We start from the raw sequence: 417,500 nt of genomic DNA, 5'->3' as shown, positions 1-417,500 counted from the left end.
TGGGGGGGCTGCAGGAATTGTATGGCTGTTAGTGTTAGCTTTGTGGTTTCCTCTCAATCAGTCAAATAACCAGCATGAGATGTCTGCTAAGAACCATCAATATCTGTCGCATCTAAAATCCCTTCTGATTAGCACAGCCTCCCCACAGTGTTGTTGGCAAGAGATAGAAAGTGAAGATGTGCTGCTGTTACATTAAAACCGTACTTTCTCCGGAATGCATAGTGATTAAATTAAACTGTCCATAGGGGAGTTTCAAGCAGATCCATTTTGGAGAAATTGTTTTTTCGCTTTCATTATGATATCCGCTAATTCTCTCCTTAGCTGGTTACAGGCCACGGATATTGAATATTACTGGACCAAGTCCCTCTGACAAGCAGCTAGATTGAATGGATGAGTATCCAGAGGGGAAGGCTGTTAACCGCACCAAAGAGAGAGAGTCAAGAGACTGCAATCGTTACAGTTAACTCTTGTTAGAATTAGCTCTTGTTTGAATTAGCTCTTGAAGCCGACTGTGGGATGCATCATGGTTAGCGAAGTCCGGCACGCTGAATTATCAGTGGCTGAAAATGTTCTGCGGTCGTCTAGCGCAATGACTCTTCCTTTGTTGGGATTGTTTCCTAAGTCTGTTCTTTCCAAACCAGTCAATGCACAATTTAATTTTCTGATAAGGGCCGTAGGTCACTTCATTTTCCACAGTGGTGGCCAGAAAGTAGCACATTATGTCACTCAGAAACTACTCTGCCTGCAGTATTTGTGGCAGCAGAGCAGACGTGTTTGGTAAAAGCTGTACACACTGTATGTCCTGTGACATCTGAGCTTAACTGTATAATTTGGTGTGAAACTACACAAATGCCTCTTTAAAATTTGACCATTGTATTATTTTTGGTTCACGTGAAGCTTTGAACGCATTCCAAGGGAAACTGAGATTAATTGGTCAATGAATTGATTACAGTTTTTCTCAATTGATCTGGCACATCTGTCCAAATTAATTTCATGACTCACACTGAAAATGAATACACACACTTACAGAGGCCACCTTATACTTCAGATGACTTCTTTTACACATAATGAATTGACTGCTGCGTGAAAAATGTAGCAATTAACATTGTGTGTATTGTGTGCCGTATGCTTTACTAACCCTGCTGACATCAATATGATAGATATTGAGCACACAGCCTGTTAATGTGACACAGTGGCAAACTGAAACAAAATATGAAACTTGTATAGAATTTTTGTTTAGTGTTTTAAAAAAAATATATATGTGTAGTTTTGTAATTTGTACAAAATTTATGAAAACGTATTTATTAAGAGTTTGGATGGCTGTGGTAACTGTTGAGAGCATGGACCTTAGTTTGGATAAATGTGCCAAATCACTAGAGAGAAAAAAAAAAAACACCTATAGTGCATTTGCATTCAGACTGGTGAGGTACAGCAAGGTTAGTACCTCACATCGCAAAAATAAATCTCCCTTTGCTCCAGACTAACTCTTACACTCATGACACACATTGGGTTAAACTATTTGGGATTGGAGAACCATTTACATTACATTGCCAAGCCTAGAGCCTGAATCCATATCTGAATTACATATAGATATTTTTACTATCAGAGACCCTGACCTATAGGAAAATCTCCTTTTAGCTCTGCAGGAGGTGGTTAGACAGTCAAGAGATGTTCCAATCAGTCAACCACCAACTGGCATCAGCTAATATTTCTAAATGAAATTAGTGATCACCCTACTCTAATACTCCAATCTGATTTTTTTTAGTGTGCCATTTGCATAGGGCGATGATGGCAATTTTTTGGAAAACATAAAATGTTAACAATAAAGGCAACAGATAAAGGGTAAAATGTAACACAGAATCACAAATGTATTCAAATGTTTTCTGGCACCAGCGTGTTTTATTGTCATTATAGCGGCGATGCTGAGGCAGCCCCTTGAGCGCTGTAGCCATCAGAGTTGCATCACTGCCAGCAAGCAGCGTGTTGCATTGGCTTTCATTGTCCACGAGAGAAAAAACGAACACTCTGAGCCAAAACGCATAGGCCTTTGATCTATCTTTAGTCTAGTTGTTAGAACGCTATGAAAGATTAGTGAATGAAAATCAGATTAGAGAATGAAAATCTTTTTTTCAAGAGAGATCTGGCCAAAAAAGGAGCATAAAATGTCACAGACAAACAACATACAGCAATGTACACAACCAAAAGTACAATTCATTTCACATTGTTGGTATGCGAGTGCAAAGTCTAAATTTGTTGTGAATGCTCAAAAGCCAGTAGTCCAGTATCAATCCAGCAGGCTCAGGTCATTCATGAACACCTTACTACCTGCCTTAAGATGCTTTAAATGTTTCATTTTGATAAAGAAGGGTGCTTGAAGATTTTTATTCATCATGCCTTTGGACTGAGCAATGTGTTTATTTTCTAAACCTTTAACTCAAGCAGTCTTTTTACCGTCCCTGTGTGAGGGCATTATGTAGGACTCTTAGTTATTATATTACGCAAGATTGTTCTCTTAATTTTCTTGGTTATATGTATTGTATCTGAACTTTTGTGACCTAGAAAGAGTTGGTGTGCCAACAACTCATTTCTGCACTGTACTGAATTAACATCTCTCTCTCTCTCTCTCTCTCTCTCTCTCTCTCTCTCTCTCTCTCTCTCTCTCTCTCTCTCCCTATGCCTCTCTCTCTTCCAACAGATGGCTAATAAATCATTTACCCAAATAAATTATTCATTCTGGCCGAAGAGCAAACATTTAGTTAACTGACACATAAACCAATATGCAGGCTAACACTTAGATAACTGATACACATAAAGCCGGACCAGTATCTTAGACTCAGTATATTGATATATGGGGCACTGACTTTTCATCTTGCATAACAACTTGAACGTAGGGGGTTCAGTGTGGGTATATGTGTGTGTGTGTGTGTGTGTGTGTGTGTGTGAGAGAGAGAGAGAGAGAGAGAGAGAGCAAGAGGGAGAGAGAGAGAGAGAGAGAGAGAGAGAGAGCAAGAGGGAGAGATGAGAAGGGGGAGTAAAAAATGAGAGAGCACACTGTGGGAGGCAGAGAGGCTTATATCAACTAAACCAACCAGAGCAGCGCAGTGTAGGAGTTCCTCAACACAATTCCTCACTCAGTCAAGACAATCCGCTGCGCGCACACACACACACACACACACACACACACACACACACACCACCCACTGTACTGCAGCCCCCAGAGCAGTTCTTGAATTTTACTGCCCTGCAGAATTCAGAGGTCTTCTTAAAGGGGAAATATAAGATCAGACTAGTCCAGTGTAGCCGCAAGATCTTGGGTCCGAACGCAATCCGTTCAAAACCTTGGAGGAAATCTTGAGCACGTATCGTGTGGCAAGAAGCGGCTGTTCGAGGACAGGGTCTGATGCAATGTCTTCCTCCTTGAGCATATATACAAAACAGATAGATGGTAAAAATCAATATTCAAAAGTTTGATTTTGTTGTTAAAATCAACTTAGAATGCCTCCGGAACAAGATAACTCCATGTCCAGTTTAGCCACCAGGCCACCTTGCTGCCAAATACACTTTAAAGCAAAATTCACATCTGTTATTCCAACCATCATGGATAGCTCAGTCAGTATTTGAGAGGATGAACAACTCCCTCCCTCCCTGGCCTATTTCTGAACATTTGCAAAGTCATTGAGATCATCAATGAAAGAGACAAGTTGAATTTTCTTTTTCAAGAATTTATTTCATGTGCATATATTACAGTATTGCATTCAACATTCTCTATGTACACAGTTTTGCCTCGGGGCGAAACTGCCCTTGAAAGTTGAAGGATACATTTCACATTCACATTTTTATTTGAGTTGTTAAAAATTCACTCATGAATGTGACTTCTGAGTCACTGTCATTTGCAGGAGCCTATAGCCAGAGGAGTCTTTGCAGTGCGTTCTGGGTGAGAAAAATGGAGCGTTTTTTGATCAGAGAAGAACTGAGTACGCAGCCTGAAACTATAGGAAATGTTGGCACCAGGCAGCCAGCAGTAGGAGAAAATGCCGACCCCACACAGACCATGCATCAACAAAAGATAAAACAAACAATATCGTAAACAACAATCAAGCGGTGGAAAAAGGACTGGTTGGGGACAGAGAGCGGGGGAAATGGCACCATCCTCTTCTGTAAGGCCTGCTGCCAGTTTCCAGCAGGGGGAAAGAAGTTAAAACAAATCTTAGTGGTACAAATGGAGTGTTTGGTTGCCAATATACAATGTAAATGTGTTATTTCATAGTTCAATAAAATTGCCCCTAAAAAGGATGAAACTACCCCTAAAACCTATTTGAGTTGCAAACTCAATCCTGCAGTACTGGTAGTATCTTTGTACACTACATTTTATCAGGAATCCATCCATCCACCACTTGATGCAGAACCATCCATTTGCATGCAACTCACTACTATTATCCCATGGTATGGTTGTTTTTTGTTTTTTTTTGCACTGCTGGACTCTCTGCTACTGATGCAACCTACTGCAAGCCAGACTGCTAGATTGTACATGCTGACTGTGTATATATGGTGTGTCTACTGTGTATTGTATATTTTGTACTGTCTCCTTGCACTGAATGTGAATCCTGTTGTCCCTACACACTGTATGCTAACATATATATATGCTCCTTATGTTATGATGTGAGTCAATATGTTCCTCCACCAAAGTCACCAAGACTGCATTCCTTGTACTTGGTAAATAGCGTAATCTGATTCTGATTCCTCTGTCTAAATAACACATGCTGTACAGTTAATATTCTTACAATAGTGAAGGTGCGCTCACATCATATTAGTTTGCTGCTTGACAGTGACACGGGGCATAATTCACAACGTTATCAGTATCATGGCATGGCGGTTGTCATGACAGATTTGTCACGCAGTGGGGAGCTGTCACTACTGCAGGGTATGTCAATGTTACTCACTTATCAAGGCTGACAACTCGGACCAGGGGATAAGCTCAGTTCACTGCAGTGGATATCTCACATAATGCCTGCAGATAAGAGCAGGGTGAGGGAAGCTGTTTTGCTGCAGTGAAATGTGTAACGCTTTGACAGCTCCCGGTGACTAAAGGTGACTATTTTAGCGTGTGGTTTTACCAGGAAGCTGTAGGTGTGTGTTGTCTGTGGCATCAATTAAAGCGCTCATAAAGTGGCCTCCAGGATTCAGCTGTCAGTCAAACCCCCTGACTTTTCTCCCTGTACTTTTCCAACAATAACACAGGTTTCCTGTACATATCAAAGATTCGCCTTGACCCTCCATGTTGAGTAATGTAAAACAGTTTTACCTGGGTATGTGTGTGTGTGTGTGAGAGAGAGAGAGAGAGAGAGAGAGAGAGAGAGAGAGAGAGAGAGAGAAGGAAAGAGGGGGCGAGAAAGAGACCAGGATGTCCACTGACTAACGGTGAACTAAATGAGGAGGCCATTTTTAGACCCTCCATCCCCTCGTCTCCATAACAACTAAAGAGCAGCCAGGACTGACTAATGGTTTGGTGAAAGATGGAGAGCTGGAGGAAGAGGGGGATGAGATGACAAAGGTGGGCGGGGGGGGGGGGGGGGGGGGAGCAGAAAAAAGAGTGATAGGGAGGAAGAAGAGAGAGAGAGGGAGGGAAGGGAGAGAGATAAAGTAGGGCGAAGAAGAGTGGAGAAAAAGGGATGGGACCGAGGTGAAAAGGGGAGGGAGCAAATCCGAAAAGGAAGAGGTAGAGCCGGAGAGAGGTGTGAGGCTATGTGAGGCTCAGGAGGATAATTCCATTTCTATATTTGTGTGGATGATGGTGAGCTATTTTAATCTCTCTCTCTTTCTCTCTCTCTCCCTCTCTCTATCATCTCTTAATTAAATCAGATGACACCCCATGTCTCCCAACACTACGGATGTGACTAATTCTCACCACTATACCACAGGAATGTAATTGGGTCTGTGTTTCTGTGCTTCCCGCTGTGTGTTGCTCAAATATGAAATCATCTTACAGCAAATTATGTGAAGGTGGTATGGGAACACTTTATGTAAATCGCTGTATGTGTACACTGAGGATACAAAATACAAGGAACGTCTTCCTAAAATTTGAGCTGCACCCCTTTTACACAATCCCATGTCTCAGTCGCCTTAGAAATCATTATTTAATTTGTTTCATCCCCTTCATCTACGTCTGCTCTTCATGATTGGAGTGGATTTAATAGGTGAAATCAATAAGGGATCATAGCTTTCAGCTGCATTCACCTGATCAGTCAATTTCATGGAAAGAGCAGTTATTTTGTTTGTATCTGTTCGTAAGTTGAAGTTATGGAGTCGAGAATCGGCGTATCTTTTGTACCTCTGACTTCAAGGTTGAGGGAAAAAAAAGCTGCTCCTTTCTCTCTTCGGCAACAAAGTTCCCTCCACTGCCTCTCTTGTTTTTACCATATTTCTCCATCTCTGTCTTTCACCCGCTAGGCATCCAGCTGAGAGGAGATACATGTGTGTTCAGGTCAATGGAGAAAAATGGAGAGTCGGAGAGAGAAAGAGAGGCGCAATTATAGCTGGAAGGAGAGAAAATGAGGGAGAGGGAAGAGAGTAAAAGGACCCAAGGAAGGCAGGTTGGAGGGAGAAAGGTGTGTACAGGGAAAAAGAGAGAGGTGTTGATAGAGAGGGGAAAGGAGAGGAGTAACGAGATCAAGCGAGAGAAAGGGGAAGGTGGGAGAGCGGACTAACGAGGAAGCGAGGAGGGAGGTCACCAGAGTTTCTCTCTCTCTTTCCCATCAGTCTGAGGGCTGAAGGCCACAGAGGTGCGTTTAGAGGGAGGGGAGAGAAAAGACACAAACAAAGTAAAAATGGAACTTTTTGAAGGACTTTTGTTTTGGTGTGTGTGTGTGTGTGTCGGGTTGATGTGTGTTCGCGACGTGCGTGTCTGCGCATGTGTTTGTCTGTGAGCTTCATGTCTCTCCAGCCTAAGGGTGTCCTGCCTCCCCTTGATGGAGCTGCTTTCTTTGTTCTCCTCCTAAATAACAGTTGTCACAGCCGTCCTCCCACACACAGGGAAACAGCCAAAAGCCCCAAAAAGCACGCTTGTTGTTTTCTCTCTCTCTCTCTCTCTCTCTCCGTCTTCACCGCCTGCTGGTGTAGACCCTCACGTTCTCACACTCCATATCTAACCACTGCAGCCATCCTCCAGCCATGTGTCTTAGCGTGTGTGTGTATGTGTGTGTGTGTGTGCGTGCATGCAAGAGAGAGTCTTAACTTTGTACAGCATATAGAATATTGTTTCAATCAAGGTGTTCATGTGCATCTGTAAAACAATAACGGTTCTTTTCTGTCTCTCTGTCTTGTGTGTGTGTGTGTACTTGTGTGTAGGATCCTGGCCACAGCAGGGGCACATATGAACATCCCTGTAGACCTGCGGACTCTGAGGGCAGTGCGAGTGCTGAGACCCCTCAAACTGGTGTCAGGCATTCCCAGTGAGTATTACACACCACCAGCTCACTATCTTATGGCAGGAGTGGGCAGCTCTCCCTGCAGTGTTGTTTTCTTCTGCTGAAACTGCAGGAGGGATGAAAGGGTTTTTGAAAGATACCAAGGCCAGTCATTTTCGATGAAGCTGCCTACGGTTGATATGTTGCACCAATATTCACTATCTTTAAATTTGACTATTTTCATGCTCAAAAAAGTGCAAGTATCCAGTGTATCCCCCAGAAATGTATATTTGGCTGGGTGGAAAAGCCTTTAGACCATCATGGGACACTACAACTCTTCATTGAAAGCCAGACTAATGAAATTCTTTTAGGTGGGTTAGAGCTGTTTAAAGCAGGGTGATTCATCTCACCTGTTCAATGCTAGATGAAACTCTGAGATGCATTATTGCATGAATTCATTTACAAACAAACAAACAAACAAAGAAAATGTGCAAAGAAAATCAAATTTCATCACCTCCATCATATTGGAAGTGGAAGACACTGACATCCAATATCTAATAAAAGGCCAATATCGTATCATGTATATATTTTGTAATATTGGGTATTTGTAAGTATGCATAGATGTTTTTTTTTTTTTTTTTTTTTTTTTTTTTACTTTTATAAAATATGTTGAAAACTCAATAAACATATTGTTGAAAAAAAAAAAAAAGGCCAATATTGGCTCAATATATCGGTCTAACCCTAAGGTGTACAATAGACATAAGAGAGAAAATCCTTTAGAGATTTAATCTTATACGTGTGGAAGTAATGGGTCTACAAAACATTTTTCTTTACTACAAATTTATTTTCATTTGACTTTTTTAGTCACTGTAGCGAGATGTTGCATCATTCAAACAAATCTCATGACCAGAATCTCACAGAGCTTTGTTGTTTTTACGTTAGCTCTGTTGGTCGCTGTGCGCTCTCCCTCCAGGCCTGCAGATCGTCCTGAAGTCTATCATGAAGGCCATGGTTCCTCTGCTGCAGATCGGCCTGCTGCTCTTCTTTGCCATCCTCATGTTTGCCATCATCGGCCTGGAGTTCTACAGCGGCAGGCTGCACAGTACCTGCACCCCGCAGCTGGGAATACTGGGTACAAACATGCTTCATAACTTCATACCTTTATAACCACATGAGTGCACCACACTGGCACATGCTGCCATATACCCACAAGCATACTTAAATACATGCACAGCCTATATGCATACTGTATATACACACATCCATGTACATCCATACATAAAGTACATACATGTATACATACCTGAGTTTGACTATTAATGTTAGCAGTAAAGACTGAAGCTGAGCAGAATTTTATAGCAGTTCTTCAGACGGACACATATTAGACAAGACAGAAACGGTATAAATTATGAAAACAGGAAAAAAAAAAAAATCTGTTATATTTCTGTGAAGCACTTTGTAACTCCGGTTTTGAAAGGTGCTATATAAATAAAGATTTACTTACTTACTTATGTCACAGTGCCCTAGAAAGACGGTAATGATGATAAAAGGGAACATTTCTGAATTTTATATTACACATTTGCCCACACACACACACAGATGCACACAATGATCATTTTGTGCCAGACCACTCCATTCATTATGACAGGCAATACTTACATCCTGTGATTGCCATTTCTCTGATAGTCTTCATCTTCAGCCAAGTGGAGTTTATTTAACTTGCATTGCATAAACAGAAAATTGAAAACAGAAAACACCTCTGCCACACACAGATTGTGTGGATAAAATAAGAGGGAGAGCTATTTACTTTGTAGAAAGGAATTTAAATGGTTGTAGAATCATGAATAATTCATAAACAATAGATAAATATGAATAAATGATAAAAACAGTGTTTTACAAGAACAGTTTTTTGACGGCAAACAGCATCATACACCACAACAGTGATAAAAGCACAGACACAAAAATGAGTGTAAACTGTTGCTGTTGTTATTGTTGTGTAATTGTGTGTGTGTGTGTGGTGTGTGTTCAGCTCTTCAGGTAGTAAGGCTATTGTCATAATCACAAACACACGCACATACACACACATATACACACATACACACACATATACACACATACACACACATATACAATAGCATTCCAGGCTGCACCTGGAGACTTGATCAAGCCAAACCTGCAGCGTTGTCCTGTATAATTAAAGCTAACAATACAGCATGCTACAATGGCTCATTGTAGATTCACGGTTGTCATTAACCTCCGAGCTGCTCCCATCACGCTGAAGTTGAATGGGCTGCAAGATAACACAGACGGATTGAAGTGAATATTTTCTCTGTCACTGAATGATCAGGTTACTATTCACAGAGGAACTCCGGTCCTCCATTGTTTAACAGAGAGGTTTCCTCACTTGGTTAGTCGGTAATCCATCTCATTCTTACTATCTGACACTTGAATGTCTCAAGGCTTTTGCCGACAAGGCTCTTCTGAAGGCACTGTCTGAGAATTTACATCAACAATGAAGGCAATGACGCACAGTTCAACTCTAGAGCAACGCTGATGTGCATCATTGGCTGAGAAGTTGCCTCAGTGTTATTACCAGTGGTGGAAAAAGTACTCAAATCCTTTACTTAAGTAAAAGTAGGGAGTTTAAACTCTAACAATGCAAGATATTGTATGAGCTTTTCGTATGTTTTGCATGTAAAACCATATTCTGCAAAGTAACTAGTAATCACAGCCGTTAGATAAATCTAGTGGAGTAAAATGTACAATATTTCCCTCTGAAATGTGGTGGAGTAAAAGTACTCAATACTCAATACTCAAGTAAAGTGCCAGTACCTCAAAATTGCACTTAAGTACAGTAGTTGAGTAAATGTATTTAGTTACCTTCCACCTATGGGTTTTGCAATGATTACATACTTCTTGCTGCCAGGGATTGTAATGCATTTTTGAACCTGGGTCTCAGTTTGTTGTTTGTTGTTGGGATGTTGCCCTAATAATTGCCTTGTGTATCACAAGCTTTACTGAACTTCTGTCTGTCATTGTATGTTTTCCTTCCATCTGTCCGTCTGTGTGTGCAGAAAACGAGACGGTGGACTCGTCTGAGTCCGAGTTCCCCTGCGGCGTGCGGCGGTGTCCGTCCAAGTACAACTGTAGTGACACCTGGATCGGCCCTAATGACGGCATCACCCAGTTTGACAACATCCTGTTCGCCGTGCTCACTGTCTTCCAGTGTATCACCATGGAGGGATGGACCACTGTACTCTATAACGTGAGACAGCTCACACACATGCACAAACGCATACACACACACACACACACAGAATGTCAGTCATAATCTTTTGCTGGATAGCTGCAAATCACTGAGGTGTAACAGTGTTGTGTTACAATTTAGACCCCATTAACCCTAATGAACTCGAGTGGCTTTGGCTCCCACACACTGATGCTGACTGACTGGATCTCTGCAACCCCTCCATCCCTCCTTCTCTCTCAGGCTGTCTGCCTACGGATGGACAATTAGATTTGGTGAAGCAGTGTGTGGGGGTTTAGGTGGTTTGGGGTAACAGGGTTCTGATTTCAGTGTTGACACTGCAGAGCGTTATGCGGATTCCTGCTTTTCTCTCGGCTCGACTCTCAGCTTTTCATTTGTATTCCATTGGACTTTAGAAATGTATAACCCTGTGTGTCGGGAGAGCTGAACAGAATACTGATTAGGCTGTCCACCTACTAGTTATGAAATATGGCAGCCTTCAATATCTCTCAGAATAAAGATTTAATCTGGAATCTATATGACGTGTACATTTTTGTCATATAAGCAAATGAGCTTGAAGAGTTTGAATTGTAGATGGAAAATTAGCTGTCAGGTCTGTTTTACTTTCATCACTATGAATATTAGAAATGTAAACAATCATTTTTCAGCCTCAAAATACATAGAATATATACATTATTTTTAGCTTTCATGTAGTAAAGCATAGTGTCAGTCTTTAAGGCCAGACAATTAATTTCAGAGTGGAAAATATAAATACTTATATAATATATATAATAACTGGTATTGGGGTGGTGACTCTGTTTCAACAGGGGGCACCATACTGCAGTTATGGAGCAGACCTTTAGGTGTGTTATTTTCTCCATGAAGAGTGCATGCTCAAGGCAAATGTAGCAGATAACTTCACATTAAGCTTCTCTGAAAGTCTGCCCTAACCAGATCTCAAAATGTGTCTTTATTCTTCTGTGTTCATGTGATGCATTAAATAATTATTACATCAGTGGGCCATGGGCATAAAGTTTACCAGACTCCTTGACTGACATCATTCAGTCCTCCCGGTCCATCCTGCAGTGCAATACACACCAAGTATTTTAAAATCAGAATAGACAGCTGAACCAGAAATGCTGTTGCTGTTGCTTGGATTGACTAAGAGGACTGAATGACACAAACTGAAATAATACTTTGAAATGCCCCAAATTTACTCAGAGAGATGAATAGTGAAAATGAGCACCATGCTGTATGTCACATTGCTTCTCACAGAGACATTTGTTCGGGCGATGAGTGTTGAAACTAACTACGTGATTCTCCTCTGTAGAGGAATGTCAGGCGGGAAGGTGGTGTGGTGCTGTGCTTCGTTAGCTGCCATGTCAGAATGAAAACAGCAGACCGATACAGCAGGTAGACAGGCAGGCAGACAGTTCGGTAGACGGGGAAACAGACACACAAGCCAGGCAGCCAGGCAGTGGCACCATCCACTAATTTGATCTAGCCCTTGCCTGCATGACCGCCCAATAAATCAAGTCCAATCATGTTCACCTCTGGTTGTAACCGAGCAGAATGACCTGCTCCTGTTCAGACAGTAATATTGTACAAAATCCTGCTCTTGTGAAATCAACGGAAAAGCATTTCGAGACAAACAAGCGTGGCAAATCCGTGTTTACTAAGGCAAGGGAAGGATTTTTTTTGTTTTTTTGGAATTCACTCATGAATCTTTCTTTCCTCTTTGCTATGTTTTTTACAGGTGGCTCCAGCTTGTTTCAACTCAGCTTATCTCAGTGAAGAGGCAGTTACAGACATACACGCACAAAGACACACACACACACACACAGACGTACACACACAGACGCCAACTGTTGCGCCAGGCTATAATTTGCGGTCGCCTGCTCTTTCAGTTTTTTATTGAGATGGATGAAGGCAGATGATTTGCCAGAGTGATTGTATTATGTTTCCTTAAGTGATGCTGAATGGGCTTTACTGATGAACGAGGAAGGATGCAGGAAAGGGAGAGAATGAATGGCATGCTGCTGCTGTTGTTCAACAGGATCTGCTGACCCTTAAAACCTGCTCTAATAATGTTTACTGTTACATGGTCAATTTAGCAGCCGTTGAACATACACAAGCGTACACACACACGCACACACACAAAGTAATATAGAAACGCACATTAGGATCACCTGAATATGTTCACAGATAAATATACACACAAAAAACTGGTCATGTTTACTTTCTCAAGCTCAAGGTGCTGAAGTAAAGCAGTGATGTAATGCGTTGTTTCTATATTGGTTTCATACAGTATCTCTCCTCTGGTGCAGGATACCTCCACTCTCCTCCACATTTTCTCTGCTCTCCGTTAGGCCACAGCAGATCAATACCCATCATGTCTCTGTTCGGCGCCCTCTCTGCTCTCCGGCTTCAACCTTCAGCAGCCACTCAAACACCTACACTTATTTTTCATACTATTTGTATTCCAGTCTTGTTGCCCAGTGGCAGCATGAATCAACTTCAGCTTGACTTGATTTTACTGAACTCTGGAAATTAAATTATTATTTTTGTTGTTGTTCCAGACCAACGATGCCTTGGGCCCCACCTGGAACTGGCTCTACTTCATCCCTCTCATCATCATTGGCTCTTTCTTTGTGCTCAACCTGGTGCTGGGAGTCCTGTCTGGGTAGGTTCACACTTCAGACTGAAGGGCTGGCTGGTTTTAGATAGATAGATAGATAGATAGATAGATAGATAGATAGATAGATAGATAGATAGATAGATAGATAGATAGATAGATAGATAGATAGATAGATAGATAGATAGATAGATAGATAGATAGATAGATAGATAGATCAACTTTATTAATAAGATAGATGATATTAGATAGATAGATAAACTTTATTAATAAGATAGATGGCTATTAGATAAATAGATAAACTTGATTAATTAGGTAGATAAACTTTTCTAGTTCACACTCAGCAAGGACTGAGCCTCTTCTTGTAGACACAGGTATAGACAGGGCTTTTTTTAGGATAGATTTTCGCCTTTATTGGATAGACTGAAGTAGAGAGAGAGAAGGAAAGATTGGGAGAGAGAAGTGGAATAACATGTGACAAGTGTCCTGGGCCAGATTTGAAATAAGTAAAGGTGAGGTGAGGTGTCTGATTGGCAGACAGATTAACAGTCTGACAGCTCAGATTGCTAGCTGGTTAACTGGCTGGTTGGCTGTTTGTCTGGTAAACCAGATGACATAAGTAGCTGGTTGGTTAACTCACTGACCGGTCAACTGGCAGGCAGACTAGCTACTGTCAAGCCAGGCAGCATCGTTTTCATACATGGTGTCAGAGTCTATACAAGTTAATGAGTTTTACAGAAAGGTTAATGGGCAATCCACTGTCATTATCTCCACAGTGAGATAGACAGAGACCTCCTTTGCCTTTGTCGTTTCCTTTTGTCTTCCCTTCCTTCTCCTTCACCTCCCCAGCTCTTCTCTGCTTTCCCCTCTCCTCCCCTCTGTTCACCTCTAGCCCCGATACCGTGCTCTCCTTTCCTAACTCCCTCTCCTCTCCTCTCCTCTCCTCCTCCTCCTCTCCTCTCCTGGTTGAATGATGAGGTCAGGTCACGGCAACAATAGCTCTTCCCCCAGTGACTGTCCTGTAAAAGAAATTTATCTCGGTGAGATCACAGTTATAAATACTGATGTGATCACACACACATAGAGTAAATAAATGACTGTGTGGTTTTGTTTGTTTGCAGGGAGTTTGCCAAGGAGAGAGAGAGGGTGGAGAACCGCAGGGCCTTCATGAAACTGAGACGGCAGCAGCAGATTGAGAGAGAGCTCAACGGCTATCGGGCCTGGATCGACAGAGCAGGTGGCATTAGTGTCTGCTCAGTCACTGCTCAGGGACGCCAAGGATTTGGCTCCTGATGAGAAAAGAAAATAGATGTTTCGCTTGAAGCTTTAAGGCTAATTATGTCGATTGTGGAAAACAGGGCTAATCTCAGTCCATTCCAGTCCAATCAACTGCTTGTTTCACCACAATTAAGACTTAGGATGGTACAAATTTGGCATGAATGTACACACTAAAATTTTTACTACCTTAGCATCAAGTCAAGGTATTTTAAGTCATAGATACACTACCAGTCAAAGGTTTGGACACACCTGATTGAATGTACTATGTTTTTCATTATCTTAAAGCCATCTTGATCTAAAGGCTTACGCTTAAATGCTTCAAATTTGTTTCTTAGACAAATATAAATAGTGAAGTTGATGCCTATGAATTAATTTCTTTCCAAAGCCTTTGCCTTTCCATCAAGGCAAAGGGAAGCTACTTTAAAGAATCGAAATTACAAGATAGTTTTGATTTGTTTAACACTTTTTTGGTCGCTGCATAATTACATTTGTGTTATTTCATAGTTTAGATGTCTTTACTATTATTCTAAAATGTGAAAAATAGTCAAAATAAAGAAAATTGCGTGTTTCCAAACTTTTGACTGGTAGGATGCCTGTATACTGCCCATCTGAGCCATCATCATCTACTGCTCTTTTCTGATCGTGGTTTGACTTTTTGTTTTGCAGAGGAGGTGATGCTTGCAGAGGAGAATAAGAACTCAGGACCTTCTGCCCTCGATGGTAAGACAGTAAAGGTCTTTGCTTTTGCTGGCTCCACTTTGCATACTCTCTCTCTCTCTGCTTAAATTGTATCTATTTTATGCCGGCATGTACACTCTATGCAGATGTGCTTTTTAAAGCCCATTCAGATATATGCTATTGTACTGTATGTATTGTGTATCTGATCAATCTTGTGTTTGTATCTGTGGTTTTAATGTTGACACACCGTATTTTTTTCAAATTGAGGTATAAAAAAAATCTTCTCCTGTGAGGTTGAATTGCATTTTCATGTGGCTGATTGTTTTCTCATTCCTGATTTGAGTGAATTGAAATTAAGATTGCTCTTATTACAAAAAAGCCCAATCGGCTGAGAACACACACTGACCAGAATATTGTTTCTGTTGCTTTTATTGTGGTGCAAAAAAGTAGGTGCCATTGCATCTTCAAAAACAATTCTCCATGCCACATGTCAGAATAAGCACCGATATTGCTAAACCTGTCACTAAGACACCGCGCACCCCACATACAGCTAAGCCTACTGTGACCTCTGACCCTATCAACTGTAGTCTGACCTTTCCTCCCCACCAAACCAACAGGGTTTTTATTAAATGTTGATTGATTGGCAGCTCTCAGGAGCCTCCCAGAGTGGAGTACAGGTGGTAACTATGGTGAGAACCGTCTTCTGTTCTGCTCCTCCCCTCACCAACTTCACCACCCCTTTTACCACACACACAAACACACATACTCACACAAATGAACGCTATAACATAGAAAAAGGAAAACAAGTCCTTATTCAACAATTCAACAGCCAATTTGTTTTTTGTCAGTTGAAGCACAAAGACGCTCTGACCTCTCCAGGGAAAAAGAAATTTGGGCCTTAGTGTTAAATAACACAACTCTGTAGTAAAAGCGGATAGTGGGTCCAGCTGTTGAGATGGAAATAGATGCACAAGCTCTAATAGCTTTGATTAAAAAGAAAGGTGGCACACTGCTGTTGCCTTAGCAACCACTGGTCTGAAAAGGCAGCAGCGTGTGTGTGTGTGTGTGTGTTTGTGTGATTATGTGTGTGTGTGGTTGTGTTTGTGTTGACAGGACTCAGTGTTCCTGCCTTTAGCAAACACTCCTGTGTGTGACATGGCAGCAGTATTTTTGTGCATCTGTGTGTGTTTGCCTGCGTGTTTGATCAGTGGCTTATTAAAAAAAAGGCAAATATTTACCGCAAATATTTTGTAAAATCACAAGGTAGTGGGTTGGGGGGGTGGGGGGGCGGTGGATGGAAGGTAATCATAGACACATCCCTCTAACTCCCTCAGTGAGAGTTCACAACATGCTCCCCATACTTATTAAGGCATGTCTGCACTGCACGGTCTGGACCCTGATGCTGTACAGCAGCTCTTCAACATGGCTCGCATAAGAAAAAAACGCATGGCTCGTCAAGCTGCCTCTGAGCATGAGTTCCCATGACTGAGATTGTATCATCAAATAGCAGCGGAGGGTTTGCATTCAATTGTTTGGATCATTACACTAACATTAAATGATCATTTTGGCCTCATTCAGCTGCGGTGCTAATGAGCACAAGTTTCCCTTTCGGCTCCAACTTTACAGGCATCAGCTTGTCATGCAGATGATCCTTACTGTGATTTCCTCTTATCATTTACTCTTTCATTATCTTTTCATCGCATTATATGATTCCAACCTTGCATACTGGTGCCTGTGTCCACCTATGGGTATTTTAATACTATTTGGGTGGACATACACATGGCAATTTTTGGGCAATGTTGAGGCAGGCAACAAAGTTGGATAGAGTCAAAAATCAGTTTCCTGGCAACAAGATGTGCTCTTGGGCACTGTTGCTCAACCATGTTGCCCAAAAACCTGCCCTGTGTCACTGCCTTCACAGTATGTCCCATCTAGTCTCACAGTATGGATAGGTTATATCGTCTGAACAGCATGTTTTGGGACCGTTATCTTCAACCCCCTCTGTTCACAGTGCTGAAGAGAGCCACCACCATCAAGAGGAGAGGGATGGATGTGGTGCACCGAGGGCAATCAGGCGAGGAACAATATGGTGACATCGCCTCTGTGGGTGAGTGGATGTCTGAACAGGCTTATAAATATGGGCACACAAACTGGAGGGCACATGATTTGAAAATTAATGCACCTTAGCATCCAATAAGGAAGAGTCTGCTGAGCCATGAGCTCTGCTGCAGTCTTGTTTACAGGTCTGGGAATGCATGTTTGATATTTGTGTAAACACTGCGCTGTTACAAGCATGATTCAAGAGTGGGCACATACAAGCACTGTTGGTTAAACCATATTTTCGCTCTCTCTCTCTCTTTCGCTCTCTCCCCCCCAGGCATCCCCATGGCCAGAGCCAGTATTAGGAGTGCTAAGCGAGGTCCCACGGCGTATTTCCGCCGGAAGGAGCGTCTCCTGCGTATCTCCATCCGCCGTATGGTGAAGACGCACACTTTCTACTGGACGGTGCTGGGCCTGGTGGCTCTCAACACGCTGTGTGTGGCTATCGTTCACCACAACCAGCCCCTCTGGCTGTCCGTCTTCCTCTGTGAGTCGCACCTCATTTCATCTCAGCACGTTCTGCCGCAAGCGGGTTACATCCATATCTGGGATGTGTCCAGGCAGTTAATACACATTCATTCTCGCTACTATAAAAGCTGTCTCACGGGTCTGAAAGTTGTTGTTTTTGTCATTATAGTTGCCACAGTCTTTGTATTTGTATTTTACAATATGTTAATGCCTGTGCGTGTTGTTGTTGTTCCAGACTATGCAGAGTTCCTGTTTCTGGCTCTGTTCCTGACTGAGATGTTCCTGAAGATGTACAGCCTGGGACCGCGCCTCTACTTCCACTCCTCTTTCAACTGCTTCGACTGCAGTGTCAGTACTCCCTCTCCTCCTCTAGATCTCTGTTTCATTCTCTCTGTAATCTCGCTCCCTCTTGCACAAGCGCATGTGTACTTAAATTATGCAGCATCAGTTCCCTCTTCCTCTATATCTGTCTCTGCTGCTTTGCCTCTCTCTCTCCTTCAATTTCTTATTCTCTCTCACTCTCTCATAAGTGCAGGTGGCAATGGATTTGTGGCTATGTGTTCTCATTAAGGCTGCTATTGTTTTCCTATATATATCTCTAGGTAATCGTGGGCAGCATCTTTGAGGTGCTGTGGGGTTTCTTCAGGCCTGGCACCTCATTTGGCATCAGTGTCCTGCGTGCCCTCCGTCTGCTGAGGATCTTCAAGATCACCAAGTTAGTCTCCCTCACTTTATGCCAACTGTTTAGGACTGGTATTTTTACTATTCACTAGGGATGGGACGCTATACTGAAATGCAACATATCGCAATACAACAATGTGACAATACGTATCGAGGGGCAGAAAAATTAATCTCAATATTAGCTACATTTTATTCTGCTGTAGTAATCACAAATGAGATGACTTTGTAATAACATTTTTTTAATTGTTGTTTACATTCTAGCCAGCCAGTGCCATTGCTATAAAGATTTGTGGCTCAGAAATAAACAGAATTCTGCACAGTCAGACTTTGTTGTCATTGAACTTTTACGTATTACATCGTATTGTGGTTGTATTGAAACATGAACCCCATATCGTGTATCGAATCATAAAAGCATATTGTCCCATCCCTACTATTCACAATGAACTACACTCTACTGAAGACAGTGAAACCAAAATTTTGAGCAGCCTATTTGTAAGCTCTATAATTTTCTTATTATCCTTACAGACCGTTTTGACATATTTTGACATTAACACAAGATACTGAGTTATCTTTTATGTCCATCTTTTTTCTTCTTGCACTTATGTGGCATTTTGTGTCTGTCAAGGTACTGGGCGTCACTGAGAAACCTGGTCGTCTCTCTGATGAATTCCATGAAGTCCATCATCTCCCTCATCTTCCTTCTCTTCCTCTTCATCGTTGTCTTCGCACTGCTCGGCATGCAGCTCTTCGGTGGCAGGTAGCAATAGATATTCAGGCACAGTCGTGTCTGAGTAGAATACTGCCGCTTAAGTCCTGTACAAGCAGGAAAAAAATCTTTATTTTAATTGCTCTCTGTGCATGACTGCTTGCTGGTCCATAACGAAATGGAGTGAAGCTAGCAACTAGCCAGGCAGAGACAGACGTGAAATCAATTTGACAGAAAATACAGACACTTGTTCTCTCCCACACAGTTTGGTAAACATTTTCTATCTGGTTCCAATAAATACACATTCACAAAACATGGAAAAAAGGCTAAAGTAGACTTCGTGGTTCAGTAGATTCCTCCTTATTGAATACAGCAGTGCATTCATTTTCAAATGTCAACTCCCAAGCCCATTCCTCTGCCCCATCTTTTCTCGCGTCCTCACACAATTGAAGAGAAGATAGATTGTCCTGTGTTAGGCCTGTCCTCTGCCGTTGTTTGCTTACTACCAAGAGACGGTAGAGATTTAAGATTCTGTCTTTGTCACACACATAGCTATTGTTCCTTGGTTTTCCCCTGAGTCGAAGGCTGTTTCCGAGAAGCTGTCATTTCAATAAAGGCTGGGCGAGGTAGACAAGCATGGCCTTGTGTTTGAACTGGCCTCCAGAATACAGAGCGCACAGAAAACAGCTCCCACTCCATCAGCCAGTCAGTGGGATAGGAGGAGGATCGATTTCTCTCCGACAGAAAGAGAGTAATCTAAAATCCTAGACCTGGCTCAGCTTTTTAAAGTGCCATATGTGTCATATCTTTCTCTCAGGTTCACCTTTGAAGACTACACGCCGACAAACTTTGACACCTTTCCTGCAGCCATCATGACTGTCTTTCAGGTCTGGAAATAAACCAGTCACTGTAGTTTTATTGCACTCTACTCACAGCAGAAAGTAACCCAAGCCCGCACACAAAGTTATTACAGTGAAGAGAATCACAGTATAAAGAATGTGTAATTATGTTGAAACTACATTGTAGTTACACTCTTAAATGTGGGATAACCTTTGTGTGTGTGTGTGTGTGTGTGTGTGTTTCTCAGATCTTGACTGGAGAGGACTGGAATGAGGTGATGTACAACGGTATTCGCTCTCAAGGAGGAGTCAAGTCTGGCATGTGGTCCTCCATCTACTTCATTGTGCTCACTCTGTTTGGAAACTGTATCCTTGTTCATCCTCCCTACAAGGAAAAATATGAAGGGTTTCATTCCATAATGCCATATATTCATTGCCTGCTTTTCAGTAGGTAACTTAAATTGAGTGCTCCCCTTCATGTTAAAGTACCCTAATTTGTTTTAATTGCGCGTTTTTCAATCTCTTTTTTCAAATTGTGGATGTAATTTTAGAATGAGACTTTAGGAATGTGCAATTTTCAGTTTCATTAGCAGTAAAAAAAAAAGTTGAAATGGTTGGAAATTAAGCTTTGTTTTGAAGTAATTATAAGGTAATGTCCTTGCAGAAGAGCAAGAAGAAGTGATTATATATTTTTTTTCTGTGTGATAGCACTTTGACCGTGTCCTTAACACAGTTGTGACCAGACACACTGCTGAATGTCTTCTTGGCCATTGCTGTGGATAACCTTGCTAATGCACAAGAACTCACTAAGGTAAACTAAATAGATAATTAATGGGGGGGGGGGGGGGAATTGAATTACATTGAATGAACAAGCCTTGTTTTATATACCTTGTCCTTGTCACCTTGCCTCCTATATAAAGCTTTTATTCTTGATACTCTGTCTGAGGTTTTCTATTCTGTTGTGTCCGGTTCTGCTCTATCCTGCACTCATCAGTTCTGTTCTATTCAATACTTTAAAATTCATGATTTTAGGTGCTGTAATTTTTCAATCTAATTCTCCTCTCCTCTCCTCTCCTCTCCTCTCCTCTCCTCTCCTCTCCTCTCCTCTCCTCAGGATGAAGAGGAGGCAGAGGCAGCGTTCAACCAGAAGCATGCTCTCCAGAAGGCTAAGGAGGTCGGACCAATGTCCTCCTTTATGTCTTCAGAGTAAGTGCTGTATGCAGCCACTCCCCCTGCCTGACCTCCTCCTCTCCTCCCTCTGTCTCTCTCCTCCTCTCCCTCCCTCCCTCCTTCCCCCGGGGAATGTCTATATAGGACTAACCAACGGTACTAACACTCAGCAGGAGTCACTGTAGCCTCCAGCAAGTTGTGAGTCTATCATGTGGTGCAGTAGTTTCACCCTACTACTGAAACTGCAGCATACACAACAGCTATAAGATGGAGGCTAAGGGTCACAGCTTCAAGCTGTGCTGCTAACAAGAATGTGTAAGTGCTGGCTTTCAGCACTTCAACGTCATTAAAGGCCTATTGAGAGAATCGGTATTTGAGGCCGTCCAACTAGAGAGGTATTGATACGTCTTTACTGACAGGTCTATCTTGTCTCCCAGCTGCGCAATTTGCTCTAAATTGAAGTCCATGTCTCCATGGTTACTGGCAGGCTTACTGGTTTCACCAGAGGGTGGGGGGTTGCTTATATCGTTGCTATAGAGACAGGGTTACTTAGTGTCCAAATTAATATTGTGTGCCCATTACAGTAATGTAGTTTGGTTCTTAGCGAAGACTCTTCCTTCTCTGGGAGGATTTTGTTGCCAGGACAGAGTATAAGGAAGTATAGCAAAGTGTCTGAGAGGCTTTGATCTGTTTAAGTGTTGTTCCCCATAAAACATTAGATTTCTAAAGAAATGTGACTTTTATGCACTTAATTTTATCAATGCCCAGTTACAGTATAGATGATCTGCCTCAGGGAATGGCTGCACAGTGCCTTGTTGTAGGTGGTGGAGGTGCATGTGCATGCATAGGAGTGGAGGCCGCTGGCTATGTATGCACGCTGTGTATTGAAAACAGAGCAGTTTGCTGCATGGGCATGTGGAAGACATGACGAGATGACAATTGAAAGTACTTCCGAGGTGGATTTCTTGCCGCTTCAATAAAACTTTCAAGATAGAACTGAAGAGAAAGAAAATTAGAGTTGTGCTTTAGTTTCAGTGCAGCCAATTTTAAAGCGGCTGACATACTGAGGGTCAGGCTCTTGTCAGAAGCCATAGAGAAGAATGGAATACCACAGGGTCGCCTGGGCCAGCATCTGTATTCAGAGAGGACACTCTGAACTTTAAGGGTTTCTGGTCTCATCTCTGATGTCAGCGATGAAACCCCAGCAGTACCTGCCTCCGCTGACCTTGGAGAAACTTGCATGAGGGTGTTTGCTCAGTGAAAGAGGGGAACGCATGCATCTGGCCAGCATGATCAAAGGAAGAAAAACAAAATGTACACGCACACTCACTGAGAATGATTTGCAAGTGATTGATGCTGGACTGAAATATTTTGGATAATGTTTTCAGTGTGCGTAGAGTTTTTCTTCCTCTGTGCAGAGATTTTAATCCTTCACCCAAATGCTCTTGAGCGTTCTGAACTCTCTGAATATTTTGAAGCTCAGCACACAAAATTCCTCATTCAGCTCTACTAGCATGAACTGAAAGAATGCTAATGTGTCAGTCCTCTGAGGTGGCAACGGTGCTCAGAGATGCATCCCAATGTGGTTGTTTTGTTTAAAGGGTATCGAAATAATGTCCTCCCTTAACTGTGTTTGCTGATGGAGCCCATCTCTCTATGTTTTATACCTGTACCATACTGTAGCTCTGACTATCTGTAACATCTCAATCTACCTGAGGTGTCTTCTTTATCAGTGTTGCGCTTATTGTTGATGTTTATGAATGTTGTTCAGACTGTTCTAATACTGCTACCATCTTGTTTGTCAATGTGCCGCTTGGCTCCGATGGAGACACACACCAAAGCATCAAGCGTCCAGTCAATATTTAGCCTCCAAAATGATCAGCTAATTATGATAAAACGTTTAGAAAGAGATATGCATAATGGAAATATTCCCAAACAAACAGATTAGATGATGTAGCAATTAAATATGTTTGGAAAGTCTTCTGTATAGCAGTTTTACCCTTGACTAATTTATACTTACCAATGATTAACAAATTAGGAACAGTAGATAAATGGCATTGAAAGCATACACAAAGTTGTTTTGCATGATTTTAAATGAATTTAGTCTCTGTGTACAAGGGTAGTAAATGGGTTTTGAGGTTTGTTTTGCTGTGTGTCTCCTGGCCTGTTTTGTCTCTGCTCACAAAAGCACTAATGTCTTGTTTTCAACCAATCGCTCATTGATAACACGGACCACACAAGAGTCCACGCACCAGTAAGTAACACTGTCTGTTCAGCTCTCTGAATCTCTCACAAACGCCTGCCTGATTTTCTTAAATGGGTAAATGTTCTAGACTCATCTTCTTGTATAATATTCTGTTCATGCTCTTTCCTGTACCTCCAAACTCTCAAATCTTTTTTGATTCCGCATTTTTGTATCTACGCCACTGATTTCATTCTGCATCTTTCACTTCTTTTATTATAGTCACACAACAACTCCTCCTGGTTTGGTTAATTTATCACATAACATCTTCATTGATCCAGTAAATTGCTTCATGTTGAAATGAAATTGCTTGTTGTTGTCTGTGACAGTGATTCTCAACCTTTTTCATATCAAGGACCCCTAGTTTAGTCCACATTAGCGCCACAGACCCCTTTTTGATGAGATTTTGTCTCTCGGACCCAAATCTGAGAATATTTTTACTGTTAGATATGATTTTGTCCAGAATTCCATGACTATCTGTATTGTAGGTAGAGAGATAACAGTGAAACTATGATCAAAATAGTCATTCTTCTACATTTTCTAACTTCTTGTAAATGAAATGCTGAAGTTTAATTCATCAATTTGCTGGGGACCCCTGGAACTCCCTCAAGGACCCCTGGTGGTCCCCGGACCCCACGTTGAGAACCACTGGTTTATGAAGCGCTTGAACATCAGACCAAAGCTCTTGCTGTGTAATACTCATTTCTCGATACAAATGTCTTGTTTACTATTTTACATTTCATAAAACAAAAAGGGAAGCAGGAATGTAGCAATTTGAGTCCATCAGAGCAGATTTGGAAATGCTATTTTGAAACATATTAGCCTTTAGGTGAATACCCTGAATGCAAATAAAAGTTGCTCCAGATTTGGATCAATAAATAATACTACAGGCTAAAAAGAAAATGTCTCAAATCAAATGCTAACAACCTTAACTAATGGTAACTTAATCCTATACTAAACTTGGCACTGCATATAATAACTAAATTGCTTCAGGCTGCTACAATACACTGATATTGTGTCTTCTCTTTCTCTCCCCAGTGGCAGCCGGAGGAGGCGGCCCTACCTGTACAGGAAAAGAGCCATCCACCGCAGCCGGCCTGCCTACTCCTACTCCCTGGAGGAGGCCCAGGGCAGCATCAGGGAGAGCTGCCCACCCCCGCCTCTCAACCCCTCTAACTCTTTCATGTCCAGGAGGGAGAGGAGAAGAAGGATGACCATGTCAGTGTGGGAGCAGAGGACCAGCCAGCTGCGGAGACAGCGCCAGATGTCCAGCCGAGAGATCCTGTTCAGCAGCCCCAGCGAAGAGAAGGACGGGCCTCCTGGCTCCGCCCCTGCCCCTGCCCCTGCCCCTGCCCCTGCCCCTGCCCCGGCCCCAGCCCAGCCTGGACAACCAAACCAGCAGTCACAGAACCGCAAGTCCACCCAGCACACTCCTTCAGGCAGCCTGAAGTGCCTGGAAGACCCCCTGGCCTCCCCAGCCAAGACCCAGGCTGCAGGCTCCTCCGTCCCCATGGATGCGCCTCTAGATGTCGCCCTGTCTGGTGGCATACCTGAGCCCCCGATGTCAGTGTTAGTGCCGGAGTCACTGGATCCCATCGACATGCCGCTGCCCGACCCTCCTGAATCAGAGCCCGTCTCTGAGAGTGGAAAGCTAGGCATTAATCAGAGTCACAACCCCCTGAATGAGCGTCGGAGCCCCAGGCTGAACGGTGAACGGCGACACAGGGCGGTGAAGAAGTTCCGGCCGCCGGATAACGGCGACACTCTGACCCCTGAGATGGGAGGTCATGGTGGCGTCAGGGGCAGGAGGGCACCGCTTCGCTGTGACCTGCAAACCGGGGCCAGGAGTCAGGGGTCGTCTCCGGGGGATGGAAGCCGCTCGGCTAGTCGCTCCGTCAGTAGGGAGAGGAGGAGAAATCCAGGAGAAGCAGAGGATAAGGAAGGAGGGGCAGGGAAGAAGGAGGGAGAGACCTGCCAACCTGAAGAGAGCAGGTGAGACAGATCTGCTCATCTAAGATGCGTTTGAATGGACAATTTTGGACTCTGAAGTTACTCCCTCCCAGTAGACAGTTACCTGCTTGAGGTCATGGGCTTTCTCTTACTGTATTTTCCTCAGTTTGTTGGTTTATTACCATCAATATCAACACAAGACACGTATGTCTCTCTCTCTTCATATCTACCCAGTAAAGTCTTTCTCTGTGTATCTACAGACAGGGTGACCAGAGCCAGGGAGGGGACGCTGACCCACCAGACACCCAGAAGCAGGAAGAGCCTCCTCAGCAGTCAGACCCGTCCGCTCTGCAGCAGACCTCGCCCCCTGGTGTCCCAGAGGGCAATAAGGGAGACACAGAGACGGACCATAGCACTGCAGTGTGTCTGGACCAGGACAAGTCTCAGTTCAGCTCCAGTGTGATCATAGAGGTGCCCAATGTGCAGTCGTCCATGGAGCTCTCCACTATCACAGGTACAGTAGAGCCTCTTGGTCCATAGCAGTTTGGCACTGTTGGTACGACTAAAGGTTTAATTAACTGAATGATTATTGATGAGTTGTTGCTTTGTTAATATAGTTTTTGGCTGCTATTTCTATTCTTTTTTCTTTTTGTCATCTCTATCCATATCCTCTCTTCCTTCTTCTCATACTACCCAATCTTTCCTCTCCTCCTCTTTCTTTTTCTTCTCCTTCCCTCACCTCTCCTTACTTCTCCTTACTTCTTCTTCTTCTTCTTCTTCTTCTTCTTCTTCTTCTTCTTCTTCTTCTTCTTCTTCTCCTGTCCTCCTCCAGTCAACAGTAAGGACCCTGAAGCCTGTAAGCCAGAGAGGGAGGAGGCAGAGGAGACCAAGCCCGTCAACACTGTGACTCCAGACAGCATGTTCATCTTCAAACCTGACAACCCGTAAGTTGCTACCAGGGCTGCAGTCAAGACTAACCATTATCGAGTCCAAGTCGAGTCCAAGACCAGGTCGAATCGAGTTTGAGTCAAGACCAATTCCAAAAAGGGTCGAGACTAAGTCAAGAACGAGTCCTGAACAAATCGAGTAATGTTCTTGTCAAAAATGGAAATAGGCAATAAAGAGGGTATATGCATTTCTAAATGCAAAAATGATAATTAAGGAGTTTTGTAATTTTCTCTGGATGAACAGAGATGTAGATTTGCCTGCAAAGGAGCTCTGTATTAAACCCTTCAACATCCACTGGCGGGATGAAAAGTGCATTGGAATGCATGTAGCTAGCCAGTCATCTTTTAAAAAGTTATAGATAAAGATTATAGAAAAAGTTGAGTTCACATACATTAGTGGCTGAGACCTAGACAAGTCTGAGTCACAATAGGCACAGGACAAATACAGGTCCAAGTCCACAGAAAAGTGAACTCAACTCCAGACTTGAGACCAAATCCAGACTCCAGTACTAAAGCCCTGGTTGCTCCCTCTCACCCTTCTCTTGTCCTTTTAACTGCTTCTCCTGCTGGAGTAGACTTCTCACAGGAGTCCTTATAAGTGGAGTGGACTCTTTAGAAGTGCATTACTTTATAATGTTGATGCGATGAGGAACTGGTACTCCAAATATCACATGTGGTCGCAATAAATTTTCACCATTGGAGCATTTGCAAAGTGTATAGACATCATTCTGAACTTTTCAGTTCAGAGTTAATTAGGATTTGCTGCACTACATGCATCTTGTTATTCCCAAGCTTCCCCTCTCCTTTCCCTTATGAAACTATCCAATTTCAGCCTGTGTAAAATTACAGTCTTATTCTCACTTTCTTAATTATGTCACCCCTCCTCTCCACTCCTCTCCTCTCGCTCAGGGTGCGTCGAGCGTGTCACTACGTGGTGAACCTCAGGTACTTTGAGATGTCCATCCTGCTGGTCATAGCTGCTAGTAGCATAGCGCTGGCTGCTGAGGACCCTGTAGCCACCTCCTCTGACTGGAACAAGGTGTGTGTGTGTGTGTGCACATGTATATATCATAGCGTTAATCTGTCAGTGTCAGAGGCCCAGCTGTAACATTAATGACTTAATACCATCCAGAATATTCCTGCTGTTTTAATGATTTCATTATCTCCTGTGTCATTCTGTTAACTCCTGAGATAAGATTTCAATCACTATCTATTTGTGCCTTGGGTCTCGTAGCTCGCTTTGGGTACGCTAAGCAGCAAAAGAACAAAAAAAAAAAAGGAAAACATTTCCCTAATTCGTTTTGCAAAAAGACTCCTGATGTGACTTGATGGGGGGGAATTAAATTGCTGATGATTGAGGCAAATGGGGTCTGAGATGCAATGATGTTGCTTATTGGTGAAATGAGGCTAATCATACTGTGTTGTATTACCATCAGCTGAAGGGATTCTGTCATACTAAACCACCAGCTGAGAGACATAACCCTTCAGGTCATGAAACCGATGCAACTAGTAAAAAGAAGGAACTCTTTGGTGAAGAACGCATCTTCATTATCTGTGTTATGTCCACGTTGTATCTCATCTTCTCTCTTTTTCACTCTTTCTGTCTCACACTCCCTGATTTTACAGGTTCTGCGGTATTTCGATTACGTGTTCACTGGAGTCTTCACCTTTGAAATGATTATAAAGGTGAGTTATTGTGTGTCAATGGTGCAATGATGAAGATGAGTTACTATCGTGATGATCGATGGCATGTAAAGATGTAATGGTGCAGATGTAATGGTTTGTTCAAAAGGTTCATCTATCCTAATATGAATGAAATATCTGAAAATAAATAGTAAAGCATTAACCATTGTGTAGCAGTTTGTATTACATTATCACTCCAATTGAGTGTGTCGTCCTCAGATGATCGACCAGGGTCTGATCCTCCATGACGGCTCCTACTTCAGAGACCTGTGGAACATCCTGGACTTCATCGTCGTGGTCGGGGCCTTGGTGGCCTTCGCCCTCACGTCAGTCACGTGACACATTTCAAATAATGATCCAATCATATGTCTAAACATAAAAAAAATGTCTAGGGATCAATTGTAAGTCAAATTGTGGTTGGCTTTCACGTTGTAAATAGGTCTTTCACACCTTTACAGTCACCCGACACCCCGACTTTGGCTTCATGTTTGATTGTACGCTTGCAGAGTTTTTCTCTTCATGTTCTTGGCCACAATCTCTGCAGTTCAGTCATCTCTTCCATTTTGTTTCTGCCGTTATAGCTGTTGATATGCATGTCCCTCTCTCTCCTGTTTTTCTTCTTCTGTGGATGATGCCGCTGTGGGAATGACCGGCAGCAATGTGATGGGGTAAAAGTTAAACAAGTCTACCTCTCTTATTACTAATTCCATCTTTAAACATATACTATATCCAGAATATAACACCCAGGGGTGGAAGTTACTAATTACATTTACTCACGTTACTATAATTGAGTAGCTTTTTTGTGTACTTTACTTTAATTTTACTTTTACTTAAGTACATTTTTTACTGAAATCACAGCCATTACAGAGTACACATTAAGCAACAAAACTGGACAGTCGTAAATTGGCAAATTGTGGAGCGATTCACAGTGAACTGTCAGTCAGTAAAGTAAGTAAAGTAATTTGGTTTTACTTTGTGCGCATTATTTTGTAATTTCCAATTTGTCCAATTAAAAGAATCTAGTTTCAACTCCTGTACTCCTGTCCTTTTAGAATTGCGTGGAAAAGATCACATGTAACAACGTTCTCTTTTCTAAAAAGTAACTCAGTAACTTTTACTCTAGTAGACTCTAGTAGATTTTTACACCGGTACTTTTACTTCTACTTCAGTAAAATATCAGCAAAGTAACAAAACTTCTACTTGAGTAGGACATTCTAGTACTCTTTCCACCACTGGTAACATCAGCATAACATGTCAGATGAAACATAGAGATGGATGAATAAGGTGGGAAAAGAGGTGTCAAAAAATGCAATATATACTGTAACTATTGTGCTGTGGTATGAGGCTCACATTGTCTGTCTTCCTGTACAGAAACAACAAAGGACGCGACATTAAAACCATCAAATCTCTCAGAGTGCTGCGAGTCCTCAGACCACTGAAGACCATCAAGAGACTTCCCAAACTGAAGGTTAGAGATGTATCCTGGTAGTTTTTTTCCCTACTAATTGTGTGTTTTTCTGTTTACATTATAGGCGAATAAATATAGAGATATAGTAGATCTCAAGCCTGGATCTGTGTATTTGGCATTTAACTACAGTGTGCAAGTCACTCTTTTCATGAGTTTTTTCCCTTCCCTTATCATTCATACATTTGACCATTTGTGCAGACCACAGTTCATTTGTATTCATTGCCTGAATTCACATCAAAGATGTTTGTGTGTGTGTGTGTGTGTGTGTACGTGCCTGCAAACACATTTATGTTGCTTTTGTGTGATAAGGCTTGGACACGCATACATCTCTGCGTATGCACACACACACACACACACACACACACACAGAGAGGGAGAGAGAGAGAGAAACATACCACCTTTCTTTTGAGACAGCTCTTCTTTCTTCTGGCATTTTTTGTAGACCTGAGAACAGACTAGAGGACTAGAAGACAGATGAGGTGATAAACTGTGAGCGTCAGAGCATGAAGAGATGTTGTCAGGGCCGGGATCCCCAGATCTCACGCCTAGTCTGTCTGCTGGGAGAGCAGAGCAGAGCAGAGCAGAGCAGAGCAGAGCAGAGGAGAGGAGAGGAGAGGAGAGGAGAGGAGAGATAAGAAGTGATTCGACTTATCTTGTATTTTGAGTAAACCAGAGCGTACATGCTAAAATATTCATACACATGCTCACATCTGGATAACACAAATATTTAAGAGACTTATTTACAACATGGTCCTCAGTGGAGAGCAAATAACACATAATGGAGACTGAGGAGAGGAGAGGAGAGGAGAGGAGAGGGAATAAGAGGAGAGGTGGAATCAGGAGAGGATGATGGGAGAGTTGCAGCTGTCAGAAGTGAAGGCAGGAAATGAGAAAGGAGGGGGAGGGGGGAGGAGGGGTTGGTGCTACTGTATGAGGGAGTGTGATACCAGGTGGTCACCATGGGAGAGTGACTGATACGTACAGTCAGAGCTAGACGTGACGGAGCGCGCATCACATCTCTCTCTGTTCACTGGGACGGGAAATAAAGATTTATAGGAAGTCGTTCGAATAGCAGACATTTCACAGCCGCTGAACATGAACATCGCTTAATGAATAACTGTCAGGGAACGGAATCTGTGAATGCCGAAGCTTTCTTTAAGGTTTTCCTGCACATACATTTCCATTTTTACAGATGGTTGGTATAGGGGAGTTGCATGCTGCACACAGGGAATAATGCATTTCAATGTTTTGTCTTTTCCCATGATAATTGTGACACTGGATTCCCGAGCGTGTGACCAAGTCAACTTTGCTCGAGTCCCAAGTCAGTCTCAAGTCTTCAGGCACAAGTCCCAAGTCTAAATGTAGATTACCAAGTCAAGTCCAAGTCAAGTCCATGTCATTAATGTAAAGTCTCAAGTCTAAATGTAGAGCACCAAGTCAAGTCAGAACAAATCAAGAGTCCAGTATCAATTTAATATCTTAAAGAAAACTAAATATCTAGGACTTTTCAATGCAATATGGTTTTAATAGGATAAAAACTTGGTAAGAGCATCATGAGTTTGATTTCTATAAACAGTTTCAACTTCAATAAATTTAATCATTCCATACAAATTCAGAAAATAGAATTTAAATTCAGTTTTCTGGTGGAACAAATCTCATCACTTTTAATCTAAGTCATTTACACAAACACAAGATCTTTTGTCAAGACTTTAGAAACCTTTTCAAGTCGTCAAAGTACAAGTCAAAATCACGTCCCAAGTCACCGGAACCCAAATCAAGTCTTCTCTTCATGCATCAAGTCAAGTCTCAAGCAATTAAAATTGTGACTCGAGTCTGACTAGAGTCCAAGTCATGTGACTCGAGTCCCCACCTCTGCTGGATTGTTATTCTTGGTTTCCCTCGCTCGATTGTCCCTACAGTGTTTGAACCTCTGATCTTATCCCGTTGATTTTTATCCCACCCGTCCCTCTCTCTCCTCTCCTCTCTTCTCCTCTCCCCTCCTCTCCTCTCCTCTCCTATCCCCTCGTCTTCTCTCCTCTCCTCTCCTCTCCTCTCCTCTCTCCTCCCCTCCTCTCCTCTCCTCTCCTGCAGGCGGTGTTCGACTGTGTGGTGACGTCTCTGAAGAACGTCTTCAACATCCTGATAGTCTACAAGCTCTTCATGTTCATCTTCGCCGTCATCGCCGTGCAGCTCTTCAAGGGGAAGTTCTTCTACTGCACCGACGGGTCAAAGGATACAGAGAAGGACTGCCAGTGAGTGTTCAGTCGCTTGTCCGCCTTTCTATCAGTTTGTCAATTTGTTTGGTCATTGATTCATGTGTTGATTGGTTGATTGGCTGGTTGGATGGTTGGTGAGTGGTTCCTTCCTTCCTTCTGTCCTTCGATTCTGCCTTCCATCCTTCCTTCTTACTGATTTACTTCCTTCTGTTCTTCTTTCCTTCCTTCCTTCCTTCCTTCATTCATTCATTCATTCATTCAGTCATTCCTTTCCTTCCAATGCATTTCCTCTGTGGCTCCTTGTCCTCCTAAAACTAGACAATAAACCTGTTAAACCTGTTTTAATTATCACAAACTCTGTATTGTATTTTATCATTCTTAGCATTTCTTTAATGTTTTCTGATGCATCCTTGTGGTTCAGTGCTGCCGGTTCTCCACTGTCTCCTGTTCCTCCTCTAGGGGTTACTACATCGACTACGGGAAGGATAAGAAGGAGGTGAAGAGAAGAGACTGGAAGAGACACGAGTTCCACTACGACAACGTCATCTGGGCGCTGCTCACCCTCTTCACTGTTTCCACTGGAGAGGGATGGCCACAGTGAGTCTGACCTGAACGAGTGGATAAGTGCTAATCCACATGCTGGATGGGGAAATACACTCAGAGCCTCCCTGCATGTCAGTTCTCAGGCTGGAGGGCTCATTAGTGTTTATGAATTAACCTTTGAACAGTTGGCTCTTTGGTAATGGTCAAATCTGACCTTTGGTGAGGGAAATTTTATTGATGCGATTAATTTAACACAGATTTTGCCTTTCATTATCTCATAATAAGGTTACACCAATATTTCACTGAAAATGCTTACAAGGTTGTACTATTCAACTACAGTTAATTGATTTTTGCTGTGGAAAAATGAAAAACGATTGCCTCTACCAAATACCAAACTGGTATTTGAACCCAACCTCAGTGGACAAAATCCCAAAATCCAAATCCCTGAATAGTTTGTGCCAGCCCTGATAAAATAGATGGCATGTTGTATTGACAGCAGCTGTAGCACATATGTGCACTGATGAGGTTGGCTGCTGCACATGTTTGAAATGCCCAATGTTAAGCAGTCTATCTGTTCAGCTGTCTGCCTTCCCTCTATCTAGCTAAGCCTTGATGGATTCAAACACATGCTAAACATTTTCAAATTGATAATTACTTAGTAGTTGACTTTCAAGCCTATTGTCTTTTTGTATGTAAATTTCTGTTGTTTTAATAAAATGACATTCTTCTGCTGTTTCTGTCTTGCTGACTTAGCTTATATCATTATCATTATTATTAATATTGTTGTTGTTATTGTTATGTCTGTGCTCTTCCAGGGTCCTGCAGCACTCTGTCGATGTGACGGAGGAGGACAGAGGTCCGAGCCGTGGCAACAGGATGGAGATGTCCATCTTCTACGTCATCTACTTTGTTGTCTTCCCTTTCTTCTTCGTCAACATCTTCGTGGCTCTCATCATCATCACCTTCCAGGAACAGGGGGATAAGATGATGGAGGAGTGCAGCCTGGAGAAGAATGAGGTGAGGGAGATGGATGAAGACACGACAAAGCAAACACTCTCTCTCTCTCTCTCTCTCAGCTTCAGTGTAGGTGCTAGCTGGTGATCAGGTCCGCTAGGTGGAAGGTAACACACTCTTTACGACACTTTTCTCCCCCTGACAGCCGATGATGTTAGAGACTAGTCATATGGGAACTCCTGGTCAATAGACAAGAAAATCCCAGAGATCTCCTTCACATGTAACAAGGGAATTATGCTTATAATGACCCATGCTGTCTATTCTCTTCCCATTTAAAAGAAGAGAAACTACATTGTGTTTTTCTATCCCTTTTCTCTCTCTCTGTCTCTCTCCTTTATGCAAAATAAAGATTTGCAGCAGCTGTGAAAGCACCATCTAGTCTGTGCAGACAGTATGAATGAGATGTGCTCAGACTCTCTTTGAAAATAAATAAATGGCCCTGTAGAAAACATCTGTTTCTCCCTGAAGACTTACAAGCAAAGAGTAACAGAAAAACAGAAAATCTTGTCTTAATAAAAAAAAAAACACAGATTGTTAGACTGCCATGCCGTGTTGTTGACTTTTTCGTGCCTCTCTCTCTCTTTCTTGTCTCTCTCTCCTGTTCTCTCTGTTCTCAGCGGGCGTGCATAGACTTTGCCATCAGCGCCAAGCCCCTGACCCGCTACATGCCCCAGAACCGACACACTTTCCAGTACCGTCTGTGGCATTTCGTGGTGTCGCCCTCCTTTGAGTACACCGTCCTGGCCATGATCGCTCTCAACACCATTGTACTGATGATGAAGGTGAGGATGATGAAGAGTGAACAAGAAAAAGAAACAAAATCAAAGAAGAAAGAGGCATAATGATGAATAGCTCTCTTCTTTACAGGACCATGCTCAGTGAGACCAAAAGATGACAAATCAACCACTTCTCAAGTTTAACCAAATTAGTATCTAGTCTACATCTCCTCTTTCTCCCTCTGCCGTCACTCTTAAAAATGAGGTGTCACTTTCCGCACATCCATGTTTGTTATTAGGGAAAACACAACTCAGCAATGATACATAAACAGTTTAACAGCAACACACACTGTTACGGGCGTGCGACTGTTAACACGTTGGTTTTAAAGTAACCATAAGATGTGTCATGCCTAACTAGAAACATGGACGTGTAGAAACTGACACATCCTTTTTAGTTGTGCAGCAGCACTTCCACGGGCTGTGATGTTTGCATCTGGGTCTGCTGATCTCTCCTCTAGATGCTGGTTGCTGATATTTTCGGGTTTTTTCCATACCCCCTCTCACCGCTATTTATTCCCAGAACTGGCCTTTTCTTGGGCTGTGCTGGTTGTTCAGACAGACAGACTGGCAGACAGACAGGCACAGGGTGACTCAGCCTGTATTAAATATTGATCTATAATGTCCAGGGGCTGCTATTTAGCATGACCTCATTAACTGTGGCTGCCGCCCCCAGAGGAATGACTCCTTTTATAGTGCCACAGATGAGAGGTTCAGAGACTAAGGCACTATTTATGGGTCTGAAGGAATCTTCCATCAACCTGCAGCTCAGCAGGGTGCAGGTCTGCGGATCAGAGCGCCGCTATCATGAGGTGGGTTGAGCTGCAGTGGGGTACAGTGAATCAGTCAGGGAATATTACACTTTTTATCCTTTTTTGTGATCAAATTATTGTTCATTTAAATCTTTTACACAAAGGACAAATAATTCCTCACAGGACATAAGACAAATAAACATATCCCCCCTCCTACAGGACTTCCCCAATGCTTTACTGAAACACTGAAACCTGTTGCCTCCAAGGAACGCAGAGTAGCACCTTTATGCTTTCAACAGCATTCACGAAAACATTTACATTATTATGTTTTGCACCATGCATCTGTGCAACAGACTGTTCCATGTGAAGGATGTCCAAAAAAGTAAGTAACCATTGCTGTCTCTGCAGAGAGTGCGGGGCCTGCCAGTGTAAAGCAATCTTTTTTTTTTTAGCTGCTGTTAGGCCAGCCAGCCAGACCCGTTGTTGTATCCTTTATTCCTAACACAGATTATTTGTATTTTTAGCTTTATTATCAGCTCTTACCTTTGTGTTTTCAGTATTACTCGGCCCCGCCAGCGTACGAGGCTGTACTGAAGCACCTGAACACAGCCTTCACTGTTCTCTTCTCCGTCGAGTGTGTCCTCAAGATCATGGCCTTTGGCTTTCTGGTGAGAGGAAAAGAGCCGAACACAGTGTCCACGCGAACTCAAGATCATATCATGCTATTGTACCTTTGGAAATTACTCATAGCATCTCTTCCCTATTTCTACAGAACTACTTTCGAGACACGTGGAACATTTTCGACTTCATCACTGTTTTGGGCAGCATCACTGAGATAGTGGTAGACTTGCAGGTAATAGGAAAAGCATGAACAAGTATGAATGAAAGTGTGTGTAGTAGAATGTGTGCAGAAAAATGGGTTTATACCCTATTGTCCTCTTCTCTGCACAGTACTTTTCTCTCTCTCTGTTTCCCTCACTCTTTAGTATTTATGTGAACATTGCTGTACCTGTGAATATCAAGTGTGATGCTGTCAGTGCAGTAACAGTGTCAGGCTGACATCACTCACCATCACAAGTAAACATCTCTCTCTCTTTTCTCTCCTCTCCCAGTCTGTTGATACGTTCAACATGAGCTTCTTGAAGCTGTTCCGAGCGGCTCGTCTGATCAAACTGCTGAGGCAGGGCTACACCATCCGGATTCTTCTGTGGACCTTCGTGCAGTCCTTCAAGGCCTTGCCCTACGTCTGCCTGCTCATCGCCATGCTCTTCTTCATCTACGCCATCATTGGCATGCAGGTCAGGAGGCGCACAGACAGATGCGTGATCAGTCTCTGTCTCTCTCCAGACACATCTTTTAACGTATTACCATTTGGTGGCCATTTTTATCCGAAGTGCCTCACAGCACCATGAGTGCATTTATCTTTAGCACGAGTGGCCCCAAGGGGAATCAAACCCTCAACAGTGATGGTGTTAATGCTATGCCCCTACCAACTGAGCTATTATAGGACAACATACAAACAATTTTGCAACCCATGTGCTTTTTATTATGTATTGTACATATATGTATTTTTACTGCTGTCTGGTAAAAACCTTGTATCTCCAAAATATAGTCTTTTCAGGAACTAAGAAAAGTAGCCTTGTTTTTAGCTTGACCTCCATGAATTTTTGAGTTTATCTGATTGATTTTGAATGGATTTCATCAGCCCAAGGGTTGTAGACTGTTCTCATCCTGTAGAGAGATATTATCCTTCAGTTGATACATGAAAGAAGTTAAAACATGAAAAGTTAGGAGGTTTTCACCTGATAAGCGATGATATGTGTGTGTATATCCGCATGTTGTCTGTCTACCTGTGATTATCTGCCTGTCTGTGTGTTTTGGTAGCAATTTTTGTCTCATTCCTTGTCTCATTTGCTTGTATGAATCAGGTGTTTGGGAACATTAAGCTGAATGGGGAGACTCACATTAACCAGCACAACAACTTCAAGACCTTCTTTGGTGCTCTGATGCTGCTCTTCAGGTAGGACACACTGGGATCTGCAGTCCCATTCTTCAGGTAGCTTGGGACTTGTATTTGTTTATTCAATACTGATGCTACATGCTGTTAGACAGGGTCATAGACAGTCTTGGTCCAATCTGAAATTGAACACTTGGCCACTCAATACTGCGCTTGATCCAGTGGCCACTTAGCTTGAACCATCCAGTGTAGCCACTACACATCTCGGTTAAATTGAGATCTGGCAATGATCCAAACCACACTTGATTCCAGCTAAATAACAGCATTCTTTAATGCGCTTTGAATGATGTTGCTAGGTGACAGTGCTAAGAGAAGGTAAGTACTCAAGGGGTCATTCGGCATCAAGGGGTGATAGATGCTGCTGCGTACCACTCAGCCACTTGGCAAACAGCTTTTGAGACTTCTTCTTCTTCTGAGACTTCTTCTTCTTTTGAGAGTTCTACATCTGGTGATGAGGAGACGCAGATCAAGCCTTGAAGTGGCTAACTAGGCCAAAGCGCTAAGTGTTGACTTTGTGCTTATTTCTCCCAGTTCAAGTTCAAGTTCAAGTTTATTGTCATGTGCATTGAAAAAAATACAGTCTGTACATTTCATTGCAATGAAAAGCTTGTGACCTGGCTCTCTGCCCTTAAAAAATCATGCAAGTACGTATGAAACGTTCTGGGTGCATTATACCTGCATTAAAAGGATAATAAAAACAATAAAACGGTGATTGCATAAAAAGGACATGAAAGGGCATTAAAAGACCAACAAAACAACAAGCAGCCCTACTTTGTGTGTGTGTGTGTGTGTGTGTGTGTGTGTGTGTGTGTGTGTGTGTGTGTGTGTGTGTGTGTGTGTGTGACAGAACGCACAACCACTGCTGATGATTCTGAGCACCTGAGGGTAAAAACTGTCTGTGAGGCGGGTGGTGTGAGTCCTGATGCTTTGATAGCGCTTTCCAGATGGCAGAATTGAGAATAGACTGTGAGCTGGATGGCTGGGGTCCTAATCAATTACTCATCCGGGTGTTGTGTGATGAATGTGTCCAGGAGCGCCACCGGGGAGTCGTGGCAGGAGATCATGCTGTCGTGTCTGGGGGGACAGCATTGTGAGACGGACCCATCTATCCCACACACACTGACCTCCGACCACGAGGGGACCTGTGGGACGGACTTTGCCTATTTCTACTTTGTCTCGTTCATCTTCTTCAGCTCCTTCCTGGTAAGAAAGGCAAACTAACTACTGTAGTTGTCAACAAAGATATCTCTGACTTGTATGTAATCATATTAATATTTCAGCCTTGTTCAAGTCTGTCTAAAGATTTAACTACACTTACTACATCCAATATTTTTTAATGACCTGGTATTGAGTTGCAAACCACAGCATGAGTTTCAATTGTCTCATAGCTTACAAATGCTTCTTTAACCTTTACAGCTGAAGTAGTTGGGTTCAAAGCTCTCATGCGGATTCACCTTCAGTGTATTTCATGGAAAGGCCAACCATTCCTAATATTTTGTGAATTCAGTTCATGTTTTCTCCTCAAAACTGTTGAGGGAAGCTGAGGGAAACCTTCTACCTTCGCACACATGTCGTTTGTCTCCTGTCCAGATGCTGAACCTGTTTGTGGCTGTGATCATGGATAACTTTGAGTATCTGACTAGAGACTCGTCCATCCTGGGGCCCCACCACCTGGATGAGTTTGTGCGGATCTGGGGGGAGTATGACCGCGCCGCCTGGTCAGTGTCTCTCAATCTCTATATTACACCAACCCAGAGGGGAGTGTCCAGTGTTCAGTGATGTCCAATGATACTGTTTTACAGTCTTACTCTGAAATATAAACATAGACAACAAACCCCAGATTACTCACATCACTACCAAGGTAGTACAATAACACACTATTAACACACATACCCACCTCACATTCAGTTCAAGGGGAAATGCAATACATTCAATAGACAGCAGAGTATACAGATCTCTCTACATATATACAGCCAACATTATATCACTGTAGGCAGCAAGGCATACAGTATGGTTGCAGCGGTATGAAATACACATTACTGGTGGTGGGTACCACCATATTACAGAATTTATTCTGGTTGGCATATCTGTTATCAGTATGAAAATGAATATCAAAATATGTCAGTTTAGCTTCCATAGCAGGGTTTTTAAAAGCAAAATATCTGAGAACTTTAACTCCCCTGCAGTTTAATCAAGCCTATGTAACAACTCGGGAAAGGTCTGAAAGACACTTGGGGAAGTTGTTAAAAAATCAGTGCCTTGAATTTATCACCTCTTCTGTCTCTTTATTCATAAGGATTAGAAGAACAATCACACTGTAGCTGTCTAGCATGGTGAGACATTGTCAGCGAACAGCATCTGAACTGGTTGCAACAGACGTTAATGGTGATCAACCATGTGGAGCAAGTGACTGCAAAAAAGGATTATACCAGCCAGTAGAAAGTATTGTTTAACAAAAACCAATAATAAACAATTTTCTGTTGATTTAACTGATATTCATATGGGATTTTCATATCTGTGCCCACCACTAATTCATATTGTTTTGTTTTAATGCTGCTGTCAACTCCTGAAACTATTCTTTTCAGTGTTTTTTTACTCCAGAGGACGCAGCCTCCGTTCCGCCTCATCCAGCCTTGTTGTGGACTATACTTCTGTAATTACCCACAACTAAACGCATGTATGTTCTTTCCAGTGGTAGGATCCACTATAAGGAGATGTACAAAGTTGTACGCACTATCTCACCTCCCCTGGGCTTTGGGAAGAACTGCCCCCACAGGGTGGCATGCAAGGTTTGGTTCCCCCACGTCAAACAAAATCCCCTCTGCCTCTTCCTCGTGGGATCCTTCCTTCCTATCCCTCTTGTCCTTCCCTTCACCAACTCTCACCACCCTGCCTGATCTTAGGGGGGTTGGGGGTGTTACTCAGCTCTGCCTGGGTCAAAGAATGACGACACTCCAGTCTCAGGGTACTAAGGCACAGGACATCCCTAATACACCCAGGCTTTTGAGTGAACATGCATAAGATTTATTTTATCAAAGCACTTTAAAAACGCTTGAAGTTCGCTTTTAAAGCTCTTGGTGTAGCGATTCGGGGGAAGCCTGTCTCTTTCTACCCATTGGATCTGGCTTAAAGCAGGCATTCAGTACTCTAGACACACACATACGTACATACACACATGCACGCATGCACACACACACACACACACGTAGAATATCTACGAGGTAAGTATTTGGTATTTGCACCAGATCCAGTGAGGCTGTCATTCCTTTGTTCATCCTGTCCAAGGTTTTTTCTCCTTTCCCAGATTTCTATGCCCTGTTGGCAGCATAGAAAGAATACAGCCTGTGTTTTTTTTTTCTTTCTTTACTCTCTCCTTCTGTCTGATGACATGGAATAATACTTTCTCTTTTATCTCCTCCATTTTTTGTTCCTCTCTTTTACCCTTTTTCCTCTCCTGTGTTCTTTTCCTCCTCCATTCCTTTGGGAATGCACTCCCTGACTCCTCCACCGTTATTGACTTTCTCCCTCATCATCCTCCCCTCTTCCTTCTCCTCCTCTCCTCTCCTCCTCTCCTCCTCCTCCTCCTCCTCTTCCTCATCCCCCTTCTTGTCCTCATCTTCATGGCTACCTGGCGCCCCCAGTGGTCGTATCCATTACACTGACATGTATGAGATGTTGACCAACATGTCGCCACCTCTAGGCCTCGGCAAGAAATGCCCCTCCAAGGTGGCATATAAGGTAGACGAAACACTGGAGATTGACAGGCACTGCCTTCATATTTTAATCAACGAGGAGAAGCACTGTGAAACCTCATTTTGTGTGTCATACATTGGATACGCAAAGGCATTTTTTTCTGTTAATTACATGATGGAGTATTGCTTGTTTAAACAGTTTTATGTTCCAGTGTTTTTTCCATTGGCAGAGGATGAGTGCTATAGTAATGATTTGCCTGTTTTGGTATCGCTTTGCATCTTGGCAGAGAACTAGACATCATTATCTGTTTGCTGCTATTTGATGAAAGAGGCTTGGTGGAATTTATTTTTCGAAGCCAGTCAGAAGGCCTTAATGAGCAAGTTGTTAAACATCTAAAGGCTAAAACTTGTTATCGGTGGAAGTTTGCTGTCAAATGTTTACATGTCTTTCATTCTTCCTTCTCTGTTTCTTACATATACCTGTCTGCATGTGCCTCCTGCCTCAGCGCGGTGTTTCATCAGTGTGTGGGTGTGTGTGTGTAACGTGCGTGTGTGACTGTTTGTGTGTATGAGTCTTCTAGCCTGCATGCATGTTCCATTGCAGATGAACGCTATTCTCTTACTGCACAGTGTGCTGTGTGAGTCTCTTTTTGTTTTGCCAAACCAGATAAACAATACACATAGGCTTCAGTCAGTATACTGAATCTATAGTAAATTGAATCTAACCAATCACAGAATTTATAGATCAGCTATTTGCAAAAACAGCTATGTCAGTTAATGGTATAAATTTGAACACTTCTACCTTGTATCTTTAGTTTTGTTTTGTATGTATCATTGTTGTTTGGTGCTGGGTTGTGACTGACCGTCTCTCCTCTCCCTCCTGCCATCAGAGGCTGGTTCTGATGAACATGCCTGTGGATGAAGGGATGTCCGTCCACTTCACCTCCACCCTCATGGCCCTCATCCGCACCGCTCTGGAGGTCAAGATAGCCAGAGGTTAGAGAAAAACTCAAAACATGACAGGCGTTGACAGCCAGGTGTAGATTCCATGTCCAAAGAAATTAAGTTAAATCACACGTGTGTGTGTGTGTGTGTGTGTGTGTGTGTGTGTGTTTCTCTGTGTGTCTGTGTGTATAACTGTGTGGCTGTGTATTTCCAGGAGGGGAGGACCGAGGTCAGATGGACATTGACCTGCAGAAGGAGATCAGTGTGATCTGGCCTCACCTCTCTCAGAAGACGCTGGACCTGCTGGTTCCCATCCACAAAGGTGACATCAGCATTACTCCTGCCACTAAACAGCAGATTACTTCATATCTGGAGGGTTTTAAATGATTTATAGCAGTAGTAGTAGTAGTAGTAGTAGTCGAAGTAGTAGTAAAATTTGATTTCATTTTATTTCATTTTTTCATGGATCCACATTAGCTACCACCAGAGGCGTTATGTGTGTCAGTGTATGGATCATTTCTGCTGCTGAAAATTCTCTCTGCTCTCTCCCTTCCAGCCAGTGACATGACCATAGGAAAGATCTATGCCGCCATGATGATCATGGATTACTACAAACAGAGCAAGGCCAAGAAGCTGCGACAGCAACTGGAGGAACAGGTACTGTGCAGATCTGGATTTTTAGCTCCTTTTCATTCTTATTTTATACAGTATGTGATTTGCTTACTTACCCATTGTTTTAAATTGGATGCTTTGGAAAGCATTTTGTTTTTTGAACTGCATTATGAACAGTTTTGACTTGACTTTATTCATTGCAATGGTAGGAGACTATTTGTAGCATATCTTAATTTCCCATCTCTCTCTTATATGCCTTTTCCTCCCCACAGAAACATGCTCCTATGTTCCAGCGTATGGACGCCTCCTCTCTGCCTCAAGAAATCCTGTGCAGTGCCAAAGCCCTGCCATTCCTCACACATAGTGCCGGATCTGCTCTGTAAACCATCAACTTTTAGTCTCTCTTCATACTGGCTTGTGGTTTTTTTATGCGAATGTTGTTGTTTACGCATAATGGATTCCGGACACTCACTCTGCTGTTCCCAATATGTCCTGTATTCCCGCATCATCACCAACAATGATGGACAAGTGTGTGTGTGTGTGTGTGTGTGTGTGTGTGTGTGTGTGTGTGTGTGTGTGTGAGGTGTGTGTCATGCAGTTGCCCTGTCTGAGTCTCTCTCTGTGTTTCCCCTCAGCACCAGAGGAGGCTTTGTGGCGCTGAGCCCCATCTCCCCCCAGGAGATGTTCCTGCAGCCGCTGGCTCACACCATGGAGGAGAAGGAGGAGGAGGAGGACTACCACCTGCCCTACCACCACTACCACCACCCACACCATCACCAACACCACCACTTACACACACTGGTAATGACCTGGTCTCAACAGAATTCCATTGAAGACCCCATGAAACACCATCTTTACTTCTTGATTTGATGTATTTCCTGTTGAAACAAGAAGTTGGGGTGGGACTTAAGACAGTGAGGGTTTTCCAGGAAGTAAAAGTAATGGGAGTTCATTTCATGGGAACTTAAATATTGTGTTTTTATTTAATTTAAATGTTGTCAGCCTTGGTCGTCGTCTTGTTTCCTAGTTTGTTGTAACAGAAAAGTTGGCTGAAACTGAAATTTTGTTCAACATGACTCACCAGCAGTGAAGCTGAAACACCGCTATGCATGATGGCTAGCAATTATCTGGCTCAAATCAACCATCGGACAGTAACACGGCAATGTGGTTGCTAGCAGTATGAATAGAGTAGTCTTGCATTATTTTCTGCTTTTGCTGCTACAAAAAGAGAGAATATTATCAACTGAGTGAAAAAAAGGACTCCATGCAGAAACTCTTTACAATACACTGTCTTTATTACTAAACTTTATGTTATTAGACCATCATCAGAGCATCCTCATAATGACTCAGTCTAAGTCAGACGATTAATTTACTCACTTCCCAGATATCCTCGGGTTGCCCATTGTCCTCTGTTGTCATTTATGGGTATCGTAGCCTGAAAGTTAGAGTGGGCTTGTGGCTGGAAAGTCCCCAGTTTGATTCCTCAGTATTGGTGGGGGAAGTGAATGAGACTCAGCCTGCCCCCCTGTGGTATTTGCGTAGGTGCCAGAGGTAGTGGAGTACAACCGAGTGATGCAGCAGGCCAGGCAGGACGGCACAGTGGTGAGATCGCCTCAGCGGACAGCGTCTATCAGAGCGTCCTCCATGCCCAGACTGGCTGTTGATGCACAGGTAAATACTTCGTAATGAACTCTGTTTTTAAATAGTACTCAACAACTCAAAGTGTTTTACAAAGGATAAAACAATTAGCAATTTACATGAGGTACAGCGGGTCGACACTCCTTATTAGCTTCTCTTACTTGAAGACCTCAGGGAAATTTACTGCACTGGATTGGAATGGATTGTGTGGACTTGTTAAAACAGCAATTATATTTTCAATTGACACTGTTCTCTCAGCACATAATGTGTTCTGTGTGTTTGTGTGTGTGTGTATGTGGTGTCATGCGTGGTTGGTCATGTGTTTCCTCATCTGGTTGCATGTACGTAGCCTGGGACAACAGCAGACAGTAAGCTGATGAAGCGCTCCTTCTCCACCATTGGAGACCAGTGTGTGAACGGCCTGTGGCAGGAGGAACACTCTCTGGAGAGAATCAGCCCCGACCGCACATACAGGCCACGACAGAGGAGCTACAGAGGTCAGTTACCCGCACCGCAACACTGGAACACTTATAGTCCAATTTATATTCATGGTTCTTCTCCTTTATTCAGGATTTCTGTGGTTGTGGAAAACCTGAGAGTGATGGAATTGAAAAAAGTGTCTGTTTTACAGGCAAAGTTATGGAAAGTACAAAGGGTAAAAAGGTTCATGGAAGGTTCATGAAAATTCAGCTACTCTTGGAGAACAATCGATAAAGCTTTAATATTAAAAACCAACACTACAAAAGCCTTTGTCAGGGTTACAGGATTACATGTGTGGTCATCCAAAAATTTAGTCAATAACATCCAGAATGGCACAGTGTTCTTGACTGTGAGATGGGATTTATGTCCTTAAGGGGTTCAAACCTTATGGTGCTTCCTACACCAAGAGATAGCAGTTGTTTTGTTTTGTTTTTAAATACTGGTGTCATATTGATCTGAGGTAGCCATTTTGGATGTAAACATATAAAATTATGGAAAATAAAATGTTCTAGAAATTTGGAAGGAAATTTGATTGTTTTGTATGTGTTCAACACCAAGCTGGGCTACTGGTGGATTTAGGTACCTTTGATTAAACCCAGATGACAAAATAATAAAATCCAGATTACATGGTATTCGTACAAGGACTAATTATTTTTCTCTAGCAGGTCCAAAAAACTGAAGGTGGTCTTCTTTCCTTGATCTTTTTTTTGACTGACTGAAATGTACCTCGACTCTCAGGCCCCAAAATCAACCACAGAGAAGCGGGTGTTCATGAGCGGGGGCGGTCTAAGGAACGACGCCACCTGCTGTCTCCTGACGTGTCCCGCTGCAACTCTGAGGAGCGCAGCCAGGACCAGTCGCGAGAGAGGAGACAGTCCCGCTCACCTAGCGAGGGACGCACACATGCCTTACAGAGACAGGTGGGAGTACATACGGTTCTCAATCCCAGTTCTTGGGACCCAGAATCCTGCTGGTTTTCATTCTAATCGTCTAATCAGAGGCTATTTTGCACTATTTTGGGGTGCAAGGTGAATGCAGATAACTACCTGATAGGATAGAAAACCTGCAGTGGTCTGTCCCAATGACAAGGATTGAGATCCACTTTATTAAACAAAGCAAAACAAAGTTGTAGTATACACCAGCGCTTTCCACAGTACTGTTCTTGCATAAAGACATTATAACTGTGTGTGTGTGTGTGTTCTTTGCAGGTCAACACATCAGGCAGCCCCGCCCATTCAGCCTCAGAGTCCGGAACGCCGCGGAGTCGGCGCCAGCTGCCCCAGACTCCCTCTCGCCCGCGGCCTCACATCTCCTACTCTCCTCTGGTCTGCCAGGCCCACCCCTCTCCCACACCAGCAGCCTCCTCCGAGGGACGGACGCAGCCTCAGGACGGCCCCGGGGTCTCGACAGAGACCCCGTGGAGGGCTGACAAGGAGGGCGGGCCGCTGGCTGCGGGTCAGGGGTCGTCCGGCGGTCAGGGAGGTCAGATTTCAGGAGCGAGCCACTCGTCCCCTCACCGCTACATCTCAGAGCCCTACCTCCCGTTCCACGAGGACTTCCAGAGTGGCGAGGCAGGCGAGAAGCAGGAGACCCTTACCTTTGAGGCCGCCATGGCAACCAGCCTGGGACGGGCCAACGCCATAAGCTCCGCCCCTCAGCTCAGACACTCCTGGCAGGTTCCTAACGGGCATTTCCGCAAGCACTTGGGCCAGGCCAGTCCGGTCGGCGCCAGCGAGCTGCTGAGCGACACGGACGAGGACGACCGCTGCTAGGAGCCAGAGAAGAAGAGAGGGAAGAGGATGGACAGAATGACTGGTGACCTCAGAGCCGCTCCGCCACACGAGACTCAGCAGAGACTCTGAGAACTGGACAGTCTCAGTACTAGTAGCATTACACAGCCAGTACTGAGTGCCTGGACTATTTATCTGTATGCTTGGACTTGTGTGAGTGTGTGTTCATGTGTGTGTGTTGACAAAGGGGTTCGGGTGGCATGCATGCGTGTATGGACATGCATGTGTGTTTGTGTGTGTCCATGTGTGTGTGTGTGTGTGCTCTCAAGAGAGAAAGTTTGCCAAATCAAGAGAAGAAGCTGAGACAGACTGTACTGTAAGTAGCTGACTGCAGGCAAACCCACGCGGTGCCAAGTTGGTGTTTTGATTGTTATTTGAACAAAAATATGGTGAAACGAAGATTCAAGGTGTCCTAACTGCTCGTTGGACCCGAGAAACCCGATATCAGTGCATTGCGGGTAGGTGAACATACAAGTAGCATGTAAAACTGTAATATGAGGAATGTATTTTAGCATATTGGTTCTGATGTCCAGGTAATTTGAGAAGGTTGCTGTCCTTACTGTGCATAGGTATACGAGTAGCAATGAAACACAGGGGTTGATTCTGAGTAAATGACTGGCAACCAGCCATCCCAAACTTACTGTCAACAACAAGAACATTCACATGGTCTGCGGGCATTATACAGTCACATATCTAATGGATAAATACTCATAATGGGAAGTCAATTTCCAAGCAACCACTACAACATAGTACACAAACCAAACTAAACTGTGCTAAACCCTCCAGAGACGCCCCAGCTGATAGCAATGAGCACAGTACAGGTTCAGGTCGCCACTATAGTGTGAAAAAGATGCTAAAGATCCCTAACCAGATTACAGTATATGAGACATGTGTTGCCTCAGGATACTGGAGCATCGGCTGTATAATATATGATTCCCACTGAAATCGAAGAGGTGTATCTTGGACCCAAAATGAAGATCTGTGAAAATCTGAGGGACGATGAGTCTCTTAGCACTTCTGGTACACTGGACGTCAGTAAGCATGATATTCATCGTGACGAGACCGTCACAAGGACTGGACCAGCGCAGAACTAACACAGGCCTGTTCTGTTCTGTTCATGGACTATAATGACCGTCTGTGGGACAGACAGTGCGGGTCCTGTTACTATGTGAAGGCAAACTGATGTTCGTTCCACAGTAAATGTTCCTGTGCTGGAAAACCACTGTCGATGTCGTGTGCTGCCGGGTGCCGAGTCAGAGAGTCGACTAAAGCCATTTTTCTTCCTGTACATAGAGCCGAGGATGTGTCTTCTTCAGGATGTGTTGCCTTCTTTCGTGTGATGATGATAATGATGAAAACTAACTGTCCTTTATACATGTGATGCAAATGATTTCAACAACATGGATGTTTTTACAAAAGAAGAATCACAGGCACACTATGGTTTTGTCTATATGTTAATTGGCACATTATTTCTATCACACCGCACTAGGTTTGCTTTTTGGTCTGTAGAAACCGGTATTAAAGTGTTTGCTATGTTCCAACTCTGAGTTGTAGTAAATCTCCATTGGCGTGATGGTAATGATCATGATAACGATGATGATGATGATGAAAGATGTGTCTATTTTAGAGCTGCCTGATTTTTCTTATTTTACTGTTTCCATTACGTTATATAGGATTTATAAACTATTTGACCAACAAAGTAATTTTTCATCAAACACCAGACAGAGAAATGTTTACGCTTCTTATTTTCAATCCCAGCATTCACTATCAATATCTTTGAACATTCCAGCTTTCGAACACTTACTGTTCCCCCTAAATAAGATAGTTTATGTAAATTTATATCATGTGTTGTTGTGTTATTGTAATATGTTCAGTTTGACATGTTTCTGAAATGTGAATATAGGACATATCTGGAATGAGGTTCCACAGGCCAGGAGAGGTATTTCCCTCTGTCACACTTACAGAAACCTGCTGGAGTCCAGACAGAGTGTCCCGGACTAAAAATATCTCTTTTAGTGGAGAAATCTCCATTGAAGTGTGTTGAGTACAAGGCTTGATTTCTACAGTATACAGGTTAGGATTACAGTCTCTAGGACCATGCTTAACATGTACAGTACAGCCTAGGACTAACCTCGATATCAATCTGTACAGAGCAGCCTAGTCTGTGCCTGGGGAAACCGGCCCAAAGACTTCCCTGTTGAGCCTGGATTTCCTGGATAGAGATGCTTTCTGGTAAATATGTAGGATAAACTGTACAAAATAAATCCATGTCTAATTTATTGCACTGTTTATATTGTATTTTAATCATGATGCCTGTCTATGACTTTGACGAAGAAGTGTTTGCATATCTGTTTAAAGGACCATTAAAGAGAGATCAATTGTCTTTATCTGTACTGGCTGATGTAACTGCAATTGTGTTCTTTCAAAATTAGCTTCATTTGTCAATAGCAGTTTTCAAAGTCATATATTAGATGTAAAGTTAGTCAAGGGTATCATGGCTTTTATAAAACGTGTGTCTGAAAATATTTCTCCAAATTAGTAGAAAAATTAAAAAACAAGAAAGCATTAAGTTTACTTGCTAGCTACCAATAAAACATGAGTAGTTGTACCTGAGGGAATTATCCACATGGTTGAAACATGTTTTTGAGCAGTCAGATTACTTGACTGGAACTGCCTGTTGTATAATCTCAGCTGTCAGCAACAAAGAAAATAGCAGCCTGAGTCCTGGTTGGATAAATCACACAGGCTTTACAATGCTTCAAATGTATTTTATGATTTCATAGTTTTGGCTGAACTCACTCTGCTAAAGGACAGCGTGCTTGGGTGTGTGTGTGTGTGTGTGAGAGAGAGAGAGAGAGAGCGAGTGTGAGTGTAAGTGTGTGCATGTGCGCATATGTGTACCTACCCAAAATAACCAGGTGAGAAAGGTTCAGTAGACGGGAAACCCAGCAGAGAAGTAGGTGAGATATCTAGTTTGTTGACGAGAGATCAGTATTTAAGCTGTGTGTGTGTGTGTGTGTGTGTGTGTGCATGTGTGTGGAGGGAGATAGAAAGAGAGTGGAGGAGGGAAGACAGGGATGCCAGTGAGGCCCAACCCCTCTGGTCCTCTCTAGCAGCAGCTGCTTGTCTCCAGCAGATGTTGATCTTCTCTGCCCGTCTCAGGTGGACATGATGTGGAGTTCCTCATGGCTCCGTCTGGGTGACAGAAGCTGCGGCCGGTCTGACGGGAATTACAGAGGAATCCATGTCAGGCTGCTCCTGCTGCTCTGGGTTCAAGCCTGTTTGTCTGTGGTGAAAGCAGACCGGCTGTCTCAGGAAGTGGCCAGACCATGGCGGTGTCCTCTCCATCCTAAAGCAGAGGATCATGGGAGGGGCAGAGGAAACACGCCATCAGCACGGGTGAGAGGTAAGAAGCCTCAGGATTAGATAAATATCTGACAGCTATGTTGGAAACCACTGGAAAAAACCTTACACAGGATGTACTTATTTGTTCATTCAGTGTCAAAAGCAATGATATACAAAGCAACATTTTGGGCAACTCTGACAAGCAACAGTGCCCAAGGAGTTGCCTCGTCATTGTTGCTTTCACCACATAGGAACAGCTTGTAGCTAATGAACATTTGAATCAAGTTTTTGTCTGAGCCTGGTACCCGCTACTGAGAGCATTACTCATCTACTTTGCCCAAAAATGACAAATGTATGACCACTTATTTGTTGATTGCCTAATTGCTGATATCCTGGTGATACTCAGAAGTGATGAATCAGGCAGACTGTGATGATGTCACCTATTACTTTGATGCATGGCATATTATTAACAACTTAGAATTTCTAAAGTCTAAAACCTAACACCTAAGAACTTGCTGCTATCCTCAGTGAGTAGAATCAGTTTGATATCAGTTGCATTTCATCTTGTTTTACCTCCTGATAATTGTGGAATCAAGTGAAACTGTTGCTATCCAATTCCATTTGGATCTGCTCATGTAGAAAAACCTAAAACCTTGTTGTACAGCCTTGTCCATATGAGGCAGAGCATCCACCAACATCTTATAGCGATGGTCTCATACTTGGTGTGTTTCCACTTCAGCATTCCACACAGACAGCTTTAGTAAATGGCTAGAGCTCCAAGTCTTTGATTTCCTCCTGCTGAAAACGATCTGCCATAGACCAGCTCGCTGCTCCAATAACATGCCAAGTACCTCAGCAGAGCTGGCTGGTTTGCTTTAGGAATATCACTGGTCACACTGATGTGGGAGAACATGATCAGATCAGGCTTGTTTATGCTCATCTACTCATCAGTTCCTGGAGTATTAACTTCTATATTTGTTGTTTATGTCTACTTGACAGACCAGCTCTTACATAACTTTTTGCTATTTCCTAAAAAAAACATATGTAAATAATTTTGACAATATCCATCTTTTTGAAAATCACCCCACTTATTTTCAGATAACTGTCTTGTGTTTCCCTCCAGAGGTGGATCTACTGCAGCTGCTGGACCTGCAGACAGCCGGTCATTACAATGTCTCAGCAGCAGAGGATGACCGAGGCTGTCCAGCATATCAGATAGGACAGTACGCTACGCTGTTCCTACCAACAGTCACAGCTTTCGGCCCTCAGTAAGTCTCCATGCACCAGAGACGTTTCTCAAAAGCATCTTAGCAATGGAATTCCTTGCATTATATTCCAGGTGAATTTGGGTATTAGAACGGGGGGTTGGTGAGAGCAGGTCTGTCACTGGGTTTATCAAATGGGCATCTTCCATCACAGATGTTTAATTGAATTTGTCTTCTTGAATTTGCCTCCAGAGTGCTCAACAGGAAATTCTGACGTCCCAGAACCACAACCATCAACACTGATCACAACTTTACCTGTCTATGGTCTATACGGATTACTGGATCACAACATCTCAATCAATTAATCAGACAGTCCACTTAAAGCAAAAATCAGCAAAAAAAATGTTTTTTCTCCTTTTCTCTGTACATTTCCTGCCCCAAATACACGCAATCATGCAAATTGGTATTTGCATTTAAGAAGACTAATATATATATATGTGAATTTGTTCTGATGCCAGCAATGTATTTATAATTTTCAAGAAGTAACTGATGCAATATGTTTTCCAAAACATATTCAGACAAATCGATTAAAAACATCTGGTTAGTTAGTCACCTAAAACCCTAACAACTGAATAGTCGACTAATTGATGAAGACAAACCCAGCCCAGGTCACTCTGTATTACTCCATATAGTGTTATGGTTACCAGATAGGATATCATAACAATTTATTTACTTACAAACTAAGTCTACTAAGTCACATAACTAAATAGTCTTTGTTGTGTGCTTTAGCCAATAAAACATTTCTGGAACAAAACTGCCCATGAACTAGCCTACAAGATAAAGTGAACACATGATACCATGCATAGCCTACTACCATCCCTCTGTGGACAATCTGAATAAATTAACGCATTTTTCATTGTGAAAGATATTTTTCATTTTGAGATAGAGAGTTGACAAGGTCATGCCTCCTTTTAGTGAACCTATTTACCTTGGGTGGATTTTCTTTCCATGAAGTGTAGGTTGGAAGGATTTACCTCATGGCTTTGGTGTTAAACTTGACCTTGACTGTTTACACGCTGAGCACTAATGCCCTCTGAATCTGTCGGCTTTGTGGTAAAGTTTACAGCGGCTTGTGAAACGGCTCTCTATGAAGAAAGTCTTCACTCTGTCTCGAACACCACGCCGTGGGTTTAAAATCCATACTGTCCTGTAGACTCATCTCACAACTGTCCATGTCCAGCGGATGATGAATTAGAAGTGTGTGTGTGTGTGTGTGTGTGTGTGTGTGTGTGTGTGAGTCCATCTGTGTATCTCTGTGTAAACTTATTTGTGCATGTGGTAATGTTTACATGTCAGGTTTCCAGATGAGCTGAGTGTGCTGATGCGTCTGCGGCTGGGTCACTGCTGGTCAGAGGAGCGGACGCTGTTGGCTGTTTTAGGGGAGGAAGGGGAGGAGCTTCTGCAGCTGAGGGTGGGGCCGAGACTCTTCACTGTCATCAGCGCCTGGGAGCAATACTATGAGTGAGAAAACACACTCAGACACTCGCACAGAGACACACACACACACACACATAGACAAAGCATAATGAACCACAAACTAATATAGACGTAATGTATACATACAGAAGGCACACAGACTAGACACACAGTCAGTTGTTGGCACAGTTGGTGCAGAGTAGGAGCATTATTCATAGGACTTTTTTTTCTTTAATGGGGCATTAAATAATCTATGATCTATGATTAAATAATCTATATCTTTATCAACCTCTATAGGCGATAGGAATTGCAACATTGGTAGAATTAATTCCTTCCCATATACTATAAATAAAGATATATGTAGTGAGTGTGACCCATTGGGCCGTTTTGAAACCTGAAGATTGTGTTTATGGTCGCTGCCATGTTGACATTTTTTGGAGCCGGAGCAGCCAAAGCGACTTGCATGGAGTTGGATGGAGTTGGATGGAGTTGGATGGGAGTCTTTTTGGAGCCAGCCTCTAGCGGACATTAGAAGAAGTGCTGATGCCGCCACTTCTGCATTGGCTTCAAAATTCACCCGTGGTTTTGCCCGCTTGTTTCCTCCCACACAAGTCTCTGGCAGAGACCTCACCCCTCACCCCCCCCTGTCCCCTTGAGCTACGGTGGCCTGTAACTGACACAAAAAATAAAGCTTCAGTTTCACAATATAGAGACACTAGCTAATTAGACCACAGACCCAACAGAAACAAAGAGGGAATATATGACGATGCAAAATACTGATAATAATATTACGTTGTCATTTGCTTTTTTGGCTTGAAACAAGGCTTTGTAGCTTTCACAGCTGAAATGAGTCGGTGTGGGGTGAGGCGATTGGGAGTGTTTTGAAAATCAATTAAATTAAATTAAAACAGAGAGCACAGGCCAGAAAGTGAATGTTGAAAGCTATAAATCTCAGCACCTGGCCAAGTAATCATTGAGTAATTAGTATAGATCAACAACCCTGTCAACTCCCCCCATATATATTATGGTCATTTTGTGCTATGGGGTGGTACAAATCTTACTTATTGCCCCTTTAAAGCCTCCATCCATATCCTCTCTGATTTCCCTCTCTACTGTATTTGTTCAATAAAACTGTCAGGTTTCCTGCTGGTCGTCTGTGGGACGGGGCGTGGCACAGCCTGTCCCTGTCTGTCTCTCTGTCCGGACTGGAGTTCTACCTGGACTGCTGCCGACAGGAGAGCGCCCCCTGGAGACACGGTCCGGGACTGCAGGTCAGCACCTTGGGCCTGACGCTGCTGGGAGGAGCCTCTCGACCTCACCACACACCCTTTACCGTAAGCCCCACACACACTCCCCCCACACACACACACACCCCACCTCAGGCAACAGCCCCTCGCTCTTCTGACCCTCCTGCCACATTCCTCACCTGGGGCCCAGTCCTCCTCTCCCCCCTCCTCCCCTCCCTCTCTCTGCCCCCACTCTGCAGAAAAGAGAGGGATGCGGGATGGAGGAGGGAGAGCTCAAGGTAAAGTTCAATGGTAAATAAAGCAGATAGCTGTCGTTTGGTGTACGATAATGCAAATTGATGTCATCAGTTGGTTAATTGGTTAACAAAAATTAAGAAAAGTCTATATTAATCGATATGATATACTGGAGATTCATCTTTTGAAACAGTGGTTCTCAACGTGGGGTTCGGGGACCACCAGGGGTCCTTGAGGGGATTCCGGGGCTCCCCAGCAAATTGATGAATTGTTAAACTTCACCATTTCATTTACAAGTTACAGTTAATACAATTAGAGGATGTAGAAGAATGACTGTTTTGATCATAGTTTCACTGTTATCTCTATACCTACAATACAGATAGTCGTGGAATTCTGGACAAAATCATATCAAACAATAAAAATATTCTCAGATTTGGGTCCAAGAGACAAAATCTCATCAAATGGGGATCCGTGGCCCAAATGTGTACTAAATTAGGGGTCCTTGGTATGAAAAAGGTTGAGGTTAAAATACCCCCATGAGACCCCCATGAACCATACAGTGTAGTCCTCTCTTGGTTTACTTGTGAAAACCTTATGGAAAAAGTGGAAATTGAGTGTTAGTGTATGTACTATTTGATATTAGAGCAGACGCAAGACTTTTAGAGTCGTCCTGCTTGACTTACAGTAACCCCTGTGCTGACACATCTGTAAACTCAGGCTTTTTGTGTAGATTGATGAGGCTGGGTGAGGAATAAGGGGGAGTCGAGATGAAGGGGTTGGGGGGGGGGGGGGGGGGGGGGGGAGCTGGAGAGACGAGCCTGTCAGGTTAGGAAAATCTCATCCGTCATCCCGGGCTCCGGCCAGTGACAGGGCTTATAGATGATGAGGCACCGTTTCTATAAAGTCTCACCTTCTCCCTCCACCTGCCCGGCTCTGGCAGTCTGGACCACGTGGGAAACACAGGACTGGACTTACAGTACAGCTACTGTACAGCATCAGGCCCATCAGACAACACAAACGTCTGCGCTAAATTTCTGCTTGGACAATAGCCACTTGATGGCCTGCTGCAGCAGATTGACTGGTGGATACTGAACTGTCTGGCACTGTGTTGCCACAGGAAGCAGAGTCAACCAGTGGATATATTTGTGTGTGTTTTGTGAGACAACTTTCTCGCTGCGGCTTTGGGTGTCTAGTTTTCCCTGTTGATTTCATCATCTGTGCTATGGGCTGTAAGTGTGTGGGCAGCCAGGCCAGCGCTGGGCCCAGTCCTCCAGAGAGGGGTGTGTTTTTCTAGTGCAGCTTTTGGAATAGTGTGTGAAGCAGGCAGGCAGGCAGGCAGGCAGGCAGGCAGGCAGGCAGGCAGTGTGACCTACAGTACAGACACCTACTGTCCGTCTGCAGCCAGAAGAGTCCTGAAGTCAACTTTATCAGAAGCCATGCAGGGCTCCATTGTGGCGCTGCTGCTGCTGCTGCTGCTGAGCTGCGTAAGTCTGTTTGTTTTGTATCATTTGTCTCTATGGAAATATTGTTGATGCATTAGCGTTAATTTGCTGAAAATGACAACAGTATGCAGTAGAGCATAAAAGCAGAAAGATGAATTGTGTCTGTATAGTTCGCAAATGTGTGTATAGGCATAAGACTCTTAAGATTAATTGTTGCAAAGTTTTAATGCTTAAAAAATGTTTCCTGCAGATTCTTTATATGGTTTTAGGCCTTAGTTCAGTTTTAAAAGGTTCACTATATCCTTTCGAATGTTATTCCAGAGTATTTCATGACATCGGGATGATTTGGAAGTATTATTATCTTTTTGACATTTTGAGCTTGAAATCTTTGCCTTTGCTGCATGCTGGATATATGCTGTGTGGAGTATAAAGGTTAAATACACTTCATCTTTTATTTCTTTAAAGTAGAATGCTAGCTAATTATCCATAATATCATCTCATAACCTTTAGAATCACATTTAAATCTACTATCTTCAACCAGCTTTTCTCCTTCCATATCTCATGGGGTTTAAGTGGTTTTCCGTAAATGCAGATAGTCGTAACCCCATGTGGTTTTTACATGATGTATCGCCTTTAGCTCAAATATGCCTGGATCAGGTTTGGGGGCTTTTTACATGTGCATGTGAGCCAATGAGGGACAGGGGAAGATTTTCACATTCAAGAGGCAACTCTCATAAATTGTTGTGTAGAAAAACGTCTCTTTCTTTCTCACTGTGGTAAACATCAGATACGCCACAGCAAGGCATCACAGTGGCGGCTCTGCAGAGAGAAGGTTCAACCATAAAAACTCAAACAGGGACGCACTGGGAGGCCTGAGAGTGATACACATATTACTTCAAGCAGCAATGCATGCTTTTTTCTTGGCATACTCACAGGGTTACACATTGACTTTTGCCTTTTGCCATTGACCTTTTTGTCATGATTCTACTATCCTAATGTCTGCATTTAACCCTTATTTCATTTGAAACCTGGCCATTGAAACCTTTTTTTCACAATTTATGGTTGAACTTAGTGACTATTGGCAAAACTACAGTCCTGCTCAGATTCCTCTCCTTGGTTTCCCATAGTGATGTTGTGTTTTTTAATGTTTCCATGGCAGTCACTGCCTCAATTTAATTTTAATTTTTGAATCCATTTATTTCCGAAAGATATTGCATGTTTCCATCAGTCAGCTGGCAAGAGCTGATATGGAGTGGAGGCAGTATTTTATCCAAAGCGCAGTCAGGCCTGTTGGAGAGGAGGGGGGTCACTGACTAGAGGAGACAGACATAAGGAGGCTAGCATTAGCATCACATGGTCCAACCATAAAATTATTTCTAAACTGCCAGGCAGTCGGAGGCAACCATTACAATTATATGATTGGGCTCCACATCAGGTCAAATAATCACCTCCAATCTGCTGGGCAGTCAGTTATGAACTGCACTGGTTGTTTAGTTCTTTCTATCACAACAAAAGTGTCCAAACTAACATGACATTTTATGGTCCGATCTCTCTTAGATTTGTTTGAATCTATGCCAGGTCTAAGGTCTCTCAGATCTAAGATAACTTCATCAGTTCAACTACATGAATTTAATTTATGTTGTGTGTTATGTTTTGTGACTGCATTTTATGCTGCGTGATATCAACCTACAAAAGTGAATGAAGGTTTTAGTTTTTTGTTTTATGGTTTTGAACAATAGAGCACACTTCAGTGCTTTTAACCGAGGGAGATTATAAAGCTTTTATTATGGCTTGTAACCATCCTGCTCTGTAGTCTCAAAGATCATAAAGTTCTCTCCCTTGGACAGTTTTATGTATTCTACTGCCAGGATTTTTTTTTAACCTCTAATGGATATATTGCTAAGCTTAAAATTGTGGAAAATTTTGAAAAATTGTAATTACACATTTATAGTAACACCAATATTATTATATTATTTTAGAAATTATATAATGATATAAACATCAAGACATGAAAAGTTTTATTTGAAAAATTGAAAGCCTACTTTGACAAAATGACTGTTAACATGATAATAAAATTCACAATTGAATAATATTGAAGCTATTAGCTATCTTAACACTTAATTTTGAATAGAGCCTGAGCACAGTTTGATGGTCTCCTGTCTCCTGTGTGTGTGTGTTGTGTGCAGGGCTTCATCCAGCAGATGATCTTTGTCTTGGGAGATCCTGCAGCAGCCAGACAGCACTGTGATGACTACAACACCACCTGTACGGCTCTGACAGACACACAGGTACGAGACATGACTACAAACTACTTGGTCTGAACCGCAGTGTTTCACCCGTGAGATTATATCCTGATAACACTTGCTCTCTTGCTCTTTAAGTGTTTTCCTTTTGTCTAAAATGTCAAAAAAATGAAAGACAGCTAAAAAGAAAACTGTATTTGATTAATAATGGGTTGATTGTGGTTGTGTGAGTGCATGTGCCCATTCAAACTGAGGGGGCACATGCACCCTCAGATATTTAACATCAAACATTTCTCAGATATAATATAAATATGAGGTTTTTGTTGCTTTTCATTTGTAATAGTCATGATGATTCTGTGTATTTGATCATACTTTGGTAATCTCTCCTCACACCCATCCCATGTTTTCAGTTCTTCTACCACTAAGTTGATACCACTAGAGATAGCTGAAATTAAAATGCAGCTTCTCCCTAATACCTGTGTTCTATATTGATTTGTATTGTGGATATGTTTGTGTGAATGCCTGGTCTCTCACCATGTGACCACAGTATATCCTGGTTTTAGCTTCTATGGTCGCAGCATTCCTGTCTGTCTGCGTCCCACATGAGGACACTGGCTCTGTGTGTCTGAGAGCTTTGATATCATAAAAATTGGATTTGTTTTGGACACCGACTGCACATGGTCCATTCCTCTCATGTTTGTGTGTGATCTCACCAGGGCCATCTTTATTTGGGAGTGTTCCCGCTTCTGATTTTGACTCATAACTCTCTCACATAGCACAATATCAAACTGTGTATCAGCTTGGAAATTTGAGAAGTATTGTCTTCATTCTTGTATACCAGTTTTTCAGTGTGTTTGTCCTTTGTGCATTCATTATTGTTATTGGTTATGATTTATTGTTACTTATAGTTTACATTATTTTCTTGAATAGACTCATCAACTTATGCATTAGAGCTACATTAACATGTAAATGAATGGTAATTACATAATAGCACAACACTTGAAAGAATTTCTAATTTATTATGTAATTATTTAGTTCACAGTAGTAAGACCTTAGGAATACCTCCTCTCATGTTCCTCTCATGGCTTACTAACCAACTGACTTTAACTGGAGACTGTAAAATGGATACTATTAGGCCACAACGGAGTTCAGTGCATACAGCACAGGCTGGAGACACTGGGTAATGTTTCTCCTCACGTTAACCTTTTCCAGGAGGTTGGAGCTGTTAATGAGGTGACAGTTCAGCCTGGGATCAGAGTATCATCCAGACCAGAAAAAGCCTCTGGAAACACGACTCTGGGTAATGGTCCGAGTGAGCAGACACCAACAAGACAGGATCCAGTGAGCAGCTCTTCCCTTCTGACCCGGCCAATCAAGTCACATCGTTCTCCAGACTTCCAGGATTCAGACATCAGAGCAACAGTGAAAGCCCAGGCTGGTGTGGACACTCAGACACAGACTGGCTTAGCAGACAGCGACAAAGACAAACAACAAACTGTGAATAAAGAAATAGGCCGGGGTCGAACTTATGAACCAGAGTCTCTCTTCTCTGCATCTGATAGGCTCACTGGTAATGGAAAATCAAATGAGCAGTCTTCTAACTCACACCCTGACATATTAGGGACAGTGAAGGAACCGCTGGGTACAGAAAGTAGTATCATAACCAGGACACTCTCCGCCCAGATGCTTGGAACTGCTCAGCACCGAAGACAAGTTCATCCTTCTGAAGCAGCTGAGGAGGGGTCCACAGTAACTGACTCATCTCTCTTGGAAAATGTTGAGACGGCCATTTTAAGCCCTAACATTCAAGCTGAAAACCCCACAGCTCCGGGCCTCTTATCTGAACGGGCAGGGGGAGATGCTGAAACTTCAAGCCCAGAAAGAACTTCTTCTCTCGGGCCGGAGGGCTCTCAGTTCTCTCCTAGATCCACACTTATCTCTGGTACAGAATCAGGGTTTGGGGTTCCAAGTGTACGCCCTAAGTCCGGGGAAGTGAGGGGGGGAGTTGCAGAGGAGGAGCGTCAGGAGGCATCGACACCTGCGGTTGTGCCTCCAGCTCCAGTAACCCATCCAGTGAAAGTCTCCGTCTCAGCGGGAGAGATGGACGCGATGGACAGTGGAACCACAGAAGAAGAGATAGCACCAGAGAGAGCAGCAGTAGGGGACTTTGCTGCACCTCGAAAAGATCCAACCCCAATTCTGACGGATGTAACTCCCACATCAGAAAGTGGAAGGGAAACTGAAGACGGGCTACATACAGTTTCACCGCTACAGCCAGTTCCCAGTGAAGAACAAGGGAGCGGGACAGAGGCAGAGATAGATGAGACAGATGAAGCTGAGAGAGATTTAGAGACAGAGGGGGAAGTGGAAAGAGACACAGAGATGGAAGAAGAGAGTTATGAGGATGACGTTAATATTTATGAGGGAAACAATCAGTCAGCACTAGATGAGATCAACCAGTTCAACACCAGAGACTCTACCATCCAATCAGAGACTGGCTCCCCACCGCAGAGAGGCCAAGCAGCCAATCAGCCACCTCGATACACAGTCAGACATCAAGGGGCGGGACTAAGACCTGGAATCAGAGGTCAAAGGGTAAGGCATCGATTATAATTTGCAGTAACTGTGTGACTGTTAATAATCAGTGAAGCTGGATTTCACATTTCAAGTGATTTTGTCATTAGCGCAAATGTGTTTGCATCCTTTAAACTTAGGTTTTAGTCACAGTGACACCGAGGAGAGAGCATTAATGGTGTTATAAAAGCATAAACAAACCACATAGGAAATTTTCATCACATTTGCGTGATATTCTCATCTCATTTTCTGAGAAGACCTTGGGTGTAAGTGAGTTTGTGTGGAGCTGATTTGATTATTGAGGTGGCAGTATATGTCTGTGTCCATTTTATAACCCAGAAAGCTGTGTGTGTGCACGTGTGTGTGCGCGCGCATGTGTGTGTGTGTGTGTGTGTGTGTGTGTGTGTGTTAGAAGGGAGGCGTAGACATAAATTGGTTTGGTAGGTTAGGCACCAGCTCCCTCCTCTGGCTGAATTGTGGTACTGTAGCCCTCAAATATTAATGTCAACATCTTACTATATACGGTATGTCTGACTAGTGAACATATACAGTACAAACACATATAGTATATAGTTAGACTGTCCCAAAAGCACAAGATCACAGGTTTGATTCACACAACATACAGGTACATTAACAAACACAAATTCCCTATCTGCTCACTCATTGTAAGAAGTTCTGGATAACAGCTTCGGCTAAAATGCCTAAATGCAAAAACAAATGCTTGATGATTATGAACATATTCTATATTTATACATCAGACATGAGACATACAATGTGTAGTGTTTCATCAAATAATTTGAGGTGTGTTTGTCATTGTACCATAACTTGGACACTTGGAGAAGGTCTGCATTACTGCTCCAGTTTAGATTTTCACATGTTTTAAACTAGATTTTTGACCTTTGCCCTTTGGTATTAATAAACTTTCAGTGGGTGGATTGTAGTGCATTATTTTTGCTGGTGGTGATTATTGGTAATGTTATCCTGATGTTTCCTCAGGGACTGCAGGGCCAACCTGGGCTAACAGGACCTCCTGGACCTAAAGGAGATAAAGTATGTCCATATTAACAATTAAATGAAATAATTACATGAATTCTGATTTGTTTAGCTAAATGGAATGGAATAGCTGAATTCCCATTTCTACTTTCTGAATGTGGACATTGCAATCAACACTGACTGTGTTTTCCATGTTGTTTTCTGTCTTCAGGGTTATGCCGGGGTGATGGGCCGGACGGGGCGGACAGGATACAGAGGGCCCATCGGTCCTCCTGGGATGCCCGCCATTGGTGTGTTCGAAACCTCTGAGGAAGAGTGGGAGGCTTTCAAGGTAGGCTGCTGTCCTGGCTCTGCACCAGTCGAGCCAAAAGTTCTTGGCGCTATGCATTTGTTTGATTTAATCCTGAGATGAACATGAATTTGATGTCTTAAGCTATATGACAATTTACTAGCAACTCGAATAGATTGAAAACACATACAAAAAATGATATTCAGTATACTTTTGATTTCAAGGCTTGTCTGTTTAAGGGTCATCTGTGAGAGAAATCTGTGAGAGAAAAGGAAACTGACTGTTATTTTCTCTGCCATTATCTTGCAGAAAAATAAAATCTACAAAAAGCTGGTTTCTTCTTGGCCGGTAGGTGTTCTTATCAACAAAACATGAAATAGTATAATATTATATATATATTGTACAAAATATTTGGACCACAAGTTGTTTCGATGAATTGGACCAACCTGGTGAATGTGAAAGTTGTGATCTTTTATTGATTTCACCTATTAACACCTTCATAACACCTTCATGAAGAAGAGGAGGAATGCCTTAAGAGAGATGAGACATGGAGTTTGTAAAAGGGTGTACCACTCAGTATTAGGAGGGTTGCCTTAATATTTTGTACACTCAGAATAGAATAGAATACTCTGAGGAGTGTAGTGACTGGGGTTTAACAGATTGGATGTCTTCATCCTCAGAAACTGAAGGGGCCTCTGGGGCCTCCTGGACCCCTCGGAGACGACGGGCCGATTGTAAGTATAAAGAAAAAGATATAGCGACAGCGCCCCGAAACTTTAAGGATTGCTTGGAAGGGCAATGTTCAGCTATCTGGGTTTAACCTTTTACACATTACATTTTAGCCTATTACACATACAATACAAAATGTACAGACAGTGAACAGCTGGTTGATTATAAAGGGACTCTATTTTGTATTCCAGGGGCCACCTGGAATAACTGGGAAACAAGGAAGAAAAGGAGATCGAGGGAAAATCGTAGGTATCTCTGCTTTATTTGTACCTGATCAGACTCTACAATGAGGTTTCCCTTGTCAGCCTGTCAACCTGTTTGTTTGGTTACAGTCTGTTCTGTTTGTGTAACACCTCAAGCCTCAGGCATTAAAAATGACAATACTGAGCCTGCTGTGTGTTATAATAGTCTCCACACTCCCCATCAGATAAACTCTACACTGAACTCACTGCTATGCATTTTGACGAGGAGGTTAAAGTTCACAGTCCATCTCACTGTACAGTTATCATGGTCATTTTTGACACAAATAGACATAGAATAGAATAGAATAGAACATCTATTGGCTAGTTGGCACAAGTAAACACTCAACATAGCAGCTGCACACAGGATGGGAAACTGGCCAAGGAGTGGCTGCCAATGACAATGTACTGAACTTATGAACAGAGCCTAAGAGATGCAACTGACTGGGCAAGTGTTCTGGCACAGTGTCTCAACAAAATAAGAGCCTCTTCATCATAGCAACACCGACTCTATTCCAGACTATCAGACAAACTCTACATGAAATATACTGCTGTGCATTTGACATAATATACAAAGAGCATCATGCGACTGCAGGACATGCTTTACATTTCATATTCAGCATATTAATTTGACAAGCCGGTAGCAGGTTATAACCCCACTGACTGCACTGCAATGTGGTAACACTGATGCAGATTGAACAGAACAAACAGAACAGAACAAACAGGACAGAACAGAACAGAACAGAACAGAACAGAACAGACCGAACAGAACAGAACAGAACAGAACAGAACAGAACAGAACAGAACAGACAGAACAGAACAGAACAGAACAGAACAGACAGAACAGAACAGAACAGAACAGAACAGACCGAACAGAACAGAACAGACAGAACAGAACAGAACAGACAGAACAGAACAGAACAGACAGAACAGAACAGACCGAACAGAACAGACAGAACAGAGCAGAACAGAACAGAACAGAACAGAACAGAACAGAACAGAACAGAACAAACAGAACAGAACAGAACAGACAGAACAGAACAGAACAGAACAGAACAGAACAGAACAGAACAAACAGAACAGAACAGGACAGAACAGAACAGAACAGAACAGAACAAACAGAACAGAACAGAACAAACAGAACAGAACAGAACAGACAGAACAGAACAAAACAGAACAGAACAGAACAGAACAGGACAGAACAGAACAGAACAGAACAGAACAAACAGAACAGAACAGAACAGACAGAACAGAACAGGACAGAACAGACAGAACAGAACAGAACAGAACAGACCGAACAGAACAAAACAGAACAGAACAGAACAGACAGAACAGAACAGGACAGAACAGACAGAACAGAACAGAACAGAACAGAGCAGACAGAGCAGAACAGAGAGAACAGAACAGAACAGACAGAACAGAACAGAACAGAGCAGACAGAGCAGAACAGAGAGAACAGAACAGAACAGAACAGAACAGAACAGACAGAACAGAACAGAACAGACAGAAGAGAACAGAACAGAACAGAACAGACAGAACAGAACAGAACAGAACAGACAGAACAGAACAGAACAGAACAGAACAGACAGAAGAGAACAGAACAGAACAGAACAGAACAGAACAGAGCAGACAGAAGAGAACAGAACAGAACAGAACAGAACAGAACAGAACAGAACAGAGCAGACAGAGCAGAACAGAGAGAACAGAACAGAACAGAACAGAACAGACAGAAGAGAACAGAACAGACAGAACAGAACAGAACAGAACAGACAGAACAGACAGAACAGAACAGAACAGAACAGAACAGAACAGAACAGACAGAACAGACAGAACAGAACAGAACAGACAGAACAGACAGAACAGAACAGAACAGAACAGACAGAACAGACAGAACAGAACAGAACAGAACAGAACAGAACAGAACAGACAGAAGAGAACAGAACAGAACAGAACAGAACAGAACAGAACAGAGCAGACAGAGCAGAACAGAGAGAACAGAACAGAACAGACAGAAGAGAACAGAACAGACAGAACAGAACAGAACAGACAGAACAGACAGAACAGAACAGAACAGACAGAACAGACAGAACAGAACAGAACAGAACAGAACAGAACAGAACAGACAGAACAGACAGAACAGAACAGAACAGACAGAACAGAACAGACAGAACAGACAGAACAGAACAGAACAGACAGAACAGAACAGAACAGAACAGACAGAACAGACAGAACAGAACAGAACAGAACAGAACAGAACAGACAGAACAGAACAGAACAGAACAGAACAGACAGAACAGACAGAACAGAACAGACAGAACAGACAGAACAGAACAGACAGAACAGACAGAACAGAACAGAACAGACAGAACAGAACAGAACAGAACAGAACAGACAGAACAGACAGAACAGAACAGACAGAACAGACAGAACAGAACAGACAGAACAGGACAGAACAGAACAGACAGAACAGAACAGAACAGACAGAACAGAACAGAACAGAACAGAACAGAGTAATATTGAAGATGATGGGCTATATGGAACAATAATAGAAGAAAAATAGAGAACAATATGGAATATTATAGAATAATATAGAATAATACAATACAATACAGTATAACACTATAGAATGTTTTGCGATGTAAAAAATAACAACTAATTGAATTATTGGCCATCAATCTATTCAAGTTCTCATGTGCCCTGGTAAACTCTCTCTGAATTATCTTGTCTTGTATTCCAGGGCAGTCCCGGACCACAGGGTATGCTGGGTCCCCAGGGCCGACCCGGGACAGATGGGACCCCTGGGACAAACGCCGACCCAGGCCCTCCAGGCCTACCTGGAGAACAGGTGAGGCTGCAGACAGTAGGTGTAGCAAATGTGGTTGTTTTCTGAGGCATAATGCTGTCAAATAGGTTTTGAAACCCTTCCGAATGTTTTTCTAGATATAGAACCACATGATATATACAACAGTATTCACCTGGAAATAAAGGTTACAGATGCCTTTAATGCAGCTTGATAATTCCACCTCTCCCTGTTTGTCCCTCTAGGGCCCCAAGGGCTACAGAGGAGAGAAGGGAAACAAAGGGGAGCTGGGTGAGTGGGTAAGAATGGCCAGGACTTCTAATGTTATGGGGATTCAAATTGTGGAGGTCTAATTACCATATTTATTCATCTATCTATCTATCTATCTATCCATCTATCTATCTATCTTGCATGTTTGTTTAGCCGATTATTTAGTTATTTGTTGACTCTTACTTTTACTTAGTCAGGGAAAATGTACCAAACTTGTATGGTGTTTTCCAGCAATTCCCTGCTTCACCCATTCACTTACAAACAATCAAGGGTAGTGCAGTAGCCTTGTGAAGATCCCGTTCTTTCATATGGGTCATAACTATAATGCAGGACTGGAGCAGACGTTTGATTTATTATTCTCTTTGGTTTTGTCTTAATTAGTTTCTCTCAGCTGATAAGACTAAATATCAGAGTTAGATCCCCTTTTCCTCTGCCTGCAGGGTTACCATGGGGAGGCTGGACCACAGGGAGACAGGGGGCGAAAAGGAGACAAGGTCAGATTCAGCATCTAACACACACACACACACACACACACACACACACACACCGACACATACACACACATAGTCCTTTGAGGGCTGTTATGTGTGATTCTAATTTCCCTGTCTTTGCTCTAACCAGGGAAATAAAGGAGTCAGAGGCCTCATTGGGATCACCAGCTACATAGTGAGTAGTGCTGACTTTATGATGCTGGATATTGTTTCACACTACCAGCACCTCTTATCAGGCCGGTAGTGGAGAGTAAACCCACATAAACTACTCACCTTTATTGTGAAATTAATTGTACCTAAATGTTCTTGCTGAGATAAATCTTTATGATCTAAATTCATAGTATACAATACAGTGAGGTGGTACATAAAACTCCATAGAGTAATGTCATTTCAAGAAAATAAGCTAGAAATGAATACTGTGCTGAATATGTAATTGTTTTTTTCTTTGTTTATATCAGTGGTTGTTTCCCTTGAAGTGATCATCAAATGGCATTCATAGCTCATCCGCAGCTTTTCATTTACCACTACATTGCATTTACTCCTTATGTAAAGCAGAGGGATATATTGCAACACCTCAGTTGTTTCTTTGTTTTTAGGGGGTGCCAGGAGCCAGGGGTCCCATTGGCTTTCCAGGACCATCAGGACCTCCGGTCAGTGTCACACAGCTCACTGGGTGACAGTCACCCATAGTAACTCCATAAATAAACCCAAACTTGAAGACCAGCATATGGGACGGATGTTCAGGTTTTCATACACAGTCAGTCAGCTCTATACAAAACTGCTCTATGTTTCAGGGTGAGATCGGAGCTACAGGCTTTGCTGGATCACCAGGCCCACCAGTAAGTGGCATAACACCACACTACTGCATAGTCATTATACTGGACAAAATAATTATGTTGGGTTAAATAATAAGTTGCTATTAAAGTAACAAGTAGATCAATTTATGTGTCTTCTCTTTAGGGCAAAATTGGCCCCAGGGGATTAAAAGGTGTATCAGGAGTCAATGGGCCTCCAGTGAGTAAAAACATAGTAAATCAAAGTAGGAATCAAAATAGAGAATTAGAGGTTAATTATATCATGAAATCAATGTTTCTGTTCTCAGGGTCAGCCAGGCGAACTGGGCCTCAGAGGAGCATTTGGACCACAGGTGAAAGACGCTTAAAGATGGAGTCTGTTGAATAATGAATAACCGAATAATGATTAACCTGTGATAGCCTACTTCAGCCTGACAATCTGCTTCCATCATTCCTGTGTCTGTTATTTCAGGGAGAACCTGGTCCTGATGGAGTGGTTGGGTTCCCAGGTGTCCGTGGTCCTCAGGTATAGTAAGACCATATGAAGGGTTTCACTCCATACTGCTACAGAATCAGAGTCAGAAACAGATTCATCACTCATCACTCATCATCAACGTCACTATGTTTTCACTCGAAGGTACTAATGTCTGATTAATGAAAACAAAATGTTGAGACTGTCTAAATATTTCTTCCCACAGGGAAAACCAGGAGCAGATGGACCTCCAGGTCCTAAAGGAGACCTAGTGAGTACAGTGAAAACAAGGAAAAACAACTGGTATCATACTGGTATCACAATAATCCTCAAAAAGGAAACACTGGTTGTAATCCAGTCTTAGACTGAAACCATCATTTCATTACTGTCTCTGTCACTGTGTGTCACCAGGGTGATCCAGGAGACGAAGGGGGGATAGGAGAACCTGGACTGCCTGGAGCTAATGTAAGACATCTAGTCCAAAACTTCTTTAGCTACTATTAATTATCATGAAAGATATGAACTTGGTTGTGCTGTTGTCTGTTAGCATTTCAGTACAGTAGCCTACATGTTATGGAGTTATACATTAGAGTTTGAGTTATTTTCTCGCTCTCATTTCAGGGAGCCAATGGGAAGCCAGGAAAGCCTGGACCCTCAGGTGATCCCGTAAGATTACTTAAAGCAATTTCATTATTGACTATTGCTGAAATGTTTGCAGCTACTATGAAGCCGAACAGTATTGGATCATATCAACCGTATCAACAAGACAGTAACGCCATTCTCTTTTACTGCAGCAGCCCTTTTATATCGTTCCTGTTCACTCCAACTATTGAGCTAAATGTGTAGCTGTGTCTGCTTGTGTTTGTGTGTGTGTGTGTGTGTGTGTGTGTGTGTGTGTGTGTGTGTGTGTGGGTGTACGCGTGTGTGTGTGTGTACGCGTGTGTGTGTGTGTGTGCTTTCTTCCACCAGGGAACTAAAGCCAAGCGAGGAGAGAAGGGTGATCCAGGGTTTAAGGGAGACTTGGTGAGTTTTATCTCTTTTCAGTCAGTCTCTCCTCCAGTCAGTGAACCAGTAAATCAGTTCATCATCTTGGTGTGTTTGTACTCAGGGCCCCCCAGGCCCTAGAGGTAAACGGGGATTTAAGGGGCGTGGTGGCCCATCGGGGCTAGAGGGACTGGCAGGACCAACTGGGCCACCAGGACCTCCTGGATCCAGCGTGAGTGGAATAAACATGATGAATGAAGACATGCTCATTAAAGAATCATGTTATACAATCTGCAATGATGGAGTTTTGTTTTGTATCCTAGGGTTTTGACGGGATCATTGGAGAGCAAGGGAAGCAGGGAAAAGACGGGCCTAAGGTTGGTTTTGAGAGGGTTGTCGGAATTATGGGTCGCTTTTTTTAAAATTAAAATATTAATGTTTGCGTATCTTTGTGTGTGTGTGTGTGTGTATGTGTGTGTGCTTTATAGGGAGATCAAGGGCCAACCGGTATTCAAGGAGTTCCTGGGCCTAGAGGCGACAAGGTAGGAACAGGATGGATGCTGAGTGAGTTGTGTTAAGTCTTGGAAGAAGTGTATACATCAAACCTGAAGAATATATTGACTAAAATTGATGAAAGGCTTACATCTCTGCTTACTTCAGTGTTTGTGTAACATAAATAAAGCACTCCGGCCAACATATGGATGTTAATGAGAATGTTAGGATTTAAAGAATTAACTAAACCCCAAACCCAAATCTGTGTAAAACCTGACATCTAATGGTAAAAGGCATGCTACTGAAATTGACATCTGCTATTGGCTGATCTTTGGTGCCAGGTGATGTCACCACCTGTTGTACTCTATAGAAGATGATGTCACCTGGCAACAAAGATCAGGCTGTCAGGCTTTATACAGATTTGGGTTTTGGGGTTTAGTTACTCTTTAAAGATCTAAGATTACAGCAAAATATCAGAATCCAGGTAATATTCCTCAGATTTGCTAGATTTTATGTAAATGGAATATAATTCTGAATATACACTAGTGTAACTATGTTGCCACAAGGTGTCAGTATGATATTGTTCAACAGATGCTGTCACTTCTAACTCTAGTTATTATGTACGTTTGGCCTAATTTCCAGTGAAAACAGCACTACAATACCCATATAAACTCCTAGACTCCTAATCGGTTCTGTTCATTGGTCTGTTAAAGGGTCGAGAAGGTCGAGTGGGATTTTCTGGATTGCCTGGTCCTTTTGTAAGTATAAGTGAATGTATATAAACATTTATTCTAGACCCCCATCTTCTGTTTTTCATGGTGAGCTATTAGCCTGAACACTGTTGTGATCGCTGTCACTTTGATGGGAAAGAACAATCTGTTCAATCCACATTAGTGATCTGTGTGTGTTTTCTGCTGGCAGGGAGAGATGGGGAAGTCCGGAGAAAGAGGACCTGAAGGAGAACCCGGTATTAAGGTTCCTATGTACCTACACTTCCTATTCTACCCTCATGTGACTGCAATACTTAACAGTCTAAACATACAGTATATACACTGATATTTCTCATTTATTTACAACACTTGCTATCTGAGCCGAAATGAAGTTTAGATTAAGTGAAGTTTATAAGATGTTCTCTCACAAAATGTTCTTGCTCTCTTCCTAATGTTAATCCGACTTAAATTAAAGGCCCAGTCTGTCTGTAACTGCAGTGTGGTTACGCCTGTTGAAACACTGTCATCACACTGCCAGCTTTGTTTACATAGTGATTTATTGGCTTTTCACTCTGAAATTATTGAGGGATTGATCATATGTGGCAGCTAAACAAGGGTTTTACATGTCTTTGAAGCTGTAAAATATTAATTTACAATTATAATATTAGTAAACATTGGATTAAAACAGATTTATATTTGAAGTTATGATGTCCTGTTAACTTCATAAAAGGCTTATTTTCCATCTGTAAATCAAACTCTTCATGTGATTCTATCCAAAATTAAGATGGTCATACAAATTTTGAATTGTATCTTTCAGATTGATGCTAATACGCTTGTTATAATGTATGTATTAATGGAGTATTAACGGAGCCACATGTTTTAATATGTGTTAAACTGATTGTATAGGGAATGCCCGGAGTCCCTGGGGTGACTGGATCTAAAGGCCACAAGGTGATCAACACTGATATAATATTGTCAGATATTGTCAGCTAACCTTCAGCATTCTCCTGATATTACATAAAATAAAAATGACACCTGCTGAAAGTAAAATGTATGTACTATTTTTAAAGTTATTACCTATCTTGAGCCCTTGATTTATAAAATACTTAAATCTGAGAGGATTTTTCGATTAATTTTTCTGCCCCACGATACGTATTGTCACATTTTTGTATTGTCATATATTGAATTTTGATATATTGTCCGATTCCTAGCAAATACCCATTAGAACAAAACCATGTGAAAGGATCTAAAACTGTCTCTGTCCGATCTCAGGGACTGCAAGGTCATTTGGGAAACAGGGGACAGGATGGAGCTCATGGAGCCCCGGTAAGACCAACATCTGAACCATTAACGATATATGTTACACCCATATAGGCCGAACACACTTCCTAACCCTAACCCTCAACCACATGGTTAAAGTAGCTTCAGCCTCCATACTAGAAAGACAGGAAATATACGTTGAACTGATTTTCCCAAATACATGAAGGGCGTTAACCACAGGTGTGTAGTAAAGTGTGTTTTTTGCTATGGGATTGGTTTTCACTGAGATATACATGTACAAACTCACCTCAAAACCAAGAATTGGTAAATTAGAATTAGTAAACCTAGTCTCATAAATTTCACGACATAGAAAAAAGTAAATGTATTAACAATCTATTCCATTAAATAATACATCATCAGTAATTTAAAATAATCCAACAACAATATGCAATATCTGTATTAGGCTGTGAAAAAGACAATGTAATATAATACAATAGAGGGTAACCATTATTGAGTATTTTGTCGCTGTTAAACCATAGATATCAACACATTTATATTGGTTTTTACTCTCTGGTTGTAATCATAAGTGTATTTGATTGTATTGATTTCCATAAATTTGAATGTTCATATTTTTACCTTTAAAATCAGCTATGCTTGTCCATGTAATACTGCATTCTGTTCATTATGACATTGTGCATATGGCAGATTAAAAATGTAAAGTTTTATGTTTTTACAAACTGTTAATGTAAATTTCCATACAGATTACTATCACCCAAAACGGGGCAACGCAATCAGCCAGTTGCAATAGTAGTCTTATGAATTTTAATTCATAATACCTTTTTTTTCATTTGCAGCCTATTTTGACGCTAATGGTCTATATTAATCTGAAATTATTTCCTGTCGTGCCTGTTAAAGGGTTAGTCTGGAGACTAATGTGATGAATGCATAACATCTTTCCCCCAGGGACCCATGGGTGCAAATGGAATGGATGGGGACCCTGGACGTCCAGGACAGAAGGTAAAAGTGTTTCCTGCTACAATAAACATTGAACATGTCTGATGGGTCTGACTGCAGGACATTTACAGTGGAACAAGTGAATTACATTTGATGTTCGGGTGAATATTTGCCTTAGGGAATGCCTGGGAAGACGGGAGCCTCTGGGATCCAAGGACCAGTAGGGAAGAATGTGAGTTTCATTCTCCTTTGTTATGTATGGCCACTAAAAACACTAAATCACATTAGGATTTGGTGCTGATTGAACGTGTCAAACCATCTAACTGAACATGTTCATATCTGTCAACAGGGAGATGCTGGCAGTAGGGGAATGACAGGGAAACCGGGAAAGCCAGGAGTGAGAGTAAGTGCCAAATGCCCCATGGGGCAAACACAAAGTTTTGATAAACAGTAAAAAAATAATACACTTATAGAAGGAGGAACCATTTATAATGATGATTCATCCTCCTGTAGTTAGAGTCTACATTTGAATTGTATGAAACCTTGCAGACTTTCCTTGGAGTCCCTCAAATACTTTTACTATGACTGTTGAGATACAAGTTGAGATACTAGATGAGGTTGAGCTGCAAGGAAAGAGTGAGAGTTGCAGATACTTTGAACACAGCCATGATGATGTTGAGAATAAAGGACTGCTGGTTTCCTGTAGGGGGTTAAAAGTAAAGACGCGCCCAAAGGACTTCCAGGGAGCCCAGGACTGAAGGTATCAACTTCCATCATTTGATCCTGTAGCTCTGGATTCAATCAGTGTTTACCTATATGCTGCATCATTCTGTCATGTTGGACACCTTTGTTATTTTGATTGCTTGCTCATGACATACATTTTACATATCTGTTTATAGTAGTGTTGACCCTGTTGTATTTGTTTGTGAAGGGGAATAGAGGAGAAGATGGACCAAGGGGGAAACAAGGCTCCCCAGTAAGTGAATTTGTCTGTAATCGGTGTCACTGCTACAGTTAAAACTGTAAAACATGATTTTTTAATCAAGGTCCTGATGAGCAGCTGGTCAGTACAATAGTGTGTGTTTGGCTTTGAGTGTTTAAGTCAAGAGAAACACTCTTCATTTCTGAGCTCTTCACTGAGATTGTGTCTTGCCGTCTTCCAGGGCGAGATGGGCATGGCTGGACCACGGGGGTACAGAGGAGCTCCCGTAAGATGATTTCATTCATTCATTCATTCTAAATCCATCCATCCGGTCCTTTACCTGTTCATTCATTCATTCAGCTTCTATGTTGAACTGCTGTCTTACAATCATAGCCTAACACTTACTTGCAATTTATTATGTTAATAGTTGATTGAATCATGAATGCCTAATTGGCTAATGAGGTGATGCGTTTCCTTACTTCTGACTTCCTGTACCCTGAATGAACCTGATGCAGCTGTAAGTGAAACATGTAGCTCATTATGATCTTGAAATAAAAATCTAAGTCCATTGTCCTGGGCCTTGAGTGTGCAATTACAGACATAGATATGTTTTGCTCTGTTGATATTTTTCTTACAGTTACCAACACCTCTCGACTGATATGATGTGCATAAAGTTTTTTCCTCTTTTTTCTCTCTTTTGTTGTATGAAAACATGGTACTTTTTTCTTCCAGGGTATGCAGGGTAATATTGGCCCCTGGGGTGAGATTGGGCTCCGTGGCCTTCCAGGTGACCAGGGGCCCCGAGGTCTAGTTGGGCCCCGGGGGGTTACAGGTTACCCAGTAAGTCTTTCTGTATATTCTTTTGTTGTCAAGTATAAACTTCATATCATGCCAACACATTTTTGGGGTTGGGGTTTCAACCGAAATAAAGCTAAAGTGAGTTCTTCAACCTTGTTTTTGACCAACTGTGTGTCGTTGGCAGCCAGGTAGCGTGCACTAAAGAATGAATCAGCACAAGATGAACCCACTGGAATGTTGTTTCCATGGTTACAAAGCTCCCAAGTAAAAATTAAATAAAGAAGTCAAGAGCAAATCATGAGTAAATAAAATGTATTAATAATCTGAAAAATATAAAGTCATCTAACTAGTTTAGGAGTTTGGTGTTGATTCATCATTCACTTTGTGAATTCTCCACATGAACTTGAGTCATATCCCTCATATCTTACCAGATGATTTTTTGCAGACAGGCTTGCTTCATACCAAATGCTATGATTAAACAAAGGCTTAACTGTCTGGTAGTCACCATGTTAGTTCATCACAAATATTGACAAAGACTATCTTTATAAGAGTGAAGGGAAAAGAGCCTTCCGAGTGCGCTGTCTTTGTAAGACGCTCTGCCGCTGGATGATTCCACACACTGCGTTCAGAGTTCAAAGAGCCACAGCATCAGAAAAATTTGTCACTGTCCAAAGATTTTGATAACTGTACAGTCCATTGTCATATATCAAAGGGCACATGGAGAGCATCTTATTTTGTTGCTAAGTGCTTAACAAAGTATAGCATCATGTGCGACCCCATATTTTCAACTTGTATGATCTAATAATTGGATACCGTACCAAACAGCCTGAGCGCAGGCCATACTACGACCACATGGAGACTTCTGAAACCACTGTCATGACAATCTGAGCGTACTATCAACATGTGTGAACTCAGATATCAAATACCTGACAAAGAACTAGAAACAAGTGAAAACTTGGTTAGTGCTAGTTTCAAGATCACCACCTATTTGGTCTGTGAAGCTGGCCAATACAACAGCTAAAAGTACCAAACTCAAGGATATTAATTACACGCTGATAATTTCCAATCATTTCTAACATCTAGACTGAGCTGATGACAGAAATCAAATGAATCAAGAAGACCCAAGGCAACCTGCTTAAGCCTATGCATGCTTTTAGTCTCTCTGTCTCTCTCTCTCTCTCTCTCTCTCTCTCTCTCTCTCTCTCTCTCACTCACACTCACACAGACACAGCTCCACTTAAATGTCTCAACACAGTTTTTTCAAGGCTACCCACAGAAAACAAGTGTCATATCACAGAGTATATATGTATTCATTATCCTTGACATATGGTGCTAGTGTCAAAAGACTAATTCCGTTTAGAAAGAGAAAGAAATAAGAAGGAGAAATAAAAATTCAAAACAGGACGTATTCTCTGACTGTTTATTACTGCCTGAGAGACATTTCTGTGTGTAAAATTAATACAAAAATCAATTCGAACATCTCAGTTTTTGCAAAATGACATTGGCAGTTTGAATCGTCTCTTGTGGCAACAGCTGACAGAAGCCGTATCAGATGAGCGAACAGACGGTTTCTTTCTCTGCTGATTCCTCTTTTTGTGGATGACCTGGATTTTCTTGACCCACTTTGGCATTGGGCCAGACAGCACCACTTTCTTCTTGGGTTTGACACCCTTTGGGAGCCCTTTGGTTTTTGTCAGTCTGCCCAGCAGCCAGGTCTGCACGCTGGGCAGCCCTCTTGCGTGTCAGAGAGGAGCTTGGTACTTGGATCCTCCTCAGGATCATCCTGATGGCTCTAGGGTTCTTAGGATCGTTAATTATGGTGGACGTCCAGGTGTAAGATGGAGCTTCATCGTCCGCGCTGTGCACCCTCATCAGAATCACCCGGATGTCATTGGGGTTTTTGGGATTGTTAAGCAAGATGCACTTGTAGACAAAGGATTTGTCCTCTTCAGCTTTGTTTTCCACTATCTGTGTTAAAGAATATAGTTTAACTTTGGATGATTCCCTCACATAAAATAATTGCAGGATTTTTTCATGAACTAAATTATAGTTCTCTTGCTAGACTTTATGATAGCAAGGCCCAATTAATTTCTTAAGAGTGGATGCCTTCTTACTGATGACATTAATTTTCTACAATAACAACAAACAGGTCATCAGCAGAGCCTTCATAGCCTGACATTAATTTTCGTCTTTTGGGCCTTGCCTACCTCCCACCTGCTAAAATGATTTACCTTTTCCATTGTTGTGTTGATTTTTGATAGATTTGTCTCTGGTGTCGAACTGTACTTCAATAATAGATAACACAGTGTGCCTGGAGTTACTCAGTTGTCTTTGGTGTCTGCGATGACGACCTTGGAATCATATTATGGAATTGATCATGTTGAGAATTCTGCTGCATAAAACCCTGATATACAGTGAAATAATACATATATACATGGCCCGTCAAAAGTTTGGACACACCTGATTGAATGTACTATGTTTGTCATTATTTTAAAGCCAATTTGAGCTAAAGGCTTATGCTTAAATTCTTGAAATTTGTTTCTTAGAAAAATATAAATAGCGAAGTTGATGTATGAATTGTTTTCCAAAGCCTTTGTCTTTCCATGAAGGCAAAGGGTGGCTACTTTAAAGAAACACTTTTTTGGTCACTGCATAATTCCATCTGTGTTATTTCATAGTTTTGATGTCTTATTATTATTCTAAATGTGGAAAATAGTAAAAAAAAAAAAAAAAAAACTTTTGATGGGCAGTGTGTATATATACAGAGAGAGAGAGAGAGAGAGAGAGAGAGAGAGAGAGAGAGAATCTAAATTCATCCAGAGAACATTTACACTCATTACTCATTTGATAGAAAAATTAAGGCAGACCATTTCTATATAGATCCATACCATGAGGCATTTTCATTTTGCAGGAGTGTGTGGTTTAAGGCTATTTGATACCTTTAGCCAATCATGTATTTCATATGGCAGTAATATGATAATTATGCAGAGAATAATCTACCACTGAAATCTCATTCAGATACATTGCAATATAATGCTGGAGGAGGAGCTGGAAATAAGATATTGAGAGTTTGTTGCTGTTTCTTGATTACAAATGATGGATTTATTTGTTTTACAGGGTTCACTAAACTCACCACACCAATCAACAAGCTCACTCAGATTTTAGACATACAGTATAATAATAATAAACTTTATTTATATGGCACTTTTCAAAACCGAGTAACAAAGTGCTTTACAACAAGAAAAAGTTTAAAAAGTCATTAAAAACATAATTTGAGATAAAGGACTTAAAAATAGAAAAGAACACCATCTAAAAGAATGAATACAATGAAATGGAATACAATAAATAGACAAGCACCATGACCGAACCAAAGATTTACAGGGTAACTGTTAAGGCAGTCATCTTGTTATTCTATCTGAAAGATTATTAATATTTACAGCAGCCAGCATCCTGTCCTCCATCAGGGCCCTTTTGTGAGTGAGTGGGAAGGTATTAAAGCCCTCTCAGACAAACTGGAAACATTTAACAACATTTGCTTTAATCTCTCCCCACCAAGGGTAAAGATGGGCCTGCAGGACCAATTGGATCAGCTGGAGTCAAAGGAGATAAGGTAAAGCTTCTCTTCTACTGACCTAACCTGAATATTATGCTTCAGGTATCTACATTATGTACACTTGTTTACATTTAACAGTATGGGAAAATACTGTGCAGAAGTGTTGTTTATCAGTGATCTGTACAATCACAACTATCCAGTGATTCATCGCCCAGTCTTCTCTGTCTGTCTCTACATGTCGTCTCCTCAGGGATCCATAGGAGCTTTGGGGCAGAAGGGAGTTGCTGGTCTCGATGGTGAGGAGGTAGATTGATTAGACTGTATTGATCACAGATCTGATTTCATTGTTCTGTTTTTTTCATTAAACTGAATGGAAAATCAACAAAATTTCTGATATACAGTTGTAGTCTACCAAACATAGTGTTAGTGTAACCAGAGAAAACACAGGCCTATGCTGATTTGACTGTAGGAAAAGACAGCTGTAACAGTGTTAAGCATGGTCATGTGTAAGAACAATCCAGTGCTGCTGTGCTTTAGGGTCCAGTCGGATTGAGGGGACCTGAGGGGCCAGCTGGACAAAAAGGCATTTCTGTGAGTAAATGTGGATACAACTGTCACTTTATTTTCATTCTATTGCACATTCTTTGAGATCATCACAACTTGTCTTAAACTTTCAAAATGCAGCATACGGTATACAGTTAAAACCATGCATATTATACATGTACAGTTGGAACATACATTGTTCAAGAAAACATTGAAACAAACTCTTTCCCATACATTTCAGGGTGATAAGGGGAACACTGGACCTCCTGGAGAGAAGGGGGCAAAGGGAGTTCAGGGAGACAGAGGCAATCGAGGGCTGCAGGGGTCGAAGGGGCCACTAGGGAAGGAGGTGGGTAGTTATTTCTGAAGTATATTGGAATACTGTATCATACCTCTGAGTTTTATTTTACATACACTGTGAGATTAATGACTAAGGGCGAGGCTAGCTGCATTCTTAACCCATCAGGGACACTTTGAGTCTGTTTTTGTGCTGAATGGATCTTAAGTTCTTCAAAATCCCAAAGTAAGATGTTCTCTGAAATATTAATATGGGCTTTTGAGACTCACTGGAGTGTGAGTCAAAGTGTGAATTAAAAGGAAAGGATCTGCCCCCTCTGCCCTGTCCTCTCTGTCTCCCCCTTTTTCTAGGGATACGGGGGTGCTGCAGGGGACCGAGGGGAACAAGGGGACCCGGGGCTCAAGGTAAAGTCACTTAAAAATGGTCGGACTAATGATGAAGTGCTTGACCCGACAATTCATGGACTTTGACCACGGGGGTTTTAGATGCTGCAAAGTTAATGTGGAATAAAAAGCACCTCCTTGGCTGAGGCTAAGAAAGTGATGATGATGATAAGGAGGAGGTGAAGGATGATGATGATGATGATGATGATACTGCTGATACGTTCACAGGGTGAACCAGGTATCAGAGGTCCATCAGGCAGGACTGGGCAGTACGGACCAGGAGGGCACACTGGCGCGGGAGGGGCCAAGGGGGAGAAGGGGCTCCGGGGACAAAATGTGAGTAACAGACTGTGATTCTTTGATCTTTGATGATGCCCACCATGTTGTAAGACAACTAATATCAAACCCAGCTCTCCACTATGACAGCTGTACGCTGCCATAGTGAAAAAAAAAATTGTCTCAGTATCTTGTTAGAATGATAAACTTTTCTTATTTTTATCTTACACTATCTTTTCTTGTTATTACGACATACCAACTTATCTCGTTATAACGAGAATAACGAGTTGGTATGTTCTTAAATGTTGGTATGTCGTTAAATTTCATATGTTGTCATAATGAGAAAAAGATGTAGAGATACCAACTTATCTCGTAACAAGAAAAGTTTCTTGTTACAATGAGATAAGTTGGTATGTTGTAATAACAACAAAAGATGTCATAACGTGAAAATATCTTGTTACAACGAGACATTTTTTTTTATAACAATAAAGTTTCTCACTATAACAAGATACAGAGCTGATTTTTTTTCACTGTGGCAGCAATACGCTGCTGTACTCCAGCATGATGCATAGCTGTCTCTAAATCTTATTTCTGGAGCAAGCTTGCCTGTTTTACAAGTGTCACAGTATTGCTAAAATGTAGGTGTAGCTATTTAGTTGTGACTCAGAAACTGTTTCTTTTGAAATAGATGCTGTATAGATTATTGTTTGAATGTGACAGAGCTGGAAATGAGAACTGTTAGTTGTGGTCTTTGTCATTCCAGGGCCCTCCTGGCAGTCTGGGTCTCCCAGGACTGATTGGACCATCAGCACCAGTAAGTTTTATTTTACTTAGTATAACATTAATAGATTTACCCCATAATATTTATGTCAAATACACTAAGGCGTTTTTCATTTTTCATTGACTGTGTTAAAACAGGGGCATGTGAAGCCCTTTGAGGCTGTAGCTGTGATTAAGGGCTATACAAACATATTTGACTTGACTTGACTTAAGGCTTGACCCATTTTACATTACATGCTTTAATATTTTATTGATGTTTAATATAGTAGACTTTCATTTCACCAAAGAGTACACATAAAATAGAATTTCTTGTCTTTTTTTTTAGGGTTTGCCAGGCAACAGAGGGGCTGATGGCAAAAGTGGACTCCCTGGGCCAAAGGTTTAATGTACCATTCATTCATTCTGATGCTATTCTGATGATAAAAAACTATCAGTGATCCAAGTGTGATCAGTCCAGCTATAGAGCAAGACCGGTGTGTAATGCTGTCTGTGCTGTGTGTTTGTGTATTTCAGGGCGACCATGGTGAGAGTGGCAAGCTCGGCCATCCAGGCATCAAAGGAGACATGGTGGGATTTCATTTTCTGTTGCATCCTGGAAAAAGCAATAATATAATGGCACATATAGGGATGTAACCTGAGTGACTTCACTTTTCTGTATGCCACTCTCTCATTCCCAGGGTTTACAGGGTCTAAAGGGAGCAAAAGGAGAGTCTGGAACACGAGGCACAATGGTAAGATACTCTGAACTCTCAAAGTGTTGGATTACAATTCTCAGTGTTTGTAATTCTGTTTTGTATCAACGATTCTATTATTCTCTATTCAAAAGAATCAATCGCTACAGTAAAGACCCCGTCACATCATATTATGGTGTCATTCAAAGTGTCTAACTGCCTGTTTTAGGGGACAGGGGGGAAGAAGGGGTTCACCGGCTCTCCGGGTGCTAAAGGTCGACCTGGACCCGTGGGCCCACCTGGTCATCCAGGAACTAAAGGAGTTCAGGGGCCAAAGGTAAGAGAAACGCATCGCCGCACTCAGGTGAAAATCTTTTTCCAGTTTTGTTGATTATCATGTTTTGTAAATTTCTTTTTGGAATTTTGAACTTATGATACCCTTTCAAAAACTATTATATAATTTCAACAGTGCATGACGGTCAGAAATCTAAAAAGGACATTGCTTTTCTTAATTCTTGAAAAGTTGACATATTGGAGGTATAAGTCGTGACATACTGCCTGATTAACTAATAGTTGTAGTTCTTGATTCTTATGAGTTGCTGGATTCTGAGATTTCTTTCCTGTCCTTTTCTTTATAAAAGGGAAAAAGAGCCCAGTCTGGCAGAAAAGGAAGCAAAGGAGCTTCTGGAGAAACTGTGAGTTTCATTTCTCACTGCACACTAACTCACTGTCATAATAAAACACCAGGGCCATGTTTTTTTAAACGTTTAATCTGAATGAGTCAGTTTTTCCAAATACATATTACCAGATAGGATTGTTGTGATCCAGATGCCACAATCAACCTCTATCTTGCAATCTTGGACGGAAAATCACGTAACAACATGTTAGGCCAAAAGACATGGGTGAAAAGACTGGATGAAAAAAAAAAGTAAAAGACAGTTTGTATGTTACTTTTATTGATTTATCTGCAGAAGTACAATGCATGAGGATTTATAGACTAAATTCAAAGTTGAAATTTGGAACCCAAAAATAATTGAAAACAAAACTTCCCCTTTCTCTGTAAACTGTTTTCACTCAGTAACTCAAGGACTCTTTTAAAAATAAAGGTTCACAAGAGCAATCCCAATCCCAGAACAATCCAAATCTCAATCTGAATGATCAGAATCTCATTGATCAGTTTTGAAATACCCATTTTTTCAGATTTAATCCAATCTGATTACTGAAATTGAAAAATTTTGAAAAACTGCCTGGGCCCTGATCTCACCAAATAAATCTGTTTTATAGGGAGCTCGAGGCCCGCTGGGGAGACCAGGCCCTGCTGGAAGACCCGGAAAGCCCGCAAGTATCCCTACTGACCACACTGATAAAAATACACATACCACCCGATCCATCACTGCTAAATTAAATTAGTGCTCATTTCAATGCATACAAATCAAAATGTGACAACATGCAAATTAAACAGTAAAGTACCTCTGACATTAACTGTTTTGATGTTTAGTTGAGGAATATTTTGATCAGTGTTGATAATTGTTTTCTTGTATTGTGTTAATGTTCTCAGGGCCTTAGTGGTTTGGATGGGTTACTGGGGGTTGAGGGAACCGAAGGAGATCCGGTAAGAAACATTCAATGTCCTGTGATTTATTCAGTTGTTTAAACACATTCCTAAATTTAATCCTTCCCCTACTTTATCCCAAAGGGTGATATTGGTTACAGTGGAGCTCCTGGAGCAACTGGCAGGCCGGGCAAGATGGTAAGTTAAATACAAGACTGGGTAACATACAACATACAACTGTGAGAAGTTCTTCCCATTTATAAGCATTCATCATAGTTTGGCCTCCAGATGCATTTTGTGATATTAAAGAAATTTAATGTTCCAGGGAAAACCTGGGCGGCCTGGAATCAGTGGAAACACTGGAGCAGCAGGGTTTAAGGTACAACACCATGTCATTTATGTAAATCTCAGATGAATAACATATTTGTATCCATGCTAACCTTGTGCATACACAGACATGATCTCTTTTAGTGCATTTTCTTACTGTATGCTGAGAAGATGCAGTGTTTAATATGTGGATTACTAACATCTTGTTGTATTTTCCAGGGTAATACTGGACCAAAAGGAAGACGTGGGCCTCCTGGACCAATGGGGCCAAGGGTATATAATACTGTTCAACTGCATAATGTAAAGGTTGCTGTTTAAGTTAACATGTTCCTGTTCATGCAAACCTCTGCATCACTTTTTGTCTCGATGCAGGGTATTCCAGGGCTGGGAGGAAGGAAGGGGGCGACTGGAAGTACTGGTTCAAAGGTAAAAGTCAGAGATTCAGTGCATGACTACACTATCATGCAAGTTTTCTGGGTACAAACAAAATTTAAAACATTTTTTTTGTTCATATTCTTGTATCCATCTCTATTTTATATATTGCATATGTACTGATATTTTCTTTATATTTTTTCCACTTATTTTATACTGTGTATATTTCATGTTTTGTATCATACACATTCTGTATTCATTTTTTGCTTTGTTTCTATAATAATAATAATAATAATAATATAATAATTATTATAATAAGATAATAAGATTTACTGCTGCATGTAGTCCATCAATAGTTGTCCATTGCATAGATTAAGGATTTCCCCATAAGCCCTGAGAAACATCAATGAGAAACCCCACACATATTAAGATATCATTGCCTGGGAATGATATAATAACTTCTCTATGGGGGTTAAGTTTGTAACCCATTCTTGTTCTCTTTCTTTTCTTCACATAAAGGGCCATCCAGGTGACGGAGGGATACTGGGGCCAACTGGACCACAGGGGCTAAAGGTTGATTGAAATGAAATACAAAATCATTCAAATATGTCCATTTATATACAAAAAATCAGGGAAAATAGAAATACCATGTAGTGTCTGACCATTCATTGCATGAGGAGTCATCTGTTGTTGATCTACTGTATTTCTGACTTTTATCTCAGGGGAATCCTGGATTGGAGGGGCTGAAAGGCCAATTCGGTCCCAAAGGCATGCAGGTTAGTTCTGTTCCCCTTTTTCTTTTCATACTGCTTTTAATGAGTAACAATTAATTAATTATTTCACTGATTTTCACAGGGAGATATTGGTCCTCGTGGTCCACCCGGGCGAAAAGGCTTCCCTGGACTCCCTGTATGTCACTTTGATATTCTGCATTTTGAAACAGAAGAAATTTAGCTGAATAGTTTACTCAAGTAATTTCTGTTTTTTCTGTCTTACAGGGCCTCTTTGGAAAGAAGGTGAGAAGCCGATTCAGATTAGTCTGTCTTATTAAGACATTTATTCTCGTAGCTTTTGCCAGTATGGCCTTTAACGTTTGTTGTTCTGCACAGACTTGGATTGGATAGATACAATTGTGGTGGTCATTCTTCTTAATTAAAATGATTTTAATCTTTTAATAGTTACAGTTGTCTCTGTTGTTATCGTCATACGTGTGAAGGATGAGATTAAGCCTCGACCATATTATTTATACCTTTTTCAGTGATTTCAGATCTGCACAATTGTTTTGATACAGCAGACTGGTAGTTTTTCTCTGCACAGAGCCTGACTGTGTTTGGGTCTTTACAGGGAATGAAAGGCATACATGGCAGGAAAGGACCAAAGGGAGTGAGGGGCAAGCGTGGACTTCCAGTAAGACATGTAGCTCACACAATACGAGTGAACTGTTGGATCTGATCAACAACCTTAAATCTAACGTAAAGTTTAGGATGTCATAGTATACATTTCAAGATTGATGACATTGAGTATTGCTTTGGTTTGAATGCTAGAGTACCTGGGCGTTTCAGGAAGCACCATCTTCTCAGAGCTCACTCATTTGTTTCACAGGGAAAACCTGGTGCACCAGGCCCACTCAGACCTAGACGAAGACATGGACCAAGAACTAAGCCAAGAGCACGTCCAAGACCTGCACCAAGGCCCAGACCACGATCCAGTACAAGACCTGGGCTGAAAACTGTACCAAGACCAAGGCAAAGACCCAGACTCCCTGAACAAAGAAGAGGAGCACAAAAAGTTGGTACAAGCTTTCATCTCATACACACTTTATTAACACAATGTCCTCACTTTGCCTTTGCAATATGCTTCATGACAAGAATAGTCAAGAAAGCTTTATTGTGATTGATTAGTTGGTTGATTGGTTAGTTGTCTTCTTCTATCAGGACACAGGCTGGCTGTCTAACCTGCTGACTTTCTTGTTGGCTCACTTATTGATTTATACCTTGATGGATTAATTGATTGACTGACTGGCTAGCTGGCTGGCTGACTGACTGAATGACTGATTGACTGAGTGATGGATTCCTCTGTAGCGCCGCAGGCCAGTGTCCAGGAGATGGTCAGTATCTCTGGCTGATGAGGCTGAGAAGTCCTTCAGCTGGCCCCAGGGAACCAAGGACAGCCCTGCCACCACCTGCCATGAGCTGGGACTCATATATCCGCACCTGAACGATGGTGAGTTTCTGAACATGTTTATAACCACGAAACATATGTTCGTTGAATTGAGAGAGATTACACCGTTTGGAGTGGGTTTGCTGTAGTTCCAGTGAGGCTAATACAAGAGTAGGCTCTGTTAGTTCTTCATCAGTTATAATGAACTTCTAGTAGTGTTGAAATAATTCTGTTAAGGGCCATTAGTGAAGTAAAGACCAGTCTGCAGGGTGTGTGGGCAAACACCCAAGTGACAAAACAGTTGGTTATCTTTCAGGTTACTTCTACATGGATCCAAACCAGGGCTGTCCCTACGATGCAGTGAAGGTGTTCTGTAACTTCACAGCAGGAGGAACAACCTGCATAGACCCTCTGCAGTCACAGGTACAATCATATTCACCTACTTGGGTTAACACTGATAAGAGAACAGTGAGCAACATCCACCTCTTGTTTTTGTGTGCAATACTGAGCAAGTGATATGTGATCTGTGCCATAACCGGTTTATGGACTTCAGAGGATATGAATAAAGCTTGGCATTTTTTATCACCTAACGTGGTGTTATGATGTATCCCTTGGTGTCTCATTTGACATGAAAGTAGATGAGATGAGCTTTGACAGTGATATAACACTCTATTCTGTAGATTACAGGGAGATGGGAACCAGAAAAGAAGAAAACAAGAAATCCTGTCCAGTGGTTTAGTCAGCAACATGGTGGAAACAAGGTGAGGCTGAATGATTAACACTTCCGTGGGTTAATTGACGAAGTTTTATTTATTTTTCTGTTAAATAAAATATCACTGAGCATTTTCTCTGCCTGGAGTAAATGATTTCTGTCTCTTACAGTTTGAGTATGCTGGCCTGGATGTCGTCCAGCTGAGGTTTCTGCGGTTACAGAGTCACACATCCTTCCAGAGTGTGACCATCAGGTGCCCAGCAAACCACTCCAGGACAGCGTTCAAAACTAATTCAACCAATAGGATTCTCCACTTCCTGGGAGACTCCAGTAAAGAGATTGGTTCACACTTTACCACAGTGTCCAGGAAAGGTTGTGAGGTAAGACTCTCTCTCTCACCTGAAAACGTCACAAATTGAGTTTGTAGTTTCTAGCTTTGGGTGAGAGTTGTTCAAGTTCCCAAACTGGGACTGAACTGTTTGAGCTCATAGGAATAACATGATATCTGTGTATAGGTGGATGTTTTGTTTTTACAACAGCAGCCTCTTACCAAAAGACAAACTCTTTTAGTGGCCACTTTGTTGAGTACACTTCCCTGTTTATGCAAACAGCTCACAATGTTAGAACATACAAGACGTGTTGAACGTGGTGTGACTGTTGGTGCCAGAAGCGCTGGTTCCAGCGTCTCAGAAATGGCCTCCTGGGATTTTTACCCACTACAGTGTCTGGAGTTTCCAGCATCTCAGAAATTACATCCTGGGATTTTTACCCACTACAGTGTCTGGAGTTTCCAGCATCTCAGAAATAACCTCCTGGGATTTTTACACAACACAGTGTGTCTGGAGTTTCCCAAGAATGGTGTAAAAAACAAAAACTCATTCAGTCAGCTGCGGTCCTGAGGGCAAAAATGGCTCATTGATGAGAGAGGTCAGAGGAGAATGGCAATATTTGTTCAAGTTAACAGGCAGGCAAGTAACATTATAACAGTGATGTACAGAAGATCATCTCAGAAACGAACCTTGAGGCAATGAGCTCCAGCAGCAGAAGACCATACTGTGTTACACTCAGACAGTTAAAGAAAAAAGTAAAAAGTAAATATAAAAGGACATTTTCCCTCCTTATAAACTGGTTCCAACTGATTCTTCACATACACAGGCTGCAGCTTAGACTGTTATCATTTTTAATAAGCTGACACTTTAACCTCGTGATGCACTTTCGTCTGCAGCCATTACTGAAACTAGTAACTTCCTATCACCACTTTCACATGTTGCACACTACCCACACTACACATGCTAATCTTCTTCGAATGTGCTCTTTCACTATGACATGGTAAACACAATACACACAGTCTTATTCTATCCTAAAGTTATCTATTTCTATGTTATTTATTTCCCACATTTCCCATTTTTCAAATTTTTTAAACAAACTGAGAATTGTCTTGGATGCTTGTCCACAAAACACACCCAATGAAACGGCCACAAGCTGCAACTTTTGATAGAGTGAAGCAACGCAAAGCAGTCATGCTTGTTCTGTATGTTCTGCAGGAAAAAAATCCATTCATGGTTAATAAAGTCTCTAACTAACTACTGTTACGGTAGTTGCACAGGAGACACACAGTTCACCTCCATTCATTGTCTGCGTGTGCACGGCATGACGGCATGTTCTGTCTGACCCCAGGTGGAGGTGGCAGTGAGGGTTCGGGGCAGTACCGAACTCCATCGAGGGGATATGGAGCTACTTCCTGTCAGAGATCTGGGAGTAGAGATGAGGGGGGCATCGCACCACGTACCTGACATCACTGCTGTCTTGGGACCCCTCTGCTTCTTGTAGCCTATGAGTGTTTGAGCATGTGTGTGTGTGTGTGTGTGTGTTTGTATGTGTTTGCGTTTGTGTGTGTGTGTGTGTGTTTGACACTGAAATGATAGAACAATGTATTCTGATGAAAATTAATAAAATGAAATTATGTAAATATGTCTTTCATAAAGAAAGTAGAAATATATGGTGTTTAGATATTTTGCATGAACAATTTTGATAGGATTACTTTCCTCAGTGCTGTACTGTATTTTGTGTATATTTATTTAATTGTCAAAATCTGAAACGTTTTTATTATTTTTTATTGTATTTTTATGTAGCCCCAAATTATCAAATGAAATCACCTTGTAACTTGAAACGTTTTTTACTGCAAGTCAACCCATTCTGTCTCCTTGTCATCAATGGCATGATGTACAGCACTATTAAAATAAAAAGATCATTTTCAACATGTGGGATGAAATCGAGCCATGTGCATCTGTTTGAGTTATATCAAGCCTAACTGTGCCGTCAATGCTTAACTTAGTTACAATTTACAGTTTAGGAAATAATGTAGATTTTTGTTCTTTCCTCTGTGATGACTAGCCATAACCATCGTTAGGAATGTGAACTGAGTACACAAGGCGGCTGTGGACAGCGTGCCATCCTCCTGTTTGGGGGAGATGTCCCACGGGCTACAGATGCAGGGTGACTGGGCTCAGTACTGCCATGCTGGGTGGCAAGAAGAATCTCCTTTATCATTTCAGCAGAGAGCAATGTCACCGTGTGAGTGTCGTCCCGGGGTTTCTTATCAGGGGCCCCCTGAGCTGTGCTTCAGGGAACAGGCTGGATCACTCTCTAGCAGAAGAGCTTCGACTTCAGCTAGCCCAGCGGCCCTCAAGGAGTAACCTTTAAGGCAAGCTGGTCTTCATACAGGCAACATCTGTGAGAGCCTGTCTCAAATGCTCAGAACCACAGACAGCGCTAGCTAGCCAGCGCCAAAATGCTGAAACATGGAGCGACAAAGAGTGAGAGCACCCAGTGCACCCAGTGAGCACGCTCGAACGGGCGGCTGTGTGGAGCTGAATGAGCGAGAAGTTAGCCTAGGAAAGCAGGTGGATAGCTAGCCTAGCCAGCTCAGCTAACAACCACCTAGCAAAGACACTCAAAGTATAGGTAGCCAACCACTGTAGGTGTGGGGGACTGAGAGCAGTCCACTAACCCAGGGGCAAAATGGAAAAGTAAGCCTAGCTAACTGAAAGGTAGCCAAAGTTAGCCCACTCGGAGCGAGGCCACCTGAGCGATAGACTAACTAGGCCTAATAGCATTTAATGCTAGGTATGGCGGACCAGGAGCAGTTCCCTCCCTGAGTGGCGAATATCAAACAAGACAGAGGGAAATACTGACCTGAGGTGTGCCGTCCAGGCAATCCAATTAGCTCTGTGTCCGGACTGTGAAGCCGGCGGGAGCACCAGTGTGAGGAAAGGTGGGCAGAGGAAGAGAAACAAAAAGCTGGTTGCCGCCTCTGGAAGATGGAAAACGAGGCTCCAACCAATAGCGGGTTTTGAGAATACAAGCAACTAGCTACAGCTACTTTTGTAGCTAGGCTATACCTACCCAACTGAACATATTGAAACTGTGCGATGCTATGAGAAGATATAAAAAGAACAGATTTCCTGATCACAGAGGCATAAAGTTATGTAGACATCGTGCCCTGCGTCATCAGTGGTCAAGCTTGACTTTCTGGACCTACCTTGTGTAGGACTATATTAGTGTTAAACACTGCCTCTGGCGGTCAGGAAGAATGAAATATACTAACAACATTATTTTCCACACAAGTCAAGTGTGGCCGTTTTGTGCCCCCTGACCATATGCATCACAGATAGGAAGCAAATCTGTGGTTATGATCTGCTCTCACATGGAATGACATCGCAGAAGATATGTGTTTGTTGAAAATGTTCACAAATGCATCCTTGTGTCTCTGCAGTTAACTGAATTCGCCACACTCAACTCAAAAGACCCATTCAAATTGTTTAACAACATGATTCACCATAGCTATCACGTCTTACTTAGAGGGCAGGATGTAATATATTAAAAAACAGCGTTTTTGGATTATTTGAACATGCATTGCGAATTTTGAGAATATGCCTTTAAGCAAGCAGGAATTTTAAATAGCCTATTGAAAGATTTTAGATGCATTACCTACCAGACAAGTCTTCCTCAGATCTTTGCCACAAGAGTGGGTGCATGAGGGCGCCGGTGACGTAGAAAGGAGGAGAGACTTTTGGCCAATCAGCATCAGCCGCTCGTTCATCATCATCATCATCACTTCAGTATTTACTCAGTGAGAAGGTGAGCAGCTCAGATTGTTGTGATAAAGGAAGTTAGACAGCCGAAATAGATATTTGGCACGCTGGACATCGACTGCACAGGGGGGACAGGTCGGTGAAACGAGTAAGTATCGAGGAAATCGCAAAACATTTTTATGTCAGCCAGTGTCAGCCAGCATTTCTCTCAACCTGTTTGCTAGCTAACGACAGATAACGTCAACAAGTTGGCTAATTTGACAGGCTCTTACCCAGGCTAACGTTACCAGGCATGAGCTACTATCAGAGACAGTACTGCTTATGTTCACCACTAAACCAGGCGGTTATTTAGCACAACTTGTCAGCTGGTTAGCTTACTAATTGGCCACTGGCTGTCACACTGACCTTTTAAAATCAGCTGTCGTGAGCTAGCTATTTGCTACGTGTCTGTATCATGCGAGACTGATTGTATTGTGAACTGGGCTTGCTTTGTCTGGTGGGTTACTCAAAATCCCTGGCATTCTTTATCCATGTGAGGTGGCGTGAGGAGCGATGTGTTGGCTAGCGTTAGCCTGCTTATTTGCCTGTATCCTCAACACAGTGCTGTGAAGGAACTGATTTGGGTAAGTGTATCACTATTTCTTCTTTCTCAAACATAACTTTTCGTCCTCTTTCTTCAGGATGGATAGTGAAGATGACAGTGGCCTCCGGTCCCGTAGCCGAGCTCTCCCTAAGATGCCCATCTTCCCCGACCTAAATAGCTCTATTGTTGGGGACAGTAGTCCAGGAGAGGATCAGCAAGGCAATGGAGACAACCACATAACCAGCAATGGTGAGAGAGACTGAACTCCCTCATCAGCAGGGGGCAAATTATGAGATGCAAGGTGCATTTTGAGTGTAGATTTTCAGAGGACATTGATGGAAAACAATACTTTGCCTCCTCATTGCTCCCCTTTATAAAAAGTTAGTAATTATCCCATTAGTTATCACTCTACATAGCTGACATGGACCAGCACACTGAGTCAAGGACATGAGATCATGTGTTGTACTTTGAACTCGAGTATGGTTGGTACGGTTAACCAGGGTAGATAATGACCGCTCACTTAACAGACAGGAAACAGTGGTAAGTTAACTGATCATTGGAAGTGATGATGACAGTGAAACATTGGCATGATGTGTCCCATGGGGCGGCATGATCCATCTGTCAGTTTAGATGAGAAACTTTAAACTCATCACCTTAGCAGCAAAGAAGCAAAGCTGTAGAACTTGAAAATAAAATGTACTGTTAGCTAATAAAATGTATAATTTAATAAGCCAGTTGTCTTTGTTATACTGTTTGGCCCAGGTTAGATGTAAGAGTTCATTGATATCTTGCTGGATGGGTAGAGTACTGTAGGTGTGAATGAAGTCAGTAACTTAATGTGGGGTTGTACCAAAATGTGGTAGGAACCTAAAGTGAACCCTATTGAAAATACTCTCATCTGGTTGTGTAATTTATTGGTTGCCTTGATCTGGCTTGATCTGAAGGCATTCAAATATTTGTAACTTTTATTTTGGTGATCATGTGCATTATTGCTGTTTTAAAATGGAACAAAATCACCCATATGATTCACCGGATCCAAAAGATGTTAAATACTTTTGAGAGTTTGATGCAAATGTTATAATTTGTTCATGAAGCATCTTGGCCATTCAGTACATTTTGACCGTTGGTTCAGTAACCATATACCCTTCAGTCGGAATTGTTACAGCACCGCATTTCTTGTGAATTTCAAAATTAATCACTTCCACCGTAACCCATATAATCAGAGGTCAGTCATGTCACAAGGATGTCCCAAGTCTCCAGTCATTAAGATCTCATGACTGGAGACTTGGGCAATCCTTGTGACATGACTGACGTCTTATAAATTATTTTTTCAAATCGTCATCAGACAACCGTCAGGCCTAAAAGAAAGAGGGCTACCAAGTATATGACTGGTTGCAATTGTACTGCTTGAAATAACCGGAGATAACCTTAAAGGCAATCAGTCAAAGTTGCTTAGCTAGTCAGTACAACGACAACCACCACTTCCTACTTCCCAGACACTGTCTTGGGTCTGAGGTGTGTCTTTTTTGTAGTTTTGCGACATTGGATCTAAAGACCTTTGTGATATGACTCATACATGACACAATGGTTCCTGCTATTCCCCTGACCTTTACTCCTGAATGACACCACAACTAACAAACTGTCAAGTGTTTCAAAATCAATAAAACGGAATGTCTTTTATATCCCTTAATAAAAGGGACTTTTAATTCTGCATGAAGAAGATTGGGATTTCTTTTCACATGCCTTCTCATCAAATGCCCCACAGGTAGCCTGTTGCAGGTTATCTGTTGGTCATTATCTAAATATTTGATTTAATGTGAGTCAGTGAGTACAGGTCAAGGTTCTTTTAAGACAGGGTAACCTGGCAACTCAGCTGGCTCTGTTGTCAGTTTGGGTGTGTCCAAAGGACTGTCAGCTTCATTTTGATATAGCAAGCTGCCTCTTACAGGGCAACAGGTTGATATGAGTCTTACCTCACTGTATGCTATGTGTTTTGTATTCTCTTTTCAATTTCAGGAAAAATTGAAGTGGAGCATATGATCAGCAAAAAACTACAACTGAAAAGGAAAGCAGAGGTTAGTCAATGATTTGGGTTTGGAAAAGGCTTCTCCTGCATGTTAGAATGGGCCTCTACCACAACCTCCTTTTCCCTGTTAAAGGAAAAAACATGAATAACCCAATAACTGCTCAAGGCTTTCCTCCAGGGTTGTTTTACTATCCTGCCAACAACCAGCCATTTAGCTCAGATCTACAGCACACCTCCAGTGTCAGAGATGCAGCTTTGTTTTATTTTAGGGCCTATTGCTATTTTTAGAACAGACATTACCATATACTGTAACCTCGTCTCATAGAATAATGCGTTAAGGCTTTGATTAAATTATGAGTAATCCCAAAGTCCAGTTGGTTTAATTGTTAGGTTTATTTACTTGTTAATACAGTTTGGCTGATTTATTCAAACAGACATTGTTCGAGATATCCACTGTGGAGCCAAATCCCTGCTAGACTGATTCAATCTCTCTTAATCCTGTGTGAGCTCTAATCTTATCATTAAACCCTAGCAATCTGATTTGGCCCGACTCTTTTCAAATCCTGTTATTATTCCAACATTAGGAAAAGGACCTAATAAACAGAAATATTGCCAGGACGATGCAGTGATCTGTCATCTAGCCTACATTTCTCTCCTGACAAAGTTCTCACAGGAGACTTTATGGATTGTTTATGAAGATGCTATGCCAGAATGTGCTATAGGCCAGTTAAAAAACAAATATGAGATGGATAACTATAGGCTTCTTTTCTTTATTGGTCATTGTTAACCAGACATTGTTTGTTTACCAAGGTAAATCCAATACACCCAAGGTGACTAAGAGGCCAACAGGAATAGAAATTGTAGAATGAATGAGAAGGTGCTCAGTTCCTTTTGATCAGAGGTTAGATGGTGCGATTCATGAAGTGAGATCAATTTCTGTGGAACTGGCTCTGGAACTTCTTTTGCAGTTGCTGTGATGTCTTAAGGAAGGAATACAACGGTTTATTTATCAGAAAATGAATACATGTAGAAATTAATCATGGTTTGACCCTGTGGAGCATGAGACAAAGTTAAGAAAATTTCTTATGAGGCCTTCAGCAATCTCAAAACGGTGAATTAACAGTTGTTTACAAAAGAAGCCCAATAACCTCCTGGGCCTGTTGGATGGATATCATCACACTGTGGCAGTTACACACTATCACCATCAAGTGGGTTTGAATCCCAGTCCATACTCTCCATACTCTGTCACCACAATGTTTGATACAGTGATAAATGATACAGATACAGTGCCATCATCATGCTAATTTAGAGCTCCTATTGGCTTGAAAGAATTCTCACTGTGTTCACTATTGACAGATTTACAAGTTCACAAATGTTTGCAGTTTACAGCGCTACAAATTTACAGTCCAGTGCAAGAGCATATATATACCGTATGCAGGGTGTGCAAATGTGTATCGCTCGCTGTTTATTTGATTGGCATTATTCGCTGGCATTATTTGATTTACAGAGCTGATGAGCCAGTGAATACTACAACCATGCAGCATTTTAAAAAAATACACTTCCACCTTGTGGAAATTGGGGCGCTGCTCACTGACTGAGCAGGTAGTGGTTCAGTCAGTGGCTTGCTGTAGGGCACTTCGATAGCACTTAAGAAAATCATTTTCTCCTAAGCGTCTTTTCTTTTATTAAGCAGTATCTAATAATAAAAAGTAATGTGAAATGTAATTGTAATGATGAATCTTCACACCTTAACACCAAATCTTCACACAACTCCTACAATCCCCTTCATGTATTCAGAAAGAACTATATGTCATTGCCACAAATGCGCTGTAGAAGTATACACAATGTGTGTTTGTTATAATATTAGTTGCAATGATAACCTGTTCTGTCTCTTGCCATTGCTCAGCACCTGAAGAGTGACCTGATGCGTCAGTTTGATAGCCAGGTCAGTGAGTTCGTGGACAGTCTGGTTGAAGAGTCGGCCAGCCTGGAGCCCGTTCCTGTACCTGCTGTCTTCTCACCCCCACTGTCAGACAAGGAGAGGAGCAAACTCAAGTATTGCCTTTCCCCTTCTTTAGCCTATCTAGTCAGATGCTGTTTTGACCCACCAGATGTGGGTCAAATAGTATCTGCACATATTTCTTGAATTTTGTTTTAACTTGCATTGAGTATATATATGGGGTTTTACCACATCAGGACAATGATTCCCTATTCCTCTCTTGGTCCTGCTCACCCTTCCCCTCCAACAAATCAGACTTGCTGGTCACCGTTGTCACTCTGTTTCCCTTTAGGCATTTTCGGCCGCCCCAGGGCCAGGGCAAGCAGTTTGTCAATCGCAGGTCCCTCTTAGAGTAAGTTGAGACTTGGATGTAAATGAAATGTAAATGTAACTGCATGTGACTGAAGTTTGAACCACTGAGATCTCTGCTGTTTGACATATACTTGTATGTCTCATCTCACCTGTTGCCTATTTTTCCACAGTGAGCTGTTTGAGGTGAATCACATCAGGACCATCTACCACATGTTCATCGCCCTGCTCATACTCTTTATCCTCAGCACGCTGGTGGTAGATTTCATTGACGAAGGCAGGTAATATATAAACCTTGGCTGGCATGCTATGAAATACACCTTGGATTTTTGTCTTTTCTGTTGAGTCAGTGTGCTTTACTCCTCAACCACTGTCTATTTTATTTTATTTATTTTTTTTGAAGGAATACATTGTCTAACACTGATGTCTCTGAACTTGGTCTGAGGGCTGGAGCATAAAAACGATGAAAGATGTCTTGAGCAGAGGCTTCAAGTTTCTCATCTCTACTGTCTGTCTTGATTCCCTCTGCTTCAGACTGGTGCTGGACTTTGACCTGCTGGTCTATGCGTTCGGACAGTTCCCCCTGGTGGTGTGCACGTGGATCTGCATGTTCCTGTCTGTGTTGCTGGTTCCCTACACCCTGTTCCAGCTGTGGTCGCAGAGCCAGTCTGTCAGTCACCCCAAGTTGTGGAGCCTGCTGTTTGGCTCAGCGTTCTTGCTCTACCAAGCTCTGGGACTGGGATTCCTGCCTACCTACATGGTGGTCAGCAACAGCATGCCACCTGCATCCTGCTTCATCATCATACTGGAACAGGTAGCTGACCAGTATAGCTGGGTCTGGTTTGATCATTCACAGTTAGAAAGCTGATCTAGGTTCACAGGACAGGTTCGTCCTGGCAGTCTTACATTTTTACATAAAGACAAATGGATTGGAGGTCAGCATTAGTACTTTTGTATGCTCCTTGAAGAGAGAAAACGGTATTAATGGTCTCTAATAGGCACTCATGTCTGTTTTGATCCTGTGTCTGATTCCAGGTGCGTCTGATGATGAAAGCCCACTCCTATGTCAGGGAGAATGTCCCAAGAGTCCTGGCCTGGGCTAAAGACAAGACCAGTATGTAACCTGCCAACTACAACACATTCTCTCTCTCTCTCTCTTTGACTTAGTTTTGTTTCTGTGTGTGTTTCATGCGTTCTGTATTTGCCGTTTGGCACAATTTCTTCCTCGTCATAGCTACTGGCTTTCTCCCCCTTATCACTCCCCTTTTCTCTCTCTTTGTCCATTGATTAATAAGGAATCTCTCCTGTTATCTCCAGGTCCCGGTCCGGTTGTCCCTCAGATTTCTCAGTATCTCTACTTCTTGTTTGCACCCACTCTCATCTACAGAGACAAGTATCCCAGGTAAAATGAGCCTTTCATTATTTTTCCACTGGCACTGTTGATGTCCTCTGATAACTGAACACAGAACACTGTCTTCTTGCAGCCCATGTGATAGATAAAACCTTGTTTCTCACTTCATGCAGGAACCCAGTGATCAGATGGGGTTATGTGGCCACAAAGTTACTTCAGGTACCAACTTTTGTTTAATAACAGACTCCTGTTTTTAGAGGCATTGGTTGCTTAAGACTGCAGGCAAATGATATCGGCCCATTTTCATGACTGATAATTTCTCTCCCTCTCCCACCTTCCTCACCCCTAGGTATTAGGCTGTCTGTTTTATGCCTATTACGTGTTTGTGCGGCTGTGCATCCCTCAGTTCCGCAGCATCAGTCTGCAACTGTTCGACCTGAGGGCCATGGTCCTCTGTGTCTTCAACTCCATCCTGCCAGGTAGGCCCAGCCAGTAGATTCCTGGAAGACCTTTATAACAGATAAACATTGCATACACCCCTTCACTTCACTCATTCTTTTTAATTTCATGTATTCATACAGGGAGATGAGAGGTGCAGAAATGCTGTGTTATCTACTGCATTTTCGTGACAAGCTGTCTTTCTTTTCCTCTCCTCTGTAGGAGTGTTGGTTCTCTTCCTGGCATTCTTTGCCTTCCTCCACTGTTGGCTCAATGCATTTGCTGAGATGCTTTGTTTTGCTGATAGGATGTTTTACAAGGTACTTTACTCAGAGAAATTCTGCAGAGTCACTCTCAGTCATCTACTATGACAAAATTTTAAATTAGTTTCTTGATGCATTTTATACTTGACTCAATTAATTTTGATTCCACATCACAGGATTGGTGGAATTCAACCTCTTTTGCCAATTATTATCGCACTTGGAATGTAGTGGTCCATGACTGGCTGTACTACTATGTGTACCGGGACTTCCTGTGGGTGAGTGGTTTTGTTAATGATGCAATATATACACTATCATACTCTTTAAAACCACAGCAGCAACAGTCTGCTGTAGCGTATTGATGTTGATTTTCATTTTATTTTTTAATGCTGGCACAAATTACATCCTCAGTATGAAACACCATTTCAAAATGTCCTTGACACTTTTTTACATAAGTTTATCACTGATTTGAAAATGCATTAATCAGAGTAAACCTATATGCCACCAATTTTCAAGGATAACATGAAACAGTCTTGTGCTTATGTTCATCTATGAGCTGCCTCCCATCCACTGGTGTTTTGACTTGTCCGTTCTCTCTCCTGTTGTTGTTCCAGATGTCCCGGAAGCGTTTCAGAGCGGCAGCCATGTTGTTTGTGTTTACGGTGTCTGCGGTGGTCCATGAGTACATTCTAGCAATCTGCTTTGGCTTCTTCTATCCCGTCCTCTTCTGCCTCTTTATGTGCTTTGGAAGTAAGGGGAAAGACATTACACACCGCTCTTTACCGCTCTCTAAAGATACATTAACAGCACATAGGAATTTGACCCAATTTGGCAGGACAATGTCAAACATGTTAGATTCTCAATATATCATTCTATCCTAAACTTGGTGTCAAATTTAGTTAAACTTACTAAAAAGACTCACACAAAAATGTGGTCAATTTATGTGACTCTCTCTGACCATTATCTTTTCATTATGCCTCCACCCTTTTCTCCCTTATTCATCTCCTCACAGTGATGTTTAACTTCATCCTCCATGACCAGAGGAAAGGTCCCATCTGGAACATAATCATGTGGACATCCCTCTTCCTGGGTCAGGGGGTCATTATCTGTCTGTACTCCCAGGAGTGGTATGCCCAGCGCTACTGCCCCCTGAAGGAGGTAAAGTCTAGAGCATTTCCCAGTGCAATCTGCTGACATGCTGCACTCAAAACACGTTCAGTATGTTTTATACCCATGGCTATAATTCAGCTGAAATTCAGTTATTGCTTTGCTGAGTTTAATGAATAAGTTTGGTGATTTTGGATCTCTCTCTCTCTCTCTCTCTCTCTCTCTCTCTCTCTCTCTCTCTCTCTCTCTCTCTCTCTCTCTCTCTCTCTCTCTCTATATATATATATATATATATATATATATATATATATATATATATATATATATATATATATATATATATATATAATGATTTGTCGCTTACATACTTGTAGTAATTGATTTGTCTCTTACATACTTGTAGTAATTGGACCTGCAGACAATATTGGCTTCCAAGTCAGCTGCTGGTTCAAACAGTGAGGTCCGTTGCTAGCCTGTTGCTGCTAACAATGAGCCCAAATGTCAAAATATCTCCAAAAAAGCCAGTCTGTGAAAACGATATGGCAACCAACCGACATATTAATATCCACAGCCCGGAAAGCAGTCCGCAAACTGTCCGCAAAACTAGATCACGCCACCAGTAACACACTTTCACCCCACAGCAGGTGGGTAGTTACCCACCTATTTTTCTGATTTTTATGATTACTGAAAGTGTGTGTAATGACGGAATTGTGTCATGAAATCAGAGCTAATTTTAATTTATTTACTTTGCAACTTTTCCGTTTACTCTCAGCTCCCCTGTGGAGCCAACAAATGGCTTTTTTGGAGATATTTTTTCTTACCCTGTTTGGACTCATTGTTGGCAGCAAGAGGCCTAGCTGACTCAGGAGTCAATATTGTCTGTGGGTCCAAGTACTACAGGCATGTAAAAGACAAATTATGTATAGGGCCAAAATAGCCAAACTTAGCCTTTATGGTTAGACAGAAATTCAGCTTAATATGATGGTGTTTTTCGTTTCAGCCTTCTTTCATAGAGCTGCTGAAGCCTCGCTCCTGGAGCTGTCACCTCCAGAGGCCTGGTGACGCTCTCTGATAGGCTGTGACCTACTTAATGGACTGCTGACATCAAAGACCATCACTGATCAGGAAGTGGAGAGAGAGAGGGGAGGGGGCCAGCCTTTCTATTACTGTCATGACGTTTGTTCTTTTATGTTCCATTTTGTTTTATTGCACTGACGTCAATTCCTAATGACATGACTGAGTTTATTTATGAATGTATGGAGAAAGTCTGATAAGTATCTGGTGTCCCTCTCTCTGACAGAAAATTCACAATGATGCCTTACTTATCTTTTGTTTTGTTTGTTTTATGTTGTTAAAGACAACCCCTTTACAAAATTACAAGTTCACATAAAACAAAATGTGAACTGTTTTTTTTTTTATGTATTTATTTTTCAGATGTATTCCCATTCCTTTTGCCTTGATCAACTCTGTGAAACTACTCTGTGCCAAGATGATAATCATGATATGGCAGCTGAATGCAAACACTTACATTATACTCTTCTCTCACATATGCAGTAATGATTTATATTTAACCAAATTAGCAATTCCTACTCTAATTGTTCTAAGGACACATTGTTTGGAAAGATGTTCAATGTTATTTATATTCACTGCTAATAGGAGTCAAGGAACCTGCCAAACAGCCACTGTTTGTTTTACTGTGTAAATCTCAAGGGAGCCTTGGCTCTGTAGTGGCTGCTGTGTTGTAACTTCAACATTGCAATGCTGGCTTTTCTGAAGCAGACAATGAAGGCGGCACTCAATACTCTGACATATTTGGGAAATCATTTTATGGAAAAACTGAGAATGTGATGTTTCAGGCATTGAGACCTTTGTCAGACCGTTGTGGTGCACATGAACTCAGTTAATGTTTCCCTGGGAATTTGGTTAGTTATTTAATCAGATTTAATCCTAATTTTTCTGTCTATCCCCGGCTATGTCAAGCTACATGTTGGGATAGAAAATCATGAGCAAATTAGCTTTGAAGTAAGAAATGATTCAAAAGAATGGAGATTCGAATGCTACTGTATGGAGTTAATATATTGTGTGACTGCTGAATGTATTCTTGATGACCCTTGTTTTTTTTTTCCGTTGAGCTGACTTGAACACACATCCAGTCTCGCAGAGGGGAACGTTTCTTGTGAAACTAAATAATGTAAATTTTATTCATGAGCAATGTTGAAAGTTCTGTATGTGTGACAGTAACTTCAGCTGCATGTTGGGTTGGTAGAAATCTACTACGACTACTACTGTAACTGTTGCAGCTGGCTGCTTAAATGTTACTAAACAGTGAGACGAGATACTTGATTAGCACTAAGATCTACAGTATGTCGCTTTGTCAGATACTGTGTATACTAAGTAAGATGGTGTTTTTTTAAATCATATATGGATAGATTTACACAGAACAGACATTTCCATTTCTAGCCGATTGTATGAGGAACTTGATACAGTGTATGTACTTACAAGTTCTTATGGGTTTGAAATAATGTATGTTTACACAATTGTGTTACTTTGTAACAAGAAATTTGTAAGAAATTACAAAATCATTCATTGCACAATGTTGCCAATTCAGTGAGATTTCCATGTAAGTGAACAGTTTTTTATGCTCGAGTAGAATGAGATGCACAAAACAAAGTAAAAACCAGCAATGAACTACTCTGCACTTCTAAGAGCTGTGCAACCACAAGGTGGCACTGTATTAAAGGTTTTAGTTTTAATCCTTCCTTCACTCAACTTGGCTGTCTTCTGGCCAATGGGTAAGAGATGCTTCCCTGAAGTCCATTACAAAATTACTATTGACAGACACAAATACCAGCAATTATTTTTTTATAATTGTGTACAAATAGCAGTGGAGGTATTAGAATGGTACCAGAATTCTTACTGAGATTGAGCTACAGTGGTTTGTTGACATTTTCAGGACTGTCATTGCATGTATTGTTTTGAGAACTGTCCACATATGATGTTTTATCTTGCTTTATGCCCTTGAGGTATGATTAAAAAAGCAGAATATTTATAGTGTTGATGAGAGTCAGGTTGCTGAAATGCTGTTTAGTTTGGTAAGATGTTTATTTTGGGGAGCAGAGTTTCGCCCACTGTATGAACGTCCTGTTTTTTTATGGTCTTCAATATTGTTTCAGTTGACAAATTAATTTTAAGAATCTATATGTTGTTCTGTTTGGGGATGTAGACAAATAGTGTGTCTCTGATCAATTCCACAGAGACAGACACAGACACAAGTATGAACTACTGAGAATTAAAAAAAAATGAAATGTGTTCCCTTTGCCGCTATTGTACACCTTTATATAGTGTTGTATGTTGATAATGGTGTTTATTCCAGTGAAATATTGTTTAAGAGTCATTTTGCACAAATTCAGATAGAACCCCTATTCTATTTTACATCTCAACAACTTTGACTCTGTTGTGTGCCCGAGAGGCAGTTTGCAGGGTTTTTTCTTGGATAAATGACAATGAAGCGCTGATAATCTATTCCCATGTAGCTCCCTGTAATTTAAATTCTCCAATATGAACATATCTAACAAAAAATCACTATAATATTCCTATAGGGACTTCTATGGTACTTGATAGTGAGTTAATTGTGATCTTATCGTGCTTTATGGTGTTTTCAGCAGCCTATCTATAATATTCCTAAGGGGACTTATACAGTGGTGATATTCGCATAGTGTCCTAAAATATAAAAGTATTGTGTTAGGGTATGTCCATGCAGCTCCCTTATAATATAAATTCACTTAACATCTTACATATTCATTTCACATCTGTCGTCTTAGCAATGCTCTTTCATTTCAGCTACTGGTTGCTTGGGTGTATGTAGAACAAGAGTCCCATAGTCTTTTTCATGTAAAGGACCCCCCATCCATTTCTGAAACCTGTAATTGAAGCAGTCATTCTTCCACAGTCTCACATTGTGCTAACTTATAATGAATGAGATAGCAGTCTTACTGAAGTTCTAAGCTATTTTGCATTTTTCTAAGGACCCTCTGGGACCCTTTCAGGCACCCCAGGGGCCCCGGGCCCCGCTTTGGAAACCGCTGCTGTGGAGCTTTTGGACGCGGTGCAGGGGAGGTGGAGGATCACGGTGACCGGGGATCGCATCGAACCCCCCGCCTTGTGAAACACATCTCCTTCTATTCTGCGGTAAAGATGGCGGCGTCAGAGGGGGCGCGCAGTGGCCGGACAACGGCAAAACGATCCTGAAACGGTCTAAATTTTACAGTATCTCGCTCGCCGGGTACCGTAAATTTCCGCCTGGATATCCTTTGGACCACTGGAATAGAGACAATTGCTGTCATACGCCGGGGTTTCGGTTTTATTGTTTGAGGCAGGGTGGGTGGGTTTCCACTGATAACTGCTAACGTTAGCTAACTGGCTAGCTAGCGAGCTAAGACGGGCTAGTAACGTTAGCTAGCAACGAATCGGCGAAGAAGAGCGGGGAGGGGGATTGAGGAAGACTATTCGGACCAGGCCGCTCCAGTTGGGGGATGTGAACCAGAGGTGCGCAGGGGTTTGCTCGCTTAGTCCCGATCGTTGTTACACCAAACTACCGGGATGGGACAACAGGTAGGCCGCGTCGGTGAGGGCACATCGACCGGACTCCAGCCACCACAGCCCCACGCGTCACAGCCACACCAAGGGAAGGGGAACCGGGGGAGCAGCGCCGGGAGGAGACCCCGAGAATCCAGCAGCACCGGGACACCGCCAGGCAGGGCAGCTGCGGTCAACGTGCCCGACCCAGGGATCAATATATTCACGCAACATTCAGGTAGCGAGAGAACTACGATATTAAAGGGGGTGTGGGTGTGGTGACGAGGAGGGAGTCAGTTTTTAGTTTGATTTTGTTTGCTGCTATTAGCGTTTGCTAGCCGAGTCCATGCTAATCTGACAACGACGCGTTAGCGGAAATGGCCATGCCAACCAACATTGCTATCCATGTCTCATCCATTTGTACTCAGTGTTAATTTGCCCGTTATCTCTGGGAGTGCAGACAAGAGACAGTTAGTTAGAAGGTGAATAGCACTGCTCTATTTTGACACGGCAGTTTAGTGTGTGTGTGTGTGTGTGTGTGTGTGTGTGTGTTGCATTGCATGTGATCTGATGATCCCAGAGAGAGAGAGAGAGAGAGAGATAATGCTGGTGATCCAGAAGAAGAAAGAGTCATCTGAGGATTGCCCAGCTGTGCCCTGCCTGAGGGACAAGGCTTGGAGTTAGCTAGTTAAGTTCACTTCTAAGGCCCCTCTTTGTGATACTTTGCTTGGTAAACAGTGATCCTTGCCTCGGGGGATTGAGTAGCAATTCCACTCCATTAACTCACTATAGCAGCTACCACAAGCTCACATTACTACACCGAGTGGTTTTCACATGCTCACTTACAACCCCTGTCTGATAATGTCTACTGTTACAACACACTCAGCAAGCAATGGAATTAATGATCAGCTGACTGCACCCTTTGATCCTATGGGGATCTTTGTGAATAATTGAAGTCACCTTCTGTTAGTATGTGATTACAACCATGCAAACATGAAAGTTTAAAGCTGCGGTTGGAAGCAGATTTTCTGCTGTGTAATTCTTTATCCACACGTGATCATTGTAGACTAATACCCAGTGCTGAATTATTTAGCGGAACCTCTTCTCTGTTGTCTCATATGGTAGATGAGTAGTTTTATTTGGTAAATCCTGTGTTACAGGAAGAATGCAAATTATCAGTCATATGAAAGGAATGAGAACTACAAGACAGAGAATGGCGGCAGTCACCCCAACCGTCACCAAACTTCCCATCACCCATGTTCCTCCCTCAGAGCCTTGGCTGTACATTAATTTTGTTATCTGTTCTGTGAACCGTGGAGAATAGCACAGATCTCTCTCTCCTCTCTAAACTGCGGAGAAACAGCCTAGCTTTAACTCCTCTGTCTCCTTCCTCCCAGCCCTCTGCCCTCAGGCTAGGTCACTCAAAGCCTGATCTGGAATCATAAGTGATGGGGATGACAGGATGCCAGGGCTTCTATACTGGGTGTCGTGTTTGACTATTCACCCATCCTCTGAGACACTTGCTTCATCTTTCTCTGTGTGTGTCTGTGACATCCACTGCTTGGCTTGATTGTGCCCTCTGATTGTAAAGTCTGTCTCTCTGTCTCTGCTGCTGTCTGCCTAGCTGACTGGAGAGAGAGAACTGGGCTGCCTGCATACCATTACACACAGTTATTCTCTCAGATGTTTCCTCCAATGGATCTTCCTTTGTGCACACTTCACATGCACTGCATAGATCTAAAGCTACTGGCATAGCTTGCCTAGTTTCCACCCATGTCCCAGACCTAACTTCACCACACTATTGCAGCGAGCAAGGACACACGGAAGGTTCAAGCATTTGGGAATGGAACGTGCTTGCAGTTCCTGGCTGTCACATCTCCACAGTAAACCTCCTCAGCTTCAAGTGCGTACACAGACAGACAGACCTGCAAAGTGCAGCGCCACTCGCCGTCGGCACTGTTCTGTTCTCTCCTCTGTCGGGGCAGGAGTGGCCTTTTTATAGCAGCCAGGGTGCAGTCACATAGCCACTCTGCAGAGAGACTGCTACTCCTCAAAGCACACAATAATAGAACAATGACTCTAAGTGAGGAGGCTTGGGACTGTGCACTCAGTCTTCCACTGACTATCAAAGTGCCCATTTTATAGCAGGCTATTTATAGTAATAATGATACAGCATTACCTTGCACTTTTTTGGTGGGTAATAGTGAGGCCTTAAGAGTTCCTCTATGAGGCCATTTTGATTGTCTCAGTGAGAGAGGGAGTGAGTGGTGATGGGGTTGATGAGATGGCAAGATTTGATTTCTCCTGATCTGGCTTAGACATCATGTCACCAGGTCTTGTCGAGAAGAAGTTGTGATTTGGCTGTTGGGGTGTAGTTGTGATCTGACGGCGAAGCTGATTCATCCTCTTATTGTTTTTTTCTGGAGGCAGGGTCATTACAGAGTCTTTCCCACTTAAAGCTGTCAGGGATTGACACGTTTGAGTGGTTGGCTTAATCCAGCTTCAGACCACTTTGTAATAGACAAGCCTACTTCTCAGGTTTGGCAAATTAATGTCATGCAGAACTAAATGATAACTTCTATTAGGATGAAATTGAAAGGTGCAGGCTGTCTGAGGAATGTGTGTCTGTCTGTTTAACTGATGTCTGTGTGTTGCTGCTTACCTTTCCATTGAGTATCAGTGTGTATCATATGTGCACATGCTTCCACTAGACTTTCTACTGGTATGCCTGAAACCAGTGAGTCACTGTAGGGGGACAAAGACAACAGGCAAACAACCGTTCCTGTGAATCAGCTGCAGATCTGCCCGCTAGCCTAATGGCCTCTGCCTTCCCTCATCCTTCGTGTCTCTCTCCTCAGTAGTAAAGAATCAGTCAGCGTCTGTAGATTGCTGCATTAGTCTGTCTTTTTCTCTGTCCCCTCCAGGCAAGGTGAGTCAGCTCCTGTCCCCTCCTCAGGTCACTGCCATTTTCCTCCTCAGCTCATCACTAATTCAACATCCCTGTCTCCTAACAAGACGATGTTTACCCCCCCAGACAGACAGACAGACACACAGCCCAGCTAGAAAACACTGAGCTAACAGGATAGATGAGGTGCAGGCCGCATCACTGCTGATTCAGAGGGAGCCAGTCAGCCAGCCACCTCTCTGGAAGTATTGGTTGAAGTGCAGTATTGGTGAAGCAGTGGCAGTATCCTATTGATGATTCCACCCCCTTTAGCCTTGTCAGGAATTCAGAGATCCCCATCACTGCAGTGGGTTCATCTGATACACACACTGCAGTGGGAAGAGCCCTTTGCTATTGAATGGCCACAGAGGGGTGAATCTGCTGGGAAATCAGCCTCATGGTTAACTGGATTTCTGTTGCGTGGTTAAAGTACCATCTATTCTTTTTCATTAGTTGTGCCTCTCATGTCTTATATCTTGCCTCTCTTATATGATATGCTATATCATCCTTGTGAAAATGTGTGTGGATCAGTGTGATCGCTGTATTGACTGAAGCATGATGCCTTCAGTAATAGCAACCAGTGAGGGTCCTTTTTGAAGGTTCTTTTTATATAATCACGTCAACAAAGCAATAGGCGTTTCTATTTATACTTTCAACAGATCACAGAAATTGGGGCAGATGAGCGGATCAGAGTATTTTTTGGCAGCAGCATTGATAGTGAACATAGAGCCAACACTGTACCTAGTGCAGCACTGTGAAAGCTGCCCAGAGGAGAGGGAAGATGCCTGGATCCAGGATCCAAAGGCCTAAGCTGATTTGCATCAGGGGTGAAATTAGATTAGAGACAAATCCACTTTTCTGTAGGCTATATGTGCAAAAGCCCCAACAACCAGGATAAGTGACACAGCAGGCAAGGCACTATCTGTGGAAAATTGAGTTTCGGAGGCTTTGGTGGCTATGGGTGAGACTTTAACAGGTTTTAAAAGTTAATATCCTGGAGTAAAGATGATATCTTTATAGAGAGGGGTTGGTCACTCCTTGTGTCTGGCGTTTACCACTAGGAGGAGCCATGGCCACACCTCCTCTAGGTGAAAGAGGGTGGAAATTAATGCAAAACTGATGAGGAAGTAGTGGAGCTGGCACTAACTGTGATTAGGGATGCTCTGCCTCCCCTAGACGGACATGTTTGTAGGAGCACAGAGCGCACAAGTGTATGCGTATGTATGTTATTTTAACATAGTCAAACATAGCAAACATGGGTTATTTCTGAAGACTGCATGTAACTGTGTGTACTCTGTAATGGTTGCTTGTTTAATAATTTATGTCTCTCCGTGCCTTCAGCCTCAACTCAAGCCCCTACTACCACTGACTGCCAAGCCTGTGCATCCCGCAGCCCAAGCCTCTGCCATTAGCCTCTGCAGTCACCCAGCCCTGCCTTCCTTCAGCCCCCTACATCCCTCTCTCTTGGACCCTGGCTGTTGCCACTGGCCTCAGTCCCAGAGTCATCTATCTAAGAAGCGCTATGCCACTGAAAATCAGTAAAACCCCCAATAATTCCCAGTGCTTCATGATAGAATGTTACGTAAACTAATGTTGCCACACAGCAAACACAATTTCCCCCCTCTTTACAGATGTTGGGGATAAATAAAATCACAACGTGCTAGCAACTATCTGCGTAGTAACAACATTTTGTTATAAGAAAGTGAACAAATTAATTGCTGGAGGCTAGAAAAGGTTTCATATCCCCAAGTGCTGATTTTTTTTTTCAATGCAAAGCTTAATCCAACCTGAATTTTGCCCTGGTGACTGCATGCCTCTGTACCCCAACCCCCAGTCGCAGCCTCTAGCCTCAGCATCTGCTACCAGTCAGCCCTCTCCAGCTCCCAAAACCACAGTCCCAGTTCTCATCCCTTGGCCCCAGCTCTCTGCAGCTCATATCATTAAAGAGCAAGGATTAATCAGAGCAGAGCTACTGAGTGATTGGCTGTGCAGATGGAGAAACCGTCCTTTGCATCTGTCAGCTTGACCACTCAAAATATTGTAAACTTTGTGGAGAGGAGTGTTGTAGTGGCCACTGGTTAAATCACGGTTTTCACTCTCGAGCTGTGTTGGTGCAGCAGGGAAAAAATGAGATATGGGAAGGAGAGTTTGAGTGCCAAGCCTGTTTAGCGTTGATTTGCTTCCAGGATCAGTCCTCTGTTGCTGGCATTATCACTGCTGCTTATCTTCTGGGTTGCAGGCTGGAGACTTGGCCCGGAATGAGCACTTGCACACATTTAAGCATACACACACTCACACATTCATGCACACACTCATGCACACACACACCCTCTCTTCCTTTCTTTCCCTCCTTGTTAGTGAAGTTGTAATTGAGTGCAGCTCTGTCTGAGGATTATCCAGTGTGTCCTCTCCCATCTACTTCAGTGTAATCACCCACCAGCTGACCAGTCAGTCAGAAGGATTTAATCTAGGTATCCTGTGGCACTGCCAGGCTCACACACACGTTGTGGTGTGTGGACAGTAGAGAGAGCGAGTATTTGCTGATTTTACATTACTCGTTTCATTGATTGGATTGATGATTGATTGCAATTTACTTATCAGTTATCTAATTATTGTCATTGTTACTGTGTTGTCAAGACTGACATTTTATCTGTGTTTGCTTTATTCTAATGCCTCTTTTCCCCCATTGTTTTCTCTTTTCTCTTTGTTCAGATACCAATGTATTTATTGATCTGTGTAGGGAAATTCTCTTTTTGCTTGCCCTCCAGGGAGGGCCAAACGCAGGATCGGCTATAGAGCAGCTGGTAGGCATTCAGTGTTTTGCTCAAGTTCACTTCAGTAGGATGCAGGTTTGCTGACATGGGGTTTGAACCCCTGTCCTCCAGTTAAAGGACAGACATCACTAAGCCACCTTGCTGCTCCATTATTATGTTACATTATCATGACATTATGTATTTCATGCAATATAGATCATATAAATTTGAGAGAGTGTGTGAGATGGACAGAGAAACCATATGAGTGGGTGATCAAATGGCATGGGCATTCAACTTGGATGCCATGCTCTGCTGGGCTGATTTGGCAGCCAGAGGCATCTCGGCTATCTGACGACAAGCAAAACCCTTGGTTAGGGCCCCAATCTGTCTATTAAACTGAGAGCCATCCTAAAGCAGATAAACCTACACCCCAGCACAGCTTAACCACACCACACACAGATTAGCTAGTCAGACATCAAGCTTAGTCCTGGATATTCTGTAAACCCTCACCAGAAAGAGAGAGGAAAAGGGCAAAGGGGGACAAAATGAGTGTGTCCTTCTGGGCTTTGCAGGGATCTATTGTGGTGAACACGCCTCTTTACCTGTGTCATTTTGGGAGTTGGCTAACACACACACACACACACACACACCTCAGCCAGACATTTTACATCATCCTGACTGTGTGGTTCATTTAACAAGAGCGGGCAGATCTGCAGTGAGGACAGCGCTCTGACATCTCCCGTAGTCATGTCAGCTTAATTTTTCCATTCTCTGTACTTCTGTATGAATTCATGCCTGTCTGTTGGACAGGAACAATAGGCTTTCATTTGACTTGGGGATTGAGCAAGGCTGAAGTGGAAATACCTGTCAGTGATCCAGACGCATGTTCTTGCTCATTTTTTTTACATCAGGATGACTGAAAATAATGAGTTTAAGTGTAAACATCCCTTTATTGTGGCCCCAAAACAGGTCGACAGCTATGAGACAGAGCAGAGAGACAGGGTGACTTCAGATATAGCCTACTCTGTATTTGGTAAGTTTGAAAGATGACTAAGATATATAAATATATTATCAGCCTTAGCTTGTCAATCCATATGGCTGGTTGGCCCTAGGTGTGATGCAAACCACAGCAGAAGGACAAGAACTTCCTTCAAGTCATCATGTGCCACTCATCCTCTCTGCTGTCACATAAAGCAGCACTTAGCTATGTTGTCCGCACACCTAGAGGGAAGCACTTACAGCCCATTATTAACCCATAACAGGCCCTGGGAGGGCCGGGCCGGGCCGGGAGGGGCAGGGCTGGATAAGCTGTGGGTTGGGGCTCCATTCTTCTCCATTCCTGGATGATCCACTGGCCCTTAGGCCCAGCCTGGCCGTTGTCCACTCCCTAATTGGTGCATTTCCATTTGAGCAGCAGACAGGGCGACCGTATAGACAGAGATGAACAGAGAACATCCATAGGCGTTCCCGGCAGCGACCTCTGTGTGTGTGTGTGTGTGTGTGTGTGTGTGTGTGTGTGTGTGTGTGTGTGTGTGTGTGTGTGTGTGTGTGTGTGTGTGTGTGTGTGTGTAATACTCAGAGAGATTTACGGCACAAGGATGTGTTAAAGGCGGGGGTCGGGTTTGAGGGAGACGTTTGAATCTGACGGTGTGTACAAGTGCGTACATGTATGTGGTTGCAGTAGTTGCATATGCGGTACTTGCATTGTGTTCTAGTGTGTTTTAATGGCCAATCTATCTGTGAGCAGACGGGACATATTGTGATTGAATTGACAGGGTGAATATCAAGCCCTTAGGAACAAGGGAATGCCTTCCTCATCCAGTCCACACACACTTGTGATGTGGCATCAATGAGGCTATTGTCCTGTGTCCTGTCCTCATGAACAACAGCTGGCTCCTCTCTCCACTTCAGCAGTGGCTACTCTATAGACTGCTTCTCACACGGTAGATGGATTGCTCAAGAATAGTGTTAGTTACTAGATTCAGGAACGCACTGATACTGTTATCAGATATTGGATCAATACCAGGCTAATGCAGGATGTTGGTAATGGAACATTTCTCAATACTAACAGATACTAAAAGCCATGTGTAACATGTTAGAAAACAAAGCAAAGTGACTTGATTTATTTCCTTTCTCGCACTCAGAAGGATCTTAAATCTCACAAATGGAGGAAGGTTATATTTGTCTAAATATCCCAAACTAATGGTCTAAATTATCTTATTGTCAAGGTGAATAAGGTGTAATGAATCAAACTGGTACTTTGTCTCTGTCAATAACATTTGAACATTTCAGTGCACTGAGTCGGTGACAACACTGAGTAAGCGGTATTGGTGAATTCCCATCTAGATTGCAGCATCTAACAAATAAAACAATGATTCATCAGGATGGATTCTGGTGTAATGAAATGCCACCTGGAATCTATTGTCCAAAAACCTGTTAGTTTTGGACTGAGAGTCTACAAGCCCTTTTCAGCAAATCCACTGACAGGAACATGGGACTGTAACGCTCATTTAACAGCCTTTTTTCATTTATTTATAAGGCACTTATAACAAAACAGAGTTGTCACAGTGTGCTTTACAGAGCAGCAGATGACAAATAGACCTAAATTGAGGTAAAAGAGAACAAACGCATCAGATGTGGACTGCTGTACACCAGTCTGTCCAGGCTCCAACCCTCCTGTTCTGTCAGGTGTCTGTGAATTTCCCTCATTCTTTCCTGCCCTCCGTTGTCTGTGGCCGCCACAGGATCTAGCCTGTCCTATAGGATTGTGTAATGTCTAGTGTGTATGTGGGTCTCATCCGTGACATTGTCTCGGCTCATTGTTAGGACTTCCTCCAGGCAGGCAGCCGTCTATCTCAGAACCCCGATCACTCTGCTATGCTCTGCAGGGTTATTTCTGGATGTCATGCTGCTATGTTTTGTTCTCCAGCAGCTAAAAATAACCCTCCCCCCTTTGGCCAAGGGCTACAGATATGCTCCGTATTGTTTCTGATTAGGGTGTGTGAGTGATGTTATGGTGTTGTTGTTAATACTTTGGCAAAAGGTAGGTGGTTGGTGAAGTGAAGGCTTCATAGACACATAGAGACACACACACACGCAATTCCACACACAATCGCACACAAACAGCTGCAAGGGAAGCAGGGTCCTGGGACAGCCAAGGAGATTCAATATCACCATTGAGGTGTGTGTGCGCAACGTGCAAGTGTTTTTGTGTGTGTGTGTGTGTGTGTGTCAGGAGCGGGGTCACCTCTGTCCCAGCTGTCTTGGGGGTATAGGGTTGGCTTGCCACTCAGATTCACAAACACCCTCAGCCCTCCGCTCTCACACAAAGCCATGGTTTCTTCAGAACACACATGTGCTGCACTTCACAGCACACACACATTGCAGAGGCACCAGACGGGCACACGCCGTACCCCGCGCAGACCAACTGCTCCCTCAATCAAACGTCTCAACACATGAGGCTTGAGCTTGGCCAAGCAGAACAGCATCTAGCGATTTGTTTCTATCAATCATGAGCCTGGTTTAAGAAGGATTTAAAAGTGATTTAAGAAATATGATCAAGTTCATGAAATTGGATCATGGTGGGAAAAAATCTCATGTAATTTAGTTATTGGCTAGGAGCCTGGGACTGCTTGACTAATCAATGGTTGAGTTTCATTTTTTTGTGTTGCTGTTAGGCTCTGTTGACTGGAATTCAGATTTCCCAGTTGGGAGGATACAGTCAGCGTCTTTTGACTAATGTATATCTTGTGGCATTAGTGCTGAAATGATTAGTTGATCAACAGAAAATGTATCAATTATACTTTTGATAATCGATTAATCATTTTAATCATTTATCAAGTAAAAATACCAAAGATTTGCAGGTTACAGCTTCACAAATGCTAAGATTGGCTTGCTTTTTTCCATTTCATATCATTTTAAAATGATGAATTCTTTGGGGGGTTTTTGTCTGCCAAGTAGGCAATTTTAAGACATTTTGTGCTCTGCTAACTTTGTAATTATTTGTGACATTTTATAGACTAAATGATTTATCAGTTAATTGAAGAAATAATCGATAATGAAAATAATCGTTAGTTGCAGCCCTATCTGGCATAATATCACTGTTTCATTAAAAAAAAAAACATTCCAGGGAAGAGTGGTGTGATATGTATGTAAGAGGAGCAGCTCTGACAGTTGGCCCAGCTTGAGTACAGCAGTTGCATTCATGCACATGCACACACACACACACACACACACACACTCTCACACTCCCCCCAGAGGCAAGGTGTGGGTCAATAGGACCTCTCCCCCATAGGGGAAGCAGACCAGCAGACCATCTGCTGTGGACCGCAGGACTGGCCCATGCCTCACACACTCTCATAGACCACCACACACACACACACACACACACACATACACACACACACACACACACACACCAAATTCATCTCAACTTTCCTCCATACCATACACCCAGCCCTCCCCCCCAACTTCTGTACACACAGCCCCCCCCCCCCCCCCCACACACACGCCTTTCTCGCTCCCTCTCTCCACGTTTTGCTATCCCTCACAGTGTGTAAAACCACAGCGAACATCAGTCATGGATCTCTGTGCTCTCCAGATGGACCTTGGAAATCCTGACTCCCCTAGGCCACATCAAAGCCAGTAGGGAGTTCTCAGCAGGAGGCTGCTAGTCACTACTGCAGCTTCAGACGTTTAGGCGGTCTAATTCAAGGGCAGCGTGGGTAAATACTTTGTCTGGGGGGTCTCCGTCTCTCTCTGACTGCCTTGCGTGCGGCGTTCGTCCTCCCACAGCGAAGGAGATGGTTTAGAGAACTAGCCCATGCTCCTTAGTGGGTTTTTTGCCAGGAGATGTAAGCTTTTCATTCTGTCAGCCTGCATAGCCTAGTTTAAAACCAACTACCTGGAGTCAGCACAGTGGATCGAGAAAGCCCCAGTGCTTGTTGGGATACTGTGACTGGTAGCTGACCAAACCAGAGGCAGAAGATGTACTGGGAACTGTGGCTGAGCCAGGTCACGGCCACTGCTGCGCTGCAGTGCATGCTGGTCCAGAACAAAGGTGGGAGAGCCTGTGTCTAGATATCTAGGCGTGGTGGAACAGACTAGACAAATGTAGAGCTAAACTGTTTGGTAGAGGAGAAAGATGTTTACTCCTACTTGATGTTATTTCAGTTTATATATCATACAGTGTTGATTGAAACATAACCCTGAAAGCCTCAGATGTTGCTCTCGCTAGCACACATGGCATGTTGCTGCCACATGGTGTGTAGACTAACAATGGAAAACGCTACAAGACTTCTTGAACTGAATTTCCAGCCAACTTTGCAAGATCAGCGTGCTGTGAGAGAGATACCAGAACTATGACATGAGTTTTTCACTCCATTCTTCAAATTTCCTTGGGACAGCCTAATCTGCTCTAACTATGGCGAAGTCGTGTATTTAACTTGGTTTAACCACAATTGAAGCCATGCCACAATGTTTTAGAGGATTAGAGTGAAAATCCTGCATCAACGTTTTTCTCACTGACTTACTCATTATAACCTGATGCTGAAGAGTTGGGTGGGATTGAACATTTGCAAATCTCTGTACCCATTTGTGTAATTTAAAAAAAAAAAACCTGCAAGAAATCTTAAGTCCTCAACTGTGTGTGATCATTCACATGTTAGTTGGGTCTAATACGATCTACTTGACACCACAGTCTCACAGTCCTTCTGTTCTCAGCCTACTTTTCATAGTCAGCTGTTTTTGTCAGATAATTTACGCTTCTGTTTTTACAAGCTTTACATCAGTTTTTTGCATTTTTTTTTCTCTTGCATTTGTTAGTCCCCTCTCCCCTGTTTAATACCACTGTTACTACTATGACTAACAGTTTATCATTTTGAAATGCTTGTAGTGTACCCTCTGTTCTCCGTTCCCCTATTTCACCACCCCAGTCTCCCACTCCCTCAGCAGCTGTCCAGACATGCAGTAGAGTTTGGCAGCAGCTGTTGAGCGTAGTGTGTGTTGTGTATGCGTGCACTAGATCATGTTGAGTTGTGTGTGTGAGTGTGTGTATGTGTAGTCACGGTAATAGAGGCATTCTCTGAAAAGAGGCAGTATCTTTCCTATCACATTTTCATAGCTCCTCCTCCATAGCTCCTGCTTGTCTTAAATACACACATACACAAACCCTTCCCCTTCAGTTCGTACCTGTTCGGGCTAGACACGGCAGGTTTGTGTGTGTGCGTGTGTGTATAGCCAGCGATAACATTGTTCTTCAGAGAGTGGACAGATTAAAGTAATGCTTTTGAGGTGCCTGGGGGCCAGCAGCAGTTTTGAGGAAGAGTGGACGGCACTGAGCGGTCATCTCCACACGGGGTTCAGGCCGGTGAATGGGCCCGGACAGACAGGTAGACACACAGATCTCAGAGCAGGGGTTTTATGTAATATTCTGCAGGATAGAGGGTTGAACCTGGACCGTTCGGTTACAGGACAGCATCTTTATCCAGTCTTGCCTGTTTATTTTAAAACAGTATCATGGATTGACAGTCTTCTGCTCAGCTTGTTGTGATCAGGTTGTGTTTTGTGTAGATGGATTCCCACATGGGAATTTGAACACTGGAGGGTGTTCTTTTGACAAGCTGCTTCAAAACTGCCTATTTTTGTGCTTTATGTGGATGTGTTTTACTGTGGATGTGTCTGTGTGTGCATCTTTGTGTTCACTGTTTACTTTTGCTTTCCACAGGCTGGGAATGATGTTGCACAGTCAGTGACACTTCTTTTCCTCTGTTTCACTGTTTATTCCTCTCTCTTTCCATCCCTCACTCTTCTTCTCCCTCCAGAAGCTCTCCACAGGCCGTTCGGCCTGGACTCGGCGGCGCTGACGGAGGCGGTGCGCTGGAGCTCCAAGGAGAACCTTCTGGGGGCGGCCGAGAGCGACCCCAACCTCTTCGTTGCACTTTACGACTTCGTAGCCAGCGGAGACAACACGCTCAGCATCACTAAAGGTAAACAACGGCATGGGACCGTGCTCTTTTCTTAGACACAAAAATATAGATTAATTGCGTTGGCCACAAATCTGTGTTCATCTGTATGTTTTCTGCTTATCAGTTGCCTCACTGCCACAAATTCTGATTACACAAGAAGGATTTAGTCATGTCACATGCTGAAACTCGACTTGAAAGACCACTAGACTCTCCTCTGCATCATCACTAGAGGCTGTTGCTCGGCTACCCAGTGTGATGTTCCTACGACCAATATCTTTCCACGTCACTGATCACTCTCAACCACGCCTTGCTGAGCAACGCTGTTAACATTTGTAGCAACAATACAGCGAGTTATTCTTTAACAGGCACCACTGAATCGTATACCAAAGAGTCATCAGTAAAAACTTCTAGGCCCGCCAGTGATTGGCAGGTTACTTACTCCTAGAGAGAATATTTAATGAGTACAAGTGTAGTTATGCCAGAGGAATGTTGTGTATCAATAGAGGTTACCCAACCGCCTCTGTAGTTTCACCTTGTGGCGGCAGCAGCCCCTCTGATGTCCCACAGCTCTCTCTCACTCTCTCATGGTGATGTTAAAATAATATTGTAACTTGTGTGAACTTGTAGTTTGGTCTTATAAACAGGGTGGGAAATTAACACCAGCCATCAGCCAAAAGTTTTTTCTACTCTATCAGCCACTTTGGCAGGTAACCAAACATTGTCTGGACTGGAGGTTGAAAAATCATTTTAAGCTTTTAATACTGAAAGTGCTGGGAAAATGTGGCTGGTGGATGAAAAAGTTAGCTTAAGTTAAATAACCAAGATGCCAATGATGTGTACACTGTCTTTGACTGAGAGTGAGGAGCTTGGAAGACCATCTTTTCACCTTGTGTCCTTATGTTAATCCCCTCTCTGTCACTCTCTCTTTCTGCTCTAAAGCTCTTCTCTCTCAACCAGCAGCAGTTAACCAATCAACCAGCTGCCCCCCTGAGTAATGAGCTTAAAATATCCTCATAATATTATCCAGAGACAGCCAGGCTTGTGTCCCTAACCGATCTAAAGCGTTAAACATGGAGGAGTGTGTTAATTATCCATCGTTTTAAGACTTGCACAGCAGCTGCCTGGGATGGAAATGATGCTTAGACCCTGACTCACAGACCGAATCCGAGACTCCTGCCCTCCTGCATGCACATGTGCGCGCACACTTACAGTCTCTATTGCACTTTTTATGTGTCCCACTATGTGTCCCACTCTTTCTCTCTCACTTGGAGTCATGCACACCATGGCATGCCTCTAATGCTGTGTTAATATGGAATCCGTTCAACTGTAATAATAACAGGTGGATGAGGGCAGCGGGCCGGGGCTGATCACAGAGAGGGACTTAACAGGCCTGCGTCTGGGGCTAATCACTGTCTCCTCTCCATGCCAGGCCAAACCAGGCCAGGCCAGAGCCTCGCTTAAAGCACACATGGCTCCCACTGTGAGGCAGGGAGGCAGTCAGTGTTTCCACTCCCACAGACATACAGACACAGACGACAGACACAGAGGAGACTGGTGGGTTGGAGGGCTGGTCGTGGCTTGCCGACTCTGTCTAATGTAGGATTGCTATGATAGTGTGTTTAGTTTTATGAGCTAGACCTGCATCTCTATTTGACTGTTACGCGTCTGTCAGGAGGCTGTGGTTGCCTCACTAACCTGACTGAGTTCTGTTGGTTAATGTTTACTCTACTGAGTCGGAGTATTGCATTCCACAGTGCTTAATGTTACAGTATGTTACGCAAACCCCTGTAGTTTTGGCATGTCCCTCTAGGCATAGATTAACAAGGATTATGCTACTGTGTCACAATAGCCTCAGGGCTAAGATACTGTGTAGTCATCAAAGCCGCTGAAATTTCTGAATGAACAGTTTTTTTGTGAATGTGTTAATCATTGGGGGTTGAGGGATACCTTGATTGTGAAATTTGAGTCTAAGTGGAGAGAGAGATAAAGACAAATGTAGACAGGAAGAAAAAGCAGAGTGGATTACGAGTGTGGTGGAAGTGCAGAGGTTGGCAGACTCGTACTTCCTGCTCCCTCCCCCGGCGGTCTGACCGTCTGCTCTCTGCCAGACCAGCTCACCATCACTCCCTGCCAGCCACTGCCCCCTTAACTTACTCTTTCTTCCTTTCCCCCTCTCTTCCTCCATCCATCCATCCCTCCCTGCAGGCAGGCTGAGGACTGGCAGGGTTGGTCTCTGCTCCTCAGTGTCCTGCAGGCAGTCGTCTCTGTTTGTTGTTCTGCTGTGTCCCTGCTTCCTCCAGTCTCCAGCACACCAGCCGCTCTGCTCCCTCCCTGTCTCCAGCATTGACGTCAGAGACAGACGGATAGAGACAACAGACCAAGTCACGACATGCCTAGCTTTACCTAGTCCTCTATGACAGATATGCTGTACGCCCAACCCTATCATTGTTCCTCTGCTGTTGATGTAGTTTCAGCGAGAGGCACGTCGTATCTATGACTCCGCTCCCTTGGATGTGATTTGTTACTAAAGCATCCGGCCAGGGCTGTAACCTGATGAGAAAGTTTCTCTCTACTTTTTCTCTTTCTAACTCAGTTGAAAGAAAAGGTGGAGTGTTGGACACATGTGCTGGACCAAAAAGCTCTGTTCTGAAAGAATGAAAACCTGTAATCCCCTCTGGACCTGTAATTACTACATAGCACATTAAAAGCATATTCTTTCTAAACTTGCGATCAGAGAATTAATCTTTTACATTTTAGGCATTTGGCTAAGGCTTTTGTGGGGATCAAACCTGTGACCCCATAACCCAGTTTGTCTAACCGCTAGGCCACGCTGCCAGCGATCAGATCACCATCAGATCTAGTCTTACAAGTTTCCTTATTCTGTTCCCTCTCCTGTGTCCAGGTGAGAAGCTGCGTGTGTTGGGCTACAACCAGAATGGCGAGTGGAGTGAAGTGCGCTCTAAGAACGGCCAGGGCTGGGTGCCCTCCAACTACATCACGCCCGTCAACAGCCTGGAGAAGCACAGCTGGTACCACGGGCCCGTGTCCCGCAGCGCCGCCGAATACCTGCTCTCCTCCCTCATCAACGGCAGTTTCCTGGTGCGGGAGAGCGAGAGCAGCCCCGGGCAGCTGTCCATCTCGCTCCGCTATGAGGGGAGAGTCTACCACTACCGGATCAACACAGCCTCCGATGGAAAGGTAGAAGCAGGAACAGTTTAGTGTGTTTGGGGTTTTGGTGGTGTCTGGGTTGTTGAGTAGAGCTGCACGATTATCACTAAAATGACAATCCTGATTATAAGATAAGATATCACTTTATTAATCCCCGTGGGGAAATTCGGGAATCTATCTAGAGTTTGTGATGACAGTTATTAATCACAACGGTTAGTCTTGATGATTTGAGGAACAAATTTATTTTACTTCCCTTTTGGTGTGTGTGTGTGTCTGTTCATATCAACATTTTGATGACATTCTGATGTATGATCATGCCTAACTGTGCAGCGCTAAAGTCCTTTTTGCAGTAGTTGGATTTAGGACATTACCAGGTTTTGTAAACTATGCTTTCTTTCTCTTTGTCCTCTTCTCTCTTTCCTTCTCCTCCTTTTCCTTCTCCCACCTCCATCCTACCTTCTTTCCCTCCCCCCCAGGTATATGTGACGGCTGAGAGCCGTTTTGCCACCCTGGCCGAGCTGGTCCACCACCACTCCACTGTAGCCGACGGCCTGGTCACCACACTGCACTACCCGGCACCCAAATGTAACAAGCCCACAGTGTACGGTGTGTCACCCATCCATGACAAGTGGGAGATGGAGCGCACCGACATCACCATGAAGCACAAGCTGGGAGGAGGCCAGTACGGCGAGGTGTACGTGGGCGTGTGGAAAAAGTACAATCTCACGGTGGCTGTCAAGACACTCAAGGTCAGCAGGCACTCTTGTTGTCATGATTTGATTTAGCTGAACTTTGTTTCAAGAAATGCAATTGTAGAATTATCCTGTTCACAATTGGTAGCGATGGTCATTCTCCCAGCCCCTTTTTCGGCTGTGAGGAGGCATGAACAAAACCATGGTCATAGATCACCACCTGCAGGTGGACTTTGGTATTGCATGTGATATCACTGTAGATATGTTTAATATTGTTCCATCTGCTAAATATGTCCAAATCATTAATACGTTGTTTTTTCTTTTCTCTTTCTTTTTCTTTTCAATTCCTTAATGACAGGAGGACACCATGGAAGTTGAAGAATTTTTGAAAGAGGCAGCAGTTATGAAAGAGGTTAAACACCCAAACCTCGTTCAACTACTAGGTAAGTACTTATGGATAACACTGACTGTATTTCAATGTGGAACATTTGTTTAATTTTAGACATAAAGTACAAATTACTATGCCACTTTAAAACCTAATTCCACCAAGGTTCTTTCCAGTATTTATTCCAGTATTTCCAGTATTTATTATCTTGGCAACTGTATTCAGACCTCTGCTCCTCCCCCAGGTGTGTGCACATTGGAGCCTCCCTTCTACATTGTAACAGAGTACATGCCCCACGGCAACCTGCTGGACTACCTGAGGGAGTGTGACAGGGAGGAGGTGAACGCTGTGGTGCTGCTCTACATGGCCACACAGATCTCCTCCGCCATGGAGTACCTGGAGAAGAAGAACTTCATACACAGGTAAGGGGCTGTGTAGGTGCGTGTGTGTGTATCTCCCTGTATGCGTTTGAAATCTCATATTTCACAGTAGTCTAATTTCTGTTTTTTCTTCTCGCCATCCCTCCCTTGTTTCCTCCCTCACTTCCTCTCTCCCTCCATCCTTCCCTCCTCCACCCCTCCCTCTCTCAGGGACCTCGCAGCGAGGAACTGCCTGGTTGGGGAGAACCATGTGGTGAAGGTAGCAGACTTCGGGCTGAGCAGGTTGATGACCGGTGACACCTACACTGCCCACGCTGGGGCCAAGTTCCCAATCAAATGGACCGCGCCGGAGAGCCTCGCGTACAACACCTTCTCCATCAAGTCTGACGTCTGGGGTGAGCAATACATGTACATACATACATACATACATACATACATACATACATACATACATACATACACACACAGTATTCATTGGTTCTCTTACAGCATATTTCTCTTATGCTCATGTTTGATTCTCCATATTATTCTTCCCTGCAGCATTCGGGGTGCTGCTGTGGGAGATTGCCACCTACGGCATGTCTCCATACCCAGGCATCGACCTGTCTCAGGTCTACGACCTCCTGGAGAAAGGCTACCGCATGGAACAGCCTGAAGGATGCCCACCCAAGGTCTACGAACTCATGAGGGCATGTGAGTAACCGCTAACTTACCAACCGTGACCTAATCCACCAAGTGGTAGCATTGTGCTGGGAAGACATGGATAGAGCTTGACTGATCTATTTTGTGTTCCACTTCACTGTATCCTGTCATGAAAAACAAAATACTGGAAGCTACCCACTTTTATTTATTTTTTTAAGAAAAAAAAAATCCTGCCCTCTGATCTCTGAACCATAGGACCTGTGGAAGAAATGCCTGTTTTGCAACCAAATCACTTCAAAATCCATTTCCAAGTCATCTTTAATCATCAAACATAGTCATTTATTGTATTAACACGTCTGTCGATCATTTTAAGAGTAGAAAATATAAATTAAGGGTGCACCAGCCCATAATGGGCAGTTATGCTATGTGTGAGTGACTGCAATTTCCCGTGTCTCTCTCTACCAGGCTGGCAGTGGAGCCCATTGGACCGGCCTTCATTTGCTGAGATCCACCAAGCCTTCGAGACGATGTTCCACGACTCCAGCATCTCTGAAGGTACAGTCACATGTCGCTTATCCTCAGCTGGCATGCAGATCAACTGTCAATCTTTTTTGTAGCTCAAGGCCTGCTTTCATAAAGCTTCTAAAAATAGGAGCACTGATTAAGCTGAAGAGACTAAATGGATCTCGGATTAGCCTTCTTGACGTTTTATTTATTTATTTTACGAAGAGCCGCAGTCTGTCCACCTTAGCTTCTGGAAGTGGAAGGTCTTGGATGAAACTTTAATGATCCCCGTTGGGGAACTGGGTCATTGCAGCAGTACAGAATACAATATAGGTATGAAAAGAACAACTGGAGAGTATTGAAGATAGTACAACGAATAATTGGAACAAAAGAATATATTTATAATATATATATATATATATATATATATATATATATATATATATATATATATATATATATATATATATATATATATATATATATATATATATATATATATATATTATAAGAACATATTGATAAATTACAATAAATAACTTAACAAAGATACAGTATCTGGAGAGCTGAAAGGGTGAAGGAAAAAGTAGTGAGAGAGAGAGGTTTAAAACCCACAGATTTTCACAAAGTATTTAGAGAGAGCTGACACATTTTCATGCAAATTTTTGTAGTTTTGGTGGGTCAGTGGCTTTGGATTGTGGCTGCCTTTAACTGAGTCCTCTCCTCTTTATCCATTGCAGAGGTAGCAGAGGAGCTGTGTAAGACGGCCTCTTCTGGTCACGGCGGGCCGCTGCACTCCTTCGGCCACGACATGCCCCTGCTGCCCTCCAAATCCCGCACACTCCGCAAGCACACAGAAAACAAGGAGAACATCGAGGGCGGGCTCGACGGGCGGACCGACCACGGGACGCACGGTCACTCAGGTACAGCCGGCCACGCCTACCACAGTACCAAGCAATCAGGTGCAAACAGTCATGCTTCTGCAGGTATGCGAGTCCTCACCCATTCTGAGAGGCTGCAGCGTCGCCAAGCCCGCCGTCTGAAGAGAAGGGCGGCCATCTTCCTGGAAGACTGACCACCAGGCCCAACAACTGGCCGGCAGCCAGTAGATCAACCAGTCCTGTCTCTCACAACAGTGGCAGAGCAAGCATAGCCTGAAAGAGTCACATTGGCCACATGAAAGAATCACATTGGCCTAGAATTACAACACTGGAACAACACGTCAGTGCTGTTGCAGGGTTTGAATACTACAGTCATTTTCCTTCATGAAAGCATAGTGATAAAGCATTTGATTCCCCTGTCACCTACTCTGACCCAAGGTGGCATGAGGCCTGTTTGTATTAATTTGTATGTATCTTATCTGTGATTTGAATTAACACAAGGGTTGAAGATCTGCCTCATATTCTGTCTTGTCCTACTAATTACATCACTATAATTAACATTAACCATCAATGCTTGGTAACAGGTCTTGGATTAAGATTGGCCAACCCTAATATTAAATTTGCATTAAACTGTCTGTTGTTTGTTTTATTTATTGCTTTTTTTTTTTTTATGTTGAAAATAAAAATTTCTTCAACTGTATGTTTAGTTGATATGTGAAAAAGAGGGCTAATCGAATCTGCCCTCTGCTTTCCCCTTTTCTATCACCTTTCCACCATTTCATTTAGCTTTTAAGTTTTAGTTCATAGAACATACATCTTCACCAATGCTGTGAGCATACAGCAACTTTCCCAAAGTCATAAACACCATTAAGACCCTGCTCCAAAACATCTCCTTGTTTCTTCACTAATGTTATCAGGAAGGTTTACACAGGAAAAAAATGTAATGGGAAAGATTGGAAACACAAACTGCATTTTTTACTTATATTTTTTTACTAATATTCATTTTAACAAGTGGATTTAGAAGTGTATATAAAAAAATAAATGAAAAGAGTTGTTCCCCGTCATAGCTGTTGGCAGTGAACTGCTATGTGCTCTTGTTCATTCCACAAAACTACTTTATGGATGTAAGCAATTAACTAGGAAGATGATTTATCATGCTTAGTTATTTCACATCTGTGAAGATAAGAGAACTAGGACTTCTGCAAACAGTAGAGGTGGAATTTAAAAATTCTCAGCACTAATCTAGTTGGTGTTGTTGCCTGTTACTGCTGCTGTTTTTTTCCACCATTATCCATTAATTCAAATACTGGTTAGTGAAAATGATGCAGTAACCTGGATTGATTTAAAGGCTAGCAGGCTATTAAAATGTCTTTTCCTGTTGGAGCAAAGTTATGCAACATTTCTAGTAACAGTGGATGGGCAGTTTCTGTTTGGCATGCTTACGCATGCTAGCAGTGATGTCTGCTACGAAGTTGCTCCCTGAGGTATATTCATCATCCCATCTTTCACAAGCTTAAGTTGTAAATCATTAGATTGGCGTCAGTGTGTGCGTGTGTGTGTGTGTGCAACTGGCGTGGGCTTAAAACTTTCCATCCCCTTTACTGAAATGCTTCTTCTTCACTCCTCATGACTCCCCAAGGAGGAAAGAACAGCTTTTAGTGAGACGGAGAGAATAGAAATCCATCTTATTACAACAGTATGCAGTTGCCTGATAAAATGAGTGACATTAATGTATACAGAAAAACAAATTGAGAGATTAAAATAATTCAGACAAATATCCACACTTTCACTGAATTAAGATGGGGCGTGTTCCTGCAGAATACAGCCTAGCATTTTTGTATTGTTGTCCTAATTCATTCTTCTCATCTCTCTAGGTCTGGTTTCTACTTTGCTAGGAGGGGACGGTCGATCAGGCAGCTCCCCAGCCCTGCCCCGAAAACAGCAGCCTCGAGATAAATCCCCCAGCAGCCTTTTGGAGGATGTACAGGACACGGGCACGTTCACACGTGACCGAAAGACCGGCTTCTTTAGCTCCTTCATGAAGAAGAAATCTTCCTCCTCCTCCTCTTCTTCTCCATCCTCCCAGCTCCAACAGAACCTGCCGACACCCCCCAAGAGGAGCAGTTCTTTCCGGGAGATGGAGACACAACCTCATAAGAAATACGAGCCCACGGCTGCCTTCAGCGCTCCTCCTCCCCTGCCCCAGTCAGACAGTCTGGGGGGCTTCTCTGCCTCTCCCTCCCACTCCCACGGGGAACCCACCCAGGCCCAGTCCCGCTGCTGTGGAGCCACTTTCGGACAGAAGCCCTCTGGTGGAGGCCCTGGGTCCCAGGTGGGGAGCAGCAGCAGCTGGGGGGGCCTAGCTGGCTTTTTTACCCCTAGACTCATCAAAAAGACCCTGGGGCTAAGGACAGGGAAGTCGACCTGTTCGGAGGAGGGTGGAAGTATGGTTGGAGGGCCCAAACCCTTCCCCAGGTCCAATTCTACCTCCTCCATGTCAGCTGGGCTGCCTGACCTGGAGCGCATGGCTCTGACTTTACCCAGGAACCGCAGTGCTAAACCCCCTCTGGAGAGAACTGCCTCCACCACCTCCCAGCCAGAGAACGGGGCAGCACGGCCCTCAGAAACCCTGCTGAGGAGGATGGATGAGGGGACGGCACAGATCAGGGAGAGGCCCAAAGCCAAGCTGCTGCCCCGGGGCACAGCCGTAGGGGTGAGGGCACCAGGGGTTGGGGGTGAGGCGGGGGAATCGGACAGTCTCTCCCGGGTCAGGGAGGGTAGAGAGGAGAGCGGGGGAGGGCAGGACAGGCAGCAGGGGTGGTCATCTCCTTCTAAGACTTCTGGTTCGGGTGCGTCATCAGCTGCTGCAGGTGTACCGACTCACAACCACAAGGTCCCGGTCCTGATCTCCCCCACGCTGAAGCACAGCCCGGCTGACGTGCACCTGGTGGGGGTGGACTCTCAGGGGAACCGCTTCAAACTGTTGTCTGAGCACCAAGCAGACCGAGACCGGCCACGACTGGTCAAGCCCAAGTGTGCTCCTCCTCCCCCTCCCACCCTGCGCAGCCTCCAACACTCCTACAGCGGCGACGGAGAGGAGCAGGTAGGGGGAGCGCCCGTGGAGGTCAACGGAGACACGTTAAAAGGTCATAGGTCAGGGCGAATATCAGGAGGAGCGGTGACGGGTCGACCGTCAGTGCCACCACCACAAGTGCCTCCTGCGCCTTCCTCCTTTTCCTCACCTTCCTCTGCCACCAACAACAACACGACTCCCACCAAAATGGCCAACGGTGCCACCACCACTGCCTCCTCTTCACACACAGCACCGTCCGCCGGTTCCAAAGTGGCACTGCGGCGGACCAGGCAGCAGGCGGAGCGGGTGCCTCTGGAGCGGGTGAGCCGCGAGGCCCTGCTGGAGTGCGCTGAGTGCCTGAGCAGCGCCCTCCACGCCAGCTCCGAAAGCCCCTCCAGCAGCCAGGTGCTGGACGCCGGCCACCAGCTGCTAGACTACTGCTCAGGTTACGTGGACTGCATCCCTCAGATGAGGAACAAGTTTGCCTTCCGGGAGGCGGTGGGGAAGCTGGAGCTCAACCTGCAGGAACTGAGGGCCTCGTCGTCCGGAGGCGGAGGGCTGAGCAGCCTGGGGCCTAGCCCCGCCTTGGACAACCTGCACAGCTGTATTAAAGAGATTAGTGATGTAGTACAGAGGTAGCCACTGTGACAAGACCAACCGTCACCCCACACTACCCGACAGACCGCTTCTATTCCCTTTTTTATGTTTCTGGTTCTAATGACAGCTTTTTGGGGGACGAAATGAGAGGAATCTCTAAAGTACCTCAGAGAAATCACTACAAATTGTTTATCTTTTTATTGTTTACAGAGGACTGTTTCATAAAATGCCAGTGTGGACAATAATGTTGCTCTGACCTGTACATACAAAAAAAAATGTTTATACCAAACTAAATGTGGTTCAAGTCACGCCATGAAATCTTCTGCCCCGAGTCTCCACCTGGTTGTGATAAAGGCCTCTTTGTTAAATGAATGTGGAGTGTATCAGCTGTGTGTAGCCAGCCCAGAAAGTAGGTAACGAATAAGCTCAATCTGTTTATCTGTCAGTCTGTCATACACTGAGCAGGAACGATGGTGGTTGTGCCCAGCTTCACTGAAAATATTAGGCGTCCGTTTCCCTGACTAAGATCAAGCAAAGTGATTCACGCATCTATGGGGATCATCCATTGAGAGTATTTTGTTTTACAGTACAGTATTTTGCTCAGTGTTTGGGGAACTGAGTGACCTAAAGCCATTTTTGAAAGCCATTTTAATCTAAAATCGAAGGATTGGAATCGGCAGCAACCTCACAATTTGATTTGATTCCAGTTTTTTGGGGTCACAATTCAACACCATTTTATTTTCAGTGCAGATCTTTTCTCAAATCATTTCAATTTCATAGACTGACGGTCATTGTTTTTCAAAGGGAGGGGAAAAAAAGTGATAAAATCATATTTAATAACTCTGAACTGAAGTTCCCCAAAACTGTCTTTGTTGGTGTCTAACAGCTTGACTTGTTGGTATCTGGTTATCATCTTGTTTTAAGTCTGAGAATCATCTCACAGTTGGAATTATTTTGACTGTGACATTGCTAGATGTCGCTACAAGCTGAGAGAGATGAAGTAAGGCTGGACAGGGGAAATGGATCACTTAACACTATTGGCATCTCCATTAAAAGTCATTTGACAGGCGTGTAAATAGGCTCAAATGAAATGTGAAAAGTTTACCTTTCAGCAATACCAAATACATGCTTATTGAATTGAAAAAGAATCACGTTAAAACAAGGAAAGACACATTTGCAATTTTTACATGAATCGATTTTGTTTGTCCACCACAACTACTAAAACGTAACGAAAGAGTGTGGAGCGTTTTCTCCTATCCACAGCATTTATCTTTGTTCTGGTGACTTGACTAACGTTCACACCTTAACACAGTGCCACATGGATGTGGGGAAAAAAATCCCCAATCCCCTAAAGCATTTCAATATTTATACCCTTGCACAGTACATTTCCTTGTTGTATATTGGGAAGTAGGGGAGTAGAGTGAGGAGAGAGAGCACAGGGTAGAGCATGGGGAGGTGAAGCGGGACAGTATCTCTATAAGTGTCCTTCTGAGTATGGACAGTGCTGGACTCCCTGTAGCCTTGTCGTGGCCTCAGTGCCTCCGATTCTTCAATGTATGAACACTGCAAAATACAGCGACCTACTCACCGTAATCACACAGTACTGATCTCTCAACAAACAAACTGCAGTATGTCTTCAGCACATGAGCGATTTGTACATTATTTGGTTTCAAAGAAAAAAATGCTTTTTAGAATGTCTTTACGTATGAACTTGAATTTTAAATTATTCTTTTTTTTTTTTATTAAAAGCACAGACCTATTTTGAAAGAAAAAAATGTTATGTAAATATTTGATTTATTTCATATCCAGGAAACAAAGTTTTATGTGTGGTCATAACATAAAGAGAAATGTTTTTAACTGAAGAGATGTATTTGCAAGACTGAGGCCCATTCAACCACATCTGAATTATCTGCTTTATGAATGTATTATTCTTCTGTTCTTCAGTTCTCAACCAGGTCGAATGTTCATCTGCATGAATCTTTATTCTCCTCAGTTGAGAAAGATGGTGCCATTTTGTTTTTTGTTTTTTTCATTTATCGGCCCTTAGTTTTAATTTTGGTCACATTAAGATGTAATAAATGGAGTCCTGAAACAGCTGCTCTGTTTTTTGAGCACGTTTGGCCAAAATATAGTATTTTACAAACTAAAATTTGTACCGTGCCGGTCGCGCATATGCACACATACAACACTCAGCTTCCATATCGCATATTTCCACATAAACGTGTGGTTTTGTTTTCTTCTTTTCTTTTTTTTTTTTACCATGGCTCAAATCTTAATGTACACTGGATAAGGCCTCAGACACATTGGTTCATTGACACATGTTGCATCCAAATACTACCGCTCTAACAGTTCATGTCTAAACACTATAGGTCTATAACACTCTCTAAATGTCTTTGTTGATGACACTTGATAATTTCCAGACATAAGTTCTTGTCATTTAGTTTTGTGGTACATTTTGAATTCTGCCCATTATTTCCACTTAATTCGGCATGTGTGCCTCTGCTCAGTAAGATGCCCCATTTCTTGCCAAACAGGATGTTATGAAACAAACTGTTTCTTTTCTTCTCGCTGTGAGGCTCAAATAACAAGAACAAGAGATGCCATTATCTTTTTTTTTTTTTCTTGCTACAAGATATATCCAGTGATATTTTCCTTATGATTCTTGGTGCCTTTTCGTGAACGAATCGTTTATGTACAGTGCACGATCACTGCAAGAATTTACAGGTATGGCAATGTGTAATATTACAGAATTAAAACATTCTGTGTTATGATCTTTCAGATAACTAATGCTTGCCATGAGATTGTGTGATACGGTTATCACTACAACATGCATTTCTATGATTGGGAGGTTTATGGTCAGACTCAAACTTGAAAAAGAAAAGTGCAATTTGTATTCCTAGATGATGTATTTGGATACTTGGTTACTTAGATCATTTATTTGTGGCCATAAGATACTGTTACTGCTACTGCACCATGTAGTGTTGCCTCTCCAACAAATGACAATATGAGTCCGGTGCACAAAGCCCAAGCTGCTCTGTTGTCTCATAATCTGACCGCGTCAAAACTACTTCTAATGTTTGCTTTCTGTGATATTCTTCATGATTGCCTAGTACCAGTTTGGCCTCTTTTCTTCTCTTGCCACCTTTTGTTTTTTAGTGCATCTTTCCTGTGGAGCTGGTTTCCCCAAAATACATCAAGCCTTATTAAAGACTGAAAAAAACCCATCTCATCTTTGTTCAAAGAAATGCAATCTGCCTGTGAAGGTAGACCTTGAAACTAGCCAGAATCCAACGCTACATTTGTTTCCAATTTGGACTTTTGTAAAGATCAACAGATCCATCTTTTTGTTGTTGTTTTAAGAGTAAAAGAGGAGTAAAACACATGCAGACATTCAGTCAATGATTACAGTGTCAACAAATTCATTTGGTGCCAGTGTTTTTGTTCTTCAAATCTGATCTCTGAACCCATGGTATATTTAATATTTGAGCTGACCACAAATATCCATATTCTGCTCATTCTCATGATCAGTCTTCTGCGTTATCTTTATTTATGCTGCCTGTATTTATACTGTATATCTTTTTCCCCCCCTCTCTCCCTGTTTGATGAGAACAGTGCTGGAGAACATGTATGTACACATCATTATACCAAAGGCCACTTCTTCAGTTGTACGAGTGCAATGAGAACCGAAACACACACCATAAAGGAATATGTGAATAAACAGGGATGAAAAATGGCAGAGATGTTAACATATTAACTTTTTTATTGTACAAAATATATATTTTGTGTGTTTTTCTTTTTTAATTTAAAGCTCACATATGTTATATTACTGTGAAGTTCTCCTTATCAGTGTTAAACATATTGTAAATAATAAAGATATTGATGAATACTGCAGAGTTTTTGATTAATCCTTTACCTGCCTGCCAACAGTTTCAGTAGACTGTGCATTTATTTTTCACAGAGGTTCATAATTATTGAAGCATTCTACTTTGAAGTACAGTTCAGCTTGACAGACTTGTGAGGGAAACCTGAGCCAGCGTCTGATTAGAAATTAATTTTAGGCAAATTTTCAAGAGCAAAGGCATATTATGAAATCCTCAAATTGACCCTGAACATCATTGTGCAGTTTTGCTCTCTAAATATGTGTGCAATAATACTCTGGTAGGGGAAGTTGATCCCCCAGCATCTCTGGGATGGGATGGGATGGGGGCTTCTTCATCATCATCATCATCATCAACCTGTTCAGCAGCATCCCGCCGTGACGTCTGGCCACACCATATCCGACTCCTCCCCAATCGTAGCCTATTGTAAAGATGGCGTCCATCATGGAGGGGCCGCTAAGCAAGTGGACTAACGTCATGAAAGGCTGGCAGTACCGTTGGTTTGTTTTGGACTACAACGCTGGCTTGCTGTCATACTACACGGTATGTAATTTGTCACGGCTTGTAATCGCTAAACTGTTTAAGTGCAAGGGAAGAGATGGTAGAAGTTGCCACTGGTTGTCAAACCCAAGTGGGATAAGGGCCTAGTGTTTGTCAGGAGTTGGGAGTCTCAGCTGGCAGAAAGAGGCGGGCATTGTGGGTGATACAGCTCTTACTGACCAATCGTAACGATGCATGAGGACCAACTGACGAATCGCGTGACAGTATTTTCTCCACTTCCTAGAGTCAAGATTCCAGAGTGATCTAGCTAGCAAAGCTACTAGCAAAGATCTTAGCAGTAGCACTGTCAGACTTCTCGTCTTGTTGTAAATAGTTTGCTGTATTGAATAATAGAGCCTGAAGTATGCATGGCTTATTAAACATTTCCCTGTTCATATTAGATAGTCTGTGTTTGTCCCCAGTACTTGAATAGCAATCCGAAACTGGAGTGGAGATCTGTGCTCGCTGGTTTTGCTAGCCAAAGAGCTAACATGACAGCACGGGAGGAGACTGGTTGCTAGTTTGCTGTTTGGCAAGTGCCAGGGCAACGAATAAATCGTACACTCATTTATACTGTCAAGGGTGAACCAGACAGTTATCTTATCACTCAGCTCAGTGCCTTAGCAAAACAAGCCGGCAGTGTGTGCGGTCCACTCCTCTCAAAGTGCGTTTTCATGATTGTTTGAACCGTCAAAACAAAGCATTAGGTCATCTTCTTCCCTCGTCGTCTTTGGCACATTTTAGCCCAACTTAGCCAAGCTCAGGAAGAACTTGTTAGTATTTACTTTACAGAAACTCCTTTGTATACAAGGACCGTAAAACGTTAAAGTCTGGACGCTGATTGAATTATGATTTGCCTTAGATTACATTGATAACCTGCATAAGCCGTGAAAACAGTCAGTGTGACGGACCAGGAAGAGTGACAGGTGAGATGTCAGGTAGCTAGGCAGGAAAACTTTCCAGTTACAGTACAGGGGAAACCCATTTCCTCCACATTGTAGTCCACCTTCGTACCAGATTGATCATATTTATATTTTTTGCCATGAGGCTGTAACTGGCATGTTAAACTCTGCTACATTTAAACACAGACCAGAAGTTAAGAAGGGAGACTGTATAGTTGGCTCAAATTACACATTGATACTAAATAGCCTGATGCAAAACAGGAAGACATGACTGTGAGGCTCGTTTGTGGTTAGCCTTATACAATAAAGTGGAACCATCCTTATCTAATCTCTGCATACTGATTGTTGTTAAAATGTTCCTAACTTAACAAAAACAACTGCTGGCTGTACTTGTACATGATATGTATACTGGACGATTTCTCCCTAGCGTCATTCAGCAATCAGCACAGGCTTAAGCATAAATGTCATGCTGAACCTTGGCTATGTCTATCCTGCATTCACTGTTTAACCCCTGATTTGTTCTGTTGTTGTCTTGCAGTCAAAGGACAAGATGATGCGAGGATCCAGAAGAGGCTGTGTGCGACTCAGGGTAAGATATGCAGGATTGGGGCTGTCCTGACTCCTGACAGATGTTGTTCATGAATCAAGTGCATATTCTCTCTGGGACTCCTATAGATATAAAAAGGCAGAGGTGCTGGCCTGCTTTCCCAAGTATTTTGAATAGTTTCCAAGGCATGTTGGTGCCAAGTACAGTGCAGCACTTCCTGTGTGTGTGATCTCTGATGGACAAGGCTTGCTTAGCCAAGCACATTCTTCTTTTTGACCCACAAAAGGCTGGTAGATTATATAAGCAATATGCTGCAGTTTTCATCTGTTTGGTCAGGGTGAGAGACTGACTTACTATAATAAGTCTTTTGTACCAATAGCTTCAGGTATGCAGGAAGGTAATAGCTATGCTAATTACCTGATTTGTTGGCCTAGTTCAACCTGTGTGAAGATATCCTGCAGCCATTTTCCCAACCCTACTGCTCCACTTTTGTATGTATTCCAGCAGAGGCATTTTTGCATTTGCAGTGAGTTTTCAGTATTGAAGTATGTCCACTAGATGGCAGCAGTTGCACTACCATGTGTTTTATTACTTCTACAAGGAGGGGAGGGATTCCTTAAAATAAATTGTGGCACTTCACACTGATGGTCAGATTTGTTGCACTTCTCATGATCTCACATTGCCGTAACTGCTAAGCGTCATGAGATCAAGGGACTGTGTCTAAATTTGTAATGAAGGAAAAAGCTATCTTCTTTTAAAAAGAAAATGGCACCACATCTACAGTTTGTCCTGTAAGGGGATAAGGGCATGTGATTGCGCATGTCCAGAGAGAAGATAATAGATAGGCCTGAAGGTAGGTCAACATCACATAGCTGCAGTAGGACTGTGAGGATAATATTTGTCTCTTGTCCACGCTCAAGGCAGGTGTTGGGTGAGCTAGTGTGTATCATTTTCCCAGGCTGCAGTTGGTTTAATTTGAGGTTTTCAGGGTTTTTGTGTTCACACCTCTGGCTACAAGCTGCTTTCTACCTCCTAAACTATTTTGAGCTGATGGAGGTTTGTGGAGTGTGTTCAGGGGATAGGTGTGGGATTTTGCAGTAAAAATCTGTTTAGTTATGTGTTTTTCAAAAATCCTAACAAAGGGCTCTGTCTTTGCCTGTCCTGTGTGTGTGTGTGTGTGTGTGTGTGTGTGTGTATGTATATATATGTGTGTATATATATATATATATATATATATATATATATATATATATATATATATATATATATATATGTATATGTATATGTATATATATATATATATATATATATATATATATATATATATATATATATATATATATATATATATATGTGTATGTGTATGTATATATATATATATATATATATATATATATATATATACATGGGTGGGATAAAGGGTGGGGTGATGACGACTTCAGATGCCATCACAGGGTGTAGGTTGTTAATGTGAGTTGATAGTGAACACAGCCCGAGGCATGTGTTTGTGTTAAAGGCTCGAAGAATTGTCCTCTACATCCATTAGCCACTGGAAAGCCACACGGCTACTGAGAGACGGCTTCACTGATAGGTTTAATCCTTTGTTTTCGTTCTTAATAAAGAAATCTTAGTCATCTTAGTCACTGTGCTTGACTTAGGTCTTTTTACTGCCCACTTTTGGTTTATGCGCCTTTCAATCTGTCCTCCTGTTTTCCTGAAAGCTGTAGTGAGGTTGGATTTGAGTCCTCCAGTTTTTTTATTTCCTACTCATCCAAATTCCCATCTTTGCAGCGCACATTGTTAACCTTTAGGCCCTTGGCAGTTATTCTGAATCTAGAGCAGCATTCCCATGCCAGAACCTGTTCCTTCCCGGCCCTGCCGGCTGCATGCAAACTGTCTCTCATATTAAGTAAATGAGTGAGCGAATGCTCGTTTTTTTTCCAGCTAAATCCAAGCCTACACGGTTTGCTTTTGTATTCGTAATATGCTGTATTATGAAATCAAGAAGATGACGTTTCTCATCTCATTATTTGTCTGTTCTGGTTCTGAAGGTAGTGGAAGATTTTCTTGTTGGCTAATATTAGGTAAAAGACAATATCAGACATAATTTGTGACCCACTTTAGGACTGCTCAATATTGACAAAAAAGTCACATGTTGACTTTTCTTTCCTATGCATGCTGACAGCTTTTTTGAATGCTCAATGTTCAAAACATTTTGACAATGAAAGAAAATGACATGCTAAGACTTAAATTTGCTCAAAAAAAGGGAAGAATTTCTCAAACATATAACTTCATTTGCAAGCCAGGAATTCTGCACAGCACATACCTTGTTTAGGAAGATGTCTAAAATACCTTTCCCTCTAAGAAAAAAAAAGCTTCTTGTAATTTGGAAATTGCAACCGTCATTTTGTGGATGGATATATTTTCGACTAACAGTGCAGGCCTAGCCTACACTGTTTTAGTCTCACACAGGTTGTTTGTGTTGTTGTCAGGTCATTTTCAGGTGCCATTTCAGGGAAATCTGAATGTGCCTTCTTCACAATAGCTTAGGCAACTCCATTTCTACAGGCATGACCGCAGTCTTATTACTCAACTTCACAGTAAGGATTACCCCATATCTCTGTCTTGTTTTCCTTATTTGCAGGTTGGCTTTATTAGGCAGGTCTGAGTCACACACCGTGCCTCGTTGCTAGGTACTAATGCCCGCGCTAGCCAGCAAGCCATTGCTCTCGTCTGCAGTGCTTTCTCTCCTGTTCGTCGCTAGCGGCTTGTCCCCAATGTGTGTTTCTCTCCACCCTTCCCTGCCTTTCTCCTCCTTCCCTGTCCCAAATCCCACCTCCTCCCCCTCCCTTCTTCTCTGCCCAGTTCCAAAAGGCTGCACTTGTATGTGTGTGAGAGAGAGAGAGAGTGTGTGAGAAAGAGATGGCAAAGCAAGAAAGCAAGAAGAAATGGAGCACTTGAAGGGGAGAGAGTGAGGTGGCGAGACAGACCGAGGGTAATTTACTAGAGAGACCAAGGCAGGGAGTGAAGGAACATGTGGAGGGCAGAAGGATAGAAAGCGAGAAACGGAGAGTAGAGTGTGACGTGTCCCTCTGTCTGACTGCCTGCTCCTGTTTTTTTTTCCTTTCTCCTTCCCCCTCTCTTTCTCTCTCCTCTCTCTCTCTCTCTGGTTTCCCAGGGAGCTGTGATCGGCATCGATGACGAGGACGACAGCACATTCACCATCACTGTGGACCAGAAGACTTTCCATTTTCAAGGTGAGAAGCCCCTCTCTTGTTTTTGTTCTCTTTTATTATTATTTTTTTCCTCTCATGCGATCAGTCCCTCACCTTCCTCTGTTGATGGCCTTGGCTGTCTTTCTCTCTTGTCTGCTCTTATGCATCCATCACTGCTGCTCACGTGCTCTCTCCCTCTCTCTCTCTCTCCCTCTCTCTCTCTCCCTCACACACACACTCCATTTTCCCCTCCCTGCCTTTTAAAGAGGTGGATTGTTCCGCCCTAATGCCAGGAAACACATGCACACAGGCATACACACAGAGTGTCACGGCGTGCTGTGTACATCTGAGCTTTTTCTTCCATCTTTTTCACCAGCAGCGTGTCACACTCTGCTAGCTTTGTGGAGTTGGACTGACACACATGCGTTTCTCTAGATAAATAAGATTTGTTCCACTGCAAGCGGAGAGAGAGATATTCCTCTGGAAGAGAACGAGCAAACGAGGCTTTTTCTTTTTCTTTTTTCTTCCCCCGACCCTGCCGGAGGAGGAAGATTGCTGCTTGTGTTTCTCTGCAGCCGAACCTCTGGGAATAATAAGGGAATACTGCTGAGCTAGAAGCTGAGCTGTCTCTTCTGGTTGCTGCCGCTGTTCGCTCTTCACTACACCGCCGCCACTCGCTATCTGACAACCAGTCACTCCACCGGGACAGGATTGGCTTTCACCCAGAACACCCCCCTCCCTTCCTTCCTCCCTCCCTCCTTCCCGCCAAACCTTCCTCCCCCGCTTTTTTGACAGGGAGCTGCCCAGTCCCGTCCCGTCCAGTCCACCGTGGACGGACCCCCTCTCTTTCACCCCGCCAGGTCTTTAACTAACCGCCACCACTTTTTTTCTTCCACCTCTGTCCTTCCATCTGTCCATTTTGTATCCATCACCCCACCCCCCTCCCCTCCCACTCCGTCACTTCCAGCACCCCTCACCACCACCACCTGCTCCGGTCACCAGCCACTGTCCATGGGCCCCCCGCCCCTCTCACCTCCTCCATGCCCTCTCCCATGTCTGTGTTCCGAAGCTGTATGCTGTGGTTCTACAAAAGGAAGGGTAAGGAGATAACGATGCACGTCTTGCGCTCCGCGTGCATGCCGGTCCTGGGCTAGACGGTCAGGATGGAGGACGAGGTGGAACGGAGGCGTTTTGTTTGTTTGTTTTCTGGGATATACAGGGGGCGAAGGGGAGAGGGGGGGGTCGTTCGTTTCTCCGGCGCTGGGGTGTATCGGGTTGTTAATTCAGGTTCAAGGACAGTTCAGAGTAGTGCAAAATGGACTGTTTTTTAGCCATCGGCTGTAAGGCGTTATGACAGGGTGAGGTGTGTGTACGGTATCCAGTGTCAGTCGAGTATTTGTGTCGGCTAGGTGTGGTTTTTGGAAAAGGATGTTTATTGTTATGGCTGTTTGTTTTTCTTCAGTGAAGATGTGAGGAAATGCCGTGGTTGTGCTTGTTATGTTAAACGTTAATGTAATCCTAACAGTTAATTCTTTCCAGACATCCTCAGGACGGGGCTAATTGTATGCACATTGTAATACCGTCGTGTTTGATGTCAGTGAATGATGTTGCCAATTCAAAGGTTACGGTCTTAATTTATTCTGGAATTTTCTATGCCACAGTAAATCTGTGTGCTTGGCTTCAGCTGTAATGTTCCATGAGTTAAAGGTGCATTCCTTCTATTGCGTTTGTTTGGATGTCGGCGGATGTCATCTGAGTTAACTTGGAAAAATACATCACTGACAAATTTCTAGACCACAGTCAGGACAGGAGAATATCAGCAATACATGTAAATGATACTCTGTTTTTCATGAATGTAGATTTTTAGAGGAAAATAATGGGATCATCATTCTACTCTCTCTGCCATCATAAGACACATCTGCTGTCCAGATACCAGAGGACTGCTGTACTGTCGCCTGTAGCACCACTCCAGGAGCAGGCAGAAAAGCAGTAAAATGTGTCCTTAACATGAGACACCGGATACATCAGTTGTTAGCCTAGATATCACGGGATGCACCGGATGTTGGGGAGATGAGATTTCTCAGTTGCTGTGACATGATCCTGGTGTGCGGATGTTACGCACTTAAGCTCTCCAGATTCACAGTGGCGTGTCTGTGTGTGTCCGTCAGATGTGCAGACATGCATACATGTCGTTCTGTTTGGGCATGGGTTAGGTATGGACTCTGTGTGTGATTTTGTAGCTCATATTGACAGGGCATAGCATCCACACTGCCAAAGTTAGGGGTTTGATTTGCACTGGGACCACACATAAACAACATAGTGAAAAATCCAAAGAAAGGCATGCACCTGTAGTACTATAAGGCACTTTGGAGGAGAAAGCATCCACTAAATGGCATATGTGTGTCCAATAGAGGATGTGCTTTGGGCAGAGGATTGGAGGAGTTATGGTAAAGCAGAAAGATTAAAAATGGGACTAGTCCTTACTTACAATTTAGGCTTTTAGCTGATGCTCTTCTCCAGAGCCACTTACAGTGAGTAAGGACAAACAGCTTAATAGGACACATGGCTGTTGACAAACACAACATTGGTGTTTTTTTCGGGGGTTGACACAGGGGTTTTGACTTCCTGTCATGTGACGGTCTCTCTAACCACTGAGCCACCCTGTCACCAGCTCACGAAGGCGAAGTTTAGTTCTGCGCTGGCCAAGTGCAGCTCTGTACTGTACTGTCTTTCTATTTAGAGAAGCATCCATTATTCATCAGCCCCTCTCCCCCAGCGGTGCATCAGAGTTGCCTGAGAGCCCTTTAGCTGCCCCTTTTCCTCTTTCCTCTCTCTTCTCTCGCTCTCCTCCTCTCTGCTCCTCCTCTTACCTACAGTAGCTATCAATCTCTCGTCTCCTCCTCCCTCTCTGTCAGGCCCTTTAGCCCGCCTGGAGCATCAGACCCGGATAAGAGAACCCTTCACGTTCTCTCCCTCTTCTTCTCTTCCCAGGGTCCTTCACCCCTATTTCACCTGCACTGTCCGCTCTCTTCCCTATTTCTACTTTCTCACCATTTTCCACCACACCTTTCCCTCTGGACTGCATCTGGTCCTGTGTATTTACTTACAAGGCTGTCCCCAACAGTTGTTACTACACCACTTCATCAATCAATCAGTCAATCCAAAGCAGACAATGCAAAATGTATTAATTTATTGACAGTGACCAAACACAACTGTGTCATAAATCGTTAGGGGAGGATTTGCATTTTTCATTTTACATTTTTGGCTTTTAGATGGAGCTTATCTAGAGCAACTTAAAATGAGTACTAAATTGAAAAGATGCTCGGATACCACAACATTGAACTGTGAGATCATGTATTGCCTCAAAACCTCCTGCATGTACCAGTATTTTCCATCTTGATATGATGCTTTTTCTTCCCACCAAATTGGGATACCGCTTCATAGTGTTGACAGCTACTAGTACACCGCATCAGAATCCCCCTCTCCATCCCCTGTGCTCGTACACTCCATCAGTTTGTCTGAAGATGGCGGGAGGAGGAGGAAGAGGGGAAGGATAAATAATTCACAGGGCCCTTTGGGAGAAAGGAGCAGCAGTATGGCAAGAGGCAGAGCATTGTGAAGGGAAATGTATGTGATGGATACCCTGACCACAGAGATGGGAGATGGACTCACCTAGTTAGAGATACAACACCGGTGCTGTTAGCTTAGTCTGCGTAACTGTACAAGTCTGTTTGTCAGGATATGGAAGGTATCTGTGTGTGTGTGTGTGTGTGGTGTATGTGCACTTGTACATGTTTCATAGAGCTATTAATACCATTCTCCTCTGTATCTTTGTCTGCAATGTCACTTCCTGTCTGCAGCCAATGTGACCTTGTCAAAAACTCCTTTCCATAAAACTCATATGTGCTTCCACTGTTGCTCCCAGTAGCTTCATTCATGCACATTAGAGACTCCACTTCACCTACCAGACTGCTTACAGAAAAAAAAGGCCGAAGTTTGGCATCAAGGTTAACAAAGATGAAAGAGAGTCAGGTGGATGTAAGTTAGGGACTGACGAGTATCTGGAAGCAGACATAAGCAGGGCAGGAAACTCACCAGGCACAGTGGAGTGGAAAAGAGTCTGGTTACCTGCTAAAGTAATAATTACACAATAATAATGGTCTTTATTTTATAGCACTTTTCAAAACACAGTTACTAAACACTTTGCAAAGGAGTAAATAAAAACAAAAGATAAAATCAATATCAAAATCAAGTTGCCATAACTCAAATTTACCAGTATTTGTCTGGTGTTTGGTGTTAATTCCCCACCCTGCACAGAAGGTGTCCTCCACTGGCAAAGGGCACAAAAGCAAGGCAGTGAACTGCAGGCTGACGGAGGACCACTGCACTGCAGATGGCTCTGCAATTCATTTTTTTCTGTACGTGGAAATTGATGATTTTTATTTTTTCCATTCAACGTCAGTATTTTCTGCCATTTCCCATGTATAGATGAAATAGATGAGGTTCATTTGGAGCCATGCTGCTATTTGAGCTCTGTATCTCTGTGGGTCTTCCTGCAATTGCCTGGGTCTGTCTGTAATGAGGTGTGGGTGCGTGGGTGGGTGCGTGGGTGGGTGGGTGGGTGGGGCGTTATTGGTGTGAGTTACCTTTATGTGCGTGTCTGTTCCCTTAATGGCCTTGCTGTACCTCTCTGCTTCCCTTTAAGCAGAGGGGAAGCATCAGAACCTAATAGGGTTAGTCAGCACACCTTCCTCTGTTAGGACAATACTTACAGGCCGGGCAGTGAGACTGTGTTACAGCGTTATGGGATTGAAACTGCATCATAAAACTCCAGAGTGCGTTGTTAATGTCAGGTTTGTACAGTTAGAGAAGAATAAACTATAACTTAACGGCTTTTAGACTTTTGCCCCCTTCTACCTCTATTATATTGGATAGTAGCTGCAAAGCAACAGCTTCTATCCCTTTGCCTCACTATAAAGGGCAGCATCTAGTTTAGATTAAGCGTATTCACCACGAATGTGATCAAGAAGACAAAAAAGCAGGAAAATGGTAATCTCCCATTAGGTAAAAAAAAACCGAGAGATACATATTCTAGATACGTTAAATCCTTAGAAAAACCACAATGCTGATTCTCCCTGATCCTTGTTTCATATGATTACCATATGATTGCTAGTCTCAGTATCGCCTTTGTCAGCAACTTCTGGGTGTGTGCACATACCTACTATACTAGGCTGCGCTCAGATTGTCTTAAATCTTATCCTTATCTTATGGTTATGCTTATCTTGTGGTTTTATTTTGTATGTCTTGTTTTCTTTCTTTTTATATGCTATGGACCCTTTGTGAGTCCGAAATAAAGGTTGAATTGAATTGAATCATCCTATAACTTTCCCTTATTGCCGCATCAAGACAAGGAAAAGTTTAAAGAAAACATCTTGGGGTTAGGGTTAAACAGACTGTTTGAAAGGTGTTCCAGATTGCCTGAGGGAGTCAGGTCAGATGACGGCCGGTGTCATGACTTACAGTGTGTCCTTCTCATGTGACTAGCTGCTCGACTTGCCGACTACTGATGTGGACGACTCTATAGGGTTGTTTAGCACAGTAATTACCATGAGGAGATGGGACATAGCTGGCTAGCTTCTCACACCTACCTGGGAAAATATATAAGTCATGCATGTGATCCATAGACCAGGACAAAGATAAGACTAGCAACACGATTCTTTGAGTTGCATACAGCCCAGTGGCGTTATTTGTTTTTGTTGAATGGCCCTGTTGCTACCTATATTCTGTCATGAATAGACCTAAACAACGTTAGCCGCAGTAATCTGCTCCTCTGGAGAGTCTGTGTGGCGGAGGGGAAAGTGAGAGGGCAGTGAGCCTCTGTCTGAGTGGATTGGCGTGAGCCCGGCTGCCTTTAATGTCTTTAAAAGCTTTTCTACTGTAGCGCTGCTCAGCCTCTGCTGGCCCGGCCATTCATCTACCATACTGTCCATTCCCAACTCAATGAAAAATGACACTTGCACAGGATACAGTCAGCCCACTAATTCAATGGCATAGTTTATAGAGATTTTTTACTCATAGCTTTGATAGACTATGTCTTTATTTTTCCTTTTTTGACTACTGGTGTTTATCATCCACATTGTAATACATGTGTATCATCCACATGTAAAGTAAATCAGTAGTAAAGCTGCTTTCTATTCACTATCTAAAACCTTTGAAACTTTAATACACAGCACATACTGTATACAGCATCTGCATCCACTACAACCCAACTGGATGGATTCAAACTCAGAAAAGCTTCTCTCATGTCTATGGAAGACGATTAGTGCCACGTGAAAAATGTGTTTGAGTTTAAAGTTAGAATTCTGAGAATAAAGTCAGAAATATGAGATTAAAGTCAGAAAAGGCCCTTTTCACATTTCATGGTAACAGCTTCTGCATTGAGAAACGGGTGCATTACAACTTCCTGTTGCCAGCTCTGGCCTTCAATATATCGCTCCACAACCTTCCCAAAATGAACATTGGTGAAGTACAAAGACTATTTTTGTAGACTCCTGGATCTAAACTAGAGACAGGCTACAAGATTTTTGCCTAAAGTTACCTCTTCGCAAAAATAAAATTGCCACAGGAAGTTGTAATGCACCGGTTTCTCAATATGGAAGCTGTTATCATGATGACGTGAAAAGGGTCTATTGTAAGAATAAAGTCAGAATGTCAGAATTCAGACTTTAATCTCGAAATTCAGATTTTTTTTCCTTAGAATTCTGACTTTAAACTCAGAATCTATGAATCTCAGAATTCTGACTTTAATCTCAGAATTCTGACTTTAAACTCAGATTCTGACTATATTCTCAGAATTCTGACTATATTCTCAGAATTCTGAGATTAATCTCAGAACTCAAATTTTTCACATTGCCATAATCCTCTTCCGTACATGGCATAGTTCAAAATATTGTATCTTTATTCCTCGGACACTGAGTGTATGCGTGCCTTTTCCAGTCTGTGTGCGCTGCATGTGTGGAGGGCCTGTGGTCTGGTCACTGTTTAATGTCAGTGGCAGCCTGTGTTTGTTCTCTGTCTTTGCTCTGAGGGTGCAGCCCAGCTCAGCCTTGCCTTGCCTTGGCCTGTCTAGTAAGCCAACCCTGAAGGCTCCAGGTTAGGAACCAGGCCAGCTAACCACAACGGCCTCACCGCTCTGGACGGTTTTTAACTCATTTGCCCTGATGATGCTTTTTTATGATGATCACAGAACGGAGAAACTTAATCCCTGAACATCAGGTTAGACAGAACCCAGGGAATATAAATAGGCTAATTAGTATGGACGCCAACTATCTTGTCTGAGATGAATACACAGGTTCTGACGCTGTTTGGCCCAGCACTAGTGTCATTTCAGTGTTGTTCTCGTGTCATTAGTATGTAACAGAGGGGTAATGGTGCTGACGGTGTCTGTATGGAAAACATGGCTCACTGGGTGTGTCTGTGTGCTTCTGCCCTCAGCCCGAGATGCAGACGAGCGGGAGAAGTGGATCCACGCCTTAGAGGGAACTATCCTCCGTCACACCCTCCAACTCAGGGTAAGTACACTCATCCTGCACTCATCTGTGTGTGTGTGTGTGTGTGTGTGTGTGTGAGTGTGAGAGAGAGAGATCCATTATAGTGAATTTTCAGCTTTTAGGAAGCAGAGTAGAGGAACAAATTAATGCTGTGAAGCATCACTTTATCCACTTCTCTCCTTGTTGCATGGAAGATCTTTTATTTTTTCAGATACATCGATGTTCACTTGGTTGGTTGTGTAGGCAAATCCCTATATCCGCATCTGTGCTAGCAGTCTTACTATTTACCATCTCTATTTTCCTATGCAAACATACTATTCTCTAGAATGCCTGAAGAATATGCTTGTGTGTGTATAGTCAACTAGGTGTAAATGTATAATAGATTCACTTTGTTGAGCATGTTTGGATGTAATGGATTCACACAGGAGAAAGAGCTAGGCCGACTAACTGAAATACACTTTACTTAGATAACATCTATTCATCTATTGTGGGATTTTTATTATACCCCAGAATAAAAGCGCCAGCTGCATTTGCATACTTCATAAATCAGTTTTATAAACGACATCAACCATATAATGACAGCTTTATAAGGATTTACATCTTAGGGTTTGTTATCGCCACTTTGTAGCTTTATGTGTCTTACTTGTGCCTGATTTCATCGGCCATTAGTCAGCAGCACAACAACGACGGGTCAACGACGAGTCATTTACGTATAAAAGGAAATTAATCTGGTAACATGAGTGTCCCTCTGTGGCCACTGCAGCAGAGGGGCAGTAAAAAGGGAGGATGTTAGTGACGATGTTAGACTTGGTTTGAGTGCTGGTGGAGACCAGTGCTTATTAGTTTTATGGAAAGACTGCTTGATTTAGCACACACACATTGTTCTTTCCACTTGATTTACAGCTGGTCTGTACAGTTGTTGACAGCAGTAGCATGCCTGCTGTTTTGTCTCCTTGCTGTTTGTGTTTCTGTGCTTTATGGGTGTTATGACTGAGTGCGTCTCAGACGATTCTCTTGCCTGGCTCTCCTGCCCTCCAGTTGTTTGTCTCTACCTTCTGTTCTGCTCCGCTTCTCTAAACCAAGCCTCCCTCCTCCTTCCCATCATCCCTTCTACGTGTACCTCTTTCCTCCCATCTCCCCCTTCTCTTTTTCCCCATGACAAGTATGACGAACCTTTTTATTTGGTATCCCTCCCTCCCTCTTTTCTTTGCCATACCTTCCTCTTTCTGTAGAAAATCCTTCTGGCAGGCTGCGTGTGCCTGCTTGCAGCTACATGACTGACACACACACATACACACAAACACTGTGTTAGCACGCTGCTGTCATAGCATCATATGACCCAACAGTAGCCAATCAGAGACCTGCTTGCTCGATCAGCCAAACATCTGCCCCCACTGCTTCAGCCAATCAGAGCAGCCGTTAGTGCCTGTCCCTGTCAGCACTGGCTGCTGCTCTGTGTTTTTTTCTTTTCTGCCTGCGTGAGAGGAAGTGTGCGCTTCCTGCCAGGGGAGGGTCCAGGATTAACTCGGCTCCGTCTGCCCTCATACCAGCGCTCAGCTGATACTGCTGCTGAAGGATATACTGTAGCCAGACTAGCTGCCCAGCTAGCTCACAGTCTGGAGGCTGCTGTGGTTTATATTGGCAGACTGCAGAGAGCAAGAGGAGGGGACTGTTTTCTGTTTCCGTGGGGAGGAGGCGGGAGAGGGAACATTAAGTCCAGCAGTGGCAGAGAGCAGGAGATTTGTTGCTGTAGGGAGGGAAAAACAGAATAACGGAGGCAGAGAAGGAGGAAAGATCCTGTGTCAGCCAGGCCAGGGGTTTGGCCTGGTGAGAGAGACGGTCAGGGCCTGACGAGGCATGTCCATTGGAGCAAGGCATCCAGTAAGTAAAACACACATACGCGGGCACACACACACACACACACACATATACGCCACTGCACCAAGGGGAACTCAACGGCTGCAGTGCGCTGCTGGGACAGCAGCGTTCCAAACTGGGTCACACCGCGTGGAAAGACAAATAGAAAAGGGAGGGGAGTGGGAGGGTACTGTTGTTTGTAGGGTCTGGGATGGGTGTGTGTGTGTGAGCGTTTGTGTGTGTGAGACTTTGCAAGCTGCTCTGAGAATCCCCACTATGCCCCCGACACACACGAGCGCACAGTCTTTCTTGTGGGAATGAGTGGGAGTCGAGGTGCAGACAGACCAAGTTCTTTGGCCTGGAATATTTCAGGAACAGTAAAGGAGTGAGTACTGTGAAGCTGTTTATAAACCAAGCACCTGCTTCTGACTTTGTGTTTCCAAGCTTATCTGGTCACACTGAAAAACACTTCCCCTCCATTGTGTGTGTTGACAAAACAGAGATATTGTTTGCTACATAATGATAGGGGCTCTTTCTTTATACTTCTTTTTCATCTTGTTTTTTTTTTCGTTTGTTTGTTTTTGGTTCACCTTGTCAGTTGCATCATCCCGCTGTGATTTATGGGTCTCTTTAATCATAGTTTCTTTCCATTCCTTTTTAGGCCCATAACACAAAAATGGGCAGTTGTGTATTATGGATTTGTATTTCTGTCAATACAGCTTTGTTAACTGCTGTGTGAGCAGCTTCAAGTATCTTCATGTATTTTTCATGATCCTGGTGATCAGAAAGTTGCTGAATTTAAGTTTGATTCTGATCTGATGCTCTAACGGTAAGACCGCAGCACTTTTCTGATAAACTGAAGTGTTTTTTCCACAGTGTAGTGTGAAAATCTATCCCTGTGATTGAAACCTGTCCCCCTACTGACAGAGCAAAGCTAATCCTCTGGATGTAGCTAGCCTGTATTACAATGACTATGCATATCCCTGCCTGGAAAAGGGTTGATGATGATATAGGAATCCACAGCAAGTGCTATTATTATTCATTTGATTCCCTTCCTATCTTTGTCTTCAGATGTGGGCTGAAGTAGGCCAAACTGAGTCAGCAGGACATCTGGAGTTTGTTAGAGATAACCTTTTAATCTTTGCAGCTCTCCCTGTGCGTACACATGTATTCACACACACATAGAAGAAGACATTTGGCAGATTTTTGTTTGTTTTATTTGATTTTTTGCTCAGGCGCCCAAGTGGCCATCAATATATTGCACTCACACTGCCAGCGAAAGCACCAGGCACCTTTGATCCTTTGAGGAAGTTTGGACAGTTACTGTTGGCTTCATGGTTAGTGAGCTAACTCAGACTTTGTTCTCTATAAAGCGAGTCGTTTTTTACAGTTTAAACTTTAGTCGGGCTCGAGCTGGGGCAGCTGCTTATGGCGTTTGGCTGTTAATGGCTTTTCTTCACATCCCTATGACATCCACTTCAGCAGGGAGAAAGCCCCCCTCCTCCTCGGGACGCACCATGACTCTGCGACGCTGCAAAACCAAAGCAACAGTAGCACTCAGAACGGTTTGATAAGAGAGTGTTTGATTTACTCAGCTTGCAGGGCTTCTGTCTTTAAATAATCAGTAGCTCTTTTACTCTTGCTCTCTCTGCTTTTCTATTTCAGAAGTGTTGTTTTGTATGTTTTTTAATCACAGTGACTACGGACCCTGACATTAAAGTTGGGGTGATTTTAAGGGAAGTTGTGCGCGTGTGCAGCTGTGTATCTGTTCATTTCTCTGTTTCGGTTTTGTGCCGAAGCCAGCTGGATTGTTCTGGACGCTCGGGTGAGCTCAGACAGATAGAGACAGATGCCTGGTCACGTCTGTTCAGCCAATAGTCTAGTAATTACCTTTTAATGGATATTACGTAATGAAAACGTCTGTGCCTGTGTGTGTGTGTGTGTGTCTGTGTGGAGTCTGTGTTTCTGATAGGGCTTTTAAGGTAAACTAATTAACAAACACCACGGAATGAACTTGAATGCACCTTAACCCATACATACACACATGCACATACACACAGGTCCCATGTCTCTCATGTAGAGAACATCTACTGTTCTCTGTCAACGGCTTAATTCTCTCTAGCCTTCAGTTCCTTGATTCAGTTTTGCTGAAACCTGAAATGTGCTGACCTCTAGTGAGGCAGGCGGCAGGCAGACAGACCTGGCCTTTTATGTTGGCTAGCCTTTAAACAATACTATTCATATCTGCCCCGGTACAGTGCATTGCTGGAAGATTCTCCTAAACCGTTGATGTTTCTGTCCACCATTTTGTGTAACAGTTACAAAGCCTACCTGGCCAGGAGCTGACAGACAAACAGCTCTTTATATGAATGGCTTACATGTGAATACATGACCTGGATTATTGGTAACGTCTGCACATTTTATTTTGAATGTGCAAATACTAGCATGCCTTTTTTTTCTTGGATGTGGATTTGGTTATCTTTGATTTGGACACATGCATGCAGTCTGCATGCAGAGCTTTGCTAATGTTCTGTTGTGTGTTTGTTTCTCTCCGTCGTCAGGAGGCAGAGACAGGATTTGTCCCGAGTGTCCAAGACTTTGACAAGAAGCTAGCTGAAGCTGATGCCTACCTACAGATTCTGATCGACCAGCTAAAGGTAAGATGCTGTGTAGATACACACACATTCATCTGGAATATCAAGCTTTCATATATATGAGAAATGTAGGATATCCACTGCTCACTTGGGTGTTTTTGGCTATGGTGCTGGAGGTTACACGTGGTCCATCTGAAGGAAAGATTACCACACAGATCAGTGAACTTTATGAAAAATTTAAGAATAAAATATTCAGCCTGAAATGGCAGAAAAATGACTTGTGATATTAGCTACATGTTATTCTGCTGTAGTAATCACAAATGAGATGGCTTGCCGATCACAATTTCACAAGCTCTCCATCCAAAATATATTATTTGCACTTTGGAGTGACATTTTGAAATTGTTGTTTACATTTTAGCAAGCCAGTGCCATTACTAGAAAGATTTGTGGCTCAGAAAGAAACGTAATTCTGCACAGACTGTCAGACTTTGTTGTCATTTAACTTTTATTTATTATATTATTATCTATCATACTGTGGTTGTATCCAATCGTGAATTTCCTGTCCATTTCCACTGTCCACTCACTAAAGCAGAAATGTTATAAAAAAAAATTAAAATTGATTTGATGCGTGATGTTGATTTACAAAACAAATGTCCTATTGTTTAAAGAACTAGCAGTATATTAAGTCTCATACTCTCCCGAGCACACTGTCAGAACAGCTAAGTGAATACTAGTGTCTCCTTCCTCGGTGGGAATAGCTCACTACTTGCCACATATTATCTCAAGCCACACCGTCTGAATAGATTCACCTTCTGATCGTTTCAGACATTCATTTGACTGCATACCCATCTCAGCTCATATTCCATCTCTCTTTTTTTCCCCTCTTGTTCTCTCTCGCTCTCACACAGCTCTTTGATGAGAAGATCAAGGACTGCAAAGAGGATGAATCACGCAGGGTGAGTACCGACAGTGCTGCTCCGTCCTTGAGTCTCCAGCTCTCCGGTCCCCTGCTCCTGCTCTCGCTGTCGTCAGAGCCGCAGCTAGCGGCGGGGAGGCGGGCTGACACGTCCCGCTGGGGAACGAAAGAACGATAGCTGTCGGCACGGCACAGATATCTGTCGGTCACCATATCACGGTGCAGATGTTAACGTTTTATCGTCGGTTTTAAGGCATCGGAAAGGTTTGAAAGGTATCGCCAAGTTTCAAAACGTTGGGTTCTCTCAGTGAGATCTTTCATTTGTCACATATTTCTCTGCATTTTTTTTATTGAGAAAATGGTTTGAGAATGGTTTGATTCTGTTACAAAAACCAGGTGAATGTACTAATCTAACACAGAACAGTTTATTCCATTGCGTAATGAAATATGCTTTCAGTCGACATAGATCGTTATCGTATCTGACGTATTGGAACCTGTATTGCCATGAAAATTTCTAATCATATCTAATCCTACCAAAAAGTGACATTTTGCTCCCCGCAATTTTGCATTTGCTATCATTAGAGCCATGGTTAACAGCAGGGAGGCGGACTGACAGACACCTGATCAGAGACGGTCTCTGCGCAGACTAACACAATTAGCCCATCGGCTAAAAACGGCACATTCAGGACGTCAAGGATGGCTGATGCACAGAGGCCCTCTCTGTTTTAAAACATTATCTTAAGACATGATGACTTTAGCTGTGACTGAGTTATTGGACGTATGTGTTTTAATGAACCGTATCGATCGGAGGAAAAAACAGAATTTCACACGACATTAACGTTGTTGCACTTCTTGTTTTCTAGATTTTCAGGTCAACATATCGGTCCACCAAAGCAGATCTGTGTCTTATATACAATATAACTTGTAGCTTCGTTGGAGGAAGCCTTCAGTTTCAGGCCCTCTTAGTGTGTCAGTTGCCTTTTGTTTTATCCCAGCAGCTGTCTGATTCACTTCCTCCCTGAGATTAGTCTTGGCTTTTGGTCAGTTTGACTTGTTTGTCACTGTGACTTCACCAGTCCCTTTAAGTAGAGGAAAATACCTGGTAGATTTCCATTGTAAGTAAGTAAAGTTTATTTATATAGCACCTTTCACAGAGCAAAGTCGCAAAGTGCTTTACAAGAGTAAAATAGTTAAAATAAGACCATAAAACAGTAAAAAACATAAAAAGAGAGGACATTAAAACACACAGAATTACAGACACAAGAGGCTAGACAAAGGCCAGTCTGAACAGATGAGTCTTTAGCTGCTTTTTAAAAGTGTCAACAGAGACCGCAGATCTTAAATCCAATGGAAGAGCATTCCACAGTTTAGGAGCCACAATTTCAAAGGTTCGATCACCTTTTGTTTTGAGTCTAGAGCGAGGGACGACCAGTAAGCCCTGGTCAGAAGACCTAAGTGACCTGCTGGTAATGTAGGGATGGAGTAGGTTGCAGATGTACACAGGTGCCTGGCCATGCAGGGCTCTATATGTGATTACAAGGACCTTAAATTGAATCCTAAACTTGATGGGAAGCCAATGTAAAGAAGCTAAGATGGGTGTGATGTGAGACGTCCTGCTGGACCTGGTCAACAGCACAAAATAAGCTGCTGCCGGCCAGTTGGAGATCAGTGCTTCAATGTTTTTTACTATTTATTTGTAGTGAAACCGATCACATCAGCCGTTCTACTTTTGAACATTGAGATTGTTGTTTTTGAAAGCTAGACACGTAATTTGATTTGTCAATCTGTTTTGTCTTTTTCAGAAAATTGAAAATTTGAAAGAGACTACTTGTGTAAGTCAGAACTTAAACACATTTTTCCTTTCTTTCATTTTTCAAGTCTTTGCCTAAGTATTGTATTTCAATCTGTCTTTCTCTTTCAGAGTATGGTAGAGTCCATCAAGCACTGTATTGTATTGCTGCAAATTGCCAAGGTAAACACATTATCGACGCATCTGTCATTCACCTCCCTGTAGTTTGGGTCTGCCATTGCACCATGCCATTGTTCTTGTGAGCCCACCTCACTTTGCACTGTGCGATACCTTTTGTGTGTCTCTAAAGTAGCTCCCCACTTAACAGTTGCTATCTGGGTTGGTGGTTGATGAGGGTGTAGCCCAGTACTCATTTCATCACATGTTCCATTCAACCCTTTGAGAGGAAGTGGAGCAAGCATTTCTGCTTCATGTGGTTGTTAGGTGAGACATTTGGCATTTTTTAAAACTCAGAACTCAGTTTTCCCATAAATGAGACTCAAGACACAGGTAAATGAGTCTAGAAATTGGCATGTTATAACTATTCTACATGTATGATATTGGGCCAGAAGTAATGGATTTTACCATGTGATGAAAGGATTACTGCATGTGGCCAGTTGGTGAATATTATGAAGTTCCATGTGATGAGCGGGATGGGATGGATCTCACTGCACTCTGATGTTCAGGTTGCTTTTTTCATTTCCTGTTAGCTTTTTTTTTTAAATGACAGTTGAACCTTCCTACACAAGTAGTCTAACATTGTCTTCTCAAAATTTTAAGGACCAAAGTAACGAACAGCAACACGCAAACGGACTTATAGTAAGTTTGACATTCTCTGTCCATGACAAAAATTGAAATGAAGCAAACTTCTAACCTTCTTTTCCACTTAATTTACTCTACATTGTAGAAAAGGAGATAAATCTTTTTAGTGCATGCCGTCTAATTTGGAGATAAGCTCTGTCTCAAATGTCCCTCTTGTCTGCCACCTCTATCTCTACTCTGTTTAAATTAAACATTTTCTGCTTTCTGCACATTTTCTGCTTTCTGCTCAGTTTTGAAATTCCTCTATCAATGGGTGGGAACTGTTCTGTCCATCAAGACACAGAATATGTGCAATGTTTGTTAGCAAAAATGCACATTATTTGTTGCAGATTGTGTATGTGCACATAGTATATACACATGTGTGTGTGCGCATGCCTGTATAGGAGAGGGTGTTACAGTTCACTTACCCCGCCCCCACTAATTAGAGTCAACTAATTCTCCATCGATTTATCCCTGTGCGCTTTGCCTGCTTATTGAACCATCAAGGACTAATAGATGGCAGTCCGTCCAGAGAGCTGTTTACTGGCTCCACTGGCCTCCAGACATGTTTTAAAGCAAGAAGCCCACAGGGTCAGGGCAGCTCAGGGGCCTGCACTGCTCTTACAGCAGACTTAATCTCACAGGCATAAGTATTATGGAGTATTAATAGGGCAGTATAAGCTACATGCTCACATTAAACTGCGCGTGTGCTTTTTATGCCATAGGCTTTGTGCTAAACATATCTTGGCAGCTTTAGAATCATTAGATGTTTGGATTGTGTGTGCGTCACGTTGCCTGCAGGCCCACAGTGTAAATCATATGGTGAATGAACTGTAGACTTCAGTTTATAGGCCTGAAGGTAATACATGAAATACTAGCGGCAGGTTTGACTGACTTTGAAGGATGAGGAAATTACCTTAAAACTGCATCATTGTGCAAAAATCGCTTAAATCAAGCCCACCAGAAGTCAGGTCAGTATTTGTCTGTCCCAAATAATTTATGTGCCATAATTGGTGTAGGCCCGCTCTGTTGCTCTAGATAACTGCTGCATTAATAATACATTCAGTAAAATAAATATATTGATCGTTAGCCATTGCTTGAAGCCGTCTTCAGCTGTAACCCCCTCTCTCTCTGCCCGGCTGCGTTCCTCCCCTGCTTCTGATTCATCGCCTGCTTGCAAGGCCACTCTCTGGTCCCACCATGACAGAGCAATATTTCTGTAATTGGCTATAATTAGGAGCCATTGCCTTACTTTCCTGGAGGCACGTGGACGAGGCAAAAAGCATCAGGCGGCGGAGGAGAGGCAGAAAGGAGAGAAGGGAGAAAGGGAGGGCAGATGGAAGATGAGAGAGAGAGAAGAGAGGACAGGAGGGCAAACGGAAAGGGAAAAGAGATTTTCTCCTAAATCGTCCTCTGAGCTGAGATCTCACACCGTTCTCCACTGCATGCCCTTTTCCGCCTCTGAACATACTTTGATCATCATTTTTGTTGACTGTGGAGACACTGTAGTGGCAGTTTCCTGGACTCGGAGAAGAATACTGAGTTCTAAATCAAATTGCTGCATCAATCAGCACTCCTTTATTGGAAGTGAGATATTTTATTCCATCCCATCTGGGTGAAATCTCTCTCCAGCAAACTGTCCTGCTGCTTTGTAGAATAGTATTAGAGGGAGCTGTTCCATTCTGAAAAACAATCATACATGACTTTCACATCACTGCTCTTCTTCCTCTCTGGTCATCATCTTTCATGCAACATGCTCAACATTGCATCCTGGGATTGTGGAGGCCCTATTGCCCCCTTACTGGTTTTCCAATCTAACCTTGGTCTTTCCCTGTAGGCCGTCTTCCTCATCCTCCTCCTCCCAGCCCGGTGTCGGGGCACAGGTGGAGAATCTCCCCTTGGCTTTTAACTGGCTCACTGTCCCTTGTGTATTCCTGTTGATCTCAGATGACTGAAAAAAACACCTGTGTAAATAAGGTCGAAAAAATAACTACCGGTTACATCATATTGACGTAGGTCTAAGTCCATCTGACGCTTTCAGATCAACAGCGCTACCAAGAGGGGATTGGGGGGGTGGGGGTGGGGGTGGATGGGGGGTGGGGGGGGGGTGGGGGGGGGGGGGGTAGTTGTTAGGGAATAGGGGTCGATATGGTTTTTCTTTAGCGCTTATTGTTGACAGAGTTCCAGTCAGCTGGGTCAATGGTGCCAGTGACCCCATTACACCGAGGCAACAGGCTGCTTTGTGTTTGTGTGTGTGTGCATACATGTGTGTGCACATGATGTTAAAGAAGTGTTGATGAGGGCAGGCCGCAGCAGATGAGCGCGTCTCTGCAGATTTTTACCACGGGGAAATCCAAGAGCCAGAGAGACGAAACATGTTACAGATTTAGTCTGCAGCCCAGCGGAGTTAATTAACTCCGGTCCGACTGGAAGGTTGGTCTGAGTTCAGGAGCCGCTCTTAGTTATTTTATAAAGCTACTGCCTGCGTTAAAGATTTCAAGCTTTGTAGTTGGCTCCGTATTGATTAGATTAATGGAATCTGGTAATCCCACTCTTTCCAGGACATAGAGTGAAAGCAATTGATCTACTCAGGCCGGGTTGTGCATATTTTATTACGCTGTTCTAGTCGTTGCTCAGTTATAACATTAAGCTGATATGTACCAGCACACAAGCTCTGATGTAACTATAGTTAGTGCCATAATCTAGGGTGAAAGCTTACATAGACACTTGGCTTGGATAATAAAGGAAAAGGTTTAAGTGCATGGTATGTCATTGTGGTCAGCTTATAGGCGCACTGGCTCATTTTATTGTATTTATTTACTGTTAAATTAAGCTCTCCACACCTCCTGGACGTTCAAAACTAAAATGGTGTTTTCATTCATGACTGCAGACAGTATGGAAACCTTGATTGGTTGGGGTTTGATTAATTTTCTTTTCTTTTTTTCCTTTTTTTCCATTTTTTTCTTTCCCTTTTATTAATTTTCAGATAAACACACACAAGACAAGAGGTATATACTGTATGTATATATATATTTATATACACATGCAGATAGGCCTACATATACACATACCTACATGCATATACTGCAAAACCTACATACTCCCACACATTCCCATGCTTGTACACATATATACACCTATAGAAACTGACATGATACACTTACATGATTTATTTTCAATACTGGTTTTAGCCCCTTGCATTTTGGACTGGTAGGTAGGCAATGGCATGGGGGTCTTACTGTTGCAGGAAGGTGTCAGATGTGACCTGCGAGGCTGGTATTTGTGGTGTTGATGGCAATGGTTGTTTTTGTTTGTGTTCCCCTCCAGAGCACCATCAACCCAGTGGATGGGATCTACCAGCCTCCTCTGGACACTCCTGTAGTCAACACAACCATGCCAACACAGACCACACTTCCCACAGGTACCAAACATCTGTCTGCATGCTCACTGTCTCTTCTCAGGGTTCCCACACTCCTGGAAAAGATGTAGACTTTCAAAATTGTGTGTTTCCAGGCCCGGATAAGTTATGAGAAATGATAAAAGGGAGACATGTTTTGTTTTGGAAGTCATGAATTTGTATTCGTGAAGTCATTTGTTTTCTTGGAATATCGTCAAATGTGACAAAAAACTCTCTGGCTCCAAAACAGTCTAGACCTGTTGGAGGAAAATATTGTTGGTTGCTGACTGATTTTTGTTCACAGAGTTAAAATAATAGAATAATCCTTGATTTTAAAGTGAAAAACAAACTAATGCTTAAAGTTAGTGTAGTTGATGGTTAACTTTTAATCCAGTCTCATCAAATTTGGTCATGGAAATTTGAAAAGGGGTCATGGAAGAGTTTTGGAGTTTCATCAGTGAAAAGGTGTGGGAACTCTGTCTTTTACATCGTTGGAAGTAGCAGCTATGCACAAGAGACGAGCTTTTGTCTTTGCATGTGCTAGATATGTTGACATCCTTGAATCTAGTTTCAAAGACTCAACATCATCCAGAAAGGTTCCAAATGATTTATAGTCTACTGTAGTTTTCTGTTCTGCTTAACGGTGGCAACAGCTCCCCCTGGTGTTCATATCTTAGGTCATCCCCAATCTCCTCTAGCCGAGTATCCACTCTCAATGTAGCAGTGTTCATCTCCTCACAAAATTAATGACTAAAATGCTTGTTGACGAATGCTTTTTGCAATTTCATCAGCAAAGACTATGACGAGTAAATATTCTGTTCCATGACGATATATATATATATATATATATGAAATCAGTTTATTTCATTCTAGCATTAATGAAAACATGACAAAATGAAAAGAAGAAGACGTTAAGAGTTATATCCTCTTATCTTAAGTATCTGTGCTTGGAGCAGATTTTTTTCTGTTTAGGATTTTGAGAAATTCTCTTTCAGTGTTTGAAAGTATATTGATCCAGGTAAAGTTCCTATGCTATTTAGATTATTCTCACAGAAAAATGGCAGTGTTTCATTTTGGTTGAGTATAGTTTCATAAACAGAAAAAGAGGAAAATGTTAAAATGTTGCAGTGTAATCTACACTACTTCTATTCTAAGGATGAACTGTTGAAATGGATTTATTTTCGTCAACTATAATGTAATTATATTAAGCTATTTTAGTCAGTGAAAGAATTCAGTAAAATTAATCAACATGCCATGACTAAAATCTGACTAGATTTAAAGGCTATTTTTGTCAAAGGACTATGACCTTATTTTAAAATGTGGTGAAAATTAACACTGCAAAGTAGGCCAATCTAATTTCAGTCTGTTTCTTAATGGACTGTGTAATCCCATTCACAGTCCAGGCGTCTAATATCCATGATCATTTTCTCAGGCTGAGCTTCATGGAGCTCAGGCTGTTACGCTGTTTGTAATGTGATTTAGAGCAATTTGGAGGCCTTGGTGCTGACTCGCCTTCTCTCCTCTTCCCTCCACAGACGGTTCTCAGGTGTGTAAATCAGACCAACGACCCTCCACGCTACCCGTGGGTCCCGTCGTCACGGTGATGGGCAGTCTGCAGACCCCGACGCCCAACAGCACAGGTGAAAGGTCACTTCACTCCGGCAGCCAGTCATATCGTAGCACTGGACTGCTTTTAAAATCAATATTATGAAGTGTGGTTATTTTCCTGATTTGGCACACAGGCACTGTTACCCAGTAGCTAAACATCTTTCTCTTGATCTCTTTTAGGTTTGTGCAAAATTTGGTACTTGTATTACAAAGGGCAAATATGTAGCTTTAATGCGCATTCTGCAGCAAAAAATGAAGCTTTAACTGGTAGAAGGTTTGAGTGAAACATAACTTGGTGAAAGAACAGTGTGTATCCTTGTCAGCATGTTAGTATTCCTTGTTAAATATTCTTATTTACAAGCCACATGAAGCTAAGGGAATATAAACCTAGCAACAAGAAGAAAAGTAATAATAATAACTTAATTTGTATAGCACTTCTCCAGCCCGGCAAGCAGTGTCCATAAAAACAAAGTAAATTAAATAGCCGAGTAAAAACGCAAGGAAAGGCTGAGCTTCCTGCGTGTTTGTCTCTCTGCTGAGGCAGCAGTATTAAAATGCTGTGCTGTGCACTAAGGAGGCAGGTTGGCTGCCGGGGAGCACTGTCAATATGCACTGCAGAGGAGCCCGTCACCATGTTAAAGACGGCTTAATGTTACTGTATGAGAGAAGGCACCTGGACTGCGCCCTCAGAAACCAGAGTGCTCCGTTAGATTTGTTTCAGTATGACTCGATCACTGTGTGAATAAGGAAGCCCTATGTTGTGAATTTGCTTGATTGCAGAAATTGCGTGTCAGTACAGTGTTACCCGTGCAGTGTTCGTATTTTAACCCCCTCCTCTCTGTCTCTTCCCCCCTGTCAGGGAGCGGCCCGTCAGGCCCCAGCAGTGGCGTTGCCTCCCCGGCCCACATCCCCCTCCCCTCCCACTCGGTGCCAGACTTCTCCTATTCCTCCAGTGAGGACGAGTTCTACGACGCTGACGAGTTCTACCAGAGCAGCACTTCCCCCAAACACTGCATAGAGTGAGTATAATATCATCTCCCAGCAGTACTGCAAAGAGTGAGTACAGTATCACCTCCCTGCAATACTGCGTAGAGTGAGTATAGCATCACCTCCCTGCACTACTGCATAGAGTGATTACAGTGAGTGCAGCATTGGAGGGTGATGCTATACTTAAAGAGTTACTACAGCATCACCTCACTCACACACTGCATCCCTGCAACGCCGCATAGAGTGAATCTATTGCCTCATAGCTTGAAAGCAACACTCTGTAATTACAGTGTTTAGCACCTCCAGCGGGAAACTGCTGCATAGAGCGAGTAAAAAAACGAACAGGATAAGCCGCTCTAATCCATGACAAGCTTGCAACAAAATTGCTAAATGTCTATTTTTTTCCTTATCCCTCCTGCTTCCTGCCTCCTCTCCTCTCCTCCTCCCTGTTTCTCTTCCTCGTGCTCTCAGTCCCTCAGGGCCTCCAGCAGCTTTGCCCCTCGGTGATGAAGACACGGCGCTGAAACGACCCGACACCAATGAGTCCCTCAACTCCTCCATGTCCAACGGCACCACCGATGCAGGTAAAACACACACACACACTCCTACTTTTTTCTTTTTGCTGCGACTATTTTTGCCCCACAGCTGTTGCTTAGCCTTTTTGATAACTGTAACAAACACATGCTAAGTTGGAGCTGTTTTCTGCTGAAGTAGTAGGAGTTGGCGACAGTTATCACACCACTGAGTTCTCATTAAAAGGTGTACCATTGGCACTGCATAATGTTGTTACAGTAATATGAGACTTGCTGTCTGCTGCTGTTTTCAGACCAGTTTGATAGCCATGACGACCGCGATGATGAAGGTGAGGGGGAGTCGGTGGAGGAGCACAAGAGCGTTATCATGCATCTGCTGTCCCAGGTCCGGCTGGGCATGGACCTCACTAAGGTAAAGGCTCCTGACCGATGTACCCATGCGTCTGCCTGTCTCACTGTCTGTCTGTCTGTCTGCTGGATTCCAGTCTGAGTGTCTGCATTCTTTGATTTCTATCTCTGCTCTGCCTCTCTCTCGCTGTTGCTGTCCTCCCTCTTTCTACTCAGTAACTGTGTCTGTGTGAGCAGGCTCTTTTGAACAACCCACACAATCACGATTTGTCTGTTTCACAGGTGGTCCTCCCTACCTTCATCCTAGAAAGGAGGTCTTTGTTAGAAATGTATGCAGACTTCTTTGCACATCCCGACTTATTCGTCAGGTACTATTTAAACAACTCTCTTATTCATTGCAATTTACCCTGATTTAATCTGAACTATATACATGTTTAGAATGCTAAATACTAAAAATAACATTAGAAATAAATACACTGTTTAGAACAAACTCTAGAGATATTTGCAGCTACTATTTAACCCATGTCTACTCATACTATAAGATATTGAAAGTTCAAAAAACTGACTCATTCGTATGACTTCCACTAGCATCGCTGAGCAGCCAGAGCCGCGGGAGCGCATGGTTCAGGTGGTGAAGTGGTACCTGTCGGCCTTCCATGCGGGGAGGAAAGGCTCCGTGGCCAAGAAACCCTACAACCCCATCCTGGGAGAAGTCTTCTACTGCCACTGGGACCTGCCCACCGAGACGGAGGAGCCTTCCCCGCACACGGCGAGGCGGCAGGACGCTGTGGCTGAAACGGTCAGGACCATTGTCTTCTTGATTTATTTACGATCAGTACAATGTCATGTTGTTTAGTTCATGCTGCCTTTATGGCATATTAATATTGACAAATAAGGAGAAGGAAACCATTTTTTATTCAAGCTAACAGTTGCTAAGATTAAATTGCGGTGTAAAGTGTGGTTGTATCTTTGCATCCGTTAGATTGAACAAATGTCTTTTTGCATTAGAAGTGGTTCCTCTGTGTATTTTTCTAGTATTTTGCCTCTTTGGGAACCCTTGGCCCTCTCTCCACACCCTTCATGGCTAAAATAATATTGTATACATCTCCATTATAATGATAGAACATGTTGTAGTATTATAACATGGAAATATTTAACCCTCATCTATTCTCTTGGCACTGCCACCTCCATCCCCTTCCTCTCTTCTGCCCTTCCAGGAGACGGTATCCGGGGAAGGTCCAGTGCCATGGTCTTCATCCCACAGTGTGTGTTTTGTAGCAGAGCAGGTCTCTCACCACCCACCCAGTGAGTGTCTCACCTTCTTTATGCTGTAGCACCAGCTCAGGGATTTGACAGGAGTGGAGAAACTTGTGAAGCGGACACTGATTTTTTTTTTTAGAAATGTAACAAGTAGGAATTCATTTCTTAGGTCTTTTGTCATCATTGTGTTTGTTAATATGTCTTGTAATAAGTAGGTTATTGCAAATTCATTCCTCAGGGCCAAAAAAATTGGTTATGGAAGGCCAAATTTAGTTTGTGGGGTTAGAGTAGGTTTATTTTACCAGTAGTTTCAGAAATCATTTGACTGAATTTTTCGGATACTAGCTGATGATGTAATGCTTGAGGTTGCTTGGTTTATTTGATTTTCTGGACTATCACTGAGAAGTTGACACCTTTTTTTTTTTTCATTATTTCCTCTCTTCCTTCTCTAGTTTCTGCATTCTATGCAGAGTGTTTAAGTAAGAAGATCCAATTCAACGCTCACATCTGGACTAAGTCCAAGTTCCTAGGGATGTCTATAGGCGTCCACAATATCGGCCAAGGTACGGCAAAGCACTGCCTCACGCACAATATACATTTTTACACACTCATTAGTCACCACTGCATGTTTTTCTAATAATTATCTGCTGGTTGTGATCTAGGCTGTGTGTCGTGTTTGGAGCATGACGAACATTACATCCTCACCTTCCCTAACGGATATGGCAGGTACGTGTTGTTGCATCCCTGCCTGTCTTTGTCATCACTATATGCGTCTGTCTGGTCATCATGAAATCCTTTACTCAGACCTGAGCCTGTGTGTGCAGGTCAATCCTGACGGTGCCGTGGGTGGAGCTGGGCGGAGAGTGCAGCATCTCCTGCTCCAAGTCGGGCTACAGTGCCAACATTGTGTTCCACACAAAGCCTTTCTATGGAGGCAAGAAGCACAGGATCACCGCTGAGATTTTGTAAGAGGAAAATGATGATTGCAGCATGAAGTTACAATTTGTAGACTTTTAATGATGATAACAGTCCCTGCTGTGCCAGAGTGAACAAAGGATGAGCTTGGTGCTACAAAGGAAAGCCTAATCTATTTTTTCTGTCTCTTTTTGCAGTCCACCTAATGATAAGAAGTCTTTCTGCTCCATTGAAGGGGAATGGAACGGAGTGATGTTTGCCAAGTGGGCAACTGGAGTGAGTTCAGTTTTAAATTGACTGGATTTCATTTAGTTTTGTTTCGCTTTTAGCACATATAAAATCAAAGCATCGTCACTGAGCGCTAACTGATAATCATTTATTTACTTGGTTGAACAAGAATAAAATGTAGACATTCAATACACAGAGCATTTGCTGCTGCGGGAAAAAGCGTTTGCTAAATGTTGTGCCTAATACTGTGCCATGTGATAATAATGCTATGGGTTTTTTTACCTGCAGGAGAACACACTGTTCATAGACACTAAGAAGATGGGCATCATTAAGAAGAAGGTTAGGAAGCTGGAAGACCAGCTGGAGTACGAGTCCCGCAGGTGAGGAATAAAAACCTCTCTTGGTAACTCATATCCATAGGAGTGTGAAAGCTCACTTCATTCAGCAATACAAATATTGACATCATATTGACTCCAGTATAATCTCATTCATTCTATCCTATTCATATTTGTCTATCTGCAACTTCAGTATAATCTAATTAATCTGCTACAGTGCACAATGTGTCTCCCCTTCTGTTTAGATGACCAGAAGAAGTGTTTTTATAATGTTAATACTGTAAAATTTATGTTAACACTATAAGCCCATTTTGTGGTTTTCAACCCCCCTACACATGTTTTATACTGCTTTGTGTATAAGTCTTTTAATTGTGGTAACAAATTGAATAAAATAAAAATACTAGCATATCACAGAAAGCTACACTGGAGTCCCTCTGAATTGAATCTGAAGCCAAACGCACCCCACTGATTCTGCCACATGGTTCATTTCACAAATAATCAAGTGTCTGCACTTGTAGAGGTTTTCACTCTTGCACAGGCCCACATTCCCTGAAAGGAAGCTCTCTGTTTGTGTATTTGACTTTAAACCCTTGACCCATCAGACTGTGGAGAGACGTGACGCTGAACCTGAAGCTGAAGGACATCGACTCGGCAACAGAAGCCAAACACCGGCTGGAGGAGAAACAGAGAGCCGAAGCCCGAGAGAGGAAGGAGAACGAGCAGCAGTGGGAGACCAGGGTGAGGCCAGAAACAACATACACACTGCATGATAAAATACAACAAGCTCCATAAGTATTTGGACATTAACACACTTTGTAACACGCTTTGTATTCTTATTTTTTGGATGTAAAATGACTGTATGAAATCATTGCACTGCAAGAATATTTTGACTACATACTAAAAGTCAAAAATGAAATGGGGGAACAAGAGCAGAAATTACTAACAATTACTGACAATCTGCACTCAATCCTCATTATCACTGTGTCATTTACATTCAAAATAACGAGTATGAAGGCAAAACAGTGTGTTGGTGGCCTAATACAGGAGCTCACTCCATACTTGTGTGAAATCAGACAAATCCAAATCATCTATTTCAATAGTAGGCAGAGATCAAGTCTAGATACTAGGTTGGAAACATTAGATAATGTTGTGGTTTTATGTTAGGATCAGTTGTTTGTATATGGTTGTTCACCTTAAATGAATAATAGGATGTAGTACTTTTGGATTGTAGTAACCGTTACCGTTTGTGTCTTTCTCCAGCTGTTCCATGAGGATGGCGAGTGCTGGGTCTACGACGAGCCTCTATTAAAGAGAATAGTTTCACAGAGGCACTGAGAAGACGACACACACTCTGATACACACACACACTCTGATACACACACACTCTGATACACACACACACACACACACACACACGCAAATAAATACATGCACACACAACACAGAGTCTTCATAAGAACTCTTTTGCAAAACCACTTCTTATCCAAGCCTTGGAATGACTGACTGATGATTGAATATGTACACAGCTTTGCATTTTGACAGTAAAACAATATTGAATTGAATGAAATCAATGGAAAAACATCTAAGATGTAAAATGAAAATTAGTAAAGCTCCTCCCCTTATTTGGCCAACCTCACTTCCACCGCCACCGCCACCCCTCCAACCCCCCTCCATGAGACTGAGCAGCGGAGATGGGAGCGGAGATGCGTCCCGTCTCTCCACTCTGTCCGTCAAACTTCACCGCCGCACCCTTCAGCAGCGCCACAGGACCCCGAGCAGCTCTCGTTTCTTGTTTCCTACAGATGTTTTTTTTTTTTTTTTTTGGAGGGGAGGTGATGGTGTTCAGATCAAATAAACCTTGACAAACAAAACAGCGCTCTACATCTCAGGGAATCTGGTGACTGAGGAAAGGAAGCTGCTGTCCCCTCCAAGAGTCTGACAGCCTTATACCGGTGGAACGGAAGAATCACAGAGGGGCGGGGGAGAAACTCTCGGCTTGCCTACAATTAGTTACAACTGTTGTTTATATATATAGATATACATATGATGGATATATAAATATATATTCTTCTCTTTTTTTATTTTCATTGCTCTTTTTTTTTTTTTTGTTTATTTTTTCATTCTGGCAATAGTTTAAAATATTTGAGGATATGAACTTGATGGCTTCACATCTTTAGGAATCATTCCATTTTCCCTTTTGACATTCTGTTCCCATTTCAAGTTTTAACTTTGCCTCTGCCACCTATTTGATCCCTCACCATCCTCTTTGTGTCCAAGGTGCTGTCCAGAAGCGAGCCCTGCGTACCCCATAGCCTCTAAACACATAGATTGGGAGAGTAGTGATAGATTTATTTAATATATGCAATTTAGAGATGATTTCACATCGCCTGTCAAAGGATAAATTTGGGTATCCACTACGCTTTTAAGTAAGATGGCCAAAAAGTTTAGAGAGAAGGCTGAAAGGGGCTTTCATCTGGACAGGGTCCTTATGGGCAAGAGGACAACAATTAATAGTCTGGAAATGTTTCACCTGAAGGAATTTATGAACAAAATGATTGTTAACTTATTTTTGTCTTTCTGGATCATCTGATGGCGAGGACTTGAGGCTAGGAGTGAGTCTGCAAAGTCTCCCTTTTGTCCCTTTTCGTCTGTCCTCGTCTCCTCTCAGACCTCACTGATGCCAGATGGTATTCCCTCTCTCCTTCAGCTCGTGTTCACTGTTGTGCTGTGAGCGGGCGAGGAGAGAGGAGACGAGGAGACAAGGGCGCACTTTGGAGACACAGCTGCTGTTTCATAGAGTGCTGCTAGAGTCCAAATTGTGTTTTGTCGGTCCAGTCTGCTGCCATGTTAGCCTGTGTCCTATAATGTTTTTCAATATAAGAAACACATAGAGGGCAATATTTAGCCTACTGTACACCTCTGCCTGTTTAAACCATCTATCATTCATTCTCTCATTCACAGCTACATAGGTTAAATCTTAATGCAGAGATATTGGGATGAGTTACTAAAAGAAAATGTTGACTTTTTCACCTGATGATGCCCAAGAATGAGATTTCGCAGCACTGTGCTGAACTCACTTCAGTGTCCTGTTATCTTTGACTTGTTAAATAAAGATTTGTTCATCGCCTCTCCTAGATATTTGACCGGTATGAAAAGTAAGTTGCTAGATTTAAATGAATATGAAAAGACGTTTGAGTCTCTTTAAAATAGTTAGACCTGGTGAAGGGATCGATAAAGACAGAAGCATATTACTGGTGCTGCATGCACACCCAACGAAAACCTTTGGTGAAAATCTCAACATGCTCATTGTACTCACTTGCAACAGTTGAATTTCATCCTCTAAAGTAGATAACTGTCTTTGGGAATAAGCCAATTGAAATTTGCAGAGGTTATACAAATCTCGAAGCCATTTTACTTTTTTCTCCATGTTATGTCTTTGTAAATTATATTGAATTGAGGCCTTGCCATACATTTCAGTATCACTCAGTATCGCTTAATAGAGAGCAATCAAAACAAATGTATTTTTTATTTCATTCTGATCATAACCATTGATTGTATCAGACTCTCCTGTTTATTGATGCATAATATTAAATCTCCATGAGTTTATTCCTGAGAGTTTTTGTGATGGTCCTTTCAGAAGAAGATTCAGTCATAGAGAGGCTACTTGGTGTCAGAAAATTCATGATGTTGGGAAAAATAATAGTCTGCTGATTTAATGCGGCCCATACTGAACTGTTGACAAGTGATTAGTTGATTAGTTGAGCTAAAATTTGGTTGAATGATAACCTGACTTATCAAGTTTTGAGCAGAGAGAGCAATCTACAGATGGGGAAGGAAAGTCATCTTGTCTCTGTCTGATGATTATATTCCAAGCTCAGTGAGAAAAAAATTGACTACCAACAAAATGTGGGTTGCAATCCTGTTTCTAGATTTACAGAACTGACTGGGTTTGTGAATCATTTAATTTTTACAATTTCACAATGAACAATGAGTTTCCGTAGTATTAATTCAGGGGGAAATCTGCCTCCATACCCACAGGGAATCTGATTTAGAATTGTGTGAACTGTTTCATTGCAGTGAACCTAATTATAGTTTATTGCTTTTGTCATTTGAAAATGACCCCAAGTCATTTATTCACGTTTTTTGTATTTGTGAGCTGGAAAATGCATGTATTTTTTGTTTTTTCAGGAACGGAGCCATGCAACCAAGGAGGTTTTGCATGCAACCAGCAGGGGCGCTAGTTGTCCTTTTTTCCCACAAGCCTGTGCGGCATCCCTTATATAAAGAACTTCCACCCTTTTCTTTTCCTCACTCTCCTCGCTCTTGTGTTGCAGGTAACTACACTGTCCTAACATCATGGTTTCAAACCTATGGTAGGCGGGCTACCGGTATTCAACTGTTAACTTTGTTTTTGTCTTGTGGTTTACATGTTTACTCTGCTGTGCTTTTACTACTGCTGCTTTTTAAAATGTTTGCCTGCTAACGTTAGCTGGAAAAAAGACTTGTTCTGTTGCTAGCAGCAGGCCTGACCTGCACCACGTGTCCCACAGCACATGCTGGGAGGCTAACGAACTAGCCACAAGCTAATCCAGTCATTTTCAACCACAGGCGTCATTGCATTGCAGATTATCCCATGCATGAATGATGAAATAAGTGTTGGTAGGGACATCTGAGTTAAATTGAGGAAACGCCAACCTTTCTGACTGCATGGGAGAGTAACATCCAGTGTTAACTTAAAATCAACTTGTAAAATACTCAACTGGGGAAAAGATTAACAAATATATGGTTCATCTTGTTTTTAGGCCCGTTGGCGAGATCTCTCAAAGTCAGGCTGGACTTAAACAATTGGTAAGGACACATTGTATATTTTTTACTTTATACAGCTGATGATGTTTCATTATAAGAGTAGTGGACAGAAGGGATTTCTGAGACTTTTTCACTGAGGCTGGTAACTAATATGTATGAGTAAAGCCTGAATTTTTATTTTTATTTTTTTTTCTCAACATGGTGCCATGCATCAATGATTTCAGTTGAGGAATGTATAAGAGCTGTATGACTGAAGTGTTTCCTCTCATCAGGTTCAACTTGCTGGTGCCACGTCTGAAGTCCTGATGGGTAAGCAGCATTTACCAATGAATCCGTGTTCAATCTGACTGGAAGTCGATGATGATTCATGTATAAGAGTAGTGGACAGAAGTGATTTCTGAGTACTTAAACACTGAGGCTTCCCTGTTCCCAAATAAGCACTTTAAACTTACAAGTATCATTGTACTAAAATCTGTTTCTCAACAGGCGTCTGAGAAGCAGAAAAACACAATGAAAGACATGATGGAACTGACAGAGGTAAGACAAGTCATCTGTTTTAAGTTTTCCTTAAAGGGGAATATCGCCGTTTGAATAATTTGGGTGTTATTTCTGTGCTCCAGGACAATCTGAACTTGCACCAGTCTTTCCTACAGTTAGAAATCAGACGGTCTTTGAATGTGATGTCACCGGGATGTAAAATAAGGTGCTGACTTGGTGGCGCCATAAGATGCTAAATCACACCAAAGTAGAAGTTAATATTTTCATATTAACAGACATAAACCAGAACTTAAACAATTTGTGTGCCAGATTTCTCTCTCACAAATCTTATCGTCTACTAAGTCATTTTCCATTCATTATCAATGGAGCACTGCGAGAATTTACATCCTTAATCACAAATTCAAGGGTCCTCCAGTTTCTAGCGTTACGAAAGAATGGTGCATCTCACAAGTATTGGATGAACAGTCCTGGGGTACAGGAATAGCATAAGTTTTTAAAATGGGTGACATTCCCCTTGACATGGCAGTTCGTCTGCACATGATGCCTGTGCTGCTGTGATGACCCTATTTGCTACTCTTGACAAGACAGGATGACGAAACTGCAACCACCTTTTGCATTTTCTGAGGCACAGATCACTTGAACCAGAGTGCTGAAGTTAAATGACTTGAAATGCTTAACTAATGTATTGGTTTTTCCTTTGCAGTTGGTGATGGCTTCCTGCCAGCGCACTGCTGTCTGGTCTCCAGGTAAGAAACTGCAGTCTTGTGAAGGCTCCTTGTTGAATGCCTGTAAGGAAGCACTAGAATAAGGGCTTTCATTTGTTCCACAGCCTCGACATGAGTTCTCATGTTTTGTTTGTCATTTCTACAGATGCTCTCAAATTGCTGGAATCGACCATTAACCGCAACATCCAGAACAGGTAATGGACCCAAATTATTTGTTCAATGTACACAATCACATTCACTGTTAATGATGATCTTGTTTTAAAAACAATGGGAATCTCTCTGAAAAAGAATGAAAGATTACTTTATACTGATACAGTGCAAACTACAAAACGTATGTCCATTTGTACATTGTCCGGCCTAAATTAACGCTTTGACATTAACTTACAGATTGTCTCCATGTTCTTGGATCAGTTGCAGGTGAGTTGCTACTTTGTGCTAAGATGCGTTAAGCTACTTAAAAAAATGTTTCCCCCCCCGATACAATGATGATCGCATAGTTCAACCGATAACCATGACGAAGATCAATTTGTCTTTCGCTCCTAGCTGATGTATCGGCTTCAACAACCTGTCAGGCCACTTGGTTTTTGGAAAAATTCCTAACTTTTTTTTCTTCCATTTCAGAAGCAGAAATGGCTGACTAGTACAAAAGAAGGCAAAGTGAAGGTGAGTGAAAGATGTTTTTTAGTGCAAGGTTTTGATGACGCTTGATACAATGATGACAGCATAGTTCAGCAGATAAACCATGAAGAAGATAAATTTGTCTTTCGCTCCTAGCTGATGTATCGACCTAAATTGCCCTTTGGCCCTTCAGTATTTAAAACATGGAAACTTAACTTTTTTTTTTTTTTTCCTCCTCCCAGATGTGTACAACTTGCTGATGGAGAATCACACATCCCTAAAACGGTGAGACTTTGCACATTCAGGTTTTTGTTAATACTTGATACAATGATGACAGCATAGTTCAGCAGATAAACCATGAAGAAGATAAATTTGTCTTTCGCTCCTAGCTGATGTATCGGCTTCAACAACCTGTCAGGCCACTTGGTTTTTGGAAAAATTCCTAACTTTTTTTTCTTCCATTTCAGAAGCAGAAATGGCTGACTAGTACAAAAGAAGGCAAAGTGAAGGTGAGTGAAAGATGTTTTTTAGTGCAAGGTTTTGATGACGCTTGATACAATGATGACAGCATAGTTCAGCAGATAAACCATGAAGAAGATAAATTTGTCTTTCGCTCCTAGCTGATGTATCGACCTAAATTGCCCTTTGGCCCTTCAGTATTTAAAACATGGAAACTTAACTTTTTTTTTTTTTTCCTCCTCCCAGATGTGTACAACTTGCTGATGGAGAATCACACATCCCTAAAACGGTGAGACTTTGCACATTCAGGTTTTTGTTAATACTTGATACAATGATGACAGCATAGTTCAGCAGATAAACCATGAAGAAGATAAATTTGTCTTTCGCTCCTAGCTGATGTATCAATCTTGAACGCTACAGATGGCTCATTATCAATTTCTCTATCCTGACATCTACTTTTTTTTCTTTCCCCAATACAGGATTCCAATGTGATCAAAACATGGACTGACTATATCACAATACAGTTGATATGGGTAGGTATCATGTCCCTGATTAACACCATTATGCATCAATGACAATCAGATGTGATGATTTTGAATCAGGTCGCTGATCCAGTTGAGGAATTAAGTCATTCATTCTGATCTGGATTGTCTAGCTGTTGTAAACTGTAAATTCTTGAGCGCATAATTTGAAACTGAAGTTTATGTTGGCTTTGCAGGAGTGGACGTCCATGATTAGTCGCATGCACAAGATGCCTCCAGAAACATGGTGAGTATAAACATGGCCGACCCCATGAGTGCCTCAGATCCAGATGACTAGTAGGGCTGGGTATCAGTCTTTTAAATGGTTTCCTAAACTAAGTACAAGTGAAAACTAATTTTCAACACAAAGATCCCACCTCATTCTGCAACATATTTCTACATGCTATCCCCTTGTGTATTCTAAAAATGGTAAAAATCCTGATATTTTTTTACTATAAGTTAACGCTTTAAAGCTTGTCAATACCAAAAATTGTTTCCCTGATACCCAGCACTACTTGCAACCAAATATCCCTCCATCTCAGCCACATCTGGATCTGAAGAGCTGCTCATGTACAGTAGTAGGGATCTCAGTTGGTGTTGTACGCCTTTCTAGATCCCTGTAGTCTGGCCTGTGTGATGACGAGTAAAGACTGACAAGTAAACCATGGAGTCTAATATTAGCTCTAGCTGAGCTGGTCAGTACTTTACTCTCATCCTGATGCTGGGTGTGCGTGTGTGTGTGTTCTCATGTCCATCTGTCTCTTCAGGTGTGGTGACTTGGTTTGGAAGTCATGGACTGAAAGATGGGATTGTCTAAAGTGAGAATGCATGACTAATACAACATACACAGCATGAATGGGTTCAGTGATGTTTTTACAAATGTCTGACCTGAACATCAATGTGGACATTTATCTTTTACTGAGCAACCTAGTAAATCAAATCTCATTCTGACCAGTTGGAAAGTAGTTACAACTTAATTTTTCTTACTTTATCCCCATCTTCAGGTGACAGCTGGATCTTAAGCATAATCTTGGTAAGCATTTCATAAAATTGAAATGAAGCTAGTCCAGGAACTTGCTCATTTGTAGAAAAATGAAAAAAGACAAGTATATCACTGAATAGCAGTAATATTACTGATTAGATGCCATAATGGGCTTCTGGACTCTACCTTTTGAATAAACCTTCTCAACCTGTGATGAAAAGATTCTGCCAAATGATTCCTCTGATTATACCCATACCGTTCCATTTCTGTCTGAGGTTGTATGGTCAATGCAACATGGTGTTTTCTGGTTTCCAATATTGGGTTCCCTAAAGTAGTTTTTCCTTCCTCCAAAAGCTGCCTGTGCTGGGATGAGGAAGCCGTGCACCAGACGAAGGAGACCCGGCTATCCTAATTAAAAGTGAGAATTGTGCCTGGTGTCTGGATTGAAAACATGTATTTTGTCCTTTTTCGAACAACCTGTGAAGAAATGATTCTGCCAAATGAGATCTCTTGATTATACTCCTTACCGTTCCATTAATTCTGAGGTTGTGTAGACCAGGAGTTCCCAAACCAAGCACCCCCAGCAGTCCTTTAAGGGTGCTGGGGGTCCCAGACAAAGGGGAGTAGTTCAGTTTCCCTATAATTTCATTCATGAAAAGTACAGTGAGGGTGTGCAAGACCTATGAGAGGTTTGACTCCCCCCCCCACCTACAGCAGAGACATCATCTCAGATGGACAAATCCCTCTATCAAATGGGGCTCTGCAGAACTATATTGATCTAGGGGCTCTTGAAATGAAAAGTTGAACCAATAGTGTAATCAATGCAGTGTTTTCTATACTCAGTTTCTAATCTTCTCTTTCCCCCCTCAAAGATCCTGTCCTTGCGTGATGGTGGCCCGGGAGCTGTGGCAGGACTGTCAAGAACCTGTTTTTGAAGTGTAACTTGAAATATTGTGCCAATAAAAATACTGAAGCAGATTCTTGTGGTGTTCATTGTTTTTTAAGCTGCCTTTTTGATAAAGTGGACTTGTTTACAAATGGGTTGGTTCAAAGTACATCAGTGGTTTCAAATCATGTAATATTAAGTGTACAGGTTTTTGCTCTAGCCAACTGGACCCAAGTAGGTAAACTACAGTTTTTGGAAGAAATTCAACACACTCTTGCCCTCCGTGGCACGTGTGTACACACTACTGCTGTAGTGTAAACGTGTATTACGAGACCAGATTAAACAAATAACCAGGTACAGAGGATTTTAGCCCTTCCCATAATGCTTTGCTTTACCAGTTCCCAAGGAAGTTGTTCGGTCAATACACTGGTACGTCACTACATGGTGTAGTGACGTACGGTGTACCAGCAGAAAATCTGGGAGAGGATTTTTTTTTGGTCATGTTTAAGATCGTTGAGGTGTCTGTTTGATCTAATTTGCCTTATTTGATGCAAATTGCGTGTTCCAGTAATTACTAAAAACCAGGAAGTGACGTAAGGGAGCGGTCAGTCGCTTCCTGGTGACCAACCCAGGGATAGCAACTGTAGGCAAACAGCCAGCCAGGTTTTAAATGGGGTTGAGACGGGACGCGGTGTTCAGTCTTCATCTGACGGGCTCAAACTAGCTGCTTCACCAATGTTTCTCTTCTGGTTTGCGCCTCTACTCTGGGCTTTATCCGCCGAGGCTGACTTCTTCCAGTTCGACAGCATTTCAAACGCGTCCACGTACTATTTTAATTATATTTATTGTAATATATGGGAGGGGGAGTGTCAGCCAAACCAGGATGATGCTACCCAGCAAGGTAAGAGATTATTCTGAACGGAATGAATTATAGCTATCCTCTTTAAGGGGATTTATTAATTATCAGCAATTAGGTTAAAAATCAGTGCGAAAAACGGACATCCAGTAGATCCACATTGGATGGAGTTGTCCAACGGTTTTATGTAATGCATGTAGGCTACCTATACATCAAATAAAAGCGTAATAAATTTAGTTATTTTGATAATACTTTACAATACTGGTACACAAATAAGCATATACTAATATTTTTACTGATCCATCAATGATAATTAAGGTACAGACTAATGTTTAACACAAGAATTAGTCAGTTATGCACATTGCTGTACTGTGCTTGTTAATCTTATAACCATTTGTTTTCATTTGATTGCTTTCATAGTTTTGACATGTTACCTAGCCGTTACAACAGGAATATATAAACTGACTTGTCTTGTTGATGTGAGCAGTTCCTACCAGGGACCTTTGGGCAGGTTTTCCCCAGGACTACATCAGCCTGCTGCACCAGTGGTACTGTAGCCTGGGCCAGTGCTGTGAGTCTGGAGACTGCAGGATAACTAACAACATCACAGGTATCAGACTACACTGTATTAAGATTCATCTTTCTTTTAGTGGTGCTTTATTGCCCCAGTCCATGTGTGATTGTGAGTGTGTTGGTCAGTCTAGTGAGGCAGTAAATACTCTGTCTTGAAATAACTGTAAATCATAACCACTTTATTCTGTAACTTACAGGAATTTGGCAAGGTGGCAGTGGTGCAAAGACAGCCAACTAACAGAAACACTTAACATGATATAGGAGCAACAGGACACATTCAGTGCAGGAGGACAGTGCAGGACATACAGCAGACAGGACTGCAGATGTGCAGCTATTAATGTCATTCTAAATATTTGCAAAAAGGGATCCTATCAGTGCAATCATGCCACGTTGCATGCAGTAGGTTGCAGCCATAGGTTAGAGTCCATCTGTGCAATAGGTTGTATAGGGTGAGACCGATATATTGGTTTGCCCATCTTTGATATTGGCCTTTAGTAAATATCAGAAGTCTGCCAGTCATGTGGTCCAGTGCCGATATGATCGAGGTTCATCCCTGTCTGCAACTACATAAAAGCATTGTGTAAAACTTACAATGAAATTATATTCTCTTTGCTCATTTTATTTATTCATTTTAATTGTTCAATTATTTTTTTGTAAATGTAATTAGCCTACCATGTAAAAGCCTAATGTATTCCAGCGTTTCCCCTAGTGTTGAATAGGTGGCATGTTTTAGTGTCGCTCTCAACACACTGAAGTAGAGAGGTGCTCATTGGAAGTTGGGGTGTTAAGACTTGAAGAGCAATAAAGAAAACCAAATCCAAGGCACACTTCTCCTAGAAAAAAGTTTTAAAAAGCTGTTTGCGTGGCATTACCGATTTAATCTTGCACCGACACGTTGTGGCACATGCTGACCTTCCTCAGGGTGCTGTTTGCAGTTTGCACCCTGAGGAAGGCTTGCATGTGTAATGCCATGCATTGGCCACTAAAATTAAGGCTTTTTTCTAGGAGAAGAGTGTCTTGGATTTGTCTTACATTGCTCTTAAAGATATTGAATATTTGAACAAAATATTGTCTATCAGTGACTTAAGTCTAAAAACATTGGTTTTGGCATCAGCCTTCAAAAACCCTAGTAGCATATTAAGAGACAGTTATACTGAATAGGATGGAAATGCATGAAATAAGGTCTGAGCCTTGTGGAGCTTGGATATAGTGACATAAAGTATAAAAACTACTGCAGACATTATAAGGCCTGCAAGATTGTGCAAATTACACTAAATAGGATATTAGACTGGACAGTAACAGTAGAGGTTACAGTCTGTTCCATAGACAAAGCTCTGTGAAATTCCATACAATTGTCCAAATTGATCCATAAAAGGGCCATGCATGCTTCGACTGTAAAAACTCTAAACTGGTGTGTCACATATTTTGAAAAAGCCATTCCAATATTGTAAAAAATAATATTTTGGCAGGGTGTGATGACATTATTGCAGGGATTATATCCTCTATCTGGAACTGTCATTTTGAAGTGTGCTGTCTGTCATATGTGCGTCCGCCCAGGCCTGTCCCGGGACCTTCAGATGAAGCTCCACGGGCAGCACCTGGCCCAGTCCGTGGTTCTGAAGGCCATCCAGGGTTTCATCAACAACCCAGAGTCCAACAAGCCGCTGACCCTCTCCTTCCACGGCTGGTCCGGCACCGGCAAGAACTTTGTGGCCCGGATCGTGGCTGATAACCTGTACCGGGACGGGGTGAAGAGCGAGTGTGTCCGTCTGTTCATCGCCCCTTTCCACTTCCCCCATGCCAGACTGGTGGACACGTACAAGGTAAGACAGAGCCCTCTTGGCACGGAGTTGGCCTCGATGCCTGGAACATGCAGCCGTTGCTTAATCAGATACACAGTCAGAGCTGCATTTTCATAGTATTTTGTAATTACGCATGTGACCGATGAAGGTCACAGATTTAGTCTTACTTGGAATAGTGCTTCAAATCAAACATTTATCCTATGAGTACTGGCATATTTCCTGGTGAATTAAAAAAAAAAAGATGCATGCTTTTTGGAACCAGGCACTCGTCCAACCAGGCGACAGGTACCAGCGTAGTCCTTTCTAAACAGATTTTTACACAATCACTGCATTGGGTTTCAAAATGATATTGACACAATATTATTACACACACTGATCCAACAGGACATAGTAGATAGGAGAACTTTTAAACAGATAAGGTCAGAATCTACAAATGTGGACTCAAGAATTACATTTGGTAGTCTCTCATGTCCGTTCCCTAGATTAGATTAGATGAAACTTTAATGATCCCTGAGGGGAAATTGGGTCGTTGCAGCAGCAAAGAATAGACTATAGATAAGAATAGAACAAAGAAAATGTGTTGAAGATAATTCAGCAAATAGGTAAAGATACAGCGTCTTAGTCGTGTTAAAACTGAACTGTTGGCTTGAGAGGATTCCTGCTTATTTGACTATTGACAGATTTAGATCACATGTTTGCAGTTTGCAGATCTATGCATTTACAGCATTTATGCAGGCTGCGCAAATGTGCATCAGTGGCTCTTCCACAGTATTAGATCTACAGTGTAGATGTGCAAACCTCTCAAAACCCAACCCCTCGTCCAAGTCGCGAGAGGTGGAAACAGGTAAAGTACAGGATTGCCAGGCAGGGCGAAGTATGGTGGGTGGTTTAGCCACCTGGGCCAATACGGTAACCATGAAGGCCTGTTTGGATCTACCTGGAAACATGCTGGCTAACAGGGCTCTGGTAAAGCTAGGTGGACCAATCATCCGCTTAGTGGAACAAAAATGATTACAGAAACATTCATGGAAAACATACAGCAAGGTTTGGAAGTGGAAGGTGTCTCCCCCCAGACAAGCATGATGCTGCACAATGAAAGCCGAAAGGAAGTTGCCCAGCTGACCCCCCTTCTTACAACCAAACACACCACAAAGATTGGCGCCTGGAATATCCGAACAATGTACCAAGCCGGTAAAGCCTCACAGATAGCAGCTGAAATGAAACAGTACAACCTTTCGTTAATAGGGCTCAGCGAAACAAGATGGACCCAAGCAGGGAAAACACAACTTTCAAGTGGAGAAACAATAATATACTCAGGTCACGATCAAGAAAACGCCCCACATACAGAAGGAGTCGGAATCATGCTCTCAAGAGAAGCAGCCAGGTCTCTCATGGAGTGGGAGGCAGTGAACGCTTGCATCATCACTGCAAGGTTTTTCACAAAAACAAAGAAAGTCAGCATTATCCAGTGCTACGCACCAACAAACGAGGCAGAACAGCAAACAAAAGACAACTTCTATGAAATCCTACAACAAGTCATCAACAAACAGAGAAAAAAAGACATCATCATACTGACAGGAGATTTTAATGCCAAGATAGGCCAAGACAACACAGGAAAAGAACAAGTAATGGGCAAACACGGTCTAGGCGAAATGAACAACAACGGAGAACAATTCACAGATTTCTGCGCATTCCATAACCTTGTCATAGGAGGTAGTGTCTTCCCGCATAAAAGAGTGCACAAAGCCACTTGGGTCTCCCCAGACCACAAAACTGAAAACCAGATTGACCATATGTGCATCAGTAAGAAATTCAGGAGATCCCTCCAAGATGTTAGGGTGAAAAGAGGAGCCGATGCAGCAACAGACCATCACCTCCTAACAGGAACACTCTGCTTAAAACTCAAGAAATTCTCAGACACAGCAAGAAAAACCAGCACAAGATACAATGTCAGCCTCCTCCAAGATCAGAACATCAAAGAACAATTCCAAATCAACCTTTCAAACCGGTTCCACCCCCTGGACAACCTGGAAGAACAAGAGCAAACCCTGGACCAGAGATGGCAGAAAATGAAGAGGGCATGGACAGAGGCATGCGAGGACATATGTGGGAGGAAGACCAGACAACACAAGGAGTGGATCTCAGGAGAAACATTACAGAAAATACAGACCCGCAAACAGGCCAAGGACAGCCTTAACAACAGCCGATAAACTGGTAAAAAAGAGCATCAAAAAAGACAAAAAGCAATTCATCAACAACCTAGCAACTCAAGCAGAAGAAACAGCAGCTCAACACAACATGAAGGAACTTTATGACACCACACGAACACTAGCAGACAAAAAATGAATGTTGTTATTGCTTATATTTGAAGATATAGTGATTTTCACTGTGGTGTGGTCTTCCCCTCTCTCTGTCCAGGGCCAGCTGAGAGAGGCGATCCGGGACATGGTGCTGCGCTGCCCTCAGACTTTGTTCATCTTCGACGAGGCTGAGAAGCTCCACCCGGGCCTCATCGATGCCATCAAGCCCTACATGGATCACTATGACAACGTAGACGGGGTCAGCTACCGCAGAGCCATCTTCCTCTTCCTCAGGTTAGACCAAACTCCAGGCACATACTGACTGTTAGACCCGGCTCAAATACAGTCACATACTTTATTTGCAATTAATTGAACTTAGCAGGCAACCAATCTAAGTGTCCCAAAAGTGAACATCAGCCATCAGGCACTTCAACCAGTAACCAAACACCACTGGCCCAGATATTTTGGCAGTTCATCTGTAATGACAGATGTTTCTTCCTCTGTCTCTATTACCACCCTTTATGGATTTTTCATGTTCTCAATTACTCATGTCTAGTTTCTGCTGAGGAATGATGTAAGGAGTCAGATATAGAAACACATTTATTGCCAGAACACTAAGTTACAGTAATATGATGGAGGTCAGATCATTTATCCCAGGGTAATTTATATTTACACCTGATACATAACATATTAAGTACACGATTTGAACTGACAAACCTTCATCTCACAAACGCAGCCAACCAGATCATAAGTGAGAAATAGACAAATGCACCAAGAAATCAACAAATGCAGAGATTTTCCATCGCTCAGTGTTTTTTGCCATGCTTGCTCTCTCTGCAGTAATATAGGTGGAGCGACAATCAACGATGTAGCGCTGGACTTTTGGCACTCTGGTCAGAACCGTGAGGATATCGGCATGGAGGATCTAGAGCATCGGCTACGAGCTGAAGCCATGGAGTCTCAAGGTGTGCGGCAGTCATATTTGTTTGGATATACAGTACATATGAATGGATTCCCAATTGTGTTGTTGCTATACAGATGAGTTGCCTCTGATATATTGTATGCGCACCAGACCAGATTCTACCTGTGGATGTCAAAATCCTGTAGCCATCCTAAAGATTCACCGATGTGTTGCCTCAACCCATTATTTAAAATCAGGCTGTCTGCAAAATATGTAATTAATCTGATACTAGAAACCTCTCCTTTACTTCCTTGTGAAAAAAATGAATTCTAACAAGCAGTGATCCAAAAGGAAAATGAAGGCACTCTCAAGTCTCAAATGAAAAAATATAAAGAGCCTTTATTACATGGGCTGCAAGACAATTAAAAATGACCAACGCATTGGTCATTTTAAATTTTTTCACTAGCAAGTGAAGGATCCAAAGTTTTCTCATTATCAGTTTGAACCTGCTTGTCTGTTCATATCAGACCCAAGCATTGCTTTTCCCTTCTGTCCTTGTAAATAATTCATCACTTTATATAATAATACATAACAGCTAACTTATCCCAAAAGTGTTAAAACTACAAATGTATCTGTTGCACTAGCTTTATGGACCTGCTACTGGACTTGTTTTATTGTTTGTTCTGAGGTGAGATGTTTTTATAAGTGCTTTTTTTCATCTCAGCTGCACAGATTATTGATAAAATACTCTTTCTGTGTGTTTTTTATCGTTGTATTTTATCAATGTGTGTTTTTATCACTCTGCTTCAATGTCACTATACAAAAAAACTGAATTGGGCTTTAGAGATTCTTATCCATTTCCCTGCATGAATCTCTCTCCCAGGTGGTTTTGCTCAGAGTGAGCTGATGTCCGGCCACCTGATCGACTTCTTTGTGCCCTTCCTGCCGCTGGAGTATCGCCACGTCAAGCTCTGTGCGCGCGACGCCTACGCAGCCCGAGGCCTGGAGCCGGACGAGGGCACGCTGGACGAGGTGGCCAAGGCGATGCTATACGTACCCAAAGAGGAGAGACTGTTCTCGGCCCAGGGCTGCAAGTCTATACCCCAGAGGATCAACTTCTTTCTCCCCTAGAGAGAGAGAGGCAGATAGAGAGAGACCTGGAGGAGGAGTGAGATCGCTTTACCAGCCCATCTGCATACAGAGCCACAGCGGAGACGTGTCTTCTCTACTCTCTCCCCCCCTCAGATACATCCCGTGTCTGTCCAGGTCCCTCGGAGAAGACCGGACAGCAGGGCAGCTCCAGTATTACAGGGAACAGCGGCACGTCCCACCCCGCAGACATGAATATCGTTGCAGGGGAACACGTATTACGCCAGATGGTCATCATGTGCAGTGCGGCTGCTCGTCCCCACCTGTCCGGTTCGAACCTACACACTGCCAAGACAGAGAGCTGAAGGAGATGGCATCAGTGGTTTTGTGCGTTTTAAGTCACAGAGGGCAGTTGATAGCCATTTTCATCATGTCATGCTGTATTTATGTCTTTTCACCTCGCTCAAAGTCTGAGTTGCACTGTTTTGAAATTTAGATCAGGTCAGTAATGTTCAGTAATGTTTCAGTATTTGCATGTCAGAATTTGTGGTTAGTTGGCATTGATTATTTTTTTTACTTTGTTGCCATATTTGAACATATTACTGTGCCAAATTATTTTATTGTTACCTTACATTGTGAACATTTTTGGGTCAGGTAGTTTTTGTGGAGTTTTGTGGAGTGTAAATGCAGACTATGTACCTGGCATGGTACATACAGGGACTGTTTGTGATGCAGTTGTTACAGTTGAAACTGTTTTGAACTACATGTTGAAAGCAATGAATTCATTTGAAAGTCAGCTGTTTTGTGTAATTTTGTTTGATAACAGTACTTTAACTAATCTATGTCTTTTAGGTAGATAATTCCATGGTGTCATATGAACTCCATAAATGATTAACACCATCATCCTTTCCTTAGTATATAGCATCTGTGTAAATGTTAATATTTATGTCATTGTGTGGTATAGTTTACAATTTTTTTAAATTTCTGAGTATGTTTTGACTCTCACACACTCACACACACACACACGTCTGTGTTGGTCTGCATCACTGGTTCTGCTCTCTGATGGTCAGATAGTCAAACCATGAGAAGAACATGGTTGGAAAGAAGTCTCATTACAGCAGTGATTATATTTTAAGAAAATAAACTTCCCCATTGAACTGACAAGAGTTGTGAAATTCTTCATTACTTCATGCAAAGATTTCAGTGGACTCATTTGTAAGAAAAACATTTATGCGTTCCAGATTATTTATTCATCATTTTGCCAATCCATTCTTTTTTTTTTTCTTTTTTTTGGCTTGATAAAGCAGGCATATCTCATGGGTATGCCAGGGGGTGGCATAAAAATCATACAAAAATATTTACATAAATGAATTGTTCTCGCAGCTTTTCTATTAGTGGAGATCAAATGTTTTTAATATACTGTTTGGCTTTAATTACGATTAAAAGAGGGTTTTCTATCACTGAATTTGCATGATTTATCCATTCATATTATGGTTTATCCACAGCGCTTCACCCTTCCTGGGGCGTGTATCAAGCGAACGCGTGGTCTGCTCCCTTCAGTTGTCAGCTCATCCGATTGGTTGAGGGCAGTTACGCTTCCTGATTGAGGTTCGGAGCCGGCGTCCAATCAGATTCAGACATCTGTTCCGAGCCGAGAGGAGAACAGCAGCGGCGTTTCAGCTGTAACGTTACTGTGTGTGAGTCTGGGCTGGAAAACAACGCGTGTAGCACGGCGCATTTTCACTTACTTGTATTTATATTTATAGTTCGTTATTTTCTATTTGAAAGGGTGCTGTAGCTCGTGAGGATGACAGCCCTGTCGCTGCTTTTGATGGCCGTATCGGCCGCATCTGTACTGGCCGAGTCCACTGTATATTTTCGAGAACAATTTGAAGATGGGGGTAAGATCCTTGAAAGAGAATCATGTCGTTGATTGTTGATGTTGATCAATTGTTTTGCTGTTTTTGTTGAAATTGTAAATATTTCAGACATTGCGTTATTGAATCAGTACATGCATGCATGCTCACTTGAATAGCTAAACCAGCCTGCCGAGCTGGATCATTAATATCAGCTTGTTGGCTGCAGTTCACCCAGACAATTACTTTTTGACATGGCAGCTTATTATTTTACTGGCATAGATGTGATGCGTTGTGTGCTGACTGCTCGTCTTGAAATGCATTTAGCCTATATGGGCATCATCCATCTTTTGACCCCCATCCCCTCCTTTTCCCCCGGGGCATCAGCTAACCCCGCCTGCCTCCCTCCCATCCCCCTGCTGCATGTCTGCCCGGCTCATTCACACTGTCATCCCCGACACCCCCATCATGTTGGATACACCAGTCTCATAATACTCTGTAGATGCTAGTGAAGGCCGTCATCTGTTACCGGCATGTCCCTGCAACCCAAGACATTCCCATTTCAGCTGCAGCTACACACTGATGGTGATCCTGTTAAAGTGACTGTCCAGCTGTGACAATCCATTATGTGCAAACTGTTTTTGCAGATGCCTGGAAGAGTCGCTGGGTGGAGTCCAAACACAAATCAGACTATGGCCAGTTTGTCCTGACTGCAGGGAAGTTCTACGGTGATGCAGAGAAAGACAAAGGTGAGAGGGAAGATTAAATGGCAGCGTTTCCTCCTCCCACTGTCACCCTGTCGCCTTTGTGCAAGACGGTTAACGCCCACAGTATTGTCAAACTGTGTGTGTGTGTGTGTGTGTGAGAGCATGGGTGTGTTTCTACTGTATATCTCTGTGGAGGAGGTTCAATTACAGATTATGCATTTCAGTGTTGTCTCTGTGATTTTATACAGCAGTGATGCTTGGGAGTCATTTTAGATTTTGTTGCACTCTGGTCCTTGTGGTTGAAGTTAGTGCAGTGCTAAACCACATTGTTTTTACATAATTTAATAAAACATGAATTCTAAATCATAGGACTACAGCTCTTTAGGTTTCAGATTGAATCCATCCTTATAATGTGACATTTTCCGTAGCACTACTGACTGAATACAGAGGAAACACCGCACCTGTATGAAAGACACAGTCCAGTAACATTATCTCTCCTGCAGGGCTTCAGACCAGCCAGGACGCCCGCTTCTACTCCCTGTCATCCCGCTTCGACGACTTCAACAACAAGGGCCAGCCTCTCGTCATCCAGTTCACTGTGAAACATGAGCAGAGCATCGACTGTGGCGGAGGCTACATCAAACTGTTCCCCTCCGACCTCAACCAGGAAGACATGCATGGAGACTCCAAATACAACATCATGTTTGGTCAGTGTGGCCAGTTGACTCTCTAGACTCTTTAGTGCTGACAGTATATTTCAGCGGTGTAAGAGATCAAATGTAGTATACCTCGAAGACATTGGCAGATCTGTTAAGGAACACATGGTTTCTGTGTTTTTTGGCACTTGTACTTGTCATCATGTTTTATGGCAGTGTAAAGATGCATTTTATATGCCTTAAAACAAACAAGGCTTCCACAAATGACAGTGGTAAATTTTACTGACAGTTAACACAAATTAAACACCACTGATTTGTTGTCTTTCTCAGCTACTCTCAAAAAAAATTACAAGTTTTGGCTGACTTAGTGTATTGAGTGTCTGTATTTTAGATGCATTTTAGGTATTCCTTATGCCTTTCCTCCTCGTGCTTTGCCTAGTTTGTACTTTCGGCGGAGAGATTAAATTCCAGTCGTTGTTTGTGTTCCTGTCTCAGGTCCTGACATCTGTGGCCCTGGCACGAAGAAGGTTCATGTGATCTTCAACTACAAAGGAAAGAACCATTTGATCAATAAGGACATCAGATGCAAGGTGAGACCTACAGCAAGAAACGGTTGTGGTTTCTACATTAAAGAGCCTTGCCAGATTCCAATATCCGTTGCACAAAGAAATGCATACTTATTTTTATTATTAATTGCTGCTAAATCTTCGGAATTGCCTTTATTTTCTTTCTCACCATGAAATCAAATCCGCAAAGAATGTACATTAGAAGTGGGAATGGTATTGCATATTATAAACACCTTACATGCAAATAACTTGTCACCTGTGGATAACACACAAAATGAATTGTTAAAAAAGTCCCTGTAACAACAAATGACACACTGCTCATAGCTTTAATCATCTCTTTTTCTGTCACGCAGGATGATGAGTACACTCACTTGTACACGCTGATCGTCAACCCTGACAACACTTACGAGGTTAAGATCGACAATAAGAAGGTGGAGTCCGGCAGTCTGGAGGAGGACTGGGACTTCCTGCCTCCGAAGAAAATCAAGGACCCCGAAGCCAAGAAGCCAGAGGACTGGGATGAGAGGGAGAAGATTCCCGACCCCGATGATAAGAAACCCGAGGTCAGTCTTTTTTATAGTTAAAACATTTTGAATCCATTTTTTTTTTTATTCCCCTACACCTAAATGTCTGTCTTTTTTGTTATTGAACAGCCCTCGTTTGTATGTATCTGTTTCCAAAATGCATTTGATTTGCCTCAGCATAGTTGTGTTTCCCCCCCTGTGTCTGTTTGGCAGGACTGGGACAAACCCGAGAACATTCCAGATCCTGATGCCAAGAAGCCCGACGACTGGGACGATGAGATGGACGGAGAGTGGGAGCCTCCCATGGTCTCCAACCCCGACTACAAGGTAAAAAACTGATATTACACAAGTTCTTATCAGTAATATACTACTTCTCAACATGAGTAAAAACAGTGTTGTCTTTGTTGCCACCGAAAAATATTTATATACTATTTTTGACATCATAAAATAAAGTTGGGGAATGAACTTTCTATATAAAGCACTTTTTCCAACCTAAACCTTTATTTTTTTTTTTTCTTAGATTTGTGGGTCTGATATGAAAAGATCTTTTTGCTTTTGTGATTTCTCTAAACTAACCATGTTGCCTGGCTTTCTGTGCCAATTTGCTTTCCGTAGGGCGAGTGGAAGCCCAGAGAGATCGATAACCCTGCCTACAAGGGCAAGTGGGTCCATCCTGAGATCGACAACCCAGAGTACACAGCCGATGCCGAGATCTACAAATATGACAGCATCGGCGTGATCGGACTCGACCTGTGGCAGGTAAGATGGCCGACTGATTACTGACTAAACAAAGCAAGTTTCTACACTGTTTGTCTGCTATTTATGATCTTACCAAAGACCATTATTATATTTGGTTCTTGCTTTTAATACCTATTGGTTATATTCATTACATTACAATAAGTACATTTTGTTAACAGTAGTCAAATTGACCATATATCACATCTTCATCACCTATATTCACAAATAGAACATTTTCCTAGCTCTCTTCCCCGTGGCTAATATATTTTCTGCCAGAGCTAGTGCAAAATAGTATTTGTTGTTAGCCAAATTTGAATGTGGGCTAGTGGAAATGGCAGACAAAAAATTCTGAGCCGGTGCCCAAAACCCTTAAATTCCATTCCTGGTTATATTTAGGTTTTAGATCCTATAGGACACTAGTTTTTCACTCATTTTGTTTGTCATTTGTTTGTATGAAGCATCTGACAGTATAATATCCATTCAATAATAATAAATTTCTTTCTGATGCAGGTTAAGTCTGGTACCATCTTTGATAACTTCCTCATCACCAACGACCCAAACCAGGCAGAGGAAGTCGGCGTCGACACGTGGGGTCAAGCCAAGGTCAGTCCACAGCCTCTGTCCTCACCGCTTTTCAAACTGCATCTTGTTTTTTCACATCTCAAACATCTTTAGCACTTATGGAGAAACACACCATCATTTCAATGCTGACTGGCTGAAGCATCAATGTCTGATGACGACTACTGAGTTTTTGATGCAGATCTTCCGCTGACATTTTAATTTGTCTTCTTTATTCTGAAGGTTCATCTTATTAAAAAAAAGAAGCTTTTGGAACTAATTCATATTGCTGTCAGATAATTTAATTTTTTTCATGTGCTTCCTTTCCAGGACACAGAGAAGAAGATGAAGGAGAGCCAAGAGGAGGAGGAGAGAAAGAAGCGCGAGGACGAGGACAAGCAGAGGAAAGATGAGGCGAAGGAGGAAGATGAGGAGGAGGAGGAAGAGGAGAAAGATGAGGAGGAGGAAGAGGAAGAAGAGGAGGATGAGGAGGATGAGCTGGAGCAGGAGGAGGAAGAGGAGGATGAAGGCACAGACTCTAAACTCAAGGATGAGTTATAAACTCCTCACAGGAACTTTTAGAAGAGAACCTGACTGTCTGTGTCAATGAGCCATTGGATCAAGGCTGGAGACTGAGCTGAAAGACCTTCATGACCGACACCCTGGGGTGGGGTGGGGTGGGGGGGCAGGGGGTGGGGGTGGGTGGGGCCTTTAGTTTTGTTTACAGGATGAGGGAATAGGTGAAAAAGGGCAACAACTGTTTTGTTTTCATGTTTACATGTGCTATTATTGTTGTTATGAAACAAGGAGGTTGTAACCGTAACGCAAAGAATGAAGATTATAAAGATTGTCGAGACCGGAAACTATTACACAACACCCATACAACTGATTTGCTGTTAATATGCAACAGAAAATATAAATTGTCAGCTGTGTTCTGCACAAAGTTGAGTTTTTATGAAGTTTATTGTCATCTTTGTTACATGAAAAGATACATTTGGGCTATGATCCCATACCATGAAAATGTTTTGTTTACCTCATGTGTTTTTGTTTGTTTTATTAATCTGTCATGTGGGGATTTTTTGTTTGTTTTGTTTTGTTTTTTTGCTGTCATGTCACTCTGACTCTGTCTCAAGCCGCCCCTCTCGGCCCTCCTCAGACATCATGTGGATCTCAGAGGATTTCGTAGGGTTAGACATAATATGGAGTCCTACTTTCATCCTGCCTCCTCTTATCTAATCCTCTCAGATTCACACAGATGTGTACGGCATGCGGACAAGAGTGCATCAGGACAGAAACTGTATATATGTGACGGCCTGCTCAAAAAATGCCGTTGCCCATAGGAAGGTGATATGGGGTTCCTTGAGATGGAATCCCTTGCATAGTTTTGTACTGTATAGTTAAAAAACAGTAACATTTTTTCTCTTCAGTGCAGGTAGTTTTGTGTGTCTAAATAAACCATACATTTACTGTAGACTCTTGAACTGTAGAACGCTTAAGTAGCAGGAAAGAGCTTCTGTCCATTGGTACGTATTAATTTTAGGTTCATCCAGTAGTGGTCTGTCACAGTGGGTGGACGCTGCGACCAGTTCCCTCATTTCTGATGCCAACATTTCCGCACTGCTGTAGCCCAACACACTGTCCCAGACAGACTGAAAGCTGGTCCTTTTGTAAAGACACATTTTGTACTAATGCTAGTAATTGAAGTGGGAGGATGTTTTCATTTTGCTGTGTAAAAAGAGAGGAATTCTGTCCAATAAATACAACCAGAAGGAAATGAGTAGAAGTCCTTTCTCTATGAGATGTCTTTTGTTATATTACAGTGGGACTGTTATTTACTTTGGCTGCATTGCAGACTACATAAACTTTACATGGTCACTACAGGCCCTTAGGGCATTTTACTATATTTCTAAGTAGGATTTAGCTTTTTTCCTGTTCACATTTCTCACGCTCCTCATTGGTTAATTTATAGTTTTTAGCCATATGTTCTGTTTTGGCTGTAGGGATACTACATGGCAGAATATATTTCAAACTAAATAATATCTAAACAGTTATGAGTAAAGTCCACCGTAGACAGACTGTCTGCATTCCAGTCATGGATTTCCATGGTTCCTGTTTAAAGTCCAGCGCCAGGTTTTGTAGCGGCCCCTGTGTGAGTCTGGCAGCAGCGCAGAATGAAAGCAGTGGGAACAGAAACACTATGGCTGCCACTCTGTCTCTTACTCAGGTAACACTGTCTTACAACTCAAATCTAACGACCAGAAATGTTTTCTAGCCTCTATCTACTACTCATAAACATTTCAATAATGTTAGTTAATTTCGGTAGGCGAAAACGCGGGCGTACGGCGATCCTTGTCCTTCTTTTTGGAAGTTTTGTCCTGCTCTGACTGGGAAAAGTTTCTGCCTAATCTCTTTGGGGACTGCGTAAGGGCGTAGCTAGCTAGCTAGCCTGCTAGCTAAGTGCTAGTTTGTGTGCAGTATGGGGCTGTTTTAGAGCTGCTTTAGCAAACTAATGCCAAGCAAACGTTGTACGGTTTCGAGTCGATTGGGGATGTAAATAATCCTATTTTGTACTGCCTTAGTTTGCTGCAGGCTAGTTGGTCCTGGTCAGAGGGATGTTATACGAGCTCCCATGTGTTGTTTTGTTGTGGCTCCACTGTCAAAATTTCTTTGCTAGAGCCATTGCTATTGCTCGCTGCCACAAATATTAGTTACTGGCTTCATAGGTTATACAGTCTATGTTGAGATTCTCATCGCTGCTTATTTAGCTTGCTAGATGGTTAGGCTCAGTAACCAGTATATTTATTGCTATTATTAGAAGAGCTTCACAGAGTGGGTTAGTGTGCTGCCCATGACCTTTGGAAATCAACTAACGTTAGCCTTGTTTGCTATGGTTGCCTGCGAGGTTTGCCCTGTGTCCAACTGCCCATCTAAAACAGAGAGAATAAGATGCTTGTGTTAACAGTTAGCTGTTTTGCTCCTAGTAAGAGGAAGTGCACTTGGGTGGACTGCCCTTCTGTAGTCACAAAATATTGCTAACGTTAGCTAAGTTAAATGCAGTATGTGGAAGTTAGTTTTTGTACTGTGCAAACCAACTATCTTATTTAGTTGGAAGCACCCAGGTCTGATAACTAGGTTACAGTCCTCGACTTGTTACCCGAGCCACTGTTACCTCTGACAACAGAAAAGAGCTGTCTGCTAATAACCTAACAGTCTGAACCCAGCAGTATTGCCATCATTAGCTCTCACAGATGGGTTCATAAATGGACTACTTGTAAAATAAAACCCTCTCAGGCTTAGTCAATTGCTGAAGCTGCAACCATAGGCTGCAATTTAAAAAAAAATCAAAGTAGCTGGTTCTCTAAATATTGTGTGATGAGATTGCCATGTTGTGTGAGTTCATCGGTCTTTCAGGCAGTAATGTATGTTGTAAGAAGTCTTGAAGCCTATGTGCTGTCATGCCGAAGCTTTTCCACCTGATAATCTGTGTCCTCAAACTATAGGCCTACTGTAGGGTGTTAGTAGTAACATTACATTAGTGTTTCCTTGCTGCTGGTGGATTAGGGAGTAGCAATTTCTAGAGCAAACTAGACTGGCCTGTCAACTCCTGTACTGTACCGTATCTTGCTATCTGCTGCAGTTTTGTATAGGCGAGCTACAGAATGATTGAGGGGTGTTTTTTCAATGCTCAATTAAAGAGTCGCCAGTACAATGACCACAGTGTTGCAGCCGCCAACAGTTCCAGGCACACTATTGTGTGTCATAGAAAAAGTGGCATTGGCCAGAGAAAGATAAGTGTGTGTGAATAGTCATCGGATTATGAATTGGCAATTGACATAGCTGACAGGCAACCAGGCTGAGCATAGGCTATGTTTTTCTTGCAAGTCTCACCCTCAGTGTCCGAGCTATGTAAATCTTTAACAGGACTGAAATCCAAGAAGATCTTTGACATTCTCCTGCTTTTCTTTTACAGTGGAGGTGATTTTGTGTTTCTTTGTGTGTGTGTGTGTGTGTGTGTGTGTGTGTGTGTGTGTGTGTGTGTGTGTGTGTGTGTGTGTGTGTGTGTGTGTGTAGGCACAACAAGGAAGAGTGCCTCCAGAAAGAAAGCCTTTACCCACTGGTTAAAAATGGCCACTCCCCAGTTGTATCACAATACACGCAATTAGCTTCCTTTACGTTCCTGCTGATCTGCACCTATCTATTTAAAAGCATATAGCAAGCACAACAGAAAATTGTCATGTTGGTTATATGAAGAATGAAATGCAGATTCTTTTCCTGTGCAGTCCAGCAGCAGACCATCAATTGCATTAAAAGAGGAAATGGGGGGGAGGAAAGGAGGAAATGACATAAGGCAAAATAGACTGTTGTCTGTGGAGGGACACCCTGCTGTAGCTCTGTTAGTTGACCGTCAAGAGCCTCAGGAAGTGAAGCCTATATCATGAAGATGGAGGAAGCAAGTCATGGTCCGTCTACTTGCAAATCAGCAGGAACCTTCTGTAACCTGACTCATACGAGGCGGCTGTGCAGTACAGCACACACACCTTATTGCGTTAGTCAGAGAATATGGGACTTGCATGACACTGCCAGGAAACATGGGATAGGAGTGCCTCTCTCATACACTCATAAGTGGAATTACTCAGGATAATGCTCTCATGTCTGGAGTCGTCACTTTGCCTCGTCCTACCCAGACCTGCAGACTAGCCTCCACAAGCTGTATATGTTGTGGAAAAACTAGAATGCTGGCTCCAGCTGTTACAGTCAGACAGGTCTTATGGCTGCTACTCTTTTGCACAACAGACTGACATGTTGGCCTTTGTTCTTTTTGGATGAGCGGTTATCAAAGTCACTGTGTTCGTATTTACCCGGGAAATGTACAGGGCGATTTGACAAGCAGCTGTTTTAGTCACTGATATGAACACGATGATGAAAAATAATGCTGATATTTGCCATATTGGTTGAAGTCTGTGCCTTTGCCTCCCCCATCTGTAACGGATCAGCCTTGTTTTTTGGCAGCTGCCTTGGCACAGTGGGTGACACGCTTGGCCAGCAGTCAAACAAACACTTGTTGATCATTTGAGCTTGTAGACTGGATCTGTAGAAGTTACAAAGCATGTTAAGCAGGCCCGGTATTTACTCAGGTTTATTTTGTATCCGAACAGAATTATGGGTCAGTTTAGTGATTTGTTGATTCTTATGCCTAGGCCTAAATGCGGCCATCTGGACAGAGACAAGTGCTTCTGTTATAGTTTCACAATGTATTGATAAATTCAGTAAACTGTTTGTCTTCCCCAACAGCTCTCCAGTGGAAATCCCATCTATGACAAATACTATCGGCAGGTAGGCAAAAATATCTCTTTACTACAACATAATTAATTTATTCAGATTATGTTGTTATCTTTTCAGAAACAGTACTTCTTACACATTGCCTAGATAGTGTGTATATCAGTAATTGTATAAGCAGTGAATTTACCTTTTAATTTCCATCAAGGAAAAAAAAAATGTACCTACACCCCCCTATCATACAGTATTATTCTGCAAACAGGAATATTTGTTACATCTACAGTCTGAATGCTGTGACTTTGACTCTTGAACCCCTTACTATTGCTTGCTTGTAATGTCGGCGATCTAGGAATTTTAATCTCATTCTACTGTTCATTGTACTGTAAATCGCTCTGGATTAGAGAATTCAGCTAAATCCATAGAATACGATATATGAATGAAATGTGGTTGGAGAGAGATATACTGAAATTCAGAGAGATGCTGCATAGCATCATCTGTGTTAATCCACGGCGACGTTGCAGTGAACAGTGATCTCTCTTCTCTCAGATCTAGTCTCTGTGTCCAATGGAGGGAAGCTTCTCCATGAATAAATAATGGTTCTCTTTGCCAAACCTGTCAGAGGAGCTAGCCGGGAGCCTCATGAAAGAGGACTAAGTGTTGCGGTTAGTGTAGACCCAGTACCAAGCAAACAGACTGCTGAGAAAATCGCTTTGGTTTATTATCAGTATTGATTTTAACTGACTCAGAGATTCTCCTAGCCCACAGGGCAATTCTCACACTTTTTCACTTGTTCTTTATTTGCTTCCCTAACACTGACAGACCTTCCTTTTAGAGCGAAGAACACAGTTACAGCATCTAATGAAATGCTGAAACCCATACCCGGTTCATTTTTCATTACGTCAGTCCGCAGCAAATGACCAATAAGAAATGTAGTCTCTTTGCCAGCAGCACAGCTGTATCACTGATGTTTGTAAAATGGAATGAGCTCTAATGAACGGGTGTGTGTGTGTGTGTGTGGGTGTGTGTGCGTGTGTGTGTGTGTGTGTATTTTGTGTCTGTGTGTGTGTGTGCAGGTTGATCCGACTGGCAGTGGGCGGGTGGCAGCAGCTGATGCTGCTCTGTTCCTAAAGAGGTCGGGTTTGGCTGACCTGGTGTTGGGGAAGGTAAGCTCAACACGCACAGCAGCAGCTCTTCTCTAGTCTTCACTAGTCATGTTGATGAACAAATATTAACTCATACAGTTAGTCACTTTGTAGTAGAGCATCAGTGTAATTCCTAAAATGTAAAATGCATATGTGTCTTTGTAGATCTGGGATTTGGCAGACTCTGAGCGTAAAGGGTGCCTCAACAAACAGGTACAAATACATTGTGGATTTACTACATAACAGATTTGTGTGTTTTAGATGCATCACTTTTAGTGTTTGTAATCAGTAGGCTGACGTCACTTGTCATACCCCTGTTCCCCTCAGCAATTCTTCATAGCGTTGCGGTTGGTGGCCTGTGCTCAGAATGGCCTGGAGGTGGCGCTCAAGAGCCTCCATCTGGCCGTTCCTCCCCCCAAGTTTGTAAGTTCAATTTACTTGTCTCTGTGCTGTACATTTCAACACTGGCTCCATCCTATCTATATCCTATTTCTAAATGCTGCTGTTGTTAATTCAAAGTTTCTTCCAGACATACTGTACAGTCAGAAGTGCCAGTATTGGGACAATGAATTGTTTTTCTTTTGCTTTTGTCATTATTTTTCAACTTTATTTAACACAGGTCTTAATAAAGGCCCATAAGCAAAATCATGGATGGATCAACACCAAAAAAGACTTCACTTAAGCTCACTGCCACAATGCTTACACATAACAGTTTATTGTGAATTCAAACTCGAAAATAACAAATTGTAGTTAATTAGCCTGATGAAAAACATGTTTGCGCTAAGGTTGACTAATTGTTGTAATCCTAGCATGACACAAGCAGCCCGCTGTTACCAGGAGGAGTGGCCATTGACATTCCCTGGGTGGTCAAGGTGAGGCAATCACAAGCTTTCCTGTTATTATGCAACACAGACTTCTGCGGTAGTGCCATGTCAGTAGCATCCACTCCTAAACATAAATTGATGCTATCTAGAAAATTTAAAAAAGGAAGCTTACCATGCGAAATAGTAATGGTTATTTTCAATTATTTTCACAGATCATGGTCCTTAATTTCTCTCCTACCTCCTAAACTTTTCAGTAGCACATTTATACATTGGAAAAAATGTGAATGTATGGTTTGTCCTTTCCTAGAACAGTCTTTTACAGAAGCTGCTTCATGATAAAGACAAGCGCATCTGTTTTTTCCCCAGGCTGAGGAGAAGATGAAGTTTGACGCCATCTTCGACAGTCTGGCTCCGGTGGGAGGGATACTAACGGGAGACAAGGTCAAGCCCGTCCTGCTCAACTCCAAGCTGCCAGTGGACGTCCTGGGCAGGGTACGACCCCCAGACTGAGGAACCAGACAGATGACGGCTTTTAGTTTAGTTACATAGTGAGAAAACATAGAGGCAAAGAGATGAAAACAAAGTGAGAAATTAAAACAAAAAAAAAACGCAGCAAGAAGAGAATAGTTAACGGATTTGTACAGGTGGCATTAAAAAAACTCAAAAGGCCTTATTAAAAACACACTTCACCTCAAAACAAACAAAAGAAGGGAACAAACAAAAGACAAACGAGAAATCAACATGACAAGCAAAGACGGCTGCGTTGGATAACAGAATAAACTCTATTTGTAACAGAATCTAAATGACAGCAAAACACATAGGTGGAAAACAACAGAATGCAGTAAACGAAAAGAGAAGTGAAATTTAAAAGCACTGATGTAGAAAATGAAATCAGAGAGGAAGTGAGAGCTTGCTAGTTACTGAGGGATTTCAGGGACACATGTTCATTTTAAGCCCATAGTTTTCTATTGATGCGTGCTAAGCAAAAGTGTTTGTGTGTGTTGAAGGTGTGGGAGCTCAGTGACCTCGACAGAGATGGAATGTTGGACAGAGACGAATTTGCTGTGGTAAGAAATGGGATAATTACCAGGCAGAAACCCCCATACATTATACATATAATCTGCCATTAGTTTCATTTTAGGCTATTTTTAAACTGATATATTCAAATCTGTATACTATTGCCCTTGATATATTACAGAATTGAACTAGTGTCTATTTATAACTTGTCATGGGTTGTTAACAAAAAAGCTGTTTTCCTCTGTCTTTTAGCTGTCAGAATAGATATGAAGGATTTTACACCAAAGTGTGTGTGTGTGTGTGTGTGTGTGTTTACTGCTTATATAACATCCAGATGTTTGCAACTTTTATAAGCTGTGAGGATGATATCTCCAGGCCTGAATGGAACAAATTCCCCAGTGGAAAATGTGAATTTGAGACTTGTTTTAAGTGTGAAGGCTCAATAACCATGAGATGGGTTATTGGTAACAGTCTTTTATCATTGATTTTTGCCCTGTCCCCAGGCCATGTATCTGGTCTACAGGGCTCTGGAGGGGGAGCCTGTCCCCATGTCTCTGCCACCTCCCCTGGTTCCCCCCTCCAAGAGGAAAAAACCCTCGGCGCCTCCTGTGATGCCCTTGTTGCCCTCGCCCCCCTCCGCCAAAGACAGTCGCTCCTCCCACTCCGGGGCGAAAACCATGCCCCACCCTCCTAAACCAGCCCCCGCTCCTGCCCCGACGCCAGCCGCCGCCCCTGTGAGTACCAGACCCATCGCTCCTGGGCGCCGAAGTATATGAGAAGCTGTTGGATATTTCAAAACGATATTATACAATTTATATTTAACATTTGAAAACGGTGACAAGAAATGCTCAAAATGAAGTCAAATTGGCTAGTTCAGTGTGTTTTTCAAAAGAATGAGACGAGAGAGAATGTGAAGGTAAGTGAATTCTGAGGTTGAAATGCTGTTTTGTTGTCAGTGTAGGCTCTCGTAAATTTTAACCATATTCACAAAGCAGAAAGTTGGCCGTTCGTCGTAGTTACTGTCTGTTTTTGCTGTCCAGTGGGTGGTGTCCCCAGCAGACAAAGCCAAGTACGATGAGCTGTTCAGCAAGACGGACGGCGACATGGACGGCCTGGTGTCCGGACCCGAGGTCAGAGACATCTTCCTCAAGACCGGGCTGCCCTCTGCCACGCTGGCTCGCATCTGGTAAGCAGGGACGGCAAAGTTCCCCCGTCAGTAGCTCTGCCCGCATTTGAGGCGTTCTGTAATTCTGTCGCTCACCCACCCTGTGGAGATTTATTTTAGTTTTGACTTAAGAATCAGAATCTCTTTATTCACCAAGTGCAATAAATTTACAGGAATATGTATTGGTGGCATTAGGGCTGCACAGTTGATCTTTTAAATCACATATTGTGTTTTTTTTAGTTTGCACAATTAATGATCATAGAATAGAACATTTAATTTCACTTAGAACTGGAGCTGAAAATGGTCAAGAGTTGAAAATGAATGTTGATTTAAGATGCAAAAAGGAAAAATTATAAAAACAATTTTGTCCCTCAAATCAAGACTAATGGTCATGATTAGTAATCATAATCACAGTATAGTATTATTTTAGCTGTAACTGCACAGTCCTCGGTGGCGTTGGTGCAGAGCCATATCGACAGTTTTCACAGCATCACAGCACATACTGACACAAACCACGAGGACAACCGAATCTCACACCGGATCCTCACATCACATGGATTTTCATCTCTGCATGGCTGATTACCCTCTGTCCTGTTGTTGTGCTGTCTGTCTGTGTATTGGCTTCCATAACCGCTGAACATGATGTCCAGTCAGGCTGTCAGAAATAGTCTTTGCCTGAGGTGTAAATCATTACTCTGTTATGCAATATGTGTGTGTGTGTGTGTGTGTGTGTGTCCATGTGTGTGTGTGTGTCAGGGAGCTTTGTGACATTGGAGACATTGGGAAACTGACCCGAGAGCAGTTTGCCCTGGCGCTCCATCTGATCAACCAGAAGCTGACGAAAGGCCTGGACCCTCCGCAGAGCCTCTCCCCTGAGATGATCCCGCCCTCCGACAGACTCAACATCAAACAGGTGAGTCACAGTCTGAGCACCTGCACATGAAGTCCACGAATCAGAATGAAAATGATGATAAATAGAACAACAGAGTCACAGTAATAATGATAATAGTTGTAATAGTAATAATAAAAGTGAGTAACGGTAGCCTAATAATTTATAAATGCAACCACAGTGATGTTGATAATGGTACTGAAGTAGAAGTGCGTCTCGATTGCTGTGTGTATGGGAATTTTGTGTGTGTGTGTGTTTGCTAAAGAGAAGAAAAAAGTTTATTTCTCTTTAATCATGCACTGGCTGCTTTTTTGCCTGTTTATGCATGTTATCTACTCTCATATATATATATATATATATATATATATATATATATATATATATATATATATATATACTGTATATATATAGTTTTATCTCTGCCAAATTGGCATGATCACTCTCAGTGTGATCTTAATCTTGATTTTGGTGCATTACTGACTGATATTATTAGTACATCAGTTTTGGTCAACATTAAACATGTGAGTCATTTTGATGCTAAAAATACAATTTGATTTCTCTGTCCTTTTTTTGTTTTTTGACCTATCTTTTCCCTCTTCTGTTGTGTGTGTTTGGATTTTTTCTTTTAGCTTGCGGCTGTTTCTCCGTCTCTCTCTGTGGCGCTCTGTTTATTTTCCTTCTGTGTCTACTCTTTGCATATTATGCTTTGTCCACTTTACATGTCGGGATTTCCCTCTAGATGGAGACTCTGCTGAGTGAGTCTGCTAGCTAACAGAGTCAGGTGCATCTCAAATACTGTAAACAGGCTTCCTTTCCTCATCATCTCTTCTACTGTGACTCATATTGATTTTCTCTAACTTCATATTTCTATTTGACTTGTGTTCATCCAGCTTTTCTGTCAAATCTAAATCAAATCTACTTTTGCATTTTCCCATGACCACATCAATAGTGTTCATCCAAATACTGATGCTTAGGAGGAAAGGAGACAAGAGGAGAGGATGCCATTTTTAGTATTTTGAGATGCACCCACTGCACCACATCTGGGCTGTAGATGTGACTTTTGTTTCTGTCAAAGGCTTGAGTTGACTTGATTTATTTTTATTTTATTTATTTTTTTAAAGTACAGCAGAATGGATGCAGTTGCAATCTGCACCTGCTTGACATAAAAAATAAAGCGAAATCAAGCACAATAGAAGTATTTGAAAGAAACCTTTGGACCCAGAGCTTCTGTAGGACCTTATTACCAGTATTCTCCCAGTATTACTACTACTCCTCCTCTAGCTCCCGTCCCTGCCCTTTGTGTCTCCATCAGTGGCTGTGTGTAGTTTTTGTGAACGCCATCAATGTAGTTCTGTCATTCATTTGTTTGTGCTTTGCTGTGAATGTGTTGTGTCATACACTCTGTAACGCGTCTTGAATATCCGAGATTTCTCATCAACATATGAGTCATTTCGAGGTTCTCTCTAGTTCCACTAAATGAGTTTTGACACAGTCTAGTCTAGATTAATCTGCGATGAAAGGTAATTCTTAGCCAAGATGAGGTTTCATCATTGTTATGGCGTTTGAACTGCAATAGTGATTTAACATCCACCTCTAAATTATCCTCTGCCTCCAGAATAACGCGGCCAACCTGGCAGCCGACTTCTCTGCCATCAAGGAGCTGGACTCTCTCAGTAACGAGATTGTCGACCTACAAAGGTAAGCTTCCGTTCAGAAAATCTGTTCAAAAACAACAACAAGCACATAACTCATAATAAGCTGTGAGCAGATTGGTGCAGGTTACCTTGTTGGGGCCGTTGTGATAAGCGGTAGCCTAAAGTTGGCCTGTACCTGGTTTGATTATGCAGCCACTATAAGGATGTTCATGAATGGGTCTAATCAATGATCTGTTATTTAGGCCTTTTCTTGACTGTGTGCAACATCAATCAATGTTATCCAAGTAAAGGATTCATTTTGGTCTAACTTTTTTCTTAGTATCTCGGTGGAAAAATTCTATCGTTTAAATTGACCATGTCAGATAGCATAACGTAACTAATCTGTGCTTGCAGAGTTCAACAGTCAAACAGTCCTACCAAAACGTATTGGTTCAGAGGCTCTATATGTGCAGTGGGGTTTTTAGAAATTTCTGGGACAGACTGACTGACATAGTGACTAATACTAGCTGCTGGTCACAGTTAAAAAACAGTTGGTGTTTGTGAACCACATTGGAGGAACGGGTTTGAAGCTGACTCAGCAAAGATGAGTGCAAGCCATGTAGAGGTGGAAAAAAGTCACATGCACACAATCTGTATCTCTCGCTCTCTCTGTCTTTGTTTTTCTCTTTCTCACTCGCACCCACACACTTTACGAGAGGAAACACACACCTGTGTTGTTGCTGCTGGATATCAAAGAGAGCAGATGGCTGGAGAGCCGAGTTTATCTGGCTGCTCTGTGACTGTGATGTGGAGGTGAATACAGAGGGATGCAAGATGGAGATGGTTGATTAATTGGTTTGACTGGATAATTGTCAAACAATATAAAGGATATCTTCAAGTATGAATCCGCTGGTCTGATTTTGACGAAACTTGGAGGGATAATGCATCTTTGCGCTGTTCTGGCTTTTACAAAAATAATGCTAAATGGCCTGATGTAGTGATATAAATAAAGCTTTGAAAGGCCCTACCTCCTACACTGTGCGTCCGATTGACACAAAACTTGCAACACACATCCAGCAGTCCTTACAAATTACCCAGTTTGGCCTAATGAGGGCCTATAAAGCGGCTATAAGTAAGGGTCAAAAGAGACGACATCTTTACTTGTTTCTTTTGTTGCCCCTGAAACCGTTGAAGCATATTTGAGAGAGGGTGACAGGAAAGAGCAAACAAGCTGCTTTCAGTCCTTTCTGTTTGATTATTGAGGAAAAACAGAAGATCTTTTATCACCTGAAAAGAAATACTTAACTCTCAGCATGATGGAGAGAGGGGGAGGGAGATACAGAGAGAAAAAAGTGTGTGTGTGTGTGTGTGTGTATATAGGCCTACATATATAGATATATATAGATATAGATATAGAGAAAGAGAGTTATTTGTTTCAATGCTCACCACTTAAGCTTCCTTATTCTTGAAAGCTGAGAGTGAGAAGTGAGGAAGTAGCACTACAACCCCCACCCCTCTCATATATATCTACACACACACACAGACACGCACACACAGGTAGAAGACAGCTGTTCGGGGTAGAAAGGAGAGGTAAGAAAGATGGGTAGGAGTGGAAAGTAAGAGAGAGAGAGATTAGAGGTTGTGACAGGCAGCAGATCGAGGGGAAGAAGAGCTTGCTAAGATGATTCGTGTTTGTGGCTGCTTCAAAATGTGGCAACAGCCCTCTGTTCCTGATACTGATGATGATGGTGATGGGTAAGAAGAGATTGACAGTTATACTGAGCTTGAGTTGGCTTTAGAGTTGCTGGTGGAAGATGTAACTGCTACCAAGGGAGTGAGGCGTTTTGATGTGAGGGGAGAGGAGGAGAGAATACAAATATAGATGCTGGATGTGAAACTTTTACGGTGTTATTTTTGGCTGACATTTAAAGGGATGGCAAAGGATAAGTGCTTTGTGAAGGCTAACCTTGATGGCTATTGGGTTTTTTTTTTCCCGTCATCTTATCTAAACAGAGGCTGTATTGGTTCTCCTGTTTCACTACTTCTTCCCACTCAGCGTGTCATTTATAGATCATGTACATCATCATCTACTTGTCTCCCAAATGTCTTGATCGGGATTATCATTTTAGCTGTAATTGCACAGTTCTACGCCAATTGAGAACTTGTTTTTTCGATAATAGGATTGATCTAGTTATGCCTTCACTGGGGAAAATTGAGGATCTCAGGATGTGTAGTGAGGATTGTTGGATCCACATTTGCTGTTAGGAACTGAAAGGTTTTCTTTTACTTTTTTCTTTAATGATAGGAGTATTGTGTTATTTATTGTTTTACAGAACTAATTTACCCCATACATAGCACTGACTATATGTTACCCTTTGTGTTGTGTATTTAGGTCATTTATTGTTTTTTATTGTGTTCATGATGTTGCTTGAGCTGAAAGTGAAGGTTACACATGTAAGAAATGGATATCCAAAAAGAGGCTGTGCATATGGTGTAAAATGACCCTCTATCTACCGACTAGAGCTGCACGATTATGGCTAAGATGATCATTATTTTGCTGAATACTGTCATCATGTATATTAATCATGATTAATGTTGATGATTTGAGGAGCAAAATTATTTTGCTGCACATTTGGTATCTTATATCAACATCTGTACTACAACTTCAAGTAGAGCACACATTCTGAAATCTAAAAACTAAAATCCAGAATTAGTAATTATTTACTGCACACAACTAATTATGCAGTCCTACTCCCCACCCCTCCCCTCCTCTCTCCTCCCCCTGTTACCTTCTGTCTGGGCTGTAGACGTAGAAGTAGAGAGGATGGGCAGACGGACAAAACAAATGATAGATGTTGTAGGTTGGCCTCATCCTCCCTCCCTCCATCCCTCCCTCCCTTCCACTCCCTCCCTCCATCCCTCCCTCCCTTCCACTCCCTCCCTCCTTCCCTCCTCAAGGCAGCCATCTGCTTCTCACTCCTCCTCGCCCACACATTTGACTGAGCAAGCACATGCTCACTCTCTCTCATCCTCTCACACACGCACCCTCATCACGCGTACATTACTGTACATCCACACTCTCCTGGAAGCCTGGAAGCGTACAAACACACACACACACACACTCTCCACCTCTCTCCAGCTCACGTCACACACTTGCTTTCCGCTCTAGCTGCAGGCGTCTGCCCGGCTGTCTGTGTTGTGGTGTTGTGGTTTCAGGCCGGGATCATGGTGGCCCAGGGAGAGGAGGTGGAGGTGGAGGTGGAGGTGGAGGGGCGAGGTGGAGGAGGTTGGCCGGGGCTGGGTGGGCTGGGAACACTGGGACTGCCCTCTCTGTCCTCGGTGACTAAATACTCCTGTCTGTTGTGCTGGACCCCCAGGGAGAAGAGCACTGTGGAGCAGGAGATAAAAGAAAAGGAGGAGGCCATCCAGCAGCGGACCAGCGAAGTGCAGGTAAGGCATCGCCGTCTCTTCATCTGTCCGTCTGTCTTTGTCAAGGGCTGTTCACGTCTCGTTCCCGCTTTGTGAGTTTGTCCCTGTTCCCTTAGGTACAGTAGACAAAGGAGAAGAGGGTAAGAGAAGGAGAAAGAGAAATATTTATGGGCAGACAGAAACACAGTGACAGAGCGGTGGAGATAAGGGTACGGATATCAAGGGGAAACACAGCTTCTCTGTTCTCTTGTTTTTGCTATTAATCAAAGCCCATCCAGAGACTGGTGTTGGAAAATAGCTGCAGCTATACAGACATATATCTGTGTGTTGGATGCTATAATTGATAGAGCATCAGTGCGTTCTCCGCTTGTCCCTTTCAAATGAAAAATCCAGACAAGACAAAGCAGATGGAAAGTACAGCAGGTGCTAAAGCAGTTCAGTTTTGTAGTGATGAATATTTTAACATGATGAATAGAGCAGGTGATCAATAACCTATTAGGCCAGCAGGCTTAGATGCTTGCTCAAACTCACAGTTAATGATGCTTGGAGAGAGAGAGAGAGATGCTGGTGTCCTTGTGTAGGAGTGTCTGCCTGGCTGCCGGCTCTGAGCCTGATAGATGGGCTCTATTTTGGGAGCAGACGGCTTAAAGGGCTAGTCCACTCCACTTTTTGGAGCCGTGTCTGACGTCAGAGTGTGATGGCGGGTCTCAGGGGAATTTCACATCGATGTAATTTCTTAGCTTCACTGCAGCGTAGCCTCAAGGCTTAGTGCTTGTGGCTATTTATATGGTGTTTCCTTAGTGTGCTTTGGCTGTCGTGATTCACCCCCCGCACCCCCCCCCCCCCCCCCCCCACAGACATCGCCCCGAGACTCCCTCCTTTCTGCTCTCCATGTCTCTAATCCACCTTTCTGTCTCCTCTTCTCACTCAAAAACATAGTTTACTCCCCACCTCTCCCCCTTAACAAAAAACATTATCTTTTTCCCCGACATCCCAGCTCTCATTTGCCTTCCCCTCACCCACCACATTGCAGGAAATATTCTTGGATATAAATGAAAGTAATCGTAACAGTTACAGTGCTGTCTCTGCTTTAGATGTTGAATTGTAAAGTTAAAGTCAGGTGCTGCACGTTCTTTCCCCACAGCTGCTCTCTCCCTTCATTCCTAAGTCTGTCCGCAGAGGGACACACACACTAAACTCACTTCTCCCGACCCATGCTCACCCCTCTACGTTCTTGGGACCTGGAGGATTAAAGGGCCTCTTGTTTTCCTTTCCTTAATCACCCACATTTGGGGAAATATCCTTGAAATACCATTATTCACCGTAACTGTTGTGTCACTACCTCTTCTGCTCCCTCTCTTTGCATCCTTCGGTTTTTCTGTAGAAGGACACACACACACACACACACACACTCACTTCTCCCGCTCTCACCCCTTTGGCTTTTGTCTGCAGGACTTGCAGGATGAGGTGGCGAGGGAGAGCGGGGAGCTGCAGCAGCTCCAGGCTCAGCGCCAGAAGGTCCAGGAGGCCCTGGAGGAGCTGGACCAGCAGAAGAACTCCCTGGAGGAGCAGCTGACTCACATCCGCCAGCAGACCAGCCACGAGAACCAGCTGGTAGGTTGAATGTTCCTAGTATAGTGTATAGGAAGAGCCTCTTAAAGGAGAAGCTAACAAACATATAGCAGCTGAGCAGACACGAGAATGCCTTTTTCCTGTTTGTTTTAGCCTATTTAGGTGCCAAATGGGTTTGCCACATAAGGGAACTTATCATTCACTATCTGAATTGTCCTGATGAGGTAAACCCCACCCATCTGCAACACAAAGTCGTTAATACTACTATTTGACTCAGCTCTGGACCCAACTGATAGGCACCCGCCCAGAAACGAGTATACACAGCAAACAATATCCATCTTAACAGTCACTTAGTATAGCATTTAGTCTTAAAATGTTGTTCTCCTCAAGTCAAAGAATCTGCTAATGGAGTGACATATTTTAACACTAGAAAGGCTCATAGATTTTGGGGGTGTAAATGAAAAATATACAGAAAAAACAACAAATCTGACTTTGATAATTTATTAAAAACTATATTAAAAATGCAAGGAAATAAAATATGCAAGTATGTAAGCAAGATCAAATAGACTAATTTGTGCTGAAATAGTTTAAAATGCAAGGAAAAACAACACTTCAGTTTTGATGTCAGAACTCGTCTTTTATCAGTTTTTTGTGCACAGGGATGTGAATGGGTCTGGGTGTGGTGTCTTGAAGGAGAGAGAAAGTGTCTTGGGTATGAAGCGTCCCCGGCCGTCATGTAGTTCAAGTTCAGCTCCTTATCTAGCTGCAGGAAGAAGTCACAGCAGCTGATGTTCTTGTTCAAGCGCTGTTTGTGTAGAACATGTGCACTGATGACGGTGGTGTCCAGTGTTGTAAAACACCGCCACAGGACAACGACAGATAGCAGCTTTCACACATGTACTTGCACATCATCGGATCCATGATGTCGTGCATTATCCTCCATTTTTATTATTGTGGTGTTGAATCTGGCAGCAGACTTCTGTTTTGTGTGTGCTGGGTGACAATTCTTCTCACTGCTTCTTCATCATTCACAGTAAAATAGAATTCTCCTCTGATTCATTCGTATCAATACTGGAAGGCTAATTACAGTAATGATGAACCACTGGCGAAGCACATCATCATTTTTGATTACAAGCGGGAAACTTAGTAGACTGTACTCACAATAGTACACTACGCAAATACACACAGGCAAGAAAATCAAATATTTAGACAAACAATCACATCACACACAAACATCACACACACATATCACATAGCTGCAAACCTCTAATTGTCTACAACATCAGTCAGAATAAGTTTGTTGTTGCCATAAGAAGGCAGAGGCACAGTTCTACTTGAGTTCTACTAGATTGTTCATGCATGTTTGGGTGGCTTAATGGATGCCTCCCCCCAACTCAGATCTCATCGCTGCAGTCAGAGCACGAGGACCAGGAGCAGAGGATTTGCCAGTATGAGGAGGAGCTGGTCCAGGCACGAGAGGAGCTGCTCAACCTGCAGGAGGAGACCAGGAGGCTGGAGGAGAAGGTCCAGTCTGCTCAAGAGCAGCTCACGCCCCTGCAGGAGTCTGTACGCGACTCCTACACACAGGTCGCACAGGTCAGTGTGTGTGTGTGACGGTGTGTGTGGCCCTTGTCTTAGCCTTTGAAGGACCCCTGTATTTAGGTCTCCCATAAGAGTTCCTTACTCTGCAGAGTTAAAAAGAAAAAAAGATGGACGTAGTGAGTGTGACTTGGAGTATTTTTGGAGCCGGCCTCTAGCGGACATTAGAAGAACTGCTACTGCTGCCACTTCCTTATTGGCTTCAAAATTCACCTGTGGGTTTTGTCCGCTTTGTTTTAACAAGTTCCTTTCTTCTCTTTCTCCATGTCGTTGTCCTCCTCTCTCTTTGTTTCACCCTCCCTCCATCCCTCTCCCATTCAGGTGCAGCAGAAACTAAACGACCTCCAGGTGGAGGAGCGGTCAGTGACAGCCCAGCTCAGCTGGAAGAGAGCACTGGAGGACAGCTCTCCTGTCATGGTCAATGGCTCAGCAGGCCCCACGGCAGAGCTGCGCCAGGAGGACCTCTTCCAACAGGACCTCTTCCAGGAGGACCATCCTAAAGAGCTGAAGGAGGAAGAACCACCTGCTGTCTTCCTTCCACAGAAAGAACAGTCTGAACAGGAACAGACAGAAGGAGTGGATGAGAGAGAAGAAGAGGAAGAAGAGAAGGAGGATGAGAGTCCTAAGACTCCAGAGGAGGAAAAGACAAAGTCTGATGCTTTGGATGATCTCTATACTAGTCTAGCCTCCTCTGAGATCCTCAGTGGTCTGTCCACCTTTACCAAGCCACGGGAGAACATTGTTAGGGTAATAAATACACTTGCTTCAGTTGTCAGTCATTGTATGACTAGAAAGAAGCCACTATGTAGCCTAGAACATCACTTCTCAGTAGAGCTGTGTAGTGCTTTGTTTCACTTTTAAAATATTGCTGTGAAAACATCACAAAGTTTGTCCAAAAATTATGTAAACAATATCCGGTTTAGTTTAGCGTGATTTCCTAACACAAAAATAGGATTTTCCCATTTTTTTCAGCATCCAATATGCAATGGTGCATCATACTGAATTTATAATGCATTATCTAAATTAAAGTGAAGGAACCTCTGTAATGCGATGTATTCATCCATCTGGTGTGATCACAATGTTTGAGCAAAACAAAAACTTGTGTGATGCCTCAGATTCTGTGAGTAATGCTGGTCTGTGTTGCTGTAATGTCTTCTCATCCCCAGGAACACAGCAGCCCTACAGCTGACATCTCAGCAGAAGTGGCAGATGAGGCAGAGGAGTCACCTAAAGCCAGCACACCAAAGGTAATAATGGCCCTGAGTGCAACTCTATTACATTGACAGTAAACAGCTTTGGCTTATCCCTATATTCATAAATCCCAGAGTTATTGTGTATCCTTGAGAAGTGTTTGTCATTTTCACTTGGTGTCAGAACATTGCCGCCTCCTGTTTTCTCATATTTAACTCTTATTTAACCAGGCAAGTTTGCTAAGAACACTTTCTTATTTACAGCAGCAGCAGAGGGGAGTAGACACAGAGTGAGGGAGGGTTAGACACATTCACACATTTAACCTGAGAGCGAGCCAGAACTACCATAAACTTAGTGGTAGTTATTGAGGGAGGCGAGGGTGTCAACTTGCCTCTGCCCAATGTTGATTTGGGGATTTAAACCTGCAATGTTCCAGTCAAAAGCCCGCCTCTGACATTCAGGCAACTCAATGCAGCCTTGTCACTTTGTCCAGCAGGCTGCATCACCAGACCCAGAGAGCAAACAGGAGTCTTCAGAGTCCCCAGAAACCATCCCCTCTTCCTTACCGCCCCAGACCAGCCCCCCCACCCTGCCTGAGATGGACTTCTTCCAGTCAGACCCCTTCACTGATCGTGAGTCCCCTCAAACACAGCTTACTAATGTCTTGCTCCGAACTGAGGTATCCTCCATTTGGAAAAGAGTGACTTGCTCTTACAAAATGGTTTGTTGAACAAAATAAAAATGAATTATTGTATGTTTTGAAGTATTGTGGGTAGCTTAACACTTTTTTCAGTATTGTCTATATTTTAGAGATATTGAATGATGTTCTTGAACACTCTTCAAATAAAATCATGGCTTGGTTAACAAAGCCTTGATAATATGATAATATGATGTGAAGTCAGATTGATAATGGCATTTCCTTTGTAGATGACCCATTCAAAGATGATCCATTTGGAAAAGCAAATGTTTCTGGTGAGTACTATAAGTTTAACTCTAACTTGAAGTGACACACAGGTAAACTAATTTTTATGTTTTACTCTAAAACTAATCTCAAACAAATCTACCATTATGTATTTGAAGCATAAGTATCTGACTAGTTTATAACAAGGGAAGTCTGGTTCACTGTCACTGTTCTTGTTCGATCAGATCCATTTGGCGGAGATCCATTCAAAGGCACAGACCCCTTTGCTGCAGACTCTTTCTTCAAACAGTCCCCCAGCGCCCCCTTTTCCTCAGAGGACCCGTTCACCACCTCAGCTGACCCGTTCGGTACCGGTGCTGGCGCAGCAGAACCAGACCTGTTTGGAGCCAAGCTGAACAACGCAGCAGCTGCACCAGCAGCAGGTCCGGACCCCTTCACCTCCAAACCTACCAATACAGCTTCAGCAGCCAAGGATCCATTCAGCTCCACAGGGAACAATATGGCTGACTCTGACCCGTTTGGAGCCAAAGTGAACGCCCAGGGGGAGGCGGATCCATTTGGTTCTCAAGGCAGCGGAGGGGAAGATCCCTTCAACTGCTCTCCACCCAGCTCTGATCTGGCAGCGGTGAGTGGAGCTACAACAACCGGTCACAATACAGTGATCGAATTTCATACAGGGTGTCTGCGCATCCTTAAAAAGCCTGACAAAGTCTTAAATCATCTAAATTAAGGCCTTACAAAGTATTAAAATAACTTAAATACAGTAATTAGAGGCCTTATTTTCTTACCATGTTCTGCGGGTTTGTTTTCAATAGTAAGTTTCATTTTGATGCAGTCATAAAATTATTTATGACTTCATTATTTGGTGATATCTAGTCAAGGCAGAGTTGGAAAACAATGCAGTTGAAATAAGGGAAATACCATCATCATATACCATTGTGTAGTTTCACCCAAAAAATGTGAATGAGTGTTTTAATTTCTTGTGTTGTATTACATGACTTGTGTTTCACATTAAGTTTGACAATATGCATGTCCACTCTTAGTTTAATACAGAACAGGATTACTACAATATGCCAAACATGTTTTGTTTTGTGTTGTTCTTAGAAGGACACCACAGCAACCAATGATCCGTTCGCTCCAGGAGGTACGACAGTGAGCGCTGGCTCAGACCCAGGTATGACTTGTGGCATGGCGCCACCCTCTGGAGAAAGATGGCATTGCAGCTGTTAAAATGTCTAAAAAAATATAAAGTGCCTTATATTTACTGTGTGTGTGTGAGAGATGTAAATTACTTAATCTCATCTACATACTTTGTGCTCATGTGTCTTTCAGATCCATTTGCTGCTGTTTTTGGTAACGAATCATTTGGAGGGGGCTTTGCTGATTTCAGTGCCTTGTCAAAGGTAATTTTCAGATCCAATTGTATAGATCACATCCTGTGCTTGAGGTACATGGTGCTGAAATAGGGAGGCAGTGACACTTGGTATGTGTGTGAGACTGACAGATAGACAGAGAGAGACAGACGGAGAGTGTAACATGAGTTCATCTAGGGAGAACTGACTGCCAACTCATCAATAATGACGGGCAATCTGAGACAGTGGAAGTAGAGGTTGTCCTAACACGGTGAACGCCATGGCAGTGCGTACCACTACAACAACAAAACACACACCTCCACTCAGTGCCAAGTTAGTGATTATGTTGTGGTTTGGCCAGGAAACTGATGAAACGGTTGGGGGTGGAATTACATTACACACCACAGTAATTAGTTTGCAATGTCAGAAATTATCGGAAATCAAAACAAAGGTGTGTGTGATAGCACAAGTTTATTCGAACCTTGTTGCCCTCAAATATGAGAGATTAATGGTGTAATCAGTTTTAGCAGGTTATGGCTTGCACATTTTGTACATTTTTAAACTTCATGATGCATATTGTCACTCTCACATCATAATATGTTCTGTGAGAAATCATATTCAATGAAACTGGTCTGAAGCCTTTAAGTGTGCAGTACAATACTTAAATCTGTGTGTGGGCTGTTCCTGCTCCGTCATATAAAACTGTACACACTAATGGTACTGTAAGGTACTTTGGATTCACGTCTTCACCAAATGGCACATGCTCACAACTTCTCTGACACCACCTCCCCTCAGGCAGCACATTTTTAACAGACATGTCACATATTTGAGTTGCTGTGATCCTTCTGTTCCAGTCCAATGGTGCTGACCCGTTTGGCACCAACAACAAGAACCTGTTCCAGGACGATAGCCAGTCTGCGAGCCCTGACGTTCCCCCAGCCCTGCCCCCGAAAACGGGCACACCAACTCGACCTCCCCCTCCACCTCCAGGTCAGTATCGGCACTGCTCTAACTAACTATGGAAAAGACACACGTCACCTCGACTGCAGTATTGGTATCAGTCATTTAAGGATGGTATCAGTAAGCTCGAAAATTTCTATTATCGCTGCTGGAGTGCGTTCATTATTTGAAGTAAACTTACCAGTGATTCCCAGCACAATAGTACAATGTTTAATATTTATAAAAAGACAGATCAGACCTCCTGTGTGTTTTCCCACCTGTGTGTGCCTTTCATTTTTGTGTGTCGTTTTAATGCGTCTGTCTCGGTGCCTGTTGACGCCCGTCTGCCTGTCTGTGCCTCGTCCGTCCAGGTAAGAGATCCTCCATCTCCAGAACGGAGTCCTCCGACTCCTTCCACCGACGAGGGCACTTCCTCCCCCAGACTTCGGGAGACTTCTCCTCCTCCTCCTCCTCCTCCTCCTCCCTACCTGCCAAGGATCCCTCAGCCGACCCCTTCGCCCCCTCCTCCCCTCCTCGCCACAACGCACGGGAAGCTGACCGATTTGCCAGCTTTGACAAAGTGAGCACCTCCCTCTCGCCCTCTCCCTCGCCTCCACCTGACTCTCAGTAGTCACGCCCTCCTCTCTTATTTTATTTGATTTTTTTTGCTCATAAATCACATCCACTTGTCCAAATAAGCCACACCCACCTAGCAAATAAGGCCAGCTTTGTGAATCACTCCATCCACTGCCAGTAAAACTTTTAGAAATTTAACTAATTAACATAACTTAAGTGCCAACACAGCATAGGTGCTTGATGTCACATTTATGTTTATTTGATGACTAAGGTGACTTAAGCTATTTAATCTTCTATTTTTGTATTTGTTTTTCTTGCATCCTACCTGCTGCTTGTGTATATCTTAGATCTTTAGCGTGAATGGGATATTGCTTTATGTAAAGATTATTTATACCTGTACTTATTTTATGTTACTGATTTATTTTGGAATTGCACTTGAGTTGAGTCCTATGATTGAAGTTGCACTGCCTTGCTTTATAAAGAAATGTACAATGTCATTATAGCAATTATAGATAAATTAATATATTAACTTTTACATGCAACATCTTCCTAGTTGCAGACACAAGCTACCGTACGACTTAAATACACTCAATTACTATCTTTGTGACATTGAATCCCTCTTAATGGTTGGCAGTGAATGGAGAGATGAGAGGCTGCTTGCTATTGGTTGGTGTCAGCCATCACAACTCAACACACTGATATTACATCCTATGCACTTGTGGAGATCATTCATTGCAGAATAGGTGTACATAAGAAGAGTCTCTTTCCAAAATTAGATGTCTAACGTTTAAAAAACCATCGGTAGTGAAATTGAATTACTGTTTGAAGGATAGTAGGGAATCTAAGTACTTGGTTTTACAGATGGGACCCTCAAATATTGTAACGATTATTTCCCCAAAAAGATTTAATTTACTCTTTATATTGTAACGTGTATCTAGTCATCGTGCATCCTGAGGAAAGAGGGAAGACCTTTCTTTACCATTTTTTGTACCATTTTACAGTAAAATTGAGTCTCAGGTTAATCTCAGGTGTGCCATTGGTGTAAATTAGCTATCCCGAGTCTGCTGACTTGGCTGAGTGACTTGAAGGACTTCTGACTTGACATTGATTCACAGTGGGTTAATAGGTCGCAGGCAGAGCAGTGCATGAGGGAGATCCCATGTCAGGCCGTATCCGCCTGCAGATGAGCCGTTTCATGAAGCTAGCATTGTTTTACAAAACTCAGTCATTGATGAAAAATGTTCCAGGGAACAAGCTGCTTCCCCAACACAGCGTTCCAGTTTAAAGCCAAAGTCAGCAAAAGAATTGCACCAAAAGAAGAAGTGCCAAGTGCTCTCTTTAATGACAACTGTGTGTTAGCAACCTAACTACACTTTTTTTTTTAAAGAAATACTGGGACATTAGATAATCTCATCTCATGGGGAAATCTGGTTGCTCTAATAGTCACATTGATTTCATGGAGAGGGACCGAGGAATTACAATGCCCGGTCTTTTCTCTTCGATCTGTGCGATTAGAAATATTTCTAACATCAAAGCTGTAAACAGCCATAGTGAGTGTATTTTATGTGAGCTGCCAAAGTTTCCAGGAAGCAACCAAGCAAGTAAAGAACTCTAGGGAATTTATGGAGAAAGAGAACAAACTGGGTCATTGTAAATTGGCTGAACCGTTGTGAATATGTCAAATTAAATTTGCCAATACCGGTAAAATCCTCTCAGATCTTCCCTTCATAACAGTGCATAGAATTGTAGTATCAAGCTGTGGATTTGGGATGGATGACATCGTTATCATAAGACAGGAAGGAGGTTTGATTTAGCCCCTCCCCCCTTCACCTGACTGCATCCCGCATGTCCGTCTGACTCTGAACCCCGAGCTGCACGCACTAACCGTGTCCTGTGTTTGATTGGCTGGCTCCCATTGACTCCTACCACTGTCTCCGCCACTCCTGGAATCACTATTTATTTATTTTTTTTCCCTCCACATATCTGTTTACCCATGCATCCATCTATCCATCCATCCATTTAGTCATTCATTCATCAATTCATTCCTATCTCGGCCCTTGTCTGGTCAGCACTGCGTTGTGGAGAAACGGACTGCCTGTATTCTCTCTCTCTCTCTCTCTCTCTCTCTTTCTCTCTCTCTCTCTCCCCCTCTCTCTCTCTTTCTATCTGTCTCTCTCTCTCTCTCTCTCTCTCTCTCTCTCTCTCTCTCTCTCTCTCTCTCTCTCTCTCTCTCTCTCTCTCTCTCTCTCTCTGTGTCTTTACACCTCCCTTCTTCTCTCCTCTGTCAAAAGAAGTTGAATAAAGAGTTGAATGAAGGGCACCATCTCTGGCTTCTATGTGCATCCATGACATTTCCATCAGCAAATGCCTCAGTTTTGTATGTTTTGATAGAATCCCATCAAAGCACTGCAATAAATACACAAGAAGGTATAGATACCAGACAACAAATATACGCAGGATTTTCTTTAAAGTACTTTGTTGAGGTCTGATTCGATTCAGGTTTGAGAGCAGCAATGGAATTTGATGTAAACTTGATAGAAAATGACTCCTCCTATTTGGATAAATGCATGTTCTGTAAACCTGGTATATCTTCTTTCTCTTATGTTCTAATCATGCATGTTCTGCACTACTTCACACTAAACTCTTAAAATATCCGCTATTTAATTTCATACCACCGCTGCTCACTTTCCTTTGCATGGGTGGATACACACTGGATGACCTGTGGTGCTTCTGTCTCTCATTCACTGAGAATAATGTACCTGATGACAGTGCATGTCCTGTCTGTGGTGATTGTTAACTGACCCGACCTGTGTACTGTGTATCTGAACGCTCCCTGCCTCCGCCTCCCACCTACAAACAGGGATGGGGTTTTTCATTGTTTATTGGCAAGATTTCCGTTTCTTTGGTCACACAACTTCCCATTTATTCCTCAATCGAGATTCCAGCTTTCATGCTTTTCTCCCATTTATTTTTGCCCTCACAAAATACATTATGACACTAGCCTGGGGGATAGTGACTGATTTTTCCATGGGCATCTTTGATCCAGTAAAAACAATTTGGATGGCTTTTTTTTTTTAAGCACATGATCATGTTGTTATTTTCAGCACGTGAACATATCATGCCTGGTTTCTGAGGTGGGATGGGAGTGGGGGGGCGGTGTCGCTGAAACTCAATTTCATGGATTTTTTTTTAACTTTTACAGCATTTCAGTCCAGAGCTTAGCTGAGGTGCATGCCATTGTCAACAAGCTCTCGATATTTTAATCCAAATTGAATGTCAATCCAGGTGTTGTAAGATCTGAAACCCCATAGATCCTCCATGGAAGCTTATAAAGTCTATTCTAGATTCTTTATTATCCTCATAAAGAAGGAACTTCACTTTTCAGACAGTACATGTGTCGGTAACTGTTGTGTAAAAGCCACGATACACTTAAGGACGCCCTTTACTGTGACTGTGGCTACTTTAGTGATGCTGATGGTAGAGTGCACTTCATACCTATTACATCACTGTTTTACCCATCTTCACAGTAAAGAACGCCCTCTCAGGTATTACTGCTATAACCATGGATGTTAATTATACACACAGTGGAAGCCGTCAGCCAGCTCTGAGAACAGGTTTTCATCTCTGAGAATCGCTTAAAGAAGTGTGTGTGTGTGTGTCTGTTTGTGTTTGTGTGTCTGTACTTTCTCGTCATGTTTCTTTGCACGTGTGCACTGTCATGGCGCGCGTGTGTGTGTGTGTGTTGTGTGTTTATGGAGCAGTATCCAACAGAGGAAGACATGATAGAGTGGGCAAAGCGAGAGAGCGAGCGAGAGGAAAAGGAGCGTCTTGCCAGGCTCACCCAGCAGGAACAAGAGGACCTGGAGCTGGCCATCGCCCTCAGCAAGTCTGAACTGTCCTGAGGAGCGACTCCCGCTCCCCTCGTGGCCCGGCACGGCACGGCACGGCACAGCCTGGCCCGGTCTGGCCCAGCAAGCACCAAAGTAAAGTGGGGACTGTATAGGACTGATTCAGCAGCGCCTGCTGACCCCATGAAGAGACTTTCTTAGACAAAACCCATCTCTGATTGTTTCGACACCTTCTCCTCAGACTGTTTTACGACTCATTGGCATTGCAGTATCATGTTAGTCCATCCTGTTGGTCTCTGTCTGGCTTGATGCAGGTTGGAGGAGCGGATCAAGATGGCGTGGACGTAAAGAGGACTGTTTGTTGAATTTGGTATGCAGTGAATATGGATTTAGAGATTGTCAAGTGTTAAGATTGTCATGTTCCCTTGATTTCCACATCAGGTTACCAATGTCGCATTATATCTCCAGATCATAACTTATTTAAACACCCACTCAAAACTAGTTTGGATCAGCCCTGTCAGGAATCATCCTCTTATCCACTAACCATACTCACTACATCCCAACCCGACTCCCTTTATACTAAATCCTAGATGATACTTTACTTTTTAGCCACTAGCTTCCAACTGTATATGAAAGGATTGTGTAGGAAAGAGGAAGTATTATGAAGTTTCTGATTTAAGTCAATCCCTTTGGAATTGAGCGACCACCTACTTATATCTACCAATTTTAGTTCCCATGAGCATAGTCCAGTCCAGTAAGGTGGTAATGGGGCTATGGCATTTTTTTTGTTTTCCTCGGACAGGGTCATAGTGTTCAACGTGTCTAGATGTTGTTTAACTGGAAGCTACTAGTCCTCTGAGATGTGAAACTCTTGTGCAAATTTATACTACAAAGGAACAAATCTGTCATAAGCACAGTGACTCCTACTTAACCTGTTGATACTTTAATTTCCTTCTTGATAGCATTAATGTCTTGCTTTCTTGCCCCAGTGTAAGTACTATCTGTGATAGAGTTTATGTCTGGCATATTGAAAGGAATGAAACTACATTCAGTACATGTAATGAGTACACATAATTTTCTGCATTATATTTCAGGGCACACTACAGCGGGTTGCTCAGTTCATTCTTCAAATTCCTCATTTATAATTGAGTTTCATTCAAAAATGCTATATAACTATTTTTGAAAAAGACTTAAGTTCAGCATTCAGTATCTCTAAAATATAGAGGGTCCAGTTATTTTGTCAACCAAAGATCTGGGTTACCATCTTTTAAAAAGTATGATGATTTGCTGTCTCTTTTTAAAATGAAATTCTTCAATTTTGGGCAATTTCTGAGACATTTTACAAATACGGCCCATGATGAATCTGCCTAAACCCACCACAACAGCTGAGGTAATGCTAATACTAACTGAACACAGTATGGCTTAAGTTTTGAAGTGAAGAATGTTGCCTTTTGATTGTCTTGTACAGAATAAGATATTAACTTTGGACATTAAAAGACACAAATAAGTTGTGAACTAGAAAGTGGATTGTAAAAGTGGAAAGGCTGTGTGTGGGGAAAAATGGTTTGTATCCACTCTGCCTCTTCTGTTTAATCATACTTTAAATGAAAAATATTATTAATAACATTGTGATACTTTATTGATCAACATAGGGAAATTCTCTTTTTTGCTTGAACCCGGGTCCTCTGGTTGAAGGATGGGTCCCCCAACTCACTACGCCACCCTGCTTCTCCCTGTTTAAACTGTTCAGAAAGCCCCTAAAATTTAACACAACAAACTTGGATGCTGCTCTTTTATTAGAGAAGCGTATTTACAGAAATACTTGAGGTCGAAAAGCCTAGAGTTTGTCAGATATTACTGTGTAAATAACCATTTCAGCAAGCTTCACACCAGTTCAAAGGTGCAGACCAGAGGAGGGAGGGGGACGTCCTATCGCAAAGTCTGTCATTGTTGCTGCTTCTTGTATTAGCATTTGTTTAAAAACTTTTATTTTTTCCAGGATGTTTTGCTCACAGAGTGGTTGACTGCATTTCAAAGTCTTACACGAGTGAGGAAAAAGAGGATTAGTGTCTCTGCTGTTTTGTCCCTCCACCTCGGGCTCTGTGGGATTTAACTTGCAAAACCCTGCGGTGTTGTAAAGGAGAGACAGCGAGGGGAGGGAGGGGACAGGAGTAAAGTCTCCTGTTGCACTGTGTCCACTGGCTTGTTAACACCCGCAAAGCGTTGACCAGACAGTGACCCTTCCTTTTGTTTGATAGATTTTGGGTTCCTCCCAGAAAACAACATAAACTAAGTTAATACTGAGTGCTAAACTGTGACAGAAGGTTTTTGACTAGGGAAGGAGGCTTTTGTTTTCACTTTCTCAACTAATTCTCTGACCAAACAATGCACAATGTTTTGGACATCTATCCTAACTTTTTTGTTTTTTATCCAGCTTGTTTAGATCTAGCATCATCCTGTCATGTCATGTCTTCATGTTTAACTGGTATAACTGTCAGTGTGGTCAGTTCAGCACTTCCTACTGATGTCAGTCATTCACACAGATCACCTTTATTGTAAATACTAGAGAGCAGGAGTCGTCTGTTCTTCTTCTGAGTCTCTTTCATACTGGAGTTTTTGGTCTCAACGCCATTCTCTTGTACTGAAAAGCCACCGGACACTATCATGTCATTTGTATAGACTCTATTTTACAAATCAAGAACCACTTATGTTTCTAGGCTTACCCATAATGGCTTTTTAAAAATCTAGCTAATTGTATTTTATTTTGTATTTTCTAACGTGTAAGAAGAATCATTATTGGGAGGTTTGGTCAGAATATGTTATGCATTTAATTGACAACAGAATAAATATAAAACAGTTTTTTGTTGCTTGTGTTTTTTTTTTATTGTGATTGAGTTAAGTATGCTGTTATTGTTACTCTTCAACAACCTGCACAGATTATTCTTTTTCTCTTTTACAGATCAATCAGAAAGTTCTCCTGACATCAGCATACAATCAGGAAATCTGCTTAAAAATACACAAAAAAATGTCCACATGTCAAGAAATCTGTTTAAAAATACACACAAGTTGCCAAAATACAGCTCGTTTCAAAAATAGGTATACAATTTTATATACATTATTAATACTCCCTGTATTATCAAATATATTTCCTATTTCCAGGTACACTTATCAATTGAATGTTGAATTATTTTGTTAAAATGACAAAAGAAGTTAAAAATGACTACAATTATACAGCCTTTCATAATAATAATAAATATAACAATAAAATTAATATTAATGCTAAAACTTGTATACCTACATTTGGACAGTGATTTATTTATTTTTTTCTTTTCTTTTCTTTTTATTTTTTTGTTTGCATTAAGGGGATGTTTGAGACCCATAAACCGGCTGTGACCTTGCGCTGCACCCATACGTTAACATGGAGTGCTTTAAGACCATGAAGCCAGGACCTTCAGAAGCCACATTCCAATGTATTTAAATAGGAAACTCATTATTATGGAGATGAGGCGCTCCGCACCTTTCCACCTCGGGAAGGAGGAAGACAGTCGCGTCTCCGCCTCCCCGCTCAGAACAACACTTCCCCACTTTCATTTCTGTCCGGTCAACCTGCTCCTCACCTGTCCGCAGCCCCACCGTCCAGATCCATGCCCGCTTTATAAAGGCTCAACCTGCCTACTCTGTCTGGGATATTCTGCTCTTTCTCTTCATCCCAGCGCTGTGGAATGAGTTTTATCACCAACTGGAGACGAAGCGTGAAGAAAAATGACAGCAAAGCGTGAGTAGAGCAAGTTACTGGAAAACTGATAGAAGCGTTACAGGTTTTCAATAGGCTTTTTTCATTATACGGCTGATAATGACAATATAATCGCACTTCATCAGTATAGTAGTTGTGCTGGTGGCGCAGTGTCTGCACTGTCCGCAGATAATAATAATAATAATCTGTTCACCAGGCTCAGATTGTTGTGTAGGACAGAGGATCCTCAGATAAATAGATCCACTTCAGACCACAGGTTTGATCCAAGAAGATTACTGTTGTCTTTCTCTACTGTAGGTGGAGAGAGATACTGATCAGAAAAGTCATTCCTATATCACATATACCTATATAGTAATTCCTATACATTATCTCACTGTGCCAACTGCCAAAGAATAAAACATTAGTGTGATTTCAGTAGCCCTCATTCACACAGGAAGAAAGTTGCCTATGTTTGACAGGGAAGTGGAAACTTACATAATCAATCCATTGACAACATCCGTCTAATGTGGGCCAACACTGAGCAAATGGACAAATGGTGTAGATTAGGATTATCCTCTCACCTGCCTTTATAAAATATACAGTTGTGTCTTTCTTTAATCTCCTATTCCTTTGCTAGTGTAAACTATAAGACTTTACTGAATCTCTCAGATGAATATGTGGCAGGAAATTCTATTGACACTGGTGTTCCTGAACTGTAGCCTGTTAGACGACATTACATCCATACTGTAGTCTAGCAGGCTCATGATGTAGCATACAGCAGGGTTAGACCGATATATCAGGCTAATATTGGCCTTTCAATAAAAAACTCCAATATTGCCCACTGCTGATATGATGGAGAGAGGATATGATTATACTAACCAGCCTAATCATTAGTATGAGTTTCAATGGAGAGTTTTAGTGTCTTTAGGATTTATTTTTTTGCATGAAAATGGACAAATTTAAATATACAGCACAAATAATCAACACAAAATATCAGCTATCAGCAACGTCAATCCAAAAATATTGGTATCAGCCTTCAAAAACCCATATCAGTCAAACCCTATTATACAGCTGAGATCTTATTTAGGGAATATTCATTAACATGCTTCTCCCTCTGAGTCAAGTATCATCCCTTAGTTTAAACCAATTACTTTGTGTGCCATAAATATAGAGATGGAGCCTTGTGCCCATTCAGTTTAATGAATAAATTTTTCACGATTGCCTGCAGTTATTTCTATTTACATTTTAATGACTCCACTTTCTTTTAATAATCCCTCGACATCACGCCTCTTCTTACTCAGCACCTCCAGGTCTGGGTTTCTAGTATCCTGGCTAACGCTCTCACCACACCTACGTGAGATCCATTCTGATATTCTCTCTAAGTTGACCTCTGACCTCTCCTCAGGGATGCCGTGCAGGAAGAAGAAATCCCTGACAGCCCCAACTCCCCGAGCCGGTAGGTCCACATACTGCACACCAACATTTAGACTAACAGTCACAAACAATCAGCAGTGTGGAGTGATGTGACCAAAAGAACAGTAGATCCTGTTGAAAGTATGTGGCGTTTGATAATACATGAAGGCTTATAGTCATGTTATATAGTGGCAATACTCACTATAATAACAAATTTGAACTTCTTCACCTGTTGTTAGCATAGTAACTCCTACAGACATGCTGAGTCATACTTGAACTGACTTTTTTTTTCTCTTCCCAGATTGTCAGTCATCAGTCCAGAACTGGATCCCATCATCACAGATTTCAAGTGAGTGTCTTTAATCTGAATACAAGTCAAGGACTTTACAATCAGTGTTTGAGGAGTTTCTTTCCAAAATGAGATTGACATTTAAAAAGAAAAAGATGCCTTTTCGAACAAAATGATTGTTAGCATCAAAGAAAAGCATATTCTGGGTTAATATTAAAGTTTTGAATCAACAATTGTTGAGGACAGAATCATCTGTGTTTTTGAAATATTCACCAAGGAATTTAAGGTACTTTTTGGAGTGAAACACCTTATTTGTGAAAACTGTTCTTAGTAGCAGTTTCAATTTCAGTTTGATTTCACAGGCCTTTTCATGGTATTGTCAAGTTAATGTCTAGAGAAAATTCCTCACTATAATGATTAAAAACAACTAAGTAGCCTGGGAGGGTCACTGCACATATCTGTGTCCGTGTTTCTGCGGCTCTCACGATCATGTTCCTCAGACAATAGCCCTCTTTTCAGCCGGTTTCCATCCCTTGAGATCACCCTCTTTCTCTAAACAGCCTCTATTTTGTTCCTATGTTTCAGGTTACAGTTACCAGACAACAAAGATGCTCTGGAATCAACAAAACCGTCTAATGGGTAAGACTGCGCACTGAACTTGAATCGCTAACAGAAACACTCTGAAAAACCCATCAGTGTCTTGTCATAAATTAACCCAAAAGGAAGAAAGAAAATGCCGCCTTGCCTCTGTGGCTGATATGGAGAGTTGGTGGAAAGTTCTTCTTGCACTTTTGTTTTTGACTATTGTGAAATTCTGCATGGCTTTAAGTTGCTGTGAACCAAATAGAAAGTTACAGCTCAGGTGAAGGTGTGCCTGGTGTATTATGAAATGTTGAGGTAAAGGCCATCGGAAGGGCAATGGCATCAGCGCAGCTTCTCCCTGCTGTTTGCCATATCAATAATTCAGACTGAGAGGAGCTGAGAATAACATCATTCCTCTTAGTCAAGTTATGACCAGATGAGTTTGAACGCAAACCAGTTGCTTATGCAAAAGTCCAATCCACTTGATGGTGTCTAAAGCATAGTCTATAAGGTATTTAAGGGGTAAGTGGCAGCCTAAAGGGTAGAGAATGTATGTGACCGTATGGATGGGAAACAGGGCATTAAAGAGCATGAGTGATCAGCAAGCTTCCCTGGATAAATAAAGGTTAAAGGTGCTGCGTGTAGCATTTTGACATCAATATCTGCTGGATTGCTTTATGGCACAAAACAGGAACCTTTTTAGTGAAGTCAAGTCAAATTTAATTTCATACAAGAAACAACACAATGTGCTTCACAAAGCATAATAAAATAAGATAAGAACATACACGTCATCATGCATAAAAACATGTAAACATACATGCACACATGCAGAGGATATAGACAATTTAAAGTGCATATACAGTATATTCAAGTAAAACAGCAGCAGATGTTTACTCTAAAAACCCAACATTAGTGTATTAAGTCAAAAGAAATAATTAAAAGCAGCAGTAAAAAGAAATGTTTTCAGTCTACTAAGTGTTGGGGCGCCTCTAATGTCACTTGGCATTCACTTTTACTTTATAAGTAATAAACACATTTATTACAGTTCCACTATTCTAACTGCATAGTTTCAACTTCATATTAGTTTATCTTGCTGAAATGCATATTCACTGTTATTAAGGGCTGTTATCAGCTCTTATACTTCTTCACGCTCTTCAAAACAAAACACGTGGAGCAGCACCAGTCAGGCAGAGGGGGAACAAGTAGTAACATCCTCTTTGTGACAGATGTAGAGATGTGTCTTAATTTTGAGAAACACAAAATGCAACATGTAGCACCTTTACAGTGTTGTAATCTGCAAGTTTCTTGTTTTGATTTTGGTGACATCTTTGCTTAATTGCTGTGGTGTTTCTGCACTGCACTTCCCATAGATCACCTGTCAATCAAACAGTGTGTCTTTTTCCTGGGACTTTCTGTTGAAGTTTGAGTTTCTGTAGGTGCCGCTCTCTTCTTTGTCTTTTCAGCCTTGGTGGCTATCGCTGCTCATGCTAACCACCCAGTTCTTCTTCTGTTTATTCCAAACAAACCGATGTTGCTGCTGCTGGAAACGTAAAACACATCACTTCCTGTGTGCCAGAGGATTTTCCCCAGGAAACCCCCACCTGACACCGGGTGTTTAGAACACCAAATGTAAAAGCTTTCATGAACTGGGTTTAAATTGAATCTCTGTATCAATTGGCAATACAGTTGTGGATTATTAGATTAAGCTAAATGCCTAAAATGTTGTTTAAAATGACAAAGTGTATGGAATCCATGTTGTCAGTTGCCAAATCCAAATACACACAACTGAACAGGCCAGCATATAAGATCTAATTCTGTCCGCCTAACGCATGATCGTCCTCCATGGTCTTCTGAACACACAAATCAGAGACAGGGAGGCGGAGGAAACCAATAAGCGTTACTTTTTTTTACTACAATCACATGCTAGATGGATTTCCCCTCATGTTTCTGCCCTGGGGCTGAAGGTTGTTTGCTCTCTTGTGGTTATGCTTTTATTGGAGTAAAATGTGTCAAGTGTGATGAGCGCATGAAAAGGGTCACATGAGTGTTATCATTATGATTTCTTTGTTAGCACAGTTGCTAATACAGTGTGTGTGGTGTGTTGTTGATACTGCAGAGCCAGGCTATATTTAGGGTAAGTTTTACTCAGGCTCGGCAGAGAGAAATAGTTGTTGTGTAACATGAGTGTTTAAAGACAAGAAGGAATATCCACCCACTCAGAGATCCAGCCGAACTCCATGAATTAAACACAAGGACATTTTCCCTTTTACCTGTCTCTTTACCCCTCAGGTACGGAGGACAGGAGATGCAGAGTTATCTATAGACTTTTGCAAAATGGCAGATGAATACATTTTTAATTCCTGGGGAGAAAAACCAGAGAGAGAGCTAGATTTATATTGTCTTGAAAATGATTTGTTTACTTTTGAGTATGTTGTAAGTGTCTGCCAAGATAAATCAAACACACCTCAAGGGGGGTAAATGTTCAAAACCATGTTCAAACATATTTTCGCTCAGGTCTGGTTGCGCAATAATCAGACTGTGGTGAATAATCTAACATTGTTATGAAAACAGTATAAGCGATTTTATTACTGTGGAATAGGAAAAACCCTAGATAGAGTGGGGTTTTAAGACACAAGTTGTTTACTAGCTTTACTGAAAAACAAGACTAAAACCTGGTTGATTGGACTTATTAGATTGAAACTCGGTTTTGACACGTGCTTTGTTCACATCTGGGACAATTCAATAAAGTTTAGACAATGACAGAAGTATTTGAATCTTTATTAAAATCACATTTCTCTGATTGACCATTGACTTGATAGTATCTGAATTGTCTTGATGTGTTAAAACCTTTTCCACCGCCCGCCCAGTGCTCCAAGCAGGTTACAACAAATACAGAGAATTACGATAGGAAAAAAAAGGAAGAATTATGACCAGCAACAGTGTATCTGGCGTGAAAAGTCATCAGAGCGCTCTGATGAAGCACCGATACATGTAGCTGCTGTTTTTAATGCTCCAGTCCAACTAATAAAGGCTGTTTATTATTAAAAACCACTCAAAACCACATTAATTTGATTTTCCGTGCCACATATACCACTGGTGGTCATAATTCTTCCTTTGGTCACACTTTATTTGGATAGTCCAATGTTGATACTCAACTTACTATCAAGTGACTATAATGTCACTAAAAAGTCCACAGAGTTTAGGGTTAGGCTAAATTCGGGATTAGGGTTACATAGTCTGTGGAGATACACCAAACAGGCAAGTAACACTTTGTTGAGCATCCACTTTTTGTCACCTGATAGTTAGATGGGAATTAACGTGGGACTATCCAAATAAAGTGTTTCCCTTCCTTTTTCCTTATCGTAATTCCCTTCCAAGAGGACGTGATGGAATACCTGAACCGCTCCCTGCAGTTTTCTGTTCAAATGCAGAGAAGTATTTCCTCATGATGAAATCAGGGAGGGGAGGGAGGAGGGTTCAGGGATTTCTCACCCTGGTTTGGGCGAAACTTGCATCTTCGCACTGCGTTCCAGCGTTTGAAAAATGACACTGATTGGCCTGATGGAGGCGCTATTGTTAAACGTCCAAAAAGTTTTAACTCAAATGTGATATCTGAGACATCGCTGGTCCGACTTGGGTGAACGTGGGAGGCAGGATGCATCTTGTTACTGATTGGCTCAAGGGGCGCCTGCATCATTTGCGTGGGACGAGACGTTTAGTACTTGTTTGCAGTTACTGTTTCTGCCCAGATCTGAATGCATCGTTATGATTGAGAGCTTGACTTCTGATGTGAGATGTGGGTCAGTCGGTCCTCATTCATGTGTACCTAGATTACAAACACACACACACACACACACATTCCCTGGCTGCATTATATAGCTCCTGCAGGTGAATAGTACTTCGTCGACCCTCTTCTCGCACTGCGTCTCCTGTATATTTCACTTGTGAATTCACATTTCGTCCTGCGCACCTGTGTAGCCGCCTGCTGGATCTATGTCTTCTATTTCTGGACTGTCTGGTCGCTGCAGTGTTTAGTCTCCACCACTGCAGTACACTGGACCGGCCGAGACACTCAATACGCCGACACTCTTTTAAACCCTCCCCCCATGTCTCTCTCACCTAGCTGCTGTACATAAAGCAGAAACCACCATCACTGCTTCTGTACGTCAGGAAATGAGAGACTTGTAACTTGTTACTGTAAAGTTTTGATGACGTCACTGTTTCCTGTATGGATGCATGGAGGGCAAAACATACAAGTGACTTCTCTCTCTCTCTCTCTCTCTGTCTTTCTCTCTCTGTCTTTCTCTCTCTGTCTTTCTCTCTTTCTCCCCCCGGTTGTTTTTTGGGTTGTTTTTGCATCTTATATAAAAAGCCTAGAGCCATCAGTCTTGGGCATTCAGCCACACCTCTGATTTTGCATTAACCAATCAGAGAAGAGACTGCAGTGTGTAGCGTGAGGGTGATGATGGGAAGAGGTGGGACGGGGAGAAGGGGGTGGGGTGGGGGTGGGGGGGGTTAAGGGACTGTCCATGTGCGTGTGTGTGTTCGTGTGTGTGTGTGTGTGTGTGTAAGGGGCGGATGGTTTCCAGCGCAGATAGATTGTGTTTTCTCTCCCCATGTGTGATAGTCATCCCAATCTTATTAAGGGCTGCTGCATTCGTTCTTCCTCCTCCTCTCCCTTTCTCTCTCTCTCTCTCTCTCCCTCATTCTCTTGCTCTCTCTCTCTCTCTCTCTCTCTCTCTCTCTCTCTTTTTCGCCCGCCTGCCCTTCTCTGCTGCTGCTGCTGCTGTTGCTGCTGCTGCTGCTAGAGAAAGAGAGAGCTACAGTGCATTAGACTGCGCTGCTGGAAAGGCCCTAGGCACACATTTACTTCTGCAACTCTCTTTATATCTCTCTCTCTCTCTCTCTCTCTCTTTCTCCCTCCCTCCCTCTCTCTCTCTCCTCTCTCTTTCACACACACTCTTAGCCAGATGAAAATGTCAGCAGAGGAAGAGACTCTATCAAACGGGTAAGATACTTCAGTACCGCATGCGTGTCAGAGTAGATGGAGTGTGTGTGTGCGTGCATGAGTGTGTCCGTTTATCAGTCTGTCGTTTTATGATTCTCAGTGTGTGTGCAGTAAAAGCAAAGTATCCTGCGTGTGTGTGTGTTTGTGTGCGTCCGGCAGGCCAGTGTCTGTGCTCGCCCTCCAGTACGGTGTGTGTACGCGTTATCTTCGCACTGTAAAGGGAACTGGATGTGTTGTAGCTGTGAGACTGAGGCATGTGGACAAACTGGATCGCTTCATACAGGAACAGCTCAGCTCTTTTGCGTCAGTCGGAGGCGGTGTGTTTAGATGCAGCGAGGCCTCTTAGCATCCGATACCAGCAGAAACCAGTGTGGTGAAAGCTATGAGAACGAAAGTAGATAAACTTAATGCTTTGTCACTCTGGGAAAGGTGTGCATGTGTGTCTATGTGTGCGTTTATGAATAGCGGTTGTGTGCTCAGTGGTTTTATGCATGTTTGTTTGTGGGGGTGTGTGTGTGTGTGTGTGTGTGTGTGTGTGTGTGTGTGTGTGTGTGTGTGTGCGTGTGTGTGTGTGTGTTTGTGTGTTTGCTTCAGTGGTAATGATCGCCATTGTTCAAGTTGCCCTCTAGAGAAATCAACCCAGAATTTCAGACTTGCTGACTTGAAATTAAATTAATTATTGGGACAATGTGTGGTATGCACATCCTGAACCTAACAGACTCGCCTCATTGTGCTGGTTGTCATGCCTTTTCTTTCATTCACTCAAATGTCAATTATCTCTCGAGTTAAAGGACAGTGTCCTGTACTGTGCGATGATCATGCTGCTCCTCATGTATCTGATTGCATTGTGTTGTTATGTGACTGCATTTTGTTCACAGACTGAGAGCTGGATCTCAACAGAAAGGCATTAATAGAATAGTTTCTTTTCTTTTCAGTGTGTATCCAATCCTAAGGCCTAAGGCCCTTGTCTTTAAAGGTATAGTAAAGAGTAATCCTGCCAAAATCTTAGTTTCCAATCAATTCAGACCAATGGCATGAATGTCAGTTGAGTGTGGAGTGAGAAAAGAAGGCAGCATATCTCAAGAAGGGTTAACAGCAAAGTCATAAAATATTTATGATGTATAACATTTATGTTAATAACAGTCTCTTGGGTAAATCAGTTGAACACGCCTTCAGATTGACCCATCAGATTTACAAATGGTTGTCTCCATCCTCTGCACTTGTGCCATTTAATATGAACCCTAACACTTCCTCCAATGCTGCATTCTTGCTCCCTCCCTTCTATATTTCCGGATATAACATAACTAAACCAGAGACAAAGATAGACAAATGATTTTGTTGTTTATGTTACCTTACAAGCTACTTTTAGATGGTAAAGCCTCTGGCTGTGTGCCATCTTTAAATAATCATTGCCTGTCAGCATACTGTGTAGTTATAGCTAGCCTATTAGTTTATTGATATATTGATCTTCAATATGGTCTAATCCAAACTATTTAAAGAGCTGAGGCCTGTCTCACGAAGCAAGTTCAACAAAGTCAGGGTATCTTTGAGTTAACCGGCTTCACTAAACCTAACATTGGCGGTCCTGGATAACCGGCCTCATGTAGCTGGTTATCAACTGGCTCTGTCAACCCAGGATTTACCTATCCAGCTGAGCGCGTTCACATGAAAGAGGCGGGGTTTGTAACAAATAGCCAATCACATGCAACATGGACAGATCCAGATCAGACAATTCGGATAAGATAAGATGAAATAGGCGAAAATTATAAAATAGGCTAATCAAACAATAAAAGCCATAGACAATAGACCTAATTATAGGATGACATAAGCCCTAATATTTCCTGCTGACATTTTCAACATGGGTATCGGAAAGAAATGGATAGCTACTAACATTGGGTTCTTCTCTCAAGAAGAACAAATTCTTATAATGAATAACTGTCAGCATTACAAAACATAACCGCGAAAAGTAAAAGTTGTTTCTGCTTCCAAGGCTAGAGAGGATTACTGCCCCGTCATTAGGACACAGTGGGCATATTTTTCATTGATAAAATAGTTTGTGGACACATTGAGGCTGTAAAAACATTGTCTATTCATAAACTCGGCCTCATGTTCTTCGGGCTGCGGTAATAGAATATGAAATAGCCGACATTGAACCAAACACTGTCGGGAATCCAATTAAATAAAGTCAGTGCAATTAATATATGCAACAGTAACTTTAATCCATTAATAATATGGTCAATTAAGTAGCCTACCTGCTATATCTCCGATATAATAAGTTATCATGGAAAACAACGTGATTCTACTGGTCTGTAAACACGTCACCCTGCGAACAGCACTTCTTACTGTCTGTTCATTCAAAAATACCCTAACAGTTTTCAGTTTTTTATTGTGATTTTCATTTGTATATTTGTCCATATCGGGATCCTGTAGGAATGGTGACTCCCTGTTTCCGGAAATCTGATTGGTCAGAAGGCGGGCCCTTCATATGTTTTGATCCGATACCCTGAAGTGCAGCATAGGTTACCATGGTGATCTACCCCGGATAAACGTGAACCACCTTCGTGAGACCGAAAAGCCAGAGTTAAACCCAGTTAGCTCGATAACCCACTAATCTCGCTTCGTGATACGGGCCTCAGGAGGCTCAGTCAGAAACATATAGAGAAATATTGAGGAAGTGTGTTTGATTTCTATCAGAGCCCTTACGTGACACTTCACAATATGTACCCGTTGGTTACAGAATGATGTTTTTGTCAGATAAGCAAACCAACTCTCCAACATACCGCAGTCACTTGACAGTTTTAATCTGGGTCATCTGGATCTCTTTACTCAATTAGCTTATGCTTGTACACTGAATGTAACAGATTAGACTCTGGCAGGGTTACATATTCATCCCTTCAGCTGGACTGAATGATGGATAATAAGTGTGTGTGTGCAAAAATGTACTTGACCAGTGTGTGTATATTCATCTATGGAAGAGGTCCAGATGGCATTACACAATCTCCACGCCGTTGATGTAGTAGTTTAGTAATAGTTTAGTTTAAGGACAAAATTGATGTTTCTGGCTGCACTTTGGAACACACCGTCCCTCAGTCACATCTTTTAACTCACTTTTCATAGCACATTTTTAACAGACAGGCTTTTATATGACTATTTTTATTCTCATGTAACCTTGTTGTCTTTAATAAAAAAAGGGCAATAGGGAGTCCACCTGCACAGTGGGAAAGCTGAGAGGGAAACACGGTAATTAACAGGACACACGAGAGAAAGGATTGGATCCTTGGTCAGTGGGGGAAGACATGTGACTATAACCTTGTAATCATGACTATGTGACCACACACATGTAGCCTAGTTTTAATTCCTTTCTGGCATTTTCAATGTTTGCATTATTGACCCCACCATGTCTTCTTCATTCATTGTTTGTAGGCACTGGGCTATGAAAAATGCTATTTAAATGAAGTTCATTATTGTTAGTAATAGTAGTAGCCTACTGTTAATATTAGTAGCATTTTATCATTATTAATGCTATAAAATGGGCTTCAGACATGAAAATATGTACAAACTCAGGAAGGGTAGATGCACAGCACAAGGTTTTGACCAGCAGGTTGTCCCACATAACTTGAGAATCCACATCATAATTTGTTGGGGTTTTTTTTGGGCTGGCTCAACTTTGGAGCCTAATTAGTTTAGGAAATCTTGAAGTGTGTGCCCACCCAAAGACTTGCTCTGACAGTAGTTTTCAGTGTGAGTTTCTGTGCTGAGTTTCTAGGCAGTGCAGCCTGCTGCTGGTCATAGGGTGGATCTGATGGTCATCCGCATGTCATTACCCAGTGTTTGTTCCCTGGCGTATGCGCATGTGTCTCTGTGGTTGCGTGCGTAGATTTAAATGTGTTTGTCCCTGTATGGGTGAGCATGTCTGTGCATCTATATTTTGTGTGTGTGTGTGTGTGTGTGTGTGTGTGTGTGTGTGAGTGATGAGTTCAGAAGCAAAGTGCAGTATAAAGAGTTCCTCTGTGTTTCTGATGGGCAGGAATGTAACGTGAACGCTATCTGTTAGTCACCCCTGTTAAACAGATTAGTCTTAGTTGTGTTTGCAGGGTCTCTGCTCTGCTCTCTACTCTTCATCAACGACCCCACTACTTTGAAAAATTCAATGAAATGGTGGAGAGGGAGGGGGGCGGCGGAACCGGCTATCAAATCAATCTGATTACGTAGAGTCAAACTAAAGTAAGGTACTACTAAACATCCAGTGACGTTCACCCACTTTGGTTTTTTAACCTCAGAAAAAAGAGAGTTGTCGATCAGGCGCCTAGAACATACACGCAATTCAACATACGCTTATATTTGGAGATAACGCCTAGTATTATTGTCTTCTATCTCAAACAACACCTAGATATCAGTTAACATCTCAAAAAACATGTTTTAGTGTTTCTTGTGCTCGACCGGGTTCCAGCTATTTAGGAATGCATGTACCTGGCATTTAATCGCCATGCTTATGTGATCTGTATGGTGGCCTGGAAGTGAAAACACAATGGCATTTCACAAAACAAATTATGCATAATAGAAAACTAACAAATCACAATACAAATTAAACAAATGAATCATCTTAATGCTAACATGCTAATGCTACATGTGAAAGGACCCTAGCATTAGCATCACCACAGTAGCGTATTAGCATTAGCATTATAGTATTATTGTTAGCTTTAACATGTTAGCATTAGCATTCATGTTTTAGCATTAGCATTAATTTAGCAAAGTTAGTGTCATCTAAGTCTGACAAAATAAGCATTAGTGTGTTAGCTAGTAGAGTTTTATAATTAGCATGCTAATATTAGCATTAAACTAATTCATTTGTTCAATTGTTTAGTTAAATGTTAATCTGTTTTCTGATTTATAAATTAATTTGTGAAAGGCAGTTGTGTTTTGCACTTCCAGGCTACTGTTGATCAGTTAGTTTACAGTGGTTTTTATTCTTGCAGTGGAGTAGAGAAATAAACCACATTTGCATCTGTTGATCCATTATCAATACAGTGACTGAAAGCAAAAAGATTGATAACCTCACATGAGGTGAAGTGCATATAGCATTGTTAGAGGTTTTATGAGTCTTGTGCTTTCACCTTACCAAAAACAGCTTGCCGACGCCATACATTCAAGAGTCATCACGTGAGCATCACGTGCATCATGTGACAAACTGAACTCTGAAATACGCAGCAACATTATTGTAATTTTTCGCTTCCACAAAGATAAGGTTTTTTTTTTTAAACAGTCACAGTAATGTACACTATATCATTCAAGGCATAAGAAATTGTCCTTCACTTTCATGAAAGCAGGACGCATCCTGACTGTGTCCTATCTAGAGCTAGCTTTCATAGTCAGAACAGTGGATGGTCGTGACTTTATGGTGATGCCTTCTATAATGTGCAGTTGTCTATTACAAGTAACAACAACAGGAACAGCAAAGCGCTAAAGTGAAGCCCGTTTTTAGAGAGTTTTGCTTGTCCCAGTAGCCGGCAGCGTTGTGATTTTCTGCCTGTGTTTCCGTAGCTCTTGTGAAGTATTGGAGGAGTAAAAGGGATTGACTATAGAATAAGAATGTTGAAAGTAAACTGGGACAATATCACAATCCCACTACCTGTCCTTTCAGTGTTTGGAGGTTGTCTTTGAGACTGCCCTCCGTCTAAATGAGAACAGGGCCACTGCAGCAGAGCTGGAGGGAGGGGGAGAGAGGGAGAGAAAGAGAGAAAATGAAGGGTGGGGGGTAGCAGGATGGAGGGAGGTGACGTGGCTCTTCCTTAGATTCTCATAACTGAATCTACTGTTGAGACTGCAAATGGTCAAGTGGTCTTTTGAAAACTGAACATGTCATTAAAGTGTAAAACTCAGACACAGTTTATCTTGTTCTTGATGTGAGAAACCTAGTCTTTTCACATGAACGAATGGAATTTGTCCAGTTAAAGTAGATTTTTTAATTTACAACTTGTGAAAATCTAATTGACTTCTAGGATTGACTTTTTTGAGTAGTTGAGTAGTCAAGTATGCAACAAGTTTAAAAACGGTTTAGTGCTTTAGTAAGACTGATGTGTCAAGTGTAAAAGATTGTACGAATTGCTTTTTGTTCAATGTTTTTTTTAAGGGTAGAAAACTGTTCAATTAACCAGGACTTCATCTATATCTCAACCCCCAACTTTGTCTCTTTAATCAACAATATGTTCAGCTAATTTCCCAGTCTCATCCACACTGTGTGCCTGTCTTGGTTTTCCAGGTGCCCGCGGTCGGACCTGTCTATGGCTCTGGAGGACTGCATGGCTGCCCTCGATCTGTTCCTCAGAAACGACTTTGAGGAGGCGCAGGTCCGGCTTAGATCCAGGTAGGAGCGCAGCCTGGACCAGAGCCGAACACAGCTCCCATCCTCAGCTCTGGCCTGTTTGGCTTAGCTATCATGGGCAAACCTGATGAATCAGAATCAATAGCTGCCTTTCCGCATTCAAGCAAATTGTATTTTCTAAGCATTTATGGATACTCCAGGTTCAGAAAGTCAAAATATTTAACGGGAAATTGTTGAATTGTTTAACAGTAACATGCACAATAGAGGGATGTGGTATTTTCTATTTATAGAAATATAGAAATAGAATATATAGAAGAAGAAGTCTGTAGCTGTGTATCATAAGAAATGTTTTAATATCAATACTGATTCTGATACTTGAGTTTCGACACCAGCTCCGGTTTGATACTGGTTCAATAACGGCAAAACCTTTTTCAGTACATTTCTTTGTTGATTTAATACACATTTCATTATATAAATACATCAAATTATTTTCTGTTTAACTCTTGCACATGGCCATCTGATTTTCTAAATAGAATTACAACCTGAGCTGAGTTGATCTCCTCAATAAAAATGTCAAAACAAGAGGAAAGCCTGGGTTCTCATTGCAAGAATCCCAACATTTTGAGCATTACAATACCTTTTTAATACATTTGGATGCCCCAGTGCCAAAATCAATACCAATAGGTTTCATTTTCAATGCCCAGCCCTAGGCACAACACAACACTAGTGTAGAGGCTGTTATACACAGAGCTACAGGTGGCTGCTGTAGGGAAGGCCAAGGGATGAATGGTGGTGTAGACAAATGTACACACTGCTGATGCTGGTTGGACGATTTTGTAGCTGTAGCTTTTACTTGACTGGCATTAGAGTTATATCCACAAACACAAACTCACACCCTGCTCCTAGTATTGTACTCCAACACTGTCATCAGGTTACCTCATTGTTCGCCGTTCATTCTCTCCTCCATTATCAGGACCTTTATCGTTCCATTGCTATTATCCTCTGCTCTGTGTGTGTCTTTTCTCTGGGGTTGCTAGCCACTCCTTAGCCCCAGTTTCTCATCCAAGCTCTTCTCTGTGACGCTGGCATGCAAAAAGACAGAGGATAGGGTTCCCTTAAGGCCTTACATCCTGCCTGTGGTTTTGTACTCAGGCTAGATTGACAGACTGTCATATCGGTAATGTGTTCGCAGTGCTCCGAGTGTTCAAAATGCTCTGAGTGAGGCAATTTGTTTGATTTCTTAATTCATAAATTCATTATGGAGATTTTCTTGGATACAGATACTGATATATTATGAGGAATTGATACGACGTTACATAATTAGTCTGTTGACAAGTGACTATGTCCCGGAGTCATAAACATAATATGGTTCGGTGTCTAAAGCAGGATTTGTGAAGTGAAGGAAGTATTCCTCCACCCCAAGGAAAATCTGTCTAAATCTGCCCTGGCAACACCTCTAGCTGCTGCCGCCTGAGGCTTGGCATTCTGTCAGCCCGTCAGGTGTCCTCATTTCTGTCTCCAAATGCTTCCCGCAGTCCTTTGTGTTCTTTCTCTTCCTCTTTCAGTGGCTGAAATGCAGCTTAATCCTCACCTTGTAATGTACTGTATAGGTACACTGTATACCAGGACTCAGCCAAACAGACTTTGTTTGTTTTTAGCCGTTAAGTCCCAGATGGTTGGTTTTTGCCACATACAGTAGGACAGACATTTTAGACAAACACAGGAAAATACTGTATGTGGAAGTAATTCTAGTATACTTTTCTGTGATTGACAATTTTCCTGTCACTTACTTGTCCTGGAGCGGCAAATCCGACCCACCTAGTACGCCAAGCAGATTAAAACCAAGAGCTAAGAATTGTTTACAACTGCAATTTGACCCAGGTCTGCTGTATTATAACCTGAATATCAGACCTATGGAGACCTAACCAAGCTCCCAGGATAGTTGAATATATATATTACTGTAGTCTTTACCCATGAATGTCTCATTTAGGTATTTAGCAGTTGTTATAGTGCAGAATAACGCCATACAAGTTAATAAACAGTCCTTATCTCCTTCCCTCTAGCATCTCCCTCATAGTTTTTTGCTGGAGGATTCAGTGAACACATAAGGATAGGGAATACAGTGAAAATAAAGGGTTTTTGGACATCTGGGTGCAGCACTCTGATCGAATTGAGACCCGGCCTTAGGGTTTGTAGGAAGTCAGGTTTATACAAAACTCTGTAACAACCATGGCCCCCCTCTGAATTCTCCTGTTCAGAAAAAGCTTCTGTGACAAAGCCAACGCCCTGGGACTTCTAATATGTGATATTATGTAAGGTGTGACGACATATACTGCGGTGCGAGAGAGAAACACTGAGGAACTAATCTATAGAGAAAAAGGGGCCCGACGTCCTGAAACAGCAGCAGCAGCAGCAGCAGCAGCAGCAGCAGCAGCTGCAGCTCTCTTCTCCTCCTGTTTGGACTCGGTGTGTCGTCTCCATCTTCTGCTTCAGTTCACATCTGCCTTTCTCTCTTCAGCTCTCTCCTTTCTCCTCCCTCTATCCATTTCTCCTTTCCCCCCTCACCTGGCTGTGTTTTGACGCAGTGAGCTGGTACTTAGGTGTACTACAGTCTCTGCAACATGCACACACACACACACACATGCATGCACACGGTGGCCCATTCTGCCCTTCCTCCATGAAAAACATGGGCTATGACTTCAATTATCCAAATGTCAATGATTTAAACCATCCGTTCATTCATTTTCTCTACCGCTTTATCTCTATTCAGGGTCATGCGGGGCTGGAGTGTTTCCCAGCATACATTGGGTGGAAGGCAGGAAAACATCCTGGGACAGAGTCATCAATCCATTACAGGGCTAACATAGAGAGACAGACAGTCACTCACACTCCCATTCATACCTTTTGGCAAATTAGAGTCTCCAATCCACCTGACTTGCATGTTTTTGGAATCTGGGAGGAAACCTACATGAAATTAGTATATTGACAAAAAAAAACAACATGGAAATATATTTTTTGACTGTGCATAATGGCAACAATTTCCCTGATGCATTTAAACATATAAATTAGATAGTAGTACATATTTGAGAATATGTATATGAGAATGCTGTATGTATCCATGTAAACATACATGGATACATATTCTCACATAAATTAGATAGTAGTGCATATTTGAGAATATGTATCCATGTATGTTTACATTTGTGAATCACTTTTGTTCACATTTCATTGTTTGGAACATTTCATTCACCCGTCATTCATAAAGGGTTCAGACATGCAGTATACGGCTTTATGTTTCTCCTCCTCGGTATCATAGTCCAGGAGCCTCTGTAGCATTATGCAGAACAGTGTGGGATTGTAATGGCACACAGTCATCCATTTTCTATTATGTTAATGTACATTTCCACAAACGGCCCAATGAACTTCCAACCACAAGCAAGTGCACACACACAGAGACATGCACACACACACACACACACACACACACAATAAACAGCAAAGATGTTTACAGGAACAAGTCAGCCTCATCTAATTTATTTCAGAGTTTTAGTGGATCAGCCTTCAAAATCCCAGCCTTTATTTGTCCGCCTGCACACTCCAGCTCTCTGTTCAAACATGCCAGCAGGCTGAAGCGCAGCCTTAAAGGTTCGATCTCACTCTACCACCCTGCTGTCCCTCCCCATTCCTCCCGGCTGTAGCAGCGGGTGGGTGCAGGTGGTGCGCTGTAGGTGTGGAGGTGTCAATACACAGTGCACTAATAGTTGAGGGATCGGCTGCTTAGCTACATGTTGACACCACATACACATACGTCATACCTCTCCAGGCTGTGCCCACGTCTTCTGCTCTTCTGCTTAGACAGTAAGCAGTTATAGGAAAAGATGTATTCCCAAAACTCTGTGTATCCCTTTCGAAAGAAAAATACCAAATCATTCAATATCTGTAAAGTATAGAGCATCAGGTCAGTAAACGTTTAACCAATTTATGCTTTAGAGTAGATGTCTCTTTTTTTTTCATTTTTCTTTTTAGGAGCCAAACTACTAATTTCTGCAGTTTAAATTTCCATACTAGGAAATAGTACTAGAATGTCATACTCAAGAAGAAGTATTGTTACATGGCTGATATTTTACTTAAGTAGAAGTATGATTACTGGTGTAAAAATCTACTTAAGTAAAAGTAAAAAGTAGCTAATTTAAAATGTGCTCAGAGTAAAAGTTACTGAGATACTTTTTAGAAAAGAGAGCGTTGTTAGATTTGATCTTTCCCGTGCGATTCTCAAAGGACGAGAGGGCCAAGTTCAAATTAGATTCTTTTAATTGGAAAATTCAGGAAATTACAAAATGAAGTGCACAAACAAAGTAAAGACAGTAAAAGCTCCTATTACTCTTCTCTTCTTTGCTGACTGACCGTTCACTGTGAATGGCTCCACAATTTGTCAATTTACGACCAGCTTCCAGTCCAGTTTATGTTCCTTATGGAGAGCCACAACATGTGTACTCTAATGGATGTGATTTAAAGTGTAGCTAAGTACAATACTTCAGTAAAAACCTACTTAAGTAAAAGTAAAATTACTTACTTTAAGAAATACTCAAAAAAGTACAAATACACTCAATTACAGTAATGTGAGTAAATGTAATTAGTTACTACTTAGTATCAAAACCAATGAAAACAATTGCATATGTGGACAAAACGTAGGATGATCAGCATGCAGCGCTGCTCTTCTCATTGATGCACTTCCTGATTACTACTGACACGTGCAGAACCGAAGACGAGGCACACACACACACAAAAACACACACACACATACACAAACACAGACACAGACACACACTTTTCTTCAGCGAGTACAAGGCAGCTCCTCCCTGGCGTTGCGGAACACCAAGCTAAAAATATGTAGGAGACCCGGCTTCAGTGCCATCAGAGGGGCGAGGGCCTTTGTAGCCAGGAGCTGACTGAAAACTCTCCGACTGCTGTCAAATATTTGGGATTCTCAGCCATCTTCAGCACGCCTACAAGCAATTCAGTTCACCTCACAGCTCCGTCTTAAAAGGCTTTCTCAATCTGAGTTTGGGCTGTCTCGTTATGTAACCCTGACACGCAGTGGAAATGTAAGACAGGCAAATCTCCCTCTCTTTCCCTTTCTCTGCTGTTGCTTCCTGGTTGTTTCTGGGTCGGTTCTTGGTCGCTTGGTCGTTCTTGGTCACTGGATTAGATTTAATAACATTGATTCCTCTAGGTGAAGTTAAGGAGTAAGTGAGTTAAAGTCTCATCACAACTTGGCAAACGGCATCTGTCTGTTAGTCTACAAATGCCCTGATTCATGGCCACAAGCTGTTTTCCTCCTCGACAGGCTAGAATCCATTTTGTCACATGCATCTGTGGTTGTGATACCTTCTTTCTCTCTCTCTCTCTCTCTCTCTCTCTCTCTCTCTCTCTCTCTCTCTCTCTCTCTCTCACTGATGTAATCACCTGTATCTATAAGTTTTTCCACATTCATACAATAGCCCAGAATAGGAAAGTCAAGTAAAAGCAGGATTCATATATGTATGTCTTGCCTTTGTAGTACTCCCTTTTGGATGGTTTAAAAATCAGGTTGTGCTAACTTATGTGGCCCTGAACAATAAGCAGGCTAATGGTTTGAGCTCAGATGGACTTCACAGCAGCCAGTCACATGAGTCAATCTGTGGTAAATGGCAGTGAAATGTCAGTAATGCAGACCTGCGGCATTCCTGTGTAGACTCCTCTGCCTGTATGTCTGCTTTACCAAGTGTGTGTGTGTGTGTGTGTGTGTGTGTGGTATAGGTGACCTGTAGTCCCTTGATATCCAGACACTAATTGAAGGGAATACAGAATACAAAAAAAAAACAATCTTTAATGAAAAATAGAGTGTATGCACATCCCTATATATCTTCTTAACAACTGGTGCTGAACATACAAATAAACACTATTAAAGGCAAAAAGTGCCTGTACACAGTATATTGATTTCCCATGCTTTAATTATACACCACACAACAACAACATTTCACCCACAATGGGCTTCGTCAAAATGAAACCATGTCAACCATCAACCACAAATGCAGTAGGCGTTTTTGCACAGCAATGACATACTTTTTTGTGATACTTTTTTTTTTTTATCACTGATAACAATAATAATACTTTACAACTGGAGCAACAAGTACATCTATTGGTAAAATATCTGCGTGACAAAAACACTTTTACTCCTCCGTCACTTCAGAACCTGTAAGAGCAACTTTTTGGGGGGTTTTTGAGTCACAGGGTGTGACGTGATGTCCCAACAACCACAGTTATAAATAGATGTTAACTGTTCTTTTGTGTGGAGGTGTGTCCTCCCAGTATCCAATCACAGCGCCTCCCTCACGTCAGCAGAAGTTGAGTATCTGGCCACAGCTGCTGTATTCTTCTGCTCCTCGTCGGTCCTCTCTCATTTGTTCTGTCTGACTAAGCGTCCACTTGTGAAAGGGCTGCCTTCAATTAAATCTTACTTAAGTGAAATAATATGAAGGTTTTTTTCCCTGCTCTGTCATTTCTGTCACCACACCAGAGACAGAACAATATCTCGCCGAGTCAGCAGGTCTTTTAATATCTCTCACTTCCTCTTTCTTCTTCAAAGCCAAAGACAGTGCAACTGAAATACTGAATGCTGTCTGTTTGCAGAACCAAAGACAGCATGTACCATGCTCTGACCTACGCCACCATCCTCGAGATGCAGGCCATGATGACCTTTGACCCGGAACACATCCTGGCAGCAGGAAACACCATGAAGGAGGCTCAGGCTGTCTGCCAGCGGTGAGACTTTCACACATCAGGGAGGAAAATTGCACCAGCGACCGGCCAGATGCTGGTCAATTTTGACAGTGGCTGTTAAGTTTGTTTACTCTTGGAGTTTGAAATCAAAAATCTAGTTAGCTGTTAAAATACTAAAAGTGAAATTCTGGGACTTACCAGCCATTTTGGGCTATAGACAAAAAAAATAAAGTTTGTTTACACTAGGAGGTTCAAATCGAAAATCTAGTTAGCTGGTAAAATACTGAAAGTGAAATTTTGGGACTTACCAGCCACCGTGGGCTATAGACAAAAAAAGTTATGTTCTGCCACCTACAACATATTTTCACCTGCAATGTATTGCTCCTAAAATGAGGCGGGGACTCATGAATTTTGGGGTTACGTTTTGGCAAGCAAAGCTTCCTTTATCCTCTCCTTATCTGATATGGTGATGAAAATGAGTTTGATGACCATAAGTATTACTGATTTATTCATTTAGCCCCTCACCAGACACACAGCCAATGAAACTGTATCGGTTTAGCTCTGGATCCCATTAGTAACATCATACCAAAGAGCAGAGAACATGCTGGGATCATGCCAGCTCATCGGCCAGAGGAATTTCACAGTTTGTCCTGGAGCCACTGTGTGAAAATGTCATGTATACCGCTCCTCTCCTGCCGGACTAACATTAGACTCCATTAACTCAGCCGCAATGCACACACACACACACACACACACACACACACGCCCCCACACACACACACACACACACACACAGTAACTCTCTTCCTGGCTGTTTGTGCTATTCAGACCAGCCGCACTGACACCGACCTGAAGTCAGAGCTGCAGTTTTCCATTTCAAGGTTATGATTGTTGATGGGAAAGTAAATCCTCGGTCAGCACCTTGGGGTAACTTCACCCTGCAGCGACTCAGCATCCTGCCTTTACTGGAATGAGGCTGGGCCACTGATTTGCATAGAAACAAGATAACTAAGCAAATACAAGACAGTGCAACGCTGTTGAAAAACAACCCTGAACATTTTCCATTGAACAAAGCCACTGATGACGTGATGATTTTGTGTGTGCTCTCACCCAGACACCGCAAGAAGTCCACCTTCACCAGCAAAAACTTCACTGAAGGTCAGTTTGGCCGTCCGATGGCAGGATGAGTGAATATTTCAGACGCCATCCACTGTGTGTGACCATGATTCATAATCACTGCATACCATGCTAACAGATGGGCAGCAGTTTCAACTTGTGCTTTGTGTGTGTGCGGGTACTTGAGTGTGTTTGTGTATGCGTGCTTGTGTGCGTGCGTGACTAGTAATGACCAGCAGTTTGAATCTATGCTTTTTGTGTGTGTGTGCGTGTGTGTGTGTGTGTGTGTGTGTGTGTGCGGGGCTGTTATGCCGCAGCCCCCGAGTTCTGCTGAGCTAGTGCTTTCAGACTGTCTGACTGAAGATAACTGTGATGTAATCTTTTTCACCTCAGAGGAACTCCATGCTGAAGTTTGCTACGCCGAGTGTCTCCTGCAGAGGGCAGCGCTCACCTTCCTTCAGGTCTGAAACACTCCTACAGCCTGACAGAGATCTGCCATCAGTTAGCATTTTGTGTTTTGTTTAAACCTGTTTCTTTCTTTCTTTCGTTCTTTCTTTCTTTCTTTCTTTCTCTCTTTCTTTACTCTCTTTACTCTCTCTGTCTTCTCTCTCCAGGATGAAAACATGATCAGTTTCATCAAAGGGGGGATCAAAGTGAGGAATTCCTACCAGACATACAAGTAAGAACCTGAACTCCGAAATATCCTCTTCTCCTCCTCCATCCCCCCCCCTCACTTTGACGCTCTCTCGCTCTCTCTCTTCCTCTTTACCTCGCTGAACCCTGCGTTTTTTTTTTCTCATCATCTGTTCCCTTTTCCTACACCTCGCAGAGAGCTTCACACAGTCCTCCAGTCCACCGGCTACACTCACGGCGACAACCACGGCCATTTTGAGGGAGGCGTCAAGCTGGGAGTGGGAGCCTTCAATCTGGTAAGGAGAAGGCCTTACCAGAATCAAACCTGTAATCAAACCTGGGTCAAAGAATAGTTGCAAATAATTTGTAAGTATTTGTATTATCCTGCTTGCATGGTTTAGCGTGAGTGGGGTTTACCACATCAGGACAATTTAGTGTCAGATAAGTAAGGTTGAATTAGGCTGAAATAAACCATAAAAACCATTTGCAAAAACAATTTAAGTCTGTTTGTAATCTGGTTATTTATGCTGGAGAGCCATTACTTTACTTGTAGTCCAAACCTAATATACCTGATAATAGGCTTAATTATCCCCTTGGAAACCATCAATGCTATAATGATAACCATAAAAGGACCCAATGCTTCCAGCCATTCAGCTCCTGTTTCTCTCCTCTGCTTCTCGTCTTCCTGCAGATGATTTCCATGTTGCCCACACGGACACTCAGGCTGCTGGAGTTTGTCGGCTTCTCTGGTAATAAGGTGAGTTTCTCCTGACAAGTGAGAGCTAGTTATGGCTGACACAAGGAGGAACTGACAGCAGGACTGGAGGTGTAATGGCTCCGGGTGTGGAGGCTCTAGTTAGAGATGTTTGACAGGGGATGGATTGTTCTGTGCTGTGTGAGGCTATGGGTCCTTCCTGTGTAATAATTCTGGTGTGTGTGTGTGTGTGTGTGTGTGTGTGTGTGTGTGTGTGTGATGCTTTTGACATGCACTGATAAGTAGAGGATGTGGATGACTTGTCAATTGTGAGTGCAGATTAATGCATTATTGTATTATCTGTGTGTCCTGTTTTTACTGCACTTCACCAACAGAATGGTGAAGACAAAAGTCAACCTTGATCTTTACATGTCCATATATGGGTGTATATGTGTGTGTGTGTGTGTGTGTGTGTGTGTGTGTGTGTGTGTGTGTGTGTGTGTGCGCACATGCAGGAGTTCGGCCTGCAGCAGCTCCAGGAGGGCTGTGCAGAAAACACATTCAGGTCCTTCTTGTGTAACATGCTGCTGCTCTGCTATCACACCTTCATGAGCTTCATACTGGGTGAGGAGGAACACACACACACATACACACACACACATAATTGGAACCAACAACAAAAACAGACAGATATACAGTATATAGAGAGATCATAGCTAGTTTTGTTGTTGTATTTGTCATGCAGGAACTGGAGAGGGGGACGTTGAGGATGCAGAGAAACTGCTGCAGCCATATCTGAAAAAGTATCCTAAGGTTTGCCGACATTAAACACAGTGTCTTCTGAAAGTTAACCATGTGATTTGCTGTGTTGTGTCTCTAAACACACTGTGGGTTGCGTCTCTCCTCCAGGGATCCATCTTCTTGTTCTTCGCTGGTCGAATAGAGGAGATCAAAGGCAACCTGGATGCTGTGAGTGCCAGTCATTTCTCGTACACAGCAATGAATTCAGCAGCGCTTTCTTCATGTGGGAGGTTTTTGCTTTTTATACATCATGCGTTTAGAAGTTTATTTGTTGATGTATTCACTTGTGTGTGTGTGTGTCTGTCTGTCAGTCTGTTTGCCTGTGTGCATGTGTGTCTATGACGGGTGTAACGATCAAATCGTATTGCTGTCCTTTTACCGGGAAACCTAATTTGACAGTCAAAATTGTGACTATTGATTTATCTATTAGAGCTTCTTGGACATTTTCAAGCATTCAGACAGAATTCAATCTGAAGATTATGTCAAACGCCATGACTGAAGTTGTCTGTAGACTTTGGTGATTCTCAGCATTTCCTTCCTGAATGCTACATTTGAGGTTACGTTGTTCAGCACACAAAACATTGCAATGTCAACCACAAACTGTAAGTGTTTGTGTCACTGCATTTCATTCAGTCATTGTAAACTTTCACAATCTGTTCAATGTACAGAAACACTGTCACTTCCACAGTGGTGCTACTTGGATGATTTATATTATAAAGAGTAATTAGCCCTGTCCTTTGTTTTTTTTTGTTGTTGTGGAGGAATGAATGATTTTCACATTTTTATAAGTGGGTAAAATTTCCCCATCGCTGAAAGAACCTAAAATGTCTGAATGACAGTGAAAAATGAATCTGTGTTGTTAAATTAATCTTTGTCAAGCTCCAAAGAAATATCAAACAATGTGACATCATGTGTCTCAGTAAAAAGTGCAAATTATTTGGATGATATTGAATCAGTTTGCTGGGTAGTTCTGATAACCAAATTAAAAAGAAATGACCAGCACTCCAAGTGTATAGACCAATTTATTTTATTCTTAAAACACAGCAGTAGCAACAGACATTTAGTCAGTGTTTTAAGAATAAATGAAAACATATTGTACACTTGGAGTGCCTGGCCATTTCTTATAAGATATAAGATGGAAATATATTTTTTGACTGTGCATAATGGCAACAATTCCCCTGATGCATTTAAACATATAAATTAGATAGTAGTACATATTTGAGAATATGTATATGAAAGATATATTCTTTGACGTGAGCTTTCTTGAGTTGTGCGCTCTATTTCCTGGTTTCTAATGATTACTCCACAAATCCAGAACCAAATAAAGACACCATAACAAAACTCTGCATTGCTTTTCATGGCACTGAATCAAAGTCAATTGTATCGTATGGAATTGCATGGTATCATATCAAATGGCTCACTACGTCTCCAGATTCATATTGAATTGTTCTAAGGAGAGACTCTCATCCCTATCGCCTGTCCATGTCTCTGCCAGGCTATCAACCGCTTCGAGGAGTGCTGTGAGGCCCAGCAGCAGTGGAAGCAGTTCCACCACATGTGCTACTGGGAGCTGATGTGGTGCTTCACATACAAGAGGCACTGGAAGATGGCCTACTTCTACGCTGACCTGCTCAGCAAGGAGAACTCCTGGTCCAAGGTGAGCCGCCTCAGGGACTCTGTGTGACTCGTGGCAGAGACTTGGCAGGGGAAGGCGGTGATCTGCTAAATCATGCACAGTGTGTTAATCGTACAGGGAATACGTACGACAACAACAAGAACAATAAATGTATACAATGAAGTCACATTTAATCTGTTTCCTGGCTAAGTAATGAATGTCCCGGGCAGGGCTGTAGTCAAGACCATCTTAGTCGAGTACATTTCTTTCCAAATGCATAAATAATGATTAAGGAGTCTCTTAAGGATAAACAGAGATCTAGTATTATACCCTTCAACCCTTCAATCAATCTATATGAACTGACTAATCAATGCATAGAAGTTTGAGGAGCATAACATACATATGTTGTTGGGTGAAAACCTCATATCTCTAAAATGTCCATTTTTCAAGAACTAAAAAAAACAACCTTGTTTTTAGCTTGACGAACATGCAATTTTGAATTCATCTAATTGGATTTTAAAAGGTTTCCTAAAGCCAAGGGTTGTAGAATTTTCTCAATCCATAGATTGAAAAAATTCAATTGAAATTCTAACATTAAAATCACAGAAATTGCAATTACAAGATTTTCACCCGACAGTGACGATACACAGGATGAAATCCCTTAAAATGTAGTGATGGTGGAAAAAATAAACTGAACTACAGTATATTATCAATTTTTAGATAGGTAGGAAAAGACAAGTCAGCAGCCAGTAGTGGGCGGGACTAAGACAAGTCTGAGTCAAAATAGGCACAAGACTGAGGCAACAAGACGTTAAAAAGAGGTTTTGAGACCAGACTCAAGACTGAAACTGTACTCGAGTGCTGCAGCCCTGGTTCTGGGTCTCTAAACTCCACACAGTTGTAGGATTTGTCTCTCCTCATATGAACTCATATGAAAAAAAGGTGAAATTGCAGTAGTAACAGCTTTGTCCTCCTCCCTCAGGCTACCTATGCATATATGAAAGCAGCCTACCTCAGCATGCTGACTAAGGATGACTGCCTAACGTTCGGGGAGACTGAGCTCACTCTGTTCAGGTACAAAGTGAAAATGGAACAGCTTAGAAACTACAGAAACTAATCACAGCAACCACAGTGAAACAGAGATGATTCACTGCTGCTGTGATATATAACACCACATAATCTCCGCCAACTATTACTGGAAGAGACTCTAGCTATTGGTGAGGAGCATGAGCTAAGATGAGAGATGTAAATTCTAGCAGGAGGGAACAATTTACAGTACCAAGAATGTAACTGTTGTAATACCTCACCATGACATTTTGTTTTGGGTAGAAACCACTGCAACTGCATCTATTGATGGCAAACCAATGCAAAGTGCAACTCTAATAATTCACAGTTTTATTGGACCTTTGGGTTTTTTGTTCTCTCTCTCTCTCTGGTAGATATTTAGATACTAAAACTATCTGTTTGTCACACATTTTCTCCATATTATTAACATGCATGTGTATGAATTGCATCATATATATTCCAGGCAGGTCCCAGGACTGAAGCAGAAAATAGCAGGCAAGTCTTTGCCAACAGAGAAGTTTGCTATCAGGAAAGCCCGTCGCTACCTAGCAGAAAACCCCATTGCTCTTCCTGCTCCTCCTCTGGTCAGTACTGCCGTGTCATATGACTGTATTTTTACACTGGCACTGGACTCTTCTCTGTTACTGCTGTTAGGGTTAATCATTAGTTAGTCATTTCTCTGAAAAACCTGTTAGTCAGTATCTTGATGTGAGTTGAGGCTTCTCATTGGGAAAGTACAGTATTTCTCAGGTTCAGTTGTTTAAGTGAAAATTAACTGATTATTGGTCTTGTGGTATTTGTGTCTGTATCTTTATTGTGTGTGTGTGTATGCTTGCACGTTGTCTAGGAGATGATGTACATCTGGAACGGCTATACAGTCATCGGCAAACACAAAGACCTGACTGAGGGAATGCTGAAAACACTGGATGAGGCACAGGCTAAACTCGACAGCAGCCCAAGTAAACAAAACCAATTATCATCTGATCCAAGAGGATCACTCACTTGGACTGAAACTGTCCTTCTATTTTATTTTGACATTAACCATTTGAACTCTGATTTTCCCCTTAAATTTCCCCTCAAGTAGCTTCAAAGTTTTGCTTTTTTCCATTCTGTACGATAATGTTATACATATTCTGTATCTGCTCATTCCAATGCTTCATTGAAGCTATTCATAATATTCTGTTACATCACTACATCTTGGTAGGAAAATAACAGGTGATTGTAATCAAATGACAAACACAGCCAATGAGCTGTGTGTATTGTAAAGTGCCATATTGGTAGGAAATGCATGTGACATCATGGGAATACTATGAATAGCTGCTTATATTGAGTCAAATATTCAAACCCAAGACGCACTATTACATCAAATGGAAAATCTAGATGTCTTGTACATTTCCCTGTAATTCAGTATGACATATTTGTTATCTTTGGAAACCTTGGGATCTTGACTAGAATTTAAAATTAAGTTCTGTGGGTTTGAACAAAGTTTGGCTGTACAACCAATGGGATCAGCAGGGTGGATCTACTAAAGCTGATTCCACGTAACATATACTGTATGTGATGCTATACTGATGTTTGACTTAATCAGATTCTATGTCAGAGCATCCAAGCCACTGGTATTATCTGTAGATATAACTGTAAATGAGGATGTTTGTGCAATGTTACCTGTGTGGTAGTCGGTATGAACTGGCTTGTGCGGTCCTAACTGTCCTGTTGTGTGTCTGTCAGGGACTGAGTTCTCCATAGACGACCAGTGTCTGGTGAGTCTGCTGAGGGGCCTGTGTCTCAAACACCTGGGGCACCAGGAGGAGGCCGAGCACTACTTCACCCTCGTCCTCTGCAAGTAAGCCACTGTCAAAAAATACACACAGACACATAGTGGTACTAGACACTAGAATGTCCTACTGAAGTAGTCCTACTGATATTTTACTTAAGTAAAAGTAAAATTACCAGTGTAAAAATCTATTAAGTAAACGTAAAAAGCAGCTAATTTAAAATGTACTCAGAGTTAAAAGGTTACTGAGTTATGTTTTAGAAAAGAGAACGTTGTTAATTCTAAAAGGATGAGAAGACAGAGTTCAAACTAGATTCTTTTAAACGGAAAATGTGGAAATTACACAATAAAGTGCACAAACAAAATAAATCCAGATTACTCTTCTCTTCTTTGCTGACTGACTGTTCACTATGAATGGCTCTACAATTTGTCAATTTACGTTGGTCCAGTTTCTGTTGCTTATGAAGAGACACAAAATGTATATGTAATGGATGTGATGTAAAATGTAGCTAAGTACAATACTTCAGTAAAAATGTACTTAAGTAAAAGTAAAATTACTGACTTGAAATTACACAAAAAAAGCTACTCAATTTCAGTAATGTGAGTAAATTAGTTACTTCCACCCTTGCAGACACATATGCATATACATAAACCAGGCCTAGAAAAACACACACATGCACACATGTCTTTCAGTGTGTCAGCAGCAGTTAGCCTGGTCAAACTCCTTGGTGAATAAAAGCGATTCTCTTTCTGAAATGCACACTGTGACAGCAGAGGGGAATCTCTGTTCATATCGACTCCACCTCCATACAAAGCTGCTGTTTTTTTTTGGCATTATCCACAGTGAGACCCAGATTAAGTATGACCACTACCTGGTTCCTAATGCCCTGCTGGAGCACGGGCTGCTGTGTCTGGAGCAAGGCAGAAACGACGAGGCGATCAAACTCCTAGAGACAGCAAAGTAAGTGCTCCAACATATTCAGATCATCTCTGCTCATGGAGAAGCATGTTGTTAAAACAAGGATTTCAGATGGGGTCTACTCTCTCACTGCAGTTTGAAGATATTGTATACCTACAAGGCATCACTTTGACTTTTGAATTTGTTGTTGAAATTATATTATGCTGTTGCTGTTTTTTTCCATTTGTTTTGTCTTATTATTATTTTTTTTTTATCATTGTAGTCTTGACATCATTGTAAATGAGGGCCACACTAAATAAAGGTTTGAAAGTCAAATGCAGTAGGGAGAAACTTAGAGTCAGCGCTAGAATGAAAGACAAGGTTAACTTTGACTTGTTTATGAAGCATGTCTTGAGATTCATTGGTTTATTACAGGGCCCTTTAATTAAAAATAAGTTTAGATTTACAGCATAATTATAAAATTTAACCCGTGTTGTAATCTCATGTGGTTCTGCTGCTTCCCTTTCAGGCAAAATTATAAAAACTACTCCATGGAATCACGGACACACTTCCGTATCCAGGCTGCTCTGCACAAGGCCAAGGACACCGGGGAGAACGGGATCCACATGCCCTCCAGCCCTTAACGGCCAGAGGAGGGCACACCAGACCAGAGACAGCTTCCTGTTCCTGCAGTCCCACAATGCACCACTCAGCCCAGCCCAGCTCAGCCCAGCCCAGTGCAGGGCAGCGGGGACGGACCTGACAGAGCCAGAGTACTAAACAAACCCCACTACCAAATTACTGACACTAACTCCACCCGACCAGCAGCGCCATCAAGCTCTCAGCCAATGCTCCCTCCTTCACTTCAATATTAATCAGAGACCAGACAATTAAATGACTCCATTTGATGTCAGATGACACAAAATAGCATGAAGTTACGTGTTGACATATCATGACACCACATATATGTCATATGATACAATATAACACAACCCAGAGCATAGTCTATAATAACACCTCTGTTTTGTCCCATCTCATTGGTCATATTTTGGTTGGCAGGTTTGTTAGTTGTCACCTCTGTTTGGAGTTTTTGATCAAAAGCTATATGGCCAACTAAGATATGACTTTTGAGTCTTGGATTCACTGAGTTATACAGTACATAATCTTTTTTTTATTTCCCTCAGTGATTCACTTTTTCATTTTTAATCTTCTCCCTCTCCCTGAACCCTGTTGGAACGTACAGAAAACACAAACTTAGTAATGTGGAATACTTTCTACAGTCTCCCTGTGAAGTAATGACGAAATCTCCACCGCCACTAAATCCTGTTGTATTCACAGTCCCAAGTCTGGGCTTCTGCACAGAGCTATGTAAATCAGCCAGCCATGCAAACTCCCCGCAGTCCAAAAAATGTCTATATGACTTTGAGTGAGGGTTATTCTTTATGTTTATACATTAACTACAAAATGGCGCCTTTTACAAAAATTGTCCCGTTTTAAGAGGACAGATGAACGTGTCTTTTAGAAAGGCAGACTCCCTCCTTTTCTCCTCCTAGTGTGTGGGATGGGCTCCAACAGTACTTGAGTGTGAACAAACAGGCCATTCAGGCAGACCGAGGAAGGCCTGCTTGCCTGTCTGCCTGCTGCATCTTTAGTGGGTGAAGACGCTTTGAATGACCACAGGAGCCTTCCTGCTTTACAAACATCATCTGCTGCTCCTGTATCGGCCATGCTAGACTAGAACCACCTATAGAAGGACTTGTACATCATAGTTATGATCTTGTGTGTCTAATAATAATAATCTGTATATGACCAATGTTTATTTGTAATAATTTGAAATGGTAAGACAACATGAGGTCGCCTCTCTTCGTGTTGTTTGTTAGGTTATTTGAAGTTCTGTGTCCAGTGGCAGAGTATCTTAAAACCTGGGAACTCAGATGGCGTCTCAAGTGTTGGAATTAGAGCACTGTTGATTTATTCATGATTAGAGTAAGGTTTGGGATTAAAGAAATTGACCGGGAGTCAATTTAGACTTTTTTTTTTAAATGGTGGAGGAAATGTATACTTAATATTGTTTTATCAACAGTCTCTGTCTGGAAAATTCCAATGACAAATTATATTTTCAAGTAATATTCTATTTAGCTTTTTCCTTTTTCTTTGGTTTTACTGATATAAAGAAATTCTAACCAAATTTAGTGGCACTGTGATGTTTACGATAAGCATATTCTATGGGGCATGGCTACGACTGAGCAGAATGACATTCCTGTACATACTGAATGTTTCTTTTGTAATTTAAGATGAAATGATCAAATAAGTAACTCAAAGTCATCCCTCTTTGTGTTGTGTTGTTTTCTTCGTTATCTGCACGACAAACCGTTTCACAAAAATACAGTGTTTACAATACAAAGTGGCATTATTTACTGAACAAAGTGACACTGCTTGCAAATCTTTGCACTCACTGTTCCCTTCAGTGTGATCTAATCCACTAGATAGGAATACAGTGAAGTCATGTCATTTTGTTGACATGCAAGCCAATGGCAGCCAGGGAGAACAAGACGGATATATAGTATACACACCTCATTTTTATTAAAAATACTCAAAGGAGCAAGAAAGAGGAGCAAGAAAACCAAGACAGAACGGGTATTCATGTGATATTTCGGGCCCTATATCAGTAACTGCAAGATTCCACTGAAATTCCAGTTACAAAGATACATTTATCGATTTAGCTCTGTGTTTATGTTTTTAGCAAAGGGCAATGTGATCAGCAATCTGATTGGCGCTGGACAAGAGCTTCCTTGATGTAGAAGAAAGCTCATTGGTCCGTTTTCTGGGGGGCGGTGCTTCGTGTTGCTACATCACCACTTTCTATCGTTCGGGAGCTGCAAAGTGGAAAGTCCCTGTCAAGGGGTCTTTAATCAGAGAACGGGAATTAGGTTTGTCAGTTTAAGTGAGAGATATCAATAATTTCGCCACTTTACTGCCTCAAGAGACATCAATTTGTGTGAGCTCGTTTCAGTCGTCGCTTTAGCTAACGAGTAGATGTTCTTCTGCGAGTGCTAGCTAGTGTTAGCAGGCTAGCTCTTTGTGTTGCTAGCTGATAGCTGAAGGATGTTTTGTTTTTGTTGAACTGAACAGCCCTCCCGTCGTCTGGGAGAGGAGATTTATCAGCTGTGTATGGAAAAACCCAATCGATTGTCTTCACATCGCGCGTAACGTTATTCACTGAAATATCAGTGAAAGTGGCCCGTGGAATCTACTCTGTAGTAAAGCGACACCGAGAGAGGGGAGAGTTTGAAGAGGACGGAGATGGGAAACTGTCTGAAATCTCCGACCTCGGATGATATTTCTTTGCTACACGAATCTCAGTCGGACCGGGCCAGCTACGGGGACGGGGCTGACCCCGACCAGGAGCCACCGCCCCCCTATCAGGTAACTTTGGTCAACTGTGGAGACCAACGCCACGACCAGCTGAGCTTTGTTTTTTTCACAAGGTTGACAATATTCAGTAAATCGGTGGACTTGAGATGCTTGGTTAATTTGGTGTTTTGTGGCACGTCTGGCCCAGTTTACCAGTCTTTCAGCTATGGCCGCCTTACAACAGACTCTGTATAGCTGATAGAGAAGGAGAAGACACCAAAAATTGATGACAAACAGACGATATGAGAAGCTAGGCCTGCTGTTTACAGATCCAACAACACCCTCGGCCAGCACCAGCAACCCAGCCCATTGACCCTGTCTCCTACTGGCTTTGACAATAATCCTCTTTGTTATATCCGAAAGTCCTGTCTCTGTCTGTCATTTCACCGCAGTCATAATATGATTCATCCTTCATTGGTATGATAGAAGCACAATATCATCACCTAGTCTTCACTCAGCACAGTGAATCATGCAGTTTTGGCTCAAATTCAGTAGTGATGAAAGTAACAAACCTAGGCAGCTGTAACTAGTTCATTTTCACCCCGCTGTGTTTAGTCATAGAGCCATATGCGCAATTGACATATTTTGGCACAGAGTATGAAATGTATTTTCTTGGTCCTGAAGAAACAAACCCTAGTTCTCCTTTTAAAATGGCAGTTTTGTAAAGGAATGACTGTCATAACTTTGTCAGCTGCTTGTTTTAGTGATCTCCCCAGGGCAGCAAGTTTGTTTTTTCGGTGTTATTTCCAGAATTAGATCACCCACTGACAGACTGGCCATGCTATACCCATAAATATGATGTCTGGTGTTACCCTGCCCTTGTATGTTTTTCTGTGTTAAGAAGTGGCTGGTATGCGTTATGTAAGGCCTTGGCTGGGAGTTTGCGTGTTACTGGGTTAAGCCAAGTCTTATCTGTAGATTTAAGATAAGTGTTTTTAAAGCATGGGAAACTGAAGGCGATCTCAGGTCAGTACAGCAGGAGAGTTCATGGCTGATTGGAGAAGGCTACTTAATTGTTAAAGTCAGATAGCCTATTAGATCCAACAGATTCCACCAACCAAGTGCAAAAGCTATGTTGTCAGTTTGCTACAACAGTGTTGAAATCCTATCTATCAGGTTGCTCAAGTGGGTACAGTCACTCTTTCTGTTTCAGTCAGCTGTTGTCTTTTGGTCTTTCCATCAAGCCTCATGTACAAGATTTCCTGAGTCTGTGCACCCATTTTGCAAAATGATTTGTGGAAAGCATGGTGTAAAGCTGCCACTTCAAAATAAAGTTTTCAGTTATCATATGCATATCCACATACACATTTACTTTTTGACTTGAATCATATTTATTGGAAATTTAAAGGAAAGTCAACGTGAAATGTAAAGGGAAACTCTCGGCAGTCATTTGCAAAACATATTTGATTTTGTGCCACTAGATTTTGAAATGTAAAAAACACTGATGATTGGCTTGCAATTCCCAGATCTAACAAACTCTCAACACTGATTCTACATGTTAAATTGACTTGGATCTCCAACTGCTCCTAACCATCAGCCCCCAATGCATCTTGACCAATTACCAGTGGTGGTGTAGATGGCCTGTTTTGGCCTTTAATGCCTCTCACTTAACCTTAAGGCACCATTATTGATTTGGCCATCAGAGCAGTGGTGTTTTATGTACACTTGAGTGTTTCCTGGTCACGTTGCTGTACAGGTCATGATTTTCGGTCATTATCAACTTGTTATCAGAATGGAATGTAACACAGAAGGGATGCATCAGGGCACAGTTAAAGGACCTATATGTGACAATGACACCAAGCGTTTAAAATGGGTACTGCAGTCCAAATTCAAAATATTGGAGAGAGTTGTCTCCCCCCGCCCCCTCCTCCCCAGACTCGAAGCTCACGCGGGTTGCCAGGTGAAAACAGAAAGAAAACAGACGCAGTTTACATTTTCAGAGATTGAAGAGCGTGAAGCTAATCAGTATGATAGATAGTGGTAACATGGAAGACAGGACTCTGACTGCTGGAACTTCTGCACCAAAACAAAACAAGAAGCCTATAACAGACGAGGCTAAAAGAGCTAAGAGGGAGGGGAGCGCGACACCCGGAGCTCCCGGGAGCCCCGCGGATCGTTCGGCTTGAAGTTCCCGTTCCCCGGCCCCCTGCAACACGGCAGACCGGAGACTCCGGTCAGGCTCCTGTACAGCTACTAAGCTACGGTATGTAACCTAGCCTAGCAAATTAGCTTCACTTTGTCGGTACATAACCAGCTGCCGACAGAGAGTGGGGGTACAGAAGGGAATGAAACTATCATAGTCTATCATATCATACTTACATTTGTCAGCAGACCATGGTGTTCCTCATATCCAGTGTGTGTGCAGGTTGTAATCGCGTCGTTTAGTCTGTATTTGGCGTCTGGTTCCGACGTCCTGTGTCCGGTTCATGTGTCCTGCCTTCTGCCAGCTTGATCGGCCGTAATCGCCACATTTAATACAACTCCATACTCCGATTATGTTACTTGATTTGTGTTTAGTCAAGTTTGTTAGCGGTAGCATTTTCCATTAGCTGCAGCTCGTAGCATCAGAATAGTAAATGTTGGATAAGATATGTTCACAGTCTCCATCTCTCAAATGCATCTCCAATATTTACCTGTATTTTACCACGGCTCTGGTCATGGAGCTTTTTCGAAAGAGGACAAGGCTTTTTAGGTCGGGCAGAATCCATCTCACTTGATCCAGTTCGTTTGCTTGCTTCCATGGCTGCAGTACGCTGTGTTTGCGTGCCAATTTGTTTCATATCTGGCAACCCGGGGTGTTGAAATGGGCAGTGGGGGGAATCACACAGGCCAAAGCAAAAACAGACGTTCCTCACCGGAATGGAAATTTCAAAGGAGAACATACTGGCTGTAGCATTGTTGTCGGAGAAGCCGGTATTTCAACTTAGCATGTTTCCTAAATCTCTGATAAGATATCATGGTCATTTTATGATTTAGTACAGTAAATATATTACATATAGGTCCTTTAAAGATAATGGCAGAATTGGGGCCAGGATTCCTTGTTACGCCTTCATTTCTAGGTCTTGCCAAGAGTATGTCATGTCTGGTGTGACGACAGTATGTAATTAGGCTAAGCCAGCCAACCCCTGTATGATAGAGAGAGATAGAATGATAAATGACGCACTTGGACCTAACCCTGCTTAGGACATAGCCTAGTTTCCACAGAAGACTAGGCTTTCAGCTGAATTCAGAAAGTCATAATGCACAACTTGTTCACACTGATACGGAAAGTGTCAAAAGAGAGTTAACTAACTAGTTAGAACCTGCTTATAAAGAGCTCTTTCAGACCTGCCAGGTCTTAAAATCCTTTCTCTTTAGCTTCGTGACCACAGTGATCAGCACCTTTAGCATCTGAACCCAGTCTGAGAACACAGGTCACATTTTTTGGGCTCAGCTCAGCTCAGCTCAGTTCACTTTGAAAGTCCTGGATACATTTGAAGAGGGACTGAAGGGGGTGGGTAAAAACCTTTAAAATGGTGTCTGTTAATTTTAGGGGGCGCCAAAAACGGATGTGTCTGTCAAAAACGGATTGAGCCAATGTATTCTCTATGGAGCTGATACATTGACAGATGACGGAGAGCGAAGGGCTGTCCGTCTTTTTTATGCAGCGTAGTCCGTATTTTTTGTACGTCAAAAGCTTTTGTTAAACTAGTCATACATAATTTTCCATTAACTGTTCTCTAGCCCCCTTTCAGATTATCCACCTGCCTTTTTTCAGAACGCTATTCCTCTGTTTCACATTCCAATTCAAATAGGAACCTTTTCATCCATTTCTGCCTGGCATCCCCCTCAGGCTTAAATAACCCAGTTTCTGCTTAAGGTCCAAAAGTAGACTAGTAACACCACAGTCCAAACAGTAGGTTATCCTAATACCATAAAAAATTCAAGTTCATTTTATTGTCATACGTGTAAAAGAATGCAATGAAACACATCATCACAAACTTGTCTCCGATCCAGACACTCATTGGATATCGACAATACATATAGCCTACACTGAACATGAAACAATTTAACTGCATTCCCTTTTTCAGACACTCATCCTGAGGCTTATGAATGTCTGTTCCACCTTGAACTTGTCTGTCAGTCTGATTCCCATCAGACTGTGTTTCCTGGGAATCCGTGGTCGGCAGTGATTCGGAGGAGGTGGAATTCCAGCGTCTGGAGCTACCCTCTGCCATGCCAGGGGCTGCGTGTAGTGCCGTTGTGTAATTTCCTGGCTGAAAAGACGCGGTGCACAGACAGGCTTTCTGCACTAAAAGGCTTGTTTGAGTCATAGGTCTAACAATGAAAGGGCCATATGAGGACCCCAGTTCCCAGAAACTAGGCACAGTGACCTAACTGTTGGAAGGGTGGATAGATGGATGGATGGTGATAAGCTAAGTGGATGAGATCAGTCCTCTGAGCCCACCACTTAGACTAGTAGACCATTTAACGTCTTGTCAAAATGATTTCAAAGTGTGTGTGTGTGCATGTGTGTGTTGTTGTCTCCATTACTTTGGGAAGTGCAGTTCTGTTTGTGGTTGTAATGTTGCGAGGGCAGTTGGTGTTAGTGTGTGCCCATGTGTCGGCGCGCACAGATGTGTGTGAGCGCTACTTACAGCGCGTTGTGTGTGTCGAGTGCGGTGATTTGGAAAGCAGCTGGTGAGAAGAGTGCTGACTCATCGCTGTGGGTCTGGGCTACAGCAGATAAGGCACCCTTGTGTGTTTGCATTTGAGAGTGGGAAAGAGTGTGTGGGTGTGTGTGTGTGTGTGTGTGTGTGTGTGCGCGCCCCCCTGGTATGACTAGAAATGTCCCCTTCAACCTCATCCCCCTAAGAGATGGGAGCAGTGACAGGAGTTTTTATTGATCACATTCAGTCTGGCACAAAGGCCATTATGCTGCTGTCAGCTTGCTTTATGGCCTGACCTCATTGGCTGGAACACCTTGTAGACATGAAAAGACCCACTCTGTGTGTGTGTGTGTGTGTACGTGTATGTGTATGTGTGTGTTTGCATGTATCTGCAGTTGCTTCTCTCTTAATGCACTCCCCTTTTCAGTCTTTCTCACATTTATTTTGTGTGAGTGTGAGGACTAGAGGGTAGAAAATGATCTAAGACACAGCAAAGCAGCGCCTGCTGTTCTGGTCGAAGACAAGACTAAATCTCCCTTCAGAGGGGTTAGTAGTCCTGGGGGTACGCACAAACACACACACACACAAACACACCCACAAACAGTGTTGTGTAGCAGAGTCTATCACCCAGACACACTGCCGCGAAGATGAGAAGGCTTGTTGTCAGCAGTTTGCTTTGAGCCCATCGAACTCTGTAAGAGGAACTGAGGCAAGAAAGTTTACTTTGGAGGTGCTTTCTAATTAGCTGTCAAACCAGGAGAGGAGAGGAGAGGAGAGGAGAGGAGAGGAGAGAAAGCATGGGAGATGGGAGGAAGGGAGGAGGAGAGGAGATGAAAAATTAAACGAGAGTGGTTTTCTGAGTGGTTGTGGCTAAGCTTAAAAAAAACTATGGGTCATTTTCAGCACATCTGTGAGTGTAGTTCGGGACAACGTGATACTTTTCAACACAACATCCATGAAAAGAAACGCACGCTGTATGAGCATACTGTATATTGGCAATAAGACATTTTTATAACGTGTTGTTGTGAAAAGTAACAAGAAAATGTGTTGTCCCAAACCACACTCACAGATGTGCTAAAAATCGCACAACTTTTTTTTTTTTTTTCAAGTGTACACGCTGCTGTGGTCTGCTGCCTTTTCACAGTTTCCATTCAGGTGGTCAGCCTCCCGGCTTCGGCCACGGTGGGGGAAAGCAGGAAGAGAGAGGGACTTCCTCATTTTGTTCAGATAACAGTAATGTGTTGGACAGATGAGTTACACTATGCACTCTGTTTTCCCAGCAGGCACCAGTGAGTCATTGAGATCAGATATGGTCTTGAGTTTGGCCATGTAAGGCAGTGCTGCACCCCAACAGAGAGCCCTTATGACGAATTACCTACTGTTTAGTGCTGATGTGGTAACAGGAAAGTGGGGGGGGGGGGGGGGGGGGGGGGGGGGGGTACAAACAAGGCATTGTACTGCAGGTCAGTGACATAGTCTGCCGGCTTTGGCTGACACATGGTGCTACTCGGCCACACAGAGGTTGCTGTTCCTGAACTCTCACCACAAGGGCCCAGACCACTGAGTCCTCCTCTTTTCTCCTCTCCTCGACTCCTTTTCTCACACTTTAGTTCTCGTCTCTCCCTCCGACCCCAGCTCATAAAATCACTGGAGCAGGAGGTCAGATGGGGGTCGGGGTGTTTTGTCGGTCGATATATTCGACTATGCACTATTTGCAATTGGCTTTTAACGACAAGATGTACGATTAGGGTATGTTCTTTTTGGGTTCCTGAATGATTTTTTCCCCCTCAACTTGCACTTGTTTGTTTTGCTTTTTTGCACCAAGATAAGTTTACCTGTCAGGCCCCAATACTAGTTTCTGTCTGTGGGTTGCTGGACTGTGGGTTCTTTGTGTGTGCAAACATTAGTGCTAATACTCTGAGCCTACATAGAGCCGGTATCGACTTCCTGCTTTTACTAGACTGATGAAATAATGTGATACACACACATACCATTACGCTCACACTGTCAGCCTATCCTGTTATCAGATAAACATCCTGTAATGCTAATGTCCATCCTCCTCCCCCTGTTGTTGCCTTTCTTGACTGTGTGCATATTTGTGTGAGCGGCTGAGTGCATGCCTGCCTGTATTGTGTGCAGGTGTCTGCAGGTCCTGCTCAAGGATTTTGTTACTCTGCAGTCTCTAGACAGAGGGCTAACATTTCAGAGCCTGTGAGCGCTTCGGTTTCTGGTGTTGTTTCACCTTAAGTGCACATTGATGCTGCTTAGGTTGCACCACAGAGTCAGCCACCAATTAGGGCAAGTAGATATTTCCTGCAATGCATATGGTTGATTTATAGAAGATTGGCCAGGCTAAATGTGAGAATTTTCTTTTGGTAATGTTCAATGTCCAATGGAGGGATTTTGCCCAGTCATCATGCTTCCTGTCTGTGTGGGCCTGGCCTGGTTTCTCATTCTTCATAAGGTTGGTGCACACACACAGACACACAGACACACAGACACAGACACACACACACACACACATACACATACAGCCAGGGGGGACACTGGGACGTTGGGTTTTGTTGATCAGACCTTCCCTTATCAACACGGTAGAGAATGCTTCATTGTGAAGTGTGTGTATGTGTGTGTGTGTGTGTGTGTGTGTGTGTGTGTGAGTGATGTAAGCTCTTGGATCTGAAGTGTAAATATCTGGGTGGAGACCAGAGCTGTTATTGAACTTGTGGGCTGAGAGTGCCTCTATCTTCCACTTTACTACTCTTCTTTTTCTGGATTTCCTTCAATTAGTGATGGATGAGAGATAGGGTAACTATCTCCGTTCATGAGTATTTCTCTCTCTCTCTGCACTCATTACCCATCCTCGATCTTCCTCTCCCTTCCCTTTCTCCATTAGCAGCCCGGGGCCTGGCAGGCTGACAGTTTCTGCTGCTGTGTGCCTGGCTCAGCTGCCTACAGCATGCTTGGCAGAGGAGACCAGGGCCTACTTTGGCTCAGGTCGCTCCCTCTCTGTCCCTCCCGCCTCCCTTCTCACCCCGCCACCCCTGCTCTCACACTGTCTCTCTCTCTCTCTCTCTCTCACACTCTCTCTCTCGTTCTCACTGTTGTCTTTCTGGTCAACCCAAGGTCACCTAATAAACAGTTGTCACATCCCAGCTGATGGGAGGAGGGAGGCATATGACAACAAAAACACTGCTGACTACTGCACAGTTGACCACCCCAACACACACACACACAGACACACACACACACACACACACATGCTACAGCTGCTGCCCCCGCTCCCTCGAGCCACTGTCTGTAGCTTTTATCCCCGCTGCCTGGCTGCCGTCTGTTTTTGACACAGACGAGGGGTGTGGCTGGCAGGAGAAAGGCAGACTGGACTGGGAGGGACGGCCCAGCGCTTTGACAAAGCCTCAGCTGCTAAAGCCATGCTGACTCATGGCTTTGAACGCTGCGGTGCTGAGAGGCTGCCTGCTAGCTAGGCATTGTTGTGCATGGGTTTTGAGTAGTGACCCAGCCAGCTACAGTAGGGCAATGCTTCTAACATGTTGAATGCTACAGGCCTTCTAGCAAGGGAAAAAACATGGGAAATGGAGAGTTGCTCGTTGCTGCTAATCTCAGATGAAAACTGTACAAAAACTCTTCAAAAAGTTAGCTTTTCAGGGATTGAAAACAGACCTATTTTCAAAGTAATGACCATGCACTTTGAAATTGATCACACAATTAATTTTCAGTAGGTTTCTAAATAAAGCACTGCACATTATGTTTCAATGTAATTTAAAAAAAAGACTATAATTGCAGGGTTTTCCCATGATAGCATTGTCATGTTATTCTCATAAATTGCTAATGGAGTTATTCAGTAGCCAACAGTAGATGGCTGTAGTTGTACTGGGCTGCTCCCAGCTGTTCATAGGTGTAGCTGTGTGCATAACAGAGCATTACTTAAGAGGAAGGTCACTCAATCAGCCTACTCGGGGTGATTGAGTGTTTTGACTGACATGAGGGTGAGCAAATAATGACAAAAACAGTCTATGCAGCGTTCTTAAGGCGTTTTCTTGTAACAAGCCATGGTCTAGGTCATTAGCTACTTACTTGCCATCTGGTGAAAATAGATCAGAAGGGACAGGTTAGTGTAAACAGCGTGGTGTCAGATAGATTTTCAGCTCACTTATCAGAAGCCGCCACTAGGCTAACACCTATCTGATCCCTCCAGCTCTTGTCAAGTGTCTTGTGCTTGGTGTCAAGAGGTCGTCTCTGGAGTGTGGATATACAGGCGGTTAATGAAGGAGCTCGCTGGTTGCCGTTTGAGTGGATTTAGCCTAATCCACGACCTGGTTGTTGGTTCCTCTGAACTGCCTGACGTGAAGGTATGGTAGACAGGAGGAGGAAGAGGGAGTTAATGGATTGAAGGATGGACTGAGGGAGGGAGAGGAGGAAGTACACGCAGCATGAGAGGCCGCATGTAGCAAGAGATATATGAATATAAGGTTGAATTAATGGAGGGAGGAAAGGAAGGAAGGAAGGAAGGGAGAGGACGAGGCAGAAGCACTGTGATAGACTGCAAAGTGTGAGGGACGAGTAGAAGAATAGAAGATTGGGTTTAGAGAGGAGCAGGAGGTGCAAGTTTTAGTTCGTGTAAACCAAAGGGAGTTTCCTGTTAACCCAAGCATAACGGGTCTGCTTTGAAGTTTAGTGCAGGCAACTTCTAGGGGCTTACCAATTTTAAGCTTGATCACATAAACTTTCGATTTTCGAATAAGATAACACTCCCCCAGGAAAGTTGACAGTGAAAGTGTTTTATCTTGCTATAGAGCTTTCCCAGAGCTCATACTGCAGACTCTTTCATTACACACACACACACATTAGGCTCATACTCTGTGGTGATCAAATCCCAGTCAAGTTCAATTCATATATAAACCCTGTTTTATAAAACAAGTTTGTTAAGTCTGCTAAAGGCTTTGCAGACCATTAACGATTCAACAAGTCGGTTATGCTTTTAAAAGGTATCAATAACAAGCATTTCTCATCTCCAGGCAAGTCAAGTAAAAACACCCACAGCTTTCTGCCTGTCTGGACTAGGCATGCGGAAATACTGCCACCTACTGGCCTATATAATATCTCCAAAACATGGCCAGAAATATTGTTGGCTAGTAATTATATAATCATTGATTACATTTATTATTAACAAGTAGTCATTGTGAGCATTTCAGTCTCACAAGCCTTCTTTTTTAGAGGGATACATATTTAACAACAAACAACGTGCATTGGATTGTGAAACTGTCTCACAGTCAACTGAGTAGTTTCAGTGTGTAATAAGCCGAGGTGAAAGCTTTCCTTCAGGGTGAGGGATTGACATAGTAAAGCTTATCACTACTGCATTGGCAGGTTGTGACATTCTTCTTCTCCTCAGTATTAGAACAAGCTGCTTATGTCCCAGTTCAGAGAATTTGTTTGTAACATAAATATGCCACAATATAACCAAAGGGAAGTTTCATGATAAGGTAGTGGTTTCTTCTGTTGGTGCTGCCTGGTAGCTGTTCCACGTGTGTGTTTACTGTCAAACAATGGCTCCCAATAACAAGGGTGAGGTTTTACTGTTTTTATTTCAAAATATCATCTCACAGTGCTAGAATAAAGGGTGGAGACAGGTTGGGTAAGCGACTCTACTAGTTATGAAATTGAAATATTAGTCTTAATGCAACATGATGTATTTCCTCACAGTTCTCTTTCAGGCTACAGACCAGTTCTCTGTCTAACTTTGTCTCTGAGACTTGCAAACCGGAAGTGTACACTTGTTCACTCTTCACTCAGCATGAATTTCATTGCTAAATGTCAGAGCTGTAGTTGGTCAATGCAACAGGTTTTGCTGGAGGGTGTCTGTGTGAGCCAGTGGTAAAGAATCATTAGTTATCATGTGTATGTTTGTCTCTGTAAATCCTCCCTTCAGGAGCCTGCCTTTACCTACCAACTAACTTCATGTTACAGAATTGTTTGATGTAGGTTAAGCAGATGACTGTTAAGAGTCTAACCCTGGCACATGTTCTCCTCCCTCGCTGCCTGCAGGAGCAGATCCACGTGCCTGTCTACCACCCGACGCCCAGCCAGGCCCGGCTGGCCACCCAGCTGACAGAGGAGGAGCAGATCCGCATCGCCCAGCGCATCGGACTCATCCAGCACCTCCCCAAGGGCGTGTACGACCCAGGACGGGACGGTTCTGAGAAGAAGATCAGAGAGTGAGTAGAAACCCTGGGTGGTCAGACCCAGCTCTGGGTCTCAGTGAGTAGGGAAGCTTCTTCAGCTGGGTGATCCATGTCAAGTAGGGTGCTATAGGTCCTTAAAATGTCTTCAATTGAATTATCTGAATTCCAGGCCTTAAAGCAATATTCCACTTAGTTTTAACATGGGGGTTATTTGGCACTTGACCACCATGAAAACCAGAATATAAACTACTCACCATGATTGAATGCAGCTGGATGAGTTTGTAGCATTCAGATTTTTACTTTCCATTCATTTGAATGAGGCCACGAAAATAGCCTGAAAACAGTCTAACATGTTGGTGAACAGATTCAACAACATATCCCGCTTTTAAGTAAGTAAGTAAAGTAAGTAAAATTGTATTTATATAGCACCTTTCAAAACCTAGGTTACAAAGTACTTTACAAAAGACAATAAATCAGTCCTGGGTCCATTGTTATTTTGCATTTCTATTCTTGGTTTACACAGAAATTAGTATTTAAAAAGTAGATCCGGTCTCCCAAACAGGAACTACCTCTCCTAAACGGTATCCCTCCTCTTCTATCAATAAAAATGCGATTTGGCGAAATTATGTTCTAAAACATTGGACGTAAAACATCGTCTCCTCCTACACAAGTCTCTTGTATAGCCGAATGAGATGTTTTGGCATTTGTAGCTGATCACTGGCATTATCATTTAGCAAAACTGAAAATGCAAGTAGGATGCGGGGGGGTTGGGGGGAGGCTGGGGAATCTCTTGAAATTCCAATGGGGAGTTTTTGTTCCAAAATAGAGAGTACCAGCCAGAAAGTGAGTTTTGAAAGCCAGAAATCTGAGCATCCGGTGAAGAAATCATTGAGTCATTCATATTTATCAACAAATTCATTTTGTTTCATTTTGTACTATGGGCCAGTGAAAATCTTAAACAATAAATCAGATGCACTCATCTCCAAACCTTGCTGGCATGTTTAGTCGCAAATATACGGGGGCTCTGAAAAGCATGACCCACAGTGGGATCACTGGACAATATATGCCAGTGTTTCTGAACTGCAGTCTTTCTTAACATGTTTTTTCTCCATTCCATTATTCCCTGCATTTTTGTGTTGTCCTCTTGCCATCCCTAAGAAAATGTAGCATTGAGTTGAAAATGAGTGTTTCTGTGCTCCCCGTTGCAGGTGCGTGATCTGTATGATGGACTTTGTGTACGGAGACCCGATCCGGTTCCTGCCCTGCATGCACATCTACCACATGGACTGTATAGACGACTGGCTGATGAGATCCTTCACCTGCCCCTCCTGCATGGAGCCTGTGGACGCCGCGCTGCTCTCCTCCTATGAGACCAACTGACATGCACACGTGCCCACAGACACACATGTACACAGCTACAGACCGGACGCACACATGTACACACACAGATGGACATGCACACACCTTCCAGCCTGTTTGACGGGGAACCCATACCTTGGCTTAGTCATGAGGTCAAAGTTTGTGATATTGGCTCCAGACGATAAATCAAAGTAGTGCAGGGATGATCTTGTTGTGAAGACTCTGTGCGTGTGTGTGCGTGTGTGTGTGTGTGTGTGTGTGTGTGTGTGTGCATCTGAGTTCCTCAGTAGGCCTGCTGGACAGGATTGCATGTGGGAAGAGAGTGGAGGGATGAATGGAGAAGGGCAAGGAGAGGTGGTGTTAAGGGCAAGAGCAGGAAGGAGTGGGAGGCACGAAAGGAGAAAAGAAGGGAGGCGAAAGAGGGGGAGAGTGTGAGGATAGACGCGTTGAGGCCAAAAGTCAGCAGGAATGGAATGACTGTTAATTCTTATGACTAAGACACATTTCCAACATCCGCTTTTATACACACACACACACACACACACTCTCACACACTTCCCTTATTTACTCCCCACCGTTGAAATGGACCGTTGAATATGCGGGAAGAAGGACATCTGACCATCATTAGGCTGTATATTGTGTTTCTTGGACCGCTGAAGCCTGATAACTGGAATCTCATGCAAGACGGGGGGAGGGAGAATGATTGCCCCATACAGGATCCCAGGACCTGCCAGACGTTTAGATCTGTCCCCATACAGACGCCTGCTACAGACTCCTATCTGCTGCAAAGACTGCTAGAGACGCAGACATCTGATTTAAAGACAGCTACAGACAGACTTCAGACTACCGCCACAAAGGAGCAGAAGTCTTCTGCGGATGTACGATAGGCCTCCACTTGTCTTCTACACACAGACCTGGAGCTGTCTGTCTGTATAGATCTCTTATGAGAAAAATAAGATTGGTTGGTTGATTGATTTGCCTGTCCTGTGGCTTTGTGAAATCTGTTCTGTATTTGTTTTGCGAGTCGGCATAAGGGCTCTGTTGAACCAATATTTACCAACAACACAGAAAAAATACAACAGACTCGGCAAAGGGAAGTATGTGCTTTAGTCACTAATGTGATGTACAGTATAGCTGGCATACTATTGCTATCAAGCTATATACTCTTCATGGCTTGCTGAGTCACAGTGAGTTCTCAAATTATTGGCCAAAGCACAAGCAGTTTCGTAGACCGGTTATCAAATGAGTGATGCACACACCATACACACAAATCAGAGAGATATTTGCACTTCTTCATTGGACTCGTGAGAAGAGTTCAGCATATGCATTCAGTTCAGTACTTAACGTGGGAGTGAAGTATGTGGTTTGTTTTACCCGCATACCCATTATCAATACAATGTTTTTCAAACCTCAGTGATGAAAGCCACAGTCTCCGTGTCCCAAGAGTGGCTCACAGAATGTGTACCTGGTGACATAAACTAAACTACTGACTTAACTCCAGAGTTGACACCCCTGTTATATTAACTGAGACTCCTGTAATTCCAAGGACAGGTGTTTGACTTTCCGGTCACTTGACAGAAAGGATAACTCGTACCATGTAGACCTGAGAGGAAACATCCTGTTCTGTAGTAGGAGGCGCTTGGCTCGTTCACAAAACCAGACCTAAAACAAACACCCGTGGAAGCGACGGTTAATGCTGGCAGATGATATTATCAGGACGCTGGTGACAAAGAGCAACTCTGGTCATGGGTTGTGTATATGAGATAGGTTTGAAGTGGCGATGAGCGAGTCTGTGTGTACAAGTGAGGGTGTGTGTGTACCTAATGTTGTTAGAACTGGCAATTATACATTGCTGACAATATGTTCTCCTCAGTTTAGAAAGGCTATGTCTATTCATAAGTGAGACACTGTCAGTTTTTCTTGCATTGAAAATTATTTTCATGCACTACTTCACACACTGACGTTGAGGCCTCAATCTACCCGATTTCCTCTTGTCATACTCTAAAATGTCTCTAGCCCAAGTCACCCAGTTTACGATGAAAGCACAAAGACATACAAACGTTAATTTCTATTTTCTTCCTCCCTGGTAACTTTGACATTTAAGTGAGTCAGTAAGACTCTCAGTAAGAATTATGCAGGACATAGTGTAGTAAAAATATTACTCATCTTAGCTCCCCCTGCATAGAGGGCATGATACAGATCTGACACTGAGTTTGAAAACACGCCTTTAGTGATCTGTGTATGTGTCTGTGCGTACCTGCGTGTGCGTGTTTGTAGTAGGCCTTATTGCCTCTGTGTGTGTGTGCGTGTGTGTGTGTGTATTTGAAAAAGATGGGGGTTGGGTGGGGGGTGGAGGTGGCAGTAAGCACCTTGGTTTTTGCACAGTACTTTTCTCTAATTTACTCTTTATGTTGTACATTTTTCTCCATCATCAAGGTGGAGCTTCATTGCCTTAGGTTACATGTGAGTGAGGGTCGTTATCGGCTGCTAACGTGTGGAGAAGAGTCCAACTAACTTCAAGAAACAACAGGGGGTTTGATACACAGACAATTTAGACTGGAAATGCTGCTGGCAAGCTGGCAATATGCAATAGTGCTGGATAGTTACACAATCATTGTACATGTCATATTGTGAAGAATAGGTGTATCGTGAAAATTGTCCAAGTTCAACTACATTGTCACAGAACAAATAAATGAATTGTCGGTGTATCACAGTGTTTGGACCAGATTTCTGTCAAATCATCTGCCTTTCTCTCCGAGAATTCCTGGGATTATGTAGCTGGTTCCCAACGGTTTCGTCTGCATCCTGCACCAGTCCTGTGGTAAGACAGCTGGCCAAGTAAGTGACCACAAGTATGGGTGTTGGATCCAAGGGCAGAAGGCCAAACCTTTTTGTGGAGTGGGGGAAGTTTTGATCTCAGTCTGGACGCAATAAACGCTGGGTTGGGCTCAAAAAGAAAGCTAAACAATGTGATTGTGTATGTGTCTTTCTATCTTTCCATAGCTCCCCCAAAAATAATCAAAGAAAAAGTTTACCTTAAAATTGAATCCACGTACATATCCTGATTTATAACACTCTGCTAAAGCTAGAATCCAGAAACTACAATCTTCGATGAAGTCATTAAGAAACTTTCTGGAGCTGCTCTGTTGAAAGTGAGTGGGAGGCTACCTTTGTGAACTAGTTTGTTTGAGCTTTTATACCCAAATAGGCTTTATTTCCTATGATATGCTAACAGCTCTGATTAGAAAAAAGGTATTCACATCCCCAGAAAATGACCCTGGAACCTATCAGTGTCCACAATGTTGATCTGCCATCCACTGACAATGGAACAGCTCCACAATATGACGCTTGATCACAGTTTAGAGCCTTGACTCTTATTTTGAGTTTTGGGATAGAATATAATCCAGGCTAAAAATGTCAAAATTCACAGGAATGACAAGTGAATACTGTTTTAGGGTGGATTTTTCCTTTATTACAGGATTAAACAGCAAGGTTTGCTGATATGTGTATGGGGTATGTGTGTTGATATGTTTGCGTACGGATGCTTGTTAGACTTTTCCTTGTTTGTAAGCATATGCATATGATATGTACTACAGGCAAATAAATAGACAATGCAATGGAACATTATTGCCAGTTGGTGTGATTTATTTCCTGTCAGGACACTAGAAAGGGAAGAATGCTAGTTTCATTTTTCATTCATTTCATACAAATCCGAGTGTTTGACATCTGTTAAACAAAACGTCTCTACCTACTAAATACAATAAAATACATGTTATTTATTGCTCTGATTACACATGGCATGTATAGTGTTCATGTAGCTATCCCTAAGTGATATTCAAGGGCTGTAATGTGGTTATTACCAGTATCATTTTGTAAAATTCACAGATATATAAATGGGGCCTTGGGTAAGATATCCTTGGCATTAGTATGTAGAATTTTAACGGTTTCAGTTCTGGTTTAAGAACTGGTTTGGTGGTTACTGAGGTTGTTCAAAAAGGCTCACGTATGATGACAAGTTGGCCTATTTGTGGTGTCTGGAAGGCGTTTCAAGGCCTTTTCAATCACAAAAGAGGGAAGTGTTGCACTTCAAGGACCTTGTATGAATGCTGGAAGCTGTAAAAAATTATATTTGTATTGTTGAAGCAAAATTAAAGTGTAAAAGGGACTTTCAGACTGAACCCTTTTGTCCCTCTTGGTTTTTGTTTCAGATGCCTGTACAGTAAGTCTTACTGCAAAATATTTACTAAATGCACAAAGGCAAAATGCCTTTCCCCCTTGTTTACACCACTGCCCTATTTACTTGATCTCATAATAACAGATTGTGTTGCTGAGGAAACTGATTTATTTGGCTTTTTCTGAACAAAGACAGTACTTTCAAATATTTGAATCCTCTGTTGAAATGTGTCACTCCCTGCTCGTCAATATTCTTCCTCAATCATCATCTTCCTCCTCCTCTCCTTCATCCATGTCATCCATATCCTCCTGGGCAGCTTGCTGCTCCTCTAAAGCTGCTTTTAGTGCCTGTTCCTCTTCCAGAGTCGGGTCCAGGGCCTCTGTGATTTCTGGTCCACTGGGGTATTCTTTCTGCGGCATGGCTGGGACAGATGGGGTGAACCCTTCCCCTGCAAACTTCAGCCCCCACCCGACGTATATGTTCTCGAACTTCCTAAATGAAGAAACGGCAGATAATTCTTTGTAAATTGAAATGCTGCCTTCAGCTGTGTGAAATCAAACATAGATTTCATAAAATCGTGAATTCCAATCTTTGTCCTTACTTTCCACAAGCATATGCATGAGCACCTGGCCAGAGGTTTGAGCGCAGAACAGCGACGGCATACTGAGAGGTGAGAGTGGAGGACATCTTGGAGCTCCAGGGAGAGGTGCTGAACATTTCTGAAAGGCACAAATATTAAACAACACTGTGAGTATACCTTACCAACGCTCACCAGTATGACATGAAAATGTTCCAAATCAAAGACTGACCAGCGTCTTCAGAGAGGGGGGTGAGGAGGGGCGGTCCCACCTCCGGCTCAGGCTCATCAGGCTCCTCCTCCTTTTCCTCAGCATCCCCCTCTTCATAAGACTCTTCCTCTGGCTTCGCAGCGAGGTTGACCCAAGTACAGCGGCCCTAAAGGAGTCCACATTTACCATTAAATGTGCATGGTGCATACACACACACACGTAATGAACTAGAACACCACCTGAAAAAATGATCCATGTGATTGCTTTAGTTCTACCTGCTGCAGGATGTGCTGCACATGATGAACCCAGGTGGACAAAGACTCGGCCATTTCAGGAACCGGGATGCCCTCAAAGTCAGGATTGACTTCATGGCTGTCACGTGGCGCCTCGTCTTCCTCGTCGCCTTCCTCCTCCCCGAACTGGTAGAAGCCCTGGGGACTGATGTGTGTGCCGGCAGAGATGCGGGCAATCTGCGCTCTTAGATAGTTGGCTTCACTGCCGGGGAAAGGAGGATAGCTGACGATTGGGGCGTCCAGCCGGCCAGTGAAGAACTTGCGGATCTGGCGAGCGGCGCTGATTTGTGCAGGAGTGACTGAAGGGAGCTTAACCCAGGGAAGACCAGGCTCTTTGCACACATAGTAAACAAACTTGTTAACACCTGTTCGGATGGCCTCCTTTGGCACCACAGGGGGGGGCTTGTAGGCTGACCGAGGAAGTGGATCACTCTAGAAAACAAAGAGATCATAAGACATAAAAGGAGTGGTAGGCTTATAAACTACTCATTTCAGTGATTATCTGGTATATTCACTGAGGACTTACCACTTCCCCCTCCTCATTCTCCTCCTCCTCATCCTGGGTCTCTCCCTCTCTCTCCTCATCCTCAGCGGTTTCCTCTGCGCTCTGCTCTTCCTCTTCTTCCCCTTCTCTGTACTCAGCCTCAGCAACGACATAATTGCTTTCTACTCCCAGAATCTTGCCCCATAGTCGGCAACGCTGCAGCGGCTGGGACTCCACAAGCTGCTTCAGCGCGAGGAAGATCCTCTGCATCTCTTCCCTGCCCAGGCCCACCCCGGCCTGCTCCAGGTAGAAGCCAACCTCGCTCACGTTAGGAAGAGGTGTTTCAATCTGACGGAAGACAGGCAATCAGTGTTACATGGTGCCAATTTGGCTCTGCATACAGTAAGTAATAGTGTGGGTGTGTGTGGCCAATACCAGTTCATCCTCCTGGTCACCCTCTTCTCCCCTGGTGAAAAGCAGGCGCTGCTGTTCAGCCAGCAGCTGGGCGGCTGTAGTCTGAGGAGAGTCCCGCAGGGTGCTCTGCTTGGCTTCAAACAAACCCCGCTTCACATCACGGCTCATATCCTCAATCACATCAACCACATTTTGCGGACGCTCGTCCATCACCTTCGTCAGTAAACGTGTAAGGTGGTCATAGCTGCAACATTAAGTAAAGTCAATTAAGCATTATACAACAGTTAGTTCTGGTCGAGTAATTTGATTGGACAGGAGGCATTCCATGAGTGCTGATATACAGTATGAGCACTGGGACGTTTTTACTGTCTTTTATTTGTCTCCGCCAACAAAAACAGTTCCCTCAGGAACCACTACCAAGTGCTACCAAGCATCACATGAACTGTTTATATTAGAACACCTGTAAAGCGGAGTGATACATATAGTAAAACGTCCCAGTGCTGTTATAGGTGTACATCAGTATCAGTAACTAGCTTTAGCAAAGCTAGCTAACATTAGGCTGCATTCGTGACCTACCACTGTAACGTTATCAGGCACACGTTACTTACAGGTTAAGGTTGCTTTTTGTGCTATTTGTCAGCATAAAAGCCTTGAAGGAGGCCGCTGCCTGCAGCCTTTGTTGACTCATTTCTGGGTTTTCATCCTGTGTCTCCATCGCGCCTCGCCTCTCTCTTTCATCCAGTCAGTCCGACTGGACTCGACCCGCTTGGAGAAAAACTGACCACACGACCCACAAAACACCCGAAAACACGTAAAAAGTTCTGAGTCAGAGTTCTGGTCACAGTTAACACTGTAAAAATATGATTACCAACGGACAGCTGGAAATACTGGCACCAGTTTGAGCTTTCTCAAGTTGCTATGGTAAACAATATGGTTGCTAGGCTCGTGAGGAACCAGCGGGATTCAGGCTTCACAGGAGAAAAACAAACCAGGAAATGGATGTTAAGAACTGGATCAGGGGCTTCCTGGATCGCTCAGCCATAATAATAATAGGTGTAATAATAATAATAATCATCATCATCATCCTCATCATCACCATAATTATAATAATAATGTTCTCAGTTAAATGCAAGTTTATAAAAAATACTTTCAGTCGTGTCTTAAAACAATATGTTTATTAATTCGAATATCACCCTCTTGCTCTCCTTACTTTGTTCTGTCCACTGCGACTGAGACATAGGCTAAAACTATAAACTATTTTTAGTGGACTATACGCAAGTAAATAAATAGAACGGATCAGTTTCCACCTGCACCTATGAACACTGATATTCTGTTTAGCCCAGGCCCTGGCCAGGGTTAACCGGGTTAACTGGGTTAATGTGCTATGGAGGGGCAAGAGTATGCAGGTTGTCATGCCAACCAATAACCAGGTGATTTCACAGATTAGTTCCTCCTTTCTGGTTAAAGTTGCGCTAATCCTTTTGTTAAAAGTTTGGAACCACCAAGACCGGGCAAGAAGGGCCTCGGTCATTGCCCGGTGTCCAGCCCCAAGCAATCGTAGTCTTTAGCACGCTTTTAATTTGCATGGCGATTCTCGTGCTAAAGACTGCGATTCATGGGGGTTGGACACCAGGCAACCTTGGTCACCCGAGGAGACCAAGAACCCAGTCCACTCCATCAACCATGTCTTTATAGGTGGCTAGACGGAAGCCACGCCTGAATAAAAGGCACATGAAAGCCCGCCTGGAGTTTGCCAAGCGGCACTAGGCTAAATGATATCAAAGCCCATTTCCGCACTTTTTTTTTTTCACCAAGTTTGATTTTTTCCCCTCAATATTATGACTTAGTAATTTCTCATAATTATGAGATACTAAGTCACAATAGCCTTTTGAAAAAAAATCTCACTTGATGATAAAAAAAAAAAGTTATAGGCTATGTGCCGGATTTTCCGTTAATAGGTTGCGGAAATTGGATTTTATAAAGCCTAAAGGACTCTGATAGCAAAAAGGAAAAATGATTCTCTGGTCTGATGAGACAAAATTGAACTCTGGCCTGAATGGCGGAGGCGCTACGAAACCAGGTACCGCTCATCACCTGGATAATCATGGGGTGCTTCTCAGCGGCAAGGAGGAGACTGGTCAGGCTGAGGGAACCAACGGAGCCAAATACAGAGAAGAAACCTGCTGCAGGGCGCACAGGGCCGACTGGGGCCAACATTCATCTTTCAGCACACAGCTAGACAACGCGGGGGCTTCGGGGATGAATGAATGAATGAATGAATGTCCCCGAGTGGCCCTGCAGCCAAAACCCAGACTTGAACTCGAAAATCTGTGGAGAGACCGGTTGAGAAATTTCTCCAAATCCTTGGAACCTTTTCAAAACCAACTAGATGAACTGGAAATGCATTATCAAGCTAAAAACAAGGCTGTTTTTCTTAGTTCGTGAAAAGTTGAAATTTTCTACTGACAACAGCGCCATCTAAATGAGATAGGCCTATTTGTCATTTTTTAATAAATTTGCAAAAACTTCTAAAAGCGTGTTTTCGCTCTGTCGTTATTGTGTGTAGATTCATGGAAAACAAATTCAATCCATTTTTAAAAAATTAGGCCTAAGTCTAGCCTATAATACAACAAAGTGTGGAAAAAGTGACGGGGTCTGAACTTTCCGATGCCCACCCAGACCTTCAGAGGGTTGAATTTACCAAAAAACCACCAGGGTTATAAACAAAGTAATGTAATGCCGCTGGATCTCCACAAAGCATAGGCCTATCATTTTTAACCATGCGTCCTCTTAACAACAAAATGCCAAAACTTATCCCTGGTCCCACTGATGCAGTGTGGAGCGAGATAAATCAGCTCTGACGTCTTAAACACTTAACCTGGGGATAAAGATAACTCTGCACAGTGTTGAAGTATTAATTTAATTTTAGAGCTTAGTGCTGAGCTTTGAGGTGCAGCGTACAGGAGCTGAACTAAGGCTTCGGCTAATCTTTCTGTTCTGCTCTGTTAATATAGGCTAGCACTTTTGATTTGCACATAATGAACTCTATACAACAACACACTGGTCGATTATTTTTTCATCATTATTATCAGCATTATATGGATGTTAAATGGCACATTCATCGCCGCGCGGCATGAGCTCCGATGTTTACCTACACGATAAAAAGCTGCGGACAACAGGCCCAGGCTATATGAATGGGGTGCTTTTATTACTTTATTTATAATTACAAAAATGATAATACTTAGCAATGGAAAGTTTTCAAAAAACAATTTTGTATTTTATTAAAATAGCCCACCCCTCTAAAACAAATGACGGTGATAATTTGGTAGACAATAGCCTATAAATGGGAGCGGGGCGGCGAAAACCAAGGAAAAATACGGGCAAACTATTTACAAAGTTTAAAACTGTTTACAAACTGTACAACTGTCTGCATTTCAGGGTCAGTGAATAAACTATAAGGCTGGCTCAAATTTTGTGATAGGCCTACTAACTTGTTTATTTACAAATCTGAAGGCTCACTTGAATTCACTCTTTTACTCCTGAGCAGGCCACCTTGCAGAACATTTTTTTTGTTTCATTATGAACTTGTTTGCAATTCCCTATCCGATTCCGATATGAAAAAATACCATGAACCTATTCATGATGCTGAGTGAGTGTAAAGTCCTGACATTATACCTCTAGTCAGGCCTGAAGGCGGAAGGAGAGAAAGAAGGCCTTATTATGTGGCAGCTCACATAATAGACCAGTGGAGGGAGCCCAGCATACACACACACACACACACACACACACACACACACACTCTCTCTCTCTCTTTCTCTCTCTCTCTCTCTTTCTCTCACTCACACACACACATACATAGACACTCTCTCTCTCACGTGCATTCTAAGAAAAGTGGAAGTCGTGGCCAGGGTTGGCCCCTGAAATCTGATTGGCCAGCCCAGTTGCCACCCCAAACTCCTGAGTTATGATTGGTTGATCGCCATGTTAGAGGGAGGACCATCAAGCCATCGCATTTTTTTTTTTGTTTGTTTGTTTTAGTCAAAACTGCTCCTGTGTTCCAAGAAACAAGAAACAGTTAGAGAGAGCAAAGAGAAGACAGAACCAGGGATCTTCTCATGTGACAAAAAAAAAAACAGTTGGCCTTTGTCTGACCTACTGACTTATTGTTTCTCCTCACCTGCTATGGACCTCTTTTTTAAGATGAGTCTTGAATAAAGTTTTGAATTGAATTGAATTGAATTGACCAAACTGAATGGCAAAGATACACACAGCACGCACCTGAAGATAAAAACCAAGAGGCAATGTTAGTAGCCTACATTTGTTTTTATATGCATACAGTAGAATTTGAGGCTTGAAAACATTATGAATAAATCTGGTTATTTTCTTTATCTTGTGTTCAACATTTCATCACTTAACTTCACCGTAGAGCTTTCATATGTCCAGACAGCCGGGAGCGCTGCTGTCCAGTAGTCAGGCTATAAACACACAGGGCAAACAGTCTGCAACAGCTGAATTAAAAAAGCGACTGGTGCAAAGAAATCACACTGCATCTTCTGTCTCTCTGCTTTCACTTCCCATGGCATTTCTCTCTTGCATGATCATTATACGGTCACAGAAATATTAATATATTATGGCCTTGACCTTTGCACTCCTTATGGCTGCTTATAATGTGGGTGATCTAGGAATTGGAGGTTGCTTTACTATGGCACTGCATTGTAAATTGCTCATTAGATCATCAGAAATGCCTAAAATGTAAATGCAAATTGTAAAATGTAAATTTGACACCTTTTAGGCATTTTACATCAAAGGCAATCCAACTAGTTTCTTACTTTGCATGACCACTGAATATTAAATCTAAATATTAAATATTAAAATTAAAAGTGTTTTATGATAGCTTAGGTTAAATTCAGTCGACTGTGAAATGGTAGAGATACAGAATTATCACACAGCAGATGGAGAGTGAGAGACTGTTGTAGGTCTACATCTGACTGTCCTTTATACTGCTACTGTCTTTTAATCTAATTTATTGTTTGATTGTTTTTAATCACTTAGAAATAGCCTAACCGAAACTACCCATTTTTGGGGGATGATTTTGATTTTTCACACAAACACTACACATGCAGCAACCCAGATCCACACACACACACACAGAGATGTGTGCACACACACACACACACACACACACACACACACACACACACACCCATGCTGACAAAAAGCGACTGTTACTGTTAGAGAGAGAGAGAGAGAGAGAGAGAAAGCACACTCATCTCTAACAGTATTGCTCCTCTTGGTAGAAGTGACAGAGAGAATGACTTCATAGGCATTTACACAGACCTGCACCTCTGCTCTAGATAACATCTTACCACAGAAAAACAACACTTCTGAGAATTGGATCCCTGGTCTAATTCCTGAAATGTATATTGTTTGTTTATTACAGACATTTGGCGGGTATTTTTCAGTGGCTGCAGACCACAGACATAGTAGACAAACCTCCTCACACTGTTACAGTCAATCATCGCTCTATACAGTAAAGTCATGTGAGCTGATTCCCATATAAGGTTGATTCTTCCTTCCTTTTTTTTTTCTTTTAAATAAAAAGAACCTGTGATAGGATGATCCAGCCTCACCCATAAGCCCACACTCGACAAGTTACACCACAAGGAAACACTTTTTTTGTACCTTTTTACAAACTGTTTCAGCTCCTTAAAAGGTGCCTTTGTATACTCTCACATCACTCAGTGTCATTTCAGTAAAAGTGTGTGAAGGTTTCAACTTATTGCCCATGCAGAGTCAGGGATAGTGATAGTCAAAACTCACTTTTTTGGGGGACATTTATGAGATAAAGTCACAGCACATAGCCTAGTGAGTAGCATCAGACTGCTGTTTGTTTTATGAGGATAGTCTTTAGAGGGCAGGCCTCTGTTTAGTCTGCTTTCATGCAGTTGGTGGGTGATTTTAATAGACTGTTGTTCTAGAAAACCACAAAATAAGGCTATGTTTCTCCTCCATGCCTCCATGCACGCACCTTTTTGGAAGACAACCTATAATGCCCAGTTACATCACATTTCCCATGATACTTGTAATTGCAAATCAAAATGTTCCTTCGCTAATAAAGGAATGTTTGAGACTGGGCCTAATTGGATGTAGGCCTAACTGGTGAAGCCTGTCAATAACACTAAATATAAGGAAATAATTTCCATTGACAACACACTGCCATCATAAAGCTTTGTTGTAAGAAAATTGCAGTTTCTTACTCAGCCCCATCACCTTAGGAGGACATTGAAACTGTAATATTGTAGCCTATATATCATACAATCTTACCATTTTGGACATTATCATTTGAAACATTACCCCCCTAATTAAAGTAGCTACAGGAGTGCCGAAGTTATCGTGCCTATGCTATTGCTGTGCTGCTGTCAGTCACACTCTGACCGGCCCGCTGGAGCCAGACGCTGCTCCGCACCCTGCCGGGGCGGGCAGCGGCCGGGCGGACTGGGCGCACTCTTTGCAGTCTCAAAACTGACACATCAGTTTCTGTGGCAAAAGACAGTCGTGACCTCTGACTGTGACCTTTGTTGATATTGGGGCTGAATCAGCCAATCAGAAATCAGAGTGAAAATATAGGGTAAAATTTCAAACACTGCGCTTTGATTGGCGGACAGTCAGATAGCTCAAAATGAAATAGCTAGTTTTTAATTTATTTCTTGCAGTTCAGCCGTTGGGGATTGGGGGGGGGGGGGGGGGGATTCCAGCTGTCTAGAGGATTTTACATGCAATAAAGTCTTAAATTATTCTTTCCGGTGTGTGTTTTTTGCAGGTAAGCAAGGGAAAACAAATTGCCAGGTTTTTGAACGGCCCTTAGCGTGGTCAGATGGCCTTCAAACAACACCAAAAACATTTGCCAGTGTTTTTGAATGCAGAAATCTCCCGTGCGCCGTCACTGTTCATTTTGTCTCACGGGAACCTCTGCTGATATTTAGGCTATACTAGTCATATTATGCTTCAGTGAAAAAAAAAATTACACATATATTATACATTTAACCTTTAGGCTAATTTATTGATTTCATATTACTGGTTGTTTACTTTATGATGATCACCGTCTAGACGTGATAGTTACCTTTTATTTTTCCACTGCGTAGGCTAATTGCCTGTTTTTGTCTTGTAAATTGAATAATATTCTGCATGGCCTCAATGTCGCTATGGATTCATGGTTATTTTTACACTGTGAATATTCCGATTAAAGGGATTTCGGTGACTTGCCCACTTTGTTAATGTGCTCTGCTGAGAAAACCAAACCGTCAGTCTTTTTTAATTATTAAATATTCCCGAAATCAGCTCAGAGTAAGAACATGGTGCAATGCTGCAAAGAAATGTGAGAGTGGGGGATTAAATTTCAACAGGGTTTCCAGCAGGCCGGGCTATTTTTAAATAAGGAACACACCCGAGACACAGAGAGAGAGAGAGAGGAGAGAGAGAGAGAGAGAGAGAGAGAGAGAGAGAGAGAGAGAGAGAGAGAGAGAGAGAGCCCCAGTGTTAATGTTAATGTTAATGTATCATGTTTATCCAGCCGCATGCACGGCAAAAGGCGAATGTGTGTGTTGCAGTGCAGTAGGCTATATTAGCCCAGCCTGCTGTAGATGTAAGGGGTGGGTCAGTATATGTGTAAACACCCAGACACAAACCAACTGAATGCATGCATTTAAGATCTACACCATGAAAAATGGCAACACGAGCAGCACAATTTCCATTCAGGCCTATTTTTACAAACTGAAACAAGCTGTTGAGTTGTGAACTTTCACTTTCGATGCACTACACACGCCCGGTCTGTTTTTCCTATGTGTGAGTATTTTCTGTTGAGAGAAGCACGCAGTGTCTCTGCTGATAGTTTTCTGACTCATGATATTGTGTTGATGAACAGTTGTGTGTTTTGAAATGAGTGGCAGCTAGCAGAGCGTCTCACATGGCCTCTATACTTAAAAAAAAACATAACCAGCATGAAAGCAGTTGGTGGTTTCCAAAAGTGAACAGTGTCAAAATCCAACTTTCAGATGGGCGATTTCCAGATGATATAGCCTATGTTTATTGATTCATTTGTATTTAGCCACGACAAGTCGCACCTTTTCCCACGAGTATAGGCCTGCCTGAGCAAAAAGTGGAACCGTGACCAACATAAATGCTGCAGTCAGCACAGGCTTCAGCAGCCTACATGAGCCAAAATAAATCAAGGTAGCCTACAGTAAGTGCAAAGTCAAAATGCACCATGAGCGCTAAAAAGGCAGTATAGACAGATAGTAGCCTAGATAGGAGCTGGGGACAAAATAATATTCTACATCTTGACTAAACAAAGCGTAGCCTTCTTGAGTTTCCTTACTGATTTTAAACTTAAACCAGACCAACTGTTTTAGTTTTCAATTTCCAGTGAGCTCCTGGCATTTCGGATCATAAAGGGACAAATAACAAGCGGACACTATTTTCCAAGTTTGCTAAAGAGCGTAGGCTAAATAATGAGGAACCAGGTGTTACAGGATAAAAGTGTAACAAAGCAAAACGTTTAACATGACAGCAACAAAACAACAAAACAGCCTATAGTCCACATCTGTCCTCGTGTGCCCGGCTAAACCTATAGAAGGCTAATTGTTGCCACCTTTCAGGTTTTTTTTTTTTTTTTAACCCTATACGGTGAAAATAACATCATCAAACCATCATCGAGAATATACCTGTTTATTGATAAATGTCAAGACGCATACAAAAACGTGCAATATAGGTCCAATTATTTGAGGAATCGGACATGAAAACGAACAATTCATGTAGCATTGATAAAACAGCCTATCAAGCCACTGTCACATTAAAATGTTAATTGCATTCACATATTGATAGGTAGCTTATCTAGACCTAGCCTACTGCAAATTAAAAAAAACACATATACTCTGAGAACTGATTGTAAGCCAATATACTCTGTCATATAGCTGATTATATGCCATACACTATATATGTTGATTTTAAGCCCTTATACTCTGATTACACTGTGATATGATGATTTTAAGCCCTTATATTATGCATTATAGCCGATTATGAGACCATGCTATGTGTGACATACTGATTATAATAACCCATGTACTTTGTGTTATAATCCTACTGATTTAAGCCCATATATCCTGATTTTAAACCCATACACTGATTTGTCATTAGGCTTTTTAATAGAGAAAATCGAATTGTTTTGGTTGAATTGTTTTATATTGTTGTTCTTTTTTCTTTTTTTTTTAACTCAACTGAGCTGTTTATTTGTAATGGCTTGTTTTAAATATCTCATTTTTAAATCGTCTAAACTGTACATTCTGCATAATTCAGTCAGGATGTTAAACAATATAAGCCCTCTCTGTGACATAGGCTACTAATTGTAATCCCTTATGCACTGCCGTAGCCTATAGCTGATTATTTAAACCCATTCTCTGCGATATGCTGATTTTAAACCCATAAACTCTATAGGCGACCGATTATAAGCCCGTATAGGTCTATACTCTGCTTTAGGCTTTCTACTGTTGATTATAAACCCATATGCTGATTTTAAGCCCCTATACCAGTGAGATCAGGTGGGACACTTTTTGGTAAACGCTTCCGAGAACATGAAAAAAGTATGAAACCAAGTGATGTTTCTATAGGCCTTAAGTATTTCAAGTCACTGCAACATCTCCGTGTTGAAATTATGTTGGCTATATCAGTTTGAGTGAGACACCTTGTTTGGGAAAGTGGGACAGCCATTCATAGACCTACTTAATTTAAAAAAGCTCCTCTTGTATGCAAACAATTAAAAGTCTTTTTGGATATAATGTAATGTTAATATCAAAATATATTTCTTTTCAACAATGCAACAAGCTGTGGCCTATAGTAGCTATATTCAAAATTGAACAAAATGAACCCAATCATGTAGCCTAACAAATGAAGGCAAAACGAATGTAGGCAATTAAATTAAATTCCTGGAATCCATTAAAAGGTTAAAAAGGTGAATGAATTCATCAACATTCATTCAACAAGTAACTTAATGCTGTGCACTGTTTTTAGCTGAAGCGAGTGTCCCACTCTAACTGAAAACCCCTGTCCCACTCAAAGCTATCGGACAGAGTGGAAGTGGGACAGTGCCAAAAAATAATTTTTAACAGTCTTGGGTTTAAAAAATATTTTAAAAATATGCATTAGGCTACTCGGCTATTTGAAACACCACTGAATTTATTTCATTTTAACACTAAAATGAAGTGGTTTAACTGAAACACAGATAGCGTTATCATTTTAGAGTATAGTTTCCATTAGCCAGCATAGTTAGCCTATCATCATGTCCTTCAACCGCAGTCTATTTGAAGTGAGACCTCACCCGGTGTGATGATGTGACGCCAATCAAAACCTTTATTTCTTATTCAGTACAAATCAACAACGCTTCAGTCACAACCTTTCTGAGCATTGCACTCATTTGCTGAAGTGTCCCACTCTCACTGGTGTCCCGCTCCACCTGACCTCACCGCCTACTGATGGAGGCGCATATACTCGGCGATGTAGGTGGCAGTGTCCATCCTGCGGTAGTTGAGCGCGAGCTCCCAGGCCGTCTGTCCGTGTCCGTTGGGCCTGCCGGGGTCCGCGGTGAGTCCGAGCAGCAGTTGAACCACTTCCAGACAGCCCTCCCTGGCGGCCAGGTGCAGCGGCAGGTTACCGTACTCATCCAAGAGATTCACGTCTGCTCCGTGGTCAACCAGCACGCGCACCGTGTCCACGAAACCCTCGCGCGCTGCGTCGTGGGTCACGGTGAGATTGCAGACGGGGTCGCGCATGTTGGGGTTGGCTCCCGCTTTGAGCAAGACTTCGGCGACGGCAGGGTTGCTCAGTTTCACCACCTGTAGAAGAAGAAGAAGAAGAAGAAGAAGCAGAAGAAGAAGAAGAAAATATCAAAATGAGACGATACAGATTTAATCACAAGATAGCCTAAAGCTATTAATTTAGGCCTTAAAGTCTAAACATGCACTAAATGGCTACTACTAGGCCTACTACTACTACTAGGCTAATAGCCTAATAATAATAATAATAATAGTAATAGTAATAATAATAATAGTAATAATAATAGTAATAATAATAATAATAATAGGCCTACTAATGGTAATCCTAACAATAATCCTATTTACAATAGGGTTCGCAGCACTTGGACCCCTAATAATAACAGACTATAGCCATTGCAAACTTATTCCAGTAACACATAGGGCTAATCTGATTTGCCTACACATGACCTACGTATATGTAGCATTTAAAAAGAATCTAGGCCTATATGAATCCATGCAGCCTAATAGCAATAATGTAGTAGCCTAATGATGAATTTTTGCAGTTCAAAACTGCACAGTTCAGTTGGACCCTGCCTGCCTCTATTTCCTCATGCACCACCATTTTGTTATTGAATTTACTGACAGAGCACTAACTGCAGCCAGAACATTCCTATAGTCTTACTTCTTCTTTTGCACAGCAGTAACACTGAAATTGGCTTATTGTTCATTATATCTACTGAATAACTTGTTTTTCTTAGACTAAAATTCCAAATCTATGCTGAAACTATTTTTTTTTTTAATTATGAAACTCAATTGCAAATTAAATAGTAGCCTAAATCAATCAAAGTTAATTTCAGCTTATGATTTTACAGTTTATGGTTTATGGTTTACTGTATAAAAATGTATAAGATTGCCTACACAAAACATAGCCTAGATTTTGTGTAGGCTTAAGTAGAAAGTTAATTTCCAAAATGATTTGGAAAAAGCACAATTTAATCACATTAATATAGGCTATTCATTTATAATAAACTGGCCCATGAAAATAATTAGGTTACAGTCAAAACTTTTCAAAACGATCTTGATCAGATATTTTTAACCTACAGACACCGCCTATATTCCTCCCTGATTATCTAGCCATATCTCTCCATAGATTTCTTCAGTTGAAGTTAGGCTATTTAATACTTAAACATAGACTATTTGACATTTGAAAATTACACATGAACAATTTTGATAATTCCGATTTTCAACACAAAAAGAGAAAGTGTATTTTCATTAGGCTATGTTAACTTCCTATTACAAAGGCTTTGTTACACTGCATGCAGAACAATCTACCAATTTAACACGAACACACTCATTTTAATTTGAAAGATAGTTTACTCAAACCTGCAATGAAGTTCTGCCATATATATTACGTCCATTAACATCTGCTCCATTTCGCAGCAAAAACAACACTTCGGGTAGGTTTCCACTGGCAGAAGCACTGCAGAGCTTGTCAGATTGTGAACCTTCAGCCATTCTTATTAAGAAACAACAAAACAGACGTAAAACAGATATGAGACAAGGCGTTTGCCAGGCTACGTTTGCAAAAGACTATTCCGGAGGCCAGCAGGCCTGTTATACTGTAGCCTAGTACATCCCTGTGAGGCCTCAGAAAGGTGATTGAATTAAACCAGGCTTTAGTCCCACCTCCCTCCTTGCATCATACACTATTTTGTAGGCAGGATTGGCCTATTATAAATGGTAAGAGTTAACCCTCTCAAGCCCAGACCCTTTTTTATCTGCATAAAAATGAAGCTAATGTCAGACCTGCCAAAGGAAAGCCTAAAATAACATCTGCGAAAAAGAAAAAAACTTAAATCCGACATCAATAGTTAAAATGTATCAAAAATGATACATAGGGCTTCAAGGGTTGCAAATCCTGTAAATCCTGTGACTTTATGGGTCTTTAATGTCAAACAAAAACATAGCAATGTTGCGTTTTTCACATAAACTATTATACTTAATACTTTATTTTTACACCATCAAAACTAAAGCAACTACATTAAGCCCCAAACTAAACACTGTGTCTGCCACCCACTCTTCCTGCTCTCCTGTCCCCACTCTGCCTCACTCTGACTCGGGTGCAGCTGCAGTCTGAGTCCCCTGACTTCCATGCGGTTGTTAGTCCGTAGTAAACATGTACTAACAAGTATGCAACTTTCATAACCTTAAAAGTTGCAGGTAAAAAATCTGTTCCACTCTATGACTATCACCCCCCACCCCTCCCCAGCGTATCTATTCTCTGCTACTCATTCACCTCTATGTAGGCCTACTATAATACTTTTGTGTGTGTGTTCTATATACATTTATAAACATCTCTAATCAATTTTAGTCATAGCTACTTTTTGTAGGCTACGTGGATTATGCCCTTAAATTGGGGCATAGTTTTTGGTTTACATCACCTAAAGCCTGATATATCATGTTTGATGCAAGGCACTTCTGAAGACGACAGGACAGCAAAAACTAAATATTTTTCTTTGAAATTCTGCACAGGCATTCTTGCACATCTAATAAGCCTTGTGCATATACTGGAAATCAGAAACTCACATTTTCTATAGTGCACAGAGAACATAGTTTGTGTGTTTACATCCATGATGTCGATAATCGATGAGATAATCATTTTGAGAAGGCAATTCAAAGATGTGATTAGCCTACACAAATCCACCATTATTATATACGAAATAGCATATATTCGTCAGAATCTATTTATCTATTATTAGAATCAGACAAGGTTGTATTTTTTTGGAATTGGTAATCTATTTACCTATTACCATTAAAAGATGTTGTTCAAAAATGACAGTGGGCTTTAGAGGGTTTGTGTTATTATAATATAACAAGAATTCAAAATGTATTCAAATACCTCAAAGAAGTTCAAAAATTATTGGGTATTCCGGACTTTATTGGCTACTCGAGATTTGACATTTCTATCAAATATTAATGATTTCTATTTATTAAGATGATTCCAATACAGTCAGAGAGCTATCCTATTTTCAGCTGGACAATTTAGAGGGTTTTAGCCTATACAAAACTATGCACAACTATTTTGAAACAACAACAAGTACAACAACCACCATTCATAACTAATTAGGCTACTTCTTTTTCAGGATATCAGGATAATTCCGTCCTCATAATTTGTATTTTGTAACCCAGGCCTTAAGATAGCTTTCAACTTTAATAATAATAGCCTAATAATGCATAATAACTTTTACTTCCATGCCAGTTTCGTGCCAAGCAGATTTATACTCACTGGGCAATTTGTCTTCAGTAAAGTCTAAACAATATGGGTATTGGCTATATGGGACCGAATTTACTACGATGTAGATGAATTATTATTATTATTATTTTTTACATTTAACCACCTCCACCGCATGCCACATAATTTGTAGAAGTGCAGTTTACCGACTCTGTGTCTATGGGATGGCCTTACAGTTTAACTCGAAATTTAAGGTGTTCAGTAACCATTTACAGTAAAACGTTCTACCTTTTATTTCTTTACCTAGCATCACATATGCCTAACTGTAGGGACACAACAATAATTCATTGTTGCATCTGCAGGGCACTTTGACTCTGATCCTTGACCTCCTTAATATTATTGGGTTGCTTGTAATGTTTGTGATCTCGGAGTTGAAGCTTATTCTATTATTGCACTAACTCTGGATAGCTTTATGTGCTTGTCTTTCTGTATGGTCCCGTGTCTATTGCAGTTAGCCCTACAGGAGACATAAAGGCTACCGTTTCCCCTCAACAAGAGCGACAGGTAGGCTAAACCTAAAACGCCTAAAATGCAATATAATGTATTCACAACGCCTATGCATATTTTTTGTAATTTCTATTTTGTATAATAACCATGTATAGACAAGGCAAGCTTTTGGTTTTTATGGAAATGTAGGATTGGCATTTGACAAAACTCACGTGAAATGAAATTAAAGCCATAACACAAGCTTTCTTCTCTGTAGCTCTCGATCATCCACATGCCTGAATAAAACGGGCTATGATTTCAGTAAGGACATGCAACTACCGCGCGTCCTTTTCTCCGACGATCTGTAATATGCAAAAGAGAATAAAAAAAAAAAAAACAGACAGAAAGAAAAAAAAAATCCATCTGGCTTTACAGGTTATCAAAAGTACTACGATAACATTCACGCCCACTTCCCGCTCATTTTCAAAAGATGTTGCCAAAATGTAAGTGTGCAAATGACAATCTGTTGCAAAAGCATCCTGTGAAGCCATTCAAACAACCAAAATGGTGCGCGTGACTGCCGAGTAACAGCTGTTTGGCCACAACGCTCAATCACATTCATTCCGAGAAAGCTTGTTTTCATTCTGAAATATACTCCTACCGAGTTAATGATGATCCTCGAGCATTAAACCATTGTCATAACGACGTCCGATCCAATTTCTTTCAAGCTCTATGGATGCCCAAACATAGTTCACTATCTGCTGCCGAAATATCCTCGCCGACATGGCAAAAGATCGTTCATTTGAGGGCTATAGGCACTGGCTTGTAGGATGTCGGCTATTTGGTGCGCAAAATCCCCTGTCAGTTTAATTTTAGTGAATAAATTTTGAAATAGTTACCAGAAACTGTGAGATGAGATGATTGGACAAGAGCTTAGATGAGGCGGGACTGGAGTGCGAAGGGGCTTTAGGAGAGAAACCATTGGTGCAGGCGTGATGCTGCTGCTGCGACGTCTGTGTGTGAATCCCAATGTGCTGCCTGTATTCAGTAAAGCAATACACACAGGTTTCATTCAGGGGAACAGCATCCCACCATGGCATTTTTAATATAATCAGCCAGTCTCTCATTCTGAATCATTCATTATAACTTGCACGCCAACAAACGGGAAGTCCAGCGAATAAGCGAAAGAGGTTTCTCTTATTCTGTCTTCGGCTGTCAGCAACATCCATGTCAGCGGGTTGGGTTGGTTTCCCTTCATCATACCGCCCTCTAGTGTTTTAGAAACATCACAGTGGCCTCTCACCCTCTGCTGCAGCCCTGCTATTACCATACACACTAAAAAAGGTCTTCAGTGTTTTCTGTTCTGTAGTTTAGATTAGTGGTTCCCCAAAGTGGGGTCTATCTGGGGTCCTTGGTAGGTCCCCAGCAGGTTCCCAGCAACATGAATAGTTTAATTTCACTCTTATTACACTCACTAGAAGGAAGCCCCAATAACAGAACCTATAAGGATGTGTATATGGGTGACTGCTTTGATAACAAGTTTCACTCTCCCCACTCTCACCTACAATATAATAATTCTATAGGCCACTAAATTATAACTAACAACAAAACTCTTCTCAGATGGGGTTCCTTGGGACAAAATCATATAAAATGGGAGTCAGTGGTTGAATGCATATCTGTTTGGGGGGTCCTTGCAGTGAATATGTTTGGGAGATCACATTTACTATGTTTTGTATCAATTCCTGGGCTGCTGTTATTAAGGCGCAATGCCGAAGAGTAATTTGGGCAGGGTAAACTGGGCAGGCGAATTAAACTCATTTAGGCACGACACTTTGGGCATATTGATCTGGGAGACAGAAACATAATCGATCGTATTTTTTATTTGTCATTTTTCATGAAAAAGAGAGTAGATAGTGTTTATGTGGAGAAAAGTCAACTGCACAACATCTCATCCATTCTCTTTACTAGAGCTCTTGTTCTCTGGTCCTTTTTTCCCACAATCTGCAGTCACTTTACGTTAGCCGTAAAGCAATGGGCTAGCTGAGAATAATGATAGGAGATAACTGAACACTGTAGTTTACAGAATTGTGATTATCTGAAGCTGGTAGATCCCGATAAAGTTTCGTATTTGCAGTTTGCTAAGCTCTCGCACGTCGCCACGTCTGAGCAAAGTATTTTGTTAATATTCAGTCATCCTCTGTGAGGCGAGAAAGCGACGAGAGCCAGTAGAAGAATTGCTTTTAGCCAGTCATTGCCATGGCCTCCGATAGCGGCGATAGCAACATGGATAGAGAAATGATTTTGGCTGACTTTCAGGTGTGTCTCTCTATGTGTCCCCGTTTTTAGTAGCTAGCAAAGAAATGTAGTTAGGTAAACTGTCTGCTATTGTTGAATTGTCTTGGTGTCAACAACACACATCACCTGACTCACGTCGTAAACAGTAGACATGAGCTGAGCTTTGCTTTCTTTGGCTAGCAAACTAGCTAGCAAATTGACAGCTTGCTAACTGAATCAGAAGACAGTTATTAGCTGTTAGCTAGCTAACTAGGTAACTGTTATGCAAAGCTAATAACCTAGCTAGTGGCATGAATGGTGATTTTTGCCGTTTGTTAGTTTAGTAACTGGGTAGATAACATAGCTAAAATGTGACCCTGCGTTGCTGACGTTAACTGACAACTTGTTTACACACTGCCGTAACCATTTGTGGTTCAAGCTTATATAAGTAGCACCCTAGTTAGTTAGCAACCGTGCTTAATAACAGTACCATTAAAAGGAAACCCACAGAAATTTAAACTTGGAAAATAATATTTAGGCCTCCTCGTTGGCTTCCCCATCATCGACATGTCATTTTAACCCTGTAATGTGAATTAGCTCGTCAAGTTAAATAATAGAAATAAGGATCATAAACCGCTCGTGCAAGCTAACGCGTTGGCTAATTGGCTACCGTTCCAAGGTTAGCTGTTTTGATGTTGTTTAGGTCACACGCTAAACAGACATAAACTATGTTTAGTAACAAGCTATGGATGCCAAGGTCTACAACACTCAAGATGATACGTCTTGTAGCTAGTTGACCAACAAGGGAGACTAAACGGCTAGCAGCAAAGAAACTAACGGTTTATGCCACGAATGAAGATAAGCTTTCAGTTTGTCATTTATGATGATTACCAAGCTCAAGTTCAGGTTAATTTATTTATATAGCCCTTTATCACAAGCATGTCTTAAAGTATTTTACAGAGAATGAGCCTAACTAGATCTAACTGATCAACAATCAGTCGTTGAACAGAATGATGTAAGACAAACACAAGGAAGCAGGACAAAGCACAAGACACTCAATAGCACTTTTTTTTCAAAACATAGCAAGCCTACCTATTCTACATTGCCTAACCTACCCATAGACCCTTGAAGCATACAAGGAAAAACTTCCAAGACAGCGATAGAGTTTTGCAGAAAAGGAGGCACAAGCAGGCACAAACAGTTCAACAATATGAAACATGACAAGCCATGGTGGAATAGATATCTGATAGCAAATGTATCAATTTAAAAGTGTTTGTAATGTTTGTAATGTCAGATGTACAACTAAGCCCACGATTCGCACCACTGTCATGTCATGTCATTTACCAGTACGCAGAATTTGATGTAACTAACTCTGCTATATGTGTGAGCCCCTATGTAGAAACCTAGTTTGGATGTTGGAGGAAAGAGGAGTGGGTGAGAGTGGATTTGTCTTTGGGGTAATCAAGTGGGGACCTCCCACGTCACAGATGTTTTGTGGAGTTAGACCCATGACACCTCCAGATGTCACTACATCCCAAAACCACCTCCCTCCACACCTGCTTGAAATGTCCTGCTCAGCAGTTCAGAAACCGAATTGCACCTACAATTAGTATCTAAATGACCGGCTGACCCGCTTAGCAGGTCAGTAATAGAATTGTACCAATAATCAGGTTAAAGGGACAGCTGATCCTCATAGCTTGAAGCAGCCTGCTCAGCAATCTAGAAACCGAATTGTATCAGCAAACAGTTAGCTTAATTATGCATCACAGTTTTACCTGTAACTGAGAATAGTATATGACTACACACTTCTAATACAATTCCATAGCTATGCCATGATATAGCCTATAACCCATGTCTAAGTCACAAGATGCATTTCAATTGTTTTAAACCACAAGTGGTGTCCTTTCTTTTCAGCTATAGCTACTGGCTGCTCTTTTTCAGTTTCTTCAGAAGCTGCCTTCGTGGCTTAGTGTAACCCCCGACCACGAATTCCCAACTTCTTGAATAAACTAGTAGTGGATGTGGCCACAAATCCATGGCACCCATCTTCTACAGGGTGAAACTAACCTCACTGCTCAGCCGCAGCTGCTACCTCACTATACCTAAGTTTCCTCCTTTCTTATGCCTTATCTACCATTTTTGTGTCTGTAATTTGCTGGCATATATCTACTTTTATTTACCAATTCCAAGCTTCCCCTAACTGCTGTAACCTGTACTTATTGTGTAATAATTCTTTCCTCACTTGTTTGCCTTCATGCACAAAGCCAGTTTAATTCATAGAGCTCACACTCCTAACGGCAAAAATTAATTTCTGTTTGTTTGCACTTGATTGCGCCTGCTCAGGACTCAAGCACTTACGTTCACTTGTACACTTGGTTATGCTGCCAAGTGTATCGTCCTTGGGCAAGACAAACTTTTCATCCTGACAGGATATGCCTGCGTGTTGCTGTTTCTGAAGACAGAGGATATGTGGGTTCTTCACCTAGCCACTGGTTGAGATTTTGGAGTGAAGGTAGCACATCATAGGTTGCCCCGGTCATGAATCTAATCCCAGACATTTCCATATTCCAATGTTTATTTCCAACTAAGCTTCTTCTCTCAACACTTTTCCAGTTCATCCATTGTCGCTGCCTAGCTTAAGAAACTACTTTGGCACACCGTTCCATGTTCTTCTGTCAATGTATTTGCTCCATTACCAGCTTCTTCTTTTCTAATGGTGTTGGTTTGTGCCATGCAGGTTTTCTTGCACCATCACCAAGGCCTCCATGACCCCGTTGCATTTGCCCTACAATATCTCTGTATTTGCTGATTGTTCAACTGCTTCTTTAGGGATACATTTCTGGATCCCTACAGCCTTTTAGCATCAGCTCTGGTCTTATTTATGCACATTTGAATTCCTTTGTTAAATTAGAGGTAACTCGAGGAGCCCCTTTCCATACAGTGCTACACTGCTTAGACATCAAGGGACGCCTTGTCATTTCCTAACGTATGAGCTAATCATTCTCTCTAACCTTCGAAATGAGTGTCACAACTTGTGAGTGAGATTGTGCTTCAGACACATGAGATCGAATATAATCAGAAACTTGGGCTCAGGAAAGTTATTAATACAGTAAGTGTAGTTACTTTAACCTTTAGGAGTTATCCTAAAATGTTAGTGAAAGAGCAGTCTTGCATGTTATGTGATTACTGGAGAGTCTGAACAAGCATTGTGCAAAAGCTATGCCATATGGGACGGATACAGAACTTGTAACAAAAACTGAATCAAAAAATGGACATCAAACAATAGTAAGTTAAACAAGCTTTTGGGCTAGAAAGAGGTAAATGAGTCATCTGATGTGCAAGTTAGTTCTAGAGGGATATAAACAAAATATCAACGTTGTGGTTTGTTGATGTTTTGGAAAGTATCTGAGATGAATAGAGTGAAATGTCTCATACTGACAATGTGTCACACTAGAAGACATTGTGTTTGTGACAATGTGTCACACTGACAGACCAAAGACAGACGGTGCTTGTGGCTTGATCTTTGGGCTTCTGGCTTTATCTGCTTTATTTCACACTTCCATACGTACTATAATTGGAATTGGTGAATCCTGACCCACTTTGCAATGTTGAAATCGCTTTGGTATTCTGAATTCTCCACTCTCCTAACAAGTCAAGTCGAGAGGGCAGAGATCAGAAGAAATTGGTGGCTTTTTATTGATCAGGACTTCACTGACTGTGGGCTGCTGTCCTCTTATTGCTTATCCAAGTAGAGGAGCTGGGCTTGATGGACCTGGAGAGCAGGGTGGCAGATTTCTGGCTCTAAGTAGCACTGAAACTGCTATATGGAGCCAACACTTGCTGGAGAGGACCAGCGTGTGCACTGCTGCGGAGGGCTGGAAGTTTAGGGCTGGACCATCAGCTTTTCTAAATGAAGCAGGCAGAGCACAACGCCACAGATCTCTCAGGAGTTCACACTTCAATCCTGAGGGCCTGGCGCCTGCTGAGGCATACATTTGTGGAGTATATAGTGCCTGGACTGTGGGTTTGGGAGGTGGCTCTCTTCCTTAACTCAGTGTTTCCATTGGATTCGTGCAAAGTTAGTTTTGCCACCTAATGCACTGCCTTATGAGAGGTGGCATCACCAAGCTGGGTCCTCTGCTGTCCTGTCCTGGCAGTAAAACCCCCAGGAGCTTGCCCAAGAGGCTGGAGTGATGTCCCTGAGAGAGGGAGCTAGAGGGGGTAGTTTTGGGGGTGAGGGGGAGGTTCCTGAGTTCCCTGTATTGATCTCTGTATTGAGGGTATCAGCAAAAACTAGGGGCTGGCAGGAGCAAGGGAGGCTGCTGTCCTTTGCTACACTGAGACTGCCGCAGTAAGGCTTTGTATGCAGTTTGTGTTAAGGTCAGTAACCTCCGGGTCTTTAGAGATACCAGTAGCACCCGTGGCAGGAGGCACTGGGTGACGAGGGCATTGTAGAGTAGAGCTTGAATCGGACCCAGACTGATCTGAGCCCGCATTGGGCCAGCCTGATCCCAACAGAGCCTGCACATTAGCAGCATTTTGAAAGCCCGAACCCAAAGAAACCGATTTTTAGTGTGCGCACGCTGCGACCGTCGCCATCTGCCCTGAATGCTGACGCACAGGCTGAAATCATAACGACTTAATTTACTGGTCTGAAGTGGAGTAAAACTACAAGCATACCAGCAGCTATTTTGAGAAAAAAAACATTGCTGTACTAAATTTAAGGTACAAATGCATTAAATTTAAATAAGCCCACATTTAAAGATCAACATGACCTCAATTTTACTGCAGCGGAGAGTCAGTCGAGAGTCAGTCGGTCAGCAGTCTTAACGCTGTAGCCCGACCTGATCAACCCGAGGGAGTGATGAATGATGAAAGAATCAGAGCTCGAACCGGTCCGAACCCTCTGGCTCGGGTCGGGTCCCTTCGGGCTCAGGTATAGATTGTGAACTCCATTGCAAAGTTTAGGGGGAGAGTGCTGAACAAGCTGCCACTTCCTAAGAGGGAAGGGGACCTGCAGTGGAGGATGGGGCCCTGGACCAGGGGTGGGAGATGGTTGTGCTTGTGGATTATCAGAAACCTTTATGTATTTTTTCAATGTCAATGGGTTACATGTGTTTTGAACTTGTTGAGTGCTCTGTGTGAAACACTGGGGGAGACTTTCTGTGTGGGAAGCTTCATTCTTGGGTCATGTCCAATCATATGTTTCATAAAACTGACTGCAGCAAAAGCTCATACAATGTATGTGACCTCATTCTCTGTTCTCATTCTTTTTTTTTTCTTCTCTGTTTCCCTTCTCACAGGCTTGCACTGGAATTGACAACATTGCAGAGGCAATCACTCTGCTAGAGCTTAATAACTGGGATTTAGTGGTAAGTTCATTATCTGTAGGCTTTGGCCTTCGCTCTTTCACAGACAGGCTCAGTCCTTGGAGAGTACGAGTTCATGACTGCCGTTAACATCCTACCATTCACTCTGTGTAGTTATGTAACAGGCACATTATTTCTGTATTCCGCTCAGTCTCTCTAGTTGTTAAACAGACAGCAGCTCACCTGTGCTTCAGTGGCTGTGAGAGAGGATGTGTCCTGCGAGAGGTGTGGGGGAGAAGATGTTTTTCTGATAGAAAGGTGCATTGAGAGAATGAATGTGTCCTGCCATGTTTGTGTTAATGCATGATGAGTTTGAAAAAGAAGAAGCCCTTTACCGTAAAGTGCATATCGGAAGGGGTGCAGTCTATATTTAGATTGGTGCTGTTCAGGGGGCTGGCAGGAGTTCAAAGCAAGCAGCAGCAGTCCAAGCAGTGGCAGGACAGACACCGGGGCCACTGCACCTGTAAATCTGATGACTTGCAGTTCCTCTGCAGTGGCTGGTGGGTTGCGCAAACCTTGACAAAAGAAATCTTTTTGTGTGTGTCTATGTATGGGGTGTGGGTAGAGAGCAGGTTGGGGAACAAAGCATCAAAGCATGGATATCTAATGAACAGTATTGCCAAAAAGAAATGCCTTTCCCCTAGTTACAGTGTTTATATAACCTGTACCCATCTAACCTGTATTGTACAGTACAGCTACATAGTGGCTATAAAAGTAATCACTCTCCTTTTGTAGTTTTAGCTTATTTGCACAGTGGTTATCAATAGAAGCAACATGATAGAAACTCTGATAAAACACTGATTAAAAACACAAAGCAGAGAAACAAATTAGTTATTTTGCAAGTAATTTAGGCTTAATTTAGGCCAGGGGGCTTATAAAAACGTATCACCTCAAAACAAATGAAATAACCAAACAACAAAATAATTAGAAAAATCCCAGGCACGACTGAATTGTAAAAAGACAGCAGAACACAATGCATACAGTGATAAGGGAGATAAAACATCCCTGATGCTGAAAATTAAATTATAGGTGGAGAGAGATATTGTGTGTGTGTGTGTGTGTGTGTGTGTGAGAGAGAGAGAGCTAGAGACAGGGAGAGAGTATGTGTGTAAGTGTTTTAGTGAATATGTGTGTGAAAAAGAAAAGGAGAGAGATAATTTGTAAATTGAGTTACAAAGGCAAAACCCCAAGCATTTTGTCTCATTAGACTGCAGAGTGTCTGGAGATCTGAAAAGGTCTTAACATGGTTTAAATTGTGTTATCTAAACACAACATCTTAAATACAGTTAAATATCACATTTAAAGTCTTTCATTCTCACTGGCATTAAAAAGGTCTTAAAATGTCTTAAATTTAACTTGATGAAACTCATAGACACACTGGACAAGCCTATGTCTATATTTGAAATTGTTGAGAGATGTAGATTCTTTTTATTGGCACATTTCTGTAGGCCAGTGCTTTTAGTATCCATTAACTGTGAAGATCATGAACTTGAATGTCATCCTTTCATGTGCCATGTATATCACATGCTGTGCCAGTACTCTGATGGAGCCAAGCTAACTATAACCGAGTAGCATAGGATATGAAATATTGAGCCATTTTTTTGCTTACATAATTCTTTTTTATACTTTCACTGAATAGAGTATTTAACAGAGAATCCAGACATAAAATCCAGGATAAATGCATTGTGAAATCCTTTTGTAGCACAAAACATATCATTTTACAGCCACTACATGATCAGGCTAGCACAGAACAACTAACTTCAGTTTGCTTTTTCTGCTAATAAAGCGAGGTATAGCGAGTGTTCGAGAGCAATCCATTCAACTGCCAATTCAAACAAAAGCTCAGAACAAACTGACAGCGGTTACTGTCATCTGTTTTGTCTTTTCAGCTCTCTTTGTTTTGAGCAGACCTCCCTCCCTGAATATCCCCTCATTCCCTATCACAGTTGTTTTCTTCTAAATTCCTACAGCCTACAAAAGGCTACACTCTCCTTGTCAGTCTGACAAACGCTACATCATTGCCAAGCAGGGTGGTAAATTCACACGATCCACTAACAAAATGCTGGTCTGTTGTTCTATGTAACCAGTCACCCTGACAGGTACCAGACATCATTTAGAGGTTCTATTCCATTAAAAAAATAAAAAAATAAAATGGTGAAAGGGACAGATTAATTATGTGATTTATTAGCCGCTGTGTCAAGTGGACAAAAAAATGTATTTAACTTGTCAGGGTGGTCCCCAGGATTTTGTGTACTAAATGACTTAAAGGACAGTTCCTGTGTGAATTGAGGTTTTGCTCATTTTCCTTCCCTTTTAATGTTAAAGGATACGGCTGGTGTTTTTAAATAAATGTCTTATCATCAACAAATCCTATGAAAATAACAAAATCAACAATGCGTTTGCTCTACTCCCATTCCTGCTTTCCGACTTCCCACATTCCCTTTTTAGCCTTCAAACTGGAAGTCATTGGCTCCAGTTGTAAGCTAAAAACCTTTAAATAAGCTCACAAAGACATAGTTTCAATTTTAAAAATCGCTAACTGTTACCATGAAAAGTCAGGCTATTGTAGTTATTACCAAATCAAATTCAAATGGGAGCAAATTCTTCATTACGACGGAGGCTATTTTCGGTGCTACAGAACTACTCTTACCTGAGATCGACAACGTGTTTATGGTCGGTTTATTAAGTTGTTTGAGGAAAAAGTCGGCTGGCCCGGTGCATCGCGATGATGAAATATGCTGCCCAGAGCAACGGCATGGCTCTTTGATGTGTTTTTAATCGTTTTTTTTATACAGTGGAGTTCTATGGCTACTGACACATGGCTGTATTGGGCATTGGCTACATGGACGAGACTTGTTAGCAAAACAAATTCATTGCCGATTTTGTTATTTTCATAGAATTTTTTGACCGTAAGAAATGCATTAGAATACATGTTTTTACATGCATGCGCCACGAATAAAGAGATTTTTAAATTAGTTTTGCCATAACTCTCGGGCTCATTCACTCCCATTCAGTTCCAACGGCATAGAAAAACAACTGGAGACTTCTAATTTGGTCGGTAGAGGTAATCCATCACTGTGAATGTGAAGCCAAGTTGCATTAAGTCAAGTCAAGTCAAATTTATTTATATAGCCCTTTATCACAAGCATGTCTCAGAGGACTTTACAGAGAATGTGTCTAGCTAGATCTAACTAAACACAATCAATGGTGAACAAAATTATGTAGGACAAGCAGAGCGAAAAACACAAGGTAGGCAAGAGCAGATTTAGCAAGACAAACAATGTACCTATTCTACATAGCTTAACCTACCCGGCACCCCCAGCCTTAGACCCTAAATGCACACAAGGAAAAACTCCCAATAAAAACCTTAGCAGGAAAACTTGGCAAAAACCTTGGGCGAGCTGAGGCAAATAGGGATCCCCCCCAGGACGGCTTAGTGTGCAATAGATGCCGGGCAAAACATTGACAGAGTCATGGGCAACAATAATGACAGGAGAAAACAGAGAGAGATAAAAAGAAGAAGAAGCGGCATGCGGCGATGAGAGGGGGCTGACGCCAGCGCTAAAAATTCAGTGAAGCGAGGGCAGCAGTCGGAATTCAGCGTCCAGGTGGGAACAGCGGCAGGGAAGAGCAAGGCCAGCACTGACGACGAAAAGCCAGGGCAGCACCCGTCACTGCCAGGTAGAACACTGCAGTGGAGTCAGAGAAGAGGAGAGAGAGGAAGCCGTGTACACACACACACACAACACACCCACACACACACACGTACAGAGGAAGGGGAGAAAACAGCTGCACACAGAACACACAGGGTCAGAGACACGATAGGTGGGAGCAGCATCAGGGATGGGACCGAGGCCGGCGCCGATGACCACTGCACTGCCCCGGAGTCTGAAAAGGGGAGAGAGGAAGGGGAGAAAACAGCAGCAACAGAACACACGGGAGACACGTTAGGTGGGAGCAGGACCAAGGCCGGCGCCGACGACCGCCAGGCCGGAGCAACACCTGTCCACTGGCAGGTGGAACACTGGACCGTAGTCTGGGCAAGGGGAGAGAAGACAGCTGTGCACAGAACACACGGAGTCAGAGCACGTTGGGTGGGAGCAGCAGCAGGGATGGGACTAAGGCATGCACTCGCGACCATTGCACTGCACCGGAGTCTGAGAAAGGGGGGAGAGACAGGTGCACACAAAGACAACGAACACACGGATAGAGAAACATCCAGGTGGGAGCAGCATCAGGGATGGGACTACGGCCAGCACCGATGACTGTCAGAGCCGGGGCAGTACCCGTCTGCTGACAGCTAGAACACTGCACTGGAATCTGAGAAAGGGTGGAGAAAACCAGCCGCACACACACAGAGCTGTGCAGAGGCAGCACAAAACCCAGACGTATTTGGGCACAGACACGCTCATACAGACATCAGATAGAAAGTGATTAGACACAGCGTAACCAGGAGGCAGCCCTATGCTATGTTCCCAACGGCAAATTTCTATATAAATACTGTCTAGGCTAGGGTAAGAGAATAGACTGTGTCGAGCCCAAGCCAATGGTGCTAAGGTAGGTCGTATGATTGCGAGAATAAATAGGTTTTGAGTCTAGATTTGAAGATTTCGACAGAATTAGCTTCCCTGACTGTAAGAGGTAGCTGGTTCCAGAGATAGGGAGCTCAGTAGGAGAACGCTCTACTGCCTGCTGATTTTTTCTTGATTCTAGGGGCAATAAGGTAGCCAGCATCCTGTGATCGGAGGGCACGAGGGGGAATATAAGGGATGATGAGTTCGGATAGATATGATGGTGCAAGCCCATGTAACGATTTATAAGCTAACAGAAGCACCTTAAAGTCAGATCTGGCTTGAATTGGGAGCCAGTGAAGGGAGGTTAGGATTAGAGTAATGTGGTCAAATTTTCTAGTTCTGGTTAGTATTCTGGCGGCAGCATTTTGCACGAGTTGTAGTTTTTTAATACTGCAGTTAGGTAGGCCAGAGAGTAAGACATTACAATAATCGAGTCTTGATGAAACAAAAGCGTGTATTAAAGTTTCAGCATCCGTCGTATTTAGCAGGGAGCGAATTTTCCAGATATTGCGAAGGTGGAAAAATGCTATCCTAGTGATTTCCTTAATGTGAGCATCGAATGAGAGAGCTGAGTCAAAAGTAACGCCAAGGTTTTTAACTGTGGGACTCTGGGTAATTAAGCAGTCCCCAAAGTTTAGAGTAAGGTCTGCAACAAGAGGCAGTTGGGTTTTTGGGCCAACAACTAGCATCTCAGTTTTGTTGGCATTTAATCGCAAGAAGTTTTGTGACATCGATTAGGCATAATTCTAGGTTTGTAAGTTGTGAACGGTCGTCAGGTCTAATTGGTATGTAAATTTGAGTATCGTCCGCATAACAGTGAAATTGAATACCGTAGCTGCGGAAAATTTCACCAAGAGGTAGCATGTAAATGGAGAAAAGCAAAGGCCCCAGCACAGAGCTCTGCGGTACGCCAAAGTTAACTTTAGAGTAATCAGATATAGTATTTTTATGTGAGACACAATGCGTTCTATCAGATAGGTAGGAATTTAACCAGGAAAGCGCAGAGTCGCAGATGCCAATGTAGCAGGCTAGGCGGTTTAAGAGGATATTATGATCGACTGTATCGAATGCCGCACTCAAATCAAGTACGATAAGAACAGAAGAAGAGTTGGAATCTGAGGCGAGGAATAGGTTGTTTACCACTTTTGTGAGAGCAGTCTCAGTGCTATGGAGAGACCTAAAGCCAGATTGAAAGGGTTTGAAGAGACTATTACACGAGAGGTAGTCGGTTAGTTGGGTAGAAACTATTCTTTCCAAGACTTTAGAGAGGAAGGCAAGGGCGTAGGTTTGATTTTGACATTGGTAGGGACACAAATGGGGGAGGTCCGGAGGGGATGTAACCCCCACTGGAAGCTGAGGCGTTTTGCATTTATGATAGACTTCTGACCGCCATTTCATGTCATCTAGATCAGTGATTCTCAACCTTTTTCATATCGAGGACCCCTAGTTTAGTCCACATTAGAGCCATGGACCCCCATTTGATGAGATTTTGTCTCTCGGACCCAAATCTGAGAATACTTTTATTGTTAGATATGATTTTGATCCAGAATCCCATGACTGTCTGTATTGTAGGTAAAGAGATAACAGTGAAACTAAGATCAAAATAGTCATTCTTCTACATTCTGTAATTGTGTTAACTATTTGTAAATTAAATAATGCTGAAGTTTAACAATTCATCAATTTGCTGGGGACCCCCTGGAACCCCCTCAAGGACCGCTGGTGGTCCCCGGACCCCACGTTGAGAACCACTGATCTAGATAGTTATGGTAGCCAATACACTCATTAACAGACACACAGACACAGGGGTGTAGCACATTAATGAATCCTTTACTCAAATTTGCCAGCTGAATGGGACTTTGAAGAGCACATTTTGTTTTAAGGCAGGTACTGTAGTACTGTTGCCTATTCAAACCAACGATCTGTATTTACATTTAAAATAATAATAATAATAATAATAATAATAATAATAATAAGATATTGTAAACTATATCCAAACCCTACATACAAACAGCTGAGTGTCCACTGCCTTGCTCCTATTTGAAGGAGCCAAACACATGCCTACGCCTGTCATTAACAGAGATGAACTGTTGGCATATTTGGTTTACATCAGTGTTGTCCAGTGTGGCAACATCAGCATTGTTCAATCTCACTTGTGACATGTAGGCTACTTACGGTCGTCACTCGTCACAAACACACGCGACACGGTACTTAAATAAACTAACTTTAATGGCTAAACACAACTGTTACTAATATAAAATAGGATGGAGTCTTCACTCGCATGCTCGCCGGTAGGCGGAGCTTTGGCTCTTCTTGCCCACAGCATTTCATACGTTAGCAAGAAATGGCAAAGCCAATCAGCGATTTTTGGGGGGGGTTAGGGAGGCGGTGTGACGCCAATTTTTATCCGGGTGACGCAATAACATTCTAAAACAGCTGTTATACTAAAGTTTCGTTACAGCGTCCGTTGCTATGCCGACACGGGACACCGATGCACTACACCAATGCAGCGGGACTCGTAGCAGAGAACGCGATCTGTTAACATTGACTAGACTCTGACGGACAAAACAACGTTTATTGTCAATCAAAATAATTGCTAGGGACATTTCAGAGTCGCTTGATATTGGTAGGGACACGTCCCTACCCAATTCTACGCCCTTGGAGGAAGGGGAGATTGGAGATTGGTCTAAAGTTATTGAGAACATCAGGATCGAGGTTAGATTTTTTTGAGCAGAAGTTTAATTACAGCTGATTTGAAGGACGAGGGCACAACGCCAGAGGAGAGAGAGGTGTTAATGATGTTGAGTAGGGAGGGACCTAATATTGGGAGATGTTCCTTAACCAATTTAGCGGGAAGAGGGTCAGATAAGCTGGTTGTAGAATTAGAGGAAAGTACTAATTTAGAGAAGGTGTCTAAGGAGACAGTCTCAAATTGCGAGAGTACGGTGGTGGTCTCTATTGCACCTAATGCACGATTAGGAGAGGGATCAACGCCCTCGGTGGGTAAAGAATTGCTAATCTCATCTCTAATACAGTCAATTTTGTGATTAAAGAAATTAAGAAAGTAATTTGCAGTAAATGGAGAGCTCGCTACAGGGGAGGGTGTGCGAGTAAGTTTTGCTACCGTGTCAAATAGAAACTTCGGGTTATCTTTATTAGCGTTAATAAGATCTGAGAAGTAGGAGGCCCTAGCGGCGTAGAGCGTACGCTTGTAAATCATTAGGCTATTGCTCCATGCTAGCTGAAAGACCTCAAGTTTGGATGAGCGCCATTTGCGTTCCAGCTTCCTACACGCCTGTTTTTGTGCACGAGTTTCATCAGTAAACCAAGGCAACGGTTTCTTTAGACGGCGGGTCTTTATGAGTAGGGGCGCAACAGAGTCAGGCGAGTCAAGTAGAATAGAGTTAAAGTTATCTGTGAACTTGTCGAGGGAGCCGATTCGTTCTGGGAGAGAGGCAAGAGTTTTAGGTAGGAGATCAGCCAGTTTTGTAGTTGTGGAAGTATCTGTACGGCGGATGCTGTAGGTATCAACTAGATTTGAATGCTGACAGGGCAGAACAATTTGAAATTTAATGAGATAATGATCAGATAAAGCCGGTGGATACGGCAAAACTACTAAATCTGAAACGTTAATACCACGAGCGAGGACCAGATCAAGAGTATTGTCATTAGAATGGGTCTGTTCGTGAACCAACCGAGTAAAGCCAAAAGTGTCAATTAGGGACGACAAAGCTTTGTCAAGTGGATTAGTTTTACAATTTAGATGAATATTGAAATCACCGATAATTAGGATGTAATAATTAGGACCATTCCTATCTTCAACCGACCTAGAGAAGGTCATGCATACCTTTATCTTCTCCTCTCTACTCCTCCCTCAGTCAAAAGTCCCTCTCACGCCTCCAGCTCATACAGAATACAGCTGCCAAACGTAGAGATCACATCACTCCAATCCTTGCTTCCCTCCACTGGTTACCTGTCACTTTCAGAATTGATTTCAAGATTCTTCTGATCACTTTTGAAGCTTGTCTAAGTCTGGCGCCTACCTACATTTCAGAGCTGTTAACCCCATATGAGCCAGGCCCGAGCTCTGCTGGTCGTTCCTCAAGCTAGACTGAAACTAATGGGTACCGGGCTTTTGCCATTAGAGCCCCCGCACTGTGGAATGGCCTGCCAATGGAAATTAGGCTAGCTAATTCTGTGTCTTCTTTCAAATCACCTCTCAAGACACACTTCTACAGACTGGCCTTAATGTAATTGTTTTATTTTGTTTTAAATCTTGTGTTTTTGCCCTGTGCTTTCTATTACTGTCTGTCTTTTTTACTATTGTCTGTCTTCTGTATTACTGTCCGTATTTTTGAGTTGTTTCTCTTGTTTTCTGGAAACTCTATTTTTAGAAAGGTGCTATACAAGTAAAGATTACTATTATTGTTAGGGGAATGAGGCTGTCTTTGAAATTCCTGATGTATTTGCCATTTTTTTCATGCTGTTGTGTACTCATGATGTTAAATGTACTTTGAGCTTTATTGATCCCAGGGCAAAATCAGTTAGCAGTAGCAAGGAATTGGACATACAATTAATAAAACATGAGCATTGCATAATTATGTTGTGTTGGGTTCTGTCATGAATTATATTCTTTGAATTTCCATTGTCATTACAGGCAGCCATCAACGGAGTCATACCACAGGAGAATGGGATCTTGCAAAGGTAAAACAATGTTGCCACACATTCACTGTAAATCATAGACAAACTTATAACGCTGCCTGAGGTCGTGCATGATTATCTATCTTTGGAAAAAAGGTTTGTTTATCTTATTACAAGAGAGATTATTGAGTTGTGTCTGTACATCAGTCTGTCTGTGATCAACAGGTAATAAAATAAGACACGGGGTCAAAGATGTATTCAGCTGTTTCCTAGCAACAGGATGTTCCTATGAGACTAAAGCAACAATTCTAAGGCAACACCTTAAGCAATGTTGCCCATCAGTTTCCCAAAACGCTGCCCAATGTATTGCTGCCCTTAGACTCTGTTGTTGCAGGTCTAGACTAAAGTATTAGCCCAAATTTTAGAAGATCAAAGTAACAAGCGGTCAAAATTAACAGACAATATTCCTGTCCTGCTAGAATGATCATGTAAAAGAGAAGTGCAAGGAAAGAATTAAGAGCTAAAGCGAGGTAGAAGGAATGTTTTTATTAGTAGAGATATGATTCAGTGAGGAAAGAGTGATGTGAGATACTTCTTGTAAAGATCGTTTCGGCCTCACAGAAGTATACCACCACAGTATACCACATAAAGTAACCTACAACCAAAGAAGGGAATATGAAAACAAAGGTGTCATTGTGTGAGTAGGAAGTTGAACTCCTCTCCTTAGTGATGGTGCTTGCAATGTAGGATTTAAGTTTCAGGCTATCTCTGCATGTGTCCTTTAGCCTGGCTACTTGTTGATTTACTACTTGATTTGTGCTGAACATGTGAGTGCAAATTTTTCGTGTCTCCATGGTGAGATGTTCAGTCTTGAATATGACTCGTCGATTGAATTTTAAAGGTTGGGTGTCCAACAAATATCACTGGGTGACACTAACTATGTGTCATGAAGAGGGAAATAGAGTAGATGTTACTGGGCTGTGTGGAGGTTATTGTTTCTGCTGTGTTTTCTATTCTGCTGTTGAAGAGTGGAATAATAAAAAGACATTGCAACTGCAAGGAAACCCCTCTGCCAAGAGTAGAGTTGTACACAGTTTCTAAAGCGAAAAGGTTTCTATAAGAGGCTTTGTGCCCTTCACTTTCCTTCAACGGTTGGTTGACACTCATGAATGCACTGAGCTGATCTGAACCCACTCAAGCTGGGGACGTTCTGTTAAACCGTTTTATTTTGTGTACACACTTGCGTGCACGTGTGCGCATGCATGCATGTGCTTGAGTGTGGTTCAGGCCCTTGGGCCATGAGAAGATTGCTGGTCTTTCGTACGGGCACACAGCGTTATGAATGGAGGCTGGTTGGCAGTGTGACCAGCAGCCAACACATTTACTAAGTGGCTGGCACTGGTATGAGTAGGCTGGCATTGCCCAGTAAACAGCCCCTGATGACGTGACCTGAGCTGGAGCCAGCTGGAGGCTACGGCGACGTTCCAGTCTAAAATGCGGCCCCCTCCTCCCCCGTGTCCCCTTTAGTTAGCGGGTTGGGAATTTTAAGAAGCTTGTCTTATTGATCATTAACCAAGGCTCCTCAGGACATCCAAAATGTTTCTCTGCCAAAACTTAATAAAAACTGCTGAATCCTCTGTTGAATGCGTTCTCTGGCCTGACAGTTTGTGTTGGGTGAAGGGCTCAGCAGTTGTATCTGCTTGGGAACAGATCCTGGACTGCACAGGAGAACAGTGCCATCTAGATGTAGGGCAGCATGGAACTGCGCCCAAACAGTAACAACGGCCGATTTAACGGCCTTCAGAGTTACTGTGCCAAGTTGTGGTGAAAGTGCATTTAGGATCGCTCCTGCTTGTTGTGAGAGCTCACACCATAAACCAGGCTTCCAAGAATTGTAAGAATCCTGTTAGGATTCTTATAATTCCTGGATCTACCCACCTAATCCACCCATGATGGTTTTGCCCAGGGCCTGTAACATGATGCCATCTATTGAGTTAATTCCTTAATTTTAGGGTGAGTCAGTTGGCAATAGATCTAACACGCAGCACTGAAGGTGAATATTTCTGAAAGGAGATTCAATGATAATGTAGAAAACCATTTTTATGATATCTTACTATAAAGTCCATTCAAATTGGACTTGTATGCAAAAATGGTACTGAAAAATCTGTATGTGACTGTTATTCATGCACAGACAAGAAAGGGAATTCTTTGCTCACAGCCTGTATTTTGCTAGCAGTGTGTTTGGCTGACTCAGATTGTTGTTATTCAGATGCTTTCATGTTAGATAGAGGGATTAAGTTGTGTTATCACAACCATTAACTCTGACACAAGATCCATCCACCCTTGATACACAGTGATGTCTGTTTGGGTTTTTTCTTTGTGTATTTTATATTTTTCTACCATATTATCTCAGAACAGGACAATATTAACTCATTACACAAATTATAACGTATTGGCCTCAGTGGCTGTTGTGTTCCAAAATATACCAGACAATCACTTTATTTATCATTTTACCAACCAACTACATTTTTAGAAATGGATAGGACCTTCAAATGAGTGTTGGTTACTTGCCAAAGTGGCTGGTAGAGGAGACATACTGTACTACCATTTGGCTGGTGTTAATTTCCCATCCTGGTGGCCTAGCCTGTTTCTGAAGGCTGTAGACGGTCAACCAACATCTTAGAACGGTTGCCTCTGTAATGTGGTGGGACAAATAAAATGCAGCCTTTGTCAAAGACCTTGGGCCTGGCACTCTTATCTCCTCGCCTCTTGTTGCAAGATAGTTGCTGCTTACACTTCAAGGAACAAAGGACAAGCTTTGTTGAGGTCCAGGAGAGAAAAGACATCATTTACTGCTGTGTGGGAAAGGGGGGTCATAGCCCAAGCATGGAGCAAAGACAGAGACAAACAGAAAAGCATAAGAGAGAGAATAAAGAGCAGATGGAGTAAGGGAAGGAGGCTTTTGTTGCTTGTTTCTGCAGTGGTAAAAAGGCCAGTTTATTTTTCTAGCAAATAGTTAAGCTTCTCTTGGGGTCCATTAGGTTATCATCACCAGGTTAAAGACTGCAGCTATTTGCTTCCAAACTGTTATCAAACTGTATGTTGGACAGTGTGCAGATATCTGCAGATATTGCTGATTAGGCCTTTTCATCATACATCCAGTCTCTGATTTTATCCTAGATGTTTCTGCCTATGTTTAAAGGCTGTTTCCCCAAACAATTCACTTCTTTCAATCGTTGATGATCTTCCATGACTCACTGACCGTTTTTGACTGAATTTTAAGCTTGTATTTGAAAGTTCAGCGTTGAGTGCTTGACCTTGTACAACCTTTTCACTTCTGTACAGTAATTTCTCCAGCGAGGCGAGCCAGGCCAACCTCTACGGACCTCCTAACCAATCAGAAGCAGCTGAAGCAGCAGCCGGAGGTGCGGCTCCTCCCCCCTCCTCTTCGTCTTCATCCTCCTCTCCTCTGTCGTCCTCGGCCTCAACCTCAGCTTTCTGCCCCATCGTCCCCTCCTCCCGACACATCGTGGAGCGTCAGCCCCGGATGCTCAACTTCAGGGTGGAGTACCGGCAGCGCTCTATAGAGGTGGTACTGGAGGAGGGCAGCACAGTCGGTGAGCAACACACTCACACACAGATGCAGGAAACTTTTTTTTTTTTTTACATACTGCCATCTTGTGGATAAATGTTAAACTGAAAAGTACATTTATTCTGTATCTGTCCTCTCTCTTGTCTCCCTCACAGGAGAAATCAAACAAATCCTTGAGACAGAGCTCGGGGTTCCAGTGTCCAAAATGCAGCTGAAGGGCTGGAAGAGTGGAGATGTATCCGACAGTGTGAGTTTATGGCCTTTAGAAATTATTTAGTTACAAACTTAAAGGTGTAAGTGCAAAAACAAAAGGAAAAGAAAGAAAAGAAGAACCTAAAACAGTTGCTCCTGTAGCCCTTTTTGGTTTCTTTCTTTTTCCTTGCGCTTTTGCACTTAAAGTTTGTCCCTATGTCTTGCTGAAAGTAAATGTGATTATTTTGTCCAGCTAAATTTTGGACGGTATGCAGAATGTCTTGACTTTTACTTCATGTGAAAGTTAATTCCCTGCTCCTACACTAACACTCATTCATCAGAGCGCAACAGTATTCTTCTGTATTTAGAAATTATTATAATACAAATGCTGCCGATAGCGGTGATGGCTCATGAGTATAAAAGGCTGTTTCCCTTCTTTAAATGGGATTGAAAAGTTTTCCATTGTCAGATATAGATAGAACTCTTTGAAGTGTTAGAAAATAATATATGACATTTGCTGAACACTTTTATCCAAAGTGCCTGAGTGCATACTGTACATCTTTAGCATGGGTAGCGTAATGGGAATCGAACTCTTGACCCTGACAGTGTTGGTGCCATGCTCAGTTCACTAAGCTGCAGGACCACATCATTACAAACATTAGTCTTTGGAGCAGACCTGTTGCTTCCCCCAAAACAACAGCACTACTTGAGACAGGATGTTTGAGCCCAGTTTGCCCTAACTTTTGAATTATTAGGAGAGGTGACAGTTTATAGAGCTTGATGAACTAACTTCAGATGTACTGAACACAGTTTTATTCCCTCACTTAACAAATCATTGCCTCCACAGCTATAGAACCTTCATAGTGAATAGTAAATTGTGTGTGTCTATGTGTGTGTGTGTGTGTGTGTGTGTGTGTGTGTGTGTGTGTGTGTGTGTGATCAGACGGCGCTGAGAAGTTTACACCTGCCCAAGAACAACAGCCTGTATGTCCTGACCCCAGACATTGCCCCTACTGCCAGCACCAGCCAAAACAGGTATCTAGCCCAGCACTCTTGTTTAACTCTTCTTTTTGTATGTATAATCATGAAAAATCCTCCAATTCTCATCCTTCAACACACACACACACACACACACACTATGAAATATAGTGGTACTGGCATGAGCATAGTACCTCATAGTGAACACCAGGTGGCGCTCTAAGTCCAGTTTTGGAGAAGTTGCCTCCAGGACCCAGCCAACAAATGCCATTTTCATTGGAGTATTAAGAGACATTTGGACATTAGACATTTTGAAAGGAAAGCCTGCTGCCGTGTTATGTAAATAATAATTTCCTCTGCCTTATTTGTATCTTTCAGCCTGACATTGTTGCTTGCTGAAGGGTGTTTTACTTATTATTATTCAGAGATTGTGTGTGTATGACATCCACACTACATATTTCATTTTGTTTTTCCATTTTCCAATATATTCCAGTCTATCACATTGGTGATGATACCTAGTGACAATAGAGATTTGGTGAGAAAGCTCCATTAAGCCAGCGTTCTCCATCCAGGGCTTATTCTGCTCATCTCAGTGAATGCGTGGCGGTATTAGCAACCTTTCCTTCTGAAATGTCAGACTGCTCAACATACAGGTAGAGCAGTAATCCAATCACAGATGGCAGTTGAACGTGTGATCTTTCTTTCATCAGTGTCAGGTAAACATCATCCGAAGAAGGAAATCTTGCCCATGATAGTCAGATTCCTCCCCTCATTGCACCTGCTTATTGTAAGACAACAAAGACCATATTTAGTTTAATTTGAGGATAAGAGCATTGGACTGGACACCACAGTTATATTTTGTTTTTAATGTGTGTATATTTGGGTATATACATGTGTGCATCTGAGTGTAAGATTGCATGTGTGTGCATACATATTTTTGTTGCTGCTAGTATTATATGTTTATATTGTTTGAGTGTGTTTAGTGTGCAGATGTGCTTGCCATGCCCGTATGTGTGTGTTTGTGTGTGTGTGTGTGTGTGCTGGGTGTCATCATCCGTGTTGATTACAGAGACACTACGAGGCCCGGGACCTGAGGAGATGAGGACATCTATGCTACTGCTTTAGTAATTATTAAAGGGGTGGCTCATGATTTTTAGGAGCCTGTGCTGTTGAGCACTAATCAAGCTCCCTCTGAGGACATTACATGTTTTTTTCACACCAGATTTTTTTCTGACATTTTGGCACCACCCTCTTGGCAGCATTTGTTAGCAGTTCTAGTGTAAGTCAATTGGGGAATGAAACCATTTCTCTCAAAATCACATGCAAGTGTTGTCAAACATTTCTATTATCCTTAATATAACTATAGCGTGTGGAAGTTAATGAAATGAGTTTCATGTTTATTTTGAGAGATGTGGCTTCAAACCCAATTCACTTGCACTAGTTATACTAACAAAAGGCTCACAAGAGCCTGGGGCTAATTTTTCAGAAACAAAGCCATGAGCATGAAAACCTTCTGAATGAAGTAACAGGGGGGATTGGTTACTGATCAACGGGATAGGCTTAAAAAATATAGATCCCCTAAAACCAACAAAACAAACATCTTCATCAAAACATTTTTAAAATCCATTTCTGTTTAGGAGTGTTGCCAGGTTCGGTAGGGGCGACCTCTTAGTAGAGCATCTTGGGTTTAACAGTTTGTTTGCATTGTATCTGATCATATTATAAGGTGATCTGAATTTTAAGGTGGTCTGGTAGATTTTTCAGTTTAATGGAATTGCCCACATCACAGAAAAAAACATTTCTGTAGGATCACTCTGATAGATCTTTTGACTAATTTCAGTGGCATTCCTTCCAGATACTTTGAGTCATTTATGCATAGTGTGTCTAGGGTCCTTGCATCAACCTGAGACACTGTATTCAAAATTAAAATTGCCTTACTCTCCCCACATTTCCTCATGTTAGCAACCATGCAAGCAACCACAAATCACCGGAACAGTTGGGAAAAGAGAAGTCATTTGGCAGTTTGCCGTTTTGCCTGCTAGTTAGGCTAAGTGGTAGTTATGCTGTGTTGGCAGCTAATGGCCTATATCTCCCCGGTCCTCCCTCCCTCGCTCTCTGTTCTCTCTCTCTCCTCTTGTCTTCTCACTCCCTCAGTAACCGCTGTGTCTTTTTAGCAGCACCGTTTCCATTTCTCCAAGTGTCATCGATATCATTTTGGGTGTCAGAAGTCATTATTCTGTGTCAACTATTTTGGTGGAGGACAGTTGGGGTTGAAATGGAGGGGGGGCTGTGTGTGAGTGTATGTGTGTGTGTGTACAGTGACCCTGTTGTCATGCTGTGAGAGGCTAGGTGACAGATCACAGAGCAGGGAGGAGCAGTCCCCTGTAGAGGGACCAGACAAGCTGTTAGCCTGCAGTAAAAATAAACCCTGGTCACACCGTATGCCCGCAGTACACACAATCTGTGTGCAAATTTGTTGCAGTAGACAAAGCTCAGTCCCAGTACAGGGCCACATCCTCAACCAAGTTGCATGTACGGATGCACAGGTAACACACCAATGCAAGGTACTAACAAGTTGTGATAAAATTGCACTGATCTGACCCATTACTTTTACTTACAAAAATGATAATCCTGATTATTTTGCTTAATATTGTGATCATGATTATTAATCACAATTATTTGTCTAATTTCAGCAAACAAATGTATTTTATTGCACTCTTGCACATTAAATTATATTTTCACTTCAGTAACCACCACTTTTTCAGTGCATTATTTCTTTAAGTATTTGCTAGTAGTAGCTAGAAAGTTTTCATTCTTACTGTCTTTCTTAAAATAAAAAAATAAAAAATTCTATAATAACATAATTACTGGTTTAAAGTATTACTAGTACTAAATAGTACTAAAACAATGTTCACGTTCAGACTGGGAAAGGATTTTCCTCTGTAACGTTGGGCCAGTCCATTCTTTTCTACTTTGCTCGTCACGTTTTTCCAAAGACGGTCTATATGAGGTTTCTCTTTCTGTCTTGGGTCACATGGCTGCACGCTGCACATTCAAAGGTTGCGATTAGTCACACATAATGGAAGCACTCTATATACCTCGTCGGGATGTTCAAACTTACATGTTGCTGAATTACAAGATTATTAATCATGGAGACATAAATTAATATCTATGATTAATTGTGCAGTCCTACTTTTACTTAACAATGCACCAGTTATACCACACCACACTTGCATACTGTGGCTTGTTAACAAAAAATAAAAGAAAATGTGTAGTTTCTGTTATTGCCATTATTAAAGGTTTTAGTAGTTACTTAAACTCTATGCTGCTGATACTATTGTTCCAGACGTTAACCAATTTTTTCGGTTAAAATGACTTTCTTTAATTCTATATTTTGAATCAGAATAATAAAACTGTTTCTTTATTTCACCTTATTTTGAAAGGAATGGTGATTTATCCACAAAATTGCAGTATCTGGCAATAATTCTGACACATGTAATATAATATAGCCCACTACATTTTATAGAGCATACCTACATCCATATTTGCTAATGTATACCTTGAGTCGAGTTTTAAAGACAGTTACCCGCCCAAACTTTATTTCCACATTCATATCTGTTTGCTTCATATTGTTGCTGAATAAAAGAGCAAATGTGCCATAACTGATAATGGCTCTGGCAATTACTCTGTAGAGCTCGTCTCATTCAGCACACACACCTAAACCAAACCGACTGATTAAATAGTGATGCATTATCGTTATCGTCCCGCCGAGTCGACTCATCTTAGTTCTCTTGTTTGATTAGAAATAAATCTTGAGGCTTTGGGAGATTTTGCACTGTGCACCAATCCATCCCAGGTAGTTATTTAGTTAGCGATGTGATGTGCAGTTAGTACTGCCGTGTTAAAGCCTGTTCTAAAGAAGGTTTTTCTCTGTGGCCATGTTGACGACTGCCTGTGAATACAAGAGGGTGTCGAGGAGGAGCTAATCTCCTGCATAAATGATGAAGGCCTGATGAATATTTTAATGGCACCCCTTTTCCTCCTCGTTTATTCTCTGCTCCGGCTCTCAGGAAGCGTGTTTGTTTAATGAAAGGTTATTTTAATTTGAACTCTCAAAGAAATTTGAAATTGCAAAAATGATTCATTAGGCGTTGGGTGTTTGTTTCGCGGCTTCCTGTCCCTCCCCCCCCTCCCTCCGTGTGTCAGCTATCCTGTAGCAGAGATACAGATGCTTTAGGGAGTTAGCTAGCTGGCTGGCTAAAGCTGCACTGATGGAAAGTATCTAACAGCTAGCATGCTGATTAGCTTTGGGACAAGATGGCAGACCAAAACAGAGCAGAGCCTGAGCGGTTTCGCATCCGTCTGTTTTGTTGTGGATGCAAAATGTGGAGGAGGTAAGAGGACCTTGTGTGTTGATGAGACCTCCTGTGTATTAGAGGTTGGACTCAGGCAAGGTGGTCAGTTCAGCGTGTGTTCTCCTGGCTTGTGTATGTGTGTGTGTGTGTGTGTGTGTTTTAAGGGGTTGATAAAGTGTACATCAGTGGGTGTGTGAGGTTGGGCGGGTTGTGCATGTGAGAAAGTCTGTGTGTATGGGTATTTGTGTTTTGCAGGCACATGTCACATTGTGTGTGCGTGCGTGTGTGTGTGTCTCTGTGTGTCTCTGTGTCTGGCAGTGCTAGTTTAATAAGGTCTAGAGTCTGCTCTGTGCCGCGGGGACCCACAGCGGAGGCGACGGGCTTACCTCAGAATGAAACCAATCTGTTTAGCCTGCTCTTCTCCCCTGCAAAACGCTCCATTTTCTCTGTCCATAAAGTTAAATGACATTTTCCTCCCGGCACCCTTATGCCATGTCAAGTACCTCCTGAGAGGTTGCAGGCCGGCCCAGATGTCGCTGTGTGTGTGTGTAGAGAGAGAAAGAGAGCTCCGAAGGCAGAAGCAAACACTGAGACATCCACCCTGCAACCCTGCACTGCTTGGGGGGCCTGCGACTATCAGAAGACAGCTGCTTTGAAAACATCAGTGATGGAAGCGGAGTCGAGTATCAGGGATATTACACCTGAAACATAGCTTTATCTCTTCTGGTTTATGTATGAACCATCAGACCTCTTTAGTCAGATGGGGACTGAGGTGCAGCATTGAGATGACTCATTACAAATCGCAGTTTTTTTTCCCTGAATATTTGTACTATAGAATACAGTGAGTGATCCGGTTTTTGAAAGTAAATCTTGAACAGAACTCCACCCACGCAGCCACCAAATGGCTTGTCAGTCTGCCATAAATGACTGATAAGATGTTCCTTTTTTCTCCTTCTTTGCTCGCAAGGACAGAGTAACACTTCCGCTCAGTTTACCCTCTATCTCTCTCTGTTTAGGAGTCTAGCTGCCTGCCAGCAGCAGCCCGGGACTGTGTCCAAACAAATCATGACGATATTAGCTAGATCCTTATTTATGTGTCCCTACTCCTCTCTCCCTCTCTCTCTCTCTCTCTCTCTCTCTCTCTCGCACACACACATACTCACACACGCACACACACACACACATATTATCTTCCTCTCCTCCCTTCTGCTCAGCCCTATTACATATGCATCCATCCTTCCCACTCCACACATTTCCAATCTTCCCCGGTTAGCTACAACAAACATTACATTTACATATTGATTTCGTAGTTTTAGTCAATGTAAATATGCTGTCATTACAGTAAATTTGAGCTTCTGTTAACATAAGCTCGTCCAGATCTGCGCAGATTAAGGCTGTGATTGCATAATTAATGTGTGCGCTACATATTAATTCCCCCGTCCCTCTCTTTCTCTCTCCTCTTCCTCCTCTCCTTGGGTTCTGAGCCCTGATTAAGTGCCTGCCTCGGCCCTTAAGCCTCCCATTGATATTCAGCCTCACAGACCCAGCGTTTGCTCAAAACGCTACTTAACCTCACAGCTTATTGTAAATGAAGCTTCCAAAAGTTGATTCCTCCCCCCCTCCGCCTCTACGTGAAGCACACAAAGTGTCTGCTTTTGCATTGTTCACATCCTCTCCGTCACGGCTCTAAGCTACTGAGCAAGCGACGGTACCAGTCCAGAAACTCTGCCCCTTCAAGCCCTTTCGGACAGGTCTTTCTCCCGTGCCAGGCCTCTATTCGGGAAGAAATCAATGCATGGCGTCGACTGTGAGGTTGTTGACGTCTCACAGTAGTGGTTTGTTGAATCACCAGTAAACAGCTTGTGTGTGTGAGTGCTGTTTTGGCCCACCAAAGTTTGTTGTCCATGCTCTGAAGGGACAAATGGAAATATGTGGTCATTTTTAGCTCATGGTATCATTATTGAACAGTTCTCATTTTTGTTTTGAGGTGAGATATTTCAAGTCCCTTGGATTTTTATATCTCACCTGCATAAATTGTTTAGTAATTGATTTATCTTCATTCTGTTGTTTTATCATTGTATTTTATCACTGTTTCTCACATAGCTTCTATGTTTTATCACTTTGCAAATCAACTAAAACCTACAAAAATCTAAATTTTTGATTAAAATGGAAGACAATTTCACCATGTAAACTGTGATGCCAATGGAGATTAGTGTAGCTTAGTTTAGTTTAAAGGGGCATTAAGTAACTTATGACTTTTCTCGACTTCTGTCGGCAACCACAAAATTACAACAATTATCAACAGGTCTCTGGCACAGCTTATGGTAGCCTGTAATTGACAAAAATAATGAAGTCACATTTTCACAATAGAATGAGTAAGCTACCTAATTAGAGCAGTGATCCAACAGAAGCGTCGAAGAGGTAACATATCACAATGCACAGTATGAATGAAATGAGCTGTGAAGCCGGTCGCTCACTCGCAGTACCGTCCTCCATATTCGAGTAGCTGTTCTGAAAGCCAGAAATCTCAGCACCTGGCAAAGTAGTCGTTGAGTCATTGGTATCTACCAAACCTCAGATATGGTGACTTTGTGCTATTGGACAGTAAAATCTTACTTAATGCACGTTTAAAGAAGATATTGAAGCCTCTGCTGGCTTTTCCTCTGTGCCTGTTTTATAACCACCAGGTTTGATAGCACTAATAGCAGATTGTTGTGGACTCCATGCTGTTACTGTGCAGGTGGTCATAGCTATGGCGGCCTGCTGTGCTGAGCGGAGCTGTAGCCAGACTTGTTAAGGCACAGCCAGTGGAGTGGGCTACTAGCCCCCGGAGGAGGGACAGCAGTCGGCCTCCTCCCTCCGGCTCAGCAGGCTACCATGAGCTGACTAGTCTCAGCTTGCCCTTCACTTGACTCCAGCGCTGTTAGTGATAATGTTTGTGTTTTTCTTTTGCCCCCTTCTTTCTTTTCTGTGTCGCTTCATTATTCTGCCCCCCTCTTCCTCATTTCTTCTTTCTTTCTTTCCTCCCCCCTTTTTCCATTCCTTATTTCCTTGACTGTGTTCATCCCTCTTTCTTTCTTTCTTTCTTTCTTTCTTTCTATCTCTGTTCAGTGCTCTCCAAGAGTCGCTAAACCAGAACTTCCTGCTGGTGATCAGTCATCGCGAGGCCCAGAGGGACTACAGCCTCAACTTCCCCGGCTCCAGAACCATACAGGAGGTCAGACTCACACGCGGGCACACAAACACACACCCACACACACCCACACACACACATACCCCATACAGGAGGTCAGAAACTCACACACCGTATTGGATGTCAGAAACAAACACACAAGCACGCACACAAACCATACAGGACATCGGAAATGCACGCCCACAATACGGAGGGTCAGAAACAAACCCATATATATACACACACACACACAGGGCCATAGCTCCTTTCTACATCGGTGCTATAGGCCAAGATAGCACAGGACAGTCTGTCCCTTGTCAAAAATAACAAACTAGAGCGTCCACACCTACAGTCTAAACACCTCGTCTCTGTCAGTCACGCACTTTCCCTCTCTCATGGACTCTCACACATACTTAATATTATTGTACCTGATTCTACTTTCCCATAATGCAGCTTTCATTCCATTTGCCAAACATTGCTAGTCTATCTCAGCCATCGATTCATTATTCATCACAAATGATCACATTTCCGAGCACATAATTACTCTCACAGCTGCGGTCTGGTACACTCCCCCTCTTTTCCTCCCCACTCCCCCCACCCTGCGTCTCTCTCTCTCTCCGTCTCTCTCTACAGTCTCAACAGTAGAGGAGGCGGTCTAAATGACTGAACACTGTTTGATCTAGGCATGTGGGAGCAATGGAGGGGGACTGAGAGTCCATTCATTTTCTTCATCTGAAACTAAACAGTGGATTTGGTAGCATATGAAATATTCATAGTTATTCATACTGGACCCCAGTGTGAACGCAGTCTGCCTTCCTGCCCATCATTTATTACTGTCACAGCTGCATCCAGATTACAGGGTTGAAGAGCGTGTGTGTTTGTTTATGTGTGAGTGTGACTTCTTTAGAGCTCATATCCGCGCTCCCCTTCATTTTACATAAATTAAAATAAACATCTCATCTTCATAAGTAGATTGTAGCCTCGCTCTGTTCCTTCACACCCTCTTCCTTCACCCCCCTCCTCCTCCTCCGCACACTCCTGCCTTGTCCTGTCCTGTTCTAACCCCCCCTGCAGAGAGGGAGACCTGAGCCGGCGTCATTTATTATTCACAGTGGGTAGCCTGCTGTCACAGGTGAGGGGAAACAAGCTCCCCAAGGACCGAGTGGGAAGGATAGAGAAGTCCCTCTCTTGATCATATCTCACAGGCAAATTAACTGATCATCATTTGTACTGAAAACATTGATCAATGGGATCTGTCAGAATTTAAATATCACTCTGTAATTATATTCCTGTCTGTGGTGGTTTTGGATCATTTTGACTTCCTATTTTTCAGATTGGGTTTCCTTTATGGTCCGTGCCTGTTACATCTAGGCTAATTATTTCTTCTCTCACTTATCAGCAATTTGATTCCACTCGGTGAAATTGGTTCTTCCTAAGCCTCGTGGCTTTGTCCCCTGTTCCCTACAGCCATTGCTGCCTGGGCCTGGCTCCTCAGCGCGGGTGACCATTACAGTAATAATAATCAGGCTACTAGCAGGGCTTGTAATGGTGCTAATTGAACAGATTAGTACAGCCAGGTTCTGAACTGGAGGAGGCAACTTCCCTCCCTGCTTTTCTCTCCCTCCTCCCTCACTCTTTCCTTCTCTCCCTCCCTCTCTCCCTTTCTCCTCCCTCCTCATCTCTCTCTCTCTCTTCTCAGGCAGATGGTTTTGATGAGCGCCCACTGTGAACCTTAAGTGTTTCTGCTGGGATTACAAACACTGGGGAGGGGTCCCTGTGGTGTGGGAGGGGGGGACCATGGACACAGAAAGGAGGGAAAGGACTGCTGGCTTGGTGGGGGGGCTGTCAGAGGCCATAGGGGATGGAGAAGGGACAATGCGGGCTCAAACAGGCCTCCATGTCGTGGTCTTTTCCTTACGCATGCTTGTCTTTAGGCATCCTGAGGCCCCCTGCGGTGAAAATGAGGCCCAGAACTTTAACCTGCATAGATCTGGACTCTGTTTGCCCCATGTTGACCATACTCTTTATATATTTACTCTTTAGTCAGGGAACGGGCTCCTTTCCTTTTTTAATACTGGAATGTGTTAGGACGTAATACGTCATTACAGCATGTGTACACACCATCTGGAGACTGATGAAAGGGTTCAATAACTAGTGTGGAGAGCTACAGGTGCAATTGGCTTGCGAGTAAAGGCAATCAAATAGTGTTATAGTTGTGGCTGACCTCATTGAAGTTGCTTTGGAGTAATTGTTGATGCTCATAGTAAGGACTAGGAGTGGTGTGTGGAACGGTGAAATAAAGACATAAGACAAAGACACAAACAAGAGGGGGGTTGCATTTCTCTCATTATAAGAAGACCTGAGAATGCAACAAAGAAGTAACACCATATTCAGCCAGTCTGCCTCTCCTTTCTGCTCATACTGTGTCCACTCACAGACACATATGGACTCCACTACAGAGCACCTTTCTCTCCCTGTTCTCCCTTTTGTCTTAGCTGAAGACTAGCCGATGGTCCCTGCTTGTGCATATCAATGGGGATAGAGTCCTGTCTTCTTGTTTGTCTTTGCCAAAGGCTCTGGCTTTGCCTTGTGGCTCCCAGGGAACTGCCCCCCTTCTCTATTCCTTCATTCTCCATCCCTCTCCCAGTGTCCCTTCTCTACCCTCTCCACCCTCTCCCTCTCCATCTCTACATCCCAGGGCTGTGTAGACTCTGATTGGCATTCCCAGACAAGAGTGTGGGGGTAAGTTGCTGGCTAGCTCGCAGGCTAAGCTGGAGAGCAAATGTTTGCCAGGGAAGTAGAGGGTAGAATAGGGGTGGCCGCTGGGTCCCGGGCCGTCCGTGACCAGACCAGTTGTCCTAGGGATTTCTCTCCTCTACTGCCCCGCGGGGCTGGGCCTGGGCCCCGTCCCTACCCCGCAGCTGGGAGACATATAGGAACCAAACGCAGGCGGGACAACAGAGCAGAAAGAAGGAAGGATAGATAGAAAAATAGGAATGAAAGAAAGGCATCTGGTGCCCAGGGGACACAGAGAAAGAGAGCGAGAGAGAGAGCTTGTGACTGTTTAACGGCAACCTTTTCTTCTCTTTGATTTCCTTCCAGCCAGGGATTACAGGCACTTGGCATTTACAGTGATTGGATCATTAATTTTGCCGTGAGGAGTATTGCCCAGCAGTTCAGCACCACAGCCAGTCTAGCAAATGCAGTGTATAACCGGCTCATACATCCTGCTTCGTCACAGCCTTAGCAACAGCAATGAAACAGCAGCATCTTATTTTGTTATTAAGACTTTGATTTAAATTCTGATATTCATACAGACATTCCCTTTACATTTTAGCTTCTGTAAGCTCGTAGTCCTGTATGTAGTTCAAACTCTGGTCATACAAAATACATTTTTTTACCATGTAACCATTTTGGTGGACACATTTTATGAACCGCTGGACTCTTTCAGTGTTGGTGTCACGCTCTACCCGTTACGTTATACAGCTCAGTATCCTGTAATGATATCTGAACAATAGCCCATTATTTTATGTGTAAAACAAATTTAAGTTAGTAATTATAAGCTACCAATTACCATGTCAAATTTGTCATTCAGAATCAATGAAATAACAAATAGAATCGTTCAATTTGTTGTAATTTAACTTATTTTCACTAGTGAGATAGGTTTTATGGCAGACAGGGGGCAGCATTAGACAGTACTGATCCCCACAGTATGGCTGCTGTGGCCAACATATTCACACTATGGGGCATTGTGACCGAGGTCTAGGCACTACAACGAAAACTTAGGCTACCTATAGAAATGAGGGCCAAGGCATTACGTCACCTTCTCTCAATCTGCTATATTTTTTGCATCACTAAATTTGAATGCTTTATGTTAAACTACTTTGTTCTTTTTTTTAAGTCTTTGATACTATTGCATCAGATTCTGCTCTGAGTGCCATCCTTTTCAGTCAGTTGGTCAGAAAAGATCTTTTATCAATCGTAATTAACTGCAGTTTCTGGCTGTGTAGTTTCAGGTGGGTAGGCCCGCTGTGTAGCTGTGTTGTCTTTCTGTGGTGAGGTCAGGTTATCCGCTGCCAGGTGGGCCTTTCACTGTCTGCCTCTGCTCTTTCCTCTTCTCCTCCTCCTCCTCCTCCTCCTCCGCCTCTCACCTTCACTCTCTCCATGGTGGGCGTTAGTTTGTTGTTTCTCTGATGCTGCTTTAACCTCTGACTGCAGCCTCTTCATTACTAGTGTTTATGCCTCTCCTCTCCTCTCTTCTCCCCTCCATTCATCGGCTGGCCGGCCGGTCAGTCAAATCCCTGTAGTCCGGCTGGTCAAACATAGATATTACACTCTGTAATAACACTGGCCACCCGGCCTGACCCCAGCCTGCTATCCTGGCCATAGCTTCTCTTCATAAGGATAGGCACCAAGCGGTGTGGTGTGGGATTTAGGATAGGAAGACAGAGGATGGACTGTGTCACTCATTCATCATTGTTCTATTAATGTTTTTTCTCAGTTTATTTGTACTGTGAAGTGCTTTTTCTGTGCCAGCCCAAATAAAATATACATTTTGTGAGTGATAACTTTAGATAGAACATACTTTTTTGGTGCCTTGACAGATGGATAAAGGCTGATTTTGAAATATAATTCTTTGCCATTGGCCATCATAATCTTTTTGGTCTTACAGTTGCTATGTTTGTGAGTTTATGTTCTCAGACACACACACACACACATATACACACGCAAATTGCAGTAATATAAAATACAATAGGACTTGGCGCCCAAGCCAAGTCCGCCCCCGCAGCCTTCATAGTTCAATGTTTTGCAGCTCCTTTCCTGCTTTGCCTGACATTGGCTTTGACTTTGTGTTTGTAGCGTTCTTGAAGTTTCCACCTCCGTGACCAGCAGCCTTGCGTATGCCCAAGGATACATCTCTCCCCAGTGCCGCTTCCAAAGACAGGATTTGACCTGTGTGTGGAGGGAGCTTTCCTCCACAATAGACAGTTTTCTCAGCATCAGTGTCCAGCCCCGCGGGCCTACAGGGCAGCATTCTGCGGAATTAATGCACTAGAATCCACGGCCGCCAGCACTCAGACGCCGACGGGGCTTTGATCACCTTCGGCCGGCGCACATCAGGCTGGCGTTAGGGCTTTAAACCAACAACCCACTGGACGGTGTAACACGGCGCTCGGCGGGACAGGCGCTGCTGGCTGCTAACTGTTTAAAAGCACGGAATGTTATTAAGTGATGCAGATACAGCGTCCGCGCATGAATGGGAGAAGAGAAATACTGTTCATTTCAGAGCGTGGGGCTGTTGTTGCTGGGCATTAGCCGAGGCATCCGAAGAATGCCGATAACACTGGCTTTCTTTTTTCTGCCCCCCCCCCATCCCTCACTTCTTTTGACTCATCTTCTCCTTCATTCTCTTCCTCCATCCTTGTTATTCCCCATGTTGCTGAACAGAGAGTACCATCATGTAGCTCTTGCTATATTGTATTGACTGTATTAAAATATTCTTAAATTGCAGCACTTCTTGCTTGTAGAAATATATTCCACACGCACACTTTGATTAATCATAATGACGTTTAGTTTCATTTGATTTTAATAGTGCCCTTTTTATGACAGAATTACTATTACAGCGGGCCGGAAGTTAAGGAGAGATTCAGAGAGCTGAGTCGTGATTTTTTTGTGCTGTTTGTAATTTTTTTTATCCTTTCTAATCACTAGTGTTGTGTGATAATGTCTATATCCTTGAATATACAGTAGTGATTTTACCTTATATTTGTGTCTGCAGGTGAAGAGGAACATTTCAGACTTGACCAACATCCCAGTGCGACACCAACAGTGGGAGGGATGGCCTGCCTCAGCAACTGATGACTCTGTAAGTCACACACACACACACACACACTCACACACAAAAATATATTCATGAATTAAACAGTTGTTAGCCACATATATAACAGCTCTACGGGAAAAATCTGGACATCTGTCTTGACATTGCCGTGGAAATATGCCTATAGCACATGCTTCCATGTTGCCCTATTATTTTTTTACATAGCCATCACCGGTTCATGGATCAAGGACAACAATCTTAAAGGTTGTCAAAAGCCCAACACAGATCAAGCTCATCGTTATACAGCTTATTGATTTACAATATGTGGAGAACAGTAAATTGCAGTGGAAACTGTTCCACACTCCTGTAATCCATGCTAAAACCATCTGTCAAAAGCAGGAGAGTAAGATGTTGAAGCTAATTAAGATGTCAAAGAGGGTTCCCGTCCCATGTCCTCTATCTGTGGACATTAAAGCTCACATCATTGAGTCTACCTGACCTCTCCCGCCCCCGGGTCGCTCTTCCCAGCCATTCACCCTGCACACAGTCAAGCTGATCAGAAGCGGCCCTCATACAGAACCTTGAAGAACCCCTGACCCCTTTTGTCTCACCCCTTCTTTGACAGCATATGTGTTCCCATGCTAATTGTATGGGATGGTTTATTATGCTACATTGTGGAGCTGTTGTGCACACATTCTTGTGTTAACCCTCAGCTAACGTTTTTTTTTTGTTTAAGATCTCTGTGATTATTTTTTGGTTTGGAGTATTAGTTTTGACTGTGTCATTTTTTGGTGTTATCATATACCTAAACTGGCTCTATGCCACGGAAGCAATTTGACTACAAAGTTTCTATTTTAGGTTTTAGGCGACTGCATACATTCCTATTTGTGGTCACTAAAGGATAACCTGTTCTGTGTATGCGCTGTTTTGATGGATACACTCTATTCTATGTGCCACCCATTATCCATCATTCAAATACTCCGTCAAAGTGAACGAACAATAACTGCACCTGTTTTTACGGTTTTAAGTAAAGCTTTTAAGATTTAGTGATGAAAGCAAATACATTGCACCCGTTAATGTGCCTGAAAGGGCAAAGGACAAAAGGTTATACGTCCTTTCTCTATAGCAGATTGTTTGCTTTATTTTGTTGTGTTACAGCTAGGAGCAGACAATTCTAAAGCCTTGCAAACCATACAGCTATGATGTGGATTTATTAATGTTAGCATTATCTTTGTAGACCTCAAGGTAAGTGATCAGTAACAGCCTGGAATTGCAACAAAAATACAACTCTTAGTTCATATCTGAAAGCACTTTGTGGGCATGTGGTGCAACGACTGGCCTCAGTTTAGAATGAAACTGCTGTTGTATTATGGCACCACATCACTTACTTTTCCAACTTGCAGCCACAACCACTGGCACTGTATGACTTTCCTCTTCACATTAATAGAGGAAGAGCACTACCCACAGCCCTTTTTAAAAAAAGAAAAATCTTGGTATGTGTTCAGGATGTTGGTGCGCCAAGGTGCAATAGATCCGAGTCTTATCTGATTCTTTTCCTTATATTTACGAGAGAGAGGAAGCATTTCGGCTACATTTGTTTGAAATATCTAATGAATTGGTTTTGTGTATTTTGGGATTTTGACTGGGCTGAAAAAATATAGTGGTTTTGTATTAAGTAAGAAATACTGGAATACTTTATGGCAAGAGTTTAAGAACTCTGCTGCTCTCTTGGCCAGGGCTCCCTTGCAAAAGAGATGAACATCTCAATGGGACTCACCTGGTTAAATAAAGGAGAAATAAAAATAAAATAAAGAAGAAAAGTGGTCTTTATGAAACCTGTTTCCCTCACTTGAATAGCTCAGGGCTTTGAGATCACATTCATGAGGACACTGATTTATTTAAAAAATCTTTTAGATATATGACATTAGTGCATCATGAGGCCTCACTAGGTCAGGTGCAGGAAGACGTATACTAGTAATCCTTGATGCAATGAAAAGAAATGATGGAATAAGTCATCTGTACAATGGTTATCTACACCATACAACCAAGGTAGCCATGCCTAGGCCTTTGCAAAATACCTCAATATACCGCAATATTTAAACAGCAAATGGGCTAATAAGATATTCAACAATTTATTCAACTTTATTTAACTTTCTTCATCTTTATTATGTATCATATTTGGTCTTATAATTTAATTATTTACATTATTTTCTATGATCTAAAAGAATTTTGTTGTTCATGAACAGTCAGAAATCAGCATTTCGAAGTTTTGCTTTTGAAAATACAAGATACACACATTTTAATTAAATACACTTTTTAAATTAAATACACAGATTTTTGTACAATTGTTAAAGCAGTATTTGATATTTGCAAAAATATATGAAAGCGTGAAGTGAATGTGAATTTGATGTAACCTAACCACTTGACTCTAAACCAGCATGACATGCTTAGAGAGCTCTGTCACCAAGCCAGCTCAATCACGCTCAAATTAATAATAAAGATAATGTAAAAAACAATGGAAAACTTTTTTTCTTTGTACTGATTGTCAGTGAGCCTCGGCTAGTCCCCATAGTAGGTAGCTGTAAATATGATTGCCAGGGATCATGAATAGATTGCAGCTCATTGTGGCTTCGCAGGCCCAGTCGGCACCTGGCTAACGGGGATCTGCAGCGTCTGTGTTTCCTGGATGAGGAGATATTAAAAAGCACAGAGACAGAAGTGTAATAATGGCCTCTGCTCTAGCCCCAGCCCTCTTATTGAAACGTCTGAGGGTATTAACAGAGAAAAGCCCAGGGCCCGGCAGGCGGGCAGGGAGGCAGTGTTAGTGCCTAGCTCATTAGCCTAGTCTCATCTCCTGGGGTTTGGACCAATAAACATGGCAGCCACAGGCCTCAGATTACATTTAGCTCTGCACACCAGCCCGCTTGCAGTCAGAATCGATTACTACTTAGCTCTGCTTTGCCTTATTGTGTGTGTTTGTGTGTGTGTTTGCTTGCTCGCATTTGTGTTTGTGTGTGTGTGCATATTTGTGTTTGTGTGTTTGAGTATGTCTGTGTGTGTGTGTGTGTGTGTGCACTGTGGTGATGGCACTGTAGTTGCTGCAGCAGTTGAGTTGGTAGTTCCTTGCACAGTTGTCAGACCCAGTTGGATGCCACCTCAGCCTGCCTCTGCTCCACAGGCTGCTATATGGCACAACAATTGCACCAACACACTCCCATAGGTGGCAGAAAATCCATTTTTCACACATCTTTCTGATTATAGTTTAGCTAATTGATTGACTTAATTAGGCTATCTATTCCTTCTGTTAATTGTTCCTGTGTTCCGAGAAAGAGCACACTTGAGTGGGGGTATTGTTTGTTGGATTATGTTATGTGTTGTTCCAGCGTAGGAGAGTAGTTTGTTGGAAAGAAATTCTCACCTTTGAGAGAAACTAGTGTTTTTGTTTTACGTCACCCTCCCTGATACTGTCCCCTCAATGTGTTTCATTGTTTATTGTGCTCCGAACTATTCAAGGCCACGTAGAGAGTTGAAATTGGATCAGGATGGATAATACTCAGGTAGCACTGAACAACAGATCACACTTTATTCAGTGCACAGGGTTATTGTATGAGGTGTAAGACTAAGGAAATTGAATGGAAAAGTAAGAAGGGAGAAAGAGTGTAGTCTAAGCTGTGGCAAGGTGAGGTGATGCTCATTTCTAGCAGGCAGATTGTATGGACCCGGGTCAAGCAGTAATGGTAAATATTTCTTAGCATTTATGTAGAACATGGGAATCGCGGCACTGTAAAAAACATACTCTAAAAAAAAAAGGAAAGACTTGATCTCAGTTATACCACATTTTTATTGATGGCCACAGCCAACACTTTGTAAACTTGTGCAATGCAACCCAATAATGATTTCACCCATTCCTTCAAATGTGGCTGCTGCTGTGAATGCCTTCCTTTCCTAAATGTATTTAAATGTAATTGAACATTGTTGTAGTTGTTTTCACTACAGCTGTTTTTTTTCTTTCTATCCATACACACTTATTCCTATTCAGGGTTATGGGGGGCTTGAGCCTATCCCAGCATGCATTGGTCGTAAGGCAGGGAAACACCCTGGACAGGTCACCAGTCCATCACAGGGCCAACACATAGCCAGATGAACACAGATAGACAGACTAACAAACACACTCACATTTACATTCACACCAGTGGGCAATTTAGAGTCTTCTGGACTGTGGGAGGAAGCTGGGGCACCCGCAGGAAACCCATGCGAACATGGGGAGAACATGCAAACTCCACAGAGAAAGGACCAGATTCAAACCCAGGACCTTCTAGCTGTGAAGCAACAGTGCTAACCCGATAATGTAATACTTACAGTGCTAACCACTGAGCCACCGTCTGCCCCCTATTATTAACATGCAATACTTTATTTGTCTTGGTACTCCGTGTGACATTCACCTGAAGTGCAGCTTATGTATGCTTCCTGATGTTGTGGCTGATATTTGGATATGTATTCATTAAAATGCAAATGCTTCTAATTCTACAAAACCAGCCACATTCGTGTGTAGGCAATTTGTAATGTTTCATAAGCATTACAAAAACTTGGCTAAGTATCATGTGTATGCTTTGATTAAGGCTTATGCTAAAACACAAAGCCACACATGGCCTGATGTGCCCATCAGTAAAATTATAACTAATACTGCTATATTTTTGAATACATTTTTTGGAGTGCTGCCAATCCAGTGTTCTTCGTGGATTCACTGGAAGCCGGTTTATAGTTTTCGGTAGAGTACCTAACTAGAAGGTTATGCAAGAAAGCACACTGCCATTCGTTTTTTTTAGTTATTGCCATTTGTTTTAACTTACATGGAGCATAAGATCAGGGTTTACCGCATCAGGACAGTTTAGGCAGTGTTGGTCCTCCTCAGTCAGAGAAAAGTATACTAACTGACTTTCAAATAGTTCAAAATTGATGGCACTCATTTTATTTTCCAATGTGGCAAGTCTAACCTATCTGGTACTCCAAGTAGATTAAAATGAATGCTGCAGAATCATTTGCACATACCATCTGACCTGGCTCTGACACTGTATCCCTCATGATTCCTGTGGCTTTGGCAAAGCTGTTCTGAACAGTGTGGAAAACGATAACAGAGGTTTTGGCAACAGTTGATTTGAGAGGCCAACAGGACGTTAACTCCCCATGCTGTTTGAAATCCGCTGATTGAGCCTATTCCTCTGCCTCCTCCGTCCCCTTCTCCTTTTCTTCCGCCTTACCTAAACATCCATGGATACAGCCTGAAGCGTTTCCAGACAGGCTTCATCTCATTCGAGCTGTTTTGATTGGCAGTCTTTCCTGCACACCTGTTGGAGTGATTGGCAGGCAGTGGGACATCCTTATTACATCCCCACATCTCTTCATCCCTCCCCCCCTTTCATCGCTTCCTCCTACCCAGTAATTGCTGACATTTATGCAGTGTTTCATGGTGTTTGCTAATGTATTAATGCTGCGGAGCCTCTGAGGTGTCTTGCCTTGTGGGCCAGTGCCTCCCTCTGTTTCCCAGCTTGCATTAATGCAATCCTCCTCTACCTGACGGGGGCCTTTGGAACCGAGGGCTTATTGAGGGGGCCTTGTGGTTGCCGTAGCAACAGGGTTGAGCAGTAAGCTCAGACAGAGCCCCCCCTGTGTGATTGGCTGCCTTCAGGTGACATTCAGCACAGGAGTTAGTCTGTCTGTCTCATTCTCTTATTTTGTCTTTCCCTCTCTCTGTTCTCTTTGATACCTTTCATTGTTTCTATCTCAGTCCATCTCTCTTTCTTGTATGTTTTCTGTGAAGCTCCTGTAGTGAGGAGGTGTTGTTGTCTTTATGTGAGTAGGAATGTTCCTCCTCATTAGCTTGGTCACCTTTAGACCCCCCTGCTGTCTTTGAACGTAGAGGCACAACACCAAGCTGAATGGAAGACATAGCACCACAACACCCGCTGTTAGGTATCCCACTGATCCTACATTTATGCCTACCTTGGCCTCTAGCTCTCTGTGTATTTGTATGCATGCGTACATACCTTGCCTGGCTGAACCTTACACACTCTGTGCAGGACCCCAGATGCTAATCAGGAGTGACATCTCTTCAGCAAGGCACAGAGGAGCCTGAAATGGGGAAACCAACAGGTGTTTAGGGTGGGGTGTGCTCAGTCTTTCTTCTTTTCTTCTCTCCCTTCTTCACCTCAAGTCTTTATTTTCCAAACTTTCACAAGGGCTTGTGTTTTTCTCAGCTTGTGCACCATCTCTCGCCTCCCTCTTCTTTCTCTCTCTATCTTCTTTCCCCTTTCTGTCTCACTTTCTGCCCCCCCTCCCCTCTTTCTCTCCCTCTCTCTTCCTCCCTCGCTCCATCAAAGAGAGAGTGGAGTAAGGTGGTAGTGGGGTTGTGGTTGCCGTCAGTGCAGCTGTCAGTAGTAATTATCTCACACTCACAGCCAGACACCTAATCCAAACACTGCCCACACTAGAAAAGAAAAAATGAAACACAGAGAGAATGAAGGGAGAGAAAGGGAGAAAAAGAAGGGGAGAGAAGGGAAGAAAGGCTTAGAGGGGAGAGGGGAAGGCGAAGGGGGTAAGGGAGAGAGAAAATTCTTTCCCTGTATCGGCCCCTGAATGCTTAGAGCCTCAATGCAAGTGTTAATTAAAAGAATCCAAAAAAGAGGAGCCAGTTCCTTTGTGTGGAGATGTGGGAGAGGGTCATTTGGGGGGGTTAACCTCGTCCCCCCCTGTGCCCTGCGGCACTTCAGCCTTGTTTCCACGTTTCACCACTGAGCCGCCAAGCTGCACTTGTGTACCTCAACATCAGGAGAAGCCATCGGGTCAAAGCGAGGAAGAGGATTGAGAGGCGCTCAACTTATTTTTTTTTCCCTTTTCACCTCCCCTCCTTGCATCCATGTCAGCCCAAACCCTCCAGGCTACCATTGACAGGGGAAGTGATCAACTTTATTTATACACTTATTAGGCCCTCAGAGGAAAGCCTCTCATTGTGGTTATTGGGGGTAAAGGGTTTGTGGGGGTCCTCTCAGCAGCCGCTGTTAAGATTCTCACGTTTGATTGCCACTCGATTGGGGAATAGGCAGAATAGAGCTGGGGCCATTCCTTCACATCCCTAAGACTCGGACCCTGTATGTCTTTGTGTGGCTCAATACCCACGGCTCTCTTATTCTCAGTGCTAAGTCAACCCTTAGAACTGGCACCCATCATTCCTCAAATGCACATAGCTTTTCTACAGGCCACTGTTGTTCTTTCTTTCTATTAACAAAAAGCATTGCAAACTCAGTTTACTTTTACTGTTAGGGGAATGTTGTTTGTGTTCCAATTCCATTCATTTCTAAAGTTTTTCTTTGGAGAGATATGAAGAGCGCAGCAATGTAATGGTCAGTACCCCAGCGCTAAATTAACTTGGTCAGACTTAAGTTACATGAGCAACGACCAGGCAATTCAGTTAAGTGTTCTTCCTAGGTGTTCCAGGGATACTCGGCTGTCCTCGCTGTGACACTTTTAGACTTCTCATTGTCACAAGTACATTTGCAACTAATTACTATTGGACAAGAAACACAATCTGTTTCTTCTTCTGTAAACTGTGTGTGCTCATGCCTGTCTCTCTGTCTGGGCTGATTGACTGTTCGGGGCCTCATGGGAAGGGTTTTAATTTAGTTGGATACAGCAATGGGGAAAAATGTTATTTTTCTTTGTCCCTTTTTATGTCTGACACATTTAATTTTGATAGTGAGTAAGATATGAGGCACTCTTGCAAGGCTGATGTTTCCAGTGTTGGCCTCTTCCTTCAGCACTGATGTCATTCTTTCCTTGTGTAGTTTCAACCTTGCATCTCAATCTAGCCACTGCTTTTTTGGGCAGCTTTCTTTACTTAAGACAACAGGGAGAGGGAGGAGTGGGGACCCAGCAGGATATTATTCATTCTCGATCTGTCAGGGGAGATACTGTATTTCTCATATCTTCTCCTCAGTTATTGAGCTAGTGGGAATTTAAAACACAATGGTCAATATTATAACCTATTTCGGTGTACTCCGAGCCTATTTTTTTTATAGAGGCTCCAGTAAATGATAAAATGATTGTCTTTCTCCTGGGGAACAATGAGATAGGGTTCATTATCTTTAGGAAAGGCTCTAAGTAAACACTTCATATAATTTAAAATCAGAAGAGCGTGTTTGACAGGCCTCATCTCAGGAACAGAGTACAGTTAGACCTGTTCATACATTCAGCTCAGCCACTATTGTACAAATATTGAACATTTTGGTGTGTTGGCTGTTCCCGCTTTGCTTTCTTAGATAGAATAGATAAGGTAGTGTGAAAAGATGGAATACAATCTACAGTGCGGTACTTTGTCAGATGTTTTGATTCTTATCAGTAGAAGCTACATAGCAAGTGCTCACTAGTAAGTCTATGTTGCTGACAAGGTCTAGTGGTTACACTGTTCTCTCCTGCTGTAGAAGCCAAGGCCAGCATGAAGAATCACTTTCTTTAAAGAGGGAGAGAGAGAAACTCCAGCAGTCTATGTAGCCCTTTTCAGACTCAATTGGCGTTGCATGTAATCGTCTCCTGATTCAACAATGTCCAGCTGCTCTTTGTGTGTGTTAGCACCTGACAATGGAGCAGATCACAGGACCTCTGCAGGGGACGAGCAGCTTCTCTGCCTCTTATCTCGCCCGGCCTGCCTGCCCGCCCTGCCTCCGTCACGTTGTTTAGAAGTTCACTCTCCCAGAAAAGTGTTTGCATCTGTCGTTTCTGCTTTGCTCTTCACAATTAGTGGTTGAGTGAATATACTGTTGCATTGTTGCAACAAGTCACAGTCACATTCAGGCTAGAAGCTAAGGTAGATTGACCAATCATGGTTAAATGCTTGCCAGTCCTGCTTTTATTGGTCTTTGTTGAGATGAAAGGTAGTCTCATGTCGAGAAATAATAGACATTTTGACAGTAAAGATATACATGTTTATGTTAGATATTATAAAATAGGCCACACATTACATGATTGGAATCAATCCAATCCAGAATCTGACATACCGCTATTTACGAGGGAGGTATCTTTGCTTTCACACTGCATCCTGCTGCAGCCTTGCCTGTATAGTCGTTGTCTCTCGGGTCTAGGCCTGGAGAGACTGGCTGTAATGAGTCCCTGCTGAACGCTGACATTTCCAGTCCTGGGTTTTGGTTTGGGAGCTCATTAGTCAAGTGTTCTCTTACTACAAACCACCACCACGCTAACTGCTTCTGCAGGTGTAGGTAAACCTCATCAATTTTCTCCCCTGATTAGAGAGATGGGCAAGCCTTTGTTTGAAAGTCATATCTGCCAATATGGACTGGTCTTGTGTAAGCTGGTGTAGCGTACACTAGTCCTAAATAGACTTTAACTGAATAATCTGGGAAGCTGCTTTGATGTAGCTGACAACGTGAGAGTCAGTTATGAGGTTAGTTCACTCCTTAGTTCAGGAGTTCAGTTGACTAGAGTTCAGTCTTTTTGAAACGAGATGGGTGATGTTTGTTGTTATCAATGATGTCATTTACTCTGATGAGCAGACTGGACACAAACTTATTTGGTGTAAAGCTCAAAGTTTGAGCCGAATAAGATTGGGCCAAAAAACATATTAAGTCTCTCATTCCAAGACGTCGCTTTAAGGTAACCGCACACCGGCAGCGAACGACACGCGTCAGAACGGCCACCCCTATTATAGTTAATGTGCACAACAGACACCGGCGTCTCTAGGCGAGTCTAGGTGCGCGTCCATGAGCGCCTACTTGACTCGCCGCAACAGTTCATGCCACTGTTCTATTTCTTCAGCGTCAGCGTACCTGTGCCTCTACTTACCCATGCTGAGAAGAGCCAAGGATCACAATCACAATGCTGTTGATGCACATTGGCAGTCGTTTCCTGTTTGTCCCAGAGGCGTCATGTGACGTTCTGTGGCGCTTTCAGTGGGTTTTCGGCATTATTGGTTGGTGTAGCTTGCTAGACTAGATGTAGCGTTGATGTCTTAAGTGTTTCAGTCTTTTATTCAAAATCTGAGTTTGAATCGGCACATAAGTGGGAATGAGAGCCTTTAACCCATGAATGATGAACTTGTCTTCAGTCAGTTTGCCTGCATTGATTTGCACTAAATTGAAATGAATTGAAATTAACTGTAATGTTTTCTGTGTGTTTGTCTGTGTGTTAGATGACGCTAGCTGTCTCTGGGATCAGCTATCCCTGCCATCACCTCAGTGTGTGTCGAAGGTCCTCACCAGCCAATACCCAGGAGCCCACAGAAGAGGTACACACACACACACACACACACACTTTAGTTCCATGCCGTGGATTACTTTCCCCCCGTGCCTCATAAATATATGTTAACTAATCAAACATGCTAACAAAATATTTCTGTTAAATGTGCTAACCCTAAAATATGTTTGGAAATAAATGAATAATTTATGTCTACAGTGCGCAGATGTCCATATGATCAGTGACAGCGAGGGGGATGATTTTGAGGATGCATCAGAGTTTGGTGTTGACGATTCAGAGATGTTTGGAGTCGGTTCCTCGACCTGTCGGAAAGCACCTATGAGTACGTGAAATAGTTTAATTGATGCAGATTTTGTCATTAGATTTGTTACTTTAATTTGTTCTGTAGCACCTCGTTACTAAATGCTTATTTATGTGTTTTATATGTTTTCTAACTATTCAGTAACACATCCTAAGTTTAACCATTTAATTCCGTTTGTCCCCTTGCAGTGCCAGAGAATAGTGAGAACGAAGGTGATGCCTTACTGCACTTTACTGCCGAATTTTCTACAAGGTGGGTAAAGCATTGGGTGCTGCTGCTATTGATTTAAAGGGCCTTGCTTCCATGGAAGGCCGAGGTGTAACAATGTGTTTATATATGCTTGCCTGTGTGTGTGTGTGTGTCTTGTAGGTATGGAGACATCCACCCGATGTTCTTCATTGGGTCTTTGGAGGCAGCATCTCAAGAGGCCTTCTACGGCAAAGCTAGAGACGTGAGTAGCACCCTGAGCACACTCGCACACAAAACCGCCTGTATCTATGTGTTACAGTGTGGAGAAGGCCTCAGGGCCACCATTTGATATCATTTCATCGAAACCCTCATCAAATTTTCACCCTGACAGCTGAGGCTTTATTTTTAGCCGTCCAGTTTTCCCCCTCGTTTCTCGGCTTTTGTCCTTTTAAGGAGGCTTGTATCAACTGACAGCTTGTGTGGATTACAGTCTTATTAGACTGTGAGGACACAGCAAGATGTTAGGGGGGTTCAGATCACCAGGCACAGGGAGGGAGGGAGGGAGGGATGGAGGAACAGACAGGAAGAGCAGAATAGAGAGAACGTGGTCAGAATGGAGAGAGGAAAGGTGTGAAAAAGTAAAACTCAAAGTGAGAGACTCGGTGAGGAATGGAAGAAGAATGGGAGGAATAAGAGCATGAGAGATTGAGGGAAGAGCAAGGGATGGAGAGAGAGTGATAGACAGAGATGGAAAAAGAAAGCTAAAGAGAAGCTTGGCTTCTTGCCTGCTTCCCAGCTGATCTCCTCTCCTAAGCCAGCACAATATGGCCCATGTCTCCCTGGTGTTCACACTCTGTACTGTACCACTGTACTCTACACAGCACAGGGGGTCGAAATAGTGTTCATTTTCACTGTATTTAATTTTATTTTGGGGGAGCTTGATTTAGCCTGCCAAATGTGCTGTGGTGGGAATGGGTTTAAGGGAAGCTTGAGATCATGAAAAGACGTTTAAAAAGAAAACTGAAAACCAATTGACTGTTTCATTACACAGTGGCACATGGGAACACTGTTATACCTTCCCCTTTTCCCTCTATCCATCCATCCCCTCTTCCGTTCTTCTCGTCCTTTTGAAAAGAAATCTAGTTCTCTCTGTCCTCATCGTAGAAAGCCAAGAGCCTACTTCATTAAGTGGATATTGGAATAGGGCAGATTTGACAGGAGGAGGGGGACTCGGTGGGTTTATATACAGAGGAATCAGTCTCACTCTCTCAAATCCTGGGAGAGGCTAATCACTAAGCAAAACACTACATTTGATGAAGTGTTTCTGAAGGTGTGTGTTGGGGGCTGTTGAGATAGACTCAATCCATCCTTAATGAAAATGCTTTGGGCCGCAGAGCTGAGCTGAGCTCAGCTGAACCCTCTTGGGGATCAGTGGTTAGTCAGAGCGTACAGAGAGATAGGCCACCCATCACTAGCCACGATCCTCACTAAATCCCCATCAACGCAGCGGTTAATCGCGCTAACCCCACTCTCCTCCGCCCTCCACTCCTCTCCTCTGTCTGCCACACACAAAGACACATCAAAATTCATAGCCTTGCTGGAGAGGAGAGTTCAGGGATTTATCACTGCCAAGTATCCGCTTTAAACCCCAGCGATAGCCTCGCAGAGTCAAGAGGAAAGAGCATCACCGAAGAGAGAGATGGTGAAATGGATACCGGCTGGAAGAGCTGTTGGTCACTTCATGTTGACCATGCCTCTCAGGACTGTTGTCTTGTGCTATGTTGATGCAGTACAATGTTCAGCTCGCAAACGTGGGACAAACTTAACATTATTAGTCTGTTTCATTAGGCAGCTTTTTAGTGGTCTGTAAAAAGCAGTGTAGAGTGTTGTTGAGATGTCTACTTAAGACTAGAGTTAAACCTATACCTAATCTTAACTGTAATTTAACTGAGCATGCTTACTCTTTTCCAGCAACCCCATGCTTCAGATTTATACAGTTAGACACATTCACACCTGGAAGCTGCCCAGTACAACCAGTGACCTTATGGTCAAGGCCCACTTCCTTAAAATTCTAGGCTTCTCAAATTTTGTGATGGTGCTGTTTTTTTAGTAATAATAGTTTCTTCATGTCTTAACGTGATATCTTAAGGCTTGCAGAAATTACTCAAATCTGAGCTTGCAGATAACAATATGGAAAACCAAATCACACCTACCAGGATGCCATAAGCCATATAGATCTATATCATCTAGATCTAGAGTTATAAATCACCAGGAACACTTGCTCATGATTTATGGAGTGAATCTGAAATTGTCATTCCATTCTCACCAATAGATGAGATGAATAATTAAAAATCAAATCTGTAGTGGTACTGACAAAGTGTAGAGAACCTACAAACCATCAGTAGATGATCAGAAGCTTACATACCCAAAGATATCTATTCAGCTTTAAACATGTAATTCAATGCTCTCACTGAATTTGATTAGTTTAATCACACCTACGTAACCGTCTGAAAGAGGAGGGGTCATTCTGATTATCTCTGCGTTTCTATGTTATAAAGAGGTAATGTGTTTTCAGCGGGGTGTTGAGAACCTCCTGTGTGGTTGAGCATCGATCTGAATGTGTTTTCCCACTGTGTGTGGGAGGTCACTGGATCAGTCATTTGAGCTCTTCATTTTGAAGTGTTTGCTTTTCCAGACTGAGCCTGCCATTCGTGGAACAATCACTTTCTTGACTTCTCTCTCCGTCCTTCGCTCTGTACCTTTCTGTCCGTGCCTGTATTTCATTCACTGGTCTCCCCTGGCCCTGTTAAACATACTAATGATTAAAAGCCTCCTCCCAACATAGCACAGATAACATCCACTGAAAAAGGGCCCTAATTTAAACCAATGGCTGTCTGTCACAGGTGACACATTCTTAATGTTTTTGTTTTTAAAAAATGGAGGACTTTGACTTTTTTTTAATTTAAAGATGATTTTATGACATTTCTGCTTCATTTGAAACTAATTGGTAGAGAGTGATGGCAACGATGGAAGAGAGAGAGAGGGTAAAATATTCAGCAAATATTGTGTATCAGAGTAAAACTCCCAACGTAGGGCTGTGAATCAAAAGAAACTTTCTTTACCAGTAATGATACTTCAGATTTGATACAGGTTATGAAAGCATGTCATAATGTTGTGGAGTATTACTTTCTATGCAACATTTACATGTGACACCTGCTTTTCTAAATAGAATGAGATCATACTCAATTTCCTCAGTAAAAATACCAGAAGATTTGTGTTTTCATTGTAAGAATACAACATTTTGACGTGTTTCAATACCTTTTGATACATTTGATAGATTTTTGATATTTCTTTATAATAAAATGATGTGATACATATGATAGTTTGTGATGCCCAGCCCTAGTGCTTTATATGCCACAGCCATCTGATTTACTAGGATGTATCCTGAGACTGTGTTGTTTTGATGGATAGTGTAGTGGAAGCGGTCAGGAAAGGAGGTAAAGAGACATTGCAACATAGGTGGTGAGGCAGACTTGAACCCACAACAATCAGAGTACATGCTGATGTGCTTCACTCCACTCCACTGACCCACAGAGCTCCACTATGCTCCACTGAGAGCTTGAACCTTTTTCTTTTGTGCCACACACTGAAGTGAAGTGTCTGGTACGATGTTCTTGTGCAGATAGTGGATTGTTTCTTTATGGGCCCATATCATGCAGACAGGGATGATGGGAAAATACACCTGCCTGTCCTAATGACCCGCAGTACAGAGACTCATTTGTTTGAACCAAACAAACGCTTGTTTCACAAGTGTCATGTTGCCTTAGCAAAACAAACCAGCCATGTCGGAGGGAAAATGAGGCGTGTGTGTGTGTGAAAATCCTTCTGAATTTTTACTTCTCAGACTCATCTGATTGCAGCATCGTTTAGAAGTTGTTTTCTCTCCTCTAATTCTTGCCCTCCCATTAATGTGTGTCTGTGTTAGTTAAAGGGAGAGAGTGATGTTCATGTTACAGATAATAGCACAGTTCAAAAAGCACAAAATCCCAATAGGATGTGAGAACAGTCTCTCTCTCTCTGTCCCTTTTGGGTTTACGTATATACAACTGTTGTCTCTATTTCAGTCGGCTATGGGAACTAGGATGCAAGTACAGTTTAGTTGTTGTGAGATACTGGTGAAGGCTGAACAGCCAAAACCTGTTTGTTGTGGTTGCTAAATCAAGATTAATTTCATTCAAGTGTCTGCAATTATAGAACTTTTTTTTTGCCATGGGAGCTACACACTTTGTGCCTCACTAAAGTAAGAAGAGTGCCTGACCAAAACATATCCAAGACATGCAACATGTAGGGCAAATGTCTTAAAGGAATCTGTACTGCTAATATGTAGTTAAAATGTCAGATGGTACATCATATTTGATTAACAATGCTCTTTGGGTCTCTATTACATTTCGTATGTTCTGCCTGATAAGGGAGGCTTTGCTTCCAGAGATTACTTAATACTTCATGAGGTTCAAGGTGTTGTCGGGCATGGCAGTTAGTGTCTTGTCACAACTATGGCACTGCATGCTGTTGCTGTCACTTTGAGTAAAATGTAGCCAGACCTGTTTTTTACCACATTTTGTACTTACTGGGAACAAACAAAGAGATGATTCTGTAGTTATGCCTGGACAAGTTTGTTTTTCCTGCCCGTGGCAAGAGGAAACCTAGCGAGCCAATCTGCAGTCACTTAAATCAAAGAACAGGTATGGTGTTTGGATGAAAGACAATGGAAGATTAACTGTTACAGTACTGAACTTTGGCACCAAACGTTTTTCGGTATTACTGACATAAGTCAGTCAGTGCCAAAAACAGCACCATCAGCACTAATGTTAGAGGTATATGTACAGTTGGCCCTGGCCTGCTCCACTTGGCTCTACTGTAGAGTTTTAGCCATAGAAGAAGCAGAAGGATAGCATGGTGACCACACCCGGTATATTGGTGTTAGCCATGCTGCCACACATACCCATCGATCCAGAGGTCTTCTATAAGCAGACAACACAATAAATACTCTTCAGTTCATACCCATGAGGCTCTGCTTCATTAACATGCAGGTCAATTTTTAAACTTTAGAAAAACGTTGGCATCGTAAATTTGAATGGGAAGATTTATACCAGATGTAGCATTGACTCCATCTGGCCATCGAACTGTGGAGTAAGAGGAGTAATGATTATACACTAGTAGGGAGGCTTTAACTGAGTCAATGCTGCCACTATTCTGCTGTGTGAACTCTTTAGTGACACACACACACACACACACACACACACACACAAAGCAAGCTTAGATTTAGGTGAACAGGTGTGAGGAAGGGCTATGGGGTCACTATCTAGCTCAGGTTGGACCTAGTAATTTAGCTGAACTGGGGATTTGCTCCTCCCTGCTAAGAAAAGCAATACAAAAGATCAGACTTGAAAGAGGAGAGGGAACAGAGGGGTATGGACAGTTTAACTAAGATGAAGGAGTTGATGTTATTTGAACCTTCAGTTGGCCAAAATGCCCACTTTGATTAGTCTTTACACTTGCTCTAATTGAGCATGTATGTGAGTACGAGTCCTTCGCTCATGTCTGTGCATCCGTGTGCATGTGTGTTGGTGTGTCAGCGTTTGAGTGTGTATGAGGGGCTTTTTTATGCTCTAAAACTCTCCCTCCCCTCTCTCTCACTCATTCCTCTCTCAAGACTGAATTTGCTTGTCTTCTCAGCATGAGTGTTTAATCTTTTCAGGCCGTTGAATCGGTCCAATGAAAGAGCCCCCAGCTCCTTCTCTCTAGGAGCCCGGGAGATTATTCTAAAGCACTAATCGTTGAGCAAACACAGCAGTGCTCTCCCACTCCTATTCTACACAGGCCACAATATAGCACAACTTCGTCTTTCACTTTCCCTCACTTTTTATGCCCTGTGTGGATTTTTTGCTTTTTGGCATATGCAGCCTAGTTTACTGCTCCTGAGAAATGGACCCCTCCAGTCCCCCTTCAGAGTCGTGGTTTAAAAAAAAAAAAAAAGCAGAGACTGAGAGTGAAGGTTTTTTTTGTTTTTTATAGCAAGAGAAGTCACATGTAATTTAGAGAGCATTATTTCCTACATCGTCCCCTGGAACCTTTTATGTTTGTGGGTGTGTTTGTTTTTTAATTAGTTTGTCAGTGGGGAGAATCTGCCAGGCTTATATGATGGTGTCAATATCCTTGGATTTGGAGCTTCGTCAATATTGTCTGGCCCTGCCGCTACTAACCTGAGCAGGCCGCTGGCATTTGGTGTAAAATAAATAGAGTGATTTGTCTGTTTTGTTTTCTCCATATCTTCGTCGCCTCCAAGAGAAGTTTTATTTACACCGCTCTTCATTTGATTTTGTTTGGTATTTGCTTTTTTTGCCAGTTGTGGCCTTGCTTTGGTCTATGGAAGCAATGCTGCCGCTGCTCCTAATGGTCTCTCATGTCATTTTATGGTCATGTAGTGTGGAAATGTCTCTCCAGCGATGAGACACCCGCACATGGTTCAGAGATCTCACACTACAAGGACATACAAGACATCTGAGAGGGCTGGATTTGTTGAGAATTTCATGGTGTTTTAACATCCATTCATTTCTAGTGGGACATCACAGTGTTCCTCCTTTTTTCTCTGCCTTTCTGTTAATGTTTCCTTCTTGTGTTGCTGATCACATCCCTGTGGATCGGAAGATATAGTAATGGCACGAAGAGACTGAGGTTGATGATTTCTTGAGGTCTTTGTGTTTTAGCTGGTCAATTCCTAATCCCTAATTGGTTGGAGTTTAATCCAAAAATGTTTCTTTCTTCACACACAAACACTAAACTACCAACTATACAGTTTGCTGCATCGTTTCCCCGACCATTGAATAAACTACGACGAGTGAAGAAACTTAAATTGAATTGGGGTCAATAGAGTTTTTGTGCCACATGGTCTAAAATGTTGTTTCAGTGGCCTTTCCACCCTGTTAAGAAAATCGTCCATAAGGAAACACTGGTATGCTGACCTCTTTTCATTCTCCATCTCTCTCTCTCTCCCTCCTTTCCTTTCTTTTCTCCTCTGCAGAGAAAGCTGCTGGCCATCTACCTCCACAACGATGAGAGTGTCCTCAGCAACGTCTTCTGCTCCCAGATGATGTGTGCCGACTCCATCGTCTCCTACCTGAGCCAGAACTTCATAACATGGGCCTGGGACGTCACTAAAGAAGCTAACAAAGCCAGGTACGAGAGTCAGCCAGCAGGGTCTTTCATTATTTTCAGGTGGCCTGCTGTGAGTAAAGCTGCAGGATTTATCAATAATATCATGTTGTTTTTTTCCCTTGTTATCTATTTGTGTGTGTGTGTCTCACTGTCTATCTGTCTTTGCTGACAGGTGGTGTGAATATGGACACAGGTTTTTTCAATATAATGTCTTGTTTAGTCAGTAAATTTATGAATTAGAAATGATTTATAAAAATTATACATTTTTGTCCAAACATTTTGGGGGGGAAATTATAAAATCATAATGCTTCGGATTTGTTCATTACAAATGAAATAAACAAACTCTGTGTCCATTTTATACTTCGAGGCACACATTCAAGAAAGTGCTAGAAACGTCCAATAGGGAATTTTCAGCGGCACATTGATGCTGCAAACATACCGTTCCATCTTGTCCCATAGCTGCCCCATTGGGCTGAAATCTGGGGACTACACTGGAGTAAACTAAAGTCACCGTCTTGTTCCTGGAACCATCTTGAGGCGATGGTGTATTCTTGTTCTGGAAATATCCATTTGAAAAAAGGTAGACTGTAGGCTTGGGCGATATCCAAAATTAAATATCACAATATTGTCCGGCCCAAATTTTATTTTATTTTATTTCTTCCAAATTACATATTCGATAATATTGAATATCGGCCCAAGCCTAGTAGACTGTGGCAATGAAAGGAAGCATCTGGTCAGCAACAATGTGTGAGTAACTGTGACATTCAAACGATGCTCAATTGATACTAAGGGGCCTAATGTGTGCCAAGAAAACATTCCCCACACCATTACATCACCGCCACCAGCCTGTACTGTTGTCTCCAGGCAGGATGGATCCATAGATTCATGCTAGGTATGCCAATTCTGACCCATCCACCGGCACATTGCAACATTTTTCCACTCTTAAGTCCTCCAGTTTTTGTTATCGTGCCCACTGTACCTTCATCTTCTTGTTCTTAGCTGACAGGAGTGGATCCTGGCACGATCCTCTGCTGCTGTAGACCATTCGCTTCAAGGCTCAGCGAGTTGGGCATTTTAAGATGCTCTTCTGCACCCCACTGTTGTAGTCGGCTGTTATTTGTATACTTGTGGCCCGCCTGTTAGTTTGAACAAGTCTGACCATTGTCCACTGACCTCTCATCAACAAGGCGTTGTTGCCTGTGGAAATTGTCACTGAGGTGTTTTATTTATAACACTATTCTCAGTAAATACTAGACACTTTAATGCACAAAAATCTCAGGATAACAGCCTTGTTTTGAGATTCTGGGAAACAGTGTGTCTGGCACTGCTAATCATACCATGTTCAAAGTCACTTAAATCACCCTTCTTGCCCATTGTAAAGTTTAGCTGAACAATAACAGAACCTCTCTCAACCCTGACTGCATTCTTTATACTTATGCTTTATTTATATGTGACTCGCTGTCTGAAGGACTGAGCTGGGAGGTGTACCCAATAAAGTGGATATTGAGTGTTTTTCAATAAATGATATTCTGTGCCATGCAACTTGATTTGTGGGCAAGGAGTTCTGCAAAGGGCCAGAAAGGAAGTTGTCTAAAACATCTTGCTCTCTTAGAAATTTCAGCCTCTTGTTACAGTATCACAATTTTGATATTTGTGCAGTTCATTATGCAGCTCTATCTGTGAGTAGGCCTTCTGTTTAGAGGAGTTTAATGTCTATGGCAATTCAGGCAGACAAGCTTCCATTAGTGCCTTGCTCCCTCCACTGCATACTGTGATATAGCTGCCTTAAATTTCAAGCAGGCAAACTGTTGAATCTGACAAAAAAAAAAAAACCATCATCTATATTGTGGTGTGACTAAATCTGAAGGACTTGAAAGATTGAAGATGACATCTTAATTGCTGGCATTCAACCCCCACTCCAATGCTCGCACCCTCTCTCTCTCTCTCTGTCTTCTCCCTCTCTCTTCAACTTCAGACTCTCATTTGAAGCGGGGAGGTGGCATGCTAACAAAAGGCGTTGTGTTTGCATGATGAGGCCCCTGATTGGGCAGTCTTGACTAAGCTGACTGAATGGAGGGTCAGTGGGAGATGAAGGGCTCTCTTGGAGTCCAAACATCTCTATCTCTCTCCTTATGCTCACGGCCCTGGCGCAGCTCCACCAACCTGTGTTGGTAGTGAACTGGTCTCTGCAACACCTAGTCATGGCACAGGTCCAACTACTAGGATGGACTGGATGGCTAATTTTGTTGAACAATGTGGGGAAAGAATTCCTACATAAATTCAGCCTATCCTGTCCTACCCAGGTTCAAGTGTGTGGCTGTGGTGAGGTTTGATTGGGCCGACTGATTAGCCTTGTGCCCAGGGCAAACCTTGACTCTCCTCTCCCTCTCCCTCTTCCCCTCATGTTACCTCTGCCTCTTTCCTTCTCCTCTCATCTCCTTCCTGTTCTCTCCATCTTCTCTCTATCTCACCACCTCCCTCTCTCCCTCTCCCCAGCCCCTCCAGAGTTAAGCCTGCCCCCTGGTAGGAGCCATTTAAGAAAGACTCGCACCCTGACCTCACCCCTCCATTATTTCTTTTAAGGATATTCTCTCCTTCCTTCATTCTGATCTCCTTTCTCTTTCTCTCCTGTTCGCCTCCTTTGCTTTTTGCCCCAGCTGAGCCTTTTTATTGCACATTAAAAGCCAGGCAACATCTGGAGCTTTTCATCGCACACAGCTAGTCACAGCTTTGCTGCTAACGCATGCATGCACATGTGCACACTTACTCACACATACGCCGTTTCTCCACATTCTCACGCTCTCTGGTTGATCCAAAGTGACTGCTGATTGGCATCAATCACAGAGGCTGTTAAGAAGGTATCCTGACTGTGTGCGTGCGTGTGTGTGTGTGTGTGTGTGTGTGTGTGTGTGTTTGCGCGTGTGTGATGAACCTGCTGCTATTGGAATGTGCCTGTTGCTTTGCCTCTCTGCATTCTCACAGTCCTTCCAGTTAAATGATTAATTATGCATAAAAGCAGATCCGCTGATTGCATGCCAGTGTAATTGTCACCCATGGGAAATGAATGTGATATATCATACAGGAACTGTACTGTCTTGACGCATGGCAAATATTGAAACTATCAGTAGATAAACACACTGAAATTCTTAAATCATTTTATGAGAGTGCAGTCATGCTCCTTCAGGTGTTTTATACATTTGATTCCATGCTAACATGTATGCACATGTACTTCTGAGGAGTAAACTAAACTCTGCATTTGTTTTCTTGACCAATCTTTCATCTGTTGGATTGTAGCGGTTTGTATGGTCAATGGTATATTCATACAAGTCATTTTAGAAGACCTTGAAGTGTAATTTAGTGTCTTTAATACCAAGAGCAGGGATATGGCTGCGTTCACACAGCATTTTTTTGTGTGGAAAAAGCGGTTCACATCACCCAGTGCTTTTCTGAAAAGTTGAAAATTTTTCAACTTCTGAAAACGCTCCGCTCTTCCAAAAAAACGCCGTTCGAAAGCGGCCGCCGTTTGTGTGCCTTGTGGCCGCTTCCCATTACTTTTAATGAAAAAAAGGCGCTGGCAGTTGGGAAAAAAACGCTATGTGTGAACGCAGCCTAAGTGAACAGGTTAACCTGTTCTGTACACTTGACTAGTCACCTTGACATCCTCAGAGCTGAAAACACAATTACTGTTTGAGAGGAAAAAAATGTCATTTTCAAATCAAAACATGTCCATGTTTGCTCTGAAACAAAGAGTGTATTACATAGTGAGCAAGCAGAGCATCCGGTTCCCATACATGTTCCCATACAGGTGTCTGGCAAAAATATTCCCTGCAGTGCTACTGTACTAGCCTGACTCATCAGCGGGCCACTGAAGCGAATGGCAGGTCCAACCAGTCTACTCACATCTTCACGCACCACCTTGATGTGAAGAAATTCAGCTTGACAGTCCGGGGAAACATTAACTATTTTAGCTACCTGGATGTGCAGTGAGAGATGGGATGGGTGACAAATTAGAACCTGTCAATCATATTAGGCAGCCAACCAAAGGCCTAAGTTCATGGTAGTTGCAAGCTCCATGCAGGTGTTTCCTCTGCATTGGGTTCCCCCTGAAGGTTTTTTTAAGGGCCACAAGGCTTGATATAGACGAGGCTACATTCTTGACCATGTTATGTTATGGCTGGATGAGGCTGTGCTGAACTGTTCAACTCGGCTCCCGGGCAGCTTGACTTCATCCTGCACTCGACGTTGTGTCAGTACTTGTTCTATAGGTGGATTTGTATCGAGTGCTTCATATCCCGATTGCAGCATTTCTCTCATTTCTTTGCGACAGTGGATAAAAGTTAAGTCTAGGTTGTGTTTCCAGATCAAGCAGTTTTTGTCTTGTGATGATAATTTTTACTGTGGTGGATTGACTCCTCAGTCTTTAGATAGAAACCAAAGGAGGTTGGCTTGTGTTTGATGGGAGAATTAAGGTTGGGTTACCCTTCAAGTTAGTGTCCATTGTTCCCTGGTCTTTCATTACAGGTTAGAGTTTCCCTCTGGGCTATTGTCATGGTCTGCCTGGGGTTAGGTCTTTAAAGGGACAAGTGTCAGGGACAAACTGATCATCAGGAATTAGGGTACCCAATCTCTTCCTTCCAAGACATGGGTCACCCAAAGTTCAAGATTTTGGACATGTTTTGTTTAAATCAGATGGGCAGGAGTTTCTTATTTTAGTTATACCTCACTGATCTGTCACTATACCGTCCATATTTTCACCATATACTGGTCTGATCATAATTTTAATAGTACCGCAATGAGCTGACGTGCTTCATATCATAGTTTGAAAAGTCTGCAAGTAGCTCCCTCAACTTTGAATTCACATTTTAATGAGTTACACCCCCTCTTAGACCGCATCCCCTCCATCCATCCTCTTCCCTCTGACCCTCCATCCCTCCATCCATTCCATTACTTCTCTATTTTACCAGCCAGTTATTAAAGTAGATCTTATTAAAAGGCGGGAGAAAAAGCTAATCTATATTTACATTCAGTCTATAGCAATTCATTAATATTATGACATTTACAGGGAGCTCGGCAGGGCCCCGGCTGCCTGCTACCCTTTTCCCTCCCTGAAATGTTAATTTAAAAAGTTCTGTCTTTGTAATGGAATAAGAAATCCTCTCTTGCCCTATCAATTCTGGGCGTCTGGTGAGGAATACTAATTCATCTGCGGTTCCAATTTAGACAGCATGTCACTCTGATGGAATAAGAAAAAGCAGAATTGGTTTTAAAGTCCTTAATGCCACGAGTTGTGTGTATTTCTCTTTTCTGCTGTGCATGTGAAATGATGGAGCATACGCCTCCTTTTCCATATCTTGTAAAAGTGGGTTTGTGCACGTGTGTGCACATGCTTGTGTGTATGTGTGCGTGTGTGTGTGTGTCTTGTTGCCTGATGGCCTGTGTATTTTCTGTTGCTATATTTTTTTAAAACTCCAGGCTCTGAAATGTGTTCAGTGCCAAGAACAACAATCAAGCGATTTAAATAGAATGAAAAATAAATTTGAATTGGATTGATTCCTTTGTCTTCCAGACTACTCACCATGTGTACGAGGCACTTTGGCAGCGTGGTGGCACAGACTATACGGACATACAAGACAGACCAGTTCCCCCTGCTCCTCATAGTCATGGGCAAACGCACATCCAATGAAGTTTTAAATGTTATTCAAGGTAATTATCAATTAGTTAATAATATTCTTATCCACAATACCGGTTATAATTGTCTCTTATCAATGTAAAAACTCAAAGCTTATAGCTCAAATTACACCACTGTGGCTGGAATGGTGGGTTTTTCAGTTGTTTGCTCTTAAATTGCTTGTGTTTTTTGTTTTTTTTAATTCTTCATCAGGCAATACGACAGTGGACGAGCTGATGATGAGGCTAATGGGAGCGATGGAGATCTTCACAGCACAGCAACAAGAGGACATCAAGGACGAGGTGAGGTGTTGGAGCAGTCAGGAGCCCTGTAACTACAGTCCTACATCAGTGTTAAGCTCTGTCTCTTAGAGATATAGGAAATTGAATTAGTAATAATTCACTAATTTGAATTAGTTAAAAAAAGACATGTGGATTGAATCTATTCACCACTTACATTTTGTTCGCTGGTAATATTACATTCAGATGGAAGTTGTTTCGTTTCAAATGAGAGAATCCATTAAAGTTACACTAGGCAACTTCGCAGTTTCGTGGCTCCAAGTGACAGCAAGAGGTAACTGTTTGAAAATTTTGAACTTTAATTCCCTTAAGTCATGTAGCGGGATGTCAGTAAACAGCGCATAGCCGGCTTATGTTTACCAAACTGGCCAGTCTGTGATGGCTTTATACCAAAGGACACCAAAGGGATGAAAGAGGCAAAATATCTAATTTTCAAGCTAACAATACAATCGAAAACCATGTCTAATCAGTTTCATCTCAATACATTTGAGCCGCAAGTTCTTTGCATAGAACATAGCCTGTAAAGTCTATCCCAGCACCCACTGTACAAAAAAGCCTTTTTAACCTACAGTATATGGTGAAGTTTATCAGTGATGGTAATACAGTGACAACGAATGTACTTTGAACTTTACTGATGTGGCGTTCTAAAAGAAAGTAAGGAGGCGACGTAAGTGTTAATAGTAAACACAAACGGTCTCTCTCTATGTGGGGACACCATACAGTCAGTGGCCACATCATGTTAGCCAATGAAAATGACTTCTAGGCTGGACGAAAGGTTCGTCACACGACGACGGCGTAGTTTCAGCTGAACTGGGTTGGGAGTCGTATACACGCGCCTCTTAGGCATAATTGGAGAGTGGTAGAAACTCAAGCCATCTCGAGCTGTACCCTTAAGTGCCCAGATTGGTCATTTGTATCTATAGCCAGTCATAAAACTTACTTCACATGAGGTAGGGAAGAGGGCTGTTGTTGGGACAGTTGAGCTGATCGGTTACTACTCCGGGCTTTGCCCTGGTCTGCTGAAGAGATAAATGGCAACATGCTGGGACAGATCAGAAGGCATTGTTAGACTGTGGCCTACTTGGAATGACAAGCAGAGAATACATACCATTGTCGGGAGTTGAGAAAGGGTACGGCACAATTCACCTCGTCCCCATTTAGTTCTAGTTTACTGTGCCAGCTACAGTCTTTGGTCTTTGAATAGGCACAGGATACAGACTCCTCTCTCATTCACTATGCTGTGTAGGCAACACTGCGCTGCTCTGTGTCTGTCGACTGCCTCCTTTAATCCAATAGAAAGTGGACAAACACCATTGAGGGCTACACTCCATAGAAGAAAGTGAGGGAACAGTGGTGCTAGTCTTTCATGTCGGAGACAGGAATCTGGGACAGTATGACAGCGAGGTCCTCTCACTGTCAAAGACTTTCACCTGACCCCCTGAACCACTCTCGTCTTTGTCACAGTCAAAGAGTTAGCTCTTCCTTCAAATAGATGTTTACTCAGTGACATCAAACAAGAGAAAGAATGACACTCTATACGTTTTTGCCCTATATGCCACGCAGGTTTTCAGTAGAAGTCTGCTGAGCATTATTGTGGCATGCTGTGGGTCTTTTTCTATATTTTAAATTTTAATATTTTCAGGCAAGATGTCTTGGAATGATTGTATTGTTTGGCCAGCTACAATTAGAACCAAATATATGTTCCTACTCTAGCGAGCACTTTAGCTGGCACTCTGCAACTACTTGCAGTCAGCTGAGTACAGCCAAGTTAGATTTGTAATCATTACTAGGACTCCAGTCTTAGTTCCCACATATCACATACACTGCATGCCAATAGTTTGGTCTGTACAGTGTGTCAATTAAACACTTTCTCATACTCTCTCCTGTTCCCACGCTTCTCTGTCAGCCTCTAACATCTTTCTACCTCTTATTTGACTACTGTAGCTGTAGTAGTCCTGTGTCACACCATATTAGGGATTGAACAGTTAAACAGTCAGCCAGCCAGCCAGAAAGCCTGTTACTCAGTCAGCTTCACAATCTTAACAATGCAGATGTGATTCTTGGAGGTTAAGGCCATAGCATCCCAGTCATGGGAACAGTGGTTAAAGAATGTCGTCACACACACACCCTGAGGGTTAGACTTCTTCAGGTGGGTGGGTGACTCTTGAGTGACAACTATTCTCTCTGCTGTTATTATTACTGCTGTACGCCAGCTTCATATTGGATTAGCCATTCTCCTCACACCTCATATAACCATTAACGGCAACAAGCAGCAATAAGTATTCAGACTATGTGCATGTGTCAGTTCAGGTTGTGTGAATCATGAACTGTAGGTTCACACTGGCAGGCCGATTTGGCTCATTACTTTAATGTATTTTTGTTTTATTGATATTATTAATAATATTAAATATTGATACTATATGTTTTGATAATTTGATTTTTTTATATAGTAGTGTGTTAATTCATGAGCATCATGTCTTCTTTCAAATTGTTTTGAGGGGATGTGAAAGTATTAAGTCCTCCATAGCAGCCTTTCACACCTCTACATAAAATGTCTTTGTTTTTATGATTGATTGTTCATGTTTATTTTCCAGAGAATTTCTAACAAGCTAAGATTTGGGGTGTTTTGTGTTTAGAAAAGCACCAGACAGCATCAGATTACTTGTCATCTTGTTTTGTTTGTTTGTTTTGTTTCTTCTTTTCTTTGTTTTTAGATGAGGTGTTTTTATTAGTTGTTGTTTTTTTATCTCATCTGAACATTTGTCATTTTTCTTCTGTTGTTTTTAACATTGTATTTTATCACTGCGTTTTTAGCACTTATTTTTTGTCACTGCAAAAGCTTGCTTCAGATCTGCGTCAGAAATCAGATTTGCAGTGCCATGCAGCTGTAGTATAGCTGCAGAGGAAGGATATGAAATCTGTCTCCACAACGGTGAGTCAAGTGCGATAATTACCCAGGCGCGGCCTGCCAGAGGCAGAGGGAAATGGGTTGTGATAATGTCACAAATAGACGAATGAAAGCGCAATGTACCAGTGTGATTATTCATCATTAGTACTAATAACCACAGGAATTTCAGTATATCCTATAGCTGACGGGGCCTATCCCATCTCTGGGTGAAGTCAACCTTGACACTGCACTAATCTCATCTTCAGTGTAGCAGAGTTCTCAGGCACTGGTGAATTTAGTTCTTTAGTTTCCTTTCCTTCTTTCTTCTTCCTTCCTTTCTTCTCCCTCTCTGCTTTTCCCCACCTCGCCTCTCCCAGGACAGACTCAGACACGACCACAGACGTCTGCCCAACTCAGACATTCCACTTTGACACTGACTTTTGTGTCTGTCTGGAGACGGAGCAGCTGGACAGCCACATTCTGACTAAAATCAACCTCACTGACTCCCCAGTCATTCCTATGGTTGTCTGTGTTTTAGCTTAACAGTTAGTAACCGACTGACTACTCACTGCAGGTTGTTATGAGTATGTTCTGCATCTGTCAGCGGCAAGGGCCATTTCCAGGTCATTTTACACGCATCATGTGAAGAGCAGCCTGACATATCCCCAGGCATGTACAATATTGGTTTGGAGCAAAAGACATAGAAATGAAAAGAAAAAATACTTTTCTTACGCATTCTATTTTGTTTTTTCTGACTAAAAGCACTAAAATGAGCTTATGAGGACTTTATGAGCAGCACTTGAAGGCAGCATACTTCTAGCCGACTTGATGAGCAGCTAAGACATAGATGTGGAAAAGCTAATGAACGAAATCCAACAACACCCTCAAATAGACCTCTACAAATTAGAAATGTATTTAAAAAATGCATCATAGGTTATTTGCCGAGATACAAAGTTGAAAATACTTCCTATTGGGAAAATTTCATTAACTGTTTCTTTCTGCCCCCAACAACAACAGCTATTGCTCTGTTGACGCTCCAAAATCACACTATGTTCGGAGCAGACACATCAAGGTAGTTTGACGTTTCACGTGACGCCTCTCGTCCACGTCAGGTCATTGAAAGCAGTTGAAAACGTGTGTGACGTCTCAGGCCTCCAGGGCATTTTGGGCTTCAGTCGTTCTTTAGTGCAGTTGTTTGTTTTTTAATAACTTTTCACATATTACAGTGGTACAATGTAAGAATCAAAAAGTAGGAAAAAATGGTCGCACACTCTAGCCTCGATGCGCTGTATATTTAATAAAACAAAAACATAAGTATCATATCTTTAATGAACAAGTATGTGACTTTGTTGCGTGACTCGGGACCAGTACATTGAACAGGGCCACTTTTGATGCTTTTGTCCCTCTCTGCCATTCTTTTACAGTTTCCTTTCAAAGGTCAGTTATTATGCGGACCAAAAGCACAAATGTATCCTTTGCATTTTCAGATTCAATACAACAATGCACACTGTCCTTTCGCTTAGCCCCGGCCTAGCTCCACATTAGCCCTCTGATCGTCACAATAGCCTTACCTTGCCACATCCTGGCTGGCACACAGCATGGGGCTTCAGAATATAGGCAACAAATGACTGTGTGCTATTAACACAATGGACACACTTATTTAGTCCCTGTCTTTATAAAAACACTTTGTAGCCACAGCAGGTAGAGAGAGAAAGGCCGCCTGTCCCCTTCCCTCTGTACAAACAGGAAGAGAGGGAGAGTGAATGAAAGAGAAGGGGACGGTGAAATGGAGATGAGGGGAGAGAACATAAAAGAGGCCCAGGGTCTGGTAAAGGAAGGCCGGGTCAGAATGAATTCCTCCCTGCTGCAACTCTTTCATACCTGGTGTTTGTACGCAACCACACATGACATTCTGCATTTTCTTTTGTTAGGCTCTTTCTGGCTCCCACGCCCGGCACCTCAGCTTAGATGTTTTGTCCTTGTGTATCCTTTTATTATGGCGTCTACTAATGGGCCCCCTTTCTTTTCTCCCTCCCCCTACTCAGGACGAGCGCGAGGCGAGGGAGATGGTGAAGAGAGAACAGGACGAGGCCTACCGTCTGTCTCTAGAGGCTGACCGTAAGAAGGTACGTTCAAAATAAAGTTTAGGACACTAATCTGCTTGTATGACTGTAGTCTGAGGTGGTTGTGGATACAGTACACAATGCATTTTCTCGTTTAAAAAAAAATAAAGGTTAAGCTGAGCACCGCTTAATACTGTTGCTTTGAGTTCATTTTCTTTTAAATGGGCAACATCACCCCAGTTTTCTTATTGTAGGAGTTTTAACTAATGTGTGTTGCTCATAACACAGTGTTTCCCATGCAATGTTAATATTTGGGCAACCTGCCCAGGTAAATTAAACAGCCAGCCAAGTAAATTTTGGTTTGGATTAATTTTGGGTGCAGTCATGCATGAAGCTGGCGGTTCTCTCTCGAACAATCAAGATTTAAAGTCACACTGAAAGTAAAAATTACTTTTCACCTTTTTAGCTCATTCAAACTATCATACCAAACAGCTGTTTGACAATTATGCCACAAAAATGGAAAAAAAAATCTATATTTTCTTGTGTTTTTTTCTTGTGTTTTTATATAAAAATCTCATTACTTTAACTTCCTGGAAAACCTTTAGTGGTGACCTCATCATCTGGCGAACATAAAAATTCCAACCAATAAAAACTTTTTTTTAACAATCCCGTCCCTCCCATCAAATAAAATTGCCTTTCTCTCCCTATCAGATATCCCATTGCTTTCCATTTTTGAATGATCCCTCCTATACGTTATGTCCTGCCACATCATCCTGTTTCAACGGGAAATACAGCAAGATGCTCTCAAAATGCTGTTTCATTGTGACTTTAATGCTGCCAAGCACAAAAAGCATGTTTGTGAACTACAATGACCATAATTCATTGCACCCATGAAGCAGTGCATCTGTGCTCTTTCAAGTTGCGGTGTGTCTGTGCCGACACAAAGTGAATGGAGAGACAGTTTGAAATGTAGCCCCAATAATTACATCAGCTTTTACTAGATTAGAGACTTTAGTGCTTGAAAAAATATGAGTTGCGGTTTGAGGGGTTTGGTAATTGAACCACAGTAACCACACCTTCCCGGCAAAATAAACTGACAACCTGTGGGAAGCACTGTAACAATTTTGTAATTCATTAGGTATTTTGACTTTGACTCTATTGTCTGATCCCACATGATGAAATTTGAATTAAATTTGTTTGATTCTATTTCAGAGAGAAGCCCAGGAGAGAGAAGAGGCTGAGCAGGTTCGCCTGGAACAGATGAGGAAGGAGCAGGAGGAAGAGAAGGAGGTGAGGAGGACAACCACTTCCTACCAGCTCATTCTCGCATGATACAAATTACTCCAATATTACTCATACTTCATCTTGGTCTATCAGTGCAGCGCTGTACAGTGATATTTTTCTGAGGGAGCACATGCTCTTCCAAAAGAGAAACATTTAGGAACCCAGGAAAGAAACGCAGAAGGAAGATCTGTGAAAATAATTGAAGTTTCCCATGTGCTTCTTTTTCAGTTTTCTTAGTAGCATGAATGCATTTTAGGAGCTGGTAAAACAAAATACAAAATGCAGAACCCAGCAGTCAGTTGTGCTGTGGTTTTTATCTCTGTCATACTGTCACTTCAGAATAATGAGTCAATTAGATTGTGGTATTGATAATACCTGCCAGTCACTGAAGCATACTTGTGTTGCATGTGTGGTGCCGGTGAACATTCATACAACCGTTTTTAAAAGACTGAAAGGTCCTAATTACAGTGAGGCCCATCCCTGTAAATGTCACCTTACATACACACAAGTTATTGTTCCATTAACTGCGTTGTATTGGTACAGCACACAGCCTCATATTGAAACCCAAGTGAACAAAAGACTTGGGCGATTCATATACATATACACGCACAAACACACACACATATACACACACACACACACACAGCCTAAGCAAACACACATATTCACTCGAAAAAACAATTATTGTATGTGAAGAGGGGGCAAACACACACACAGGCAGACACGCACTCACGCATGCAGGAAAACAATAATAGTCTGCGAGGATGGCACCAGTGTTGTAATATAGTCTATAGTAATACAGTGTAGTCCTCGCTGATTGTTGTTTACTCAGCAGTGAGCCTCGGGGCGCTGAGAGGTATCAGGTGACCCGGCTCGCTCAGGTGATTTGTCACTTAAGTTAAACAGACGACAACAAAAGACCCCCGGGCCGGGCCTTCTTAATTATATCACTGTAGTCTACTAACCAAACTGTGCGTGCGTGTGTGTGCACTTGTGTGTTTTAAACAACAAAGGCCACCATGACCCTGTCCTTCCTAATTATATCACTGCTGTCTACCCAAGCCCCATGGTTTCCATGGTTTCTCCTGTGCCAACGGACTAGCGTTGTGCTACAGTCTAGATATTCATAAACAGGAGACCCAACAACGGCTGCTGGAGTTGGACAATGCTAACCCTGGTTTCTTAAACTGTTAGTCAGGACCTTATATGGGTCATGGGTACAACTGCCCATCTATCCCAACATGACAAGATATGCTGTCATATCTAGTTGTAGTTCTAATTAGCCTGGATCCATAGATAGGCACACAGAAAGATAGACAGAAAATTACTTACTTTATTATTATTTGTTTATTATTAGATGTATTATGACTCTGTCTAATTGTGTTTGTCCTGGAGAGAAATTCAGTTATCACAAAACCAACAAACTTGATGCAATAAGCAAAATGTCAAAACATTAACAGTGAATTTAATCCCCTGTACAATCACCCAACCTATTGACATATCAACATATGACCAATAATCACAGTGAACGTTGTGGATAATGAATTCCTCATTTGGTTCCCTTGCTGAAAAAGTTAAGAACCCATGATGAAGACTTTTGAACTCATGATAGCTTGTTTTTTTTTTTCTAAGCAATTTTCAGCTTAGACTTATGAGGCAGTAACCTGGTATGGCACAGAAATTTCAGACACAACAAAAACACCAGCAGCCACCAGAGAGAGGACAATGCTAGTGGGAACGCTTTCTCTGTGATTTTGTGCCTTTGTGCAAAGAAGAGGGAGATGAAAGTAAGAGTAGGTGAATTGAGGGAGGGAGCTGTGTGTGTGTGTGTGTGTGTGTGTGTTCCATGTGCCTGTGTGGGTTGACATTACTATTTACCACCTTCATGGGGTCTTAGCATACAGAAGTGTGGCTGTCAGGTGCACCTCTCCTTCCCACCCGTCATCTGTTTGCTTTCTGTGGTTAGCCGAGCAGAGCTGGAGAGGTGGATAAATGGATGGATGGATGCTTCTGACTTATTTGTGTGGAACAGCCTGGGCCCCAGGCTCGACCGGGCGTGTGTCCTGTGGTTTCTTTAGGGACGCTACCGCTCATTTGAGTGTGTGTGTTTGTCCGTGCTTGTGTGTGTGGTTTACTAACTGAGTGTCTCTCTGTCGTTGTGTGTCCACCACCGCACACGTCCTCCTGTCTGTGTGTGTGTGTGTGTGTGTGTGTGTGTGTGTGTGTGTGTGTTCGTCCGCCCCCGGGGGCCCCTTTAACTCAGTCAGCATCAGCTCTTACACCTGAGGGAGCTGGGATAGCGGAGCGGCACGCGCCCTGCCCTGCCCACCCAACACCAGAAGCTGCTAATGAGCTACTGTTGTACACTCTTATGAAATATAATTGCATTATGGTGTGTAAATAAAGCCGGGGCGTGTTGTCACAGCATATGCTCCCCGGCTGGCCCAACAGGAACAACAAGCCGGGGGGAAGGAGGGGAGGGGCAGGAGCAGAGAGGAGAGGAAGGCTCGAGGGAGAGGCTGGAGCCTGGTCTTTAGGACACAGGAGAGTTGATTAGCTTTGCCGTTGAAGATGACAGTTGATGGTAGTCTTTTGTACCAGCAAAGCCACCTTCACTGTATTGTGGTGAAGACAGTATTCTCTGACCTAGAGTTGATGGGGAAAGGTGAATAAACCTGGTCTGCAAAAGAAGATATCAGGGGGTTTGAAATCTTCTTATGAAACTTTAAGCTTTAGGTGAGAGACACTGATATATTCAAGAAGCTAAATCTCAAATCTGCCTAACAGGATGATTAAGGAACACGAAGGAAGCATGAAGCACTAGGAGTACGCTGGGCTGTTTTGTTTTTTTTTTACGTAGTGAAATGCTACTTGGCAACCTTATGAGCTATGGCAGGCATTAGGGAACAGGGTGAGACACAGGGCAACTAATTTAATCATATTTCTCAGGACAACAAGATCCTCTGATCAATGTGAAGCAACAGTGCTGTAATCACTATGGGGGCAACTTTTTGGCTCGTTTGTCATCCATGGTTGCGCAGTGTGTCATCATCTTTTTAATCACTAGTGTTACTAATGGATCTTGGTTTTATTTCAAGTAGATAATCACAGAGAGGTAGGGCTAAGCTGGAAAAGCATACAAGCCAGGTATGCACTTGGCCTCTGCTCATAGATTCCCATCCAAACCACATACTTGAACCATCATTGAACCAAATCTGATCATCCACATATTAACCACGTTGGCATTTTCATATTGGGGTATCGGCTCTCAACAGACTGTAAAATTGAAACATTTAATGACTTAAGCTTAAAAGAAGAATGGCAGCAGCACGAATGACAGCTGTATCCCACAAGTACCTGTAAGGTCCGTGTGTACCTAGGATCTAAACCATTCTTAGTCTTTCTTCTACTCTCAGTCAGCGCTGTGGATGACTGCCATGTCTAGAAACACTGTTTATTCTACATTGGTCTTTCAATAATTGTTCTCGTATTCTCCTAAGATGAACATTCTCGCACTGGGCATTGTAGGCTTTGAAAGAGCATCCGTCATTTTGTGAAGTGGGAAAAAATTGGTTATATTCGTCCGAGTTGGAGCAATCCTCAGCCTTCTGTTTGCAATTTTTTAACCATCACTTGTCCAATGTGATCACAACAACAGAATTTATATTTTCTCTCTTACCTCTGTCTTTTACAAACAAGGAAACCCACCTTTTAACGGTGTGGCGATTGGCATAATAGAAAGCGTGACATGTCTCCAGTCATTATGGGATGTCTCCAAAATGTGTTCTGAAATATGCGGTTAGCACATTGATTTGTGTACTGACCCCAATCTAACTCTTTACTATCTTTGTCCCACCCCGTCTTTCAGGCCATCCGCTTGTCATTGGAGCAGGCCCTACCGCCAGAGCCCGCCGAGGACCGAGGAGAGCCAATCAGCAAGCTGCGTATCCGCACACCGAGTGGCGAGTTCCTGGAAAGGCGTTTCCTGGGCAGCTGTAAGCTCCAGGTCCTCTTTGACTTCGTGGCCTCCAAGGGATACCCCTTCGACGAGTTCAAGCTGCTCACCACCTTCCCCCGTAGAAATGTACGTGGTATACTTACTCTCTTACAAACATGCACACACACACACACACACACAAACCGTTTACTACTTTCTCTCACAGAAATATACGTCCTTTGAAAGGGCTTTTCGGACTAACACACTAGAGCTGTTAAATGCACAGCGGGGCAGGGAAAGCCATTTTCACCAAGATGGGAGATGAATTATCCCCTCATCCCCTCTCAGTTTAGTGTAGTCCTTCACAACAGTCCTCTGTCCTTCAAGCACAAATGAGTGATAAATTTGCCGTCACCCCAGACGAGCAGCAGCAGGCTGTGCGGTGTTCTCGGCCTTAGCTAGCATCTCTGCTGGAGAGATCCACAGCTGTAATTGGCTCTTCCGTCCCATCCTGAGGTCTGCTGGGTGCGCTGCTCATCTCAACCTCAGGCCACGGCTGTGAGGTGGGAAATGGGGACAGTAGTTAGAGGATGTCTTGTTGTTTCTGTGTTTTTGTTTGTTTTTCTTGATGTTTATCATTATTATTTTGTCTAAGTTTGTGCTGCGTGCCGTTGTGCGTCAGTGTGTGTTTACTCGTACCTGTGACTGAGCGAGTTAAGCCAACTGTAAATCCATCCACCTGCGCACATGTATTATTCAGTGAATATTAATTAGTATCAGTCCGTTGTGAATACAGTACACTATGTCTGTGTTAGGATACAGTTGTCAGCACTAACAGTAGTATTCTCTATGGCTCTTCGGCTGTAGCCCGGCAGCAGCCAGCCAGCTACAACCAGTCATTAGAGGGCTGGGTCGCCGCGCTCTGTGCAAGCTAGCTAATGAGCACTGTTTTAACTACCAGCTTAATTAGCCATGCTGCTGGAAACAAAAATGGGATTTCCATTAATCAAGAGAGGAGTGCATGTGGAGGGGTGGGTTGTGGTAGTTGGTAGAGGTGTGTGTATGTGTAAGTGTGTGTGTGAAGGCTTGCCCAGGCAGTGTGCCATCGTAGTCTGTAGGGACCACTGGGGCACAAACACCTCAAACTAACACACACATTAACGCGTAGCTCACACACTTCATTTCGTCACAATCACACACTTCAACACATACACAAATATTTTCAAGCAAACACATGCCCCGCTCACAACTTTGTCACTTAAAGGATTCACAGTTGTCTCTTTATAATCAAGAGTAAACATGTGTTTGAGACAGAGATAAAGATGTGTCTGCATCGCAGATGAAATTCCGGCAGAAACAGGATGGGAGGATTAGGGGGGTAGAGAGGAGAGAAGTGGATGGTGACAGTGCAGAACTAGTGGAAAGAGAACAGAGACGAGGAAAGCTTAAACAAAGAAAAGATTTAATCAGAGAAACAATCTGAGAGAGAAGAGGATAGAAAAAGACAAGCGGAGAAGATATTAAAAAGAGGAAGATGGGAGATAATTCCAGAAAACAAAAAGGCAAGAGATTTGGGGAAAGAGAGGAGGAAAGCAGATCATTGGTAGTGCCAGTATGAGGCTGTGAACACAGGCCCCTGTCTAATCCTGCAGCTCTGTGTTGTAATTAAATGAGAGGGAGCATAGAGAGCCTCCATCCCGTCCAGACGCTCTCACTGTTGCTCTGCCAGGATCAGAGGATAGAGGATAGACCACTATTGCATTTGTAATACACCACAACTGTTGAAACCTTCTTTCCCTTTTCTAGTTTTCTGTCGCTTTGTGCAGTGTCACTCTTTCTCTCTTTCTTTCCCTCTCTGTCCTCCTACTTAATTTCCATTGCATTCATCCAACTGTAGCAACAGAAATTAGTTGTTTTATTAGTTTCAGTTTGAGAACTTTGAATGTAGTAGTTCTAATATCTGTGGCAGAAACTAATGTGTCATTGACAAGGAGAAAGGACTGTATTGTGAATCGATAATCATGTGTACAAATGTGTGTATAAATGTCTGGTAACAGTTGCATTCCTGTCTGTAAATCAACTTTTTGACACTTTCTCGAGATAGAAAGATAGAGCCAAATGGGATATCTTTGTCTCGTGCTTGTGCCACCTTCCTGTCGCTTAGCCAATAAGAGTCTATTAGTCTCCAATTTTTTGGATTCAGTCTCTTCCTCAACATTTGGTATCTGTGGCTTATCTCTTCAGTACTACAGCCGGCCTTACACTGGCATCATTTGTACTAGGCTTAGCCGTGCTCAGGGAACTAACCCTTTCTTAGTTTCTATGACTGTCAGTGAGTTTGAGAAAGGGGGGAGACTATTAGTGTTTCAGTTTTCAGCTTTTCATTCAAGAATTTCCTCCCTTGTCTTTGACACTGGGTGATCGCAATCCGCTGTTCAGAGAGGCCTGAGATTGTTTTTCCCTCAGCTAGCGGTGGGCATGTTTAGACTGCATGGTGTAATAACCGATCCATTTGTTCCACTCAGCAATCCGCTCATAGACACCCAAACACTGTCTAACCAGCATATTATTCTTCTCACTGTGATACTGTACCCTCTTCCTGGTTTCCCCTTCTCCTAATCCATCTCCCAGCTCCGTCTCAACCTAATGTTAGGAGCATGTGGATTGGCCCGAATGATTCTTAGACAAAACTTAAGATGCAGAGAAAATAAACAGTGCCATAGAAGAAGCTCTGCGCCGTACTGAAATAGATTTTACATCTGTTATACCGGTGCTTTTTCCCCAGTATCTGGTATCTCAAAGAGTCATGTTCACAGGAAGAACTATTGCAGTTTATTGTTAAAGTAGTTTCATTCGCGGTCGCTTCCTCAAGACCGTCCTTATAATATCCTGTCCACGTATCACAAATTTACCTCTGTGGCAGTTAGGATGTAGTAGCTTTACATAGCTGTATGGCACTCTGCCCCATCTCTGAACATGGATATGAAGTGAATGTATGTGTGTGTGTGTGTGTGTGTGTGTGTGTGTGTGTGTGTGTGTGTGTGTTGCCTTGGCTCCATCCTAGGCCACGCACAGAGGCCAATATCTCCCCAGATCCCTTAATGTTGAAAGCTGTTCTCTTCATCACATTCCCCAGGGATCCCAGCCCCCCTCCCGGCCTTCAGCCCTCTCCCTCTCCTCTTCCCTCGTTTTTTCCCTCTCTCCCTCTCCCTTTTCCCTCCCGTTTCCTTCTCCTCCTGCCCCTCTACCTCCCTCTCTCCTGCTCATGCAGTCCCTCCATCCCTCGAAACTCTGCTTTTCTTTCGCTTTGTACCCTCTCCTTCGCCATGTGCCTTCTCCCTCTTTCCCCGACTCCCTCTCTTTTCCCTTTGTAAATTTTTCCCCCCCTCGACTTGTTCATCCTTATTTTCTCTCACTCCACTTACTCTCTCCCTTTCTGTTCTTCCCCATTCCCTGTTTTCCCCCCCTCTATCCTCCCCCCCTCATCCAGCCTGTGCGGCGCAGTCGTCTCTTTGAAGTGCCGTATTCTGGTCTGTTCTTTTCTGTTCACGCCCCGGCGCTACGTGTTGTCATCGCTCCTGGCACCAGATAATGATCTCCCACTGCTTTTGTAATTGGCCAAATAAACACTTGACAACACTAGTTTAAAACAGACAAGTTATTTGGTTTTAATTAACATAGTAGGGCCTGTAATGGCTTCATTAAAAATGCGTTATTTCAGCTGCGCGTTTGATTATGTTGGAAACGGACATCTTGAGGGCCTGTGTTTATTTTCCCTTTCTTTCTTTCTTTGCTCAGCGTTGCTTAGCGTCGCCTCCCCTGTTATCAATGTGTTTTATTCATTTGGATGAAGTGATTTACAATTCCGGTATTTATTTTAAACTTCACCTTAGGTGCTAATTACGTGATATTAACCATGATGAAATCTGCTGGTTGCTAATGACAATTACATGGGGTTGATATTAGCTTATTATTTTATTGTGAAATGTGATGGCAGATTGTTTACGATACATCCAAATATACAAACATTTTCATACAATTTTTCATAGGGAAAAAAAGATAAAATATCAAAGATTGCCGAGAAATGCCATCTGTCTTTTTGTTTGGTTCCAGGTTTTAAAATTAGATTTGCTGGTGTCGTATTATGCCTTGTGATTTTATTATTTCAAGCACACAGAGTTCAATTCAGTTTTTATTCAGTCAATTTAAGATGTATTTTTAATTAACAAACAGGAAAACCTTGTTGTATAAAGGCTATTTAGTAAATTGAAAATCTTTTGAAATTAACTCACTTACTTTAATTAGTCAGACAATTCCCTATTTCAACAAGTAACTGATTGATTTGATCCAAATTGGTTGATTGAAACTATATTGACTCAAGGTTGAGAACAAACTGCAAACCAGAGAGCTAGATTGTGTCTGTCTTATGAATGTATGTATGTATGTATGCATGGCTGTGTGTAGGCGCAGGAGAGGAGAATATGGCTTAGGCAGAGCAGAGGAAAAACAACAGCTTTGTTTGTTGACAGATGCCTCCATGCTTATGGTCTGTTAATTGGATAACAATGTAAACAATCACCGATGGCGCCCGTCTCCTGTGTCAGTGTGGCATCTTGTTTCCCTACTTTCTTTTTCAGAGTCAGATGCTGCTCTCCCCCCGTTTCCTCTCCCTAGTGCACATTCGTGCGCTACAAACACAAACTCGCACCCGAATTCACTCAGAGCGCACACATCCACACACACTCTCGCTTACTCCGCATACACACACCCACACACACCTGCTCCACCCCAAAGCCTCATTTACTCCTACCTGATGCTGTGGTGTCATAACAGCCTGTCGGGTTCATTAGCATGGCAGCCATTTGCGAAGCGCCGCTCCTGAGGTGGGAAAAGGAACTAAGCAGCCGTGTTGGTCGTTTTTTTCCCCACTGTTGGGATGGAAGCTGTTTGCAGCACACACAAAGACTCACGCCATTTTATTTCTCATGGTGCCATCTCGCCCCCCCACCCCCCCCCACCCCGCAGTGCTAGGAGGCGGTTAACTAGGTGAGGTGCATAAGGTTGGTGTGACAGCCCCTCCCTGCCAGCGCCAGGCTCCCCAGGACCCCGCTGAGAAGTCAAGAGTCTAAATGACACATTGAAATGAGGACGAGGAGATGAAAGACACGGAGTCAAAGACGCTGCCGCTGGTGTGACATTTCCAACCACCCTTGGGAGTTGGATAGGTTGCCTGATGCTGAGATATCCTCCTCACCTTCTCCTAATTTACTTGCCCTTCTTCATTTCTCTCTTACCCTTTTCTTTGAATCCTCCGATACCATTCTAGTTCCAGAGATTTTTGGGTTTAGACGCCGCTAATCTCTGTAGGTGGCTGTTTTCGTCATATTGAACGTTTCCACCTATCGTCGCTGTTGGGTGAAAACCTTGTGCCTCCAAAATGTCAACTTTTCAGCCTTGTTTTTAGCTCAACCACCATGCAATTTTGAGTTTATCCAGTGGGCTTTTAAAGGGTTTTGTAAGCACCAAGGGTTGTAGAATTCCCTGAACCCACAGAGGAGCATGTAATCCTTCAACTTCAAAGTAAAAAAAAATGAAAATCAACAAAATTGGAGTTACAAGGTTGTCACCTGACAATAGCGATATGTTCATTTACTGGGAATGGTGCACAGAGGAGGGTTTGACTGTAGTAACCTTTACACTTTTGTCAAAAAAAAAAATCCTGATTGTTTCCTACAGTGACGTAGACAATCAGCACGGTCTACAAAAGGTGAAGGTGAAGCTGTAGGTGAAGTTCCAGGTCGATTCGTGGTCAGAGTTCATGTTTCGTTCCCTACAATAGAAGGCATCAGAGTCCTATCACCTCTGTCTGTTGTGAGGTCGACCTTTACCCGTGCTCAGCTTGCCCTTTGACCTTCTAGAGCAGGTACAGCGAGCTGCTTAATTATCTTTCCATGGTGTTAGAATAGGAGTCCTAATCAGAGGAGCTGACACCGCAGGCATCAGATAAGCCCTGGACACATCTCAGTGTCACACCGCCTTGCTGTCACACGGCCCCTTCAGCCCAGGTGTTAGACCGGCCCTATGTAACTCGACCCCTCCAGCGATTAGCTCACATAAGCTAAGAGGCCCGCAGGCTGGGTGGGTGTCAGAGAGTGTGTGTGTGTGTGTGTCAGTGTGTCCCATTTTGAACAGCACAGGTTAGACCCCCTTCATGTTAACATGGCTAACTCGATCAGCTCCGTTGTGGGTGGTATTGCATTATTCCTGTGCTTCTTTTAGAGAATGACGGTTGTCGTGAGTATTTCTTTGCCTCCCACCGTAGGCTGCGTTACTGTTTGGCCTTTCTAATAGGGAAATTAGTCATTATTAACCGTCAAAAAACACACACTGTTCTCCCAATTCCCCTATCTCTCTCTCACACACACATACACACACCAGAGAGCTTTTAGAACACACACACACACACTCTCTCTCTCTCTCTCTCTCTCACACTAAGACGGGCCTGTCCTGTAACCTTCAGTGGTTTGTTCTGGATCGGAGCCTTCTTAAGAAAACAAACCTGACAGACCTCTTAGGGAAACGAAGCTCCGGCCGCTCAGATTACTGCCTCCCTGTCTAGCCTTTTAAACATTATGTTAGAATAATACACACACACTCACTCTCTCTCTCTCTCTCTCTCTCTCTCTCTCACTCTCTCTCACACACACACACACACACTCTCAAGGCAGTCGGCGCTAACACACTCCACCCTCCTCTAGACTGGATGGCAGGGCATGTACGGCGGGACAGTCACCAAGGGATTTCAACCAGTGCTGAATGACTGAATGTGAAGTATTAAGCCAAGTTTGGTGATGGTCTAACATTCTCTCTCTCTCTCTCTCTCTCTCTCTCTCTCCCTCTCCCTCTCTCTCTCTCTCTCTCTCTCTCTCTCTCTCTCTCTCTCTCTCCCTCTCCCTCTCCCTCTCCCCAGATCACCCAGTTGGATCCAGGGTCCACTCTGCTGGAGGCCAAGTTGTTTCCACAGGAGACGCTCTTCCTGGAGGCTAAAGAGTAGGAACTGGCCCCCCTGATAGGCCGAGGGGACTGACTGACTGACAAACTGGCTGGACACACACTAGTCACCGAGCATGGGCCCGCAATCTGGGCCTACACACACACACAGACACACACATACACACACACACACAAAGACCACCACCCTCTCAGACATGCATAAACACACCGGCATGCACATACGAAGACACACACACACACACACGTGTAAGTAAGCTTCTCTGCTCTCGGCCTGGTCGTGGTACATGAATGCCTAGTGTACACGTAACGCACAGAGGAGCAAAGACAGTATCACAAGCACACAGCCAAACACTCGTTTTTCCTCTCCCTCCCTTACTGTCTTCCCCTCTCTCCCTCTCCTCCCTCCCTCTCTCTCTCTCTCTCACCCTCTCTCGCTACCTTCACCTAACCGACTGCTGTGTCATGGTTTTCTCTCACAACACAAACACAACACAGTATGATAAAAGAATTAAGAGACTGAGTAGACAAAACATTGTCACGATGAAAAAAAAAAAACGGACTTGTCCCCCCTCCCCTCCACGTTCAACACACCGAGGCTGCTTTTTTTAGAACATGGTTTTTTGTGTTTGAAGTAAAGAAATGCTAAAAAAAAAATAAAAAATAAACAGCAAGAAGAGACGTTACCCGGAGAAGGCTGGACTATCTCATCTCCACCTGTATTTGCCCCTCTGGTGCCCCCGACCCCCTCCCAAACTCCACCTTTCACCCCAACAGTGATGCCCCCCTGCCCCTTCCCCGCCCCAACTTCCACCCCTGCACCTCTCCGTCTGCGGACCGGACACCCCCCACCCCCACCCCCTCCACGCCCCCAAGGATCTGCTGTGCCCCCCCTTTCTCTGCTTCCCCTGGTTTTAACATCCGCTGTTCCACAAGCCAACAAATTGCTCAGTTGTTCAGTTTTTTTTTCTCTTTTTCTTTTCTTTTTTTTTTTCTTGATCCTTTTTAAGTTTGATGCTGTATTAGTTTTAGTTTGATATACATTATATAAAATATATATGAACATGGATGTGTCTCGGCCAGCAGTCTGTTGAAACACGTCATGACACACACACACACACACACACACACACATCAGTCTTTTCCCATATTCAGATGGCCTTAAGAGTATGAATTGTTTTTCTTTGGTTTGTTGAGGTTTTGCAAAGGTTCATGAAGGTATGTAGGGCATAAAAATCTTGTTTTTATTGGGGCCCAGAGTAAATAGAAGATCATCTTAATTGACATTAAATATTATGACATTCTCTGGTAGGGTTTTTTCATAAACCTATTAGTGGAGAGAGGCGGTTTGGGGTTTCCTTAGAGAGTCCTAATCAAAAGATATAAATAGAAGCGTCTGCAGAACACGGCGTATACGTCAGCAAACTCTTGAGGTTTCCTTTTATAAAACAATCTAAAAGGGTCGAGATCCCAATCTTATCAAATCTGCGGTTTCTTGGTTAGCTGTGAAAACTTGGTGTCTCTGTCTTCATCTCTCTCTCTCTCTCTCTGACAGCTGTTTGCTTTAAACATCTGAGACACCAGAAACCGAAGTCTGGGTCAAAAAACGCAGAAGTCAAGCACAAAGGCAGTTCTGTGACACTTGGCTGCTGGAGTTCATGATATCTGGTACAGAAGGTGTTCATATTGATGTTCCACTTCTTATTAAAGTTGGAGCGGCGGGTTGATTTAATAGAGGTACACACATCACAGAACCCAATCTGATGAGAATCAAGTTAACTTGGACAGAGGGCCAATGTTGCTTCGCTTTTCAGCCTCAATCTCTGGTTTTATAGATATCAAAGTTTAGACATGTATCATCACAACTCCGTTAGCACCGACCGAAACTCCCTACTTGCTTGCTTTTTTGCATGCTTCTCTTAACTAGTGTTTTAATATTCCCACCCAGACGCCACCTGGTAATATCAGCCACGCCACGGCTAATTTCCTGCCTTCGGCGTTGAGAGATCACGCCGGCTTAGCCCTCCATCTGCAGCAGGGCTCCGCTGTCAGCAAAAGGCAAAGTTTGAGAACCCCAGCGGAGCGAGCGCCAGAGACCGCCTGCTCAGGAAGAACACTTCTCCCTCATCAATAAACAGGCAGGCAGGCAGATCACAGGGGCCTGGATTACAGTGAGACATGGCTAATGAGACGGGACCAGAATAGACCGGGCCAGGGGTTCAAGCAGATGCACCAAATGTGCCGTTTTCACACTTAATGAATCTGAAATTTATATAAGGCAGACGAAAGGGCGAGGTGATAGTCGTAGTTGGTGCAGCACAGTGAACTGCTGCGATTTTTGGATCAGAAATGTTTTTTGTGATACTTCTTTTGTTCTAAATAAAAACTCCCATAATAAACGTGGTCCAGTCATACTAAAGAGTGTTCGAAAACGGATAGGAGGCTGGAATACTTGTGGGTTGTGTGGTCGGATGCTCTTTGGATAAAAAAAGGATCCTCGTCATGTGGAAAACAGCAGTCCAGGAATCTGTTAAAGTCTGAGCGCAGTTTTTAACTTACAATTATGACTGGCCAAATAAAGTAATGGCATTATAACAGATTTGTAAATGCCTTGGATCTCTGTTTTTTTTTTCCACAAAATGCTACGGAGTTTGTATGGGGCACTGGATATTCAATTATGATCAGGTGTTGTGATGAAAATCGCAGCTTTATATTTATAGTTTTTCTATCATTTTTAATTCTCCTGGGGCCAATTTCACCGAAACAAAGTAAGCTGTAATCTGTGATAGTTATGCTACAGTACATTTCAGTGACTTTAATGATGATGGCTAAAATTTGGTTGTTACTTCTGATTAATGAAGTCCCTGACTAACAGAATCAAGAGCTGATGACTGCTCAGACTTTGGAGAGGGGAATTTTCTGACAATTATAGAATTGACTTTAACCTGTAAATATTGATTGGTGTTTCTGTGATACTGGAGTGAGCAATGACAACCACCTAATTACAGACGAAAGTTGATTAGAAAGTAAAGTAAGAAAGAAAGTAATGTGAGAGGCATGATATATCAAAATTGTTCAAATATACGATAAGCAATTTTTTAAAGTTAATTCAACATACTTGTGCAAAATCATTGTGAAATTCAATTCTCTTTAGATACAGAACAAAGTCATGGACTGAACTGGTTGTGCACTTTTTGGCCTCTGCTAGTGCAAAGAAGAAGTTTTCCATCACTTTACCTGACCAGCTAACTGCAAAAGTTAAGTCTGTCTCTTCAGGGGAATAATTTAATCCCTCTTTTAGTCCCAGAGTAGTTCTAATCTTCTTTACGAACTGGATTAAGACTATTTGAAACCATTTCTGTAAAAGCTGTTTTTAAGTTAGTCTAGTTTCAAATGGGAGTTCTGTAGGCTTTGACTTAATCCTTGTTTGTGAAATAGACGATTATCTCATGAAGCTCACTGTGAATATTGTTCATCAATTCCAGCAGCATTTATTGTTGGGAAACAGGAGTCTCAGGAGATCATATAAGGCAATCTTATAGTCCTCTCAATTATGATGTTTTAGTAACCCGAGTTCGATCATATTTCTGCCGTTTAAAACTGTGGGACTGCTTGTGTGATACACAGTGTGAGTGGGATCAAGAGAAGTATTTCTTCATCCCGGAGGCCGCTGCAGTGTGTGTTCATCAGCATTACTGTGGCTGTCTTGGTTCTCACGCGAGGAATGAGTCGACCTAATGTGCTCAGCCAGCCACACTTCCCCAGGTTTGACCAGACAAGACACACTGCTGCAGGCGCTAAGGGAGAGAGAGACAGAGAAACACTACGGGACGAATGCTCTTACTCCCTCTCTCTCTCTAAATGAGATACTTTTTACTTTACTTAAGTCGATTTTTACACCAGTACTTTTATCTCTATAGTTATTACAATTCTTTGTTAATGTTAAACTCATATTTAATGTTGCTAACTCAAAATTAGTTTGATACAAATGTTAAACTCACTCACTCAGCACTCTTTCAGCAAACTCTCCCTCCCTCTTTCTCTCTCTCTCTCTCTCTCTCTCCCTCCCTCCCTCCCTCTCTCTCTCTCTTTCTCTCCCTCTCCCTCTCTCCCTCCCTCCCTCTCTCTCTCTCTCTCTCTCTCTTTCTCTCCCTCTCTCCCTCCCTCCCTCCCTCCCTCTCTCTCTCTCTCTCTCTCTCTCTCTCTCTCTCTCTCTCTCTCTCTCTCTCTCTCTCTCTCTCTCTCTCTGTGTTTATCAAAAAAAATTTAGCTAATAATGCCCAAGTGTAATTTTGAAATTACAGACGTGCCTGCAAAGTTTCAAAAAGTATGCAACTTAATCAGATCCAGACTGGTGACAAAGAAATTGTAATTTCCAATTTTTTCATAGATATTTAGTCTAATATCCCTTTTTTTTTGATACACAAAACCTGAAACGCCATTCCTTGATAAATATATATTCAGGGTTCCCATGAAAATCCCTGAAAGTTCGTCAACTTGAAAAAAAATAAAATAAGGTCTTGAAAGTTTTTGAAAATGAGTGGATGGCCTTGAGTACTTGTTTTTTTTTATACCTCAGCTCTCCGGATCTCTCTCTGTCCTAGCATGAACACTTCACATCTTGAGGAAAACATGAGGATCTTTGTGTTGATATAGCCGCCGTGTTTCAGTTTAAAAATGATTTAGCCATAATTTCTTGACTTGAGTAAAAAAATGAGCCATCTAATTTTGATGTCTAATTTTGACCAATGTCATGTCTTACCCCAAAACTCGGCAACCTTGATTTTCACCAAACAAGACCTTGATAGTCAGTGAAAAGTCCTTGAATTTGATGTCACAAGTGAGTTTGGGAACCCATGCAGTGTCTAATGTTTTGTTCAAGGGAAATATTGAACCTTTTTGAAGGTTTAAGGGTTCATGTAAAATGTCTATGGATGACATTTATATTACTCTTATATGTAAACTGTTCACATCCAGATCGTGGAGTGCGTACCTTTTCGGGGGGGTGGGGCTTCTGATGCTGTGGAGTCATGTAGTTCAGGGCTCGGGGCGAGGGAGAGGTCAGAGCCAGGTAAAGAACTCAGTGAGCATGAAGCCAAGTGCATTTAAGCAAGAGACAGGTGCATCATTGCTTGTCTGTCAGTGTGTGTCGTCCTCAGGGAACGGTGTGCATAGTGCAGCTCCTCTCAAGTGTGAGATTACAGTTTCTATCACGCAGCCTTTTGAATAATGCGCACAGGCATGTTCCTTTGTACTGCTGCAACTGATGACGGTGATGCGGTCGGAAATGCCCATGAGACATAATGATATTTCTGTCCTACCTGACCAAACTTGTCATTTGTTGTTTTGTTTCACTGCCGAATGGGAACAAGTCACCAGGTGTTAACTGTGTGAAGCTGTGCGGTATGACAGTTGTGTAACAAGATGTCAACAGACTGGTCACAAGACTATTAGTCGTCACAATAATTTCACTATTAGAATTCCAAGGTTGAATTTAGAAGAAAAGAATTGACTAGAATATTCAGTGTTTATAATGTCACATCACACATTAGCTGGTTAATTAGTTTTTGGATTGAATTGAGACAGCTGAGACACTGCTTTAGAAAAGTACTGTTAGAGATTTTCACCAACATAGTTTATCACAGTGATACAGATAATGAAGGCTGTACATTCTGTTATTTTGAATTTCTTGGGGTCAAAAAATGTCACTTTTTACATTTGAATGCAAAAAGCATCAATGTGTGGACTCATTCCAACAACTACAAGATGTTCAGTTAGGTCTGTAATATCACCATCAGCTGCTCCTTGACATATTAGTCAAACGGTGGTGGGACGTCTCAATCAGTGTGTATACCTTCCCCATATGAGTGCCTCCAAGCAGCACGGTCCCTTAAATCTGACATAGGGGGGCGAGAATGCGTCTGTGTGGTAATGGGCTTATTCTGTGGCGCTTCCCTGACAGATTCAGCGGTGGCAACATCAGGTTGCTGTCTTGATTCTCTGATGACAAAAGAGGAAAGCGTCCATGATGTTTAACCAGCTCCGCCGGGGTCAAGAATGCAGCCCCCTGGCGAGGGAACAAAATTCCTGACACAAGTGATCTCCCCTCCCTCCTTTTGAAGTGGGTCCAGGCAGAGGGACCCAGTGGGATCCCAGAGCAGGGCGGCTGTCTGAGTCACTGGATCTCTGGTTGAGTCCCAGACTGGCCTAACCTGGAGGGTCACTCAAAGTTTACTTTCTCAGAGACGCTGGCCTGGCAGTCAATGACGGAGCCCAAAGAAACAGAATCTATGCAGCTTAAACTGTTGGGTGGGCACAAAGGGAGGGTCATCTTCTCTCTCTCTCTCTCTCTCTCTCTCTCTCTCTCTCTCTCTCTCTCTCTCTCTCTCTCTCTCACTTGTTTATGCAACAATAGACATGAAGGGTTTGATTTTTATAACGGAAATATAATTTTTCAACCTTTTTGTAGCAATGTTGGTAAAAAAAAAAAAAAAAGAATTCCTGCTTTGAACCCTCTAACCTATCTTTGTTCCATGTTTTAGCCAGTTCACTCATTTCAAAGCACTGCACCAGGTTTTTTTTTCAAACTATTTTGGGTGCGTGCGGAATTGAATTCCTTTTACTTTGAGGCGCTGGTCGACAACCTTTATGTCAGGAGTAACGGATGAATTCAATTGGTTAATTAGTCCGTTTTGTGAAATTGAATAAATAATTAAATGCATAATCACAACTCAAAGGTCACTTGCTCTGACTAAAAAAAGCGAGCCAACAAAATCATTAAAGCCGTTCGCATTCAAAACATACATTTATTTAAATGTATTAACTATTCCTATTATCATTGTTATTATTTGTAATTTATTTAGCTATAGGCTTTCTTTTGCGATAGCCTAGAACATCTCATTTTGAAGGTCAATGGAGAAAATGACAAGTTCAAATTTACTCTGTAGGATACTGAGACATCAACACAAAATATAATAGCCTAATGATAAATCTAGAATAAATTATTTATAAGGGTCCTAGTGTTTCGGGACAGCGTCTCTTAACCGAGAGGTCACAGGTTTGATGCCCGCAGCAGTCCAGTGTGTGTCCAGTAGCAGCCGGAGTGTCCTTGAGAAAGATAATGAACCTCCTCTCTCTGCTCACTCACTCATTTACTAAAACGTAAATGTCAAAGTGTAAATCAAGGAATACAGGCTATATGGCTACATGGCTCTGAAAACCTTTTGTAATTATTTTTTGACAGACGCCCTTGATTGGTTTCTTCCTCCCATTTCTCCCCCTCATTTTTCGTAATGTTAGATTATTCCTCACCTCCATACAGGCTAATATGTTGCCGAAAATTAGTGTAGATGTTCCATTTTGTAACAAGATCCGCAGTAATCACGTTCATTCAGGAATTTGGTTTATTGAACGAATAAGAGAGACCGGGGACGGTTACTTTTTGAGTAGCCTATTGTTTTTAAATCAGTAGGCTAATTTTACTTTTACTCAAGTAGCCTATGTTTTTACTGGACAAGGCTATTGCTACATTTTAAATCAGATTAAGTTTTAATAAGTTTTGTAAGCTCTCCATAAGCATTGTAACAGAAACTGGACAGTCGTAAATTGGCCAAATGTTCATCCAGAAGAGAAAAGTAATCCGGATTTACTTTATTTTGTAAAGATTTTTTTCCAATTAAGTAAATCTCGCTTGAACGCTGTTCTCTTGGCCTTTTAAAATTGCATGGAAAATATCAAATCTAGCAATGTTCTCTTTTATAAAAAAGACATTTTAAATGAGATATTTTTTTACTATTATTTAAGTAGTTTTACACCAGTAGCCTACTTTTATCTCTAGAGTTATTACAATTCTTTGCTACTGTTAAAGTCATATTTAATGTTACTAACTCAAAATTAGTTTGATGTAGATATGTAAATGTTAAACCTTCTCTCTCTCTCTCTCTCTCTCTCTCTCTCTCTCTCTCTCTCTCTCTCTCTCTCTCTCTCTCTCTCTCTCTCTCACACACACACACACACACACACACACACACAGACACACACACACAGACACACACACACACAGAAGAGTTCTGTTAACATGAATAAACATGAAAGAATTTTATTTCAGAGCGAATGGTTTGGATCCAGTTTATGCATTCCCCAAGGAGGTTACATCTTACTCCAACTGCCATTACAACTAACCCAGTGTGTGTGTGTGTGTGTGTGTGAGGTAAGATCTAACATTTCTCTCCCTATCTTTGAGATAAAATAACTCCCTTTCTTATGCCTTGGAGATGTTGAAACCACTAAGTTTTGTAACAGATCAGAAGACTACCTAAGATTTTGAAAAATCTTACTCAAGTGAGCTAGGAAACATAGACAGAAATACAATAACCATCCCCAGCCTCCCCTACTAACCTATTTTAACTATTTTAAAGTGTAAACATTAAGCTGATGATGAGAAGTATGGGTCTTAGGCTAATCCATCATATGACATTTAGAAAATGCTTCCAAAGACTAAATGCACTTTTTGAATGTGAAGATCATCAACCGGGGCAGTCAAATTAATGTTAATTCATAGTTAACACAACTACATTTTCTAGCTCCCACTTTTCTTTTGTTTGAATTTGAAATAGGCTACACCTAAAATGAAACAGGCCTATGGTATAGCAGCTAGGCTACATGAACCAAGAAGGCAATAGGCTCTTTGCAGAAGCATTCTAAATACCATAGCAACCAAGGAGGTGTTATAGCAACCATACATGACGCCATGTTGGAAGACCACTAACAAGACCACCAGCAGCACCTCATTATTAGGCTATCGCTGGTGAACACACATGAACATATGAAAGACTTAACTCTATAAGAACTCAAAATTCTGACTTAATTCTCAGAATTCTGACTTAAATCTCAGAATTCAACAAAAAAAACAACAACAACAAAAATAAAATCGATTGGCCAATAGATATATGGACTAAACTGTTGCTTTACCTAGCATTACCCAGCATAGCTAGCTAGCTAGCAAGATTGTTAACTTACCTTGCCTTTAAACAGCGATGGCTAAGAGCTAGCATTAGGCGTTAGCCAGGGGTAAACTCTAGTTTACATTTTTATTGTTTTATTTGTGCGAATAAATAAAACAATAAAAATGCTAGTAATAGCTTGATAGCTCGCAAGCTAATTGCTGGTGGTAAACTAGAGTTAACCCCCAGCTAACGCCTAATGCTAGCTCTTACAGTCCACTTAGCCTACCAAAACTAACCAAGCGCTTTACATATTTAACACAGAAAATATTTGTTTGAGAAGTTATGTTGTGGGTTGAGTTAATTCCAAAACCACCAAAACATTATGGTCTGATTATCTGCCTATATTCACATGAATTGGCATTTTAGCTACATAGCCTAGTCCTATTAATTTTTGGCTCATTACTGTGCCACGGGGCGCTCATAATCCAGCGGTAACAGTGAAAGTATACAGAGTGGCGACTCACCTCTCCATTTTAGATCTTTGGTGTGGCACGCTTGCATCTTGTCTATTTAAAGAGTTGTTTATTAATAACATGTGGCCCAAGCAGAAAGTGTAAAAGGTAAGGCAGTAGACAAATGAATTGTGAGATGGAAAATGAATAGGAAAGCAGATAGTAAATGGAATAGGAAAAACTAAAATCTAAAAGGCCTTTTAACAAATAATTTTACAAAGCAATTTTTAAATTCAGTAATTTATTAATAGCTTAAAGACAATAATTAAATTATTGACACATTTAATGAACATTTTATTGTTTCATTTACATGTTAATTTAATTAGCCTATCCTATTCACTTTTATAAACCTATCTACTAATTAATCAATAATAATTAATCACTGAACTACAAGGTTGGCACGCTAGAAGCTCCATAGTAAAATACCCGGTAAAAGCACAGCTCTGACCGCATAACTAAGCTGGAAATGACCACTCAGCCCGGTATAAGTAGGCTACTGATTAAAAAATAAAATATTTCTTGAACATTTACATTCTTTTTTTAATGACAGCGGTGTGGTGGGATACTGCTTACCTTAAAAACTCCTGTTTGCTGCACTAAAATCACTGCAGACCACGGCCTCTCGTGGCTTGTTGCTTAATTTATTTATAGAAATGTGTCTCACTTGCACCTCTAGATCTGTCTTTAAAAAAACAAAACTATAGAGGTCCTATAAAAACCTGAGGTATTCGGATTATCAGCAGCATGGGATAAAGCAATAAATGGGCCAGTGGGGGCCTGAATGGGTGCAGTGGCGTGAAGGGGAGTAATTATAGCTTCATATTAATTGTGTTTTTTTTCTTTCTGGGCACGCACACACACACACACACACACACACACACACACACTGAACCGAGGCGGTGGTGACATCTAGGAGGGCCAAGTCTTTGTGCTGAACACTTCAAGTTTCAAAAACAAGGCCAATTGAAGCGGCAGAGCTCAAAGCCGGCACCATTGTAGGCGAACACATTGAGTTTTGATTGGGGACAATGGTGTTTCTCAAATTTCTAGCAAAAAAAAGCCATACTCCATCTGTGATCTCAATGAGTGCCTATTCATGAGCTTCCTTCTTTTCTGCGCCATTCGTTTGTAAAAAGGAGGCAGATGTGGAGGGATAGAGCAGGGGAGAGTGCGTTTTAATTGGCTGGTGCAGTGTGTAGGTCTCTCTCTCTCTCTCTCTCTCTCTCTCTCTCTCTCTCTCTCTCTCTCTCTCTCTCTCTCTCTGTCTCTCTCTCTCTCTCCCTCACACACACACTTATTAGCCTATAACTGACTAGGCCTCCAGAGAATTGTGTCTTAGATTAGATAATGGAGTTATCATTATAGTCCACTATAGGACTAGCAGAAGGGAGAGCGAGAGAGACCAGTAAGCTCGCCGTGTTGATGAATACTTGTAGCCCATTCAATAAAGCAAAGATAATCCCTGCCAACCTACCTTGGGGGCACAAGAAACGGGATTTTCAGTGTGTGTGTGTGCGTCTGTGTGTGTGTGCGTGTGTGTGTGTGTGTGTGAGAGAGAGAGAGAGAGAGAGAGAGAGAGAGAGAGAGAGAGAGAGAGAGAGAGAGAGAGAGAGAGAGGGAGATAGAGAGAGAGAGAGAGTTTGCCTGAGTGCTGGCCAACAGCTTTGGCAGAGAGGGGCCCTTCAAATCTTTGAAATATTCATACGCCATGGCAGGGTTATCCCCCATTTACAAATAAGTGTTATTCTAGCGGGTGAAGAGTGCGGCTGGAGAGGCCTCTCTCTGCCTCTTGAGCTCAAGTGTTTGTCGAGGAGCAGCACACGACCGCCTCAGCCTTATTCCTGCTGAAATTTATCGGCCCGTAGCCTGGCTGTTGGTGCTGACAGCCGGCCACTGACTTTGTTAATGGGCTTCTCCAAGGCTATTTTGGGCTATATAGGCTGTAAGCAAACCAGTCACTAATTTTCCCTCAGTGGAATTATGTATTTTTCAGCTTATTCTCATGCACTCAGATTTTGTGAAAGAGAGATTTAAAAGCTAATAACTAAAGCAAAATACAGACCTGCTTTATGTTAGCCTATTTTATTATATCCAGTGTTGTGGTGGAAAATTTACAGAAGCTATGACCTCCAGTCAGGAGCATCATTAGGCAAACATCCACCAATATTAACAAAAATCAACTAGCCTATATTTGAGATGTCTATGTTTGATATTATAAGTATCAATCTAGTTGTTTTGCCCTTAAAATACCTAATGTATCCAGTTTATCAGTTTGATATTACTTATATTTGTGTATACAATTAATTTAAATGTTATAATCATTTTTTTTAGAAAGATTTCTGTCAGCCTAAAAAGTTGGGTCTAAACTCCCCGAACAAAAACGAGGCTAAGTGAGTTCAGGTGCCGCTCCATCCCTGACTCTGCCTTTAAAGGAATGCATTAGCCTTATCCATTTCCCCATCGCAATGGGGCTGGTGTGAACTGCAGGTTAACAGCCTCATGTCTATAAGCCCGGGCCTACTTGGTGAGCACGTCAAGCGTGTAAATACTTCTCTGAAAACCCGTGCGTTTCTTTTTCCGCAGCCCCTTGTATAACTGCTACTCTAACCTCTGCCTCTGTGTGACAGAGCCGGCTGCTGCAGCGGGAGACCGCGGGAGGGGATCCGGGCCCAGCCGAGCTGCAGGCGGGGCAGCGGCAGTGGGAGAGGCCGCTAGAAAGCCGCACCGGGGTGCAGGGCAGCGGAAACATGCTGCTACATATGTTGGGTCAAGCATGGCCTTTGTTGTGATCTTAAAAGGGTGTAAAAACCCACTCGTCTGTAGCCTTCCTGAAAGAAATGAAAGCATCGCATAGGTTTTTTTGATGCATAGGCCTAATGAAGTGGTTAAAGAATGTTGGGTTTTTTAAAGTGCTCACAGTCACTTTTAATTGCGTGGGGGGCATTTTTAATTGGGCCAGGGAGAATAATGGTAAACGTAATCCTTATGATAATACATAATTTAAAAAATCAACTTTTCGTATAGGCCCGCCTAAACTTCACGAATGAACCCCAACTAAACATTATATATAGGCCTAATCATACGCTTTAACCTACAAGTTTGGAGTTTTATTTTTGTGAGCTTAATCAACATCATAATAGGCTACTCACAGCAAAATCATCAGTGTTAATTTAACTCAGAGAGTGTAAAAAGCAACAATACGCCAGTGAGTTAATTTAACTCTTTTGATAGTTTTAAACGGCCGTCCCGAAGTCAAATCCGCTCCATGAGAGGACAAACAAAACTCCAATAAACACAGTTGTCAAGTCCAAATAACTGACACTTATCAAATTTGCTGTGCAATGAAAGGTAGGATATCTTTTTTTAAATTCTCTTTAATCTACTATACTGTCTCTTCCTTCTCTGTTTAGTCTTGGACCAGGTCTACATGAGTGTGTTTGTGTGTGCGCGCAAGAAACTCAGCACCCTGCGTCTACTCCTACAGGCTAATGAGAACTCCAGGCTATCTGGTATTTCATATTTAAATCATTCATCACATCCCTCTTATCTGAGCTGAAATAATCTTTCCTCTAAGCTCGCAGGCCTACTCTGCAGATTCCGACTATACCACTTTACCAGATCAGGCAATTTCATTCAAGTGAGATCGTCGCCCATGCAGATAATTACTTTGAATGTCAAAAAGATGTAGTTTAATATCGTCTCTATTAGCCTGTTGGCTAGGTAATTAAGGTGCAGATGACAGCGGCGAGGGAAACAGATGGCATTTGCTTACAGTGATTCAGAAAGTAAACAATGAGCCTGGGAGGGGAGAGAGGCAGGGCTGCACACTCTCTGGTGGAGACCGAGACACCATTTCTTCCTCCATCAGCTTTTCCTGCTTGCAGTTGTTGTTCACTAAGATTGTTGTTGTTATCATCCTCCAAGGGATTGCAAATCGTTGATTAAAAAAAAAAAAAAATCTATAACTTTTTAATCTGCATTCAAATAGCTGCATAAATCATCTGCGCCGTGAACAGGTGAGGAAGCAGGTGGTTTGCACACGTTGCCCTTTTGTAGCTTTGTGCGTCGTGGACTTCTTAAATCTGTGGAATCATTACAGTGTTGTCATTATTCAGTTATTAGGGGGCAGAAGACTCATTTTATTCAACCAGGCCAGCGGGCTATGCGTGAACTACGCAAATAGGCCTATATCTTAGCTTTAAGATGATGGACAAAGTAATACATTTGATTTGCTAATCCTCAATTTTTCTCTCACTAGATCAAAATAATACGTTGGTTAAGTTATCCTGCGTGGTTACAAGATCTATTTATCATGTTTTGTCATTTTACAGAAGGTAGAAATGAATGAATGAATTTGAAATGAAGAATGAAGTTGAGATGTGGATTAAAGACAGAAACCCGTTTCTGTTGAACTAACAAGCTCCTTTACAAAAGTAGGATTAGTGCCATTTTATATTAGCCTATATTTAATATTGCTATTTTACTAGTAGCCTACTGAACTGTAGGCATAAGTAGGAAATTGTATGTAACGTTCAATTTAATAGCACTGGGCTATATAGCCCACATCTTATTTACGCGTAGTGTTTAAAAGTGTATTATTGTTGTTATTATTATCATCATTATTGTTGTTATTATTATTATTAAAATTATTATTATTATCATCACTACTATTTCTTATTATTATTGTGCCTATTATTATTATTATTATTATTGTTAGTATTATTAGGCTATTATTATAACATCTTATGCCATTAGACGGTTATCGCCTTGACTCATCTTTAATCCTAAATTCATTATCCTTTACCGGGCTAATAGAGGAAATGTTTAAGCCTAATTGGCAAAGAAAAACCATGACAATATGATGATAACAATAAACAATATAATCACTCACAACAACAAACATTATTGACAGGAATCTATGTGGGAATCAATGAGAGTTTTAAAAAGTTATTAAAGTCCTTTAATAAATAATAATTATTTCTATGAAATTAATTCTACTTTAATAATCAAAAAGCTGTAAAATTATGCAAAACGCGAAGCGAAGCAATTTTCCAAAAATATTGTTTTTCGTTGTGCGGCTCACAAGTCTTGAACTGACGTGAAGAAAAGTGAAAGACAAGCAACATTTAACATTTTCCTGAAAATATGTCAAACAGAACAGCACAATCTGTCAAGTGCACAGAGGTTGTTAAACATATTTTGACGAGTCATTTTCAGATTAGACAACTCGCATCACTATAGCCTAGGCTACTGTGTTACAAAATAATGAAAGAAAGAAAAAGACAAAAAAAAACATATTTCTCGTGTTAATTGAAGCCACATTGCACCGCATCTCTAGACGTGAAAAATGTTAAAAGTAAATAGGAATGCTATCACACATATATAGAAAATTAAATGTTACAGTTTAGAAAATATATAATATAGACTAGACAGGCGTGCATAGGTTGTATAATAGAAGAATTTTCATTACACTGGACTGTAAAACAAATTTCCTCATGTAGGCTATAAACTACATTAATTAAAATCTTCTCTAGATTACATGTAGTCTAGTTACCATGACTGAGGCAAGATTATAATTTGGACAAGGTTAAATATCCTACAACGATCCCCTAGTATTTCTACAGCCGAGTTAACCATTCAAATTAACAATCAGAGTCATCGATAAACTGCACTTTCTGCAGTCGATAGCCTGCGGAACATAGACTTTTCTCTGAGAGAGCAAATTTTGCCTCTTCTTGAATCAATAAAATAAGCGATACTTACCTTCCAGGCTGATGGGATTAAAACAGTGACGCCAACGACATCTTTATTTTTGACAGGGAAAATTCACAGCATATACAGGGCTACAGTGAATGGCACAAGTAAACCTAGACGCAAGGGTTGTGTTGTCACATGCTGACAATGATGCCGTCAAGTGATACTGAATATTTTTATGTTCTTTTAAGGGCTGAAAAGTTTTCCTCATTCTTAGGCCTATTATTTAATATTTTGAATGTCCTATCTGGCTATATATAGCGTACAGGCTAACGATAAGCTTAGGCCTACTAGTTTACCCCATGAATGAGGCTAACATATTCTTTTAAATCTATAAAATTATTTTTGGGAAATATAGGGCATCGATTTGAGCTTTCCGGGATCCCCCTTCAGATTCTAAACACTTGATATTTGAAAAAGAACTCAGGTGGACACAGTTGAAAAAAGAGGCAAGCCAATCAGATTGCTCCTTCCCCCTTTGGCCAATGACAGACGCCACATTGTTGTCAAATTTGTCTAATGAAAACGTAGGAGCAACAATAGAGAGGGGAGAGAGGGATCTGTATCCACTGACAATCTCTGGAGGAAGTTAGTGTCTCAGGCTGCTGCGAGTAACAACCTCGGCTCCTGCTGGAGACTCTTAACTTTATAACGAGGAGGAATGAACGCTCCTCTCGGCTTCAGCGCTTTTTGGATTCTAATTCGACTGTAACACCTTTCAAATTTCGCCTCGTCCGATTATAATTCCGCCAGATTGCTTGGACAGTTTCGATAGAGTTTTGACCGTAGGTTTCTTGCATGATATTTTCGTCAATAGACAGACATCGCCGACTTCACCTGTTGCCCAGAGATGTTGAGAACTGTTCAGCTGGTGTGAACGGTTCATCGTTAGATTATTTAGCCAAGGCTGCGCCTAAAAGTCGTGAACACAGCGTCAAAACAATATTTTCCTGTCGTTCATAGCTAGGTTAGGCTGTGTCAGTGAGGAACGCGGGCATGGATCTGAGACCGGAGCTTCCCACAGTCTCCTCGGCATCTCAAATTCACCCCGGGGCGGCGGCAGCGGTCGCAGCAGCCTCCATCCCGGTGTCCATGGCCAGCAATCTGCTGCGCGGCCCTCCGCTCCTCCTGCGCGCCGCGGAGAAGTACCCCCGCACCCCGAAGTGTGCCCGCTGTAGGAACCACGGCGTGGTTTCCGCACTGAAGGGCCACAAGCGCTACTGCCGCTGGAAGGACTGTATGTGCGCCAAGTGCACCTTGATCGCCGAGAGGCAGCGAGTCATGGCGGCGCAGGTGGCGCTGAGGAGGCAGCAGGCGCAGGAGGAGAACGAAGCCCGCGAGCTGCAGCTGCTCTACGGGACGGCGGAGGGACTCGCCCTGGCCGCCGCCAACGGCATCATACCGCCCCGTCAGAACTACGAGGTCTTTGGCTCTGTCAACAGCGAGAGCAACTCAGGTTAGTGGGGCAACCAAGCAGTAGCTAATTAAGCAATAATACACTCCAGGCTGTAAGTTAGTTTAGAGAAAAGGCGTTGTTAGCGTGCACAGGCTACTCCATGTTCTAAAATCACTCTTTAAATCACGGCCTCGAGTGGGTTACTGCTTTAATAAAACGACGGCAACACACAATTGTGATAGAAGGCATAAGCATTCAAGAAGTCTTGTTTCTTTTATTAGTCATCACAGTTATTAAGTTATTATGTTAGCATAGTTCTTGAACAGTAGCCTAGCTAAACAACGTGGTTGCTAAGCCACACATAAGTAGCGGTATTGAGTGGTGATTTTCAGTTGGCGCATTAATATTCAAATTTTGTTATGCGGTCACAGGTGTGCGTTTACCGGCTATTTTACAACGTGACTCGCCCAATCAGAACTGAGGACCGGAACCATTCCGATTTATAATAAAGCCTAAACCAAGCCTAATCCGGTTTTCTAACTATGGCATTTAAATGTAGGCTAGACTGCATGAAAGGAGTCATGACATGTAGATCTCTATTGTTTTGTTGTTTTAATTCAGCCCACCAGCTAAGTGTAGCCTAACTTAAGTCTGTTTTTTCTTGTAGGCCTAGGTAGACTTGTAGCCTAATTGATGTCCTGCAGACTCTGCTATTGTAGACTTTCTAATTATAGCCTATTGTTGTTGGTTTTTTTATCAACAGATTCAAGCATCCAGAAGTACGAGCTGTTTCCTAAGAGTCAGCTGTCCGGATCCACCACCCCTCAGCAGACGTTGGGGAAACCGGTCTCCACCGACAGTGATTCGGCACCGGGCATCTCGTCCCCGGACGGCCGACACGGAGGCTCAGGCTCGGAGAACGGAGACAGCGAGTCATTCATCAGCTCGCCGGTCTCCAAACCCCTGAAAGACGGAGAGGAGACTCCGGGCTCTGTCAGTCCACTCGGCTCAGACTCCGGGTCTGAGACCGACAAAGACGAGCAGGAGGCCTCCCCCTCCTCCGCGGCCTCCAGGCACATGAACGCCATCGACATCCTGACCCGGGTGTTCCCCAGCCACAAGCGGAGCGTCCTGGAGCTGGTCCTGCAGGGCTGCGGGAAGGACGTGGTGCAGGCCATCGAGCAGATCCTCAACAACAGCGGCGCCCAAGGCCCCAACAAGGCCGGGCCGGAGGAGACGTGGACGGCCGAGCGGATGCTCCAAAACGCACACCAGCCTTCGCTCTCGTCCTCATCCTCAGCCGCCCCTGCGAGGCCCATGTTACCGGGAGCCATGACGCTGAGTAACCGCTCTGCGTTTTCCCCTCTCCAGCCCAACGCTCCGCACTTCGGCGCCGACCCCAGCACCTACCCGCTGGGCACCCACCTGGGACTCAACCCGCTGCGGCTGGCCTACTCGGCGCACAGCCGGGGACTGGCTTTCATGACGCCCTACTCCACCACCGGCTTGATGCCCACTCTGGGCTTCAGACCCCCGATGGACTACGCCTTCAGCGACCTGATACGGGACAGGACAATGTTACACAAGGAGCAAGGCTACGCCAGCGGCCTCTACGGCCCTCTGGTCAACAACACGCCGGACAAACAGTGAGGCGGCTGGTTATGAACCTCCTGAACCGGGACTGATCATAGCCTATACAGAGACACATTCCCATTAAGAATGAACATTGTATTTGTAGCCACAAGTGTTGAATGTTCTGGAGAAAATCTGTGATGTGTTTTGGCTACGGGCTGCTGTAAATAATAGGCTTATTATCTGGCTTGTAGTCAAATGGTCTGAGAGGAAGAACTAAACTCACTTACGTGTAATTTTCAGAATTAATTTTATATGTATACAATTGTTGACGATATTCCCTTTGCCAATTTATGAACCTGAATATAGGCTAACTTATGCCATCGATAAAATTATGTGAAACTTAAAACATATTTATAGATTCCAAAATAAATAATAGATTCCAAAATCAAGATTAAGCTGGGAGAGTAAAAAGGCAAACCATTTACTGTGTACACAAATGCTAAAACAACAAAAATGTTTTGTTTTGACCACTGATGATTTTTATGTCAATTCTATAGGATTTGACAAGTATTTTATTTTGCCACATAAAATAAAGAACATAGGCTATGAAAGGTTTTGCCAGAAAGTTTTAATTTCTTTTTATAGCCTACCAAATGTCTACAGTTCACAGTTGGTTGGTTCTATAGGAATTAAGGTGCAAACTGAGTTTAACAAATTATTTTCCAAAAGATCAAACTTTAAATAGCCTATGTATTTCTCTCATTATGCACACACTCTTAAGTGCGTCCAGGCTTTGAATGTTAAATGGGGCAAAGTTAAGTTATTATAACATGTAGCTTACGGATGTTAACCCTATAAGATTTTGTAAAAGTTGAACTAATGATGTGTAATTGCCACCCCTTTTCTTACGTCTTATTTCACTTATTTCATTTATTTTCAGTTCGTTTCCAACTGCCTGTATTATATATTGCATTTGGTAATATGAAACACTATACTCTAATTGACCTTTCATTTATCCATTATTAGTCAGCTGCAATATTTTGTGACATTTGTAAAGTGCTGAATCAAGTCAATTCCTCTTCAAATGTTGCAAGCTGTGCTGTCGCATTGTATGAATTTGCTGGAAATAAATGTTATTTTAAAGAAAAGTGGAAACATTATTATTATTATTATTATTATTATTACGTAAAACTATTAGACTACTTTACTGCATTCTTATAGGGAAAAGAATAGATCAACCAACACTGTAAGGAGAAAAAGTTCTTTCACATGTAAATGGTGCATCATGCTTCTTCTTCATAAAAGCTTTGACGCATAATGTTTCTGAACACCAACAAACTGAAAACCTCTCAACGTCAGTCAGACATTGAGATATCTGACAGGTAAAACCGGAGATCTTGTTTCTGCACCTGAACACTAGCTAAACAAAGCGCTGTATTTCAGACTCTGCTTCAGTTTTAATGACGCTGCGTGTCGAAGTGAGCTGACAGGAGACTCTGCTCAAACTTTCAGTCACTTTCATCCTCGAACCAAACCGTTTCAGAGCGATCCCCCCTCATGATATTTTTTGAATGATGTAAATGGGATATGTGAGGCTTTTATTGATTACAGGGAAGAGAGCTCTGTGCTGTAATTCCGTCACACCAACAGCCAGCAGCCTATTAGGAGGTTTACAGTGCTTGGAAATGGTAAGGCCTATTTGAAATGGGCAAAAAGAAACACAAAATAAATAAAAAAAATAACTAAAACAAATGATAATAATAACATAATAATACGAATAAATGTAGTACAATAAATACAAGTAAAGACACATAATTTCATTAACTAATCCAATAAGAAAAGTAAAGCACGAGACAGATAGATAGATAGAGATAGATAGATGGATAGATAGATAGATAGATAGATAGATAGATAGATAGATAGATAGATAGATAGATACTAACGAAGATGCTTCAGTACAGAGGCCTATATTTTATGACAAGTTATTTGCAGATTCCAATTTTCAATCACATTCATGGTCTCGTTTCTCTAACCGGATAGATGGCTTTGATTGATTAGTCGACAAACCATTGATTGAAAATGCACAATACACAGAATACTCCATGCATTGTGCAGAATATCAACTACAGATAGTCCTAAATATTACAGAAGGGACCTGGACAGCTTTTTAGACCTTTTAAACCTTAGTAATTAGCCTAACGAGTAGGCTAACTCACTGATATATTTCGAAATATTTCAGAGAATGAACCCCTCCTGTAATATGATGATATACTAAATTTGTTCTTTGTCCCTGCCAGAGTAACTACAGCAGTTTACTCTCCAATATAACAATGTCAACAAACTGGCTGATTGCCCTTACACACACACACACACACACACACACACACACACACACACACACACACACACACACACACAGTAGGCTACACAACACAGTAAAACGAAACCTTACACCCTGTGAGTGAAGCACCATATTACACACATTTCATAAAGTGTGTTTGTTATCGCACTAAAACCTTTCAATAAAAGAACTGCCTATGTGGGATTTGGATCCGGAATAGAGTTGATTTTTATGTCTTTTTGAGGCTGGGCGGACAGAGACACAAGGATATATATTTTTTATAACCAGCACTGATATTCCATTAGAGATTTAGGCCCATTGGCCCATTAGAAACAACGCCTGACAGCCAAAATGTAGATGTTGACGTTGATAAATCTAGGTGTGAAGGTTCACATATAATTTTACAATTACATTTTTATAACCACAGTGTTTCACTAGGCTGATGGACGTTTAAGGCATCTGTTTTTTTAAATTAAATCTTAGCGGAGTAACCCATTACTTACAGGCCTCCTCTGACAAAAAAAACTAGAGTAGGCTAATCCTATGATACATTTTAGAAGGATACTAGGCCTATACAAATATCACTGCAAACGTTTAAAATAGCATCATCTTCTGTATGTAAAAAATATTACAGAATATCCTGCAGAATTCCATAGATAAAAATGCGTAAAGTACGTTATTGTCACTATAAATACACTGTTGCGTAGCCTACTTCGTTAATTTCGTTGAGGATATCTCTCCTGTTTTCAACTACCTAAGTCTAAATCTAAAAAACCCGAAAAAGTATAGATCACTGTGTATTATAAGGGAATAGTCAGATCGTTATAATCAAGGATGTAGTGGAAGGTAAACCCTCCTAAACTCACCTTTTCACACACCTTTTTATTTTCGGAATACAGTTTATCCATATTTTGAAGTTGTCATAAATCTTTATAACATAAATTCATTGTATAGGCTACATCTAGTAATTAGTATCAAACTGATGTAAGTTATATGAAGAGAGAGTCTTTTAAGGAGAACCCCCCCCCCCCCCCCCCCCCCCATAAATTAATGGTTATCTGCAAATATTATAGATTTTTGATGATATTGTTGTTTGATAGGCTATATGATGATCACCGACCGGAGGTCATGGTTTTCCCTCCACATCACACTGGTTATACTGGGACCCACAGATGAACCGCTGGGTTTAGATTTGCTCCTCCTGATGTCTCCTCCTCCCACTCTCCGGGAGTGAAACGCCTGGAGAGAAAGTTGGCTGTTTCCAAGGGCCGGTGGCGCCATCTACAGGCGAACCAACGTCAGTGACATGAAGCGTCTCATTCATTCACTGCCTGACCAACACTGCCACCAAGCGGCGAGAGCGGTGCCTGGCCTGCTGATCAGTGATTCGTTTCATTAGATGACTTCTGACCCACACACTGCGTTATTGTGTTTCCCAATCCACTCCTAAAGTTCCCCCTGTCCTGCAAGTCTTTGTTCCAGCTCTCCTCTGGCACCCCTGATCCAATTAAGAGTTTAATGACTGGTTGAGCAGTAGAAACAGATCTACCTGAATAGAGCTAGCATGAAAGTGTGGAGCCCTTAATTGGATCAGGTGTGCAACAAAAACCTGGGGTGGATCCCAAAGCTTTTTCACTCCTCACTCCTCTCCTAACCAGGAAGTAACTTGGAGGAGACGAGGGTAAGAATGGAGTGGAGGAAAGGAGGGAGCGAGGGAAAGTGCAGGTCATTGGGACAGCTTATTTGCTACTCCATCATTAAAAATGAACATCTGCTAATGATGAAGTGGCCTTATCATAACTGACGTAACGGGACAGCGCACAATGTGAATGTCATATTCATATTTTACCTGCACTGCTTCATGCAGATGTTCATTTTGTACTCAACATAGACTATACAGCAGCTCTATGTAGACTTAACACACACATGGATGGATTTTCTTAGTGGGTCCAATTCTGACAAGTTTGACTCTTCAACACTGCTTTTGTGAGATATTGGAATTAAAATAGGCCCATTCTACAAATCACAATCCCTTACGCTCTTGTGTTTCCCTTATGTTTTCTTTTTTCAAGTTTTGTCAATGATGTCATATTCTGAGCGTGATCAAAATTGAAAAGACTACCTGGGGAGGAAACACCTGCATCTTGTGTGCGATGTGAGCTTCTCTCGTCTCCTCCACTAATGAAACAACAAGCAACATGGCAGCACCAACATCAATTTCAGGAGGAGGTAGTGGAGGAAAGGAGGAGGTAGTGGAGGAAAGGAGCTAGGAGTTAGTGGAAGAAAGGAGGAGGTAGTGGAGGAAAGGAGGAGGTAGTGGAGGAAAGGAGGAGGTAGTGGAGGAAAGGAGGAGGTAGTGGAGGAAAGGAGCTAGGAGTTAGTGGAAGAAAGGAGGAGGTAGTGGAAGAAAGGAGGAGGTAGTGGAGGAAAGGAGGAGGTAGTGAGGGAAAGGAGGAGTTAGTGGAGGAAAGGAGGAGGTAGTGGAGGAAAGGAGGAGTTAGTGGAGGAAAGAAGGAGGTAGTGGAGGAAAGGAGGAGTTAGTGGAGGATAGGAGGAGGTAGTGGAAGAAAGGAGGAGGTAGTGGAAGAAAGGAGGAGTTAGTGGAAGAAAGGAGGAGGTAGTGGAGGAAAGGAAGAGTTAGTGGAAGAAAGGAGGAGGTAGTGAGGGAAAGGAGGAGTTAGTGGAGGAAAGGAGGAGATAGGGGAAGAAAGGAGGAGTTAGTGGAGGAAAGGAGGAGGTAGTGGAGGAAAGGAGGCGTTAGTGGAAGAAAGGAGGAGTTAGTGGAAGAAAGGAGGAGGTAGTGGAAGAAAAGAGGAGTTAGTGGAAGAAAGGAGGAGGTAGTGGAAGAAAGGAGGAGTTAGTGGAGGAAAGGAAGAGTTAGTGGAAGAAAGGAGGAGGTAGTGGAAGAAAGGAAGAGGTAGTGGAGGGAAGGAGGAGGTAGTGGAGGAAAGGAGGAGGTAGTGGAGGAAAGGAAGAGTTAGTGGAAGAAAGGAGGAGGTAGTGGAAGAAAGGAGGAGGTAGTGGAGGAAAGGAGGAGGTAGTGGAAGAAAGGAGGAGGTAGTGGAAGAAAGGAGGAGTTAGTGGAAGAAAGGAGGAGGTAGTAGAAGAAAGGAGGAGGTAGTGGAGGAAAGGAGGAGGTAGTGGAAGAAAGGAGGAGGTAGTGGAAGAAAGGAGGAGTTAGTGGAAGAAAGGAGGAGGTAGTGGAAGAAAGGAAGAGGTAGTGGATGGAAGGAGGAGGTAGTGGAGGAAAGGAGGAGGTAGTGGAAGAAAGGAAGAGGTAGTGGAGGGAAGGAGGAGGTAGTGGAGGAAAGGAGGAGGTAGTGGAGGAAAGGAGGAGGTAGTGGAGGTAGTGGAGGAAAGGAGGAGGTAGTGGAGGGAAGGAGGAGGTAGTGGAGGAAAGGATGAGGTAGTGAAGGAAAGGAGGAGTTAGTGGAAGAAAGGATGAGGTAGTGAAGGAAAGGAGGAGGTAGTGGAGGAAAGGAGGAGGTAGTGGAGGAAAGGAAGAGTTAGTGGAAGAAAGGATGAGGTAGTGAAGGAAAGGAGGAGGTAGTGTAAGAAAGGAGGAGGTAGTGGAAGAAAGGAGGAGGTAGTGGAAGAAAGGAAGAGTTAGTGGAGGGAAGGAGGTAGTGAAGGAAAGGAGGTAGTGGAGGGAAGGAGGAGGTAGTGGAGGAAAGGAAGAGTTAGTGGAAGAAAGGATGAGGTAGTGAAGGAAAGGAGGAGGTAGTGGAGGAAAGGATGAGGTAGTGAAGGAAAGGAGGAGGTAGTGGAGGAAAGGAGGAGGTAGTGAAAGAAAGGAGGAGGTACTAGTGGAGGAAAGGAGGAGGTAGTGGAGGAAAGGAGGAGGGAGTGGAGGAAAGGAGGAGGTGGAGGAAAGGAGGAGGTAGTGAAAGAAAGGAGGAGGTAGTGGAGGAAAGGAGGAGGGAGTGGAGGAAAGGAGGAGGTAGTGAAGGAAAGGAGGAGGTAGTGGAGGAAAGGAGGAGGTCGTGGAGGAAAGGAGGAGGTAGTGAAAGAAAGGAGGAGGTAGTGGAGGAAAGGAGGAGGTAGTGAAAGAAAGGAGGAGGTAGTGGAGGAAAGGAGGAGGTAGTGGTTAGGTAGTGGTAGTGTTAAGGCTGCTGAATATCGAGGTGTAGTTCACTTCACGTCTCCCTTCATATTCAGCAGGTTGTGTGTGAGAGTGACAGCACCACTAGATGACAGTCTTGCCTTACAAATGATATCTGCTGTATTGCTATAAAATATTGAATGAGCCGCACACTTACAGCTTAAACCCCCATTTATAGCAAACGGTGGAACCTTAGCTGCATGCTTTAATGTGTTACTGCTGTAAAGAGGTGGAGGTGCAGACAGAATCTGAATTGATCTAAAACATTATGTATAACAGGTTCTGTATACATTTCTCTTTTTGACTATACCAAGCTGTTTTCATGTTCATGTTCTTTCATGTTTTGTGTGTGTTTTCATGTATCCCTTGTTATTTCGGCTTGAAGGGATGTTAACAAAAGCCTGACACTTGACAGGGTGAATTATTATTTTTGTGTGTGTGAACACTATGGCTCAGGTGCTGGTTAGGATTCCCATTCACATATTCACATTGCATGGTGTGTAGAGTGTCCTCTGCTGGCCACCAGCATGCAAAGCACCAAGTAAGAGCATTTTATAGTCTCTTTGCTAAATGTGAGATAACAGAAACTAATCCTGTTGCAGGTATAGGCCTAAGTAATATAATATGAGCATAGTTTGTGTTTTATTACCCATTTGATATTGACTGACATTCATGTATGGTAAAAACAATGTACGGCAGCACCTAAAGGCTAGCATTAAGTTTATTTTTACTGTCTCTAATAGTAATTTCATCACAGTGAACTGCACTCAGCATAGTGTAGATTTAGGATCCTTGACCCCTCCTGCCCCAGTGTGTGATATAAATACCAAGTGAAACTTAAAGTGAAAAGCTGAGTGTGAGAAGAGAAGAGAAGAGAAGGAGGAGAGAAGGAGGAGAGAAGCAGGAGTAGCAGTTTGGGGAAAGCTGCTCTGCCACAGTGACTGCACGACTTTGTTTTCTATGTTCCTTTCTCTGTGTTCACTAATGAATAATTAGACACAGGCAGATAAATAGCCACAGGCTCCCAGAGCGGTGCAGAGAGAGAGAGAGAGATGGAGAGAGAGAGAGAGAGAGAGATGGAGAGAGAGAGAGAGAGAGAGAGAGAGGGAGAGAGAGAGAGATGGAGAGAGAGAGAGAGAGAGAGATGAGAGAGAGAGAGAGAGAGAGAGATGGAGAGAGAGAGAGAGAGAGAGAGAGAGAGAGAGAGAGAGGAGAGAGAGAGGGAGAGAAATCCATTTAGGTTATTACTCCATACATAAAACTCATTTTCATTTTCAGAGCCTCTGTTCGGTTTACTGTCAGAATAACAAATAGATAACAGCAAACAAACCGGCATAAAGGAGAAAACAATTGTGCACATTCTAGACTGAATTTAGAGTGTCGACTCTTACAGTGCAGTAAACTCACAATAAAAAAATATGTCTTGTAGGGCGACACACTCAAATATTTTACAATGCTCAATGTTGAAAATAACTAATATCTGTGGCCATAAACAGGAGCTGAACTAATGACTGTTTGTATCTAACCTAATATAAATAAATAAATAAATTTGTTTTATTCCACATGCTATTACTTTGATTAATTATTAACCTGGCAAATCTCTATCACCCCACCAGAAATTGTAGCCTATATCTGGCCATGTACCAAAGCTCTGCTGTGTGTTATTTGTATGTTATACAAGGTCTTTCATGTGTTTTGTTTGCTTTTAATTCATCCAAGTGAAGCCAAAGGCAAATTTCCATGCATGGACAATATAGATATTCTATTCTATTCTATTCTATTCTATTCTATTCTATTCTATTCATTTGTTATCTAACAGGGATGTTAATTTCAAAATCAAAATACCAGAATCAGTTTTATTGGTATTGATAAGTAAGTTTGCACATACAAGGAATTCGACTTGGTGTGTTTCTCACATTAAACATAACACAACACAAAATTATATAGAGAAAAAAAATAGAAATTGAGCAAATAGGTCTCTTATTGATACAGAATGCATGTGATTTCTATTAGAGCCTGGCTGATTACACTGACAGGAAGCTATGAAAGTCAGTGATAGAAAAAATAAATACAGTATATAAAGATCTAGAGAATATTCCACTGGGTATGAGTGCTTTGAACGCCATTTGATTCAATTTAGACTGTATTTTGTATTTATTTTGTACTTTATTCTATTCTCACTCATCTCTGAATAGTTTAGAGCATTGCGGCGCTTCCCACTGTGCAATAAAAAGCAAGAGCAAAGACACAAAGGAAGGAAGAAAAAGAGAGGAAAGTAGAAGCAGAATGTTGAATGGGGAGAACTGTGTGTGTGTGTGTGTGTGTGTGCGTGTGTGTGTGTGTGTGTGTGAGGGGTCCTGAGTCCGAGCGGTCAGGTGAGGAGTATTGAACGTGGGCTTCCACTCTGCATGCGTTAATAGATAAAAACACCCTTGGATGCTATTGATCCGGGGATCTCATTCCCAACTGTCCTCTGAAAGGTCCCTTCATCATTCTGCGCTCCCTCTCTCTATCCTCACCATCTGATCCGGCCTTCCCCTCTTCCTCCCCTCTCTCTCTCTCTCTCTCTTTCTCTCTCTCTCTCTCTCTCTCTCTCTCTCTCTAATTTTTTTCTCTCTCTCTCTCTCGCTCTCTCTCCCTGCTCCCATCATATGTAAATGATGTAGCTTCAGGGTAAAAGGGGACATTTGATTGGAAAGGTGGAAAAGAACACTTTACCCCCACTTGTAGATTTTCATCCAAACTACATACTTTTAGATCATCATTACATTAGCTATTCTGTCTTTTACATATTTAGTTGCCCGCACTTTCAGCTGGGGTTGGACCGATATTAACTTTTGAAGGCCTATACCGATACTGATATTTCTGGATTGCAACTATGATGATTAATTCCAGTAGGTGACATTTGTGCAGAGATTCAATATCTTTAAATATGATCATTTTCATGCCAAAAATGTACAAGGATTCATCCTTTCCCTCCAAATTTTTATTCTTGTCAGGGTGGAAAAGCCTCTGAAACAGAATTTAGACCATCATGGGACACTAAAACTCTCCACTGAAACCCATATTAATGAAATTCTTTGATTGGTTAGCAGTTCCTTAAGGCAGGGTGAAGCAGAATTAATCACAGAACCGCTGAAGCTGTTGAGTAAAATCATATCCTCACCTCCATCGTATCGGAGGTGGACGACACTGACGGGCCGATATCCTGTTTTTTATGAAGAGGCCAGTATCAGCAAAGCAAGATATCGGTCCAACCCTGCTGTCAGCAGACTGTAAAATGGCGGAAATTAATAATTTAGTAATGTTAACAGGCATAAAAAGAGACTGGTAGCATTGCCAGCGAGTTATCTGTACCCTGCAAGTACCCAGATGGCCTGAGTGTATTTTTAGTGTGGTGGTTAAATCGACTGCATTTGGAACCACAACCACCACGCAGCCTCCATCCCTGCATGGCAATTAAACAATATAATGCTGATGTTGGCCGAAAACCACACACCTACAAAATATTTTTCAGGATTTAAGAAAAGAATGCTCATTTTCCCGCTAACACCCTTGCGTGTATAAAAACATACAATGGGTTTTCAATCATGTTTCATGGGCCCAAGGGTCCCGCAACAAACTCGGCACACAAATGACCATGTAAATATTCAATTCAAGTGAGAATAAAACCCCACCAAAACTGCAGTCATCCGGTTTTTTTTTGTGGTTTTTTTTCTCCCATGACAGCGGCAATTATAAAGCTGGAGGTGTGGCGTGTACAGTGAAATTGAGGAGCGTGCACGTGCTGGGTGGTGAGCGTGCACTCGGCTGGCACGGAGCTCATTGGGACGGTTCATATGAGTTTAAGGATAAATGGGCGTCAAGCTGTGCCGACACAGCATGAGCACACTTAATCTCCTCAAGTGGAGAGTGTCAGTCAACTCTGCTGGGGCAGATAAGGTGTATAGGAATGTGAAAGTGTCTCTGTTTGTGTGTGTGTGTGTCTTGTCTGTTTGTTTGTTTGTGTGTGTGTATATGTTTTGTTGTCTGTCTGTGTATCTGTGTGTGTGTATGTGTGTGTATGTGTGCATAAAATCCTACAGGAGATGTAGCATGTCTTCCTTGTCAAGCATCACGAGTTCCCCTCCTCTCTCTCTCTCATACTACTAAGCCTCAACACACACACACACACACACACACACCTACACACATACACACACACACACACACACACACACACACACACACACACACACACACACACACACACACCCAAAGACAGACAAACTGTCACGCTGCAATTCATTGTTAAAGATAACGCTAAATATAGACTTTCTCAAGAAATTGTTTGATCCCCACTCCTACACACAAAGCACACAGTTTTTAAATGTTTTTTTTCTCCCTGTATTTGTGTGTTTGCCAAGTATTAGTGGAGCGTGTGCGTCTCAGCAGCTCCTTGCTAAATTTTAGCGACGTTCGACTGACTGACAGAAGTAGGTCTGTCTGAAAAGAGCTCTTCCCTCTCTGGCTCTCTTCCTGGAGCGATCTCCTCCTTAACATCCTCTCCCTCCGAATCGTGGAGAGCTCCTTCACTCCTCTGTCTGTTCTGCCCCTCTCCCTCCCTCCCTCTTTCTCTCTCTCCCTCCGTTTCTCACAGTGTGTTCTCTCTCGTTCATCCTCTCTCTCTCTCTTGCTTTTTCTACCTCTGTTTCCTTCTTACTCATTTCTCCTTTCTCTTTCTCTCTCCCTTTCCATCTCTCCCTTTGCCTTTATTTCTTACAGTATTCTTTCTTTCTTCTTGTCTCTCTCTCTCTCTCTCTCTCTCTTTCCCCCCCCTCTCTCTCCCTTTCTGCTTCTCTCCCTTTCTTTCCTTCCTTCCCTTCTTCCTTGCTTCTTTTTTCTTTCTTTCTTTCTCACAGTCTTTTCAGCCTCGCTGCCCGGCTCTGAGTGAGAGTCATCAAATGAAGATTAAAGACGCTTCTGTTTCCTCTGACAAGCAGCAACACCGCTGCCTTCACACACACACACACACACACACACACGCACACACACACACACACACAGAAATGCACATGCAAAGACTCATAAGCACATGCACACAAGCGCACACACACACACGCAGAAATACACATGCAAAGACTCATGTACACATAAGCACATGCTGAAATACACACATGCAACGACTCATGTACACACACACACACACACACACACACACACACACACACACACTCACCCCCCCCGGGAACCCTTACACAATTACGGCTAGAATGGGATTCATTCTCAGCCTTCAACAACTCATTAACTGCATATTGCAAATCGTACGTTTCAGCAGAAAGCATTGATGAGGAACAGCGAGAAAGGGGGCTTTGGGAGAGGCCAGCATCATTTTAACGTGTGTTCAGAATTTATTAGCATATCACATATATATGTATATTACAGTATATATAGAGGGAGGGAGTGGTGAGGAATGGTAAAAAGGCTGCTTCTTTAGTTACACATACATTAAGACCTATAGGTCAAATGGTGTTTGCAAAATAATGTTTATCCTTTTTTATCGTGCATGAAGTGCCAGATAGGTGGAGTTTGAAATATTAGGTCAATTCAGATAAAATAAGCTGTCAGTCATCACAGCAAATACTAAACTGACTTTGCTTTCATGCCATTGTTGAAACTTTCTGGCACTCATTCTACTGTCCTGTGAGGCAAACAGCACCCATCTGACACCTAAGTAGGTAGGTAAAGCTAAGCAGGCTAAAGTAAAGCACAAGAAGTATTTACACACTATTGCATACTAAGTACACCGGCCTGTTGGCAATTCAGATATGTTCTAAAGTATAAATTGTCATTCAGATGTCCTTAGTTTTACACAACAAACACCAGACCCCTTGGGAGCAGGTAGGAAGACAAGTGCAGAAGCTAAAGTGGGAAAGCTAAATATATCCTCATCCTTTTGTGTGTGTCCTCCTCATACCCTCATGATTTTGGCTGAGAGGGCTGGATGTTCCTAATCTCTTCGATTGGGAATGGAAGTTTTAGGTTGGAGAGGAGGGAGGAGGGCAGAGGAGGCTGCAGCGGGCTTCAGCTGATACGTGACCAGCTCATTAAAGTTTCATCGGCTCTTTGTTTCCCCTTTGGGTTATCCTTCACAGACCAGGTACTCTCACTCACAGGAGCTCAATCAGTGCCTTTGTGTGTGTGTGTGTGTGTTCGTGTGTTGTGTGTGTGTGTGTGTACGTGCATTTGTGAGTATTTCTGTTTGTTTGCATATCATGCACACCCTTCTCGGTTGAGCAGCGACAAAGAACAGAAATGTTGTCTTCCAAGTGGTCGGCTGACTCTTTTTGCCTCTCTTTCTCTCTCTCTTTCTCACACACACACACACACACACACAAACTTTTGTAGCTTATGTATTTGTGTCCTGCACCATGTCGGGCTGGTTGAGTGGGACTTCAACTTTAAGAAGGGCCAAGTGGGCCAAGTGGCAACTGAGGAGAGCATGGGATGATGAAATAGCAAAAGATTCAAAATGTCCTCTACGAAGTGTGGAGCACCACACATGCACACACACACACACACACACACACACACACACACACACACACACACACACACACACACACACACACACATACTGCATGAGGAGTCACTGAGTGTCAAATTACAAGCACATTCCAATGGCTCACCCCATTCCAATAGTCACCACCTTCTTTCTTACAGGTGTTTTACAGTAACTGTAGACGGAGGCTGGGATTGGTTAACACGTGTCGTTAGCGCAGCCTAGGGGGATTTTCTACCTCAGTGAATGAATTAGCGCTGCACTGCACAGAGAAAACCAAGAAGCAACTGTGCGCATCACTTTCTGTGAGCTGATATGACCGACAATATTCCAGAGAACCAGTAACCTGCAACGCCTACCTGAGATCTGACCAAACCTCTTAGATTAGGCCAGGATTCTACAATGGAGACCCGGGCGTTAGACACATGTAGCGTAGGTGTAACGTTGGTGGAATGACTTGCATGTAGGAGTAATGCACAGTCAAGTAGCGTTGGCTTAGAGTGTAAATGACACCTACGCACATTTATTTTGAACACATTGATGCATTTCCGTGTTAGAGGATGTCGCCACTTTGATACATACATCGTTTGTTACATCCTTAGCTAACATCCGTATGTGCAAACGCCTGCCTTGGAAAATAGCCTTACTCCAAGCTCAATAACACACTTGTCAAATACACTAGCTTGTCAAGGCCCTAAAAAAAAGCTTCTTTGTCCTAATTACCTTTATTTTTTTATCCATATTGGGTGGTGAACAGGCAAAAAGGGGGAACCAAAAACTGTGTGCTTCTAATCAAAATAGGCTATTAATTGCAACTACAAGTGACGATTTTTAGCATCCGAGAATCATGGCAAAGCTAATCAATCAGCTGTCTTTGGATGAGTTCAAATATCCTACAATTACAAATGAGCCTGTTTTATGTCAAACTGGCAAAAAGAAAACAGCCTAATAAATGTATAAATCTGTTTTCATACCACAAAAAATTGTTCTACATTGGGTTTAAACAAATATAATAAGCAGCACACTGCTAGATAGGCTGCATTAACCTCCGCACGCTAGATCTTCCCGACAGCTGCTATCACATTGCTTGCACTAGCTTAGGTAATATTGTGATCAAATTAGGACATTGGAAAATTTCCTCAGGGTCTTGGCAAGCTCAGTGAAACATTCTCAAGTGTATTTGACAATTCACATATTGAGCCAAGAGGGATTCTTCCGAGGCAGGCATTACCAGGAAGATCATTATCAAAGCAGCGACATCCTCTGACGCATTTAAATGCATGAACGGATGTCAGGTGTGGCACAGACGTTCCAGGTAGGCGTTGCTGGTACGGTTCCTCCAGGATTATAGCGGAAAACAAACTTCATGCGCACACCCATCCTCCCACACACACACACACACACACACACACACTGGCAGAAACACAGAGTAGAAGAGGAGTGATAAATTATGTTGTTTTGGTCTGTGGATCTTTGTAAATTGAATTGAGAAAAGTGAGGATAGGAGGAGAAGTGAGAAGAAGACAGAGACAGAGAGAGAGAGATGAAGAGGAGAAGAAGAAGAGGGAAACTGGGTCAGGCAGCAGAGTGGGAAGGTGGAGCAGAGAGGAGGACTGGACTGTAGAAACATTATTGACCCCCCCTTCCCCAACCCCCCCACCCCCACCCCCACCCCCACTCTCGGACCAGCAATTACACCTCTCCAAATTATGATCTATACCGGCAGAGTGGACCTGACCACGGATGGAGATAGATGGAGATAGATTGAACTCTATCTCCTCCCTCTCCCCCCCTCTCTCTCTCGCTCCCTCTCTCCCTCTCTCTCCCTGGTTGCCGATGGAGACAGATGGTGCGGGGCCCCTGGCCTCGGCCCCTGCAGATTGATTATTGATCAGGAGGACAGAGATGGATCGAGGGGTGGAGAGGACACCGAGGAGCGGAGAGGGCCGAGGCGGAGGTGGAGGTGGAGCAGTGGGAGGATTTCAAGGAATTTATGTTTCAGCAGCGGGGCTAAAGGACGGCGGGATGGGGAGAGGAGGAGCAGAGGGGGAAGAGATTGAGGATGTGGGTGCGGTGAAGGTTTTCTTTAGCTCAGCCATCACCTTGAGAGGGAGCTATTGACTAAGCTCCAGATTTACAGCCAAAATCCAAAGTGTTTTTGGATGGGGTACAGGAATATAGCTCACTCTCTGTCGATGAATGTCACAGGCCACTTTATATAGATGTATATCATTGTTGTGGGTACAAACCTTGCATATCCAAAGCCCACTTTTCAGAAAAATAACTTTGTTTTGTAACTTTATGAATTTAAACAGGGTTTTGAATCAATTCCACAGGCCCTGGCGTAATGAAATTCACTCAGCACATCAAGGATCATGGAAACTTTCATTTCGAGCGAATAAATGAAAAGCAGCAAAATTGGAGTTCAGAAGTTTTCCACACAACAGCAGAAATATACGTGCCATGTCTTTTTACATTGTCTAGTTATCTCTTCATGAGAGCAGCCTATGTGTGTGTCTGTGCCAGCGTCTGTGTTTGTGGGATGAGTGTTTGTGAGCGTGCTGATGTGTTGGGAGGTTGAAGCTTTCTCTCCTCGCCAGACAGATGCCTATCAGCGGGGCTCCAGAGAGTGAGTGGTCCTTTACAGGGGAGCCAAGAGGTTAAGCTGCAATCTCCACTGTCTCTCTCTTCTTTTCTCCCGAGTCTCTACACCTTTCATCTCGTCTGCGCGCATTTGTGTGTGTGTATATGTGTGCGAGTGTGTGTGCATGCTCATTTACTTCCTCGCACTCCTGTGTGTGTATATCAGTGTGAGTGATAAAGGAACAGAAGGAGCCTGTTGGCTGGTGGGTGTGAGTGTGCTGGAAGCAGATACTGGAGGAAATAAACTGCATGCAGGCAGCTGCCCAGCTCAGGGTTTACAATGGTGCCATCGCTGATGGCAATTCACGACTGCTCGTCCTCCCAAAGTCATTATTTAAGTCGAAATGATTATATTCATCTTTCAATTATTAGCAAAGTGCTCAAAAACACTCATCAAGAAATACACCATTTAGTACACACAAGGCCTTTGACTGTTCTGAGATGAGATGAAATGAAATGCAGTCTGTTGCTTCTCTTCTCTTCTCTTCTCTTCTCTTCTCTTCTCTTCTCTTCTCTTCTCTTCTCTTCTCTTCTCTTCTCTTCTCTTCTCTTCTCTCCTCTTCTCTTCTCTTCTATTCTCTCCTCTTCTCTTCTCTTCTCTCCTCTTCTCTTTTTCCAGGTGCTCCCAACACCTCCATACACACTCCGGCCCCCTAGGCAGAGTGGGAGTAATGTCCCAGGAGGAAGCATCTTCAGTGGGCTACAGGGAGTGGGAGGACGTGGCTGGATGGAGGATCGGTGCTGGGCGGCTTGATTTGCCCCTGGAGGGTTTATTTAGCTGTTCCCAGCCTGAGGGAGAACTGCTAAACAAGGAATCATGTACGTATGTGTCTATTTTTGTGTTAGATAGTAAACTTTTGATTACAGCCAACATATATCCCCAGCAAGCATTTTACAACGAGCACGAAAGTTTTCACAATATAATGTTATGGCACGGTAAAATTCATATGGTAAAACAGCTTTGGGAACTGTTTTGAACAGATATCAAAGATGTTTTAGCAGCTATGGACGTCAGCTCAACTTTCATTTTGGCGCTATATTTACACATGATTTAAATATTTCATCAACATCAATTCACCCTAAAAATGTTTGCTGGCTCTGTATTGTGTGAGCATTGTTGCTGAATATACATACACATCTGCATTCATGCAAAATTTAGTACATAAGTTTGCGTGTATCCATAGCCCATGAAATAGAAGCTATGGTAGACCAGTTCTTTACAAGTTAGCTGGAGTGTGTGATACATCCTGACATTTAGCATGTTAGTGTTTACAGCGTTAAAAGGCTGCTTTCAGCCACATTACACATGCACATCTCCAGGACTGGCTGTGTGGCAGTGGGGTTAATGAAGTTTCTCTCCGCTATGCCACAGAGGAGAATTATCTAGTGAAGCGGGAGATGGCTGGCTCTCTTTCTGAGTGTCAACAAACAGTGGGGGAGTCCTCCGTATATATGACAAAACATGGCTGGTCATATTACGCTGTATAATGCTGCCGTGTATGTAATCACTCTCGCCATATGTGCAGAAGAATTCAGAAAATGAGAATGAACACTCGCACACACACACACACACACACACACACACACACACACACACACACACACACACACACACACACACAGAAATATATGGATATGTTCACAAGCATTCACACACATCCATGCATACACTCAAACATGCTCATAAATGCAGACAAATAACCTAGCTGGCCGGCTTATATAAAAAGTTTTCCATCCCTCAGATCGCAGTTGGGGGTGCGCAGATTCTCCCTGACTCACTCAAGTCAATGAAGGATGGAGGGAAATTGTGCAAATTAGGAGGAGAGAAGAAGAGGATGAGAAGGAGCGCTGTAGAATACAAGTATAAAAGTAGTGTGAAATACCCTCTAGGCCTCCCGGTGTATCAAAGAGTACGGCCAGCTGTGTGTTTACCAGCTTACCAACAACTGGAGCATGCACACACACACACACACACACACACACACACACACACACACACACACACACACACAACACACACACACATACACACATGCAAAGCCCTTGGATAATCGCTGAGGAAATCTGTCTTGCTGTCTTCCATTTAAAATGGATAGAATTTCCACTACTTTAAATGTATATGGAGATTGAATAATATCCACAAAAAGAAATTCAGGAATATGTAGAGAAAAATTGCACGGGGGAGAAACTCTTCCAGGGATGTTTTTGTGTGTGTGTGTGTGTGTGTGTGTGTATGTGTGTGAGAGAGTGCACATGTGCATGTGTGTGTGTGTGGGTACGTGTGTGTATGTGCTCGCTATCAAAAGAGTTTGTTGTGAGGGAAATGTTTTATTCACTTTTCCCCCACTGATGTTCTTTTCTGAGAAACTGTTTTTCTGTTTACCGAGAGACAACAAGCCTGACCTGAATGAGACAAGCAGAGAGAGAGAGGGAGAGAGGAGGAAAGAGAGAGAGAGAGAGAGAGAAGAGAGAGGGAGAAAGACATGGTAAACATTTGAAGCTGTGCACATAATGATAGACAACAAGGAAGAACTGTGGGTGTATGCTCGTATGTGTGTATGCGTGTGCGCACGCTTAGGTGTTTGTGTGTGAGTGTTCATATATGTGTGTGTGTATGTGTTGGTGTTTGTTTGTGTGTGTGTGTGTGTTGGTGTGTGTGTATTTGGGAGTGTGTGACTCCACCAGCCAGGAGAGGAGCGTGTAACTGTTCTTGAGGATCTGAAGTGACAGATCCTTTTTAAGTCCTTGCAGGGGGTAGAGAGTGTAGGTTGTAGGGCTGTGGTGTGTGTATGTGTGTGTGTGTGTGTGTGTGTGTGTGTGTGTTGGGGCAGAGGGAGGACAGATTTCTCACCCGCGTTAGATGTGTGTTGTGGTGTGATGCGTTATATATGACTTGCTGTTGTAAGGGCCCTCAGAAAAAGACAAATATCTTTCTCTTTTCAGGAAAAACCGGGGGGAAAATTCTCCGTCACGAACACGTTGTACGCAGACTCTCAGGGATACAAGCAGTGAATCACAAACAAATCCTACAAGTGCAGAGTCCTGATCCAGAACAGTATCTATCCATTAGGGAAAAATCTGTGTAACCTGAAGTTCATCATTCAATATCTCTCAAATATAGATGATCCAGTCTGTAAAAGTGATTTCAATTTGTCAAGCAAGGACTTAGGTTACCTACTATCCTCTAAAAAGTGATACCTATACTCTGATATGATATGAAATGATACTCAAGAGTATCATTTTGTATCATTTTTTTTTTTTTTTAATGATCATCTGTTGTAATTGTATGTGATATTTATGTGTGGACCCCAGGAAGAACAGCGGCTGTTCACGCAGCAGCTAATCCTATCCTATCCTAAGATCCTATCCAATAAACCAATAAGCCAAGAGCAGGTGTCATTTTTTTTCAAACATTTGATGAATATTTGACATTTAATTTTAGAATGAAAACTGTAAAACTCTTTATTCCAATAGGATAAACTGTTGTTTGCAGCTCTGGCCACTGCTCTTCATAGCAATCACCTCAAACTGTTGGAGAAGTGGGACTACAATATCCGTCCACACCAAAGGTAAAGCCAATACCAAAACAGTTCATCCTCACATCAAAACAACTTGTCTGTGTTGCACAATGCATTAGAGACTCCTTAGCCTTGGTAAGCATGTGGTTGTCGGCGAAGTTCAGCATACACCATTCAAATCCGAATATAAAATATGAGAATTTGTTTCTTCTGAAAAACTCCAGTGCTGCTTTTATAGTCAACTCTCCCTCAAACTCTCCAAAAAGTTGACAGTGATGAATGTCCTTGATACAAGTATGCATTGCCTCACATTGTGAATGGTGTCAATACTGAAACCCAGAATAACAAGCCCATTCTGTCAGTCAGAGCATCTTTGTCTCTCTCACCCCCCCCTCTCTCTCTCTTTCCCTGTGACTCTCTCTCTCTCTCTCTCTCTCTCTCTCTCTCCCCCCTCTGTCTATCCCGTGCTTAGGTATCTGTGCAGTGGAGGGATAGAGGGGAGAAAGGGGAGGTTCAGATGCTCCCCTGAATAAGAATTTAGGAGGAGTTCGATATTCTCTCTGAGCTTGATGAAAGGAGGGAGAAGAAAGACGGGAGGAATAAAGAAAAGGTTGAATAAAATAGAAGAAAAGGGGTAAAAATAAATTGTGAATAATGTATATCGCTGGCCTCCTAATGCTTTTCTGTTTAATACCGGCCTAAATCCCTCAACTTCTCGTAAAAACTTCAACAATTTCGCAGTCGAGTAATCTTCCGATTTAATAACCTTAAGCTTCCCTAGCTCCATAAATCTGACGTTCTTACGCCTTCCCTCCCCGTCCGCTCCCTCCCCTCCTCATCCTCCCTCCTTCCCTCCCTCATTCCAAGCCTCTGTGCATTTTATCTCCATAATAGCACAAAGCGGCGCGAGCTGCCTCGGTGGGAGAGATAAGGGAAATTCCTGCCCGTATTTTAATAGCTTCGCTCAGCTATCTCTTCCTACCAACTCCTCAGGAGCTGCCAGCCAGCGCACTCACCTTGGACGCAGCGCCCGGAGGAGAATCCTACAGAAAGGCATGACTGCCGAGCGCCTAGTGTGTGTGTGTGTGTGTGTGTGTGTGTGTGTGTGTGTGTGTGTGTGTGTGTGTGTGTGTGCATGTGACAACAGGAGAGAGCGTGGGTGTATGCAGGCGTTTGTGTGCTTGTGTGTGTGTTTGTGTGACTGTATATGTATGCCTGTGAGGATGGAGCGTGTGGATGTGTGTGTATATGAATGCATGCATGTGTGTGTGTGTGTGTGTGTGCGTGTGTATTCATATTGATGTGTATGTGTGTTGTTTGAGTACCAGTTCAGAATATTACTGCTATAAGCCTCTGTGCTTGTTGTAACCTACCTTTTAGTGCTCACACATAACCACAGAACCAACGAATGCCAAACTGTAAGACATAAAAATCTCTTCTACGTCAGCGTTTCTTGATCTTTTTGGTCTTGTGCCCCAATCCAGGTAGGAGGTAAACACTAAACAGTATTTTTCCCTACAGGATTCGCCATTAATGGCACTGCTGCCTTCAGGGACGGCTCACAGTAAAACCAACACCTGTTTTGGGGGTCCTGCAAACAATTTCCTCTCTCTCTCTCCGAAACCAGAAAGTAACGGTTTTGTCACCTTCAGTAAGAGCTAACATTAAAACAAACACCTGTTTTGCAGTCCGGTAAATGATTGTCTTTTTCTCGGAGACTGCAAATTAATTGCATGACCGCCAGCAGGGACCACTTCCAGTAAAACCAGCAGCTGTTTTGGGGACCAGAAGCCTTGGGTCATTTTATCTCTAGGACTGAAAAATTAACGGCATTTCCATCTTCAGAGACAAATTATGTTTTTACATTTTAGGCATTTGAGCTGATGTTGTTATCCAGAGTGACTTACAGTGAGACACTTTGGCAAATGGCACATTAGCTCTTGCAGGGATCAAACCTGCAACCTTTTGGTTTTCCAGCCACAGACTTTAAAACAATAACTGTGTACATTAAAACTCTTTGAGGAGTTCTTTGTACCACATAACTGACCCATGGATCACTTAGCAATATCCCAGAGACCGACCACAAACCACAGATATGGGTTGAATGCACAAATAATGCTAGGAATCAAATCAAATTTCCCCTAAAAGGACAAAATACTCAGCAGACAGCAGTGTTAAAATACAACTCTGAATGGAAGAGCATGGCTGAATGTTTAGTTATAGCTCCATGTACTGTAGGTGATATGGATTCTATTTACCTATACTAATTAACACTTCAAAGGGAAAAGATTTCAAATTTGCATTTCACTGTCAGGAAATCCTATTACATTGTTTTGATGTTCGCCTGCCAGAAATGAGCTCAACACACAAAAGCCCACATGTTCTAATGACTTTTAATCCATCTGAGTCAATAGCCACCAAGGTGTTTAGGAATATTAGCATCTTCAGTCAGAAACATTCCTGACACGACTATTCCTGACTACAACTGTTGGATCTTTAGGAATTAAAAAAAAAAAAAAAAAGATAAAAAAAAAAAAAAAGAGGAACATGCCCAGTTCCATCACACCAGGAAGTGGGCTGCTGCGTTGTGATAGGCTGGTTGCCAGCGAGGCAGAGTGGCGGAGTGTGGCGCTCACACACTGTGATGACACTACAGCGCAGCCAGAGATGCTGCGGGATCACTGACACAGGAGGGTGTGTGTGTGTGTTATTTTTGTATGTGTGTGTATATATATAAGTATGTGTGTGTGTGCTTTAACAAGCTACTTTTTCCAGTGTGTGTGTAGTGGGCGTGTGTATGAGTGTGTGTGTGTGTGTGTGTGTGGTGATAGTGTGTGTCTGCATATTTCTGTGTGTGTGTGTATGTGTATGCATCTGAGTAATTTATATGTGTGTAGTGGTGATGGTGTGTGTTTGTATGTGTGTGTGTGTGTGTGTATTATGTGTGTGTTACACTGTGGCCTTGTTCTTACAGTAATGTGTTTTTCTGTGTGTGTGTGAGCGCATGTGTTGTCATGAATATATTTGTCCTTGTGAATTTCTGTGTTCTTATTCCAGTGTTCTTATTCTATGGGGAAAACAAATGCACACACCCACACACACACACACACACACACACACATATCAACTGCAGCTCAAACACAACTTCTTACTTAAACACACCACTTTTAGCTGTTTGCCCAGAACTGGTGAGAATTGGAGTGAGATCCAGAGAAACACAGAAGCTGAAGCAACAAACAGATTTGGTGTCTGTTGGGAAGCCAGGTTTTAAAACAGGCCAAATTCACCACACACACACACACACACACACACACACACACACACACACACACACAAACACGCACACACACCTTTTACTACATGTTTACACCCTCAATGTGAGTGAGGTGAGAAAGCAGCTCTGACAAGCTGCTTTTTCCCCGCATCATAGGTGGAGTGAATGAGGATGTGTGCTCATGTGTGTAGTGTGTGTTTGAGTGTGTGTGTGTGTGTGTGTGTGTGTGTGTGTAAGGGGAGCTAGGGAGGGGGTGGTGAAGAGTGGGGAGGGGGGGGGGGGGGGGCAAAAAAAAGAGAGAAGTAAAAGGAGAAAAGGGGTAGCTGGGGAAGGATTAAATGCTGACATTCTGCAGTTCTCAGCACCCAAAAATACACCACATCTCTCTCCTTCTCTCTCCTCTCCTCCCTCCCTCACTCCCACCTCTCTCTCTCTCTCGCTCTCTGTGGTTTGGCAGTACGCTCTGGCAGTTTTGGGGTAGAGAGGATTTGCCTGTAAGTCACTCAGCCTTTATGTAATAGCCGTATGCTGCGTTCCAGGGAGGCATCTGCGGAGATGCGACAGAATCTAGATGCAAACCGGCCTGCTCTGCCGACTGCAGCTGCCGGGGCCGGTGTGAGGGAAAGGTCCCCCAGAGCGAGAGAAAATGGGGAGAAAGATGGATGGAGAGAGAGAGAGAGAGAGAGAGAGAAAGAAAGGGAGACTTGACAGTGAAATGCCAAAATTTCAAAGAGGAAGACTGTCTGGGAGATCATCCTATAGCTGCAGGCCCACTCTGTAGCCTTAATGTACGCTAGATTGAGGTTCTCTAATCTTCCTTGCCTCCTGACTAGTCAGCACTGCTGCTAAGCCTATGTGGTGTGATCTGAATAGGAGGATACGCGCCTATCTCATCCTTTGTATGACCTTTTGTAGATGGGATGTAATCCACGGCTCATTTCAATGGAGCGGGGCACTAGCCAGAACAGACTTTTGGTCCCATTCCCTTACAGAGCATCTCTCTCCTATTGGCTGGGTGATGTGGAGCCACATTTGCTAGCTGTGTGTTTTCCAACAGAGGACGAAAAAGGACGCAAATTAGCTCACATTCTAATTTTCACCCAAAACTACATTAGTGTGTTTTTTCTACCTAAACTACAAAATTGCAAACTGAATTAATATTTAGCATCATGAGACAGTTGCAAAGTTTTCTGTTTACATCTTTTTTTTTACTTGTTCACTTGCTTTTCCCAGTGTAACATGTCACACACAAACCACACACACTCTTGGCAAGGATATAACCCTCCCCTTGTTTGAATGAGAGGTTGGAACCATGTTTATCCACCCATCATTTAAAGTGGAGGTGAAGCATTTGATAATATGAATCTGGTTCATTTGCGTTTTACCTCAGACAAGACAGGACACTGCATTCAAGTCTGAAATTCACCTAGATTTGCTAGAAAAATAAACAACATTTCGCTTTTTCGCCACTAGGGCGCAGCCATCTTCCATCAAGCGAGGCGGTGACGCCACGGGAACAGTTCGTCTCATCTGCCCAACCTAAGTTTTACATTACTGCAAACCTGCAATAAGCGATTTCAGACCCTGTAACCAATCCTGAAACTAACGTGCGCTATGTGGAGATTTCTGTGAGACGTAATGATATAAACACATAGCCACACACGCAGACCAGCTGTGCTGTTTTCACCTCTTTTCTAAAGCTTGTTGTCAAATTCGGCCCGACTCGTAGCTTTTCCTTTTTTTTTTTAAACTAGCTCGTCTCCTCCCTTGCTGTTTGAAAGCAGCGCTCTCCCCCTCCCATCCCTGAAAAAAAATCTGGTAATGTCGGAATCGATGAGGCGAGCGAGTAAACTTGTTCAACTAGTAAGCTTGCTACCTTCCTCTTCACTTGTCAATGTGGGACATGTAACCTTCAGCGGGAGAGAAAATCAGGTAACCGCCGATATTTCTCTGTAGGTACGTTTATTTTAGACATTAGTTTGTCCTTAAGGGCTTCCGTCGCTCAGAAGTTTTGCTGTGTGTGTTTTTACAAAATGTGTTGCGCTTTCTGTCACCCTCTACTGGTCGGAAAATTGCTTAGTGTAGCTTTAAACAGAATAACCACAGGAAATGTGTGTGCTGGGCCACTGCCAAAGCTGGGCCCCTAAATATTTCATTCATATTTAATTTAACATAAAAAATGATGTATCATATGATCAGGATTATCACACAATATGATACAGTATATAGGCCTACTGTATAATCATACAATTAAGTCAGTTAAGTCGTAACAATAATAATATGTAGGCCTATTTATAAGCCAATCATAATATATTGAAATAAAAAATGAATACAAATGTAATATTTTAACAACTAACATGACAGGGCAGGGTCAATCAACTTCGAGGTGTGTGAAGGGGCAGAAGGCCGTTTACTGCGCATGGTGTTTGGAAACACGGGACACATGTTGCACGGTGCAGGTGGTGCAGGCTGATCTAGGTCTTACTTGCCATTTTCACTGAAGGAAATTGGACTTTGGGATTAATTATATGGATATGGCGAGCAATGGCGAGAGGACCTGTTACAAGACACGGCTGAGGAGTGAACTGATCTCGGTTTACGATATCAGCATGGCGAACACGCTAGCTTTACCAACTAACGTTAGCCGATAAGCCAGTTCTGTTGTTGAGGAGGCAGCAGCTGAATCTCCATGGCCAAACTTCTACCGGAGTGCCAGCATGATTCAGCACTTGGTGTCTCCACATCAAGGATCAGAAATCAATTATCCACATGGAGAGGAGGATAGGTGGACGAACACAAAACCAAGTTGTTTTCAGCTGGCAGCAGATATCTGACCCGAATCGCGATCGCAACATTCCGACCAGGAGAAATGTCGCGATCAACCGCGACAAGTCTTCTCACGGTAAGTCATATCATTTATTTATTTTGCCTATGCATCTCCCTGCTTCGTGATGCAGAAGGTGCGTAGATTTGACTTCTAGGTGGTAATGGTATATTGATCATGATATCGTGGCGTGTGGCCATGACCGCTGGGCTAGGCTGCTAAAGTTAGGTTAGCAGAGACGTGGTCTGCATGGTGTGGCCAGTTGATGGAGACAGTAGAGCAGTGACTTTGTGTGGAGAATTGTGTTTTGTGTGGTTTGGTTTCTTGGTGTGCTGTAAGCACCTTCCCGTGGCGGCTGAACGTAGTTACTCTTGTAAGCTCACCTGTTTATTGAACTGAGCATCCAGTATCTCAGCAGGACGCCCCTCAGAGACAATCTCTCTCTCTCTCAACATTTGAGAGGTCGGGTTGGTTGTGATACAGCGATCTCGTAACAGATAACACACACTTTCCATCAACATAGGTTGGCATCGGGCTGCAGGCCCCGCACTGGTACCACCTGTTACTGTGGGTCTTTCGATTCATCAAAACGTTCAAAATCCTTGGTACCAACACTTCACAGCTCCAGCACTGTACTCACGCTAACCATTCTCGTGACGTAAGCGCTGGCGAAAATAAAGATGGCGGCGTGCAAGGCTACAAATATAGCTAAAGGCCTTTTAAAAAATGGATTTTCTCAACAATGGCTTACTTTTACAATGTTGTTTTTTTTATTGTGGTACATCTTAGTAATACACAAAGCTCTACGCAGGTGTCTATTTCGTTGTTTCATCTCCACTTTAAGGAATAGACCAAGTTTTTGGGAGATTGGCCTGTTGGACAAAGTTATCCGTTAAGTGGTGAGAGCATAGACCCCCAAAATCATGTGTGTCCCGGGTAGATCGTTCACTCCATGCTAACACTTTAGCATGCACTATGTTGAGTGACAGTAGGCAGCTAGCATTATCCAAAGTAAGAAGACTGACCTTAAATGAATAAATAATGCAGCTGATGTAGTCACAGTTTATTTTTAGAGCCATTTCAGGTGAGCAATCACATATTCATCCACTGTGCCGTTATTTTTTAGCAGTGTACAGTCTCCCATCGCACAGCATATTCACTTCCTGTGGGAACATGGAAAGTAGTACTTGGTAGTTCAAAACAGTGTGTTATTTTTGTATCATATTTTGTGCAAATTTGCCAGTCTCCTACACAAAACTGCCAGACTTAGCCGCATATCATTTAAGATTACTTACCATTTAGCTTTAGAGCTGTGACAAGTTCTCATTTTCTCACTTTTGAGATAATGCTAGTTGCCTACTATTACTGAACATAGTGTGCGCTGAGGAGTTAGCATGGGGAACCAGAGCGAATGGTCTACCGGGGATACAGGGATGATTTTAAGTAAGTTGGCCAGTCTCCCAAAAACATGGTGTGGGCTACTTCTTTAATTAGTGATGAAAAGTGCTGCCCAGCTTCCTGCTTCAATGAAACTGTCCCTCATGTTTCTGCTGTGTGGTTACAACAAGTTTAATGGGCTGTTTATACAGAGCTGTTTGTACACTATGTTTTTAGGGTAAATCCATGATTAAACAGCCACAGATAATAGTGCATGAACTGTGAGGTTTAACAGTTTTGGTGGTGGGTTCTGCTGATGTTTGGGTCAATTCTGTCTTCATTCCAAATCAGCTCAGAGGTTGAGCAGATCACAGAATATGAATACTCTTATTTCCATTCAGCAGGAAAGCTTTGGCATAATCCATGTGCTGTCTTTGAGTCTAAGGCACTTGACCAGTACCGTCAAGGAAACTGGGGAATTTAAAGACATTTGTTGTTTGACAAGGAAATGGTATATTTTCATTTCTCTTCTGACCCCCCAAGAAGTGAATATAGTCAGGCTGAACTCCAGAATCCCTCTGACTTGTGTAAACTCAGTGTGAACTCAATCAGGAGGTTTTCTGACACTGGGCCTGGCTAATTACTGGTTAATTACATCTTCAGACGCAGGTCATAGTCAGGGCCCGTGGCTAATATTAACAAGAGCTCATCTCTGCTGACAGCAACTGAACCCAACCAAGACTTTGGCTACTTAGCTGAACTTCATCAAAGCAGTTTGAGTTGATCCTGTTGGAGTTGGCGCGGTATTTGATGGTATGTGTGTATGCGCGTGTGTGTGTCTATGTGCATCAGAGACAGTTCTTTTTACACCCTGAAATAACCTCAAACCCTTCCAAGACCACACTGACACCCTGTCTATCTCCTGACAAAGAGAGCTAAGTCTCTTTCTTCCCCATATTTGTTTATTAACAGATGTTAACCTTTCCCCTCTTCTCTTCTCTCTCCCCTCTCTGGGGGCCTATGGGTGGGATGTTCGCAAGTTGTGCATAAACACGGAACCAATGTGAGGGTGGTGGTGGACCGGGTGGGGGGCAGGTAAATTGTCCCAGGCCCTGGGCCAGGTTGGGCCCAGGAGGGTCCACTAATGGTCCATTAACTATGATATTTTATCAAAAATCTATCTTTCTGAGAAATTTGTGATGCATGTAGAACCTTCATAGGATAATAGGTCAACAATTACCCATTTTGTAAAAATGGTTTGGTCTGCTAAGCATGTCATATCAAGGTCAAGAGAGTTGCCACTCTCTTTAGTTTTGCAAGCAAGAAACTAAAGTAGTGAAATGGCCTCAAATCACCAAAAGTCAAGGGCAAACAAAGAAAAGAAATAAGTCCCACGGAGTTCATGGCCAAATTAGAGCATCAGCCTGCTCTGTAGGGACTATAAGGACATAATCAATGATTTTGCCACACTGAAAGTTTGGTGTTTGGTATTTGGAGCAACCACCAACAACAAGACACGAGACATGAGGTAGGAGTGCATCATTATTTTTATTGGATTATTTTGACAGCTCCTGGAAAGCCATACAGTACATGGTGTGACCTGCTTATGAATTGCTTGATGTGATTGTTACATGCCTGTAAATAAATGGCAACCGAGATTTACACACGGCAGTAGAGGAGAGCTTAATGCTTTATTTGTGAGCAGAGTGACTATAAAAAAGAAAGCAAGAACAATGAAAGCATTAGTGGATAATATGTGTGCACTAATTGTTTCAGTGTTTGGGTACCGCTGTAGAGAAAGGTCTTGCCTGTGATGTGTAAACTGCATGCCTTCTGTGTGTGTGTGTGTGTGTGTGTGTGTGTGTTATGACTTTAGACAGGCAGTCAGGATTGGGGATGTGATGAGGGAGAGGAGGCCCACAAGGATAATTTTGTCCCGGGCACAGGAAATACACATGGCAAGTCCTGCATAAAAATGAATAAAATATTTTTAAAATGTCCTTAAACCATGTTAAACCTCTGTAATATTTGAATCCTGGGTAAATAAAGCATTAATGTGCAAAACGGCATACAATGGTAATGCAGTAGGCACAAGGTGCAGCAGAATACCCTCGGCAGAGCTTAAGCACCTATAATCACACTAAAGAACGTCCTCAAGGGTACTGTGACTTTGCTTTGGTTACCAACACACACGCTGACTGAAAAGTTTTCTTCGAAATACACATACACTATAATAAAAAAAGAAAGGACAAAACAAGAATAACTCCTTGGTTACAAGAATTGGCATAGCAACCAGTAAAGCATGGCTAACTCCTTTATGGTAATTATCAACACGGCTGGAATGTGTCTTTGACCAATCAGATTGCTTCACTGAAAAAACCTGTTGTATGTAATTTTAGTGTTTGCATGCAGCTTTGTGTACTCTTACCATTAGAGGACATGCTGGTCCTTTAAAAAAAAAAAAAAAATCACATGAAGGACACAGTCTAGCCATCGCATCATGACAGTCACGTTAGCATGGCCTGCGACCTGTCAGCATAAATAAGATGGATGGCCTGAAGAGAGGCGGGAAAAGAATACATATGAAAGCTTATTGTGCACATATGGTCCATTAAGCACTTTCCTGCTTGTTTTTATGGCTGGTTTAATCTTTTTTAATCTGTCAGAAAATCAATTTGTTCACGTCGCTGCCAAGTTGCTGAGTGGAGCACTCCATCACGCATCCATAGAACCCGCCTGTCTGCCCGAACAAGGCAATGTGCTGGACGCTAGTCATCAGAAACTGATATAGAGAGATAAATGAATACACTGATGGATAGATAGGGTGGAGGGAGAGATGGAAAGAGACTGAGAGAGAGAGAGCATGTTTATGTGAAAAAGAGACAGGTGGAAAGACAGACAAACAGATAGATAGACTACGCTGTTTATCCAGAAAATACCATGATGACACGATGGTGAAAAACTGATGAGAAGTGAATGTAGAAACGGTTATTAAACTTTGGCTACATGTGATGTCATAACATCATAACATTGCTTTATATTTGCCAGTTTTGCTTTTAGGGTGTTCCAGTTGGTTCTGCTATGCCATTTGGAGTCCATTTTGAATTTTTTAACACCTGAAATACTTGCAGTTGTATAATCAATCGAACATTTAATTTTACAGCCTTTATGTAATGAAAATTGAAAATGTCACGCATAAAACCTTTTATGGTTCTTCCTCTGAAGGCTTCATAACAGAAAAAAAGTAACAGTCGATTTCAAATGGCAGTTCTGCTCATTGTGTGATACTGCATACACTATTGTTTAACAAGCATGTCATCCATGCAGGAATGCAGGTTTTATAATCATCCTCCAACTATAATAATTAGGGCTGTGCAAAAAAATCGATACAGCTGAGTATTGCAATATTTTTTTCCACGATACTGTATCGATTTTCCAGTCCCTTGTATCGATACATAAAAAAAAATTATTCATTTTTTAAACGGATTTAAAATGTCCTTAAATTTCCCTCAAATCCCTTTGAATTAAATAGTTTTGACTCAATTTGTCCGCTGAGTGATCAATATAATGTGATGTACATATTAGACTACTCAGGTGGTACACAGCAAGTTGTATTTTCAGCTCCATTTTTAAATTTTCAGTAAATTATGTAGAGTATTGCAATGTATCGCAATATGTATTGTATCGCAATGTATCGTGATACAATCGTATCGTGAGGTCCTTGCCAATACCCAGCTTTAATAACAATACAATAATACCATGTTGTGAAGTCATGACAGATTTATTTAGAAAGAGCGTTTAACAAAACATCACAAAGTAAGTTACAGAGAGATGTGTATAAAAACAAGAGATAAATAGAGAAATAGATAAATAAGAAAGAACAAGCACATCGCACATTTTAAGATGGCTGTTTGAGCCAGATGGGGCCAAACAGTTTGACTCCATCTCTCGTTGCCTTCTGCCATGGAATCCGTCCGGGAAAGGGGGAGACTTAAAGCTCAGAGAGATAGAGTCAGAGAGAGAAAAGGGGGGAGTTAGACTGAGCTTCGTTTCTAAAACCCCAAGACTAAAACCCCACAGTGAAACGGTGATTATCCAGCATTCAGCAAAAACCAAATAAGTCCTGTAATTCCTCCAAAGGGCCGGGATGCTAAAAGAGCTAATTTGACAGAACAAGTATAAGAGAGAAAAAGTATTTCTGTAATAATCGGTGGATTTAGTGGGGGAAGAACGGGAGGATACCTGGGATAAAGCAGGGGTTTGGCTGAATCCATTACACCAATGCTATAGGATTATTAACACAGCCAGGAGTCACTGGGGCTGATAAATACCCATATGAAGACATTGCTGGGGCACTGAAATGTGTCATTTCCACTCCCGACAGCATGGCTATGCCTCAGAAAGGAAGAAAAACCATTAAAATTGCATGCAATTTATTTGTCAGCTTAGGAGAAAAAAAGAAAAGTCTGTATCTCGTAAAAAAGTCGCTTTTTTTCAAAGCAGGGAGGCTATTTTCTCCTTGAGCTGTTCGGAAAAGGAATACGCCTTATTAGCCTCTGCGACACACAGAGCGTTATTTGGTTATGCACTGAAGCCTAAAACAGAGTCGGCGTTTAAAGCCGCTTCGTCCCTCCATTTCACTGAGTGATTACCTCTGTCAGGCCTTCAACAGACCACGCAAGACACACACACACACACACACGCTCATACACAAACACGCGTACACACTCAAACACATGCAGACACACACACACACACAGAGCATAAAACACCTGTCCCCTAAAACGCCCGAGAGCTCTCATCCTGCCTCTCTGCCACACCTCAATGTGCAGTAATTCTGGAAAAGGGCCTCTTTAAGATTCGTGGCCATAAAAGCCAGCCGCAGACTGAACCATTAAATGGCTGCTGTGGGCACTGGGATGGATCTGCAGCTCTGAGCAAGGAAACATTCTCACGCCATTAGTCGAACACTCAGATCTTTAGACAACAGGAAAGGAGCTGCCAATGAAAATGCGTTTTGTCCTTTGTGATGCAAATGCAATAAATGAGAGGGCGTGGGTGTGAGATGCTCAACGGAAGCCATTTCCGGGATGAATGAAAATGAACAAAACTGAAATAACTAACATAGCATACCTAATGAGTTTTGTTCAAAAGCAGGAAGCAGTTGGCTCGCAGTCCCTCTCCAACCGGTCCACTCCTGGCTCTCTCCTTGAACACGGCAAAACTCTGGAGGAAGGGGAAATGCGAGCCAGCGTTGGTGGATGCTGGTATTCTGTTAAACCTCTCTTAATTAAAAAACATGAAAAGACAACAAAAAAGTCGAGAACCCGAGGATATGCTAGTTTAGTGTTCTCCCACAGCCCTTTCCAAGGACTCCCGTTAAATGTTTAATTTGACTGCAGACAGTGACATTTATCAGTGGGTTTCCAGTGGGGACGCTCATAAACAGCCTGCTCCCTGGACAGAGGTGTCTTGGCCTGAGGGGAGAGAGAGACACAGAGAGAGAAGAGAGAGAGAGAGACAGCGTCATGACCTGCAGGTTCAGGTTGAAAGAGATAGAGGCAAACAGAGAGACAAACAGAGAGATGGAGATAGAGAGAGAGTGAGCACTACATGGCACTTTATTTATACAGGATTTCAACATTGGCCGGTGTATCCACATCTTTCCAACATCAAAAAGTTTGCTGGGATTGCATTAGCAAGAGAAGCAACACTAGTCTTCCATTATGTTGAAACCACAAGGCGTATAGTCGCAGTTCTGAGTTTTAGTTATACAAACATTTCTCAGAGGCAGAGCTGCTCTGGAGGCTAAAATATTATCATTGGTTGAGTTAAGCCTCAATGGGCAGAGCCAAAGTAATGTTAAACTGAAGCTCAGAGAAAAAGGCAAGGGGTTAGAGAGTAGGTAGCTAATATGGGCCCTTTGCAGAAGCGTTCTAAATACCATAGCAACCATATCCGACGCCATGTTGGATGACTACTGACAAGTTGGTGGGGGACCTGCACCTCGTTATTCTAGATGCCTGCTGGTAAAACTACATGAACACATGAAAGACTTGAATCTATTAGATTGGGTGAATATAAGCGATTTCAAGCTGTCACTAGCTGTAAGCTAGTTAGCTCGCCTGCGGACCTTCCAAGATCATAAACGCTATGGTCATGAATGACAAAAGTCGTTACCATTAAATTCTTTAAGTCATATTTTGAAAACAGTTCCTTCTTCTTTGCCTTTCAAGTTTGCTAGTTAGCTAACTTGCACCCCGGAAAACAGTGGCCCTTTGGCTCCGCCCATTGAGGTTTAACTCATCCAATGAGAATAATTCTGCCTCCAGAGCATCTCTCTCCCTCTGTCTCCCTCTGTTTCTCTCTCTCTCTCTCTCTCTCTCTCTGTCTCCTTCCTCATGGGAGACATTTTCCCCTCTCCATTCATATGCCAATACCTCCTTCCACATTCCTTCCTCTGCAGATTTATTCAAGAATATGAAATGAAATCCTCTCTCACTCTTGGCTTGCATTAAACTCCTTCATTCAAAAGGAGGCATGTGAAAGAGACTTCCATTGAGGAGGTGTCAGAGCAAGGAGTCTGTTTACATGGAAATCGTACACTCTACTTAGCCCCTCTACGTGTGATGTGACTTGACCTGTCAGACATGAGGGTAAACAAAAAGATGGGGGTAAAGAAGGTTACAGACTAAAGAGTCCATTATTAATCCTCGAGGCCCCTTGAAGAAGAGAAAAAGAGGCTGGTATAGCTAAGCCATTAAAACAGCAACAGCCCCTCTTTTTCCTTCCTTATGTCTCACACTTTCCACTGTTACGGGTCACATGCATCCTCTCCAACTCTACTTTTAGCGTCATTACAAACTTTGAGCTAGTTTTAAGTTTGAGAAGTGTTGATGCATTAAAATGAAATGTCTGCAATTCCCCCCCCCCCATGGGGAACTTGCGTCAGACTGAGTGTCCTTCAGAGTAGTCATAGACCAACACTCTGCTTCAGAGCCAAATCATGATTAAAGGTACAGTCATCAATATACATGGCAGAAATGAGATATCTTTATTAAATACCCTTCCATTTACTACATATAATACTTTCACTGCTATTTAGGATTGTTTATGATTGAATTAACCATTTGTGACAGTACTAGTAAGCATTTGATGGACATTGTATGAAACTCACCCCTCTGTGGATTTTTCAAACAGCTAACTGCGGCTTTAAGACGAAGTGTGCTTGTGAGACTGATGAATCAGCGTTGCATTCAGCAGCCAAACAGATGTTGTTCCCCTCCTGTTAGCAGAGAAATGCCTACGGTGTCCTGCACGGGACATTTGGCACCCTGATGTCTGTCATTATTCATCGTGAGAAGGTTTCCAATAACAAGGGCAGGCAGGGGGCATCTTTTGAGCGCATTATCCGCAGAGAGATGCGTACATAATGCATGGTACTGCCATGGGGCACACAAGGCAGATAGTGCCCCCGCTCAGCATGGGTTTGCCTGGACAGCTGAATTGAGACTCAGAGAAAGAGTGAGAGATTGAGAGAGTCCGTGGAGAGACTTTGACCTCTGGTCATCAAGCCCAGGAATGCTGATACATAAGTTGGAGTAAAGCCTGTAGGCTGTGGATGTCATGTTCATATAAAGTGCTCTCAAAGTTGGGAAATTTGATATTGTTGCTCTATGTGCCTCAAAGAAAGATGAAGAAAGATGTAAAAGAAATTCCATTGCAGTCCAGAATCTTCTTCAGATCTGTGCTTTTTTATTAGCTGGTTGCTTAGAAAGTGCCAGCCTTCACCTATATGGTCTCCACTACTCCAGCAGAACCAGCGGGACCCCCTGCCTAGTGTGCAGGAATAATTCACTTGATACTTCCTTTCACTAGATGTCAAGGAGACCTATATTAATGGGGGAAAATGGAGCAGGGGACAAAAAGGAGAGACAGATAGACAGAATGAATGTATCAGCTCTTTAACAGAGGAGTCCTCCCATGGGACTATGTAAATAGTTTCACTTTAAGTGCTTGAAGTAAAAGAGGCGAGAGTGAGTGAGAGTGCCATTAGTAGGGAATTGGTGCACTCTGATAAAAAATTTGCACCTCAGCAAAGATTTTCACCATCATCTTCACCTGATACTTACTGATATGAAAAGCTATCTTTTATGAAAAGTGGACAGAATAAAGATGACTTCATAAAATCTGCAAAATATCTTCATTCAAGATGACTTTGACCATTCAAAATATAGCTAGATACCTGCCACTATAGTGCTTTAAAGTATACTTAGACACTTGGCGGTGGAAGTCCTGTAGTGCCACTTACAATTAACTTCAGAAATAAAAAAAAAATTGCAGGTGGTATATTATTTTGTGTATCATTGCTGATATCTTTCATTGAAGAAAGATATGTCTGTGTCTTTTGGATGAAATCTGAAAAGGTTTGGGAGAATTTGACAATGAGTTTGCGTGGGTGTGGCAGGGGGTGGTGGGCTACAGATGTGTGTGTGTGTGTGTGTATGTGTGTGTTTGTGTACAGGCACACGTGTCAGTGTGCTCAGGTTCCTTGCTTGAAGAAATTCAGGAATCTGTTGGAATCACAGTTGGAGGTGGACGCCGTCATCTTCTTTTGCTCCTTCTCCTCATTCTTCTTTTCTTCCTTTATCTGCTCCTCCCTCCTTGTCAAGGCTGCGACATTGATGACTCTTCCCAGCATGTGAGGCTTCCTGGTGTCGTGTTTAGGAAGCATCTGAAACAAAGAAGAAGACACTTTCAGGTATTTCATGTGGAAATGTGTGTAGAATGTCACTGTAGCATAAACTCTGTCTATCTGTATGACTGTTTGTCTCCCTGTCAGTCTGTCTCTGTGTTTGTCTGTCACTGTCTGCCTCTGTGTTCGTCTGCACCTACAAAATCTGTCTCATCCCCATCTCCAGATCAGTAATCTTGGACCTCATGTTGCTCTCTCCCATGGCCCACTCTTGCTCCTTGTCCTCCAGCTCCAGCTCAGCATTGTCCTTTGTGTAGTTTATCCAGTGACTCATCCACCCTCTGGTTCAGCAGAGATGCCCTCCTCTTTATCTTGCTGAGTTTGACCTGCTGGAGGTGTTGGTGGGCCAAAAGCAGGACCTACTGGGTCTCATTTTTGGCTCTGAAGAGAAAGGCCGTCTCCTCTTGCTACTGGAAGAGGTCTCTCTCCAGCTGCTGCTCAGTTTGGCTCAGTGCAGATATGATCCTGCTCTTTTCAGCACTCTCCTCCTTCTGCTGAGCCATCTGGGAGGCCAGGCACTTTTCCAGCACCTTCTGGGACTCCTCTTTATTCTTAAGGAGAGTTTTCTCCAACTCCTCTGCAGCCTCGAGATGAAGGCTCTGCTTCTCTAACAGAAGTAACTCCTTCTTCTCCTCCCAGGTCTTGTGGTTGGCCTCCACTTTATCCCAGAGTGTCTTCTGCAATTCTTCTGCTATGACCAGAGCCTTCATCTCAATGATCTTCTATAGGAACAATGTCTCCTTCTCCATGAGCAGGAACTACTACTCCTCCTCCCAGCCAACATATTTGTAGCCTCATTCTGGGTCTCCCTCGTCTCTGAGACTGTGGCTTCCTTCTCCCTCACATGAAGCTGCAGGTCCAGGATGGTTGCCTGGCTCTTCTGTTCAGGTGTTTTGGGCATTCTCTCTGTTGAGACTTTCAACTCCTCAGTTTCTTGGCGAATGGCCTTCTGCACCACACAGGCCTTGAGCTTGGCGGTCTGCTGGTCTAAATCCTTCTGGATCCTCTAAAACTGGAGCAGGAGGTCTACAGTGGTTTTCTGGTTAGTCTCCACAGCTTGGGCAGAGAGGGTCTACTGGCTGATACCTCCTGCTTCTGAGGACTATGTAACTCAACCTCTCCCCCTCCTTCTGTCTCCCTAATCCATGCTCCTTTACCATGTTCTCTGCTTTGAGCTGGCCCAGAAGGTCAGTCAGCATCTCCGCCTTGCTTTCCAGCCGGGCAACATCCACGAGAGACTTTGAGACTTTCTGTCCAGCTGCCTTCTCCTCATCCTCAGCTAGCTTTGAGGCCCTCTCCTCTAGCTGGGCTCTCTGCTCTTTGACAGCACTGTAGATCTGTCTTGTCTGTCTGCAGGGTCACACATGCTCCTCCAGGACCTGGAAAAACACTCTTTCTCGAGCCTTGTTGCAGTTCTGTATTTCACATCATTTTCCAGCTCAACTCATGGCACAAAGCTGCCTGCCTATCAAACCTCTGCACTGTTGCCATAGCGCCAATAGTTACAGACAGGCAGGCAGCTCTTTAGCTTACTGACAGAAGTAGCTAGCTAACGTAAATAACAACAGCCGCAATGCCACCACAAATGAATCTCAAAATCCCCAAATCCTTAAGTTTCACCCTGGTTCACCACAGAAGACCCTGATGATCAGAAATCATAGCCTTTATGTTTTCACTCCAAGACTTTCTGTCCAGCTGACTTTAATGTTATGTATGCATGCAATGCTAAATGTAGCATTGGTGGAGCCCTAGAGAGCGGGGTTTGACATTGATGACTTTGTTAAGGGGAACATATGTTTGAACAGATCGCCCCCTCTATAAATATAGGCTGTATTCAATCCCCATGGTCTAAAGCCTGGCGGTGATGTATGTCTGCATGACATTATACAGAGAGAAAGAGAGAGAGAGGTAGAAAGTGCATGTGTGAGAAAGAGAGAGAAAAACAGGGGGAGGGGAGAAAGGGCAAACATTTCAATGTTTTAACATTTTGACTTCAATGTAACAGTATAGTTCAGTTTCTGTGTTGTACATTTTGTTACATTTTGCATTGTACTTAATTTTCCGTTCCTAAGCCGGTCTAAATTGAAATCTTGCAGGGAGCTGAAACACAAAAAAGGCATACACACTTTTGACCTTCTACTGTAATCCTCCAGGCACCAAATGAGTAAATCAAGTCTCTGTCTTTGAGGTTCCAATTATTTTGATCAAGCTATGATTAAAGGACATAAAATCAAGACAAAATCTAATTTCTCCTTTGGAGGATTATTGGTTGCAACAAGGGTATCAGCAATTTTGTTACCTGCAAAGGTAGCTTGGATCTGTTTGTAGCTAATATAACAATTTAACAAGCATTGGAACTGTTGGGTTCATGTAAACTCACACTGATGCACACACGCTTGCAGCATGCAAACACACACAGATTAATATGAAAGAAACATGCAACGTAGGTACTCACACACGTGCATGGTTACATATGCAAACATGCACATACACAATCACATATGCACACACCTACGCTCACACAAACATACAGAAACACACATTGGCCCTCATTCATCAACTATCGTGGAAAAGAGCGCATAATCTTTTGACCTAAGACACGTGCCGCATCTATTATCTGACTATTTACATATGAAACATTCATATTCTTTGTCACACAGCATGAGGAAATTCTTTAATATTCTGTAATTCCAACAGCTTTCCATGAGCAACGCAAATATGTAGGTCTTTGAAATGACTGTGCAAGTTTTCCGAGCAGATGTGAGATTGATCTTGATGCTACGACAAAGATTGAATTGTTAAATACTGACTTTTGTGGTGAAATGAGCATACAGCCACTTTAAGATCAGATTTGATCGTACGATAGCTTGATGAATGAGGGCCAACGTCTCTTTATCACGCACATGTACACAGACTCACACACACACACACACACATACACACACACAACTAGGATAGGGATGATGGTCTTAAAAATGATTCTTCTCCACTACAGTGAGTATTACTAGGCAATTAGAGCATTTTTTAATCAGTGCCATGTTTTTTTTCCTGTGGAGGGTGGTGTTGGTTTGTGAGCGGTGGGTAAATGAAGACAATTTGCTGTGTGAGCAGATGGTGAGCATTGAAGTGCCTGTTGACAGGTAGCCTATAGCTTGTTGTCTGAGCTTGCCGCTGCTGTTATCACACACACACACTGAGACACACATAAACACACACACACACACACCTATGCACACACACTGCAGCAGCTTTGAGCCCTAATTGGGACCCAGAAGGGTTTGATGGAAAGAAAGCGAGAGAAAGCGAGAGACTGGTATTAAAGAGGAACTGAACATCAAAAACACAGACCAGCTGGTCAACTATTTACTGTACCTACCGAGCAGAGGAGGATAGAATACCTATTTAATGTAGAATTTGATTGAATGAAAAATGAACTAAATCAAATTAATGAAGTAAGCAAATATGTGAATTGCTCTTAATGTCTATCTATCTATCTATCTATCTATCTTCTACAAAGTGGTAATCCAAATTTGGTAACATCTTTGGTGATAATTGCTGTTGTTTTTTTCCCCACTGCATTAGTTTCTGTTCAGTCATGGTGGCTGTCGCTGCTCATGCTAACTACCCAGTTCTTCTTCTATTTATTACAAACTAACTGCTGCTGGAAACGTAAAACACATCACTTCCTCTGCTCCAGAGGTTTTTTCCTGGTAAAGACCCACCAGACACCGTGGGCCAGATGTATAAATGATGCATCTGCACAAAAGGAATGCATACGCCACTTTCCACACAGGAGTTGGCATGTTTAAAAAAGAATGTGCCGTGAGAATGTGTGTACCTCCACATAATGCTGTACACCATGAACACACAGACTTATATGAGGCAGTTGAGCTGGGTGTGATATAGCAATGTGGCAAAGAGAAGGAGAACGTGAAAGAGGGAATTTGGGCATTATTTTATTTGGAGCCTTAATTTTTTCAGCACACCATAGCAGCCTACTAGGCCTCAACAGAGTTTCATATAATAACAATTATAACAATTGTAGATGTATGCGTTAACATCCCTTTTTCTACAAGCAAGAATTTTATTGTGGTGTGAGTAAATAGGTTCACATATTGTCATCCAAATCGTACAGTAATGTGGGAAGAAGAATAATGCACATTGAATCTTAAATTAGACCTACTCATCTGTGATTACTGATCAATCAATAGGCTATTATGGCTCACCTAGCAGTGAGTAATGGCTGCTAGGTGACAAGGCAAGAGAACAATTTTCAGGCCCCTGATGATGAATGCCGTTTATGTCCAAGCCAGGTTAAATGTGTGTGTCGACATCCGTTTATGGCTAATTGTGGAGTCTGCATTAGGCTTGTGCACATGCGCAGAGTTTCACAATGATTACATTTTATAAAACGTAACAATGCGTGAACACCATGTAAGCAGGGTTTTATAAATGTGAAGAAGACTGCGTATGCATGTTTTCAATTTTGTGCATACACAGATTTTTAGACTTGAATCTACACAGAGTTTTATGCATCTGGCCCTGGACAGCAAATTGCTGTTGTTGAGTGAAAACCATGTAACTCCAGTTTTGGTGGATTTCATGTTTTAACTTCAATAGAGGGAATACATGCTCCTCTATGGGTTGAAGAAATTCTCTGACCTCTTGGGCTTATAAAACCCTTTCAAAACCCAGTGGATAAACTCAGAAATACATGGTGGTCAAGCTGAAAACAAGGCTGTTTCTGAAGTTCCTGAAAAGTTAACATTTGGGAGATACAAGTTTTTCACCCAACAGCGCAAAATGTGAAAGCTTTCATGAAGTGGGTATGGGCTGACATTTGTGATCAATCAGCGGTAGAGAGTTGCAAAACAGACATTTATTTATATGAAAATGTCACAGATGATCACTTTAACCACACATATTGACCAGGAAGGAACGCATTCTTATTCACAGTAACAGTCTTGCCGCTCGATGCGTCACATAATCATGTGCTCAGTGATTAGCGCTGTATGTCACAACTCTCCGTAATATCCAAGTGGCCAATTTTGAAGCCGATAAAGAAGTGTCGGCAAGCTGCAATTCCTCTAATGTCCACTAGGGGTCGCCTCCAAAAAGACTCCAAACCCGGCCCAACTCCATGCAAGTCAATGGGACCACAACCCAACTGCTCACTCAATATATAAAGACAATACATTTTTTCGACAGGACGTTATGGTCTCAGTAGCTAATTTCACTTCTTCTAATGTGTGTTCTTATGGCGTTTTTTCAAAATAATAGCGTCATTAACGGGATATAAAGGATATAAAACGGGGTTGTTTCCCTCGTGATTGCAGGTCGCCTGTCCAGTTATCAACAGGTCATCGATTACGGGTCAATAGCAGGCGGTGCTGCGGCGCTGTGGACGACCCTCAGCCTCGCTTTGGCTGCACTGGCTCCATAAAACGTCAATATGGCGGCGATCGTAAACCCCATCTTTTGGCTTGAAAACGGCCCTTCAGAAACCTATGGGTGACGTCACACTCACTACGTCCATCTTCTTTTACAGTCTATGGCAATCTCACTGAAACACCCATATGCAACAGCCAGCTGCTGTGGGAGGAAGATGCTACAGGTTATTGACCTTCCTCCCCACAAGTTCAGACTACATCCTGTGGCACGGCACCTTCTGCTGGTTCCTCCATCTGAACGAGACCAGCGTCTTCATGACCTTATTATGGGCAGAGAGGAGGAACAGTTTGTGTTTGTTTTCTGACCATATGGCCCCATTAGCAGGGTAATGACCCCGCAGTCCCTCCAGGACACACACACTCATTTCTGTATTAGTGTGTGTGCGTGTGTGTGTGTGTGATGACCTCAGAGGGCCTCCGGAACACACACTCAGTTGTGTATTTGTGTGTGTATCCGTGTGTGTGTGTTTGTAATGACCTTGGAGACCCTCCAGGACACTTAACACTGCCCCCAGTGGCCACTTACACAGATGAAGCTTCTCCATGCGCCATTTGGCCTGCCACCACCGCTTGGATTGTGAAACTCTCACTACACACACACACACACACACACAGATCCACACAAGAGATCGCCTGGTGGTCATTATACAAAGAAACACACATACACATGAACATTTCTAGAGTCTGAGGAAGGGCAAACAGGAAGGGGTCATCATAAAATAGAATAGATCTTTTCAGGCTGTGAGGCTGGGTCAGCAGAAAACAGAAACCGTCCGCTGTGAAGATGTTCTCGCTTGTCGGATGAGTCATTCTGAGCTGTAAACAAGGAAGGAGAGGCCGACCTGTCGCTGCCACCTCATGCTGTTGTTGCCGATGAGTCAAGTTTGTGTTACGAAACTGTATTTACCCTTTTCAGGTAGGCAATGTTGAAAGTAGTCCTGATACTGTGGCGATTGTATGTATACACTCGAAGGAGCGACCGCATAATAAAGACAGAGCTCACCTGAAATGTAATATAATCAGCATCGGTGTCATGTCATGACCCCAGTTTGGAGGAAAGGTCTGGTTCATCCCATAGAGAATTGAAAGTTGCTTTTGTCAGTTTGCCAATGTCAGTTTTAAAATGAAGAAATGCCTAAAGGTTCCACATCTAACAGAGCTCAGCTTCTTCCCAATACCAAATCCTAAAACAGGGTCTAATGGAAGAATTCTGTGTCTCCTGGCCATCAGACATGAGCATGCCTGAAGTAAACTGCAGCAACTGGATTCAGGAAATATTTTATTACAGGTAAGAAAAAGTAATTACATTGTCAACCTTAGACAATGCGTAGAGGTGTGTTTGCTGTGGACAATGACAGCTAGCAAATGAGTGTTGCAAAATTTTATTTGAAGCTGTAAATTTTTCCCACTGTCCCCATTGTTCAGAGGGGTTTTCTCCACTAACAGTAGACTTTACTGGCAAGGTAGCTGAAGTGGCTGGTGATTAGCTAATGAAGCCAGCGGATGATGAAGCTGGTTTTCCGCTCTGCATGTATGTACTCCACATGAAAGCTCATTATAGTGTCGTTATCGCTGACTATGTGAGTTGAAATGTTTTAAATGCACCGCAGATTAGTCCATGAAAAGATTTGAGTCTGACGGATGAAAACATATCCTGAGACTGGCAAACTTAGTCTTACAGGTTTACTTAGAAAGTAAAAGGTTACAGGAACATCCATCCAAAAACAAATAGTGATGATGATGTAACTTTATGTAATCAATAGGTGTCAGAGAGGTTTCTATAAAAAAATAATTGTTTAGTTGCCAACAATTCATTACTAATTACTGCTAACAATCTTCATAAAATAAAATGTGAATGTTTCTTATTTTGCTTATGGCTCTTATGCTGATTTTGACTCCATATAGAGGGTGATGAAGGGAAGATTCCTCATGCTGGATGGGCCACTTCTACTTTGTGTCTTGAAGACCCCGAGGGAAGAAACTGACAAGCGAGGAGAGACAATGGTTGATAACATGGTACGTGTGTGCTGCTCTGGTAAACATTTCTGATAGGGTTGTTTACAAGAAGACAGCTAAATGAATGTGACCGTCAAAGTGAGTCGCCTAACAGAAGCCTGAAATGTCAATCTAAAGCCGGGATTGTGTTTTTTTTATTATTCACCAGTTAGTCATTTGAAGGAATTCACTATAATACTGTGTGATGACATGAATCAAGTGTGAGCCTGGTATTCTTTACATCTCTCTCTACGTTCACTTTTCTTCCCCCCCCCCCCCCCCCCCCCCCGCACTGCATCCCACCCTGTGCTCTCGAATGTACGGCTTCCCCTAACGTTTTATAAATCCACCTGGAGACACAGTCGACTTGCTGTGGTTTCTTCGCACCATGATAATCTCTTTGGAGTTGTCTGCTGTGGCACTGCTCACTCCTACAGCGTGCATGTGTGTGTGTTAAGGGCATGCGTACAGTAAGTCGATGAGAAGCTCTTTGGTTGGCAGAGAGCATGTGAATCTCATGGTCTGATTTTCTAATTTGATTTTCTTGAGTCTTGGAGGATTTCGGTATAGGCCGACACACTCTCTCTGTTCCATTTACCTTTTCTTTGACTCTATCTCTGTAGAACATGAGATTAAAGAAACCTGGACCAGGCAGGACTAGTGCTGACAACCCTGGTTTATCCCAGAGGCTTCAGACAGTTCAAACAAGACACCCCCGACCTGGGAACAGCTTTCTGCTAGGTGGAAATTGGACAAAATATAAAACACATTTCACAATAAAAATTACGGATGTACATAAGGCGGCAGTTTATCAGATACAAATACATTTGAATGTTATTTGTATCTCACCCTGGGGTGGAGAAAATGTCCCTCAGTATTCTTCTTTGTCTTTCATATAGAACAAACAATAATTTGACTTTACCCCGCCATGCAGTCATGGTTTGCTGATGGTTTTACTTTTGCCTTCATGATGGCACAGTTGGATCCTTCAGGTTTGCGATGGTAAATCACCTGTAGCTATCTTCTTCAAATAAGTTATATGCTTCCAAGGAAAGCAGTAGTTTTCAAACGGTAGTATTTCAAACGGTTGGGGGTGTAGATTCCTTGTAAGATGAGGAACAAAATATCATTGAAAAGAATAATCAATTGAATGAATAATTCAGGAGGACACATCAAACTCCATTACTTTTTAAGATGTGAGAGATTGGCAGGACGGTGATATTGGTGAAAATATACCCTCTTTCCCCAAGGATGTGGTTGTGTATCTATAATACTTATGTAGTTATAAAACCTTTAGGCTATTTCACAGACTTTGCTGTCAGAATGTTGTTTAAGTACAACATATCATGGGTGAGGCATTAATAAATATTAGTAAGAACAAATTGCTAACTTGAGTCCTTTGGGAGTCCTTTGGATAATCATCACTTTGGGCTGAGATATTAACATAAATGTTGCCTTGTAACTAAATATAGTGAGTACTTTATCACATTATTGTCAGCTGATGATGTAGCGTACTAGTAATATTTGGGCATTACAACTATAAAACAAATAAAGATAATTTTATTATCCATAACTTAGCTGAACAAAACAGGAGTACATGCCCATTTAATGTTGTACAGTAACCTCAGCCTTCATACCATCTAACCTACTGTTAACGTATAAATCTCAGCTTTAACGTAACATTACTTTCTGCTGGTTTTACTTAGCTAGCCATCGACGGCTGCCTAGACTGCTGAATGACAGGCAGGCTGCTTGTGTGTAGAAGAAGTCTCCTCACAGTTTCCTGAAGTGTGTGTGGATCATTAAGCACTAATAAATATTAATGATTGCTGATTTATCTGGAGAGTCAATGAGATATGAATAGATGTCTGGACATGACACACCTGACCACTTGGTGGGGTTGTTAGTCCAGCAATCCTCTGGCAGGGTGAAAGGGCATCATGAAGTTTTTGGATGTAACTGCCACATAGTTTTTGCACATTTTGCAAATATAGAATGATTATAATACATTTTCCTTACAGAGCAATTGTGCACCTATAGGTAACCATGGATAAACACAGTTTCTGTCCCCCAAACAGTGGGTGGAGTCTCCAGCAGAGGGGCGTGGCCAACATGCCGACTGTTCCTTTTGGTGAAGAAGGTGATACGTAATTGTTTTGTTGCAGCAAATCCCCCTGACATGAAAGCCAAATGTCATCAGTTCATGTATATTATACTTATTTATCATAGAAACGGTGGTATTCTCTCAGGCACAATTATTTAACAGTCAATGCTTGACACCGTCTGTTTGTCAAAAACAAGGTGACTGTCCAAAAAGGACACATGAATAGATTTAATATCACAGTCATGGAGATTAGTGGTGATTAATGAGCAGTGACAGTAGATAATCGTGTCAATATTTCTCTATTCACATTCAGATTTTGTTCCGTTCCGGCCCGGGAAAAACAAAGTGACTAATCATAATAATGTCATAGGCAGACTTTAATAGATGCATTAGGATTGATATCCCCCTGGGGTGAATGGGTTATCACTCATAAAGCAGAATCATCTGCAGTGGCAATTAAATCAGATAGCATTACGGTTTCATTTAAGAGACTCCCAGATAATGTAGGCATAGAGAAAATGGTCAAATACATGCTAATTGCAATAGGTTTAGGGGTTTGACCAGGAATACATTAGAGAGATTCTCAAAGTGTCGCCTGTCTGGAGGAAGGGCGGGATAAAGTCCTGCAACTTTCATGACATTTAATCCAGCTGAGTTAGATTCACTTTGTTCACACATTGGATGAATGAGGAATTTGATTTGGCATCCATGATGCTTTACACATGACTGTCAAACTCCATGTATATGCTGATAAAAGTAGAAGTGTTGATCCTACAACAGACTTCTTTTTGTAATGTTTTACTGGGTTATGGCGCATGTACCTGCCTGGTTCATGCAGGCA

The 417,500-nt window shown here is 42.4% G+C and overlaps 13 protein-coding genes, 1 long non-coding RNA gene and 12 other non-coding genes across 42 annotated transcripts in view; 24 read left to right on the top strand and 2 right to left on the bottom strand.

Annotated features, from left to right (window-relative positions):
• The window catches only part of cacna1ea (calcium channel, voltage-dependent, R type, alpha 1E subunit a), a 64,483-nt gene extending 16,977 nt beyond the window's left edge, over positions 1-47,506 (top strand). The window contains exons 4-47 of the mRNA XM_071921764.2: positions 7,345-7,448; positions 8,377-8,535; positions 10,478-10,668; positions 13,227-13,330; positions 14,404-14,519; positions 15,227-15,280; positions 15,886-15,927; positions 17,250-17,345; positions 17,616-17,825; positions 18,042-18,154; positions 18,409-18,521; positions 19,113-19,244; positions 20,011-20,080; positions 20,281-20,398; positions 20,776-20,843; positions 21,147-21,238; positions 24,483-25,436; positions 25,655-25,908; positions 26,227-26,338; positions 27,251-27,380; positions 27,968-28,027; positions 28,244-28,350; positions 28,681-28,692; positions 29,396-29,492; positions 31,584-31,744; positions 32,168-32,305; positions 33,067-33,268; positions 33,883-34,047; positions 35,348-35,458; positions 35,563-35,643; positions 35,903-36,088; positions 36,719-36,810; positions 37,839-38,010; positions 38,398-38,525; positions 40,449-40,545; positions 41,390-41,495; positions 41,659-41,766; positions 42,001-42,101; positions 42,329-42,435; positions 42,692-42,857; positions 43,599-43,727; positions 44,044-44,191; positions 44,913-45,094; positions 45,383-47,506. Coding sequence (XP_071777865.2) covers positions 7,345-7,448; positions 8,377-8,535; positions 10,478-10,668; positions 13,227-13,330; positions 14,404-14,519; positions 15,227-15,280; positions 15,886-15,927; positions 17,250-17,345; positions 17,616-17,825; positions 18,042-18,154; positions 18,409-18,521; positions 19,113-19,244; positions 20,011-20,080; positions 20,281-20,398; positions 20,776-20,843; positions 21,147-21,238; positions 24,483-25,436; positions 25,655-25,908; positions 26,227-26,338; positions 27,251-27,380; positions 27,968-28,027; positions 28,244-28,350; positions 28,681-28,692; positions 29,396-29,492; positions 31,584-31,744; positions 32,168-32,305; positions 33,067-33,268; positions 33,883-34,047; positions 35,348-35,458; positions 35,563-35,643; positions 35,903-36,088; positions 36,719-36,810; positions 37,839-38,010; positions 38,398-38,525; positions 40,449-40,545; positions 41,390-41,495; positions 41,659-41,766; positions 42,001-42,101; positions 42,329-42,435; positions 42,692-42,857; positions 43,599-43,727; positions 44,044-44,191; positions 44,913-45,094; positions 45,383-45,946 — 6,652 coding nt within the window. The 3' untranslated portion in view covers positions 45,947-47,506. The remainder of the gene's footprint in view (positions 1-7,344; positions 7,449-8,376; positions 8,536-10,477; positions 10,669-13,226; positions 13,331-14,403; positions 14,520-15,226; positions 15,281-15,885; positions 15,928-17,249; positions 17,346-17,615; positions 17,826-18,041; positions 18,155-18,408; positions 18,522-19,112; positions 19,245-20,010; positions 20,081-20,280; positions 20,399-20,775; positions 20,844-21,146; positions 21,239-24,482; positions 25,437-25,654; positions 25,909-26,226; positions 26,339-27,250; positions 27,381-27,967; positions 28,028-28,243; positions 28,351-28,680; positions 28,693-29,395; positions 29,493-31,583; positions 31,745-32,167; positions 32,306-33,066; positions 33,269-33,882; positions 34,048-35,347; positions 35,459-35,562; positions 35,644-35,902; positions 36,089-36,718; positions 36,811-37,838; positions 38,011-38,397; positions 38,526-40,448; positions 40,546-41,389; positions 41,496-41,658; positions 41,767-42,000; positions 42,102-42,328; positions 42,436-42,691; positions 42,858-43,598; positions 43,728-44,043; positions 44,192-44,912; positions 45,095-45,382) is intronic.
• A 41,176-nt stretch (positions 47,507-88,682) lies between these two features.
• Positions 88,683-99,754, top strand: soat1 (sterol O-acyltransferase 1). The gene is made up of 16 exons (XM_071921807.2): positions 88,683-88,796; positions 89,329-89,480; positions 91,248-91,306; positions 93,164-93,312; positions 93,549-93,608; positions 93,739-93,846; positions 94,100-94,379; positions 94,601-94,679; positions 94,883-94,967; positions 95,090-95,135; positions 95,266-95,395; positions 95,577-95,674; positions 95,794-95,892; positions 96,229-96,364; positions 96,627-96,772; positions 97,722-99,754. Exons 2-16 carry the CDS (start codon positions 89,330-89,332, stop codon positions 97,791-97,793), a joined length of 1,698 nt encoding a protein of 565 aa, XP_071777908.2. The 5' UTR covers positions 88,683-88,796; position 89,329; the 3' UTR covers positions 97,794-99,754.
• A 1,177-nt stretch (positions 99,755-100,931) lies between these two features.
• On the top strand, positions 100,932-125,090 carry abl2 (c-abl oncogene 2, non-receptor tyrosine kinase). 3 transcript variants are annotated; one of them, XM_071921780.2, is made up of 11 exons: positions 100,932-101,534; positions 113,815-113,979; positions 116,861-117,156; positions 117,603-117,875; positions 118,177-118,261; positions 118,448-118,625; positions 118,794-118,978; positions 119,124-119,276; positions 119,691-119,780; positions 120,470-120,652; positions 122,485-125,090. In XM_071921780.2, exons 1-11 carry the CDS (start codon positions 101,321-101,323, stop codon positions 124,320-124,322), a joined length of 3,660 nt encoding a protein of 1,219 aa, XP_071777881.2. In that variant the 5' UTR covers positions 100,932-101,320; the 3' UTR covers positions 124,323-125,090. The 3 variants fall into 3 exon arrangements, with proteins under 3 accessions (XP_071777881.2, XP_078142002.1, XP_071777883.1); XM_078285876.1 differs by lacking the exons at positions 100,932-101,534; positions 122,485-125,090 and adding an exon at positions 113,187-113,382 and having other exon boundaries at positions 113,818-113,979; positions 120,470-121,327; XM_071921782.2 differs by lacking the exons at positions 100,932-101,534; positions 122,485-125,090 and adding an exon at positions 113,187-113,382 and having other exon boundaries at positions 120,470-121,324.
• A 3,495-nt stretch (positions 125,091-128,585) lies between these two features.
• On the top strand, positions 128,586-161,607 carry osbpl9 (oxysterol binding protein-like 9). Of its 7 annotated transcripts, none has more exons than XM_071921796.2 (24): positions 128,586-128,701; positions 130,139-130,189; positions 133,326-133,404; positions 140,857-140,933; positions 145,331-145,426; positions 146,272-146,319; positions 148,082-148,111; positions 148,201-148,251; positions 148,849-148,887; positions 152,197-152,290; positions 153,802-153,906; positions 154,734-154,893; positions 155,333-155,445; positions 155,688-155,806; positions 156,025-156,110; positions 156,331-156,541; positions 156,963-157,047; positions 157,455-157,565; positions 157,665-157,728; positions 157,827-157,967; positions 158,115-158,193; positions 158,434-158,525; positions 159,083-159,218; positions 159,741-161,607. In XM_071921796.2, the coding sequence occupies exons 1-24, from the start codon at positions 128,591-128,593 to the stop codon at positions 159,813-159,815; spliced, it is 2,253 nt and encodes a 750-aa protein (XP_071777897.1). In that variant the 5' UTR covers positions 128,586-128,590; the 3' UTR covers positions 159,816-161,607. The 7 variants fall into 7 exon arrangements, with proteins under 7 accessions (XP_071777897.1, XP_078141723.1, XP_078141724.1 ...); XM_078285597.1 differs by having other exon boundaries at positions 156,960-157,047; XM_078285598.1 differs by lacking the exon at positions 148,849-148,887 and having other exon boundaries at positions 156,960-157,047.
• Positions 161,608-162,795: 1,188 nt separating this feature from the next.
• Positions 162,796-168,067, top strand: LOC139929041 (uncharacterized). 3 transcript variants are annotated; one of them, XR_013505105.1, is made up of 17 exons: positions 162,796-162,814; positions 163,283-163,328; positions 163,559-163,595; positions 163,773-163,823; positions 164,488-164,530; positions 164,655-164,703; positions 164,897-164,926; positions 165,131-165,172; positions 165,370-165,412; positions 165,595-165,636; positions 165,833-165,875; positions 166,066-166,119; positions 166,305-166,354; positions 166,875-166,925; positions 167,112-167,140; positions 167,444-167,507; positions 167,962-168,067. It is a non-coding gene; the product is annotated as an uncharacterized LOC139929041 (long non-coding RNA). The 3 variants fall into 3 exon arrangements; XR_013505106.1 differs by having other exon boundaries at positions 162,801-162,853; XR_013505107.1 differs by lacking the exon at positions 166,875-166,925.
• Positions 163,111-163,192, top strand: LOC139929071 (small nucleolar RNA SNORD74). The gene has a single exon (XR_011785405.2). It is a non-coding gene; the product is annotated as a small nucleolar RNA SNORD74 (small nucleolar RNA).
• Positions 163,362-163,427, top strand: LOC139929067 (small nucleolar RNA SNORD75). Its single transcript, XR_011785401.2, has one exon. It is a non-coding gene; the product is annotated as a small nucleolar RNA SNORD75 (small nucleolar RNA).
• LOC139929068 (small nucleolar RNA SNORD75) lies at positions 163,639-163,706 on the top strand. The gene has a single exon (XR_011785402.1). It is a non-coding gene; the product is annotated as a small nucleolar RNA SNORD75 (small nucleolar RNA).
• Positions 164,746-164,827, top strand: LOC139929063 (small nucleolar RNA SNORD79). The gene has a single exon (XR_011785397.1). It is a non-coding gene; the product is annotated as a small nucleolar RNA SNORD79 (small nucleolar RNA).
• LOC139929065 (small nucleolar RNA snR60/Z15/Z230/Z193/J17) lies at positions 164,984-165,064 on the top strand. The gene has a single exon (XR_011785399.1). It is a non-coding gene; the product is annotated as a small nucleolar RNA snR60/Z15/Z230/Z193/J17 (small nucleolar RNA).
• Positions 165,214-165,295, top strand: LOC139929064 (small nucleolar RNA snR60/Z15/Z230/Z193/J17). The gene has a single exon (XR_011785398.2). It is a non-coding gene; the product is annotated as a small nucleolar RNA snR60/Z15/Z230/Z193/J17 (small nucleolar RNA).
• Positions 165,447-165,528, top strand: LOC144539828 (small nucleolar RNA snR60/Z15/Z230/Z193/J17). Its single transcript, XR_013505118.1, has one exon. It is a non-coding gene; the product is annotated as a small nucleolar RNA snR60/Z15/Z230/Z193/J17 (small nucleolar RNA).
• Positions 165,678-165,759, top strand: LOC144539827 (small nucleolar RNA snR60/Z15/Z230/Z193/J17). The gene has a single exon (XR_013505117.1). It is a non-coding gene; the product is annotated as a small nucleolar RNA snR60/Z15/Z230/Z193/J17 (small nucleolar RNA).
• LOC139929072 (small nucleolar RNA snR60/Z15/Z230/Z193/J17) lies at positions 165,910-165,991 on the top strand. The gene has a single exon (XR_011785406.2). It is a non-coding gene; the product is annotated as a small nucleolar RNA snR60/Z15/Z230/Z193/J17 (small nucleolar RNA).
• On the top strand, positions 166,967-167,033 carry LOC139929066 (small nucleolar RNA SNORD78). Its single transcript, XR_011785400.1, has one exon. It is a non-coding gene; the product is annotated as a small nucleolar RNA SNORD78 (small nucleolar RNA).
• LOC139929070 (small nucleolar RNA SNORD47) lies at positions 167,295-167,367 on the top strand. Its single transcript, XR_011785404.1, has one exon. It is a non-coding gene; the product is annotated as a small nucleolar RNA SNORD47 (small nucleolar RNA).
• LOC139929069 (small nucleolar RNA SNORD47) lies at positions 167,564-167,637 on the top strand. Its single transcript, XR_011785403.1, has one exon. It is a non-coding gene; the product is annotated as a small nucleolar RNA SNORD47 (small nucleolar RNA).
• A 643-nt stretch (positions 168,068-168,710) lies between the features above and the next one.
• On the top strand, positions 168,711-176,647 carry tor3a (torsin family 3, member A). The gene is made up of 6 exons (XM_071921779.2): positions 168,711-168,876; positions 169,319-169,441; positions 170,962-171,227; positions 173,625-173,800; positions 174,347-174,471; positions 175,291-176,647. Exons 1-6 carry the CDS (start codon positions 168,711-168,713, stop codon positions 175,536-175,538), a joined length of 1,104 nt encoding a protein of 367 aa, XP_071777880.2. The 3' UTR covers positions 175,539-176,647.
• A 526-nt stretch (positions 176,648-177,173) lies between these two features.
• Positions 177,174-182,875, top strand: LOC139929031 (calreticulin). Its single transcript, XM_071921778.2, has 9 exons — positions 177,174-177,397; positions 178,000-178,101; positions 178,563-178,766; positions 179,211-179,305; positions 179,635-179,844; positions 180,019-180,132; positions 180,421-180,564; positions 181,054-181,146; positions 181,432-182,875. The coding sequence occupies exons 1-9, from the start codon at positions 177,304-177,306 to the stop codon at positions 181,660-181,662; spliced, it is 1,287 nt and encodes a 428-aa protein (XP_071777879.1). The 5' UTR covers positions 177,174-177,303; the 3' UTR covers positions 181,663-182,875.
• Positions 182,876-183,280: 405 nt separating this feature from the next.
• eps15 (epidermal growth factor receptor pathway substrate 15) lies at positions 183,281-211,336 on the top strand. Of its 3 annotated transcripts, none has more exons than XM_071921771.2 (25): positions 183,281-183,325; positions 186,394-186,435; positions 187,452-187,541; positions 187,686-187,733; positions 187,848-187,943; positions 188,330-188,392; positions 188,711-188,836; positions 189,352-189,411; positions 189,865-190,095; positions 190,402-190,547; positions 191,283-191,439; positions 193,031-193,113; positions 196,427-196,499; positions 197,931-198,092; positions 199,449-199,646; positions 199,971-200,396; positions 200,816-200,896; positions 201,337-201,472; positions 201,768-201,812; positions 201,987-202,387; positions 202,867-202,936; positions 203,095-203,165; positions 203,969-204,104; positions 204,425-204,633; positions 208,391-211,336. In XM_071921771.2, exons 1-25 carry the CDS (start codon positions 183,299-183,301, stop codon positions 208,529-208,531), a joined length of 3,318 nt encoding a protein of 1,105 aa, XP_071777872.2. In that variant the 5' UTR covers positions 183,281-183,298; the 3' UTR covers positions 208,532-211,336. The 3 variants fall into 3 exon arrangements, with proteins under 3 accessions (XP_071777872.2, XP_071777871.2, XP_071777873.2); XM_071921770.2 differs by having other exon boundaries at positions 201,334-201,472; XM_071921772.2 differs by having other exon boundaries at positions 183,292-183,325; positions 201,334-201,472; positions 202,870-202,936.
• Positions 211,337-212,053: 717 nt separating this feature from the next.
• ttc39a (tetratricopeptide repeat domain 39A) lies at positions 212,054-243,507 on the top strand. Of its 2 annotated transcripts, XM_071921828.2 has the most exons (21): positions 212,054-212,252; positions 213,616-213,666; positions 213,925-213,972; positions 214,498-214,551; positions 225,762-225,866; positions 232,497-232,628; positions 233,701-233,744; positions 234,096-234,163; positions 234,317-234,381; positions 234,532-234,631; positions 235,027-235,092; positions 235,545-235,653; positions 235,775-235,842; positions 235,939-235,998; positions 237,326-237,487; positions 238,428-238,519; positions 238,974-239,094; positions 239,358-239,469; positions 240,239-240,353; positions 241,129-241,245; positions 241,712-243,507. In XM_071921828.2, the coding sequence occupies exons 1-21, from the start codon at positions 212,200-212,202 to the stop codon at positions 241,824-241,826; spliced, it is 1,857 nt and encodes a 618-aa protein (XP_071777929.2). In that variant the 5' UTR covers positions 212,054-212,199; the 3' UTR covers positions 241,827-243,507. The 2 variants fall into 2 exon arrangements, with proteins under 2 accessions (XP_071777929.2, XP_071777930.1); XM_071921829.2 differs by lacking the exons at positions 212,054-212,252; positions 213,616-213,666; positions 213,925-213,972; positions 214,498-214,551 and adding an exon at positions 219,243-219,502.
• Positions 243,508-244,055: 548 nt separating this feature from the next.
• Positions 244,056-260,426, top strand: rnf11b (ring finger protein 11b). The gene is made up of 3 exons (XM_071921831.2): positions 244,056-244,608; positions 255,309-255,478; positions 256,654-260,426. Exons 1-3 carry the CDS (start codon positions 244,486-244,488, stop codon positions 256,823-256,825), a joined length of 465 nt encoding a protein of 154 aa, XP_071777932.1. The 5' UTR covers positions 244,056-244,485; the 3' UTR covers positions 256,826-260,426.
• An 809-nt stretch (positions 260,427-261,235) lies between these two features.
• rsph4a (radial spoke head component 4A) lies at positions 261,236-263,645 on the bottom strand. Its single transcript, XM_071921822.1, has 7 exons — positions 263,566-263,645; positions 262,979-263,201; positions 262,586-262,891; positions 262,042-262,491; positions 261,788-261,932; positions 261,580-261,697; positions 261,236-261,470 (listed from the first exon to the last, which is right to left on the bottom strand). Exons 1-7 carry the CDS (start codon positions 263,643-263,645, stop codon positions 261,236-261,238), a joined length of 1,557 nt encoding a protein of 518 aa, XP_071777923.1.
• Positions 263,646-273,297: 9,652 nt separating this feature from the next.
• On the bottom strand, positions 273,298-278,333 carry cdkn2c (cyclin-dependent kinase inhibitor 2C (p18, inhibits CDK4)). Of its 3 annotated transcripts, none has more exons than XM_071921826.2 (3): positions 278,139-278,333; positions 275,143-275,275; positions 273,298-273,840 (listed from the first exon to the last, which is right to left on the bottom strand). In XM_071921826.2, exons 2-3 carry the CDS (start codon positions 275,272-275,274, stop codon positions 273,475-273,477), a joined length of 498 nt encoding a protein of 165 aa, XP_071777927.2. In that variant the 5' UTR covers position 275,275; positions 278,139-278,333; the 3' UTR covers positions 273,298-273,474. The 3 variants fall into 3 exon arrangements, with proteins under 3 accessions (XP_071777927.2, XP_071777925.2, XP_071777926.2); XM_071921824.2 differs by lacking the exon at positions 278,139-278,333 and adding an exon at positions 277,711-277,948 and having other exon boundaries at positions 273,299-273,840; XM_071921825.2 differs by lacking the exon at positions 278,139-278,333 and having other exon boundaries at positions 273,299-273,840; positions 275,143-275,284.
• Positions 278,334-279,523: 1,190 nt separating this feature from the next.
• faf1 (Fas (TNFRSF6) associated factor 1) lies at positions 279,524-354,954 on the top strand. Of its 2 annotated transcripts, none has more exons than XM_071921805.2 (19): positions 279,524-279,793; positions 285,055-285,123; positions 294,349-294,395; positions 297,678-297,949; positions 298,080-298,171; positions 299,060-299,151; positions 306,561-306,666; positions 312,401-312,487; positions 322,635-322,730; positions 322,898-323,021; positions 323,189-323,252; positions 323,370-323,451; positions 330,271-330,425; positions 335,971-336,107; positions 336,286-336,374; positions 341,304-341,384; positions 342,534-342,611; positions 346,474-346,689; positions 353,513-354,953. In XM_071921805.2, exons 1-19 carry the CDS (start codon positions 279,734-279,736, stop codon positions 353,594-353,596), a joined length of 2,031 nt encoding a protein of 676 aa, XP_071777906.1. In that variant the 5' UTR covers positions 279,524-279,733; the 3' UTR covers positions 353,597-354,953. The 2 variants fall into 2 exon arrangements, with proteins under 2 accessions (XP_071777906.1, XP_078141822.1); XM_078285696.1 differs by lacking the exon at positions 279,524-279,793 and adding an exon at positions 282,922-283,036 and having other exon boundaries at positions 353,513-354,954.
• Positions 354,955-369,387: 14,433 nt separating this feature from the next.
• dmrta2 (DMRT-like family A2) lies at positions 369,388-372,760 on the top strand. Its single transcript, XM_071904464.2, has 2 exons — positions 369,388-370,220; positions 370,924-372,760. Exons 1-2 carry the CDS (start codon positions 369,761-369,763, stop codon positions 371,808-371,810), a joined length of 1,347 nt encoding a protein of 448 aa, XP_071760565.2. The 5' UTR covers positions 369,388-369,760; the 3' UTR covers positions 371,811-372,760.
• The last annotated feature ends 44,740 nt before the right edge of the window (positions 372,761-417,500 follow it).

This window comes from Centroberyx gerrardi, chromosome 9 (genome assembly GCF_048128805.1).
Source record: "Centroberyx gerrardi isolate f3 chromosome 9, fCenGer3.hap1.cur.20231027, whole genome shotgun sequence".
NCBI classification, from domain to species: Eukaryota; Metazoa; Chordata; class Actinopteri; order Beryciformes; family Berycidae; genus Centroberyx; species Centroberyx gerrardi.
This window is presented reverse-complemented; position numbering and strand designations above follow the sequence as displayed.

What these genes read in the sequence shown, in the direction of transcription:
- soat1 (XM_071921807.2), top strand. Translation starts at nt 89,330, where the DNA reads ATGGATAGTGAAGATGACAGTGGCCTCCGGTCCCGTAGCCGAGCTCTC. An exon ending in AATCGCAGGTCCCTCTTAGA is followed by an intron (nt 93,609 to 93,738) that starts GTAAGTTGAGAC and finishes ATTTTTCCACAG; the next exon opens with TGAGCTGTTTGAGGTGAATC. An exon ending in CTTCAACTCCATCCTGCCAG is followed by an intron (nt 95,396 to 95,576) that starts GTAGGCCCAGCC and finishes TCTCCTCTGTAG; the next exon opens with GAGTGTTGGTTCTCTTCCTG.
- abl2 (XM_071921780.2), top strand. Translation starts at nt 101,321, where the DNA reads ATGGGACAACAGGTAGGCCGCGTCGGTGAGGGCACATCGACCGGACTC. An exon ending in TATATTCACGCAACATTCAG is followed by an intron (nt 101,535 to 113,814) that starts GTAGCGAGAGAA and finishes TTCTCCCTCCAG; the next exon opens with AAGCTCTCCACAGGCCGTTC. An exon ending in CACGCTCAGCATCACTAAAG is followed by an intron (nt 113,980 to 116,860) that starts GTAAACAACGGC and finishes TCCTGTGTCCAG; the next exon opens with GTGAGAAGCTGCGTGTGTTG.
- osbpl9 (XM_078285597.1), top strand. Translation starts at nt 128,591, where the DNA reads ATGGCGTCCATCATGGAGGGGCCGCTAAGCAAGTGGACTAACGTCATG. An exon ending in ACAGACCACACTTCCCACAG is followed by an intron (nt 152,291 to 153,801) that starts GTACCAAACATC and finishes TTCCCTCCACAG; the next exon opens with ACGGTTCTCAGGTGTGTAAA. An exon ending in TTCCCTAACGGATATGGCAG is followed by an intron (nt 157,729 to 157,826) that starts GTACGTGTTGTT and finishes CTGTGTGTGCAG; the next exon opens with GTCAATCCTGACGGTGCCGT.
- tor3a (XM_071921779.2), top strand. Translation starts at nt 168,711, where the DNA reads ATGTTTCTCTTCTGGTTTGCGCCTCTACTCTGGGCTTTATCCGCCGAG. An exon ending in GCCATCTTCCTCTTCCTCAG is followed by an intron (nt 173,801 to 174,346) that starts GTTAGACCAAAC and finishes CTCTCTCTGCAG; the next exon opens with TAATATAGGTGGAGCGACAA. An exon ending in TGAAGCCATGGAGTCTCAAG is followed by an intron (nt 174,472 to 175,290) that starts GTGTGCGGCAGT and finishes TCTCTCTCCCAG; the next exon opens with GTGGTTTTGCTCAGAGTGAG.
- LOC139929031 (XM_071921778.2), top strand. Translation starts at nt 177,304, where the DNA reads ATGACAGCCCTGTCGCTGCTTTTGATGGCCGTATCGGCCGCATCTGTA. An exon ending in TGATGCAGAGAAAGACAAAG is followed by an intron (nt 178,102 to 178,562) that starts GTGAGAGGGAAG and finishes TCTCTCCTGCAG; the next exon opens with GGCTTCAGACCAGCCAGGAC. An exon ending in CCGATGATAAGAAACCCGAG is followed by an intron (nt 179,845 to 180,018) that starts GTCAGTCTTTTT and finishes TCTGTTTGGCAG; the next exon opens with GACTGGGACAAACCCGAGAA.
- eps15 (XM_071921770.2), top strand. Translation starts at nt 183,299, where the DNA reads ATGGCTGCCACTCTGTCTCTTACTCAG. An exon ending in GTCAGACCCCTTCACTGATC is followed by an intron (nt 201,473 to 201,767) that starts GTGAGTCCCCTC and finishes TTTCCTTTGTAG; the next exon opens with ATGACCCATTCAAAGATGAT. An exon ending in CCAGCTCTGATCTGGCAGCG is followed by an intron (nt 202,388 to 202,866) that starts GTGAGTGGAGCT and finishes TGTTGTTCTTAG; the next exon opens with AAGGACACCACAGCAACCAA.
- ttc39a (XM_071921828.2), top strand. Translation starts at nt 212,200, where the DNA reads ATGAGTTTTATCACCAACTGGAGACGAAGCGTGAAGAAAAATGACAGC. An exon ending in AAGAAAAATGACAGCAAAGC is followed by an intron (nt 212,253 to 213,615) that starts GTGAGTAGAGCA and finishes ACCTCTCCTCAG; the next exon opens with GGATGCCGTGCAGGAAGAAG. An exon ending in GAGTGGGAGCCTTCAATCTG is followed by an intron (nt 234,632 to 235,026) that starts GTAAGGAGAAGG and finishes GTCTTCCTGCAG; the next exon opens with ATGATTTCCATGTTGCCCAC.
- rnf11b (XM_071921831.2), top strand. Translation starts at nt 244,486, where the DNA reads ATGGGAAACTGTCTGAAATCTCCGACCTCGGATGATATTTCTTTGCTA. An exon ending in AGCCACCGCCCCCCTATCAG is followed by an intron (nt 244,609 to 255,308) that starts GTAACTTTGGTC and finishes CGCTGCCTGCAG; the next exon opens with GAGCAGATCCACGTGCCTGT. An exon ending in TCTGAGAAGAAGATCAGAGA is followed by an intron (nt 255,479 to 256,653) that starts GTGAGTAGAAAC and finishes TCCCCGTTGCAG; the next exon opens with GTGCGTGATCTGTATGATGG.
- rsph4a (XM_071921822.1), bottom strand. Translation starts at nt 263,645, where the DNA reads ATGAGTCAACAAAGGCTGCAGGCAGCGGCCTCCTTCAAGGCTTTTATG. An exon ending in ACAAAAAGCAACCTTAACCT is followed by an intron (nt 263,202 to 263,565) that starts GTAAGTAACGTG and finishes TTAATGTTGCAG; the next exon opens with CTATGACCACCTTACACGTT. An exon ending in CATGCATATGCTTGTGGAAA is followed by an intron (nt 261,471 to 261,579) that starts GTAAGGACAAAG and finishes TTCTTCATTTAG; the next exon opens with GAAGTTCGAGAACATATACG.
- cdkn2c (XM_071921826.2), bottom strand. Translation starts at nt 275,274, where the DNA reads ATGGCTGAAGGTTCACAATCTGACAAGCTCTGCAGTGCTTCTGCCAGT. An exon ending in ATGGCAGAACTTCATTGCAG is followed by an intron (nt 273,841 to 275,142) that starts GTTTGAGTAAAC and finishes CTTCTTCTACAG; the next exon opens with GTGGTGAAACTGAGCAACCC.
- faf1 (XM_078285696.1), top strand. Translation starts at nt 282,971, where the DNA reads ATGCCATATGGGACGGATACAGAACTTGTAACAAAAACTGAATCAAAA. An exon ending in GCCAGCACCAGCCAAAACAG is followed by an intron (nt 299,152 to 306,560) that starts GTATCTAGCCCA and finishes ATCTCTGTTCAG; the next exon opens with TGCTCTCCAAGAGTCGCTAA. An exon ending in GCTCCAGAACCATACAGGAG is followed by an intron (nt 306,667 to 312,400) that starts GTCAGACTCACA and finishes TTGTGTCTGCAG; the next exon opens with GTGAAGAGGAACATTTCAGA.
- dmrta2 (XM_071904464.2), top strand. Translation starts at nt 369,761, where the DNA reads ATGGATCTGAGACCGGAGCTTCCCACAGTCTCCTCGGCATCTCAAATT. An exon ending in CAACAGCGAGAGCAACTCAG is followed by an intron (nt 370,221 to 370,923) that starts GTTAGTGGGGCA and finishes TTTTATCAACAG; the next exon opens with ATTCAAGCATCCAGAAGTAC.